Consider the following 522952-nt stretch of genomic DNA (forward strand, 5'->3'; position numbering starts at 1 on the left):
TAAACCACTGAGCTGTCGATCGGAAGGTCGGCAGTTCGAAACCGCGCGGCGGGGTGAGCTCCCGTGGCTAGTCCCAGCTCCTGCTCACCTAGCAGTTCGAAAACATGCAAATGTGAGTAGATCAATAGGTACCGCTTCGGCGGGAAGGTAACGGCGTTCCGTGAGTCATGCTGGCCACCTGACCCGGAAGTGTCCTATGGACAACGCCGGCTCCAAGGCTTTGAAACGGAGATGAGCACCGCCCCCTAGAGTCGGACACGACTGGACTTTACGTCAAGGGAAACCTTTACCTTTACCTTTAATGTCCTCTAAAGAGCCTACCTTCCCTGCTATTTTCATCCCATTCTCTGAAAAAAAATGAAACACTGCATATTTCCTCATTTTTTAAAAATCCTATCTTCAAGTGTTTTGGAATCTGAAATCACAGATTTGAATCATGAGCTCTTCACATTTCAGATCTCCAAACTGGATTACACTGGGGATGATATGTGAAGACCGACTAGAATTACTGGGAAAACATCAAATTGCAAAACTATAACTTGCTGTAATTTCTGTAGGGAAAGAAGCTGGTGAGGCAAGAGCCAGCATTGCACAAGACAGACAGAACTGCTGGGTAAACATTGAGCAGATGCATTCAAGCCTCCAGACTAGTAAAAGAATGACCAAGAGTCTGTTGACTTGAAATGCAGGAGGAAAAGGCTGCCCTCTGAGACTGTGGTGGCTGGAAAGAAAATGTCTTCCCGGCCTGATTGCATACTTACTCAATAAGAGCAAGATAGATAGTTGTTGGCTTAGACAGAAGACGCTCCTTGCCTTCTTCCTCCCTCTTTCCTTGGGTCTGGGAAGAAATGCTTCACAATAACTCAATATATGTTCCTCCTCCATTGAAGAAAAAGGTTTTGCAGTTCTGCCATTACAGCCGGCCAGCAGACATCTGGGATTTCTGAGGGCCTCGTGTTAGAACAAATGTCAAGTGTGTATGTTTTGCTTGACATGCAAGCCTCTCATTAAAAAGCCAGACACTGCTACATCCCTTCCCTTCCTTGCGGGGGCCTTGGGACACAGTTTCCTTGGACTGTATTACTGAAGTATCACATATTGCTGGGAGTTGACCTCTTTTCTAAGATGGCTTATTTGGTTTCCTGTCATGGCCTCCCAACTGCTCCTAAGACTGGTCATCTTTTCTAAAACCACAGCTTGCTCCATCATCTCATTTCTGACAAAGGCAATTCACAGTGCATTTTTAGAAAGTCTACTTCAGCTATTCAGCTCCAGCTGTCCTTTGTCCATGTCCTGCAGCTGGATGCAGAAATTGAGAGGATGGAAGACGCTTTAGAGCAATGCCTACATTGCTATGAATGCTACCATTGAGACAATTGGACTGATTTTTTTTACCTGTGACTGAATTCACTTATATTAATTCAGTTCATGCCTCTACTCAAATGTTACTATTTCAGACTATCTATGACTATCACCTGTGCATGCTGCCAGATCTATAAAAACAGATAATGGAGCACTAGCAATTTATTTTATTCCCCATTTGTATGGAGTGGGTAAATGTATTTTGTAGGTCCAGGATCTGTAGTATTTTATTTTTACCCCCCCCCCCCCCCGTTGATCAGCTGGAGGCAAGCAGTGATTCCCTTGTAGCATTTTCTGCAAGTTTTCAAGGTCACCCAAAATAAAGATGAGTGCTTTGGAGGAATTGGGGGATAGAAATGATGCAAACAAGTTGTAACAGCCAAAATCTAGTTTCCATAAATCCAAAACATGAACTTCTGATGATGTAGTAAGCTTAAGATTTTGTTAAAGGGCCAGGCATGATGTGAAGGAGAGTGTTAGGGTGGCAATGTGGTTCCATATGTTTACTGGACTTTGGGGCTGTTAAAAATTTTTTTTAAGATGGTGGCAGTGAAAACAAATAATGTTTCTATTTTTTGGAAATGTCCTCTCTCTTTCCCTTACAAACACTGATTCTTGTAGTGAAGCAAGGAGGGACTTGTAGTGACCTCTTTTCTTTGATCATATGAAGCCCAGTTTTAGTAATTCCTTAGCTTTCTATTTGCCCTCTACTACTTGAGAACTAGTACTTAAATCCTGTGTTAAAACTGGGGAGACCTAGGCTGACTCAGCCCTGAAATTCACAAAGGCAGGGAAAACCAAGTATGCTACCTTGAGCTCTTCAATGAACAGTGGAAAGTAAATGTAATTGCACAAATAAAGAACACTTTTGTTCATGAGTTCTTGAGTTGTTGTTGTTGTTGTTTTTAATATTCTTCAGTAGCAAGTAACATTCTGCCAGATCACACATACTCTAATTCCTCATTTGTTTTAATTAAGAACTAGCCAATATTATTTTGGAAACTTGTGATTGATCTAGGGATAAATTATATTACATGCCTTTAGTTATATCACAAGGCTTTCTCAGTTAGTACCCACCAATTACAGCGGGTTCCATCATTCCAGGAAAAAGGATTGCATTTACCAAATCTACAGGATAGCAGATCTGGCAGAATGTTACTTATAAACTGCAGTAAGCTTATATCAGTTTACATTCAGAGAAGATATGTGTGATAAATGCAGTATCAGTACATTATTTGGAATAAAACACATGCATACATCCTGATTTGGAAGTTCTTAGGCAAATTTGAACTGAATTCTTTGCCAAATGCTTGCTACTGAAGAATATTAAAAGCAACTACAACATTAAGGTAGGGACACGGTGGCGCTGCGGGTTAAACCGCTGAGCTGCCGATCAGAAGGTCGGCGGTTCGAAACCGCGCGGCGGGGTGAGCTCCCGTTGCTCGTCCCAGCTCCTGCACACCAAGCAGTTCGAAAACACGCAAATGTGAGTAGATTAATTGGTACCGCTTCGGCGGGAAGGTAACGGCGTTCCGTGAGTCATGCCAGCCACATGACCACGGACAGGTCCTTAGGGACAACGCCGGCTCCAAGGCTTAGAAACGGAGATGAGCACCGCCCCCTAGAGTCGGACACGACTGGACTTTACGTCAAGGGAAACCTTTACCTTTACCTACAACATTAAGGTATGTTAAGCCCAGGTACTAAAACTATGCAGAGGATAGCCTCTCCCCCAAAGGGAAGGAAGGTAGGTTTGTTTTTGCAAGAAAAACTAGGAGGACAAAGTGCTCTCCATGGTGCTTTGAGCTGTTGAGCACAAAGTGGTATTTAAATCTAACAAACAAATAATATCTGAAGTCTTACAGCTGCCATTATCATCCAGAAAAATCTGATTATTAAAAGTCTTTCAACTGACTTCTTAGCCTTCCGTTCTTCCACCAATGCTTTGTGTCCAACTTTTGGAACTGTGGAGCAAATGCTGCAACCTCTCTTCTGATTCCTTCTACCAGTAATGGTTTTATATTCTAACATTTGTATTATACACAATTGGCAACCCCAAGCCAAGCTTGGCTGATCACAGAACAACTAAGTAGACTCAGATTTGGATACTACTAAGATAGGAGACCACCAGGAAGCCCCAGAGATGTACACTAGAGTGGGAAGTAAAAAAAAAAAATAGACAAAGGCAATGGCAAACCAGTTCAGGATTGCTGCCAACAAAACAATATGGATGTATTCACAACATACTAGGAGTCTAATTCAACATAAAGGAGATTTTACTTTAACTGGAATGCCACTTCCCAGAGAATGATATAAATCATTGAAACTCATATGTGTACGTGTGTGTCAGTGTGTTCCTGTGTTATATATCCAATGTCTGAAAAAGGGACTGATCATACAAACAAAAAAGGGCCTTGAGCTACGTTCAATATTATACAAGGCCATTCCTTTGCTCCTCTCTCTACACCCCTCAGATCTGCTCCGAACACTTCAGAGCAGATCTCAGTTGTGAGGTGGGTGTGGGGGGCAGAAAGCTTTTTTGGGAGGAAGGAAGGTCTCTGTCATTACTAGATAAACAACTATGTTTACATCTTTATGGATCTAAATGAAACACATAATGAATGATTGGTTTACTATGGTAATAAGTAATGAATGAATTTCAAGTTATCCTTTACTATTTAATGTTGTGGTGGATATTAAGGACAGTTTATAGCTTCTGTACAATCATTCGTGTGCAACAGCAATCCATGATTGTCTATAAACAGTCATGGATACCCATAATACATTCCAGCAGAGGGGGTGCACTCCAGGCCCCCTCCATTAAGCACTGTCCTCTTGTGAGATGGAAGAAACATGCCTTCTCTGTTGCAGCCCCCACTTTCTGGAACAGCATCCCCCCAGAGATAAAAATGGCGCCCTCTCTCCTAGGGTTCTGGAAAGCTTTGACAATCTGGCTTTGGTCCCAGGTCTGAGGTTGATGCTTATGATTTGTTTTTAAAGTGCCGTTTGAATTTGCAGTATCAATCTGTTTTCAAAGAATTCCAGACATTTGCCGTTTAATGTTTGTCATACTAGATACATGTAGTCCTTGACTTATGACAGCAGTTGGGACCAGAATTTCCATTGCCAAGCGATGTGATCATAAAGTGTGACATTGCTTAGCGACAGCAACCCCTGCAGTCCCAGTTGCCATTGTCAACCAAATCCCACAGTTATTAGGCGAGGCAACTTCCTGCCAGCTTCCCGCAACCAGAGTTGGTGGGGAAGCTGGCAGGAAGTTGCAGGTGCTAGGTAGGCAGGCAAGTGGCTGCTGCTGGGTGGAGGAAGGAGCGAGTGCGGGGGAAGGTCAGGGAGGGTGCCTGAGGGGTTGAGCAACAGGTGTGGCATGGGTCAGGGAGGGTGCACAGGGGTGCACGAGTGGTCAGCATGGTAAGCACTGGGGGCAGGGGGAGGGTGTGTGGGTGGGGGAGACTTACTCCAGCAACTTGTGACCTTCCCTGCCGGCTTCCCCATTGGTAGAGAAGGTTGCAAATGGCAATCACATGATCATGGGGCACTGCAACTGGTCATAAGTGTGAACTGGTTGCCAAGCACCCAGATCATGATCACATGACCGCGGGGATGCTGGGACAGCCGGAACTCTAAGGACCGGTTGTAACTGCTATTCATTCAGTGCCATCAAAACTTTGAACAGTTGTTGAACGAATGGTTGTAGGTCGAGGACTACCTGTAAATATATATTATATGCATATTAATGAGTCACTGTGTGTAGCGTTAAAGGAAAATCTGTAATTCACTTATTGACAATTCCACAAATGCATTTTTCTTTGTCCACTGGATTATCTATGAACGATTCCCATCCAGAAATGTAAGTGGAATTTCAAAATCCCATGGTTTCCACCCCCAGGATCTCTGAGCAAGAGCTTGAAGAATGGAAGCCACATTTTTTTCCTAGTTCGGGAACACTGGTTCACACCCTTCAGTGCTTATTTAGGTTTATAATGTATCCCTGGATATCTAATAATTGTGGAAAAATTATGCCATGGTAGTACTGTAATGAACTTATTAGAGGTCCTTAGGCTGATGATTCAGTCTGAATCTCCTATCCGCAAACTGGAGCTAATAATGCTTCATGATTCTGTAAAAGCATGTGAGCTAATTTTAATTTTCTCTGTAAACCTTAACAGACAAATATATCTTGCACACAAAAAATGCTTTCACTGATTTACTTCATTCAAAAAATTGTACTAGGGCAACCATTTTAAAAAGGATTTCTAACACTTTCTCAGGCTGCTTGAAGTAGATATTAGATAAAGAATAAGGAAAACATCGATACCGCTGTGAATTTGTACTATGCAGCATGTAGTCTTAGAATCTTACGTACACATGTGCCCACACACACACACACACACAGAGACAAATCTATCTTGAAATGCATAATGATGCTGAAGAACAGTATTTAGAAACAAGATTTCTAGTAAACTACTACTCATGTACAATCTGATGTAGTTTTAACACATTTTAATTACAATTTGTTCCTATATTTGTTTTAGAATAACCATTCTTAAGATATGTTTTCCTTTTAATAATCCATAAATACACATACATACATATCCATCCATCTAACTGGAATTTCTGTTGAGCTCTTACAAAGACTAAGGAAAGACTGCCATCTTCTGTTAGAGCACCACTTCACCGTGATAACTGTTCTGAGGAGGTTTGGATGCATCTTAAAGGGTAATGTGACCCTTTTCAAAAACACATGTGTGAATGAAAAGAACTCCATCTATCTGCATCCCCATCACATCTGGACTGAGTTTCAGTTTGATCACTCTCAACCAATCACTACTGACCCCAGTGTGACATTTACAAAGTGAAGCCATTTAGTGGCCTGCTAGAACCACTGAATGAGCAGAGTTTAACAGAGCTGAGAAGCTGCACACAGAAAAAGAATATTATCTTAGTTTCAATGAACATGTCAGAGAAATACAGGTTATTGATCTTACACACTTAGCCCTCCCAAGCATAAAGAATCACACGCTTAGACAGAGTAGGTTTTAAAAGGAGAAAGAATCTTACTGACTTTTTATTCTTGGTTCAGTTACATCCATCTTCGGTAGAAAGATGAAGTTCCTTGTTTTTCTGTTCTTTACCTATACTTGGCGATCTCTTAGCTGCTAAGAGCTGCATAGAAGAAAGGGCTAGGCACATGGCTTTAGGCCCAAGATGGAGATAGAGGAAAGCAGCATGCTTGCTGCCTCCTCAGTAGGTGGAAGAAGGAGGAAGAGAGAGAGAGGAAGTGGGAGTGGCAACAAACAGCTTCCTTAGTAGCATGGAGAATTTGCATCCTAGCGCAACCATCCATATGCTAATGAGGTATGCTGGATTTGCCAGGGCTTCCAACAAAGAGAAGGCCACTGAACTTGATCTTGAAGAAATAGAAGGTATAATGGTATTACTACCAATGCCTCCCAGATCCCCAGACAATATTACCCAACAGTTTCATGAGGAGTTTAAAGTCCAATGGGAAATAAAGCTATATAGAATACCATAGAAATGTTTCACATTGAGAAGACCACCAGGATGTCATTTCTTACTAACTGGCTGAATTAGGCAAAAACTTATTTCCTGTACAGTAGTCTAATCCAGTCAGTAGAGTTATCCCATTTGGCCTGCAAAGCAGCTTGAAAGTCTCATTAGGCCATGCTTTTATATATCTGGACCATAGTGCCCATATGCTGAAATCTTAAGGTACATAAAGAGCTTTGCCAAGATGAGGCCTTATCAAGAGACACTGATCTTGGTAAACTCAGAGAGTCTCCAGGGTTTCATAAATACGTCTTGAATAAAATTGACTAAGAATCAGCTATGGGTCACATACCAGTCTTATGTAATAGGAGAGCCATGGTAGTCTATTGTAGCAAAAATCAGAAGGATGCTGGCAGCTCCTTTTCCAACTTATGCCTCTTAATAAATTTATTAGTTGGAAAAAGTGCTACTAGAATCCTTCTGATTTTATACCAATTAATGTATTTCAGGAAACTTTTCATAGAGATTTGTGTTAAAATTGGTATTTTAAAATGGGGTTTATGACTAATCAAATAACCCTTTTTTACTTACAGCTCTAATTTGTTGTTAAAATCCTCTACTCATTTGCTTAATTTAACACTATAAATAGCCCGCTTCCAGAATGTAGATATTTACTTTCAGCGATATCCTTTAAATTAGCTGTTTTGTTTCAAACATTCAATCTTTTTCCTCCTGATTTTTTACAGTCCCAACAGGTCATGATAACTGAGCTTACTGATGCAATCACAAATACTATAGTTATATTTCCTACCATCATTCTTTAAAATTTCTTTTTCCTTTTCATAGTTTAAGACTGACAATCAAAGGAATACTAATATGCAAAAATACCTCCCGCCACCATATTTTAGGTTTATATCATATTTATTGCTGAAAGCCTTCTTGATTTCTTTTTCCCTTTGTTTTTAAATATCAGTTTTGTTTATTTCCCCCTTTCCCCCACAAATTTCTGCCAGGAAAATACACTTCCACATCCATTTAGTAGCAACTGGCATTTAAAAGAAAAATCCAAAATATTGCCAATGTACTATTGTTCCAGATCATTACTAGGGCAAAATGGCAGAACATTACAGAATGATGTGGCATCTCAAGTAATCCCCTGTGAAAACACTTAACAAGTCATTGGATGGAAAACAGCCAACTGAACTCATCCACCCTGTACACACAGAGTACTAAGCCAGGCTGCAGGTTGGCCTGCCAAATCATCCAGACTATCTGAGAAAAGGCAAAGGGGAAGAGAATAACTTTCTTACTGAATTGCCAGCTCTTATTTTTCTCTGAAGGAGTTCCTCTTTAAGAGACGTTTAGTGGAAATCTTGGATGCGGTAGGGTGGAAACCAGGGTAGTGCTTAAGGATAGGGATGATTTTATTTATTTATCAAATTTGTCACTACCCATCTCCTCCCACCAGAGGGACTCTGGCTGGTTAATAATAATAATTATGGGATAAGTCAGGAATTGATGACAGCAGTGGATTAAAAGTTCAGAGTCTAAGCAGCTGGCAAAAAAGTCAGAAGACAGAACTGGTGGTGTTTCAAAAGAGTCACTGAATACTCCACACTGCAGGATACAGCAGAGCAAGTGTTTGGTAGATGCTGGAGATGTGCTGGGTTGAAGGATACAAATTAATTATGACACTTTTTTCCCCCATTTAATCATGTCCAATTCTTGGATATTCCCTGGACAAGTCCCTGCAGTTTTCTTGGCAAGTTTCTTCAGAAGTGGTTTGCCATTGCTTCCTTCCTAGGGCTGAGAGAAAGTGACTGTCTCATGCTGGCCTTGTGCCTAAGGAGGAACTAGAACTCATGGTCTCCTGGTTTCTAGCCTGGTGCCTTAACCACTACACCAAACTGGCTATCAGTTATGACACTAAAGGAAGCTAAAACAAATTGTACATGTCTGATGCTCCTTAACTAGGATTGTCTATCAGAAAACAACCCATTTCACGTACAGTTGCCAGCTTTTTAACTGGGTCATATTGCTTCATCTTTAAACAGTGGCTAAGTACGAACAGGTGATCATTCTTTGTTGTTGTGCTGTGACAAGTTTCATCTACCAGTTTCTGTACATCAAGCTGCTGCTAGGGGTTCTCTCTTCTTTTCCTAGTGACTTAGCAATGCTAATTTTTGGCCTTTTGATTGACATAATTGTTGTATTCTTTCACTAGGTGGATTTACATTAGGGCTACCAGATCTGACTTGCAAAAATCTGATCACTAGATTGTATTTTCTCTCCCTCTGGTCTGATTCACATGACTCAAAATGCTGAAGTATAATGTTTGGTTTGGTTTTACCTTAGCAGGTTGCGTGAACCTAACAGTTAATAAATCCTGGTTTATTAACTTAGCCAGTTAATAAACAAATCCGTTCTCCTTCCTCTGGATAAGAACTTGGTAATTGTTAGGTTCAAATAAGACATGATGTTTTAATGTCAATTGGTCTTCTATGCTTGGACTTTTTAAAAAGTAGACTGATAGAGCAGCCGGGGGAGAGCGGGGGGAGCCAAGCCACCAGGACTATAGTGCATAGGCTGTGTTCTTGTGTCCTTGCATATATTTTTGGGAACAGGAAGGAGGACTGCAGTCCTTCTATATGGACCTTAACAGCATTACAGTCTCCTGCATACACACACAACGCTTGCAGGGAAATCAGAAAATAATGTTTTTGCAATTACAGTCCACAGCTGCTGCAGTTCCAGTATGCCTGTTATACACAGGTGCAGCCATTATGACAATGAATAGTAGACATTAAAGGTGCCATCATCTATAGCAGTAATAATAATACAAGGGTTGAAAAGGTATTTTCGTTTGCAGCCGAATGTTAAGAGAGCAAGCGAAAAACAGCATAAAATAAAAGAAGCAATTCACAGCCATTTCTGATGACTCAGATGCTGCTTAGAAACATTCAGATTTGAAAGAAATTTCAGGCACTAGGATATTAGCCCAGCGGGTGGAAACCAAAAGCAATGAATGGTTTTAGGTGAATCCTTTTTAACATCCAGGAAAAGATAACATAATAGTTCCTGCCAAAGAAGTGCCATTTTGCAGAAGAGCTGGGCAAAAACCATATAATTCCTGCCCCCCCCCCCCAGCCTGCAAAGGAAAATTAATGGAGAATGTGCACGCTCACTAAGATTCTACAAATTTTAAATGAGAGGATTGGAATTATTATTTATTTACTCCATTTCTGCTCTGCCAAGAAGAACTCAAGGCAGCTAACAAAAATTTCAGTAACATTAAACACATTAACATGAATACTAAAATTGTCAAAAGCCTGACAAAGAGGTTGTCAAGCCCCTAACAGCATTTCATAGCCAAGAAAGTTAGATTGTCGCAATCTCATTAGTCAGGTTTATTGCAAGGAAAAAAAGGTTAGATTACAGATTATTGGAAACTGGATATATGTACTTTAGCTCTCATTTGTCAGCAAGTACGTTAAGGTGGGGGCCTCCATGATGCCTTTGTTCCTCTCTCTGTCTCTTGACTTAGAGGAAAGGTTAGGGAATACAAAAAGGGAAATGTTAAGAAATACAAAAAGAACGTCCATCTGTTCTTACTGAAGAATGTGGAGATATGAAGAAGGTACCCAGGAACAAGTAAGGGAAAATAAAAGACAAGTCAGTCTTGGGAAAGGAGAAAGTGTGAGAAAGAAATTCAAAGCGACCCTGCCTTTGTCTATTTGGTATGAGAGGGCAGGTTTTCAAGATTCTGTTGTAATCTCCTACAACAAGAAAATAGCAAGCAATCATTGCACTGTCTGTTTCCTGAATTGGCCTATCTCCCAGGGCGAACAGAGTTTTTGTGGCCTAGATGAAACTTTTGAAAGTATGTCACTTCTTAGAGCAAAATAGTTCTTAAGTGCGCACCCTCCCTCACCTGGCAGCAGCCACCTGCTGTCTGGCTGTGGTCACACTGCAGCAGCCACTTACCCCCCACCACCGGCCTGCTTGCAAGCCACCTGGGATTTGTGACTACCTGCTGGCTTCCCCACTGGCTTCACTTTGCTTGTTGGAAACTGGCAGGAAGTTGCGAGGAGGTACTCACTTAACAACCTGCCATCCTCACTTAACAACAGCATTAGGGACTCCCAGGATTGCCATTGCTAAGCGGCAATGTGACATTGTCATGTGACATTGCACTTTATGACTGCATTGCTTAGTGATGGAAGTTTCGGTCCCAATTACAGTCATTAAATGAGGACTACCTATGTTTCCGAATAGGTATCATGTCATGATCCCTGTATCTTACGCTAGTGATCAAACTAGAGCAGGATTTCTCAATCAGGGTTCCATGGAAACCTAGGGTTCTATGAGAGGTCGCTAGAGGTTCCCTGGGAGATCACAATTTATTTAAAACATTATTTCAAATTCGGGGAACTTCACATTAAAGAGGTAGGTTTCATTCTTTATATTTAGTTTAAGAACACTGTTAAAGCATATATACAGGCCTACACATGAAACGAATTAAATGATTTTGTAACTTCTGGCCTATATTTGAGCCTGAATGTGCAGGGGTTCCCTGAGACCTGAAAAATATTTCAAGGGTTCCTCCAGGGTCAAAAAGTTGAGAAAGGCTGGACTAGGTGCTGCATTTTGCACCAGTTATAAGATTTAGACTCTACATAGAATAAATTGCAGCCAACAGAGAGGCCACTTGGAAGCAACTACATCAAGCGCTGGATTGCTTCCTGGTTCTAGTAATCCACAAGGCATTCAGTGGGCTGCTTGTCAGATAGCTAGGAATCCATCAGACATGTGGGTCGGACTGTCTTAATGGGTCTGCCCACTCTGCCATGGTTACAGGCAGCAACCAATCTCACCTCATATTGTTAGCCCTTTGAGGTAAGCAAGGTCAGGAAACAGGAATCATTAGGCATCTTGGAAGGTACTTTAATGTGGTTAGGGTATTGTAATAGAAAATAGAAAATAGAAAAGCCTGTCAAAGCCCCTCTGTACTTCAACTTATACCTAATACAATCAAAGCAGCATTGTTTTGCATTTATTTCTCACGCTTTCTACTTTCCCAGGATTGAGATACCTTTTTGTAAAGACTTGGCATCACCCTTCCCCTTCTGTCAGTCAGACCCATATTTTATCACCTGTACTGTGTTCACGATAGAGAAATATGGATTGCAAGGGAAGGAAGGAAAGCTTTAGCAAGTTCTTTATTTTCTTTTTGTGGACATAAAAGGAGTAGGGCAGTTTTTAATTTTTTTTCTTCCAATTTTATTGTTTCTTATAGCAAGATTACAAAAAATTAACAGAGTACAAAGATACAAAAAACTAATGAAGCAAAGAAATACTAAAGACAACTAATAAACCCATACACACCCCAAAACAAACAAACAGAACCAAGAAATAGAAGAGAAGGAAATAATGAGCTGATAACCTGGAAGAATTCCTATCTTAAGATGCCAAGAAAGTGTTTAGTAGGAGCTCTTGCTGAGTCTTGGAATTTTCCAGTTTTCTCCCTCCCCCCAAAATTCAGAAGAACATCAAAGAAACCAAAGTACTCTTTTTTGAATTCATTCATTCCTGTTGGGGGAGAAATTTATATAATAATAATAATTATTATTATTATTATTATTTTGTGGGTCACAAAAATATATACAGTATATTCCTATGACCAACATATTTGCAATCCTTTTTGCCCTCTACATATACGTCATTATCTTCTGAATGCAATATTTCTCCTCTCCAATAATTAAATCAGGACAGTAGATTAATTGGATTTACATTCCAAATGACTACAAAAGCAGAGATATGAGTCATTAGTCCATCCTAATGGGATGGTTTATTAAGAATGTTTCTTTGATTGACATATAGAACAGGGTAATACCTATTTAATTAATTGAACATTGCCCTTTGTCGATAATGCTGCCCTGAAACATTAAGTTATTGGGAAATAAAAGTTAAGAAGGTAGAATGAGAAACAGGATGATTCTCTACCTCACCCCACTCCCTCTGCAGAATGCCTGAAACAAAAACCTTATTATTAGTTGGCACATAGTTTCCACAGAGGATGAAGAAAAGATTAAAATTTTGGTTTTGTAAAATAAGCATTTGAATCCTACCCGATGCACAGACTTCTAGATAAGTTGCTGGTTGAACATGGCTCAATAGATAACTTTATTTAACTGTATGAATCAAAGAATTCCACCCAACTGCTATGGTCGGGTTTGTACATGTGTCTCTTGACTTCTCTGAAAAGATCAGTTCAACCTTTCTAGATGTGTTAGGAAAAGAGTCTTTGCTGGCTTAGAATTCAGAAAGTTGTAGTCCCATATTCTGGAAAGCACCAGATTGGTGTAAAATTGTATCATATACTGTTTGTTTACAGCCTTCAAATATTTGTTTTTGTTACTCAAATCTTTCCAAGAGGACAAAGAGACTGAGAATAGTGTATCTTCTGGGGCAAATACATTCATGCTCTTTAATCTTCCCCATTAAAGTAAGTAAAAGAGTTAAATAACACACAAATGGTCAAATAATTGCTTTGTGAATATTATGTGTGTTCAAAGCATATTAGATTTTTTTCCCCATTAGGAGGAAAAATATATGATTAGAAAAACTAAATGCAATTCTATATATGCCCACTAGAAATCAATCTGATTGAGTTGAACTGGATTTATTTCTAAGTAAATGTATTTAGGATTGCAGTTGACTTTCTGGATCAGCTGTTCATCATCATCATTTCAAGTCAGTAAGAAATTGCAGAAAAAGAGGAGGGAACACCTAATGTTGCCTACAGTGCCATAGTGGTCTTCCACATATTAAGTAGTAGCTATTATCAATTTTAAACTAATTTATTCCTGCTGAGGAAATGTGAAGGTGAGAATGCAGTAGAAATATTACATATTGCTGTCAGTTATGTTCTATTTTGAGGATTTAGAAGTACTACAGACAAAACCTACCTGGAATGCAGTTCCTTTTGTCCTCCCCCTTTTTTTTTAAAATCAAGGATGTATAACGTACGGCCTACTCATCTGCGGTACCAAAAGGCCCTTCAAACTCCTCCAAAGTCGGCACTTTTAATATGATCAAAGTGAAAAATGACTAAAAGCATGAATTATGTTAACTGCATGTAATGAATTTAATTTTAATTTTAATTACATGCAATTGTAAATATTAAACTAAATCAAATCAAATTAAATTAGGTTTTTATTCTAGCCTATTTGTTGGAAGGTGGCTTTTCCACTCAAATGTAGCCTTTGGCCTAAAAATATTGCACATACGTGGCCTAAATGATCTAGTTATAATCATTCTGCTATTTGAAGTCTGAAACCAACATACCATGTATACAGTGACATCACATCCTAAACAGCTTGGATCTAAGATTATTTGGAAGACCATCTGTATCTCAATGAACCCCCTTAGAGGTTATATTCATATATAGTTGCCTGCACACGTGCCTATCATGGTATTCCCTCTTGTAGTAAGCATTATGCAAAACACCAAATGATGATGATGATGATGATGATAAACAATAGGAATTGAAGCATGAGGTAAGGAAATGTAGCTAAATCTAGCTGACCAAACCATTCACTATACTTCTCCATACCACTGCAAACCATCCCGGCTGCTACCATGTCCATACATTGGTTTTTTTCCTTTAAATGGCTCACCTTTCCTTTTGAGAATCTCTTCAGCTCCATCAAACCATGACTTTTAGTCTTCCCTTTCCTCTAGCCTCTTTCACTCCTCCAAAAAAATCATCTTGCAATTTGTCATTCTGTGATTAAACCAGCTCTGTATACTATTGTTCCCTCACTTTGCATTCAGTCTGCATTCATTCCATCATCCATGGCTTAGTGTTTATGTCATGTGACCCCAGCCATTTTGGCCCTTGAGCCATAGCTACAAATACCATATGGTGTTTTTGTCAGGAACTGCCTAAAATCGAGAACAGGAAGGAGGGGTACAGGAAACTTGCCTCAACATATGCAATCAGTTACATTTCTACTTCTTCAACAGTTTGCTCAATAACAATTATCATCTTTTGTTGTTTATTCGTTTAGTCGCTTCTGACTCTTCGTGTCATGTTCTCATTTCAATGTGCTGTTAACATTGTAACGTTTCACATGTCATCTTCTGTTCCGTGTTCCTTCACCCGGGGTTTTTCCATTCCTTCGCCCTCCGTTGTTTTGAGGGCTTGGAATGTATGTTTGGGTTTGCGCTCCTGCTCAAGGTTACTTTCCCAGGCGCGTCTAACGGAACCAACCAACCTCCGGAAGAGCCGGTCACTCCAGCCCGTATGAGGGCATTAGAGGATAAAATGGATTTAATAGTGACAATCCTTAAGGATCTACCCAGAGAGGCAGAGCCCACCCCGGAGGATTGGGAGGAAGAGCCGTCACAGTACCCCAGGCACAGTACCCTATCAACCCGGGGGAGAAGCAAGACTCGATCAGCCCGTCAAGGGGGGGAGCGAGAGGCAAGACCTCCTAGGGATCGACCACCCATGGGGGCTCGGCGTACGCTGACATTCGCGGCACCGCCACAGCCAGCTGAGCCGGCAAGAACCTTCCCACCATTTGGAGTGAAATTCGATGGGGATCCCACAACGCTCTCCTTCTTTATCACTAATGCCAAGCATTATATAGAAGATTGGGGTCGGAACTTTCGGTCAGAACATGGCAAGATCAATTTCATTGCCAACAAGCTGAGAGGAAGGGCAGCGGATTGGTATGTGCAACTATGCCAGGCTGAGGCGACTGAGTTAGAGGACTTCGATGACTTTTTGTGGGCACTTAAACAGCATTTCGAAGACCCCCTAGCTCAAGAAACAGCTAAAAATGACCTGCGGAAACTCTACCAAGGGTCCCTCTCAGTTGCCAAATATGCGTTGGAATTTAAAGCTTTGGCAGGAAAAGTGGAAGACTGGTCTGAGCCAACAATAATTGAATTGTTCAAACAGGGGCTAGAACCCGAAATCCTTCGATGGGCACTAGGAAGAGATGATCCCAAAACGCTATATGGGTGGATTCAGTTGGCGGGCAGCGCAGAAAATGCCCTACAAACCTATGCCCATACCAAAGAGCTTAGACAAACGCGTCTTGCTAGAGGAGCGCGCACATCTGGACTTGCCAGCCGCCCCAAACCGAAAACCTGGGAAGAGGAGAGGGAGCGACGGTTCTCCAAGGGTCAGTGCCTCAGATGTGGGAAAGAAGGGCATCGAGCCACGTCGTGCCCGAGATGCCGTCCAGAGGAACGACAGACGAAACCTACGGGAAAGTCGCCTGCTCCTGCTCCACCGCGAAAACTGAAAGCAGCCGTCGCGGAACTGGACCCCCCAGAACTACCCTTCGGAGAAGAGGAAGAAGAGTTGCAATTCGAGCAGCCGGCGGGAAAAGCCTACCACCTGCCCTGAAGGGCGCCCTAGGGCAGGTGGAAGAAACCGGGCGTAACCACGATTCGGTGAGTGGAAATTTCCCCACACTGACTGTTAAAGTTAAACTGAGCTCAAAAACCAAAACTGTGGAAGTGTGGGCCATGCTAGATTCGGGCTGCTCCCGTTCCCTTATGCACCCTGATGTCGTAGCGGCTTTGGAACTGCCCACGTTCCCTTTGCCAAGACCTATGATTTTCACCCAATTGGATGGAACTATGGCGGGAGGGAAAGCAGTCAATCATTCCACGGGACTGGTCGCCTTGCAGATGGGCTCCCACCAAGAAAAGCTGCCATTTGTGGTAGCTCCAGTGGGGGGTCCTCTGGTAATCTTGGGGATGCCTTGGTTTGTGCAACAGAACCCTTTTATCAACTGGCTGCATAGGACTGTGACTTTTGCAGATGGATTTTACAAAGTACCCGAAAAGGACCTACTGGAAGACATGGAGGGTGGAGGGGTAGCGTATACTACTGTGCAAACGCTTCAACCTCTTGAGGGACTACCCAATCAGTATCAGGATTTTGCTGAGGTATTTGGGGAAAAGGAAGCGGATCGCTTGCCACCCCACCGAAAAATGGACTGTGCCATTGAGTTTTTACCAAACGTAAAATTGCCTCACCCAAAAATATACCCCATGTCTCCCAAAGAGCTCACTACGCTAAGGGAGTTCATTGACAAAAACCTGGCTAGGGGTTTCATTGAGCCGGCTAATTCCCCGGTAGGAGCCCCTGTCCTATTCAGGCCAAAAAAGGATGGGTCATTAAGGCTTTGTACCGATTTCCGCGGGCTCAATGCGGTCTCAATATTAAATAAATATCCTTTGCCCCTGATCAAAGATATGTTATCACATCTGGCCAGAGGCAAAATTTTCTCAAAACTGGATTTGAGAGAAGCTTATTTTCGTATTCGCATAAGGGAAGGGGATGAGTGGAAAACAGCATTTAACTGTCCTCTTGGGGCTTTCCAATACAAAGTCTTACCATTTGGTTTATCCGGAGCACCTGGGGTTTTTATGCAACTAATCAATGAGGTCTTGCATGACCACCTATTTAAGGGGGTACTAGTATATCTGGATGATGTATTGATTTATACTGAGACCATGTCAGAACATATCCACTTGGTGCGTCAGGTACTGGCTAAATTGAAAAAAGCAGAGTTGTACGCAAAACTGTCAAAATGTGCATTTCATCAGTCACAAATTGACTACCTAGGCTATCGAATTTCAGCTCAGGGCATTGAAATGGACCCTGCAAAAGTAGAGGCTATTGTGGCATGGGAGCCTCCCCGTACCAGGAGACAATTACAAAGTTTTCTTGGATTCTCTAATTTTTATCGGGCATTCGCCCAAAATTTTGCTGAAATCGCCCTCCCCCTTACTGAACTGTTAAAAACTAAAGGACAGGGGGATACGCGCCGTTCAAAGAACCCAGGCGCGCTCCTTAAATGGACTCCTGCCTGTCAGCAAGCGTTCGAAGCGCTCAAACAAATCTTTACCACAGAACCAATTTTACAGCATCCAAACCCCTCTAAACCCTTCGTTGTACAAGTCGATGCTTCTGATTTCTCCATAGGAGCAATTTTGTTACAATCTGACCAATCTGACGCCTTAAAACCCTGTGCCTACCTCTCTCGCAAATTCACTGAAACGGAGAGAAGATGGCATGTTTGGGAAAAAGAGGCTTTTGCTGTAAAAACGGCTTTAGAAACATGGCGACACCTATTGGAAGGCACTTCAAGCCCTTTTGAAGTCTGGACCGACCATAAAAACCTGGAAGCTCTAAGCACCAGTCGAAAACTCAGTCCCAAACAGCTGCGCTGGGCTGAGTTTTTCAGCCGCTTCGACTTCACCCTTAAATTTATACCAGGCAAGAAAAACTTTTTAGCTGATGCACTCTCCCGCAGACCCCAAGATGCTGGCCCAGGGCCAACGGTCCAAGGCACCGTCTGGACCGACAAACAATTAAGTTTGGCAGCAGTGACTCGCAGCCAGACCCGAGTGCAATCAACGCAACCTCCAGCCGCTCTGCCTTCCAGCCGCTCGCCGCACTTGTCAATTCCCTCCGATTTGCAACAACAGTTGCTTTCCCACCTTAAAACAGATACTTGGTTGCAAACCAATAGACACATTTTCACTTTCACCGACGATCTTGCCTGGCGCAACGATCGCCTTTATATACCCGATGCTATGCGAAAAGCCATACTCCAGCGCTGCCACGATGACAAGCTGGCTGGACATTTTGGCTACGTAAAAACTTTACACCTTGTTCGCCAGCAATTCTGGTGGCCAACTTTACTCAAAGACCTGAAGGCATATGTGACTGCGTGCCCTGTATGTGCTGCAATAAAACGCAAACCAGGCAAACCCCAAGGTCTCCTTCAACCCGTTGCCACCCCATCTGTCCCTTGGCAGGACATTTCCATGGACTTTATCGTTGATCTACCCCCTAGTCAACGCAAAACTGTCATTTGGGTGGTCAAAGACTTTTTCTCCAAACAAGCCCACTTTATTCCATGCGCGTCTATCCCCACCGCGCAACAGCTGGCACGCCTCTTCCTCACCCACGTGTACCGCCTCCACGGTATCCCCGCCCGTTTGGTGAGTGACAGAGGCACACAATTTACACCACAATTCTGGCGCGCATTTTTAAAACTTTTGGGTACCAAACAGTCACTTTCCACCGCGTGGCATCCGGAAACGGACGGATCTACAGAGGCGGTTAATTCTACACTGGAACAATACCTCAGGGCTTTTGTTAACTACCAGCAGGACAATTGGGTCGATCTACTCCCATTTGCTGAGGTCGCTTACAACAATGCCGTTCATCAAACCACTGGTCAAGTTCCTTTTAAAACAGTTTTCGGACGTGACTTTGTTCCTATTCCTGAACTTCCCCATCCACAACCGCTGCCAGCCTCCCTTACTGACTGGGCGGACTCTCTCAAGGACTCATGGTCTAATATTCAACTCGCTCTCCTCCATGCCCAGGCTACTTATAAACGCCATGCCGATGCAAAACGTTCCCCAGAACCTTCCTTTGCTGTCGGGGATAAAGTCTACTTATCAACTAAGTTTATCAAATCCCCACAACCCTCTAAGAAACTTGGCCCTAAATTTGTCGGACCTTTTTCAATTATCGCTCAACTCAACCCTGTTACGTTTAAACTTGATTTGCCTCACAACCTTAAACGTTTACATCCTGTTTTCCATTGTTGTTTACTCAAGCCCTGCCTATCATCGGACCGCTGGCATCCACAACCCATTCCACCACCTCCCCTCATGATCGACAACCAACAACACTTCGAGGTGACATCCATCCTCGACTCCCGGCGCCAGCGCTCCGCTTTACAGTACCTCGTCCGCTGGAAACATTTCCCTCATCCTGAATGGGTTGCTGCTCCAGATGTGTTTTCCCCTCGTCTGATAGCCCAATTCCACTCTGCCTATCCTGACAAACCTGCTCCATAGGTTGTTTTTGGAGGGGCAATATGTCATGTTCTCATTTCAATGTGCTGTTAACATTGTAACGTTTCACATGTCATCTTCTGTTCCGTGTTCCTTCACCCGGGGTTTTTCCATTCCTTCGCCCTCCGTTGTTTTGAGGGCTTGGAATGTATGTTTGGGTTTGCGCTCCTGCTCAAGGTTACTTTCCCAGGCGCGTCTAACGGCTTCCAGCACCTGGGAGGGGGAGCGCCCTGACGAGGGATGGGGCGGAACTTGCTCACAGGCAAGGCTTTTAAGTTTGTATTTGGCGTGCTTTTGCTCATTCTCAGTTTTCTCTGTATTTGCATACTATTCCTTTAATAAATCAGTTATCTTTAAGCCCGAGCTTGTGAGACTGAGTATTTGGGATTAGGCAACCGTTACACTTCATGACTTCATGGACCAGCCCACGCCAGAGCTTCCTGTCGGTCGTCAACACCCCCAGCTCTCCCAGGGACGAGTCCATCACCTCTAGAATATCATCCATCCATCTTGCCCTTGGTCGGCCCCTCTTCCTTTTGCCTTCCACTCTCCCCAGCATCAGCATCTTCTCCAGGGTGTCCTGTCTTCTCATTATGTGGCCAAAGTATTTCAGTTTTGCCTTTAATATCATTCCCTCAAGTGAGCAGTCTGGCTTAATTTCCTGGAGGATGGACTGGTTTGATCTTCTTGCAGTCCAAGGCACTCTCAGAATTTTCCTCCAACATCACAGTTCAAAAGCATCTATCTTCCCTTATTGTAATGGAACTCTTTTTTCCTGGGACTGTCCCCAGGCTTTGCCTTTTCAAAATGGTCCTGTTCAAGCAAATCTTTTGAACTGATTGATTTTGGTTTGGGGCCCTCCCACACCATCTGAACATGCACACACAGTGGTGCTTAAAAGTTTGTGAACCCTTTTGAATTTTCAGTATTTCTACATAAATATAACCTAAAACATAGTTGGTTCTCCACCTAAAACTAAAGATATCTGAATTAAACAAGTGAATCAAAAACATCATACCTGTTCATTGATTTATTGAGGAAAATGATCCAAAGCTACATATTTGTGTGTGGCAAAAGTAACTCTATCAGTTCATTTGAAGGGGAAACCAGAGTCAGGTGTTTCAATCAATGGGATGATAATCAGGTATGAGTGTGGGAGGTCCTGCCTTATTTAAAGAACAGAATTCTGGGTATTCACTATCAAAGTCTGATCTTTACAACACATGGATGTGGAAGTGTGTCATAGCTTGAACAAAGAGATTTCTGAGGACCTCCAAAAAACAGTTGTTGATGCTAATCAGGCTGGAAAAGGTTAAACTATTTCCAAAGAACTTGGATTCCACCAGCCCACTGTCACGCAGGTTGTGTACAATGGAGGCAATTCAACACCATTGTTACCCTCCCCAGAAGTGGTTGACCAAGATCACACCAAGAGCAAGGTGTGTAATGCTCCAGGAGGTCTCAAAGAACCCCAGGGTAACATCAAAGGAACTAAAGGCCTCTCTTGCTTTGGCAAATGTCAGTGTTCATGAGACCACCATCAAGAGAACACTGAACAATAATGGTGTGCGCTGAGAGATAGGAGGAAGAACTGCAGCCTAAACAATGGTCTGATAAACAAAATCTGAACCCAAACCAGAAATGTAATGAAAAAATGTCTCAGAATTGACCCTCCCTAGTGTTCTGGAATGTAAAGGAAAGGAAGGGAAGCACATTCAGACATGCTAGATTCTGTTACTATAGCCCAGCCTTTCTCAACCTTTTGACCCCGAAGGAACCCTTGAAATATTTTTCAGGCCCCAGGGAACCCCTGCATATTCAGGCTCAAATATAGGCCAGAAGTTACAAAATTATATTTGTTTCATGTGTAGACCTATATATATGCACTAACTGTCCTTAAACTAAAGAGTGAAACTTACCTCTTTAATGTGAAGTTACCCAAATTTGAAATAATTTTTAAAATAAATTGTGATCTCTCAGGGAAGCCCTAGTGACTTCTTGCAGAACCCTAAGATTCCACAGAATCCTGCTTGAGAAACCTTGCTATAGCCAATCTTAAAAAAAGTAGTTTTAGGCCTATGTGGAGTCTGTTTCTTGGCCTTATCTACCCTGTAGGGCTGACACATATGCATAGAGACATGCTAATCTCTTTCCTGAAGTTTGAAGACATCAGCCTAAAAGTTAGGCTTTTAATCTGGGAATGATAGCCTGTTCTCATCTGGGAACCGCTAGATAAAATAATTATATCTGAAGTAATTATTAAGTTTAGGAAAACAAAAGAGGATTTTCTCTTTGTCTCTTTTTTCTCCTGGTAAAAATGTTGCAAACTCCAACTCATAGTTTATCCAATCTTTTTTTTTTTTTTCTGAAGTAGGAAAATAAAGTTGGTAAAACGCAAACAGAGAAAATGTGGAAATGGGAATGTCATCATTGAGTTTGAATTACTTCTCTTATTTGGGGGCCAGAATTTGGCATGTCCTAGATTTAACCCTTCCTTCTCCCTGAAAAGTACACCATACACATATGTCCATTTCCAGTTCAAAGCTAAAAGAAAGGTTTAAGATGTGGCAAGAAAAAGTTTAGGTTTCTCCATTGCTTTCCAATCTTTTTTCTCAAAACCTCTGAGTGAATGTACAAAGGAGCATTTTTAATAGTCATCATAAAACTAAATTACAAATAGCTAATGTATCCTTGTGACCACTAGATGTCACTACTGCTATGTATCATTTATAAGCAGATACCCTTTAACAGTATTTTCACAACAAGGCTTCTAGTCAGGCTGGAGAACCTACCATTCCAAAGATGATGTTTAACTACAACTCCCAGAATCCCTCACTATGGACTCACTCTGGCTGGGACTTCTGGTTATTGATGTAGTTTCCATCTCATTTTTCTGTTCAAATTAGTCACTTGAGGTAGCTTATGCTGCAACACAAGCAAAAATTCAAAAGGTAAAAGATAAGTTTGCATTTAAAGGCTGGGTTAAGGAAATGTAGTCTTGTGTGGCACAGGGTGGTAGGTCACAGTATTGCAACCGAAACTCTCCCACGACCTGAGTTCGATCCCAGCGGAAGCTAGATTCTCGGGTAGCCGGCTCAGGTCCGCTCAGCCTTCCATCCTTCCAAGGTCGGTAAAATGAGGATCCAGCTTGCTGGGGAAGGCGACGACTGGGGAAGGCAATGGCAAACCACCCCAATATAATCTGCCAAGAAAATGTCGCAAAAGTGGCATCCCCCCGAAGGGTCAGACATGACTCGGTGCTTGCACAGGGGACCTTTCACTTTTCAGGAAATGTAGTATTTACTGAACTTTTAGAGGCAAAGGGCCTGGGGTCAAATGACTCCCAAGGGGGTACATCTCATTGCCTGGGAGAGATGCAGGAGAATGTCCTTTTCCACATGGTTGATAGACTGGTTTTCTAAAAAAACAAACAAAAAGTATCAAGAGGTACTCCTTGAGCTGACTGAACATTCCTTATTTCGGATTCATTGTAACTTGGGCAGATATGAAGAGACTGAAAATTTGAAGTTTATATACTTTCAAAAGAAAAATTATTATTATACTGTGGGGAAGACCAAGGTGGGCTGCCTAAGTTCCACTCTGGGCCACACGAGCACAGGCAGAATGGGAGGGATTTTGGAATGGAATATTCAGCAACATTTTGAGCCGCTGCCCAATTACATCAAGGACTTCTTTATGGAATGTTTTTCTCCACAGTCTAAAGCCCAATTTTGTAACCAACTCCTCACAAGACACCAACTTTGGTCCCATTCTGTTTGGTTTTCAGAGTGTTCTCCTGCTGACGACAGAGAGACAGATGGATACAGTCGCAAACCCCCTTACATAATTCATTTCCAATATTCTATTGTGCTGGAAAAAATAACTAGGTAGAGAAAGCATGCAGAGAGTAGTTTCTGGAATTATTCCCAATCCGTAGGAGTGAACTCTGAGCTCACGACCAAGTAAGGATGATTTTCAAACTTAATCCTTAGTTTCTCCTGCCATACACGTTAACCCTTCAAGGTAGGAGAGGCCTGAAAACAGACTCCACAAGAAACACTGGAAATATACTGTACTGATACATGCTACAGTAACAAAATCTTGAAAGCCTGGCAGTCCCTCCCTCTTATACCAAAGGAAGTTAAGGTGGAGTCAGTTTGTTTCTTTCTTAATTCATGTTTTGCTAACTGCTGCAATTCCTTCTCCAAGGTCATCTTTGTGGTTCTCTACAATACCAGATTCGGCCTGTTTCTGTCTTCAGAGAGTTATCCTGCTGAGGGACAGGTGGACAGAATCCCAAGTTCCTTTACATATTTTTTTTCCAGCATTCCATTAGGTTGGATAGAATTAAAACTGTTGGCTAACATCCTCATTATGTTAAAAGTGTAAAATTTACAGAGGAAGAGCAAGTGAAAGAATGTATGATATAATGAGCTAAAATTTTGGCTATCATATACAAATGGAGCAATGGGAAAATATGTGGTTGAAAGGATTGAAATTTACATTATGTTCTAGCCTTAAAGAGAATTTCTATAGAATGATGTATGGTTGGTATTTGTTACCAGAGAAATTGTCTAGAATGTATAAAGGTATTTCGAATCTTTGTTGGAAATGTGAACATGAAGGGACATTTTATCATGGTTGTGTGATGTGTAAAAAAGCCAAAAAAAAAAAGGATACAAATACCATACATACAGTACATTAATTCAGAAGATTTTAAAGGTTAAAGTACAACTGAAAACAGAGACTTTTCCTTGGGGACTAATGGACAGGCAACTAAAAAAAAAGTCATGGTACTTCGTTTTTGTGTATGATAACTGCAGTGAGATTATATGCTCAAAAGTGGAAAGGATCAGCACTATCCGCAATGGAGGAATGGTTGGTGAAGATGATGGAACTTGCTGAGATGGCTAAATTGACTTCCTTGATTAAAGAAGAGACAATAGCTATATTTATGGCTGACTGGAAACCCCTTATAGACTTTTTGCATGAAACAGAAAAAAATGCACTTATGACTTGTGGTTAGAAAGGATAAGAAAAAAGTGAGTTTTGTAATCACAGAGTAAGAGATAATTTTGTAATCATACTTATATTTGCTGCAGATAAAACTGGAAGCTTATTTTTATTTCTTTTTATTTTTTCTTACTGCACTTTTGTATTTTTCTTCTTTCTTTGTTCTATTTTCTATTAGTTGGTGTTAGTTTTTATATTTTCTTTAAAACTTTTAATAAAACTTATTAAAAAATATACATTAAAAGTGTAAAATTTGAGTTTGTTGGGAGGAGGGACACATATGAGAATAGCTATTCATTTTGTATAGTGTTACAAAGATCAATATAATTTGAAGCTGTGAATGTCATCTTACATTATACAACCAAAAGTTTACATTTATCAGTATAGGGAAAAATATGGATTGAGCAAGTGGGCAGAAAGAAAACACTTTCCAGTGTTGGAAAGACAGTATGACCCCAAATTTGAACTCTTGGCCTTCTGTCGATGTAATGGAAAGCCTGATCAATATAATTTCATATTTGATGAATTTAAAAATTAGTCTGAATGATTTTCTATTTGTAATATATTTTTGTTATTTTTGTTATTTGTTTTTTGGCCTATTTTTTCTTCTTCTTGCTTCTTGGTTTTTCTCCTATCTTTGTTTATTAAAGCAAGAGAGAGAGGTGAAAGCTACTGCAGGCTTGGACTGCTGGATGTGACTGACATCTTGATGTTGTTGACACACACATCCTTTCAAACACCCCTGAGCCTCACTAAAGGAGGTTGAAAAAATATTTTTAAGAAACTTTTATTATTATTATATTTACACAGGCTAAGTCTATCAACAGCTTTTAGCCAAGAATATCCACATTTGAGTGTTTATACTTCTATTATTTATTCATTCAAATTTTGTTAAAGTCTTATTTGCAGCTTTCCACAATTATTAATTAGAATGGATCACTTGTTATTTTACTATATTCATGGTGAAAGTGAAAGGTCCCCTGTGCAAGCATCGAGCCATGCCTGACCCTTTGGGGGGATGCTGCTTTTGCGACGTTTTCTTGGCAGACTATAGCGGGGTGGTTTGCCATTGCCTTCCCCAGTCGTCACCTTCCCCAGCAAGCTGGGTCCTCATTTTACTGACCTCGGAAGGATGGAAGGCTGAGTGGACCTGAGCCGGCTACCCGAGAATCCAGCTTCCGCTGGGATTGAACTCGGGTCGTGGGGAGAGTTTCAGTTGCAATACTGCCACCTACCACTCTGCGCCACATGAGGCTGCTACCATACTACTATATAATACTACTATATTCATACACTGCCATAATAAAAATCCAGCTTCTCTGGGGTTAAGAGCTTTGGATTTCATGCAGCAAGGAAATTCTTATGCCTAGGGATTTATCATTTTAGCACTGCAAATAATGAGTGTGCTCTTACTTTTTAGAATGGTTCTGCCCTGATAAACAGCAACCCCCCCTCCACATGGTTTGGATGGTCCTGACCCTTCTGTCCTTCCATAAGACCTTTAAAACCCTGTCTTGTCCTGGGTGTTGGGCCAGGACATGGGATAAGCCCGTGGAAGATGAAAGAATGAATGAATCTTGATTGAAATAGGTGTGGGTTCGCCTCAGTTAATTCTTTTCTAATGGTTATTTCTGTTATTTTATTACCTTTTTTCTGTTCCAAAGGTCTATTATATTTTATTTTTAATTCCCTGTTTTCATGTTTTTTGTAGTATTTGGAAGAAGGAAAAAAGGTCTTAACATTTAAAAGGTATTCACATGGAAAATACCTCTGTGTATGTTCATGTGGCAATTTTTAATTGAGAAAACAGCACAGGAATGAAGGAGTTAACATCCCCTTCATCTACTGCTGTGGTCCAAAACTTATTCCACCCTCTCTTTCCACAACTATCCATTTAAAACAATACTTCAACATGTCCTAGTTACAGATATTCTGGATCACGCCAGTTGGTTGTTTTGTCCTCAAGTGGGCAGTTAAAATGGTTTGTAGGAAAACACATTTTTAGTGAGCCTTGAAAGAACATTTCTATTCAGGGACAGAGCAACTGAAGGAAGAGGAAAACAAGATATATAGCTCCTAAATGTTAGTATTTCTGTTTTCTTATGCCACTGAATGAGTCCTTCTGGTACAGAACAAATTTAGCTTAACTTCTGTTTCATTCATTAAAATCATATATAGATAGCACAATTTTTAAACCAGTAATCAGAATGTCATACAACTCAGGCACTTCTGGCAAAACTAAAAATCAGAACACTGCACATTTAAAGAGAACCAGAAATTATTAAAACTTATATTGTTGATTCTTAAATGATCTTGCAGGTCTAAAAATATGACTAATAGACTCAAGGATATTAATTAACAAGTGCTTTTCTCATAGAAGGAACATGATTAAAATTAGCTTTGGTAATCCTTTTTAAAATTACCCAATCAATCATACTCTTTCACCAATTATTTTATTACCGCATTTCAATATTTTTATTGATATTTCTTGTATTTTTAAACCTGAATAATGAAGACTTTGGAATACCGTAGAGAAATTGTCCAGAATGCATATATCCATAATGGTACAATTCATAAAAAACGTAGTAACGGACATTGATAACATTAATTCCCAAAGCAGTATGTTCTGGGAAGTGCATTACGTAGAAGTCATATAATCCAAAGTTACATTGATTGCTTACACTGATTTTGAACAGTCCAGCTCATTAAAAAATCTGCTTAATTTATAAAAGAAATTTGAACGTATTTTTATTCCCTGATATGAATACATTGCTTTGATAGTTTTCGTTCTTAATCTAAACGTTTTTTCAAAAATGCAACTCTGCAACAAGCAGCCAATAGGCACAATATAGGCAAGCTGAAGGTTGTTAGAGAACTGGAGTTGCTTAATTCTTATTAATTTATTGTGTTTCCTCACAGTATTTATTTATTTTTAGAAAAATGCAAAAATAGCTCGCTAAATTATACTCCTTAAAAAGCATTATTTTTAAAATTAGACAATTTCAAAGATGCATATTCTGTACAGTTCAAGTGAAATCATTAATATAAAGTGTCCCTGAGTTATTTCCAAGAAAATTTTGCTTGCCTGTAGCAAATGCTACAATGGAATGATAGTTCTATGATACCTAGTAGATATCATTCATTGGTCAGCCTAGAATAAAGACAAAATCATACATAGTGCAGGTCACACAAAATAGAGATATCTAATTTTACATCTACAAGGGAAACCAGACCCACAATATTCCAGTTTTTTATCATTAGTTTCCAACCAAGCAGCATGTGCTTTTCCGTTGTTCTAGATCAGTAACTCTCAAATATCTGAATATTCCTTTTTGCCAAGGATGTGAGAAATCACATACCCTAAGACTTTTTGATATATTATGAGCATCTGTTTATGAAATTCTACAGTCTACTCCTTGGGAATGACACAACCAGCTTTTTTTATCTTAACCAATTTGAAAGGATGATGGGAAAAAAGAAAACATTTTGAAATTAAGTGAACCAACATGCCTACCTCAACAATAGATAATGTATATTTTAAACAAATGAAATACAAGTATAAATATTTAAATGCAGTAAAAACTCTTCATTAAAATAATCCCTTTAATTTATAAAATTTATAAAACTTGCCCTTGAAGAATGTAAACATTACCAGGTAAGATTTGTTTTTGGATAAACAGTCCAGTTCTGTTATGTCCTTTGAAAAGTGTTTTAAATTAACCCACTGCAATGTGCCTTCTCTGTACCCTTTATTCCAGTATCCTGTAGAGGAAGATTTTCCAGTATCACTTTTGTTTCTTGTTTTTATTACAACTGTGTGCCTCTATTTCGAAGGGCTGCTTCCTTCTGATGAGTTTTTGAGATTTGTTTGGTAGCACCAGTAATACCAGTATACATGAAATATGCATATGGAAATACAGTGATCTGTAAGTGACGAGAGAGAATATAAACCAAGGAAAGTCAGATTATCATCTGCAATACAAAACCATGGCTTTATTATATCAGTTTAATAAGCTCCACATCTCAGCCAAAGCCAGTCATGACAGCTGAAGTGATATTCTGAGCAGATAATTTAAGGGACTTCTACATGGGGAATTTCCTATTCATCTGTTCATACACCTGTTCACTCATTCTAATGCACAATTTGAAACTAATACAAATAACTTACTTGTATAATTTAATTGTCGGCTCAACTGCAAGCAGAACAAATGGTGCCACCGTGTAGCAAACCGACAGCTGAGTTACCAACCAGGTGACCATGTCATAGCCCACCTTGAGCAGGTTTGGTGAGAAGAAAATGTGTCGACAATTGTTCCTAACCTTATAAAAAAGACAAAAATGTTTTAAAAGTATTTTCATATAGTGCATCTCTCCCAGGTTTCTAGTCTAGCATGTGACACCTAGTATTGATAAAGTTTTGCTGTAATGAATGAAAATATTTGCTTTCTCCTTCCTACTAGTAAATTTAAACAAAAACTTTCAAAAGTTATGAAGGAAGGTTAGCAAAATTAACAACTGAATGGAATTGGTAGGAATACTGCCAATACTAACCCTATGAATAAGGCCTCCATCTCAATTGAGTAATTGAATGCTATGAATTCAGAATTTTTTCCCCAAGGGCCAAATCTGGTATTATATAATTAGCATGTGAAGACTTTTCCAAAATGGCATATACGAATCTATACAAATAATGTTATTCACACCAATTGTTTGAACAGTTTTAAGTCTAAATCTCATTAAATAACAGGATCTAACTTATAAAGTCATCCTTTAAATCAGTTACACAGTTATATAAGTACAGGAATGTAACACAAATTCGTAACTATGTTCATGTGTGGTCAGAACAAGCAGTGAATTTCAATAATAACATCCTTTTTCTGTGTCTATTATCCAAACTGCCTAAAAAAACTTAAATTCTGCAATTAAACAGACAAAACAGTATTGGTTTCTAAATGTAACTTAAAAAAAAACCCACAGATACACACTAGAGTTTTCAGAGAAATCAGGATACACTGCAAGGATTAGCTATCCAGATAAGCAATATGATTACTACACTCATAGACAGACAAGAGAAAAACAATTCTGACCTTTGTATATCTCTACTGATTTCAATAGGAGAAACTGGTCCATGTACTAATTACTCTGATCTGGGATGGCTACTCAATGAACTGCATAGAAAACAAGTGTACTTACTTCCAAAAAGCATGTCTGAGATAGACACAGTTTAATACAATGAGAGCCAGTTTGGTACAGTGGTTGAGACATCAGGCTAGAAATCGGGAGTCCATGAGTTCTAGTCTTGCCTAGGCACAAAGCCAGCTGGGTGACCTTGGGCCAGTCATTTTCTCTCAGCCCTAGGAAGGAGGCAATGGCAAACCACTTCTGAAAAACTTGCCAAGAAAACTGCAGGGACTTGTCCAGGTAGTCTCCAAAAATTGGACACAATTGAACGGATTAAAAAAAACACAATGAAGAGAAAACTTGTTCTGCTCTGGAAATCAGTAGCACTTATGGGACCTATGACTAATGTATCTGGGATTGTACCCACAGGGAAAAAAAGAACAGGGATACATACTCTTCTGGCTGCTAGTGTCATTAAGATGCCCGTGATAAATGTAAAATAATATCCAGGATAAACACCGTGCCAAAGAGCTGAGAGAAGAAACGTTAAGGCTGTAGGATACCAAGAAGCCCGATCATAACATACACTGAGAAGAAAATTAGAAAAATATGATGTATAAATATGCAGGTTACGTGCAATTACATCTGGCTTTATTGCTATATCATAGAATCAGAAACACATCTGTTTACCTGCTTCAATCAAAACTATTCTTAGAAGAGATATTAAGGACTAGATACTATGTATAGACTATTCCCCTATTTCACTGCACATAAAAGGAATGGCAAAAAAAAATCTTCTGATTTTAAATACCATAATTAACTCAGTATATTAACTCAGTAACTCGGCTATTTCATACCTAAAGAAATCTGAAATCTTGAAAGAAGAATAAGCACCTAGAACATACATTTTCAAGGCACAGATTATTCTGGTTCCTTTTATTCTGGGCCAATTACTTGAATGTTCTCCTAATAGTAATGCCCCAACATCATTTAACTCTTCAGTTGTTACACTTTTTCTAAGGAAAAATAATTCTAAGTATTTGTGTGGCTCCTACAGTACACGCCCTTATTTTTTTTTTATCAGAAACATACATAATTTCTATTTATGCTTCAGATTAACAGTCATGGTTCCAATTATTTGTAGAAATGTTGCTAAGGTGAGAAGTGCAAAGAATCTTATGTTTGAAGCAATGTTTTATTGCTTTTGTCAGTGTTTAGAAGCATCACTTTTATAATTCCTAAATATATCGGGCAGTGATCTAATAGTTAAACTATTTGCTATGGAAAGGGATTCTTACCCTCTTCTATCAGCATGTGGAATTAAAATTTGTCAATGTCTGAACTATGAAAGCATCACGGTTCTTACGCAGCCATTGAGGGAAAAGACTGTTCTTCGCAAAAACTGATTGTACCAAAAGCTTAATCCACAATCATTTTAGAACACAGGAAATCAGTAGTGATAGTAACAAAGATACACACACGAACACATACACCCCCCCCACACAAACACATTAACGGAAGATACAGCAGTAGAATACAAAAATTGAAATGAAAGCATTCTAGTCCAAGGTTCTTGATCAACTTCCAGAAATGGATATGTAGGGTGCCATTATTAAGTAGGCAGTGTAATTTGCAGACTCCTGTTTCATCCTAGGGCCAGGAGCATACGGTGAAATTCTTTGTTTTCTTTCATCATTATAACATGTTGAGAATTCCAGAGAAAAACAACTTTCATTTTCACTGAATGAAACACTACATCTCTAAAATTGTATTTTAAGTAAACATTGAACCACTGCTGAAAAACCCACAAAACACTGAAGTGTTTTACCGTTTAAGCCAGGCAGTTGTTTGAATATTCCAGTTTTCTAAGTACATTTTAAAACTTGTTGCCATCTAAGAGTGAAAAAAAACCCATGTATTATTAGGTTTCCTTCATACCAAAAATACCAGCTTCTACTCATATTTTAAATTACATTAGTTCTGTATTTTGCATTACAGCTATATTTTTTCTTTTTTCTTTTATCAATAGATTGCAATTTGGTGTTCATGCATAATGGTAATTCATTTATATCATTTCAGAACCCAGTCTTTAATTGCTTTATTTTAAAATATTTGGGCTTTCACAATTTTTAAGAAATGCTTGTGGAAAAATATCAGCTTTACTGTATTTGGATATGAATAAGCAGGTTTCTCCTTTTCAGAATGGACATATACTGAATGGCATTCAATACAGTAAACCAAATCAGCCAAAATATAATCCCAAGGATTATTGAAATAGTTGGGGCTTCCTCACACACTCCTGTTTACAGGGGCTGGTTTATTGGGCCAAAAAAACAAAAATGGCAAAACAAAGAAGCCATGAGAAGTAATGGAGGAAGGTCCCAAATGAACATTCTGCACAAGCTTCTGAGAAAGGCCCTGCAGATGTAAGAAGAAAGTAGAGAACTTAATTCCTCTGATCAGTTCAAGTTCTGAAACATTCTTTAGATGGGTTACTCTCTCTTTGGGGTCTGGAGCAATTTCCTCCTCCCCTGTTGTCTCTAAAGAGGGCCCTGGCCATAATATTTTAATTTACCTCGATATTCCTGATATTCAAATTAGACAGTAGATCCCAGCGGTAATTGCCTTTCTCATCCACACCATTGAATCCAAAACCAGCTGCATTATTAATTGCATCAGCTGCGAAAGAAAGAAAGGAAGAAAGAAAGAAAGAAAGAAAGGAAGAAAGGAAGGAAGAAAGAAAGGAAGAAGAAAAAAAAGCCTAGGCTGAATTACAAAAATCTACTTACTATATGCTTAACAATTCCTAGTATGATCCATCCCATGTTATGTCTATTAGATCTGTTTTTCAATTCCCATTTTATAAGGTTTACTATGCAAGATATAAAATAGTTATTTTAGAAACTATGAGTTAAACTCCCTTTGGATACATGAAAGGCATCATTGGTTCTTTGGACATAGGGCTGACTTAGAAAGTTCAATGAAGCAGACGCCAAATTTATGTAAATATTTTGTATAAATGTTAGTGTCCAATTAACAGAACAACTGCTTCTAAAGGAATGTAACAACATTTTATTTAGAATTTCAATTCAGTTACGTTTATGTTCAGAGTTGAACATTTTTAAAGTCACATATTGGAATAAATAATTGTGAACCAAAAACAATTGAGTCCTGCAATAGTACAGCTTTGGAACTTTAAGCACTGTGAAAACTGATTTTTAGTTTGGCTTCTAAATAACATTTATCAGTTAACATTAGAACAGAATGACCTTTCTTTCTTCCTTTTTTTTTTGGTTATTTTCTCCAATAGCAAATCCATACTGATTTTCACATAAAAGGAGGCCTGTCCTATTTTACAGGCAAGAATTGCTTAACAGCAGTCTTATTTGATCAACGAATTATGTTATGATAAATTGTGTAGAGAAAGAAAAGAAGGAATCAATGCTACTCATTGTTAAAAATAATGAGAAACTCTAGCATTTACTAGTATAGAAAAGCACTTTGCTTTTTTCGTTTCCCAATACAAAATGTTACTTATTATCCCAATTGTTCCACAAACTCAATTCTACAGTTTGTTTCCAACTACAGGGGAAGAAATTCAAACTACCTAATTTTTTTTTTGCATTTTTTCCTTCTTAACTTGTGCATTTCCATTTTTTCATACATATCTATGTATTACCATTTAGATGGTTAAGGAAAAATCCCTTACTCAAGAGATTGCTGTGACCAGGACATTCAAAACACATTGACTGCTACTGCCTTCAAGGAACATTATAAAGTGAAAACACAATCTTAATTCTTTGAGCTCTAATTTTATCCTTCATTGAAAGTAAAAGAGGAGTCAGCGCTAACTCTAATCTGGGAACATCATACACTGGGCATTGTAGAGCCTGAGTCAATCTGTGACTCATCTTTGCCTCATAGTTTCACTGTGACCTGTGCACACAATGTATAACTGAGTAAGTCACAATTTACTGGGTTTGCACAACACACTACGCCAAAACCAAACAAACCATAATATGACTTAGCAGATTGTTCATATCCTTCACAGAGGATGACTTGACCCAGTATGCTTGTTCCATTCTGCTTCTGTCTGAACTATTTTTAGGTCTTAAAATATCCACTGAACTTTAAGATAGCTGAGCTTGAAGGCAGCAGAAAAGTACAATGGCTGCTCTGCTTTGGGGCTTTCAAATACTTCTTAAAATGCAAATACTTAAAATATTATCTGGGAAGCAACAGTTTGTGACATGGTGATAGAACAGACATCATTTTCTTGAAAACGTCCATCTGATCTTCTCAGAAACAATCTATTGGGGAGGGAGGAAGAAGCAGGCATAAAAAACCCATCTTTTTTTCAAAAGGTTATCCAGGAAAGGGAAGTAAATCGTATCACTGAAGTGCTTAGGGGTGCAGGCATTCTCCAAAAGATGCTTCACTTTCTAGCAGTTGTGTGTAGAAGCAGCCTTTTCTCAGACCATTCCATATTTGATGAATGCAAAGTGAACTACATTCCAATATGCAACTATGGGTGCCATGAATCAGATACTCTCATTCCTAAAATTGGGCATTCTGAATGGCTCCCATCCTGAGTATCCACTAGCATTAAAATGAAGATCCTCTACATATTGCATCATTTGTGGCAAGACATGTGGTCTACTTTGCCTAAACTGTTCTGCTCCTGGAAAAGTTAGACCAGCCTTCCCTAACCTGATGAACTTGAACCTTTAGACTGCAATTCCTATAATCTCCTAGCAAGCACAACCATTATAAGATTGTGGGATAGGATCCAACATATCAGGAGGATACCAAGACTTAAACTAAATGGATAATGCTACATTTAATAAGTACAGCGGACTGAAACACTGTTGATGTCCTGGATCATGTGCTTGACATCACAGTAAGAACTGTTGTAGAACTGCAAGAACAGGGACAACACAAAGAAAGTCAGTCTAACTAAAAATATTATCTGATATTTAATGCATATTTGAATTTTAGCTTGTCCAGTATCCACTGACACTTATTCAGACTAGTAAAATAGACCTCTGTGTAGAAAAGTCACAAAATTGAATTATAAATAAGGTGCTTAATGTCAGGTGTATAATACAGTAATTATCCTTTTTTTATATAACATAAGACATTTATGTTGCCTTAATGGATACATATTCCTTAAGTACAGGCATGCACTGAAAAAGAACCTTAAATAAGCCTTACCAAGTGTCCAAGCAAAGTAATATTTTGGCTTTGAGGCTTGCACGACAACATACAGAAAACCAAGTCTTGTCAAGAATGAAGATTGATTTATAAATTGATGATCAACAATGTAAGATGCTGGGAAGGTCTTGGTAAGTGTCAGGAACAAAAGCAGAGATACAAGAGTGATACCAAGTTTGTGCCGGATGGCTCCCTACAAAGGAAGTAGAATAAAATATTGCTGTGATCACATTTGAGAAAACAAAGTCTTAAAAAAAAACTAAAAGCATTTTAAGAAATGAACTGGTGAAAGTATGATTGTCTGCACTTGCCAATGTTGAAAAAGGTACCTTGTTCTGGACTATTACTATTAATGGTGACATGATCTCTAATAGTGGAGGCAGCATGCCTCTTAACAGCCATGGCTGGGGAGCATAAATATAAGCATAAACAAGTCCTCCTTGTGAGCTGCTCATGGGTTTCTGGTTCCCTACTGCAGGAACAGAATGCAGGGCCTGAAAGCTTTTCTTCTAAACCAGAACTCTTTTTATGTTTTAATTGGTAATTATAACTGATACTGTTTATTATGAAAACAATTTTAGCATTTGAGAATAAAGACTTAGCATTTTGTATCTTACCGCTGGAGAAGGATCAGGAAATCTATCACAGCTCCTCTGTTTCCAGCTGACCTCTAATAACTTCATCTGCACGTGTCTCCCTTCAATGAAAGCTATGTAATCCTTAAAATTGCTGCATGGGCCAGCAATAATACTCATGAAGTTGAGCTGATAGCTCAGGTACTCCAACAACGAAGGCCTTGTCCTGTCAAAACAACCATGAATATATGTGTATATGTATGTTTCAAATAAATTTTGAAAAAGAAGCAAATACTAAATGTTTAAATAAATAACATCTTTATTTTAAACATAGTTCAAGTCTGAGAAAGAAAAGCTAGTGAAACATACAACAAATTTACAATTCACAATTGTTTGAAGGTCAACATCAAGACTGAAAATCCTCCTACAATTAAATTTGTAGATTGATTATTTAATTAATAAAACAATAATTTGTGTAGGCAAGAGAGACCACATAAAGAATTTATCAATGAGGTGATCTGATTACACAATTACTGTATTTATACACAGGTATTTGTGTAATGGTGTATATTCAAATCTTTTCCACTATATGTGCAATTTCTGTTACCTCTGTCTAACATTTAACTTCTTGCTAAAGCAGGCATGAAATCCTTACCTACAACTGCCTTTTCTGCAATTTGGGATATTTGTTGGAGGTACATGGTGTATATAAAGAAAAATAAAGCTAGAATTTAAAATCTCCTTTCAAGAATATTACAATACACAACATTTAGTTTAAACATTTGTATGTACATCATAGTTTTAATAGGAAAAAATAAGAAAAAATCAAGCCTATTCTTTATACATTTGGGCTATGGAAAAGAAGTTTAATAAGGGGAAACTTGTTTTTAGAGAGAATAGGTCTCAAAAACATATTATAATAATAATTCCAGAATTTAAAGGTGCATGGATAATTATTTGCATTACATTAATTAACTCTAGATAGAAACCTCATAACAGAAGTAAACATCTAAGATACCCCAGGTATTAGTTTAAACAATCATAAGTGCTACTGTATTTTCTTACTTTAGAGCAAGCTCATTCTGTTCAGAAGTTAGATCTTCACCTTTTTTACCTATTCCTATGAAGAAGACATAATAATTAAATCAAACTTTGCAAAAGTGAGGCCAACTATAGACAATAATTAAAATAAATTCTAATGATAATTCATAAAGTACTGGATGCTGCATATAACCCACTTTTATTTTCTGAGGGCTGCAGAAATGGGATTTGGGTTGCCCACAACTACCTTAGATGATTCCAAACAATTATGGTGGCTTATGGCTAAAGGAATGCTTAATATTTACATTTATTATAAATTCTTATTAATTGAACTTTCATAATTCCTCAGATTAGGACTTGTAGTTAGCAAGGAACTCCAGCTATCCCAGCAGTCTTCTTATCAGATTTTGATTTCAGAATAGGGGAAGAAACATAGCTCATGGTAACATGTGCATTTTTCTGCCTCAAGTCCCAGACCTTTGCTTACAAGAATAAAGTAATAGGTGAATGGTAGCTAGAAAGCTATCAACAGTCAGGGTAGATAGTATTACACTAGATTAACTAACCACTTTAGCTGATAAAAAGCAATTTTACTGTTCCTATAAAATGAGATGAGATGAAAGATTAATAAAATGAAATGAGATTAAATCTATAGTTTTATATGAATGTATTAGGAGGAAGACTCATTGAATGGACTTCTGAGCAGAAATAGGACTACACATGTGTGTGACATAAACAGATTGTTTGATTCTTATCTGGACCTATCTGGTCCATCAATGTCCTCAGGCACTTCTCCATTCAGGAGTAAAAATTGGCTGATTTCACAAAAAGTTAAGCAGAGAACTAAGACTATCAGGAAATCCCAGGGCTACAGAGTAGACTAGGATGTTGAAAAAAAACATAATGGAAGTAGGGAATTTCAGGACCCTTCCATACCGTTACCAAGAAAACTGAATCAATGGGATAATGATGACCAGGAGTCAATCTCAATCTGAGGGAAATTTTTATCTTTTTAAAAAATTACTTAGACACAACCTATTTTGATTAGGTAATTTTGGATGGGCCAGAATGTCACCTAATGTATCCCTGACATGACATGATCACTGAATAGTGAAATTGATTTTAAAAAAAAAACACACAAGCAGAGAATTCCAGGATTTAAATTTTGTCACTTATTCCAGTCTGTTTCCTTGTAATACAGGTAAGGCAGAGCACAATGTTGCAAAACACTGTTAAGGGAGTATTAAACCTACAAATTTTCATTCTAAAAATAAATATTGATATTTCTGCTTTCAAGGGGAAAATGAAATTGATAATTATAATTACTCTTCCATAAGTAACGAAGTCATTTAATTGGTTAAGGAAACCTGGACTTTTTGTTTGTTTGATAATTTATATCTTTTCCTCCAGGAGGTAGAGAGGGTGAGTCATTCAGAGTGTTTCCATGGCTTAGGATTGACTAGAATCTGGATCTCCTGAGTCCTAGTCTAGGACATTAGCCGCTGTACCTCTTTCTTATTTTTTAATCCTTCCATAAATATAACTCAGTCCATCAAAACAACTAAGGATGTAATTTATGACAACCTACTTATGATTTATATAGTAGATTATTTGTTATGTTTCAGTCCTATTCTAATTATAATAAAAACAGCACAGCAAATAAGGGTTAAGAAAGTAGAATTACCCATATACTTCGGGCTTTTTTATTATTATTACCAAACCTTAATTGTAACAAGATGGCTTAAGATCTTGGCAGATGCAACGCATACTGTCTACTTTTTCCCCAAAGGCTGCCAATGTCTATTTAGAGAATTTTACGCACAAGATGGAATGGAAAATAGAAATGTAATCTTTCTTACCATCATGAACCTGGAATGCAAGACTTGTGATCTTTTGGGTTACGATCATCAATGGGCTGTAATACAATGCAGAAAGATAGCAGGTGTCACATTTTGCATGCTTCAATGTGTTTATATTTTTCACCTTAATGCATTCATATGCATAATGCATTCAAATGAAACAAGCTGCAAATCAAATACTTTTGTACCAGTTCCCATCAGCCCCAGACAACATGGCAATGACAAGGGATTACAGGAATTATTGAAGTCCAGAGTACCCAGAAATTACCAGTATGTATACAGACAGTACTCATACAGCAGAGTAAGACGTAGTTTGCTTAAGCATGGGTTACTGATTAAACCACAATGGGTTGCATTCATGTAACAATAAACCATGGTTAACAGACCCAAAGATAGATTCACCCAGTGTGTACTAAACCAAAATTGAGCCAACTCTACTACGTTTTAACAGGTTGTATGAGCTCAGAGTTATATACAGAGTTATTTTCATCATGACAATAATCTAAGGCATTATCACATACTAGACTTCAAACGTGTCTGAAAAAGTGAACTTGTGTCTTCCCTGTTCAGAACTGATACTTGAAGTGTGTTTGAAATTCCACAGGCTGCAATTCTCATTAGAAGTCAAACACTTGGTGGACAATAGCTTTAGGTCCACACAAATATGCCAGCAATTGCAGTGATAGTTCAGTGGTAGGCAATAGGAACAGGCCTTTAACATCAGGATTCACTTACTGAAATGGAAACCTTACAAGGCTACCCTGAAGACTGTTTAGAAATGACAGACTGCACACAATGCAGGTATTTGCTGCATGGCAAGGAGGGCAAACTACAAAACAGTATCTTGCTGTTTTGTGGTTAGTGTTTTAATACTTATTAATTTTAAATGGTTATATTTTAATGCATGTTTATGGCTCTTTCTTGCTTTAGGAAATTTATTCTGAACCATACATTCAACAGCAGTGGCAAGAATACAGGGCCACACATTTGAGACAGCTGTTTGGTAATGGGTTGATTACGTTCCCTTGTCAGCACATCCTCTTGATCAATTACTTCTGTGTTCAAACACACAGCTTACAAGTCAAGCCAATTTTGTAGCAAATTCATTACAAGCTGATCTCCAGGTACACATAGTTTAAATGACATTGTATCTTCCCAAATGTGCATGCATGTATAATTAACAAGTAGCTTGCTTTGCAGAGAACATTGTAATGGACTCAATCTGTGTGCATTCAGCATTAGGCTGAAACACCAGAATCCAAACTACATCCAAGATATTAGCTTAATTTAGACAATTCACTATCTCAGTAATTCATAACTTTAATTTGTCATCTGTGAGCTAAGATAACAATGATCTGCTTTGTGAGGATGAAGCTATTACACATATATTAAACAAGAAGCCACCCCAACAGCAACCAACACTGAGTGGGATGATCATTTTCGTTTGCTGTACTTTTTCCACTGTTAGAAGCAGTGAGTTTCACAAAATTTGTAACAGAGTAATAAATACTAAATAATTCTAATTCAAACTGAGCAACTGAGGTTTGATGCAAAACTATACAAATACAGAGTTAAAACTGCAGTTAGTCCTTGTCATATTTCAATGGTTACAAATTTTCCAGTTCTGGTAGTCCTCGAGTTACGTCCATTCATTCAGTGACCATTCAAAGTTATGACGATGCTGAAAAATTGGACTTATGACTGGTTCATGAAGTTCCAGCTGTCGCAGTGCTTTGGAAGGCCTCAGAAGCTTTCCTAAGGTTTTCCAAAGCATTGCGAGAATGGAATGTGCTATTTGGAGAACGTTACAAGTGGCCTCAAGAAGAACAAACAATTTTAGTAACTTATCACCTTCTCTTAAATTTCAACAAATGACCTTATCTTCCTATATCCCATCTCTTATCTATAAACAAATCCATATAGCATTGTCATTTCAGTCCTGATGCAAAAATCCATTAAGGGTTTCCAGAGATAACAACATATTTACTTTAACCTTGATCAAATAAACCAACATTATATTCCTTCCTTTTTCTTAACCTTTAGTCCCTTCAAATAATGTCTTAGAACTTGATTTCTTTTCTTCTTTTCTTTGTCCCTTCTCTCAAAATTCTTCAAAGCTTTAACAAGCCTCTCTTGTAAATCCAGTGTGGGAAAATTATCCAGGCCACTCTCTTAGTTTGTTGTTTGAAGATCCCTTTTAATTATTAAGACATCAGCCAGTTTCTTTGGTATGTCCAGTGTAATATCTTTTTCCATGTCATTCTTGTAGCCTGTCATTTTTAAATCCCCTTTCAACTCATTCGATTTTGTCAGGTAGAACTTGTTCCATAACATCTTTTAGACACAATCTATCTAGAGACAGACACCATTAAAATTAACTTCTGATTCCATTGTTCAAAAATAATGAAGTATTTTGCTTCATTCTGTAATTGTAAGTCAAGTTTGAATGTTCTTCTCCTTTAATTGCAATCTTCAGTTTCCTCTAGTTCCCTCTAGTGTCCAATTTTTAAAATCTTTTTTTTTAATTCAAAATAAAAGCATTTTCCCATTGGAAGGTTTCTTTATAATTAATTCCACAATCTTGTTTCAAATTTATCTGGACCCTTAGTCAGTTTGTAACCTTCTAAAGCCAAAGTTTTATGTATATGTTCTTAAACTTCTAGTTAAAACTTCTTTCACTAAGAATTGAAGTTAACTCACCCATGTTATAGAACTTGTTGATCCAAAGGCTCCTAATAGCTGAAAAGCAGTTAACATGCGATTTCCAAAAGTGATTAGAAAAGAAAGTATGGAAACTTAAGTGTCCTTTCAAAGATGCCGACCATGGTTTGAGCAAGATGGCTATTCCCTCATCTCCCAGGGCTCTAAACATGCTGGAGACTGCCATCTTGTGGTCTCCCTGTGAGGAAAAGCTGTCTGGAGCACTTGTGGGCAATCTCAAGTCCTTTCCATATCCGGAGAGGAACTATCGAAGAGCGGGTCTACTTGTCAGCTCTTCATTCTGCCACAGTCGTTATTCTTCCCTGGGAGTGATATATCTGAGTAAATTGTGATACTTTTCAATTATGTTTTCTGAAATTATTCCAAATAAAAAAATATTTGTAGTTTCAGTTCAAATTTTATGTTTAAAAATTTATGAATGTTTTGATGTATTTCCTTCCAATACTTTTGGGGGAGGTTTTTTTGAGTGACCACCTCATGTGGCAAAATCTTCCTTCTTTATTGTAGCATTTCCAACATTTGTTATATGATTTTTCAGTCTTAGATCTCTGTTGACTTAGGGGCACTTTCCCCCACCCCACATTCTCGAAATGTGTTCACATATGCTGCTATGGAATTAAAGTATTTTCACCCCAGAATACCTGAAGGAAAACTTTCCATCACTGGCAATAGCACCTCCAAAAATCCTATCTGAAATGTACTCAGATCTCCTGGCTCACTATTAAAAAATCCAGTGAAATAAATCATGAAGTCAAATGACACTGAATTCCTCTGATTCCTATTTATTATAGTGCAAAAACATGAATTATTAATACTTACCCTGAGAAATCTGTAGTGAGAATACCATACTGGAATATGTATATTCGGCTAATATGGCACAGTGTGAGGTAACCCATAGCTACCAAGAAAGAATACCTAGAATCATATGCATTGATAGCATGAAACACTTTTAGCCAAAGCACTCTGATCAAGACAACTGTAAATACAGGAAAACCTGGCTCCCAGTCCAGCTATTTATTTTGCTTAGGCTTGCCTGCCTCTGATCCATTATCAAGAAGTTGGCAAGCAAATTTTCATAGTTCCCTACTATGGCTTTCTTATAATCTGTGGGTCTCTAAACTATAGCTAAATCTTTTCCTGACATTTCAGTTCTCCATACTGTGCAGACTACTGCCCTCCCTCCCTGGTAGTTAGGACGGGAACCAAGTAAATATGGCTACACATTCTTAACATTAAAAAGAGCTGTAAGAGAAGGGGCAAAGTTAATTTTTTTTGTCATAAATTAATAAATATCTGGGTTTTTTTTTTCTTCCAGAAAGCGTTTTGTTCAGTCTTCCCAACCCAGATTCTTCAGATGCAGAAATACAGACTGGAATTCTAAGACTTACCATTCAAGATATCTGGCACCAAGTTGGAGAAGGCTATCCTGAAGTCTGTTACTTTTAGAAGAACTAGGGCAGGGCGAAGTGAGAGCAGGCAAGCGTGTTGGAGACGCTCTCACAAAATGACCTGGCATGGCAAGTCATAGAGCCTATTTGTCAGAAGGGAACTGGGGAGTTTTTCTCATGACTCCATCTAGCCCCACAGGGCTAGCCACAGATATTTACATTTACTGAGAAATCCATCATAGGGTCCAGAGCAATCTTGAAAATAAAGATGTTGCTAGAGACTAGCAGTTTATATATATTAGCTTCCTATTTATTTTTCATGATTAAAATAATCTTAAATAAAAGTAAAATTGGGGGGGGGCAGAAAACCTGATAGGTGCAAATGCATTGGTGGTGATGTGTACCTTCTTGCTTCGTCCTGAATGAACATACAGAATTTGGATAGAATATTAATTGGCACCCGATAAAGTAGTACAGAAGGAAAGTAGATAATCTGTGGCACTACAGGAGTTTGTGAAGTACAACTTCCAGCATCTCTTACCACTGGTCATGCTGACTACAGGGTCGCTGTGAGCTGTAATTCAAGTTGCAGCTCCCTACAGTTAGCTACGCTGAGCAACCTTGTATCAGCATTTTCTGTTAATACAAGTATTTCAAGTTTTTCCAAGGGCAGTTCCACTCAGAAAATACTGTATTGTATCAAAGCTGGACTAGTAAGGCATGTAAAAAGAAGAGCAAGTGCACTTTAAAAACTTTAAAACAAGGGTGGGCAACGTTTTGATGGCACTGGACCACATTTAATGTTTTGGGAGAGCCACAGTGGGTAAAATAATTATGCATAGTGGATAGGGATATGCAAACATTCAGAGACTTTTCCAACCATACTAGAAGTGTTCTGAGCAAAAAATGTGGTCCATTTCAAGTTTGAAAAACTCCAGTGCCACTGAAAGGAACCTCCAAATGGTGAGCAACAGTGTTATCATTTTGCATAAATCTCTGGGGACTTCAAAGATCAGACCTGGGAGCTGCACGCACTTTGATGCTACTGGCTGCCTACTCTTGCTTTATAGCAATCTTATAAAATCCATTTTGCTGAAGACCGTGATTTGCCTGCTTATCCCATGGTTGAGCAGCAGGGGCCTGAAATACACAGGTGCAGAGAGTAAGGAAGATGACCTTGACGGAGATATGCAAGATTCTGCAAGATTCCGTTATTACCGTATAGCCAACCTCAATAAATGTAGTTTTAGCCTTCCTATGGAATTGATCTCTTGGTTTGGTCTACCTAGTGAGGCTGACATCCATCTGCAAGCCTGATTGTGAGGTACCTCCTCCTCCTGTGAATTAGGGAGGTGTCTGTCTGAGCCGCTTCAGAATATTTTCTGTCTGTTGCAGACTTAAAATATATTTCATCCCCATCACCCTGGCAATGGATCTTACATATTTCCATCAAGGTAAACTTCCTCGCTCTTTACAACAGGTACATTTAATTACTCTGCACTGCCTTACAATGGCTGAAATATGAGATACCACAAGAAAAGAAGGCAAGGACATGTGTGACCACTAATCAGATATTAAAGGAAGGGAAACAAACAACAACATTTTAAAATATTAGTTTTTAACACTTACAGTAGACATACAACCTCACCTGTGAATGTTGGGAATACTGGCCATGTTCATGATGCCATAGCTTATCATCACTAAACTAAAAATATGGATGGAGTACCTTGGAAAAGAAGAAAAAGAAGTTCCATTTTCCACGGTCAGTGATAGGTAACAGAAGACATCACTTTTCTGAATTAACTAAAAGTTATATAGAAAGAATCCAACCTTGAAAATCCCTCCAAATGAGTGTTTATTTTTTTAAAAAGTTTTTAAAAGCTTTTTTAAAAAAGCTCTTCAATCACAGACTGAACACATGCATCTTTCTTGAAAGAATCTACCTGCTGATAAAAGAGTTTTGAAGTTTTGTTTTCATAATGTCATAGTTGCCCAGTAGAATGCTTTACAATTCCCAGAATATAAACTACTAAATTCATAATCACATTGACTAGAAAGTTAGGCAGAAATGACTCACCAACCAAAGCAGAAGACAGCAAAATATATTCCCAAAATTGTGGCAAAAGCATGACGAACACCAGAGCTGGCCTGACTGGGCCTTAAGTACAAGCGAAACCAAAACGCAGCCAAGAGCGCAAAAAGCTGACAAGCAACAAAATTGACCTAAAGAAATATGAAAATAGATTGGAATCTTTCTCAAATCATTATTATCAACAGCAATAAAAAAGCTTTGCCATAAAATCCTGGAGATGTTGTAGTAAGATTCTCATCACAATAATCCGTCTGCTTCAAAGAAGTGGGGGAAAGGGTTCTGAGCAGTTTGTTTACATATATTTAAAGCTTGGTAATTCAGCAAATGAGTAAATTGCTTTTGCTGTTTATTTCAAGCAAAAGAAGCCTTTGAATTAAATCCAGATTGGTCTTAAAAATCCAGACTTTGGGTTAAATCCAGACTCACAGTGCAGTTCTACATATGTTTATTTAGACAGTTCAGTGGGGTTTGCAGCTCTTTAAGAAGGAACAGTGCTTTCTGAAAGCATTTCTTTGAATTCAAAGGCAAGCAAGAAAATTAGCCAAATTAACTCCAAAGACTTATTCAAAGTAAATTAATAGAAGTACACTGTGGCCCACTACTACAGGATCAAAATCTGAAGGATTAAAGGCTGGAATACAAACATTCATATTCCACTTGGGCAATTTCCCATGAGGTTTTCATGTGCTAAAATAGTCATCACCAACAAACATATACACAAGCTTTTCTGTTACCCAGCACTCTTCCCTGGCAAGATATAACAAGGCATCGTGGCTTAAACAGTTGCCCCCTCCCCTTTTTTAACTTCATTATTTCTTCCTCTGCCCCTGTTTTTGCAATATGTTGCTTGATGAAAAGTTCTGACAATTCAAAAGGCTACATGTACTTCAGTTCACTCTAATTTTAATGGGATGGGCATTTCAAACCATATCTAACATAAAACTTTGCTAAAAACAGAAATTTTAGTTATCATACATATAATGTAACAGGACCTTATTTTAGAAAGTTAAAAGCAATTGCCTGTTAGAGACAAAGCATCCTGATGAATAAATTCTTTTGTAGAATGTATATTACTCTGAAATGGAAAATCATAACCTTCTCACGAAAATATTAAAACATGTACTTTTAAATACAAATCTTATTTCATTTTATTTCATGTACTGCACACTGATTTTATCAGTAAGTTCTACTGTTTTCCTACTTTAAATTCTCTATAAAGCTCCTGAGATTTAAACTTTATAATTGGAACATCTCTTCATAGACTGCTTTCTGTGAAGCAGATGAAGGAGTAATTGCTACTCACCTGTGTGGAGAAGACAAGACTGATTATGAAGTCCATAACTCAGCACATACATGAAAAGGGAAAGTATTTCAGTTAACCTTTTTCAAATTAAGAGTACAGGTACAGCTCAATTTACAATGACAATTGGGACTGGAATTTCCTTGCTAAACGGTTGTAAAGTGGGACCGCATCACTTAACAATAGCAATCCCTGCAGTCCCTGTTGCCATCATTAACTGAATCCCATGGTCGTTAGGTGAGGCAACTTCCTGTTGGCTTCCCACAACCAATGTCAGTGGGGAAGCCAGCAGGAAGTTGCAAGTCCCAGGCCTGCAGGCAGGTAAGTGGCTGATGCCGGGTGGGGGAAGGGAGTGTGGGGGTGCGTGAGAGGTGCTGAGTGTCTGGAAGGGTGCATGGGGGTGCAGTGCAGGTCAAGAAGCTACATGGGGGTGTGTGAGAGGTGTCGCATGGGTCGGGGAGCACATGCGGCGGTGTGGTGCGGTTTGGGAAGGGGGTGCGGGGGTGCAGGAGTGGCTCGCACAGAGCAAACACAGAGGGGCTGGGGAGGGTGCTTGGGTGGGGGAGACTCAGCAGCAACCTCTGACCTTCTCTGCCATCTTCCCCACTTTCTGGAGAAGGTTGCAAAGGTTGATCATGTGATCACAGGGTGCTTGGCAACTGATTTTAAATGTGAATGGGTTGCCAAGTCCCCAGATCACAATCATGTGACTGCAGGGGTGCGGCAAAGGCCGTAACTTCAGGGACCAGTAGTAAGTCCCTTCATTCAGCACCATTGTAACTTCGAACGGTCACTGAACAAATGGTCCTAAGTTGAGAACTACTGTAGATTTGAAGAATCTTTTACACCACAATCAGATGCTGTTATACTCTTCTATTTGGTGGTTGAAGAAAGGGTGGTTTTGATACAGATGAAATTTCTCTGTGTCTTGATATTACTAAGACATTCCTGATTATTCTGTTCTAAACAAGGAAACTCTACTTCTGATCCTTAGAACAATCTCCCTGTGGGGCACGTACATATGGGGAGGGTTCCTGGTGTGCATGGAGATGGCGACCTTAGATTATGGGGAGACTGGTTGTTAATTGCCAGTTACAGAGATTACTTGGTCCACACAAACGTCCTGAGATATGTAGGTAAAAACTCATGCAGTTCCTCTCACCATTCCAATCCCATGCATGACAACTGTTTAGTGATAAACTAAGGAATTTTGAAGCCATTCTTGGTAAAAGAGTTGGCAAGAAACCAAGAAGACATGCTTGGCATGCTTTCCCTACTTTGTTTTAAAGTAATTCAAATAAGCTGCAGTTTTGTGAATGCTGTCACACAGTTCGCCAACTTCTCTAAGTGAATGGAATTGTTGGCCCAAGCACAAAGGATAATTAATGGGAACATAATTGACCAAGGGAAAAAAAAATGTGTGGCTACAGTTGTCAGCAGCCCAGATTTTGAATGCAACCATTGTTTGCTGTATAACTAGAAAACTAATCTTTAGAACGATTTTATTCATGTTGAATATTTGTCCTTGTGCAAACATTTATGAACAAACTTACTCATAAAATGTTAATATTTTAATATTAATCATATTAATTAATATTAGGGTTAGGGTAATATTAATATAATATTAATATAATATTATCATAATATGTTAATAATGTTTCAATGTTCTTGCCTGAGTATCTTTGGCCTCATCCCACTGCCTAATAACACTTAGGGCTGTGTTTGGCAGTTTGGTGCCCATTTATGGATGTGTGTATGAACATCCTGCATCATATACTCCTTATGTGTAATGGGGGCAGCAAACCTGCTTTCCTGCCCTCAGTGTGCAGCCCAGCTTATAGATGTAGGTTTCCTCATCCTTGTAGCTTGTTTGAGGAAGCTGTGTCCCTCTACCTATATACAGATGGAATAACGTATAAATACATTACATACAGATTATATATATATATATATATATATATATATATATATATATATATGTATATATATATATTATACATTATACACAGATGGTATAATGTATATACAGTATACAGATGGTCACTCTCAGCCCAACCCACCTCACAGGGGTGCTCTTGTGGGAAAATAGGAAGAGGAAGGAGTATTAGGTATGTTTGCCGCCTTGAGTTGTTTATAAAAATAATAAAGGCGGGATAAAAATTAATTAATTAAATAAATAAATAAAATGTCAGTTTATAAGTTAACATCAATATTAATAAGGAAATAACTCACCAGTTCTAAGTTCTGTTCTGGCAACAAAGTCTTAAAAATTGCATATGCCAGTACAATAATGCTACTGATGGTGTGATGTGGAAAAAAAAATCTAAAATATATATTAACGCAATATTTTTATTAGCCCAGATGAAGGTTTACCCATTAGCATGCAATAGAAAGCTTCATCAGTTACTGACCTTTGTGGAAGGAGAAGCTAAATTAAAAAAGAGAAGAATCGGAAACGGGGGGGTTATACTTTGCAAATGGGCTTTGCAAAGCATCGCGAGAATGGCACATGCGATTTAGAGAACGGTGGGTACTGCCGTCACACGAGGTTTCAGAAGGCCTCAGAAACCTCCCAAAGCATCTCGAAAACAGCGTGCACTTGTTCGAGAATGGTGCATATGGCCTCAGGAAGAAGGCCTGGCATGGCCAGCAACTGCCTCGCATAGGGCACCCATTAGCAGTGGCAGGAAGGTCAGCTGGGTGCAGCAGGGCCAGTGGAGTGCAAGGCAGTGGGGGCAGCTGGGGCTTTGCACTGTGGCACTGTGGCGGCTGGCTGCAGCATGGGGCTTGAGGTGGCACTCCTTGGCAGCAGCAGCACTGGGGCTGAAGTAGAGGCCTGGATGTGGTGGCGGCTGGCTGAGACTGCTGAAGGCTCTGGCCCTCTACTTCAGCCCCAGCGCCATGACTGCCACCAAGGAGTGGCGCTGTGCAGGGCAGCCAAAAGTGCAGAGATGGGGAGAGATAGGCAGGTGGGGGGAGTTTCAGTGCCCCTGTGGGTGGGCTGCGCAAATTTTGATCATGTGACAGCAGGGGTGCCGCAACAGTTGTAACTTTGGGAACCGGGCATAAGTACCATTCGTTCAGCGCTGCCGTAACTTTGAATGGTCACTGAACAAATGGTCGTTAAGCAAGGACTACTTGTAATTGAAACTTCTACTTAAAGCAGCAGCAATATGTGATCCTACAGCTGCTGGTGGATGGCAAATCCCATCATTTTTCACTAATGGCCATACTGGCTAAGGCTGATGGAAATTAAGATTCAGCAACATCTGCAATATTGCCATCTCTAAATTAAAGAATCAGAGAAAGGGAAGGAGAAGAAGGAACAGGGAAATATTGCCAGCATAGCTGTCATGAGTACTGATGGCAAGCAGGAGGGGGCCTCTATCCAGGGGGGAAAACGCATGCGTAGTACTGAGGAATTAAGCAGCCATTCAAAGAGACACAGATCAGACCCGCCTTAACTTTTGGGGTTTATCTGTCTGGGTTTTTCCCACGCTTCTTCAGTTTGTTAGGATTTTCTGTCTTATGTAGCAGTAATAAACACTAGAGATCTATTCCTCGTCTCAGCGTGATTCCTGACTGTTAGGACATCAGCATTTAGATTGACTATTTCTGCCACAGTGAAATAATGAAACATGCTAAAGGAAGTGACTGATAAACTGATTATCAATTTTTCCTTTAGCATGTTTGATCAAACTATCAACCCATCTCTGGCAAGTCCACAAATGCTTGTTTCTACATTTAAGTACAAATATAATTCAAATAATGCTGAATTACTAGTTAAAAGAATTTAATAAATGCCCAGAATTACTTAAAGACACGCATTAACTACTATGAGATTTTATGTAATAATACACATTCATCAACAGCTGGGAGTCCAATAAGGGAAAAAAGATACTACACAGGACTAAAATTCCTTGCAAGAATACATCTGTAATAATTACTGAGCTTTAACATTTATCAAAATAATTTTAATGAAATTTTCCTTCTGTTAAAGATGATGCAGTCTTGAAATAAGATTATTTCACAATGAAGGCCTGAGAAAAGAATTGTATTGGTATCTGGAAAAATGCATTTTTTTCCAGTGAGCAAGTGAGGATGCAATACCTTCTGGCAAACAATTGTATATATAACTTTATACACAAATGTGTTTATATTTTGTTCAGAGTAAGCAAGAGTATTTAACTAGACAGTGCAATTGCCTTCTTCAAAGAAAGGGGAGAATTGCCAGGCCTTTGAGGAGTACGTATTTCTTCCTTCAATGAAGTCTGGAAACACCCAGTTATGACACACTGTAAATACTTGACCTTCAGAAGCTGTGAAAATCTCTATGCAACAATCATGCTACAGAGATGGCTAAGTGCAAAGAGTTTACTTCTAATAAGCCAAGGGGGAAAAAGTGGAAATTAGTTGGAGTGTGTCTCATAGAAATGAATCAAAATCCCTTCTAACTCCATCTACTGATTTTTTAAAGAAAACCTGACAAGCAAAGCAAGGAAATCAACAGATTCCACATGAAATAAGCTTTAAAAAATTAAAACTGCCATATACTTTGGCCTATGTCCAAAATTCTCATAATTATCAGTTATCTAAACCAGCAAACGCTAGTCACAGGCAACACTGATTATCGATAAGAGTTTAACATTTTCCCAGTATAAAATACTTCACAAATATCTCAATAAATTTGTGAATATTGCAAGGAATCTGATTTTTAAAGAGACAAACCGATAAACCTCTTTAACTTTCCCTCTTATAGTTCCCAAGCCTTTTTTCCTTCCTTCCTTCCCTCCCTCCCTCCTTCCCCCACCCTCTCTCTCACACACAGTGAAACTTGTTTTAGAGTAGCTAATAAATTAGACACATGCACTTTCTTTTGAATGCACCTTCTTTTCCTCCGAATGAATAAGACAATCAAATGCAACACATATGAGGTAACAGCCATTATCACGCTCATATTTTCAGTTTTTCCCCAACAAAACAATCATACAATTATTATATGCTTTCAATATATTTCCCAGGTCAAGTTTTAGCACCAAGGTACTCTTAGCTGAACTCAACAAATAGCTAACCATGGTCAGACCTAGTTAGTACAGGAAATTTCGGGGTTACAGACTAGACTTGGAAAAAACATCCCAAAAGAAAGCTCTGGAAAACATGTGGAGAGCATGCGATGTGGGCTCTGGACCAAATCACGCCTGTGCGGACTCCCTGTATACATGGATCTTGAAGAGTACTGTGGTTTACCAAGGAGCTCTAAGAGATGAAGTGGCACAAGAGATACCAAGAGCACCACTGGAGGAAGACAAAACGTGAAATCAACTAAGCACAGGTAACAGATTCTGTTAATGTAGCCTAACAGTAAAGTAGAAGTAGCTCATCTGATCATGTTTCCTGTCTGGTTTACCTAGGAGGGCTGACATCAATCTAGCAAGTCTGAAAGTACAAATCTCCTGCCATCCCTTTTTACCACTTGATCAGTTAGGGTAGATCCTTTCTAAGTTTCTTTCTCTGTCTTTTTTTCTCTTTCTCTGCCACCAGTTGTGGGCTCCTCTCCCTTTTATCTGATAATTCCCTAGGCGGCATCAATCCACCCCCCAATCTTCCAAGGTCATTCTCACATTCCATTACAACATGAAACTGCTGGATGGGGTCATTAGCTGGCATAGGGTATAGTATCATCAGTATGCCGATCATGTCTAATGTTACAGGCCGTAAGAGTAACCTTGAGGAAGAGGAGGAAGAGCCACAAACAAGGCAATGGTTAGACAAAAAAAAAATGAGTCCGAGGCAGAAATGTAATTTGAGAAAGCATCTCAGGCTTGACCCTCCCTAGTTCTCTTGTAGATACAGGGAAGGAGGATGGGAGACACATTCAGACTTGCAAGATTCTGTTACTGTAACCTTATAATTAAAGTAGTATTAGCATTCATAACTTTGGTTTCCTAGTCTGGTCTACACTGAAGGGCTACCAGTTATACATCTCCACCCATGGCCAGGGAGGTGATCCTGTAGCATTGCTGACTGAGTGCCTGGAGGTTATGACGGTCTGGATGGGGAGAACCCGACATCAACTCAATCTTGGCAAAATAGATGGCTTTGGGTTTTTGGCCTGCCAGGGTCTGGTGACATGCCATCTTTGACACTGGACAGGATGGCTCTCCCCCAGATGGAGCTGATGCATAGTCCGGGGGTCCTCCTAGAATCACAGCTCTGGCCTGAGGAGCAGGTGGCAGCCGTGGCTAGAGGGGCCTTTGCACAGATTCACATTGTGTGCCAAGTGTGCTCTTTCCTGGACCAGGAAGCCTTGCTCACAGCTACTCATGCCTTGGTCACTTCCTGTTTGAATTACTGCAATGCACTCTACATGAACCTGCCTTTGAAGACCACCTGGAAATTACAACTGGTCCAGAATGCAGTGGTGCATGCAGTGTCAGGCACCCCTAGATCTGCCAATATTACATCCCTGATGCATGAGCTGCACTGATTCCCAGTTTCCTTCTGGGTGCAATTTAAAGTGCCAATTATCACCTTTAAGCCCTACATGGCATGAGACCAGACTATCTGCAGGACCACCTCTTCCTGAATGTATCTGCCTGTCCCAGAGTGGATAGGGTAGGCACATTCCAGGTCCCTTCCCTTAAGCATTGCCATCTTGTGTGTCCTCAAAATTGTGTCTTTTCTGTTGTAGCCCCTGCCCTATGGAATAAGCTCCTCCTTGAGATCTGACAGGCCTCCTCCTTTTTAACCTTCCAGAGAGCACTTCAGACCTGGTTCTTCCCCCAAGCACTGGGATAGGGAGAGGTAAGAGCAGGATGAGAACGTTGTAGGTTTCATCAGGAAGTGTTGTGCCACCAGGTTTTTCTGGTTTTGGTTTTATTGTCTTTTTATTTTTATGGATGTATATATTGTTTCTATTGGTTGCAAACAATGCAGAATTTGGTTTTAAGATGGACAGCTATACAAATATTTAAATAAATAAATAAATACTAATTCTGCACTGTTGCCAAGACAAGACAACGAACATGCTCATATGGTCACCAGAAATCAAGCTCAACCTAAGGGATCTTTACCATTTTTTAATACAGCGCCCCTACACTTAAATCTTTTTAAGCATGCATCCTTCTCAACCTCAGCGACTTTAAGCTGTGTGGACGTCAACTCCCAGAACTCCCCAGCCAGCATGGGGAATTTTTTGTCTTTATTTTATTTTGCTTACTGCTTCTTACTCCTCTTCCATGCTTTGTGTAATATTGTTTATTTTGAAAACAGCATAATGGAAATGGGTTAAATTCTACTCATTAAAAAAAATTATCTGTAACACTACAGTAAGTCTCGCCTGACTTAGAACATCTTTGCTTATGGTGTTTTTAACTCCTACAACAATCTACACTTCTGTCTGGTTTATCTCTCAGTACAATCTGGACAGCTGAGCCCACTTTTTGCTGTTAATACAGCACACACTTCCTCATTGCTGAGGGAATGCAAACATACTTCCTCATTGTGGAAGGAAAGCAAAAGGCCAACAGGTGGCTGAGTGAGAAAAAAATCTAACATCAGATGACCAGTCTCCCTTGAGGGCACTATGGTAAATTCGGTCTTCCAACAAGCCTTGAAACAAACATATTGAACAGAATTCTATCACCCTGCAGGTTACAGCTATCTCCCTCTCCTCCTCCCAAATTTATCAGTCTGTACCAACTACAAGGTAGCATACAATCAAATGCATTGCTCTGCAGAAATTTATTTCTTGCAAATGCACTTCTCTGGTAGGAATCAGGGGCTCTTGCATCAAATAGCTAAAAACAATTGCTCCAACTAAGAATATGCATTTATAGCAGAACAACACATAAAACAAATCAGATTAAATGCTGCTGTCAGACAAAATAGTAGCTTTGATCTAATAGTTCAAGATTAAGCATCATTCCAAGAGTTACTGAAAAATTAGCATATCAATCTATGACAATTTGATCATGAAGACATCCAAAATCTAGGTAGGCTTGATACTTTAATAAAAAACTAAAAACAAGTGCATGGTAAAGCTATTTAGTTAAATACTTGTAACCAAACTAAAAGCTTGTTTCTCAAGATTTTAAAAACTGTTGCAATGTAATTGTCACACAAACAATTGCACAATAAGTTTGACAAGTGTCACAAGGTTAGGCCAAACCATGATATGGTATATTGTGAGTGCGCATTATGACAAAACTGCAGGTCTGTATCTAGGAACAGTTTTTTTTAAAATTAAGCATCTAGTAGTATAATCAAGGCCACAACTGTTCCATTGTAAGAAGTGGTCATACAATACACTAAGCCAAAAACTTGGAAGCACACTGTTGTTTACTAAACCTCATCACGTACTAGATTTTAAGCAAAGAGTGAGGCCAACTGTCCTGCCTATACCTGAGATGGCTGCCATATTGGTTTTGTACAAACAAAACTTCGTAGTCTATGTGAGATGAAAGGTCCCCCATGCAAGCACTGAGTCACGTCTGACCCTTTGGGGGGATGCCGCTTTCGCCACGTTGTCTTGGCAGACTATAGTGGGGTGGTTTGCCATTGCCTTCCCCAGTCATCCCCTTCCCCAGCGAGCTGGGTGCTCATTTTACTGACCTCGGAAGGATGGAAGGCTGAGTCAACCTGAGCCGGCTACCCGAGAATCCAGTTCGAGAATCGAACTCGGGTTGTGGGGAGAGTTTTGGTTGCAATACTGCCGCCTACCACTCTACGCCACACGAGACTCGAAAGCCTGATTACAAAGTCCAATTTTGCAAAAATAAAAAACAGTGGCTATTTCAGATTTGGGTGTGGACAGTAAGGAAGATGACCTTGATGGAGTTATATGGAAGCTGTTGCCTAAGCAAAGGGGGCTGAAGCATTTTTTATGTCCAGAACAGTGAGATAACATTTTGAAGCAGCTCAGCCGCCTTAATTCAGGAGGAGGAGGAGGAGGAAGCACAACACAATTACCATCAGCTATTACTTCACGACGGCAGTTACCGAAGTGTCGCTTCCTGCTACTCCCTCGCACGCCCTTGAGCATTCATTGCAAAGTGAAGCCGAGACGAGTTACCTCACCTGGTCGAGGGGGATGCCAAACAAGTCGCTGAGCGGGTGCAAGAACGTGGAACCCGTAGTCCTACGGGGAAATCTGGCTGCTTCGATCATCCTGCATTCCGGCCGGGCGTAAGGTGCCCTTCTCGCCTCCTCCGGACCCAACCCAGTGCTGGCTCAGACCGACACAGTTACACTGCTCAGCGCCCCAACACAACCGCGCTGCCTTTCGCCGCCCTCTGATTGGTTGACTGAGGCTCCCGCCTTGCTTTTCCCCATTCAGTGCAAAAAAAAAAAAGAGAGAGAGAGAGGGAGGTCCAGCGTCTTTCAGCTGAAAAGGGAAGCCAGGGCCTGGAAAGCGGGTGGGGTCCGGGCGGGCGTCCAGATTCTCGACTGAGCAAACGCCCGAGGAAGGAGGAATGTGCTCTGAAGCGGCGGCGTTTGTTGGTCTGCGCTCCGGGAGCTAGAACTGCCTGGGGAAAGGCCATCTGTCCTGACTTTGCTTCGAGCAAGAAGCCTCACTTCCTTGCAGGCGTTCAGAGCCCGATCGTGCAGAGCCGGCAGCGCTGGAGAATTTGGTTGTGTTTTTTTTGCGAGCATTCTCCACACGTGTTCACAAACGGGTCGTGGGGAGGTATGCATATACTGAGAACCCTGCCCTCTGAGAACTGATTGAGGCCTGGGTCGGTCCAGTCGAATCTTAGTTTTCCGCGCTCAGGCGTCCTGGAGACCCAGTGGGTTTTCTGTTGAGGCCAAACAGCCTTCGTTCTTTTCCCCGAGTGGGGTCGTGACGTTTAGACACGCTGGAATTCCAGCACCTCTTTCTTTAGTTTACACCAGTGTTTCTCAAGCTTGGCAACTTTCAGATGTGTGGACTTCAACTCCCAGAATTCCCCAGCCAGCCATTCCCAGTGCTAAGGTTGCTAAGCGGGTGAAAGGCAAATAGGCTATTGTTGATTTGGCAGCTGTTTCAGTCATGGGGTTGGTAGCAGTTTTCAGAGGGAGGTCATGGGCCCATCTAGCTGAAGATACTGGCTATCCAGCATTTTAGGCACCCCCTAAAGATACTGGGGACTGAATTTAGAATTTTCTGCATAAAAAGTGTGATGGAATTTTCTGAGCCTGGAAATGAAAATGGGCATTTTCAAAATAATGCAGAAAAAAAGAAGAAACCAACATTTTTGTAGTAACAAAAAAATAATTAGCATCTTCCTCACTAAACCAAGATTGATGGATTATGTGCCATCAAGTTGTCAACTCTTAGCAACCACATAGATATTCTCCATGACAACCTGTCCCATATGTGGTCTTTCAGGTCTTCCAATGATGCACCCATCACCACTTATCTGAGTCCATCCACCTTGCTGCTGGTTGCCCTCTTCTTCTCTTTCCTTCCCTCTTTCCCAGCATTAGAGCCTTTTCCAGAGAGTTGGGTCTTCACATAATGTGTCCGAAGTAGGATAATTTGAGTCTGGTCATTTGTGCCTCATGTGAGAACTATGGGTTGGTTTGTTGAATCAGTCATAATGATGATCAAAGCAATAGGGAAGTATTGCCTTAATGAACTCATTGATAAATGAGGGCGAAGTAACACATTGAGTTTCCAAGATTCTCTAGCTTTTCTTCTTTCAAAGAACCTGCCTCACAATGAATTAGGAATCTTGCTTTCTTGGTTGTAAGTAACTGTGGGGCTTAACAGAGGACCACTGAGGTCTTTAGTTCTTTATGTTATGTTATTTATAAGTCACCAAAAGCTATATAAACTCCTAGCAATTTAGCCAGGGCTGGCTCTAGACATTTTGGTGCCCTAGGCAAAGTCATATTCTGATGCCCCCTATAGTTGGGCTCATATTCTGATTTTATTAGGAATTTCAAAAAGGTATCCTCTTGCTTCTTTTTTCCTTCAAGTTTTTGAGTTTTATGTTTACGATTTTCAGCCCTTGACCATTTTTTTTCTGACATTTTCACCCTATTCACTGTGAATCACAGTATATAATTTTCATTTCATCAGCACCCAATTTGTCATATGGTAACAATTTTGTGAAATTATATTTAACCCTCGAGCGGGCGCGCTGGCATGCAGAGTGTGCCGTTAACGCTTTTTGATGAGCTGATAGTCACATGACTTGCTCACTCAGTAACTTCCTATCAAACCTTTGTCTTGCTTCAGTGATATTATCAGCATCCTGAGGTCCATAGCTGCTCAACTAACTTTGTGGGTAAGAGTTTTCAAAAAGTATAGAAAGAAAAAAATTCTAAAGCAAGGAGGAAAGATGATCAGATTTTATACTCATAATGTGTATTTCAGAGGTCTTTTCAGTTTTGGCAACCCCTAAAATTTGGTGCCCTAGGTGACGGCCTAGGTGGCCTAGGCCTAGAACCAGCCCTGATTGAGCATGCAATTACTAAAACAAGATAACAGATCACTAGTACGGATGGGGCACACTCTTCATCCCCCAGATAGTCTATGGAAAAGCTTTGCTTTTCCTAGTTTGCAGAAGGCCATTGCGTGGGCCGATACGACTTCGGAAATGGTTGTTCCATTACATAAGGGCTTTAAGTGAAACATTGTCCTTTGCTTTTTGGTACTAATGGGGGAACATTAGCAGATTTTATTGGGGAGTGTGCACTGGATGAGTCAATCGCATGCTATGACCCCTTTCTTGAATAGCTAGCCTGCATTCATAATACTGCAATCTCCCTGGAAGTCTAAATGACAGTGTTTGAGTATGAATACATAACTTCCAACCTCAGTTTTTAGCACATGCACCCAGGAAAATGTATGACTTTACTGTGCCTGAGCTAGGAAAAGAAGGGGGAGTGTAGTACCTTACTCAGAGCTCTGATAAATGGCTCAGTTAACCCAAATGGCTAATTTGGTCCAGGTAACAGAAGACTTTGTTTCAGGATTTGGGCTATGTCTAAGAAATAGGTAAATACTTTAAGCAGAACCCATATCAAATTTTAATTTATTTTCCTGTGTTCACTTAAGGGCAGCATTTTTTATATTTCAGCACAAGCTCAGTAACTATGTTTTATGACAGCCTTGAATCTGTTGTTGTTTATTCGTTTAGTCGCTTCTGACTCTTCGTGATTTCATGGACCATCCCATGCCAGAGCTTCCTGTCGGTCGTCAACATCCCCAGCTCCCCCAGGGACGAGTCCGTCACCTCTAGAATATCATCCATCCACCTTGCCCTTGGTCAGCCCCTCTTCCTTTTGCCCTCCGCTCTCCCTAGAATCAGCATCTTCTCCAGGGTGTCCTGTCTTCTCATTGTGTGGCCAAAGTATTTCCGTTTTGCCTTTAATATCATTCCCTCAAGTGAGCAGTCTGGCTTTATTTCCTGGAGGATGGACTGGTTTGATCTTCTTGCAGTCCAAGGCACTCTCAGAATTTTCCTCCAACACCACAGTTCAAAAGCATCGATCTTCCTTCTCTCAGCCTTCTTTATGGTGCAGCTCTCGCAGCCATATGTTACTACAGGGAATACCATTGCTTTAACTATGCGGACCTTTATTGTCAGTGTGATGTAACTATTTTATCGTAACTATTTTATCGAGATTTGTCATTGCTCTTCTCCCAAGGATTAAGCATCTTCTGATTTCCTGACTGCAGTCAGCATCTGCAGTAATCTTTGCACCTAGAAATACAAAGTCTTTCACTGCTTCTACATTTTCTCCCTCTATTTGCCAGTTATCAATCAAGCTGGTTGCCATAATCTTGGTTTTTTTCATATTTAGCTGCAAGCCAGCTTTTGCACTTTCTTCTTTCACCTTCATCATAAGTCTCAGTTCCTCTTCGCTTTCAGCCATCAAAGTGGTATCATCTGCATATCTGAGATTGTTAATGTTTCTTCCAGCGATTTTAACTCCAGCCTTGGATTCCTCAAGCCCAGCATGTCGCATGATGTGTTCTGCGTACAAGTTGAATAGGTAGGGTGAGAGTATACAGCCCTGCCGTACTCCTTTCCCAATCTTAAACCAGTCCGTTGTTCCGTGGTCTGTTCCTACTGTTGCTACTTGGTCGTTATACAGATTCTTCAGGAGGCAGACAAGATGACTTGGTATCCCCATACCACTAAGAACTTGCCACAATTTGTTATGGTCCACACAGTCAAAGGCTTTAGAATAGTCAATAAAACAGTAATAGATGTTTTTCTGAAACTCCCTGGCTTTTTCCATTATCCATCGGATATTGGCAATTTGGTCCCTAGTTCCTCTGCCTTTTCTAAACCCAGCTTGTACATCTGGCAATTCTCGCTCCATGAATTGCTGAAGTCTACCTTGCAGGAACTTGAGCATTACTTTACTGGCATGTGAAATGAGTGCCACTGTTCGATAGTTTGAACATTCTTTAGTGTTTCCCTTTTTTGGTATGGGGATATAAGTTGATTTTTTCCAATCTGATGACCATTCTTGTGTTTTCCAAATTTGCTGGCGTATAGCATGCATTACCTTGACAGCATCATGTTGCAAGATTTTGAACAGTTCAGCTGGGATGCCGTTGTCTCCTGCTGCCTTGTTATTAGCAATGCTTCTTAAGGCCCACTCAACCTCACTCTTCAGGATGTCTGGCTCTAGCTCCCTGACCACACCATCAAAGCCATCCCTTTGAATCTACATCAGGCATATTCCAGACTATCTCTTGTTTTCCTCTTTAATATCATATAGTAGATCAGTGCCATCTTATGGTCTATTCAGAACATTACACTGGCAGCTAAAAATTCTTCCTTTTAACCAAGCAATGTCTACCTCATTTGACATGTAAAGTTTACATTTGATGTATTTACATTTGAAAATATTTTTATAGTTTACCCTTTTTAAAAACAAGGTTTTGATTGTGTTTATCAGATTGGTCTGATAAAAGGAAGGTCTGAAACTTCTAGTCACACACCTTTAGATAGCCTAAAGGCGAGGAAATTGAAATTACAGGAATTATTTAATTTTTTTCTCATTTTTACTTTTTCATTGCCATGGGCAGGTCGTATAGGTGGTGAAGGCTGTATCTCTCTTACACACCAAGATTAGGGCAAGGATGCCAGATGTGGGGCTCCCTGCTGTGGTGTCTGCAGGGGAGGGGGGGAAGCAAATGGCAAAATGTGTATTGCGATTTATTTATTTATTTATTATTTATTAATCAAATTTATCACCATCCATTTCCTACAAAAGGGACTCTGGGCGGTTTACAATAAAACATAAATAAGAGGAATATAAAACTATAAAATAATATACTACATAATAAAAATAAATATAATAGGAACACAATGGCTAAAAGTTCTCTGTGAATCACAAGCAGAGGTGCCTCACATAAGACCTGGAGCTTTTACTGATGGCATATAATACCATATTGATTGCTAAAATGGACAGTTCACTTTCTAAAAATTGTTGGAAATGTAATGATCAGGTTGGATCATTTTTCCATATTTGGTGGCAGTGCTGCAAAGCTCAACTATTGTAGAAAATACTTTATAATAGAAAGAAAGAAATTCTAAAAACTGAATTTCCTTTCCAAGCTATTTTTCATTAAATATTACTAACTTATATACCCTAAAATAGTATAACATTTATACAAACTTATGTCCCCACAAAGTATACTGAATTAGCTTTGTACATAATAGCTACTGCAAGGATACAGTTAGTCCTCGTTTAGCAACCACAACTGGGACCAGCAACTTGGTTGTTAAGTGAAGCAATCACTAAGTGAATCTGACTTATCTTACTTCAGCTTTCCTTTGCTTTACAGACCTGTAAAGGTTGTAAATGCGAGGATTGGTCATAAAGTTACTTTTTCATCTCTGTCATAACTGCAAACGGTTGCTAAACGAGGACTACCTGTACTCTACACACCTCATTGGAAAGTACACAAAGTTTCTTCTATAAAAGAATAGCTAATTAAGTTGTGGGAATATACTTCATTGTGCAAAATAACTTCGTATTTCAAAAGTAGTAAATCTGATACAAAATTTAATTTAACATGAAAGCATTTCTGGATTATAATTCCATATATGATTTTGTACCACATCCAAACTTTGGGTTAAGAGAAACAATCTAACTTTCAATTATCTTTTACATAAGGATAACTATTTCACTGTTCAGACAGAAATTACCATAATTCTTTATGATTTATAGTATGCTGATTATTGATATTGATATTTAGATACTAAATAACCTGCAGGTTTTAAAATACTGAAAGTCATTCTATTATGTAAAACTAAGTGAAATATTGAAAAGGCTTATCTAACAAATGTCCTGTTTGATTTTATGATCCTTGTAAATTCCCTATTTACTCGTTTTGTGTTTTATATTTATTTGGGGGTGTGTGTCTTTTTTTCTTTTTTGGTTTGGCTTTCTTTTCTTTTTTTCCTTTCTCAAAAATGTTCAGCAAAAATGTTTCTTAAAAAAAATAAGGGGTGGAACATTTGTCACAATAATTCTTTATATTCTGATGGACAGTACCAGAATTGTCTATCAGTAATTGATTCTTTGAGTTTTGTAAGTTCACGGCATCCGTGATGGCGTCTAGGCATCTTGTTTTCTGTCAGCCTCTTTTTTTATTGCCTTCATGTTCTTCAGTGACTCATGCCTTCACATTATGCGCACCAAAATATTTAAGCTTTGCTGCTTAAATTTTATTCGTGCTTCTAGTAAGCAGTCTAGTTGTTCTTGCTCTAGTATTGAATTATTTGTTCTACTTACCGTCTAAGGTATTTTCACCATTTTTTTTCCAGCACCACAGTTCAAAAGCATCAGTTCGTCTTAAGTCAGCTTCCACAGCCATATGCAAAAAACTCTGAACAAGTTTTCTCTGAAAATATCAGAATAATAAACATTCTGCATGTTCAGAATTATTTGTATTGGTTTAATAAATGAGGGGAGGGTGTCATTTTGCCATCAGCTGATCATGATTCACATAAATAATAAAAAAATCAAAATAATTGTTTAAAACCTTGAGAGTTTTATGACGTCATAATTTCAAAACATTCCTACTCAATATTTCATTTTATAGAATAGAATAGAATTTTTATTATAGTCACTGACCAGAACTGCAAACAGAAACCCATTAAAAATAAAGTAAAAACAAAAGAAGATAAAATACTACAATTGGTGGGTTCATCACTGGACAAAGTCTGCCTAATTTTACAGGCAGTATAACAAAATTTAGCTATGTTCAAGGAGACTGAATCATAATAACAACTGTACATAAAAAAGATCAGAATTTCCTGGATGTTTTACCAGGTAAGAAGTTAAAAAGCAGGTCCCTGAATCCATATAGAGCAGCCTTTCTGAACCTTTTGATCCTGGAGGAACCCTTGCACATTCAGGCTCAAATATAGGCCAGAAGTTACAAAATTATTATATTCGTTTCATGGGTAGGCTTGTATATATGCATTAACAGTGCTCTTAAACTAAAAATGAAGACTGAAACGAACCTCTTTAATGTGAAGCTGCCTGAATTTGAAATAATTTTTTAAATAAATTGTGATCTCCCGGGGAACCCCTAGTGACATCTTGCAGAACCCTGGGGTTTCATGGGACCTGGTTGAGAAACCCCAATATAGAGGGTACAGTATAGCAGGACATCAGCTGTAGTTTCAATAGCCCCTTGTCCACCGGGGCATAGTCTCAGCTCATAGGGGACTTTTTTGTATCGGCCCTCCAAAACTGCTGTGGGGAGAGCATTGAAGCATGCTAAAGTTAGTGTTCTTCAGAGTTTGGAAACAGTTATGTGGTGTAAGTATCTTGCTGGTTTGTAAAGAGGCACTTGACTGCTCAGGAAAAGGTTCTTGAGTAGAGCAGACTGGTCATGTTGGGCTTCCAAGTTTTTAATACATTGTTTAAATGTATTAAATGTTTGAGTGTGTGCTTATAACCCACCATTAAGAACGTCTCCCTGGAAAAGTTGAGATGTTGAAGTTTTTGTGAGATTGTCCTGAACCATACTCATTTGTAATTGTCCTCAGTAAGGAAAGAATTCAAACCTGTGGGAAAAAACAGCTTCAGCCAATGCACTACGATGCAGGTCCATGCACCGTTTCGACTTTAGACAGCCCTGACATTTTACTGAAATCTAATGAAATTTTGCAAAACTAAACCAAAGTATGTTAAAAGCGTGCTTGTTTTATGTTGATTTTCCATGTGAATTTGTGGTGGCTACTACACAAACATTGAAAATTAATGAAATGGAATAAGTAAAATATACAAAACAAATAAAACCAAAAAGAGGTTCAATACCTACATTGGAAAGTAGAGGAAAGGCTTGAAGTATAAAAGGTGGAATTGGACATCTCTGAAAATAAGATTTCAGAGACCAGCCACTGTACAGGGAAAGCCATCACTAGTTGTTGCTAGCCAGACAGTGTGAGGAGAAGCAAATTTTATTCATTTAATTTGCTATTAAAGTATCATATTTTTACTGCCAGGGTGGTAGAGAGATGCTGGCTTTGTGCTTAAGGAGGGACTAGAACTCACAATCTCCTGGTTTCTAGCCTGATGCCTTAACCACTACCCCAAACTGGCTTTTATTGCTTATAGTGGTTGGTTTTTTCTTTTTCTTTTTCCTTTCCTTACTATATTCTCTATACTCTTTTCAATGTCTATTTGTATCAGCATTATTTTTTCTTTTTTCTTAAGAATAATAAGACTAGGAATAGAAATAATCAAGACCAATTTTACAATAATGCCATCTTTCCTTGTCCCTGTATAAAATGACTTCTTAGAATTACCTGTGAAGCTATGACCCCTGCTGGTTGATATATAGGATATAACTTTAAAAAGTGTAAAATGATCAGCTTTTCCATAGCAGATCAAGTCTGCTTGCTTCTTAAGTATGATGGCTGTAGTAGAGGAAGTTCATAAAGTACTTTAAGATGAAATTAGAAAAGATGCTCAAACAACCACTGAAATGTTTTCAAGTGCAAAGTTCTAATTATTACGATTAGTTTAGAACACTTTATTTTCCTAGTTAATCTATCAGAAGAACAAGCATCTTATCAACATGATCATTTTACATTTCTCCATAGCAGGAAATGGATTGGTTATGTGCCATCAAGTTGTCATAGACTCTTAGTGAATAGGTAGATTTTCTCCATGATGATCTGTCCCTAACCTGGTCTTTCAGCTCTTCCAAAAGTGCACTTGTCACCACTGTAACCAAGTCCATCCACCATGCTGCTTGTCATCATCTTCTCTTCCAATAAATGGCCTCCTATGTTTTTTCAGCCAGTATCTTGGGAGCTTTATTTCATACTTCGCTGCTTCTGAGCCTTCTCTTTCCTTTGCAATGCCTTCCTTAGGGACAGGAGAGCTGTTCACAAAACTGCATTTCTTTGCTTTAGCTTTGTTGTGCTTGTTACATACTGTTTTTGCTAGTGTAGGGCAACTCACAGACTGAGTTTGCCTAACACATGACGCTAAACCTGTGCGGCTGTTATCCTGTCCTCTATAATATGCATCATCAGATGCTGACGAGGGTGTGCTATGACTGGGTGTCAGTTGACATATTATCCTCAATTGTGGGGACACAGATGGGGCAATTGATGCAACAGCGATTTCAAAATGTATTTTTTTCTCTCCATTAATTTCAATGGTAGGAATAGAAGGAGGAATTTCCTTGCCCTGCCTCAAAGATCAGTATGAAATTATGCTATCAGCAGAGATGGGATGGTTTTAAAATATGGCATAAGTGTGTTCCTTCCTTGTGCCCCATTTTGGCAATTCTGCCAGTATACTTTTGCTGATGCAAAATTGCACTAATACAGTATCCAGTTTAACCAAGGAATTGTGCCTGTTATCTCAGCTAGGAGGATTTCTACTTGTAATGTCTCAGCCAGCATGTGTTCACCTTAGGACTGTGCCCTTAAGTGTAACACAGTTAGCTTTGCGCCATAGTTTGGAACAGGAGCGTGTACAAATGTTTCTCATAGGTCTACATGTGGCCTTTGAATGGTCCATTAACAGTCAAACTCCCAAAAGTGGTCAAAACCAGGATAAAGAAGTAGGTCACACAACTAAATTCTATTTGATTTAGTTTATTTAATATAATCACTCTTGTACTTAATTCCTACTTCTGTTACATTTTCTTTTTTTAATTTTTAGAAGGCTCTGGGGGCAGAACTCAAGACTTTGGGAGTTCCAAATTGAGTTTCCAATTAATTTTAATCAGATCCCTTTCGCTTTATAGATTTAAATTATTTCACTCTGTTTGGTTTTGTTTCAACTTGTAAGCTGCTTTGGACACTTTCAGCCAAAAACTTAATGGCCACTATGTTTAAGAAAAAACAAATGTGAGTATAGTTAGCTAATAAGATCTTGCCAGAATAACCCAATTTTAGTTTTACAGAGGGAACAGACATTGTTTGCCAAAAGTTAGGCAGTGTTTTTTTAAAAAAAACAAAACCTCAGTTTTCATTGCTAAATACAAAATCAGTAACCTTCTCTGTTTTGGTTAAATAATCAGCAAAAATTTGCTTTGATGACATTCTTTTCTATTTTCTTTCTATTGAAATGTGCACGAAATGAACTTTTGATCAATCTGCTAAAAATGCAATTTGTTGCTTTAAAGGACACTGATAAGGCTGTATCTTGGAATCTATTATGAATGTAATCTATAGATCAGATTAACTGCTGATACTGATATGCTTTTAATATGATTATTTTTACAAAACTATGCAATATATATATTAAAGAGAAACCTGTGCATAGACAGACACTAAGATCTTTAAAGGATGCTATAATATGACTTTTAGTCATGGAGATGGCATCCAAAGGAGTAAAGAGTAACAAAATGGAAAGGGAAGATTAAGAAAGAAAGAATAGGATGAATTTAACAATTGCAAAATTGCATGTACATATATTTGGACTATGGATGAGGAACATGGGTTTGGTCAGTCTCTCCCAAATGACAATGCTAGTTGCAGAACTTGGGAATTGTAATCCAACTCATCCAGACAAAAGAGAAAGTATGCAACTATTAAGAAGGTCCTGTTACAGTTTTGGAAGTCTAGCATTGATGTAACTGAATGGGCCTCATTGGAATATCCCAAATCATTGCTGGAAAAATACTGCAGGTAACTTCTAATTTAGTTTGCATCTAGCATCTAGCATCTAGCACCCAGCACCCAACTTCTAGTTTAGTTTGCACCTGGCACACTCCCAATCAATTTCTATATCAACATCAGAGCAAGGATACATACCAGTCAGTTCACTTAGCAATATATCTGTATCTGTATATCTATCTATCTGTCTTAAAGTTTATTTATTAAACATCAGCAAATGTCAAAATGGGACAGAAGTAGTCAAATCTGGGAGAGAGAGAGACATGAACAACAGGCAAGAGATAAAAGGGCAACATGACTTAATATCAACAATCTATATATGTACATCAAAAAAAAGCACAGAACTGTCCAGGGCTATTGGAAACACTGTTGAGGATAATTAGTATGGACAGTCCCAAAGGGAGTGGCCTTTGGTTATTGCAGCTTAAACCCTTTTGTGTACAAAGCAGTAGCAGAATAGAGATGGAAAGTAGGACACCAGGTGATTTCCCTTCTGTTCTACACCATGAAAAAATCAATTTGGTGGATAGGGATTACATACCACCAGTCACAAACAGATAATAGAGAAAGAAGCACTCCTTTAGGAATTTAGCCCCTAAGCTACATAGATCTTTATGCACCAAAGCTAACATCTCGAATTTGATTTAATGATAAAAGGACACTTAATGCAACTTGAAGGATCACTATTGTGCGGTTTTGTGCTGCTAAATCAGTCAATACTTTCGTGTCTGCATTTTGCAGGAAGTGTGATTCCCAGATCCCACATAATGGGGCTGCCCAATATAGGCATTATGCTAGAAGTTTACTAGAACCTGGATTACTGCAGCAGGCTATCTTGAGGTGACTAAAGCTGACAAGTACCTGAAGATGGAAATAAGAACTCAGTCCAGTTGGATGAAATAGGGACTCAGGGGACCTCTAGTTCTTCAGAAAAGGCTGATCCCATTCCATGGAGGCTGTTCCCTCTGATTTCTGGGGTTGAACACTGGTTTTTTGATCTTCATCCAATCTTTTACTGTGTATGATCTATTTCTGAAATTGTACAAGGAAAAAAAAAATATGGTGTCTGGATGACAGAAGATTGGGAAAGAGAGAAATCAAAGTCAAAGACAAGGATTCACGCTCATCTGTTGGACAAGTTATACACTGAACCTTACCGGTGTGCTTAGCAGCACTTGCGAACTAGAAAACCTTTTGCTCTAGAAGTCCCTTAGGGTCAATTAGGAACAACCTGATTTAGAGACTGTGGCACATCTTACAGTAGGCTGTTAGTTTGATAGCGCTGGATATATTGTTGTTATTGGTGAAATGAGGCAATTACTGTACTGTGGCATGAAGGCTAAAACTGGCAATATATACAGAAAGAGACTTGGGTGCAGTTCCTGTAACACTTTAAACCAAAAAGCCCCACCGAAAGGGCCCTGCAAACCATTCTTTCCCTTTCCATTGCATGCAACTTACCTCCAGCCCAATCAGAGGCTGTGGGTCTTGTGAACCTGATGTGGCTGCAATAATTGCTTTGCAAGGACCAAGCTAAAACCAAACTCTGGTTGAGGTATTAGACTAGAACTTGGGAGATTGTGCGTTCTAGTCCTCCCTTAGGCAAATTAGCATCTGGCTGACTATGATCTGTCACTCTCTCTCAGACTCAACCCACCTCACAGGGCTGCCTAAAATCAAAACTTAAAATAGTAATACTTCTGGTGGTTAAAAAAAAAGATGCAAATTGAATTATTGTTTGCAATCCTTCGCTGATAGCCCAAACTTTGCCTCAGCAAGTGGGCTGCCTCCACATGCAGTTCTGAGAGTTGCAGTCCACATGTCTTAAAGTTGCTAAGGTTGAGAAACACTTCAATAGGGTAACCAGCCTTGAATGAATAGGAGATGTGGGATGATGGCAAGGAATCAGAGTGAGCAGGGTCTGGAAAGGGAATTCTTGACATTGCTGAGAGAGGCTATAAACACAATATTCACAACTAGTGCAGATTCAGATTGCTCTCTCATAGAATGCCTTCTCACAAATTAATCAAGAAGCTCAGATGTATTATAACAGATGTCTAAAACAACAAAGCTTATACATCTTTATTTAATCTTAGATAACAGTCTCTGTTGGCAAATTCCCTTCAGAATGTTGTCTTCAGTGTTATCTAATACTTTTTCCCTACCTAAGGAGTCAACGGAGAGACTAGGGAGGAAAAGACATGATTTGTAGAACAAAGAACACGAGAATAATTTAGTTAAGGTGTTCGATGAGGAGCAGGGAGATCTGGATGTCCCCCCTTCAGCCATGGAAGCTGACTGGATGACCTTGGGCCAGTGATTATCTCAGCCCAACCATCCTCACAGGGTTGTTGTTGGGGGAATGGGAAGACTGGGTACCAGATATGTTGCTTGAATCTCCTGAAGGAAAGATGAATCTAACAATACATTAAAATAATAAATTATTGATGTTAGCTGAGAAAAGAAAAACCAAAATTTTTAAATGGGCTCTAAAATAAAATTATTTAAAATACAATCACTATTTGAACTGGTATCTGCCTTAGATTAATAATTGCACATCTCTCTATAGCAGCGATGGTAACAATCACTCCCAGTTTTCATTACTTATATAAAGCCAGGGTACGCCATCTCTTGATAGAGAGGAAGCTTCATTTAATATTTGGAGGAAAAAGGGCTACAGTAGGCTGCTGAGTCATGTTATGCACATATGAAGCACAGTATTGGGGCTTTCCATTTTCCCTTGTTTAGGGGCAGTGCCAGCTCAAGGGTATATTGTGCCCTGAGGCCACAGTGACTGAAAGCCCACCTCCCGCTGATGCAAAGATTTGCATTTTTAGAGTATTTTGGAAGGAGGGCAGCATTGGCACCAAACCAGCTGTCTCTGGGCTGTTTGCAAGCAGGAGATGGAAGCATATGCCTCCCCTCTGCAACTGGTACTTGAAGGCAAGACTCTTCAGGACTAATAGCTCTTGACCCAGCTGTCCTCCATGAGTTTATCCATCCTTCTTAAATCCCCCATTACTGGCTATCAGCATTTCCTGTGGCAATGAATTCCGCAGGCTAGCTATGCACTGTGTGAAGAAATGCAATGCCTGCATTGTCTTTTCTAAATTTCCTTCCAATCAACTTCATTGGATGATCTCTGAGCCATGGATGGAGAAGAAAAACTCTCAACATTCTATGTCCACATCTGCATTTTCATGCCATTTCCTAATGATCCCTAGCATACCATTTGTTTTTCACAGCTACCAGACCCTGAGCTGACATATAAACTGAGCTATCCATTTTCCTGATTAGCTGCAGATAGCTCAGATTCCATCCATGTATAAATGGAGGGGGTGGTGGTGTACACCATATTATACTAACTGAACCGCACATAGCTGACACACACAATTTAAAGAGATTCTTCTGGATCTCTTCACAATTGCTTTTGGTTTTCACCCCTATGAATAGTTTGACATCAAGCAGAAGAAAGTTTCAAAGAACAGGCACCAAAAAAAAAAAAGATTGGGGTTACTTATATCCCTTGGAACTTGAATTGCCATATCTGCCACAAACCATGGTACACCTAATTCGGGTTTCTGGGAACTACTTTTGTCTATTTTCACTCTAATCCAGAGATCTATCAGATAGAACCTGGTGCAAATTGCCATCAGTATTAGAGTTCTGAGCCCAGCAACGTTCTGAATGCCAGAAAGCAATTGGCCCACAGTTCTTCCAAACCAAATGAGTTTTATTAATCTTAGTACTTATGCCTTGAGCAACATAATTTGTATTTCTAGTTACAGGAAGCAATTTTGCTTCTGCTATCAGCAGTCCAAGTTTTTGGATAATTTACCGACAGTTTAGTCAGAGATCTATCAGTTGACCAAGGGGGGGAGTCTTGTGGGTCATTAAAAATTTAATTATGGCGTAAATTACAATATTCTTCACGCAGCAGATCCAGTTTAATTTTTGCTAAATCGTGGTTTAAATAACGGCGATATTGCTTTTGGTTTTTAATATCCCAGCAGTCCACTGAGTTCAGTTCTATGTCTGTGACTCGTTTTGGGTCCCAACCGGTGCTGCATTTCATCTATTCCATTCTCTGTAAAGCAGAAACAGAGTTTGAGTGTGCACAATCTTAATGCGAGAGGAATAAAGCAAGGCGAATTGGAAGGCTCCGCTTTAAAGTCCGGAATCCCGGCAGCTCGAAGGGAATCCCCAAACTAGTCAACCAATAGGCAAGGAAAATGCAAAACAGGGCAACCCCGTGCCTTTATGATCCAATGAGAAGCTGGCAAAGTGTCCAAAACTCTCAGGATTGGAAGGCCAGGCAGAAGGAGTAGGCCAATGAGTTAACGATCCAGGCTTGGCATGCTGAAGGGGCTGGGCTATGCAAATCTCGTTTGAAAAGCGAGCGGGAAATCTGAGTTTCGCGGGAGGCTCTTGGCGCGTAACCCTTCTCCCTTCCTTTTATTCATTGTCAGCGGCAGCTGCCGCTGCTTCCTGGAGCCATTTTCCAGCTAGCCCCACACAGCGGGAGTGGCCGCAGTCCATCCGCTGCATCTGCCCACAATGCGGGCTCATTCCCCTTAGCAACCTCGCCTCCTGAAACTGGACCCTCCCCCGGTAACCGCAGCCTGGACCATTTCGAGCCGGGCTCGGGCCTTAAATAGCTAAAGACTGGGGAAGGCCCGGGGGAAGGGGTGGCGAGCGAAAGGGGTGGGAGGAGACTCGGCTCCGGGTGCAGATCCATAAAAGAAGGATGCGGAGGGGACTCCAACCGCACGGCCTCCCTGCTCAGTCGGCTTCGCCTCCCATGGATTCCGGAGTGACCCCCGCGGTTGCCATCAGCCTCCCGGCTCGTTTCGCTCCTGCCGCCGCCAGCGCTTTCATTCACCTCCACAGCAGTTCCGGGGCATCTCCGTTGGGGGCGACTTGGGTCTCCAGCTTTCCCGGGGCTGTTTGTGGCTCGGCGGAGGGCGCTCGGCCTAGTCTCGTGGGCAGTAGAGGCACCTCCTTGTGCTGCACCCCGCACGGGCCCGCCGGGCGGGTGGTGCTGGTGCATCCCGCCAGTGAAAGCGGAGGCCGATCGCTGGTAATTCCTCCTTCCCCGTCTGTGTAGGTCTCGGGGGCTGAGTTTCCTTTCTGCGCTGCGGGACGGGGGTGCTCCCTGAAAGAGGGGCGCCGTGGAGGCTTTTGTATATGCTGTCGCTCCCAGTGCCACAAACTTTTCTACCCTTCCTTTCCTTTGCCTCTGGCGGGAAGCCACTTTCTCCCGGCAATGGGAGGATCCGGGGATGGGGAGAGTAGGGCGCCCCCAGCTGATTGAAGTAAATCTTGGGGGTGGTAGTTGTCCTTCGATTATGGGGGGGGCTAGTGGGGGGACAGTTTCTTTCCCTCTCAATTTCTGAAGGCAGGAACAAAGAGACCGGCGTTGCAAGCAGCGCGCTGGCATGGGAAAACTAAGAATTGGGGGTGGCTCGCGGCGTGTGCGTGTGAATGCGTGAGAGAGCCGGCCCGATCCGAACCTTTCCTCCCCGGCGATGGGGTTCAGGGTCTGAACAGGCAGCATGGCCGTAGGGAAGAGGAAGGCTCTCTGTCCCGCTGGTCGCTTTTTCGCTTCACCCCCGGACTCGGCGGTGACGTTTCGCACACGTGCGCCGAGGCCGCGTTTGTGACTGGGAGCCGGGCGAAGGAGGGAGAGAGAGGGAAGGAGGGGGCGCTGATCCGAGCGGGGGGAGGGGGGACACACCAGATCCTTCCTCTGGCCTGAGCAACCACACAGAACTGCACACATACACAACAGGGTGCGCGCCTGTGCCCGTCTCGCCTTCTCTCTCACACAGACACGCGGCCCTTCCCGATTCTCAACTCTTGGAGCTGTCGGGGGGGGGAGGCATTGTTAGGCTTGGAAATGCCCCTGCAGCAGGTAGGTTAGGGAAGCGTGCGGGCGCGTGGAGGGGGGGGCGTGGGGGGGCAGTTAAGGTGCTAGCTGCAACAGCCGCCCCCGAAGTGACCATATTCCACTCTTCCAACAGAAATTCTCCCAAGGAAAGGAACACTCTTTTTTCCCCGGGGAGGGGATATGAAGTTGGGGTACTAAGTTACCCCCCCTAAAGTGTCCCTTCCTTTCCCTACGTGGTCCTTCTGCTAAAATTACCGTTATGGGAACACTCCCCCCCCCCCATGTTTTCCTCTGGAGTTGAGTTCTGGCGTTTCTGCTGTCACTGGAGATGGCTCCCTCAAAGTTGGACGGTTCAAGTAACTGCTTCAGGCCACCGTTGTCTGCCTGCTTATACTTTATATTTGAAATTACTTCGTGATTTGGGTGGGGTAAGGGTGGGTAGGCTTCAAAGTGAAACTTCCCCTTCTTGTTACTCACCTTTTACCCCCTCCTGCTAAGTATAATTTGATTATAATGTCTTTACTGTTACTCTGAGGAGAGCAAGAAGGGGGGGCGGTTGGGGGGTTTTAGTTGGAAAGCTCTGTTGGGTTAGACTAAGAACTGTGAGAATGCTTGGATGTTATGGAATAATTAGCTCCTTGTGCCCTCCCTGTTGTTTTCTGAAATTGTTCCTGGAGGCTTTTTCATACCTGCTTGTTACAACAAATACACTTGTCATCAGACTTGGTACTTCAGAAGTTGAAATGAAATTTTGATAAAAGCATGGAAAGGAGATATGGGGGAAGACAAAGGGAAAATAATGTTTCCCCTTCTGGCTGTGAAGCAATATAGGTAAGCAATATAAAATGAGAATAGGTGTCTTGAGTTCTAGGCCACCCCATCTTGGGCCTTGCTCAGAAACCTTTTCTCATGAGGCATTATTAGATTTCAAGGCCTTCCACAGGTACAGTCAGAACGCTAAACAGATTTATTCTGAAAAGGTTCTCAGCAGCAAGCATATGCTGGTGGTCACAGGCCTTTGCATTCCTTTTTCTCTTTCCCCCTAATGTATTTTTAGATGATCAGCTATTTCATATGGCTTACCTTTTGAGCCAATCTTTGAAGCTGTGTCCCCACATGACTGATTTTTTTGATCATATCTGTTTTCTTTGCCTTGGCTAGGGAAATTCACTCTAGGGAAGGCTGTAGCCAGACTAGAGTGTAGAGCAAGAGCAAAAACAATCATAGACAGTTTGTGTCATAGATAATCAGGGTTGACACTTGATTGAAACTGTCTTGTTACTTACAAACCAATTAAAGTAATTATGGTTATACTAGCATCTTTTTTTAAAAAAAGGAGTACACATTCAGTTTTACAGTTTTGTAATAAGAACAAAAAATATGAAGCAGTAAAAATAGCATAATGAGCTTTTTATGAAAGCAAGGAAGCAGCAATTTAAATTTCTTCCCCTAAAAAGTATGTTGTGCACTTTGGTACTTGCGCTGGAGGTGGGAAATGAAAGAAAACCTTAGGCCTGGATGGCACAAAGTTGCGTTGATAAATAATTCTAAACATTTATATCTAAATTGTGTTGAATTCTAGAAAGTTGTTTGCCCAACTCTGTTTCTGAATAATATTTATTGGGTCAGTAAAAGTACTTGGTACTAATCCATGTTCCACTCATAGAGTAAACTGTGTTGCACGGGGTCCTAATATGGAGCACTCCAGATGTTACTGAATCAAAACTCCTAGCATTCCTTTCTACTGGCTATACTAGTTACGACAACATCTGGAAGGATGCACATTATGCATCCATGGATGGGTTACTGTGAGATATTTACTTGTGTATTCACAAATCGTGATTAAAATCGAGCATGACATAGTAGATGTATGAACTTAATCTGTTGAGTAACTGATGACAATCTGCTTGTTCAGAATATCTGTTTGTAATAATGGGGTTTGTGTATGTCTTTTTTAATTTAAAGAACAGTCAGTTTATATTCATATGGCAGTGTCCTCAAGTGTAGCTATTAAAATTACAGTATTTAGCAAGTGTACAATCCATGTTGCAATGCTCCTTCTATTCAAATACACTGTGTATTGCTAATCACCATGTCTGCCCTGATAATCTAGGTGCTGTAATGAAGAGTCAGGCATCCTTGTCCAACATGTTGTTTCCCATATATGTTGGGATTTCCATACCCAGAATTCTATTAGCCACTATAGTTCAGTGTGTTCAGAATGTGATTGGAAGTACTAATACTAAGAATTATTTGCAGGACCTCCTTTCTCCCCATCTCTGCTCATCCCACCAGATCTAGTAGATGGGGCATGTTCCAGTTCCCTTCTATCAAACAATATCTTGTTGGACCCTGAACTTATGCCTTCTCAGTGGCAGCACCTGCCCTATGGAACAGCATGCCCTCCAGAGGTTCAGATGGCCCCAACCCTGTTAGTCTTTCATAAAGCACTGAAATCCTGGCTGTTTCCCCAGGCCTTTGGGTCAGGAATTTAGATGAGCTCTGTTATTGCTGATGTGCTTTTGTTGTTGTTGTTTATCCCTGGGCATATGTTGTGGGGGTTTTGTGTTCTTAATCGTTGTACACTGCCCAGAGTCATCTGTGTAAGATGAGTGGCCATATAAATCATACAGATAAATAAACAAAACAGTTTGAGTCATAGTTCACAGTAGCAGCTTTCAAGGTACCCTTGAAGGATCCCTCTCAGTGTCAAGGAAAATCTGCATCATGGCTGATTTTGAATTAAATATACCAAGATACAAAGAACAACAGCTTCATTAAAATGAAGCATATTAACTAGGGCATTATTTTTATATGTTGCTATCCTTGTTATATGTATTTACATGCACTAAGAAAAATAATTGAATATCTGATCTTTCCATATTTTTAGAGACAGTTTGAGGTTGACTTTCTGCTCTACAGATGAATAGATGCTGGAAAAATGTATGTGAACTTAAATGCCAAAACAATTCCCATGCAAAAGTGGGATTCTGCTCAATGGGAAGCAGAGGAGACATTGAGGGTGTATGTTAGAATTCATACAGGTGGATTAAAGCAAAGAGCTACCACAGCTGTATGGCAGTTTCAAATTTTAAAAAGTATCTAGCTTATATTCCCTCAAATCAAGAACAGTGCTAGTTACAATCTCACAATATGCATTTTTCTAACTTAAATGTTGATATATAGTGGAAAAATGATTATTGGCATCAATCTATGAATGCTGCTTAGGATTTTAAAATACCAGCATTGCACACAATTGATAGATACAAGCAAATCAGTAATATCAAAATTAGTAATCTGTGATACATCAGTGACCTAAAAGTGGATGAAGAGGAGAGCTACTGTACATTTTGCAGAAGTTTCCTTTGGCTATCTAAAATACATACTTGCAGATCATCAGGCAGATGGTTACGTTCATGCTTGCAATAAATTGGTGCAGATGCCCGATTAAAAAGGGCCTTGATGCTGCCAATAGTTCCCATAGAAATGACAGAAGGAACAGAATTTTTGCCCATCTCTTACCTTGACATACAGATATAGGTCTAAGATTTCTGACTGAATGAGTAAGAGCTGAGAGAGTCAAGTATTTATAAGTACCATTGAAACAATTCAGTCTAATCACTCAAGTAAAAGCAGTTTCAGCATGCAGTGGGTGTGCTTGCTTGTCATGTTTACCTATGAATACCTTAACCATGGTTTATTCTAACTTATTTTCTCTTTTCTCATGAACATAATCATAAAATAACCACAAAGTCTGTATCTGAATTACACTCTAGGCTAAAATGTGATTGCCTAGTTTGCAAGTAGAGTTACATTCTACTATATATGCAAAAGTTAGTTAGCTGGGGGCCATCAAATCAAGGTTGACTCCTGGTGACTGCATGGATAAATACTGTTGATCTACCTCAACTTATAACCTGAACTATGGACAGTTCTATCTTTGGTCTTGTCTATCCACCTTATCCATTGTATTACCCCTCTTCTATCCCCTTATCCCTGCCCAGCATAGTCATTTTCTAGCCCATCATCTGCTAGCATCACATATCCAAAGTAGGTAAGTTTCTGCTTGCTGGTTGTTGCCTTCAGGAAGCAGTAAGACTTTGTTGCAGGATGAACCAGCTGGTTCTTCTGGTGCTATCTCTGGATCCATAATTTAAGGTTGACGACTACCTTCCATTCTTTCTCAATGTCCAGATTTTACAGACATACATTGCTACTGGGAAAACAATTGCTTAAACTATTATGATTTTTGCTGTCACCGAAATGCCGTTATCTTTCATGATCTTATTTAAACTGCTGTTTCCCTCCCTCCCTACAATTATACTCCTTTTACTTCATTGAAACATGGTCTGTTCATAAGCTATCCCCCAATCCCCCCAAAATTATCACCTTCACATTGCCATTGTTAGTACACTGAGTATGCTAGTTGACATTATTTTTGTCTTAATATTCATATTAAGAATATAAAGTTAAAGGGGAATTTCATTATGAATTCTTTTAAGTTATTTTTTTACTTTTGGTTAACAAAATGGTATCATACACATATCTCAAATTGTCCGTGTTTTGGCCTTCCATTTTGATTTCAGCTGTCATCTCTTTTAGTCCTACCATTCTTATAACATTTGCTGTATGAGTTAAACAGCTATAGGAACAATATGCATTCTTTTCACACACTTTTGCTATTCTGGACCACTATTTTTCCAATATCAGTTCTTTATGTTCAGTTGTAAAGATTCGTTAGAAGAATAACCAGATATGAGGACACAGCTGTGAGTCTATTTCTTATTTTGGCATTATGTTAGTCATAAGGCATTGCTGTAGTCAATAAAGCAAAGATACTTTTTTTTCTTCATTATCCATCTTACATTAATTATCTGATCTCATGTATATTCTGAGACCTGGCTATTAATTTGGCCTTTTTTCTTCCATGTATGACTAAGTTCTTGACTGTAATGTCTTAAGCAAAAATGTGCCTGTATGAGGAATTATTCAGTGGTATTTTGCATCTTCTTTCTTTGGTATAGGTATATACATGAATGTCAATTAGCTGACACAGAGATTTAGCACTTTGATTGCCTTTTCTTCTACAGTACAGTATTTCATCTGCATCCAATGCTTTCCTATTTGATAACCAATCTACTCCCAGCCATACCTAACTTTCTCATAGAGAGAATTCCTGAATATATTCTCTCTCCACAAATGTTTGTCCCATTCTTAGTTTGGTTTAATTTACAGTTGCAGACAAGAGCAATTGTAAAATAAATTAATAAACAAATAGATACATCAAATTCTATGTTAGCTGCCCAAAGTCACTATTGTGAGATAGGTTGCCATACAAATGCATTGCAATAAATAAATAAATAAATAAAAAACATAATATAACTAAGAATATACAGTATGTCAGAACACTTATAAAATTATATTTAAATAAAACAATACGTACTCCACTTGAAGCCATAGTTTACATTCCTTCATAGTTAGTATAGAGGATCTGTATACTTCAATCTGTAATCTCATTTATAAGGGATTTTAATAAAGTCATTCCATCTTTCTTGAACCTCTTTTGTCTCTGTTCTCTTCTGTGATTACTAATGAGTATTCCTATGTTAGCTATAAATTTCCTTGTGATTTCTCCAACCTTCTTAAAAACACCTAATTTCCTTTTTCTTCTTTTTTTCCCCTCTATCTGTTGACACTTTTGATTCAGGTGTATTTCCTTGTAGTCTTACTTGAGGTTGGAAGGCTGTTTTAGGTTATCACTTGTTCTTATTGTCTAAGATGTTCATCCTCCATCTTTCTTTAGCTAACATGATAGCTTGTTTTGAAGCTGACTTAGATATGTTCCTGTTTGAAATTTTGGGAATTTTTTTCCACTTCAGCTTTACCATACTTTTTTTTCCTCACTCCACAGCTCATGATGCTCCGTTTTGCATAAATTAAATAAACTGAATCTGTTCCTCAAACTGATCTTACATTCTGGCTGCATATCCTCAAGATTAATTCTTACTGGCATATCTTCTGTCTTTAGTTTTCTTAACTTTGTTCTGTGTACTTGACACCAATAATTCATGGTCTATATTTCCCAGCTGACTGGTTGCACTTCTCCATTTTTTTCCTGTTAATGTAGTTGATTTTGATGTTGTCCATCAAGTGATATAGAGCCCATGTTTAAGTTTCTTGAAGCAATGTTAGAAATAAACAGTTCAGTGACTTTTTCTTGCATTATTACATTTGGCCAGTTTAAATATTCCTGTAATTCCAGATTTCACCATTTCTCCAAATTATGCATTTCAGTTACCTTTTACTACATCCTTTGTTTTTTTTTATTACTAAAATCTCATTCCTTCATATGCTCTCATGCCATCATTAAGGTCCATCTGTTTACTTTTTCCTAAAACTTTCGGTTTACTATACTTCATTCCTGTTTTGACAATTTCAAGTTTTCCCTTGTTTATCCTTCTCACATTGAATTTTCTGACTGCATATGTCCCTGTAAAATAATGAACTCTTAGTAAAGGCACCATTAACATTTCCTTGTGGCTTTAACTTGGCCATGTCATTACCAGACCTACTTGTGAATGGTCTACATACTTTGTAGTAACCAGAGGATTGCCATCCAATTTGAGAGGCTAAACTTTTAGCACCCAACCTTGTGTAATTGTTTCTGCCATGTCCATACAGTTTTCTTGGCAGCAGTATGGAAATGGTTTGCTATTGGCTTCTTCCAGCTTTAATTCTGGAATTCCTTCTAGGAGGGTTGGCCTTTCTCATGCCTGTAGAGCTCAACTTGCTCTTACTCACATTATGAATTAACTGTTAACTTCACTTCTTGTCTTTTGAACTTGCCAGCAAGAGTGACCCTATGCTGTAAAGAACTCCCATCAACATTACTCTCAGGGTCATCCCACCATATCAAGATCCGCTGAGAAGATCTACAGTGGTACAGAATATCTTTATTTTTAGTAGTTTGATTTTCTGGCAGTAATTGGAATGGAAGTGCAAAAGTATGGCAGGATATATTGTGGTTTCTTATTAATCTGCATTCTAAAATATTGCATCAGAGAATGGTAGACTGGTATTATAATGTCAAAAATTACAACCCAAATGAGGCTTCTGGTGGAATTGTTTTTGTGCCAGTAGTTGAGATGGAAATGAGATACAAATCTGATCTAGGATTGGCAATAATATATTTGGCAAAAGCACATTAGATAGCGTCCCCAAAAGTGATCTAGAATAAATTGAGAAAAATGGTTATAATATAATCTGCAAATTACATTAAAGCCTGACTTCTGTTCAGAGAAAGTTGTGTTTAATCCTGATGTAACTCTAAATTATTTAGGATTAATTTAACTCAGATTTAGTGAGATTTATGTTTGGATTTGGGTACACAGTCTAGTCCTTACAATTCTCTCTTTTTAGTGTTATAAACGAAGTACAGTTAATAGGTTTAGCCTGAAATAACCAAATGCCATTTTTAAAAAATTAACTGCTTGTAGAAGTCAATCTGAATTACTGTGGGGAAAATGAATACTGAAATAATACCATACAAATAATGCAGCATTGCTTTAAATTAAGATTTTTATTTTATCTTGATGAGATGCTGAAGAAAGAAAACAGGGTGGGGGTGAGGAATGAGGAAAGATACATATCCTGCAGTGTTGTACTTAAGAGATGGAACTTGAGTAATAACATCATTATGCACATTTTGTCATTTTGACAAAATCTTGGTCTGTTGAGGATGCCCCTGAGTGTATACCACAATAGTATAATTGTTGGTTGCCAAATTATGTAAACTGGCAGCTGCAAACGTCTATGTTATCAATGAAGAGACCTGCCTTGTGCCACATCACAGGAAGGCTGTTAGAAAGAAAATCAGAAAATCTTTGCTATAATGAATATGGGGATGTATTGATTCTAAATGGAACTAATTCAGTTTTTGGAATTGTTGTAGCACCTTCCCACTCACCTCAATAACTCTTGCTAAAGAAAAGACTATGAGAATTGTGCTGGAAAAGAATTACTTTAAACCAAGGCAGCTGCCAGAAGTAGCATCAGCGCAAAGAAGAGAGTAAAGTTCTGAAGTTCCTGGGACTTTTCCTATCTTCAGATATCCAGAAGGTTGTCTACATTATGAAAATGTAATGAGACTAGGATTTATTACTACAGTCTTAATGTGTTTCTCTCTTCAAAATATTGTATAGGAGAATGGTAGGCTATCATGAAACTGTACCACCAATTTTTGGTAGCTGTGTTTGGGGGGCGTTCCCTGGACTACAAAAGAAGACTGAGAGGCAGTCCTAGGGCTCAGATTTTCTATTTCTGGTAAAGTCTATACAAATCAAATGATACACAGTTTCGAAGTTGTATTTTCAGTCTGGTACTACCCCATGACTTTCCTGTTTGAAAGTAATCAGTGGGCACAGCATTGCTGCGATCTGTCAGTTTGGCAGGGCTGAAATTTTTGGACCCTTTTTGTGTATTTTGGGATTTTTTAAAATAAAAGGCAAATTAATGTCTTAAACCTTGTAAAGGATTCAGGCATCAGCATTAATCCTTAAACTTCCCAAAATGGGAAAAACTGGCCTAATTTGGGGTGGGGGTGAGGGTAGTGAGTACCTTAAGCCATTGGAAATGACTTATTTTGCCCCTGCACATAGCTCTAATCCTCAAAAAAGGGAAAGAAAAAAAAGACCAATTTTAGTCCTTCCTGGGAGATTACATGTAGCCCGAATGCTTAGGGTTCCACACAGATCAGCCATATGTCTATGATCTATGTCAGGAGAATGAAGCAGGAATAATTTGAATAATAATGTGAGGATTAGAGCTGCAGATTGGTGGCTGGGGAGTTGCATGCTATTTGAAGGCCCACCCTTGATCTATTGATGAGATTGAGATGAGAGATTGAGATTGATACACGTGAACAGAGTGCAAGTTGTAACCAGTATGCGAAGTGCCCTTGGAGACCAGATTCATTCATGAGTCATACACAAACAAGTGCAAAATCACATATGAGTAAACTTAGGTATAAATATTTTTTCCATTTAGGTTCCATTTTGTTTAGCTCTTCTACTGAACCTCAGTAGAGCCGTTCTCCCTCTTTTTATTGCCCAAGTGCAATAGACATCATTTCTTAAAAATTTGTAGTGATGCTTATGTTTAATTAAAAGAAGTTTCCTTTTAGTATAAGGTTCAATTAAAACTTCAAGAAATTAAATATACCCCTAATTTTTACAGTTGATAATTGTCAGCTTTGAAATGAAAAATATCTCCTTGACTTTTGTATTTGCCTACAGTATCTAGAGATGTGCCAAAACTGATTGAAAAAGAAATTTGATGTGAAAGAATTTATTTAAACAAAAGGAAGATTTCATTTTAAAGTATCTATTATTCAGTTATCTTTGCTGATATTAGTTTCATCTTTGGAAATAATCCATATAGATGTCTTGCCAAAGAAGTATTTAAAACTCAATGTTTTGCTTTAGAAATACCAATGTCTCTTTTCTCAGCACTCCTGCTTTTTGGCACAACTTCTGTGTTCCCTGTGTTGAATGCAATTTTGTGACTTGAATATAAGGAAGAGAGGGAGAAGGAATGGAGAGATTAGAATATTCAGTATTATTTTCCAAGGTTTATGTTTGTGAGATTACCACTTTATTAGCGTTCTGCTTCTCTCTGAAATACTGTAATTTCCAGAAACTATCTAAAACTGTAGTCTCATAACATATGTTTTTTAAGCAGATAGGCATAACATTATGTTCTGAAAGTTGAAATGTAAAACCAGAGTTTCAACCTGAGTCACAGTAATACATCTCTAATTGTTAAATTATATGTCCGTGGGAAATAAAATAGTTTAAGTTGATAAGAATCCAGAACATCAAATGGCTTCTGTTTTATTCCAGAAGCCATTTTAGGTAGCTTAAATTTATTCAATTGTTTACAACCTATGGAAGAAGCCCAACAAGAATCTAAAGAATCATTCTTCAGCTTTTTACTTATTAATATTACTGAAAGGAAGATACCCAGAATTTGCTCTGTTTAATATTTTTTAGCCATGCTCCAAAGACTATGTGCACTATTATTCAATATGCATAATTGCAGTTCAGCTCTGTTCAGTAAGATTGCTTATGCTATCCTTCTGCTCATACATTTCTTCCAAATTTCAAGAACAATTTACTGAGTATCACAAGGACTGCTGACTATGTGGATGCCTTTGAATTGTAGCATTACTTCAACATACTGAATGTACCATTTGGGGGGTAGGATTTAAATTCCTAAACAAATTCTATATATACTTGCCAAAGAATAAATCCCACTGAACCCAGTTCTGCTGATGGAATTGCATTGACAGTACAAACCTAAATTTGCTTTTCCACACAGAAGGTACAGCATGGTGGGAGAAGGAAGGAAAACAACTGGAAGTCAAGACATACACGTAACTATTGGTAATGAAGCTGCCACTTGATACTGGTAACAGTGAAATGGAATTATGTATCACTGACATCTAAGAGGCCTTAAATGAATAGGCCATTTGCTAAACTATATGATTGTGTTTTACTGTCAGAATATATAATATAAAACTCAATGGTTCTCTAAATGGGGATCATCCAGCAGAATATGCTTATTGAGGGGCAGAGAGAAGAGAAATAGTCAACTATTGCATCATATCGCGTAATCTCCTAAATGCCTTACAGTGGATGGAGGTAGATTCTCAATTAGACAGTGATTGCCCTAATACTAATTATTTCATCCCTCTGTGAACCTGTAAGAACAGAAGCAATCTACACCCCAAAGTTGGAAAACAACAACACAGAGTTATGAATTAGATGGAATGAAAGTAGTATAAAAGTGGTCTCAGAATGACTGGCAGCCTGTTACCTTAGAAAATTTGAGTACACTTGCTAGATAAAAAGCATATTTAGATTTATATGGTTTGGCTAATTTCTCACTTAAATTGGAATGTAAAGAACAAAAGAGCTTCTGCTAGCATCCCTGTTGACATTCATTGATCAGGCTGATTATATTCCAAAAGATGGGGCTAGCAATAATAGTATTAATTTATAAAAAGATTTATCAGTCTCTTGAATGTTGTTAGGAAATTATATGCTAAACATTTAAACCATAAGCACCAACACTGGATAGAGACAGAGCAGGCAGGATTCAGAGAAGTGAGGTCAACAATAGACCATATTTTGGTGCTCCATTACCATCTTTCACAAAGAATACGCCCATAAAAAGAAATCTTCCTTCTCTTTAGCCTTTCTAGATTTTAAACATTTCAACTCAATTTCCAGAAATACCCTAAATAATAATACTGTAACAACAACAACAATAATAATATAACAAAAACAACTATTGATAGGCACCTTCTTTTTCTAATACAGAATATGCCAACACAACCTTAAGAGTGAGGTATAATCCCCAGGGTTTCCTCTCTGACACAGTAAGTGTTCAGAAAGGAGTGTGACAGGGATATATTCTTGCCCCTTCTCTCTTTATATGTCAATTAAGTGATGGACCAGATTTCCACACTCCTAAACTAGCAGGACGCAAAATCCCCATATTCCTCTATATTAATGATGTTGCTATAATATCACAAACCCATCTTGGACTGAAAAGTGTGATGGTGGCAATATTTTGCTGTTGCAAACAAAATCAACTGGTACTCAATTTTCAGAAATCTAAAATTCTGATCTTTTCCTACAGAGCTGTTCAACAGTCCTGGACAGTAAAGGGCATAAAATAGAACAGGTTATTGCCTTTAACTACTTGGGGTGGTTTTTTTTTACTCTAAAGGCACCTGGAATGCACATCAAAATCCTGCAGTGCAGCTAGCCCTTACTATTATTAAGCACTTTTTAAAGTATACAAATGAAACCCTTCATTACTTGCTCAACTTTTGTGTGGCCACAATGAAAATACTGTAAGGAATAACTAGTTCCAGGAATAACTACTACTGATTTATGCACCACTTCAGATTTAATGTGTAGATTCTGCAATTGTGCTAGTTATTTTTTTTTTTTTAGGTAACATACATTTTTACTTCATTGACCATAGTAATTTAGACTTGTACTGGCACAGTTTATTAATATACATTATTATAGTATCTCATATTACACTTTTATTATAGAGATTCCTTGCTATGATGGCATTTTACTTTATCCATTTGATTGGACTTTTGTGTTGTATATTTTGCAAATTTTGCTGGTCATTGACTAAATGTTACTACTACTAAAATATTAACTCGTCTGAACCACTGTTTTCATGTTGAATTTAAATGGGAAAAATCTGGATAAAAAAATCCCAATTCAAGCTTGAAACTCGCTGAGTAGATTTGGACAAGCCATTATTTGTTAATCTATCTCACAGCACTATTACAGAGAATATGATTGTATAGCCCATATATGCTTTTCTGAACTCCTGTGAAACAGTGAGATATAACTGTTCACTTTAAAGAGAAAAAAGATACTGCCCCATCTTTTATTTTCATAAAGGAACAATAATTTTTAAAAGATACATTTTACTGTAATTCATATCTGAACAATAAATCCAGATGTGAGAATTATCTGTGGTCATAGAACTGGCTCATATGTATTAAGGATGATATTTGAAAATGTGCAGTTCTGAAAACTATAGAGTTGAATGAGTTTAGCAAAATAAGCTTTCTGAGAAGAAATGTTGAAATTAATAGCATTTGAAGGAAAATACAGACATTGATGAATTACAGAATTGTGTTTGAGGCAGATTTTTTTCCCATAATGTATATTTATTAGGTTTGCATGTAGCATTGTTCTGCAAATGGTTTAAATGTGAAATTATAATGGAGGGTAGATATTGGCTACTGTAGAAGGCATAACTGTCTCTAATGATAGCTACTATACTAACCTCATGAAAATTTTCTGCTGCCTTTCCTAAACAAGTGTCACAAGATATGGTAGAACTGATATTCCCAGAATCCCAGTCAGTATGGAAATTTGATCATGTTGTCTGGGACTTTTAGTGTCAACTTATCTGGAGGACATCAGAGTGGGGATGACTGTTTCATAATGTTGAATATTTGAGTTATAACAAGTAAAATCTTTGAGTACAGAAGTTGCTGCTTAGATTCCTGCTATCTATGGTAGTTACATGTTTGCATTTTCGGTTCATAGCTGACAGTGCTGTTTTTAAAGTAATGAGTCATTACAAAAGCTGCAGATACCTCTCTCAGAGCAGGTTGCAACAGATCTGAAGTTTAACTTTGTGGGTTTTAAAAGCAATAGTAGAAAACACTAGATTCCAAAGCTGAAATTCTTCCACTGTTTTCCATCATTCCCATCCTGAAATATCACCTGAACTGCAAACTAACAGAAAGCTCAAAGTTTTGCATCAGTTCTGGAAGATGCAGAAATTTTAGCTTCTTTTGAAAGAGGCATAATTCTGTAATTAATTAATTAATTAAGGGATGTATTAATTAAGGGATGGTATTAATACACATACGTGGACAAAAACAAATTGTTTAACTTGGCATATTTAGAATTGTCTGTGGGTAAAGTCTCCTGAAATTCACAAGTAGCATGCATTTCAAAGGATTTTTCTACTTACTAAGTAATTAAACCTATGTATCAGTGGGTGATGACTGGAAAGAGATGTTTGCTGACAACTTGATTAGTGGGGAAACTTGGTTTGAACTTGCATATTTGAAGTGTTTAGCATGGTCATGTTTTCTGGGTGACTCTTGGTAAGTTTTCCATTTCAACACAGTTTTTATTTTAGATGTATAATCGCACCTCCTTTCAAAGCATTCAGTGAAACATTTTCCATTTGCAGTCTTTACTGTTCTAATACTCTTGCAACTGATGTCATTGGTTGAGTAAAATCTTAAGGCTTCACCGTTACCTCTACAAAAAGATGTCTGAGGAACTAAGTTTGGTAGTATTCTAAGCAAAGAAGTTCAGACCTATTACTCCTTTCTTTACCCATTTTACACAATTTGATTTTTAAAACAAAACATAGTAGCAAGGCTGGGACTTTGTCTTGAGAGAAAACATTTGATGTCCAAAGATCTAAAAGTAAGCAGCTATAAAAGTTTTGGTAATGTATCAAGCAGTGCTCTCACTGCCTTTAAGTTACCACATAGACAAACAGCTGAGTTAGTAGGGTATTTCTTACAAATACGGTGATTTAGCAATTCTGGTGCCAAACTTCTTCTGTGGATGTGTGTGGTTTGTATATACATGTTTGCAAAAGCTCAGGCAGTGAATTTTACTATAAAATATATGGAAATATTTGAGATAATAAGTTTGCAATAAATTAAAAATCTAGGATACCTTTTAATTATATATGTGATTTTATTTTAGGCCATCAATATTTAGTCCTTTGATGGTCATATGTTTAGTGTATCCTTTTCAATTAATGCCTTGCCAAGTGTAGACCAAGTGTCTTGGTTCTGCTCAATGTGCCTTTTAGTACATTACACTTATTAATATTATTTATTTTTATATCACTAATATCATATTTATACTACAGGTCATGTCTCAGGTTGCAAGATCTGGCTGACCTGGTGTGTGCTTAGAAACTAAACAGGATTGGGCCTGGTTAGTACTTGGATAGGATAACTCCAGGGAAACCCAGGGCTATAGTCCAGACTGGGAAGTTGAAAAGCATCCCAGAAGAAGACAGTGGCAAACTACTTCTAGGTGCCAGGAAATTGCATGGATGTGTCTATGAAGTCAGAAAAATAAAACTTATTAAAATTGACTAGGTAGGACTGAGCCTGCTGTATCAGAGTTGTCTTGTGATAACATGGTTGCTCTAGATAGTGCAATGTAAAGTTTATTAAAGATGATGGTGTCTTCATTGTCAGTAGGCAGAAATTTGATCAGTTGGGTTGTTTAATTACCTTGGAATGATCTTTCAGTCAAATAGGAATTGGAAAGTTCCCATCTTTTATGCCTCGCAGAAGGTGCGAAGAAGCAATGTAGCCATTCTGGTCCCCCACAATGCTCTTGAGAATGGAATATAACAACACAAGAAAGTCTCTGAAAGGAAGATTACAGTAATCAATATGGGCAGGCAAAAAGATCAGAGCAGAATTTAGCAAGTGTGACAGTTACTTAGAGTTTATCCTGCAAGCAGCCCAATACCCCAGATACTTTCTCAAAATATAGCAGAGTATTCATTCTTGCTCATTTTGATATTTTCCCATCAGCAAACCTCGAGGGTATATATAGGAAAATACCTCATAAGGAAAGACCCTCTGCATGTGGAGATGGGAAATAGAACCTCTTGCCCATGTTCTTCTGTACTGTCACCTTTATACAAACGCACGTAGAGCTTTGTTAGCCCCCTTGGTGCAAAAAATCCCAAATGCTCCAGATCATATCCATGTAAAATATCTATCTGAAAAATTATCTGGCAAATACCAACATTCTATGTAATAGCATGCTGAATGTGGAGATCCCTTAAAGTGCACCAAACCTATCTAGATAAACGTTTTAGGATTTTTTATTATATTACGGAACTCATGGAAGCTATAAATATATATTAGTGGCACTGACTTGTTATCTTCATAAAGAATTTGATAAGTGTTCTGCTAATCAGTAGGTCTTAACTTTAAATATTCAGTGCTTTAAATTTTAAAATGTTAATATTACAGTATATTAAAATACAGATATATTAAAATAGTATTTTAGTATTATATTCAGGCATTTTATAGGTACAGTATTTTATCAAAAGCATTTTATAGATACGGTATTTTATCCAGTTAGTAGACAGGTTTTTGGGATTCTAAGATCACATAAATGTTTTAGTTTCTGTTCTTTATGAGTCTTCCTGTTTTCTTAGTATGATGCTTTTTTATCATGTTGTTATTCATTGTTATCTGCCCAGAGTAATGTATTTGACACGGGCGGCCATATAATTGAATAACACAATAAGATTAGAGGGCATTTTTAAATTGTGATTTCCTATGCCATACATAAAAGAGGAAGCAATGAACTCTTTTGGCTTGGCTTGCATAGAAAATACATGCAAGCTTATAAACTTAATGGTAGTTTTATTGGAGACAGATTTTAGGTGGTTTCAAGTGTCTGTTGCATGCCTTAATTTAGCATTTTCCAGCCTTTACCTATATTGTTTCGACAAATTCTTCTGAAGATTACCACGTAAGTCAGTGATTGGTCATGTGGTACCTGTGGGCATTATCACATGTATAACTCCCTTCCCATCTTTCATGGGACCCTAAATTGAACATTAGTTTAAATATTAAAATTATTGAAATCTCACAAGTTTTTCATGCTTCATACCTGAAATCTTGCAGGATTGGGGGCAAGAATGTCAACATATTGAAACATGGTGAGCTGAAATGTAAAATATGTATTTAAAATATATGTAGGCAATCACACCAGAGGCCAGCTGCAATAACCTCACAGACCATAAGTGGTCTCTGGCTCATTGGGAACCATTGCCTTAATTGATATGTAGATAACCTAATGTCATGTTCTGTTAACATCGTAACGTTTCACATGTCAATCCGTTTTCCCGTGTATTCCTGGCTTGCTCATTCCTGGTAATTTCCATTCGGGCGCTCTGCTTTGTTTTGGAACTTTGGAATGTATGTTTGGGTTTGCAATCCTACTCAAGGTTACTTTCCCAGGCGTGTGTAACGGTTGCTAGCACCTGGGAGGGGGTGCGTGCTGACGAGTGCTGAGGGCGGGGCTGGATTGAAGGCAAGGCTTTTAAGTTTGTATTTGGCGTGCTTTTGCTCATTCACAGCTTTCTCTGTATTTGCATACTATTCCTTTAATAAATCAGTTATCTTTAAGCCCGAGCTTGTGAGACTGAGTATTTGGGATTAGGCAACCATTACATAAAGCTGTGAATCCTTTATATCATTTCCGCTAGCCCCATCCAAAGTTTGGGTAAAGAGGAGCGCTAGCGATGATCGAACCTCCGCTTCGCGAGAGTGAAGGGAGCGAAGAAGAACCGGACTCGACGAAGACTCTGATAGCTCCAACTTCGAGAGTGCAAAGGGCAGCACATCGGGAGAGGCGGGATGTCCAATTGGATGATCTATTGTTGGCAGTGCAGGGTGCCACAGGGGGTGTACCCCAACCCCAACCCAAAGTGGAAGCAGCACCGGGGAGGGGATCTCCACAGTCGTCCTGGGAACCCGAAATCCCCTTATTGCTGAGGGTGGTGGTAACCAATAGACCCTTAGAAGAGTCTGTCACCCCTGCCCGCATGAAAGCAATAGAGGACAAAATGGATATGATAGTGACCCTCCTAAAGGATGTCACCAGGGGCCCGGGGTCCCTACAGGAAGACTGGAAAGAGGACCCCTCTCAGCTGGTGCTCCCAAAACAGAGGTCCCTGTCACTCAGGGGAAGAAGTAAGACTCGGGCTCCCCGACAATTGGGAGGAAGGGAGTCAAGGGCATCCAGAGATTGGCCACCACTGGCGGCTCGACGCACGTTGCTGTTTGCAGAGCCACCACAGCCGGTGGAGCCGGTAAGGACCTTCCCACCCTTTGGGGTGAAGTTTGATGGAGACCCTACCATGCTCTCCTTCTTCATTACAAATGCTAGACATAATATGGAGGATTGGGGCCGAAATTTTCGCTCTGAACAAGGCAAGATTAATTTTATTGCCAACAAGCTGAAGGGGAGGGCAGCTGATTGGTATGTACAGCTGTGCCAAGCTGAGGCCACGGAGTTAGAGGACTTTGATGAGTTTCTGTGGTCGCTAAAACAGCACTTTGAAGACCCATTGGCTCAAGAGAGAGCGAAAAACTCCCTGAGAAAACTTTACCAAGGAACCCTCTCTGTCGCAGACTACGCTTTGGAATTTAAAGCCCTGGTGGGGAAGGTGGAGGACTGGTCCCAGTCGACTTTGGTGGAGATGTTCAAGCAAGGGCTGGAGACGGAAATCCTCCGTTGGGCTTTGTGTAGGGACGATCCTAAAACATTATACGGCTGGATTCAGTTGGCAGGCAGTGCGGAAAGCGCTCTACAAATGTATGCCCATAGCAAGGAACTGAGACAAACCCGAGTTGCTAAGGGAACTCGTGCTTCTGGATATTCGAGTCGCCCTAAACCAAAAACTTGGGAGGAAGAAAGGGAACGACGGTTTGCGAAAGGGCAGTGCTTAAGATGCGGGAAAGATGGGCATCGTGCCACTTCATGCCCAAGACGCCGACCAGAGGAACGGCCCGGGAAAGCGCCAGGAAAATCGCCATCCTTGCCGCGCAAGTTGAAGGCTGCCTGCGCTGAACTCAACCCTCCAGACCTTCCATTCGGGGAAGAGGAAGAAGAATTACAATTCGACCAGCCGGCGGGAAAAGCCTTCCACCTGCCCTGAAGGGCGCCGTTGGGCAGGTGGAAGAAACCGGGCGCGACCACGATTCGGTGAGTGGGAACTTCCCTACAATGACTGTCAAAGTAAAATTGGGCTCGAGAACCAAAACTGTCGAAGTCTGGGCCATGCTGGACTCGGGTTGCTCGCGTTCGCTGATGCATCCTGATGTTGTAGCTGTCCTAGAACTGCCCACGTTCCCTTTGCCACGGCCCATGATCTTCACGCAATTGGATGGAACCATGGCGGGGGGGAAGGCAGTCACCCACTCTACAGGACTGGTTGCTTTACAGATGGGTACCCATTGGGGGAAATTGCCTTTTGTCATAGCTCCAGTGGGGGGGCCTTTGGTTATTTTAGGAATGCCTTGGTTCGTGCAACAAAACCCTTTTATCAACTGGCTGCATAGAACTGTAACGTTTGCTGATGGATTTTATAAAGTACCTGAAAAGGACTTGTTAGAGGACATGGAGGGAGGTCGGGTGGCTAACACAACTGTATAAACGCTTCAGCCGCTAGAAGGACTGCCTAAACAATACCAGGATCTGGCTGATGTGTTTGGGGAGAAGGAAGCAGATCGTTTGCCACCTCACCGAAAAACATTGCGCCATTGAATTTCTCCCTAATGTAAAGTTACCTCACCCAAAAATCTATCCCATGTCTCCTAAAGAGCTAAATACGCTGAGGGAATTCATTGACAAAAACCTGGCTAGGGGTTTCATTGAGCCTGCAAACTCCCCAGTGGGGGCCCCTGTTCTCTTTAGACCAAAAAAGGATGGCTCGTTGAGGCTGTGTACCGATTTCCGCGGGCTCAATGCAGTCTCAATATTAAATAAATATCCTTTGCCCCTGATCAAAGATATCACATCTGGCCAGAGGCAAAATCTTCTCAAAATTGGATTTAAGAGAAGCCTACTTTCGCATTCGCATAAGAGAATGGGATGAGTGGAAAACAGCGTTTAACTGTCCTCTTGGGGCTTTCCAATACAAAGTCCTGCCTTTTGGGCTGTCTGGGGCACCTGGGGTTTTTATGCAACTTATCAATGAGGTCTTGCATGACCACCTGTTTAAGGGAGTACTGGTGTATTTGGATGATGTATTGATTTATACTGAAACCATGTCAGAACATATTCACCTGGTGCGTCAAGTGCTTACTAAGTTGAGAAAAGCTGAGTTGTATGCTAAACTGTCCAAGTGTGCCTTCCATCAATCACAAATTGATTATCTAGGATATAGGATTTCCGCAAAGGGTATTGAGATGGACCCTGCCAAAGTTGAAGCTATTGTAGCATGGGAGCCTCCCCATACCAGGAGGCAATTACCAAGTTTCCTTGGATTCGCCAATTTCTACAGGGCATTTGCCCAAAATTTTGCAGAAATCGCCCTCCCCCTTACTGAACTGTTAAAAACTAAAGCTCAGGGGGATACGCAACGATCAAAGAACCCAGGAGCGCTCCTTAAATGGACTCCGACTTGCCAACAGGCATTTGATGCGCTCAAACAAATCTTCACTACCGAACCCATTTTGCAGCATCCTGACCCCACTAAACCTTTCGTGGTACAGGTGGATGCCTCTGATTTCTCCGTCGGAGCACTGCTGCTTCAGTCGGACCAGTCTGACTCTTTAAAACCCTGTGCTTACTTCTCCCGTAAGTTCACGGAAACAGAGAGACGGTGGCATGTTTGGGAAAAAGAGGCTTTTGCTGTAAAAACCGCTTTGGAAACTTGGTGCCACTTATTAGAGGGGGCTTCAAACCCTTTTGAAGTCTGGACTGACCATAAAAACTTGGAAGCATTAAGCACCAGTCGAAAACTCAGCCCCAGACAGCTTCGCTGGGCTGAATTTTTCAGTCGTTTTGATTTCACCCTCAAATTCATACCAGGCAAGAAAAACTTTTTAGCTGATGCTTTATCACGCAGACCCCAAGACGCTGGCCCAGGGCCAACGGTGCAGGGGACTGTATGGACAGAAAAGCAACTGAGTTTGGCAGCGGTGACACGCAGCCAAGCGCGAGTGCAACAAACTCAGCCTCAAGCCGCTCCGCCTCCCTCCTCTTCACCGCGCTTGCCAATTCCATCGGACTTGCAACAACAGTTGCTATTCCACCTCAAAACTGATACTTGGTTGCAAGCAAACCTACACACTGTAACTTTCACTGACAACTTTGCCTGGCGAAACGGTCGCCTCTATGTCCCTGACGCTTTGCGAAAGACGATCCTCCAGCGTTGCCACGACGACAAGCTGGCTGGACATTTTGGATATCTTAAAACCCTTCACCTAGTGAGGCGTCAATTCTGGTGGCCAACATTACTAAAGGACCTCAAGGCATATGTCACTGCATGCCCTGTCTGTGTGGCTACAAAGCGCAAGACTGGCAAGCCTCAAGGTCTCCTCCAACCTGTGGCAACCCCGTCCTTTCCATGGCAGGACATATCTATGGATTTTATTGTCGACCTCCCACCCAGCCAACGAAAAACTGTCATTTGGGTGGTGAAAGATTTTTTTTCTAAACAAGCTCATTTCATCCCATGCGCATCTATCCCCACCGCGCAACAGCTGGCCCGCCTATTCCTTGTTCACGTGTACCGCCTTCACGGAATCCCCGCCCGTTTGGTGAGTGACAGAGGCACACAATTTACGTCACAGTTTTGGCGAGCCTTTTTGAAACTGCTTGGCACTAAACAAGCCCTCTCCACCGCATGGCGTCCGGAAACGGATGGATCTACTGAAGCCGTTAATTCTCCGTATTGATCACTTGAACAATACCTCCGAGCTTTTGTCAATTACCAACAGGACAACTGGGTGGACTTACTTCCATTTGCTGAAGTGGCTTATAACAACGCCGTTCATCAAAGCACTGGTCAAGTTCCCTTTAAAGCTGTCTTCGGGCGTGAGTTTGTTCCCATACCTGAACTCCCGCACCCGCAGCCCCTACCAGCCTCTCTCGCTGACTGGGCTGACACTCTCAAAGACTCATGGCTCAATATTCAACACGCTCTAAATCATGCCCAAACCACCTACAAACGACACGCCGATGCTAAACGCTCCCGCGAGCCTACTTTTGCTGTGGGAAATAAAGTCTACTTATCCACCAAATTCATCAAATCGCCACAACCCTCGAAAAAACTTGGTCCTAAATTTGTTGGTCCTTTTCCCATTGTTGCACAAATTAACCCTGTTACTTTCAAACTTGATTTACCCCATAACCTCAAGCGCTTACATCCTGTTTTCCATTGCAGCTTGCTCAAACCCTACCTGCAGTCGGACCGCTGGCATCCCCAACTAGCTCCACCACCTCCAATCATGATTGATGATCAATAGCACTTCGAGGTTACTGAAATCCTTGACTCCCGCCGCCAGCGTTCCACTTTGCAGTACCTCGTTCGCTGGAAACATTTCCCTCATCCTGAATGGGTTTCTGCTCCCGATGTTCGCTCGCCTCGCCTTGTCGCTCGTTTTCACTCTACCTACCCAGACAAACCTGCTCCTTAGCATTGTTCTGGGGGGGGGGCGATATGTCATGTTCCTCGTTTCAATGTTCTGTTAACATTGTAACGTTTCACATGTCAATCCGTTTTCCCGTGTATTCCTGGCTTGCTCATTCCTGGTAATTTCCATTCGGGCGCTCTGCTTTGTTTTGGAACTTTGGAATGTATGTTTGGGTTTGCAATCCTACTCAAGGTTACTTTCCCAGGCGTGTGTAACGGTTGCTAGCACCTGGGAGGGGGTGCGTGCTGACGAGTGCTGAGGGCGGGGCTGGATTGAAGGCAAGGCTTTTAAGTTTGTATTTGGCGCGCTTTTGCTCATTCACAGCTTTCTCTGTATTTGCATACTATTCCTTTAATAAATCAGTTATCTTTAAGCTCGAGCTTGTGAGACTGAGTATTTGGGATTAGGCAACCATTACACCTAAGTAATCACAATTGATTTGGACTACAACTTCCATAATCCCTCATGCTGCCTTGGGGGTCTGGAGGTTGTGCTCAAAATCCTCTGCAAGGTTTCAGGTGGAATATTCTTGCCTAATATGCAGGAGTTTTGTAGGCTGTCAGCTTCAATCATATAACAGTTTCTATACCAACAGACCATTGAAAATAGCTTTTCTACAAATACAACAAAATAAAATCTTGTTAATTATTTGGCTTAGTTACTGTCTATCTTAACTTATAGATGATATAAAACTGAGCTTGATTTTGCTCTGATTCTGTTGAATTGTGCTGCTTTGGCAGGCAAAACGAAGATTGGAACTAGAAGAAAGTGGACAGCAATTTCTACCTGAAGGATTAAGAACTCCAAAGGGGAAAGGCAGAGCTGCAACGAGAAGTCCAGATAGTCCAAAAAGTAAGAAACCTTGTACATAAGCGCTCTCTCTCTCTCTCTCTCTCTCTCTCTCTCTCTCTCTCTCTCTCTCTGTGTATATATATATAAACTGCATTTAGTCTTTTACACATTCTTCCTAGGTAAACTGAGCTTTGTGAATGAAAAGTAGCTAATTATGCAAGCAGAGGAGGGATCAAAGCCCTAACAGACTCTGAAGTTTTGAAAATTAGCCATGAAAAAATGTTCAAATTAAGTATATTGCTAAACTAAAACTGGCTAGGAGTGCTCTTTAATGCAACACACAGTATAACTTAGAACGTTCTTTTTTTAATGAAATTTTATACCAATTTTCAGAATAAGCATGAAATGCATTTTTCTTCCAGCTCCCAAATCTCCTTCAGAAAAGACACGGTATGATACATCACTTGGTCTTCTCACAAAGAAGTTTATTCAGTTGTTAAGCCAGTCTCCTGATGGTGTGGTAGATTTGAACAAAGCAGCAGAGGTCCTTAAGGTACAAAAAAGGAGGATTTATGATATTACCAATGTTCTGGAAGGCATTCATCTAATTAAGAAAAAATCCAAGAACAACATTCAGTGGATGTACGTATCACATTTCTATATTTTTGTTGCATTCTAGGAATGTTGCCTGCTTCTAGATTTCACCTTTTTAATTGTGATGGCAAAACTACATTTTGCTTAGTTCTGAATTATTCTGGAAGTTGTTTTTAAGAAAGAAGAGGTAAACTAATACCATGTATCTTGTGATGTATTCCAGCATGTGGGATGGGGAAGGTGACAGTTTCCATAGAAGCATATAATTTGAAAACCACAATCTATTACACTTAACAAAATACTTTATTCAGGAGCAAGGTCCCCCTGCTTGTTAAACATTTAGAACAGATTGGCTGACCATGTACATCAAGCTTTGTGAGTTTTTCGGTGTTCTCCAGAGTGCTAGACTAAGGAACTCAATAATTTGCCTGAGATGCTTCATGTACATTTTGATGGCTTATTCAAATTTGCAGAAATAGAATGCAGAACAGCCTTTCCTCTATGTGTTGTTGTGCGTTGTAGATTATGGCACTAAACTCTTCCATGATTAAGAATGACACCCTGAAGGAAACCTCTTTATGTATACTGACTTATTACATTAGGAAAAGATGGCTTTTTTTTTTACCCCCGCCCCCATGGCCCTTCAGATGTTCATCATCATCTACCAGCAATTTAACATTGTTCCCATAAGGCTGTTCCATTGATGAATAAAGCAGGAGAATATGTACTGTATGTAATGAAAAGTATCTTTAGTTCATAGTTCCTGCTCTTAATACACGGGCTGGGCTCATACATCCTATTATGTAGTTCTTAGCCTTGTGTGGTTTCTTTGTTTGTAACACCTGCCCTTTGGAACATTCTACCCCCCGAGGTGAGGCAGGCCCCTTCGCTCCCGACCTTCTGGAAGGGTTTGAAGACCTGATTCTGCCGCCTCACCTGGGATGGGAAGGGCAACAGCTCTTCCTAGGGGTGGCTGGTGACGTAGAGTTCTCCCTACCTAATGGAAATTTCCCACTTGGATTCCATATTTATATTTATTATTTTAGTATTGTAGGTGTTGATTCGGTGATTTTATGATGTTGAGGTTTTAAGGAGAATTTTATTGTAAACCACCCAGAGTCCCCCTTTTGGGGGGAGATGGGCAGTAATAGAAATGTGAATAATAAATAAACTTGGTGTGATATGTGAACCCAACCTTTATTATTATTATTAGATTTTTATCCCACCATTTTTATATAGAACTCAAGATGGCAAACATACTGTACCTAATACTCCTACCTTCTATTTTCGCCACAACAACAACCTTGCAAGGTGGGTTGGGCTGAGAGAGAGTGCCTGGCCCAAAGTCACCCAGCTGGCTTTCATGCCTAAGGCAGGACTAGAACTCACAGACTCCTGGTTTCTCAACCAGCACCTTAACCACTGCACCAAACTGGCTCTCATATTGGCTTTATGCTTTGTAAATCACAGTTGATGGCTTTAAATGATTTAAGTATTCACCCAGTTTGCTTTATTCAACAGATCATGATCAAGTAAGCCTTGATTTGGCACAATTTATGAATCCAGCCATTATATTATGAATAAATGGTTATAATAATACATATATAATAAAAACTTAAATGGGCTTGTTTTTAATTTCTATTGTTTAAAACTATGCCATTCTAATTTTTATTATTTGAGTATTACAAGTAACTCCTTACATGTTTGTATGCATCCCTTTCTCCTTAATAGTGTTTTTGTTGGTAATGGAAGTATATAGTATTGGCCATTTACTTCAGTTTAAAAGAAAGCTATGCAACTTCATGTGTTTCTCTTTTATTGTTCATATTAATAAATTAGTTCTTCCAAAATAAGGAACAGCTGGATTAAGGAGTGAGACACACCTTTCCTGAGGTTGGAACTCTGCCACGTGTTCCATGAACTGTTTGCTCATTTGTTTTGAAGGGGCTGCAGTCTATCTGATTTTGGGGGCATGTTGGCACACTGTCAAGGCTTGTCGAAGGAGGTAGCAGAACTCAGCCAGGAAGAAAAGAAGCTGGATGAGTTAATCCAAAGCTGTTCTCATGACCTCAAGCTGCTAAGAGAAGATTCTGAGGATCGGAAATATCCTTTTATAGTGAATGAAGCTATATTCCTTTGATAAATATACTTCCTGCTCTTCATTTTTTGGTCTAGGCCAGTGTTTTTCAAACTTGGCAACTTTAAGATGTGTGGACTTCAACCTCCAGAATTCCCCAGAAAGTACACTGAAAAACTCCGGCCTAAGCTATAGGGCTGGTATTTGGCATATTTCATGGAAGTGCTTATGTAGTGATAAATAGTACACATGGGGCCTATCCTTGGCTATTTTAATATTGCAAAATATCAGCAAAAATGTCTTTCAAAAGGCTATCCAGCAGAGAATCTGCTGCTTAGTTTGAGTCCAAGACTCTTGTCAAGCTGTCCCAAATCTGGGAACCACTGCTGCGTTTTTGTCACTGAGCCTGGCAGTGAGGTTCCAGATTATAATTTGTTCACTCTTCACCATAATCTCTACACACACAATCTTTTTTTAAATTTAGTTTACCAAGTTATGAAGATAGGTTAATGGGGAGACAACATAAAAATACTTACTAAAATACCTACTTTAGATTGTTAGCTCTCAACTGCTGCTCAGCAATTCTTTAACACTGATTACATTAGCATATGTTAGGTATGAAGATATTCAAGAAATTAGGAATCTTAAAGACCAAACTGTCATACTTGTCAAAGCTCCTCCAGAAACAAAACTTGAAATGCTTGATCCAGAAAAGGTAAACACTTACTTTATTGTACACCACAACCATTTTTCTTTTCTACATCAATTTTAAAACTAACTAGACAACCCACAACCTGTTGGGTCATCCTTTCAGAGATATTTCCTTACTTAAACAGAGAAACAGAATGGTCACAGGTGGGCAAACAAGCAGTGGGAGTGACTTCCGACTTCATGCTGGCTTTCCCATTGGCTTTGTTTGTTGGAAGCTGGCAGGGAGCATGGGAAATCACTCCTCCTCTTCCTCGGCTGACCCATGGAACTGCCTGCCACTTTGCTGGGGGGAAGGGGAACAAAGGAAGCCCTGGACCATGAGGAAAACTGCAACCCTGCTCCCCATCCCAGTATGTCCCCAGGGCCCCCTCCCTCCAGGGAGGAAGAAGGCTCACCCATCGACCGCCGGCACTCCCAGCTGGCCCGACCTCATCAGCAGGCATCCAAGTTGCTCCCTCATCCTTCCCTTGCTGACCACTGCTAAGAGATTTCAGATTTTGGCCTTGGTTCCAAAGCAGCCTGTCGCCACTTGCCTGTTGGGCCTTGCTGCCAGCTGATTGGGCACAGAGGCCAGAGGGAGGCAGGAAAGAGGGCAGGGATACACCCCTCCCATCTTTCCTTGAGCCATGCAACCTATGAATTTCTGGGAAGTATAGTCAGAAGGTGTGGTGGCGCTGAAGCGGCCACAACTTTGCCAAATTTCAATCCCATGGGAGTGATGGGTCCCGGATTTTGGACACAAGTAATTTAGCCCGTTTGAGGTACCTTGGTTCAAAAATTTTTGCCCTATGATGCACCATTTCGCCCAGTTGAAGGACACAAACAGACATGAAAATTTTAGTAGTATATAGATGTTTATTTGCAGGAATGATTTAATGGAATAAGTTTTGATAGGTGACAAAAATTTTCCAAACTTCTGTGTTACTTTCTTTATGATCACTGTATCTTGGTTATATACTTGTTTACTGATAGATTTTTATTTATTTTTATCTGTCTTTGTTTTTGGTCAACTCAAGACAGCATACACACCTAATGCTTCCCCTTCCTACTCTCCCCACAACAACAACCCTGTGAGGTGGGTTGGGCTGAGAGAGAGTGACTGGCCCACCAAAATCACCCAACTAGCTTTCATGCCTAAAAGTGGGCTAGAACTCATGGTCTCCCAATTTACTTTAAATAATAAAGTTTCCCTCTACTTGCACTCCATTCCTGGTGACTACATGGATAAATCCAAGGTGTTTTCTTGGCAGCAATATAAAGGTAGTTTGCTATTGTTTTCTTCTGGAGTGACCATTCAGTTTTGCTTCTTCAGAAGCCATGTACTAACAAGGTAAAGCTGCCAAAGTCAGCTAGGTACTGTCACCTGCTGGGATCTTAATTTCTTCTTGTGTTATGTTCCTTTTTGCACATTTCATTCCCTGAGATGCTGATCTACTACTATCCCATTCTGTCCATTTTACTTCCTGAACAGCTGGAATTAGGCTTCTTTCTATAGCTTATGTCAGGCTTCTTTATATCCCCTGAGTCACCTTCTTATTGTGTCTGCTCACTCTGCATCAAATCACAAGTACTAATGTCCTTTCCTTTCTCCTCAACTATCCTGTGAAGTGGCGGGGGGGGGGGGTGGCGCTGAGAGATGATACCCGGCTCAGGGTTACCAGCTAAGCTTATTGGCGAAGGAGGATTTTAAGCTGGATCTCTCTAGTCGAAGACCAGCTCTGTAACATCTATACCACATGTGATCCATGTTAAACAGCTATGCCTTTCATTGCTAGCAGCACCAGTGCCATTTGACTTTCTCTTTGGCAGTCTCTGCTGCTCATTTATCAGTCTCTGCCTCTGCCTTCTCGCAACATACAGTAGATTATAAATTCTCTGGGATGGAACTATTGTATCTAGAAGTCAGGGGCATACTTTGCTGCTGGATATAGCAAGAACATTCTCTTTCAGTTCCACATTCCCAAGCAAACACAAGAAGTGGCTTTATTAGGAAGCCATACATCCAAAGAAGTGCTGTGTCTTGCAACATGCTGGAAACCTACTTTATACCTGTATGTCCATCCCAAAATTCAAATCCTGGGTCTTCTGCCTTTTTGAAGCAATTTTCTTCTCTCAGCCTGGAAGTCAACAACTCCTTATGGCTGTCTCTAACATGAGAATCAGGACCTTTGCTTTACCATCTTGAGCCCTTATGCTGTGTTCAGGGCATCCTCTCAGTCAGCATAGATAAATCATCCAAGTTTAGTATTAGTAAGGCTGTGCAAATCTTCGAGGGGTGCTTTAGTTGAAGCACCCCCCTTGAAGTTATTTCACAAAGCAATGTGGTCCCCTCGCTTCTAAGAATAAAGCAGCCATGCTGTTTTCTCTGGGGCTTTCTCTCTCTCTTGTATTATTTGGAAGAAGATGTGCTAAATGCATGTGCAGCACATGCACAGAAACCTTTTCCAGCAACTGCAAGAGTTGGAAGAGAATATGAGGCCATATAACGATAGGTTTAGAAATGGAGAAAGATTCATATTTTCACCTGCTAGGTCATCCTCCATTATCAGTTAAGAGAACAGCTTCCTCAGTGCCATGAGTAAGAGGCTGAGAAAAATCTCCACTTTAGAAACCTCCACTTTAGATAAGCTGAATTCAAAAGGGGAGGAAACAATCCCATTGCTGGAATTTCTATAACCTTATGGTACCTTTTTCAATAAATCTTGAGAAACTCTGGAAGAAACTTACCTCCTTGGGTTGGCCAAGAACTTGACAGGGAGCACGAAACACCATGTTAAGGGAACCAGGGTTACCTCTTTGGTCCAAGAAGGCGCATCAAAGTAACCTTACCTCACCCATCTTCTACTAGACCAGTTCTAATCATCTTGTAAATTTTTTCAGCCTGCATTGGGCTTCTTTTTTGCAGATCAGTATATTAAGAAAATATCTGAAATTCTTTCTCTTTGCAGAATAAGCTGATACACTTATGTAGTACTCAAGGACCTATTGAGGTGTACTTGTGTCCAGAAGAAAGAGACTACTCCAGTCGAATAAAAACTCAGGATCAGGATCACAATGGAAATATCTCAAGAAACATTTCCAAAGGTAACCTGAACATTGGTCATGAGCAAGTATATGCAGAGCTTAAAATCAAAGTACATTCTGTTGTTGTATAATATTTTAAATGCTAGACTTTTAAGCAAATTAAAGAACTTTTTTTCCTTAATTCATTCTTGAGTACAGATCATAGTATTTTACTTGTGTTTATAAGTATTTGTACATTCCTAGTTTGCAGTGAAGATTTGGGGGCATGGGAAATGAATTCTGTTAACAAAATGCATTAAACCCACTCCTTGTTTAGTGACAAGTTCCATTCCAACAACCAGGTCTTTAAGTGAAATGGTGGCTAAGTGAACACATGACATAGAGAAAGAGAGAGATGCTGTGAAGATCACTGGTTGCTGCCATCTCATTCAGATAAAGTTCTCTTGTGGAGCAACGCCTGTGTTACTTTCACTCCAGCATGCATTGTCAGGTGCACAAAATGTGGTTGTAAATGTGTGCATTGGTTGGAAAAGGAATTTTTATGCCCAATCTTTATGGACGCTAACTGAGGTAGTCACTAAACAAGGAGTGGGTTTATTTGTGTATTTCTAACAGACAAATCGATTTTGGCAATCCCCAAACATTAATGTGACTCATGGAATGTGTAAGTTAAATTGTCCCTTTAAAATATAGTTGCCATTTTGCCACAGAAGGCAAAATATATCTATATCGAATATGTTTGCCTTAAAGCATCCACTCACTTGGAAAGTAACTATTCTCTGGCCAAAGCATAAGAGCTTACCTAGGGAGGCGAAATAGAGAAGGAAGTGTCTATCACCTTCTCACATAGCCCAGGAGCTGCCTTTGGGCAACTGAAGGAAAAGGAGCAGTGTTTCGGCACACTCTGCACTTCTAGTAGTGCATCGTAGGCATTGCTTCTTCAAAAGCCATGCATGCTTTTCCTGACACATTTGTTCTCTGTGCTGAGCAGGATGGATATGCTATATACATGATGACAGTGGGCGGAGAGAGTGAAAGGCCTAAAGCCTCCTTTCCCAGACATTCTGCTAGAACTTACTGAAAGCTTTTCATCTTACGTGACTTACCCAAAAGGTTTTCTGGGGGGAAATTAATTCTATGTTTTGAGGGTGTCTGGTGGCCAGTATTCTTCCTTTCTTTCAACATACCCTCAGATGCTCTGATTTCCCCCAAAGGGGGAAGGCAAACTAAGGGAGGTAGTTTGCTTCATGTTGGCAGAGCACACTCTAAAAGAGAAGGTTTCTTTCTCATTCAACTAGCCTCTTTTGAATCTTTCTATGCATAGGGGGAGGATGACTTGAAGATTTGGATTTCATAATTAATACTGATCCTGATGTTTATGTTTTATAAATTCTTATAGATTCTAAATAGAATGTTAATAATGTAAAATCAGTATGGTTCCTATTGCAGTGCAACACTCATATTTTCTCCTAGGTTTCAGTTGTTTGGTATCACTTCTGGTGATTAAGGGAGGGAAGTTGTGTATAGCATTCATGATTAAGAATGTAAGTTTCCTAGGGGTGTGTGCTTTAATATAAAAGGTGACATGAAATGTTTGAATTTGAGTTTGGTTTACAGTTTACTCCTATAAAATATGCATATTGCAATGCTCTTTATGGTTAGGGTTGTCAGTGATGGAGTTTTTAAATGTTAATAAAAGAACTCCAAGTAGCTAACAGCAATCTTGCAGAGTAGAAGTGTGGACCAAAAAAGAGAACTTGCACATCAAACTTAATTATGTTCAGAAATAAATTCAGTCTTCACACAGCAGTTAGATGAAGAAAAGTAGAGGTAGCTTACTTTTATTCAGCAGATCTGGATACAGGTAGGTTCATGGTAGAAAGGCACTTTATCACTGATTCTTTGTAGACACTTTCTATGTGGAATAGAAAGTCTGTGTGCAAGCAAGATGGTAGGGAGAAGACTGCAAGCCTGCAGCCCTCCCTGCTTGCATGTCTGCCCACGAGGTAAAGATGGAGACTGTGAATCTCCCAGACCAAGAAGGAAATCAGGTGACCCATCTGACTTCCCACAAGCACAATAAAGACATGCCTACCAGACAAACCCTCTTACTATGCTCGTGAGACAATGCTGAGTTGACCCCTGATCATTCCAACAGTCAGATCGGGGTAGTAAAACTCCAGATGGCCGCTAGAGAGGTACAACGGGTTAGACTTTATCTCTTTGCTGCCATCTAGTGATTGTTCTGAAAGTTTGAGGTCCATATCTGGTCGTCATGGCTATTCATTGCTTAAGAATTAAAGAACCACAGTGATTTCCTTAAGCAGGACTGTACACATGGAAGAGATGACCCCATGGAATCTACCTTTGTAGCTAGTATTGTCACTTACATGTATAAGCCCTGCTTGTGTCACAAAACCACTACTCCTCTGGACTTAGCAGTTCCTGAGGCTGGAAGGTGTTGGGCTGCTACTTCTTCCTAGCTTAGCAAAGTATAACTTTACAGTAAGCAGGGTGGAAAGCATAGCATTTATACATAGCAATAATGTGAAATGTTTGAGTGCATTTTTTGATATTTGTTCTCTTAAAACAATTCTTCTTATGACAGACCTGAACTCTGATAACTCCAGAGGTCCTGACTGTTTGGAAGATGCAACTGCCATCTCCCCATTAGTTTCTACCACTAACCTTTTGCAGCAGACAGAGGACCAAATTACTTCAAGTTTTGATGGGCCATTTGTAAACTTGTTGCCACCTTTACTTCATGAAGACTATCTGCTTGGCCTTGATGAAGAAGAAGGCATCAGTGACCTTTTTGATGCTTATGACTTTGAAAAAGTACCTGCATTGATGGATGGATTTTTATGCAGCTGATTTTTTTTCTATTTCCTTTTTAAAAGTGAAACCAGAATACCTGCTGACATTCCACATTCTCTCTCCTCTTAATCTCTTAACCCTTATTCCATTTCAAGGATTAGAAATTATAATGTTTGATATTTGTATGGAAATATTACATAGAATAGTACAAACAGAGAATGGCAGACTTTCTTATCAGAGTTACCTTAACTTCAAATTCAGGCAGCTACTGATTTGGCAAATTATAAAAGAACACAACACAGAAATGGGGGAAATGGTTAAGCCTATTTTATTCTGGTTTACTGTGTCTATAAGCTTCATGAAGGGCTAAAGAACTGTTCTAACCACAAATAGCATTTTTTTCCTTACTATTTCAAGCTGTGCCTTCTGTAGAACATATATGTTCAGCTTTTTGATTCAAAGAGTACAAAGATAAAGAAGTACGTTTGAGACACACAAACAAAAATGTGAAATAGACTTCTTCCAAAGTTATCTAGAAATATTTAAATTCTTATCTGTGCTCTATTTTTGAGCATTCACCTATCGCTGAGGACATTAATAGCCTCAAATAATTTTTAATATGAAATAGGCTTTAAAGATGTTGCTATCCAAGGGAGAATGGAGGTGGTGACCCAAGTCAACACAGTGTGTCTGGGCAACCTCTTAGTAACCTTAAAAAAAGACAAGTTGTGTGTATCAGCTGTTTTAGAAAGAAGGGAGAGTAGGCAGTGTAGATTGGCTTCAGCTTCAAGCTCTCCTTAAAGAACAGTCATTTTACCTTCTTTCCAAAGAGCTAGACTTATACAGCCCATGTTTGTATTTGGCTGGTGAACTGCACATAGTATCAGGTTCTGCAGGTAGTTGTCAACCCACTTCACCTTCAGATGACTGAGGGTGATAATTTTCCCCATGCTAGAAAGAAATCTTGTACTGAGGAAGTCACTTGCTATATGAAAAAACAAAGGTGCACAGTTCAATATCACTGTCTGCAACGTGCAATAGAACTGGTACATAAAGTTTCTGGTACGAAGTGGGGCTCTTTGTTAAGTGCCTACTAGAATTGCACTGTGGGCTTTTTTTTTTTGCTAAGAAATACTATTTAAGCCAAACTTCACTTTTTCAGTACACTGTGTTTATTTGAGAAGGTTAGTTGGCTCTACTTCCAGTTTTGGAAGTTGATACAAAGCTGACATTTCACCCAAAGTGTAAATAATATGCTTGTCAAGACTCTCTTCACTGAATTTTAATTTATAACTCTTTGCTGATATAATGTGGTTTCTGAAAATGAATAGAATTCATACATACATACATACATACATACATATATATATATATATATATATGAAATATTGTCACTTTGGTTAATTAGTTGAATAGTTTAAGCAGTATACATTACTTTTTTCTACATGATTAAAACATTTCTGAAATGTTTGTTTTAAATAATATATGTGCAGGTTTTCTGGTACCATTGAAATGCTGCTATAGACACTCACAAATGAAATGGCTGAGTAATAGTATGAGAGTTGTACGAATGAGCCTTGGAAAATAATTGTGTAAAAAAAGGCAACACATTAAGAACTGTTAAACAGTATTACGTGTGTTTTATATGTGTACAAACATGTGCATAGTTCATTGGTTATTTAAGTTGTGTGTTCTTAAACTATGGTCATAACAGTTTTGTACAATAGGAATGAATTTGTAAAGCCTGCAGAGTATTTTATAGTTCGCTTGTTATTTCTTAACCTCCCCCTCACAAAACCTTAAACATGAATCTGTAAATAAAAATGTAGTATTTAAATATGTCATATGGAGGAACATAGGAGTTTGTTTGCGCATGAATGCTTTTATTGTATGAAGGGGATCTCTGGGTAGAATAAAATGAAAGAAAAAAATAAAATGCCGTTTTGTACAAGTTACATATTTCCCAGTGTATCAGCAAAATACTAACCTTAATATACTTTGACTAGTATGTTAGTTCTAAAAATGTATAAAATAATGTAAAAAAACAAACAATTTTTTCATTTGCAAAGGCAACCTGTTCTATAGCTGGGACCTTGTCTTATTAAATGTAACTGACTTTTTAAATGGTAATCAATAAAGCTTTATATCAATACATACTGTATATGTTTCCTCCTGAGTAATTTTTTCATCTGCTTCAAGTTATTTGATATGCATTTTACACCAAAGTGATGAGCAACATACCTAGTCATATGGAAGCTCACTACACTGCCCATTATGGCTAAGCCACAGGAACTGCATTCTAGCAGATGTTACCCACAGACTTGCTATAGAAGACTTGCTCTTCTGTAACTGTATTACTGGCTACATTCATAGAACACAAACAGATTAGCGAACCATGTAGCTAGTACAAAACTCAGTCTATTCAATTAATTTATAGCTGAGTGTGTTGTCAAAAGCCCAAATTGAATTAAATTATATCACTGATTGGGATACTATAGATATATTTGTATTTTTAGTGTGCTGCTACAATGGTGCACTGGTCACTCGTTTGGCTTGTGATCAGCTACCATTCCAATATTTTCACATGTGCTACTACCCAGCTAGATAGTCACCACAGCATATAGCCATTGAATTTACTTTTTATAAGTGAAAAACTTTGAATTTGTCTCCTGTGGACTTGGCAATCCAAGATCTATTGGCCGCTGTAGCTGAAACTGCAATAACCTGTAGTTCAGCAACGTCTGAAGGTCCAGTGGTTATGTTCCCCTGGTCTCTGTTAAATTTTGGTTACTTTTGGTTTGCTTCAGATTATCAACATCTTTTTGAATTTTGCTTGCTTCTAGAGCGTTGATTACACCACTCAGCCTTGCATCATCCAGAGATTTGATAAGTATTCTGCCCACCTCTTCATCTGAGTCATCAATGATGAGTATGAGACCTAGAATCAAATCCTGTGGCATCCCATTCCTCTGTCTTGGGGGAAACTTTTTTTCCCCCCAAGATAGAAAACAAGAGTGAAGTCTGTGTTGGGCTCTTAAACTCTTATTTCTGCCTAGCTTCAGGCCAAAGCATCTACAGCTAAGTCACAATTTCTAGCTGTCTGGCAACTGTTATAAGCTATCCAAATTTAGTGGAAAAAAGTGGGAAAGCTCTGAAAAGAAGAAACTATTCTAGAACCAAATACAGTATAAGGCTGCACAGTGTGCAAAGTAAACAGAAAATACAATTCTAGCTTTCAAGCTTATCAGAAGTTGAACCATTTCAGTACATTACTAAGCTGGCTTACCGATTAAAATCAGCCTAGCATTTTGATCAGTGCAAATTCATGAACGCCTATTCAAAAAGCAAGTCTTTTAAGCGAGCAGATAATAACTACCTTCGCAACTTACTAAAGCTTCAATACGCATGTGCCCTGTCCTTAAATAGCCACAGCATGACCTTTCAACCCAGAAAGCAAGAGAAGGAGGAATCGTGGCTGTGCAGCTCTGTAGGGTTGATCTCTAAGAAGTGCTTTGGAGGACGGGCACGATGTAACACCTTAAAGCACCCGCGTGATCGGGGTAGGGAGAAAGGCAACTGGTTTAAAGAGTTGGCAACACGTGCTAAGTTCCCACGCCTGCGTCCCCGGAGCACCTTTTGGAGGTGAATCCGAAGCTCTGCATAGCGCTAGAAATCATAAATCCTCTAATACGCAACTTCTCATAACCTTCATTCATCGTGATATTCCCCAGAGTTTATAAACGACAGACTGAAATCCTCTTTATTCTATTACCTCTCATTCAATATATGTAGATAGATAAATCTAGCTCAGGAATAAATGCTGCCGAAAAAATCAAGCCTCTCTCGGGTTGACCCCTTTATTTTTTCCGAGGGTGCCTTTTCATCGTTTCCACGGCCTGGGGCGTCGCGTTGATGACCTAGGAAAAGAGTCAGCCAGCTCTTACCCCGCTGAGCTCGAATTCTCATTTTCGCGAAGCAGAAACAAATTTAGTTTGTTCTCTCTGACATGCCGTCGCAACGTCTTTTTTTTTGACGTGTGAAGGGGCGTGGCCATATCATGGCGCCGTGCATGTGCAGCTGTTTGGAGTCGCGCTAAAGGCTGCAGGTAAGCTGTTGGGTCTTTACGGTTGATGCCCCTGTTAGCGCACCACCGGTCGGAGGAGATCGGTGGGCTGAAAAATAGCTTGTCCCGGTGGTGTGTTTTGGGGGAGTCCACCGGTGGATGAGATGCGCTGATTTCTTGTAGCTTAGGGGAAAACCCTTTTTTGGGATCTCATCCAGTCGGTTGCGAAGCAAGCGATGTCCGTGTCTCTCGGTATATGGAGAAAATCTGTGTGGCCGCTAGGAGTCGAAAACGACTTGATGGTACATAATTAATCAGGTATATTAGAAAATTGAAATGGATGAACCTGTGTTGGAGCGAAGCAAGTTAGAGTTTGGTTCGTCTGTCTTAGACTTTTTCTAAAAAATCTATCTGCAGTGTGGGTCTCAACACTTTAAATCAGTGTTTTTCAACCTTGGCAACTTTAAGATGTGTGGATTTCAACTCCCAGAATTCCCCAGCCAGCATCCTGGGAGTTGAAATCCACCTATCTTAAAGCTGCCAAGGTTGAAAAAAACACTACTTTAAATCATAAGATCCTTATTGCAACAGGAATTCAGGCTTATTATTAATACATTTTTGTGGAGAATCAGGATTTGTTATTTGGGGGGGTTACTATATTGTAGAAGGTAAAATAAAATGAGCAACTCTGGGGCTAGGGCATTTTGTGTCTTAAAATATTTTTAATGTAACAAAACAAAAAAGGATACTATGGGAACCAGCATTGGCTATGGTGGGCCTGAGTGTTAATCCTTTTGCTGCTGTTTCCATCACCTGGTGCTCTTTTGGGGGTCACAGCTGGGCTGTTGGATTGCCTTCAAATTGTTCTTTAATACACCAGCGACCATATATTTCACCATTAACTCAAGAGTTTTGCCCAAGTTGCCAGCCATGGCCTATAATTTTTTTTTTAAGTTGATGGGTTTTGTATGCTGAATATCGTGGAGCTAAAGTCTAATACAGAGTTAAGGCTTGCTCCATCCCTTCTAATAGTCTAAAAGCTGCTGAAGATATACTTAGTGTAGATGTTTAAAGTATTATGGACCATTTTGTTGACTGTTTTGTAAACCACTGTGAGTCTATTGATTCAGCGGTTTATAAGTAGAGTGAATGAATGAATAAATAAGTGAATATAGGAAAGAGAATCCCAAATCCATTTAAAAGCTCTATATTTTATTAGGCCAACTGAAGGTCACATAATAGAATGTAAACCTTTCAGTTCTCTTACCTTAGACAAGTAGATAAATAATAACAGAGTAAAGGGAGGGAATCAGTGATGTGATTTCTTTTAAAATGCCTTAAAATGGAAGTAACTGCAAATACTCAAATTAGAGTTTGTCAGATGCTGAGAAGTTTCAAGTTGTATTTAAGCCAGTTCTAAGGACTGTTGTATGAAGAAGCAAATAAGCGTGCTTGTTCAGAATGCATTACTTTTTATGTTCTGTAATGCCTCCCCAAACTGAGGCATTACAGAACATAAAAAGTAAAAAAAAAAAAGCTAGATACTAATTATTCATATATACATGCAGGGTAATTACTATTTTGTAATTTTAAAATATTTATTAAACCAGTTTATTTTTTCAAAAACAGGTAGGTTTCTTGCAAAAAAACCCTAAACAATCCCCATATATATAATAAAAACATTGACATAATAACTAACATGTTCTAAATTTTTATACTCAAGAGAGAGAATCATAAAAGAGGAAGATGATTATCTCATATAAAATGCACTGTTTAAACAGGGTTCGGTAAACAATAAGCTTCCAGAATCAAATTGGTTTTCCTCTAAAAAATCAAGGAACACTGATTGGAGCCAGATACAAAATAATGTTTCAGGAAGTTGGACCTAAAATATGGCTCGGAGCACATGTTTATCTTAAGAATGTGTTTTTAGAAGCAGATGTTGTGTTCAAATAATTTTTATTCAAAACCTAATCCCAGTTTTCTTTTAAGTTATCTTAATTCTTGCAACCTGATTTAAGGGAGAAAGTGGCACTAGTTGATTCCAATTTGTCTTCTGTTGCCCTCATTTTGAATTTCCAAAAACTAAAAGGTCCTCAGGGCATACAGATATGCTTTGAATATTAATACAGTATTCACATAGTAGGCCAACCAACCAGGTTGCTTAAAGACTCTGTCAGCTGATATCTTACCCCTCATACTGTACGCTTTATGTGCTCATTAGATCTGGCAGAGAAGGCATGCTGCAGGTACCATCTGCAAGGGACTTATTTCTGATGGGTCCCAGGAGGAAGGCCTTCTCTGCTGTGGTGCCCACCTTATGGAACATTTTCCCCACCCCCACCCCCACCCCCAAGGTCAGGTTAACTCCATCTCTGTTAATGTTCTGGAAGTCTCTCAAGACCTGGTTATGTCACCAGGCTTGGGGGTCCCAGGAAATGGGTGACATTCTAAGATGGCTCCCCTATTATGGTTGATATATGCACTCTCTCTGTGCTTTGAGGTTTGTATAGTCTAATTTTTAATAATATTTTAATATTAATAATTGTTTGTTTTTATAATGATTGTTATAGGACACATTCTGTAAGTTAGCCCATTTGAGGTACCTTGGTTCAAAAATTGTTGACCTACAATGCACTTTTTCACCCAGTTAAAGGTTACAGACGAGCATTTTCATAGTATATAGAAACTAAACTTTTAAGCATGGTTTATGAATCTCAGGGGTAGGGTTCACACAATATGCTAAGCTAAAGCCAGTAAACGGTGTTATGGCTTAATGTAATATGTGTATCTAGCTTACAATGTCCAAAGCAAATTGTGATGACACCAAAATGATACTCATATTCTGACATCATCCATAAATACAATGATTAGGTACTTGTGTCCTGACATCTAACACAAGTCATGGCATTTTGTGTGATCTCATCGCACAGATGCAGATGCCATAGCTATTGGACAAGTTTGTAGACTGCACCTATGCATGGTTTAGGTTAATCTTGTGTAACGCATTTCTGCTGAATAAAAAGTAGATGATCAAATCACTGGTTATTTGGGCCTCTTCTTAGCTTGTGGATTGATTTGGACTATAGCCAGCTTCTGAGAAGTGAGAAGTCCTATTTTTTAATCAAGTCCAATTTTCTTTTCCTTCAAAAAAGAAAGACCTGGATTCCCATGTGGGATGGAGCTTTGCTGGGAGTTGCAAAGATGTTGTAGTAAGCGTACTGGTTAGAGGTTATTCCTGCCACCTGACCATCCATAACTCAGAAGAGTATTTATTGTTTAACTTCCCTGTCTGGGTTCAGATGGCTTCTGAAGTCATGGCTGAGGTAATTATTGTTTTTTATAAACCATGAGTTCAGGTTGTGGTTGAGATAAAAAGCCTTAAATTTAACTTGGGCTTGCTTCAGTTTGGATAACAGGTTAATAACCTTTATATAAATAAGTGTAGGAGTTGGCAATTTTTAATTAATTTAGCCTGTCTGAATGCTGTAGAGAGCATGGCAGTCATGGCAATATTGAAATATTGGGGACTTGGGAATGGGGTGGTTTTCTGTAAAATTGATATAGGCGCAGTAAGAATATTTTGCATCTTCAAAAAAGTAAGATTGAAAACCACACTTCCAAACTCTGGTGGCATAACCTAATTTATGGGCTTCCTAGATGTCTCCGGTGGGTCACCCTGTGTAATGGGCAGAAGGAATAACCTTAAGGGACAGGAGGAAGAGCTGCTATCAAGTGGTCAAATAAAAGAAACCTGAGTCTGGGACAGAACTGTAACTTGAGAAAACGTCTGAGACAAGACCTTCTCTAGTTCTCCTGAAGATAGAGGGAGGGAGGGGGGAAGCCCATGCAGACTTGCAAGATTCTGTTGATATCACCTTATAATAAAAATAGCATTGACCTGCATGACTTCAGTTTCATAGTGTGGTCTACCTTGAAGGGTTGACACCATGGAAGAGAGTATGCTAAGTAGGCCTGATCAGGCAGAGCTGTTTTCATGTTGTCAGCTGAGTAAGGAAGCACTGCCTGAGAAACTGTGGCTTGCCCACCATTTTCTTACTGTGTTGGGCAAAATCACTCACAGAATGTTTGTAGAGATATTGCTGAAAGTTATATAGTAGAAGCAAACAGTGGTTTGAACTTTATCGGTCCCAGCTAGTCTGGAAAATGACATGTTATAAATCTTTATAGATTATCTGTTAAAATATGGTACCTAGTTTCAGTATGGGTGAATTTATTTATTTACTTATTATTTTGATGTTAGATTGGCTTTCCATGAATGATCTTGCTAATTAAAATGATGGTTACATTTATTCTTATTTAAAGCTCAACTTTCTGGCGTGAGTGTACAGGTGTCTGCAGTGGGGAGGGGGGAGATGGCATGTCATTAGGTACTGTATGCAATTTGCATTATGATATTGTTGATCCAAATTGCATAACTTGTATCATTTGGGCAATGATATCACAATGTACGTGATATTATTGTGGCTTTTGATGGACACCTACAAATGATTGCTGCTCTTTGCTGTTTTAAATGATCTGTTATTCTTGCAGAATTTGTGAGTGTGGGCATGTGAATTATTGTACACTTTTCTTTTACAGGGATTAGGATTGTTGTTATATGTTTTTTCTCTTCTACCATATATTTTTATCTTCCATAGAAAATGATTGCTACTTGTGATCCTTGCCTCGAAGACATTGAAGATATTGTGTCAGCACAAGATCCAAAGCCATTTGATCGTCAATTCAGCAGAAAAAGCATCATTCCTAAAGTGCGAAAACGCCAGTCACAAAAGAATGTGGAGGTGGATGATCATCCCCCTAGAGACAGGTACATTTGTCAATGAAAGGTAGAGCTGTATTAGATAGAGACACTGAGCTCTTGAATGTTTTAATATTCTTTTTCTTTTATACTTGAAACAAACTGAATTTGTTTATACTTGAAACAATTTGTTTTATACTTGAAACAAACTGAAAACTTCTGTCCTAATTCACCTTTCTAATAATTTGAAATAAGATTTTGCCATACCAAGTACAGTAACTTTAGTTTGTACCAGGCAACCCATGACCCACTGGGTCATCATTTCAGAGATATTTCCTTACTAGATTCCTCAATGCCTTCAACAGTGGCAGAGCTTCTAATGTACTGCCTTCACTGGAAAAGTTCTTAAAAATTCAGGGAGACATTCAGAGATGTATCTGCCTTGAAAGTAGCCCATGTTAGTATAGCACAGTCAAACATCAGGAGTTGACCAGAGGAAATGTTCTGTGACATTTAGCATTATGTCATAAAATGTTTTATAATAATTTTTATGTCATAAAATGTTTTATAAAATTTGCCAGGTTTCTATTCCATGGGAGTCATGGGTCCTGGATTTTGGACGCAGTCTGTAAGTTAGCCCATTTGAGGTACCTTGGTTCAAAAATTGTTGGCCTAAGATGCACTGTTTCACCCAGTTAAAGGTTACAAGTATCAAACAGACACCAGAGTTTTAGTAGTATATAGATTAGGTTGATTCTTTTTAGTATAGATAATTCTACTTTCAACTTATGGCTTTCGGGTGATGGAAGACATATGGGAATAAGGAATCTGGGAGCCTGAAGCTAGATAGAAGCTCATAAGGAACACACGGTGATTAATCTTCTGTTGAGTAGGACACTGAAAGCAGAAAAGGACAACCAAATGATTGGAGACTAAACAGTTCTCTCCCCCACAGGTCCTGCTATACTGCCTCGTGGTGGTGGTGGTATGTTCCTGGGAGGGATGAGTGAAAAATGCCGGGAGTATATGCCAACACTATATACTCCCAGCAGGGTCACCCAAAGTGTGAAGATTATCTAGCTGTCCAGCTAAAGCAAGCAGGTACCTATATCAGGCAGCAACAATACAGAAAGGTGCTGGAGGCACTTTAGTGACAATGACAGAGGCATCATTTCATACTGCACAGGAGAAGGCAATGGTAAACCACTCCTATATTTTACCAAGAAACCACATGGACAGACAAGATAAAGTGATTGACAATATAGTGCCAGATGATGGGACCCTCAGATCAGAGGACAGGCCACATGCTACTGAGGAAATGCTGAGGACCTTTTGGAGTACAAATAGTGTTTATGAAGGCTAGATTAAATCCTTCAGAACATCTAGTTGCTGATGTTGCCATTCAGGAAAAGAAAATCTAAAGCTGCAAAGACATATTTCAAATGGGAATGTGTAACAAGAAGCATGAACATGGGAAAGCTCAGTACAGTGAAAGATGAAATGAGTCAACTACACATCAACATCTTAGGCATCAGCTTGTTGGAACAGACTGGAATTGGACAGTTTGAGTCAGAAGATCATACTTGTCATGAGTGAGGATGGCGAGCAGGGGGCTCCCATCCAGGCTGTAAAGCGCATGTGTAGTACTGAGGAATTAGGTGGCCATTCAAAGAGACACAGATCGGGTCCACCTTAGCCTTTGGGGTTTATATGTCTGGGTTTTCCCACGCTTCTTCAGTTTGTTAGGATTCTCTGTTATGTAGCAGTAATAAAACACTAGAGACCTACTCCTTGTCTCAGCGTGGTTCCTGGCTGTTAGGACAATACTATTTACTACTGGGGATATGAAAAACAAAGAAGGAACAGTGTTGCTTTCATTGTCAGGAAGGATATGCTAGGTTACAGTGCAATCAGTGACCAAATAATATGAATTAGATTTCAGGGACACCCCTTACTATGCAAGTTTATGCTGTAGCCACTGATGTGGAAGAAGAGGAGGTTGAAGAGTCTTTATGCAAGTTCAATCTTGCCGTAATTTGAGAATCTGAAATCAACAGAAAATGCAAGCAATATGATTTGTGGTTTGTGGTTGGAGAATGGAATGCTGAAGTTGGAAATACTGAAAGGAAAATATATTAGATTGTATGGCCTAGGAAACTGAAATGAAGCAGGAGAACACTTTTTTATTTCTGCCCATCCAATGATTTCTTCATAGCTAGCACAACTTCCAACAATCCAAACAACACCTGTATACATGGACATTACCTGACACTGACAGAGCTTCAGCAAAGGATCATTATCTTGTTGTGGTGCTGGAGCTTGAGCACCTCAATGATGCCATGAGCTAAACCTTGAAGGGCCACCCAAGTCGGGAAGGTCATGACAGAGAGGTCAGACTAAATGCGATCCCTGGGGAAGGTAATGGCAACCCACCCCAGTATTCTTGCCGTGAAAACTCAATGGATCAGTACAACCAGAGATATGTCGGTATACCATCAGAAGATGGTCAAAATGCTACTGAGGAGGAACAGAGGGTGAGTTCAACTAGCCCCAGACGTGATGACGCAGCTAGCTCAAAGCCGAAAGGACGGCTAGTGGCCGACGGTGCTGGCGGTGAACGGCGAATCCGATGTTCTAAGAATCAACACACCACTGGAACCTGGAATGTAAGATCTATGAGCCAGGGCAAATTGGATGTGGTTATTGGTGAGATGTCAAGATTAAAGATAGACATTCTGGGCGTCAGTGAACTGAAATGGACTGGAATGGGCCACTTGACATCAAATGACCACCAGATCTACTACTGTGGACAAGAGGACCACAGAAGAAATGGAGTAGCCTTCATAATTAATAGTCAAGTGGCTAAAGCAGTGCTTGGATACAATCCAAAAAACGATAGAATGATCTCAATTCGAATTCAGGGCAAGCCATCCAGCATCACAGTGATCCAAATATACGCCCCAACCACAGATGCTGAAGAAGCTGAAGTAGAGCAGTTCTATGAGGATCTGCAGCACCTACTGGACAACACGCCTAAAAGAGACGTTATTTTCATCACGGGAGACTGGAATGCTAAGGTGGGCAGTCAAATGACACCTGGAATTACAGGTAAGCATGGCCTGGGAGAACAAAACGAAGCAGGACATAGGCTGACAGAATTTTGCCAAGACAACTCACTCTGCATAACAAACACTCTCTTCCAACAACCTAAGAGACGGCTTTATACATGGACTTCCCCAGATGGACAACACCGAAATCAGATTGACTACATCCTTTGCAGCCAAAGGTGGCGGACATCTATACAGTCGGTAAAAACAAGACCTGGAGCTGAGTGTAGTTCAGATCACAAACTTCTTCTTGCACAATTTAGGATCAGACTCAAGAGATTAGGGAAGACCCACAGATCAGCTAGATATGAGCTCACTAATATTCCTAAGGAATATGCAGTGGAGGTGAAGAATCGATTTAAGGGACTGGACTTAGTAGATAGGGTCCCAGAAGAACTCTGGATAGAAGTCCGCAACACTGTTCAGGAGGCGGCAACAAAATACATCCCAAAGAAAGAGAAAACCAAGAAGGCAAAATAGCTGTCTGCTGAGACACTAGAAGTAGCCCAAGAAAGAAGGAAAGCAAAAGGCAACAGTGATAGGGGGAGATATGCCCAATTAAATGCAAAATTCCAGAGGTTAGCCAGAAGAGATAAGGAATTATTTTTAAACAAGCAGTGCGTGGAAGAAGACAATAGAATAGGAAGGACAAGAGACCTCTTCCAGAAAATTAGAAACATTGGAGGTAAATTCCAGGCAAAAATGGGTATGATCAAAAACAAAGATGTCAAGGACCTAACAGAAGAAGAAGAGATCAAGAAAAGTGGCAAGAATATACAGAAGACCTGTATAGGAAGGATAACAATATTGGGGGTAGCTTTGACGGTGTGGTGAGTGAGCTAGAGCCAGACATCCTGAAGAGTGAGGTTGAATGGGCCTTAAGAAGCATTGCTAATAACAAGGCAGCAGGAGATGATGGCACCCCAGCTGAACTGTTCAAAATCTTGCGAGATGATGCTGTCAAGGTAATGCATGCTATATGCCAGCAAATTTGGAAAACACAAGAATGGCCATCAGACTGGAAAAAATCAACTTATATCCCCATACCAAAAAGGGGAAACACTAAAGAATGTTCAAACTATCGAACAGTGGCATTCATTTCACATGCCAGTAAGGTAATGCTCAAGATCCTTCAAGGTAGACTTCAGCAATTCATGGAGCGAGAATTGCCAGATGTACAAGCTGGGTTTAGAAAAGGCAGAGGAACTCAGGACCAAATTGCCAATATCCGATGGATAATGGAAAAAGCCAGGGAGTTTCAGAAAAGCATCTATTTCTGTTTTATTGACTATTCTAAAGCCTTTGACTGTGTGGACCATAACAAATTGTGGCAAGTTCTTAGCGGTATGGGGATACCAAGTCATCTTGTCTGCCTCCTGAAGAATCTGTATAACGACCAAGTAGCAACAGTAAGAACAGACCACAGAACAACAGACTGGTTTAAGATTGGGAAAGGAGTACGGCAGGGCTGTATGCTCTCACCCTACCTATTCAACTTGTACGCAGAACACATCATGCGACATGCTGGGCTTGAGGAATCTAAGGCTGGAGTTAAAATCACTGGAAGCAACATTAACAATCTCAAATATGTAGATGATACCACTTTGATGGCTGAAAGCGAAGAGGAACTGAGGAGCCTTATGATGAAGGTGAAAGAAGAAAGTGCAAAAGCTGGCTTGCAGCTAAACATGAAAAAAACCAAGATTATGGCAACCAGCTTGATTGATAACTGGCAAATAGAGGGAGAAAATGTAGAAGCAGTGAAAGACTTTGTATTTCTAGGTGCGAAGATTACTGCAGATGCTGACTGCAGTCAGGAAATCAGAAGACACTTAATCCTTGGGAGAAGAGCAATGACAAATCTCGATAAAATATTTAAGAGCAGAGACATCACACTGACAACAAAGGTCCGCATAGTTAAAGCAATGGTGTTCCCCATAGTAACATATGGCTGCGAGAGCTGGACCATAAGGAAGGCTGAGAGAAAGAAGATAGATCCTTTTGAACTGTGGTGTTGGAGGAAAATTCTGAGAGTGCCTTGGACTGCAAGAAGATCAAACCAGTCCATCCTCCAGAAAATAAAGCCAGACTGCTCACTTGAGGGAATGATATTAAAGGCAAAACTGAAATACTTTGGCCACATCATGAGAAGACAGGACACCCTGGAGAAGATGCTGATTCTAGGGAGAGTGGAGAGCAAAAGGAAGAGGGGCCGACCAAGGGCAAGGTGGATGGATGATACTCTAGAGGTGACGGACTTGTCCCTGGGGGAGCTGGGGGTGTTGACGACCGACAGGAAGCTCTGGCGTGGGCTGGTCCATGAAGTCACGAAGAGTCGGAAGCGACTAAACGAATAAACAACAAAACCTGACAGAGCACACAGAATCAAATTGACTAGTATTGGTACAAAGAGGTGGAAGAAGTTAGTTACAACAGCAAAGATATGACCATGGGCTGGCTGTGGACTGTTCATATGCACTGCTCGTAGGCAAGTTCCAAGTCAAGCTAAAGCAGAGGAAGAAAGCCAACCATTTTCCACAATATGATCCTAAGTATCAACCCATCACTTTCAAGGAGAACATTAGGAATTGTTTTGAAGTTCTGAACTCATTGATAGGAAATCAGAAGAAATGTAGAATGAATTAGAAAAAGGAAGGAAGGGAGGAGCTGTGGACTGAAATTGAAGAAATTGTTAAGAAGAAATGTGAAAAGAGTCTGAAAGACCAAGAAACAAAAGAAAACAAAATGGATGTCAGAAGAGATGGTGGAAATTGCCAAGCAGAGAAGCCAAATCCACGAAAGGAAAAGATCTGAGGAAAAACCTTAACAAAGAATTTCAGAATGCTGTTAGAAAAGACAAGAACCAGTATAAAATCATCTGTAAAGATACTGAAGGTAGAAGCAAAAGCATGGAAAGTTTTCCAAAAGATCTATGCTCAGAAGGTGGTTTCAGACTCAAATTGGAATTGATGGAAAATATGGCAAACAGAAAAATGGCAAACAACAGAAGAGTCAGTAAAACTTCTAACCAAACTCTGCCAGCAAATCTGGATAACAACACAGTGGCCAACAGATGGGAAGAGATCAGACTACATGCCAACACCCAACAAATGAGACTTAACAAAGTGTGCAAACTATTCTTCAGGATCCTTAATTTCACATGCTAACAAAATAATGTTTAGGATCATCCAGTGAATATTAGAATTCTGCATGGAAAGGAAATGCCTATGGATAGTTCTCAAAATCCCTGATTTCAATCATCCTATATTTTCTGTGTTCTTCCATATTGTTATCATTTGGTCAAAATCAAGATCAAATGTCTTCAGTAAGATCTGTTATTAATATTTTTACTTGATGTATATTACTACTTTCTTTCCCAAGGAATATTTTAGGATTTGTGAATTGCTTGGTATCTGTAACCACTGCTGGCCAAATTTTTCTAGTGTGGGGAAATTTAACACACTTGTATCTTTTTATTTGACAGTGTTATTCCTGGTATACAGAAAGTTTGGATACGTACATGGGGATGTTCCCATAATAGTTCAGATGGCGAATACATGGCTGGACAGCTAGCCGCTTACGGATACAGTATAACAGGTAATGAGTTGAACATGTTGGATTTCTTTCAGAGTTTATTTTTAAACAGAGATTTAAATATGCTGTTTCCTTTTTATTTGCTCCAGTTATTTATATTATTCTTTTCAGGATGAAATTCTTCCATGCTTATCTAAAAATGAAATCAATAAAATATTGCCATGAATAACTGGGATCCTTTTCATTGGTCAGTTAATAGACCTATTTAGTAGCTCAGGTTGGGCAGGTGTTGAGGTGGCCTTTGTATATCTCTTTTCTGGTTGCTTATATGAGTCACTCTATTGCAGACCAAGTAGACTTGCTTTGATTTACAGGTGTATCAGTAAAGTCTTATTGGGGAATATAAACCTAGGCTACTAAGGAAAATCTTAATGTCATAGACCAGAAGATTTGGAGAAAAAGATCTATTGACAGATCTTATTGACAGATTTTACTTAGAGTCATAGTTGTATATTCTCCTAATAAGCGCCCTCTCCATTTCCTTCTGACAATCCAGTTTTCATTTGTCCACAGCTATCAAGATAACTCTCAACAGCCTCTGTCTTTTCCCTGATCTTTGGCTATGAGGGTAAAGAATTATAGGAGGTCAGTATACTTGGAATATACTGATCAAGGAAGAGTGTTCTATCCTTCTGAGACTAGAAAAAAATGGAAATGCATTTAAAATAACTGCCCTGCTTATTGTTTCATCTGAGTAACAGTAATGTGATTGTGATTGTGGGGAATTTTCACTGTGAAAACAGGTTAAGTTATTTGCACTGGTAGAGCAGAACACTGTTTTCAGAAGTAGGGTGCTAGGCTGTGATATTAATAGACCATTGCTATATCAGGTTGAAACATCCTTAATACATTTGGTCAGCTTGGCTTTAAAGAGAGCTGATACTGGTTCTATGAGGCTAACAATGTTCAGGTATAGCAACAAACCATGGTTTATAATTGTTGTAGTGGTGAGCTTTGGGCCTCTCATTTCCCTTTTCTATTTTCTTTGTGTGCAAGAGGAGAACATGTGACATTTCTAGCTGTGGCTTGCAATAAAATGCAAACTTCCCATTTGTCTGAATATATATAACTGGTTGCTATGTTTATTGTAAGATTTTGTAGAATTTGAAATACGAACCATTTCACTAGATTTTACACTACATTGCACATCATTTTACATTAATATGTTGGACGTGGCTCAGTCTTTCTGCTAAATTATTTGCCCAGCAGTTTAAAAAACTCTTATCTTTTTTTCTAAAGCAGAGCTAAAACCTCCCGTTTATGTAATGAGTATTTGATGTGAATTCATAAGCAATATATGATTCTGTGGACAGTATCCTACCTAAATGTGTTGGATTTATGGCAGTTTTCATTAGTGTTTTAAATCAGCAAGATAAAAGCAGCCTGATTTTAACTTACATTCGCATTTTAACTCATGCTTTCTATTTTAAATCAAATTCCCTTTTCAGGCTACCCTTAAAAATGGAGTACATCTGAATACCATTTAGCAGAATATGGTTTACATGTAATAAGGTATTATTTGCACTGTTATTTTATTCTTACAACCAGATCCTGTACCTTTTTTAATGCTGAGTATCAAGCAACTTTCTTGTGATTTTTTTTTTTAGGTTGGAACAGTTTATGAGCTTCAAACTATTGTCTGTAATATTTGTCTGGACCTGACCCATGATTAGGCATAATTTCTGGAAAAAAGCAGCCCTTTATATATCCTGATCTCAAAGTATTCAGATCTTTGAATATGATTCATAGTACTTTGAATTGGCCTCACAAGTATAAAGGCTACCAGTGAAGTACAGTGGTTTGTAGAATGAGTAGAGTTCACACTAAATTTGGGTTTTTTTACATAAGATCACAAGTGATGATGAACCATCCTGGCCTGATAAAAACATACCTGGCCAGTTGCTGATACTTCGGCATCTTGAAATAACAATGCTCTAAATCATGGTTTGGGTTGCACATCTGATCCTTTGGCAATGAAGGGGCTGCAGGACTGGTTCTAAGCAAATACTCAAGAAAAGCTGACTTCTATCTTGTCTGATCAAGTTTCTGCTCACTCTTCCTTATTCAGCATCATCTTTGTTTAGGTTCTACTGTTTCCCTAGAACTCTTAAAATGGAAAAGTGATATGGAACTATGTGTCCACTATTAGTGACTCAAAGCCATAGTTATCTTCTGGATGGCTGTGATGGTTTTAAATAGATGAAGAAAAATATGAGTGATAGAATTAAACACTATGGGACTCAACAAGTCATGTGAATGAACAGAATTTGTCCAGTACTATTTTTGGAAAATAATCATCCTGGAAGAAGCAAAGCCACTGCGATGAGCAAGACAAAAAATGTAATTTTAGGGGTACCATATTCTGCTGAGAGATCCAGTAGAATCAAGTGGTGACACTTCTACCTATAAGTGCTTGATCCTTGCTAACATGAATGGTGAGGTGACAAGTTTTAGAAAAGTATGGTTTCTACAAGTTTTAAAAATGCTTTGCTAAGTTTATTACTGAAAACATCCCTAGAGGCCCTTTCCAACATCTGTTTGTGAGGCCCATAGAAGAAGATCTTCTCTCTATTTCTGCCAAGTTATAGATATGTTTCTTCTGAATTTGCTCTTAACCACTATTCTTTCAGGAAAGGATTTGGCACCTTCCTCTTTAGCTGAGTTTTTCAGTTTGAATTAGTTAATAATGATTTGTGTTGTTTTTATTACTTTGTTTTAACTGGTGCTGATGGTGATGATATTGTTTACCGTTGTGAATACCCTCTGGTGAGAATACAGGTTCAATAATTGTGATGGCCTTTAAAATGCTAAAATGGCCCTAAGCCACACTTTGGTGGAAATGGTTTAAAATAATTTAGGATGAGGATAGTTGTTTAAAATAAGCTTGTCTACCTCAGTCAAGACCCTCTTAAATACAAATGCTCTTATAAATGCAGATATACTCAAGGCTTCCAACATGTAATTTATAACTTCCTGTTTTAATTTGTTTCCAAAATGTTTTAAATGTTTGTATTGCTGTTGTTCATATTTTTTATATTTAACATTTTTGGCTTTAAATCATAAGGGTTCTTCTAATTGTTAAAATCGTGAATTTTGTAGCGACCTTGGCCTCCTAAGGAGTTAAATGCATTGCAGTAAATAAATAAAATGTCTTGCTAATATAGAAGTCTTAAAATGCAAACAGCTGCTCATCCATCATGGTTGCTTTGCAGACAACTACATTCAGAATGCAAAAGTTGGATGTCAGGAAGACATTAAGGCAGAGTTAAAAGTATGCTTCCTTGCTCATAAAGAGACTGTAACGTGTAAATAAGGCTTCAGTAATTTCTACAGTGTTTTTGCCATATACAATTGAATTGAATTTCTAGCCATTGTCAACATTTGACATAACATTTTACAATGCTGTTTTTAGGTATTATTTTCTTATTTATTTCCCATAACTTCCAACCATTATCAAAAAAACTTTTTTTAAAAAATTACCGTTTGGTACTTTACAGCTTTTTATTTGCATTTTGACAACATAACTTTTTTATTTATAGCTTGTATTTTGGAATTTAAAGGTGGCTGCTCACTAATGGAATAAAATAACAACAGTGAATAATAATAATGTTTTGATAATGTTTGTATAATGGATATATGTTTAACATACACTAGGTGGCAGTATGGAATAATTTTTTAAGTTGGCTATATTGTTAAATTTTGACATTAAACTGTCATGCTTTCTAATTATTTTTAAGCCATACTTAAGATTTTGATCTATTTCTTAAGTTGAAATTATAATTCATAGCACTATTTGATATAATGGTGTTAATTATTTTGGTCTTTTGTTTGTTTAATTTTCTGGTTATAATAATGGAATTTATTTAATAGATTTCTGTCTATTTGGTAACATACAGTAGCAAAATCATATAACTAAGTTTTTGGTATATTTGTGAATTTAAAATTAAATTTTCTATTAACAATTCTTGCTGTTTGGATTTTAAAGTACAGATACATATTTCTAAGTATGATTATTAGTTTTTTGCATACACAATTTTTACTTTAAAATAGTAGCTTTAGGTATGTCATGTACATCAGTATTTGTACTGTACTGTTTGGAACAGTTTAAAGATCTAACATAGTACTAATTGCTTTATAACTTTCAGAGCAGCACAATGGTAAATGATATTCACCATGAGGTATTGGAAAGTAATATATATATATTGGGTTTTTAAAACAACTTAATTTCCTGTGGCATATGATTTAAATTGGCAGTGACTCTGTGGGTTAAAAATACTAGTATCATGGTGGGTATTGATTCAGAATGTAGACTCTGTGTTATGGTGCTAAAGAGTGAAAATGTTCCATGTGGGAGTCGACTGAAAAGGAATTGAAATGAAAAATGTTAGTATTAAAAGGCTCTTGTACAAATCCATAGTGCAGTTTGGGTTGCCCTCAAAAATAAGAATGCACAGTTGTAAGCTGTGCACAAAAGAGTAACCTCACAGTCAAAGAATTATATGAAGAATCTTCCATACAAGTAAAAGCAAAAACTAAAGAATTTGGTCTGTATAGCACAGCAAACAAGTAATTTGTATTTATAGAAGGAATTGATGGTTTTTCTTCCTCAGTTGATTGGCAATAGGATCAGAAGAGATTTAAAAAATCACCAGTGTGTAAGTAATGAATGAATTTATTTATGTATTTGTTTCCCCCCCTTCCTGCCCCTGCGATCTGACAGACTCTTGGGGGCTTACAAACACAATAGAAACCAAATACAAACATACAGAAAAAGACTGAAAACCATAAAGCATACAGTAGTGGTGTACTGTACAAAGAGTTGTCACGACCAAGCGCCTTCTGGAAGAGCTCAACATCTCTGGGATAGGAGCATACCAAGCAGGAGGCCATTCCAAAGGGCCTGAACTGCCACAGAAAAAAACAATACTTCCAAGCATTGGTTCCCTTGACCTCCTGAATGTGGGGAACAGTCAGCTGCCACCAAATCCTGTGATAGTCAGAGATTATATATTTTTAAAAAGGATGAGATAATTGATCTCGGCCATAATGCTTAAATCATACCTTCAGGTTTATTGGTAATATTCTTCTCAATGTTAATTGCTTGGAAGAAACAAACAATAAATGAGGGCTAATGCACTCATGTTCTGCCGCTGTTAGTAATTGGATGCTGGACATTTTAACATAGGGCATGAATGTGCCATGTATAGCCCACCAGATGTTGGTGACCTGCAACTGAGAGCATTAATTACCATGTGCTATGCTGACTGGAGAAGATGCTGATGCTGGGGAGAGTGGAAGGCAAAAGGAAGAGGGGCCGACCAAGGGCAAGGTGGATGGATGATATTCTAGAGGTGACGGACTCGTCCCTGGGGGAGCTGGGGCTGTTGACGACCGACAGGAAGCTCTGGCGTGGGCTGGTCCATGAAGTCACGAAGAGTCGGAAGCGACTAAACGAATAAACAACAACAATATGCTGACTGGGCTGCTAGGAGTTGTCGATGAGCGACATTTTGTAATTTATGAAGTCCATTATTGTGATTTGGTCAACGAACTATTACTGGCTTGATTCACACAGCATGCTAATTTAAAATTTGGCTTATTTGGTTTTGGTTGAGCATGTTATATAAATCCAGTCATTATGGTTTGGAACCCACAGTCTTGTGGTTTAGCATGATAAGTGAATCCAGCCGATTGTGGTTTATACAACGAACTGTTAATGCAATGTGCAAATCTAATTGTTGTGTTGCTTGATGTAGATTTCAGATCCATGAGCATAGTTTATATAGTGTTTCAGGACTTTAAAAGAATCAACTTAAACTTTGTGTTGGTATCTAATAAGAAATGTTTAGTATATCAAAACAAAGGTATTTTTCCATATCCTCATTTTTTTTTCAAGTTTCTCCTCATAGTAGCCTGCCAGAATTGATGTGGTAGATGCCATGTTTCTGTCAAGGGGTGTTCTTTATTTTATTAACTTCTTAACTTGTTCACCTAAGATGTATCTGGAGTCTTTTGCCCTCCCTTAACGTACAGATGGAAAGTCAGCTAAATGCTATTGCAGAAGGACTGACTTGGATGTCTTCTCAGAGACTAAAAGCTTGAGTTGCCAACATGAGATGAATGTAGTTTGAAATTTGCAGTCAATGGCATGCTTGTGAATATTTTTGGCATTTCTGGCCCACCACAATGAAGCATTATTTTGTGTAAAAGCAGAGGGAGAGACTCCCACTGAGTAGAAGACACTGACATTTGTCTTATATGTCAAATCCTTGGCGCTGGGATCTACTTACAATGCGGAGCAACTTTGTCTTGGATGACTATAAATAGCTTTTTGACTTCATCCAGCCAAAAGTGAATTGCTGTTGATTAGTAAAAGGTATTGCAATATAGAGGAGTAGGCTTTTTTGGCTTGGTTTTAAATACAAGACAGATTTCTTGGCTGCTTATATATTTGTAAGACTTTCAGACCTTGAAAGTTCATTGGACATATTTCAGGGAGAAAACATGCTCATTGATTCTCTTTGCAAAACTAGGAAACTAAATTGTATTTCGACCTGTAAAAAGTAGCTGCTTATTGATAGTGTGGTATTGTTTTGTCCTTCACAAAGCATGTAGGATCTAATCTAACTGTGCAAAAAGGAAAGGGAATAAAATATACCATATAGATGTGTAAGGGTAAATTTGACACATTCACTCCAGTGAAATTATCCTTTTTCCAGGTTTCAGTTACAGACGTTTTAATTGATATGATTAGAGAGGAGTTTAACTTACTTTCAGAATATATTAGAATAGATTTGGGCTCTTGAAAAGAGCTTTATGACTGGAAACCTCTGCATGATTATCTTGGATTAAGCTATACTGAATATAATGAGACTTGGGTCTGAATAAACATTCTATAAGAGATGGATTTTTCACAGTCTGAGTTGAGAATATTCCTTATCTGTGTACTTCTGTGTGCCATTCTTCAAACTGGATCTAATAAATGTTTCAAAACAAAGCATGAGAAACTATACCACTGACAGAAACAAAACATTACAAAGGCTGCTTTTACATATTGTTCTAAATCATAGTGTTCAATTATAGGAAACAAAATATTTCCCATAACATCTTTTATTTTTTATCCCACCTTTATTATTTTTATAAATAACTCAAGGTGGCGAACATACCTAATACTCCTTCCTCCTCTTTTCCCCACAACAACAACCCTGTGAGGTGAGTTGGGCTGAGAGAGAGAGTGACTGGCCCAAGGTCACCCAGCCGGCTTTCATGCCTAAGGCGGGACTAGAACTCACAGACTCCTGGTTTCTAGCCCAGCACCTTAACCACTAGACCAAACTGGCTTTCTTTTCTACACAAAACAGTTGGAAAGAAGGTATGTCTGTTGCCTGTGAAAATATCTGAAGGAATTAGGTTTTGTTCTGTCTTGACTGGAAACTTCTATAAGATAAGCATAAAGAATCTCTGCTCCATGTCCTACCTAATCAACCGTTTATATGGAAAGGACTACGTGCATGGAGTCTCTTCTATGTATTTATGTAGCTGATTAGCTCTTAGGCAATTGATTTGTCTTAGGGCTGGGATGAATACAAATGTTTAATCATGATGGTAATGACAGAACTGGTACAGAATGCAGTGCACAAATTACTGAGAGGGAAACCCACCACTGCAAAATAGCATCTGTTTTGTGGTATGTGCACTGGTAGTCAGTAGACCCAAATCAAAGTGCTGATAATTTCCTATAAAACCATATATTTTGTAGTGCTGGGTTACTTCAAGGATCACTGTATCCTACTCATGAGGATATCTAGAGAAGGTCTGCTTAAGGTTCCCCTCCATGAGAAATAGCTGTGTGGACTAGAAGTCAGACCTTCACCTTCACCCAGAGAGGTGCTCAACCCCTTCACTCTTGACATTCAGGAAGGCCCCCAAAAAATTCCTTTCCAAATGGGCACTTAGTTGCTAATTACTGGGCAACATATTTTAGTTATTTTTGCTATAATTTAATGATGCCTTTATGAATGAGGTATTGCTAATATGAAGTGCCTCTTTTCTGTTAATATTTTATTGTACATCACCCAGCATCTTTTGAGTGGACAGCATAAAATTATTAACAAATAATTACCAGTAAAACAGAGTATTAAATGAGCTGTAGAGGAGTAAAGCTTGAAGAAGGAATGCAAGAATACTTAGATAAACATCAGCTTAGCACTGGGAAGGAAAAAGGGGCATGAAACAATGGCAAGATTGCCTCCCCCCCCCCCCCCATTGGATTCTTTCCCTTATTGGGTTCTTTTCAGGAAGGTTTTGAACTGCTATGAGTTTTAATGATCACAATCATTCATTTGCTTCTTGTCACAAGTATACCCTAGGGCTGGGAGGGATTCCAATCTTCCATGCAAATTTATTTTACTGACCGTAAGGGTGAAAATTGCTGTCAGAATTAATAATGATTAATGCTAATTACAGTTTTATCGTATCAGGCTCCATGTCTCGGTGAAGATTAGATGTATTTCATAGTAACGCTATCAACCTATGAGATAACAACTGAGAAGGGTAACTAGGAAAAGCTGTGCTCATTTTACCTTAACAATTGTTAAGAATTGGTAGCATAACATTGATACTCTATGTCAGTGTTTCTCAAGCTTGGCAACTTGAAGCCGTGTGGACTTCAACTCCCAGAACTCCCCAGCCAGCATTCCTTGGGTGAGTTGAAGTCCACACAGCTTAAAGTTGCCATGCTTGAGAAACACCGCTCTATTATTTTTATTTAATTTTTATTCCACTTACTTATTTTATAACTCAAGGCAGCAAACATCTTCCTTCCTTCCTCCTGTTTTCCCCACAACAACCCTGTGAGGTGAGTTGGGCTGAGAGAGAGGGACTGGCCCAAGGTCACCCAGCCGACTTTCATGCCTAAGGCGGGCCTAGAACTCACAGACTCCTGGTTTCTAGCCCATTGCCTTAACCACTAGACCAAAGTGGCTCTTAACTACTAGTCTAAACTGGTGTTTCCTTATCTAGACCTGCAGAATAATACATTAGCCAGAAGATGGCACTGTTTATGTTTGCAGTATATAAACTGTACCAGAGCTTCTTCAGAGAGACTTTAGGAAAAAAAGTGACAGCAGTTTTTTTAAAAAATATGTTTTTATATTTAATTTTTCAGTGTAGTTATTTCATAATGCTGGGGCTTATGAGCAGGCTTTTTGTTATTGAGGTTGGATTATAATTTTGAAAATATCAATATTAAATGGTGGTGAGCTTGTATTGAATTTGTTTTCAGGGTTATTTAAAAAATTGCACATCTCCAAGGTGTGTAACATCATAGGAGAGACCATTTTTCTTTTGTATCATTTTGTATGTAATCATCTTGCATAGCAAGACTGTTTTAAATTAAACTATCAGACTGCATTAATATGTTTCTTCTGTATAATAATGAAGTATCTTCTTAAAATACTTTATTTTCAAATCTAAGAAATCAAGATTCTAAAGATTTTTTTTATACAGCTTCTAAACGAAGCACAGAAAGTAATGACGCTGCATTGTATTATCAGCAGTCTCTGGAAATATTGTGAAACAAGCTATATCCAAATAAAGTTTTTTGGTTTGAAGTTAGTGATGTGCTGCAAATTGGATTTTCACTGTCCAATTAGACTACCATATGTGTTGAGTTTTGTTTTTGTTTTTTGCATTACAGTCCATTTTAGCCAGTGGTTCTCATTTGTAAGACAGAAACAGAATATTAAACAATTGTGTTTTATTTATCATAAGGACTTGATGTTACCTGAAACTCTAGGCATAGTATATATTTTTGGAATGTTCATATACATAAGTTGCAGATGTGGCTTCCCTGAATATTGGAAGATTTGAGAAAAAGACCTGAAGGCAGATGAAAACAAGCATATTTGTAACAGTTTCCTGTCTCCCTTTTCATTGTTACACTTTGGTAGGAGATAAACATGAAGAGATAAGTAAGCAGACTGCATGCTTTTTAAAGTAACGTATTTTGTATAATGGCTTACAAAGGGCAACGTTCTGATTCCTGCATAATTCTCCTTTATATAAGGTGGTTGTGTTATATGCTGTATTTATTTTGAAGTAACTCTCTGTAACCCCCCACCCCCATTTTCTTAGAGATTTAAGATCTAGGATTTGAATGAGATCTTATGTCTATGAACCTAGAATAAACTTGATTTCATGGAATTCCATTTAGGACTATTTGAAAGTTTAAGGTTTTTTTCAGGAACCATAATTTTACTTGATTTAAACTGTTAATTATTATAGTTGATTAGTGAACTTCAGCATAATACAGTGTCTGGGTTATTAATAGAATGGTTTTCTATTAAGTTGGTCTTGCAATCCAAAACTCTGAGTTGCTTGTCTGCATTGCTACTTCTACCTTTATTTTTCTAATTTATGCTTATTGTACCATTTTGTTTTTAAAAAGAAAATCAAAAGGGAAAGATATATTTATTTTTGAGCAAGGAAAGATCCCTAATGTAGACAGCAGTTTTTCTCATTTACAGTTCACTTGTTTAATTCCTGGCTCCAGCCTCCCAAATTGAACATCATCTGCCAGAAAAATGCTTTCTCTTCCTTGAATCTTGGAACTGTTCAGATTCAAGGCTATCCAAGACTGTTATTGCCAGAAATGTTTCATTCAGTGTTTGATATCACATTAGATCTGTTAAATGTAATTTCTTTGGTTGAAGTTACTATAAAAGCATGTATTATATGGAAAGAAACTGAGAATATTATACTTAATTCTAATAAAAAATGAAAAAACTGTAAAAAAAAAATTGAAACTTGGGTTGTCTTGTTAAAGAGAGACAATAGCTAGACTCACCCATGATGCTATGGCTTGTTTTATATTGGTTGTTGAATAACCCACGCAATGACTTAGTGAAAGTAACACTAAGCCAGAAGCAAATTTACCAGAATGTGCCTTCTTGAGATGTGTGACTCAGTGAACTACTTAAATGTTTAGGCTAACCATCCTTACACAGCATAATATTCAAGTAATAATGTCAGGAGAATCTGTTACCACATTCCATTTAGAGCTCATTCAAAGATAGATGCACCAAGAAACAACTCAGACTTGACTGAAAGAACTAAAGGACAACTCAAACATTGCCATAATAACACTTCCATACATAAGAAATGTATCAGAATATGCCAGCAAATTTCTCTGACCATAGGCCTCACTGTTGCTGACAAACCCATAACCAGGACTGCCTCTGACTTGGATTTGGTTTGTCTTTCTGAGTCAGAGGAGGAATTAGAAACTTATCATGCTGGAGTTGGAGAAAAGAAACTCCAGCACGACTCAGCAGAGCAGGAAGAATCCATGACACTGATTGGGCGAGATCCGGAGGGGGATTTAAAAATGCCAATCAGTGCGCGCCAGAGAAGAGCTGAAAAGCGCGCGGAGGAAAAGGCAGCCCGATTGGCTGCAGGAGACTCCAAGCGCGCCAAGGAGTGGGATAAAAGGCAGCAGTGCAGACAGCATGCTGCTGGAGACAACTGTTCCCCAGGACCTGCGGTGTCAGAAGAAGACTCCTCACCAGCTTCAGAAGCGGGGTCTGAGCTCAAAGAGGAAGCAGTGCCCAGCTTGACTTCTGAGGGAGGAATCTTCTCACCCACTGCAGTTGAGGAATTGGCGTCGCCCGAGCATGGTAGCCAGTGCCTAGCGTCTAGCTTGGAGAGTTCCCGTTTCTCTCAGCTGCGCAACCAAGCCGAGGGTTTCCTGCGCCATCTCCTGTCAGCAGCTTATTGTAACAGTGCTTCAGAAACCCCTGCAGAATTTGGAGGTTGTTGCTCACCTTGCTCAGGATCTGAGTTTGTGACGCACGCGGTGCCTCCAGCCAAGTCCAGAGATTTTCCGAGTCCCAAGCGTTGTTCCAAGTCTCCTTCCCAGTGAATTCAGCCTAGTCCGGTGCTTCTAGCCGAATTAAACAGTATTCAGAGTTCCAAGCCTTGTTTGAGTCTCTCACCCAGTGAATCCAGCCCAGTCCGAGACTTCCAGCCAGTGACTTCCAGCCAAGCTGAGTCGAATTCAGAGTTCCAAGCCTTGTTCCAGGCCTCCCAACCAGTGAATCCAGTCCAGTCTGGGGTTTCCAGCTGAGTCCAGCCCAGTACCTAGTTCCCAGATTTGCTCCAGTTCATCTTCTGAGGAGATCCAGTTTAGTCCAGTGATTCCAGTTGAGTCCAGCCTTGTCCTGAGTTCTAATTTCGTGCCCAAGATTAAGTGTATTCCTGTTTGTTGATCGTAGCCTTGCCTCCAGATTCCTTGGGCCAGCCTTCTGGTGTCGTGTTGTACCAGATGGGTTCCAGGTCGAGATCTGCTGTCTCCAGTGCTCATGTCCCAAGTGGTTCAGCCTTCTTCCAGTTAAAATCTAGAGTGTTCTTGCTACATTGCTTAATCTTGATTATTCCAGTCTCATTATTCTAAGGACATATTGATTGTAAATAGTTCTTAATAAAGAGTTTAACTGAGAACTGATTTGGTGCATGGTCTGAACAGGACACACCACATCCAACCACTAAGCAATGGATGCTTCCCAGGAATGATCCAATCACCACCAACCCCACAGAATTCAAACTTATACAAATTATAATTCAGCAAGGCAACCCCCCACTTCTGGACCGTTGCGCTGATGAAATTTTGCTGGAATGCATAGTGAAACATCTGCAAAAGTAATCTGTGCTTTGGTACAGATCTTCCTGGGCCCAGAAATCCCCCAAGAAACAAAGAGTCTGGGCTACTGCTATTGTAAGATAACTGAAATATAGCCCAAAATTGAAATATTGGAACATTCTGAACCATTCTGTCTCTTCTACATATCATGTGACAGAGGCAGGTGATGTCAGAACAGTAAATCATATCAAGGGACAGTCTGTAAGTTGATGTGCAAATTGAGTTACATGTTCACATACAGTTATATGCCATGAAAAATAACTTGCATCACACCAGCTTTTCCTTGTAGCTTATTAGGGTGTCCCTCCGTATGGGAACAATGGCATTTGTGCATCAGATTTCCAGAGATTTCATAGTTGTTAAATTTCTTTGCAGAAGCCTACTCCCTCTTGGGTTGGGGGTTTCTAGCATTTTAACATTGGCTCTGTGCTATGTGCCTTAAGTTAATTTAAGCTCTAGTACCCTGGTTTCACTGGGGTTTACATGAAGCAAGACTCTCACTTCCTATTTTATATAGACCTGAATGTACACTTCTGGGACTGATCAAAACTTAATGCTCACAATATTGCCATTTCTTTCTTTAGCCCTCTGTATCTTGTTGGTCCTGCAGGAGAAGCAGTTTTCTGAAAACCTGGTTGAGTTCATAGATTGTACTATACCCAGATTTATTTTAATGGGACTACCTTTCTCTTACTGTGTCTATGCTGTAAGATCTGACATGATTAGCATGCTACAGGCCCCATCTGTCAAACAGTGTCACCTTACAGGACCCAGAAGACTTATTACAGACTTACTAGAATTTACCAGAGTAATACATGGTTTAAAAGTTCCTATTATATTAGTGCTTGCCTTTTGTCTTCTCATTTTCAGCTCTTATAAAATATTGTGCCATTACCTAAGAACCCACAGGCATGTTGCTGTGGTGCTTCAATATTGTCCTCCTCTTTGGTGGATTTCAGGTGGTGAATTTACTAAAATAAGGACGAAGAAGCTCAAACTTAGCCTAGGCTGGCCTATCCAGTTTGTGGGACATCAAGCAAGATGTCTCCATCATAGCACTTCATCACTGCTATACTTTATCTGCATTTCATTTTCTTCTTTTTATAGAGATGTGCTCAAAGCCAGTTCTCCTTGTCCCACACCCCACCTTACTCCCATATAGTAGCTGGAAGACGTGCAAACAGACGTGCTGAGTTTAAATCGGCTTAGCTTTACTCCCATCCTTCTTTTCTCTGTCTTCAGAATTTTTCATCCCAAATAGTGAAGCAATATTCAGTTGCCTTGTTTGCTGAGAATTTATAAATGTTGAATGAGGCACACTAATAATATTTTAGAATCTCTCTGAAATGAGTTGCTTCTTATTTTCCCTAGATATGGAGCAATTAAAAGTTTAATTCTGGCTTATCTAATGTGTAGGACGCAATCCCATTTTCCTTCTGAGAACTGCTTTTGGCAGATAGCATGCTGACACTTATAACATGCATTTTAATGCATACATTATTTTTACCGCCAACTTGGAGTTGGAATGACTATTGACCTACAATGAATGTATATTTTAGTATTAACACTGCATGTTTCAATCCATCCAAAAGTTCTTTTGGTTTGATGTACACACGGTCAGAATAAATGAATGTTTAAAGCCAGGATACTTTTAGGTTCAGCTGGAGTCTGCAACATTTGCAGTAATCCCAGAGAAGCTATTTAAGCAAAATTGCTGAGTGTTCTTTATCCTTGAGGTACTGAATGTACAGGTAGGGTTGGCAGTGCTAGATAACCTCATTTAATTTAAACTGTCAATACCATTTTTACAACCCCTGAAATACCCTAATGGACAGTGTTTGGAAGACATAGAAAATTCTAATCAATACAGTTCTAATGGATTATTCATGTTAAATAAAGAGTGTGTACTGTATGCTAAATATCTTAACTGTATAAGATAATAAGTATTGAATAACTTGAGCATTTGGTTGGGAATTTTCATGCTCTGGCTTTTCTTATATTGTATTTTATATGTTAAAAATAAAAAAGTTAAAATTGCAGTTAATACGCATCACATCAGAAAAAAACAGCTCTAGTAAAATACTCTATCCAATCTTTGATAGTATCAAACCAAACTAAAACATTAGGCAGGAGTTTCTAAATAATAAAGGAGTTTTGAATAATAAATGTGCTCAGCTTTTTATGCAACTTACGTTACTATAAAGCCACCTCCGATGTTTTTCTTAAATTGGGTTCAGTACATTTTTGTTCAAAATTAGTTATATTGGAAGCATTTAATTATCAAACAGTTTTTTAAAAGTGAGCATACTATTATGTTTTAACGTAAGTTGTGGCCTACTGTATTCAATTCAAAATTAGAGGGGGTGAACTGTATCTGACATATGAACAGATACCTTCAAACTGTTCCTTGTTCACCTTCCTTCTGCACTCATCTTGGTGCCCTCATTCCTTTGAACAGATCATTTGTAAACGCATAAAAGGTTTGAGGGAGGAAAAATCCATTCCTTTGGTAGATGCTGTTCAATCACTAGGTGGACACAATTTTATGCCTTCTAGTATATTTCATTTGTAATAGTTCTGTTCTACAACATTTCTCTACGTTAACTGTGAGAATATTTAAAGGGGGGCTGTAATAGCCCCTGTATCATATGCTTTCTTTAGATCCATCTAAATATTGCGAATAACATTGATTTTTAGTAACTCCTTACAGCTTTTAGGGGTTTTTACTACTGTACATCCATTCGAACGGTACAGTAGTTGCAAGTCTTATTAATGTAGCAATCTGGTAGGTAGTCCTGTGCCAAATGGTACTAGAGACATCTTTTATTAAATTTGTTTCCAGAAAAGGCCAGGTTTTAGCCTGCTCTCAGTCTGTAAATCTCCGGGTTGCATTCTTTCCCTATTCTGCCTCAGTTTAATGAAAATTGATATATTTTGGATCACCTCACTCTAGTATATCAGTATGAATCTAGTCTATATATCATGCTAAGCTGTAATGTGACTTGGGCAGTGAATTCATAGTGAACATTATGAATTTAGCCATTGCATTTGTAAACAGATAAAGCCAGTTAATTATGGCTTCCTCAAAAACATGGTTAACGCATGGCTGAGTGTGATGTATGAACCTAGGCAACATATAATAATATAGTCTAAGAATAAAAATGTCTGATGACATTTCAGATCTCATGCAGTAATCAAGATGTAAGCTAAAATAAATTGGTGGCTTTAATTTATTTTTACATTGTATACCTTGGCCATATGTGAAAACTATGTTGATATATATTTAATTGCATGTTGAAGGCAAAAGGTTTTATTTAAATACTGTAACAGTCTTCTTGCTTCAAAACTGAGCTTGTTAGGGCTACTTGAAATTGTTTTGCAATGTGACTTTGATCTTTTAAACCTAGTTCAGAAGCAGGTGCTAATTCTTAGGTTTGCTATTATGGAAATTAAAAACAATGGAGAACTGTGCAGTTGAAAATATTAGCAACTTAGTATGTATCAATACAGTGAAGGAATGCAAAGATTCTGCTTTTTGTGTCCTGCTTAAATGGTGACTTCAAGTAAGTAATGAATGCCTAAGGACTAGCTCTCCTGCACAGTAAACTATGATCCTTTTTTTCAAATAAGCCACTGTGTATTTTTCCAGTGGTGAGATAAACATGACCTACATTGAAAGGGCACTGTGGATATGTCTGGTGCTTCAATGTCTCTTTGGATTTCTTGCAGTTTGTTTGGATGTGTTTTGGCAGGACATACGTTTTGGGAATACTTGGGTAAAATAATGGTTTTTAAATATATGACTCTAACACCGTAAAATGAGAGTTTACTTTAACATTGGATCTTTTTTCTGAAGTTGGCATTCAAACATAAAAAACAACTGCAAGAACTCATGGAAAATATATGTAGTCTTCTTGCTACCTTGGTATCAGCTTCTCTGAAGATAAGTAAGATGACATGTAGCAAGATAGTACTTCTCCATCTAAAAATGTAGTCTGTGTAGATATAGAGTTGAAATATATTGATTGAGTACTGGAGCTTTCCAGTTTTGTTTCAGTCTGAAAATCTGTTCTTTATAATGTGAGCATTTTTTAGCATATGCAAATCAGGGTTTTGTCTGTTTTCATTAATGTCTGGAACTAAGGATTCTAAGTCAAGAAATAAGGAATCAAACTGTTGCTTCCATTGTGTGGGTTTTTTTTTCCTGTGCAGAGAATGTGATTTGGCTCAGATGTAGTGATCCTGAGACTATGTCCACTTGCTTCTCATGCATCCAGCTGCAGTTAAAATGGGACTTGTTTACACTAATTTCCTGTTACATCCAAACCAAGTAACTCTTAATTTAATCTGAGCTCACCGTGATAGCAAATCATAAAATATTAAATCTGGTTACATAAGGGTGGTTGGCTGTGCATAAAGACAGAGCTTATTCTCAGCTGCTTTTGTATTTTCCAGCAAAGATCACTGACATTAGCCTTGGTTCAGACTTTGTATTAAAGAATGCTTGGTTTAATCATGGTTTATCAAATAAACTACAGTTGGCTGGGTTCACATAATACGCCTACCCATAAACCAAACAATTTACCCTATGGGTAATGTCTGGGTAGATTAAAGAAAAAAAGCAATGTGTGAAGTGGATATAGTTGCGGTGGGAACAAGATGGTTTGTGAGGACTGAAAGATGTGAAGAGATAAATGAATGGTGTTGGTGTAAACTAGGTTTTGCTGTGTTTTTTCTTACGTCATTTCTTTAATTTATTTGTCCTACTGTTTCTGACCCTTCTATGCAAAACATTGCTTGCCCCCAAAAGGATGTTTGTATGTATAGGTAAAAACTCTAAACGTGTCCATGTAGCATGTTTTTGTCAAAGACTATGCATACAAATCAAAGTTGTATAAATCAGGGTATGGCAAATGTGAATTATTTAACCCTGGAGTAATTATTACAGAGGAGGCTTTAATTATTTTTTTTAACCTTTGTCGAATCAAGAAAATAAATTGAAGTTTCACAGCTACAGCTTTTGAGCAAATTGTGATTCCAGAGCAGGCCATTCTGTATCCGTTCCTGGCTCTGTCAAGGTACTGTTTTTAAAAAATTAAAACAGTAAAAAGTTTTAATTTAGAACTTTTTAAAATAGTTTTTTAAAAACTATTTAAAAGCTGCAGGATTGGAGACAGGAAGATGCTGTATTATCTAACAAGTATTTATGGTCTTTTGAGAAACTTGTTTCACATTTTAGGAAACTGAAAGAACCAGCATCTTTACTCTGATTTTGAGAATTATATTGTTGCACATACACTTACGTGGTTTTTTTTTTAACTTACCCTTTTTCCTGCTTCCCACACAGCTATCTTATCATTGAACTCCCTCTGTTTTACCATCTATTTATTTACCTGGTGTCTAACAAATTCATTTCTTAGGGATTGCAAAATAGATTTAAAAAGTGGGAAACAGTTCAAATAGTAAAAATGAAGCAGCATATGTTTTGTAGATTTTCAACTTTAAGTATTAAGTAGATTATTGCTATTGCCTTTGTTATCAGATCTTTGCACAAAAGATAGAATTATGTTTGAAGCAGACCATCTGCTGTATTTCTCAGTGTTGTCAGAATGATAAGAAATACGCAGCTTCAGCAATAGTACCACAACAAGCGGGATCTTTGTGTATATGAGTGACGGGCTGGATTATACCAATGATTTAGGTGGAACACAGCTGCAGACAGTCATCTGACTCAACTTAATATCTGTCAGGATACAAGGTGATATCTTAGAAGTGAAACCACTTCTGTTCAGATTAATAGCTAGCCTGAGTCTCTTATAATACTAGACTAGAATTCTTTTAAGCATGACCTGTTGTACAGGGGAGGTTTACACTTAGTGTGTTAAACCAAAACAGCCCTCGTTATTGTTCAGTTAGGCCCTGGTATATTTGGCAGTTCAAATAATATGAATCAGTTTGTTCCGGAAAGACCCAAAGACCCAAGCAGAAACTTAAAAATAAAACACATTCCCTGGATATGTCAGGTCCTGATCCTTTACTTTCTTCCAGTGATAGGCCAGTTGCCATCCTTCCCTCCCCTACCTCTGAGGCAATTTTGGGCTTGACTGACTGCTGTGTAGTTGTAGACTTTTTTAAAGTAGATTTTTTTTAAAAAAATCTTGTTTTATCTTTATGATTGAAAGGAAAGGAAAGAGTCATATCTAGCCAGGAAATGGATAGCATTCCAAATGTAACAAGATATTGGAAATTAATGGTTTATGACATGGTAGTCATAGTAGGCGTTTGTAAACCAGGATCAGATCTTGGTTTCAAACCATTTACAGTGGGAATCCCAGTTAATGAAAAACTGTGATGAGCTATTAGTACATAAATCATGGTAAACCATGGTTGGGATGGAAAAGATGACAGAACTGATTATATCTAAGGGATTGCAATGGTCTACTCCAGGCCTGCACAACATGCAGCCTGCCAAGCAGCCTTTTGTAGCCTGCTGGTTTTTTTAAAACAATAAATTTACCACTGCCGCTCCATTAGCCGCAGAAGAGCTGATTGGCACACCAGGTATTCCTTTGTGGCCTATTATGGTTTTTAATTTATTGATGTAGACCTTTCCCTTCTACAAATTGTGGAGGCCTGGTCTAGTTTATGCTTGATCTTGTTAAATCACATGTAAGAGGATAGCTAGGTTTGTGAGTTGTTCGTTTTTTGTTTAGTGTGATGCAGAAGCAGGAACAGAGGAAAATTAGTAGCATCCTTTTCCCCAAAACAGGAAAATGAATTTGGAATTGGCTCAACAACCCAAATTGTTCATCTGTTGGGTTAACTCATTGAATTACATCAGAACAAAATAAAGCATTAGCTTAACATAATATATGTTCCCAGTTGTCTTGGCTTGTTTCTTGCTTTGCAACAGACGATGGTTAAAACAAATCATATTTTAATATGATGTCTGAATTAGCAGTCATAAACTATTTCTCTTTTAAACATGCCAGTCATTAGGAGTGTGGAACTAGAAAATGTGGCTTATATTTATAACTTTTATGAAATATTTGCCTGGAACTACATGCTTTCATCTGATTTAAGAAAAATAAACAGTCAAAATGTAGGACTCTATGATTTCAACTAATTTTTTATGTGGTTTATCACTTAAGGTCAGTTTGACTGAAGTGGCATAGAAGCTAAATAAAATTCATAGGCACAACAGAACCTGCAGTGGTGCAAGCATAGCACCTGTCTGCAACTGTTTTAATTAAATATATCTTTTACCAGTATTGTGCTGCAGGTATGGAGCACAGTCATATAATCCTGACAAAAACAGAGCTGCTTTAAGGAATTGCACAAGTGTTGTGTTCATACCCTGTGTACTCTGGAGCATCTTTTTGCCTTTGAATCTCTAATGCATATGTATTGTTACAGATGTGCTAGCATTCTAAGCTGCACTCCAGTGTTATGTGACTGGAAGTCTTGTGAAGCTCAGGAGAGTCAGAGCTGAAGAAGAATGAGGCAAAAAAATTCTTTTGGAATGGCAGTATCACAAAATAGCCCGTGGTATGCTTTTAATGCCAACTTTTGTAATAAAGCTGCCAAGCTGGTCAAGCCACATTTTTTCATAATTGGTTTTTTTCTATTCCGTGTTTTATATATTCCCATTTGAGAATTTTTGTCAAGGTTTTAAATTCTGAAATAATACAAAAGGAGATAAATATGTAAAATAACTTATTATTTTTATCTTTTAAGGAGTAAAAACATGGACTCAAATAGAAATGTAGTGATGCTGCTGAGTTTCATAAATGGGAGTTCTGGTTAAAAGAATCACCTTTTTCCCTTTTAGAAAGAAAACATTTTTATTGTGTCAGCCAAAATCCCCTTGAATTTCAGTTGAGGTCATCATTAAGCTCAAACCTTTCTGAACTGCCTCTCCTCCCACCTTTCATCCCAAATATTTCACAGAATATTATGCACTTAAGATGTGGGAGTCCTATCATAATCCAGTCCACAAAGAGTTTTGTGGTAAAGAAATTGGGCCCAGGTAAAGTATTACTCCTCTATCCTCCACTGTTGCTATCAGAAGTCAAAAATTGGGGAGGGAGTAGGGAGTGTCAGAGCTCAGAAGGAGTTTGGCAGTGAACAGCCCCTTCTAGTAGTTTCGCTCCTCCCCTTTGTAAAATGAATCTGAGAAGAACAGAGAAGATCGGAAACTGCAGATAGAAATGTTTAGCAACAACAGTGACATGGTTGAAGAACTATTTAAATGAGCCTGACCTTTTTGAAATTTGGGAGAACTCTTTAAAAATCTAAAAACTTTGAAAAATATCAGAAGTACTACACTGTTTCCAAATCATTATTTTTAAAAAACTTTTTTTGTTGTTTTTTGCTTTTCTCTAATTATAAGGGAATTGACAAGATTTGTTTTTTCTTGGAAATTCAAATATGGTAGAAGGATTCAGGATGCAGTTAATGATCCCACAGGCTTTGTCATGAGAGAGAATTCACTGAGAAGAGCTTTGCATAATGAGAAGATGCTCAAACCAGCATATTTTACTATATACTTTGTGCAGCAGATTCTTCTGAGTTATAGGGACAAAGGAATACAAATGTAGATTTTCCTCTGTAGAAGGAGGTAAAATAATAGCAGAGAAGAAATAAACTTTTCCAAAGTAAGCATGAGCCTATGAAGATAACTGAATTGACTAGTTATTGTTATCTGATCTCTTTGAGCTCTTGGCCCTGTTCTTCTGTACGTACGTACATACATATATACATCTTATTTACACTCTCCTTTTTTGTTCCTGCACTCATCTTTTCGTTGGTAACGTTTCTAAGAATGCAGACAAGTTAGCCTTCAGAGTTAAGAAAGAGATTTATTCCTAAGTTGTTTCCAGACCTCCTCACTGAGACTGAATTCTTTAATATTTTATAAGGCCTATATGTGGACTAAAGCGTTAAAACCATCAAGGGAAAAGGTTACTCTCAATGTCTTTGGCCGCCTTTTGTTTATTTTTCTGGCTTTAATTTTCAAGTCAACAGTTTGTGAGGTTTCAGCCAGCTTCTGACTCAGAAACTGAAACCCTTTCTGAGTCAGAAGGGGAAACAGAAACTTACCAGGCAGAAACCAAGAAAGCAAAACCCAGAAGTGATTTAATGGTGCGGGAGAAGTTACAGACGCTGATTAGCCAGTCTTCAGAGGAGGATTTAAATCCTCCAGTCAGCACACAGGAAAGGCATGCAGAAAAGCGTGTGAATCAGGAAGCAGCCCAATCTGGCTGCTGGAGAGAAAAGGCGTGGAAGGGACCAGCATAAAAGGCAGACGTGCAAAGAGCAAGCTGCCAGAGACAAATGATCCTTCAAGCTTGTAGCCTCAGCAGAAGAGTCCTTACCCATGTCGGAACCCTTGTCTGTAGCCGGAGGGGAATCAGCACCTGTGTTTCCAATTGTGTATCCTGTACATGTTGTCATGGAGGATCTTTTTCCAGTCGATTCTAGCAACCTCAGCCTTGCATCCAGTTCCAGACCTTGCCGCCGCCATTCAGCGCATTCTAAGCATGTTCCCAGCCGTGCTTTTAGCTCACAGCCTTGTCCAGAATCTCCAGTCCAGTTTCATCATGCTCCTAGCTTTCAGCCTTGCCCAGAATCCCCAGTCCAGTTTTGTCATACTCCAAGCTCCCAGCATCGGCCAGGATCTCCAGTCCGGTTTCCTCGTGCTTCCAGCCTCCAGCATTGCCCAGGATCTCCAGTCCAGTTTCATCGTGCTTCTAGCTTCCAGCCTTGTCCAGGATCTCCAGTCCAGTCTAGTCGTGCCTTAAGCGCCCAGTCTTGTTCAGGAACTTCATACCTGTCTTGTCGTGCTCTGGGTTCTCAGACTTGTCCAGGATCCGCAGTCCAGTCCAGCCATGTTCCCAGCTCTCAATCCAGTCCAGAGTCTCCAGTCCAGCTCGGTCATGCACCAAGCTCCCAGCCTAACCCCAGATCTCCAGTCTTGTTTCGAGTCCAATCTTGTTTCGAGTTCTCAGCCGTGTCTCCAGCCCAGAACAGTTTTTCTTCCAGTAACCAGTCTAGTCTGGGATATCCAGTTCAATTCAGCCTTACCTCCAGAGCCAAGCCTTGCCCAGTGGTTCAAGCTCAGTCTTGCCTAGCCTCCACATGTCAGCCCCAGTTCGAGCGGTGTTTCAGATCACGGACACTCGTCTCCAGTTCTAGCCCTGCCACGTGCCCTAGATTCCTCTAGCTCCACAGTTCCAGTCAGCAATTCCTGCCTAGTGGTCCTGCCACAGCCTTCGCTTGAAACCTTGCAGATTCTCCCATTGTTGCCCGGATGGTCTTAATCAGAATCAGTCTACCTCATTAATCACATTGACTTTTTATTGTAAATAGTTGTATTAATAAAGAGTGTTTTTTGATTATAACCCTGTCTGGCCACCTGATAGTCTGAACAGGACACAGTTAATGTCCCTAGGTAGCCGCCTTCTCCAGGTTATACAAATTAATTCTCATATACCTCAGTTCTTCTTCAGATGGGATAAGTGGACCTGCAATTTTCTTCTCTTTTTTATTTCTTTTTTTATTAATTAGTAATTGTTCAAGATATAATTAAGATACATAATGCAGAATATAAGGCCAACAGAATACAAGTCTAAAAAAGAAACAGGAAAAGCTAAACCAATGCAGGAATAAGCAAAAATGTTACTAAATGTTTAATTAATAGAACTTCATAGTCTTGACGCAGACCTTGTTAGTAATATCTATATAATTGCTAACTTGTTTTTCTTTTGAATGTACTGTATCACAATTTCAAAATTTACCCCAACATCAAGAAACATGCGGGATGTGTGCTGCATCCTGATTTTTGTCAGAATTTCAAGACATAAAACATTATTTCCAAATTCAGACAATTCTAACTCTTCACATAGGTCTCTCGTATTGTTGTTACATTGAGACATTTTTTTAAAAGGAAGAGAAGTTACGAACTTTAGGGAACTCTCTTATTTTGATGCTTCTTCACATTCAGAAGAATTCTAGATTTATAGTAAGGCAGGAAATATTAAAAATGTCTGAATTCAGGGAATGAATGAAAAATGTGTGTGTGTGTGAGAGAGAGATAGAAACATATGGTGAATAAATTATCTTACCTAATTATTACAGTGCATTGGAATTTTCATTTCAGTTTGATTATGTACATGTAATGACCAGCAATCAAGCTGGAATCAAGGGAGACTTTAGTTGTTATGTCTGCAGAGATGGCAGTAAGCTGCATACTAAGCTGTCAGATGGAAGGAATTAGTGGGGAATTTAACATCACCCAGACAAGTCAGAAATGTAATATTTGTCTAAGGAAAATAGGGGAAAGGTACCTGTCATGTAAGTTATGTTTAAAAAAATATAAGCAGAATTTTTCCCTCAGAAGATGGGCCTTAATATGTGATGGAGTACATGCTTGTTTAAAAACATGGACAGGTTTAATCCCCAACAACTTCAGACCAAGCTGGCTTTTGTCTAATAACTTTAAGAGCTGTAACCAGCTATTATGTAGACCAGCTCCCTTCAGCTTGCTGGCCTCTAGGCATGTTGGGTTGTATTCCAAATTATCCAAAACTTGTATTCGAAATTACCTGATTAAATGTAGAAGGCTGCCATGTATGTCCTAAGGAGGTGAGCAATAGTTATTTTCAATATAGCCACAGAAACTATATTAGATATTCCTGTCTAAAAAGGACTCCTTGCCCTTCCCCTTACAGACTTCTTCTTTGTTCCTGTTAACTCTACCGGCTCCTTACAAATCAAGCACGTGGTTTCTCTACAATGGTCTTGAGCTTCACAAGGGCCTTCCGTTACACAGCAATGGTTTTTCTTTGACCCAACCCTTGCAAATGTCTTATGCAAACATTTAGTACTTTACGCACATATCCTCCTCTGTATTAAAAAATAAAATAAAATAAAATAACTGGCAAGGATTCTGTCATATTATTTGCATAATGTGCTGGTTATCTTTTGTCAAGCAGTCAGACGTTGATATGGAAAGGATTAGAGTGCATGCGATGCAAAGGGGAGCTGGTAAAGTCCTGTTCTCAGGATAAAACCTTTCCATGCGCTTTGCATGTTAAATGTGGCCCTGTACTTAATGTAACCCCTCACTATACTTGCAGTTAAGAATTTAAATTTGCATAATATTTGCTTACTTGCTTAGAGGAAGGTAATCTGGGCAAAACTAAATAAGAGAGCTGTTTGTGTGTACAGTTGTGGATTTGCCAGTGCTTATAAAACAAAAGATGAAAATGACCCCAGTTTTCTTTTTCTTTTATGCTGTAATAACGTTTTTAAGATTCAGAAAGAATAAAAGTCTTCAGTTTTTCTGACTGTTTGACCTTTTGGTTACGAAAGTACTGGGTGGATGGCAACTTTCCAAAGTAACATCTGCAGCCTCCAGAGGACATTATCTTTGAAGTTCACGTTTGATGGTAGGGACAGAGAAAAGGCATAGGGAATGTGCTATTTTCCTTGCATATTCCTTTCTTTTCCTCCCTTTCACCCTCTTGTTTACTTGCATTGCTACTTGCTATTAATTATTCCAAGTGTTGTCAGCCTCCGTTTTAAGCTTAGAGTAGCAGAAACTTTGTCATGCTGGGCGAGCTTGTTAGTCAGTACAGGTAGTCCTCACTTAGCAACCACAGTTGGGACTGTCAGCTCTGTCACTAAGTGCCGTGGTCACTAAGAGAATCATCACATTACCATGACAGGCTTATGACCTCACTTCCCCTTCAGTCATTAAGCGAATCACCGCAGGCATTAATGGAGACATCATGTGTGCATGACTTAGAATTTTACTTCTGCCTTCTCTATTCACTCTGCTTGTTGAAAGCCAGATGTGAAGCACACAAATGGTGATCATGTGACTGTGGGATACCACAGTGGTCATAAATGAATGGCAGTTGCAAAGCACCCAAATGGCGGTCATGTGACCATGGGATGCTGTGATGGTTGTAAATACAAGGATTGGTTGCAAAACTTTTTTAACACCATCATAACTTTGGTCATTAAACAAGGCATTTGATAAGTGAGGACTACCTGCATTGTTGCAATGGATATCCTGCAGACATCCAAACAAAAGGGTGATGGTACTAACTCTCTTCTGCATTTGGAAAAAATTTACTCTCCTTTATTGGAAGAGGTATATGTATATAATATAGCTTATGGTCACTAATAATCCTGGTTCCAGGAATAATATCCCAAATTGGATTACTAATATATTGTTTTTCCCTCCTCTTTCTTACATATGTATCTGCTCACAGACATAAACATATGTGTAACTTAAATACTTTTTCCATGATTTGTTCAAAGATCTGGCCCTAAATAAGATATGGGTTTCTTGGGCCCAAATCTGTGAAGACAAAGAAATTCAGGTCTGGGCCTTTTGCAGTCCCAGGAGCCTGCATTCCTTAACATGCCTGTGTCTGCCTCCCTTCCTGACATGTTAGCTGTGTTTTTCTTGGGAAAAAAAAACTTAAAGGGAAGAATCAGGAAAATATATGAACGAAAAGGAAAGAAAGGGCTTGGTATTGGCTTTTGACCTTAAGTAAAATTTTATGGCACAAAAGAATGATTATGAGAAGTGAAATTGTATTCCTTGGATACAACTTGCAGGATTCTTTTTGAAAAAAATAACATGAATATCTATTTAATAAACAGAAATAAAATCTGGCAAATCATTAAAATCCACAGAAGAAAAATCTGGCCCACAGCTCTTCGTAGGTATTCTCCTGTGCAGACAGTCTACAAAGCAAGCCATTACCATTTAAGTAAGTAAGCAGCATATTGCAGTGGTTTGTTACTGCTTTTGGGATGATAAAGCAAACACTCTGGTTTTTAAAGTACTTATAATCTTTCCTCACTGCTTAGCTGGAGTGCTACCCATCCATTCTTGAGTCACCAGAAAACTATACTGACATGAAATTTGCTGCCTCTGTAGCATCTGTTCTGAGTCCCTGCCAAAATGGTGTTGTCCAGTTTACTTGAGAGCAGCATGTGATTAAGAAAAAAGCAACTGATGCCCTCCTCCTTGAGCACTGAAATGCCAGTAAGTGCAACTTTGACCTTACTCAGTGCTGGTCACTTGACTTTGCTTCCATTGTATGGGTGGTGAATTGTAACAGACCGTATACACCTTGTAGCTGCAGCTATATATTAGATACGGTTGGCCCATGGGGAGAACACTATGTTAATACCAGTACATCTAAGGACAGTTGGAGGTGGTCTCTTTCAGGGGTTGGAGATGAGATGTAGGCAATGTCATAGGGACGTGGCAGAAAAAAGGAGATTGCCAGGGCAGGTTTGTACCATGGTTAAGTGCAATTGTGGAAAGGCCCTTAATGTAGCATGTGGTATATAGAATTAGAGGAGACTTCAAAAGTCACAGTAGCCCAGAATGTGCTATTTTGTGCTGACAATCCAAGCGATTTTTTTCAGCTGTTTTTTTAGTTTTGTTAGTCATTATTTTGGCTTCTAAAGGCTGCAGAGGGTGTGTCTGATGGCGGTTTCAGTGACTAAAGATGTTTGTCCTTTGTTTCTTACATGGGGTGTTAAATAGGTTCATTAAAACTTCCAGAGACCTAACTGAACCATGTAGCATCTTTTGGGAGGGCGGGGAGAAGGAGAATTCAAAAGATACAGTGCCAAAGTTGGAGGGGGAAAGTCACTGAAAAGTTTCAGTGGTATAATCTTGGGGGTTGAAAAATGGGGATTGTGGAACCCATCTGTGGGTCTGTTACCTCTTCCTTAAGGCAATGATGGTGACTTTAAGCAGAAAAACCTCTGTTTACCAGTGTAAGCATGTGTAAGATCAGTACCAATTTCCCCTTAAATGGCAGCCTTTGAAACATGTCATTGCTTTTTTTTAATATGTTGCCCCAATCATTGCTATTGTTAGCTTTGCATGAAGAATTTTTGTTCTGTTTTGTAAGGAATTTCATGCAGAGACATGCCGGAGAATGGACATCTTGCACTTATGCCTGTTTAAGTCAGTCCAATCACATAGGCCAACTTTTCCGAATTAAAGAATTCCCAGTCAGCATAACTATGAGCTGCTACTAATTTTCTCATCTAAGTATCCCTTTGGCATTGCCTTTTCTATTTGGATCAGTTTTCTCACAGTCGGAGAACTAGTTCCAATCCTAGGTTTGGGGTGAATTAAGGATGGATTTATATATCATTATATCACCTAATTCAACAGTATGCTAAGGTAGGAGATATTAGAAAATGTTTATCATAAAGGCTTTTTGTGGTCTTGTCTTCAGTCTCCTGTCCTGTCCTGTCCTGTCATGTTCCTGTCTTCACATATTTGACTCCTCACAGAACTTGCTCTCCAGGCCTGTCACCATCTTGATCACCCTCTTAGTTAAATCAGGGGATCTCAAACACCAGTGTCATGAGTATCACACAATGACTAGTTCATTAGCCTTTTCATACCTTGATACAAAAGAATCTAGTGAGTCCAAAAGGAAGACTGGTATGCCATTAAACATAAATTTATTAAAAAATACTACTGTGAAATAGAGCTAGTTGTACAACAGAGTTACAAAACAAAGCTATTTCACTTTGGTTAAGAAGTACTTTGGCTTGGGCAAAAATACTGTTTGGCTTTAATACTTGGTTGATACATATTTTTTTTTTCTGAGATCCTATCTAAATCCCATCCCAGAGTTGCCCAAATCTTGCCTTTCCCCTTGCAGAGCAGAGAGGTCTTTTGCCCTTCAATCTTTTTCTCATTCCTTTTTCTTTTCTCTTTGCTTGGCACAGAAGTCTTGCTTGTTTGCTATTTTTCCAACTCCTTGTCCAGCCCCTCATGGTGAACTGGCCAGACTCAGCCTTCCTACTGGGCTACCTCTGGCTTCCCTCGCTCAGGCAACCCTAATCTTCTGGCCTGTCTCCCCCAGACAAGACTTTCCTCTCAGGTATTCCTTCCTGAAGAATCTAGCACCAGCTCAGAAACTACACCCACCACACAACATAGAAGCACGTCAACTGTGTGTGGCTCGGTTGATCAGATCCTCAGTTCCTGGGAGACCTGGGAGACCTGCTGGGTTGGACCAAAGTGAGCTGCAAGGCCACCAAGAGGCCACTCTTCCTGGAGCATTTCCTGTGACCCCAGGCATTGCTGGACAGCCTCCTCAAAATATTGTTGCAGGCTACAGAAAATTATTTGGAGGGGTACAGGCATCCTATTAGACCTCAGTTACTTGATATTAGAATTGTTCAATCTTAGTTCAGTTGGTGCTGATTCAGAGTGAAGCCAGAACCCACTACGGATCAGATCAGTTTGGAATCTTGTCCCCAGTTTAAAATCCATCATGAATCAGCACATTGCCATGACATCACTGTGGTAGCTATAGCCAATTTTAATGCTTGCTTGGGTAAAATGCCTTGGTGTGGAGGAGAAGGAAGCAAGAGATAGCTCACTGGCCTGGCCCTGACTAATTTCTTATAGTATGTGTGTATGTGTGTTGTGTATAAAATATACACACAAAATATAAGTTGAGGCTTACTCTCAGGTAAGTATGTAAGATTAACAACCCTGATGCATACTGAGTTCATGACTCACCTGCTTCCTCCATGGCACCTTTTAGACAGTGGAAGGAGAAGTGAGACAGCTTGGGAAATCTCTCAGCAAGGTCACCTTTCTCTTGCGCTCCAAGGGAAGGTTATTGGAGTGAAGACTTTCTTCAGATGACATACTTGCATGGCAGGGAAATACAGCACAATAGGCAACAGTCGTTTGATTATCTCATGTGCCTGTCTGGGCAGGCAAGCAAAGAATTCAGGCATAGGTAAGACTTCAATAATATCTTCATGCTTCCTACCCACACATGCACACAGCATAATGATTTTTTTTAAAAATGGTCCTCTCTTAAGCAGATTTTCAGTGTGATTCTTCAGACATAGGCTCCCCTATTTAAGAAGAAAGCATCAAGTTTTATCAATGGTGCCACTTTGCTTGAAGACCAATGTCTGCAGGGCCAATCTCATGATATGCGTGCCTTTCATTCATATGAATGAAGATACAGTTGGGAATGGAGGCAGATACCCAGTTATGTTCACAGTTGGAAGGGATAATAAATGGTCTAAAAAGTACTCTGTATCATAAATTGGTCCTGTGGAAATCTTAGAACAAAATTATAGTTGGCTTTCCTTTTGATTAATAGCTGTATTAATAATTTGAATTGGATTGTCAATTAGACTCAAACCTCTTTGTGTGTGTGTGTGTGTGTGTGTGTCTCCAGACTGCTAAATAGTTCAGCTGCTGTAATGGCATGAATATGGATTAAAATCTGCCTTGAGGCGTATACTTTACAAATACTGAGTCATCTTACTGACATGAAAACATTGCTTTTTGCAACTGGGGAAAGTAGCATAATTGAATTTTTTGTCCTTCCTGTAATCAAAAAGTAACTACATTGTGCAGGTAATGGCACTCTAAATCCCAAGTTTTAATGTATTTTAAACTGTATCCTAGAATTACTACTAGTAATCAGTCTAAAAGGGTGCCACATTTAAAAAAAAATGTTTTTGTACTGCTATAGTTAATGCTATGATTCCTGATTTTAAAAAAAACTGCTTAGAAACCCAGTTCATCACTGGAAAAAGCTAGATTCTATTAGTGCAAATGGAGCAATAACTCAATAACTTTTGCATAAGCTTTGTATGATTGTGCTTTTTTTTTTTAGTATTTTGCTTATTATTATTTTTATTTGCTGGCCATAAGGAGTGGCAAAGAGCCATGCATATCAAGTACATGCTCTTCCACGCACTGAAAAGCATTTTTCACAGTGTCAGTCTTTGCTGCCCTAATGTCTCTTTTTTTAAGAAAAAGAAAGTTGAATTCATATCTGAGGCCTTGCTGCTTTTTTGTACTGCTGCCTTTTTTTTAAAATTAGATTCATGACTTTCTTCCGGGAACATTAGCAGTGTACATAGAATTCTCTTCTCCAGTTTTCTCCCACAACAACAATCCTGTGAGGCGTGCTAGGTGCTAAGGGAATGCCTGTCCGAAAGTCTTCCAGTGAGCTTCCATAGCTGAAGTTGGAGTTGAGCTTGAGCTTTTCTGGTGTTAGGTGGATACCTTAACCCAGGGTTCCTCAACCATGGCAACTTTGCTGGCTGGGGAATTCTGGGAGTTGAAGTCTGCACAGCTTAGAGTTGCTAAGGTCGAGGAACACTGCTTTAACCACTACACCACTTCTATAGCTTTTTGCTCTTCACTGATTCAGTGTAGTAGGCTGTAAAGGGTTCTGTATGTGTAGATTAGGTAATTACTGGTATTAACTAAAGATATTTCCTTGTTGCTGCCTTACAATTAGCAGACAGTATTGTCTGGAAAGAATAAAACTGCAGCTACCAGAGAAACAAACCTGCAAAATACTATACAAAAAGTACAAGTGTGTATAGCTTTTTTTTTTTAAAAAACAAACTAATTATTGTAGCAAAGCAACAGTTTATCTTGAACAGTTGGGTGTTCTCTTTTCCTAATACTGTAGTTAGAAAACCAGTTCGTAGCTTGACAAATCTGTCTTTGAATATATTCAATTTAATCAAGTGAATGTAGTAACTGAGTAAATGTTTAAAACTTCGTGGTTGTGTTGTATGACTGGATATCACATTCTGTTTCTACTTATGGGTCAGCGGAATTTAATAAGACTTGGGATATTAAATCACCCTTAGCTGGTAGCCAAGAGATAAGAGCATTTAGTAATTAGGGATGCTGATGAAACTTAACAGGTTTCTCACAGCCAGAATTTACAGCATGGCGATTGAAACCTCTGAGACTACTTCTGCAGCAGCCTCAAAGGATTCCCATTGTTCCTGGCCACTGGCCATACTGGCCAAGATTGATAGGAGTGGTCTTGCAGATATCTGTGTTGGAAGACACTTCATTCTATAGATATACACATCAAAGCAATGCTCTAGTCCTTAAAAGCATGATTCTAGCCTTCTTACAGTCTGAGACTATAAATAAACAATTTCTTCTGATTCTAAAAAGATAAATTCTTCTTCTAGCCTTCAGGACAAAGAAAAGCTTCCTAACATGTTTTCAGTTTTCAGAAAAGTTTCACTTTCTGCCCTATGAGCGTATCCAAGTTTGCTTAATTCAGTTTGGCAAAAAATCAGGCAAAATTATAAAGCAGGAAGAAAATGTATGTGCAAAATTCACATGGCATTTTTGGTTTGCTCCTATTCTTATAACTTAGTTTAATAGTAAGTCTATACTATAAAGTGACATACTTTTAAATTCATTGTATGCCAGAAAACAACGCTCTGCTCTTTCTAAGCCTTGACTTTAGCAATCTAGATTTGTATCAGGCTTATTAACTTCTTTTTCAAGTGCTTAGTTTGGGTGATCCCTTATATGGATTTAGGATGTGCTCTATTTAGAATAAGGAAAAGAAAAAGCATTTCAGTTAATGTAGCCTGTAAGATAAAGATAATCCAATATCTTGTCTTAGAAAGGATCCATGTAAGCCTAGAGTTAAGGGTTTGTTTTATGAGATACTGGTTTATGCTCAGCTGTGTGGCCAATAGGGTAGCAAGGTGTCGTTTTGCTCTTTTAAAGTAAGAAATATGGCATAGTTGCTGACCACTGGAAGCAATAGGGAATTGTCTTTCTTCCTTTCAGTGTAAAAGATTCCTTGTTTGCTGTGAGCGCATTTTCACTTAAAACAAGGCGGCTTTCTCCCCCATTGTTTGGTTGACAGTGGATGGAGTAAGAGTTCTTACAGTTCTGTTCTCTATAACATGAGCAGTGAGTATGTGACCAGGTAATTAAGCTGCATTGTGCATTCAACGTATCTGTCCGCTGCCTGCAAAAAGAAGTAGCACATACTAATAGAGACTCTTTGATAGTACTGCCCCATCCTTTAAGTTTTAAACAGTTTGGTCTTTATAACTAGGAAAAAGGTATAAGCGGTGGCAAGCAAAATTTGAGACATGGGAGATGATTTCTTGTTGCTAATGTGATACTGGCTGAGGATATGTATAAAGAGGTTAGGTTTAGGCAGAAACACAGAACACACAAGGGTATCTGAGAACTGACAATTAGATGCTGTTTCATGAACTATCTAGAAATTACTATAGCATCTCCCTCATCAATTCACTGCTATTGCTAAATACTGATGGAGATGCTGAAAAGGCAAATGCTACCTTGTGGAACATTAACAGCAGCATAAAATTCAGATCATTGGAAGTAACCATTCCAAGCGACTCTGCTCTGGTGAGGTTCCACTGAGAGTACTTGTCCAGTTCAGGGCACCATAGTTTTAAAAGGCCAGGAACAAATTGGAGTGAATTCAGGAGAGGCTTACCAAAAATGCAAGCCTTATTAAAATGGAGGTGACTGAGGGAAGATATGATTGCAGTCTTCAAATATTTGAAGGTTCGTCGTAAAGAAGAAGGAGTGAACTTACTCTTAGAACCAGTAAATGGAAGTAGGTTTTTGGTTAAATATCAGGAGAAATCTTGTGCTTTGTGTTATGAGCTGCCAGCCCGTGGAAGAGGCTGCTGCATGAAATGGCGAGTTCTCCTTTGCTGGATATTTAAACAGATATGCCTGGGTGGCATATGTTAGAATGCTCTAGAGGATCCTGCATTGAGTAGGTGACTTCTACAGTTACTTCTCACCCTATGGCTCTATGAATCATTGTGCATGTCCTTATACGTTTGCATATGCTCAGGGATTTTCATCTAAAATGTGAGTGGAAGAAATTTACTTATTTGTGCTGATCCTCTAATAAATTGTATCATAGTGTTTTCATGTCCATGTGTGGGAATGTTCAGAAAGCAAGGCAGAGAATAGATGGGCAGCTAAGATTAAGAGCTCCCAAATCAGCCCCCACAAATCACCAGGCAAAAGAACGATCCAACCTAATCCAAAAGTCAAGACTATAACACCGTATCTAAGGAGGGCTGGGTAAAAAATGTAGCTGAGGTGCAATCAGAGGATGAGAAATCTGTGAGCAAGACAGGGTTGAGCGGGTTCCAACTACAGTCCACAGTCCAGACTGTTACAAATGTCTCCAGCAAGTAGACTAACTTCCCATGTGTTCTATTATATTTTAGCCAAACTAAGCTCCTGCTGGATTCAGCTGGTTCTTAGCAATAACCTGAACAAGACTGCTACTCCCAAGGAGCCTCACCCAGTAACCTTGGACTCCTGCTGCATTTCTCAACTTGTTAGTCCTATGCCTGGTGGCACTGAAGTTCCACAGGAGTTAGACCTAGGGTCATGAGCAACAGAATCCATGGAAGTGAAAGGGGCAGGTTTCTGTTCTGTCTGTGGCCCAGGTCTCCAGCTCAAGAGGGACTTGTGTGCTTTCCCTCATCATTCTTCTACCTTGAAGTCCATGCTGGAAACAACAGAAAAACTTCTTCTAGTTTCCAGTGTAAAATGTTTGCAGCAGCTTCTCTTAGCTATATTCAGATTGTTGAAAAAATCCTCACATTTAGTTGCTGTCCTATTTTCAAATGACACAACAGAAAGCATTTAATTGCTTTTTTGGTGGGAAAATCTTTCTGAGCAGATTTCTGGGATGCATTTATATTAGCGGGTAGCTGGGCCTCATATGCTTTTGTTCTTTGAACTTTTTTGCTATTACCTATGTGGAACTATTAGCAAAGTTCTTTGTGACTGCTGCTATACTTTAAGGAAGCAAAGGGAGGGGTATTAAAAATAACAAATGGACAGGGGAAAATGTTCACGTTTGTCCTTGATAAATTAAATTTTACAGTTGAAAATGCACTGAACTTTAATGAATTTCAGGGATTCTAAGAGTCATTCTTTCATAGAATACTCCTGAAATCTTCCCACATGAATAGAGTAGTTCTAACATGAGTATCTCACCAATTAATTTTTTTTGCACGATGCAGTTCTGCAAAGTTAGGTACTAGCCTTCTCCAACATAGAAGAAGCTTTCAGTTCACACGGAGGTATCTTTAATCCAACTCAGTGTTTTGGTTATGCTAATCATGACTGCAAAATTAGCATTAAAAAAGAAATAAATGCATTAGGTAACTGCTTATTTCATCTTTTTTGGAATGGATTCATGCAGCAAAAAAAAACAACCCTGAACTGTAAAAAAAGGTGTTTGGTAAGACAGCTTCCAATGCAGCTGGGAGAAGAATTTAACCAGGATTTGCTTCTGTTCTTGAATGGGATTGTCCAGCCTGCTGGGTCAATCTAATATGTAGGGTGTGCTTCTTAATACGTAGGTCAGGATCATGTCTTAGAACAAACTCTCATGTGATAAACAAGCCAGCAAATAAACCATGATTTTATTTGATTTAACAACAGTCTAGACCACTATTTTTCAACCTTAGCAACTTTAAGATGTGTGGATTTCAACTCCCAGAATTCGCCAACCAGCAAGGCTGGCTGGGGAATCCTGGGAGCTGAAGTCCACACATCTTAAAGTTGCCAAGGTTGAGAAACACTGATCTAGACTGTGGAGTTGGTAAACATGATTGTTGAGTGAAACAGAGTGTAGCCAGAAAACCAAAACAGAGCCTTAATAGGGTTGCTAGAAGAGAAGAAAGTTGGTATGTGTGAGCTCAAGGCTTGATTTTGGCTTATAAAAGTTAGTGCACATAGTACTAGGTTATGGGTTTGCATTATATTGGAATGAGATCAAAAGCTTATCATTTTAGATGGCTTTGAATTAAATCAGGGCTTAATCTGCACTTGTGCAGTATTTTTTTATTTCTTCATGGGAAACTTCCTTTAAAAATATCAAACCGTAATATATTCCCATGCCATGGTTTTTTTGTTTATGCCCTCGAATAACAATATTTAGAAATATCCTAAAACAACTTTTGTTTTTACTTTCTCCAATTATTTACATTTTTTTCCAATTATTTACATTCTTCCCTGATAAATATGAATATTGCAAAAGACTGCATCCTTTTTAATTTATAGAAACATTCTAGAATATTGGAAAATATGGCCACTTGAGATGCATTTCCCCCTCTCCATTTAGTGTTGGGAACTGCATTTTGTAGTTGCATTGATATTCGCAAGTATATATTGTCATGGATATTCAGCAGTGGAAAACTTTGATAGTAGTCTCTGAGAGTGAAACATGCGTATTCAGATCCAGCATATACTTCTCCATAAAATGCATAAAATAGTGCAGCATTTCATTTTAGAGGAAAAATCAGATGCCCTGTGGAGAAATCTGAAATGAGAAATGCCTGCTCAGCATGAAAAACTGAGTGTTCATGCAATTGTATGACCATAAAGAACAAGGTAGTCAGAGGAGGAGTTTGACATTCTGCTTGACATTTGTTTTCTTTGTACTGTTAGGGCTTATAAACTCCCACTCAGAACTCGTACATCTTGCAATGGGATGCCTCAGTGGTGTATGAGATCAGCATTTTTCTTACCGTACCTGTTAGATGGAAACACAATGTTATCTTTGCCAACAACATTAACGTCATTTTCTGTAGGGATGAAAGAAATGCCACACTGTTGACAGAATCTGGATGTTAATAAGGCCTGCATTCTGTAAAACCAAAATTATGTCTGTGATCTCAGACTGATTCTTGTAAAGACACATCAGTTTCTACCCTGATTGCTTCTGAGAATCTAGAAAACTGTTTTTATTGTTGTTTATATAAATGGTCCCTTTTCCTCATCAATGTTTCAAAAAAGAGGCAGGTAAAAACATAAAAATAAGGTTCTGCTTTTGAAGAGGTAGTTCTGGAGGTTTTCAATGCTTATTACAGAGCTTGAGTAATGTTAGAGACTTGCTGGACATTTTGTAGATTTTTTTAAAAAATGGTTTAAAAAAAGACATATTAAAGCAAAATGTCTTGAAGAGCTGAAGGTCCAGAAGTCCACAGAGAACAAATGTTCCTTTCTTTAAAAAGGGGGTGGGAAAAAGGATCCAGGGAAGCCTAATGTCCAGTTAAGCTGATCCAGTCAGCCTAACATCAATGCCTGGGAATTTGCTGGACCAGATCATAAACAGATTGATCTGTAAATATCAGTCCTTCAGGGTAGAGGAAATCAGAAAGCAGACACTGCAAGAACTCTCTTGTTGTGGGGTATAATAACAGAATCTTGAAAGCTTCCCAGAGTTTCCCTCTGCCCCTTTTATACCATGCAGAATCAAGGCAAGGTTATTTTGAGTCTCTTTCCTCTCTCCTTTCCCTGGGCTAAGATGTCATTTACTGTCTCTTTTATCTGATAATGATTCCTACAGTTGCCAGTGTTGCCTGTGTTTTCCTTTACAATTAATATCTTGAAAACTATGTCATATTTATCAGAAGACAGTAACATTCAACAAGTCTTGAAAGACTAACATGATCTGATTTTTTTTTCTTCAAGTAACTTGTTCGGTAAATTGTAGGAATGCTGGTAACATAATATATATGTATTTTGGCAAAACTTTAACAAAGTACCCAGGATGATCTGATCAGCAAGCTTGTTAAGTGTGAGCTGGATGGCATGACAAATAAGTTAATTCATACCCAGATCACAAATAGTACTGAAAGAGTGCTCATCAGGGGTGCCTGATTAATCTGAAGGGTAGTCTTGAATGGGTGTCTTGATTTGAGAGAGATTCAGTCATGGATCTTGTGTTCCTTAATATTTCTTTATTAATGACTTTAATGAAAAAGTGGAGAGAAATGCTTGTCAGACTTGTTGATGTCATAAAATTAACTGGGAAAGGTAATGACCTACAATTGAAAAAGATCTTGATATGCCAGAGATAATATGAAAGTAACACTGACATTTAACAGAGGTTGTTGCAAAGCTTTTTACTCAGGAAACAGCGATCCAACTGAAAGGATATAGTAAAGCGATCCAACCGAAAGGATGTAGTATAGTAAAGGATGTACTAAACTTATTTAGTAAAAGTACTTGGGAGAAAAATCAGACCCTATCTTGAGTACTAGGTCCAATTCTGGGCATCACACTTCAGGAAAGATACATATCCAGAGAAGGGCAGTTAGGGAGACCTTTTCAGAGAAAAGATTGAAGGACCTGGGTATATTTAGCTAGCAAAGAAAAGGCTGAGAGATTAATTTAATAGCATTCTTCAAGCAGGTGATAGAATATCATATGGAAGAAGGTTGTGATACATTCTCTGTTGTTTCAGAATGCAGACATGGAATAATGGATTGAAGTTAGATTTTGGAAGGCAGATTTTGACTACTAGAAAAATAATAACAGTTTTGACCCTGGAGGAACCCTTGAAATATTTTTCAGGCTTCGAGGAATCCTTGCACATTCAGGCTCAAATATAGGCCAGAAGTTACAAAATCATTTAATTCATTTCATGGGTAGGCCTGTATATATGCATTAACAGTGTTCTTAAATGAAAAATAAAGAATGAAACTTGCCTCTTTAATGTGAAATTGCCTGAATTTGAAATAAGTTTTTAAACAAATCACGGTCTCCCAGGGAACCCCTAATGACCTCTCATGGAACCCGAGGGTTCCTTTGGTCAATCAAATCTAAGTGGTGTACAAGAGTAGGTGGTTGCCTTGCCTTCCCAGAAGGGAAGCTCGTCACTTCCCTGCATAATCCCTGATTCCCACTGTATAAACCAGGGTTTCTCAACCAGGGTTCCATACATTTATTTAAAAAAGACAATCTCTCAAGGGTGCTTTAATTTTGGTTCCTGCACTGATCAGAGAGATGGAACATTTAGATGGTAGTCTAAATGGCCCTTTCTCACTCTTATATCTCTCTGAAAACCTTTACTGACTTCCCTCACTTTATCCTAGGGTTACTTTCCCCAAAACTTTGCATAAAGTGAATTTGCATAATTGAGACATTGAACCAGGGGAATAAAGATAGATATGGTGTATGCTGTCAATTTTTTTAGCCAAAGGCATTGACAAATAGGGTCATAATTTTTTATAGCCTTATTCTTAAGCAATCAAATGAGTAGGTTACTCAAACATGTTTTCTTCCTTGTCTTGTGTTCTGCATGTGTTGAAAGCATTTTCTTCATCTTTTCTCCACAACCACAGTGAACTCACAGGGGTGCTACAGGATATTTTAAATTTTTGTATTGTCCATTTGTAAAGCTGAATTTTGTGATATCTATTTGCAGCGTCACATCTTTGCAACACTAAGGGTGCTTGAATGAAGAAACTTTGGGAATTTCTGCATAAAGCAAATTCTTGGATGAAAATGATCAATCATATAATAGCATATTTTCATAAAGTGAGGGAAACTTGTATATTAACATAAATGCATGATACCAAAAAAAGGAAACATGCAGGTGGATAAGTCAAAATGTAAGAAGGGGGCATTTGAAGAAACACTGATTTTTATGTATATCCTGGCAACTTGTATGAAAAGGCTCAAAATTCTAGAATTTGATGCATTTCAACATATGGTTACTTGTTCACAAAATCCTATATAAGTGCTTAGAAAAATAATGCAATTCTAAACAGAAATAAAATATTGTAGACACTCTGAAACAAGTTATATACACTGGTAAAATATTAATCAGAGAACAATTAATTATGTAGTGCTCCTTAAAAGTATTAACTTTGTATGTGTTATAATTTAGGTATAATTCTGTTTATCTTCAACTTCTCATATTGTGACAGAAAAAAATTGTTTTTAAAAATTTCAGAAAAGGAATCCATTTAGTTACTTGCTCAATAAGAAAATAAATTAGAGTGCAAGAAATGGGTCATAGGCTTATTTCCTGAACAGATAGCAAATGTTTATGTAGGAAAGGCTACGTACTTTAGTGTTGGTGAAGTTGACTTCTGTTTTAATAAGGGCACATTTTTGTGGTATTGTCTTAAATCTACTTTCTTAAGATACGGATTAAAATAAGATATTGGTAAAACACAGGGATGGAAGCCTTGCAAATTTCGGAGTCCTCATGTTTGTAGAAAAGTAAAAGTATGCTGTGATCGAGTGGTGAGCTAGATTCTAAACAGTTGCTCACTTTACTACAATTGACCTTTTATCCAAATGTCTGAATATTCACCACGAGGGTTCACTCCAAGCTTTCAAAAGTCTTGTTATAAAACAGTTAAATGCATATTTTTTTCCAGGTACAGATTTACATGTTGCTAACTTCAAAAGATTTGATGCTCCATTTTGATATAGCATATCTATGAGCATAGAGAAATAAAAATGATCCAGTAATATAATATGACAGAACAGCTACAAAACTGATGAGATCACAAAATAGTTAAACTGTGAAACATAAGGTGCAAGATTAATGTTCATTAACAGTAAACAATTTTGCAGAGGTAGTTTTTCACAAGAATATTTTTAAATAGGCCAATTAATTGTTGTGAGCAATTTTGCCGACCAAAACAAAGTATAAATTAATGCTATAATTTCCTGAAACTGCCTGAGAATTTTTTAATGAGTACTTACCTTTCCTGTTTGATTCTCAAGACGTTTACTGGTCTTTGGAGTTCCTATGTCGAAGTTGCTATGAGCAGAAAACCTTCACCTCATCTTAATTTACAACCAGTGATCTCTTCACCCCACGTCCCATCTCTTATCTAAAGACAAATCCAAAAAGCATCGTAATTTCAGTCCTAGTGTCAGCAAAAGTCCAGTAAGGGTTGCCAGAAATAACAACATACCTGTTTTAACCTTGATCAAATAAACCAAATTTATATTCCTTCCTTTTACTTCTAACAATCTTAATCTTTAGTCCATTCAAGTAATGTCGTAGAACTTGATTTATTTTCATTTCTTTTTTACCCCTTCTCACAAGATTAATCCAAGCTTTAACAAACCTCTTTTGTAAATCCAATATAAAAGAATTACCCAGGTCACTCTCTTGGTTTATTATTTGTAATTCCCTTTTGATTTTTAAAGCATCAACTGATTTCCTCTATATGTCCAGTGAAACATCTTTTTCCATGTCATTCTTGTATTCTGTCATTTGTAGATCCACTTTTGATGCCATCTCTGTCTTGTCAGATAAAATTTGTTCCTCTTCTGCCATTTCTTCGAAACTGTCTTTTGAACACAGTCTATCCTTAGAAGCAAACATCACTATTGACATTGTTGATACTAACTTCTGATTCCATTTTTCAAAACTATCCTTCAGTATTACCAATGTTATAATATCTTGTGTATTTTTTCTGTAGCTGTTAATCAGGTGTATGTATTCTTCTTTAAAATCTTTATTTCCCTCTAGTGTCCCATTTTAAAAATGGTTTATCTCTTTTATGTTCAAAAGAAATTAACCTTCCCATAGGAAGGATTCTTTATAATTAATTCCAAATTCTTATTTCAAATCTCTGAGCGAGATGTGTGGGGAACAAATTTAATATATAAATATAAATAAATGTAAATAAATTATCTAGACCATTAATCCACTTATAACATTCTAAAATCAAAGTCTTAATTAGCTTTGTGCTGTTTATTTAAAAAAAATTAATTCTTAAGATTGCAGTTAAAATTTTCTTTCATTTAAGGATTGAAGCAGACTCACCCAGTGTTTTCAGACCTCTTGATCCAAAGGTTTCTAATAGCTGAAAAGTAGCTAATAAGCAATTTCCAAACGTGATTAGAAAAGGAAGTATGCAAATTTAGTGCCCTTTTAAAGGCACCAATTGCAGTTTCAGCAAGATGGCTATTCCCTCATCTCCCAGTGCTCAAAACCTGCTGGAGACTGATGTCTTGCTGTCTTCTTGCGAGGAGCAACTGTCTGGAGCACTTGTGGGCAATCTCCCGTCCTCTCTTGTCCGGAGAGGTTTGAAGAGCTGGTCTACTCACTGGCTCTTTGTCCTTCACTGTGGTAGTTGGTTCTGCTTTTTGCGGAGCTGACTTCAGTCCGCCATTTCTTCCTCTGGAAATCCCTGTGAGCAGAAAACCCTACGCTGCCACTTCAAGCATACTGCAGTCTCTTCCTGTACTGTCATATGCTCCTCTTTAGATAATCAGGAATTAGTGTAGGAGACAAGAAAAGGAGAAAACAGATGGAGATTTAGAAGATTCATTAGTGGCAAAAGAGCGACTTTGATGTTAATTACAATTTCAATTTAGATTTAATTGAGGTTTCAGTTTAGATTTTCTTCAAGGTTCAGTTTTCTTTACTTCCAGAGCATCACTTCTGCTTGTAAGTATATCCTGGAAAATTTGTAGCTACATACACAGAGATGTAAAGTGTGCAGACCAGCTAACACTTGCAGCCCCATGAGATTTGGGCAAAGAATGGTGTGAACTATTCCAATAATTTATGTCACTTTGATTTTTTCATTAATTGGCTTTTGACTTCTAAGGTGATCAATTTTGGCAGTAATCACTGAAATGTATTTATCAAATTTATAAGGCCGACCAATGTGATGCTGGCCAGCTTAATAGCACTCTAGAGCAGTGATGGTGAACCTATGACACGTGTGTTAAAGGTCGCACGCCACTATGTTTTGTGTGACACACCAGCGTTCACCAACACATGAGAACAACTGCCACACCCTGGGAAGCTGCAGCCACCCAGCCCAGTCCCAGCCACAGTCGCCCTCACGACCCCCGAGCCCCCTGCTGCCCCGCCCTCTGCCGCCTCAGCTCACCTGGTCATCTTCTTGCTCCCCTTTGCGTGAAGCCGGTTCTCGAAGCCACTTGCAATTTGTGCAAAGGGGCGCAAAGGAGCACCTTTGAGTGAAGTGATGTGCTTTTGCTGGCTTCACACAAAGTTTTGTTTGCTTGTTTGTTTGTTTGGGGGGTGACATGGCAGCAGCATAGTCAAGTTAGACATTTTCCAAATTGTTGACATACCAAGCCCAAAAGGTTTGCCATCACTGCTCTAGAGGCAAAATAGCTTTGGCTGTTCAAAGCACTTTTTTGGCTCTTGAACTAAGAACTGCAGATAACTAAGAAACACATGCATACTTATGGACTGGGTTCACGCATTGGGCCATGTACATAAACCATGATTTACATATCATAGTCAAAGAAGCCATAATATGGTTTAGGGCAATATGTGACATGTGACTGCAGTCACTTTATATTGTTCAGGAAATAAAGTTGTACCAGGGTTTCAAGTACAATGAAAATGAAACAAGAGAAAGGCAACTGCCATTTCTTCTCTCCTCCCAGCTCGGTGGAAGAATCTGAAATCAAGAGGAAAAAGTGGTACAGAGGTTGACATGCAGCAACCTGCTTCTTCTAAAATGTTGAGTAGAGCCTGAAAAGTTCTAACTATGGATCCCTCCTAGATTGCATTTACAGGTAGTCCTTGACTTATGACCATTCATTTAGCAACTGTTCAAAGTTACAGTGGTGATAGAAAAAGTGACTTGCAACTAGTCCTTGCACTTATGACTGTTGCAGCGTCCCTGCGGTCATGTGATTGCTATTTGCGACCTTCCCAGCCAGCTTCTGACAAGCAAAGTCAATGAGGGGAGCTGGATTTGCTTAACCATGTGATTCACTTAACGACCGTAGTGAAAAAGGTCATAAAATTGGGTGTGACTCACTTAACAACTTCCTCACTTAGCGATGGAAGTTCCAGTACCAATTGTGGTTGTAAGTTGAGGACTATCTGTATTCTGTTCTGCTGATCTTTCTGTCAGCATGATCCCTCTGTATCACTCCAGCCCCTGCTTTACATTTCTGGTAGCTATTCCATACCTGCTCTTGGTGCCTATTTAATGGATGTTGTAGAAAAAGAGACTAATCACAGGTATAACAAATACTTGTTGGTGTCTGTTCTTAGAAACCTTGGTACCTGTGTGACATCCATTAAGAGTTAACTTAATTTCTGGTGCGCTCATTTTGAAACTTTCTCAGCAATTTTGCTCACGTAATATCCTAGTCTAGAATATAAGTAAACCCTGCAAGGCTTTAACGTGGCTTCTGGGTATGGGGCCTTCTATACTGCATCAGTTTTCAGAAGAAAGATGCAGTAACAAATGGATAAAGTATGAAGGTAATTCTGTGAAAGTCAATAACTAGCTGGAAGCTACAATTTAATAAGTGTTTGGACATATCTGGCTCAGATAAGTTCCCTACATTTTAGTTTTCTCTGTGTTAAAAGTGATAGATGTAGTTTAAATCCAGGCTCCATATGGGATTAGATGTCAGGGGAAATAAGTAGAAGCAAGGCATTTGAAAGCAATCTATTGCCTCTGGGTGCAACATAATACAGCCAGAATTTAAAGAAATATAAGCTGGGAAAGAAATATTGGAACAGAATATGTTTCAGTTTATAAGCTGACCTTGGCTCTTATGAAAACATATGTATGAAAAGCAGTAAGAGGTTTTAAAAACTGCAAGTCAGCTTCACAGCCCAAAGTAGCTGCAAAGAAGAAAAATTGAAGTTTTTTTAAAGGAAAAAAAAACCCGAAACAGGAGTTCTGTTTGAAGCACAGCCTAAAATATTTCACATGTTGTTTATGTTGGGATGGAAGCATCTGAAATCCTTCCTTCCTTCCTTCCTTCCTTTCTTCCTTCCTTCCTTCCTTCCTTCCTTCCTTCCTTCCTTCCTTCCTTCCTTCCTTCCTTCCTTCCTTCCTTCCCTCCCTCCCTCCCTTCTCTGTTTGCATTTGAGGATGTCCCTTTCGATTAATCTGCATTTTACTTTACAGAATCCTTGGGAGGCAGAATTTTTGGTGCTATGTTTTCCTGAATTGTTTTTTGTGATGAAATTGTTTTTTAAAATAGCGATGTGGTCTCAGGCATTCTGTCTTTGCTTTCTTTTGGGCCAGCAAGATGGCAAAAAACATCTATCAGAGACCCATTAGGATTGACAGTGTCCGGAACCTTTGGCTTCTGGAGGAGCCAAAAAAGTTTTCCTAACCACGAATCATTCCTAACTTTCTGCCTTTCAGCTACCTGGACACGCTGCTTCCAGAATTCCCAGCAAGCACACTGATCTGAAAGCCAGCAGCAGCCAGGCTAAGAAAAGCTACTGATAGAAAAGGCAGTCTGTATGCTGTATTCACATCTGAGGATAATGTTATTGCTAGTCTGTTATTAATCCACTTAGTGAAAAGCTTGTCCTGATCATTGATTGCTCATAAAAAATATGTATATGAGAAAGTATAATGTTCTGCATCATAGTTTCATCGTGCTTAGGGAAAACAGCAGCTTTTTTGATTTTCTGGACAGGATTACTTCTCAATTAATTTTAAGAGCGGGTAGCCTTTGTCTTTGGAATATTCAGCCATATGGATGACATAGTGAATAAGATTTTCCTTAAAGTTAAATCTTCGAAGTGACTATCTTGATAGCACTTCTTTCATATATTTGCAGAGCAGCATGTTGTCATAGCCAATAGAAGAGGTGGGATTCCAGGCTTATTCACAGGAGAGCTGTGCAGTTTTGCTTATGGTGGTATCATAGCTTATTTGAATGAGTGTGTGTCTTGCATGGCAGCAGTCTTGGGTTCAGACAGGTGGTATGTGTAGAACTCTACCTGAGTCCATGGACAGCTGTTTTAGACTAGCTTCCTGTATTCTAACCTGAGTCCATCTAACGCAACTTAGCCTTTTCAGACAAGCAGCAAATATCCAAGGCTACAAGGAAATGTCTCTTCAGCCTTGTAGCCTAGAGTGTATGAGGTCCAGAGGGAATCTGTATCATATCATCTCTGTCACAGCTCAAACCTTCAGCAAAGGATCGTTACCTTGCCGTGGTGCTGGAGCTTGAGCACCTCAATGATGCCATGAGCTAAACCGTGAAGGGCCACCCAAGACAAGAAGGTCATGACAGAGAGGTCAGACTAAATGCGATCCCTGGGGAAGGTAATGGCAACCCACCCCAGTATTCTTGCCGTGAAAACTCAATGGATCAGTACAACCAGAGATATGTCGGTATACCATCGGAAGATGAGACCCCCAGGTCGGAAGATGGTCAAAATGCTACTGGGGAGGAACAGAGGATGAGTTCAACTAGCCCCAGACGTGATGACGCAGCTAGCTCAAAGCCGAAAGGACGGCTAGCGGCCGACGGTGCTGGTGGTGAACGGCGAATCCGATGTTCTAAGGATCAACAGACCATTGGAACCTGGAATGTAAGATCTATGAGCCAGGGCAAATTGGATGTGGTTATTGGTGAGATGTCAAGGTTAAAGATAGACATTTTGGGCGTCAGTGAACTGAAATGGACTGGAATGGGCCACCTCACATCAAATGACCACCAGATCTACTACTGTGGACAAGAGGACCACAGCGGAAATGGAGTAGCCTTCATAATTAATAGTAAAGTGGCTAAAGCAGTGCTTGGATACAATCCAAAAAACGATAGAATGATCTCAATTCGAATTCAGGAAAAGCCATCTAACATCACAGTGATCCAAATATACGCCCCAACCACAGATGCGGAAGAAGCTGAAGTAGAGCAGTTCTATGAGGATCTGCAGCACCTACTGGACGACACGCCTAAAAGAGATGTTATTTTCATCACGGGAGACTGGAATGCTAAGGTGGGCAGTCAAATGACACCTGGAATTACAGGTAAGCATGGCCTGGGAGAACAAAACGAAGCAGGACATAGGCTGATAGAATTTTGCCAAGACAACTCACTCTGCATAACAAACACTCTCTTCCAACAACCTAAGAGACGGCTTTATACATGGACTTCACCAGATGGACAACACTGAAATCAAATTGACTACATCCTTTGGAGCCAAAGGTGGCGGACATCTATACAGTTGGTAAAAACAAGACCTGGAGCTGACTGTAGTTCAGATCACGAACTTCTTGTTGCACAATTTAGGATCAGACTAAAGAGATTAGGGAAGACCCACAGATCAGCTAGATATGAGCTCACTATTATTCCTAAGGAATATGCAGTGGAGGTGAAGAATCGATTTAAGGGACTGGACTTAGTAGATAGGGTCCCGGAAGAACTCTGGATAGAAGTTCGCAACACTGTTCAGGAGGCGGCAACAAAATACATCCCAAAGAAAGAGAAAACCAAGAAGGCAAAATGGCTGTCTGCTGAGACACTAGAAGTAGCCCAAGAAAGAAGGAAAGCAAAAGGCAACAGTGATAGAGGGAGATATGCCCAATTAAATGCAACATTTCAGAGGTTAGCCAGAAGAGATAAGGAATTATTTTTAAACAAGCAATGTGTGGAAGAAGACAATAGAACAGGAAGGACAAGAGACCTCTTCCAGAAAATTAGAAACATTGGAGGTAAATTCCAGGCAAAAATGGGTATGATCAAAAACAAAGATGGCAAGGACCTAACAGAAGAAGAAGAGATCAAGAAAAGGTGGCAAGAATATACAGAAGACCTGTATAGGAAGGATAACAATATCGGGGATAGCTTTGACGGTGTGGTGAGTGAGCTAGAGCCAGACATCCTGAAGAGTGAGGTTGAATGGGCCTTGAGAAGCATTGCTAATAACAAGGCAGCAGGAGACGACAGCATCCCAGCTGAACTGTTCAAAATCTTGCAAGATGATGCTGTCAAGGTGATGCATGCTATATGCCAGCAAATTTGGAAAACACAAGAATGGCCATCAGATTGGAAAAAATCAACATATCCCCATACCAAAAAAGGGAAGCACTAAAGAATGTTCAAACTATCGAACAGTGGCACTCGCTTCACATGCCAGTAAGGTAATGCTCAAGATCCTGCAAGGTAGACTTCAACAATTCATGGAGCGAGAATTGCCAGATGTACAAGCTGAGTTTAGAAAAGGCAGAGGAACTAGGGACCAAATTGCCAATATCCACTGGATAATGGAAAAAGCCAGGGAGTTTCAGAAAAACATCTATTTCTGTTTTATTGACTATTCTAAAGCCTTTGACTGTGTGGACCATAACAAATTGTGGCAAGTTCTTAGCGGTATGGGGATACCAAGTCATCTTGTCTGCCTCCTGAAGAATCTGTATAACGACCAAGTAGCAACAGTAAGAACAGACCACGGAACAACGGACTGGTTTAAGATTGGGAAAGGAGTACGGCAGGGCTGTATACTCTCACCCTACCTATTCAACTTGTACGCAGAACACATCATGCAACATGCTGGGCTTGAGGAATCTAAGGCTGGAGTTAAAATCACTGGAAGAAACATTAACAATCTCAAATATGTAGATGATACCACTTCGATGGCTGAAAGCGATGAGGAACTGAGGAGCCTTATGATGAAGGTGAAAGAAGAAAGTGCAAAAGCTGGCTTGCAGCTAAACATGAAAAAAACCAAGTTTATGGCAACCAGCTTGATTGATAACTGGCAAATAGAGGGAGAAAATGTAGAAGCAGTGAAAGACTTTGTATTTCTAGGTGTGAAGATTACTGCAGATGCTGACTGCAGTCAGGAAATCAGAAGACGCTTAATCCTTGGGAGAAGAGCAATGACAAATCTCGATAAAATATTTAAGAGCAGAGACATCACACTGACAACAAAGGTCTGCATAGTTAAAGCAGTGGTGTTCCCCGTAGTAACATATGGCTGCGAGAGCTGGACCATAAGGAAGGCTGAGAGAAGGAAGATCGATGCTTTTGAACTGTGGTGTTGGAGGAAAATTCTGAGAGTGCCTTGGACTGCAAGAAGATCAAACCAGTCCATACTCCAGGAAATAAAGCCAGACTGCTCACTTGAGGGAATGATATTAAAGGCAAAACTGAAATACCTTGGCCACATAATGAGAAGACAGGAGACCCTGGAGAAGATGCTGATGCTAGGGAGAGTGGAAGGCAAAAGGAAGAGGGGCCGACCAAGGGCAAGGTGGATGGATGATATTCTAGAGGTGACGGACTCGTCCCTGGGGGAGCTGGGGGTGTTGACGACCGACACGAAGCTCTGGCGTGGGCCGGTCCATGAAGTCACGAAGAGTCGGAAGCGACTAAACGAATAAACAACAAAAACAGCTCAAACATTTCTGAAGAGAGTAGCTTGTGTGATAAAATATATATTATTTCTTTATTGTGTGTATATCTCTGCTTTTCTCTCAGAGCTCAAGAGAGGGCATCATTCATGGGGGCATGATCTTTCCTAATATTACCCTATAACAACCTCCGTATGAATAGCTTGAGCTGAGAGTGATAGCCTAAATTATGCAGTGGTTGAATAGGGATTTGAATGTGGAGTACCTTGGACCACATCCCTTATTTGGGAAATCATATTATATCTGAGAACATGGAAGGTAACCATTCCTGATCTAGCACATTCACTGAACCAAGAAAAGCCAGTAATGTCATCTGAATCAATACAGCCACCTAGGCCTGGTGTTTATTACATCAACTGTTTTTTTTAAAGCCTGATTTAAAAATAAACCCTTCCTTCCATAGCGCAGTGTGAGAAGATGTATTGAGAAATGTTGGTTTGATTCAACTGTTGATTCTAAAATAGTTTCCTAGTTTCTGGGCCAGAGTCCAGTAAATGGATTCTGTTTGGAATAAACAACCTGATATCCTGCAGACATTCTGGACTACAGTTTTTACAATTCCGTGGTCCTGGTCAAAATGGCTGGAGTTGATAGGAGTTATTGTTTAAAACTTCTGGAAGACACCAGGATGTCTATCCCAACTCACAGTTAGACAGTGTAAGAAACAGTTTGTTTTTCTCATTGTCAGTAATGAGGGCACAAGGGACTGAATAATGTCTGCAGTGAACTCACTACCAACAAGATTATTTGCCTGTTTATATTACAGAAGCCCTATGGATGCTACTTTTCTATGTTTCTATCATGTATTGTTTTAGTACAGTATGTATAAAAGACACCAAGGAAAAGAAAGCAGTGCTCCCTATCCCGTTATCCTTGTCCTAACAGTCAGAAATCACGCTGAGATGAGGAGTAGGTCTCTAATGTTTATTACTGCTACATTAACAGAATCCTAACAAACTGAAGAAGCGTGGGAAAAACCCAGACATATAAACCCCAAAAGCTAAGGTGGGTCTGATCTGTGTCTCTCTGAATGGCTGCTTAATTCCTCAGTACTACGCATGCATTTTCCCCCCTGGATAGAGGCCCCCTCCTGCTCACCATCAGTACTCATGACAATCCTTCCCTTCAGGATGATACTATTGGTTTGCCATTTTTGATTTTTTTTGGTATGTTGGGTTTACCAGTCCAGCATGGAAAAGGATCGTGGAGAAGCAGAATAAATGGTGGAACATGAGGTAGAAGGTCTTGGAGTAAAGAGCTTAAAATGAAGGAAAACTGTACAGAAAGTGGTGGAGCGGAGGTAAAAGGGGCCAAAGCCTAAGGCAGTTGAAAATAACACCAAGGAGAGTGTCTCTTGGAAGGGAAGCAATATAGATTTTAAGAACAGAATTATATACTCCATAGTAAGGCTCCATTCTGTTCATATATATATGCTCTGGAGTAATAAGTTGAAGTTGGAAGCGATTGAGAAAAAGTGGTGGTACACATGTCCTAACTCACTGAAATAAAGCTGTAGTAGATTCTATTGGATATTACATTAAATGTCAGTCTTTGGTACTGTCTTTCAGTGTCTTTCAGATATTGTCAGTTTTGCCTTCATCAGCTTAAATATGGTTAACTGTTACTTACTCCTTGCTCTTTCCCCCAAATGATGTTAAGATTGCTATTTAAGGGCATTCAGAGTGGCATGTAAGACTTTTAAGGAGCAATGATATAAACAGAAACACCAGCAAGAAAACCAAAGTGTAAATATTTTGGTCTTTTCTGTGGATATCTATACTGCTTACTCAGAGTTTTACCAAGTTTTCCTGTTTTTTATTGCATAATTCTGACAATTAGTGCTGTCCAGAACCTCTTGTTATGTTTGGATTGTTCAGAAGTTTCCATGACCTTTGAGTGTTTTTGGTTTGCTGGTGTTTTAAAAAAAAAAACCTCATGGATCTTGTGGTTAGTGCAGTATTTGTTTTTTGGAGAGGGGAGCCTAAAGATAAAAGTCACTGCTTTGAGTTGTCTAAACAGTGTTGATTTAGTAATGTTGTTCAGTTGCTTGTAATCCAGTATACCTTGCAGAACTGCTGTTATTTGTGGTAGCCAATATATTTAGGGCTGGAGCGTTTCTCAGGCATATTTATGAGCAACTCAACTTTCTCATTCTGATCTTTAAAATGCAAGACATGTGAATTCCACACAAGCAGGGCTGCGCAACCCAGCCTTCTTTTTGTGGCTTCTGGAGCGGCTCCAGATTGCTTTTTATTTTGTATTTTTTAATCACATAAGGAGCACCTAAACGTGTTATGACTAACACATATTAACATTAAAAATTAAAGTTAAAATACAATCAAAGAAACCTCTTAGATTCTTTTAAGGCACAAAGTTTTACCCTACCCTCTTGAGGAGCCTGATGGACTGTATGAGGACTACATTCTCTGCTAGGCTATAGACTATAAATAAATAAATATACCCTGGGCTGCAAGTGTTTGCTGCCCCCATTTTAAACACATTGTTCTTTGAAGTGTTTCCACTGTACAGCCACTGTTTGGAAAAACATTTGTGCACTCGACTCCTACAGATATATACTCCATGTGGCATTATACTTAACATTGTTAGCTTTCTTTTATGCAAATTTCTAACTGCTTTTGAATTCTGAAAATATTAGACAAAGTGGAATGCTGATTTGCATGCAGAGTTGGGATTACAGTTCAGTGTTTAAATAGATATATTTGGATATAGTAAGCTTTAAAAAAATCTGTAAAACTTCTGGAACTCATTTGTTGCCATCCATGTAAAAATTATGCTGAGAGAGACTGCAAAACAATATTTGTGCCTTTTCTTCAGCTGGTTCAATTGGTGAGATCCAGAGTATAATTTTAACTATGTCTTTTTATTGCTCTAAGAAACATTCGTTATTTTTTATTTTGTTGACTCTAATAACATTAACAAAAGGTATATATAGTGTATATCCTGGTTGCATTTTGCCTATTTGCTGGGCAAAGTAAGTAAGGAGTACCTTTTACAATGTAGCATACAACCTAATTTTATATGACACATTGGCTGAGCTGGTTAGGGGTTTGAGAGTTGCATTCCCAAAACATCTTGAAAGGCCAGGCTGTGAAGGGCTGTAAAAGATACTGAATTGAATATATCTTGGATAGGCAGGGGTGTGTTTTTTTTCCTGAAAGTGGTATATATTAATGTGATAGCTTGGTGCTAATATGTAAGAGTCTTTGCTTGCTCGCCATGACCTCACTTCAGCTGTTCTAATAAGTCTACCATCATTATTGATTAGAGTTAAATTCTTCTGAAGATTTTAAAGGGTTGCATGTGACTGTTCACCACACATTTGTATTTGTTTATATGTCATTACAGCAAAGCCCACATTTTTGTTTGTAAGTAATATGATTGACAGCTAACTAAGGACAGGGCACATCTTTGTTTTAGAAACAGCCACCAAAAATGAGGTAAACTTTTTAAGTACTTGGGTGCTGGGCTAGAAGCCAGGAGACTGTGAGTTCTAGTCCCGCCTTAGGCATGAAAGCCGGCTGGGTGACCTTGGGCCAGTCACTCTCTCTCAGCCCAACTCACCTGACAGGGTTGTTGTGGGGAAAAGAGGAGGAGGAAGGAGTATTAGGTAAGTTTGCCGCCTTGAGTTATTTATAAAAATAATAAAGGTGGGATAAAAATTTAAATAAATAAATAAGGCTTCCCCTTCTTGGCTTTTCCCAGTTAGGCCTAGAAAAATGCTTTCATTATGTGGGAATGAGAAGTGTATGTAGTTTTGGTCCCCATCCATGTTTGCATGCAACTTTGGAAAGTTAGTCCCAAGGGGATGTATCTCTACCCAAGCTTTGGTATCTCGGCTGCAGAGAGTGCAAAAAAAGGCTATTGAGGCATGTGAACAGTCTGGCCATGAGAGCAGGCTGCTGGCCAGTGTTGTCATAAACTCTTCGCTGGTGCTGTGTGTAAGTAAATAGCTTATTTAAGCACTTACACAGGAAAGCCTCAGCAGATGGCAGCACCTAGCTGCTCTTGGCAAATCTTGGAAGCTAAGCAGAATTGGACCTGGTTAGTACTTGCACCAGGGTTGGTTAGACTGGGAAGTCAAAGAAGTATCCTGGAAGATGGTAATGGTAAACCACTTGTGTAACTCTGCCAAGGAACCTGCATGGGTGCTGCAGTCACCAGGAACTGAGCTCAGCTCAGGTTATCTGGATGTACAAAACAGAAAAAAGCCCACATTCTCTCAGTGTACCTCTTAGCTGTCACTAGAAACAGAGCAATCAATGTTATCTGTGCTATGTCAATGAAGGGCTGCGGTTTGCCGAAAAATATAGTAACCTTTGCATGATCTGATATAACTACAGGTAGTCCTCGACTTACAGCCATTTGTTTAGTGACCGTCCAAAGTTACGACAGCGCTGAAGAAAGTTACTTACAACTGGTACTTGCACTTACAACCATTGCAACATCCCCACAGTCACGTGATCAAAATTCGGGCGCTTGACAACCAGCATGTATTTACAACGGTTGCAGCGTCCCAGGGTTGTGTGTTCACCATTTGCAACCTTCCCAGCTGGCTTCAAACAAGTAAAACCAGTGAGGGAAGCTGGATTTGCTTAATGACCATGGTGATTATCTTAACGACCGCAGCAAAAAAGGTCATAAAATCAGGCATGGTCACATGATGCTTCACTTAACAACTGAAGTTCTGGTCCCAATTGTGGTTGTATGTCAAGGACTATCTGTAAGTAAAGAACTATTGCTGAAACATTGTCACTGATTCAGAACAATGTTCATATAAATTCATAATTTTATTTAATTTCTTTATAAACTACTTAAAATCATAGTTTATGTGATTTTTCCCATGGTATTTAAACTTGTTTTTGTTAATTTTTAATCATATTTATTGAATCACTTAAGTGTTGCCACATATTCATATTGTTATGCAAACTGCACTCCTTTGATAAAGTGTTGAATCGTAATCTCTTCTGTGTGATGTCAAACAGAATAAATTCTGAATACATAATGTATATTTATATTTCAGAAAATGCAGCAGAAGCAGACCTCTGGCTGTTGAACAGTTGTACAGTAAAAAGCCCTGCTGAAGACCACTTTCGAAACTCAATTAAGTAAGTTGTTACCCTTTGATAAACACCCTTGAATTAACAGAGATGATTGAAAAATCTTTCCTTGAAGAGTGTCTATTGTTATTCATAGCAGAATGGAAAACACGGAAAACTGGTATAATTCAGTGGCAATTAGATTGAAGTGAGGAGGCTGTACAGTATCTGATTCATGTAGTTGTTGTCTTTAAGAAAATCCTTGGAAATACTGTTTATTACTTGGTTTACTACACAAGCATCACAGTTGTTTTCCAAAATGTTCAGAACAATCTCCAAGTTGAGGATTCCAGATAGTGACCAGTTGAAGCCAAACTGCACAGCCTGAATCTCCAGGATGAATTGTGGCCCCTGAAAGTCTTCGATGTGGCTCCAGAAATTCCAAAAACAGTTACCAACTTGTAATTTTTAATGTAGCAGTATGGGAACATTATTAAATACATTTCTGAGGAGTAATTATCTTGACTTTAATTAATTACAGTTATTTGTGTGCTGTCTATTGAACCCACTCTAGGCAGCTTACAACAGTTACATTAAAAACATCCATAGAATCCATAAATATAATCATTACAATATTGAAAAATCTGCTGCTGTCCTCCATTAAGTATCACTCTCCAAAAGCCCTGTGGAAGATAATGTTTTACATCTGTTCAGGGCCGCAACTAGGAGGGGCAAGCGGGGCATGTGCCCTGGGCGCCGTGCTGGTGGGTGCCAAAATGAGCACTGGGGGGATGCCAAAATGAGTGCTGGGGGGTGCCAAAATGGGCATGGAATCCATGTTTGCCCCGGGTGACACAGACCCTAGTTGCGGCCCTGCATCTGTTTCCTGAAAGATAAAGAGCTAGGGACTAATAAGACCCCAGGGGGTAAGCTATTCTAAAGTGAGGGGCTACTACTGCAAATGCCATTTTCTAGGTCCCCAACCCTCAATCTCTCCAAGGATGGGTACCTGCAGCTTCCTGTCCTGGCCAGATTGTGGCCTTATTACCTGAAGAAGATAGGTAATGAGGGCCCAAGCCATAGAGAGCTTTATAGATAACATTCAACAACTTAAATTGGACCTGGAAACCTACCGCTAATCAATGCAGCTCTCAGAAAAAGGTATTATCCTGCTGAACCAGTTTGAGCTGGTCAGTAGGCAAGCAGCTGTGTTCTGTGCCAGATACAGCTTCTGTGTTTTCTTGAATGGCATTGCCACCTGTAGCAAATTGTACTAATCTAACTGAGAAATGACAAAGGCAAGAGTAACTCTTTTCAGTACCTTTAATCCAGGTGCAACTGGTAGATCCACCCAAGCTGACCAAAGATTCTCCTGGCCACTGCTTCCATGTGCTGTTCCAGCAGGAGCTGCAAGGCCAGGAGAACCTCTAAATACCCAGTTATAAATCTCAACTCCAGGACAACCAAATTATGTTGTTGAGATGTTGTCACAGTGCCTGGAGGTGGTTTGGACCTGGATTGGGAGGAACAGACTGAAACTCAACCTTGACAAGACTGAGTGGCTGTCAGTTTCCGGTTCTTCTGCTATCATAAATTTTCCACCTTTAATTCTGAATGGGTTACATTTCACCAGACAGAACTAGTGTGCAAATTGGAGGTTCTCCTGGATTCATAGAACAGGTGGCAACTGTGGCCAGGAAGGTCTCTACTCAGATGCATTCGGTGTGCCAACTAAGTCCTTTCCTGGACTGGTTTGCTGAAACCGGAGTTCCTTCTCACAATTGCAGGCATCCCTCGCAGATATTGCAGGTCTGGTTCCAGACCACTGCAATAAAGCGAATGTCACAATAAAGCTAGTCACACAAATGTTTTGGTTTCCCAGTGCATATAAAAGTTATGTTTACACTATACTGTTGTCTATTAAGTGTGCAGTAGCATTATGTCTAAACAAAATGTACATGCTTTAATTAAAAAATACTTTATTGCTAAAAAATGCTAGTCTGTTGGAAAAATGGCACCGATAGACTTGCTCTACACAGGCTTGCCACAAACCTTCAATTTGTTTAAAAATGCAGTATCTGCGAAGCGCAATAAAACAAGGTATGCCTGTACTTATGCCATAGTAGCTAGTGGACTGTTGCAATGTATTCTATAAGGGATTGCCCTTGAAGATCCCTCAGAAACTGCAGTTGGTCCAGAATGTGGTGGCATGAACAGTTTGGGGCATGCCTCAGTGTATCCATGCTGTGTGAGCTGCTCTGGTTACCAGTAAGCTTCTGCGTACAGTTCATGGTGCGGGTATTATCTTTAACGCCCTTTCATGGCATAGGACCTAGTTATTGAACGGACTGCGTTTCTCCCATTGTTTCTGCCCAACTGGTAAGGTCAACAGAGTGAGCATGCTCCAGATCCCATCTTTAAAGCAGTATTATATGTTCGATTCTGGGAAACTTGCCTTGTCTGTCATGGTGCCTGCCCTCTGGAATAATTATGAGGTTTAAGTAGCCCCAACCCTGTGTTCTTTAGATAGGCCTTGAAGATAGGCTTACTCTGCTTGTGTATGGATATCTTCATGCTTATTTTGCATACTTGCACTGCCCCAGACAGACTCAGTGCGTAATCTGGGGGTTCTCCTGGACTCACAACTCCTGCTTGAAGAGCAGGTGGCAGTCGTGGCCAGGAGGGCCTTTGTGCAACTTCGGGTTGTACGCCAGTTACGACCTTTCCTGGATCGAGAAGCCCTCCGAACAGTCACTCACACCCTGGTTATCTCTCATATAGACTACTGCAATGCTCTCTACATAGGGCTACCCTTGAAGAGTATCCGGAAGGTTCAGCTGGTTCAGAATGCAGCCACGCGGGCTATTTTTGGTGCCCCTAGGTCAGCACATATAACACTGTTGCTGTGCAAGCTGCACTGGGTGCCAGTTTGCTTCTGGGTCCAATTCAAGGTGTTGGTTATTACCTTTAAAGCCCTACATGGCATGGGGCCAGGTTACCTGAGGGACCATCTCATCCCCATTACATCGGCCTGCCCCACCCGATCATCCAGAGAGGGCATGTTGCGGACCCCGTCCGTAAGAGAATTTCATCTGGCGGGGTCCAGGAAATGGGCCTTCTCTGTAGTGGCCCCCGCCCTCTGGAATATCTTGCCCCCAGAGGTGAGGCAGGCCCCCTCACTCCTGACCTTCCGGAAGGCTCTGAAGACCTGGTTCTGCCGTCTCGCCTGGGGCGGGAAAGTGAATAACCATTCTTGGGGGTGGCTCGCACCCTAGAGTCCCTCCCACCAGCCTGGATTTTATACCTTTTTTGGATTCTATTTATTTACTGTATTTTATTATAACTGTTTTATGAGATTTTAATGTTTATATTTTGTGCTTGATTTTACTGTAAACCGCCCAGAGTCCCTCTTTTGGGGGAGATGGACGGTGGCTAAATTTGATCAATCAATCAATAAAAATAAATACTTCTTTTAAGAATATGAACTGTAGGCACTGACCTTTTTGTATTTAGTGTCTCCTATTTCATTTGAAAGGACACATTGTATCCTTTACATTCATCTCTCTCTCTCTCTCTCTCTCTTTTCCTGAACCCAAGCTCAGCTCCTAGTCTGTATTTACTTCTTAGCAGCAACGGGATGAGTTAAGTTGGGCTAGGTGCTAGCATCTCCTGTGAATCAAATGTATATATAACATGAGTTAGACACAGAATTAAGTTTGATAAAACACTTTTGTCATAAGTCATCACACTGTGCACCAAAGACCCCTGAGATACATTGTATTTGTTTCTGTGTGGCAGAGTGTGGGTAGGTGGCCCCTATGAAAGGCTCCTGAAACCAGGAATAGTTTTCCTTGTTATGACCAGTAAGGTGATCTTAAACCCAGAAGTGGTTTTAAGTGAAGTAGCAGCACTTAATAAACCTTGCCAGGTCTTGAAAAATTAAGACAAGCAGGACCTGGTTAAGCTGATTGGGAGACCACTGGCAATTCCCAGGGCTATAGGGTAAACTACAAAATCGGGGAGGATATCCCAGAAGAAGGCAGTGGCATATGATACCTCTACACTGTTGTGTAGAAAACTACATGGATATGTCCAGAAAGTCCCCAGGAGTCATCTTTACTTGAAGGAGACTTCACCTTTCCTTTTAGGAAAGCCACAGTAATGGTTTCCAGGTGAACTAATACAATGACCTGTAACTACTCAAATTTTATTTAGTAGTGAACTTTGTGCTACACTTTCCTCGTAATGGTTTCAGTACTGTTTTTGTTTTAAGTACAGCTTCCTTTTGCCCTGTGGAACAACATATTAAGATTCTAGTAGAAAGCTGCTGATGTTTTGACTATCAGCAGTTAGTGAAAAGAATAGGTAGAAACCTTGTTTCAGTAGTGTGCCTAGTATAAACTTCAAGTCTTGCTTGTTAGGTAAACAGTCAAATGGACTTTATGCAGTCAGATGATTAGTGCAGTGTGCAGATGGGCTTCTGTTGAGAGCGAACATGAGCTGTATTTTAATTCCAGTTGAGCAGCTGGTGTGCTCTGAAGAATAAAGAGAGGGTGGGGCTAGAACAGTCCATGATTCCTTCTCTCCCTTACGTTGTGTGCCTCCTTTGGATCGAAGCACTGGCAGCCTGGCAAAAAGTTAGTGCTTTTCTTGCCAAGAAAAACCTAGTTTCCTAAACACCCGCCGTTAATATGTTGTTAGGCAGTAATAATGGATCGGCTAGCCAATTATCATGGTAACAGAATTACTAGCTTGGTTCCAGCTGTTACAAGTGGTAATTTTTGACAATAGTAGGCACATGCATTGAAGCAGAGTGGTGAAAATAAATACTACAGTATTCTCAGTCATCTGAATGCCTTTTTTTATGTTCAAAATATAACCGAATCTAATTTTAATTAAGACTGAAATATTTTTCTCCACAGAATTATCTAATGGCCTATTTGTTGTGATTTCAGAGGAGATATTTTGTCTGTGCTAAAACATCTGCAGGGGCTTCCAGTGTATTTCAAAACACTACTCAGAGTGTTGGTTTTATCCTATAAAGCTTCCAGTGACCTGAGTATACTCTGATGGTTACTTTCTTCATCATCCTGATTATTCAGTCAGATCAAGTCAAGATTGAGCTCCTTCTTTCAGACCTCTAAAGTTGAAAGTTAATTCAGTGATTAATCCCACATTGCCTTGTCTCTGTAATGCCTTTGTAAAAGACATCTATTTCATATTCTATTTGTTGTTTGTGCCAAGCAATCTTTTTTTTTCAGAATTTGAATGATATTATAATCAATTGCCAGTAAAAGTGATTTTTATTGCATTTCTTGACATTGTTGTAATTATTATTTTCTATTTTATTTTTCACTATTTATATGTAAGCTACCTTAAGTGTGTGTAGTAGAATGGTAGGATGATCATATTTTAAATAAAACTTTAAAATCATGACAATTTTTTTGGAAATTCAGAAAAAAACATAAGCTTGATAATGAGATCATAGAAAAACAGTATATAACATTTGCAGTACTAGCTATTATTACCTTTCTGTCTATTTAATTTTGAGAGCCACACTTTTTCTAATTGTAGGCATTACCTTATGACTCTAAAAAGGTTATAGTCTTGAGGTCTCCATTGTCCTTGAATAAAGAAAACAGTATCTGTGATTGGGAGATACTATTTAGGAAATACGTATTTCTGGTCATGTGTTTTGTGAAATTCTTTCCCAGATTGTACCTGAGTCAGAGTTTTCTGTGTCTGAGAGAACATGAATTGGATCTAAATTTTAGATATCTTAGACAGAGGAACCGGCTACTAGTTTGGGAATCAACCTTAGCACAGATTATTTGTCTTTCATACTCCAGTGAAGAAATAGTTGCTGGAAGAGGACATCTACCACCTTTTAAGCACTAGAGCTGGTTCCCTTTGACTTGTAGGATACTGGTGATATTTCACAATTTTCCACATTTCTAAGATGAGCAACATTCATTTTCAACCACAAGCATTTAAACAAATGTATACAAACTGGGGCTTTCATATGAACATTTTGTCATCCATAACTATGGTAGTCTAAGCAATTACATAGTGTCATTAGATCTAACAGAGATAAAATTACATGTAAGGATCAGGTCATCCCACAGAAAGCTGCTTCAGCTTTCTTTCACCAAACAGCATTGTCATCCCTTGTTTTGTGGCCTCTTTCTCTCTCTTTGATGAACATTACTCACTGCAGATCAACTCTGGTAATAGAATATTCATGTCTGCCTAGACAACTTTCCAACTGGAACTGTATCTCTAAAGAAAGTTTGATTGAATCTACAGATAAGACTGAATTTGCTCACAAACAGATCTTCTGCTCAATTTGAAAGAGTTGGATGATTCCAGATTATTTGGAATCCACCATCTTGTATTTCTTGATACTCCCTTTTCTTTAACTGAAAGTTGTCCATCTGTAATGGAAAGGACAGTGCAGTCAGAGAACAGAATATCCCATGCTCTGGATGAATAGTCTTGTGCACTGGAATCCTAATTTAGATTCAGTTCTAATTTGTCTCATGAATATTTATAAATATATATATATAAATATTTAGACTCTCTTTCTGCAGTTGATTGCAAGGCATATTGGTAAGAGGGTGAGTCTTCCCACTTCAGTTACACAATCTGAACAGTCCATGAAAGATGGATGGTCCAGTAACTAATAGGTATACAAATTTATGCTTGTTGAACATGCTGCTGCTAATTTTTTTCTGTGTCAAAAGCTACACAGTTCCTTTGAATAGTGTGTTGATGACCAAAATCAAACTGCCTCCAAATGAAAACTAAACTGGGTTGAATTTCATTTATATTTACCTTTAATTAAAATTAAGTATTATTAAAATTATTACTCTCACAACACGTATTAATAATTTTCCTCTTCCTTCACATTAAAAATTGTGAAGTTCACTGTGGGCCCTATCCAAGTCTTGGGAAGCCACAGCTGCCCCTGGAATCTAAGTTTGTGTGCTCCAAATATTTGGACCATATCTAGCAATACAACTTCCTGAGGACCAGTGATAAAAAAGCACTACATCTCAAAGCAAGGAATGTTTAAAAAAGAATTTATCCTGGAAAGGTCAACAAGATAGTCTTCTTTGCTAAATGCTTTCAGAGTTGTCTGAATTGTCTGTGGCTTCCCATGTAAAGTGAATTTGCAGCTGAAGCAGGTAAGCTGTTTCCAGATTCTTATGAGTCTCCATTGTGAAGTTGGAAGTTCCAACAAAGGTTGGATAGGCAAACATTTAGAAGTTAAAAATGATAGCAAAAAGTGTTCAGAGGGTGGTGGGTGGTTAATCTTTTTCTGAGATTGTCCAAGGCTGGCCAGGTGCTTCCACTAGTTCATAAAACAATTACTAGCTGAAGTGTTAGTCATTTGTAAACATTTGTACAGAAGTTTCTTACCCACGTGAGTAGCTTTTACAAGTTTGTGGTAGGCTGTGATTTTGCTCAGTAAATTCTTACAGTGTGTATTTCTTCACCAGATGAAATTTGCTGTTAAAATTAAAGTCTGTATTGCCTTCCATAGATTTTTGAATTTCTATCTTGAATGTGAAATCTGTAGAAAAACAAAAGTGAAAAATTCTGTAGAAGAACAAAAGTGTCCAGCTCACTGGAGTATCCATGATCAGTATGCATTTCACTTGTGTTGATACCATTAGATATATTGGTATCAGTTATTCTAGTATAATTAGATACTTGGCTGATTATATTTTAAAAACATCTATCCTTGTCCCATTTCTTTTTAGGATGTATGTCAGGTACTTTATTGTTAATTGAAATTCATCAAACAAGAGTCACTGGGATTGGGAGGCATATACATTTTAATAATAATAATAATAAATAATAATATAAAAATGTTGACTCTGTCCCATGTGGGTCTGAAATCATGCTAGATTATTACTACTGAAGTACCCTTCAATGACTTGTTGATATTAAATCACTGTTTCCACGCCCACATTTCTCTCTAGCTAAAGGCTTGGTTTTCTTAGTGGATCTTGGTAAAATCTATGGACTTCTTTGTAACTAAATATTAAGCCTTGGCTTAAAACACAAAACATTTCTGACCCAGCTCAAGAGTCTTCTCATCTTTTTATATACCTGAATTTATTTTACATGCCTGGATTGGTTTCCTTTTCTTAAATAAATATATTTTATTTAATAGTTATTTATTTTCCTCTGAGTATACAGAGCTCTTACTTAGTCTCACAGTGTTCAACTGCTTAGTAACAAATTATGCTTTGTATACAAAGCACAGACAAAATGCCGAAGTTGAAAAATAATGTGGTTTTTAGGGGAAGAAGTGCATAAATCTGAGTCAATTTTATTCCTGTATTATTCACAATACGTATCCACCACAATATAACCCCTGTCCCATCGCAAAACCTAGACAGATCTCTTACAAACTTACAGCTATGAGCTGTATCTTCAAATATCTTATATATAGTATATGCTGGAGGTGTTCTTTTCATCAAATAAAAGTGGGGATTCTGTCCAAGGGTTCGAAGGCTTCATCAGGACTCTTCCTGATGCACAGCTGTTAAGTAGGCAGAACTACCTGCTGTGTTAACATAAATTCTTGCAGTATCAATTTAGAAACATTCAGACCACAATAAACTGCTTACACAGATGAAAGTTTTCAGTATTGCATATTTACTTCTCTCTGAAAAAAAAACAAGAAAAACATAAATTCAGAGCTTAATTTGCAGGATAATTCAAATGGAAAAAGCAAATGGGGGCAGCTTCACCAAAGACCTCTTAAACTTGCTGGTTGCCCCCATTTGCCTTTAAACATAAGGAGGATGCTGATTGATTCGTCTTTGGAGGAATCTAAGGGAACCTAGATTAGCAATCCATGCACTGGTAATCTCCCATTTAGAAAACTATGCTTTATTCATTGATTATTTTTGAAAATGGACCAGAAATCTCAGTTGGTATTCTGGAGTGAGGTGGTTTATAAATCAAACAAGATTAGGAGAGAATTAAGTAGAATGGAGTGTCACAAACATATTACAACAGCATTTTTTCATTGTTATTGTGCCAGGTCTAGTTCAGAATGCTTCTTTTGACCGTTAACATTCTTCATAGCTTTGGATTTATAATCTGAAGGATCATCTCTTTCTATAATACGTTATTCAAGAACTGAGACTATAAAAAAGATGGAAAAACCATCTATATCAACATTCTGTTTCCACTGTGGCCAGCTAGATTTACATGTACTCATCTCTCTTCCAATACTAGGCAGAATATATAACAACCTGGACTAGCAGATATTTATATGTTTATCCACGATGATTGAATGGCTTCTCAGTTGTGGAATGTCTTTCTCAGGCTTTCTGATCACTTTTTGGTCAAGGATACCTCTTTATCTCCAGATATCTTTCAAGCTTTTACAGATGGTGCTTAGTTATACTGAAAGTTGATTATTTCAGTGTTTGTTCTAATGCACTCTAACATGCTTATTTTGATTTAAAACTGTGTTGCCTATTGAAATTGTGATTTTACTTTATTTTTAGGTAGCCAAAAGCATGTTAATCTGAATAAATATAAAATAATGCCATAATTTATATTTTATTTTGTGCCAGGACACTTTTGACACTATGTTAATCTAAACCTCTGGTGACATTCTGATTGGTCCTAATTAAATTTGCCACCAATTTGTTAAACTGAATTCTGGTTGAAAGTTGGACCTTCATGAGATCTTTGGAAAGCTCTGCCAAACTTTCCTCCTAGGAATCTGGACTGGAATCCTTTTCTCCCTAAAATAAGTCTCTCAGAATTCTGATTAGTGGTATTTATTAGAAGGAAGGTTAAGGTTTCAACACAAAAATGCCAGCAATTACTTTACTTTCGGGTGAAGCAGCAAGATATAGACAATTTATGTTGGCAAAACCCTTAACATTTTCTCATGGCCTTATGAAGGCTGAGTTGCCTGCATCTGCTTATAGTTTTGGTAGCTGTTACTAGGCTTCTTATCAATGTGAGAACCAATTCTCGCTATGTTACCTTTAGGGTTGTGTTTTCAGTGCCTGTGATAAGAGTTGTGAGCATGTATTATAACAATAATTTTATTCCTAGAAAATAGAGACTAGGGATTTGGCCTTTCCTTTCTTTTCGGTTCAGCAATGTCTGTCTGTCTGTCTATCTACCTTATCAAATTTATAACCGCCCATCTCCCCAGGAAAGGGACTCTGGGCGGTTTACAACAAAACATATACAAAAAGCCATATAAAACTATAGAATAAATGTAATACAAAATAAAATAAAAGTATGGTAGGAACCCGATGGCTAAAAGTTTTCTATGACCCGCAAGCCAAACAGGACCACTCTAAGGAACTAGCCATCCCCAGAAGTGACTATTCTCCCTCCCACCCCAGGCATAGTGACAAAACCAGGTCTTTAATTGTTTTCTGAAGTCCAGGAGGGACTCTCTATGTTTTCAGTATATGCTACAATGTCTTCTCTTACATTCTGTACAGTTTTGGCCTGAGCAGAAGTACTCCTAAACTCAGTACATAATGGGAGACTCATAAAATTATGGACAGTAAGACTGGAGAATCCTCACTCAGTTTCTAACAAGGAGGTAGACCGTTTACAGGGACAGCAACACGGAATATTTTCTGGTACTTTTTTTAAGTGGTGGTGGTATACAGTATTGCTTTTCTTTGCCCTCTGAACGGTACTATATCACTAATATGAAAAAAGATTTTCCTTTAAAGATGTAACTCTTATCATTTCTTTGGCAGAAAGCCTTATCAAGAGGTTTTTTTCCCCCTTAATTTCAGACACAAAAATAAACCACTAATGACATAAAACCTGATCCATTATTGCATATTTGTAGGGGCCTTGACATATAGTGGAAACATTACCCACTGCCTCTTAAATGTAATTTCATAAAAGAAATCTGCTTTCCAAACTTCATAAAGCATACAGAGACTGCTCTGTTTGAACTGATGTCACCCTAGCTCCCAGGCAGAACATCTGCTGATGGATATGGCTGTAAAAAGTGAAACTGGTTAGCTTTTTTATTGCTTCATACGGTAAATCTATCTAATGGATCCATGCTTTGTTTTCCAATTAGATATTAGACTGAGTTACTTGTCCAAATCCCTGACTGCTTTTCCAAGAATCAGTTCTGTTCAAGGCCAGGTTAAAGATGTGGGCTCTTCTTTCACAACAAAGTTTATGCATCCCTGCCTCATGCTGTATTATGCTGAACCAAGCCATTTCCATTCACAACTAAGTTCCTTTATCACTTAGTCCTTTGCCAGACCCCCCGCCCCCTGCAAAATGTGTATATATATTTTCAGAACAAGTCATCTTCTAACTAGAAAGTACCTCCCCCACCCCCCAGGCAGTGTTTGTGAAGAGAACAGGGTGGGTCACTTTCCCCCTGATTTAAATTAAGGGATTGGCAAATCAAGCCTGAGATCATCCATCCTGACCTCAGCAAGAGAGATGTGTAGATTGAAATCTGACATGTGAATTCCTGAGAACTGATTTGTATTAAGTTAGCTCTAGAGGAAAGTAGTAGAGATGCAATTCTGTTTTCCTGGCTTAAGTTCCACACTTATTTTTCACAGAACTGTGGAATAAAGTATTTTTCAGAGGTTCTGAACAGGATAGATATACATAATTATGCATATGACATAAAACAGCCTGCTTTTAACCATGACTTATGAAGTTGGTATGTTATAAATAATAGTTAAAATTTAAAGTTTTGAAGACATGCTAAGCTAAAATCCATTAGTGCTGGTTGAGCTTCAGATATAAAAGCAAAAAATACTTCCGAGCCTGCAGAAGTGCGAACATTAACAGAGCAGTGTAGGAGTCTGTGACTCCTTAAAGCATCCCCTTTTTGTTTGTGAATCCAAAGTATTGTGCAGCCCTAAAAAAGGAGTCCCTGTGGCTTGGCCAGAGGAGGGCACTTGTCTTAACTAACTTTAAGCCATGGTTTAGCTTTATGTCTAGGACCAGTGGCTTTATGTCTCGATCCCAGCAGTTGTGGTTTTCATGATTTTGTAGATGCCCACTGTATGCACGCTATGTAGAAAAAGAATAAAAACAATTACAAATCTTAATGATTTAAATACACACACACACACATACTTTTATAGCTTTACCAAGAGATTGAAGATTCTAATATAAACCTCTGGACAAAGATACTATTCCATTGATGAACAGACCTTAGTAATTTTATGTTAATTTGAGAAATAATAGCAAATAACTGTATAAAAATATTCTGAACTGTATTATGGGAGTGTAAATGAAGAAAAATTAACATGAATGTTGAAGTAGTCTACATTCACAACCCTTTAGAAAGTAATTAATACAAGAAATCTCCCTGAGAAGGTCCTTACTATGATTGTAGCTCCTCTCTGCTTTCTGAGTATATTTTTTAAAACACTCTTACTTTAGGTTAGGATTTAAAAGTAGGAAATAAGTTGAACAATAACCACCAAGTAGATTATCTTTATTTTTCTTTATGTAGAATCTGTGAAATGTGTTTATAAACTTGTAGCATGAGCAGATTCACACATGATATAATGAGTTTGTGTAAAGTATTTTTTTCATGGTATTTATTTCAAAAATTAATGCATTGTGTTCTGAATTTTTTTTTTTGCTACAACTTTGAGATTTCTTCCTAACTAAATTCATAAGTATTTCTTCTTCTGCTCAGACCAAAACTAGACTTCTTATCTGAATGACTTGAATTGAATAATTTCTTCAGTATATGTATATATGGATGCATTTCCACTGACAGTTGATTTAAAGTCAGTTATTATATGCAAAGAGATGGCTGACTGGTAAATCTTTTCCTCTTCTGTTGCACTGAATGCATATGTTCACAACAATTTCCATAATCAGTGAGGAAGGTTGATTAATTAAAATTTTAAAAATGGCAGACTTATTGGATAGGAAGTCATATGACAAATGTGAGAGCTATCTATCTAGCCAACTTTGCTTTGGTAGATGGAATTATATAAAATCACTTTTATATAATAATTTCCTTGAAAATTACTTCAGAAATTTAAAACATAGGCTAACTCCAAATAGTATTGCATCTAAACTTCCTGGGATTTTTCCCCACTATTAATCTTTTGTAGCCTTGACAGATAAAACCTTAACATGATGTTAGTTTGGTCTGTCAGTTTTGTAATATGTTTCTGACATGACCCACATCGTTGCAAAATTTCTCCCTCTGTTTTTTTTTTTAAAGCAATGCATTTCATTTAATAAATAAGCATTGTGAAACCTATATCTTGAAGAGCAGCAAGTAGAAAATGTTCCTAGGAACAAGGAGGCCTGATGTCTTTCATCCTAATGCTGCATGTTACAGAGTACGTGTATTGCAGGCTGGCGCATGGAATCAAATATTACCTTGAGGGCCTGTCTTTCAGCTACGCACCCCTGCCTAATCTTATGAATGAAACCTGAACCATCTGCTTGACAGATGGTGTAGGCAGGTAGGTAGCCAAAGGAATTGTGTGTGTGTGTGTGTTTTATTTGCAGATAAAGTTGTGCTTACCATATGTACTTTGTTTACCAAGTGTTACTAGACTCTTTAAAGAAAAGACTATACCATCTGGATTAGAGAGTCATAACTGGAAGCAAGGCAGTTAAACCCATACAAAGTGCCTTTCCTCAAACTGCTGTTTACCAGATCATTTATGACTAATTAATGGGGCTGACTAATTTGGATTGCTCAATAATGGGTGGAACTTTCAGTGCACAAAAGACAATGTGAACAATTACTTTCACCCTCTTTTCCTCCCTCCTTGGTTAATCTACAAAACAATTAAATGGCATTTTAAAACTGACTGTGCAGTTACTGAACGTGGGATGGGATGGTTTCTGGGCTATTATATTACAGCTTTTAAATCAGATTTAGGATTTTCACTGTGTTACAGAGGACAATGGGGTTAGTTTCAATATACTCATAGTCCCCCTTCCCTCTGCTTTTATCTTTGCCTGGGTTAGCTGTATACTTGTAGAGGCCTGGCAGACGTTAAACTAAAAGAAGGTGGGGAAACCCTTGACAATGATTTAAATGTATGTTTAAATGGAAGCCTTAAGGGCTAACTTTAGTAAAAGAAAAAACTCCAAGGAATAAAAGAGGTGCAAAATGGCAAATAATTATAGCCCCAGCCAAAAAAACAACAGTTGTTAAGCAGCTGGCAGATTTACCTGTGACAGACATCTTTCAGTACTCTGGGTGACGTTTTGGATATTGTGGCATACTGTCTGTGTAGACTTGTTCTATATTTTAAAAACCATCCTACCTCAGAAGAAGCCGATAAATCATGTTTTAGGGTGAATGTTGGAGCATGAAGAACACGGTTGGCTTCTCAGGATGTACAGAGCTAGTGGAACATTTTCCACCCCAATAATGTCCAACTGACTCCAGAAACTTGGTATCCAAAAATGTTAAATCCAGCTAAGATCCAGGAATACTTGCCAATGCTGAAAGACCACAGTCCTTGTCCATACTACACCACATTTTCTCCTCAATATTTATTATTTTATTTTATTTTATTTATTTTTATAACCCGCCTTAATGACTTTTATAAATAGCTCAAGTCAGTGAACATACCTAATACTCCTTCCTCCTCCTCTTTTCCCCACAACAACAACCCTGCGAGGTGGGCTGGGCTGCAAGAGAGTGACTGGCCCAACGTCACCCAGCCGGCTTTCGTGCTTAAGGCGGGACTACAACTCTCAGTCTCCTGGATTCTAGCCCGTTGCCTTAACCACTAGACCAAACTGGCTCTCAATATGGGGGCAGGGGAAGGATTCTAGAGGAGAAATACATTTTATTTGTTTGTTTGTTTGTTTGTCAATCATATTTATATGGCTGCCCATCTCACAAACCATCACTTTGGGCTGTATACAATAAAACCATAAAATAACAGTAATAAAGCACACTACCATTAAAAACATTGATGTTATTATTTAAAAAAGGCTAGGCAAGAGCATTGGATATTACAAACAGTGGACCACCTTGGCAGATCACCATTCTCTTGAAACCCCAGGCCTGTTGATGCAGCCAAGTTTTGAGGGATTTCTGGAAGGATGGCTGGAAAGGGATCAGTTCACCAGAGGGGGTGATGATGTTCCACAGGGTAGGTGCTATAGCAGAAAAGTCCTGTCTCCTGGATCTCACCAGTTGTAACTCCTTCGTAGACGGGATCCACCGCTTACCTATTCTGCGGGATCTGATGGGACGGGCAGATGTAACCAGGAAGAGGCAGTCCCTCAAATAACCTGGCCCCAGGCCATGGAGCACTCTAAAGGTCAAAACCAGCACCTTGAATTGGACCAGGAATTCAAGCAAACTGGCAACCAGTGCAGCTCGCGGAGCAGAGGTGTAATGTGTGCTGTTCCAGGGGCACACGTAGCTGCCTGCACTGCTGCATTCTGCACCAGCTGAAGCTTCTGGATACTCTTCAAAGCAGCCCCATGTAGAGCATGTTCCAGTAGTGCACACGGGAGGTGACCAGGGCATGAGTAAACATAGGCAGAGCCAGTAATTCTGGCTGTACAGACCATGTATAAAGTTCTTTTTTAACCTCTTGAATTACATATTTCAGTATATGAATGCCATATCTAGCTTACAATTGGTCTTAACATTTCATTTTTAATAGCTGCTTATTGACTATAGGGTTTTTTAGTCTCTGCATTATTCATGGAAAGATAATACCAATATTTTAAATGATTAATAAAGGGGAGGTGTTGCCATATTCAGAAATGTACAATTGCTAAATCATGTTTTTTCCCCATAGCATCTGCTTACTAACATCCTTCCAACTCCATCATTAGTTGTCAGTACAGCAAATAAGAGTGCAATGATTTTTTTTTTTACTAACATGAATCTCTGTGTTACATAGCTGTGTATGAAAAACCATGGAAGGGAAGCAAATTTGGGTAAAATTTTGTTTTAATTGGGAATTAAAGTTGTGAAGGGGGTAGTGCTTCAGCATCATATGTGACTCGGGGAGGAAATTAGGGTGCCTTTGGCACTTTAATATATAAATCAGCATGTTCTCTTTTATATAAAAAAAATCTGCTTTGGGAGGATGAAGACGTTGATCTACTTAGTTTGCCCCAGTCCACAGTCTAAACTATCTAGACATATAATGCCAAGGGGAAGTGCAAAATAATTGTTAAAACCTAGTGATTTACTTTGTATTCTATTGATTTTGTTTTGCATGCAATAGACACCATTGTAAGTCCCACTTGCAGAATGCCAGTTAATTTATTACAGATAGTCCTGACTTAACAATGTTAATTGGGACTGGAATTTCCATCGCTGAGTGATGCAGTTATAAAGCATGATGTCACGTGACCACACTACTTAGCGATGGCAATTCCGGCAGTCTCTGGTTACCGTTGTTATGCGAGGACTGTGTGGGTCGTTAAGTGAGGACATCACATGGTCTCAACCTTCGACTTCCTGCTGGCTTCTCCATTGACTTTGCTCGTGGGGAGACGGCAGTGAAGGTCGCAAATCATGATCACATGACCACGGGATGCTGTGATAGTTGCAAATCCAGGCTGGTTGCTGAGTACCTGGATCACAGTCATGTGACTGCAAGGGTGCTGTGATGGCCAGAGCTTTGAGGATTGGTCATAACTACCATTTATTCAGCGCCGTTGCAAGTTCAAATGGTTGCTGAATAAGTGGTTGTTAAATGAGGACCACCTGTACTCATGATTTGACATTATTGGGACTAGTAGGCAGCACATTTTCTCTCCCGTCCCATTTCCTATATGAACATTTTAAAAATGGACTGAAACATTGGCTCTGTGAATTACTTGGTTGCCCTTTTCTAAGGTTATGTTCTGCCTCTGTTGATTGGCTGTGGTCATGATTTTGTTTTGGAGCGCTGGCTGGCACAGTGACCTCTGCATGAAAGGTGTATTTAATAAAGAAGTTCTAGGCCATCTGTTGCTAGAAGAATGTTTTGAATGAGCCACCTGGTGTTTCAGAATGGATTTCTTCCAGATAAGCCCGAGTTTACTTAACAAACAATAATATTAAGGGAGGAAATGGTAGAAAATAGAGGCTAAAGCTTTCTCTCCTGTTGCAAAATTTTGGATCCTATCATTCAGACTATCGCTGCTCTCCTTTTGTGGTTCATCTGTCATTAAAGCAATTTTCTTTTCACTTCCAAAATGGAAGATGATGAGTAATGTTGAACAAAAGGAATCTCACAACGATTAGTATAAAGTTCTGTGCAGTATATGATTTAATATGGCACAGTGGATAGCCACCTGCTGTACTTTTGTCTGAACAGTAGTCTGGCAAGAAAGACAATGCTGTTTTGGATCTCTTTTTATTTGTCATATCTTTGGAACCATCTGACCCAGCTGTGAACTGCAATGATGAAATGTTTAGCTACTGTGTGTTTATACAAATCAAACCAAAGGGGTTTTTTTTGCACAATCATAAAATGCTTTTAGCATGTTGATACAACATTATAACCTTATCAAAAGCTAGCTTGCATTGTTACCTAAATCTCTGAAATAAAAAAGGAGAGGATTCTGTTACTCTTGTGGACTATGATTACAGATACGGCTTCAGAGGCTCCTTGTTCCATTTTACATAAGTGATTGATCTCTCATTAAGCTAAAATTATGGGGGTAGGGTCTCAGCGAAATGTGTTCCATATTTAACCATTTATGTCAACAGCAAGATACCTTAAATCACCAGACTTGAGAATGTGGTAGTAGTAAGCTCATTAAATTCCAAACAGTAATTTAGAAAATCATCACAGTTTCAACATAAACACAAATACAAAGTGATACTAAAGAAACAAAAATGCTGATATTGAACCAGACTTCATAGGTAAGGACAAAGTGAGGAATCTGGCCCAACTAGCCAGCATTGGCTGTATTGATTAGCACCCGCTCCCCTTCAATTTTCCTTGGGAAGTGTTACATACAATGCACACACTCTATCACTGAGAGACATTGCTCTCAGTAAGTATACTTTCAGACCTTTGTGAAGAATTAAGAGATACTGCAGAGCCAACCTGCTGATTTTGAGAAAACTAAGTGAGGTTGGAGCTGGTTAGTACTTGAATAGGAGACCTCTAGGAAATCCAAATTGTTGCCATGAAAAAACATAGATGTGTCCATGGAATCACCAGGAGTCAGACTCATTTCAGAGGAGAGCTTTTTTATGCATAAACCAAGCTAAGATTTATTTTATCTGGGTTTGTTGAACCAGCCTTGGGTTAATATATTTCACTAAGCCTTAAGGTCCAATTAGCACAAACATACCTTTTCACAATAGCTAGCTTTCCTTGTAAGGTAGGTTGTTAAGAAGCCAACCATCCATGGTTTGTTTTCTAATACCTTTAAGATGACCAAGATGCAGGCCTGGTTTACATATTGTGCTAACCCATAATGTGAATCAAGCCATTTGGTTTGTAAATCTTTATTTGTACACCATGGTTATAGTTTAGCATATTATATGGTTCTGACCTATTGTGATTAAACAAACCATGGCTTGATATGATGTATGATCCAGTTGGAGTCTCCTTTGGGCTAAAACAAGCCAGAGGTGGCCATAAGGATTTGCAAGGCATTGCTACATTCTCAGGGCAATTTGGAGCATGTTTAGTCTGCATTATGCATTAACGCATAACAAAATACCAAGAGATCTCATCTAGTGTGCCAGTTGGGGGAGGAAAGGCTCCATGTTCTAAGTGAGCCTTATAGCTTAGAGGAGTATGTGAACTAGGTCATAATGCTTTGCTCTGAACAGAACGCTAAGTGGGCAAAGAGAAAAGAGATGACCCAAGGGCTAGCCCATCAGTAGCGCTTGTTGAAGGCAGGCAAGGCTAAATCGGGCAATCTGAATTCATAACTAGTTTGCAGTGGGTGCAAAAAAGAGGGTAAGACAGAATCAGGTGGTTCGAAGTTAAACCAGCAATAAACTGTACAAATGGAAGATGAGAATGGACTGAGTACTGATTGGCAGGAAGGCAGGATATAAATTGAATAAATCATCCTCCTCATCCTCATTCTGTCAGTGTTGAACTAGTTGGCTGGCAAGAACAGCCTAGAAGTAGCTCAGCAAGAGATGTTGCTCCAGTGAGTACTTCAGATGCCCGGTCTTCTGTCACTGCTGGATATGGCACTGGCAAACTGGTGGTAGTCCTGCTTGTCTTATTCTGTACTAAAAAATTTAAAAGGACAGTATTTGTCTGCAGTGTAGAACCTTTATCATATACAGTAAAGAAATTAAATTTTCTGAAGCAAGATAACTTAGAGAAACTGCATTTGCCATTATTTCTGCTGTTGTTTTATGTCCCTGCTTGCACAACATTAGTTTAATGCTGAAAGGGCCATCTCTGCTTTTCAGACTATCACTTTCTCATAATTAAAGAAAAACTATGATGGGAAGGGAGTCCATATGGCTTTTCATGTGTGTGTGCTCATTTAAGATCTGGAATACGAGTAGTTTTATGGCTAAGTGCAGGGCTGAAAACAGCTATAACAACTAAAACTAGCAAATAAGTACTAGTTGTCTTCTTACTCCAATCTGAAGCACCCTTGCAGATGGAAACATGGAATATGGTATTACTGGTAAAATGTATCAGTATTATCCACTGAACTTAATTCGATCTATAATGAGTTCTTCAGAATGTGAATTGCATCCAATTACATGATTCTCCACTAGAACTGAAAGTACTGTAAGCTAATATTCAAGCATGACTTTAGGCGAAGACGGTGGTATTTTAATTCAGTCTGTTTCTTCCTTCCTTCCTTTCGTTTTTGCTTAACAATTACTGGAGGGAAGTGATGGTACAGAAACACAGACATTTAAATGAAGAATGTGGCTTTTAAAATTATTGTCACAATAACAATTTCAGAATAAGTATTTGGATCAGCATGTTTAGACTGTGGTACACTCAATTATAAAGTGCTAAAGTGCTTCAGGTTATCCCCTATATTACTGTTTTATTTATATGCTCAAAAAATGCAAATCTATTTCTTCTGAACTGCATTTTGGTCTTATAAACAAAGCTGTTTAGTTTTTTACAAATAATAAGGGAATAGTAAAATGATCAATAAAATTTGACTAATTAAACCTATGTTTATTTTCTGTGCCAGACATGCTTGAAACTTTTTGGGGGGCCTGTGCTATGACTGGTTTTACAACAAATATGGTGTGAATTTGTCTTTTTGAAATTACTAACCAATATTAATGATATCTCAAAGAGTTTTGGATGACTTGAGAGCTGGAGAAAGAATCAGGAGCACATAGATATTCATTAAGCATGACAATGAGAGCTCAATTTTTCTTTTTAAATTATACTAAGGAAGTTTTGCAACATAATAAATCAGAACAGAGTACAAAACGCAATAATCTTATCTTATTGGACACACTTTACACAACTTTTTTGTTTTACTTTTGCATCTAGTAACAAATAAAGATAGATTAGATATTTTTCTTAGATTGGCTAATGTACATAGTGCAGTTGAGAAACATCTAACTTGGAAAGTTGTTCAAGGGAACCTTATTTATAAATACCATTCAAAAATGTGTTTTTGTGTCTGTGTCAGAGGTTTTTTCCTTTCTTCTAAGTAGCTTTAAATCGAGATGCATAAACTGGATGAATGTTTTTAAAATAAAATCTATTCTCTACCCAGTGATGTTTCATTTTGGATAGACTACTTTTAGTAGAGATAAGGTGGCACTATATGTATATGTGCATGTAAATTTATACATTTTAATTGCTTTTTGTATTTTCAAAAACAAGTTGAACTGCCTATATCCTATAAGAACAGTAGTGGGAAAACTCTTGTTCTGGTTTTGAAGATTTCAGATAAAAGCTAAGATAACAAAAATATTCCATCCTTAGAGAGCCCACAGGGCTTCTCATGAAAAAATCACTCAGCAATATGGTGTTAGTGATGTAATGCTCATTGTATATTAGAATGGTACACATTTTCTGCCCTGTGCTGTCTCTTTTCCACTGAAGTTCTTATAACAACTCAGATCTAAAATTACCTGAATTCTGCAGATGTACACATATTGTTCAGCTGCATTCCTTCACTTTTGGATCTACCCAATACCCATTCATTGTTGTACAGCAGTGTTTCTCAGCCTCAATGTTAAGATGTTTGAACTTCAGTTCCCAGAATTCTTCAGTCCTTCATTTCTGGGAGTTGAAGTCTGCACATCTTAAAGATGCTGAGGTTGAGAAACACTGCTGTATAGACTACCACTGCAAGTTGCTTATAAGTTACATTTGCTATGGGTTTCTGTTCATTAATAGGCAGGAAAGAAACATACATTTTGAAAGAAGCAATCAACCTGATCCATCTTTTCAATAATTTTTTTTATTTTGTCAGATATTTGTCTCACCATTTTAATTTCTAGGAAATTAATGCTTATTTTATCCTCCAGAAGGGTGGGGAAAGACTGATACTGCTTTTCCTTTTCCCAGCATGTGGGCCAGCTGCAAATCTGCACAAGTAGGCTAAGTTATGTGGCTCAATCCTTATTTTGCCAGAAGTGACTAAATGCTGTTTTAATTCTCTAGTCCTGGTGGCTCTTTCGTGTACTGGAAGTATTTTTGAACTTCCATGTTTACTTAAAAGAATAGATCATTACAAAGATCAAGCAGAGAAGGTTGTGTATTTGAGTTAAAATTTGCTGAATGAGCAAAAGTGGCCATTGAAATTGTATATGGAAAAATACAGTTTTTGATAACAAAATTGTTTCAGTTCCATTCAGCTTTTGCTCAGTATCAAAGCTTTATGGAGTCAAGCCCAAAAGTTGGGCCAGAAATGAGTAGCCTACGTTAAAGTAGTTCTGACAGAAAAACCAAATTTTAGCAGATGGTATTTAAGATTCTTAATGGGTTCCTATTTCATCATGGTTGACTGGGAAGAGATGTTGCAGTCACTGTGTGCCATTATCTAGACTGTGCATAAAAGAAAAAAAAATTGATCACTCACTTGCTTTGTCAGAGAACTGTCTTGATAGCACGCAGAGCAAACTGCTGGTTCCTTGATGCTAGACAGCCTGTTTGCACTGTTGGTATTCTTCGGTATCAATGATCATGTCTTGATATTCTTCAGATTTACTCTGCCCTCCTAATTCTTCTTTCTTTTTCCAAAATGCATTGGGGTCCAAGAACAGAGATTTATTTCTTGCAGTTTATGTCATCTTTAGATTTATAGCATATAGCATTCTGTATTTTTAATTTTATTTTTATGTACTTACTTAGTCCCTACATTGTTAATGCTTCACATGCTAATATCTTTCCTTCCCAGTTTTGTAAAACAAAAAAGTAGTGCACTCAAAATCCTGAATTCAGTTTCAGTATGCTACTGTTTTGAAGAGTTTAATTATCATTTAGGTCAGAACTGTGTGTCTCATGATTAATGTTACTGATCAGATTATACTTACATAAAATGCCCTTGGAATTTTTTTATTGAAGAATGATATAAAAATACTAGCACAATATACAAATAATCCTTATAAATCCATATCAAATGAAGATTTTATTTTAATTTTATCAATTCTTGGCTGTTTGCAATGCAGCAGTGTTTTCCTTCCTGTCTTCTTAGAACAGCACAGTTAGGAGAAGTCACTGCAAACATAACAATATGCAGTGACACTTTCACAATTACAGATCACATGCTAATTGCAGTATAAATGTTTTCATTCCTTGGGGAAGAATTATGTTTTTCTAGGTGGATAGTGTCTTAGTACGTCTAGATTCAACCTATTGAACAACCTATTGAAAGCAATTATAGATTCAGTAACGGACAATCTGGTTCAGCTCTGCAGAAAGGGCATGGCAGAACAATAAAATAAAATAAAAGATACTTAAGCAGAACTAAAGATTTCTGGACGTTATTGTACAGAGTTCCTTCTGAAACAAGACTTGACCACTAGAAAAGCAAGAGGGTTCTCCATGTTCAAGAGATTCTCTAGATACAGAGTTAAGGGAGTTTGGTGGTAGTTGAGAGCCATTGCTCTCCCGAAGGCCCTGAATATTGAGGGCTCTTTAACAGTATACTGGGAATTAATGCAAAACAGGAATGGGTAGGTCACCTGTTCTCAACACGCATAGCTCTTCTTGACCAAGGCCTGGATTGCTGTCAAAATCATCTCCTAACCTCAGTGATTGAGGCCAAAGGTCATACCGACCTTATGCTAAGGGAAACAGCACCTTGAAGTGACAGCTCTTTAAGTGATGATACATTGCTCCTCACCTTTCCAGACCTGATAAAAAAGGAGACGTAAGGCTCCAGGTAATTGCTGTGTCAAACAATAGGGTCACCTTGAAAGAACAACTACAAGGAAATGGGAAAGTAAAGCCCCAGAGAGCTGCTGCTTCTTCAAAATGGCCTATCCCTTACCACTTCATTTGCTCACTAAAAATGCTTTGAAACTGAAAATATTTCATTTTGAGGAAGGAGGACATTGAGGCCTTTAGGACAGGATGTCAGGCCCAGCCGAAGAACTGCAAAGAATCAGTTCAGCCAGACTTAAGCTCTTTGTTTGCTCACACAGTATAGACAGAATCTTGCCAGACTAAAGCTACTTTACCTAACCTAAGGGGAAATAACCTGGGAGGCCCTAGGGAGTGGCTAATCTGAACCTCTTAGTCTTCCCATGTTCCAGTCCAGACTGTTTTTTCTCTTATCTCGCTCCCCTCCTTGGAATGTGCTCCTCCTTCCTGAGAACCAGCAGTATTACTGAAGTCCATCACATTACCTCCCCCTTCAGAGACACATTCCATCACAGGTGAGACCCCACCAACAGGCTACAGGTTTATACTATCCTGCAGTTCTCCCTACTTTTAAGAGTTGTGAATCTTTTGACTCTGGAATACAGTATTAGGGAAAAAGTGTTTGGAAACACTTCCTACAAACTTTATTAATCTTCCACCAAGATTTCTGTCAGTGTAAAGAGTACAAAGTTTCTGACAATTTAGGCCCAACTCCCATGTTGCAAAGATAGAGGGATGTCAGAAGCTCTGCCTTTGTCCTATATTCTAGACTAGTATTTTTCAAACTTGGCAACTTTAAGAGGCATGGACTTCAACATGCTGGCTGGGAATTCTGGGAGTTGAAGTCCACGCCTGTTAAACTTGGCAAGTTTGAAAACACTGGTCCAGACCTTTCTGTTTAAATAGTCCTATAGCTCTGCAGTCAGTGCTATAGGGTAGTTTGCCTAAAATGCTAGATCGATCACGTTTAAGTGTTCTAGTTGAACTGGAAGCTTCTCATTCTCAGCAATCTCATCCTGTTGTATTGACGTGGAGTTTCCCATTTTAATCTCTTACTGCATCGCAGCTCTCATACCTTTGCTAACTGGGAAATAGGTATTTTTGATGTTACTGAATAGCAAGGGTTTCTCTTCGAGGCTCTGTGGTACCCTTTTACCAAGAATATTAATGAATCTCCAGACATGATACTCTTTCTAGGCAAGGGTCCAGGGGAAGAAGTTTATGAGAAGTCATATTTATTTTTCTTGGCCTAGCCATGAGTTACAAAAACTAAACCTTTATTTTGATAGTTGTTCATTCCTTTTATTTCTTCCTTGAATTACCAGAGAATTATATTCATGTCATTGGCTCTGAAATGTTTTTTTAAATTTTATTTTAAAGTGTGTGGCTTTTTAATGATTTTACCCTGTGATTTGATTTGTTAAAAATGATTGCCACATTTTATTTAGCTTTATTAGCTCATTTTGTTCATGAGATCTTACATGGTTTTGACTTTATACAGTGTTAAACAACCTTGAAAATAATCTTACTACTTCCAGGAATGTGTTGCAGTATATCATGATTTTTTAAAAAAATAGTGCATACAAAGTTTTATCAGTAGATTTGAAAAATGAAAACCTGGCCACTTTCCAGAGGTGTTAATCTACTTCCTCCTCCTTTTTTCCCACCTGCCCTCCAAATTCTTAATACTGATTTTGCATTACACTGACACCCTTTGTTATCCTGAACTTGGAACTGATTTATGAATACCTAGGTATCTGCATTCTCTTCCTCTCCATCGTTTTCGCTTCTTTGCACTCGGCATTTGCTTCTCTGAACTTAGCTTCCTTATAAAGAAATATGGTGAAATAAGAAAAAAAATACTGTTGATCATATTCAAATGTCAGTCAGTCCCCGAAAACATTATAACTAGCATAACAAAAACAGCTATTATTTCAAGAGCACCAAAGATGTTCTTATGTCAAATTTCTCTGTCTATTCTGACTATTTAATATACAGACCTTCTAGAAGATGGTATATCATGGGTTTCAGATATATAATGTGTTTTTGTGATGTTGCATTTCTTCACTGAATATTGTTGGTCACAGATCATGACAATTGCCTTTTAATTCTGAACTACAAACTATTCCAGTTTTTTGTGTACCCTTTGAGTTAATGTCACTCCTGGTGACTGCCTGGACTAGTCCCTACAGTTTTCTTGGCAAGATTTTGGAAATGGCTTGCCATTGTCTGCTTACTAGGGCTGAGAGGGAGTGACTGGCCATAGGTCACCCAGCTGGCCTTTAGCCTAAGGTGGGACTAGAACTCATTGCCTCCCAGTCTCTAACCTAACCACTACACCAAACTGGCCCCATTCCAGTATTACAATAACATTTTAGCACAATTTTTGGAACTTACAATCTGTTGTATGCAACTTTGTATAAAAAGTTAGTAGGAAATATGTGTGAAAGTGATATAAAAATGATGATACAGTTACAATTACACTGCATGGATACATGTAGTATAGAATGATATGAGTGGTATAGCCTTTTGTCTTTGAGTTTTGTTTGCAAGAGAATAAAACGGAATGGAGGATTTGTTAAAGGCTTTGTTTTTTTATAAAACAGCTACTTGGGATTTTGCTGCAACTTTACTTTGAAGAACAAATAACTGACAATAGTTTTTGATGAAAGGGGTTACAGCAAAGGACAGCAGATCAGCATCTATGTAAAAGGCCAACATTAAGTCTTAATTTAATTTAATTTAATTTAGGACTTTTACATAGATACCAAAATCACATGAGATTGCCAGATTTCATAAAAATCCAGTGATCTTGCATGAGAATGCTGAAACCTTGTAAGAGATATCACAACATTTTAATGCTCTGAACAGCTTGTGACAACTTGGAATGAAATTACTGAATGTTCACTAAAAATCTTGCAATATTATAGTAAATTTTTATTTAGAGATGTGGAGGCAGGTAGAGGCAACCAAGATCTGTCATCCCCTGATTTACAAACTATTAGCCAAGAAAGAAAATGAAAGGGTTGCTCAAGGTTTTACAAAGACAACATGCCATCTCAGAAGTAAATCCAACTGGGTTCAACAGGTCATATTCTACAGGTAGTAGTGATTGCAGTAAGTATATCTCTGAAGAAGTTTTATTAGAAAGAAGGATTTGAAAATAATTTATAGGAAAAAGTACAAGCAACTCAACAAATTATAGTATATTTAGGATAAACAAATATTTCTGTTAAATTGACGTTCATGCATGTCACCTTAATACCATTCCATAGGCTTCAGGGGAGCAAGTCACAAGTGGAAATATGAGGGAAGATTTCAAACAATAACACCATCACATTTGTGAATTCTGAGGTGGGACATTAGAGAAAGCTATTCCATCCCAAAATGCATCTGTTGGAGTTGTCCTTTCATGAAATCTGATTTGGCTGTTTTTATTGATCCTTCATTATCATCCCACTGGGCTAGGAATTTACTTGCAATTGGAGCCATCAGTGCCTGTTTGCACAACACCTGTTAATATCTCATTAGCTTATTTGATTTCAAGCAAGAAGAAAAGATTAGCATCCATTTTCAAGGTAAATGTGAACAGTTATTTGTATTTATAATGTTGCATGGAATAAATTCTATGCAATATAATTTCTTAAGTTAGGCTCATGATATAAAATTCTTTTTTAAAAAATCATTGTAATTAATATGCTGGACTTCTATTAAATAACATGTTTGTTTTATTGGTGTCAGTAGGGGGCAATGTTACACTGCTGAAATGAATTCCTGTTTAAGTATTGCTTGATTTACAGGAGGAAATCCTCAATTCTGTGTCCTAAGTGGCATTCTCTTATCCAGATTGTACTACATTATAAAAACTGTTTAGCACATTCAGCATATTCGAATCTAACTTATTATAACTGCATGTGAAATCAATTTTACCTCTTAACTCATTCATACTGGAGCAGTCCTAAAGTTGGATTGAATGAATGGGCTAATGAGGTAAGTAGATAGGGTTGAGATTACAGTTCATACATGAAGTGAGAGATCTTAGTGTGAGTTTTATGTAATGAAATTGTATTAGATTGCATATGAATAAAACAAATCAGAAAAAAAATATTTTATGTTCAGAGGATGTAAATAAGTTGTTATAGCAGGAATGGTTGTAGAAGAAAATCCTGCTTAAAAGAGAAGTAATGCCTTTAATATGGCAATTGGGTGGGTGGGTAATAACCTATTTTAAGAATAATTCAACTGCCAGTTTAATCAGAGGTTTCTTTTGGGTCCACAGTTTGGTTGATTAATAATCAGTAAATGGATTAATTGACAGGAAGACAATCGATGTGAATTATATAAAAGTAAGAGCTTGGCAAAAAAAGTTGTCATTGTGCTTCCTGTTTTGTATTTCTTCTATATTTGCCTGAGAGGCATATCCAGCAAATGTTAAGAGGGATTCCAAAGATGGCAAGGGCATTTTTGTCCCTTTTCTTGCAGGCCCAATCTCTTTGCTACAGCCTTTTTTCAGATAAGACACCTTCCTTTCTAGAAAAACCCTCTCACTGGTATCTCTCCTCAGGTCTGAATTGCAGAAGCCAAGGAGGGGCCATTGGAGGATAAGCTACTGCTTGGGATTAGAAATGTGCTTTATTTTTCAAATACCTACTTCTGAATTAATTTCTACCTCTCTTATTAGGATTATTCTCAAAATCATGGTCCTGCTTTTTCCTTTGGGCAGCCTTTCTTAGTGTTATTTCAGTGCCATCTGAGGTCCCTCTTTCTCTCCTTGTGTGTGTGTGTGTGTGTGTGTGTGTGTGTGTGTGTGTTGGGACTGGCAGCCAAGATTGTACTGTTACTGGATGGGGAAATACAATACTGTGGCAGCTGTGTGCCCTCTCTTCTTGCTTTTAAAGGACCAGAGGAGGGTGTGTGTGTGAGTGAGTGGGTGGGCACAGATGAAAGAGAATCCACATGCAGCTGCCATTGCTTTCAGGCTCTAAAGAATAAAGCAGGATTCTTGCTCCTCCAGTTTTAGCTTTAAAGGGTTGAAGTGGCCAGCATCAGGCTTGCAGAAGCTGGAGAAAAGGGTTTGGGAAAACCAACAGCAAATGGTAGATGTGGATGAGTAAATGGAATTAGGCAGACGTAGCTATAGAAAATGCTCGACATAAACAAGGAAAGGGAAAAATAAGCCAACGGTGTAAGAAGATGGCAAACTGCCAGGACAGACTGACTGAACTAAATTAGTGAAGGGAAAAAAAAGAAACTGAGCTGTAACTGAAAGAAGTCTACAGAATGTAGACTTAGTGCAGAAACAAGATACCAGCAATAAACATTTACAGCATATAATCACCTTCTCTGACCGCCTTGAAATGTGGTCTAGAATTCAAGAGCTCTGTTTCCATCCACCCTGCTTCACTATCCATGTGTGATGAGCAGCATGATGAGATGTTGTAAGAATAGAAAGCCTGTAAGCAACTCTCATTGCTTTATCCAGTTCTTCTAGTCCAGGTGTTGCTTAGCTTGCATTAAAAGGAAAATCTTGACTGAAAGGAAAATCTGACTTGAGTGAGGCATACTCAGTATCCATTATCCACAGTGTCTCATTACATGGTTTCACTGGTAAGCAAGAGTAAGGGGAAAAATGGAACCATTATCATAAGGGTTGCAAAACAGAATCTAGCATTTGTCCTCCTGAACCACTTGTATTGCCTTACTTACCTAGTTGACTAACCATTGCAGTGTAAGATCACCACACCACATGGGTGATTCTAAGCTATTTTACAGGCCAGTCCTTGCTTATCCAAACCTTACAGAGTTTGGACCTCAGGGATGGCTATACGTTTGAGCAGCTCATGAGCAGAAACAGGACTAGACTTGCTCTGCTTGGATGCCTTCTCTGATCCCTTAGAATTAGATGTGCTTGCTCCTGCCTCAGGTGTATCTGTTTGGACCATAATCATTTTCAGCAGCAGATGGTTCAAAAGAAAGACCTGCTGAAACCAGAGAATTAAACCTCAGTGGGATTTTTTGTGCAGTTATTCTGGCCATGTTATACATTGACTGCATCCACTGGATTTAGATTTTTTTTAAAGATTTCCATAAATATTTAATACAGAACTGCAGATATTTACTACAAAAGTGGGAGGTTCTTTGTTCAAGTTGGCTTCCCTTGTTTTAAGTAATAACGCTTATTTTCAGCTTTTCTCCTGCAGAAATCTGAATCAGCAACAATAAATATTAGATCTTTCTATCTCAACAATAAATTGAGAAGCATCAAAGTTTAGCTAATCAGTCAGCATAAAAATAGAGCAAAATTCTACTGTAAAGTTATTGTCAGCACCTGATCATTCGAGCATTCACACATACACAGTCAAGAGGCTGGATCTCTTTGAACTGTTTTAATGAAGCGTAATGAACGGTACAGAAGGCAAGCTGCGAATAAAGATTTCCCGCTCAAACCTAATTTAAAACTACATTCCCTTAGTTAGTCCCCTTTCCCATGAAGTGTGTCACTCCCCCTCCCATCCAGATGGTATTCCTGGCGTATCTCAACCCCATGTCCTTGATGTACTCCATAGCCAAAACAAACCCCTTTACACTCCAACTTCACACCCCTTCCCATCTGGCAACATGAGAGAAATGATGGGAGATGCCCTGATAAGGGTTTCTGTGAAACCTTTGATCGGGGGATCTGACAGTTATGCTGTAAGTGCAAGAAAGATTAAAACCAGAAATTTGAGCATGTGGGAATTTCATCATAGTGTTGGGTTGTTAATTACTAGAATTTATTTCCACTAGTGTTCTGTTTGGAAAAGAAAAATTAATGTAAGTTTCTATTGGTTCCTCTGAGATCAGTGGCATCTTAATTATCCTACAGTGTTTTGACTACTCAACATCCTTTGTTTTGAATTTGCAGTTGAAGAGCATGAGCTGAAAAATTGTGTTCATGGATGAAGTTGAGCTGCCTTTCACATTAAACCACATAATTGTTTTAAAAGGACATAGTAAACAGTACTAAACTTAGATTAAATAACACTGGATGTTACAGTAGAAAGCACCATCGCTATCCCCAAGAAGATGTGGCTTATCCCATTTAATTAACTTTTTGAATAACAGATTGAGATACACAATAAAGGCATTGTAAGAAAACTTACTTTTCAAAGACAAGGTATAGGTGGCATGTGTTCAAGGGAAAAATCCAACGAAACTTTATGGTAAACCAGATTTGTTCTGCCGAAGCTGAACAATTAGCCAAAACACTGGAACTATTGACTAGGTTATTCAGCCAGTAATTTTCAAGTTCTTGGAATGAAATCTACAGCTTAAGAAAAAGTAAGGGTCTTGAAGGTGATATTAACTCAGAGACATATAAAAGCAATGGAAAAGGCTTGCAAAATTAAATGAGTATACCCCAGACTGGTAGATGCCAAATGTGTTGGTCTTCAACTTCCATTATTCTCAGGCAGCATGACTTGGGATTCTGGTAGTTACAATCTAAAACCTCTAGAAGACACCAAGTTGGGGTTATTTGCTCTAGTGCTATCAGATTGTCTTCTGCTTCAATCAGAGATGTTATCCTGCAAAATAACGTTCTATTTATTAATCCTGAACTTGTACCAGTGAACAAGATTTTCATGAAAGAAGGCTCCTGTCTATTGTGAACCTGCTGCTTCCTGTGTGTATCACTTTCTGTTTATCGAGTTGGGATTTGCTCTGCTTGAAGATTCCTTTGCTTGAGGCATTGTCTTATGCCATGGATTTGCTACAGCTTCTTGAATAAACCACCCTTGCTTGAGTTTATACAACACAAACCACTGTGGTTAGGTTCATGCAATATGCTACATCAGAAACATAGAAACTACTCGATCTAAGAACCCAGCTTAAAGGAGCAGGCAGTCGGTTCCACCATGTGTGAATGCTCGAATGAGCAGGTGCTGACACCATGTGACTCTAGGTAAGTGTTTCTCAACCTCAGCAACTTTAAGATGAGTGGCCTTCAACTCCCATGGCTGGCTGGGGAATTCTGGAATTTGAAGTCCACTCATCTTAAAGTTGCTTGGGTTGAAAAACACTGCTCTAGGCCTTTAAAGGTTAAAGTTGAAATGTTTTTACTACGTGCTTTAAAGTTTAAAGATAACTTTTTAAAAAAGTGACTGATGTATATACAGGTTTGATAAGAGGAACATCTGGAAAACCATGTTATTACTATTTTATTCTTCGACATTCTTTTCTTGTTAAATTGCTGTCCAAATCTCTCTTTGTTTTTCTGGACAAAGCTTGTTATAGAATTGTCATCAATGGTTACTTCTTCCCTACCTCCCCCAAGGTAGGAAAAAGAAAAAGTGAGGAGAAACAATGGTCCATACCACTACCCCACCCTTCCCTTTAGGGAATGCAGTCAGCAGTCTTGTCCTTAAATCTCTAGTAATAAAGACTTACAGGTTCACTGAGATGATCTGCAGGCCCTATACTTCATGTAGCAGATTCCCATAGGCTCAATTAAGCTTTGTTTTTCTCCTCCTGATGTATTCACAAGTAGCAATATGGACTTTCTAGGCAGATTAGAAGATTACAGATTCCTTCTTTACCTTACTGGGCCTTAAATCTTGCCTTTTGGGGAGATTTGCACCCACAATGGGCCAGATTGTTTATCTTGGTCTTAGAAGGAAAAGTGATAGTCAAACATTAACATCTTGTAGTGTTTTTTTTTAAAGAATCTATTACAGAGATTACTTTTCCTAAGATCTCAAAAGACAGTTGTTCTAATTAAACTTCACCATGATGAGATTTTGTAAATCAGATTTAAGTTGAAGTAGGAGGTAGTAGCATATGAAGTGTTGTATAAATTAAGAGCCAATTAAATTGAAAGTTATTTAACTGCATTGTAGGAAGGCTCTGAAAGTAGAGATGTATTAATTTATGCTATTGAAATTCTGTAAGGCTTCTCTTTTCCACCTCCATCTTTTTACCAGCATTAAAAGTTCTGAAGGTTAAGGGCATTTGTAGCGTTCCAGTATAGTCTTTTTAATTGTAAAATAAATAAATAAATAGCTAGCTAGCTAGCTAGCTAGCATTAAGACTTTTGTTAAACTGAGCAGAACCCATAAGATGGTATTAAAAAGAAAGTAAATGAGAATGAAAGAAAAAAAAATATGATGTCTGATTCTTATGTACATAGGTCTATATCAAATTATTTATTAAAATGTAATGCTTACTATGCAGTTTATTCTAAGTTATATTATCTATTGTCACATTTTATTGGCACATTCTATTCAATTTGAGGAATTGAAAAATATGCATTTTTAATATACATCAGACTGCCACATTTCCAGCTTTTTGAGGAGAAAGGACTGCATGTTTTCATGCAACATAGAGCTACCATTGAGTGCTTGGTATATGATTAAAAGAAACTACAGTATTAAATTACCTGAGTAGAGATAGTTAAAATATTTTTCAGCTTGAGCCCAACTTCTGGTGACATCCTGGACAAATTTGTATAGTTTTCTTGGCAACAGTATGGAAGTGGTTTGTCACTGTCATTGTCCAAGACATCAGAGTCTGTCCTCTAACCTGTTATTTCCTGGTGATCTAATCAAGTCAAACCAGATTCAATCTTGCTTAGCTTTTGAAGATTAGCCAAGGTGCTGCCACCCAGTCAGGGTATTAATCCGTAAAAAAAATCAAGAAAGTAAAAGTTATACTGAATTATACTGTACTGAATTACTATTCCCTTTGGTACAGAAACACTTTATCTGAGGGATGGGCAAACTTCTACTAGTGAATGCTTTCTTGTGCCTTCCAGAGCCCATTTTCACTGTGCCACTGAATTTCCGTTGCTGGAAATCAGCTGACTGGTTTTAAACTTTGAGCTGAAATAGGCTTAAGATAGCTGTTAAAAATCAAAACAAGATTTCACCTCAGTAAACCTACTGGGAAAAGAACCCAGAATCCTCCAACCCCCTTCCCTACCCCCAACCTTCCAGTGTGACAGAGCCCTACCATCCCACTCATCGTGGCCTTGATTCTGCTTCCTTCCCCCAACACTGTATTGTCCTTGTCACCCAAAACATTGCCAACTTCCACTTCATCTAATTATGGATAATATTCATGATATTAATATCCTGGATGAACATGCAAGGTATTTTTTAATTTCATCTGCTCAAATATAGAGTAGTTTCTTGTGCATCTACTAGCTTGGGCATGGCCACTGTTGAGAAATTACTTAATATATCAGTAGGGATCCATTAGGATTGCATATGTTTCATAGTCTCAATGAGTGTAAGTGCTATGACACAGATAAACCCAGGGGAAAAACAGGTAGGTCGCTATACTGTCATAAGGGTGTCTAGCAGAAATTGTCTATTATTGGATGGTATAAGAATATAACAACTAAGTGCCGTGTAGGAGACATTTAGGATTTGGAAAATGAGGAAGAGTCAAAAAGTCCAGGCAGATAGCCCAGAACTATAGAGCTAGTATCAAGAACATGAATGTTCAGAATGAGCTGAGGTTAGCAAAGCATGCTTAGAATAATGAAAAAAAGGCTTCTTTAGATGTGCTGAAAATAAAAGAAAAAGAACACTAGCTGCTCAGTAAAGACAACAATATTCTATCAGGTCTCAAAGAAAAGGTTCAGCCTTCTGAAGCAAAAAAGGAGTATGCATTCTGCCAATGGCATGGCTGAAGCTTGAAACTGATAGAAACCTAATCAGAAAATACATCTTTACTTTGAATAAGTTTAAATATCTAGGACCAGTTGATTTGCATCCTAAGTGCTGAAGGAACTAGTTATCTTACATAATCCTAAAGAATTGTTAACATGCTGGATGCCTTAGAGGAGAGCAAATGTTCTTATCTTCAGAAAGGAGGATCTAGGGAACTATAAACCAGTCTGATATTGATACCTGGAATTGTTCATCAACTAATGGTTCTAATGGTTATGGAGCAATTCATAAAGAGAGGGATATGTTACATTGCTTCTTTTCTGACTCCCAGAAAGTAAAATACTAAAAATACTTTTGTGGGGGTGGGATGTATAGGAATAATTTGATATGTGGAACCTCACACTGTATCACACCAGATGAAGTTTTGAATTGGATTTAACATTATGCAAGTTGACTTATGCTAATGCAGCAGTCTTTCCCATTATTGTCTCTCTCCACACCCCAATCCTTACATGTATTCCAAATCAACTCTGGAGAAACCTCCAGTCTTCCAGGGCAGATTTGAAGGATGTGTGGGATAGAAGTGCAATCAAGAATCTGTTTGCTGGCAAAATGACACAGTTAGGCAAAATTCCTGGTTTCCCAATTATTTCATATTGTGACAAAAGTGGTGCAAAGTTAGTGAATGTTGATTAAATGAATGTACTCTGCCACTGAATGAAGATAATATTTGTTCGTTTTAGGAAAGCACAAGAAGGAAAAAAGAAAGTTGTTCTAGCAGGATGTGTTCCGCAAGCCCAGCCCCGACAAGACTATCTGCAAGGCCTGAGCATTATTGGGGTGAGATTCTCTCAGAACTTAATCATTAGGAATTTTAAGAACCTAAAACGTTATCTTTTCTTGGCTATAAATGTTGCTAATCTAATCTCAAACACTGTTACTAAACATATGTCTAAGATTTTATTATATCCTACGTTAGGTGAGATAACCATAAAACTGGAAACACGATGAATTTATAGAGAACAGAATTATGCACCCTTTGATATAATAATTTGTACTGATTTTATTGATGGAACTGCAGAGTGTTCTTGATTTATTCCTCACCATTCAAGAAACTGATGTTTCTTAGCTAAATTGGCAGCAGGAGGGTTCTCTAGAGCAACATCCTTAACTTTATTTGACAGTCTTGGAATTTGAACATTCCTTGAGCACATACCATCATTAGGAAGAAGAAGAGATGATGCGCTTATAAAACAACTTTGGAGATTTGTATGCCATATTCATATGCAAATTCTCTCAAGCATGTACAGTCTTTTCTAGAATTTTTCATACTGGATTGACATGCCCTTTGTTTTAAAATAGCCACACTGAAAGGGCAGTTCATCCAGACACTGGCAGAAACAGATCATCAGTAGGCTAACTCCCACTTTAAGTAAAGGTTTGCACATCAGTTTGGAGAGCGTTCTCATATCACAGTTTCCTGATCTGCATGTTATAGGGAAGCTGATTTAGCAAACTTTCTGACAGATTGAAAAAAAACTGTGGCATGGCTGCATTGTGTTCATTTAATATACAATGAAAAGGATGTGCTCATAAACAGATACAGATCATACTATCAGTCACAAGAGTTGTAGGGAGGACAAGCAGGCAGAAAATGAATAATTGAAACCACAGTAAAGGTAAGCCTGAGAGCTTGGAACCAGGGGCCTTTACACAGAAAAGGAAATTATTATTTTGGCCTGTTCCATCTAATGCTAAGTCATAACGTGCTTTGATTTTGATTTAGTGTAAGATGCAAATATCCTTATTCTGAGTTCATTCTATATGCAGACCAAGCCACTATGGCTCATTTAACAAACCATGGTGAAATATTCTGGCATGTGTGAAACTGACATTCCCAACTGCATTTGCTTATCTCTTTAAATAAAATGCATGCTACTTCCAGCTATGACTAAGACATGTTAAACCATGTTTTTTTAAAGTAAAATTCACTGGTAAAGATTGGATTCACACATGTGAATTTGAAGCTTTTTGACATTCCCAGATCTTTTTTGAAATTTTGATTGATCTCAGTATATTAACCCAATCTCATTCAAAAAACACTGGTTAGGTATGTGTATAGGGAAGTTCACTGCTGGATGATTTATGGTCAAGCATAACATGTGAATGACATGCTACTTATTTCCATGGCTTGAAGAGGAAATACTTTGATTGAGATTCTTAGTGAATATTGCTGGCCCTTGTAAACTCTGAACTTCCAGGTGTTACTTATGCAGCCTCTTCTCTGTAGGCATTTTAAGTGACTGAGCTGTAGAATTGCTTATCATGCATTGTAGAAAGATGCTGGAGCGCAGGACTTGAATTTCTTCCAGATATGCTACCACCCCTGCTCTTGTTCAGGGATGCTGTCAGTTCTTGCTAATAGTACAGCTTATTGGCCACCATTCGTAATTATATAAATTCTCTACTTTGTAGATTTATGTAAGCTGTCCTTGTAAAAAAGCCTGCAGTGATCTCTCCTTTATAATTGGTTCTTGCTGCATTGAGTAATACTTTTTGCTGGCATGAAATTGGTGCTAAACTTTGTTGTCAGCTGGCTTTTATATTTTAAAAGCACAATATGGATGCAGTAAAACATAGACATTGACTTTTATTTGATTTTCTTTTCAATCTGTCTTGCAAGCAGAACTACATAAGTAGTATATAGCAAAAAGTGCAAGGGTTCTTTTATGTGGATTAAATACATTCAAGAATGTACTTGAAAAAGGGTCTTTCAAAGGTCATCTGAATATTCACAGCTTGATTTATTAATCTATTACATTTCAGGTTCAACAGATAGATCGTGTAGTGGAAGTTGTTGAAGAAACTATTAAGGGTAAGCTTTTCAGCTGAAATAACGCATGGATTCATTCTTCTCAGTGCTCGTTCCTGAGGTTGCTTTGATCGCATATATCCCTAAGGAATCTCCGGTTGAAATATGCCACGTACGCATTCAAAATACTGACTGAAATGTAAATATTTAGCAGGTGCCACGTACATCACAAAAAACTGCGGAAATCTGAGCCGAATTAATATAGATCACTCTAGCTGGTTCTCTCAGTAATTGGTTTTTTAATATTTTATACTTTTTAAAATTTGTGCTTCAGTGTTCTTTTATTTTTTTCCTTATATATTCTTACACAGATCGTGATGTATTTCAGAGAAATTGATTAGTCATTTGCTGCAGTATTTAATTGCATCAGATGTCAAGTTTTGCATCAAAGATACTAGGTTTTTAGAACACAGAAAGATATTGTATGAATTTTATGAAGCATAGAGTGCCTTTATATTCTCCACTCATATAGCCTGTAGAGAAGACCCACAATGTATAATTTGAATGGGAAAAAATTAATATGTTTCCACACTGAAAATAACTGGTTTTGCCAACTTAATAAAACATGTGGCCTGTTTTATTAATATTCTTACTGAAACTAACTTTTTAATGGCAGATTACTTCCATTCTGAACATTGCATCCTGTTTGTTATTTGGATCCAATTGTTATAAAATAAGTCTAACTTCCAATGAGACCTATGCAAACTTTGCCAAGGTGACTAAACTGTAATGTAACAGATTACATCTGGGGTAGTGACCAGAAGATGTCAGATAGAAATATCAAATTCGGTTTTCGGCAGTATAAATATAGTCCATATAAGATGAACATACAGAAAGAGAAATGTGAAAGTACTTATGAGACACTGTAAGTGACTTTGAGATTTAGCTCAAGGCTTTATGAAATAGTAGAGGGGTCTAGTAAAAATGGTCTTGTGTAGAGTGCACAGAAAGGCTGCATATTAGGAGGAAGATGGGTATATGCAGCAGCCTATACAGAGTTCTCCGAGCTTTCCTTCCAGAAAAGTATCTCATATGGACTGTTTGAAAAAACAACAGAATGTAAATCAGACTTGCAGAATCTTAAATTTCCCAGGTGTAGCCAAGTTGGCAGAATGTGATGTAATGGAAGGAAGGTTTTTAAAGCAGTGAAGTCTTATAAAGATAGCATCCAATAGAAGACTTCTGATGCCCATCATTGCTCTGAGCAGAACTAAGAGAAAAGAGGAGAGTGGGAAAAGAAAAGAAAGAGGGAACACAAAGGGAAAGAGGAAAAGGAAACAGCAAGTGAATTCTGAAAGCCATAGCAGTAACAACATTGCAGAGGATCATATCAGACCTTAAAGACCTGGTTACCTCCTTATAGCTAGATTCACCTGCAGATTGAACCTACACATGCAAACACACTGAATGAATGAATGAATGAGTGTAAATCCATTTTTTTTAAAAATAAATAATTTAAGTTTGTGTGTATGTGTATAAACTGCTTCTATATTTATAGTCAAAGTTCTGCATTTCCCATGTCCCCCAAGAAGGACATTCTTGTGCTATAAACAGTCTGTAAGAGAACATCACTACTGTGCCTGCCTACCTTGGAACACTACAGAAATTGTTGCTTTTCTGGATACTACCAAACTACATCTCTCAGCATCTCCCACTATTAACCATTCTGGGTGAGCTGCTGGGAGTAGTACTTCAAGACATCTGGAGGACTACATATTGAAGAAGTCTCACTGAACTAAATCTCAGCAACAGTGATTTTGGACCCCAGTGTGTTAGGAGATAGATGACAACAATGGAGTACTTTTATCATACCTCACTCTTCCCTTGCCTTAGCCCCATCCCTCCTGGGCATATCAGTAATTGGGTTCCCTGGCAGGAATGGCATAACTCACAGCCTCTCAGTTACCATGCCCCTTTATTATATGTATATAATAATGATAGACTTGATCTAAAAAAAATAGTAGGAAAAGCGTTTTTTTAAGTTAAATATGTTAAAGTTTACCATTTAGAATTATGAATGGATTGTAGACCTGTTTAACATCTGCCTGACCAATTATTGTAGTAAGCTGAATTGGGGGGCAGCACATGTAGAAATGCACCAGGCATATATTCCTCAGGGTAACTTTCCTCAGGGCATCTCTGTCAAGTGGTTGCAAAGCCCTGTTGAGTGTCTACAGGAACACTTCTCTTTCCAACTCAAAATTTGCTTGATAGACAAAGGGTGAGTTTAGAGTTCTTGTTCTAACATTCCCTCTCCTATGAGACAAAATCAAATTTTTGCAGCTTACGTCACATGGTATTTGGAATGCACATCTTAAACATCTATCTCCTGGATTTATGAAACACAGAGTAAAAATTACAAACATAATATTACCTTAAACTGATTTACAGTATCCATACAAAATCATCCCTGCGCTCTTGCTATTTTACTGCTGTGAGTATTAGCCAACTTAAATACTTCTACTGACATCATAAAGCTTCCTACAAAATGTCAAACAACGGCATTCTGTAAAGTGTATCCATATTGGATTAAGGAAAGGCTAGACTTTCTGGTTGAATAAAACCTGCACTGGTCCTGAGTTTCACAGAACATTTTGTGAAATGGGTCACTGGACAGAATTACTGTAAACAAGTAAAAGGAAATTACTTCAGTGTTGAACTTTTTCAGACTTCATCTAACCCCTCTAACTTTCAGTCACATTAACCTGTCTAGTAATATGGTCTATCTGTTCCTAGTTTAAATATTAACTAATATTTGCCAACTGTTTAGCTGCCATACCAATCAATCTGTTGTCATTGGTGGGCCACTAAAAGCTCACAAGATGATCTGTGTGTACATTGTGTAGCCTAAAGTAGAGAACTTTTATTGACAGCATGTCTCTCAGTCTAGACGCAGCATAAGCACAAAAGAGCTCTCCTGCATTCTCCTTGAACCATTTTGAATGTGACATTTTCCCTCCCCATAAGTTCACTGCCCTTTGGGGAAAAAAAACCATTGATTTGTGAGAAACACAGAGGTATTTTTTGCATGCATTGGAAACTATGGCGCACTTCAGCTTCCTGGTGCATGTACTGTACATGTGGCAGAAAATATCTTACCATCACTGTTCATAGTTCTTCATACATGCTAGTGAAATCTGCATAAGGAAAACATTATGAATAAAACATCATTACTTTGTGTGCATCTTGTATCCCTTCAGTTAATACCCTATGTCTAAATATATTACGTATAACTGAAAGATGCTCTAATTCTGTACTTTTATAACAGCATGGGTGTAGCTTAGCATAGTGCTAATTAACACTGCTAATTACTCATCAGTCTTGCAAGCCATTATAAGAAGAGAATGTGCAGCTATTCAGGAAAAGACATAGCTTCTTTAAGGAGCCGTTGACAGGTACAGTGAATGCCCATGCCAGATCAGAGGCACCTTTCTCATTTCCAGTTTAAACAAATGCACATGAATCACAGGAAATTAAGTTCTCTGATGAGAGTTAAACTAATAGTTTAAACTCTAAAAAGAAATGTTAAAGTCTTGAAAACCTTTTATTGGAACGCACAATTAAACTGGAAAATTTAATATGGAAAAGTAGGATAAATGTGCGTTTATATATAAGATTAAGCCAGAATTATTTAAAATGTGGTTTGTTGAACAAGCCATAATGGTATAGTTTACACAAAACATTGAATCATAAAGTGTGGGTTCATATTTCATACTAGGAAGTATCAATATAATCTGTATGGTTTGGGTAATCAGAAAATAGCTCATGAATAGCTGAACTCTTAATCTGTACCATTAATCTATAGAATATTATTTTAAGATGTCTGCTATCCATAATTATATACCCACCACTTAATTTGTAATATACGCAGATACTGGCATTATATCAAAAGATGGCGACCGGGAGCAGACGCCGACATCGGTTGCTGCTCTGAGGGGAAACTCCTGGGTCCAGCTCTTCCCCCCAAGTCTCGTTGTTGGCCGGAGCTTGGAGGGGGACTTCTAGGATCCCCGACCCTCATATCTTATGGGTCGGGGTTGGATGGAGCCCCTTGCCCTGTGCAGAGTGGCGTGGAGCAACAGGTCCAGGCAAGCCCTAGCGGTGCAGCGAGCCCCGGAGGTTTGGTGGCGCAGCAGATTGGTGGTGTACTGACCCTGGGGAGGACTCAAGAGGCATGGGGAGCGATGGCAGAGCGACCCCCGGGGATGCTGGATGGTGGGCTTGTGGTGGCCTGGCGGCACGGTGGAGCAGCCTGGTGGCGCAGCGGACCAGCGGTGTTGCTGACTGGCTGACTGGCCTTGGTGGATCAGCCTGGTGGGGTGGTTTAGCGGTGCAGTGGACGGACGGCTTGGCAGCGCCACGCCCCAACTCTAGAGGTCCAGTGTGGTGGAGTGGTTTGGCGGTGCAGCAGACCAGCGGAAAGATAGACCTGTGGACCCACCTTGGAGGACCAGCTGGGCAGAGGGGGGGTGCGGCTGCTCAGCAGACCAGCAACACAGTGAGCCAGCAGAACGGACTTGGAGGGCCGGCCTGGTGGAGTGGGTCGATGACCAGCAAGACAGCAAACTGATAGACCGACCAGGGAGACCCCAGGATAGACCCAGGAGCGCCGGCCTCGGCATAACAGACCTTGGGGATGTGGAGTGGGCTTGGCCATCCCCTTCCTACCTGCCTGGAAGAGGTAGAGAGCTGTGGGGGACCCTCCAGTATGAATGAGGACCCCTTCCTAGGGTGAGAGACGAGGGGGGGGAGTCTGGTAATGTCTGACAGTGTGGGAGAGCACTCACCTCCTGAGTGAGAGGCAGGAGGTGAGGGGGAATGAATGAGATGCCCCTGGCCAACCAGTGAGAGAGGCCGAACAGGGAGCATTATGACTGAAGAGTGAATGACTGAAGAGTGAATGGGTGGGTGATGGCTGGGCCTGGACAGCACCAAGAGGGTGAGCTGGTGTGCCGGAGGGCCTGCCATGGTGTGCCGGAGCGCCTGCCACATTGTGAGTGTGTGTGAGTGGATGGAGGGACCTCTATTCCAAGTTGGGGACTCCGGAAGTGCAGGAGTGGGGCTAAGTGGAGTCTCCGGGGGTGCAGGGCGGGTCATATTATTGAGCTGGTGATGGGTAGGGGACGCTATGGCAGGAGCCAGAGAGCGGGCCATCTACCAGGAAGACGCCCCCGGTGTTTGTTACCGGTGGCATGTTCCAACCCTCTGTGCTCAGACCCAGGCCCTGGTCAGCAGATCCATAGGGGCCCTGGTGTCCGGCTGCTGCTACTCAATGCCAGGTCTGTTAACAACAAAGCCCTCCTCATATGTGACTTGATCACTGAGGAGGGGGCAGACCTGGCATGTATTACTGAAACCTGGCTGAGCCCTGAAGGGGGGGGTGCCCCTTTTGGAAATGTGCCCAGCCTGGTTTACGGCATGGCACCAGCTGAGACACCAGGGCAGGGGAGGAGGGGTGGCAGTTGTCATCCGGGAGTCTCTGGTGGCCTTCAGGGGCCCCACTCCACAAGCGGCTGGTTGTGAGACCCTGTTTTTCAAGTTGTGTCCCTGAGAGCAGTTGGGAGTGTTGCTGCTGTACCAGACCCCCTGCTGCATGGAAACCTCCCTGCCTGAGCTGCTGGAGGCCGTCTCAGGGTTGGCAGTGGAGTTCCCCGGACTTATGGTTCTGGGGGACTTCAATCTGCCATCCCTGGGGCGTGCCTTGGAGGAAGCTCGGGAGTTCATGGCTACCATGGCAGCCATGGGTCTGACTCAGATTATTTGGGACCTGACTCGAGACAGTGGCCTCACCCCGGACTTAGTTTTCTTGTCGGAGCAGTGGCAATGTGACCTGAGGGGAGAGTTACAGCTATCCCCATTGTCATGGTCAGATCACGCTCTGCTGGCCCTGGGATTCTCTTATGCCACCCCCCTCTTCAGGGAGGTGGGTCCCATTCGATTGGTCCGCCCCCAGCGACTGATGGACCCGGTAGGGTTTCAGAGGGAGCTGGGGGTTATGCCCGACGATTTGCTGCAAGGTCCAGCAGAGGCCCTGGGCGCCGCCTGGAATAGGGAGGCGGCTGGGGCCTTGGACACGATCACGCCTGTATGACCTCTCTTGCCTCATCGTACCCGATGCTCCCCGTGATTTACAGAGGAGCTGAGGGTTTTGAAGAGGACTAAGAGACGTCTAGAGTGCCACTGGAGGAAGACAAAGACCAAATCCGACCAAACACTAATTAGAGCCGCTATCAAGGCCTACCTGGTGGTGATAAGAGCGGTGAAGTGCCAACACTTCTCCACCTTTATTGCGTCTGCAGAATACCGCCCAACTGCCCTGTTTAAAATTAATCCCTTTTGGGAAAGGTGGGCACAGTGACCCACCTACAGGGCCATGCAGAGGAGTTTTCAGAGCATCTGCAAGACAAAATTGCTTGGATTCACTCTACGTTAGACTCCAAGCGTGACGCATGGTCTGTGGAGATACCAAGGGAGTGTACTTACCATGTTATCTGGGAACAGTTTGATCCTGTTGGACCCAAGGAAGTGGACAGGATCCTCAGGACAGTAAATGCCACCACTTGTCATCTAGACCCATGTCCCTCCTGGATGGTGAAGGCAGCTCAGGAGGTGACATGTGGCTGGGTCCAGGCGATGGTCAATACATCCTTGAGGGAGGGTGTGTTCCCAACTGCCTTTAAGGAGGTGCTGGTACAATCCCTCCTCAAGAAACCATCGCTGGACTCTACTGTACTGGATAATTTTTGTCCAGTCTCCCACCTCCCCTTTTTGGGGAAGGTGGTTGAGAAAGTGGTGGCATTACAGCTCCAGAGGGTTCTGGAGGAAACGGATTATCTAGACCCCTTTCAGTCAGGTTTCAGGCCCGGATATGGGATGGAAACGGCATTTGTCGCACTTATGGATGATCTTTGGCGGGAGCGGGATGGGGGTAGTACATCCATCCTTGCGCTTCTTGACCTGTCAGCGGCTTTCGATATCAACCATGGTATCCTTTTGGGTCGGCTCAGGGAGTTGGGGGTGGGCGGCGTGGTTCTGCTCTGGTTCACCTCCTTCCTCCAGGGCTGGTCCCAGTCGGCAGTGATAGGGCGTGAGAGATCCGACCCTTGACCCCTCCTTTGTGGGGTGCCGCAGGGTTCGGTTCTCTCTCCTATTTAACATCTACATGAAACCGCTGGGTGAGATCATCTGTCACCATGGGATGAGGTATCATCAGTATGCTGATGATAATCAGTTGTATATCTCCATCCCAGGTGAAGTAAGTGATGCTGTGACCACCCTCTCTGAGTGTCTGGGGGCTGTTGGGGTCTGGATGGGGAACAACAGGCTTCAGCTGAACCCTGGTATGACAGAGTCGCTGTGGGTTAAGGGCTCTGCTGTATCCGGGACTTTGTCATCTTTGGTTCTGGATGGGGTTGCACTGCCCCAGACAGACCCGGTGCATAACTTGGGGGTCCTCATGGACTCACGACTCCTGCTCAAAGAGCAGATGGCAGCCGTGGCCAGAAGGGCCTTTGCACAGCTGCGTGTTGTGCACCAGTTACGCCCTTTCCTGGATCTGGAGGCCCTTCAGACAGTCACTCATGCCCTTGTTATCTCCTATAGAGACTATTGCAATGCGCTGTACATGGGGCTACCCTTGAAGAGTATCTGGAAGCTTCAGCTGGTCCAGAATGCAGCCGCGTGGGCTATTTTGGTGCCCTAGAAGGGCGCATATAACACCTTTGCTTCACGAGCTGCACTGGATACCAGTTTGCTTCTGGGTCCAATTCAAGGTGTTGGTTATCACCTTTAAAGCCCTACATGGCATTGGACTGGGTTACCTGAGGGACCACCTCTTCCCCGCTTAATCAGCCCGTCCCACCTGGTCATGCAGAGAGGCCATGCTGCGTACCCTGTCTGCAAGAGAATTCCATCTGGCAGGATCCAGGAGGCGGGCCTTCTCAGCAGTGGCGCCTGCCCTTTGGAACATCTTGCCCCCGGAGGTGAGATTGGCCCCATTGCTCCTAGCCTTCCGGAGGGAATTGAAGACCTGGCTCTGCCACCAGGCTTGGGGCAGGGAGGAAAATAATCATACTTGGGGTTGGCTAGTGCCTTGAAGTGCCCCTCCTACGCAAGGACTGAATGAGACCATAGCCATCGGGATTTTATTATATTTGGTAGTTTTTAAAATTGTTTAGTCTATATTTTATACTGGAATTTTATTGTATAGTTACTGTGTTATGCTGTAAACCACCCAGAGTCCCTCCATTCGGAGGAGATGGGCGGTGACAAATTTGATAAATAAATAAATAAAATAAATAAAATATACTCCTCACCTGTTTTTCTACAGTATATTTTAATATAAATTATCTTTTAAAGAAATTTATATTTCAGAATAATAAACTGAGATACAAATGAACATGTATTTCCCATGTATTCAAGTTCTTAATTCTCCAATTAGCACTGAGTGAACCAAGAAACTGTGGCTATTGACTTTTATTAAGCCATGATATTAAACCACAGTTTGAAATTGATAATCAGTCAAAAGAGATAAACTCCGCTTAACCTGAGACTTCTTAACGGTGTGTAAAAAAGAGAGCATAGAAGCACTTGCATGTGTAGGCATGTTTTTTTTCATACCTCCCTTTTTGTAAGAACGTATCTTGAATCTAAAGAATTAATGCCATCCTGTAAGTCTGCATGGAGCTTTGTTTGTAGCAATCCTCTTTGCTTACAACTGTGTAAATAATTGGTGTGGGCTGCTTTTTAATTGAATTGGGCAATTGTGTGTTAATTACTTCTTTGTTTAAACAAAAAGAGGTGTTTCTAACAACAGCCTTTAGTGAGGGGGAGTATATGCAGATACCCAATTTTTCCTACGCTGTAGTGACAATTGTAATACAACTTAGTGGTTTGGTTTGCAATCATCTCATACAATTCATTTGGTTTATATTTATTTGCTCTGCTTGGCAAGACAGAGAATTGATATGTCTACTAGCTTTCTGTTCAACATGGGCATATATTTGAGTACTCAAATTGTACCTCTTTCCTGTATTCTTCCTTCTTTCCTCTCTTTCAAAGTGAACTTTTTTTTTAACTTGGGTGGTATAGAAAATATTTTCACATTCTTCATTCTCAGCTCCTAATAAGATATAAATCCTTTTTATAAAACTGTGTTTATACCATGTTGATTTGACATAACTGTTGATCTGAATAACAGCGGAAAGCCATATCTTATGTCTTAATTTTTAATGACCTCTTTTTTTTATTAATAAAAGAGAATGTAAGACTCTTGATGTTGGTGAAAATTCTATTGTTGCCTATTGAAAATAGAGTTCTCTTTTCAAGTGAAGGTTGTAGAGAAGCTCTGCACTGCTTAATTGCTTAATCAGATATTAGTTTGCTTGTGCAGGTAATTTTGTGGCCCTGTTCATCAATCAAAGTTCTGCATTTTTGTTTTTTCTGTTTAACTAAAAAAAGGGTTGAATCCCAGACAAGTTAATCAGATATTCAACAAACATTGATTTTAGGGTGATAGGAGTGTGTTTAGCTTGATCTGTTTCTACCAAACATGTTTAAGATTGAAAAGGCACTGAAAAACTACATTGAGTTAGATTCCCATTTCATGCTTAGAACACATTCCAAGCAATAATGGGATCAGCTAGTCATCCCCAATTCCGCCCATAGTTTTTAATTGGCTTATTCTAAGCAAGACTACCTCTGGACCTGAAACCATATGTTTAACATATCAAAAGATTGTGCCTTGCTGTTTGTAAATAATTACTATCTTCTTGTTTCATAATCAAGCAAATATTTTTATTTATTTCTTTGTGCTTTTCGGTCAGTGTTGACTCCTGGCAAGTGTCTGGACAAGTCCCTACAGTTTTCTTGGCAAGATTTCAGAAGTAGTTTGCCACTGCCTTCTTCTTTCTATGGCTGAGAGAGTAACTGGCCCAAGGTCATCCAGCTGGCTTTGTGCCTAAGATGGAGGTAGAATTCATGGTCTCCTGGTTTTTAGCCTGGTACCTTAACCAGTAGGGACGCGGTGGCTCTGCGGGTTAAACTGCTGAGCTTGCCGATCAGAAGGTCGGCGGTTCGAATCCGCATGACGGGGTGAGCTCCCATTACTAGTCCCAGCTCCTGCCAACCTAGCAGTTCGAAAACATGCAAATGTGAGTAGATTAATAGGTACCGCTTCGGCAGGCAGATAACAGCGTTCCGTTTAGTCATGCCGGCCACATGACCACGAAAGTGTCTACGGACAAACACCGGCTCTTCGGCTTTGAAACGGAGATGAGCACCGCCCCCTAGAGTCGGACACGGCTGGACTTAATGTCAAGGGAAACCTTTACCTTTACCTACCTTAACCAGTACACCAAACTGGCTCTCTGTTTTAATATTTTAATAGTTTATCAAACCAGTATACTGGTTAACATGCTAATAAAATACTTCCTTGAATTAGTAGTTTAGCAACTTAGTATTTTAGAGTTTCAGAATTCACAAGGTGTTTTTATAATTCAACAATATAGTTTTAATAATATATTTTTTTAGAATTCAATATTTGCATTGATCATATATTTTAGCTTTCTTCATTTTATTTCTTCCAATTTATCTAAACATTTTACCTAAGCTGTATAATCCTGTTACAAAACTGTATACTATTTTGAACTATGGCCATAAGTTGTTTGTTTGTATGATACCATTTGTCCCATTTCGATTAATTGCTTTTACAATAGGGTTTTTTTAGATCATCATGAAGCATAGAAAAATTACATAGTGAAACTGTTTCAAATGTTAGCTTCAGTTTTTTGTAAAAAAGAAAGTCACCTAATGGTATAAAAAGCCTCTTAAACTCCATTTCATTGTTTTAATTTTGTTAAAACATGGAACAATGATCTGCATTGGTTTAATGGATTTCACTGAAAACAAACATGTAAATGTTTTTGGTTATAGTGTGAAATTAATTTACATATTTACATACAATACTTAACATAAAATATTTTGTATCTTCTAAGCTTGATTTTTCAGAAAATTAATAACATGAGAATATACTTTACATATTTATGAATTTTAATTAATACTGTTATTAATCCAGCTTGTTTTTAAACAGATTGCTATAATAGTTCCAAAGAGATTGCTTCAGAGCTTTACCCCTTCAGTAGTTAGCATTTGCCAGTTTCCAAAATAAGTACTGGATAGTGACCAGGACACAATCCAACATGGTACTTAGTGTGTTTGAATTGATTGAACTGTATGGGCTTCTGGTTGTAGATTTGTTTGCTTGTCTATAACATGCCCTCTCTGCCTGACCAAGTGGGACGGGTCGACGTAATTGGGGTGAGGTGGTCCCTCAGGTAACCTGGACCCATGCCATGTAGGGCTTTAAAGGTGATAACCAACACCTTGAATTGGATAAGAATTGGATAAGAAACTTGGTGCCAGTTTACTTCTGGGCCCAATTCAAGGTGTTGGTTATTATCTTTAAAGCCCTACATATAGCATGAGTCCAGGTTACCTGAGGGACCACCTCACCCCAATTATGTCAACTTGTCCCACCTGGTCAGGCAGAGAGGACGTGTTACAGATCCTGTCCGTGAGGGATTGCCGATTGGTAGGGTCGAGGAAGAGGGCCTTCTCTGCCGTAGCACCCGCCCTTTGGAACAAGCTACCCCCAGGGGTAAGACAGGCCCCCACTCTCCCGGCCTTTTGGAAGGAAGTAAAAGCATGGTTATGCCACCTGGCCTGTGATGGGAGAGGGGACAGCTATTCATGGGGGTGGTTGGCCCTGTGAGTGTCATGAGTAAGGATGGCGAGCAGGGGGCTCCCATCCAGACTGTCAAGCGCATGCGTAGCACTGAGGAATTGGTCGGCCATTCAAAGAGACACAGATTGATGTCCTAACAGCCAGGAAACACGCTAAGACAAGGAACTGGTCTCTAATATTTATTGCTAGTACTTAACAGGAATCCTAACAAACTGAAGAAGCGTGGGAAAACCCAGACATATAAACCCCAAAGGTTAAGGTGGTCCCGATTTGTGTCTCTTTGAATGGCTGACCAATTCCTCAGTGCTACGCATGCACTTGACAGTCTGGATGGGAGCCCCCTGCTCGCCATCCTTACTCATGACAGTGTGGGTGCCAAGGTTAAGATCTTCCCATCTTGAATTTTGTATTTTATATTTTGTACTTGTATTTGTAATTTTATGTATTTATATTGAATTGTTACCATTTTTATTATTTGTAAGCTGCCCAGAGTCGTCGTGCACGTGATGAGCAGCAGAGAAATTTAATTAATTAATTAATAAAAGGATGCTTTTTTTCTTTAGTATTCTTTGAACATTAACTTTCATTATGTATTTTTAGCTTTGTTATGACTCCAATATTTCCAACGGTGCAAAGGATCTCACATTTATTTTAATTAACAAGTAGGATGCATATTGTTAAATCCAAGAGTCTTTTTCAAGAAATAGCATTAGAAAATAGCTAGTTATTTAATTAGCTAATGATAATACCATTATTAATGTGATAGAGAGAGAAAGGATAATTAGTGAATACTATTGATGCAATCTGTACATTCCAATGGTCTACAACAGATTTCTTGGCATACTGTATAATTGTCATGAGTAATGATGGCGAGCAGGAAGGGGCTCCCATCCAGGGTGGAAAACGCATGCGTGGTACTGAGGAATTAAGCAGCCATTCAAAGAGACACAGATCGGGACCGACTTAACCTTTGGGGTTTATATGTCTGGGTTTTTCCCACGCTTATTCAGTTTGTTAGGATTCTGTTTATGTAGCAGTAATAAACACTAGAGAACTACTCCTCATCTCAGTGTGATTCTCACTGTTAGGACAATAATGATATGAAAATAACAAGCCTTTTCTAGATACAGTACTGTTTATTTTTTTGATATCTCTTATACTGTACTATTGCATTTTAATATCTTTTAATAAAGTATCTTTTAATAAAGCTGGATTCTTAACTGTAAGTTTTAGCTTTACTCTGAAAAGGCTAATATGCTAATTGTTCAACTTCCTTTTAGCAATATATCAGTGAAGAATTCAATAAATTCATCTTATGATACTATTAAATAGTAGATTCCTTGTGCTCAATTCACAAATTTAAACATGTTTTTGGAACTAAGTGACATCACACTAATTCAGGTGTTTCCCAATTTGGGGGGTATTCTAGAACTCTGAGAATATGGCAGGGGTGTTGTTTTGATGGTGTGGCCAATTCTAAAAGAAAAAATCAGATGAGAAGGAAGCCTTGAAGGAAACAAGGGAATATCCATGGGTATTATATTTGAGCGCACAGCCACAGAGTCGGACCATTGGTTTGTTCAGTTCAGCATTGCTGACTAACTTTCTAGGATTTTAGACAAGGTGCTTTCCCAGTCCTACGTGAAGAATTTGCAAAGTATTGGTTGTACCACTGAGCTACAGTCATTCCAATATATTTGCCCTTATATGGCAAATGTGGTTATTTGGTACACCAAGCTGTGCATGTGAAACAGTTCACCATGCAGTTTCTCTGATCTCGTCATATCTTTTTAATGATTGGAATAATAACATGTTGAAAATTGCTGAATGTAAATAGCTTGCCACATAGAGAAAGCCTTCATGCAACTGTGTTGTAAACAGTACTATATGATGCTCTTTGGATACCATAAGAACAAAAAGTGCAACCCAAACTTATTTAATACCGATGCTACTAGTGTTGCTACAATATTTTTTTATTGCTAAAATACATCATATATTTTAAACTGAAAACTGGCTTCTCTCTTAGACAATGGCTGGGTTTGTATTATCATATCCACACAGGCAGACTTTTTCCCCTCCCTTTTGTGATGCAAGCGAACAGTGGAAGTCTTCCATTTATTGTTGTTTTCTGTCCCCATGAAGCTGAGTTCATCTGTTGTGCTAAGCCATATTGTCTTTGGTTTGGTTTGCAAACTGAAGTTTATTGGGTAATGTTTATATGAAGCCAGCCATGATATAAGATTTTAGCTCATTCCAAAACTTGACCAAATGCTACTGGCATTAATATTTGCTATATTTTGTTAAAGCTTTATTAATATATTTGTTTTGTTTTGTTTAATTACAAAAGAAAAATTAAAGTGTACTTCAGAATGTGAAATTTAGTTGCAGGTAGTCCTTGTTTAGTGACCACAATTGAGACTGGCAACATGGTTATTAAGCGAAGCGGTCACTAAGTGAAACCACAACTATGCTTCTGACCTTACTTCAGCTTTCCTTTGCTTTACGTACCTGCAAAGGTCGTAAATGCAAGGACTGGTTTTAGAGATACTTTTTCATCATCATCGTAACTGTGAACAGTCACTAAATGAGGACTACCTGTATTTTTAATGTATTAGTGGATTTCTTAACAATGTTTGAATTAACAGTATTTTAAACTTGCCTTGATAATTTCTGTTCATTATTGGAAATCAGAATAAGGTTACACATGAGATCATATTTCAACATTATTTAAAAAAACAACTTTTCTAGGATTATGGAAATAGTTTAAAACTTGTTTGTACTGTGAGTGTTTTATAGCCAGGATGCACATGAGGCTTTGGCAAAGGCACCCATTGAACTCACTAATAAAGTAATATATCCAGCTACAGTAATTTGTGTTAAATAGTAACTCAAATACTTTTTTTCAAGCTGAGCCCTCTGTTTCTGGCTACATGGAATAATGCAGTGTCTGTGCAAGTATGTTTGTTTTAAAGCAAATACTGAATTAGAAATAATAGTCTGGCTGTAATTAAAATTAAAAGGCTCCTTGATTACCCTTTGTCAAACCCTTTCAAACAAGGTAATCAGAGAAAAAAATCTTGTAAACATTTTGTTTTTCTTTTACCTAATAAGTATTTGGCTTTTGTAAGACTTTTTAATGTATTTTTATTAACAAATTCAGAATGGTGAAATAGAATTTTCTATAACTAATGAGTTGTATATATAATAGTGCCATTTTTTCTTTATTTGAAGGTCACTCTGTGAGATTGCTGGGACAGAAAAAGGATAATGGGAAACGGTTGGGGGGAGCGCGACTGGATTTGCCAAAGATTAGAAAGAACCCCCTGATAGAAATCATTTCCATCAATACAGGGTAAGCCTCATTCAAACTGACATAAAATATTCAATACTGCCTAGAAATTCAATTTCATTTTTGTTCGTTCTTAATGCAGAGCTGCCTCCAATGATACCATCAGGAACAATTTACAGTAACATGTTGAAAATGCCAGTGAAGTATTGAAAGGCAATACTGTAATACTTTAAAATGCTACCTAATTATTTGCTTATATTTTAGAGTCCTAAACATTGAAGATATTTGTGTGTTTTTATACCTTTTTGTTTCCTTGAAAACATATGCATTGCTGTAATAAGTCTTTTTAGTGTGCAAGCAAATGCCTCTTTCCCTAGTTTTTAAAAATCCAGATCACATTACCATTTTGATATTAGAGGAACCATTCTGAGATGTTTTGGCCTCAGCATTCACAAGCTAGTGCAGGAAAGGTGACCTACATAAGAGTAAATTTTTTGCACTGCGGGGATTGATCAAATCACCTTTGAAAATAAAGTCCTGTGAATCAAGATATAGCAAACTTTAGTAAAGGTAAAGGTTTCCCTTGACATTAAGTCCAGCCATGTCCGACTCTAGGGGGCGGTGCTCATCTCTGTTTCAAAGCCGAGGAGCCGGCGTTTGTCCGTAGACACTTCCGTGGTCATGTGGCCAGCATGACTACACGGAACGCCGTTACCTGCCCGCCAAAGCGGTACCTATTAATCTACTCACATTTGCATGTTTTCGAACTGCTAGGTTGGCAGGAGCTGGGACTAGCAACGGGAGCTCACCCCGTCACGCGGATTTGAACCGCCGACCTTCCGATTGGCAAGCTCAGCGGTTTAACAAAACGTTTGAAGCCATGTCTTGTTCTGCATATGCCTCAAACGTTTAAAGCAGATGGCACATTAGAAAACAGAAATGAAACAGAAGAAAACAAAATCATATATTGGGATCTACATGAAACAGACACCATATTTTTTGAGCTTGGAACAAATAGACCCATTCATAATCTTCCAAGTTGCCTGTATTCCAATGCTTCAATTTTAAAGGCATGCTGGAACTCAACATCAGCAGAACACAAATTTTATTGACAGTTTTTGAATTTACAATCTCCCAAGCTCCAGAACAGGCAACATGATCTATATTCACTAGCTCCAGCAGAAGTAATGATTTGTGGTCAATTGCAGATCTCCTGATTTTCTTTTTGCAGCCTGCCTGCTGCTTTGCTCCAGCTCCCTACTCTCCCTGACTGCCCCATCCAGCCTAAGCCAGCGCTAGCAGCTGCTTCCTGCTCCCATACTGGCCCAGGAAGATACCAGACAACATAACTCCCATCAAGTTGCCCAGAACAGCGCACTCTATATCACTGTTTCTCAACCTTGGCCACTTGAAGATGTGTGGACTTCAACTCCCAAAATTCCTCAGCTAGCCTTGCTGACCATGGAATTCTGGGAGTTGAAGTCCATACAACTTCAAGGTGCCAAGGTTGAGGAACACTGCTCCCTATGAACCAACTGGGGTTTCATTCTGAATGAAGAACACTTGAGACACTCTGTACCCAAGCCATTTTGCACATCCTTATTTCTAGATTTTAATTGTATCCCAAAGCTTATATGATTAGGTTGAAATGAAATGAATTACATCAATGCTTTTATCTTGAACATTAAGATCTGCAAAGTAGGGCATATGTATAAAATATGGATGCACGGTCTTTTAACTTTTGTTATTTTATTATACCAAACTGAAAAAGTGTATGTATAAATTGACCTAAAGTCCTCTTCCTTGAGCCTCTGTTAAAAAAAAAAAACACTCTTAATTCAAATATTTATAAACAAGACATATCAATGATACATTGTTCCAGATACATTTTTACAAGTTACATTTCCAGTGCTGTAAAATTTATCTTCTTATGTATTATATCATAATTATTTTAATTAGCCTCGATTGTGAAAAGTTCGCAATTCTTAATAAATTACAAAGACTAGGGATATGGTCAAGAAGAATATATGTATCCTTGACACACAATAATCTAAAGTCATGTTACATCTTCACAAACTGTATTATTTCACTTTAATTTCAAAATTAGCATGCCTTAGTTACCCAATCAGATATCTCTACTGACAGGTCAGTACATTAATCTGTACATTTATGTTCCAATGAGATATCTTATAATGGAAACAAGTTCCAAGTGCTTTTGTTGTTTTATCCTATTTAGGTTATATTTTGGATTACTAAACCCAGACATTTAAGAAGACAGCTACTGCGCTTATCCATCAGGTAGTTTTAGATCCCGTCTGTCCCATTTTCTGACCTGTTTTGGAAGGGGGCCCAATCTGAGAGAGATTCCGCATAGGTGACATTGAGGACAGTAAAACCATTGTGCAAATCAGAGTAGAGAGGAAAAAATGATAAATAAAATTTACATCTCTGTGTTTCACCTTATTCTATGATACATAGAAATAACTGCAGTGTTTTAAGAGTAGTTTCCATTGAGACAGCTAAAAGGAGTGCCTGTCAGTCACTAATGTCAGTAAAGAACTACAGTCGTGGGAGAAAGTAAGGACGCCCTCTTTGCATTCTATGGTTTTATGTATTTGGCTTTATTTTTGTAAAAATAAATAATGACACGGTGTAATATGCCATGTGTTGTTGTTCATCTGAGGTTGTCTTTACCTAATTTTAAGACCTGCTGAGGACCAGATGATTTTTATTATGTCCTGATGCGTAAAACCATAGAACTCAAAGAGGGTGTCCTTACTTTTTCCCACGACTATACATGCAGTTTTGATACTTGCCACCAAATGTAACCCCTGTGTTCAAAAGTCAGGAGAAACCACTTCAGTACAACAAAAGAGGGAGAAAAAGGTTTCCCACAGAGATAATTACTGAATCTTTTTGCCTGGAGTCTCTTTCTGGGTTGTGGGAAGAGAGTGTATGTTCCTGGAATACTTCAGAATTACCTTGTCCTAATCAGACTATTTAAATGCTATCTTTTAAATGCTTTACTACACAGTATTTCCAATCTTTTTTTCTTTTTGGAAATTTTTATAGCTGTATTTATTAAATTTGGCATCATTGAGTTCCTGAACATTCATCAGAAATGTTGATTTGTGGATGTATACATATATGTGTTTAGCCATTTTAGCTGGAAAAGAGGCAGGACAGCCAATACGTGCTGGTTTATAGTTCAGAGGAAGTTTTGTCCTTAGCAGAGTTAAGCAGCATCCTAAGCAAGTTATGTGGGACCCTTTCGTCGGCTCTTTCTTGGGTTTGCCATTTATTCCCTGGAAATCCTGCAGTCTTTAAATAGCTTCATACATAAGTGCTCCTGACATTTATGTCTTCATTCTTCTATAGAACAAGAAAGAAGCTGGAAATGGGTATCAGGCAAATATCACCAAAGGGAAAAATTGAGTGATCCTCCAACTCTTCTTCCATTTTCAGAGTAACCAGCTGGGGTGTCAAGAGCCCACAACCTTTTGGGGTTAGATGGCATATTTGAAATTTTAAGATGTTGTAGATGATCTCCTAAAACAGTTTCCAGGGAGACCATGGTTACTAATCAATTTGAAGGATGGACAGATAGGAAATAAATAGCTAGAAATCCTCCTGACCATGGATGTTACAGCTCATCTGATTTCAGCCTTAGCTTAGCAGATTTTGAAGCAGGAAAATTGTTCTTCCCTTTGGATGCTGAAATAAGTACACAAAGTGGTATGTGAATTTAGATTACCTATATAAGGTTCATTGGGCAACCTTGGCTTTTGATTGAATGGAGTATTCTAGATTATACCCATGCTCTGATGATTTGATTTCTTATTCTGCCAGAAGCGAAGGAGAATGCACAGGTATACCACCTTGCTTTTTTCCAAAGAGAACTCAGTGGGGCCCTAGTCTCATTTTCTAGAATGGAAATTATGTGGTCTCACTGGATCTGCATTTATTGAATTACAACTTGTAACTGAAAAGAATTTATAGGTAATGAAACAGGTGCTTTATTACAAGGATTAGAATTAAGTGTCTGTTAATTTCTTTTTTGCATTGGTGCTTTGCATGAATAAATGTAATGGTTTAATTTCCTGATCTCCTGCAACGGACCATGAATATTTCTGCTTGAGTTTACTCTTAACCTGTGGCATTGGGCTCATATTACAAGTTCACATCCGTGTGGGTTGTTTACTGCCTTGCCTGTTGTCACGGAGTGTGAAGCAGTCATGACAAGGTGGTATTGATAATGACTTAGGGATATTTCAATTCTGATGGGCTGTCATCTCTACCTAATACTTCAAAGCATTCTTCTGTAATTGCCAAATGATCCAGCAGTGCTGTATAAGGAACTAGTCCAGAACATAGCTTAATTATTTGCCATTCTAGGTACAGATATTTATGGGATCGTGGTAATTACATGATTGGGCTTCTTTCTTAATCCTGTTCTTGCAAACCAGATTGCAACACAACAATACAAAAGTGTACTGGGTGGTTGAGCTTATTAACAGCCACTCCCCAGTGCATTCTTTCTCTCATTCTCTCTTTCTCTTGACCTATTTGAAGAACAAGCTAAGTGCTATACAACAGTCAATATTGTGCTGCAATCCATGTTAACTAAAACTTGCTCAATGAGAGTATTTTTAGAGTGTATGTATTCTTAACATTAGCATATAAAAATAATCTTCTAATATTTTAATCCATGTCTAAGAAAAGTTGTTAATCATTTTACAACTTGCCATTTTGCTAGATTTACTTAGACATAAGGCCTACTGTTTATAGTGAGGCCCACTCTTGAATAAATATACAAAGGATTGCACTCATAATAATGTGGACTTCATTTTATATTCACACATATTGAAAATAAGATTTTTTGTAATCTATGTTTTCTTATATCTTGCTTGTATGTCAAACGAATTTCATACTTGGAATGAAACTCATGGATGAAATTTGTCTAGTGACGTAAAGTGCTGCACTAGGATTGACCTTTATTTTCCCAGTAGAAGACCCTCTTTGTTAGTACAAAACAGATCTTTCAAGGACTGAAGCAAATGCTGACTGTTGAGTTTAAACAAAAGCTGAATATTTGTGTGGTTTTCTTCTGCTCCCCAGCCCCAGTGTTCAAGATCTGCCTTTCCAAACTAGTATCTTCCAGATACATTTTTAGATTTGTAGATGAAGGCATCTGGAGGGCACCAGGATGGGGAAGGCTGTTCAGTATAATTTTTATGAAATATATTTTTGGCTGTTGACTTTCTAAGTGCCAGAATTTCTTATGGACACTTTGGTAAAACTAATGTTAAACTATGTGGTTCGATTCACCCAACATATTAAACTATAATGTGGTTTGTTGGGCTGTGGCTTAGCATGATGTGTGAACCTCCTCATTATTTGTTTGCTTGTTTGTTTTCTATCCTGACTTTATTATTTTTATAAATAACTTAAGGCGGTGAACATGCCTAATACTCCTTCGTCCTCCTCTTTTCCCCACAGCAACAACCCTGTCAGGTGAGTTGGGCTGAAAGAGAGAGACTGGCCCAAGGTCACCCAGCCAGCTTTCATGACTAAGGCAGGACTAGAACTCATGGTCTCCTGGTTTCTAGCCCAGAGCTTTAACCAATAGACCAAACTGGCTCTCTCTCATAATTTACCAATTATGGCTGGTAAATCATAGCCAATTATGCTCTACTCAATACATAAAAGAGTTAAACGAATAATTCAGGGCTGCTGTGTAAATTAGGAAGCAATTTACTGGTTCTGACAATACTTCCAACCTGTGCAGATCTCAGGTGAATGTCCCTGAGATGCCATGGGATTTACTCCCAGAAAAACAAAGGACTAAAAGTGGTTCTTCTTTCATTATTGACTGTAAAGGGTACCCAGTGTCTCCCCCACTGGATGCCTTGACACCAAGACCTCCTCTGCCCACTGTTCTCTTTTGCATTATCTCTGCAGGCCCGAACTGCCCCTTTCTTCTTCTGCACAACTGTATCTACAAATCTGGTTGCCTATTCAAGAGAAAATTGATTATGCTCCATGGACTATACAGGCAGGATAAAGGATCAGGGAGCAACCTACACTTGCATTTCCCTTTCCAATGCCAGACGAATTCCCATCCTCAAATGGAAAGCGAAGGCATTCTCTGATTGTATCTCAGGGGGAGGGGGTCCTCAGTGCTCAGCGCTTACCAAAGTGGTGTAGTTGCTTGAAAATTGCAAGTTTTGCTCTTCCTTTCTGGAATTGGTGCGCTCCCAGGTTTATCTTTGCCAACTCACTTCCCTTAACTATGATTAGACTAACTTTTTCAAACAACCAGATCACAAGAACTTGAGCATACTGGCTAGATAATGCCTCTGAAGTCAGCCATGACTTGGCTTATGCATGAAACCAACATAATTTAGGAAACCAACACCTTCAGGCCATGGAAACAGAACCATAACCAATAATAGCTATTTTTCACTTGCACCCTCCCTTAATTCTCTTATCAACTCCTTTAAGTAGCTTTGCTGTACTTCCACTTTCTCTTAGTCTTATCTGACTTAGAGAGGAGGAGGGAAAAAGGGAAAAATAATTCTTCCTTGAGCCCCTTAGAAAGCCAGCCCCATAGTAATGCTTTTTCGTGCTGACTCCTGGTCTGTCCTTCCTATTTTTCCACAGTTCTCCTATTCTGATGCTTCTGGGTCTTCAGTTGGCCAGATTTGTTCTTCCTGCAAGGATCCTCCCTTCAACTCTGTGCCTGCTTTCCTCCATCAGCTTCTGTCCTTGCTCCTTGATTTATACGCAGCACTTCCAGTCCACGTAGCACAAACACAACTACCACTCAACCACCTCCATTGCCTAGCAGATCTGCTGTTTATAAATCTTCACTAAAAAGCGACATGCCTGCTCAGAAGTCTGAAAACCTTCTCACTGCCTATGTGACATGGGAAACAGACAAAAAAACCAACCTTGAGAGCAAATTACAACACCATCTCAATCAGGGCAGCTCAACCTGTTTCAAGATCATGGGCTGTCCAGTACTGGAGAAGGTGGACCTGAGAGTTAAGTCTGTTTTGTGGAGGAGTGTCCTTTGGGGACCAAAATGGGTGCCTTTAATTTCTCCCATGAGAAAAAAATAGCTCAACTTTTGAGAATTTTTTTCCTAAAGAGTGAAATAGATCTCAACTTTGGTCTTCCTCCAGCCACTAAGAATGATTTGACAGCTTCCATTGCAGTGCAGCTTTGGAGTTAACAAATACACTACTGGGGCACCTCTGCTTAAATTACTGAAAAATCCTAAGTAGAGTAGCAGCATCAAAGCTGAATCTGTATTTCAGATTGCTTGGAAACAGCAGCACATGTTTTAAATGAAACTCTTTATAAGGATGCATAGTCGGTTTAGATTCTGACATTTCTAAGCAATCAACTATTCATCCTGGATTGTAAATATGTATTACAGTAGTATTTTAATAATTAACATACAGTTATGTCACCCCAAACACAAACTTTTAATATAAGTTTTGATTAAAAAATGCAAAACTTGAACTTCATAATATTTGATGAGAGTTAATCATGTTTAGAGTACATCATTTAAATTAAAATCATATAAATTAGGCTGGCTTAGTCAGATTGGTCTTAAGGGGTCTAGGACTCATCCATGATGTATCTCCATAAAGTGATGTTCCCCAATTCTCTCCTTTAGTTATTCTTAAATACGGAGAAGTAAATGTTCCTGCCTGCCTATAGCTCTTGGAAGTGTGATGCCTTGAACCACACAGGGCATCAGTATTCATGGTACCAAAGATAAGTAGCAATAGCAAAGTGAAAAAAAAAACTGTTTACAGTTCATGGTCTGCCTAAAAATTGTTCTATCTAAATAGCTGACACTGGATATTTTTTTTAAAAAATCTCTACTTTTAACTAGACAATACTGATGGATGATTGTTTCTGTACATGGTAACTGCAGCGAGATTATTATATGCACCAAGATGGAAAGACTTCGAAATACCCACAATGGAGGAACGGTTGGCCAAGATGACAGAGTTTGCAGGGATGGCAAAAATTGACTTGTTCAATTAGGGAAAAGACAATAACTTTTTTGTTAGTAACTGGAAACTCTTTATGAACGTTTTACTGAAAGTGGAGAAAAATAAACTTGTGATTTATGGGTTTGATGATTAGAAAGGGTAGAACATGGAAAGAAGGGAGCCATGATGTAACCTTAGAGAGGATAAAATATAAATGCATTTATAATGCTGTAAAGAAGATTGGAAGCCACTCCTTTATATCTTTTCTTCTTTTTCTCTTTTTTTGAATTTCTTTCCCCATCACTTTTATTTACTTTCTTTTTTATTTAAATTTGTATTGTTTTTACTTTGTAAAACATTTCTTTGATAAAAAATTAATTGATAAAATAAGAAAATATCTCCATATTTTTGGGTAACTTTGCATGTCCCCAAAATTCGGTATAAATTGATATCAAACTTGGCTAAATCGATTCAAGCTGTATTTTTTTTAGCCAAGGCAAATGGGATGCAACTGGCTTTTCTTCCCTTATTTGCTTACTTTTTGTTTGTAAATGGAGAAAAATATTTAAAATGTTAGTTTTTTTCTCCTTTTCTCACTGAGTAGTGCTGGATGGAAGGTTAAATTACATTTATACACACACACACACACACACACACTTTGTTAACTCTTATTCGGAACTTGAGCCAGAGTTTCATTGGTTGATTTTAAAATTCATGGAATTTCATATTGAAGGAGATCAGTATGTTCATTAAATCCATAACTGTTGATACAATGATGTTCCAATTCTTGGTATGTAATTCAAGAGTACATTCAGATCTTTAACCATTCTGAAATTTGTAACATCATTTTAATAAACTTATGGATATTAAACAAAAATAGGGTGAGTGGGACAGCCCATATCATATGACTAAATCTCCTTACCCACTTCCAACATAAGAGTGTTCAGTAAAAGAGAAATAAATTCTTTGGTTGAATTAATCAGATCTGAAGATCATAAGAAAAGTAACTTGATACCTTCTAACACACTTAATCCAATTCTTTATTCAAGGGTTCTTACGAATTACAAATATCCACCTTAGCTGTATGTTTTTATTTTTTTTTTTAATATTGTAGACTTAGAAAAATTAAAACCTGACGATAATTCAGGAGTTTTAGATGCTGCTAATGAATCTGGACCAAACTGTGAAATTAAATGATGATTTAATTAAATTCTTCTTGCAGTAACTCATATGGCAGTAACCTGATCTAAGGTATTAGTATCCTTGCTTGCCCATGGTTTAAAAAAAAAATTAGCTGTCAAATTTCCCTATCAGCATTTGATGTAGTATTTTTAATTTTAAAAAATGTAATAACTAGGGTAAAAACAGGAACATGTTCCACAGCTGTGAAAATTTAGATTTAACCATGTGGTCAGAGGCAACAACAAAAACAGCCAATTTTCTCCATGGCTACTATATAGTTCTGGATTATCCAAATGCACAGGCAAGCTATGATCATGTTAGTCATCTTCTTTTAGATCCTCAGATGATAACTGTGTCCTATTTCTTAGTTTTGAGCTTTTTATGTATGTGCCAACATAGGTCAAACATAACAAAAATAAATTAAAAAATGAGTTGCAGGTTCATGTCATGTCAAATGATTCCTTTTTCCATCTGTTTGACACATTGAACTTCAGCAATCTGATTTGACTTAAGGATTTCTTTAGTAGACTTGGGCATATAGTCATAAAACACATGCAGTTAAACATACTCTGCTAGATATGTGGGGGAGAAGATACTTCCATTAAATGTGTGGAGAAAAGGGGGAAGTTGTGTGTGTGTGTGTTTGGGAACTGCAATGTCTGGTCATACCCCCCTCATAACTTCTACCCACCAGTATTAGAGATATGTATACTCAGGAATCTAGATATATATATCTAACATGACCAAGAGGAGTACAAGTAAGGAATGTAATTGAGATGTCAAGGGTAGGAACACAAAAGATACTCAGCAGCAGAATAAAGTGTGCAAGAATAATCGGAATCCAGAAGAGCATCCGTAGACCATAAGCAAGAGTTAGGCCAAGGTTCAGTCACAAGGAAAGGTTATAACTGACCTTGTTTCCAGGATTTCATTTCCTTTTACACCAGATGTTTATGCAGAGGTGACAGAGGATGCTATCTGAACTCAGCCAGAGCTTTCAGGAGATGCCCTTAGGAGAGCATGGTCTTCTCAAGACAGTTCCTTGAAGCCTTGCACATCTGTGTCATTATAATCATTGTCCTATCAGTCTTATTACTTAGTGATACTGCTCCCACAGGCTTATGTGGGGGAGCTTCTGAATTTGATGCCTGAGTTGTGGGTTCCTAAGAGATGAAAAGAATAAATTCTGTTTGGGAGTCCTTTCCCTGACTTTGAGTTGTTTATCCAACCATTCTTCTCTGTCTTCCTCTGAAGAGGATTCCTTTCAGCTTGCAGGCTCTTTTATTCCTTTAAGTGTAAAAGTGATGTATGTAGAAGTATTATGTTGAAGTTATTTCACTCCTTTAAAGATAAGAGTGATTTATATAGAGTTCCTATATGTTGAAGCATATGCCCTTATGATTCCAGTGCACATTTTTCCTAAAGGGAATACTGACATATATTTATCTATTGAGTACGACCTGAAAACTTATTTTTTGAAGTCAATTTGAAGATATTGGGGGGAGGTGGAACTATTCCTGCAAAGGCCAAGCATGTACCGCTCATCACTTTTATTCCTTTTCTTTTTTTTTTAACAAATTGCACATATTTGGCAGTTCCAGGGTCTTTTTACACTGCAGACTGGAGCCAGACTTGATGTCTTTTCTGTGTTCCAGAATGTCTAATATTCTTATGCTTTGGGGTTTGTGGGTGAGTCATATGTGTTTATGTGCTACGTTTAAAGCCTTAGTTATCTCGGAGCAAGGTAGCTTGTTGCTTAAGAACTAGAGTTCCTGGTAGACTGAAAGTACAGCTGGGAGTGTGTTTACAAAACTGTTTGCTTAGTCATCTCCTTTCTGCAGCCCCTGCCAATCTGTTTTTCTTCTTCGTTTGATAAACCGCCCTCATTTGCTGGCATATACTTCATCTTCTGCAAATTGGATTGTGCTTGATTCATTGTGCTACTTTCCAAAGTTTGAGAATAAATGATCCATCCCTCTATCTGATATTTGTATTGATTTAACTTTATTCCTAAAACATGTCAAAAGGGAAAAGAGAACCATCTTAATAGAGAAAAGCAAGTACTTGTTTACTCTAAATATAAATGAATTAAGGCAAACTTTTGAAACCCATGCTCACTATGGGCTTAAGAGGTTTGGGGCCATTGAAATGTTTATCCCTGTTTGCATGTCTAACCCTTGCATGTTGGTTACCTTGAACTCTATTTCTACTTCCAGCCAGACATTCTGGCAACAAGACAGCACATATAAACTTCTCATGATCCAGGAAGGTGGTAGAAATTATAACTGTTGACAAAACAGGCTGTCAAAATAAACAGGTGAAATATTGGGGTATGGATTAACAGCTTTCTTAAGCAAAGGAAAGGTAATTAGATGTTGGCAGTGTAAATAATTATTACTATATAGTTCTTGATGCCTTGGCCTAGTGATAGTAAAACATTCAGAGAACTGAGTTACCAGAATAAACACACCTAAAAATTAAGTTAGTTCCACTGGTCCTGGCCTGAAGTCAAAGAGTGGACCTTTTGCATGTAAAATCCAAAGTATGTCAGTGGAATCATTTTACGGTGTAAGAATAACTTGAATGAAAGCTGAAAGTATAAAACAGCTGTTGCAACTGGGCCACGATTGGATCTCTCATATAGGAAGATAAGCCCCTGCCAGCTGTTGCTGGTTTACAAGGATCTGCTTGCTGGAAAAGCAGCATTGTTAAAAAAATAATCGTGTGGGGTGTGCTTACCTTCTTCAAATGCAAAATTTAAATGAGGTTGGTGGTTTTTTAAAAAGTCTGTTGGATTACTTTATATTAAAAATGTTAAATTAACCATTTTTAAAAAAAATATTACAGTAAATGTTGCTGAATATCACTCATTTTTATTATTTTTATCTCGCACTGATGAAACTTTAGTAAAATAAAGTATGAGCAGCGATCAAACATGAAAGTAATTTATCCAGACACAGAGAAATAGGTTCATTGAAGATTCGTTGATACTTTAAAGGGGAAACAAGAGTCCCTGATTCTCACCCCAGAGAAAGCCATTTTATAAATCAGGACAGATGGCAGAGAGCTTCAGAGCAGTGCAAAGGAGTAGCCAAAATTGTCTTAAAAAGGCAGGAGAAAGAGGCCAAGAGATTGATACCGTAGGTACTGATACATAGCAAGTTATCTAACTTTCTTGTATCTGCTTGGGAACCTGGGGTTAGTACAAAACCTTGTTAGATATTCCCTAATGTGTCAGATTCAGATTTCAGTCTTTCCCTATTAACCTGCTTGTCCCATTTGTCTAGTGCAGTGCTTCTTAAATCTTTTGCTCTCAGGACCCCTTCCCACTTTTCAAAATTAAAAATGGACCCCGAAAGAGCTTTTGTTTGTATGGGTCACATTTATTTATTTATTTATTTATTCATTCATTCATTCATTCATTCATTCATTCATTCATTCATTCATATTTTATCACCACCCATCTCACTAAGAGCGACTCTGGGTGGTTTAAAATAAAATTAAAATAACTACAGACTAAAATACAATAAAAGCGAAATTCTTCATAAAAATATAAATATAAAATATAAAATCCAAGATGGTGAATACAAAGCTCTTAATTTAATACATATAATTCTCCAGGGCCTCTTCAAGGCACTAACCACCCCCACGATTTATTGCCCCTTTTCCTGCCCCAGGCAAGATGGCAGAGCTAGATCTTCACTTCCTTTCGGAAGGCTGGGAGAGTGGGGGCTTGCCTCATCTCTGGGCGCAACATACTCCACAGGGCAGGGCCAGGGCAGAGAAGGCATTCTTCCTGGACTCTGCCAATTGACAATCTCTCATGGACAGTGTCCGTAACATACCTTCTCTGCCTGACTGGGTGGGACGGGTCAATGTAATGGGGGTAAGACGGTCCCTCAGGTAACCTGGACCCATGCCATGTAGGGCTTTAAAGGTAATAACCAACACCTTGAATTGGACCTGGAAGGAGACTGGCACCCAATACAGCCCACTCAGCAAAGGTGTTACATGCACCATCCTTGGGGCCCCTAAAACTGCTCTCATGGCCGCATTCTGAACCAGCTGTAGCTTCCGGATACTCTTCAAGGGTAGCCCCATGTAGAGTGCATTGCAATAGTCTATACAGGAGGTGACTAGGGCATGAGTGACTAATGTGAGGGCTTCCTGATCCAGGAAGGGGTGTAACTGGTGCACAACACGAAGTTGGGCAAAGGCCCTCCTGGGCACAGCTGCCATCTGCTCTTTGAGCAGGAGTCGTGAGTCCAGGAGGATCCCCAGGTTCCGTACCGGGTCTGTCTGGGGCAGTGCAACCCCATCCAGAACCAAAGATGACAAGTTCCTGGATACTGAGGAGCCCCCAACCCACAGCTTCTCCGTCTCACCAGGGTTCAGCTGAAGCCTGTTGTTTCCCATCCAGACCCCAACAGCCTCCAGGCACTGAGAGAGGGTGGTCAGAGCATCACTTAAGTCACCTGGGATGGAGATGTATAATTGGGTATCATCAGCATATTGAAGATACCTCATCTTGTGGTGATGGATGATCTCACCCAGCGGTTTCATGTAGATGTTAAAAAGTGGGGAGAGTACCAAACCCTGTGGCACCCCATAAAGGAGGAGCCATGGGCCAGATCTCTTGCTCCCTATCAACATCGATTGGGACCAGCCCCAGAGGAAGGAGGTGAACCAGCACAGAACTGTGCTTCCCACCCCCAACTCCCTAAGTCGACCCAAAAGGATACCATAGTTGATGGTATCGAAAGCCATTGAGAGGTCAAGAAGAGCAAGGATGGATGCACTGCCCCCATCCCACACCCACCAGAGATCATCCATAAGTGCAACCAATGCTGTTTCCATCCCATATCTGGGCCTGAAACCCGACTGAAAAGGGTCCAGATAGTCCATTTTATCCAGGATCCTCTGGAGCTGCAACGCTACCACTTTCTCAACCACCTTCCCTAAAAAGTGGATACTAAAAAGTACAGTGGGATCCAGCGACAGTTTCTTGAGGAGGGGATGCACCAGTGCCTCTTTAAAGGTTGCTGGGAACACTCCCTCCTTCAAGGATGAATTCACCATTGTCTGGACCCAACCACACATCTCCCAAGCTGCCTTCACCAGCCAGGAAGGGCATGGATCTAATTGGAAAGTGGTGGCATTTACAGTCCGGAGGACCCTGTCTACTTCCTTGGGCCCAACAGGATCAAACTGTTCCCAGATAACTGGGTAAGTACATTCCCCAGGCATTTCCAGAGGCCATGCCCATTGCTTGGCATCCAACGAGGGATTTTATCCTCCAGATGCCCAGAAAACTCCTCTGCGCGGCCCTGTAGATGGGTCAGTGGGCCTACCTTCCCAAATAGGGATTGGGTGATCTTGAAAAGGGCCACTGAGCAGCATTCTGCAGATGCAGTAAGAGCAGAGAAATATTGGCATTTCGCTGCTCTTACTGCCACAAGGTAGGCCTTAATAGCAGTTCTAGCTTGTGTTCGGTCAGGTTCGGTCCTTGTATGTATCGATACTTACCGTATTAAAAATTAAAATTGACACATTTGTAGATATTAACATAAATAAAATATTTTTTTTCATGAAAAACTCCTATATTTTTTAACAAATAAAAAATGAGAAGTGTAGCGTTATTTTAAATTTTTGTAAATAACTTCAATATTTGGCAAATAATTTTGATTTTGCGCACCCCTGAGCGGGTTTGGGGGATCCTCAGGGATCCTCGGACCATCCTTTAAAAAACACTGGCCTAGTGGAACACAGATCTCTTTCTGGCAGAAAAATGGGCCAGAATAGGAGTTGAACAGTTCCATCTTTTCACCCATCATTATTTTGCCATTTTTCCCTAAGCATCTCCTCCTCCTCCTCCTCCTCCTCCTCCTCCTTTTAAGTAAGTTCTCTTTCATATGCTCTTCCACCCAATTTCCAGCAAATCCACCAAAGTGACCAGTGTCGTCTGTTTTAAACTCGTATCAGGAGCCAGAACTAAGTGAATTCAAGTGATATTGTCTAATATAACATGTTAAAAATATTGGAGCTGATTTTTTGCCCATTCGTATTCATAACATTATAGTAGTCTTTTGTTATTTTTTCAATTGTTGGCTGGAAAGTAAAATCTTAAAAGTATTTCCTAAAGTATATTTTGTAATATTACTAGTTGGAAGCTTGATTTGGCCAATTATACGTGTGTAAGGATATCTCCCCTCCATGCCCCAAGAGTATAAGTAAATATATGTAAGCAATGATTTCTGTCAATTTTATCAGCAGGTGACCTGGGATATTTCCAGGTTTAAGTGACTTAAAAGAGAAATTGAAAGTGGGACAAGGTGTTTCAAAGCAGTTGGAGTGGGGTTTAGTAACGCCCATGAAAAGACATGGCAGGACGGGTACAAACAAACAAAAATCATAGTTATTAGATATCAGGATCAATAGAGAAACTTTGAAGTTAATAAAAACGTGGGTTTTAAAAAATGATTTTATATGCATCACATTTGTCCTCCCAAGGATAGAAGTTAGTTATATATTATTTCATACTGTTCTCCAGTTCTGTCAGCATTTATATCAGATTTGCTATTCAGAGGAATGTTTATTCCTAGAAAGGCAGTTCTAAACTGGGAGTGGGGATGGCGCTTTAGGGGAGTGAAAATACAGTACGAATTTTTTAAAAATATTTAGAACTGAGATAGTTGTTGTTCAAGGAAAAAAAAAACATCTCCCTTGATCACAAAAAGAGTTTTTTCTGAAGCTGCTGACCAACTGTTTAGTATGTGAATGACCAAGTCTCCTGTGTAGTACATTATTTAAGTCTGCTACCTCTACAGGAACCAAGTATAAATTGGAAAGCAGAGTACAACATAGTAAGGTTTTTGGAATACTTATCTGATTGATTTATGGCTAATGTCACATTTCTGGAAAGATGGATTTTAATTATTGTGGTAAGGGTTGAAGTTGGTGAGTTGGAAACTGGTAATTAGGGCATTCAGGTTAGAGGACCATAATGTAAACATGTTGGATACATCCAAGGCCACCAGGTAAACTGCCCAGCCTTGGATCATGCCAAGTCTTTCTGTATGTGCTCTGCTCACTGGGTTGCTGGGAAGTCCCTCCTTTGCTATTGAAGATCGTATCTAGCTTTTTATCAGATTTATTTCCTCCACACAACTATCTAAGAAGCTGGAATGCTTAGTTTATTGGCCCATTCCCTGTGATTGCACAGATCAGTCCTGTGGTCTTTGCAACCACACTGACAGTACATCCGGTTTTCATTGTCCCTTTCTGCAACATCTCCCTTATAGACCTCTGTCCTGTCATCACATCTTGGGTGGAGGAAGAATTTGAGGTAAAGTATATTGTGGACTTTCAGTGCAGGAGAGGCAGACTACAATATTTGATTCCCTGGAAAGGTCACTTAGATACTGAATATTCCTGGAAGTAAGGGAAAAGGAAATTCACCTCCTTCAGGCAGGAGAGAGGAGTGGAAAGACTTGAAAGAGAGGAGGTATCATCAATTACAGCAAAAGAAAACATGGAAATAGACAGAAGAGTACAGTACCTTCCATTTTCCCCTAATCAGAAGGAGGCAAGAGAGAAGCACCCGATCCCTCCAGAAGGGAAGGGAAGAATTAAATGGGAAAGACAGTGATGGATAGGCTAGTGAGCTGGGAATCAGCAGTTCCCAGGCTAGAAAACAACGTAATTTTAACATATCTGAGCTGCCCAAGGCCACCAAGCGAACAGTCAAATATCTCTAACTGGTGGAAAATACTCTAGAGCCCAGATACTTTAAGGCTCTGAATTCTCCTTACTGCAGAGACCAGGCAGTTGTTGCAATCAAGAACAAACATTGTTCTTGTTTGCAATAAAGATTCTAGACTAGCTGAGTCATGTCTGGAAATCTTTCACCAAGTCTAGCCATGAGCTGAATTCAAGATTAAGTGTCTGGAGATTTGTGATTTACTGCTAAGCCTTGATGTGAAGCCTAATAATTACAGCTTGAAGCATGATTTTAAGGCACTACATGTATTTCTGGAGTTATGCATGATTTCTCAAGAGTATAATTGTTCAGGGAGCAGCAGCATGCTTCTTCCCACAAGAGCTATTTCTGGAATATGTATCTATATTTTTCTCCTATGAAACTAAGTTCTAGGTTTGCTAACCTCTTCTGATTACTACTAATATAGATTGAATCATGAAAACCAAATATCAGGACCACTTGTCTTGTTTTATTTTATAGGATATAACATTGGTAGCTCTTCTATATTATTAGTGTGCTATCAGCCTGGAATAATTTTGCATTCTTGTTGCTATAGGAGAGACTAGGGCAAATTCTAGATGTGGTCATCATAAGAGAAAACTATCATAGGTAGCTTACTTTAATAGACTTAGTGCGGTGTTTCTGATTACTTATGCTATTCTTTTTTGCCATTATTTCTCTGTCACAATTTAGAAGCTATGTTCCCACAAAGGCTACTGACATAGACTTTTTATGCATTTGTTTGTTTGTTTGTTTCTTTAAAGCAAGCCTGATAGCTATCTTTGTCTAAATTAAGCTTGCTAATTTCTGCCCACTCACACAAAACTCTTCACCCCTCTCTCCCGGATGTTTTGACCAGTCCTGAAACAATGCCTTTTATCCCAAGAACCTGTTACATGTTTCAGAAATCACTGTAGCCTAATGTTTCCTGCGAGACTTAGCCACTCTAACTGGCCCTATTCCATAAGCCGTTGAGGAAGTGAAAACAATAGCTCTTATCGCAGGCAACAGTCTACTGTTCAGCTGAGTTTTCTATAACACTGTTATAGATATCTCAGAGGGCTCCTTGATAAGCGTATTGCTCATCAGACAAACGTGTCGTTGATCTTAGCTTTCTTTGTTTCGTTACTACTTTAAAAAAAGAAGTGTTAAAACCATTCTTGCATATTATAATACAGATTCATTACTTTACTGTAGATGTTACTTTTTACCAAAAACTATACAATATATCATAAATGTTGTGGGAGAAAACTCTGGTTTTCTTTACTCAGGGAGAATGGAGAAAAAAAGAAATGTAGAGGAAAGAAAATATAAATACAAAAAATCTGGTCTTAGATATTGCTGCACTAGCATTCCAAGTATAGTTCATTAAAGCTGGATTTATTCTGGGCTGTTAACAGTGCCCTCTTCTTGTTCCTCATGCAAATTTATCACCCTGAAACTGTATTTTTATTACTTTCCACCCCACTCAGGTAACACCAATCGTTAACAATTCTACTTGTCCAAATAAATATGAGGTTGTTTGTTGAAAAACAATTTGCCAAGGTGAGGAAATGCAGTGGTGTTCAACTAGGGTTGTGAAGTGGCAGCATTTAGCTTCTGCAAAGAAATAAATCAATAAACATAGCAGGGTGTTGATGGTGAATGGAGACCAAGGAACTTTGATTGATTGAGAATAATTCAGATAAAATGTGAAGGGGAAAGAGGAGTATCTAAAAAAAAAAAGTACAGGAGAAAACATGTATTCAAGAATGTTTTTTGCATTTGTGTTCATGTGCAAAAAAAATACAAAGAATACATGCTTTTAATTATGTTGCCGTTCATATATTAATAGTTTGATCAAGCTGAAACAAGGCCCAAACCATTGAACTCTGATTTAGCAATCAGAAGCCCTTGATGTGCTTCTTCCCAATTCCTATTTTTTTTTTCTGTTGGACCAAACAATATCTAAACTGGAGCAACTGGATATATCTTAACTGGATATATCAAGAGATAACAGCCTCTTGACCTATGCTGGAACATGTTGCATGCTAGTTGAATTTATCTTCTCACTGAAATCTTCTGTATAAATTGCTTATTCATCTAGAAGTCTAATGGACTGAAGCTAGTAAATGTTTCATTCAGAGCTGGTCCCACCATTTTGTACTCTGTAGGTCTGCAAAGAAATTTATCCCTTAATTAATATGTATGTATGTACAGTATGTATTTCATTTATATAGCTTTCCAACTGATATGTGACTCAGGGCAGCATGCAAAATAAAAACAGCGCATAGTAACATAGAAAAACCTTAAAATATAATCAAACATAATGTACCAATGCATCAAACATAACTTGTCAGCCATTCAAGATAGACCAGACTAGGACCTATTTGGAGGAGAGCAGGACCAATTTCTGACTTTCACAAATCAATTTAAACTGTTTATGGTGGGCAGGACAGCAGAGTTTCCCACAGATCACACCAAGCTGACTTTTGTGCTAAGTTTACTAAAAAAAGTAACAGCTAAAAAGGCCATTCCCTCTGCCCTCTACACAACTTCATCCAACCCAGAACAGTTTTAAAAAAAAAAACATGGTCAAGGTGGGTGCGAAACTTCCTGACCCAGTGTCTTGGGATCAAAACAATCCTTCTGAAGGGCAGGTAGGGTCAGGGCCATCTGAATCTCAGGCAGGTCCTGTTCCAAAGGGCAAGTCTGGTGACAGCAAAGGTTCCACCCCATGATACTGCTTAAATTACAGGTGTTTACCTTGCCATAGTATATTGCTTATTTGTTTAACAGTAAAAACAAAATTCATCAAATGCAAACTATAGCTCATTAAAATATACTATCACATATCAATAAACAGAGACTTTTTTTGAGTTCGGTGGCCTTAACAAATAAATAATGCTTAAACAAAGACAGTGCCAATCAGTGATGTAGCAGACTAACTCCAAATTGGCCAACTAAGAGGCTGAAAGCCAAGTGAAAAAGAGAGGTTTTCCCTCCCAGTAGAATGCCATGAAAGAAGGGGTTGAGACAGCCCTTGTATGAAAGTATATTCACTGTGTGGGTGAAGCCACTGAATAGGCCCTGTTCCATTCTGTTCCCCAAAACATCTGACCTTGTGGAGACAGAGGAGAGCTTACCTGCAGCTGATGCCCAGGAAGGCAAACGACTTCAACTTTTAAAACCACTAAGGGTTTAAACTCCAGGTTGAGTGTTGAATGAATTGGAATCCAGGGAAGTCAATATAGTTATCCCAAGGGAGTTACAGGATCCTTCTAATCTGCTATGGTTAGAGTCTGGTCTTACTGTTTTGGAGCAGATGTAATTTCTCAGCACATGGCAATAATAAAAATGAGAAATAACAGGGGAATATTTCTGGGTAGATACATCTGTTGCCTTCAGGAAAGGCTACAGCTGGAGCACAAACCAACATTGCTAATCTGAATAGTGGTGACCTGTACACAGAGCAAATGAAGATGCTCTCCCAACCCATCTGTTCTGCATCATTTAAAGCACGTTCAGCTTCCTTTTCTGATCCACAGTGTTACAGATTGCCTAGATGAGGTGGTAGTCAGGGTCTTTGAAGCATATGCCTAAATGCCCCACAGAGCTTCTAAAAAAGTAATACCTCTGTTAATATACTTAAGATTGCTTATTACTTAAACTACAGTAGCAATAATCATTTTACAAAATATTTGCATCCATCCACACATTTTATACCAAACTGCAGGTTCCATTATAATATACATCTGCAGAAATAGGCAGAACAATGGTATCTTATCCTTCCCTCTATCTTTACTTTTCCTATTCTTTAAAAAAAAACAACTTAGGCCTTCTTGACTACATCTGTCAATCACATGCACATTTTAAATTTACAAGCATGCTGAACAATACAGTATTACATTTTCAAATGAACTTTTTTGGGAAAGTGTGGAACAGTAAAAAGGACCGGGCAGGGGCGTAGCTGTTACAGTAGCATCTCTTTCGTGGAAGAGGGTGATCAAAGTCACTCCAGGGCAATTGCTCACCTCTCAAAATAAAAATAAAAAAAAAATGGAGGACCATTCTAGAGCCTAAAATGACAAACACAAATACCAAAGACAGATTTTTTATCGCTAGCAGAAATTCCCTGTTCAAGAGAACCTCTTTCATGGTTTAATATGTAATATGTTCTTGCTGTATCGGTTTGGAAATGAAATCCTTTTGTAATTAATGTTTTCAGTTCAGCATGCTTGTAAATTTAAAATGTGCATGTGATTGACAAATGTGGTCAAGAAGGCCTAAGTTTTTTTTTTTTCAAAGAATAGGAAAAGTAAAGATAGAGGGAAAGATAAGATACCATCGTTCTGCCTATTTCTGCAGATGTATATTATAATGGAACCTGCAGTTTGGTATAAAATGTGTGGATGGATGCAAATATTTTGTAAAATGATTATTAGGCTTCACTGCCTATTTTCATGGCAATAAAACAAAAAAAGTTGAAAGTACTTTCTAATCACAGCTGGGCTTCTTCTCAGTCCTTTAAAAAGTTTTCTTGGTTTCTCCCTTACACGTTGTTCCATAAATCCAAAAATGGGATTTAGGCATTAGGTATTGATAATTCATTTATGCCAGTTTTAAATACATGCTTGTTGACATGACATGATATCTTTTATAGCCTCAAGCTGGCAAATAACTGTTTATGTCTCTCCTTGAGCACTTGATGGCATTGTTATATTAAGATGTTGCAGAAAATTCCCTAAGATTTAGACTTTACAATTGATTTGTGTGGCTATCAGAATGTCATGTAAAAAATGTTACATTTTTTAATATTATTCTGTTATGGAAACTGAGCCAAAATGCCTGATAATGAATTAGTGTCTTTGTAATAAATGTAATACACATAACTAATTATTGGGAAATATATTTCTCAGTATTCATAAAGAGTTATATTAAATGCTGAGCAGAGTAGTCATTATAAGATTTGTTCATTAAAATACATGATTCTTAGCCAGATCTTAAAATCTTGGTGTTCATAATATATTGGCTGTTCTCAGGAGTTTTTGATAACTTGTAGTAAAACCAAGTGGCTATTCTATGTGCTCTTATAAAATATGTCAAGGTTTGAATCAATCCAAGTCACTCAGTATAACATTCAGTGCTACGGTTTATGTTCCTTCTACATTTATAGTATTAATGAGTAATATTTCATGAATTGGATTGGATTCAGTGATTTAAATGCCCCTTTCCAACTCGATGAGTCTGTGAACTTTGGAACCATAAAATAGGAACTGCAGCAGTTGTTTGTTTTAGTCATCCAAAGTCAGTTGTGGAATGACATAACTAGGTAAATGATGTTACAAGTTTTCACTGTAATGAACAAAGATGATGAGGTTTCTTAAAAGAGGTTATCGAGCCTGGACGCAGCCACTGATAATTAAGATTGCTGTGCCACCTATCTTCCATAGTGGCCAGGAACTCTGTCAGAGGCCCAAAATACTTTCTTGACCACGTAGCCGTATGAAATTTCAAGGCCTGGAGAATTTGTTTTGCCTGATCTAGAATTGAACTTAGATGATGTCATAACAATGCATGGAGGAGACCATGTTGGTGACACAATTTGTATTAATATTTACTATTTCCAAACTCTGCATATTAACCAGATTCTCTGCATAAAACTAAAAGATGGGAAACACACAACAGAAGGAAGGAAACAATATGAGTTATAATGCAACATGGAATCTTTAATAGGCCTTTGAGGTAGATATATCTTCTTAGAGCAGAGTTGTTTCTGGCCAAGAAAGTTGAAGTTAGCTTTTTACAGTTGCTCATTCTCTAGCTTGAAGGCTGTGACTGAAATTACCTTCTCTTTGTTGTGGTCAGCTTCCTGGGAGGGAGAGGGAATCATCTTCCAAAGATCTTTGATAGATGGCTTTTCTCTGAACAAGCAAACATGCATTAGATGCTCTGATATCAGGAACACAGTCATAGGTTCTCTCATCACTTGTTTAAGCCCACGGCAATAAGTAGAGCATTTGTTGCCATACCTTGGCTAACATGCCCTTGCGTAATTGCGTATTAGTTCTACTTGAATTAGAAATGGTCTAATTTCCTTCCTTATCTGCTACTTCTCATTGGATTCTGTGAGCTGAGGTGAATAAAGTAGGCACCTAAATTGTAATTGGCTTATAAAATCTGAGCTCTTTGCTTATCCTTCTCCAAAAAGTACTTTATCTTTTTTTTTTAATAATAGTAGAACTCTCCTTTTATTCCTTTCTCCAGACAATAGCCATCCTTAGGGAAAGCCTTTTCCTCTCTCTTGTCACAGTTCTGATTTCCAGCTTTGAGGCCCATCACGTTAGTTTCAGCTTACTTAAGTGAAATGCAGTGGGTAATACTCATATAATTGGAAGTCAATTCCTTTACTTTCTCTTAATGTAAAACTGTGTTTTCAAATATCCCTTTTTCACTGGTACACAAACTCACATTTTCTTGAATTGTCATTTCTTCAATTGTAAGATAACATTTTTTGCAGAATTAAATTTCTAGCAGTTATTATCTCTGAAGGAAAGATACTGATTTTCTCCTAGCTTCTTAAAAGTTTCTCATTCAGTACTCTACTTGCATGTAAACCTAACATGGTAAGGGAGGGGAAGGGACATAATACTCTGAGAGCCCCTGCCTCACACTGGTAGCCCCGGGCCTGGGCTTAGCATCCTGGGGGACACTGGTTCTGCATTCCAAATCTCCATGCAGGAGCTCTGGCCAGTCTCATATCTGCAAGGAGGGACACCCTGGAAATTTTAAGAAACTCCCCCTGTGTATTTCTGCTCAAAGGCAGCTCTGGGATTCTCATGACACCACACTTTTGCTCTTTCATGCTTCTCTTCCTTATCCTTTTACTACTCTTCCTGGCTTCAGTAACTGTTTTTATTTGCCTTCCTAACAATCGATAAAGTGTGCATTTGAAGTACATTGATGATTGTTTACTTTCAGGATAGATTTGCTGAGTGATGGGTTTTGATGATGGTTTGGAAGAAACTTAGATAATTATAACATCAAGCAGGAAAACCCACTTGTGCCTTGCTCCTGAAAGAAAATTTACTTCTTTTAAGCTCACAACATTCCAAGCACAAGGAAGGAGAACTGAGGCATTTCATTCACAGTTTTGGCAGTTAGTCCACTGGTATGTGAGCAGTTGATTGAGACAACAAAGTTGAGCCTCTTCTACAGTGCCCATTACAATTTTGAGGCGCAGAAGAAAGAAGACCAGAGCAGCAAGCCAAACATTAATCAGGAATTGTGAAAATAAATGTTCCTGTTTTGCGTTGATTATCATATCCCCGCCATGCCAATCAACTTTGATAACTAATAACGATAAGAAGCAAGGCTGGTAACAAAACGAATGATCAAAACAACTCATCTTTAAATACCTAGGAATAATGCATCTCTGCGGTTTCATTGCCTCTTATTTGCTCATTTCCTTCTTATAGGTCCTACTGTCCTGTTGGACTTCAGTGATTCATCTTCACTATTTTCAAGTTGGATTAAAGCACATACAGTACATGTAAAATTTTTGTTTGACATTTGTCATTTCTTAACACATTTTTAAAGCCATAGGACTGGTGCTCGTTGATAAGAATTAAGTGAGCATTGGAAGTTGATTTAAATCGACGTTTTTTTATTTTTGTGCTATACAGTATGTCAAAACTGTATTTTTAACATCTATTACTTGTTCTGCCTCATATTTAAGATCCTTAGGCAGTTGAGTATACAAATATATTTAAAATTGACTAATTAAATATCCCATATAATCAACTGTTTAAAGAAATACAAAATATCTTAGCTTTACTGTCCTTTGTGTGTGTGTGTGTGTGTGTCCCAAGCCTAGGACCACCTGATCTGGGAGGCAGAAATCCAGATGGCCACTAGATGGGAGCAAAAGGATATTAGAAAATGTTAACTTCTTGCTGCCATTTAGTGGTTGATTAGATTTTTGCCACTCAGGGCTGATAATTTTAAGACATCCTTCATACAGACAAATAATTGAGTAGCCCAAGATACAGAGTATCTTAGTTTGCACAATTTTTCTTTATTTTTATCCCACCTTTATTATTTTTATAAATAACTCAAGGTGGCGAACATACCTAATACTCCTTCCTCCTCCTCTTTTCCCCACAACAACAACAACCCTGTGAGGTGAGTTGGGCTGAGAGAGTGACTGGCCCAAGGTTACTCAGCTGGCTTTCATGTCTAAGCCGGGACTAGAATTCACAGCTTCCTGGTTTCTAGCCCAGTACCTTAATCACTAGACCAAACTGGCTCTATTACAATTATTAAACAAATTATTTTGGGGGGGACAATATAACCCTTGATTAAACTTGATTTTGAAAGGGTCAAATTTGTCAGTAAAGAGCTGTTCTGTGTAAGTACAATAACTGTCTATAAATATATTTTGAAGAGCAGAGCAGCAGGCTTCATAATCTGGTTGGTTGTGTACATGTATTCTTTTAAAGAATATATATTTATGCTTTTTCTCCAGGTGTCTGAATGCATGTACGTATTGCAAAACTAAGCATGCCCGAGGAGAATTAGCAAGTTATTCTATTGAAGAATTGGTAAACAGAGGCAAACAGTCCTTTCAAGGTAAGTTTTATTTGTGTGTTCAATTTTGCATTCTAAACATATAAATTATTTTACTTCTCAAAATGTCTGCTAATGTGATATAACTTTATCTGTTGCTATAGAATATATAGATGATAGTGTAGTACTGCTGATCTTTTTCATCTGTGGATTCTTTTCAAATCTGGAAAATTGTAAGTATTCATTACAGATATGGTCATTGCTTTTCAACTATTCCATCTATCAAAGCCCTGATGGTATATTAAGATAGGAGTATCATGTATTGTGCAGAGGTCTAAGCAATTCCTGTCTGTGCACTGTCTGTGGTCTTAGCCACAGTCCCAAATGGATGGAGATAATCCACTATGAGCATGGGCATCTGTGCAAAGTACAAAAACTTGGAGCTTGTATTGTGATGTCATATTTCATTATTTTGGCATCATCGCAGTTAGGAATAGACACCTATGACTGTAAGTGCAGCCCCAGGGCATTTTCTTGCCACCGCATCTTTTCATATATACACTCCATGACCACACTCTATATTCCACTGATACACTCCATCACACACAAAATACCTCCGTCCTGTTAGAGCAGGAATGAAATTTCACAGTAGCCTCCATCTATGCTGTAGAAGCTGCTTTAAACCCTCATGCGGCATAGGGACAATGATTTTCTTAGGGTGTGGTCAATTTTGAGCAAATGATGATTCACCCGTAGCAATTTAATAGAAGCCCCCTTCAAAAATATTCCATGTGGCAGTGGAGTAGTAAATAGTACTGTACATCAAATGATACCAGTGGACACAATTTTTAAGGCTGGATTGAAATGTGAAGGATTATTTTTTAGGAGAGATTGAGGAAGGAGGAGAGGATTAATCCTTCCCTCCTTACCTACAGTCTTCCCTAAAAAAATCCACTACAAACTCCATCAGTGCAGCAGTGAGGCCTTACGGTAGTCTCTTTTGAACAGTTTAGCTTTTTATTTCTATTTCCTTGGATTTGGGAATGCTGCAAACTTATGCATATATTTCATTAGATTTATATCCTATCTTTCCTTCAGGAGGTCATAGTGGTGTAGATAGCACACTCCCCTCCTATTTTTCCCCACAACTATGACCTTGTGATCCAGTCTAATGTAGCACTGTGTCTATGTGCACATGGTGACTCACTTTAAATCCGTAAAATAGATAGAGGTAGCAATTATCTTATGGCATTTCCATAGAGTAACAACAGTTATTAGGGGCAGCTTTCAAAACAAAATAAATTAAATAGAAGTAATAAAGAAAATGAGATGAAATTGCCAGCGTTCATCATTTGTTTACAAGTAGCAAAGACTCTAAAAGCAGAATCAGTAACATCATCATTAGAATCTGTGAAGAGAATTGAGATATAAAATTCATCTGATCTACCAGAAAACTTACCTACAGTTTGAGCTGTATAAAAGCTATGGATATCAGCATAAAATTGACAGTGTGACAGCACGTGACCCACAATTTCAACTGCTCCTGAACGAAGGGCACAAAGCCTCTATGCGCATAGAAGATGTTGACATCGTCCTTTCAGTAGGACTGAAGGCAGAGCAGTGAAGCAAACTACAGGTAGCCCTTGCTTAACAACCACAATTGGGACTGACAACTCCATTGCTAAGCAACATGGTCATTAAGCAAGACATTACGTGACCATGACAGGCTTATGAGCTCATTTCTGCCATGGCCATTAAGTGAATCACCCGTGGTTGTTTGTTTGTTTATTTTCTACCCCGCCTTTATTATTTTTATAAATAACTCAAGGTGGCAAACATACCTAATACTCCTTCCTCCTCCAGTTTTCCCCACAACAACAACCCTGTGAGGTGAGTTGGGCTGAGAGGGAGTGACTGGCCCAAGGTCACCCAGCCAGCTTTCACACCTAAGGCGGGACTAGAACTCTCCATCTCTTGGCTTCTAGCCCGGTTAAGGCAAGAGCCCATCTCTTGCCTTAACCACTAGATCAAACTGGCTCTCTTGTTAAGCAAGATGTCACATGACCACAACTTGTGATTACTGCTGGCTTCTCCATTGACTCTGCTTGTTGGAAGCCAGATGTGAAGCACACAAATGGCAATTACATAACCACAGGATGCTGTGATGGTCATTAATGCCCACCAGTTGCAAAGTGCCCAAATCTCAATCACATGGCTGACGGGACTCAGTGATGGTCGTAAGTGCAAGGACTGTTCATAAAGTTACTTCCACAGCAATGTTGTAACTTTGATCAGTTGCCAAACAGGGCAGTCATTAAAAGCAAGGACTACCTGTAAGATGAAAGCCTTATGGTATTACTCAATATCAGGTTTATAAAGATGATTAGCCAGGGTAATTATTTTTACTTACATTTCCTGTCTCATGCTGAAATTTCCCTTCTTAATTGAAATGGATAATTGCTGCAAAGATTTATCACTTCCTGTATGTATGTATATATGTATGTATGTATGTATGTATTTATTTATTTATTTATTAAATTTGTATGTAGCTGTCTAGTGATGGACTGATTAAAAAATTATTTCTGCCCAGTTTCAAACCAAGGACCTTTTTCATGTGAGGTGACTCTGTAACCTCCCTGCTACTGGAGCCCTACTACAGCAGAGGCTGCAGCAAGGTTAGGAAGTCAAACCTGGGGAACTGCAAGAAACAAATGTTCAGTAGAAAGCTGGTTGCTGTGCCTGCACATATGCATTTTGATGCCTTAACTTTGTGAATGGTTTTTAGTTTAAGAACTCCTGACCCAAACTTGATAATCACTACAATAGAGGATGGAATGCCAGTGCTGGTTATATGTGGAGGGATCCTTCAGCTGTACTTTTCACTGTCCTGCTGGAAGTACATGTCCTGAAACCCGCCCATGGAAAGGAAAGTGATTGGTGATTGGTTTCTGGCTGAGGTGGGAGGCATAAACAAGCAAGGGAATCTACCAATCAAGAGCTGTTTTTACTGTGGCCAGACAGAACACCTGCCCAAGGCTGAAATTGAGAAAGGGATTTCTTAAGTTGGCTTCATTTCCAAGCAGTTTATGCATGGGAGACAAGCCTCTGCAGATTGTTATGAGGAAGAGTCCTGTGTTGGTAAAACTGTGTGCAACATGTTATGGTCTAGGAATGTTTAATTTCAAGTAGGAATGTTTAATTTCAAGGGACGTTCTGCTCAATAAGAAATCCTGTGTATGACTTTTGCTACTTCCTTCTAGAGAAATACGGACAAGATTTTGGCTTTAATTCCCGTTGAAATGTTATATTAGGAATTTCCTGAAACATTTGTTATATTTAATGCTTTATCCCTTTGCTTTGATATATTGGTTTTTCATTCTCTAGCATTGTTTAAAACTTGCTTGAGTTTTTGTTTTCATACATATAGCAATCCTTTTGGCTTGGGCTCTTTTTTTAAACTGGCTCAACATTAAAGCATTTTGTATATCATGACATTGTTTCACTGTCTTTTGTTGAAGTCCCCTAAGACTTTAAGTGACATATTGGTAGGCATAATGGAAGGAAGGTCAACAGAGAAAGAGCCTGTTTGTTCTTTGCAGTGCAAGTATTTGCTTTTGATTAAATCCCCCCCAATCCATTTTTTACTGTAGTGTTTGCTAAAACCCTTTTAGTGTCTTTGCTTAATAAATAAATATCATTCTCCATTTATTATACACAGAAGACCTGATTGGCACATGCAGATGGGGTTGTAGCAGTTGAATAAGAGGCTACTGTTATTCTGACAAATATTTTCTACTTAAAACATGTATCTGACTGACATTTGTATTTTCCATTTCAGTGCAGAATAAGAAAACAAACATTAAACAAAAACCTCAACAGAAAAAAAGCTAACTGAAAGAAACTATTGATTAAGTCCTTGAAACGATTAGCTGATTAGATATAGCAGAACTGAGCAGACATTATAAAGCAGCATACCATGCAATTTAGGTAGGGACAAAAGAATAATATTTTTATGTACAATTTGTAAGCATGAATAAAAGCCTGCCTCGGTTTAGCCACTCCATCATCTGATGAAGTTAGCTGTAGTTCACGAAAGTTTATGCCTTTAATAACATTTATTTGTCTGAAAAGGTGCTACTAGACTCCTCCTTCTGAGTGAAATTCTGCTCGAGAGATACCTCTCTGGTCATCGAGGACAAGTGGCTTGTCAATTTTTTCTAAAGTCCTTTGCGTCTTCCTGAAACTCTGAAATATCCAAATTAACCTTCTGTCCTTCCAATGGGATCCTCTGCAGGATCAAAGACTTACTGTGATCAGATTGTTGAGAGGCAGTGTTTGGATTTGGCACAGTGCTAATAATTTGTAATTATAATATTATAGTAATAATAGTAGTTATTACTTGCTTTTCAAAGCAACTTTTGTGCAGTAAATTGTCCTGTATGCGCTTCTAACTTAAGTGATTGGGTGTTTGTTTTTGAAAGGTTGAAGGGTCCATCTGACAGGTGATTTTTCAAGCCTGTAGTTCATATATAATTTATGTTTGCCTCTCTCCAGCATGGCTCAAAATAAATCCATTGTCCTAAATATCAGTAAGAATTCTGGGTCTTCAGTAGAAAGAGAGAAGAGGGTGTTGATGCAAAAAAGAATGAATTGGAGACAAAGTTGTGAATCAACTCCATTCATGCAATGGGCTTTCCCAGTGCTTCTCTTCAGTGTGTCTGTGTGTGTTTGGGCAGAAGGGAATACAAGTATATGGGTGTACAAATACAAACATATCTGTGCCTATACACTTCTGGCTATGCCTGATTTTCATGGTTTCAGTTAGTTTGGGAATCTTTACAACCCACCAGTACAAATTCAAAAATAAGAATTTCTTCCTTTCTCAACTTTTGTCCTTGTCATAGTTTTGAAACCAAAAGAAGAAAGATACCAACTAGAGGGGAATTTCTTCTCTTAAGATGTTTGACCTTGTATTTTCTTTGCTTCTTCCCTTTTTATGTTAAAAATGTTCCAGTCTTGGCTGCTGACTCTGCTAATGGAGAAATACTTAATGCCAACATAAATATTTTGATACCAGTCTGTCATTTCTTAAAGCTGTACAGGACAGCATGAATAATTAGGTGTTTTTTCATTATCCCATGTAATTCTTCCTAACGGCTCTTCAAGAAAAGTAAATGTATTTACAGTCTTTAAACTACTATCACTTGTAGCTGTAAAGGCTACTGTGCATAAAAATACAAAAATGTAATACTGTGCCTTATTTTTTAAAAACAAATGTTGGGTTTTATGTTGTGTTATAAGGTATGTTTGCATTTTGCCCCTATGCAAGCTGTTAATGCTGGGGAGAATATCCTCCAAGTATCACCACATGTTTAAATCACTGTTTCTATGTAATGTCTGCCTTATATACCTCAGCCTCTGATGCAGGAGGCTACCCAAATGGGGCCTAACCCTAATTTCAAAAGTCCTTCCCTACCATGTGAGAAGGAAAAAGAATAAAAAAGGAAGAGAAAGTGACTGAAAAAGAAAAATCTGGGGGGGCTCTTTTTTAATGCAGGTTAACATAATTCAGGTATTGTCCCAATATGGATTTTGAAATACTAGTGAGGATTCTAAATAATAATATTTTAAGATTTAATCTTTTTAAACCCCTTCAATAATCCTCTGGTTCAGGGGGAAGCTTACTAGATGTAAGCTCTTTCTTGTTTTGAATCCTCTTATCTTAGTTACCAAAAAACTTAGCTTCACTGCAGTTTTTAAATATGCCCCTAATATTCTGATTCTGAAAGAATCCCACATATTTAGGATTGGCGATGTACTATTGAGGCTTGTTACGTAAAGGACAGACACAAAAGCATTGGATGAGCTTTCCATGGTAACCATAGCATGTGCAGTCCCTGTTCATTTGCAGATAAGCGAGAAAGGATGTATGCTTCTAAGCCTATCTCCTTCCATACCCAGCCATTCCTGGGTACACCTGTTTGAATTGAATCAGCCAGCTGAAGGTTTGAAGATTAAAGTAGTATTCAAAGCAGAAAAACAATCTTCAGTTATTAGCACTATTAAAGTTTAGGGAGCTCCATCCAATGTTTGTGCATACCAAATTATCTGAAAACCCAGCTCCGTTTTTCAATTTTGCACATTGCATTTAGACCCCATTTTTCATGTCATTGCCTGCAACATTTTGCCCCCAAAGAACCTAAGATGTTGGGAGGGAATAGAGACAAGAATTCAGGTTTTTCTTCCTTCTAGTTTCTTTTCATCCTGCTACCTGTAAATAGGTTGCTTAATCTCTTCTTGCAGTTTCTATTTCCCATACTAATGTTTGCTGTTTTAGATTAGTCTAATTAGGAACTAATTATTTTCACTTATACTTCCTCTCCAATTTTTCTCACCCCACGTCAAAGTTAAGACATTTATGATCTTTCCCAGATCTGATCTGTCCCATTCCCCTGGCCCCCCAAAGGATCCAGGAGGGACAATGATCAAGTGCACAGGTAGCCAGTGACAAACTTCATGAAAATCCACAAGCCAAAAGAAGTGCCAGATAACATGGCAAGACAAGATCCAATCACTACCAAGATTTGGGGGATCTGAGTAACTTTATCAACAAAGTGCTGAGCTAGCTGGTCACAACAGCCAGGTAGGAAATCTAAAAGGGAATTGGAAACAATAAGGGCAACACAAACCAAAGTTTAAATTGAAAGGTTATTTCTATAGTACAGTCTCCTTTTGAATTATGACTCTAAGCCCAATATCTGAAAAATACATACTGGTGAAATGCCCAGGTACTTTGTAGGTACTTTGGACTTGATTACAGGCATTCTCAGTTGGTTCAAAATGCTTGTGTATGATAAACTCCAGATTGTAGGATACCCTGTCTTTAAATGTTGCATTGACAAAATTGTTCAAAAACATTGGAGACTGGTTCTTCCAAGCACTACAAAAATCTGTATTTAGCTTCTGTTTGGTTTGGGATGACTTCTAATGAGTTAAATCAAAATCTTCATGGAAGAATTTTTTTACTATGAGAGATCTAGAGAATATGTGTACATTAATTATGTTATTGAGGAAAGTGATTTCTATTTTCAAGACCATGGTGACTCCTTTAGACTCCTTTATTAGTCTGTGTCTCAAACTGCAGGAACTACACAGTGCATTACTGGCATAAATAGATTTAATGAGTAAAAGCAAGAGAAATTGATGCTCTGTGATGCTGAGTGCCCACAACAATCATAAAGATACATATTTTTAAAAAGAATTACTCATCAATTAAGCATAAATCCTTCCCAGAAGCACAGATCAGAATCTGAGCCTTGCTTCTGGATTTTATGCAATATTCCTGTTTATATTATGGAAAATTACTGTATATAGGACAGTCACCATGGAATTACATTGTGGCAAACAATGGAGGAATGTGCTTGAGAATGCCTTTTTTGTGCGTTAATAGGTGTTTTTTTCACTTAGTTTACATAGTCTATAATATAGAAAATGCTCTAGTTTGTGGTAAAAATCTTTCTCAGGCATATTAATCTTGGTTTATTTTTGATATGTTGTTCTTAATAAAGAAATAAAGGAAAGGGGGGAAAATGACTTGACAGTAAGTTCTAATCTCAACTGCCTTTTTGTGGACAAATAGAAATTTATCTTCTTTTCCCCTTGGAAACCAGCCTTTTTTTAATGTACTGTGGCTTTAATTTCACATTACTAAAACTGGATTTGTACCATTTCCCTCATCCCATGATTCTTGGTAATTTTAGATTCTAAAATACTTCTCCTGAGTTTGGGAATGTTGTCCGATCTTTGCTACCTGTAGTTGGCTTTTTTTGTCAATAGCATTTAGTAGAAAGCCATCCAAGTGGACAGTACTGCCAAACTCTTCTCTGTCAATACCCATCTGTCAGTCAGTAAGAAAGAGTGCTAATTTATCATATGCTCAAAGTTTTAGTTTTTCCAAAAAGTTGTAGTTTGATTTGCTTTAGGTTTATTTCTGTAATGAACAGCAAGCTGAAAGCACAGACAGATGACATCAGAATCCTGAAGCAAACCTCCTATGGATCCAGGGTCTTCCAAACATTGTCTCTAGTATGCAGAAAATTCCTAGGAAGAGGATAGCGAATGGAGATTAACCAGATCAATTGAATATGTGTTCAGTGGTTTTAAAAAGCACGTGCTTCTGGTGGTTGTCCTACCTATCCTTCTCCTATCACGGTTCTGCCCTCATAGGGAAATTATCAATAAACCTGATTTCAATCTTCTGCTAGAGAACCATTCCTTTTCTTCCTTCCAGTTCCAGTACTCCTTAAAAAAGGGAGAAAAACTGTGCTTACCTGTGTATGGCCATTTGTAGAAAACTAGTTTTCTCTAGTGACCTGTTCAGCTTACTATTTTTTTAAAGAAACAGATAAAAAATATTTTATATGACTGATACAGACTTGTAAGTTTAGTTTGAATATAATAGGACTTACTGTTTTGCTGTTCTCCCTGATTAATAGAGATTATATATTTTCATTAAGGTTCCCTATAGCTATCCTATTCATGTTGGCTATTCCATAAATATGTTAATGTTTTATCAGCCACATTTCAGCTTGGGTCTTTTCCGGATGGGGAACATAGGGAATTGACGAAAAGCCTGTGCCCTTGGTGTCATGTGCAAGAACATCCAGTCTAGTAACAGAAAGAGGAATAATTCTAGTACTGCTGCTCTACAACACAACTGATAATAGGGATTAAATCTACATTTGTTTATCTAGTGCAGTGTTTCTCTACCTTGTTAACTTGAAGAGGTGTGGACTTCAATTCCCAGAATTCCCCAGCCAGCATGCTTTGTGAGAGAAATGTTAAAAACTTTATTACAATATTAATGAAAGATATTGTAACATAGAACAGTGTTCCCCAGCCTGGACCGGTTCCCTCAGTACCCAGAATTGACAGCCTTCAGAGCTATTGCTGGGAATTCTGGGAATTAGTCTCCACATCAGGAGGGCATCCAGATGGGTGAAACCTCCTTTAGTGTCACTAGTGAAATCAAAGATTACTCATGCTGAATTGAACAGAATTGGAATGTTAACTCTTTTATCTGTCTGTTTCAATGGATGCTTCCATATGGCATGATTTCTGTTCTGCAACTCCTCCAGGGCCTTTTAAATTTGGCCATGCAATTGTTTTTGCTCCTTTTTCAATAACAATTTTACTGATTTTTTTACACATAAGAATAGGAAAAAAATACAAAACTACAGTTCAAACAATACAAACAGATTCTATACATAATAATTTAAATAAAGAGAATAGATATGAAGAAGATAAAGTAACAGTAAGAAAAGTAGAAAGAAAAATAATTACCTACTTTCCTACAATGTAAAAAATAGGAACTACAGCTTTATGCAGTTTAATGTAACACATTCTCTTAAACAACAAATTCAGTCTTGACCACATGATACCATATTGTTAGATCTCTCCTTTCTGTCTATATAAAGCCAACTCAAAGGTCAGAGTTAACACATTTCTTCCAAAATCCTTCCAAGATAACAAGATCATCTTCTTTGCTACAGTTCAAACACAATACATTGTTGTTGTCTGGTTTGTGCCAACTTTGCTTCTTTGTTTTTATCATTTTATTGTTTTATTGTTCTTGGTGTTTTTATTTGTGAACCACCCAGAATCCATGGGAGTCAGGTGATGTAAAAAATTGATTAAATATCCCAAACTCTTCATAAATAGAAAATTTTCAGATGTTTAGAATATCATTTAATGGCATTTTAGCAACTTTAAACTTTAATTCACTCCTGACAAGCTCAGAATGTTGAGAACAGTAGGGAACAGCCCAACCCAAGTGGACCAATAGGAGGAAGCCAAAAATACAGTAGTCATGTATTAGTACCTCCATCCATGGGAGGGAGAATCAGGCCCAACATTTCTTTAACAGGGATTTTGAAACTGAGTAGAAACCAATTAGAAGATTAAGATCAGGCTCATTGATAAAATTGCATATCAAGTCTCTTAAGGTCCTAGTTCAGACAACTAGTTCAGCCGAGTGAACCTGAAGCAAGAGTTCCTGCAAATGGTTGACTCTGCAGGAACTCCAGCATTGCAAATCACAAAACAGGAGTTTTACAGTTTGAGTTGGAAAAAAGTCAGTTCATCTGCCTAAGGAAAACATGATCACAGGGCCACAGGGCAAAATACCTGTATGAAAGTGTCCAGTGTATGTTTATATATATCATTACTGAAAATATTTAAGATCTGCTCTTAAATGTTATTCAGCAGATTTACTATTCAATAGCAGCTAATGGAATAAAACATTTATTATTCAAGAAAGCAAAGATGGTGGGAGGAATATTCATTCAGCAACTGGCTCTGGTTGCCACCTCTCTCTTTCTTAGCTGTCGAAAGGGACACACAGCAATGTTTCGGCTTGGACCTTGGTGGCCAGGCAAGTTCATAGGACAGGATTACCCTGGTCCCAGGCCATCTGTGAACACGTGTTTTCAAAACTTCACTGGACAGTACTTAAAAATGGACCAGTGTTTGTGGCATACTATATTCCATATAACCAGTCCGAGTTAAAATACTGTATGTGCTGCTGCATTTTACTTTAGCTGCAGTTTCTGAACTGCTTTCGAAGTCCTACGCACGCATAGTGAATTGCCATAGTCTAAACAAGATACCATTATATGGATAACTATGCAGACAGCATTACAAATAAAAAAGCTGTGTCTGAGAGTAGCATAGCTTCTGTGGCATCTGATTCACTAAAATTTAAGCTGTCTCAACAGAAATTGGGATTCTAGTCAGATCTAATTACTCTTAAAAGAAACTACTCTTTTGTTTTACTTGTAATGTTCTTTAAACTCTTTTTGAAGTCTGATTGCAACTACAGAAATTTACTTTTGGGGTAAACATGTACAAATCCTTTGCTCCTTCTTGCCTCCACGTAGGCAGTCCAGAGGATTGGTGTGACCAGCAGAGCTCAAGCCATTTTTTATGATGACCCAGCTAATTTGGTGAAGAACTGACATTTTCTTTGGCTAGCAACAGGGAAAAGCCATCTTCCTCAACATCCCTGGAATGGATCAAAACCAAAAACACTGAGAAAAGAGCAGTCTTGCCAGCATTGATATTACATCTCTAATTGAAGCATTGTCTGGTTGTACATGGTAACAAGTTAACTGATTCTCACTTATCTCAAGCTAACAGTAGTGTGATTCCAATCAAGGGAGAAAGTGTATACATAAGTAATGGGCAATAACCAATTCCCAGCCCCACTTATGCAGCCATTTTCAGTGCCGTGATTTTTTGGGGGAGGGGGAGGTGATTGATTTTTTAAAAAAAAATCCGTTCAATTGTGTCTGATTCTCGGAGACTGCCTGGACAAGTCCTTGCAGTTTTCTTGGCAAGGTTTTTCAGAAGTGGTTTGCCATTGCCTCCTTCCTAGGGCTGAGAGAGAGTGACTGGCCCAAGGTCACCCAGATGGCTTCATGCCCAAGGTGGGACTAACTCAGGGTCTCCCAGATTCTAGCCTGATGCCTTAACCACTACACCAAACTGGCTCTTTTTTTATACTAGAGGTAAACAGGTGCCTTCCCTGTGCCCTAAGCAATTGTTTTCCATTTCTACCACACAGCCCAAACAGGCCAGAACTTCCCTCCATTCTGTGATGTCACCAAGTTACTGTCTCAACCTAGAATGGCTTCTAGCCACAAAATATCACGTACAGTATCTCTGTTCAGTGTGTAGCCTATACTTCAGTTTGGTGAAGTGGAGATGCTGAGGAAGAATCCTCATGTGCAATGTTGTTTCTACCCATTTTTATTTTCCTTTTTTTTTCTTCAGTTGTTTTTATCTTTTACCATTGATTTATTTTTAAAAACTCTGTATTTAGTGTTTCTGTTTTTGCATTTCAAAGAAAAGTATTAAAAGGTATCTGCAAAGCTACAAGATAATCGGCTTTTCTCCTGTCAGTAAAAAATGATCACCCATAGTTATTCAGGTTTCCTCTTTCACTGCCACTGGTTTTCTACAGGAACAGAAATGAAGCATATTTGAAGTGCTGTACAGGTAGTCCTCAGTTAATGACCACTCATTCAGCAAATTTGACGTTATGATGGTGCTGAATGAGAAGTACTTACAACTGTTCCTTGAAGTGGCTTTCCCAGCACTCGCATGGTCATGTGATTGCGATTTGGGTGCTTGGCAACCAGCTCACACTTATGATGGTTTCAGCGTCCTGCAGTCATGTGATCACCATTTGCAACCTTCCCTGCTGGCTTCCCACAAGCAAAGTCAGTAGAGAAGCCTGCAGGGAAAGTTGCAAGTCACTCCCACTCCTGTCACTTTTTCTCCTGAGGAGACTCCTGGCGGCAGGGCAAGTATGGGTTCCAGGCGAGCAGATTGCTGCCCTTCCAGCTGCACTTGCATCATGCTGCCCACCCCTCAGCCTTACCGCACTTGCACCGTCCACCCCCTGGCCTTGCCACACTCATGCCATGCTGCAGCACCTCTCTTCCCACCCGGCAGCACTCCATAGTACTCACCCACCCACTGGCCTGCTTATGAGCTGCCTAAGGAAAAGCTTGTTGTGACCAGGACTTGCAATTTCCTACCGGCTTTTTCATTGACTTTGCTTGTTGGTAGCCGGCAGGAAATCGCAAGTCCCAGTCAAGTGAGGTCCTTGCTTAACAATGGCAACAGGGAGTGTCAGGATTGCCATCGCTAAGCTATACGGTCATATGATGCGCACTTTATGACTACATCACTTAGTGATGGAAATCTGAGTCCCAATTACCATCATTAAGTGAGGACTACCTGTATGTTCAGAGTCCATCCACTGTAACAGACTGCGAGACAAAAATTGATTAGGTTTATAAAATGCAATAGATTTGAAAACCATGTGGGAAATAATAAAAATAGAAGGGAACGTATGATTAAATCCTGTTCCATGTAGCTGTTGAATGAGATTTTACAGTTAGGCCTTTATTTTTAAAATACGATTCTGCATGTTCCATCTATGGTGAATACAGCCTGTGATTCAAGAGATGTTTGGTAGGCTGGATTGCCATTCATATAAAAGTGGAAGTGGTGGCTGCTTTTAATATGCTTACTCGGCTTCCGCTTGCAGACCCAAAGGGGGGGGGATCACTCTTGTTTCTGGTTTATTTGCAAACCAGGTCAGACGCCTTTGATTAGGTCTCAGCTGGAGCATAATTTGAATCTTGACAGATTGAACCTAAGCAGGAGGCTTTCCCCAGCTCAGCCAAAGAGGGATTGAAGGGAGGAATGAGGCATAAAAGCTAATTCCAGTTCACAAGATGAACTACGGTGCTGAATAAACGTGCAACTGTTAATGAATAGCTATTTCAAATATTTACAAAAGACGGGGGGGGGGGGAAAAGAAATTGGCATCTCAGGCAGCTGGTCCTGGTGGAAACTATTAAAAATAAACATGAACAATAATATTCATGTCTAATATATCTGTCAAACATGCATGAACTCAGAAGAGAAAACGAGTTTGAAGAAGACTGGATCTCCTATAGCAATGTGCCATGTTATCAGTAAGATAATTTCTATATTTTGCCTCTCTGATTCCCCAGTTTAAGGCTTAACAGATCCCGAGCTTAAGGTTTAACGGATCACCCTAGTGGGAATATGAAGAACCAGCTTCAACTGAAATTTACCAGTCTGCTTTCACTAGATGTATTACTGAAGGGAAGTGAAAATATGCACTTCAGAAAAATATTTGTCACCAGCTAGTAAAGTATTTTTCAAGATACTGGAAATTAATATAGAATTATTTCTCTTCAGGGACAAAACGCTAAAATATTATTACCAAACTGGTTTGTGAATTCTAAGAGATTACTTAATTAAATTATAGAAATATGATCCAAAGCATATGCAGGGGGAGAATGGTCAGTACGCCCAGAGCTATGTTCCCAGGACTTTTTCAGCTGAATCACAGCCTTTCAGGGCACTTTTTGCACATAACAAAGCTGGTAATCACAGAAATCAGTGTGGCTGAGATGCTCATACACCATATTGGTTTAATTAATGTAGATGAGAATTAAATGACCTTTTCGCTTCACAGAAGGCTTACTTGGAATTTTAAGGTTCTGTAGTGGGTAACCTTGTAAATCCCTGCTATGGGGGACTTGCCTGTTGACAAAATGGCTGCCATCATGGGCATGATCACTCACAAAACACCCATTTACCAAAAGGCAAACTAATTCCCCAGGATACTTTCTACCCTCCCAGTGGGGCCTAAATGCCAGAATTTAGTATTTTATTTTCAGCATGCCAACTTCCAACTTAACTTTTCTAATTAAAATAAATGCTACAAAGTCAAGTGGGATAAGAAGTCTGGAAGCATCAAGGGAGGATTATTCCGGCACCTTGGTTGCTATGGCCACCATTTAATTTAATGTAGAAGAGGGAGATATCTCCCACAACTAGATATACTGTGTGAAGAATCTTTTAACACACGTCCAAGTTAGATGTACAAAGCAACCTAACTTGCAAGCAATATGGGAGCTATTTTCATGGAGCTAAACTAACCCCTATGATTTATCCATCTGCTTCATTAGCAGTTTTGTTGTTTATTCGTTTAGTCGCTTCCGACTCTTCATGACTTCATGGACCAGCCCACGCCAGAGCTTCCTGTCGGTCGTCAACACCCCCAGCTCCCCCAGGGACGAGTCCGTCACCTCTAGAATATCATCCATCCATCTTGCCCTTGGTCGGCCCCTCTTCCTTTTGCCTTCCACTCTCCCTAGCATCAGCATCTTCTCCAGGGTGTCCTGTCTTCTCATTATGTGGCCAAAGTATTTCAGTTTTGCCTTTAATATCATTCCCTCAAGTGAGCAGTCTGGCTTAATTTCCTGGAGGATGGACTGGTTTGATCTTCTTGCAGTCCAAGGCACTCTCAGAATTTTCCTCCAACACCACAGTTCAAAAGCATCGATCTTCCTTCTCTCAGCCTTCCTTATGGTCCAGCTCTCGCAGCCATATGTTACTATGGGGAACACCATTGCTTTAACTATGCGGGCCTTTGTTGTCAGTCATTAGCAGTAGTAAAGACTATTTATATTCTGGGATTGTAATCTAAACCTAGACTTTCTAAAACTGAATGCGCAGCACCAAATGAAGTAATGTATAACTATCTCCATGAAGTGGGTTTGTCTCTATACATTCATGCATTCACACACATTTAGCTGGGAGTCCTAACACTGAATGGTGTAATTTGTTGAATTGACCTAATCAACCTTCAATTTTTTTTGGTTTCTTAGTGGATAATGCTCCCATTGCTTAATTTATGATTTGGTAATTTTTTCCTTTATTTCCCTTTTTTCTTTTTTCTAAAATTGGTACTTTAAGATGTAAGAATTTAATACATATACTTAAAGAATGACTTTGTAGCTTTTAAAGAAATTGTTGTACCTCTTACAATTAATCAATCAAAATTAATATTATCCTCTAGTGTTAAACTAACCAGCCTCGTTTGCCAGGAACTTCTCTACTATTGGCATGGTTAGATGACAGATGCTGAGGTACCTGTAACAGATTTGTAGTAACAGCTGAATCTACCTATTGTTAACTGTTATTTGAAACTGCCAATATAGAACTATATATATAAAAAAAAATAGGGATATATCTCTTAATCAGCTGGTCTGGAACTGTGTGCTAATTCACAAAAATAAAGGTTTTGCAAAAGTAACCACTACAGGTAGTCCTTGGCTAACAACAACTTGTTCAATGATGGTTCAGAGTTATGACGGTGCTGAACGAGGGGACTTACAACTGGTCCTTGGACTTCCAGCTGCTGCAGCATCCCTGTGATCACATGATCACAATTTCCCAACGTTCCCTGCTGGCTTCCCACAAGCAAAGTCAATGGGGAAGCCAGCAGGAAGTTGGAAGTTGCGGTCATGTGAGGTCCTTGTTTAATGACCTGCATGGTCCTCGCTTAACAACAGCAACTGGGACTACTGTTGCTAAGCAACACAGTCACGTAACATTGCACTTTATGACCTTTCAAACAAAGTGGAACCTTGAGTTTTCTTGCTTTTATTAGGTTTGGCGTTTCAGTTTTAAATACATTTCAATTTTTCTTCCTTTAATTTCTTTTAATCTACATGTTGCATTTAGTTGTAGTGCTTTCCAAAGAGTTTGTTTTATGTCTCCAGCTGCTTCCAAGCAGCCATTGTGCTGAATAAGCACTTAGTTCAGTATGTCCTTGATAAAATTAATGAAAGCATCTGCAGAAGTGGCAGCAGCAGCTGCAGTGCCTTCTGGAAGCCAACTTTTGCTTAACAGTGTAATGAAAGGAATAGTTTTGTGCTGGAAGCGAATGTTGACTTATTTCTAGCAAAAAAAAAAAAAGCAGGGGATTGCACCTGCCCCTGCTAGTCTAACTGTGTGGTTTGTTGATTATATCCTCTTGTTAGTGCCATTGTCATTGACAAGATGAGGGTGATGTCATTGTTATGGAGCCACTTGGCATCTTATAGGCTGAGAAATAATTTGCCTGCTAATGCCTCTCACTCCCTTCTCAATACAGCATGTCGCTTGTTTTAGAAGCAGAGAAAATATCCAGCTCCCAAAAGTGGTAGAATTGTGAAGGTGCAGGATAATGAAGGGGACTGATGTGTGTGATCAGTGTGCACAGTAATGAAACACAATGCTTCAGATGGGTAGAACCCATCTGAGAGAGCACATATCAAGGGAGAGCTATTGCAATACCATCTGTTATTTTTCTCATTCAGTTCTCTGTTAATCCAAATTGTTTCTGAATATCACATGCCTGCTTAATCCTAATAGAAATTGTGAAGGCAGCAAGATTGCTAGGTATAGACATGCATCTGTATCTTTCTGAACTGCAAAGAAGAAGAATTTCATTATATGTAGCTTTGTCCGTCATTGTACCACAGTGCTGCATCTTGTGTTTTCCTTTGTGCAGCTTTAAAAGCACAGGAACTCTTAGAAAGTCTGGATCTTATAAATATGCTTGTAAATGTTGTGTTCAGGGATACATGTTCTTTCAGTAGGCTGTCTTGAGACACTACCTGACAAACATTTCTGTTGTTTCAATGGTCAGTATTATACTTCCTCTGAGCATCTGATAGTGAATATTTACAAAAATCTCAGCATTGTGATTGTATCAACAATTTCAATATATTTCTTCAGTTGTATTAATGGAAGAAGGAAGTGGTGGAGGAAGAAATGATACATTTAATTTTCCTGTGAAGAGGTAGCCTCTTCATTTGTTTCACAGCCATGTAATTTGGGGCCAAATGAGAGACTTAATTGTTCAAAGGTAAGAAAACAGCTTCTTGGTAGGCTGTTTGCTGTGACTTACCTATTATGTTTGTCTTACCTGCAGATAAACAACAATCTTCACGTGTGATATATTTATAATTCACTGCAGAGACATAGACAGCATGAAAGAGGGGTTAAGAGGATGTGGTTAAAATATCTTACCCAATGAATCTACACCATCTGCAAAAAGTCTAGAGAACTGTACCTATTAAGGAAGTAGCATGGGACATGTATAATGCCATAAGCAGCCGTACCCAATTCAAAAACAGCTAAAAATCTTAAAAGTGAATTGTTCTTAGCCTCTAAAATCTAATGACCCTAATCCTGTTTGTCATCTGTGGTACTATCACATCCATTTAATCTTAATATACAAAAAAAAAATCCCTAAAAGACTGCCCAGATCCCTTTTCCAGGGTAAATCTTTAAACTGATTTCTGCAGTGTGTTTTGCTTTTTCAGAAGTTGCTAGCCTGAATCTATGGTAAGTATGTTTCTCCCAGTGTAAATCATAGTTATCCAAAGATATAGTGGATCACCAAGCCATGTTCCCCATCTCCAGGTAGTCCTTGCTGATCTTGTATGGGGTGGAAGCTGAACAGTGTTGGGCCTGCTTAGTACATGGATGAGAGATTTCCAGAGAACACCAGGATTGTAGATTACACTGGGAAGTAAAACAACAACATTCCCCTGAAGGTTGTGGCAAATTCACTTCTGTACTATTACCAGGAAAACTGAATGGATATGAGAGTGGAGTCACCAGTTCAAATCAAAAGACGTTTTCCCTTTAAAGTAAGTAGTGTAAGTTGGCTAGGGAAAGATTCTCCACTGAGGATTCTCTGACCCAAATTGAAAAATACATTTTTTATTAAAGAATTTAAATGAACTATTTATTTGCAAATTAAGAAGCAATATAAAATGTAGGAATAATCCCTGATAAAGAAGATACAACGTGTTTGGGCCACTGTGCATTCATAGCACCCTTGGATTTGATTGTAATGCAATTATATAAGTGAAGGGCACGTAAGTTCTTTTTATTGTAATTCCTTACTTGAAGGAGAATGGAAAATAACACCTGCCAAGATAAAGATGTGTGGTATCCAAGGCCAACCCAGTTATTTTGGCATATGCCACTCAGTAACTTGAAAATGTAATATTAATATTGAATTAACAAAAAGTAGTTAAGAGACCACATAGTGTAGTGGTTAAGGTGCTTGACTAGGAGCAGGAGACTCAGGTTCTAGTTTTCACTTAGACATAGAAACTGGCTGGGTGACCTTGGGCCAGTCATTCCCACTCAGCCCTCATTGGCATCAGGCTCTGTAACAAGCTGGCTAAAGAACAAACTCCTTGCTTCATCATGCATTAATAGCTTTGCCCTATGACCCGGGCAGGCACAGGGCAAAACAAGCAGACCCTGCAGCTCAGCAGGACAAATGGTGAGATGAAGAACAACAACCGTATAGAGAATATACAGAATATACTGTATCAACAACTGTTATTGGCTTCCATCTTAAAAGCATGTTGCCCCAGATACAATATATCATATTAATGTATTGACATTAATTAACTGAGAATCAAGATACTGTTTAAGATGGACTAGGAACAGTTCTAGTGCTATTTTAGGCACAGAAACCACTGGATAACATTGGGCCAGTCACTCCCTCTTTAATTAGTGTCATGCTTTGCGACAAACTGCTTGAAAAACAAAACGCTTCATCACATTGTGCATTGATAGTTTTGTTGTATGAAGTAGCAAGCACAGTGCAAAAACAAGGGGCTGTGCAACCAAGCAGGATAAACACAAAGAAGAACAATAATAAGAACATTAATTAGTTAACTAACGTCGAATCATGCAGTTGGAAACAATTCTATCAAATCTAAATTCCTGCTCAGTGCGGGAACCAAATTATATCCATGACAATGCGCTAGCCTTTTAGAATAGACTAAATCACTGGTGCCTCAGCAATGCAGTGGAAAATAACATGATTGTACTCGGCCACCATGACTTTCACTGTAATGAAGTCATTATTTTAAAAGTAAGCTGTTTCTAAAGTAACAATTTTGTTGTTTTTAAAGTAGCAAACATGTTTTTGCAGTAACATACAAATATGTCGAACTGTTCTCAGGAATGTTGTTAAAGGGGGCACCTTTGTAGAAAACATCCTGTGTATTTTGCTTCATCTCTACATTTGAGAACATCTTGCAATATGAATTTGGCACCGTGTATTCAAAAGCAACAGGATATGAAGCAAGATTAAAATTAACATCTAGCCCTTTGACACAATTCAGAGTGGATTCTTGAGCTCTGATCTCAGAAATCTTGTGGGAGGCTGGATGTAGGAATTCAGGATTAGAAAAATAAGTTTTCTGGATTGTGGATGTTGAAGAAAACGCCTACCACATTGTGCATTTCTTGCAGAATGAGAGAGCAGAATTTAGATGAAATGGATCATAGGTCTGTATTTGGAATAGGAAAAATGAAAACCCACCTAAATTAGATTATTGGGACTTAAAAGGAATAAAGGAAGGGAAGTTTAGTTTTAACAGGATGTTTAACAGAAAATACACAGCAATAATCAAACACCAACTGCTTTGCATATATGGTATGACATTACTCACAACTTTGTTCTTCATGCTTCTGGATGAAGTACACGAGAAGGCTTTCTTAATCTTCAATCTTTGCCTCCTTACCAGTCTTCAGCATCACCTTTATTTCCAAGAAATCCTCAGGATTCCAGATAGGAATAAGAATCTGAAAGTATTCTTAGAAAATAAAAATGAAGAGCACCTTTAGCTCAGTTCTTTTTTGGGCAAGTGTGACCACTTATCCAGAGTTAAGCAAGAATAGTAAACAAATAGGATAAAGAGTCCTGTGGAAGGCAATTACTATATTTATAAATTGGTGCTTTGTAATCAATTATCCTCATATCAGTTTTGCAAATGGCCAATTCATGGTGAATAAGCTCCCCTTAGCTATTTTGAGAAAGTACCTACAACAATTTCTCAATATTCTAGGTACAGTCAGTAACCTCCAAACATTGGAAACTTATGAGCTAGGGGTAAATAAACAAGTGAACACATGAATCAATTCTAGATAATAAATTTTGATTTGATCTATTTTTAAAAGATGAATTTTGCCTTAATAGGTTAAATAAATATTGCCATTTATTGCCAAGCTCAAGATATAAGGCATGAATTCGAGGTAAAACATTGCATTATGAAAAATGAAAGATGGGTCAAAGTGAAAAGGAAGGCATGAAATTGCTGTATTTTGTGTATAAATTGTACCTTATAAGGCAAGTTTTACTATATTATTGCATTGAATTACTTTCCTTAATATTTTTTTTCAAATGAGAGAATGCCCCAAATGTCAAAGCATTTATTCATTCATTTGAATTAAATCCACCTTGCATTCTAGAACAGCCTTTCCTAACTTGAGGCTGCTCCTACATCCTTATGACATGAGCTGCTTTTCTACAGTAGTTTTTCTACTTGTTGGATGCTTTCCTTTAATGGCAGGTGGCTTTGCATTGATAGATCAGTGAATGTTAATGTAAATCCTTTTGTTTGCCTTCAGTCTTTCGTTGTGAGAAAAATGTTCCTTTTAGTAGAACCAGCTTTGAGTGATGCATTTCCTCCAGAGACATAGAACCAAAGTAAGTGTGATGTTAAATATACAATTGTATTTAGCATGTTCAATTTTTCCCCTTATAAATAACAACAAACATAGGGAAAGAAGACGATTGGGAATGGGAATGCTACACATGGAGAAGGGGTGTAACTCCTTCTCCCTTCCTGTTGGCATGGTAAACATTGCCATGTTAAAGCTGGCTTTAGTCCTGGAGGGTAGTTTTCGGTGGCAGCAGTAGTGGATTGAATCAGCTGCCTTGAGTTTATGCATATTTTATTTACAGAACATACTCGCCCATGCCAGTAACTGAACTTGAAAAACTTGCTCAGTGAAAGTTTATTTATCTAATCAAGAACAGAGTTTGAACGTTCCTTAACTTTTCATACTGAAGTCTCATAGACTTCAGGGGAAGAATGATTTGTATGAATTTCAGGAAAAAAAATTCAATACTTTCACATGCTAATTATGTTTCACAATATGGGTTTGTGGAGAGAAGAAGTATTTGGATAATCAGTTGATTTCACTTGGCATATCTGGGCAAAGCTGCAGAGATTGAGGATGTGTTGTGCAAAGGGCTTGCCACTGTAATAGAAGTAAATTTTGCATCATTCTCAGATTAAATTCCTACATCAAAATACTAAAGATATTCAACTGTAACTTTCAAGAGTGCTCTTTCAACTTAAAAATGTAATATTTAGCAGCCCATACACATTAAGTACAGTGTGGTCATCTGTTGGATCTAGTGCAGTGATATTGTTTTTAAACACTGCTTTTAAAAGTACTTCATTCCTTTTTCCAAGTTAGAATAAAAAAAGTTTGTAGACAAACAGTCCCAGAAATTTCAGGTTTTCCTTGGGAATTTTTAAAGATTTTTGTTGGCCTTTCCATTTCTATCTAAGACCAAAGAGCAAGTCCCGAAGACAAAAATGACCTTTATTCCGAAAAGGGATTTTTTCCCCCCTTAAGTTGCATATCCATAAGAAGCTTGAGCAGATTCTGAATAAGCTTGCTGTTGGAAGCTTTAATTGTCATTGGGGAAAGGGGAAAGGTTAACATATGCATGCCAAATCAGTTGGAGGCAGGCTGTGTGTGGGAGAAGGAAGAGAATGCTCCACGCATCATGCAAACAGCATGTAGTGAATAGCTGGAGCCCTTGAACAGTGCATGAACTTGCACTGGAGTTTTATTTAAGAATTTACTAACAACCTGTTGGTGGCTCCAAAGGAGGAAAAGAGGAATTGATTTTGTGTTAATATGTCTTGATTTAGACTTACACATGGCAAGGTCCTTTGTTTCTAAGTGTCAGTTGAATGTGGAACTATCATTATGAGCACACACACACCTGAGAGATAAGGGTTTTAAGTTCTTTTATGTCAGTTTGTATGTTTGGCAAGGAGAAAAAGTGTGTGTGGATGCATGTGTGGGGAGGGGGTATTCACAGAAATATTTCCTTTAAAGATGTTTCCAATTTATTCCAGATGTTTTCTTGCTGATTTCATTTGCATGAAACTTCCCTCAATCCATACTTCTTAGTGTTTGGTAAAAATTGCAATTATTCAGTAATGTATTTCACTACTCATGTCTTATGGCCCTTAACACTTTTTAGCCTGCACACTGTTCCAGAAAATTTAGTTTCATCCAGTAACTTTGAGCATCTTTCTCTATGTGGTTTGTACTGGCACTCCTGGGCTTAATGTTAGAATGTTAGAAGTATTAGGGTTGGGGGTGGGGGGGAATTTCAGCCCAGAAGAGGGCAGCAATGTTGTATAGAAATTGTCCCAGTTTATCTTCATTGAATATTGTCAACAAGTTGCAACATTTCCAAGATAAACAGTATGGATATAGAAAATAGTTTCTATTGAAAAAGGAAGTATGATTATAGTTTCTTTTTATTTGGAGGGAGATATACTTTTTCTGTTGTAAATTTTAATTTACAAAATTGATGTCCAATTCTCTCCTCAGTCATGATTTCAGTTGGCAGTCTTGTCATTGACTATTGAAAGGGTGACTGTAAAGATAAAATGTTTTTGTTTTTAATCGATTGTTGTAAACTGCCCAGAGTCCCCCAATGGGAGGAGATTGGCAGGGACAAATTAGATAGATAGATAAATGAATAAATGAATAAAATGAATAATGCACAAGGCTCCTTGGTGTTTTATGGACCCAGAAATAATCAGTCTAAAACTCATAAATGAATGTATTAACAATGTCTTATCAACTTTGAACTGAACCATATTATTGGGTTCACTCTATTTGGATTCAAACCACAATGTATGTATGCTGGAAATATGAATTAACTAAAAGTGAACTTCCATGAAGAGTCACTGTGGACTAGAATCAAGCCTTTTTATTTTAAATGAAGTTGTTTCTTTTGCTTCTTGTAATAGTTCTTAAATTGTTCTGAAGTTGTGTTAGAATTTGTGTCTGATTTTTGTCCCCGAGTGTCATGGGGGGCTCGGGCTCAGAGTCCATGGGGGGGGTTCAGGCTCGGAGTCAGAGTCAGAGGCAGCCAGCCTCTGATGTAGAGTTGGAGGGTGAGCAGACAGCTCTAGATAAATGGCCACCTAAGCAGTCCAAGGAGGTGGGGCTGGTCAGCGAGCAGCAGGCACAGGCACCGCCAATTAGTGAGGACGAAACTCAGAGCTGCCACCCCCTCCCAGGGCTCGAGAAAGGAGGGCGGAAAGGAGAGACCAACAGCGGAGGTCGGTGAGGCCACGCGCGAGAAAGTAGCCCCGCCCTCCTAAATAAGCTCCACCCGGGTCTGCCTCTATAAAAAGGGAACTGCAAGCCCAGATGGGTCGTTGGAGACAACCGTCTGCTTACTGGACTCCATCTGCCTTGACTCCTGATCGGAAACCTTGTGACCTGACTTTTGACTCTTGGACTCGCTTGACTAATCTCGTTTTGAACATTAAACTCCCTTAAGGCAAGCTTGCAGGACCTTTGGAGTGTTTCTGTGGAGTGTGTGCATTTGCGCTCTCACTTCTTTGCCGCCTGTTTGTTACCTCACAAGTTTACCTCACAAGTTTCTCAGTAAAATTTACCTCATAAGTTTACCTCACAAGTTTCTCAGTAAAGGTTTACAACTGCCTTCCTGGTGTATTGTGTGTGATTGACCTATTTGGACAAGTGGATTTTAGTTAAATTTAGTTTTATATTAATGGGCTCTTTGTGGCATTTGGGTGAACATATTAAACAAATGAAATTGCCTTGTATTTCATCAGACCCATGTAACTCAATATTGTCTTGTCTTGTTAATAAGACCTAATATGCTCTGGTTTGATTAATTGTTGTAATTTGAAAGACTTGTTGGAGGGCACCAACTTGCTGCTCCCTGGGAAGACAATTCTGAGCTGAACACACCTATGTGTCATGTTCACCGTTCCAATGTTGCCGGTACATCGTAACGTTTCGCATGTCATTTGGCTGATGCGTGTTTCGTCTGGGAGGGGAGGAGGATTCCATCTTGTGGGATTGTTGTATGTTAGCAGCTGGATTGGAATGTGTTTGGGTTATCTCGTGTGTTCAAGGTTCCTTTCTCAGGACATCAGCAGAAACGGTTACCAGCACCTTTGGGGGGGGGGAGTTTGCGACGGCAGGGCGAGGGGAGGGATTACGTTTGAGCCGAGGGTTTTTAGTTTGTATTTGGCACGCTTTTGCTCATTCTCAGCTTTCTCTGTACTTGCATACTATTCTTTAATAAATCAGATAGCATTAAGTTCCTGCTTGTGAGTCTGAGTCTATTAAGGTAGGCAATCCTTACACTATGGTTTTCTGTCACTCTTACTTGATAGTCAGATATCTTCAATTTCACCTCTCCCATCAGTGAGTCATGTGAAGGGAAAACCTATTGGACATTCCATTAGCCAATGTTAACTCTGTAATGAAGACAAATTTATTTGATGACCATTTTGTTTATTAATTAAAAAAGCCCCATATAACTACATTCCACTGAAACCAGGACTGCAAGTCTTTAGTTTCCACAAGGCTTGCCACCTTTAGAGTGAAACTTGTGAAGTTATTGGAAGCTACAATATACTTGTCCATCTGTGCTATTGATAGAAAAAATACTAAAAATATTTTTATGAGCTTGAGCTATTATACATGGAAGGAGTTTGTGTGTGTGTGTGTGTTTACTAGAGCCATGATAACAAGAAGGCAGTAGTTGTTGCCCTTCTGAATGAACAGATTGGCTGAAATTGGACAAGCAACTTTTACTGTTGTACCACTCAGTTACTCTAATCAGATTGATTACTCTAAACAAGGCAAAGATTAAGCCAAAGATAATGTGGGTGTGGCTATCTTGGTGTCCTAGTGAACATCTGCTGTGGTGACAGGTATACAAAGATAATTTCTACTGGGTTACTGGGTCATAATTGGAAACTGCAGATGAAAAGTTTGATTCCTTTGTCCTGCACTTCAGGTAAGCAGAAACAATTGCCATCAATAGAATCACACTGCAGGGTTAAGTAGGGACTCAGATATGGAGCTCTTCATATACCTGCCTCCTTTGATTAGCCCTTTGGAACCAGAGATCCCAAACAACAGTTCCTTTAGACTAAGAAAAATATATAGTTCCGACCTTGAACAGAGGCAGGAAATTAATATGTTGAAAGGGCATCTGTTTTGCACGTTTCATTTATGATTGTATCTGTAAAACATTGGTCTGGTGTAGTAAATGTGAAGAAATCCACAGTGCTGTTTGGCTGTCAGTTTCTGTGGTCACTAAGTTGATGGTAGTATGGTTGTTTAGTTAGAGCTTTCTCTCTCATCACCTCCTTCTATAACTCTCTTTTATACTTCAAAGAGAAAATAAAGTTTAACCATCCATGATGGACTGATCAGAATGAGCTCCACTCTGCTCCACCCTTTTTTTCCCATTTTCTACTTCCTCCCCTTTGTGGCTGTGGGAAGAGGAAGGTGAAAATAAAAGAAAGCAGAGAGAGAGGGAGTTCTTAGAGAAGCCCTGTTTTTTCTGGGCTGCTCTAGAACATTATCTCTGACAGCTGTGTGGGCCTATTAATCCCCCATTAGCCCACAATGTGTTTGATTGCCCCTTCCCTCTACTGAGTCAATCAGAGTGTTTGCAAGACATACTAATACCATTGCTTGACTCTCTTAACCCATGTTGTATAAACAGGGCCTCTGGATATTGGGGTAGGAAAGAGTGGAGAGGTTAATTATCCTCTAGGAAGGCAGTGGTATGTCTCTATAAAAATAAGTATTATTTGTGTTATGGCTAGAAAAATCCATCAACTGTTGTGTTTTGCTTGACTGGACTTCATATGCAAACTAATACTCCAACTTTTTCCACTGAATGTTAAAATATGACCAGATTTGGAGAGAGTGATTTTGAAAGTTACAAACAATTATGGATAAACTACACATATTCCAACAAAAAGACTACTTACTTTTGCGTTAGGGGAAAATATTGTCTTCACTTTGGCTTAATTCTTTTTCCCCTTTCAACTTTATTAGTAAGCTTCATTGTGATCGATTGTGGATGGTCTCCTTATTTTTATCTCTGATTGCTTTGATGGACTTTTAGGTGTTGTGAGCAAGTAATTCTGTAAAGTTCAGTGGCATGGTTGGATATGAATCTGTAAGGATACAACAAGCTTCTTCTCCAGGGGTCTTCTAAGAAGGCTAAAACTCTATTTTGAAATTATTTATAGAGTCGAGGCATTTCTGCCCAATATCCACCCAGAGTCGCTCTATAAGTGAGATGGGCGGTAACAAAATTTAGGTTTAATTTAGGTTTAATTGTTTAAAAGAGAAATAAAGCAAGTGCCTGTATGCTGTATATATTGTATGTTGGCATTGGTTTCAGTTAGTTTGCTATTCACATCACTGAACATCAAAGATGTCTAAATTAAAAAGCAAATAATAAATTGTTTAAATATTCAATTTATTATTTACTTGCTTAGATTCTAAACCACCAAACTAATTTATTTGACAGACAAATCATTCTGTGCTTCAGTGTATGTGTGTATATATATATATATATCATATTAAACTGCAGACTATGACTTAAACAGATTTGTAGTGGTAAATGTTCTATTTTACATAAGTTCTAGTGAAAAAAAATACTGAAAGTTATTGTCTAATACATGCCTAGACAAGTCACTTTATCATTATCTGAGGGTGCCAAGATTAAGATCTTCCCATCTGGAATTTTATATTTTATATTGTATATTGTATTTTTTGTATATGTATTTATATTTTTAGGTATTTATATGGTGCTGTTTTAGTAATTTGCTATTTTTACTGTTTGTAAGCTGCCCAGAGTCATCGTACACGAGATGGGCAGCAAATAAATTTAATCAATCAATCAATCAATCTTAGCTTCATCTCATATCTGTCTTTTAGGGATAATAATGACCTCTGTCGTTATCTGTCATATCTGTCTTTTAGGGATAATAATGACCTCATTTACCGGGTTGTTTTAGCAATTATCAAGAAGAGTATATAAAATACTTTGAGCTTTTGGAAACGTTTAATCTAAATACTTAGCACTACTATTATTATAGAGGGCCAGTTTGCTATGGTGCTTTTGAGGGGTTGGGGGAGAGGTGTGCACGTAGATGCAAATTGTCCTTTCTTTATAGCTTCTGTATCCCCCAAAAAACTTTGCAAAGGCTAAATGAGATCTGTGAAACATAGTGAACTGTGTCTTATGATTCTGGAATGGCAAACAATAGTGGAGTGAAGTTACGGGGTCTAATCCTGCTTTATTAGTTTAGTGTTTCCATTTTCAACTGTTTTAAAGCCCTAGAAGGTACGATTATTGAGGATGCTGGCAAGAATGGATGGGTAGAAAGGTCGGTATTTATTGTACTAGGGGTTGGGGCCCCCTGTTCACAAATGAAAATATTGTCAGCTGGGCTTATCAGCAAGGAGGATAAAACTTCTGTAGGCCTACATTTAAATGAAACAAAGGAAATCTGACAACTCCAGCAGCAGCATTCTCTTCATGTCTGTCACTCACTGAAATTAAGCAAAAGTGAAAGAAAGGAGAGACAGGCCTTACCTTCTGAGTGATGAAGATTTCCTTGGACTTCAGTGTCATGCTCCCAGATCAAACATTCCCAGAACATCTGATCGGGCTCGCATGCATGAATGAAGTCAACACGTGTCAAGACTTGTGAGTTGCTAGAAGTAGGAGGGGGGCAAGCCAGGAGTGTGAAAGTATCTTGTTTAAGCTATCTTTGGCATCCAAGGTCAAGCTGCCGAGCTGTTGGAGACATCTGCACAGAATTGAATGAACTGGCATGAGAAGGGGGCTGCATACCGAAGGAAGGGAGGGGATTGACTTCATTGGGCTGTTTAACTTGGAGAAAGCACGGGAACTTCTATTTGCAACTTTTCACTGTATCGCACACTATACTCCATTAAAGAGATCTCTACTTTAACCACGTATGAATCAAATTTAATGGTAAGCTGAGTAGGGCAGTCATCACATTCAGTCCCAAGGCTGTTGGTATCTTGCTCGGGTGTGTATGCTGTTGGAGGTGTCTGGGTTGGTGGTCTTCCCAGTGAACTCAGCTATGACCAACCTGTTACTAGGAAAGGAAATTTCTGTTAGTCTGCTATCCTGGTGCTCCTGAGTTGGTTTGTCTCCTCCCTGTAAGCATTGGGGACATTCTGTGGAGACTGAGATACCCTAGAGCTGTTCCTATGCTTATACTTCCTATCCTGCTCCTCTGTTTGGCCTCACTCTGCTTGTGGCAGAATGAGTAGTGTTAAGGGAGGGTATCCCCTATATCTTTCCCTGCCACACTCTTTCCCCTGGGATTGAATACTAGGACAACCTGTTAAGTCCTAGACAAGTCATTGACTTTATTGTGAAATTGTCCTCCACAGTGCTGCATTATAAAAGCGTATGGTTGTATTGCCAGATACCATTGCAGTAATTGGGCAGAGGGTGTCCTTCATGGATGACAACATTGCAGAGGGACATGAATGGAGATTACTATAAAAGAAAACCCTGCCAAGTAATAATGACAAGCATAAAATAGCCAGTGCTTTCTTTTCAATGGGAAAATAGGCCCAATTGTCTAATTTTAATTTTTGGTTGAGGAAAGCAATTGAGTTTTGTAGATGAATCTGGCCTATCCATCAAAGCTTTTTCTTTTTCTTTAGGGTAGAGTAATTCCAGCTTCCATTTAACCTATATAGATAATAAACTGAGCTCCTCTAAAGGTTTTTATTTTCGGAGGCAGGTGTAATTTGCAATAATGCCTACGTTCTGGAGACTAGTACTCACTGCTGTTCAATGCACAGAGTGTTTCAACTCTGACTGAAAATGACAATATCATCAATATATGCAGTCACGTATGCCTAATGTGGTGATACAAGCTTGTGCATCAGTTCCTGAAGATAGGAGCCCATGCAAACCAAACAAAATTTGACAAAATTGGAAAAATATCCAGCACATGTAGCAAAAGCAGACCATTCTCATGAATCTGGAGTAAGGGCTGTTTGCAATGCCCCTTGCTGAGGTCCAGCACAGATGGATGCCAAGCTACTCCAAACAGTTTCAATAATCGTGTTTTCCTAATAAGCATCACATTTTGATACCTCCTTTAACGATCTATAATTAATGCTCATCATGATTATATGTTAGAAGATCACTACTGTCGGCCTATATCGCTCACTCTGGGAAGGTTTAGTTATTCCAAGTTCCAACATCTCTTGCATTCTTTATTAACAGTTTCCCATATGTTTTGTTCAATGCTTGTAGAGGTATCCTTGTTGGAGGCACTATAACTGACATATCACTGTTGTCTTACTTCTTTGGTTGGACTGATCGATAATGTATGTTACTGGCTCCATTTATGCTAACACTATATAAGGCCTTGCCACTCTTTCTCTGTACCTTCTTTAGGAAGAAGAGCTAAAACTGTGGTCCCCAATAAAGTTTCTATTCTAGCCAATTGTATCAAGTTTTTTATTTGCCTTGTGTACATTGTAAATGTTGTTGAGCCAAAGCTCTGCTTTCACAGAGCTGGGCAATAATGTCTGAATGTAAATAGGGAGAGTTGTCACTTTCTTTTCAAAGTATTTTTCCTACTTAGTCCAAGTTTACAAAGGACTCTGGCTGAGGAACTCTGGGAATTGAAGTCCACACATCTTAAAGTTGTCAAGATTGAGAAGCACTGCCTCGGATAACACATCTTCACCAATAAGCAAGTCAATCAGTGCATGATATCACTGCATCTGTTCTCAGTGCACACTCAGATAAGCTAGAATATCCTTTTTCACCATTTTCACCAGTGAATCATGATCTTTCTGAGCAGCTCTCTGCCTATAAGTAGTCCAAGCTTGTCTTGTCAGGTGAGGAGACAGCAGCAGTGTCCAGTACTTCTGAAGCCAACTGGCAGCCAAGACTACTCTCTTTAACGTTATTGGAATGGTGTCTCTATCATCCTCAGTTCCTAGCTTAGCAAGCCAAAATGTCATGCCTATTTAAGGGACAACCCTTCTCACAGATACTGGAGGCCTCAGTGCTTTGTTTACATGATTAAGTAACTGACTTTGCAGAGTTTGGTGTTGGTTAATTAATATGGTCATAAAATCCTTTTGCTACCCTGATTTAAATACCCCACCTAAATCCATTATAACTACAGCTGATTTTCAGATACTTTCGGCACTATCATTATTGAGGATGCTGGCAGGGGAGGGAAAAGTCAGGATTTATTTGTACCAGGGACTAGGAGCCCTGGTCCTAAAGAGTTAGAAGAATGGGTATATCAGCCTTGGGATTTACTAGTGTGGGAGGGCACAAACAAACTGGCAAAATCAAAGAAAGGAGGAACAGGCCTCATCTTCAGGCTGATTAGGATTGCCTCAGATGGCAGTCCCAAGATGGTTGATGTCTTGCTCATCAATGCCATGGGAAGTTTCTATGTTGGCAGGCTTTCTCCGCAAACTGTCACAACTAACCTGTTCCTGGGAAATGAAATTTCTTTCTTTGTTCCTGCTTTGTCAGTTTGAGATACTAGTGCTCCTGGGTTGATTTGTTTTCTCTCTGTAAACACTGAAGCTTTTTGTTCTGACACACCCCTGGAGCCATTCCTACCCTTGTTCTTGCTCCTGCTCCCCTGTTTGGTCTCAGCTGCAGCATTTTGTTAATTTGTCCATCAATCCCGTAACTGTTTATAACCTGAGTGTTTCCCTGCCTAATACCTTGCCTTTGTATTGTGGCATGGTGGGCGGAGAATGCAGTTGCTTTGCTGCAGGCTTCATCCATAATGTTCCGTAGCTCCTGCTTGAAACTCTGGTGAGGCTTTTCAGATTTTTTTCAAACTTTTAACCAGCACTTACCCAGAAAATTAAGAAGCAAATGCAACAAAGCTCAAAGTTCATTGTAGCAAATTTCATTTTACATTTAATAGTATTTTTTCCGATTTAGATTTTTTCTAGTTATGCAGGGTTGTACACCACAGTCTCATTTGTAACTCTCAAATTTGGCATAAGGTGCCTGGTTGGTTTCTACATAGTGCTGTGAGTATATGAATCAGTGGTTTTTCTCAGAATGAGATAAACCTCTGAAACATTTGCTTAAGAGGATGAGTTGAAACAAACTGCATCTTGCAACTTTAGTTCACCAACGCTTATTTACCAAAGGATGTGACTAAGTTTTAAAATGAAAACCAATACAAAGTTTTGAATTATATACTGGAATATTTCTTGCTTTGTTCTTGAACCCATCAGATATAACCCCCTTTAGTGGTACAGCTTTAATCTTTGCCAGGTGTTTCTTCTTGAAAGCATTTCCCAGAAAAGCTTGTTCGACATCTCAAAAAAGACTGATGTTATTGGATGACAGAGTTGGATATAGAGCTTATTGCTGAATAAATAATAAACTGTACTCTCTCACTTTCTAATCTCATACATATACTGTTTGAAATAAATATGGGAATTTAATAATAATAATACCATCAATCTTTCTATCATAATTATGGAGCATGGAAGGCAGAAAGGGAAACGGCATCAGGAATTGCTTAGCTCCACCATGTCTTGCTGATAATTAATGTGGTGAGGGGAGACCGCCAATTTGATAACTATACTGAATTTTTTAAAACTTCATATTGAGTAAAATAAGGAAAAAGTAAACATAAATGAAAGGAAGGTGATAGGAATGGCTCAGTGCTCCGTTATACATTTGCTGGCTTCCTTGGAAAAGTCCAAAAGAAGTAAAATTCAAGGTGTTTCTCTTGCCAAGAAGCCAAATGGACTGCCCTAAATATTTCAGACAAGACAGATAAATGTTAATTGGTCATTTCTATTCTTGGTTTTTCCCTGACTGTTATAAATCTTTATTGGCACGTGGGGAATTGAAATAGCATGCTAAGATCAAAGGGCTGAATTATTGAGGGCCTGGCTCAGGATGACAAGGTTTAAGGGTATTTAAGAAGCCAGACAACAAAAGGGTTAAAGAAAGGGTGGGATGCCTAACCTTAATTAAAATCCTTGGATTCTGAGATAGTAAGAAGAAAGAAAAAGGAAGAGTATGTGACAAAAGGGGAAGTAGATTGAGTGAGTAACTTTGAATCAAGGAGTGAGAGTAGATGTTGTGGAGGAGGGCCAGGAATAGACAAAAGGAGGAAAGATTACTGCAAGGTGAACTACTGAACTGAATGTTTAGGCATCTGCTGAGGCAGTTTATTACCCTTGGGTTCTGATCGACCTTGTCTTCTAGGGAAGCCTGAGAATTTTATTTTTAAGTGAAACTGACCTGATCACCATCTCCAAGGCTAATATGCTAATCCAAAGGCATTATCCTTTGGATTTCATACTCCTTCAAATGTGGTAATGTAGTTCTTACAACAGATGAAATGCAGCCTTTGAGTGAAGAACATTTAGATGTGCCTGTTTTGTAAGAAAATCTCTTCAGAACAGATATAGACAACATATTCTATCAAATGGGTCTGTAGTCCTCCTCATCTGTCAAGTTCCAATGCTGTTTGTTGTTCTACCCTCTTGATTGACAGTGGGTAAGGCAGCGGGCTAGAATCCAGGAGACTGTGAGTTCTAGTCCCACCTCAGGCATGAAAGCCGGCTGGGTGACCGTGGGCCAGTCACTCTCTCTTAGCCCAACTCACAGGGTGGTGGTTGTGGGGAAAATAGGAGGAGGAAGGAGTATGGGGTATGTTCGCCGCCTTGAGTTATTTATAAAAATAATAAAGGTGGGATAGGAAATAAATAAAATAAAATAAATAAAAGGGACCTAGGTTCGTTTCGTCATGGCTGTTTAGCATATGTTCTCTCTATTTAGTGGGGGATGGGGAGGTTATTGTGTTTTCTCTGCTGAAAGTAATATTTAATGGCATACTTTGATGTTCTTCCTTACACATCCCCAGATGGAAAAGATACAACTAATGTGATGGAGGAGCATTTTTTTTTGTTCTTGTAGAATAAGAGTAAGGGTTAACCAGCATTTTCTTATAAGGAGAGCAGCCATAAAACTAAGAGAATTTTAGAGAGGTAAGAGAAGAAGGAACTCGACAGTGGGATATGGTAAAAAGAGGGAAAAGGAAAAGATATAACCATTATATATAAAGCAAACAAACAAAAAAAGAGACTATGGAGGTTTTTGTGGCAAAACAATTCATTCTTTAATTAAACACAGAAGACTAGTTTTTCTGGTAGCATCTCTTTTGAGAAACAAGTTAATTACATAATTTCCTTTCTATTTATACAATATTACTATTAAATAAAATAATTGTTCATAATTAACTTGCATTCCTAGTAAAAGGAAGACAGAATATAATACTTCCCCCATTGTCTTAAGATCCTACATTACAAATCGAATCGAATTATCCATTCAGTCGTATCTGACCCTTGGCAATTCCATAAGCCAGCTCTCTCCATGATTTCCTATCTTGTACAGCTTCTTTCAGTTGCTTTATATTTTGGCCTGTGTCTGCTTTGATTACATCCAACCAGCTCATTCTTTGGCATCCTTGTCGTCTTTTGCCACTGACCGTTCCAAGCATAACGTCTTTCTCCAACAATGTTGATCTCATGACATGACCAAAGTAACTAAGTCTAAGTTTTGTTATTTTTCCTTCTAGTGACATGACTGGTTTTATGCGCTTCAGGACTTCTTTTTTTGTTATCTTTGCAGTCCAAGGGATGCGCAAGAGCCGCCTCCAACACCATAGTTCAAACTAATCAACTTTCCTTCTATCCAACTTTTTAATTGTCCAACTTTCACAGCCATATGTAGTTACGGGGAACACGATAGTGCATACTAGTCTACACTTAGTCATCAAGCTGACATCCTTGTTTTTCCAAATTTGATTCATGCCCATCATTGCTGTGCAACCCAGCATGATTCGGCATTTAATTTCTTGGCTGCATTCGCCATTTTGATTGACCAGTGATCCTAAAAAGGTGAATTCTTCCACACATTCCACCTCCTCTCCATCAGTTACTATTTTGATGTTTCCGTTCCTTGCAGTTTTCATGAGTTTGGTCTTTTTGATATTCAGAAAGAGGCCAAACTTCTCACTTTCTTCTTTGAGTCTCATGATTAGGTGCTTTAGGCCTTCCTGGGTTTCTGAGAGGAGCTTGTATCATCCGCATATCGAAGCTTATTGATGATTCTTCTGCTAATTTTTACCCCAATTTTTGATTCGTCTAGCTCCAGTTTCCTGATGATCACTTCAGCGTACAAGTTGAATAAGAAAGGTGACAGAATGCAACTTTGTTGCGCACCTTTCTTGATCTTGAACCAATCAGTGTCTCCATAGTGAGTTCATACAGTGGCTTCCTGATTTACATACAGTGATTTTACCAACTTCACCAAATGTAGTGGCATCCCAAGGCCTTCTAGGGCTCTCCATAGTTTGTCATGGTCAACACAATCAAAAGCTTTCCTGTAGTCTATGAAGCACATATAAATGTTCTTTTGAAATTTGTAACATTTTTCTATTATCCATCGTATGTTTGCAATGTGATCACAAATGCCACGACCCCGTCTGAAACCAGCTTGGACATATGGCAGTTCCCTTTCGATGATTGGAGCCAGGTGTTGTATGATTTTCAGTAGAATTTTGCTAGCATGAGATATGAGAACAACAGTGCAGTAGTTGGAACACTCCTTTGAATCGCCCTTTTTTGGCAATGGAATAAACACTAATTGTTTCCAGTTATGTGGCCATGTGTTGGTTTCCCAAATTTTCTGGCACAGAGCTCTGATAATTGCAGTTGGTACTGGTCTTAGCAATTCTGCAGGGATGTTGTCAACTCCTGGGGCCTTGTTGTTTGGCAGTTGGTTCATTGCCCACTTGACTTCTTCATCAAGGATGGCTGGTTCTAATTCTGTTTCCTTATCCTCCTCTTTTTGATGTTGCTCCTCTATACTAGTAGCATACAGCTCTTCTGCATATTCTTGCCATCTATTCTTGACACCTTGTTGGTCAGACAATTCTTTCCCTTGCTTATCCTTGATGATACCTTTGCGAGCTTTGAACGGTGCCCAAATCTTTTTGATTAGTGCAAAAGCATTCCTAGTGTGTCCTTTTGTATTCCTGCATTACATCCCCCCATCCAAAAATCAGTAAGAATTTAAAAAATCAGTAAAAATAAAGAAGTAAGAGAGGTAACAGCTTCAGTAAATGTAGTGGTAGCAGGATTTTAAAGGGTATTGCTCTATTCTCAAAATAAAATTATGTGACTCCAGCCCAATAAAATCCTGTTTTTTCTACAGCTTCCCCCCCCCCCAGATTTGAATGTAGCCAGTAGAAAAGTTGGTTTGGAGGGACAGTTTAAGCTTTTATCAAATCAGAATTATTCAAAGGCCAGATTCATTTTTATTTCTTTATTTACAGAGTCAGAGATGATACCAAGTGGCTTACATTCTTTGATACAGGAATCATGTTAAAATAATTAGAATAAAAAATATCAGTAAGCACAAAACGATACAGTAGGAGAAATCATAATCAACAACTCAATTTCATCCCCATTATCAACAGTCATCTTGTGCTGTTTCTTCAGGAGCAAATCAATTATTCAGAATATCCCCAAAGGCCCTCTGCAAGAGTCAGGCTTTAATTGCCCTCCAGAACAGTAGCTGAGACAGGCTGCCCTTATCTCTGGAAGAGATGGAGAGCTGCCATGGAGAGGCTATCTGGGGGTCCAGAATGGGCAACATTCTGTAGGGGTCAGGACCTACAGCCAGCCAGCCTTCTGATTTCACCAACTCAGAGGAAGTGGTTTCAGAGATATGCAGATCTTGAGCCATAAGCTATAAAAATGCTATAGTGAAAACTTTCTTAAAATTTTAAAACATGGGAAGTCACATGATCAGAGAATTAACACATATTTCATCTCCACTTGAATTCTCCACTTAGGAATGTTCAAAAGTGAGTAAGGAAGTGTTTAGAAGAGCTAATTGAAACATTTAATGTAATTTATATAATAAATTTTCTATGGGATCTGACTTTGGTATACCCTGTACATCTCTGTTTTTGTGCATATATAACATGAGCGTTGTCTCATTGCTCTGGACTTAAAAATGTAAAAAAATGCCTAGGTAACAGTTCCTGCATATTTTCATCAAGCTTATCTTCTTTAGTCTCTACAGGATCTCAGAGGGGAGATTGTTCAATAGAGCAGGCATAACTATGGAGAAGGCCTATCTCCTAGGTCCCACCAGGTGACATCATTTAATAGAGGGGACCTGGAGCATACTCACTCTGTCTGATCTAGTGGGATGAGCAGATATCCTCAAGGACAGGCGGTCCCTCAAATAACCTGGCCCTGTGCCCTATAGGGCTTTAAAGATGATAACCAGCACCTTGAATAGCACCTGGAAGGAGATTGGGAGCCAGTGCAGCCCACACAGCGGTGGTGTAATGAGGACAAACTGGGAGGTGGCCAGAACTGTGCACACCATCACATTCTGGACCAGTTGAAGCTTCCAGGTTCAAGGGCAGCCCCCATGTAGTGCACATTGCAGTAATCCAGTCAGGAAGTGATTACTGGCTATTCCACAAATTTGTTCAAGCCTAATACATAGTTAATATAGTGGAATTAAAATTCTTTCCCCAGTCAATTCTAGGGATACTGTACTCTGGCTAGTGAAGGCAAAAATCTTTCTGAAGACACTATTTGGGAATGTATTGTCCTTTCCTCTAGCCATTAGATATTTCTCTATCATATCAGAAGTTGGTAGGATATTTATTGCTCATTAGGTATTCTAAGAAAAAGAGTTCAGCAGGTCAATTTATTTTGTTGTTTTCACTTTAACATCAGACAAGTCTTCCTGATATAATTGCTATAGTGTTGTCACAGTGTTTAAGCATGATGGCAGATGGTGAACAAAGACTTTTTAACCTCCTTTTAAAAGAATTATTTTTCCCAGTTGTGCTTGCACTAATAAACAGGTACATTACTTTAAAGTATCCATCTTTTTCCTTCCTTTTCCCGTATGCATGAAAGTCAATTCTCACATAGAGAAAATAAAGATGATAATAGATTTGCCATTGCCAAGAGAAGGGACAGATAGAAATCAGGCCTCTCACCAAAATAGAGGGGGAAAGGGTCCAGTATATAGGTCAGGCAGGAGGAGACAGCACAGAAGGGTTTGAGTACTATTTCTATAAAAAGATCTTGCTTTTGAAACACAACAGTTCTTTTGTTATGGCTTCATAATTTTTCTTAAAACAAAAAACTACTTTATGGATGCTGGGAATTAGCCTAAATAGTTCCAATGCTGCCTGCTGGTTCAGGATTGACAATATGTCTCTTTCCTGCATCACACAGGATTTTTTGGATGAGAACAGACACAAGGAATTCTGTTATTACAAGGAAAATGTCAAGAGGCATCAAAACCTCAAAGCAACGGAATGTGTAATTTTGGTTTACATGGCAATATTTGGTTTAATATAAGGAAATATTGAAACCTGCATTCTTATGCAGAATGGACATACAGAATTAATGAGCCTGCTTGAGCTGTGAATCTTGCTCTGATGTTAAATTATGCAAATAGAGCCATTGCTAATATTTTAATTTCCCCTCTTCCCAAAAGCAATAATTTGGGGAAGTATGACCTCTTTTATGTTACCACTTTTCTGCAATTAAAGATTATTGGGTTATATAAACAATGTACCAAAGGTCTGTGAAGCAAAGGATATTATTCAGCAGTGTTCAGTGAATTCAGGAACCAGCACTATTTACCAGTTCAAGTATTAGCACTATTTGATTACAGATGCCAGTTTAAATTCTTCATTAAACCAGACAATCTGCTTGCATTCATCTCAGCATCTCTGCTATTCCCATCAGTAGTCCCTGTTCCTCTACCTCACAGTTAGATTCTGTATAGCTTTTTCTGCTTTATCAGTAACAAAACTTACACATGATCCTCCCATATCAGTTTAAAAATATTGTATCTGCTGGCTTCAATTAGTGCTGAATTGGGCCTATGATTTTGATTGATTTGTAGCTGTAAATGTTTACATATATATTCAGTGGCCTAGAAGTTGCAGTGAACTTTAGACAACACTAGGAGGAAGAACCTGTCTGTGTGTCTGTTTGTCTGTCCATCCATCCAAGATTGAACCTCGGTTGGTCTTTCCTATATCCTATAACAATTTCAGGACTGTTATTTTGAAGCAACAGGGTTTCACCATCAGAACAAAAAATAACAGGATATTTCTGTCATTGTACACTGGGTCTTTCAGCAACTGATAATGGTCTGCAAATTCTAGGTCTCAGGTTGCTTCAACATAGACTTCAAGACAAAAATATTTTTTAGAACATAAAAAACATAAGACAGTTTCTGGTGACTACACTTAATGTTTCTTGAATGGATGAGGCCTTGTAACTTTTATTTGGCCATTCAGTACTGGCAATATCTCAATTGTGTCATCAAGTGCATCTGTAAACCAGCTTTGAGTGTATATGTGGGGTTTAAAAAATGAGATTAAAGCAGATGATTCTCTTTTGTTATGCTTTGCAAATACATGTCTTCTCCCTCCACTTTTTGTATCTTAATATCCTTTTCTTAGGATATGTTTTCTTTTGATTGTATAACAAGAATATCTCATTCCATCTGACAATGCTGGGAAACTTAATGGAGAATTTAAGGAATATTAAAGGAAATGAAGACTCCAAATATATGTGCTTACTTAAAATATCAGTAAACGTGTGTATAAAAGAGGATCATACCAGCCAACTGCACCTAAAACATAATTTTATCTTATGTAGAAAATGATTGAACTTTCTTAATCTACACTGTATGTTGACATTGTGAATATCTTTTTATTTCTGGAGTGCAGTTTATGAAGTAAATACACATTTGAACATCTAATATTGAGTATTTAAACACTGAAACTATTTCCAGGATTTTAGGAAAACTATATTTTTATACATCTTTAAAAATAGCATTGGGGAATGCCATTCTTTTTTATATCAATGGCTCATTCCTTTGTGCCTCTTTGTTTCCCTAATATAAAATTAGTATATGGATTTTTCTCTGTCAACTGTTGGCAATGTATGTTGATTGCAGTTTGTCCAAAAATATTAATCATTTTACCATAGTTAACTATCACAATGTCATTTTGTTGATAAGATAATAACATACTGGAAAGTTTTATCAACTCTTTCACCAATATATGCTTTGCATGCAAAATAAGCATTTATCATGCACTCAAATATGAAGAAACAGTACACCCTTCTCCAATTTTGGGAGGAAAGTGCTAATACTGACTAGCTTGGATCCCAAGTTGCTCACGTTTTCTAACCACTGATGTGTGACAAATCCTCTGTTGTCCTTGGTTAGCAGATCTCAGGTTGCAGCTGGTGGGTGGCAGTGGTTGACACACACTGTTATGGGCATGCAGGAATACCTTCAAGAAGGAGGCAAATTTGGATCCAAGCCATTACTTTGTAATATGAAAATATAACCTCATTGTGGTTAAAGTACCTTTCAAGTCTCTCTGAACTAAAGAGAAGACAGGGTGCGTGTGTCTTGTGCCTTTTCTGACACTGTTGACAATGTATTACTTGGTGTAATCCATCAGCCAACTTTAATTTCACAAGCTATTCATTGTGTTTAAATAGTCCCTTTCTTGTATTAAATATTTATGGAAGCCTTTGGGCAGAATACATTAAGAAGGCAGATGGGGGTCATTTTGAGCATTTTCTTGATTGAAGGCAAGGTACCTCTGTGAATTTGTACTCTGCTTTCAAGGAAAATTCATAGCACTGAAGGAGGCAAGAACACTCCCAGTCCCCACGCTGTGATATCAGAAAGCAATGACTGCCTGCAATCTTCATGCTTCAGCACCTTTCATTTCAGAATCATTTGGAAATGCAAGGGAGACAGGTGAACCATTTTTTTCCAGCTACATTGCTTATTTTAATAATTTAGTTGACCTGAGACAAGTTTTTTATATTAAAATTTCTTTACTCATTGATTTTTAACTAGTGGCAGCTAAATGGAAAATCATGGTTTTGATAGCTGCCTATTAGGGAGGGCATCTATTGAGGGGCATAGGCTTTAGAGTTTCTCTTCTGATATGGAAGTGAGTAACTATTCTCTGAAACCAGGTACAACCCCTAATCCAAGGAAGCAGTAGTTTCACAGCAAATACCAATTTTAATTCCAGTTTAGAAAATCAAAAAACACATAGGCATATCACTAAGTATATTGTCAATAAATGTCATTCTCTTATGTGTTGCAGTTTCAAACTTGGGGCACACATTTGCCTCTTTTTCATTGTCTGCCTCCCCAACCATATTGGAATAAATTAGGCAATGTAAATGAGAAATCAAGCTTATCCCCAGAGGTAAGACAGGCCCCTACTCTCCTGGCCTTCCGGAAGGGGGTTAAGACATGGTTGCTTGGGGTGAGAGGGGAGATAGCCATTCATGGGGGTGGTTGGCCCTGTGAGGGTGCCAAGGTTAAGAACTTCACTTGCCATCTTGAATTTTATATTTTGTACTTTTATATTTGTATTTGTATTTATATGTATTTATATTTTATATTTATACGGTATTGTTTTTAGCGATTTGTGATTTTTATTATCGGTAAGCCACCCAGAGTCATTGTATGCGAGATGGGCAGTAGAGAAATATAACATAACATAACATAACATAACATAACATAGGATAAGATAATGTATAATGTTCCTGCAAGATACACACTGAAGATTTAAAGCAAATACCACCACATAGATTCACTTTTTTATATATAGGCTGCTTTACTGCCAAAGAATTGTAAGAAGGTTCTGGGTGCTAAAGCAGCTTCCTCAATGTGGTACCCTGCATATGTATCCAAAGGCCCATCATTCTTAACCAGCAGGACAGTTGGCTCCATTGGCTTATGGTTGATGGATTATATTTCTGGAGGCTGGTGCTTTTCATTATTCCAGTTTCTTTTTACATGTTTGATGAAAATAATGTTTTAAAAAAGAGAAAAGGAAAAGTATTTGGACATATACCAAAGAAGATGTTTACAAGCATATCAGGCCTCCTAAGGAATGAGTGGTATAATGGTAGGATATTGCTGAGATAGTAAGATCCACAAGTTATTTAGGTGAACTCATACATTTTTAAATTTATCTTTATTTATTTAATATCCTGCCTTTATTATTTTTATAAGTAACTCAAGGCGGCGAACATACCTAATACTCCTTCCTCCTCCTATTTTCCTCACAACAACAACCCTGTGAGGTGAGTTGGGCTGAGAGAGTGACTGGCCCAAGCTCACCCAGCAGGCTTTTATTGTGGTTGTGATATGACACGTGCATTCATTTCAACAAAAAGTTAATCATCCTACACACATCACTTCCTACAGGGTTGCACTGCTGACACCAACCAGGAAATAACAAGTAATTGGCTTGAGGAAAAGAATCACAAAATCTTGCCAGGAGCAGCAGTTTAAGATTTGGGCAGCCAACTGGTTATTCTATATCATAGTGGAAAAGAATGGGCAAGAATGATTCCTGTACTGGTACTGCTGTGTTTTCTGCTGTCATGGAGTTGACAGATGAAATGAATGTACTGGTAGCAGTAATCTGTGGTATCAGTAACTTTATCATGATGTTTTCTCCCACACAGCAACCATCATGCTTAGCTAGAGAGAGTCAGAGCAAATGATTCAAAGGAATCAGCCACTCCCAAATTACTTGGGCAGATTGTGAGAAGGACTATCATTTATCCTTCAGTAAAATCTTCATAGCCTGGCTCTATGTAAAAAAATTAATCAACTAATTAATTATGGCGAGCTTGATCTTGTTTTTGAAAAACCACATTAAGCACCAAACAAGAACCAAATGACAATTTCAAATGTGCCTTTCTGGCATTTTGGGATCCCTGTAGCTCCTTAAATATTCATTATGACAACTGCTTCCTGTTCCTGTTCCCATTAGGGATAAGCTTTTGCCTTCAAAGGTGTGGTAATATTTGTGGTGCCACAGGACTCTTTGAAAAATAATCATTCTACCTGCCTTCAGTGTATTTATTTACATGAACACATTTAGCACATTTATCTGGCCTCGGTAGATGGACAGCCATATAAATACATTTAAAAAATAAACTTGTTTAAAAAACAGAGTAATGGATATTGCTCAGGATCAGAGTGAGAGCAGAGCCATAGAAAAGCTGTCTTTCTTTTGCAGAGGTTTTATGAAAATCATGAACTGAGACGTGCCTTTTAAATAATGTAACCATAGCCCACGTTGTTTCAGTGGCAAAGTAATACATTCGCTTTTAAAATCTCCAGGCTTTGTAAATAAATGGCTGCCTGCCTCAGGCAGAAAGTGTTACTGATGCAGTGAGACAGAAGTAATTAAGAAACTTGTAGACTGATGGGTAATTAAATCCATTGGAAGCATTTTGTACCTAATTGCTATGCTCTAATCACATACTGCTTTCTATTTGTCAAGGTAAGTATATATAATTATACAGTTCTTATTTTCTTTCATCTAAAATTGTACGAGTTGGGTGGATTTCATTTTACGTTGCAGCTAGAGCAAAGTCTATGCTTATGTTTTAAAATCCACATCAGTACAGTAAGAGGAGTGGGCATTCTTCAAGATGACTTTGCAAATTTGAGTTAGGTGGATCTGCTTCAGATATTAACTTGAAAAATAATCTCATTCTAGTATTCTGTAGACAGTGAGATATGCTTATTATGCTTAAAAATAATATATACTTATGAATATATCATAAGTTTTTGCTCTCTTGGATGTTCACATTAAAGATTAACACTGAGAATTTATTTAAATAACTTTCCTGATGGCTATAACAGTAACAATAATCAGACTGTCATACTACAGCAGACATCAACCAATGTTTTAGGCAACAGGTGCATGTACACAATACAAATATAAGCGTGTGCGTGCGTGTGTGTAGCATAATGATCTTATGAAAGTTGGCTATTTTGTATGTTTTGGGTGATTTTTTTTTAAATTTTAAAAATATTACTTTAGTTTGAGGAACAGTGATATTGTGCACTGCACTGCTGACTCAGTATTAACAGTTAGATTTCAAGTTCCTAACTTCTGTAAAAATGAATCTCATGAAAAACTATTTCATAACACCAGTTTAAGTAGGTTTCTAAAGGAACATTACAAATAGTATCAGGATGTATGAGCTTCAAACTGAAGTCCACTTGACTCCTCATCCTACTACTTAAGACAGTATTCTTCAGCCAACCCTGCTGGCTCACTACCATCCACATGCTCACTGACTTGCTGTTCAGTCTATGTAAGTATCTAATAAGATTATAATGCCTAGTTCCTGCTCTCTCTTTGGGGTGCTGCCCTGTATCTTTTCTCTTTCCCAACGCAACTCATCCACCAGCCTTTCCTCTTTCTCTTGTTCATCTGTTCTGTGACCTGATCCTTCTTCAGGTCTACTTACATCTCAATTTCTGGTAGCAACTTCCAGTGCTTAAGAGGTGGTTTAGAAAATTTACTTCCTCCATTTGGAAAGCCCTTTTCTTCTGTGAGGAGGAGGAAAACATATAGATATTTTCTTTTTGGAAAATCACATTGATTTGGGCTCCAATGATTAAAGTACTCCAATTGCTGAACAACAGATCAAGGACCAGCACCAATAGGAAGGAAACAAATTTCAGTGGGTGTTCACACTTTTCAAAGCTTGTGAATGAAGGATTTTTTAATTACTTATTGGTGGTGATATGAGTATTTCTAATTTTGTGATGTAGTAGCAATATCACTGCAAGTATACTGGAAGTGCTTGAGTGAGTAAGCAAAACTGGAAAGAATGAAAGGCATTATCTACCAAATATTACATCCAGAATTACTTTACTTTTTGTAATGCTTTTCTGCCTTAGCAGTTCAGTGGTTAGCATTAGCACTAGCATTTCTCTAATAATCCAATACCCGCCTTCTGAGAGAAATAATACCAACAAAGCAAATTACTACTCAAAAAATGGGGGTGGGGTGATCACACAGAGAATGTTTCTGTTTTATGCAATTATGATGTTTTCCCCCAGTAAACACATGCTTAAGAAATTAATTACTTAATTAGAGATTAAAATATTTAGGATTCTCAGTGGTTTTCAGAGTTTTTATTGAATAACCATTTCTGTTTTGCTTTTAATCAATTATAAATCATTTGTTTTTAATGAATTATACTTCATTTGGAAATTGGAAATAAAAATGGCTTTATCTGAATGATAAAGTTGAACCACATTCTGCTAACAGATACTTCCTATCTTTATCTTCTTTTGTATCACCCAAAGCAAATTATAATAGATCTGTCAGACCTTGGCTGCAAAAACTTGGAACAACTGCTAGATATAAGCAAAGACTTTTTTTTTAACCTCTTTGCTGATATATCATGTCCAGAGTTTTGGAGTTCAGAGCTGGTAGCCTTAAAATATGAATCATTCATAATTCAGTATATGTTGGGCAGTTGAGAAGAGAATTGATTATCCTGAGTAGAACAGGGTTTGCTTTAAAAAGACACTTTTGTGTCAGTTTAAAATGTACTATTGACTTGGAATATGAAGCTCTGTCTTCTGACTGACCTTATCTGAAAGAGCTAGAGGTGAGTGTGGGCAAACTGTGAAGTTCTGAATGAATACTGTCTAGGGGAAATATTATTATACAGTGTGACATGAATGGATGACAGGAACAAGACAAGAAAATATAGAAAAAGTAGTTGGGCTATTCAGAGAGATGATAATGAACAAGAATGGTTCCTACCATGATGATGCCAAAATGATGAAATGTGGATCATGAGATCATAATGTGAGCTCCACTGTTTTGTACTTGTGTGACAACATCTCATGCAAATATAGAGTTCCTCTATTTCACCTACGCTAGCCTGAAATATTATTCACAAGGGTGAAATAGAGGAGTTAAGGGCTGTGAAATGCAACCCTTCTCTTGAAATTCCTATCACAACATATCTTCGTTTTCTTTCTTTGACTGTTGACAACTCCAGTGTTCCTGGAGTTCCTGGGCCTCACCTCCATACACTGATGGTACTAAACAAACTCCAGTTTTTGCTGACCTGGGAGCAGTGACATGGATAGGAGTCATGTGAATTCAGTAAGACATAACTTCTGAGTAAATATATATAAAAAACAATTTCAAGTCATTTGACTTCCCATTGTTTTTATGTACTCAGATAAAGGAATTATAATCATATTTGGTTAAATTTGTTAGGTTTTGTAATTGCTGCAATCTGAAGATCAGAGCTGTAAACAGTCTCCATGTTCAGTTAGATGCTGGAAGGTTTCATTGCTATGTCTATACTGGGTTTTATTTCAATATAGATCAACTTTCTTAAAAGTAGTACCTTCCAGGCATGTTAGGACTAAAGAATGACTCTCTTGGAATTGCAAGAGTTGCAATCCCAATTTATGTACAATTTCCAAGATTAGGAAAAGCTGTCAGTACTCAATTCATATCCCTGACCGTTAGGAAATATATAGCTAAGACTGAAAAAAACATTTTGGCAGAGATCATGCAATTTGTTTTATATTCTCTCAAGGAATAGTTGAATTATTTAATGTGTACACCAAACCTTCTAGAATATGAAAATATTTATACCAAAATCTTCAGCCATCTTGAATATTTACTATCTGCTTTTTCTTTCACATTTTGATGCCATTATAGGCCATTATGCAAATCTTCATCTAGTTGAACCTTCAGTGCTCTGAGACTATCACTTTAAATCAATATTTATAATAAAGTTATGTGATAGCTCTTTTTTTTCCTCTGAGCAGAACATGAATGTAAAATTACTCATTTCAGTTTTCCTTGAGAATTAAATTATCCTTCTGTTCATTACCCCTAATTATGGAATTTCTCCCCTTTCCTCCTGTCTTTGTGGAAACAGGCTCTCATTCCACAAGACTTGGGAAATAGGCTATATGTTGCCTTTGTGCTTCTTTCACATTTTTATTGTGCAAAACTGTTAATGTTGCCCCCCCCCTTTGTTTTATATATATGCATGCATTAAGCATGCTTTGGGCAGAAATATAAGGGTAAAACTACCTGATAAAAGGTAGAAAAGCAGTGTTTGGCTGGAAAAGTGCCTATAATTAATTCTAACAATATTTTCAATTCACATTTTCTCAGATTACTATAGAACTCTGGTTCATTGAGTCAACCTTGACTCCTGGTGACTGCAAGTCCATGCAATTTTCTTGACGTCGTTTTCAGAAGTGGCTTGCCAATATCTTGTTCCTAAGCCTCAGAACATCCAGCTGGCTTTGTGCCTATGGCAGGACTAGAACTCACAATCTTCTGGCTTTTAATCCAGTACCATTAACCACTATACCAAACTAGTTCTGATTGCAGGGAAGTAATTCCCATCCCATCGTGCTAAATAATAAAATGGTCTTGGTGACACCTTGATGCATTGGAGTTCCCAATTTTATTAGGCTCAAGGACACTTCTGGATTTTGAGAAATATTTTTGTATTGTCCCAAATAGCTACCATGACTGGAGCCCATCAATGGTGAAAAAAATCTACTGGATTTCAGACACCAGTGAAATCAACACATAGAAGCAGCCCATTACCATAGCTTTTAGGCCTCAGCTAATGAACTCCAGTCTTCCATTGCAAATTCCCCTTTCTGCATACAGACCATCTACATATAGACCTGTGTTCCTCAACCTCAATAACTTTAAGATGTGTGGATGCTGGGGAATTCTTCAAGTTGAAGTCCACACATCTGAGAGTTGCCAAGGTTGAGAAACACTGATATAGACCTCCCCCCACAAAAAAACCATACAACAGCCAAACTATATTTATCCAAAGAAGCCAACAATATTACATAGAATAATTCAGCTATTTTCCATATTCACTCATCAAGGAAGTGCTATCCAGTTCTTGACTAGAGCCATAGCTGGAAATACTTCAACTCACAGTGGGAGTTTGCTGTGTTATTAGGAAGTGGTTCTAGGTTATCCAGAATGCCTCACTACAGTACTATTCATCAAAATGTGGAAGATTTTTAAATATTATATTCATAGAGATAAAAATTAATAATAAACACCTCCTGACCTGCAGTAGGAAAGCAAAGTGGACAGTCGGACCCCATTCCTCTCAACGCTATAGGTTCTCTAATCACTGTTCTAAGTACTATGGCCTAGTCCCTTCAAAACTCCTTGGAGAATCTGTCATATCTGTCATAGCGTTTAGTTTATTCTTTCATATATGGAGAAAAAGAAGAATATAAAATGCCCTTCCTTGCCTTTCATTGTATAGTCCTGCAAGAAAAACTTTTGAGTATAGGGAGAGGTTCATTACAGTCCAAAAATTTGCTCCAATATGTTGAAGTCCTTTTTGAATAGTGATCACTAAAGCGTATTGGGCTGCAGCTGAAAAGAAAAATTAAAAGCCCTCTTACCCCATAAGCTTTTGGAATCTGCTTGCCTCACACAGCAAATACTCTTAGGATATTCTCCGTTACTCTTCTTTTTCTGTGTATTCAATTTTCAGTTAGTTATTGAGGTAATTGAGGCTGCAGACCTAAATTCATATTCCCTTTAGCAATCACAGTCTCATGGGTTACTTTCCCTTGATCATGTACAAAAGCAGGAGGAAGAGAAGGAAACACTATCTTAATTTGGAATGAAATAATTGTTATTTTTGTTTTGTTTTTTTCTTACCTGCTTCATCTCTTCTTCCTTCGGTCTCTCTTTGTGCAAGGGGCCAGCCACTTCCCAGGAACCAGTGTGATGATCAAAGCCAAACACAGAATTTTCCACTTTGCTATCATTTTCTTCCCCCTATTTTGCTTATTTAATTATGACTTGTTTCAAACAGGATGGGGCTGGACTGCAGACAATTCAAGACCTTTTATGCTATTTTTCCTCATTCCCAACGGAGTAATTAATACCTTCAGTAATCCTCAAGTAGAACCTTTCTTACCACAGAAGTTTCAAGAGATAAAGAATAACTGTAACATACCTCATTTTTTCTTTCCTTCTACTTGTAATAAACGGTTAGGAAAGAGTTGTATTGTTGCTGTTCTAATGGAAATTTGCCATGGTAACTAAGGGGTCTTTCCTCTTGACTGTTCAACCTCATTTAACCATTTACAGTATAAATGCAAATGTCCTTTTCTCTTAAATTTAAATGCACCAAACTTTTCAATATTGATTCACCAAGCATTCTCTCAACCCAAAATTGGACCCACATGGATTTAGATATCATCCCATAATTTTTAATGGGATTTACATTTAAATCAGTGTGAACAGAACTGTGATGAAAATAATTCATATCACAACTTTTCTATGTAATTTTCTGCTAATCTTTTCCTGTGCTGCTTGTAGAGAAAAAAAAAAGCTTAGAATGTTATAATCCTAATCCATACATTCTTATGCACTGTGGAGGTGATTGATGGGCAGTGGTCTTAATTTACTTTTTCTTTAGAATTCTATCCTCTATTTTTCATGAGCATGAGGTCAGCTTTCAGTTTCCCCCACTATCTTTCAGTTTCCCCCATTACCTTTAAAACAACCCTGTGCCAGAGATAGGCTGAGAGAAGGTTACTTTTCCAGTGTCACTATTTTGTGGCCAAAGAGGAGTTTGACTCAAGAATATTCTCATCCTTCAAATATTTAATCTACTCAACTGACTGTATTAGCAGGTGTTTTGAGGCAGGGGGTGTGGGATACAACTCCATAAAGAACACACTCCTATAGTATTTTTTTAACACTGTCAGCCCACCTTATTCCCTGAAAAGAGTATATCAAGAAAATTATTTCGTTCTTACAGAGATAATATGTCCTAAAGAGTTGGGCTGTGTGTTTTATCTTCTTTGCATGAGATTTAAATATACTCAGAGTAAACAGGTATTCCTTGACCAAATTTCTTTCAAGCTTCAATCCTGTCCCTTCATCCCACTCTTCATGGTCACTTGGAAGTTCATATCTAAATATTTGTATGTATAAAATATTTGCAAATGCCAATTGTGAGTCAAGTCCTCAACTTTCTATTCTGGAAGTAAATACATAGAAAACAAGAATTTATGAGCAAATACACTTTAACCATAAATGTTTTATCTAGTCAAAGAAGATACATTACATTATAATAACTTTCTTTTTTCCAATTACGAAGTATTCCATATTCATATAATATGTGTGTCTAATGATGCTTTGGTATTACAAAAATGTGGAAACACATCTGTTTTTATAGAAACAAGTTATGTAAAAGTGCTTCCAACTCTTATTTAGTATAAATAGTTTAAAACCATCATCACATCCTGCCATGTGTGTAGATCCCATTAACATTTCCTGTAATTCTTCAAAATAAGGTCCTTTGTGTCTTATATTTTAGCTATAATCATCCTGTATATTTTAGCTACAGCAGGCCATGACTGTTTTAATATTTCAACCATCGGTGTTAACCTACTGTTCCTTTACTATTTGTTTGTTTCATTTGTTTTCCCGACTCTTCAAACAAAAAAAGTTATCCAAAGAGTTAACAAAGATAACATAATACATAAGGAAAAGGGTGTGTGCTTGTGTGAGAGAGGGAGAAATCAGGTACTAGATCTTAGTTACAAAGGGAAGGACAAAGCAAGTTTCTCATAACTGCTCTTTCTATGAAGAATTTCTGGATATAGGATGGTTTTATCTTTGCCTTTACACTCTCCATGGAGGCTGGGTCCTTGATCCCCTTGGATGAGATCAAAGAGTGGTGTCCTTCAGCTGTGTAGGATCAAGTCAACCATCAGAGCATACAGTACTGTAAGGACAAAAAGAAGTTGGTCTTCCTTTTAGACCTGGTAGCAGGCTGGTCACCAGCAAAGTGGATTACAATTCACTGCCCTTTATGATATGTCTCATGTGATGGTCATGTAAAAGAATCCAAAAGTTCTGAAAAGAAATACATAGCTTTATTTTTTTTAAAAAATTAAAACAAAGCTTGAAATGAAATCTTCAGGGTTTTTTTCCTACTAGAAAATCTTTCCAGAACGAATAAATGTATCACAATTTATTAAGATATACTGTATGCTGATGGCCATGAGGACAAATTTGGCCCAGCATTGGAAAAGAGTTATACTTTGCCGGCAATACCAGACTGGGAAACCAAGCTTTGGGGATGTGCAGCAATGGCAAAATTAACAGTATATATCCAGAACAAAAGTTTGACTAAATTTAAGCAACAATGGCTTTCCTATATATTACATGTCACACAACAAGCAAACTCAGATAGTATGTTCTTTTTCACTCCCTTCTTTTTTCTTTTATGTGATCATTTATTTTATTTCTTAAATGTTTTGAAATAAAAAAAAATACTGTCCTTGACCTCTACAATCTCTGAGCAGTTTCAGTCCCTTAAACCAGCTCCTAGAGTCCTAAGCAAGGCAATGAAGCATAGCATATGGAAGGCACCCAGGTTCATGGTGGCCATCAAATACATCTTTCTTCTTTTTTTAGCAGTTGGCCCACCTGACTGCAGGGGCCATTTCTTTGCATTGTGCCTAGTTCACATGGCAAAGCTATCAGTGCATGATGCAATGAGGGGTTCGTTCTGCAGCCAGCTTGTCATAAAGCCTGATGCTGTTTTGGGAGCTGAGAGTGAGTGGTTTGCCCAACATCACTCAGACGGCTTCTGTGCTTAAGGGAGTACTAGAACCTGGTTCTCCCCACTCATAGTCCAGCACTATGACCAGCACACCACACTGGCTCTCCAGCAACTATATCCTTCTGTCCCATATTTGTAAGTGAGAATTTGTATGCTGTGTATTCAGTGGACTCTAGTCATATTCTTCTACCAGCTTGTAAAATGGATGGCTGAGTCATATAAATAAATAAATAAATTGAACATTTTGGCTCATTGGAAATGCTGTATTTTCTTATCTGCTGTTCAATCTTCCCTATAGCTTCAGAGTGGCCAACTAATCCAAACTATCATCATGACAAATGATATCACTGATTTTTTTTCCCCCTGTAGTATACACATGATAATCTAGAAGTACTGGTTAAAATAACAGTAGAGACTTTTCTGTCTGTCTTGTTTCCTTTACAGTCTGTTTTTGTTAGTAAAGCATAGCTATTGTACTGTTTGGTATGATCAAGTGAGCCATTATAGTTTCTCCCTCCCTTGCTACCTACTGTGAGAAAGGGCTCTTAGTTCATATTCTGCCAAGCCACAAAAGCAGAAACTCCCTATAGGGGTAGAATGACCTCTTTTATAAGCAAATACAATGGTTGCATTCGGATAGGAAAAATAGTTATGCTCCATTTAGCATTTAATGATTGCACAGACCTATTTACTGCTGAAGTGAAAAATATATAGCACACCTCTTTAAAAGGAAAATGTCTGTATTTAAAATTTCCTTCCCTTTATAGCTAGCCTCTTAATTCGGGAAACTATTTTCCATCTTGAGTACTTTTTAATCAGCTAGTCTGTCTAAAATGAGATGGAGTTGGTTTGATTTTTAAGTTAAATAATCTGTGTGGGGTTTTATTACAGGGCATCAATTGTTACAGGGCAATTCAGGCTTGCAGTGAATCAGTTCAGATGATTTTTCACGTTGATTTTGGTGAGATCCAATTTCAATGAATTATCTTGGAACTAACTCATTTCTCATGTTTCATTAGTTAAATCTCAGTTTAACTGAGATTATAACTAACTAGTTTTGTTTCCCATGCCCACAGTCCCCTCACCTCTTCCTTCATAGAACAAACAATCAAAACAAGAAGACTGTAACATTGTTTCCTGTTTGTCTCAAACCATGGGTACAGAACAACATCTATTGTTGTAGATTCAATTGTAAGATGGCACCAGAGATAGGGAGAATAGTGATAGTTCCTGTATAAATGGGATTTTTATTAAAAAACTTATTTTAATTGCTTCTTTACAAAACAAGAATTTCATTTCTAATTTCTTATACTTAGAAAAATTCTACTTCACTAATTCCTACTTTTATCTATTACTTATTTTATATTGCTTATCTACAATTTACTATTCTGTGTTCTGTAGATTTTTATATCATTCTGTTTTCTGTCCCTTTTTTCTCCTTGTAAAACCTAGGATAGACTTTGCTTCAATTCTCCCTAATCTGCCCCTTGGAACCTCAAGCCAGTCCCTAGGCTTCCCGTCGTACCATGCCCCTTAGTCATTTGCATGTCATGCTGAAGATAACCAGATCTGGATAACAATGTTTCTTGCTGCCAACTTTGGTCCACTTCTGTCATTGCCAAAGCTCACCCTGTTAGATCTGGTGTAGACTGGTGCTAAAAAGATGACTGAAGCTATTGTAGGCTTGGAACATTCTTATTGCCTCTCTAGTCCTGGTCTACTTCCTGAAGACTAAACTTTCTCCTTAAGTAATAGCTAGAGCAGTGTTGCTCAACCTTGGCAACTTTAAGGTATGTGGACTTCAACTCCCAGAATTCCCCAGCCAGCCAGGCTGGCTGGGGAATTTTGGGGAGTTCAAGTCCATACATCTTAAAGTTGTTAAGGTTGAGAAACACTGGGCTAGAGTCTTAGGCCTTTCTTTGGCAGCATATGGACTTTTACTTACTAGGGATCCAGGCCACCTGGAGGTGCTAGCACCTAGGCCTCTCTCACTTGCTTGGCCAATATCTCTCTGGGTGCTTCCTTGCAACCAATGTTTCTTGCCACCAACTTTGGTCCACTTCTGTCATTGCCAAAGCTCACCCTGTTGGACTTCCTCTGCCTTCTCAGATCTCAGCCTTCTTCTTCTGGAAGCCACCATGTTTTCTGGCTATCCCAGCCTGGTCAATTTTAAAGAATGTGGTACTTTAAAGAGAAAAGAGGACGTAGGGGCATTTCAGTTGCCATTGTCGTTGTTTCCATAACCACAGAGATATGTGTTAGTTTTTTTGACCCACTGCATCTTGAGATTTTGGCTCTATTTTTAAAAAAATGCCTTGAAAAACATGATAGAGTAATCATTGTATAAAGAACCAGAAGACATTAACAGATGAAAATGTTCCCCTTCTCCATCTTTTCCTTCTTTCCATTATTTTTTTCCTCTCTCTCTCTCTCATTATCAGTTGGGTCTTTATAGCAGACTTCTGCTTTTTTGGAAAGTACAAGTTTCAAGTGCCATTTCTGAAGTAGTCACACTGTTTTGCTTAATCCATAAATAGGATTTATCTCTAATTATTATGTTTTAGCTTAAGGATATGCAGTTGATCAAAACCCACAAAATTGAGTCAGAGCAAGATTAACCTTAACAATGAGCTTCAATAAGTTGGATTTTAAGCTTGCTACCTATATCTGAGTTATTTTTTTGAAGGCTAATGTTATGTCACTAATGAATTCTGAAGGCATGAGCAGAAATGGCAACTTCAGATTAATTATTCTTGAGACTGCGGGCAATTTTTGACAAATGCTTTAAAAATCAGACTTATCCTTGGCAGATGGTCTTTTAAAAAGGTACATGGGAGAGAGGCTTCACTTTCCTAGAGAGTATGGCAAACTGCCAGAAGAATTCTCTGCTGAAAAAGGAATAGCAAAATGGTCAGGCAATTACTGATAAGAATATGCGGGCAAGGGTGAAGGTCAGAGCTAGGTTTCTTCCAGTATGGCTTCTCACAGCGAATCTCATTCACTGCAACAGAAGACATCCTGTTCCCGTTTTCAGATGCTTCAGTAAAGCTTTGAGAAAGAAGTCACAGGGAGAAAATTTGTGTAAGCGGGGAGGGAATTTGCAATCTTTTGGCCACTCCAGCTGGAGTTTCACAGATCATTTTAGGCTTTGATAGAGAATTTGGTTTACTATTTTCAGTTTAGTAGTCTGATCGGTATCTAATTAGACCTATATCTGGGCTAGTAGGAATATGCTTTAAACTGTTTGAAAGGCATGGAATAAAAATCTTATGATTGAAGACCACCATCTTCTTAAAAAGTACAGAAGTTGGTGGTCTTTGAAAGCAGGATCTTTGAGCAGAGGACTATCCCTTTCTTAAATTGGGATGCTGTATAAAAAGGAAAAAGGAAAAAAGAAAAATCTGTATTCTCCAGTTATAAACATAATCCACACAATGTTGAAAGGCACTGTATATACCATGTAATACTTTCCTCTTAACTGCAGAAATCCTACTGTATTTCAGATCTTGAGAAGAAGAATAGATGGAAAAATAACTCGATAAAGACCTGAGAGATTGGCTCTAAGCTTTCAATCCGTGCAAACATCAGAACTGCACAGTTCAAATGATTCAAGATGTTTGCACATAATATCCAAAGGATATATTGCATATATAAGTTTCACCATCCTTATTCATGAAGTAATGCAATTAGGCTTTGTTTTTTATTAAATGTCTTACAATGAAATAATTTTGAGAAATAATAGGAACAGATTGTGAAGATTGTTCACAATTCCAAATGTTTGATGCTGACCTTTGGGGAGGGGGGGAGGATCCAGTCTTCACTACTGTTGGATCTATTCATACCTGTGGAAATATGGATGACCTAATATTGGAAATTGCCCTTAAAAGCCTTGAAAAATAGCTACTAGATAAGGAAAGCTAAAGGTGTTTTTTAAAACAGTCTTATATGCAGTAGATGGGTAGGACAATAAAATATATATTATCCATAATATATATTGCACCTGCACATAATATATATTGCACCACTCCCTGTTCACACTGAAGAACCTAGTTGCCTAGTCTGGCAATGAAACGTCTGCAAGAAAACAACAAGGCTCAGAGAGCACCAAGGACTCCACAATCCATAATATTATGATACATTTAAGAATATGTATACTTAATTTTAGAATTCCATTTAAAAAGTCACAAAATATATTTCTTTTGTAGTGTAATCTGCTAAACTGATAATGTGAAAATATACACAAGACCCCCACACAAGTCATCTTTGAACCCCTCCAGCACCAATACCAGACTTGTGTGTTCACCGGACATTGGTGGATTCCAGGTGCAGCGTTGGTGCATATCTCACTTTGCACCATTTATTTTTTTAATGAAACTGGATTTGGGGAAAAACATTGAGATTGGCAGTTTCTACTCACTCTTCCCAGCAAGCCATTGCTCAGTATACACTGCAACCTACCCAGAGAAAATTGTGAAGACAAAAAAGGGGAAAGCAGAGAGAACAGCTGGCAGAAGACCAAATCAACACCTAAAGAAGCAAAGGCGGGGGCTCCAGGAGAGCAGCAGCAGCACTCAGCAAATCCTGCATGGTTCCTTGGAAGGCGCTTAACAGTGGTCTAGATTCTGGTCCAGACTGGAATTTTCCTGTTGCCACTGCTGCCTCCCTGCTCTCCTCCACTGAGCACACAGTTGCAAAAGTGTTTGTTGTGTTCTCCAAAGCACACAGCTTCAGCATCCATTGGTCTGTGACTACACACATCCTAGGGTGCAATTAAGATGGATTTGAAAAATTATTCAGTAAAACCAATGGATTGGTGGAAGTGATAGTGAGCAGATGTTAGGAATGGCAGTCGGTATCATGTTCATCGTTCCAATGGTTTGCATACATCGTAACGTTTCACATGTCATGTTTCTGATCCGTGTCGATCGCCTGCGGGGTGGGGAATTTCGGCTCTGCCAGGCTGTTGTCTTTCTGCTGCCCTGAAGGAATGTGTGTTTGGGTTAGGACATGTATCCAAGGTTACTTTCCCAGGCAGATGTGTGACGCTTGCCAGGCCCGGGAGGGGGTGGTTGCGATGGTGGAGTGGGGGCGGGATCGGCTTGGAGGCGAGGGTTTTTAGTTTGTATTTGGCGCGCTTTTGCTTATTCTCAGCTTTCTTCGTATTTGCATACTATCCTTTCAATAAATCAGTTTTGTTCACTAAACTCTAGTGAGACTGACTTCGTTGGGATAAGGCAATCATTACATAAAGCTGAGAATCATCAAAGAAACCCCGCTAGCCCCTAGCCAGGTTACCTGTGATGGGGAGCGCTAGCGATGTCTCTACTACGGGAAGCCAAATGGATTGAAGAGGAACCGGACACCACGGTGCAGGTGGCCCGGAGTGCCCGCGTGGAGAGGGCGGCCCACCGGGAACAGCTGGGGCTACTGCCCGGTGAGCAGTTGGTAACGTCGGAAACGACGGGCACGTCAGGGGCCGAATATAGAACGGGGGACGAGGACGAGGACTCCGCTGTAGGGGATGCCCAAAAGTTCCGGAAACCAGGATCTCCGTTGTCACCTACAGTGGTAGTGGTAACCGGTGCGGCCGAAGAATCGGTCACCCCCGTGCGCATGAAGGCTTTGGAGGAGAAGTTGGAGTCTTTGGCGGTGATGCTAAGGGAAAGCCGTGGGAAGTCGGGGTCGGCTGAGGGGAGACGAAAGGGTGCTAGGGATCAGAGTGCTAACCTGGAGTCACCACCCCCATCTCCGCGGAGAAGAGGTCAGACTCGGTTCCGACAGTCAGCGACAGGGAAGAGGACCCTAGACGTGACTGAAAAAGCCGAACGGCTGGAGGCGGTGAGACCCCCCCCCCCTTTCCTGTGAAGTTTGACGGCGACCCTACGAAGCTGTCCTTCTTCATTACCAATGCTAATAGCTACATGGAGGATTGGGAGCAGAGTTTCCGTTCCGAGAGGGGGAAAATCAATGCCATTGCAAATAGGCTGAAGGGGAGGGCGGCGGATTGGTACGTCCAGCTGTGTCAAGCAGAGGCCCCAGAGCTAGAGGACGTTGAGGAGTTCCTGTGGGTGCTTAAGCAACACTTTGAGGACCCTCTGGCACAAGAAAGGGCAAAACGGGCGCTAAAGAACCTGGCCCAAGGATCGCTGTCAGTGGCAGACTACGCGTTAGAATTCAAAGCACTGGCCGGAAAAGTTGAGGATTGGTCCCAGTCCACCTTAGTAGAGATGTTTAAAGATGGACTGGAAACTGAAGTCCTTCGGTGGGCTCTGGGGCGTGATGACCCAAAGACTTTGTATGGGTGGATTCAACTAGCGGGCAGCGCCAAAAACGCCCTGGAAACCTTCGCACATCGTAAGGCGGTGAAGCAAGGCAAAACCATCAAAAGTGCCCGCGCTCCGATCTCTTCGGGACGGCCCAGCCACCGTGCATGGGAAGAGGAGAGGGAGCGTCGCTTTGCAAAGGGGCAATGTCTGCGCTGCGGGAACGAAGGGCACCGGGCGGCAGCATGCCCAAAAAGATGAGCCGAGGATCGCCCAGCTAAACCGGCTGGGAAATCGCCATCCCTACCAAGGAAGATGAAAGCCGCCCTGGCTGAGGCGGAACCTGAGGGCATCTCTTTCTTTGGAGAAGAGAGGGAACAGGAGATCGATGAGCCGGCGGGAAACGCCAGCCACCTGCTTTAAAGGGCACCGTGGGGCAGGTGGAAGAAGCAGAAGATGGGCGCGACCATGTTTCGGTGAGTGGGGATTTCCCTACCCTGACCGTTTGAAGTTGGGGTTCAGCACCCGAACCATAGAACTGTGGGCCATGGTTGATTCGGGGTGCTCACGGTCCTTGATGCACCCCGACGTTACCGCGTTGGGGTTACCTACGTTCCCTTTAAAGCGGCCGATGATCTTTACCCAGTTGGACGGGACCATGGCAGGGGGGAGACCAGTCACCCACTCTACCGGGATGGTTGCCTTGCAAATGGGCAGCCACTGGGAAAAATTACCGTTTATTGTGGCACCGGTAGGGGGACCTTTGGTCATCTTGGGGATGCCCTGGTTTGTACAGCAAAATCCCTCCATAAACTGGGTGCATCGAACGGTGACGTTCGCAGATGGATTTTATAAAGCCCCTGCGAAAGACCAGCTAGACAACGAGGTGGGACGGGCAGCAACCACTTCTCTGCAAGTCCTCCAGCCACTGGAAGGGCTGCCAGAGCAATACCAGGACTTTGCAGATGTGTTTGGTGAAAAAGAGGCGGATCGGCTACCGCCTCATCGCAAAACTGACTGTGCAATAGAATTTGTTCCTAATGTGAAATTGCCTAGTCCTAAAATTTATTCTATGACCCAGAAGGAGCTGGCAGCACTACGAGAGTTCATTGACAAAAATCTAGCTAGGGGTTTCATTGAACCCGCCAGCTCTCCAGTAGGCGCACCTGTACTGTTTTGACCAAAGAAGGATGGCACTTTGAGACTGTGTACAGATTTCCGTGGGCTCAATGCAGTATCGATATTAAATAAATATCCTTTGCTCCTGATAAAGGACATGCTAACACATCTGGCAAAGGGGAAAATATTCTCTAAACTGGACTTGAGGGAGGCATATTTCCGTATTCGCATACGGGAGGGGGATGAATGGAAAACTGCGTTTAATTGTCCTTTGGGTGCTTTTCAATATAAAGTGTTGCCATTTGGATTGGCGGGGGCACCAGGAGTGTTTATGCAACTTATCAATGAGGTCTTGCATGACCACCTATTTAAAGGGGTATTGGTGTATTTAGATGATGTTTTAATATATACTGAAACGATGGAAGAACATATATATCTAGTCAGACAGGTTCTGTCATGAGTAAGGATGGCGAGCAGGGGGCTCCCACCCAGACTGTCAAGCGTATGCGTAGCACTGAGGAACTGTTCAGCCATTCAAAGAGACACAGATCGGGACCGCCTTAACCTTTGGGGTTTATATGGCTGGGTTTTTCCCACGCTTCCTCAGTTTGTTAGGATTCTTGTTAAGTACTACTAATAAATATTAGAGACCAAGTCATTGTCTCAGTGTGTTTCCTGGTAATCAGGACAGGTTCTGAGCAAACTGAGAAAGGCAGAATTGTATGCTAAACTGTCAAAATGTGCATTTCACAAGTCGTAAATTGATTATCTGGGCTATAGGATTTCCGATAAAGGAATTGAAATGGATCCCGCTAAAAGTGAAGCCATTTTGGCATGGGAGCCACCACGCACGCGTAAGCAGCTCCAAAGTCTCCTTGGATTCGCGAATTTTTATCGGCCCTTCATCCAGGGGTTCGTGGAAATTGCGCTGCCCCTCACTGAGTTGCTCAAAACAAAAGGTTTGGGGGACACACGGAGGGTGAAAAATCCGGGAGCGCTGCTAAAGTGGACACCCGCATGCCAGAGGGCTTTTCAGACCCTTAAACAGCTGTTTACGTCCGAACCCATTCTACAGCATCCTGATCCTGACAAACCATTTGTGGTACAGGTGGACGCTTCTGAATTGGAGCTCTGTTAATGCAAAGGGACAACCTCAGACAGTTAAAGCCATGTGCTTACCTCTCCCGTAAATTTTCAGAGACAGAAAGGAGATGGCACGTTTGGGAGAAAGAGGCTTTTGCTGTTAAAGCTGCTTTGGAAAGCTGGCGTCACTTATTGGAGGGGGCTACCCACCTATTTGAAGTCTGGACTGATCATAAAAACCTGGAGGCACTGACTGCCTCTCGTAAACTGAGCCCAAAACAAATTAGGTGGGCTCAATTCTTTAGTCGTTTTGACTTTAAACTGAAATTTATACCTGGGAAAACCAACTTCCTGGTTGATGCGGTTTCGCGCCAGCCTCAGGATGCTAGTATGGTGCCAGATCTAGTGGGAACTCTCTGGACGGAGCCCCAAATGAGTCTAGCAGCTGTGACTTGCAGCCAAACCCGAGCGCAGCGCACAGACGCTTCAGTTTCACCTCGCCTGCCTGTTCCCTCAGACTTGCAACAACAGTTTCTTTCTGACCTAAAAACTGACACTTGGTTGCAAGCAAACCTCAACGAGGTTACTTTTAAACAAGATTTTGCATGGAAGCATGATCGCCTCTATGTACCTGAGATGTTGCGCAAAACCATTCTGTCACGATCCCATGATGACAGGATGGCTGGGCATTTTGGGTTCGAGAAGACCCTTCATCTGGTTAGTTGCCAATTCTGGTGGCCAACGCTCTGGCGCGACATCAAAGAATACGTCAATTCCTGCCCAGTATGTGCTGCTTCCAAACGGAAAGTGGGAAAGCCCCAGGGCTTGTTACAACCAGTGGCTAATCCTTCCCGCCCTTGGGAGGAGATCTCTATGGACTTCATTGTTGATTTACCTCCTAGCCAAAGAAAAACTGTCATTTGGGTGGTGAAAGATTTTTTCTCTAAACAAGCCCATTTCATCCCATCGGCTCAACAGCTAGCCCGCCTTTTCATTGTACACGTGTACAAAATTCACGGATGCCCCGCCCGCTTGGTGACGGACAGAGGAACACAATTCACGTCCAAGTTTTGGCGGGAATTTATGAAATTACTGGGTACTAACCAAGCATTGTCAACTGCGTCGCATCCGGAGACGGACAGAAATACGGAGGTGGTCAATTCTACCCTTGAACAATATCTGCGTGCTTTTGTCAATTATCAGCAAGATGATTGGGTCGACCTCCTACCATTTGCAGAGGTTGCCTACAACAATGCCGTTCATCAAAGCACTGGCCAGGTGCCATTCCATACCGTTTTCGGCCGTGACTTTGTTCCGATCCCAGAACTGCCTCAGCCAGCCTCTCCCCCGTCTTCACCTGCTGATTGGGCTACACGTCTGACAGCTGCCTGGCCAACAATACAACAGGCACTTGCTGATGCTCAGGCCACTTACAAACGACATGCAGATTCCAAACGATCCACCTCGCCACCTTTCCAAGTGGGTGATAAGGTGTATCTTTCCACCAAATTCATCAAGTCTACACAACCTTCAAAAAAGTTGGCACCTAAGTTTATTGGTCCTTTTCCTATTGTTGCTCAAATTAACCCTGTTACTTTTAAATTAGATTTGCCTGCAAATCTTAAATGCTTACACCCTGTCTTTCATTGCAGCCTGCTTAAGTCTTTCCACGAATCAGCCCGCTGGCATCCACAGCCTCCACCCCCTGCACCCATCATGATTGATGGTTGACAACACTTTGAAGTCTGAGAAATCCTGGATTCCCAATGGTGTCGTTCTGTCTTACAATACCTGGTTCGCTGGAAACATTTCCCTCATCCTGAGTGGGTTGCTGCCCACGATGTTCACTCCCCTATTCTAGTTACCCATTTCCACGCTGCTTATCCCGCTAAGCCTGCTCCGCAAGGTCATTTCCTTTATTGAAGGGGGGCGATATGTCATGTTCATCGTTCCAATGGTTTGCATACATCGTAACGTTTCACATGTCATGTTTCTGATCCGTGTCGATCGCCTGCGGGGTGGGGAATTTTGGCTCTGCCAGGCTGTTATCTTTCTGCTGCCCTGAAGGAATGTGTGTTTGGGTTAGGACATGTATCCAAGGTTACTTTCCCAGGCAGATGTGTGACGCTTGCCAGGCCCGGGAGGGGGTGGTTGCGATGGTGGAGTGGGGGCGGGATCGGCTTGGAGGCGAGGGTTTTTAGTTTGTATTTGGCGCGCTTTTGCTTATTCTCAGCTTTCTTCGTATTTGCATACTATCCTTTCAATAAATCAGTTTTGTTCACTAAACTCTAGTGAGACTGACTCCGTTGGGATAAGGCAATCATTACAGTCGGGCTGTTTCACGTTAAATCTTACTAAGTTTAGACAGTAGTTAGGTTCTTTGTTTTAGTACAGCATTATTTTCTTTGAGACTGTGTGTGTGTGTGTGTGTGTTTGTGTGTGTGTGTGTGTGTTTATATATGGTATATATTGATTTTTTTTACTTCTGTGTAATTTTAATTGCTGTTTAATTCTTATTTGTTAATATTTTATTGTGGTTGGTCCATACCCAATGGGTGGTACGTTATAAATAAATTTTGTTTCTTTTTCTGTAAATTATGCAGTGTAGTTGTTAAGCTGTTGGACTGGACAGAACTGGGGAGACCCAGGTGCAAGTTCCTTCTCAGATGTGGAAACTCATAGAGTACCTTTGGGCCAGTTGCTTTCTTTCAGGCTAGTCGATCTTATAAGGTGGGTGTTGTGGGGTAGAAATTGCTAGATCCTTATCTCATCTGGGATATGAAGGAAGTGACATGCAGTTGGGTCCATGCAGCGATTCTTGCCTGCTTGAAAAAGGGGGTGATTCCGCCAGGCTTGAAGGAAGCAATGGTGCCTTCACTGGACCCAGCCATCCTGGATAATTTTTGTCCAGTCTCCAACCTTCACTTTTTAGGGAAGTTAGGTTGCAGTTATAGGGGGTCCTGCAGGAAATTGATTATCTGGACCCTTTGCAGTCAGGTTTCAGGTGTGGACATAGTACAGAGACAGCATTGATTGCACTTGTTGATGATCATGCCAGGATGGGTGTGTTGCTTCCATCCTGGCCTTCCTTGATCTCTCAGTTGCTTTCAATATCATCAGCCATGATATCCTTCTGAACTAGCTGCGGAGAGGGGGGGCAAGATATTATAGTGGTTCTCCTCCTTTCTCAATAGCTGTTTCTAGTCGGTGTTGGTTGGCAGGGAGAAGTCAAGCCTGAATTGCCTGATTTACAGGGTGCTTCAGGGTTCAGTGCTATCTCCCCTCCTGCTTAACTTCTGCATGAAATCACTGGAGGAGGTCATTCATCAGTTTGGGGTCAGGGATCATTATCAGTTGTGCTTCTCAACCCCTAGCTGACCAAGAAATGCTCTTGAAGGCCTTGTTCAATGAAATGGAGGCTTTGATCTGAACGGGAAAGGACTCAGTGATTATGGTACTTGGTCGTCCCAGTCCTGGGAACTTCCATCTTTGGTCCTAAGCAGGGTTGCACTACCCCATTTGGGACTGATGTACAGTCTGGGGGACTTCCTAGACTTTCATCTCCTTTTTGAGGGATAGGTGGCAGCTGTGGCCAAGAAGGCTTTTTCACAGGTGCAGTTTATGCACCAGTTGCACCCATTCTTGGATCACGAGGCCCTCCTCACTGTCACTGATGCCTTAGTTATCTCATGGGTGGACTATTATAATGCATTCTACATGGAACTGCCCTTGAAGACTGCTTGGAAGCTATATCTGGTCCAGAATGCTGCTGCACAAGCAGTGATGGACGGGCCTTGCTCTACGCATATAATATCCCTGCTGTGTGAGTTACACTGATTATCAGTTGGTTCTGGAATGCAGTTCAGTGCTATATATTACCTATAAAGCCCTACATTTGAGAGACCACCTATCTCCTGGAGTGTCCACCTGTCCTGTGCACTCCAACACAATTGGCTTGGCTTGCTTTAGATCCAGTCAATTAAACAATTTCATCTAGTGGGACCCAGAAGGCAGCCTTCTGTGTCGCTGCACCTGCCATTTGGAATAGTATCCTGATGGAGATTCATTTGGCTCCAATCTTGCCTGCCTTCAAGCACTCCTTAAAAAGCTGACTCTTCTCACAGGCTTTGGGTTAAGAATGATGGGCGAGTATAGAGAAATACAGAGAAGGACTTGAAGAGGGAATGCAAGAGCAGTTACATAAAAACCAGCTTAGCCTAAAGGGAAGAGGGGGTAAGAAAGAAACTCAGGTTTGTCTCCCCTTGATTCTGTTGGATATAAGAATAGGGAGAGGGAAACTCTGCCAGTCTTTTAAGATTTTGTTATTAATCTCTGAATAAATAAAGAAAGTTCTAGTAGTCATTGTGGAGTCTATTTCCTGACTTGGCCTACTGTGAAGGGTTGACAATGGGCTCCTTTAATCTGGAAGAGGATGTGGAAGGATGGTTTGTTCCCTTGGACACTTGTTGTTATATAGATGTTTCTGAGATTGTTTTTAATGGAATTGCTGTTCTTTTAACTTTGTGAAGCAGCCCAGAGTTAGATGGCCTAGAAACTTAATAAATAAATACATGAATAAACAAATAAACAGGTAGGCATCATCCATCCCCGTTTCATTCAGCACCGATACCGTAGTGAACTCTGTATTTAATTGTCCAATACAGTGGCCAATACAACAAAGCTGAAACAAGGCAAATTATTCCAGAGGATTAATCCAGAACTGGTTTCTATAATGTGTGCCATGCCCGTAGTGTTATAATTTCATATGTTGGGGATTGATTTGATTGATTATGTGCCATCAAGTCATTGTTGACTCTTAGCAACCACATAAATAGATTTTCTCCATGAGTTGGGGACTGGGTATTCTAATATTGGTAGTATAAGGTTGCCCCTAAAAATGTTTAGAAGCTTCAATTGGTAAAGAATAATAGCAGCCCGGAATGGAGTGGAATAAATAGGATGGAATATTCAACCTGTATTGGAGAAGTTCACTAGATTTAGCTTCCAGGATGGCTTTGAACATTGGTGGTATTCTGTATATATAGGTCTTCCTGCATTACTTTTACAATCTTTGGACTATAAAAGTAATGCAGTAGTTAAACGCTGTGTTACTTTATCACTGTAAAAAGGAAGTAAAGTTTCTAAAGAATTCAGCTAATCAGGTTTGATGGCAGGAGGGAGGGCAAACTATTGTTTAACTTGAAAACACAAGTTCTTTCATTTTTTTTTATCTCCTCATAAATCCAATGTTTGGAAGCGCAAAAACCATATCCATGATTTTTTTATTATTATTCTTATGTCATACCAGAGCATAGTTCATGCACATTTAACAACCATTTCAGTCCACGCTTTCGGATTGGTTTTACTAGTTGAAAGACCATGGGTGGGCAAATTTTTTTAGCAACCCCTTGATCATCCTAAGGTCAAAATAGCAAATTTCAACAGCACACCTCCAAAAAATAGTATGATTTTTCTAAGGGTTTATACAAAATAAGAACACCCTATTTTAGTATTTTTTTAAAAAAATCCTCCCTAATTTAAATAAAAATACCTTCATATTATGGCTTTGCCTCCCTCTAGTGATATTATTGCATCACTAGCAGCCCCTGGAGACTAAACATAAAAAATGGTAAGAAAGTGTGTCCCCCTTCCATTTCTACTATAATTTGTCAAATGTCACATCAATAATTATTGAATTTGCCTAACAGTTTGTAATATTACATGTGTGTGTGTGTGTATACAGGGAATGAGTAACAAGAATATTCTGTAAAATTTAATATTGTATTTGTGTGTAAAGTAGACATTCCCTGTTTAATATCCTGATGACAGAGCAGTAAAGACAGTTATTCCTGTTGTTGTTAATTTACTGTTACAGCTGCTTCCTTGTTATGCAATTTAATTTTCAACCCACCAGGGGGCTAATAATTCTCACCTATGTAGATTTCAAACAAGGCTGTTATTTTCCATGTGAGTATTGTTTTTATCCCTGTTCATAGTGACTCTTTTTTACACTAATTTGGCATCAGCAAGGCACCAGCATACCATAACTCTTTTCACAGGTCAAAAATGTGGAATGGTTTGCTGGAAAAATTATAAATCTTAACCTTTCATTTGAAATGCACAGTGTTTCCATGGATATTTGTAATGGGAAAACAGTGGATAATGTCCTACTTACATGATTTCCTAAATATTTTTGTGTCCTGTTTATTTAACTGTTCTGCCATCCCATATAATGTACCTGGCAATACTATTGATTGAGATGGAGATAAGTACATTGTTTTCATCATGGCCAGATTCAAATTATCTTTTCTGGATTTATAAAGCCAGGAAAGATAGGCTTCTGAGGCGCTGCTTCATGTTTCAGCAGATTATTTATGGTTTGCTTTGAACCATAATTTGTTGTTGCATTGAAATTGGGAGCTTGTTTAGTATTGGTCAGATATCTAGAATGACAAGGCAGGGTTTCATTCCGCTCAGATGCAACCTAGGAATGAATAACAAAATGACAATAACTGGAAGAGACTTCAGAGATCATGTAGTTCAATCCCTGAAATTTCCACACATTCTTTCCAATCCTGCTCATTGGAAAAGAAAAGAGTAAATCTGTTCCATCTTCCATGTGGCTGCCATTCACACAGAAGGCTGTTATTTCATCTCCCCTTCATCATCTCCAAAATAAACATGGCCTACTGTTCCTCCTAGGGCAGGATTTCCAGAATGCACTCCAATATAGGTAACTAAGGCAAAGTTGTAGTCTTGTTTTGGTGGGAATGATCTAACTGCATTTTCCTTCTTTTTTGCCTCATTTGTATAGCATTGCATTAGGAGCCAGCAGACAGAAAGCCAGTGACAAAATGTCTTGAGGAAGTGATAATTTATTGGAAGAGATGTTTGTTACCTTGCATGTACAAGAATTTTATTCATTTTAAGCTGCAACTAAAATATTCCAGCTTCTTGCAGCTTCATTGAAAATATAAGTATCAGCTGCTTGGAAAAAAAAACTTTCTTGAAATGACTCTGTCTATAGGTGGCATTGAATGCCTTTGCAATTAACAAATTTTAACGTAGCCTTGTAAATATTATATAAAGGTTCCAGGTTGTAACTGTAAATGATAATTCGATTAGTCAGCACGTGGTTTGTTTGAGCTCTAAGTACTTGGGTCTTTCATAGGCTGTTAACTAAACTATTAGTCAGCTACTTTTAGCAGTTTGATCAGTGCAAAATACTACATGCTTAAGCAGCACTGCTCAGAACGCTTAATAAGCCAGAGACTCCTGGAGATAGGAAAGCAGCCCTCCTCATGTTTAAGTTGCATTAGTAAGGCGTCTCACATTAGTCACTGACTGTGAATGTTAATCACTTTCGAGCAATAATTCACAGTGTTGTTATAGCGCTGCAGTGCTCATAAAATGAACTCAGTAACCCACCACTACCCAGGGGATATGTCTCTTTCATTGCAATTGAATACCCAGCCTGGCTGCATCATAGTTAGGATTATGAAATAGTGCATTTTAAAAAAGGGTGAGCAGCTGGATAATAAAATAACAAGCTCCAAAGCAGGTTTGTTAATTATGTCTCTGTCTGTCTCTTGTTGACAGAAGGAGTATGCGAAATATGGCTGACCAGTGAAGATACAGGGGCTTATGGCAGAGACATTGGCACAGATCTCCCCACTCTCTTGTGGAAGCTAGTAGAAGTGATCCCTGAGGGAGCGATGCTGAGGCTCGGCATGACAAATCCTCCGTATATTTTAGAGCATCTGGAGGTATGTTCACAAGGAAAGCCATCGCAGTGACTATCCATTCTCCTTTGACATCCTGCAGGAACTGAGAGCTTGCAGCTTGCAAGCATCTCCTTTGCAACTGCATTCATAACATGAAATGTGAGGTAAGATGGGATCAGAAGTTGTACCCTTTTGACAAGCAATGTGCAAGTCCATGAAGAAATGAAACCCAAAATATTAAATGTGGCTCATTCTGGATGGAATAATTCATAAACAAATCATCAAGGAATATCGAAAGTGTAAGCCATAGGGGAAATAAGTAATGCAGATTTTATCATTCTCCCCTGAGCTGATGCCCTGCAGATATGTGTTTGGATTACAAAACCCTAGAACTCCCATTCAGCAGAGCAGAAGGCAGAAGAGTCTGCAAATTGTAGCCCATACAATACCATGTTGAAGAAAAGGCTGCGATTTCACACTTCTTTCCCCTTGTACTTAACAAGATTGTGTAATATTCTAGAGCAGTGTTTCTCAACCTTGGAAACTTTAAGATGTGTGGACTTCAGCTCCCAGAATTCTCTAGCCAGCCATCTTAAAGTTCCCAAGGTTGAGAAATACTGCTCTAGAAATTTCTCTGACTGATCTATTGGCACTTCTGAGACCTCAGTATCTTATTTTTGGATGAATCATCATAGGTAACAACATACTTTAGAAGATTTTGCATAGCTTATCTATGCTATTTTGAACTTCTTTGAGTACATTTTACAAGATGCATACCAGAATTAGTTAGCAGGATTATTTAAATCCATGCCAGCCAATGGCAGCAGAAATATTGATTTCAGATTTTTGTTCTTGAGCTTTTTCTTGAGCATTTTTTAGATGCAGGATGGTTTTATTTGCATATTTATAAATATACATAGTATATTTATATGCAGCAAGAATACAAACCAAAAGAAAAGAGGGAAGATATAACATGTCAGTTCAATTTTTAAGTAATGCCAACTTTCCAAAGTGGAGTTATACATAATACATGCAGTTGGGAACCTACTTTCTTGTCTTATTTACCTTGTGTGTGGCAGTGCATTTCAGAAGATTGGCTGCAAAGTTGGCTAGTGTTCTGATCTTTCTGTGTCCCACAGAACTACCTTAAACCTACCTTTAGTAATAAGTTCACTTTTTTACCACTTTTCATTAAATATAGTATTAACATTGTGTGTGTGTGTGTATCCGTTCAATCATGTCCAATTCTCAGAAACTGCCTGGACAAGTCCCTGCATTGTCTCCTTCCTAGGGCTGAGAGAAAGTGTCTGGCCCAAGGTCACCCACCTGGCTTTGTACCGTCTCCTGGCTGCTAGCTGACAACTTAACCACTACACCAAACTGGCTGTCAGTAACATTGTATATAAATACATGTTAACATTATGTTTGATAACTCCAAGGCTTTGCAGTCTGCAGCTCATGGGATATACCTGTCCCTGAAACTTTGTCTCTATGGTTCCTAGAAACTTCTGATAGGCTTGCTTCTTTAAAAAGTAACTTCCTCTTTAAAAAATAACAGGAAAAATCAAACTTAAAATTCCAGCCCACCCCATTTTGTACAGTCTTGCCTCCTACAGCTCTGGTGGACCCAAAAGTAGCAGCCACCTGCCTTAAATGGCTGCTTATTGGCAACTACGGTGTAGTATTTTGTGCAGCAGGAAGTCCCCAAAGCACCCTATGTGTCAAATTTATGAATTTGTAAATATTTCAGAGCATTTCTGAAAATTCATCCATAATTACTTAATTATTATTTGCATGTGACTTGGCCTGCATATTTTTTCTGTTATCCAAAAAAGAATCAAGAAGGGCTGAATTTGATCCCACTTATTATTTAAGTTTTACATCAGTGGCATCGTATAGACTTCACCAAATGGGGCTTCTATCCCGTTGACTGGACCATAAAGAAATTTCGTTGTAGGCAGTGCCCATTTCTGTATTAAAAGGGGCTGAAAATTCAGTTTTGTTCAACAATTCGTGTAAGGACATTCATTGTTCCCTTGGAGAGAAAAATCAAGCAAACCTCAGTTTCTAAGACACGCATTGCTCTTGCTGGGAAGAATATTAACAGACACATTTGATGTACTGCATTTATCTGAAAAGAGTACATTCCAAAGAAAAAACTGAGTTCACATATTGCTTTAAGGTCTTCTTTGTTCAGTAAGCTATAGTTGGCTGGGTTTGTGCAACACGTTAAGCCATAGAATATGGACAGGCAAGCTTTTGTGTGAGTAGGAACCACTCTTCTTTAAGAAAAACAGTTGACCTCGAGGGAACACAGCAGGCACAGCAGTGATACATCAGAAGAATGTGTTCGGTCTTCTAAATATGTTGCTCCAGATTTAACCAGGCTAATATTCAATTTGCCTAGCAGATTGCTGAGTAGCTAGCAAATTCCCCAAGAATGTAGACTAGGTGCTTTGTAGTCTAGGTACTTTGCTATCAAAAGGAAAGCACATGGGGGCACTCATACATTACCTATTGGCAATTTTTGAAACTGAACGTTCTTTCCTTGGATCATGTAGCAGCTGACAGCCACATCTGGGGAAAACACAGCTGCTTTAAGGAGTTGGTGACAGGCTTTGCTGCATCTCAACTGTCAGATGGCTGAAAATCTTTCAAGGAGACCTCAGAGTAAGGCTTAATACAGATTGGAAGAATTTGTGGAAAGCTTAAATGTACAGTTCATGTATAATGCACTATTTCATCTTTTTATTTGTCTTTTTGGGATACTTTAGCTTTACGAATTTAAAGAGGCATGGCTTCATAGCTTTACTTTCATCAACATCAATAAGAGGCATTTGACATTTCAGGAGGAGGGGATGAATTTAGGCCTTCTTGAAGCTATTCTGTCATCTACCCTTGTCAAAGATGCATAAACTTTTTAGATATAATAAATCTAAGCCCTATTAAGCTTCAGTAAAAGGGGTTTCATTAATTTCTTTTTCATTTTTAAATAACTGCTTAGTTCTTCTCAGGATCAGGATCAGGACAGGATATTTATTTTTCTATTAATATGTGCTTGTTAATGTATATTTGAGGAAGATACTGTATTTGCACTAAACCAAGCCTAGTTTGTTTAACCATAGTTTATTAAACAAAACACAATACCTGGATTTGCGCAACACATTTAGCCAAAACAGTTTTAAAAAATCCTATGCTGTTAGCAGAATGTGTGAACCCAGCCTGTGGTTGAGTTAGTGGTGATGCTTCTCTGATAACTCAGAGTTTTTTGGAATGTTTTAGGAATTCTGTTCTTAATACAAGTTTTGATTTTGATCCTAAAGGCTGCTAATAAAAATTTACAAGACTCTAATAATAGGTAGAGTTAAATATTGCCTTGAAGTCATTGTGAATGATCAAAAGTGTATTTTTGCACAATAAACATTTTTAAAAGGCCTAGTTTATAAGTCATTACTATCTTAAGCAATGGAAAAATGCTTTTGGTAAATTTGACTCTGCTGATTATATTACTGTTCCTTCAGAAATCACTTGACTTCTACCATAGACATTTTTACTTTTTTTTTTCCTGTGTTTGCACCTTGTTTCTGAGTGCGGAGATGGTATACAAAAGTCTGTATTTTAAAGAAGTTGTTCACACCTGCCAGTGTCTTTTTAAATGCTTAATTGCACATGATGAGATGCATAGGCCTCCATGTCACCTGTCAAGATGAGTCAAGCTCAAAGTCTGCCATATGCCATCTGTGGTTTTTATCTTCGTTATTAATTCAGGATATTCCAGTAAAACCCTGACCATTGAGAAGAGTTCTGTATGCTGTGTATTTTTTCCTTTGAAGAATAGGAAATGCCAAGGGTGCTGAAAATTTACAATAGAATTTCTTTGCTCTCCCTCTCTTTGATTTATATCAGCTGAACGTTTGTGATCTGTAGCTTCATTTAAGCAGATAACTTTACAGATGGCTTCCCTAGACATGCCCTGACACAGCGCCTAAAAATGGATTTGTGGTACAACAGCTAATCTCTTCTTTCTTATTCTTTGTTCTTATATAAAAAGTAAATTCTTTAGTAGTACAGTGGTAAAGTTGTTTGGAAGTTACGCAATGTGTTTTCTGTAGTGCCCTTTTCATTTTCTATACGAGTTTTTATACCCGCCCCTCCTTCCAAATGCTTTGGTCTAGTTTACACAAAGTTATGTCTGAAATTTTAAAACATAGTTTAATACATTATAAGCCATAACAAGTGAGTTTGCATCTCACACTATGCCAAAACACATTCACCTTATGTGGGAATCAGACCAGTATTTCAAAGATGTAGTTCCACTTATTCTTTAGATAAGAATAATTAAGTAGATAAGTCAATGATAAAAGTTCCATTTCCTGATATTCCTATTGTATCCATTCATTTTAGTACGCTTTCCATGCTGTTAGTGTAAGCCTATTTTTGTGAATTTGTAAGAAATTCCTACTCTCTTATTTGATTACAATGTGGAAGTGTTATAGTAAAAATGGTTTATTATGGTTCAGAACCAGATTAGTACCATGAGAATTTTATTTGAAAATTGGAGTTTTTCACTTGTTCCTCTCCACCAAGTCATTGGCATCCCCTCAAGAACGATTTGGCAAAAGCTAAGGATCTTCCACAACAGTATGAGACGTCACATGTTATAGCAACTACCTGGAACTCCTAGCAATTTGGAAAGCACTCTGAATCTTTTCACTGACAAACTGTCCTGCAACAGTCAGTAAGCAAACAAGGTGCTACAGGGCCACTTCTTTTTACATGTTCTGTGCATCCTACATTTCATATTTATGCTGGCAATCAATATGTACAGCAACTATAGTGTCCATGCTTGCTCAACAGCTCATGAATGGAAAATGCTTCATTCCCCATCAAAACTCATTAGGACAGTCCTACAATCACTCTTTTGCTTCTCAATACAACTCTGCTTAAGGTTCTGTAGCAGAAGAAAGATGGATCCCTGGTCTTTGGACATCTTCCTGTTCTCATGGAATGGATTTCAACTGTATCTGCACCAATCTCACTCCTGGCGAGTGCTTATGAAGAACCAACTAGATTTGGCTAATTTCTTCCTTACCACACCATAGCAGACTCAACAGCCATAGTTCCATTCTTCTGTTGTATTTCATTTACTGGAACTAACTCAGGCTCTCGAACCATCTCAGCCTACTCTTCATGCTACAAGAACTCTCGTATTACCTAGATATCAATTCCTCTGCCTCAAAGCTTGAAGGATTCTATCCTTTTTTCCCCTCATTGCCAAAGTACAGCAGGTTCTGCTAGCTTCATAGCCATTAAGCAGTAATGCCCCTTTCAGATTCATATACATTGCCAAGATCTGTTACTAGAGCTATACCAGCAGCTATGAGTGCTCTGCCCAACACTCATAGCTGCTGGTATAGCACTTTTACGGACCCCGTCTGTAAAAGAATTCCATCTGGTGGGGTCCAGGAAGCGGGCCTTCTCTGTAATAGCTCCCGCCGTCTGGAACATCCTTCCCCCAGAGGTGAGACAGGCCCCCTCTCTCCTGGACTTCCGCAAAAAACTAAAAACCTGGCTTTGTCATCACGCTTGGAGCAGGAAGGGGAACAGCTGTTCATGGGGATGGCTAGCACCCTAGAAGGCCCTCACTCTCGGACTGAGATACAACTTTTAGCCATTGGGATTTTATTATATTTTATATTATATATTATATTTATTGTATTTATAAAGATACTGATTTTAACTTTGTCTCATTGTAAACTTCCCAGAGTCCCTCCTTTGGGGGGAGGTGGGTGGTGATAAATTTGATTAAATAAATAAATTACAAATTGTTCACCATCCATCTTTGAAATTACCATTATTCAGGGAGAGATAGTCGATGTGATGACTGTCTACTCAGCTTACCATTAAATTAGATTCATACGTGATAAAGTAGAAATCTCTTTAATGGAATGTAGTGTGCAGTACAGAGAAAAATTTGCCAATAGCAGTCCCCGCACTTTCCCCAAGTTAAACAGCTCAGTGAATTCAACCCCTTCCTCCTCCTTCAGTATGCAGCCCCCCTTTTTGTGCGAGTCCATTTAGTTCTGTACAGGTGTCTGCAGCGGCTCTGCCGGTTGACCTTGGATGCCAGAGATAGCCCAAACAAGATGCTTTCACACTCCTGGCTTGTCCCCACTCCCGTTTCTACTGACTCACAATTCTCAACCCGTGTCGATTCCATTCATGCATGTGAGTTGGATCAGATGTTCTAGGAACATTTGATCTGGGAGCATGACAGTAAAAAATGTAGATTATTCCACATTTAAAACTTGTGCTTAGTGTCACGTTCCCTGTCAGTCAGTTGTAAATGCCACCTGTCTGTTAGATCTTTCATGCTGAGGGTAATGTTGTCCATGGATTAGCCACAGAAGGAAAATCTGTCTTAATTTATTCTTTTTTAAACTAGAAAATACCGTTTTGCAAAGAATAAAAAGTAAAATACGTATCTTGCTTATTGATACTGACTTATCTTAGGTAAAGATAAGGCTACTAACACTGAGCAAATATAGACCTTGAATAATTAACTGTCTTCAGATTTTCTTTTAATATTTGTACAACCATTAATAACCAAATGAGATATCACTAAGATATTTATATTCTGGTGGGTAATTAAAGTATCAGCCACCAGCTCTGCTATTGTAAATCTGTCATTTGACTTGAAAACATAACCTCTTTTGTGCTTCCTGATAGAAAATCTCACACAGTTTCAGCTTTGTAGCATTATCTGAACAATCTATAGTGGCCTAGTTTGCTTCATTTGTATTAGTATATTGTTTTTATTTGTTTAGTACATAATCTGGTTACCATGTATAAATAAGAGAAAGAGAAAAGATAATACAGTAGTATAAAGCTAATGTACCTGAGTAACCATAATAATACATGAGAGAATACTGGTATTTACTACAGTTTCTCTTCCTGTTTTAGTTTTCTACATTAAAAGAATCAGCAAAAATAAAATCTGTCTCAGCAACTATTGTATTATATTCTGATATAATCATGTTGCTCCTGCAAATATAAATCAGATTACCTTTATGAAAGACACTAAAAAGTATTTTTATAGGATGTGAGAATTATAGTTGCTAAACCTTTGGTTTATCAGCTTTAAGAATAAAAGAAAAAGAAAAAATATATCACACTGTTCATGGGTGATGTTTCACATGAGGCTGAAGCCTTTACAGCTGGCTTGCATGAAAAATGCACATATACACATGCTGAGCCATGCTGTAAACGATTTGTTGTAATAATAGTACTCTAGATTTACTGTTCATTCAGTTCTGAACATTGACATTTTTTTAAAAAAATGGTAAAATGCTGGGTTTGGTTTTTAAAAAATTTTTGCTTTGCTCTGCTTTTGATATTTAATTGAAACAAAGATAATCTCATCAAAACTTTCATTTTGTAATTTGGCTGAAAACTAGTTTGGTGTAGTGGTTAATGTACTGGACTCAAAACTGGAAGGCTGTGGGTTCTAATCCTTATTTAGGCATGAATGCTGGCTGGGTGATTTTGGGCCAGTCATTCTCTCTCAGCCCAACCCACTTCACAGGTATGCTGTTGTGGAAAAAATAGGAAGCAGGAGAATATGTAAACCATCTTGAGTTGTGCAAAAGAAATGCGAGATATAAATCTAATGCATTATCATGCTAAACCTTAAATGCCATGTGACTTGCATGTGTGTGGTGTCTACACATTTAGTTATTTAATAAACAGAAATACAGAAAAATTAAAAGTTCCATGTTCAACATTTTTAATCAAAAAGTTGTTTGTACAGATAACGGTAATCTATTATAGGATTAAATATAGTATCTGTTCCTATATTTATATCATTAAAATTTTATGACCAAACTTGGACAACTCAAATTTTGCTGTAATATTCTTTAAAAAAAAAAAAGTAAAGAATGTAGACTCCAAAATGCCCGGAAAGTATTTATTGGTGGCCCAATAAATGTTTCAAATAAAATATCTTGTCAAGGGACAGAATCATTTATCAAAACATTTTGTATGTGTGAACTGTACATTGCCTAAAGTAGCAACTATTCTTCAGCATATTTGACCATATTGTTTCTATTGTCATAGAAATTAGGAAAATTGGAGCCCAATATAAATGAAAGTCACAGTTAGGGAAGACTGTTTCAGCCTAGTTGTATTTCTCCTAGGCTTGGGATAAACAATCTGTTGACCTCCAGATGTTTGAACTTCGATTATTTATTTATTTATTAAATTTATACATCACCCATCTCACTATAGAAGTGACTCAGGGTGGCTTACAAATAAAAAAGTCATAAACCATTATAAAAATACAAAAGATACAAAAGATAGAAGAAGATAAAAGAGGACAACTAATTTCCATCATTTCCTGGCATGGGCATTGGCAAGAGTAACCAAGAACATCTGGAGGAAGACATCAGGTTGCCAATCTTCTAATGAGTAAGTGCATACATTCTTACTGTAAATTAGACTGCTGTGAGCAGTCTAGTGCCATCTTACTTGAACATCTGCTGTAGTATATATCACATTTTTCTGATTGCTGGAGATTGATAGAAGTAATAATGTACTTATAAGTATGTAAAAATATTACTGATATTCTTTCATGTCTCTAGGAAATGGCAAAAATTCTCAACCATCCAAGAGTCTACGCTTTTCTACATGTACCAGTTCAATCTGCTTCTGATAGTGTATTGATGGACATGAAGAGGGAATATTGTATAGCTGATTTCAAACGGGTGGTGGATTTCCTTAAAACTAAGTAAGTCTAATATTTAAAAAGTTAAATAATTTTCTAATTGAAATTAAAAAAGATAATTGCTTTTCTGCATCTCCATAATTTGACTATGCCTTCCAGTTGTTTTGATGTAATATTCTATTTCAAGTTGTTTTTATTCTGAAATATATGATTTGGTGTCTGTTTTTTCACTGAATTGTTTAATGCAGATTTTCAGGGTAGTTGACACAGAATGGGGGGAAAAAGGGCAATGTGTGGCTTTTGTGTGTTAATCCTAAGAATTTGCATTAGCAAATTATGACAATATATAACTACCCTTCAAAATCCTTTTCCATAATGGTATATATTATTTTGTCAGCACTTGAATGAACTTGAAAATATGTTCCATTGGCTCTAACGTTCATGGAGCGTTCCTTATCTAAGAAATACTGGCAGTAGGAAAACTTAGTAGATTAGACAGTGATCAGTTGTTGTATTAAGTATTCTGAACACAATATTTACTGAAAATAACACTGTGTGACCTTGTGCAGAATGTCTGACATGTGGTTATTTCCACTGCTTATAAATAGATGCAGATATATGTTATTTGTTTTACTAGCTGGATGTTAATTCCATGTTAGCTACACATAAAAAGATCAGCCTTTGTGGTGACTGCCACCAACTTAGATGGTTTGGAAAGACTGAAACATTTATGGAAAATAAAACTACCAATCGTTGCTAATGTTGATTAGCTGTATACTATCTCCAGAACCAAAGGCAGCAGATCCATATTTTAAGAGAAAGAAACAGTATCTTCCTTGATGTCAAGCTTCTCAGACCAGGATACAGTAGTGCATCACAGATCACTTGATATGTCACAGCTTTGCTTGATTATCCTGTTTAACTTGGGAGAAGGCTCGCAGACACAGCTCAGCACGGTTAGACTTTATGGCACACTAGAATTTAGCCATACACAACTGTTAATTGCCCCTGTATTGAAGAGATATCATGGGCTTTTAGCTATTCCAAGAGATTTAAACACAAGACTTCTCTTCCCACCTTTCTGAATTAACAGATACTTGCCTTGAAGTTGGATGGTTCTGATACGTTACACAAATCCAATAGAAGAGAGTATCTGTAGCTCAGGGCTGAACTATGGAGTCCTTGGTGCTCTCCGAGCTTGGTTGTTTCCTTGCAGATGTTTCATTACCTAACTAGGTAACATCATCAGTGGGAGTGAGTGTGGGGCTTGCTTCCTGTTTATATATAGTAGCTTTCTCTGCCAGTTTTGCCTGCCAAACCCATATTTCTACTGAAAATCTAGCAGGAAAAAAATATCAGTCTCTGCCATAATGTACAATGAGATATTTTGGTTATAAATTTAATACTGCTTCGCTTGTTGGAATTGTTCTACCACACAGAGTACTTTGTGAAATTCATGCTATCAGTTCAGTTCTGACCAGGACAGGAAGAGCAATAGGCATGCCAGTGGCCGCTTGCAGGCATGCTTAAACCATTTCAATTGACCTAGGTTCTATTAGGTCTGCTGGCATGGCAGGGAAGGGGACTGGCATCACATCACGTGCTAGCAAGAGACTTCTGCAGAGAATACAAGCAATGTCTTTGTCTAATGCCACCAGAGGAGTATGGGTAGTGGAAGCTGCTGTCAGGTTCACCGTTTCAATGTTGCTGTACATCGTAACGGTTCGCATGCCAGAGTGTTGACGTGCGTTCCTGGCCGGGAGGGTGCTGCTAATAAACCTTGTACGGGGAGTTGTGTCCGCCTGTGCCATGGAGGAATGTGTTTTGGTTATCTCTTTAATGTCAAGGTCTTTTTGCCTGTTGATCAGCAGAGCTCGTTAGGAGCACCTGGGAATGTGGGATGGTAATGAATGAAGGGGGGTGGGTGGGACGCTGTTTGAAGTGGGGCTATTTAGTTTGACTTTAGGCGCGCTTTTCTCATTCTCAGCTTTCTTTCTGTTTGCACTCGATTCTAAATAAAATCAGAACTTAAACTTTGATTTTGAGTCTGAGCATTTTATTTGGGTTCAGGCAATCATTACATAAAGCTGAGAATCCTTTAATGAAAAAACCTCGCTAGTCTCTACCAATAAATTTTTCTTGCGAAAGAAGAAGTTAGCGATGGCAGAATCGAGGAAAGAGTCCACGGGCTTTGGCGACATGACCAGACAGTTCCTGGAGTCGGCATTTCCAAGCAGGGACCCGAGCCCCCTCCCATCCCACCTCGCACCCTATTCCAGAGAGTCCAGCTGCAGCCCAGAGTTGGGGGATCCGATGGAAAGGGGCGAGCCGGAACAGCCTCTAACAACTGGTACCCCTCCCCCAGAGATGATATGGGATACCATGGGAGACCCCCGACCGGCGACGTCTCACACCTCATGGAGGCTATGTTACCCCCTGACTCCCGAGAGGGAATCCACCGCGGTGTCGGCAAGCCAGCAGCCTGAGGCACCAGGGCTGGAGAACTCGGTCACACCTCACAGGATCAGAGTCATCGAAGCAAAGGTCGAGTCTATGGAGCATATGCTACGATCCATTTCGGCTGCGGTGGGGGACCTGGTGAAGGTTGTTGGTAGTCCAGGTGCCGCGATGGGACCCGCCATCGCCAGCACCAAGAGGGCGGGGGCGGCCACGGGATTCTTCCCCGAGTCTTCAGGGTCCCACTCCGGTGTCAGGAGGGACCCTGGCTCGGCCACCGGTTGCGGCTGTGCCAGTTGGTGGGGTTGCTAAGGACTTTCCCATAAAGTTTGATGGGGACCCCACAAATTTGTCATTTTTCCTTACCAACGCTGCAAACTATATGCAGCAATATGGACATTGCTTCACCTCGGAAGGGGCAAAAATCTTGGCTGTTGCCACAAAGCTGAAAGGCAGAGCTCCTGACTGGTATGTACAGTTATCTGAGGCAAAAGCCCCAGCACTTGGTGCCTTCGATGCTTTTTTGACCGCCTTGAGACGGTACTTTGAGGATCCCCTGGCTAAGGCAAGGGCTAAAGAAGCTCTAAAGGAACTTGTTCAGGGGCAGAAGTAGGTTGCTGATTGTGCCCTGGAATTCAAGGTATTGGCAGGTAAAGTTCCTGAGTGGTCTGAAGCTACCCTGATAGACAAGTTTAAAGACGGGCTCAATCAAGAAGTATTGAGATGGGCACTGTGCAGGGACGATCCGGACTCACTCCATGATTGGATCTGTCTCGCCGGAAAAGCTGAACATGCCCAGCGTACCTATATGCAAGCCACTAAGGGGGACAAGCCTCCCTCCAGTGGAAAGGGCCTGAGACAGCCATCTGCCACAGGGTGGGATGACGAGAAACAGAGACGTTTTGCCCGAGGGCAATGCATCAAATGTGGCAAGGCAGGCCACTGCGCTGCGGAACGTCACAAAACTAAGACTGTGGATCGCCCGTCTAAGCCTCCGCAGAAGACGCCTAACCCTCCCCGTCGGCTGGCGGCAAAAGCATCCGCGGAGGAGGGGGATGATGTCTACCTCGCGGGAGACGCTTTTACCACCCTTGAACAGCCGGCGGGAAACGACTTCCACCTGTCTTAAACAGCGCCGCTGGACAGGTGGTGGAGAATGGGCGCGATACCAACATGGTGAGTGCTGACTGCCCCATCCTAGCTGTAAAGATCGAGTTGGGCTCCTGCTCTAAGACCGTCGAAGTCTGGGCTTTGGTTGACTCAGGGTGTTCCAGATGTTTGATCCACCCCGACTTAGTCGCTGTGTTGGAGCTGCCTTGCTTTCCCCTTCCAAAACCACTAATTTTTCAGCAATTAGATGGTTCCATGGTGGGGGGGGGGGGACCGGCCACCCAGTTTACTGGGGATGTTACGTTACAGATGGGAACACACGAGCTGATCAAATTCATTGTTACTCCAGTGGGAAACCCTCTGGTGGTCTTGGGGATTCCCTGGCTAACTACCCATAATCCATACATCAATTGGAAGTCCCGTACTATTACGTTTGATGATAGATTCTACCAGGCTCCTATTGTGGGGAAGTCCATCACTGTGGGGGTGGGGAGGGCTGAAATTGTCGACCCTCAGTCTCCCACTCTACCCATGGAAGGGCTGCCTGCCAAGTACCGTGACTTTGCTGACGTTTTCGTGGAGGAGGAGGCAGACCGATTACCCCCCCCCCCCATCGCAAAACTGACTGTGCCATTGAGCTTCTTCCGGACATCCTCTTACCCAAGCCGAAGATCTATGCTATGACTAAGAAGGAACTGGGGGCATTGCGGGAGTTCATTGACAAAAACCTGGCTAGAGGTTTCATTGAACCAGCAAACTCGCCAGTTGGGGCTCCTGTGTTATTCCGCGAAAAGAAGGATGGTACCCTTAGACTACGCACGGACTATCGTGGGTTAAATTCAGCCTCACTTTTGAACAAATACCCTCTGCCTCTTGTAAAAGATATGTTAGCACATTTATGTACTGGTAAAGTCTTTTCCAAGCTTGACCTCCGCGAAGCATACTATCGCATTCGCATTCGGGAGGGGGATGAGTGGAAAACAGCTTTTAACTACCCCTTGGGTTCCTTTCAGTATAAGGTCCTTCCTTTTGGTCTAGCAGGGGCCCCAGGTGTTTTCATGCAACTGATCAATGAGGTGTTACATGACCATTTGTTTAAGGGGGGTTTGGTTTATTTGGATGATGTTCTCATCTACACTAAGACTGAAAAGGAACACGAGAAGCTTGTCAAACAAGTTCTCACCAAACTCAGACAAGCTAAGCTTTATGCTAAGCTTTCTAAGTGTGAATTCCATAAGTCTCGCTTGGATTACTTGGGCTACAGAATTTCTGATCAGGGTATTGAAATGGATCCTGAAAAGATTCAGGCAGTTCTCAACTGGGAGCGCCCGCAAACCCGGCGTCAGCTTCAAAGTTTTCTGGGGTTCGCCAATTTTTACAGATCCTTTGTCCAGGGGTTCACGGAGATTGCTCTGCCCCTGACTGATCTGTTGCGCACCAAGGGGGTCGGGGAAACACGCAAGGTGAAGAACCCGGGGGCTGTGCTCAATTGGACTCCTGCCTGTCAGGCTGCCTTTGATCAGTTGAAGGCTCTTTTCACAGCTGAACCCATTTTATCCCGCCCTGACCCTGAACGGCCTTTTGTTGTTCAGGTTGATGCCTCTGATTTTTCTATTGGAGCTATTTTGTTGCAAAAGGATTCTGCCGGGCTCTTAAAGCCTTGCGCCTATCTCTCCCGTAAGTTTTCAGAAACGGAGCGGCGCTGGCATGTTTGGGAGAAGGAGGCTTTTGCAGTTAAGGCTGCATTGGAGGCTTGGTGTCACCTTTTGGAGGGGGCGACTTGTCCTTTTGAGGTTTGGACGGATCACCGCAACCTCGAGGCACTCCGAATGCCCAGGCATCTCAGCCCTAAGCAGATCCACTGGGCTCAATTTTTTAGCCGTTTTAATTTCCAACTTAAATTTATCCCAGGGAAGAAGAATTTTTTGGCTGATGCCCTCTCCTGTTTGCCCCAAGACGCGGAGCCGATCTCCGATGTCATTGGGACTGTGCTCACGGAGCCTCAATTGGGATTGGTCGCGGTTACCTGGAGCCATGCTCGGGGGCAGCCGCCTTCCCCCTCGCAAGCGGTTCCGGCACAGCACTCTCGGAGCCGTAAGCAACCTCAAATGCCTGGTCGGTTGCATGCTGATTTTGTCTCCACTTTGAAATCTGATCCCTGGCTCCTCGCTAAGCCTGACAAGGTTTCCCTTGAGCATGACCTGGCTTGGGGGGGGGGGCGTTTGTACATCCCTGAATCTCAACAGTCTGCAATATTAGCCCGTTCCCATGACAGTAAGCAAGCTGGTCATTTTGGTTTTCTCAAGTCCCTCCATTTAATCCGGCGGCAGTTTTGGTGGCCCTCCTTACGGAGGGACATGAAGGATTATGTCGCTTCATGCCCTGTCTGTGCTATGTCCAAACGGCAGTCAGGTAAGCCCCAGGGGCTTCTGCAGCCAGTGGCTGACCCTTCTCGCCCTTGGGATGAGATTTCTATGGATTTTATTGTGGACTTACCCCCCAGTCAAAAGAAAACTGTCATTTGGGTGGTCAAGGATTATTTTTCTAAGCAGGCTCACTTTGTTTCCTGTGCCTCTATTCCTTCAGCGCAGCAGCTAGCCAGGCTCTTTTTGGTACACGTCTACCACCCACACGGATGCCCCTCTCGTTTGGTGACCGATAGGGGCACACAATTTACCTCACGGTTTTGGCGGGCTTTTTTTGAAACTGATTGGCACTGAACAGGCATTGTCATCCTCTTCGCATCCCCAGACTGACGGATCTACTGAGGTCCTTAATGCCACACTGGAACAGTTTCTCCAGTCTTATGTTAATTACCACCAAGATGACTGGGTTGATTTGCTCCCTTTCGCTGAGGTCGCTTATAACAATGCTGTGCACCAAAGCACTGGTCAGATCCCCTTTCGGGTCATTTCGCGCCGGGACTTTGTTCCCATTCCCGAGTTTCCCCAGCCTCCTACCCCTGCTGTGGCTGCCTGTGATTGGGGATCTCGACTCGCTGATTCCTGGCCAGTCATTAAGAATGCTCTCACTGAGGCGCAAGCTTCCTATAAGCTTCACGCTGACAGGCACCGCAAGAAGCAGCCTGTTTTTCAGATCGGAGACCTGGTCTATCTCTCTACCAAATTTATCAAGTCTCCTCAGCCATCCAAGAAGCTTGCTCCTAAGTTCATTGGCCCCTTTCCTGTTACTGAGGTTATAAATCCTGTCACTATACATTTGGATCTACCTCATAATTTGAAGCGTTTGCACCCGGTTTTTCATTGCAGTTTGCTTAAGCCTGCCCATGACTCCTCTCGTTGGCATCCACGACCTCCCCCCCTGCACCTGTCATGATTGATGGACAGCAGCACTTCGAGGTTAAGGAGGTGCTCGACTCTCGCAAGCTTCGAGGCACTCTGCAATACTTAGTTCGCTGGAAGCATTTTCCTCATCCTGAGTGGGTCGCTGCTCGCGACGTGGTAGCTCCTGATTTAGTTCGCAGTTTTCATATTGCATACCCTTCCAAGCCGGCTGTTTAATTTTTTTTGGGGGGGGGGATATGTCAGGTTCACTGTTTCAGTACATTGTAACGGTTCGCATGCCAGAGTGTTGACGTGCGTTCCTGGCTGGGAGGGTGCTGCTAATAAACCTTGTATGGGGAGTTGTGTCTGCCTGTGCCATGGAGGAATGTGTTTTGGTTATCTCTTTAATGTCAAGGTCTTTTTGCCCGTTGATCAGCAGAGCTCGTTAGGAGCACCTGGGAATGTGGGATGGTAATGAATGAAGGGGGTGGGTGGGACGCTGTTTGAAGTGGGGCTATCTAGTTTGACTTTAGGCGCACTTTTCTCATTCTCAGCTTTCTTTCTGTTTGCACTCGATTCTAAATAAAATCAGAACTTAAACTTTGATTTTGAGTCTGAGCATTTTATTTGGGTTCAGGCAATCATTACAGCTGCATTAAGAGCACATTCTTACTCCTGTTGCCTAGGCAAGGACAAGGTTCAACCCTCTTTCACAGAAGGAGATGCAGTCCTCTCCTGGCCAAGCTTGTTGAGGTTTGCTGAAAGATGCCGCTGTTAAGTTCCCATCCTTGCCTGCCTTTCCTGAAGTGGCCTTTCTCTCACAGTCCAACTAATTGGACTGTAGAGCACAAGGATTTCCTGACTAGCTCTGGCCTGTCTATTTTGCTGTTCTCTGCCCTTCCAGCTAAGGTGCTGCAGGTGGTAGGCTGAGCAAAAAAGGGTGGACTGGATGAGTCAGGAATGGCTGGGGGGCAGGTGACTGGGGGATTAAAGGTCCTGTAGAGCATATGGATGTGAAGGCAGTAAACTTTGTGAGCATTGATAGCAGGGCCTACAAAGATGCAGCTGGATTGCTGCCAGAAAGCCAATGGGTAGCTTATCTGAACAGAGCAAGTATAACCCCTTAAGACCTCCTGCATTAAAGTGAATGCCTATCCCAGTGTCCTTTGGAGCAGATATTGGTACACAGAGCTAAGTATTACCTAGTAATATGAGAACATGAAAAAAGTTAGTGAAAGAGAAGGAGTGATACCAGTATTTGACTTACGACATTTTTTTAAAAAAAAATCTCCTTTACACTGATTGATTTGTTCAATTTGTCCATTTATGCAATATGTTAAGGTGAGATGCTGAATACTCTGGTTATTAAAGTCTCAGGACCATTATTTTACTTAGTTGAGAACTATGCACATTCTAAACATCATAATAACTTAAATGTTACAAACTTTGAAAGTTATTAACTATTGTTACATTGGGTTTTGCTATCAAAAAACTTGGAAAAGCTGAGCATACCCATAGATTATATTATATATAAATAAATGCAACCAACTCTTAATAGTATATTAAGTATATTGATATATATGTATATATCAGGTTACCTGAGGGACCGTCTCATCCCCATTACATCGGCCCACCCCACCCGATCATCCAGAGAGGGCATGTTACAGACCCCATCCGTAAGAGAATTTCATCTGGTGGGGTCCAGGAAACGGGCCTTCTCTGCAGTGGCCCCCGCCCTTTGGAACATCTTGCCCCCAGAGGTGAGGCAGGCCCCTTCACTCCTGACCTTCCGGAAGGCCCTGAAGACTTGGTTTTGCCGTCTCGCCTGGGGCGGGAAAGTGGGCAACCACTCTTGAGGGTGGCTTGCACCCTAGAGTCCCTCCCACCAGCTTGGAATTTTATAGCCTCTTGGATTTTATATTTATTTATTGCATTTTATAATAATTGTAATGTGTTTGATTTTTGTGAGATTTTAACTATGACCATAGTTTGATTTTATTGTAAACCACCCAGAGTCTCTCTTTTGGGGGAGATGGGCAGTAATTAAATTTGAATAATATAAATAAATAAATAAATAATATAACTAGTACATCCAAATTTGTCAGTTATACATCAGTGCAACTTAAAATTGTTCCCTGTTTCCTTTGATTTTTAATCTGACAGTTTTCAAGCTTTATTAATATATGTTTTATTTAAAAATCATAGTAAAATATAATGAACCTAAGTAGCAAGTATTTTCTAGAAGGCATGAGAAATTATTTCCAACATACAGAAACAGAGCAGGCTCAATCTGTAAGAGTGAAAAATGTTGGATATTGGAATCTATTGACATCTGTAAAGCTCATTTATTTTTATTTCTGTATTAGTAGGTCTTTTTTCTATGTGTCATCTCCTAAAAGCAGCCACATATGACGTTCCTATATAACTATTTCCCTCTAGACATCTCATCACAGACACTGCAAAAACAAAACATTGCAACAGATTCCTGCAGTTTCTCCCACTATCTATGAATCTGTTCTTATAGACCCATCTCTTTTTTTTTTCTTATTTCTCTTCCAAGCTGCAATGATGGAAACAGAAGAGTAGGTATTGTTTAAGAACTCAAAGTGGCATTATCATTCAGGACAATATCATATGCTGCCAGTTAACTTCTAAATTCTGTGCTTTCAATTCTGTCAAAAGAAATAATTTGCATGAAATATTGGTCAATAAAAATGCTTTTAGATTATTTTAATGGCCAGGTCAATGATTAAATAGCATTTGTTTGCTACTTTTAAGCGGATTTTATTCATAAACCTTGGAAATTGATTGAATGTCAAAACTGCAGAAGAATGCAACTTAAGATTGCTCTCTTTTCAGAGATGTTCCATTATCTCAAACATGCTGGCACATATAAGTGATACCTGGGCCTGATAGTGTACATGCATTGTGTATCTGAGAGCTTGGTTTCTCTATACATTTTGCCTCAGTGTTTTATGAATGAGGGAGGAAGACTGTTTAATAAAATACTTTATTTCCAAAAAATTCTCACTAGGGTTCAGTGGAGTTAAATGTTGTTTACAGCTTTCATACCTAAAAGCAGGGTTGAGGAACCTCTAGCCTATGGGCTAAATCCAATCCACTAAGTTGCTCCATATAGCCCCTGGCACCTCAAAGGAGGCTTTACACTGCCAGTTGATCCTTCCTTCCCTCTGCCTCCTCCTTGGAATAAAGCACAAAGAGGGCAGGCCTGAGTCAAGGAACACCAGTTCTCAGGAACTACCACCTGAAGTTGCTGTCAGTTAAGAATGCTTTCAGCTCCTGGTTCCTTCATCCACTCTGTCCTTTTCCCCCATGTGTGGGTGGGGTTCTTACAGGTAAGATGAAAGTTTTGGCATTGTTAATCCCATCCTATCATCTGGCTCAAAGGAAGGGATCTAAGGAGAGAGTGGGCCCTCGTGCTGGATACTATTTCCAATCTCTGCCTTAGAACTAAGATACATCAGATGGAAACTAGTAATTGCACAGAAGCCATTCTTAATAGCTAAATATTGTAAAGCCCCACCCATAGGTTAGATGGAATGGTAGCCACAAATATAACGAAACCTCAGGAATGGTATTTTCTTTTTTTGCTGGACTATTCCCTTGGTCTCTTCTCCTCGCCAGAAGAAAACACATTCCTGCCACAAGATGGAATGCCTTCCTTTTCAGGCGACTGGCTGCAGAGCTTTTGGTTCCCCAGATGAAGGAGAAAGGAGAGGGACCAGTAGCAAAATCATGGCTGCAGTATACTATACTGATGTACAAGTCACTGAACATCCTTGTGCCACACCCGCATTAAAACAGAGCTACAAGGACCATAAGCCTCTCTTTTAAAAATTGTGTCCCCATCCTGGATTGGTGGACCTTATAACGGTAACTCAGTACTTCTTTTCTGTAGTGCTAACCTGTTTCTGGAGAAAGAATGAAAACATTAGTATTTAGACATTAGGTTTCCCATTAGATTATATCACATAACTGATGCTACTAGTTTCTATATTTTTTTTAATTATATTTTACATATTTTATATACAGCATTTAAATGTTGGAATTTACTCTGATTTTTAGATTGATTACAACTATTCTAAATTAATTCATTAATATACAGTGCACTGAAGGCAGAAGCTTAGATCATCATAAATTATCATTTGAGGCTTTTTTGTGCACAAAATCCCTCATGTTTTATAAAATTAAATCTTGGAATATGCAGTCTTTCAAACTCAGTGCATTTGCTTAGAAGCACTGCAGTACAGCTCACTTCCTGCTAATGCTCACGATCAGCATGTAAATAGTATTAACAGAAGCAATTTTTGACAAACGCCTTCAGATTAATTACAGTCCTTTTGCTGATCCTTCTTCATTTACAGATCACTGCCCCAATAGATCGTAATGCCTTTCAAATGAAGGATTTCTTAATGGATTTTTAAAATATGGCTCTTCCATAGTCCATGCACTTACAGCAGTAGCATTATCATTTCAAATGCTTGATGAAATTTTCAGAATCTCATATTTATTTAAATTTCTGCCTGAGTGTGCAGAAGGCCATCAAGTGCCAACCGAGAGGAAAAGTGTTACTGTGCCCTGAATAGCTGTGCCTGCATTTAATGAAACCTCCAGTCAAAGGGACTTGCATCTCTTAGCAATATTTATTAACATTTCTCTGCATCCTGTTATTATTGAAACAGGTCTGTGAACAGTACTGTCGGAGAGAAAACTTTATTCACCAATTTGTCCTGACAGTATGACAATATATAACAATATATAAAGGTGCTCTATAAGATCGAATTGAATCGAATTATCCATTCAGTCATATCCGACCCTTGGCGATTCCATATGCCAGCTCTCTCCATGATTGTACAGCTCCATCTTGTACAGCTTCTTTCAGTTACTTTCTATTTTGGCCTGTGTCTGCTTTGATTACATCCAACCATTGTACAATAATGTGATATATATAGATATAGATAAGATATAGATATAGACATTTGTGTGTGTGTGTATTCTTTTTTTTAAAGTTAAAATTCTAAAACCCTGCTTGTTGATATCAATGAAAGGGCTTTTAAAACATTAAGCAGTAGCACTAATCTTAGAGCTTGAGTGCTGGAATTGAAGTCTAGTCCTATCCTGTCTTGCTCATGTTTTCAATTTGGTAAAAATTGCATGGCTTTTAATCCACTAATTTATGAAGACTAGCTAAAAAAAGTAAGGACTGTAATTCCCAAACCAGTCACTCTTCTTGAAAAAATCCAAAAGCATACACTTGAAGAGGCTGGCATGAATGAGGCTAAGGGCAACCTGCTACCAACTCCAACAAAGTATGTTGGATCTTTCAGTCTTTACCAAAACTGTATTTTAGCAGAAGGGTTATTCCTTAAAACATTGCCTGAGTCAAATGAGATTATTGGATTTATTTTTTTGGAGGGGGATTAATGTTGATGAAAAAAAATCATAATGATCTTTGGTAAGTTGCTTGCTAAAGACTAGAGCTTCCTTTGTGTTGGTGGGCCATACTCCTCAATGCAGGAATTCAAATTAAAGCATTCAAGTTAAATAGCTGTCTTACCTGTGAGGCCTCAAGCTGGCAAGGCCAGAATTGAGGCACCTGAGGCCTGACAAGACCATTGTCAAAATGCAGGGCAGGTGCCCTCTACATCCAAGGACAAGAAATGAATGGTAAGAAGGCTATTCAACTTGCAGACCCAGGACTGCTTCTTGTGATACCACATTTAGTACCTGTTTCCAGTTTGAAGAAGAACCATTGATGTACACTCTTTAAATAAAATGTTTAAGCTAGTTATGTATCCACTTAATTATCATCCTATCCAACTCACACTTTAGTAAAGCGTGAGTTGGATAGCATGATAACTAAGTGGATATAACATGTCATGGACACTTTGTCAACTGCTATGCTGAAGTCAAGGTATCTTATGCCTATAAAACTCTCACAATATATTAAAGAAGTTACTTAATCAAAACGTGATTCAAGGTTAGCCTTGCAAGATTTGTCCTTGAGAAATAAATGCTGATGCATCCACTCTAATAATTTGCAGAAAAGTACTTCATTTACCCTCCTGCATGTTGTGAAATACCTCTTTCTAATGTTCAGTTCAGCCCTCACGCTTCTGTGTTTTTTGTTTTTTTACATTTATAGCCTGCTTTTTCTCTGAGAGTTCAAAGCAATTTTGTTGATAGAGATCTCCTTTGTTTTTAACCCTACAACGAACTTGTGAAATAAGGTGGGCTGAGAGAGAGTGATTGGCTCAAAGTCACCTAGTAAACTCTAGTTTAGCCAGAACTTGAACCTGAGTCTTCCTGGTTCATGTTCATTACCCAAACCATTACACTATACTATTCATATGTGACTTCACTAGAGGAAGCTATTGTGATTAAAGATATAAATGCAGGTATGTCAAGTGCAGCACTTCGTTTTAAGCAAAATTCTATTAATGGTGGCTCAGTCTTTTTTATAATAATTTTATTGAAGATTACGTTGTACAGATAAAACTAATAAAAGCCATAAGAAAGAAGAAAGAAAAGAAAAAAATTAAAAAGAAGAAAAATAAAGAAATAACTTCCTCCTTCGTCCCAGCAAGTATAAACAACTAACAACTTATCACCATCTCTTAAAATACAGCAAACAATCTCTTCATCCCATGTCTCACCTCATTCTCTATAAACAATCTTTAAAACTTTATCATATATCCTAATCAGCAAAAGTCCATTGAGGGTTACCAGAAATAACAAATCTATTATAAACTGTCTTGTTCAGACCATGAGATGGCCAGGCAGAATTACTAATAAATTCTTTATTTACAACAACTATTTACAGCAGCAAAAGTCTTTGAAATAGATTAGGCAGTGCAGTTCAATCAAGACCACCCAGGTAGTAGAGGACAACCAGGCAAGGCTATAGGTTTGGATCATGGCAGAACAGCGAGGCAGAACTCAGCTAATTCTCTTAACGAGGCTGTAAGACATGGTGAGGCTAGAGCACACGGCAAGGAGGAGGCTTGAGGCACGAGTCTCGGAACTAGGAGGCTAGATTAGGATGATCCGCCAAGGATAGGCAAGACGGGGCTGAAGCGTCAAGACGAGGCTCAGGTTTGGAGACAAGACTGGACTTGGCTGAAGCGTCAAGGCAAGGCTCGGATCTGGAGACAAGACTGGACTTGGCTGGAGCTTCTAGGCAAGGCTCAGATCTGGAGACAAGACTGGACTTGGCTGGGGCTTCTAGGCAAGGCTCAGATCTGGAGACAAGGCTGGACTTGGTTGGGGTATCAAGGCAAGACTTGGAGTTAGAAACAAGGCTGGACTCGACTGGAGCATCACGACGGGGCTTGAGACTGGAGGCAGGAGTGGACTGAACTGGAATGACAAGACAAGGCGTGGAGCTGGAAGCAAGGCTGAATCGGGCTGGAACAGTGAGACAAAGCTTGGAGCTGAATGCGAGGCTGTGCTTGGCTGGATGGGCAAGAACAGACTCAACTGGAGCGATGTGTGCAGGAAGCAGGTCCATAACAGCAGAAGGAGCTGGCTCTTGATTCTGCGTAGGCTACAGGTGAGTCTTCTGACTCTGGTAAGGACTCTTCTGCAGGTGCTGTGAGCTCGAAGGATCAGTTGTCTCCAGCAGCTTGCTCTTGGCATGCTTGCCTTTTTAAGCAATCCTTTCCGCAACATTTCTCCTTTGCAGCCAATCGGACTGCCTTCTGATTCGTGTGCTTCTCTGTTCTTCTCTCTCGAGCAGTGATTGGAGGATTCAAACTTCCCTCTGAAGTTTGTCCAATCAGTGCCTCCGATTTCTCCCGCTCTGCAGAGTCACTCCTGGTATCTATTTCTCCAATTCCTTCCTGATAAGTTTCGTTTTCCCCTACTGGCTCAAAATAAGTTTTGTTTTCAGAGTCAGGCTCAGACTCAAACCTCACTTAAACTTGATCTAATAAAGCCAATTGAATTCCTTCCTTTTACATTTATATCTCACTTTCTAACATCAAACAAATCCCCCAAACCTCATCATTCAAATCTAGTCATAAAATTCAGTGAAAGTTACAAAAGATGATAATGTAACTGTTTTAACCTTAATCAGACAAATTTAAAATAGTGCAAATGAACTCTTTCCCATATAACTTTTATCTATAAACAAAACCTTAAAACATCATCATCCATAATTGGTAAAAAAAAATCCATTAAAGATTTCCAGAGATAGCAACCTATCTATTTTATCCTTGATCAAATAAACCAACTTTATATTCTTTCCCCTTCTTCCCAACAATCTTGATCTTTAATCCCTTCAAATAATGTCCTAACACTTGGTTTTTACTCATTTTCTCTTTGTCTCTTCGCACAAAATCATTGACAACATTAACTTTTGTACATCCAGTATAGAAGGGTTATCCAAGACACTCTTCTGGTCTATTATTTGTATGTCCTTTTTCAGCCTGTTTAATCTGAATATTCAGTATTTCATCTTTTTCATCCTTCTTGAATCCTATCATGTTTAAGCCCACATTTGAATCCATTTCAGTCTTGTCCAGTAAAACTTGTTCCACCAGTAAAACTAGTTCCTCTTCCGTAACATCATTTAGTCTATCAATAATGGCAGAGATTTTAAAACTAACTTCTGAGTCCATTGTTCACAAATATCTCTCAGTGTATCCATTGTTTAAAAAATTTGCTCCATTCTGCATTATCAGATAAAGTTTATTCTTATCCTTTAATTATAATCTTTATTTCCTTCTAGTGCCCTCCAGTATCCAATATTACCCCATATTATCATGTTGTTTTTCCTCCGAATACAAAAACATGAATAGTTTTCTACAGGGAGGATTCTTATATTTAATTTCAGGATGTTATTAAATCTATCTGGACCCATAGTCCATTTATAATTTTCTAAGATTAACACTCTAATCACCCTTTTGCTGTTAATTCTGAAAAAAAAAATTAAATCCTTAAACTTGTACTTAAAAATTCTTTCATAAAGGATTGAAAGAAACTCCCCCAGGGAATACCATACAACCTGCCATTCCAAAGGTTCTCAATATTTGAAAAGCAATAAAAAATTAATTCCAAGGTGATTAAGAAATGAGGATTGGCCAAACCTTATGTCCGTAAAGGCTACATTACAGCTATAAGCTTTGATGGAATTTTTCCCTTGACTCCCAGGCACCCAACTCACAAGCAAATTGCAAAAACATCAGCTCCTGTCGTGTACTGATGAGGAGCCGCTATCTGGAGTACATGTGGGCGATCTCACTATCTCTCCTTTCTCTGGAGAGATTTCGCCGACCCAGATCTTGTATCCAGCTGCCAATTTAGCTGTAATGTCATTCCTGCTTCTTCAGGGGCATCTTCAGTTTGCCATGTCCTCACTGGATGTCCCAATGGTGGCTCAGGCTTGATAAGAATATAGTGGGAACATTTTGGTGGCTATTGATCCTCAGCTGATGTCAACAGTCAGAAGGTGAAAGATCCTTAAGAGGTCCTTCCTTCTGCTCTGCAGTCTCAGAACAACTAGTCTATTTTGAGCGCAAATGAAGACAAACCTCTTCAGGTTGTATAATATAGAACATCATAAGCTAAGCATGACTGTCTTTAGATATTTCACCTGTGACTCTCATTGATCTGTTAATTGCTAATCCTAAATTCTGCAATATTCCTCTCTAAGATTTTAACTTCAAAGCATACAATTGATGAACTTCAGCCTGTAATAAAAACAAAATGTATTTTCTTTTACTTAGAGGTCAGCTATTTAAATTTGTAAAAGAGCAACACTTTTTGCTTGTTAATAAAAGTTCATTTGTTGTTGAATTCTGACCTTAAAAAATCTTTGTGTCTGGGCTGTTTCCCAGAGCTGTTGTAAAGTTCCAATGTTTTGATCACTAGATTGTAGCAGGAACTCTGAAGTAGCAGGACAGCTTTATCCATGTGACTATTTCAGTTTTCGAGTTAACTTGGGACATACAACTATAAGTAATCACTAGAAAACTGCTGTATCTGTCAGCCTCAAGTTTTGTAATACTCTCTCTTCTTTGGACTTTACATTCAGAACACTTACCTGTTACTTTATGTATTACTTCTACAGTAAAACCTTCTGACATCCATGTCTTCATTCCATTCATTTCAATCATTTACAGTTTATCTTTATATCTAAAAGGCAATGGTTTTTAATACCACAGGATATACAGAATGTACTTTGCTTAGATTTTGTATGCAGGTCACTCTTGGTCAAGAAGTATCTTTGCAGAATATATTTAGATTTCTTCCTCCCGTCTTACTAATCAAAGTAATACAGTAAGTAGCAGCAGTTACCTTTTGTGATAGAAATGTTGTTCTTTCCTAAACCACCAGAGATAACTATTCTCATATGAAATTATCTACACAATATTACTGACTTGTCAAACTCATCTGAAATGAGTTTGAAGAACCATGGATTCTTTAAAAGCTTATTAGTGATTTCTCGGTGAAAGGGTCAAACAACAATAGATATTCTGTGGCACATGGGTCAGCAGGTTGGTTTCTTCCAGCTATTTTGGATTCCATCTTCCACCAGCAAGTAGCAGGAATGGTAAGAGTTGTATCCCAAGCCATCCGAAGGACACCAGACTGCTTGCACTTGCTTTTGCTCTGAAGAATGTTAGATATGAACAAAATTGCATACTCAGTCCATGTTGATGAAACTTATAACTTGGCCAAGATTCCAGTGTGTAATATGCATAGGAGCTTCTAAGTATATAGATTAATCTGGAAAAGACTTGCTAAATGTAGAATATTTCACAGCTATTGGCTATGCTTATTAATAAGATTCTAATAGTGAATTTCCTAAAACAGAGGAAAAAGGCTAGTAAAAATTGGTGCAGTGACGGATTTATGTGGAATATTTACTGAATCTTTCAAATGAACAAATAAGTGAATAGATGTGTTATGCTCACAAATCAATACAACTTGAAGTAAATATAATAAAAGTATAAAAAGTGTACAAACCTACAGAGAAACCAAAGGAAGATTTTTACTTAAATGTTTTTGTTATTAATTGTATTCTAATAGATTGTATCAGTTAAACAGAAGAAAAATAGAATTTTAGGAGATATTTCAGACGTAGTTCATAATAACTGAAAAAGTAGACACCTCCACCCCTTGAATCCCTCTACAATCTACAAAATATAAATAAATATATAATATAAAAGGGCATGACTCTGAATTTTCTGTAAATATGCCTTCTGTATTTCACTATACCCACATGTTGTGATGCAGTTTGGGAGACTATTAGTGAATAGTTTGACAGGTTACACTACCTAATAACAAATCAGAGGAAAATGAAAGGTTTAGAACAAATCTACACTACCTTAAACAGCCTTTCAATAGCATGGCCGGGGCATTTGCCAAAGGGGCGGTTGGGCCCAAGACAAACACTAAATTAAATATAGTAAGTATTATTATTCTTTTTCAGTCATATATTTTATTTGTTGTTATATTAAAAATTACAAGTTGTTAGCCTCTTTTGAGGCTTTTGGAGGATGCATCCATAGAGAGTTGCAGGAGGTTTTGCAGCTTTGATTTAAGAGAAGAAAAAAATTATCTCTGCCCTACCGCAAATCATATCGGTTATTTATTCATGTAATTTCTGCATAAGCTTTAATATACTTAGCATGATTATATTCCTCATAATGAATGTTTAATAATTTTGCATTGTGTTTACAATTTATCCAAATGATTGTTTATATTTTCATAGTTATATATACTTAAGTATTTATTAATTTCATTAAAAAATCAAGAAATACTACCCAAGGAGTAAAAAAAATACTAAACATTTATGTTTATACTCATAAAGCCAACATGGCAAGCTATAGAAAATAAACAGTGCACTAATCCTGTGTATCTTTTACAACTGGGGAGGTAGAGACATTTCTTTTTGGAAAACCATAGTTTTTCTAACAAATTGCTGAAAAGATAAAGTATTTATTTTTTATGGGAAATTGATAGAAGAGTAATATAACTTATGATTCTTATTGTCACATTAAAAATATAATCAAGATTAGAGATTTTAAGAAGTTGCCATTACAATATGCATTGGGTTTTGATGGAAAGTTGGCAGAATGTAATAGAACAGTGAATGAATGAAGCTGACTTTGCTGAATGCAAGCTGCCCTCTTCTAAGTTAGAATGACTTGGTGAACAAACACCTGATTTTCTTCCCCCAGATTTTCATTACACACCCTGTACTGCAGGGCAGTGAACCACACTGTGTGTTCATTTTTTAGTAACCTGCATGATATGGAACAAGCCATTAGTTAAGGGTTATGGATTTGCCAGGGTTAATTGCAGTTCATACTACACCCTGTCTAGCTCATGTTGGTTGGGGAATTCTGGGAGTTGAAGTCCACAAATCTTAAAGTTCCCAAGGTTGAGAAACACTGCTCTACAGGAAAAAATACCCGGCAATGTGGTGGCACCTTTACTTTTAAGGTTATTAAAAGCACAGAAGTTCTACTGCAAGTGTCTTTCAATTTGAATTTTCTCATATGTTTCAGTAAATGTTTATGCTAAAATGATTGGGGTGATGCCAGTTACATCAGTGCTGGTTTTGCCTGTGGTCAGTGATCATGATTATATGAATGGCATCATTGTGAACTGTATCTGTTATGCAAGCAGGCACAATGGGCCATTATGTTTAAAACATCCAACAGGAATAATAGATTGATACCTTTATTAATACCATCTAAAATCACAAAGTTGTAACTAGCTTTTGAATTATTCCAAATAGTTCTTGGACTGAATGTTACATTTTTAAAAGAGGTAGGCATGTTGCTTGTTAATGTGCCTGGCAGAAACACCATCTGCAATTTACCATCTTACCACAGGGATGGGGATGGGATTCCAAACACCCATACCAGCTTTACAAGATTGGAGATTGTATCCAGAGCATGTTCAGACAAAACCCAATAGTTCCATTCTGTTTGATGATAAACAGCTAGTAGTTATTTCACTCTGTCTCTAGCATTCACTGAACATTTGTAACAAATAGATCAAAAGTAAACAGTTTTTATTTTTTGAAACTGGGAAATGAATTTTGGGTGACATACTGGGTGTGAATGAATAGAAGCCATATTGGATAGATGGATGTTCTCCCGTGCTTTGGATAACATTTCACATAGGCAGTTGCACATATAGAAATTTTCTAATTTTAAATAGCATAAGATAATATTTTGGAGTTTGTCTTCCAACCATTAGCTAATACTAATACTGTTTCTTGTGGGTAGTTCTAGTGCATTCATTCTCTTGGTGTTTAACCTTATATTGTCAAACTGTTTACATCACCATCCAAAAAGATGGTAACAATAAGCTTTACAGAATCAAGGTTTATGGAAATGTGAGCAAAATCTCTAAGGGAATAAAAGGAGGATATAATGAGTAGGCTCAGTGGAAACAGAATTCTGACAGACTGTTGGAAAGATAAAATGGAATGGATGTTGGCTGGCTGGAATCCAAAGCAGAAAGCCTTTCCACTGGGACATTTTTTTTTTTGCAGGTCCCAGTTGTGGCTTTCATTGACTTTATATATTTCAGAATGCTGGCTAAAATAAATCTCCAGATTTTCATTCCTCCAGTGATTATGCCCATAGCATTTAAAGTATGTTGTCTGATTTAATTTTTCCAAGCAGCATTCACTGTGCTGCTGTCTTAGTAACATGTTTCAAAACATTGACTGATTTGTGAAGTAATCACAAATGTAGTGAAGCGTTAAAAAGAAGTATTCCACTGACATAAACAATATAAAAGGTAAATTCATGCCTAAAGGCAATGGGTTTTTATTAAGTTTATAGTGTTTGAAGTTAAATTGCTTCTGGCCTGTGTAATTACTGATAAACTAATTCTCATGTTTTCCAGTCTCACCCTTTTTTTCTTGTCCTAAGTCTACTGAAGAGTATTTCTCAAGAGGCAATCTCTGGACTTGAAAAAGTGTTGGTTTATTCATGATGATAACCATTTTCAGAAGCAATATGTAAGTTATTTAACTACAGTCTGATTAAACAACCCAGGGAAACATAGCTGGGCCTAATTCTTTTCCCCTCCCTTTCTCACTGTGCATCTGCTGAGTTGAAGGACCTGATAAGCTTTTTCCCCAGGCTTTCTATGGAAAAGAAGCAGGAAGCTTGCTGGCTTGGCTCTTTGCTGCTAAGACGTTTGGGATCATCTTTTTGTGATTTGGGGTTGCAATTTGTTTTTAGAAAAATGAGCTCCAGGAACCATAAAGAGCAAGGGTCACATTTTCAGGGAAAAGGATGCTGTAGGGCCCCAAAAATGGGGCTGCAAGTCACATGCTACCCATGTCTGCTGAAAAACATATTTTTGACTAAAAATATACTTTGTCATTGCTGTCATTATTAAACACTTATTTATTTTTATTTGTTTCATTTTATTTATCAAATTTTTATCACCACCCATCTGCCCCCACAAGGAGGGAGTCTTCATTCAAGCTTTATCTAAGTATGTAAGCCATAATACATCAATTCCAAACTTGCATGTAGGTCCATAGGATCCTTGAACTACATTAATTCTTCCTTACATGCATGTATGTGTGTGTATGGAGGTGGGGGGAGGGCTGTTAACATCTAGTAACATCTGTGAGTTCTCCTATTGCCTATGAACATAAATTGAATTACAATAGAAATATTGTATTGTATGGAAATATCTTTCAGAGTAATGTCTCTTATAAAAAGCAATTTTATGGTTTTAATTTGTAATGATTTGCCACATCTCTACTGAGTGTAGACGACTGAGCAATATTTCTTTGGCAGCCTTCCCCAACCTTGGCACCCTCCAAATGTATCGAATTCCCAGAATTCCCAGCAAACTTAACTGTTACCAAGAATTGTTGAAGTACAAATGTTATCCTCACATATAAATATATGCTTGGTTTTGTCAGCAATTGACAGGGATAGGGCCTCTAGAAGTTCTTATAGCACAGCTCCTAGTTCATTGATTGATTATGTGCCATCAAGTCGTTTTTGACTCCATCACACTCAAAGGTAAGGATTAATGTAAGCTGTAGTTCAGCAATATCTAAAATGCCGTTTTTCTACCCCTGAATGAAATCATCGAAAGAAAATGCAGTTTTCTCCCCAAGCATTCCATTATATAAAGCTAGCTTCCAGCTTAATGTCATTATGAAGCAGTTGTGATCTTTTCTCAGTGACCATTATGTTAAAATATTAAGAATGTCATTCTTCCATATATACCGTAAGTTTTTACCAACACAGTAAATATTAGCAGCCAAAAAGGCAGTTTAAGATAAGTAAGATTGTCTCTTAATAAAGAATGATAAGCAACATTTTACGATCACCCCAAAAGCTTTAATTCTAAACGTGGAGGATTGGTTGACAGTTTTCACTGACTGCTGTCATGAAGCAAATGTTAAATCAGTTCTCATGATTATTTCCCTGATGCAACCCTTAATAAATGCAAACCATAGTTTTTATAATAACCTTTGGTAATATGAGCCTTGATCCATTAAGATGCCATTCATTTGTGATGCATCCCCAAATCCCCTTTTTATGCATTTTCAATCAACACATGCTTGCTCTGAATTTATGCATGTGCATAGAAGGAGATGTAATTTAAACACATCTGTTCAAATACGCATTTCAGATAAACTTGGTGCTGGTTCTCATAATGTGGCTGAGGTTTTGACATGTATTATATCCCCAAAGTACACACCAGATGGTATTTATTAGAGATTTAATGGAAATGAAGTTTCAGGATGTTGAGCTTTTGTCATAAGTCTCTCATTTTAAAGACATAAAACAGTAATGATCTAAAATTATCAATCTTTAATGAAGTTTTGTACACGGTTTCATTTGTATGGGAAGTGTATACGGTGTAAAGATAAGTAAGCTTGCATGGAAGGAAGAGGGTCAAGAATGGAGTTATTCCTTGAGTGAAATCAGTAACAAAAAGTATATGCAGAAATAATTTGGCTGTGTCTGCTTGGTGCCTTTAGGAACCTGGGCTACCTGGAAATGTTAAAAATACGTTTTTTGTTTCATCAGCATGCCTGTAATATAGAATTTTGTACTATATTTTGTATTAATACAGAATTTTGTTAATTTTGTTAAATGTAAAAATTAAACACACCCTTTATGTCAATAAGCTCCAAAGAGAAAAGCCAACCTGTTGGAAAATACAAGTTTGTGGTATCGTTTCCTTCCCAAATTTAGTTTGTCCAATCATTTTATTTATTTATTTAATTAATTAATTTTTATCCAGCTTTTATTATTTTTATAAATAATTCAAGGCGGCAAACATACCTAATACTCCTTCCTCCTCCTATTTTTAATAATTAAGAAAAATCCCCAAAATATTCATTTCTGCCTATTTTCTTATACTAGTAATTTATTAATATGTAACAGATTAAAATTTAACATTTAGACATAGGGATAGCATAAGAAAGATATAGACTATAAACAATCAGTTCTGTGCCATCTGTTGTGTGTTTTTATGTGTGCAAAGTGTTCCAAGTCTAGACAGTTTGTGTGTACAGTTGGGAGAGGACAGTGGAATGATATATAAAATAATACAGTGGTAGGATTACAAGGAATCATTTAGCCCAACTTTCATATCAAGGGTCTATCCAGCCTATACTGGAACACATCCAGCAAAGGGGAGGCTTCTGCTTTCCTGTTTAGTTCTATTGTTGTTCTAACCATTATAAAATGTTAGAGGAGTTAGAATTCTAATATGTATTAGAATTATGTCCCTCCTTTTGGTAACAAAAACAACATTAACATTTAAAAATAGATTAGGTAAAGGTAAAGGTTTCCCTTGACGTAAAGTCCAGTCGAATCCGACTCTAGGGGGCGGTGCTCATCTCCGTTTCTAAGCCTTGGAGCCGGCGTTGTCATAGACACTTCCGGGTCATGTGGCCAGCATGACGACTCGGAACGCCGTTACCTTCCCGCCGAAGCGGTACCTATTGATCTACTCACATTTGCATGTTTTCGAACTGCTAGGTGAGCAGGAGCTGGGATTAACAACGGGAGCTCACCCCGCCACGCGGTTTCGAACCGCCGACCTTCCGATCGACAGCTCAGCGGTTTAACCCGCAGCGGCACCGCGTCCCTAAAAAAAATAGATTAACCTTAGCAATAAAAAAATAGATTAACCTTAGCAATAAAAAAATAGATTAACCTTAGCAATAAAATGAATATTAAAATTACCCAATGATAAAAAAAACGGACAAAGGATTTGCATCTTTATAGATTTCATAAACATTGAGAGATTGAGGGCCAAGTACAACTCCCAAGTGAGTGTGGTCCATAGCTGGGAGCAAAACAGAAGAAGGACCTTTCCTGCATGCCAGAAAAACAAAGCTGCTGACCTTCAGATGGCCTCTTTTGCTTACCTTAAGCATTGGATAGGTTCATAACAAGCAAGGCAACCCTGCCTTGTTTATTAGGTGCCAGAGCTAGGCCCTAAGTCATATAGATCTTTATAGGTTAGTACCAATACCTTATTTTGTTCAGAAAGCATTTGGCAACAAGTGCAGATCAGTCAGTACAGTCATCATATGATCCCTGCACCTTGCACCAATTATCAGCCTAGGTGCAATGGTTTTTATCAACTGCAACTTCTAGACATTTTTCAAGAGTTCAGTGGTCAAGATGGGATGTAATCAAGGTATGGATTACTGCTACCAGCATGACCTGTTCTGAGAGAGGCTTATCTTATACACTACATGTAATTGTTCAAAGACACTTCTTTCCTCACCCAGCATCAGTGAATCCCGTAACAACTAAAAATGTAGAAGTGTTTCCAAACTGTGAAGCTGCTTTATTAGAAGAAGTGTTAATCTAAGAAAGGCTGAATCTCAAGCCCCCAGTCCAGTTTCCAATTTACCAACAGCATCTCAGTCTAGTCTGGATTTGATATCAGCCTGTTCTCTCTCATACAACTTCTTGTTAAACTTGGACAATGTTTAAGGATAGTAATTATTTTCTTGCAGTTAGATGATAAGGAGCTATAAAGCTACCCCAAACTTTGGATGATGTTCCTCAGCAGTTTCATACTGAACAACATGGGAGATATGGTGGAACACTGTTGGACACCATGTCAGTAGTGTACCTGTTGAACTTTAGTTGTCCATCTCCACCTTTTGGACACAGTAAGAAGGACAAGAATCATCAGTGTAAAATAGAGTCACCAGGGCCCATTCTTATCAGTGGTCCAAAAACAATACTAATGCTGGTTGTATTGCAAGCTGTCAAGAGGTCCAGGAGAACTAGCAGAGCTGTATTTGCCCATCCAGTTTCCAGCCTAAGTCATCTAAGGCAACCAGAGCAGTTTCAGTATCATATCTCAGCTCAAAGCTTGCTCTAAATGGATCCAGAAAGTCAGTATCATTCTGGAGCTGTCTCCTTCTCAATCACCTTTCCCAGAAACTGAATGTTTGATATTGGTATATAATTGTATAAGCCTCCCAAATCAGGGAAGATTTTCTTCAGTACTGTGAAGGTATTATTGTTTCCTTTACATCCCTCCTGTAAGGAGATATATAAGGTATTCCTTATCCATAGAGCTAGTTCTGTCCTGGTTGAGTTAATCATCCAGGAGGAGAAAGGAATGAACAAGAAGGTGGTAGCCTTCATCTGTCCACACAGCCTGTCACCTTCATTGAAATATACAATTTGAAAAGAGTCCAAAGTAATATGACAGGTAGTTGCCAAGGTTATACCCTTGTGACCTGTGTCAGTTCTAGAATCCAAATCAAGATGGTCCAGTTAGCCTTGATGCAAACTGTTGACAGTGTTCCACTGACTGTTCTGGTGAATGTGTGCATCGTTATTTACATTCAACTGCCAGGGCTGTCTTCATATTCCAAAGATCAACAAGGACATTAACAGTATTGCTAACAAAATAAATGGGAAATTCCCAAAGCACATTCAGGAAAGTGCCTGGATCCATCAGAAACCCAAGCCAGACCATCAACTGGTTATCTTACCCTAGAGAGGTCTATCCTAGCCATCAGTCTTAAATTAGTCAGGGAGTTATCTGTCCTTGATAATGGAGTCACAGATCTCCCCCATCTTCAGGTACTGTTCCATGTGAACAGAAAACCGAATCTAATGTATGCTATGTGGCATGTGTGGGGCCATATATCAGTTGGGATACGGCATCATAATTATGTGATGTGAAAGGTTTCCTGTGCAAGCACCAAGTCATGTCTCACCCTTTGGGGGGATGCGCTTTCACGACGTTTTCTTGGCAGGCTATAGTAGGGTGGTTTGCCATTGCCTTCCCCAGTCGTCACCTTCCCCAGCAAGCTGGGTACTCATTTTACCGACTTTGGAAGGATGGAAGGCTGAGTCGACCTGATCATAATTATACAGAACATGAAATTCTGAGCCACTCCTTCCTGGACAATCTTATCATAGACATTGAAAACTCCTACTACCTAGGGTAATCCAACACCACATCTAAGATTACTTCAGCTAGCTCAGGAAAAGAGATTGTTTAGCAGCTGAATAGACAATATATTAACTGTCCCAGCCACCCAAACCCAGAAGCATATACTTTTTAAATATCTGGTCAGTAAAATGAATTTCTATATACCATAGTTGCACAGCCCAAGCTGTAGCAGAAAGTAAACAGGCTGGTTGTAAATTAGGAAATCCACATACAATTGCACTTGCTCATAAAGCTTGTAAATCAAGCTTTATCATCTGGGTTACAAGGAAACAGTCTTGTAACCAATCAGATTGTCAAGATTCCAAGAAACAGACTTAGGCCAGTCCCAGGTGAGAGTCAGTCCCAGGTGTCAAGTGCAGTCTAGGGCTTAGGTATGAATACGCACTATGGAGCTTCAAAATAGGCTGTCACAGAAGGTATGCCAGCAGAAAATCTCCTCTCTGAAGGGGCCTTAAATATTCAAGACTTATTCACTGCCCGCACAGGTACAGATGAAGCTGTTCAACCCTAATTGATGAAATCAGATTCTGCAAAGTTTCAATTTCCATCAGATGCCTTCCCTGCAAGTGGTGACTCTTTTGTCTTATGCTCTTATGGCTGTCTATATGCTGTTTCCAGCATTCCTGAGAGAAGGAAGGAAGGCCTTGTCTCCAGTTCCAGATCAGAATCCTTCATATCAAGTTCGGGAGTGGCAGGTCTATCTGTTCTTCCTGTGCTGGTGTTTTTGATCATTTTGAAAATGTTTCATGCTTCAAGCAGAGCTGCTTCCAGTTTGAAGCACTTCCAAAATTATTTTAATAGCTTCTTTTTGAATGAAAAGCATTTGTTTCAAACAAAACAATGGTTTCAAAGTTGAAATGAAATGTTTTACACAGGCCACTTTGAAAGGCGTGATGTACAGGTATGGATACTTTAAACATATATTAAACTCCTCCTCCCTTTCTGTTACTTCTGTTCCTTTAGAACAAGTTATATCCTTCAATCACTGCATTTCAGTCCCCGAGAATCATATCACCAGATCTCAGCTGGGTTTATTAATTATATTTGCCATATAATTAATGCATAAAGCTATATAAAGAATTTAAGCTCATATTGTTTATTTCCCATTCCCTGAAGCATTAATATACAGACAACTTTGTGAATTAATGTTCTTCCTGATTTTTCACCAAATGGTTTAATGGGCCCAAGTACAGCTGGCCTCTTATTTTCTCTCACTTACTCTACAGCTACTTCCTAACTTTTTGGGTAAATGGTAGGGCTGCTTACCATGCATCTTGATTCATTCATTCATGTTATGGTTTTGTAACCCAACCAATCAACACTCTGGGTGGCATACAACAGAGTACAAATTCAAAATCAAAATAAAACAAACAAGCAAAAAAGACAATGAACAGAAATCTACCAGATGGCCATCAAAACATTCAGTCTTTTGAAAGCGTGTGGAATAGTGGCATTCTAAGAGCTGCTTTACAAAATGTCAGCAAGGAGGGAGCTGCTCAAAGCCAAGGAATTCCATGGTATAGGGGCTGTAATGGAGAAGACCTGCTACCTGGCCCATATCTTACATAGAATGGGGACCCTAAACAGGCTTTCTTGTTATGTTCTTACTGGACAGGTGGATTCGACTTTGGTGTATGTACTCAAGGTGTGGTAAAATTCTCTTTACACTTGCCAGTATGTTACGTAGGATTAAAAGATCATTAGTTATCATGATGTACAGTACATGTGATGAATTAGCTAACTTTACTATATTTTTGGCCACACATTTTCATGTAATGGATGACAGTTTTCCTTTGTTGTTTGTCATGATGATATTGGCAGAGATAATTAATCAGCTGGTTACATGAATGCAATGGCACATTACCAGCTGATAAGGGTTTCAAAAGGTTTTGCTTACCAATCAAATAAGTGTATACAGTGTTACAATTAGATTAGATAAGGTATGCAGACAGGCTGATTTAGACTGTTGCAGAGAGGTTGCTAGAAGTGGTTCTTAAAGTAGACACCATCCATTAAGAGGTGTCTAAACTGCGTATGTGTGATTATAATTATATATAAGCTTGGTTAACTATAAATGTTGGCAATGCACACCTTCTGTAGCCCAGTTCAGCCACGGTATCAGAGATTAAATAGAACAGCAAGAGTTGCCAAAAGATAACCTCAGTCTCGGAATGCAGTAATTGCATGCAAGAAGAGTTGGAAGGAGATAAAATAGAAGGGAAATTATCTATTATGGCTCAAACATTGATTGGGGGAAAGAAGGCATATTACAGAACCAAGAGAGATTTAAGATGTCTCAGAGCTTCTAACTTCTAAACACACAGGCATTTACTCCTGGTTCAGTTGGTAACCTGTATGGTACAGTAACAAATAATATATGATTTTGTTAGTAGTTTTTGGTATGGTTGAACAATTTATACCCTAAAAGATTGCAGAGATGACAAACAGTTTGACAGTATTATACTTAAGCAGAATGCTATCTTTTCTAAACTTTGCAAGGTGAATAGCAGCTTAAAATAATGAGCCTTTTCATACAAAATATGGTGCATGTTAGTTAGATGAAGTGACAGGATTTTTTTTTTTAAGTTACATGTGCATAGCTTCACTCTGCATTCTATTTAAGGTTGTGAAAATTCCCAATGGCTTCCTAATAGTATAATATTTTGTTCATGCTGCTATATATACTGGTACGTACAATTAGTTGAAATGAAATGAAATGTAGGCAGTAGCTTATTGTCATACTTGGTTTGAAATAATGCTCAGAATTCGTGTCTTTAAGTCATTTATAATACACTTTACTGTTAATATTGGAGAGACAATATTAAGATTAATTGTACTACATTTCGTACCCATAGGCAGGGGTCCCACAATTTTTTTTTTGTCCAATAGGCACTTCTGGAATTTCGAGATAAAATGTGAGCATTATAGCTACCATGGGGAGGTTGCTTGGCCATTCACAAATAGGTTGCAAGTCTGATGGGAGACAGAGTCTGGAGCATATCACAGAAGTCTGCAGGGACACTGATGTCTGTGAACACTATGATGGAGACCAGAAATGTAACACCTAGTTCCTAATGAGGTGGTAAACTAAACATACCTAGGCTGCATCACTCTCAGTGGCATCATTTTTTTTTAATCCTGTACATAAAAAACAAGCCTATCATTGGGAAAGCTAGGCTGCAACATTTCTCCCTAACAAGCTACATTTCTATATATCCAGATTGGTGTTACGTGGAGAAAGAGTCCTAGTTTATAGTCTCGTTTAAACCACATACCTTTTTATTACCTTGGTGAAATATCAATCTTTTCATCTGGTGAGTAGCATTTACTTGCATTCGGTTTTGGATTTATGCTGAATAATCCTATTTAGGAAAAGTGAATTAGCTTGCAATTTCCATATTAACATCAAAGGAAATGTGAAGATATCCACATATATTCCTTGTCACTCTGAGATAATTGTTTTTACTTGAAGGAGTAGCAATTTTATTGCTTTAAGCATAAGTGGAACTTGCCATTCATGTTTCCACAGAAACAAGAAAACACAAGAAGTGGATGATGTTGCCATGCTGTAGGTTTTACATGTTTTTGCTGTTGCCATCTCTGTCATTAAAATGATTGGTATAACTAAACTATGACTACTTTTTATTAAATATAATATACACTCTATTAATCTTAGAGATGTCAAATGATGCTACTTGTCATTCATTTCTAGAATAATATAGGTTCTCCAATTTAAGTCTGCCAGAAATGCTAATTTTGCTCATATAAGCAAGAGCAGAATTTAGAATATTTCTCTATTTAATTTGGAGCACATGCAAGAACTATGGAGGCACATTTAATGTATATTTAGACCTAATGCAGAGTCTTCTGGCACAGTCTTCTACTCATAGAGGGGGATCAGTTCAATATTCAACATACTATCTATCCAAGTAGCTTGTAAGCACCAAATTGGAGCTGAAAAGTATCATTAGACATATTCAAAATTTCAGTTGGCCAGAAATTCTAGTTTATTGTTTATAAGAAGCATGCTGGTATACAACGTATGTAGATATGCTCCCTATTGCATAAGTAGATAAAACTAACCAGGAATGGACAAGTTATTTTGATATTCAAACCTGGAATCCTGGTTTGTTTCTTGGGTTCACAGTCTGGAGCTGTTGCTGCTTAATGAAGTTCTAAGTTGCTTGAGACCAATTCATCAGGATCCTTGGTTCAAACATTACAATAAGCTGTCCCTTCCTAGTTAGTTTTATCTGCTCATTGAAGGAAAAGATGAATAAGTTGTATGCACTAGAAAATCCTTCCTAATAAGCCCAGAATTTTGGTTTATTGTTTTGTCTTCATCGTCTTCAATTGCACAATTCTGGTTTATTATTAATGTTCTAGAGTAGTAGATCTGGAAACTACAATGTAGCTATCTCTTGATGGCTATCGTATTCATTCCAACCCAGAAAATTTCTGTCTTCAATTTGGTAATCCCAGAAATTGGACTTCCAGAGGAATAAATGGCAGACTGAAGAGAGCTCTGTGAAAAGCAGAGCTGACAACCACAGTGCAATGAAGTGCCAGTGAGTAGACTGGCTCTTTGAAACCTCTCAAGCAAGGAGAGGACTTAAGATTGCCTACAAGTGCTCCAGACAGCTGCTCCTTGTGAGGAGACTGCAAAATAGCAGTCTCTGATGGGTTTAGAACTCTGGGAGATGAGGGAATAGCAATCTTCGTCAAACCGCAGTCAGCGCCTTTGAAAGGACACTAAGATCACATACTTCCTTTTCTAATCACTTTTGGAAATTGCTTGTTAACTGCTTTTCAGTAATTAGAAACCTTTGGATCGACATGTTTACAGCACCAGGTGAGTTTTCTTTAATCCTTAGTGAAAGAAAGTTTTAACTACAAGTTTAAGAACTTTAAAAAAAAAATTTTTTTTTAATAAACAGCAAAAGGGTGATTAAAACCTTTTGAAAGTTTCCATTTTAGAAAGTTACAAATGGACTAATATAAATTTGAAATAAATTTTTGGAATTAATTATAAAGAATCCTTCCTGTGAGGAAATGCTTTTGTTTTGAATTTTTTTTAAACATAATAATTTTTTAAAAAATTGGATATTAGAGGGAACTAAAGATTACAATGAAAAGAGAAGAACACATAAAATCGACTTACAATTACAGCATGAAGCAAAATATTCTACCATTGGACATATTGAAGGATATTTTTGAAAAATAGACTGAGAAATTAATTTTAATAGTGTCAACAAAAACATCTGCCTCTAAGGAGAGACTGTGTCTAAAAGGTATTATGGAAAAAGAACAAGGTTTACCTGACAAGATCGAGACTGAGTTGAAAGTGCATTTACAAATGACAGGCTACAAGAATGACATGGAAAAAGATGTTACACTGGACATACAAAAGAAACCAGCTGATGTCTTAATAATTCAAAGGGATATACAAACAATAAACCAAGAGAGTTTCCTGGATAATTTTCCTATATTGGATATACAAAAGAGGCTTGTTAAAATTTTGAAGGATTTCATGAGAAGGAACAAAGAAAAAATGAAAAGAAATCAAGTTCTGTGACATTATTTGAATGGACTAAAGATTAAGATTGTTAGAAGTAAAATGAAGGAATATAAAGTTGGTCTATTTGATCAAGGTTAAAATAGAAATGTTATCATCTCTGATAATCCTTAATGGACTTTTGCTGACACCAGGGCTGAAATGACGATGCTTTATGGATTTGTTTATAGATAAGTTAGATAAGGGATGTGAAAAGAAGAGATTATTTGTTGTATTTTAAGAAGAGGTGATAAGTTACTAAAATTGTTTATACTTGTGATGAAGGGGGAAGTCACTTCTTTATGTATTTCTTTTCTTTTTCTTTACTATATTCATACTTTTCTTTCTATTTCTCCTTTTCCTTTCTTTTCTGCACCTTCTACTTTCTTTTTTATTCTTTTATTCTTTTTGTTTGTATTAGCTTTTATTGTTGTAATTTGTAATTTTTAATAAAATTACTATAAAAAGGGTAATCACAGAAATTAATATTAAGTAGCATGAGAATATTTTTTAAGAGAAGGGGAGGAAGAACCTGTACCTCTCCCTCTTGTTCCTCTTGAAGCACATAGACAGAGCATGAGACATAGCTGAGCTTACTAACACTAATAAGTCAGTAGCTTCTATATTTTACAGTTGTTTACAGGTTCCCCACACCTTAGTGTAGTAGTAGTTTTTGATATATAGTCATCCACCTTCAAATGCAAAAATTAATGTGATAACCACCAGTATGAAATAGTGTGTACATGCATTATTCTATGCCATGGAATACTACTAAGCCTTAAAAAAAAATCTGTTCTGGACCTAAAGATATTTCCAGGGATTGGCTACACTTCAAGGTAATTTGTTTACACAGCCCCTCTCCCACACACAGACAAAGACTCAAGGCAGTTTGTGATTAAAGCAGCAACAAAGTTCAGCATAAATAATATATGACTGTTCTTCTACCTTCACCACCCAAACATCCAGAAGTTGTGGTGTTGGTCTCCTGCCCCCTTCTTGGAGAGCGAGAGAATCTTCAGAGACTGTATGGGACAGACTGAATCTTGGTGGGAAAACAGTACTGGAAGTATACCCAGGAATACACAAACTTGATTGGTCTTTGGCTTCAGATTAACAACAATAAACAATAAGGATTAACAACAACAACAACAACAACATTAAAACTGGCATTATTCTTCTCCATCTCCCAGTTGCAGCACTGCCACACGCTCCAGTAAAGTAGTTTCTAAAAATTAATTTCTTTTTTCAGATTGGATCTGTCTTGCCTGCTGAAAGACAAGATATGTTGTCTTTCAAAAATTATCCTATTTAACTACTTCCTTAGTCTCTTGGCAGTCATCTGTGTTACAAGCATCCAAACCATTTGGCAGTTGTAGCTTCTCTGAGTAAACCTTGGGAATTTTAGGGTTTTGGTTTTGGTTTGGTTTGTTGTATGCTGAGAAAAATCTATTAGGAATTCTACATCCCCTCATGAACTGAAATTCCAAAGCTTCTTGGAGAGAAACCATGGTATTTCAACTGCTTCTTGAAGGTTGTGTTGTGTAGACTTTCCGTTATATGAAGCTATTTATAATGCCTGTTATTTTCTATAGGCAATGAATTTCAAAAATATTGAAGCAATAGGATGCAACACTAAATGTCCATTTTGCTGAAGGAAAAGTTAATATGTCTAGTATTCAATTTAATACAGATAACATATTTTTTTGTTTCCACTCATTTCAGAGTACCTGGAATAACAATTGCTACAGACGTCATTTGTGGGTTTCCAGGGGAAACAGATGAAGATTTTCAAGAAACCATGAAACTTGTTGAAGAGTACAGATTTCCAAGTCTTTTTATTAACCAGTTTTACCCACGCCCTGGGACTCCAGCTGCAAAAATGCATCAGGTTCCAGCTCAAATAGTAAGAGTTGCTTTTTCCTTTCCATCTTAGAGGATACATTTTAGGTGAAATATTGTGTATATGATATATAGATACTGGATGCTGCTGATTCTTTTTTTATTATTATTTTTTATTTTGCAGTAGATGGAGGGCATGATTCCAGCTGAATTTTATTGGTCTCATTTAGTTCAAAGTTTTGTTGAAATGTCTTAACTTCATTATACTGTATATGTATACAGGTGCGAAGATTACTGCAGATGCTGACTGCAGTCAGGAAATCAGAAGACACTTAATCCTTGGGAGAAGAGCAATGATAAATCTCGATAAAATAGTTAAGAGCAGAGACATCACACTGACAACAAAGGCCCGCATAGTTAAAGCAATGGTGTTCCCTGTAGTAACATATGGCTGTGAGAGCTGGACCATAAGGAAGGCTGAGAGAAGGAAGATCAATGCTTTTGAACTGTGGTGTTGGAGGAAAACTCTGAGAGTGCCTTGGACTGCAAGAAGATCAAACCAGTCCATCCTCCAGGAAATAAAGCCAGACTGCTCACTTGAGGGAATGATATTAAAGGGAAAACGGAAATACTTTGGCCACATAATGAGAAGACAGGACAGCCTGGAGAAGATGCTGATGCTAGGGAGAGTGGAAGGCAAAAGGAAGAGGGGCCGACCAAGGGCAAGGTGGATGGATGATATTCTAGAGGTGAGGGACTCGTCCCTGGGGGAGCTGGGGGTGTTGACCGACAGGAAGCTCTGGCGTGGGCTGGTCCATGAAGTCATGAAGAGTCCGAAGCGACTAAACGAATAAACAACAAACATACGTTACATATGTACATGAAGTGCAGGGTTAACTAGCACAAAATCAGAACTTTCATTGTAATAAATTATTTTTTGCAGCACCAGATTCCTTATGATACAGATCAGAGAACAGGAGAGACGGAGCAAGATAATGTTAGAGAACGGACATATCAAAGTGAAATGAGTTGCTCAGATCTTCCAAATAATCTGTTTCCAATATCAGTGACCAATCCTCACTGTCTCCTTGTGGGCATCAAACTTTGGTGCATATTGATTAGTTTCTTTGCACAGAAAGGATCTTTTCCCTCATTTGTGATCATGCTTTCTCCCCCCTCCTTCTTCCCCTTCCTTAACTGGACAAGGGGATATTTTCTCATTTCCCAGGAATCTTTGATTGTAAAATTGACCTGCATTATCTGAGATCAGGTAGAGTAAAGACTCCTTCAAGTTTATTACAAGGCTTGTTGGGCATGTCCCCATGTTTTATTCTTGGCAACAGTAGAGAAGTGGTTTGGTATTTCCTTCGTCTAGATTTTTTTTTTAATTTCCCAGTCCCATCTGGATATTTCCTGGTAATCTCCTGTTGAAATATTAACCAGGTCTATCTCTGCTTACCTTTTCCAAGATCAGCCACTTGAGTAGGTGCTGTCACTCAGCTAAAGCTCTACTTCAGCCACATATGCTGTGCACAGAGGTTTCTTTTTTTCCAACTTTAATATTTTTCAGCCAGTATTTTGTTAGTTCTGACTGATGCATAATCTCTTCGATTGAGTCAAACTGAACTGCTGTAAAATGAGATCTCTAATAATATTTGAATCTGTAAGCAGAATCTATGGCAAAACCTGCTTTCATTTTCCATATGTAACTTATTTCTCCTACAGTGTTCTGATTTCAGTAACTGGATTAGATTTAGAGTTGCAGGGATGAAATTCTACATGTGCAAGAGGGCCTGTATGCCATCTCTTCCTCACTGCAGCTCTCTACACTCTTTGAAAAGCTATTCCTAAAAGCCAAGGGACATTCTCAAGCACAATAGAATATAACTCAGTTTGTTCGATTTCACTGAATCCCCCTTCCATTTTACCTTTCCAGGACACATCCAATGGATGAAATCAGTGAAAATGGTAGTAACGTTGTGTTGTATCAGTGGATTTTTAGTCTGGAACAACTTCTATGGTTGGGTTCACATGTAATGCTAATCCCCAAAATGGTTTCTTTTGTTTTGACTTAATAGAACATGTGAACTCAACCACTGTGGTTTGTATTCCATGGTTTATGAAGATACCATAAGAACGTAAGAATATCCACATTAGATCAAGCCAAGGCCCATCATACTTCCACATTTTGTTGCTCAGAGTGAATAACCAGATGCTTCTGGGTAGCTCACAAACAGGAACTGTCTGTATTATTCCCCTGCAACTGGTATTTGGAAATATACTGTCCTCAACCCAGAGGTAACATTGTGTCTTCAAGACTAATGGCCCTTAACAAACCTCTCATTCATGAATTTATCCAATCTTTCTTTAACTATGTGAACCCAGCCAATTATAGCTTATTCAACAAGCCATGGTTAAAGAAACCATTAATTTATGCAATATATGCCTGCAAGCACAATCACGAAAGATTGGAACGTATCTACATCTTATCACACATACAAATATATTTCCCACATTTTTGAAGGATTATTATGTGGACAAATTACTTTCATATTTTTCATTATAAATCTGTCCTAATTATTGGCTCTTCCCATGGGATGGGATGTGGTCAGACTGATATGAGAATGTTGTGGGTTGCATCAGGGAAGTGTGTTTGTGGCACCAGGTTTTTCTGTTTTGGGTTTTATTGTCTTTTAATTTTATGGTTGCATATATTGTTTTTATTGATTGTAACCCGCCCAGAGTTGGTTTTAAGATGGGCAACTATACAAATGTTTAAGTAAACAAATAAAATATCAAATTATGTTATTTCTAATACACTTTAGAAGTTAGGATAGCATCTTACATTCTGTTCCATAAACACTTGCTTCATATTTATATCTACTATAAACACAGCATTATTAAATATAACATCAACAATTAGCCTTTATAATCATTATACTGAATTAAGCAAATATTGAATATAGCTCTTACATTTTCAAGAAAAAACTTATTTTTTTATTCTTCTAGACACTTTTTAAATACCAGTGTGTTGAGTAAGATGACAAATAGCTGCATTTTAATTCACTTAGAAAGTGTATTTTTGCTTTTGATCATAAACTGAGATAATTCTTTTTTCATTTTTCTTTCTTTTTTTTCTAGTTTGTATTTCTACAAACTAGAAATTTCTATTTTTTCTTTTTTTTCTTTTCTGTCTTCTATTTTTCTTTATTCTTCTTTTATTTGTTTAGTTTGTATTAGTTTTTATTGTTGTAATTTGTAATTTTTAATAAAATTACTATAAAAATAAATATTACAATATATTATTTTGCTCTTATAATTTTGTCAAAAATGTTGAGGGTAATTTAAAATTTAGAATTTGCTTGATTAGTAATATACGAGTTGCCTATGAACCACCAGGTGATGTAGAAGCATTTATTTATTATGTTTATATTGTTTTGTTCACGAGCTCAGGGCAGTGCAGAGAATGGTCTCTCCTCCTGTTTTTCCCCATAATTATAAACCTATAAGGTAGGTCTGGCTGAGAAAGAATGACTGGCCCAAGGTATCTAGTGACCTTCTGTAGCTGAAAATGGAATAGAGCACATTTCTCAACCTTGGCAACTTAAAGATGTGTAGACTTCGACTCCGAGAATTCCCCAGCTAGCATGGGGAATCCTGGGAGTTGAAGTGCACACATCTTAAAGTTGTCAAGGTTGAGAAACACTGGAATAGAGTCTTGGTTTTCCCAGTGTTTGCACAAAAGAATGGTGGAGACAGTTTCTGTTTTTGTCCTTTCCACTGAGCAAAAATGTACACAGGACTGACAAACTGGGGAATGTACTGAAAATCCTTGCATATTGGTATATGTTTATATCACTTGCTGGTAATTTTATTTCTCTCCTTAGGTGAAGAAAACTGTTTTTTAAGGGAATGGGGCATTTGTTTTCCTTGCAAAATTGTGTCCATCGGTATTTACTGAGTACTGATTAAAATGTGTTATTTATGTATCTCTAATTTTCTTTAAAAACCATGTTTTTCTTCTTTTCCCACAGAAGAAACAAAGAACAAAAGAACTGTCCAAACTGTTTCATTCATACAATCCATATGATCACAAGGTAAAAAAATGCAGAAATATTTTTTTAATTGCACCATGGTATTCATATTATTCAACTACTAAAGCTGAGTAATAACTTGGTCCATACTTGTTGGCTAAGAAAAGATACTTTAAGGATCCATCTGTGGGAAACAGAATCTAGCTATATGAAAAAAAGTATTTTCCTTTGGCTGAAATTTAGGGGTCTCCATTTTGCTTGGTCTCTTACTCATTGGTTTTCATGGATCAATGAATTGTCATGATGTCTTCCTTTTTTCTCCTTCAGTGGTATGTTTTGTTTTTAATGAAGTCTCAGGAGCTTAGCAGGACTTTGGAACATTGGTTCTTTTAACATGTACAAGAATCTGCAGTTTTTTAAGTTGTCATCAGTGGTCCATTTATCAGTCAGCTGAGTTACTTAATTTGTTTATATTGTTCTGGCTAGGATTTCCAGCCATACTGTAGACATCTCTGTGGGGATGTTTCTTTCATATTTCCTCTAAGTCAGCCATAATTTTACAGTTGTATGTTGAAATAGAGCAGCCCCTGTGACTGTCAAACTCTGAGAAATGAAATAAGAAGGGGACACATAACTTGAAAAATTAAGCTACTGTGTTGAATAATCTACTACTTAACTTTTCTTTGAGTGGAGAAACAACACTGATCCTCATTCTGATCTTGATCCTGTGTTTGAGAATCTTATTCTCAGGAAAGGAGTAAAAACACTATAGTTGATGATTCCAGAATCATCACCATTGCCCAATTATGCCCAGGGCCAAATGAGGCCTCTCATGATTCAATGAAGATGAGGGCATGATTGTAGAGGGAAGTTAACAGTACTTTATTGCATATGAGAAGGCAATCCCTGCTCTATTCTGGATGTTTCTTGTCCTCCTCCTCTTCTTCCCTCTAGTGCCAGGATTATTAATACAAATTTTAAAACATGTAAATTGCTTAAAAAGAAAAAAAAAGGAAGAAAACCATGTTTGTGGTGGGATTATTTCATTGCGTTGTAGAGCAGGAGATACGTTAAATATAAGACTAGCTCAATTAAGAAGCAAGAGAAGCAACTGAACATCCGGAAACCTTTGAAATTTTTCCACATCTGAATTTTGTGGTGGGACATTTTTTCCATTCATAGTGCTATACCTCCTCCTGTTCTTTTATTAGCACTTCTCTTAGAGCTTGGCCAGTTATGTTCCCCAGCTCCATTCCGGTTCATTCCTTTTGTGGCACTGTGCATCAAAATATCCTGAAACCATTCTGACTTTGTTCATGAACATGCACATTCATTTTTCATAGTACTCAGTGTACAGGGTGGAAAATAATGTAAGTATAATATAATACAAGTTTGTTATTCTGATACTTTTTAGGTATTTTAAAATACCTAAAATAACAAAAGTAGCAGACATGAATGACAAATAGCTTTTGGAGGATACATTTGGGGGACTAAAGGAATACAAATACAGCAAGTTCAAAGGATAAGATCTTCCTGAACAAATCTGTGTTCCACAGATTTTCTATTTGTATCTTATTAATTAATAAGTTCCTTTACCCAGATTCATTCCTGCTACCGGAAGCAGCTCCTATATACAAATCCTATGCAGTTGTTTTTAGCTTAAACATTTGCTGTAACCTAATAATGTTCACAGGATGTTAAAATTTCTAGGTTATAGTTTCTGTAATTCAATACATTCGTGCAGCTGCTGCCTTAGGGTGGCCCAGCTATTTAATTCACTTTACATATTTTAGTTCCTAATATTTTCCACAGATGCAGTGTTTAAAACTATAATTCTTTTCAATTCTTTGAAGTTAGCCACAATGACTTCAGTGGATTTCTTCCCCCAACATTATGGCTATAATCCAGCAAAATCCTAATCTTTATAGAAGATGGTGGGTGGTTTGTATTCTTCTCTGTCCGTCTCCCTTCTGTTCAGTGCAATTCCAAAACTTCTTTTGGTTTCAGATTGGGAGAGGCTGCTGAATTAGAGAGGACACCAAAAGCAGGGTGTGTGCAGAAAATTCTGAATTAAGGCCAGAGGGATTAAAGTCGTGCCAGAAATATTTCCACATGGAATCTAAACCAAAAGATGTAGTAATTGCATAATATGCATTTATCTGCATAGCTGCAGGGTTTTTCCCTGTCATGTTTAGAAATTCAGCTTTTGGGAGTTTCTGTGGAATGGAAGATGAAGGAGAAGGCACAGTCTAGTTTTTGATATTTCAGGCACTTGTCTAGTTTGTCATCCTTGACACAGACATGTGCAAAAAATGTGCTTACTTGCTGAGAGCAATTTGAAGTGCTGCATCCAGAAGGTAGAGGAGAACACCCATTTTTCTCCCTAGCCATAAAGTAGGGGAGACATCCCATTTTTCTCTCTCACTTTTCATCCTGAGCTTTTCAGCTGCAGCGGAGCATCTTTTTCTAGTTCTTAGGATATATCTACCTCCATAAGGATTCACACCTCAGAGACTGTGAACTGTAAGTTTCACAGCTCACAGTTCAGGGGCACTATGGTTGTGTTCAAATAAACAAACAAACAAAAAGGCAGAGGTTAACAGGTGTCCCAGGAATCTGATGAAATCCTTCAGAGAAACAGATGTCAGAACTAACAAATAACTAAAGCTGATGAGATTTCTTTCAACATTCTGAAAGTCTTTCTCCAAATAGGAAAAGCTCCAAACTGAGATTTTTCTAATTTACGTTCCCCTCTCTTTTTGGGGGTGGGGGTGGATTTCATCCGAACACAGGTACCTTCCATTTTTGTAGTTGAAAGCTCTAAATTAATATCCAGAGTTGGGTTTAAGCAATCTTGTTTCATTTAGCATCTGAAAGCATGAGTTAAGGCATACAGTATGTTTGTGATTCAGTCTTCATTCTACAATTATATCTGGTTTTAGTGATACTACTGTATTTTGCCTTGCATTTAAGAAATCAACTCACATCCCTAAATTCTGTAGCCTAGGATGTAAAAAGTTATTTCTTTGTGATCTTAGCTTGGCTCTTGCCTGTCATTTCTTTTCTGACTGCTATCTTATAGTTTGAATTTGATACTCCAAAACTTGTAAGATGAGCTATAATCCTCTAACATGTACTTTAGAGGCATCCTACATTATTTCTAGTATTATGTGGTATGCTTGTTGAAAATTATGTGATTATGATTCCTTTCAGATTCAAAAAGGCAGTTTCAGTGTTCTTTCCAATCCAGCATGATTTATGTTGTTAAAACTTCATGTCAAGCCATTCTTAAGCTTCTTCGCTTTCCCAGTATCAGCAATTTCTTTTTAAAAGGTGTTTTCATGTGTTGCATAGGAAAAGAGCTTTTTTTTTCTTTTTGAAAGCAAATGAGAGACGTTTGAGAAGATGGAATGTTTTTTATGACTTAGTGCAGAAAGGTAGTCTGTTCACAGACACATTCCCCCTGAGAAAAAATGTTTTTATTATAGCCTCGCATTGCAAAGGACATTTTTTCTAATGAATTTTGACTTGCTTTCCCTGAGTTAGAGTAACTTCTACAACTTCTCTTTAAAAAAGTCAAGTAGAAGGACACGTCCTGAAGAGTAGCTAGATGGTAGACTGAAACTTATTTAAAACTAGGTTAACCGTGTTGATTACAAGAAAGGTTCTGTAACCAATATCTGGACAGTAATTTTATTAAGCCAAATTCAAAATTATAAAATAATACGAAAGCTTTTACATTTTCAAATGCTTTGTTAGCTAAGACACTAAAAAAAACCCTGAAGAATGGATAGGAAGGATTAAAATTAGCTGCTGTCCATGCCATAAGTCTGCATGTAGCTTCAGTCTAATGGAATATGGAGTAGCTGACAGATATGCACATTGATTTATGTGACATGCTGAGATGGTTTCAGGTTATGCCAATGATTTCCCAAAGCTGCCCTCCCCTGAAACAGACAGTTTTTGAAATTATAAATCCAGCTTTTATTTCAGCCTCGTTTCCATATTTTTGAAGGTCAAAACAACTGGACAATTTTTATATTAAAGTTTATCTTAGAGTTTATCTCAAAAGATCTACAAAAGCAAGCAAGCAATATTTACATGTTGTTAACCAGGTGTCCTTTGCAGTGCACCTACCCTTCGTTAGGCTTTTATGCAAGGCTAGTCTGAGATTGTGTTGTTGTGTTGCGTCCTAGGGCCTTATTATATTTTAGGCAGTATAATGATAGCAACTTATAGAATCAAGGCTTGGTTGAGCCTTATTTTCTTCATGTTTCCCTTTATAAGTGTCTCTATTCCATGGGTGACTAGCAACAATAAGAGACTCTCTGCTTGGCCAATAGACCACAAAGAGTGTAAGTCAGTTATTCAGGACAATAGGCAATGTAGATTATTTCCATAGGGATCATTAATTAGGTTAATGCTGTTGGATACAACATCTACCAAATTGTTCCCTTTATGGTGCTGAATAGAGGAGGGATCATCACCTAGTGTCCTACTTTCCATCTCTCTTCCACTGCTGTCATGTCCACCATGTCCAAAAGGTTAAAGATGGGATAAACAAAGGCCCCTCCCTTTGGGATTGTCAATGCTAATTACCCACAGTAATGTTTCCAGTAGCTCTGAAAAGTTCTGTAGATAGAGTAAATTCTTGCCTGTTGTTCACATCTCCTTCCCTGCTTTTGTCCCATTGTTGCCTGCTATTTTTTTATGTTTAATGATGTTTAATGAATAAATATCAAGCTATATTTGGGCTAGCTGTATTGAGTGGCATATTGCTCTGAACCACATAGAGGGATTGACTGGGAATATGCTGGGTGCAAATGAAATTGGGAATTATTCACAGAGGTTTTCCAACAAATGGAAGAATTGAAAGGAGCATGGCTTGGGCCTTTCCTGAACATGGGCATGATAGATATAGGCAGGGAAATGATACCAGATCGAAGAAGCCAAGCATGAAAGAATCCTGCCAGATGTCTTGAAAAGACAAGCAGCTTGAAGCTGGAGAGGTTACCCATGGCTACATCTCCCTTATCTCTGTAAGTTTTTCACTTTAATGTGAATCTGAAACATTTTTATTAATGAATTTTCAAAATACCAAATGAAAATTTTAAAAATAAAAGTGAATAACTTGATTCATAGGGTTTCATGGTAGGGAGGTTTGGATAGTAGTTTGAAAGAGGGCCGGTGTGTCTCTCTTAAAAATAGGAGAATGCTTAACCAAGCAGGCACATCTAACTTTGTCTGATTCAATAGACAAGGCTAGATGTGCCTGCTTGGTTAAACAATCCCTTCTTTTTTGGACAGTAGTTTTGTATGTTATTGTATTCAGATGCATTTTTAATTCTGTATATCATCCACTGGTCCATTCTATGAGGTACAGTATATACATATTTTAAATAAATAAGTAATAGCACACATGCACACCAAACAGTTTAATATATCCAGATTTTGTGTAAGAGTATGACATCTGTTTTTCTGAAAGTCCTCTCGTATTTGGAAGGGGTTTCTGCTGTATTCTGTGAAATTCCATACTTAAGATTTTACATTTGCATCGGATGCATTCTGGGAATATTTCAAGTTTTTGAAAAAAAAGTTGTGTCCCTGCCCCTATCCTTAAAAAAGGAGACTCTCAATTTCAATGGCTATCTTAAGAACCATGTCACAGTAGTCTTCCTACTTTACTTTTGTGATTGCTCCATCAGAATAGCTTAGAGAAGAGGGGTACAAATTCTTCTCCAGGCCACATATCCTCAGGACCAGCTAGTGTTAGTCTCTCACCTGGTTCCAACTTTTATTGTGATCAAGGATATGCGACTTCCTCTATTTTTGCTTTGTTTTGGATGAAAGGATGGCAAGGAATGGATTCTTTCCACAGTTGATGTGTATATGACATTTGCCTTTTACTGTAGTTATAAATATATTGAGAGAGAGCAAGTACCACCAAAGTCTCTGGGTGGTATACAAATGCCAACGTCTAATAATAATTTAAAGCATATATAACACGTAAAATTATAAAATCTTGTGTTGAAATAGATTAAAATTAACAACTTGGCAAATGATTAAACATGTTAATGATGTTATTTTATTAACTCACAGATTCACCTTTCACTGATGCATATTTTCTATAAGGTAGAAATGTATTTACAAGGTTCACAGTGCAGGATAGAATAAAATACTCAAGCATGAAGTATTCCCCCTGCTAAACTCTGAAGGTTACCATGTGAACCATCCCTGCCATCTGGATTGTACTTTGTCCTGGTTTACTAGGACAAGATGCCTCTTTTCTCAGAATTGTTCTCAAAGCCTCGTCTTCGAAAGCAACCAGCATTCTTCAGCTGGAATGTCACTCATAAGCTACCTTCATAGTTTGTGTTGTATTTCCGTTCTGAGATCTATTCACTTGCATAAACCTTATGGAAATCATTTTTAACAATGTATATTGCAACAAATCTCTTCATTTTAATGTAGGCTTGTAGAATTATGTGATACTTTCCAGCATTACTGGGAAATAACATTTTAATAAAGCATTTTAATCCTATGTGAAATTGTTGGGATGAAGATGCATGAAATAGGTTGAATGTATAATTAGTCTGGTAAATATCAGATGTACTCTAGGTCTCAGCAAATGAAATCTTAATGTTGTTTTACTCTCACAATCACATATTTATGAAGGCATTGTGTGTATGTGTGTGTGTGTGTGTAAAATATCATGGAGAGAAAAGAGATTTATTTTGAATTTTCCCACAAAACAGAAATCATATAAAACTCCCCCACATATACTCTGTGAAATTTGCTGGTAGTACATTCACAATGTTTTTTTGCTGAGAAAAACTAATCAGGAACACAGTTAATGTGTAAATACATGAACATTTGTTATCTTTCAGAACTTTGGAAGGAAAAGGATGCATTGCAAAACCAAGACATTTAGGATTACTGTATTTAAAACGCTTGTGCAGGACAAGTCATTAAATGCTGATTCTTGTGTCAGGCAGACAGTGGCAGCTGCTTGCTAATGCATGGCATTATCCCATATTAAATCAGCAGCGAATGGACAGCTTGACAGAATCTGTCATCAAAGCAAATATTATTAAAATAATTTAAAAACCCAATTTTAACTTTTTTTCCCTACACATTTGGGTTTTTATAATCCTTCCTTCTCTGAGCAGCAAACATTGCTTCTTTAGCTCTTTACTACCTAACAAAGCCCAAGCCATTTCTGCCAGCTTTTTTGGCAACAGTGCAAGCTTATTTAGGGTTTGCTCTGCATATTGTGGCCAAGAGTCTATGAAGAAAATTTCCATTTCCAAGCACCTCATTGTGGAGGAGCACTCTCTGGTCTTTTCATTTTGATTGATGGGTTTGGTTTTGCACCATCTGGCTTCTGATAGGCTGCATTAATCATTGCTAGGGAAAGAAAACCAAGAAAATATATTCATGACTGTTTAATGTGGACACATGTCACTGTTAAGAGTGGTGGGGGTTTTTTGATATATTAAAAACAGTCATATTGGTAGTTAAAAATTAGTTAGATGTAAAATTATATAGTTTACACAATTATCTGTTTACATGTTTGATTATTTCAAAGTCGTTCAGGGACATAATTGTGCTTCACTTCAGAAGCCATACTGTACATTGTACCTATTATTTTCTTGATGAATTGTTCATATTTATACTGATTATTTTGTTCTATTTTTATTTAGCATATTTAGCATTTCTATTTATTTATAAATGTGTTTTTTTAGAGTTGGGGGAAAGGGTTGAGTTTGAGCCTAGTCCAACTGGCTCCTGCAAAAGCATGGAATTTCCACTCTCATATCCCTTGACTAGATTTATGGGCATTGAAATATAACTTATCTGTAAGATAACAGATTGGGAAAAGTTGCTTTTGGCGACAAGCATTAAAACTTTGCCCTGATCCTGACCACAATCAGGAATATATAGCATTTAACAACATCTGCCTATGTGGTTTGTGGAAATTGTGTTCATTTGTTGGTAGGAAAGCCTTGGGACCACTAGTGAATCCACAACTCGCTTTATCCAAAAGGCCAAGAATATGCTCACATGGGTTTCTTTAAGCATTTTTTACATTACTAGTATTTAAAGATTATTTTCTCTTTTATTTTTGTTTGTTCCAGACCTTTGATTAAAATTAAATTGAGCCTACTTGGTGAAGAAATAGGCAGAATATAATCACTTCACATAACATAATTTCCAAACAGTTTTTAATCAGAATTACCAATAGCTTATGTGTGGTGCAAGTTTTACAGTTTCTTTCACTTCTGCTTTAAAACTTTTATTAGGATAGAGCATACAGTAATCAGAACAGAAGTTGCAATCTACATTTACTTTCCTTCCAGTTAAAGAAACACCACCTGGTTAATTTTAGTTTATTTTAGAGCACTATTTTAGATTTAGATTAGGGAAATTTTTTATAAGGTTTATTTGGGGCCATATGGCACAATTCGTTTAGTTTGGGACAAAATCAGTGTTGTGCTAGGGAGTTGTCGAATGCGGCCTGGTTGTGCTGGCGAGAACTCACCGGTGAGCTTTGTGACAAACAAATACCAACCCATCTCAAATCTAAGATCTATAAGATGATTGTTCGCCCTGTGGCACTGTATGGAACCAAGTGTTGGGCAGCAACAAAGGGTATAGAGAGCTGCCTCCATGTTATGGAAATGCATATGCTCCATTGGATATCGGGCATCTCCCTGCTCAATCACGTCACAAATGATGCCATCCAACAACTAGGCATGTCATTAATTACAGAGAAGATAGAGAAAGCCAGCTTCGTTGGTATGGACATGTCCTTGAGCGGAACCTTCCACTGTCGCCAGAATAGTTTACCATCTTAAAATCGATGTCCGGCAGCCACGTGAGTGACCAAAACAGAGATGGCAAGACACCATCAATAAGGACATGCAAATTGCGGGTCTGCGCCCTGAGGATGCAGACAATCAGGCAAAGTGACATTTCAGGATCCGAAAAGCAGACCCCACAATAACTGGAAAATGCTAGGAAGAAGAAGACGTGCTTATGAAGGAAAGCAAAACCAGCTCAGATTAGTTATTCTGTATATCTGTTCCTGTGATAGTTCAGTGATCTTAATTATTGTAGCCCTGATTCTAAGGATTCTGTGCATTTGTATTTTAAAAATCATTGCTTCATTTCATACAGAGATCTGGTGCTTCTTGAATACTAGATATCTATTACATTATACCCAGGAGTTGTCACCTCAAATTGTTTAATATAAAAGGCATTAACTAAGCCTGTCTAAGAGCTCCAGTGATTATAGATATTCTGTTCCTTACCAGTGAACTCAGCGCAGCTGATGATCTTCCAAGTATTGTGAATAAAGAAAGATGTAAATCTGTCTTTTAAAAGCAAAACAGTATATTTGCAATAGAAGAGAATATCTGTAGCTCAGGGTTGAACTGTGGAGTCCTTGATGCTCTCTGAGCTGGGTTGTTTGCTTGCAGATGTTTCATTACCCAACTAGGTAACATCATCAGTGGGAGTGAGTGTGGGGTTTGCTCCCTGTTTATATACAGCATATAAACCAACAGACTATTACCACCACATGGCATCACCATAGCACACAAACCAACTAAAGCCCTCCACAACATCTTAAGTAAACCAAAAGACCCAGTAGCCCAAGAAGAAGAAACAGGAGTCATATCCAACATACAGTGTAAGTTCTGTAACAGCCACTATTTAAGACAGAAGACTAGCAGAGCGCATCCATGAACACCAACTAGCAGTCAGAGGACATGATGAAAACTCTTTAATCTCACAACACATGGACAGACTCAACCACAGTTTCAGCTGGGAAACTGTGAGCATCTTGGATCAAGCCAAATCCAAAAATGCTAGGAAATTCCTGGAAGCTTGGCATTCAGACAAATCAGCCATCATTAGACACATAGAAATAAACCATAGTTATACACCATTCAAAAGAGACAACAAAAAAGCTAAGAAGGAAACAAAAAGACCAGAACACATCCCCTTCCAGCAGCCAACACCCAGATAAGCAGAGATTAACACAAGACAAACAATCAAGCAGAAAACAATACCCTAATCAAGGAACTACCAAGGAGAAAACCACACCCCACCAACGCTGGCAGGGCAACTACTGTATATAAACTGGGAGCAAACCCCACACTCACTCTCACTGATGATGTTTTGTAGTGATGATTACCTAGTTGGGTAATGAAATGTCTGCAAGCAAACAACCAAGCTCAGAGAGCACCAAGGACTCCACAGTTCTACCCTGAGATGCATATATTCTCTTTTATTAGAAATGCTAAATCCTGAATTAAGTACTAGGACTACTATATCTGGACTAATCTAGATGGAAACAAAGATATACTGAAAATAATAACTCTTTGCAGTCCATATGGTAACCCTACTGTACTTAATACTGCATATTGCATTTTAGGATAAAATCACAGAAAATACATCATCTGCACAAATGGTATACAGGCAGCAGTGATTACCATTTTGGCAGGTGACAAGAAATAAGGTCCAATGAAAGAGATAGTAGCAATCTTGTATTATCTAAGTAGCCCCGAGCGTTGCTTTTTTTTTTCCTTCATTCTTATTGATGAGTTAGGGAACAACTATAGACACTCAGAACTCATGCTACATTTACATATATAGGTCTAGAGTGTGAACTTCCACTATCTTTTGTAAGCTGCCTGGAGTCACCGTGAGTTGGGTGGCCATATCAATCTCTTAAATAAATAAATAAATAAATCCCATTTAGTGCATCTGTCCTGCAGATTGGCTGTGTGAGAGATAAGCGGTTGTCATTCCCTAACCACGCCTAAATGCAAGTTTTGTTTCTTAAATCTAAGTAGATTCATTATAATTATATAGTACAGTGTCTGCTTTATCAAACAGATTGTTTATTCTGCCATTCATTTCTGAACATACTTTTTTTTTTTTCATATATTTTTAAATAATTTATAAAATTTGGGAAGATGAAGATGGGGTACCTACCACTTAGGAAACAGATCTTGCATTATTTTGCATGAAATATGGTATTTAAAAAACCTAGATACATTTTCAAATATTTATTTTATTTTATTTTATTTTATTTTATTTTATTATTTTACAGTATTTATAACCCATCCAAAACTGAAGGCCAGTCTTGACCCACTTTTCTAGGTAATGATTCTTAAAAGTGTAAAAGCAAGTGAAGCAGAAAATGCCTATTTTAATGGGAGTGAATTACTGCCATGACATAGTTGCCCATGTTCTAAACAACAAGTCTGAAAATATTATTTTCAAAGAAATCATAGCTATAGCTTTTTCCATGCTTTTTGTTAAAATTAAGTTTCCCATGATGCCCTGGAATCAACATTGAAACTACTGCATACGTCATCTCTTGGATGGAGAAAGGAGGGGTTAGGAAGATGATAGAATTCAAGGAAGGTTTGAAGGTGTCAAGGCAATTGGAACCCTACTTGTAGTAGGGGGATCCATCTTGCCTGAGGCCAGTATGGTTTACTTCCAACAAATGGGCCATTTTAAGAAGCAGCTGAATGCAGATCCCACATGCAGAATTTAAGTGTCTTAGGTGTTGTCAAGTTGGAATAGAAGAAAGAGGAAGAAGAAGAAACATGATAACCAAACCATGCTGAGCATGGCTTCTGGAATTATTTCCAAGTTCCACTCTGAGTCACATGATCAAGAGATTGTGGACTTAAGAATGGAGCAGTCAAGCAGTATCCCAAGCAATAACCCAACTGTCTCTCCCATACTTTTTTCTAGATTGTTTTTCTCTACAGTCCCATCTGAATTCAGCCCACTTTCAGATTTTATCTTTCTTTTGCCAGTTTCTTCCCACACACAGAGTTTGATCTTGTTCTGTTTTGATTTGGAAGTTAGGTCCTGCTGACAGATGGACAGTGTCCTGTGCCCCTTTGTATTTTTCCGATAGGCTCCTGGGTTGGAAAGAATAAAAAATAATGTCTTAAACACAAGGAAGTCTTAGGAAGATAGCAACTGATTGTTAAGGCATTCTGATGACTAACCATTGCTCTGAGCAATTGCTCTGAGGATTAAAAAAAAGAGAAGTGAATAGGAACACAAAGAAACAAAGGAACAAAATAAATGCAGGGGGTACTGATGGTGATTCTTGCATGGATAATCTAAAAATATACATTAAATACTAATATACATTCATCATATGTGTCAGAATTTTAATTTTAAAGATTGGACCTGAAACTTAGAAGGGCACAGTAGTACACACCAATTTCATCACAGACATTTTGTTGTTGTTGAATTAATTAATGATTTTAAATTTATAGAAATGTGATATATTGAAAAGTGGTCTTCAACATTTTATATAAGTGTTAAGTAATTTTAGGAGAAAATGTTCTGTGAATATTCAGTTTAGATATAACAATTTATATGCTTCTGTTGAGATGTTGATCACGTGTTCAGTTGCTTCCAACTTTTTGTGGACATATAAATGGACATAGAAAGACACCAGGTCTGTCAGTAACTGTATCTTTGAGTTCTTGTAAGCTCATACTTAATGTCATCAGTGATAGCATCTAGCCACCCTGTCTTTTTTTGGCTCCATTTTTTTGTATTGCCTTCAAGGTTTTTCAAGAGTCAGGGTCTTCTCCAGTAACACCTTTCCAATATTTGTCCAAAATATCTAAGCTTTTACTTATTTATTAATGCCCCTATTTAGCATCCTTATTTTACTTCATCTAGCACTGAATGATTTGTTCTACTTGCAATCCAAGATATTGTCAACAATTTTCTTCAGCACCACAATTCAAAGGCACATTTTTTTTCTTCATTCTTCATTCAGTCATGTAGCATTCAGTTATAAACCAGTTATAAACCCTGGCCTTGACAATACGTAATCTTGTTGTCAGTGTAGTATCCCTGAACTATTTTGTGTAGATAAATTTCATCTATTATATATCTAGGGAGAATTAGGTGAGACATTTACTCTTTTTTGTTCTTAATGTTGCCTATTTATTTAGTATCCAGTAGAAGTGGGACTGGAAAAGTTGCAATAGACTTTTCCATCCCTCATTTTCTATTTGGAATGGAATCCAATGGAGTTTATGGCAGAGCTTCAGCACTAAGTATAGGAAAGTTGTATCATACTGTTGCATTTGTTCTACAAGGCCAAAGCAAGATCAGAGTCTAGCTTAATCTGTATAATGTTGTAATGATGTTTCAGAGGAAAAGAATAGTTTTATGACATCTCTGTGTACTGGACATGAATCCTATGATAGGTGTAAAGTCTTGCAACACTGCATCAGTGCTTGGTTTGTTTTCCAAACCTCCTTTATGTCTATAAATAACTTATGATGCTGGGCTGTTATGTTCTCTGACTTTGGGTGACATAGTGCAGTCGTATTTCTCTTCTGAAATGAAAGACTGCAATCTCTGCTCTGTAGAAAGCAAGTCACTTTTTTACAGATGAAAGCACAAGAATTGTTTGCTCTTCATGGCAGAGATCAAAGGAATAGTTTAATGCTGAAACACAGACCTTCAGACCTCAATTCATTAAACAAATTTGGTTTTTTATTCTCAACTCCTGCTGTTCCACAGTATTTGTTTTATAGCATAATATGTGACACTTCAGGTTTATATAATTTAACCTTGATACACACATTACTATTGTCTACTAAGACAATGCTTCTCAAATTTCTGTTTGTAAAATCCTTATATCCTATAAATTGGAATAAATATTTCTGTGCTGTAAAGGAAATAAATGTCCTTGAGACCTGAGTATATATGAGTAAAGTTGTAAACTGCTTAGGACCAAGACTGCTGCCCCCTATTTGAACCTATTAATAGATTGAACAAGGCCTCAAAAGATTATTACAATGTCCAACTACTATATAAATTTAATTAATAGGACAGAGCAGGACCTTTTCTGTGGCATCTACATTGTCATGGTATAAAAATATTTACTTCTTTTAAAAAAATAGTTCCTCTTATCTGCTGTTGTTTCAGTTGTTGGTTCAGCACATTTTTTCTTCCATAGACAGTTACATGGATTATCACAATCAATCAGGGATCACAGTGGACTGCAAATGCTATGAAACCCATTACATTTGGTTCTGTTGTCATTGAGTGTAATTGATTGATTGATTATGCGCCATCAAGTTGTTTTTGACTCCTAGCGACTACATGATTTTCTCCAATAGGTCAGTATTATCCTCTGTAAAGAACCCCTTTTCTGCACTACTGAACCTTGTCCCCAAAATGATTTTGAGCTGTATATATAATGAAGAAAATAAAAAACCCTAGATATGTTATGGTGGTTAAAACAATACAGGTGCAGCCATTGGAGAGTTTGTGGGCTCAATAAAACCCCTGGCCAAGTTTTTGTCAATGAACTCCCTTAACACCTTCTTTTCTGTTTCAGACACGGCATACATTTTTGGTTTTGGTAGTTTTGCTTTTGGATCAATTTCAATGGCACAGTCGATCTTTCTGTGGGGAGGTAGTTGATCTGATTCCTTTTTATCAAAAACATCAGAAAACTCCCGATACTGGCTGGGGATTAAGGGGTCAGACTCGGTGGCTAACGTCTGGCACCGTTTTACCAAAATCCCTGTGAATTGACTGGGAGGGTGCTTCACCTCTGGTTCTGAACTGGCGTAAAGGCCATCGGTAAGTTTCAATCCTCCAGTCTTCCACTGAACTTGGGGCTTTCTGTTTTTCAGTCAGGGTAGACCCAGAATGATGGAATAATTCGCTAGAGGTGCCACTATAAATTGCAAAGTCTCTTTGTGGCCACCTATGTGCATGGCTACAGTCTCTGTGTGGAATTCTATGGGTCCCCATGAGCCACAGCTCCATCCATCTGCGTAAACACTATGGGCTGTTTAAGGTTGATTACTTTCAGATTTAAAGTAGTAATGAGAGCTGGGTGAATTAAACATTTTGTGCACCCTGAATCTAGCATGGCAGTGAGATTAGCTTTATGCTTTGTTCTTAGGTTTTTTAGTTCAACCCTAATGAGTAAAGTGGAATAGTCATCACTCACCATCGGGTCTTCATCATCCTCTTCCTCGGAAGTTGAAGTCTTGCGCCTTGGGTTCTCCACCTGTTTGTTGGCACAATTCAGAACAGGTGCACCCTGTTTCCCGCCGGCTGGGAAAGCTCATCTTCGGAGTCTTTACTGGAGTCCTCAAAGGGATCAGCTTCTCCTCCTTGCAGGCATTTGCGGCAGAGGCTGACCCCTTGCACTTAACCGGGGGAGACTTCGTAGGCTTTCCTCCAGATTTCCCAGTTGTGCTGGATCCTCCGCAGGGGCACTCCAAGGTTCAATGGCTGTCTTTGCCACACTTGTAACAGCTTCCCTTCTTCCATCTCTTTTCTCTGTCATCTTCACCAAGTTTGAGTGGTTTTCTCAGGGCCAGTAACATCTGACTTGGGGCCACAGTGTTCCTTCCGATTGCCTGGGCTCTCAGCTGCCTGTGGAACTGATACTGAGTGTTCTCTACCTCTGCTGCTAGACAGATCCACTCTCTTAGGGTGAGAGGATCTCCCCGTCCCAGGGCCCATCATAGTTCCCCAGGTTGCAGTCCCCCTTTGAAGTAATCCACTTTGGTGCCTTCAGACCAGTCAGGTATCTTTCCTGCCATCGCCTTGAATTCCACAGCATATTCGGCAATGGTTTTATCCTGCTGCCTCAGGTGCTGCAAAGCCATCTTCGCTAGCAGTTTATCCAATGGGTCCTCAAACCTCTCTCTCATGGCTCTCATGAAGTCTCTAAGGTTGTGCAGTTCAGGGGCCATGGCATCATGTAGTTGCACATACCAATCTGCTGCAGCACCCTGTAACTTGGCTCCCACTAAATTTACCTTCGAGTATTCGGTTAGGAAGGAATTCCTGAATTCCTGCATGTATGCTGATACATTTGTCATGAAAAAGGACAGTTGTTGGGGATCCCCACTGAACTTAACTTGGAGGTCCTGTGACACACCTCGGGCAGGGGGTAGACTTATGTCCCTGGATGCTGGATCATCCCAGGTCACTGATTGCCTCCCACTTCTTCTGGCTCCAGGCGGTGGAGATAACGGTCTGGGAGAGGCGCTGGTCGGGCTCCCATGCCTCAGTTGGGTGAGGATCTCCTGGAATAGGCCACTGACCCTTCATCTTTTTGGTCCACCAGATAGTCCAGAGCCTTTGACATGTGCTGCAGCATTTCTTCCATGGCTGACATCCTTGCTTCCAAGCCTTGGATCCGCTGGGGCATAGCTCCCTTCTCACTCTCAGTCCCTTGGGAGCTAGGTCATCAGACCCTCACTCAAGCATCGATGGGATGGCACATGCAAGCATCGATGGGATGGCACGCACCGGGTTCAATTCCCCCTTCAGCTCCTGCAGTCCAGCCTTGGTCTCTGTGTGGTGACCAATCTGACTCCCTCAAGTCTGACTGCCTCTTAGTCGGATACCAAGGCTCTGGGGCTCAGGACTCTTGGGTTATGTCTAGGGTGATGAGCTTGGTCTCCAACTCTGTGGCGTAGTCTTTTGGTGCCTCGAGACTCTCTTCAGCTACATCACCCCCTGAGTCCCTCCTTGATTCTCCCATCACCTCTGCTCCTTTGGCAGAGGGGATGGTTTCATCGGTGTCTCCTGAGGGTGAGGAGATGATTCGCAACTTTATGTGATAATTGGAACACTCAAGCATTCACTCAATTACAACTCATAATTGAGTTGTACTTTTGCTTATAAATCTATTTAATGAAGCGAAGCGTTCAGTACAGAGAAGAAGTTGTGAATGGAATTTCCCACGCATTTCTACATTTTAAAACCACAGTAACTTCAAATCCTCCCCCCACCACCACTGCCCGCTTAGATATATGCCTCTCCTTCTCATGCCAGCATCTGGCTGTAATGGTTCTGCCTAGATGACCTTGGTGGAAGGCACAGCTAGCCCAAACAAGATGATTCCCACTCCAACCATGCTCCCCCTCCCTGCTGGTCAGCTCGCAAGTTGACACGGGTTGCTAGAAGATGGATGTGAGTCTAATAAGATGTTCTGTGAACATTTGATCGGAGAGCCTGACACTAAATGTGGCAAAAAGGAAGATTAATTAACAGGAAAAAGGATAAAACATCCATATAATATCTATTGGTATCAATATAAAATTAATCCAATCCTTAAGCTGATCATTAAATCTAGACCATATAAAAACTTATTGCTTCATCTTCTCATTTTTAGAATACAAAAACTTTTTAAAAATAGATAACACACTCATATTGTGAAACCTATTCCTTAAAATCAGAGGATATGCTTCTTTCCGTTTGTGTAAAATTACCCTCTTTGCTGTGCCCTAGGCTGATCAAGTTATAATGACCTGTTCCATACATAATGCTAAACCAGAATTTGTTCCAAAACCAAATTTAAAAGGCTAAGAAATATGTTTCATTCTTTCCCCAAGTAATCCACTCCAGATATTTTTTCCCCTCTAGCAACTCTCCTTCGAAAGTGAATTTTTGCTTGTAATTTTCATTGGCCTTCTTTCATTCTGTGTTTGCGTGGTATATTAAGTAACAGGCTCATGCCCCATCATTTTAATGTTGTTATGTATGGCTCATTAACAAACATTTGTGCCTTGCTGTGCTCTTTGAACCCCAAACAGCAACAAATCTTGTTTTGTCCCAGTTTCTGGAAATCCAAACAACAGGATAAGATGCAACTGGAATGGGATAAAATTGAGTTATGATATTTTAGCTGTGTGTGTACTGCAAACAGTCAGAGGCCAGCTCTGTAGTAGATCAAAATTGTTACCAGAAAGCAGAGATAAAAAGGTAAAAAACCTTGCTAGTGCCATTCAAAATCAGAGAACAGACTTATGGCCAAAATTTTATAATAAGCTTTTCTGGTAATGTAAATTGGTTTCTTGGAGGCTGACCCCAGGTCATGCACATCAGGAAACTAGAATCTGCCAGAGTCCACTGTTGTCTTCTGCTCTATTATCATAGTGTTTCATTATTTAGTGAAGCCCAATTTTAACCAATGGACTTGTGTTTTTTTTAAAAAAATCCCATGGCTAAATTGTAATGCGACAGTTTCTGTTTTAGGTTTTATAAAAAACAAAATGCTGTCAAGCATGAATAGTAATGTTTAACTAGTTCCTGTGTCTCTAGTGGTTATGTAGAATATCACAGAGTACACCAAGAATGGGAGTCTTTTTTTATTAACAGCCCAGCTGAATAAAATAAAAACTAATTAACCTCAAATAAGCTTTCCTAGAGAAGCAGAAACTGCTTCCTTTATAGATGAAATTGGTGTCCTCTGTTTTGCAATTTTAATCTTATATTTATATTAAATTTTAACACCATCTGCACCTTGAAAATGATGCTAATATCTTGCACAGTTGGAAATACTTGTTAATGAATGCTTGGGATATAAGTTCTAAGGGATAGATGTCATCCCATAAATTGAGCTACCTTGTAAACAAAATGTGGTGGGGAAGATTATGCTTTTATCATTTCCTGCTTTACCAATTTCATTTCCCAAATATATTCTGCTGCTATATACTGTATTTTCATAAGGTAACAATCTTCACATACTGTTTGACATTCCCTTTCTGCCTGAAGACCTGCTTTTCACAGAGCTAAATAAATGTGTTGTGGTCCTGCATCTCCCTGTTCATCAAATGAGTGAGCAATAGCAACAATATCTGATAGCAATATTTTAAATTGGATATATTAGAATCTTAAATATGTAAGTATAACAGCAACAGATTCAGTAAAAAAAAATTCCTCCCAACTAGTTGTTCTATCTGTTAAATTCTGTACTGTATAGAAAATACTTGGAATATCTTGATACTTCTAGATAGGGCACTTTTCACATGCATCAGCATCCACCCTTAAAGTAGTCACCTTTCCTAAATGGTTATTTCTACCTCATCCCAATCATATCCTATACATATTAAGATAGTGCTATTCAGAAAATTCAGTATTCTAATAGCCATTTAATCAAATAAACTGGAAAAAATATATAGTAATTTAATGTAAAGGTAAAAGGGGTTTTTTTCCAAATATGTATTAAGTAGAGCAGGATGTATACAGATATTTAAAATACCCCAAGTATTGCTGTTCTTTTGAATGCAGGACAGTTTTGCATTTTCCACACCTCTTGGCCTTGGGTGTGGCTTGGGCAAGGCCCAGGGTCTCTACCTAATTTGCAGCGGTGGTGATTGTTCTTGCTTCTGCTCCCAATGATTGTTTGATCGTTGTTTTACATTAAACAAACAATTCTCTCAATCCTAGTAGCCCATTCCTATTGGCTGTTCTATCTTTCATTTGCTGTGCTTCCCTCATTTGCTTGCAGCCCCCAGTTTTCTGAAAGACACTCCAGCTCTCTGTGGTTGGTCGACTTTGTAGGAAGAAGGCCCGTTAAGAAATCAGCAACAGAGGCTGTGGAACAGTAACAACTGAGGATGAAGCAAGGAAGGGAGGAGTAGATAACTGAGGAGAGAACAGGTGGCTTTATGGAAGAAGTCATTGGCTGTCAATTTCCCTAATCCATCCTGTTGTGGTTAGGATCTCTGATGAAGGAAGTCTTCAGCAATCTCAGCTGTATTTGAAGTGACCAGAAGAGATGTTGCACATGGTGGAGAATGAGCTTTCTGGGTCCATGTAAGTGTTCATGCAGATGAGAGGCATGTACATATCCATGTATTCTCTTGTCCAGCAACCAGCATTGCATCCACTGTGGCCCAAACAAGTTGCCCTGTTCTGCAAAACCTTTTTCCTATCAATACCTGAAAGGGAAGGGGGAGGCATCTGGAGCAAAAGACAAGTCAGCATAAGCACTTTCTTATTCCTCTTGCCAGAAAATGAGAACTTTTACAGCTTTTAAAATTTGGCCTAGCACTTATACTATTCACTCATGTTCTACCAAACTGGTGGAGAAGGAAGCATGAATTATTCAGTCTTCACATTTCCTCTGCTTTTACTAGTCCTGTGTAAAGGGTGGATAAATTTTCTCTTTCAGAAAAAACTTTGGTTCTGTCCATGCTTGGAAAAAGGTGCATCACTCCCATTTGCTTGAAGCCTTGTGGTCAGAGCATCATTGCCCTAGTTATGGGGAGCAAAGTATAAAGCCTTTAATTAAATATTCAGGCCTTCCAGCTCCCCTCATTTCTTCTTTAAAATCCTAAAACTGCATTTAAGGGAGCCATCTGAAGCAGCGGAGAAGGAAAGGCTCTCTTGTTCTCTATATAATTTGAACTCTGCAGAGGAAACGGATGCATGAATCAATCATACTTCCTCTCCTGCTGTTTTTGGTGGAATATACAAAGCTACCCATACTGGGGTTGGAGGAGAATTTAGAAACATGATTTAAATCTCTTGTTTCCTTCTCCTTCTGAAGCTTTTTTATTTTAGCTGTATAGTTGATACTGGAGAATAAAAAACAAACCCGGACGTGCTAAAGCTGTCACACTTCCGTTCTGGCACTATAAAGAATGTTTGTACACCCTCTCCCACCAATTCATCTTCTCAAGTGCAGTGATATATAATGCCCACATTTCTCCCCTCCTTGTTTGTAAATATTTTATTTTTATTTATCCACAGACACTGAGTGATCTGCTTTTTCCTAGAGAGTATTAAAGAGAAGAACTCATCTATTTTATTGTTGGAACTGTCATAAAAGATGAGATTTAGGTTTGGGGCTTGTTATTAGGTTTTTTTGGGATGTCTCAGGCTAGAATTGCTGTCATATAAGAAATAGCCTTATGACTGACTGACAGTGCAATATCTGAGAAAGGATACAGACTCTCATAATAATGTGACACTTCATGAGCGGTTTGACTGCTTTCATTACCTGGATTTATGCCTCAATTTCCATATGAGAGCTGCTAGTAGTAGGAAAGCTGTCAAGATCCAGTCTGTGTGGCTGCTTCTAATAGGACGTAGGAACAATACTTTAAATATTTTAATTGCAAGCAAACTTTGTAATTTTTTCAAGATAGAGAATTTCCAAGTTCCAATTTTAAAATATTCAGATGGATCGCAAGCAAGTGTTGAACTTCTCTGTCTTGCATTGGCACTACATTTACTTATATATACACATACATGGACACACACACAAACATGCTCATATAGATAGATAGGCACCATTTTAGTTATTTATTTATTTGTTTGTTTGTTTGTTTGATTTCTATAGCCGCCCATCTCAACAAGTGACTCTGGGCGGCTTACAACAATAAAACCATAGAACAATTAAAACAATTATAATTAAAACAGTTAAAATATAAAATAAATACAAAATAAATATATATGGCTGCCAAGTGAGCAATGCATAGTTATTAATACAGCCAAGAGACGGGACCATCCACACGCTCGAGGTCCCAAGCCCAGGCACAAAGCCAGGTCTTTACAGCCTTACGAAAGGCCAACAGGGTCGGGGACATCCTAATTTCTGGAGGGAGATGTTCCAGAGGGCAGGCGCTACAGAGGGGAAGGCACACCTTCTAGTTCCCGCCAGCCGACACTCCCTGGCTGACGAGACCCGCAGCATACCCAACCTACTAGATTGAATTGGATGGGCAGAAACAACTGGGAGAAGGTGGTCCCTTTGGTAACTCAGCCCCAAGCCATGAAGGGCTTTTAAGGTGACAACCAGCACCTTGAATTGCACCTGGAAGCACACTGGCAACCAATGCAGTTCATGTAGCAGTGGTGTTACATGTGCCGAGGAGCCAACACTATTTACTATCCGTGCAGCCGCATTCTGCACCAGTTGAAGCTTCCAAATGCTCTTCAGGGCAGCCCCATGTAGAGCACATTACAGTAGTCCAGACTGGAGGTCACGAGGGCATGAGTGACTGTGAGCAAAGCCTCTTGGTCTAGGAATGGGTGCAGCTGGCGCACAACCCGAAGGTGTGCAAAGGCCCTCCTAGCCACGGCTGCCACCTGCTCTTTGAGCAGGAGCCATGAGCCTATGAGGACCCCCAGATTGTGCGCCGGGTCCGTCTGGGGCAGTGCAACCCCATCCAAGACCAGAGGTGGAAAAACCTTAGCGCTGGGAGGCCCACAAACCCAAAGCCACTCAGTCTTGCTTAGGTTGAGTCAAAGCCCGTTGCACCCCATCCAGGCCCTCACAGCCTCCAGGCACTGGGTCAGGACATACACGGCATCACTCGAGCGGTCTGGGGTAGAGATATAAAGCTGAGTATCATCAGCATATTGATGGTATCTTACCCCAAACCATCGGATCACCTCCCCCAACGGTCTCATGTAGATGTTAAATAGGAGAGGGGAGAGAACTGAGCCCTGAGGCACCCCACAGAATAGGGGGTGTGGGCTGGACCTTTCCCCCCTATCAACACCGACTGGAACCAACCCTGGAGGAAGGAGGAGAACCAGCACAATACTGTGCTGCCCACCCCCAACTCCCGAAGCTGGTCCAGAAGGATACCATGATCGATGGTATCGAAGGCCGCTGAGAGGTCAAGAAGAGCAAGGATGGTTGCACTGCCCCCATCCCGCTCCCGCCAGAGGTCATCTAAGAGTGAGATCAATGCCAGTCCCGTAAACCGGCCTGAACCCTGACTGAAAAGGGTCCAGATAATCCGCTTCATCCAGGGTCGTCTGCAGCTGCCATGCAACCACTCTCTCCACAACCTTCCCCAAAAAGGGGAAGTTGGAGACTGGAAGAAAACTGTCCAGGCTGGTTGGGTCAAGTGATGGTCCCTTGAGGAGAGGACGCACCACCACCTCCTTAAGAGCCGGTGGGAGCATCCCCTCTCTCCAAGAGGAACCACTGCCCAGACCAAATCACATACCTCCTCCCAGGCAGCCTTGACCAACCAGGAAGGGTACGGATCTAATACAGAGGTGGCCGAACTAGTAGCTCCGAGGGCCCTGTCCACTTCTTCAGGTGCAACCAGATCAAACTCCCCCCAGATAACCATGCCAGACTTTGCCCCCGTATCCTCCACTGGCCCTGTCTTAAAGCTGGAGTCCAACGTAGAGCGAATGTGAGCGACTTTATCCACTAGATACTTTTACTTATACCAGTAAACTTTTGGGGGTTTTGGTCAACGGTACTTTTCATTAGGAAAAGAACACTGGGTCTGCAAGTAGATGATTTTTCTAAAAATTTGTGGTTTATATATTTAAAGCTGAATAAATTGAGTAAATAAATAAATAAAGTATCAGTGTATTCAGAATTTTTCTCATTTTTCTCTTGATTCCATTCTTGAATTACAAGTAAAAGATTTGCCTGCCATTTTGCTTAGACTATACTTATCTATAGGTTTATAAAAATGGAGTATTTTTACTATGAAAGGATAGAAGGAGTTCAACTTTTTTATGTTTATGTGATCTCTCAGTGGTTTTTTGACACAATGGATCAGAGTTTCAACGTTTATTCATTTACTGCCATAGACCAAAACATATTATAAAGCATCAACAACAGCCTGTGACCTAAAATATTAAACAAGAAGAATGAAGCTAAGATTTTCTAATGTAGGGCAATATAACAACACTTGATTATACCCATGCTTTCCTTATAGTGATTATGATTGAGCAATATTTTACCATCTTTTTTGAAATTTCTGAAGATTTATCAGCTAATAAAAAGGATATGTTCTCTTTCACAGTACAGTTGAAGTGATTAATGAAGAGGGGTAATACTAATTCAGAACACTATGTATGGTACAATGGATAATTTAGCAGAATATGAAATGTTGATTCAACAAACCCAGCACCACTCCCCATGCAAGGACAGGTTCAGTCCTAGAAGGAAAGGCTGCTGTGCCTTCCTTCCAGAACTCTTCGAGCCATTAAGCCTGACAAGAGAAAAGATATGCTGTACTGGGCAGAGAAAATATTGTATAAATATTTAGGGATAGTTATAGACCTATTCCAAAGACCAGTGTTACAATGGTGGGAGATTCTGCTCATCCTTCTGTAAGTTTATGTATCTAGGATACATTGCTTGATCTCTTATAAGGCCCTCCCAGACCCTACTGTTATCGATGACTGAACCAAGAATCCACAATAAAATAATTCTGAGGCTATACTTTTTTCCCATGAGTAGTTGAATTTATTGACAAGGATTAACTGAGATGGAAATCTCTCCACCAAAATTAGTTGTAGCCAGTATTTGAATCAGCAAATCCTCAAGGCTCAGGCTTGTATTGGAATTGTTGTGAGGGGAAAAAAACATTCATAATAAGTTAGAATGGATTGCCTCCACATTTTTCATTATTAAAGGGCACAAATTTGTGCTCCATAGCATATTAGGCTCAACATTTTGGTCTGAAGGAGTGTACTTGCAGGGGGACATAATTGTTTTCATGGTGGTCATTGAAAATTTTAATTATTGTATGGGAAATTTATCTTGCTATTTCCAAGTATTACAGGATTGGATTACAATTCTTAAGTACCTAAATGTCTTCACTTGTTCAGTATGATTTCTACTGATTTCCCATTTGTGAAGGAGATTAGCACATTTTGTAAATTCAATCACTTTTGTTTTACTATAATTTCTATTTTTTCTTCCCTACAATGAGTATCCTAAGAATTGTAGACTCTGTTGAAAACCAACTTTTATCAAACAAAGGATACAGATAAAGCAGGACAGATACTTATTTACTTGCTAACATTGAGGGGTAGAATTCACTTTTGGTCAAGGTAAGAAGGGAGTCAGAAGACAACCTTGTTTAAGTTTTCTTACAGTAGAAATTGGGGCAGAAAAGGCTCCACTTGACATACATCTAGCTTGCATATATGTATTCTCATGGAGTATCATGAGATACTTCATATATAATCTTAATGAGGCAGCAATCCACAGATGTATTTAATGATTTTTTCCACGGTCTCTCCCTATAGATCAAATCAAAGACTGCCTTTAAATCTACAAGGAAGCATAAAGGGAGGAATATTTTTTTGCCAGATGATTTAAGATAATAGATTGATCTACTGTTGATCATCCTGCCCTGAAGCCCACTTGTTCAGCAGCCAAGACTTGTTCTTGTTCTACCGAATCATTGAGTTTCTCACATAAATGTTTAGCATACAGTTTACTAATGATACTTAGGAGATTGGTTGGGTGGAAATCAGCGAGGTCTGATTTATCACCTCTCTTAAAGATTGGGACTGTAATAGAACAGCACCAGTGTTTGGGCACCTCATTGGAACTATCAATATGTGTGAAGATGGAGGCCAATATAGAAGCCCACCACTGTGTTAGCTTTTATCAATTTGCAGGGATCAAATTTCCAGCAGATGTCTTTCCATTTTTTAGCTGGGCTATAAGTTTAGATTTTCTGAGGTTGAAAGTAGAGACCAGTCAGGAAGAGTTTGTAGTAAATTTTTAGGGACAAGCCTCATTGAACCTAGCACTAAAAAACAACTGCTAAAATATTCAGACCTGTTTAGCAAAAAGAATTGTACTTTGGCCCTAGCTTCAGTTTCTGGTGTTATACTGACAATTAACCACCAGAAAGTGGACTAATTTTTCTCCTTCAGTGCTTGCACCAGTTTTCCCCAATTTTTCGTTTTCATTTGTTTGTGTTTTACTTCAATAGGGCCTTTTATCCTTTTTTTAAGTTGTGAAGTTTGTCTTGAAGATAGCGGTCACCATATCTATAAGCTCTGTAGCATGTAAGTAATTGAGCCTTGGCTTTTATGCATTCTCTGTCAAACCAAGATGTGTGGGGTATTAAGATAGTTCTCTGGTTACAGGCTTCATATTTAAGGAATCCTGGATTGAAAGAACCAGATGATGGTAAATATTTCGGAATTCATGCTTAGATTCTGAATTACATAAAGATAGTTTAAGTTGGGAGGCCAAGGGTCATCTGAAGAATTGAGAAGTGACCTTATCAAACTTGTTTGACTATCTAACTTGGCAATTGCCATCAATAGTTATATAGCCATTATTCTCCTATTTCCCACAGAACCAGAGGCTAATTTGCAATGAGGAGAGAGTTATCACTATCTGGATGGAAGAAAACTTTAAAGTTTGCAATATATGAGGACGGGTTGGGGGATCCTATAATGTAATGATTGTACTCTTTCCATGCCCCCCCCAAATGTGAGTTCCTTCTCAGAATTGTCAGTCTTATCATTTAAAATAAGATCAAATTTAAAAACTAATAGGGATAACCTCTGATGAGCATTGTTAATATCATTGTCCTTGGAACAGCATTCTCTGACAATGTTCAATTGTTTAAGTCTGAGAATGGCTCTACCAATATTTTTTTTTTAAAAAAAAAGCTTCATAAGTAGGACTTCATCTTGCATTGAAGTTCTCTGCCCAAATCAGTTTGGCTCTGGGGATTTAAAATAGCAACTCTAATAAATAATCCTCAAATAGGTCTCACTTATCATTGGTGGGAGAACATTCTACATGGTGAGATAAATGTTAATCAGTAAATAACTCTGATTCTTTGCCTGCAAGTTAATACCTGTAGCCAGCTGATCGCACATTACAGGGATGGACAGAGATGGTTGAACCTAATTTAGCAGAGATTAAGATACTGATCCCACCATGAGCATAGTCTCCTTACAGCTGGAGGTAGCATGCAGAGAAAAGAGTATAATGGAACAGAGTATTTTCCATTATAGTTTGGGAATTATGGGCACCATTGTATAATGGTTCAGCTCGTATCTGAAAAGTAGGTTCCAAAGAATAGCATTGGGAAACTGTAGTTCAGCCTCCTTGCAGTCCTACAGTAGAATGCTCCAAAAGACTATATAGTTTTCAATGTTGTTTGTATCTCTGTAGAGATTAAACAGCATCTACTGTATATGTCTGAATCAGGAGAGACTCTGGACAAACTAAACTATTGGTTGAGCACAGCAGATTAGGGCTATTATGCTGAAGCTGAATCCAAATAAGAAGAAAGCACTGAGTCACTAGGGGAATCACAATAAGGAAACAGTATTTGCACACTACTCTGGATGGGTTTGCATTCATTCTGAAGGAACATATTTGCTCCTGGGTCCATCATTGCTATTGGAGGCCCTGATTATCTCTGCGGTTTGGGGTGCCTGACTGAGGCTAATGAGTAATCTATGCCCATTTCTGAACAGGAACAGGGAGGCCACAATGAGTCATACATTGGCAACCTGAAGATTAAAATTACTGTAATGCACTGAATGTGGGAGTTGCCCTTGAGACCAGCCCAGAAGTTACAACTAGTACAGAATGCTGCAGCTAGAATATTGCCAAGGAGGCTAGGCTAGGCTAGGCTAGGCGCGTATTATACTGTGATGAAATATCTGCATTGTCTGCCACTTTGCTACTGATGGAGGCTGTGCTGGAACTAGAAAGCCATAAACGTGCAGAACCTTTTCCACTTCACCTTCCCAGACATTTCAGGGAAGGTCCTTATCTCTAAGCCACAGCTTGTGAATGGCTATGTGGCAATGACAGAGAAGCAACCTTGGCTTTCCCCAGCCACTACCTCCCTTTGACATTTCAACTTTAAGGCATGGTTTCTACCTTGCTTTTATTAGTATTTACAATATTATCATTCTGATTTATATTATTCAGGAATATTTATATGGTTAGTTCTAAGCTCTAGGATTTTTCTGTAATGAACAGTGACACAGAGATAATTTTAAATAAATAAAACATACCTGCCTACATTCTGACCTAATGTTGGTGAGATTTTGCCTTAAAGATTGAAGGCACCTTTTTACTGTGACTCCTGTGTTATGGAGTGGGGTGGGGGCTGGTTCAGTGTTGAGAGATTGCTATTTGACCCCTTGGCAGTCTTATCCCCAGTGTTCTTTAACATCTCTGTGAAGCTCCTATGGGAAGTTATTTGACGGTTCAGGGTTACAAATATGCTGATTCTATCTTCTTTCCTTATAATCCAAAGGAAATTGGTAAAATTTTGACTTGGTGACTGCTGAGGGGGAAAAGAAATAAACTTTAATCCATATAAGACAAAAGTGCACCTGAGAAAAGGCTGAACAGGGATTAAGTGACTAGGTTCACTTATGCTTGGTTTTGGTTTAGCATTTGTCCAAACCCAACCATTTGTGATTATTAAACAAACAATGGCTTAGTGAACCAGGTTGTTGTCTTGAATGATGTGTTTCTCCTGAAAACCAAAATTAACAGTTCACATATATTCCTAGGTCAACCCTAATGCTGAATTCAGTACAGCTCAGCCTCGTTTTTGCATTGTTGAAGGATAATGTAATATGTGACATAGTTACATCTCATCTGGACAACCATAACATGCTTTATGTGGGGCTCTTTTGAAGGGTTTCAGAAACTTTATCTAGGTCAGACTGTTGCATCCAGAATGTTAACTAAGGCTGTAGCTGGTCGTATAGGGAGCATACAACCTCCAGTGCTAGCACAGCTTCACTGACTCATAGTTTGTGTCTGAGTACATTTCAAAGCGCTGATTGTGGCTGACACTATTTGGGATTAGGGTTTCAGTAGCTTTGTCAATTCGGTGGCTGGGCATATTGAAGGAAGTGAAGGTATTGTTGTTGTTGTTGGTTATATCCTTCTGACATAGAGTATTGCTCTGGGTATAACAGACATTATTTCTCCAATTTTTCTTTTGGTCATGATGTCTCAGGCTTCCTAAATCCCTAGCAACCAATTGCTTCTAGAAGTGTGATGAAATCAGGAAGTAGGGAAATCCACCTAGCCCCTGCCTCTGCACACAAGAGAGAGTCTTATCTCTCCTGAGTGCTATCATTTGCTTTTCTAAATGCAGTGTCTCTAAATCATTCCCTCTTCAGAATAATAGAGCCTCTTGCTCCATTATTAGACCAATACAAGGACATTTAGAGAAACTGCACTTACCAACAAGTAGCCAGAATGGTGAAACCCAATTGAAGAGACACTCTTGGCCCAAGGACTCTCTTCAGCAGATGGTTTTCCAACATAAATGCACAGTCATTATCAGTTCTCTTGATTTCAGTCTTTCCAGTACCTTATGCAACATGTAGATCTCTTTTGGTTTTGAGAAACTGTCATTAGAGGGTTGTGGGGGAGAACCAGAAATTCTTCTTGATTCAGATTTCATTCTGAGCTACTTAAGAATTTGCTGCTGCTGCTTAATGTGAACATTATCTAGGCTTAAACCCAAGGAGGTTACAAACCAGTGAGTTTAACCAGTATCTCTAGGTCACACCATTACCAAAGCAACTTAAAATGTACCTTTTTATATAAATGCCGTAGTTTGCATCCATTCCTCCTAATATTGGGAATCTATAGTATTGTTAGCAAGGCTATTTTCATCCATTTCCAATTCCTATATAAAGGATGCCTTTTTAAAGAGAAAACTAGAAAACAGGGGGTTCTCTTTCCTAAGGAAAATAGAAGATTTTGTGTGAATAACGTCTTTTTAAAAATCTGGCATTTTTTAAAGAGGCTAATGTCAGAAAGTACTTCAGTGAGCTCTGCATGAACACAAAGGCTCCTAGGATTTTAGAAGGGAAATACCCACATCAGAAACTTGAAGGATTTGTATGTAGTACTATGACTTTTAAAAGATTATATTCTAACTCTGAGAGTTCCTGGTGCCACGTCTTGTTGGCTTACCATATTTAGGCAATTTTAAATCAGCTTCTGAGGCAGAGTTACATCAGTAGTGGGTGAAATTGTGGTTGTACTATGGCTAGTTGATGTTTGTGCTCCTGCTGCAGCTGAATCTGACTCTTGGGATGAGACCATGAAAAAATTCATTTCACATATCAGTAACATCTTGAGTTCTGTATGACAAAATCTCCCTATTGGGCTATTAATATCGTAATATATACAGTGAACACAGCTGCTGGCTTGGAAAAAGAGTGAGGAGAATTACTAGCTGGTTTGGGAAATAGAGAGAAGACATAACAGCTTCATCCTGGGCCCAGTAATAAATCTCTCTAGGAACCCAAGTATGCACTTATCAGCTTAGTAGTGAAAGTTCCAAGGACAGGGCTTAAATAAGTTGCTTTTATTGCAGTTGTGAAAGAACATAGTTCTTGTAACTATGAAAATGAACTACTGCAGAATCTACAATTTTAGATGTATTTAAATGTCAGCTCCTGAATTTAAGCCCCACATTTCTTTCTTCCACCCTTAATGTGTGTAATGGACATTCTGCTTCCTGTTTTTCAGATTTGGATGTTGAAATTATGTATGCAATGTTGTTTGGTTTCAGACACTTTACTTCTGGTCTTGCTGGCTTCAGCCCCCACAGTTATAACGAAAGCAGGAATTCTAGCTCCTTTTGATAATGAAGGTTGCATACAGTAGTCTCCAAAGGAATCAAAAACTGTAGTCTGCTGTGTTAATGGTTTAAGAGCCATTGGTGTCACTCTGATATACCAGGCAGTTCATTTCTGACATGAGAACATTCTGAAATAATCTTTGGAAGACAGAAAAAAAATGGCTATCATAGCAAGAAACTTTGCTTTTCAGTGTGTGGAACATAAATATAGAGTCAGCCTGTAGTTGAAATTAGATGCTGTGGCAAAAGAAAAAAAAGAAAAAAGCTTGTTGCAGAAAGCGTAACCCCTGTATTCCCTCCTTTCTTTCTTGCAATAACTAGAGCTATCCAATGTATGGTATCATAATGCTGTGAATTTCTTCCTCACTGTACTTCATTGGCCACTGTAGTATCATGAACCGAAAGAGACGAAAGAAACGCAAGATTCCTTTTTTTTTTTTAATGGGCTGCATTGGGATTACCGGGATGTCAAATTCAATGTAGCACATATGATGCATGATGAATATCTGCACTCTATTTGAATATAAGACGGGTAACTCAAGGCTTTACGGTTGTATATATAGGTTTTATGCTGTTTTTTCCAACATCTGACCTGTGAGAGGTCCAGTTGGAAGGAGATGGGACATACCCCTCTCCCAGTGTGAACTGTCAAAAAATAAAACCATCACTACTACAATTCTACAGGCTTTGCGTTAGGAATGAAGATGAGGTGAGTGAATGATGGCCAAATTGGGCCTTTGTGCTGATCCCTGTCCCATCTTACTACTCTTAGAACTTTTTCATCTCTACATTTCTGGTTTGTAATTGCAACAAAGACAGAAGAAGTAATGTTAAATAGTGGTCAAGCCTTAAGGAACCTTGGGTTACATTTCTGTATATCAAAATGTATTTCTTTTGCTTGTTTCTGTGACATATGCAGCTGCCTGGCACAGAAGCATGCCTAACACAGAAATTAATTATTGTTCTAACGATTCTTCTTTCCCTCAGCTATTTGACAAAATGGAGTTAGCACCTAGATGCTCAGTTTGCAGACCCTTAGGCCAGTTTACACATCAAAGGTAAAACATGCTTAGCCAAATGCACTACATGTATCTGTAGTTCATTCTCTACATGCTGTGCACTCTTTCTCCTTACAGGAAGTATACTATCTATGTGTGTGTACCAAGGAACTGGAGCCAATTATGGTTCTCTGGAGCCTTCTGCACTGGAAATTTAGATTAGACCACTGCATTTTGGAGAAGATAAAGTGTTTAAAGAGAGCCAATTTGAAAATGAACAATTCATATTCTACATTAATCTACTGTATGAGGGTTGGTGACTAACTGAGGCAATCGTTCAAAATGGTTGTGTGTATAAACCAACATATACTGAAAGGAATATGAGCTCCTCAGATGAAATTAGAGTTAAAAGTGTAGGAAATAATGATGTGACATGGGGTGAGGGGGAGTTGATATATAAATTATATAGATATTTTTATATATTTCATTTTTAATATAAAATTCAGACAACAGCTGGTGGGGAAAAAGATAGCCATAGAATTATAACATGAAGCTGATGCAAAGGAAGGGTGCATTTTTCAGCCACACAGCTGTCTCTCTCAATAATTTTGATATTGTGTGATAAGAACAGGGTAGGAAAAGTCCAGTTTACAGATTTTCCTCTCCTTTCAATGAAGGATTTCAGTTCATTCCCAGTAACATCAGACTATCTGGCAAAGTAAATGTTATTTCCCTTATCTGCATGCCAAACTGACTTCACCATCTGAAAAGCTTAAGAACTCAATACATCAAATTACCCTGCTCAAAACCGTTGTCTAGTGCAGGCCATTTTGCCCTGTCATCCTATGACAGGATGTCAAAGCTTTCCTTTCCATTGCCAGCATCTGCAGGAATCTGATATACTACCTCCTCATACACAGGGGACAAACATCAGGCAGTGGTGATGAAAAGCAGCAAGTCAGACAGCTGCAGGCACTGGAGGTTGCTGTTACTGGATTGCATCAGCCATATGCTGGAATTATTGCTCCCTATATTTCTTTATTCCATTGTATTAATGTAAACATTCTGATTTCCTCACAACAATTTTATTTCTTATCTCGTATTCTTTTGGTTGATCTAAAAGCAAATGGGGATGGAAATGGACTTTGAAGACTTTCCTTAGATGTTATGAGGTACTGGACGATAGTAAGGATTTTGCCACTGAAGAGAAAAGAAGCATCTTCCAGCTCATACCAGTGTTGCAAGAAAATAACAGAAAGAGATTTATAAATTAAGAAAAAAGGGGGGGAGGGGAATACAAGGTCTCCTGCCATTGAGAAAATGAACTCTCAAATATATTATTTCTAGCAGAGAGATCACCAGGAAATGGTATTACTGAAACTGACCAGAATCGGGGGACTTTACGAAAGAAACAAATAGCAAATTAAAACAATATCTTATCTAATGATAGCATGGGATTCTTCTGGTAAGCCATTGAACACTATAATCTCTCGAAAACATCCTTTCAAAACAGCAGTATGTATGTTGAAATCTAGAGATTTAAAAGTCAAATAACAAATTAAGAAAAAAAAGTAAATCCAATTGGTTGAAGAAGACTGAAAATCTTAATAGATGCTCTACTTGTAAGGGTTAGAAGGATCTGAGAATTATCGGAGGTATGGGATATAATACTGTTCCTTGAAAAGATATTCCCAGACTTACAGTGAGCCTGGATAATGCAGAAAGAACACCCAGGGCAACAACAGTCCTCAGAGATATATTTATAGGCTTCCATAAAAGCTCTAAAAAGAGGCAATATTTCAGCTAGGGAGAAATATTGAAATATGAAATATATGAACTGTTTCTGCATTCATGTGTATCTTCACTGGTGGTCCCAGCAGAAGTCATCTCTGGGTAGACAGATACAAGCACTGCTCCTGAAGCAGGTACACAAGCTTTGCAAAATATGTGGCTGCTTTAATGCTTCAAGGAGAGGACCTTTGTGATAACCTTTTTCCAGTGCTTTGCCCTAAAATGAATATCACTATTACAGTAAACATCACATTAAACATTAGAACTATCAACAGTTGCAAGAGTTCTTGGGAGAAGAAAAAGTGTATTTAAAACCTGAGAGCTAATGGGGTCAATTCTCTCAGTATGGCAAAATGCATGTGGGAGATCAGGAGCACGTATAGAGAAGGCCAAACAATAAATTGCCATTAGATGTGACCCCAGCATATGTAGGCAAACTTCCACAGATAATTTCAAGGAGTGTGTATTTGGGATGATGGGAGAATTATATAAAAGAAAGTATTATCTTAGTTAATCCGCTCCCAAGCCATAGAGTGCTTTGTTAATAAGTACTTTGTATTTTACCCAGGTATGAAAGGCCAGCTAATATAATGCTTTTCAGCACAAGTAGAGTATGGTCTCTTTAAGCCTTTGCAGAGATCAACCAGGCTGCCTCATTCTATACTGACTGACATTTTCGGATTAGATACAAAGAGACCCCAGATAGAACATATTGCAGTAGTCAAGTCTGGAGACTTCCATTGTGGTCAACATCATTTAAGTGTTCTTTCAAATCCTTATTCCAATTAAGCACAGGGCAAGTAAGGTTAAACAAACTAAATGCAGTTTTATTCAACCTTAACCCTGGGAAAATGAAGTCAAAATCTGAAAAGGAAAATAATAAGAAAATTGAACATTGATGGGATGGGAGGGTATCTTTCAGACTCCCAAACCTGACCTGTGGGGAAAGCTCTTTATAGGAGTAACTTTATTGATTAGTCAAATGACGATATCAGAAAGTTGGGCATCAGCTACTATAAGATATAAAATATAAAATATGATACCATAAAACAGCTAAAATACAGTAAAATTAGCTAAAATATACTATGGTAAGATAAAATACAGTAGGATAAAATAGAGATAAAATTGTAAGATAAAAATGCAAGATGTAATAAAACAAGTAATAAAATACAGAAACAATGTGAGTTTAAATGAATTTGTCACCTTTACATGCCACCCCAATGTGTTCTATAAATTGCGTTCTCAGTTGGACAGCCCTAACTATAAACTTAACAGTTCTATTGACCACATACATATTTGTGCCCTGGAGGAAGCAACATAGTCTTTTGTTACAGTCCCAGTATGTGGTTCTGTGAAAGCTCTTTATAAATGAATGTGTATCAACTTGGTGATAAAATCATCATCATCATCATCCTGACACCTTGTCAAAACCCAGTTATAAGAGATTGTCACAGAAGGAAAAATACTACAAATGCCAGTAAGCCAGAAATATTAACTAACACAAATACATTGGCAAGTAAGATGTCATGTTTATGGAAATGCCGAATGAAAAAAAAGTAAGATCAACATTGAAAAGCTGCAAAACTTAAAGAAGAAAAATAGAACTACATTAACATTCCTTCCTTAATCCCCATTAGGATAAAGCCTGGAAAAACCTGGAAATATGGGAGGAAGGGTTGTTTTCTGGTTCACACGGAGAACCTGTTTTACCTATGTTCAATGAATCCCAAGAATTTCTGCTAAAAATACTAATTGAAAAGGAAAGCATAAATATTCTGAAGAAAAATAATCCATGACCCATAATAATCAGATGAGTAATTGCTTTAAAATGAAATATGTTAATTTTAGAATAGCAAAGATGTACATTGTCAAATTATACATTCTGCCTAGTTTACTAGTTTACCTCTGAGGTTCTGTGTGAATGAATATATTTTAAGCTTTCCTTATAAACCATCAAGCACCCCTTTAGATTCTTATAGTTTTCAGTATTTAATATATAAGACATTGACTTTGTGTTTCAGCACTTAAATTTAATGATCTGGTGCACGTTGTCAGTGCTATGGAGCTGAATTGAAACAGTGGTCATAATGCTACATTTACCATACACAAAAGTGGGAAACTGTCAGGGTCCAATACAGTCGTGTTTGGCTACAAAAGAGGAAACCTCTCGAAAATGTGGGGAGACTGAAACAAAAACTCAAGAGGCAGAAATCTCTTCATAATACCTGGAGGCAATTTAAAACCACAATAATTAAAGCTAAGATGAAATGTATTTCCAGTTGGAAGAAAGGGTCAGTCAAATCCAGGAAGAGGCCAGCATCAGGGATGCCTACGGAACAGCAAATGATGACATGGATGACATGTATATGATGACAGCATAAAACTGCTGCAGCTTGCATACATGTGTCGGACATGATGCAAGTCCATAATTGTGGCATTGTTATGATTTCATTATCTACCTGCTCTCATGGATGGCCCTGAGATTTCTTACAGATGTCACTGTCTAGCATAGCATTCTAGTACAGTTCCAGCAATTATAAGAAGTTTCCTTCAGGAAATGGAAAATCTGTCCTAGAGGTTTTTCGCCATGTTGATAGGACCAGGAGTTATTCAGTGAAGCTCATGGGAAGGAGACTTAGAACATGATTAATCTGTATAACTCTTTAGCACAGGTTATGGTGATAGCCAGTAACTTGAATGCCTTTAAAAGAGAATTGGATAGATTCATGGAAGACGGGTTTATCGATCGTTATTAGTTTTGAAGAGTCAGTGTTAACTATGAGTTAGAGGCAAATCCCTCCAAATATGAACTGCAGGTAACACTAGCAGAGAAGTGTATGACTTCATCTTCATCTTGTGAATGCCCCAGAGGCACCTGTTGGCCACTGTGAGAAAATGCTGGATTAAGATGAGCCTTGATTTGAGCCAGTAGTGCTATTCTTATCATGCCTGTCTTGGTGCATGTGTGATAATATTGGCACAGTAGCGTTTAGACTTTATCTTTCAATCCCCAAGGGGCTCATAGTGGCCTATCTATATGTGAAGTTACTCATTCTCCCTTTTGGGGAGGGGGGGCTGTTTATCCTTGAGCTGCTTCCACACAGCTGGGGGGAGGGAGAACTATTCAGTGTGGGCAGTGGCCTTTCCCAGAGAACTGGCATTCGTCTCCCATGTGTTTGGCTATTATGCATGTGGTTGGAAATATCCTCCTAGCCTTCACAGATTAGCAGCTTCTTTGAAGCTTGGAAAACTCTTAAATGTTACTTCTGAGGTTGTAAAATCAACCATAATAGAAGTGGAGGCCTTTTGATCTGAAAGGAAAGGTAAGTAACAAATCATTTGCCCAGTCATATGCTTATATTCTGGCTATCTGCTCTAGAGCCTTAATAATGCAGACTCAAGCAAAGCTTCGTAGATTTATTGTGGTGTTTCCATCAGCATTCTTAATTTATATTTTCCACTTTCACACTCTATGCAATTCTGATTTGATGGACTGCTTCTGATCCCTAGAGTTATGCTCCTGGTTTTTGACAACTGTAGTAAAAATAGATGCTATTATTTATAATCAATTTCATAAAATGCAATTGGGTTAAACTGAAAAATACTGATTTGTTTGAGGAAGGTCATACTGCTGAATGTCCAGTTTTTGTAGCAAATATTACAGTTCTACTGCTGCAAATAATTACACTGGATCCATAAGTTTGCCCTTGCAGATCACCGGGCAGCCGTCAAACATTTAATTTGATAACTGGAGACAACTGAAAAGCTAGAAACGTCATGTTCTTTCCATTTAGGGGAGTCATTCTGTACTTTTCTCCCCATCATTTTAGTTGTGTTCTTCTACCCCTTTTCCAGTCCTGCAGTTTCCTATTTAAAGTGCAACAACCAGATTTCTACATAATATTTGAATGTAGTTTGGTGTAATTAAGATTTATTACATGATTCTTAATATATTTCCAAATGTTTTCTACACACACAGACTAATTGCCAACCTTGTTTTTCAAGATACATGCAGCAATAACTTGAAGTATACAAAATGAAGTTATCAGATTATTAATTGGTCACTTAAATTTTTAAATCAGGCTCCCAGAGTTTCCTTTTACCCACTGAAAGAAATTCCAGTGATTATAGACCCCTCCTTTATCTTTAAGCCGTTACAAGTCAAGCCAAGCCTCTTTCATGATGGTGTGGAATCCAGGCAGGCCTTTCCCTTGCACTTAGGAAATTATTCTTAGGGCTTAGGTTACTAGTAAGTCACCTCCTAGCTAATTAATTTGTGTCATTTTTTTAAAAAAAGAAGCAAATTATTTCTTAAAGTAATGAAGTGTTGGACTTCACTGGAGAGAATGGGTTCAAGTCTCAACTCAGACAAGGAAATCAGTGGCTAATTCTGGGGCTGTCATTCTCTTTCACACTAACCTATCTCATCAGACGAATCTCAGCCTATATCACCTTGAGCTCCCAAAGCAAAGCCAGGATACAAACGGAATAAATGAATGAAACAAATATACCCTTTTAGTTGTAATGGCCTGGTAATTCGTTTTGTCTAAACCATATGGTACATTTTTCAACTATTTCAAGGAGACTAAACAAAGCTCTTGGAACTGAGTCTATACTTCTCCATATAAATGAAATGCTTGGATTTTCAGATGGTGCTTCCCTGATGACTTTTTGTGGGAGGAAATCAATGGGAGAATTTTATTCAGGCAAGAACTATGTCTGACATCCCTACTCCTGTTGACAAATGCTGTGGCAGGAATGGATTGGTGAGAAGCTGTTCTCTTGTGCACAAGATTATTTTGGGATTATCTGTCTAAAATGCTGCTGTGATACTAACCATATTTAACAATATGTTTGTGCTAGAAAATTAAGGAAGTGGCTTCCAACGTTTTTTGCAAAGTGATCCTGGGAATTGAAGCTTTTTTTTTTAACTCTTTAAAAGCTCACCATACTATTTTGCATTAATTATAGCTGAACTGACATAAGATAGACTTTGGTTTGTAGCATACAAATGTCCATTAATTTTAAGAGATTTGAACAGTAACCTTTATCTTTTGCCTGGTCTAGAGTCCTTTTGAATTCCATTCTAAACACTTACTATGTGGTTTGTCTTTCTGCTTCTTGCTTTCTATCTCTTTCACTTTCTGCTTGTGTTTTTCAGTGCTTATGTCTCAATTTTTCCCCTTTCCACTCTTTCTTATTCTCATAAATGCTTTTGTGAAAAGAAAATTAAATGGGAATTCTGCCCCTGGTGCTTGGCTTACATGTTTGAGACCCAGCCTTCTGGGAGAATACAAATGCATCATTGCATTGTTTCACCTGAGCCTTTCCCAATTACTTTCTCTCCTGTTGTTTTGGATTGTATCTCCCATCAGTTGCAAACAGTTTCGTTTTGCTAGGTGAAGCCAATATGGCTATAGCCAAGAATCAGTTAGAAACCAAATTGTAAGGCAACCCAGTATTGTTGTTGTTTATTCATTCAGTCGCTTCCGACTCTTCGTGACTTCATGGACCAGCCCATGCCAGAGCTTCCTGTCGGTCGTCAACACCCCCAGCTCCCCCAGGGACGAGTCCGTCACCTCTAGAATATCATCCATCCACCTTGCCCTTGGTCAGCCCCTCTTCCTTTTGCCTCCACTCTCCCTAGCATCAGCATCTTCTCCAGGGTGTCCTGTCTTCTCATTATGTGGCCAAAGTATTTCAGTTTTGCCTTTAATATCATTCCCTCAAGTGAGCAGTCTGGCTTTATTTCCTGGAGTATGGACCGGTTTGATCTTCTTGCAGTCCAAGGCACTCTCAGAATTTTCCTCCAACACCACAGTTCAAAAGCATCGATCTTCCTTCTCTCAGCCTTCCTTATGGTCCAGCTCTCGCAGCCATATGTTACTACAGGGAACACCATTGCTTTAACAATGCGGACCTTTGTTGTCAGTGTGATGTCTCTGCTCTTAACTATTTTATCGAGATTTGTCATTGCTCTTCTCCCAAGGATTAAGCGTCTTCTGATTTCCTGACTGCAGTCAGCATCTGCAGTAATCTTTGCACCTAGAAATACAAAGTCTTTCACTGCTTCTACATTTTCTCCCTCTATTTGCCAGTTATCAATCAAGCTGGTTGCCATAATCTTGGTTTTTTTGAGGTTTAGTTGCAAGCCAGCTTTTGCACTTTCTTCTTTCACCTTCATCATAAGGCTCCTCAGTTCCTCTTCGCTTTCAGCCATCAAAGTGGTATCATCCGCATATCTGAGATTGTTAATGTTTCTTCCAGCGATTTTAATTCCAGCCGTGGATTCCTCAAGCCCAGCATGTCGCATGATGTGTTCTGTGTACAAGTTGAATAGGTAGGGTGAGAGTATACAGCCCTGCCGTACTCCTTTCCCAATCTTAAACCAGTCCGTTGTTCCGTGGTCTGTTCTTACTGTTGCTACTTGGTCGTTATAGAGATTCTTCAGGAGGCAGACAAGATGACTTGGTATCCCCATATTGCTAAGAACTTGCCACAATTTGTTATGGTCCACACAGTCAAAGGCTTTAGAATAGTCAATAAAACAGAAATAGATGTTTTTTCTGAAACTCCCTGGCTTTTTCCATTATCCAGTGGATATTGGCAATTTGGTCCCTAGTTCCTCTGCCTTTTCTAAACCCAGCTTGTACATCTGGCAATTCTCGCTCCATGAATTGCTGAAGTCTACCTTGCAGGACCTTGAGCATTACCTTACTGGCATGTGAAATGAGTGCCGCTGTTCGATAGTTTGAACCCAGTATAGCTCTTCCAATATAACTCCAAAACAGTTGCCTAGACAAGAGGTGGCTTCTTCTTCACTGGTTGTGTCCAGAGTTGGTCAGTCCTCTTAGCATTCTGCCTTGAGCAGAGGGTTAAAATGAATACTAACCCTCTGATTTTGTTAAGTTGAAACAGTTGAATTCCATTATCTTTGGCTGTCCATTGCTGTGAAATACTCATGTAGTTATTTTAACATTTCAGTTGTATCTACCAAGTGATTTTGAAATGTGTTGGCATACAGTAGACTTTTCTATTACAGTGTAGTTATTTCATTTGGAATAAGAATATCATTTTTTTTTCATTGTCAACATCTATTAATTACCTAGAAAGATATGGCCTTTGGATGAAGTGATTGTATTTTATAACCCCATTTATGCTGCACATCAGTAGAACGTTTCTGGATTTATTTTAAAAAGTAACCTTACTAAGACATAATAGAAACTGTTGGTTAATTGTTCCTCTTAAAATTTGGTGAAAATTTTAAATATTTAAGGCTTTAGTAACTGGGAATGTTATGGATGGCAGACAAAATTTTAGATTTACATAACTGTATATTTACATAAACTTAAAATGTAAATTTTGGAATATTCTTAGGAATTGTGATAAATTTCAGCTAAACAGAATTTTATATTAAAACAAATTGGAATATAAAGAAATGGGAATTTTTGACTTCCCCACCACCGCTCTACCAGATTTGTAGTTTGAAAGTCCATGTGAATGCTATAAATTAACAATATATAATAATACCACTCAGAGTAATCTAAAACGATACAAATCATACCCTGGAAATTCCCTGATATGATTATAGCTTGAATTCCATGAGGTTATACTTGGAGATATGTTCAGGCACATCAAATGGGACTAAGCGTGCATATTTCTTTTATATGACATAATCAGCTATTTTTATTTTCAGATGTCATGAAACTCTAACAACCAACTTTCTTAAAGTAACCTTAGACTCTAATATGCAGCAGTAAAAGAAACCTTAAGTGATTAGTTTTAAAAAATCCTTGAAATATAGAAAATATGCATCATTAAGTTTTGAATGAAATAATTTTTCTATTTCAGACTACCACATTTCATTTTTGATCTCATACCAGGACTTCAGCATAAGAATTTAAGATCTAAAATCAGTCTTAGGTCTGGAGGGTTGGGGTTTTGTGTGTGTGTGTATTAAGCTGTATATTTTGGAACTATACAGCTTAATAGACTTCATGTAATATGGGAAAGAACCAGAATGGTAATTGTTTATAGGGACTTTCCTCCTCACAGCAGGACTATTTAATCAGACCATGATCCATAGGGCAGATGTAAGCACACTGATTTTTTAAAAAGTGTTTTGACTTAAGGAACTACTATAGAAGTAACTGTTTAGTATTCTCAGGCCTCTTCCACATATGAGGACTGCACCTGTCTGAGCGTGCTCTCTCTCTCTCTCTCTCTCTCTCACTCACACACACACACACACACACACAGATGTTAACTTTACTTGTAAAGCTGAACTGATAAATTATTACTTTGGTTCCTCTTTCAGGGAAACACTTCAGAACCAGTTGCACATTTCCTCTGGGGCTGTAGAACAGGTAGTTTCCTCTTGGCAGAAGCTCCTACTTCATCTTGCCTTCTGGATCCTCCTCACCCCCATGTTCCACAAGCTTTTTCAGTCTCCACAGAGAAATTGGATGGATAAGGGTTGGGGGACAGAGTCCTACCTACTTGGTGTTCTAGTACTCTCCACTGGCCAGCTAGGTCAGTGTTTCCCAACCTGGGCAACTTTAAGATGTGTGGACTTCAACTCCCAGAATTCCCCAGCCAGCATGGCAGCTGGGGAATTCTGGGAGTTGAAATCCACACATCTTAAACTTGCCCAGGTTGAGAAACACTGAGATAGAGGGAGGGCTGGTTGGTTCAAGGAGGAGGAGGCAGCAGGGACACCTGTTGAGTGCCATGAAAATGTTTGCAGTTGCAGTGAGAAGCTGGCAGTTATATGGAAGGGGCCTGATGTAACTCTTTTATCTAGCATGCATTTCCACACTATGATATCTAAATTACTAATTTTTAATGAAGATCTGCTGAAGTTTAACTAGCTTCCATATAGTCATTCTACAATTATTTTTAAAAAATCTGAAGGCTCATCATCTTAGTTGTCAGGGCAATAATTAATAACTTCCCTATGAATACTGTACTCTGTTTGGATGTTTCAGATGTCAGTGGAAAATAAATTCTACTAAGGCAGAAGTTTGAAGAATTGTTGATAGTATTTTTCTGAACTTTTTAAAAAATCATTGTTAGCATTACTTGTTTTTACAATTACGTTATTTTTACATTATAACAGTATGTGTTCATACAGTAAAATATTTCTGCTATTATATCAAGGTTTATTTATATTCTGATCCAAAAGAATAGCAGAGTTTTTGAAATGCTTCTTGCTAACATTTGGAAGAATCTATTATTAGAAATTATTTTGTAAAATCTGCCAAAGGCAATCATTTTGAATTGTATAAAAGCTGCAATGTTTATGCATAGCCATTCTCTGTAGAACACTCTAAGGTTATTGCTTCTCAGCAATGGTATAAGTAACTAATTCTACTCCATTATAATTAAAGGTATAAAACACAATTTGAATTTGCCTTACCTAGTTTGTACAGAAAAGTGATTAAATCCATTAAATTCCTACTTAACCATTGATCAAGACAATAATTTCTTGTTACTTGACCATTTAACCTCATATTTAATAGTGGGTGGGTTTATTTTTATTTCATTCATAAAATGGAAATGTAGAATTCATAATCCCAACATCTATTCTGATTTCTGTTCTGCAGTCAAGAAACTAGACTAGACAGATCATTCATGATGAAGTTTTGGAAACAGCTGAAAAGGATTCTAATTTCCTGGCAAAATGATAGTTGCATATTGGACAGAACCGCTAGATGGGTCAATTTCAACATAGTTGCTGAAAAGTGTAAAATTTCAGGCTCTGGACTAGTGAAGCGATTGAGCCAAACATGCTGAATCCATTTAAACAGGACCTGCAAAACTCAGGAGAGGAACATTGCATTTTTTCAAAAAAGCATTATTTCACAAAATTTTCAAAACATTGACTCACCTTCTCTCCATGGAGGATGAAGGGAGAAAACTTTATAGGATTTAATTTCCTATTAAAGTTATAATAATCATAATATTGTTCTGTAGTATATCTTTTTCTCATACTTCATGCTTCACAAAAAATGGCTATGTGAATTGTTCCCTAAGATTGCTGAGCATATATGGTAAGTATGTTGTTTCATTACAGCATTTAAATTCGGTTTCTGTGAAAGAACCATTATAGTGATCAACTGGTTTTTCTCTGAAACCTTGAATGTGAGCATATGATCATTTAAAAACATGTGTGGCTTTTAAATCATGATGTAATGTCATTTAGTAGTAGTGATTGTATGGACCATTTGTGGTAGTTACCTATGTTTGTAAAGAAAATATTCTGTTATCCTGCTATTGAAAAGTATAGGCTACTGCTCTGTAAGATTTGCTTATAAAATTCCTAAACTTCTCATAAAAAATATCCTGTATGGGTGACAGAAATTTTGTCTGATGGCACAGAAAATAGATACTATTTATCTAGCCAGAATACATTTTCTGGCTATTTGAAAATCTATTGATGTTCACTGTAAGTTGCATATTGTGTCATACAAAAAAACCTCAATATCTTGTGCCATTGTAGATCCTCTTCTGAAAGTTCCCCTCCAGTGATTTGCTGCTTCAAAAATGCAAAACTCAATAGATAGGTTTGGGGGTTTGAATCCATGACATCTTCGTCAAGTTACCTCCCCACAAGTGATCGGCTACACATTGGCTATACATGCCATTCTTCTAGCTTTCTTTTCCTGTTCTGGGCTCTGGAAGGACTTGACAGAATTGTTTATAATGTTTGAGGACTTCTCAGAATTATTTCTGACTTTTCATGAAACTGACTTAGCTTATTCTAGAACTTGGCTCAACCCCAGATCCTGGTACCAGCCATCTCTGCCATTCAGCATGTCTTAATCTATAATTCTGGCCTTCATCCTAGACTTCCATCATCAATTCCTCCACCTTTCTAGAAGTAGGAGTCCCAAGTTCATCTGTAATATTTCTCCTCCATTGTCCTGATCCCAGTTCACCTCTATTTATCGATCATGTTATCTTTCTTCCCAATCTGACCTCCAAGACTTCTTGGAGGCTTCTTTCGTCTTCAAATGAGTCACCGCTTGGGCAAATATGGACTGAAAGAGAGCACATCAGAGGCCAGTCTCCAGGTTTTATTAACTGTGTGATTCACCTTCAGGTGCATCATGTGTACTAGAGATATTATTCAATTGCTGAGGAAAGTACTCAGACCATTCAGAACTTGACTAACTTTGATAATTAAGGAAAGGTAGGTTTGCTTTGATCTCCTCTCCTGTTCATATATTCCTACAAGGTACTGGATTTCTCTAGCATACTAAATCTTAGAAAAACATGGTGTTCAACCAGTACTCTACTTTTAAAAAAAAATCAAATGTTTATTTTAAATAATGCAGTACTACAAATTATTTAACCGAAAATATAAATAACAGGCAAACCGTAAAGGGACAATGCTATCAATTTACATAGAAGACCAGGAATATGTTTTAGTCTGTTCTCAAGCCTGGACAAAAGCAAGTGTCATTGGAGAAGACCTTGATGCTTGGAAAAATCGAACACAATCAAAAAAGTGGTTGACAGAAAACAAAGTAAGTAGATATTATCACTGATGACATAAATAGGAGTTAACAGGGATTGAAAAAAGCAGTTACTAACAGACAATCCTGGGAAACTGCTATCCATTAGATCATGAACAGTAGGAATTGAGGCCTCCCTCATATCCCTGAAGGTAGTCTGGTTCATTGGTGGGAACATTAAAAGTAAGTGAAATATAAAAGCCATACTGAGACAAAATGATGGTTCATAGTCTGTCTTGATATTAACATGTGCTTTGAAATTAATTTTTCTAGCAAATCTAGCTTCCACATTCTGTTCATCTGTTGCTCTTGAGTTTTAAAAGCCTGAGGTGATTCTCCTTTTTTTTTTTTCTCCATCTCACTTTTTGCTCTGGCTAAAAAAGTTTTTTTTAATTAATTCTTATGCATTAATGTATTGAAAATTGGAAAAAGAAAAAACTAGATAAGGTCATATTCTCTTTTATTTTCTGTTATTTATATGTAAGATTGATCCCCAAAATCAACTACAGTCAGGCAATTTAATCTTATATGAAACAGTAAGTGTTTCTCTTTCCATTGCCTCCAGCTAAAAGGGGAAATATTAAACGATGGTAATAAAAATATGCATAGATAAATAAGGTCTCATTTCAAAACAAAAATCCTCCTGGAAAAGCGATAGGTAGGAACTGCATGTATGCTCCCTTCATACCAGACTTTTTCCCCCTAAAATTAATGTTATTGTACATGGTAGAAACAGGTTTGATACATTTGGTAAACTAGGCTAAAACAAGAGGGTAAAGGTTCTTAACACTTTGATAGCAATCTATTTTTTAAATATAATTTTTCATGCTCACTTTGAAAGTTAAGATAAATGTATGCTTAAGGTAGGTTTTTTTAAAACAAAGCCTTTTTTGCACTCATGAATATGTGAGTTTCCATAAAAGTTAGAGATAATTAGAAGTGATCATTCTAGTTTGATCCTTTTTAAATTACAGGGGGGGTTCTAATGTGAAGCTAGGAAATAATTGGAGGTAGTACATTCTCTTGATCCTCATTAGACCTTTTGGTGGCCTTCAGTAGCACGACTATAGTATCCTTCTGGACTGTCTACAGGGTGGGAGATTGGAGGCATCGTGTTCTGACTTGGCACTGAAGTGCCTACAGGATTGCCTTCTCCAACCAGAATTGACCAACCCAGAGAAACTGCTGATGATATCCCATTAATGAGGTGAGATGAGACGAGGGAGGTCAAGCTTAGGAAATGTTACTTCTTAGTTAAGGTACCAATATAACAGAACAACCTTACTTTGGAAGCTAGCTTGGTTCAATTTCCTTCCAGAAGTTGGTTAAGACAGAGCTCTTCTGTAGGGTATTTGAGATTTGATGGGTTTCACCATCGGTATTTACTTTTTACTTTTTCCTAGTCCTAGTTGTGGTTTGACTGCTCTGTGTACTATCCTATTTCGTGGATGTTTCAAGATTTTTCACTGTATCGTTTTTACTGCTGTAAGCTGCCATGAGTCTAGGAAGAGGTGGCAGCATACATTTAATATACAAAGAAACCTTGCTTTGACTTGCTACTCCCCTGAATCCTATTTTAAGCTCCAAGTTCTTTATAAGCTTTGAATACAACAGAAACTGTACTTTTTGGTTGTAAAATAAAACAGTACTATTCTTTCACAATTGTTAGGATTCAGTCTATGGCATTAATTGCTTCCGAATTTCTCCATGAGGAACCTGACTGTGGCTCTGATGGGAATGTCATTACTTGATAATTAGGAACCATTCCATGGACACCTTGGCTCTTTTTGGCTCTTGCTTATTTCTTCTTCTTGTAAAGTCATTTTATTGTCTTACACTTGCTGGTGAACTGGGTCACTCTGTTTAGAATGAACAGTATTGCAATATTTGTATTGAGCAATATGTTCTGTTTCAAAAGGCTTGCCAGCAGAGAGAAGATTGTTCCATTGGATTGTTGAATGATTCTATTCACTCTCTTATAAATGTCTATCTGCTGCTATATTGACAGAGATACCTACCAGGAGGCCAACCTCATCTTTACGTCTTAGGTGATTTGACCCCCTGGTTAAATTCTTTGTCCATTGGTGTTCTCCCTCTCAGCCTTACTCATGAAAGCAGAAAGGAGCTGTCCTTTGTGCAATGGCACAAGCAGAATGGGTGACCTTGGGCCAGTCACTCTCTCTCAGCCCTAGGAAGGAGGCAATGGCAAACCACATCCAAAATCTTGCCAAGAAAAATGGAGGGACTAGTCCAGGGAGTCAAAAACTGACTTGAAGGCACACACACAAAAATTATTATTAAAGCCTCCTGGGAATTTTTGTTTTGTGAGTTTTGGCTATTCAGAATACATAATTGGTTTATATCATCTTCACTGTGTTTATTAGTTTCCCTACATATCTACAGTATAGTAGAAAGAGACCCACAAGGTTAGTTGTTGCCTGCAGATAAAAATTATAAGTTGAAGTTGTTGGTTATATGAATTCAGCAATTCTTTCTTGCAATTAAACTTTGTTAGGGAGCATTAAAGAAGGATGTGAAGGATATAAATATTAGGAACTTCACTTGTAACTAAATATTTAGAAAGTAAGTCTAACCTATTTCTTCTAACTTCATTGCTGTGGAATATCACAGACCAGTTTTTAGCACAGTGTCTAATTTATAGATAGAGGATATGAATTAAGTACCTTTAGATATAAAGGTTGTATTTCACTGCAAATAATTATATTGAAAGATCATTTTTACAAAGTTTGTATTATGCAAAACAATTATGAAAATGATCATAAACTATTCTTTATTTTTATATGTATTAATGCTACAACAGTTTTAAAACATATATTGTGAAACTGGAAATTTTGGTCACTGAAGCTGGGAAAAGATAAGTGCAGGTTCCCATAGCGAGTGCTGTTTTTTTTTCTCCTTTGGTTACCAGAACACTTTCATATCATGCTTTGTAAAGAAATCAGAATCAGGAAATCAGGAAAACAACAAATGAAGCTTATGATTGTAAGACAGATGCAGATACAGATAAAGGTAATAGATTATTTTCTTGTCCTACCAAAATATAGTTTGATGGAGCTGCATCGAATGGCAAGATAGTATTGTGGAGAACAAAAATCAGGGAGAGAAAATCAGTTAAATGAAACAATTTAAAAACGCAACTGAGGCCCATTTGTCCTTTTTAGGTCACTGCTGACATCTCTGAATATAATTTTCATATGAGCTGCATTTCGAGGCATGTATGTGCTTGAAGAAGCAACATTTTCACAGCAGGAGTCCAGATCAAAATGAAGCAGTCAGATGCAGGTGCACAGTAAAAGAAGTGGGCGATTTACCCTGAAGCAGGATCGTTGGGCTGAGAAAGCCGCAGCTCTCCCCACAGATTGGACAGGCTCTCTGATACAGAGCTCGGTGCCAAACATAGTCATGGGGGGCCTAAATAATTGTTCTTTCGCTTGTGTTTAATGAGATGCATTCCCTAATGCTGAACAACGGAGGTACTTCCTTTTGTCATGCTAACAAGACGCCATTCAAGCCCTGCTTCCTTTGATTTCTGTTTAATCCTCCCTGCTTCTCAAGCCTCAAGCCAGGCCGTGAAAGAGTTGAAAAGATGGAGGTTTGCACTGTGTACATCTGTTGCTTAGATCAATTCTATTTGGCTAAATGAAAGAGAAGAAACAAGAGTTTCTGTGAGCAGCATTACAAATACCACATACATTGTACAGATAGGGGCAATATACAAAGGATGTATTATAAAGTTACAGTCATCAGAACTCAAAGTCTCTGAAGTTTAATCATTGAGAGCCAGTCTGGTGCAGTGATTGAGGTACTGGACAACAAGCAGTCAGGGCTGGCTTGCCTCCCCATTCCACTTGGGTATTAAGATTTTCCATGCTTATCCCACCTGAAGATACAGGTAATCCTTGCTTAACAACCACAATTAGGACTCACAACTCCATCACTAAGCTACACAGTTGTTAAGTGAAACGTTACATGACTGCAACAGGCTTAGGACCTCACTTCCACCATGGTTGTTAAGTGAATCACCCACTGTCAGTAAGCAAGACATCTCATGACTGCGACTTGAGATTTTACTGCCAGCTTCTCCATTGACTCTGCTTGTCAGAAGCTGGCTGTGAAGTGCACAAATGACAATCATGTGACTGCGGGACACTGCAACAGTCATAAACACCCACTGATTGCGAAGTGCCTGAATATTGATCACATGACCATGGGGATTCTGGGATGGTCAAAAGTGCAAGGATCAATTGTAAAGTTACTTTTTCAGCACCATTGTAATTTCAAATGCTCTCTGAACAGGGCAGCCGGTAAGCAAGAATTACCTGTAATGAGATCCATGACTCACACAGCTCTGCTACAAACAGCTATCTCATTCTGCCAAACAATAAGGACAACCCTGCAGGTCATGTTCATATATAACTGTTACGGGAATTGTCAGAGCCTACAGTCACACAAATCAGTTGTGATTATATATATAGTCCATACTTAATAGTACCATTTTTCACTCATAGTATCTCAGTAAGAACTTCATTCACTTCTGATTTCCACTCCCTCCCATAACGTGTGCTTGTTGTCTATAAAAACTGAGAGTCCTATTGCTTCATGATAGAAATATTTTCTGTAACGGGTTATATAAATACAGAAGTTCAAAACACAATATAAAGTTGTCTCTACCTAGCTGAAGGGATTTCTTATAAACCTGAAAACAAATGTTTGCATAAAGAATTTACAAAATTAATGTATAACGGAGCCTGCAGTTTTTACACTTTGGTTGTTTCAGAGAGAAATTGGAAAGGAAAGATTAGGATTTTTATTAATTTGAAATAGACTCTTGGTCATACTTTTTGAGGAATATAATTACAGTAACTTGTTCTTAATGTAACACTGCAGTAATAAGTATAAAGGTTTTGTGGTTAATTCTTCTGTGATGACTTTAGAAATATTTCTCAGTTTAAGGTCATAAGTTTGTGCTTTAGGCTATTTGGGTAAGTTTCATGAAAAACCTATTTTACTTGTGTTGGCATCCCTTGAAATTTTCCTTATTCTTCATCTGCTTTTTTAAAAACAAAATAGAAAATAAATATTATTTTGCTTTCACAATTTTTTTTAAAGGCTGAGTTGTAAATATTGGGTTGGATCCAAATGTAGTTACATTACAGTAGCCCAACTAACTTAAGTTGTACTAAAGGTAATCATGAATCAGCTCTTGGATTATTTCCCTCCTTCCCTTTGCCATATGAAAGTTTGATGGCCTTTAAAAGGGGTTTAAAGATCATTTTATTTGACTACCGAGTTAGTATGGGACATGATGATTTTACCCTGCTCTCATGAAGATTGATAGTTTTTAACCTTAGAATTGGTTTTATGTTAATTATGGATGTATCCATGCTCTTCAGGGCATGACTTGAAATGCATATGGTGGTTGTGTTTTGATTCATTTTTGTTCTACGTATTAGCTTTATTGGTTGGTTGTTGTGGATTAATTTTATTGGATGGAATTTTGTAACTTGTGTTTTTTCTTTTCATTGGTAAAATACTTGGTAAAGGTGCATAATAATAATAAATTATCACAATCATTCTTAGCCTCACTGATTATAAGGAGTCTTGTATAAATATGACTGTCTCTCACTCCAACCCACTGACATGGGACCATGCCTTTCTGCCCCATGAATGGAAGCAGTTGGCCTGTGAGGGTAACAATTATCTTTTGTGAGCAGAACAAACATTAGGATTTCATCCAATGTGTCAGATTTCTTGGCAAAATTAGTAAAAATCACAGTGTTTGGGGCTGAGTTGTTCGTAACTACAGTTTATAGATTAGACACTGCACAAGACACTGCACTGCACTAAGTGTATTTTGTAAAGCTTTCCTGGTTAAAGCCATTTCCACCATAAGATAATGTATCTCCTTGTTGCAGATGACATTATGTTCTTTTAAAACAATCCAGTGATTGTTTTCCCTGGATGACAATTAGTGAAAGGCTATTAATAATTTAACATATGCACTGTCTTCATGATTTTAATCTTTTGATTTTGATTTGATTAAGATCATATATGGTGTTTTTGCAATTATTGTTCAAAAGCAGACAGATACATTCTTGTGAATATCTTTAGACTACAGATAAAAGTGTGAGGTCTAGCAAATGCGGTTGTCAAAATGAGCCAGGAACATTTAAAATACTGCAGGAAAATCTATTCTGGTAACATCGATATTGGTGGTATTATTTTTTTTCTTTGTGGGCAGTGCTGAGAAGATTTGCATTGTCAAGTGGTCAGATCTCTGGGATGGTTACTGCGGCCTTCTGCTCTTTTCTCCACTTTCCTCTTGAAAGAGTTGGACTAGGAGCCTACCAAAAGAGGAGACAGTATCCAGGACTTTTAAGATATGCCAATGTTACTACAGGTAGTCCTCACTTAACAACCACAATTGGGACTGGCATTTAGGTTGCTAAGTGAAGTGGCCATTAAGCAAATCTGACTTGATTTTATGACCCTTTTTGTGGTGATTGTTAAGTGAATCACCGTGGGCATTAAGTGAAAAATCTGTTCGTTAAGCAAATCATGCATTTCCCCATTGATTTTGCTTGCCAGAAGCCAGCCGGGAAGGTCGAAAATGACAATCACATAACCACGGGATGCTGCAGCAGTCGTAAATGCGAACTGGTTGCCAAGCACCCACATTGTGTTCATGTGACTGTGGGGACGTGGGGATGGTCATAAGTGTGAGGACCAGTCATAAATTGATTTTCCCAGCACTGTTTTAAGTCCGAAACATCACTAAACGAATGGTTTTTAAGTGAGGACTATCTGTACTGTAAGATAGAACATTCCCATTGCTCTGTAAAAGTAATTCCTTCTCTCCACCAGCATAATAATTCTAGGAAAATGGATGCGAAGATGTGATAATCCATGGCTGTTGTTGTAAAGATGCAGCACAACATACGTGATCATATGTGATACACTGTGATTCATAATGAATTTTTTTTTGGCAGTGGAAATTAGCTTCAATTTTAAACATGGATTGTATTCAAATTAATTAGTTGAACTAATTACTATTAGTTGAAAGAATTACACACTACAGTCCAAACTTTGTTAATTTCTTGCAGTCATGCAGGATGTCTTTCAGCTTCACCTCCTTACTGTAACTGGGATACTTGTTTTAGCAGTTGTCCTCATATACCCCTCTTTAGTTGACCAGTGCTCTCTGAAGCTGGCAGCCAGTGGGAGAGCATCACAAAGAGTCAGCTGATGCCTCATTCCCATTTTCACTCTTCACTTTGCCACATTTCCTTTTTATGGCAAGAGAAGAGATGGGGGGAAGCAAGCTAGATCCAATCCTCCATTCGGGGGAAAGGACAAAGTAAAAACACCAAAAAGTCAGGGCCTATTGATTTCTACAGGAAGGAGGTGGGTGAGAAGCAAGACAAGGTAAGAATTTCTGCTAATGGAAGCTGCCCTATCCTGCAGCTGTGGAGGAAGCTGTCATCACAGTGTTTTCTCTGGAGTATAAGCCAAGATGATTAACTTACAGAGTTAATTGGTTCAGCTTTCCAATACAGCTGGAAGCAACACAGTGTTATGGGAATAAAAGAGTCACATCGATCTCAGATCACCACATCCCTTATATGTAGAAGGGGCCTTAGTCTCTTATCCGTCCAAAGGATAATTAGATGTAATAGGTTTTTTTTCCTCCAGTGGCTATTAAATTATCCCACATCAACCTGATAATTGCATGAGAAAGGGGGATTTACAATAGCATCTTTTCACTGACTGTGACTTGCATTTTTTTTTATTTCACAGATTGGGGAGAGACAGAAAGTTCTTGTTACAGAAGAATCATTTGATTCCAGGTTTTACGTTGCTCATAATAAATTCTATGAACAGGTAACACTTTAAAAATAAGAAAACAATTGTCCTTTTTGTCATCCCTAACTGTAACTTTCATACAAAGCAGTATTGACAAATTTGGTACCTACAGTTCCCACCAACCCTGTGACTGGAGTTGTTGTCAAGCACATCTGGAACTCTCCAAGTTGCAGAAGATTGATTGATTTAAAATTGATTTTTCTATTAATTGATTTCCCTTCAATGTTTTCATTAAAAAGATTGACATCTCTCATATTAAGATAACTTTATTTAGATGACTTCTAATTCTTTTCATTCCAGATCTTAGAAAAATGGAATCAACTTCTATTTGGCAAAAATGCTTTGTAGTTCACTGCTGGTGTTATATGTTTATAAGAATAATTTGATAATTCTGTTGCTATCAGCATCACAAACATATATTGAAATGTTAAGCACTGTTAAGGTTATAATTATAAATAAAAAATGCTGAAAAGGTTTACATAGAAACAATTAATAATATATTTCAAATACTGTGTAGGTTTCTATTGTGGCAAATTCAAATTCTACCTGTTGTTAAGATACCACATATGAATATTTGAAGGTGGCGCTCTTTATGTTTCTCTTTCTTCCTTTTTGAATGTAAAACCATAAATACTTTTCAAAGTATTAGAAAAAAAAATTATATATTTTCTTTTAAAGATTCTTGTGCCAAAGAACCCTGAATTCATGGGTAAGATGGTAGAAGTGGACATTTTTGAAGCAGGGAAGCATTTTATGAGAGGACACCCAGTATCAGAGGCCAGAGTGTTCACCCCATCTATCTCAAGGCCATTTGCCCAAGGAGAAGTTTCTGGTTTAACAGAGGTGAGTAGCAGACTTTTTCAACATTATTACTTAAGTAAAAAGAGGAGCTTTATAATTCCAATTCATTTTGTACTAGTAGCTTTTTGCTGTTGTTGTTATATCTATATGTGCTTAAACTTTAAAAACAAGAAATTACAATTTAAAAAATATTGCTTAGTATTTCTGCCTTGGAGAAACAGTAGTAATTTCAACCTTATTTCCAAAATATGAGATGGGTACTTTTTGAAGGAATAAATATAAATGCACATAATGTTTACCCAGTATTATTTTATTCTTCTAACTTAAGGGTCACTAGACATGCTATACATTTACTGGGTATCAGTATCTGGGCTTTCTTGCTGTCTCAAATGGCTATATATCTTTTTGTTTTTAGGTTGCTAATATAATATAGCTCAGTTCAGCTTGATTACAGGCATAATATTTGGATATGAATCTCAGTATGAATAAAAAGAGTGCAGTGGCTTTATTATTGTTGTTGTTCTTAGTATTAAGATCACTTTGCAGTATAGACATTGCCACTTTCTTCCAATCCAAAGGGACATCCATGGTCAATAATAATTTCAGAGAGATCACACTAAGCCTGTGTTACTCCCATTCCAAGGTTGTCTACTCTCTGCGCTATTTTTCTGCCTCTTTTATGGTTGAAAGTCTGATTTTTCAATTGATTATGTGCCATCAAGTCTGTATTGACTTTTGGTGACCACATAAATCGATTTTCTCCAGGATGTTCTGTTCCCAACCTGGCCCTCCAATTCTTCCAGTGATGCACACATTGCCTCTGTAATCAAGTCCATCCACCTTGCTGTTGGTCATCCTCTTCTCTTTCCTTCCACCTTTCCCAGCATTACCGACTTCTCAAGGGAGCTGGATCTAATATATCCAAACTATGATAATTTGAGCCTGCCCATTTTTGACTCAAGTGAGAACTCTTGCTTGGTTTGTTTTATTATCCATTTGTTTGTTTTCTTGGCTATCCATGGTATTCTTAGGAGTCTTCTCTAACACCAAAGTTCAAAAGCATCAATACTCTTTCTGTCCTGCTTCTTCAGAATCCAACTGTTACTTCCATAGAGTGTCACAGGGAAAACTACCGCCTGCAGGATTCTGATTGTTGTATGTACAGACACGTCATGGTATCTGATTATCTTTTCAAGGCATTCATTGCTACCTTACTGAGTGCTAGTCTGACCACACTTAGGTTATGTTTTTAATTGTTCTTTATTCTTTGAGATCAGCCAAGGTCAGCTAGGTTCTTCCACTTGAAAGACAGATAAGAAGGGATTCTAAATGTTGAACTTCATTCCAAAGTGCAAAGTGTGAATTAATTATACTTAAGATTCATCTAATCATATAACAGGTTCTGTCTGCTGAAGAGAGAAGAATCAAATCAGCATTAATGGTGCAGCCAGAACCAAGGTTCTCATCCTCAAGTGTCAGTCATTAAAACTTATCCAGTGAAATTGGATAGGAGGGATCTTTGGGTGTTTCTGCTGTAGTTTATTAATGTAAAGAGTTTCTCTGATAAAATATTCAACAAAATTAAATGTTAAACCATAACATGACATAAGATAACAACTCTCTTTCTAGTCTGAGATCTGTAAATAAGGACAATGTATACTACTCATAGATTACTAGTGTAATATGTAAATCCAGACATTATCTTCAGAGCTGCCTGCTGAGCAGTAATTTAAACCAGAGCTTCTGGATCTACATCCAGGCCCAAATTCTCTTCTTGGGGTATGTAGTACTTTCATCTTCTCAATCAGACATGAGTCCCCAGAATAACTGTGTTTTGATCATTTGGATTTCCTGGGCACTTGTCTAAGTTCTTTAAGCTGCTTTTCTGGAATTTTCAAATTTTAGGTTTCAGAGGAATCTGTTTCATCTTCAGATGAAGAGTTCTCCAGAAACACATGAAATAACTTGGCTAGATCTCCTTCCTCAGCAGTTTCTCTCAGTAATTGTGCAGAACAATGATAATGTAAAAAAAAAATCCCAATGTTCATAAGTGTTGTTCAGAGACAGCACTCTGACACACAGATACTGTGTATATATATACACACAAACACAATATTTTGACTAGAAGCTATTTAAAGTTAAAATCTGAAGCCCAGAACACCAAAACAAATCCACCCATATAATTTAGTCTTTGTTTGTCAATGTTATCTCAGCCTGAACACTTCAGCTTTTGGCACATTAACTTCCAAGGTAGCATGAGTTAATAAATCCTTGCCTTGCATTAAGCCTGGCTGGGTCTTGGTTAATGTAAGTTAAGAACTTTATTAACTCCAAGCATGGCCTTATATACATGAGCAAAGTAACTTGTTGCTCACATTACCATATTTAAGAAACAGTCCTTTGTTAAAATACTTACTGCATCTTACTAAAATGTTTCAATATCATTGCATTGTCTAGAATGGAAGATGATTATTTTTAGATCATTATTTCTGAACAATTGGTTTCCATTTGAAATCCATGCAGAAAAGATTCTAATTTAGTGCTAGATGTCTCAATAATGCTGGTTCCCCCAGATTATGTTGGTACAGGTAGCCAGATTCTGCAATTATATATGTTAATTCAAAGGAGCATTCTTGTTGGTAAATGCATAAAATAATGGACTGAGTTTGCCTTAATTTAGTAGGCTGTGATGTTATGATGTGTTCCATATCAAGCTTCAGGTGGCATATAGGTTCTTCTGGGCCTGGCTGCTGAAAACACAACTGTACCAATGCACTAGGATTTCCATTGGCTTCATTTAACCGTAATTCATTATACCGGTTTTGTTTGGAAAGCCCTAAGAGGCTGTGATACTCAGAAATCATCACCTTCTCTTGAGGGCCATTAAAAGCAGCCTTGAGGGTATTAAGAACAGCCTAATGTGGCTATATCCCTGTGTTGAATAGCATACGGAGCAACTAATTCTTGATGGTTGCTCTGTAACAATAAAATCTCTTTGTTAGAGCTCCACTAAAACCAGAGCACTTTCTTGAGACATGTCGTGGCGAGTGGTTAAACTCACAGAAAATTATAAATCCAGTTGAAGGCCGAGAATGTCCAGCCATCTGGACATTAATTCATAATGTCAAGCTTGCCCAGATGTGTGCAGTAATTGAATGAGGAAACTGAGATAGACATTTTTACATAACCAGGACAAACCAGTTCTGGGGCAAAACACTAACAGAAGAAACAGGGCAGACAAAGAAGGGAGAGAAAGAAAGGGAGAAAACAGATGGAGTTAGGAAAACAAAACAAGACAAAGTTGCTGGGGCCATGCAGTGTACTAAGCTCTGGTTTTCTCTATCCAAGGCCTGTTGCATAAACCACCTTTGGCTGGATTCACACATCATGCTGTCATAAATCATCAGTTATAAGTCACTTCATCAGTTTACACAATTTATTAAACCAACTTCAAATATGATGCATAGGTCTTATTATAGTGTGAATTTAGTCGGTAAATCTGTTTCAGGAAAGAACTGTTGTCTAGCTTGCTAAAAGACAAAAAGTCTAATTAGATTAATCCCTAGTAAAGCTATTTGCAAAATGGTCCTGACAAGTGTCTCTTCCTTTCATATTGTCACCTGGTGGGACCTTGGAAACGTGCTTTCTCCACAGCAGCCACTGCCCTATGGAACACCCTTCCCCCTGAAATCAGGCAGACCCCTACTCTCCTTGCCTTCTGGAAGGCCTTGAAGAGCTGCCTCTTTCCCCAGGGGGTGGGGCAGGGTGAGGCTGGAGCCCAGAAAAATTCAGGTGTTGATGTATAGAGGAGTCTTTGCTTTGGGGGCCCTGGAAGTTTTTGTTAATGATTTTTATTGTTGTTCGATGTAGTATTTTGCGAGTCACCCAGGGTTATGATATAGAAGATGGGTGGCCATATAAGCATTTTAAATAAATAAATAAATGTCTATAAGTTCATTAGCAAATTTTCCTATAGACATCACAGTAACCCAATGCTAATCATTCCTCTGTCACATCAGATTATGTGCTGTGAGAAACTGTAAGAAGCCAACTTGTAACTCCTTAAAAGAATCTTCATTTTCATTGTTGGAACTGAACCAGTGCAGCCATTGTGAGAAACATGTGCTGCCAGTAAACTCATAGCCAGGGGGACCAGCAGATAATAAATATATTGTGCATTAAAAATGAAAGAGAGGCAGAAATAATTATTAAAAACAACAGGAAAGAAATGCCTTTCATAAGAGGCCCTGATGCTGACGTGAGCAGAGAACATTGTTCAAGCGTAAGGCTGGAGTCCCTTAACTTTTGATGACTGTTCCTTTCTATTTTAATTAATAAGAATATAGAATCCCAAACAAGCTTTTTAGGAGGCTTGGGCTAGGGAAGTTGTTCTTCAGACAATGCATTTTTATTTTATGCAGGAGAAACAAACAGGGGCCGACTTTGGAAATACAAGTGCTCTGGAGGCTACTCCTTCAGGCAGGCTACTGTGTGTTGCCTTTGACCAAATGGATCCATTTCCTACCATGTAGATTTCACTACATTGTATGTTCTAGAAATAGCTCTGGGTTCCATGCTGAAACTGGTGGATATGCACTGTGAGTGGTTGCAGATTAACGGCTTACCATGTAGACTAGTCTTATTTAATTTTGATTTTGTGCGATTGCTCCTGCTAGATTGTGCGAATGAGCTCCAGCCAGGGGAACCAGCAGATAATAAATATATTGTGCATGAAAAATGAAAGAGAGGCAGAAATCATTATTAAACTTCTTGCTGTTGCAGGATGTTAGAAGGTGTGTTGTAGTTGCTGCTTCAAGTATTTTCAAATGTTAAAGAATGTTGGGGACTTCTCAAATTATACTCAGTTATGGCTATTTAAAATAATTATTTTTTTCATCATTAATTTCATCTGCAAATTGACTCTTTAAATATACCTTGAAGACTTAGTTTATTTTTGATAGAGCAGTGTTTCTCAACCTCAGCAACTTTAAGATGCGTCAACTTCAGCACCCAGAATTCCCCAGCCAGCATGCACTGCAGCATACTGCAATACAATATAGTATGAAAACATTGAATTTTAGCTCAAACCTCAATTGAAGCTAACCACCTTCAATATCTAACCATTCTAGAGTAAAGCATATTTATGAAGAACAGGGTGGCATAATTCCTAGGTGTTGATGGCAGAGAAAAAAGGAAAAGCAAATTGGTTCGGTAGTGAAAGAGATGGATCCAAAGATTCTTGTGCTCCAGCGATGGAAGAATTCCTTTTCTCAGTAGAAAGATTACTGGAATAGAAGGGAAAAAAAAGTTTTGAATCCAGTTCAGTATTGTGTATCCTAATCATGAAAGGACTGGATTTGGTGATGCATTTTCACAAATAATATTTTGAATAATTAATTAATGATTAGATGAGAACTCCAGGGATCTAGATGCTTTCAATAGATGTCTTATATAATCAAGTGAGCACGTTTTGTGCTGTGACCGCTGGTGGTTTGTTACTTTTTTTAAATGTGACACATTTTCAAATGTACTTTGCCTAGAGAATATCTTTGTTTAGTTTTTAAAAATGCGTTCCATAGGTATTCAGGTAAAAGGGGCTGCTGTAACATCCCATCAAAGAACATGCTAAAAAAGTATCTTGAAAGACTCTAGCTGACTCACCAGAGAAAAATGCTGCTGGTCTGAGATGATTTCATGAGAAATCTCTAATAGTGTATAAAAATAGTAAGTGTAGCTTAAAGTTTTTGTATGTTCATCTTGAATCATAATCCTAGATTCCTAAGTATGCCTGAAATATTTTTACACTTGAAATAGCTACATCTCTGGAATTATTCCCTCCCCCACCCCCCCGGTTTGCTTAGCATTTCAGCATAACTCACTCCAGATGCATTTTACCCTCTGAATGAACTAATTCTGCCTGGTTTTTCCTCTACCATTAACATTATTTTCCATAGCTTAATCCCTAGATTCTCCATTAGATTTGGCATTCGTTGCTGTTAGAACAACGACAATAAAAGATAAATCAATCTCCAAGTACACAGTGTTATTTTTGATGTGTGGATGCTGATAGTACTACACCTCTAGAGAGAGCAAAATTACAAAAACCACTACAGCAAAGAAACCTTTTTTGGTTCATGAGGAAAAACAATAAATCCACAATTCGGTAATGTTTTTATTAGGCCCAACCAAAAATGACACAAAAGCATATGCAAGCTTCAGGGTTCTCAGAAACAAAAGGTGAAGAAGAAATACAAAAGCAGGAACATTAATCCCGGTGTTTGAGCCTTGGGATTTGCCAATGCTATGTTATCTTAAATAAACCATTCCCTATTCATTCCATTCCTCGTACAACTTTTCTACTCTATAACCATTGCCCCTGTTTTGTCCTAGCCATTATTGTACAGAGTAACATAAACAGCCACAAAGTTTCCATTTAGCTGAATTCAAAAAAACTAAGTGGAAAGAGTTGTTCTGTAATAATGTTTGAACTCTGATGTGAGGACAGCCAATACAATTTATAAACCATGATTTGTGGCTTACCAAAGGTTTTCCCGGCTTGGTGCCTTCCAGCTTTGTTGGAACTAAAACTCCCAGAAATTGCAATCACAAGGGCTATTAAAAATAAAATATAAATAAATAATAAATAAAATAATAAATAAGCAGGAATAAAGTTGACCTTTGGGTCAACTTCAACTCTTATTGACTTCATGGAACATCTCTGCAGTTTTCTGGGCAAAAATATGAAAGTGGTTTGCCAGTGCTTCCAGGGTTTTGGTGTTTTTTGTTTTACTTTCAGACTAGTCTGCTGCCGTCGGATTTTCTAGTGGTCTCCCATCCAAGTATTAATTAGGTCTAACCCTGCTTACCTTTTCAAGATCAGTTAGGTAAGGATCTAATTAAAAAACAGTCAAAAGTCATAATTAGTCTAGCTAAAGGGTAGAAAGTAACACTCTGGCATATAGCTTCTCCTCTGTTATGATGCAAAAAATGAGTTTTCGATTTGTTTTAAATTAGTCACAATTGAGTGTATTGCCCAAACTCAAAATTATGATGGTTATATGAAGTATGGTTTGTTGAAACCAACAATCCAGTTATAAATAATAGTTAAATAAACTGTTGCCTCCTTGCACCAATTCACATCAATCTCTTGAGAGATAACTGGATTTTAAATAGATTATACGGATGTATCTTTTTCATTACTGAGATAAAACTCAGAAGTTATTTTAAATATTCTGAATTTTACAAGCAATGATGATGGTTTGACCCTTAAAAGTTTGTTTAATATTTCCTCCTGTGCACTGTAGTATATATTACCTAAAACAATTTTAAATTTGTGGGCATTTTTGAGAGAAATCAAAGCTACATAAGAAAACCATGTTCAAAATTGACTGTTACTCAACAAATCAGTGACCAATTAAAAAAGCTTATTAGGGCATTCCTTTTTCATCTCATAATTTTTCAGATCCAAGAAGTTTGATTTAGTTCCCGGTAGGAGTCATTCAGAAATATTTTATAGTAATCAATTGTATATAGTCTATTCCATGCCACCAAAGCTTTCATGCTATATATGTCTAAGATTGCCACTGTAAAAGGAAAAGATCTTTATAATCTGAAAAGAAACCAGAGTATAAACATTAGCTGCTTTATCTAAATCAGACCATCTAGCTTAATATTATTTCTAGTACTTTGAGTGGCAGCAAAGTTTCAGAATGGGCACTTTTCCCAGGCATGTATGGGGATGTCAGAGATTTAATCTTGGCCATTACGTGTGCAAAGTTCATGCTCTATCACTAAGCTTACACATCCTTCCCTAATTTGCTAAATGAATTTTTTCAGAACTTCCATCTGACTTTTTTTTTTGTTGTGAGGCTACCATGACAGTTTTTTACTGTATGAATTTGGCAACATATTCAAGCGTTACTGGAGTAGGATGAAGTGAAGGCACCTTTTAGTGAGTTCAACTCCTGCTGACTTCGTGGACATGTCCCTACAGTTGTTTGACAATACAAAAGCGATTTGCCGTTGCCTTCTTCTGGGGTGTTTTTCAACTTCCCAGTCTAGTGTACAGCCCTGAGATTTTCTAGTGGTTCCCAAGGATGTTAGATGTATAGCCTTGCACTACTACTCCATTAAACTTACTGAGCTTCCACCATCATTCTGTTGGGTGCAGCATTTGGAATCCTGCCTCTGCCAAGATGGATGGAAGCAGGTCTGGTACAAGTTGCAAATCGGTGCCTGATCTCTGGGAGATTTGCAGACACTGCTTCAAGACATTCAGACCCTCCTCCTCCTTTGAATCTGAGTTGGACAGTATTACTATTTGTATTAATTCTGAAAATATTAGAGTTCCCTTCCACTGATATCTCCCTTTTGTAGAGGGTCCATTTTGGCTACCTAAGCAGTGACACTTGGATAACTGATATCACTGTTTAGTGTATAACATAACAAGGAGTTGTCCTTTGATTGTTCATGCAGAGGAAAAATTATTCTGCACATAGCCATTGATGTTCCTTACTGTTTCTTATCTTGTTTTTGCAAGCACATTTTAAGTCTTAGAAACCTCTATTTGAAATGATCTCAGTGAGATGTGACCCGCATCCTCTGTATCTCAGCTGAGCAGCAGTTCAGCTAGGAATTGGTCTTCCAGAGTGTTCTTATTAATCTTGAGCTAGAAATAGCAGCTGAAGAAGTCATTGCATCAGAGGAGCAGATAATTTTCCTCCAAAGATCTCTTCTAGGAACAACACATTGCCCATTCCTTCAGGGCTATTGTGTATGATAAGCATTAAAAAAAATGTGCTTATCTTCTTGGAAGATTCTTTCTTACCAGAAGAGTTTAACATGCATGTCTGCACATAAACAAAGAGGCCGAGAGTTTGATCAGCTTGTAAGCGTAGATTAATAGCTCAGAATTCCCTTGGAGTCAGACTCATACTCCTGTTTCCTTAGAGATCCCTTCAGTATTTAAAACTACTGTTGGGTGCCAGTGTCTGAGAAAGTAACAGCCAAAAATAACATCTGAAAACATTAACTAGTCAAGGTCAAAAAGTTTTTGTACTCCTTTCTCCTCTGGGTCTGTCTCATATGGTTGTCATTTTCAACTGTCCCTCCTATGTTTTCTTTCTTTGAACTCACGATAAGGTGGTTTTGGCATTATGAGTTTCTATGAAACTACCCAGGGTTTCACAAAAGCAATTACAAAATACAAGAGAGAACTGGCTGTCAGAATTCCTACTAAGCTTGTAAATGCAACAAGAGACTCGGCTCCTAGGAGTTACATTGCCCACAGTGGCTGAGGCTGTATGTATGTGATACAAACAGATTGTTTCCAGAGTAAACATTTTAAAGGATTTAATGTAACTAACCTGCAGAGAGAAAGGAATTCTTTTCCCCCCCAGTCCTAGTGATGCATGCGTATTAAAAAAGCATTCTTGCAAATATAATTATGGCATGCCTCTTGCTGGCTGGCTGTTACATATTGATAAGTTTATATTGCTGGCAGCCCTTCCTCTTCAGCAACTCAAGTTGGAGGAAGAGGGAAAATGCCACTTTTCACATCTGAATGGATGTTTGAATGTTCAGTTAGAAATTATAATTGCCATGGTGTGGAAAAAGACAGGTATTTTTGAAATATGGCTGTTTGTTTGTTTGTCTGTCTATTTCTGACATTTATATCCTACGCTTCCTTCAAGAGTTCAGGGCAGCCCCAATAGGAATCTCAGTTCCCACTTCCACAGCAGCAACACTATCTGGAGGTTGGGCTGAGAGGGTGACTGGCCCAGAGGCACCCAGTGAGTTTCCGTGGCTAAGAATGGTCTTGAACCTGGGCTTCCCCCAGTCCTAATTGAAGACCTTAACCACTTTACTTTGCACAAATCCCAAATTCATATCCAGACTTTAGAGTGAATGTCCCAAAGCCAATACAAAGATTTGTGTGCATCTGTTATTGAAATACAGGTGGCCCTGTTTTAACTACCACTTGTTCAACGACCATTCAAACTTGAGATTGATTTGAGTCCTCGCTTAACGATCCCTGCGGTCTTTGCTTAATGATGGTAACCGGGGACTGCCAGAACTGCTGTTGCTAAGTGGTCCAGTCACGTGACATCATGCTTTATGATTGCATCGCTTAGTGACAGAAATTCTGGTCCCAATTACAGTTGTTAAGTGACGACTACCTGTACAAGGGAAAAGCAATCTAACTGATAGAGTAGTAAGTAGTACTCTCTTTTGCCTATATTGAACTTCCTAGAAGTCAGTTTAATTCTATAAACTGTAATATTATTGGATGTAAAATATTTTTAAAATGTGCTCATAAATACAATTTTAATTGAATTCTTTCATTGGCTGCTCTTCTGACTTTAGATTTTCAGTGATATGAGTCAGATACCTCAGTGCTAATGAATATGAACTAAGCTGTTCCTAAATCTATGTTTTTAGTATAGTAAATAATGACTCACTGTATTTTAGGGGTATGCTTTATTAAATATATTTTTATGTGTACTGTATATCATGATGGCAGAATAAATAAAGTAGATTATATGTAAGTGGGATATGGCCACTATACAATCAAATAACGGAGAATTTTGGCAAGCAATCCACCGAGCTGTTTCTGGAAAATAGGTATAAATATGGTGTAGGATCTCAACTCTGCAATTTGTTTTAAAATAGTTCTTCTATTAAACTAGAATCTGAAGTTGTCCGTGCCCTTCTTGTCAGCTTCCCATAGATATTTGTTGGCTGCCATGTGAACAGAATACTGGACTGAAAGGGCTATTATTATGTTTTTAACATTTATAAAGCACCCAACATTTTTTAAGTGCTCTCTGCAAAATATCAAAATAGAAGACACTTGCTCCTGACAAGCTCTGAATGTAATCAACATGATACAAAAAGGAAAAGAGAGAGAGTGGAAACAGGAAGCTAGCATTGGGGCAGTGACATTCGCTCCTTCCTTAGCAAAAATTGAGGCGCAGTTCCTCTTCTTGCCATTACAGTGATACCTCAGTTTAATGGACCACTGGGGGGAAAGGGTGTCTGTTAAATCTGTTCATTGACACAAATGTGGTAAAAATCTCAGTTTCAAAATTATAGAAATGGTGTAAATTGATGCAAATTAGGTAAATTATGCCAACTGTCTGGACAAACAATAGATTTGTCTGTTGTTTTGAGGGTAAAGTCTGAATACAAATTTAGTCTGTTTATCCAAACTCCATGTGGGGTGGGCATTAGATTGAGGTTTCATTCTGGGTTCTTCAGCTTCCAACTCACTTGAGGGTTCCTTGGCTGACAGAACTCTCAGCTCTGTTTGATTGTTGCAAAGCAGACACTACCTGTTATAATCCCCTCTATGCCATGCAATATTTGACAATGAAAACAAGTGATGATAAAATCAAAAGTTCTAAAAGGCAATTAAAATATTAAAACACAGCTCTTTTTAAGGCAGTCAGAAAGATGGGTTGATCCTGGCCAGTTGTTGTTGGGTTAACAGTATATATTTAGCTATCACTGAAAAATGAAATGAATCAGTCTCCTATCAACCAATATTTTCCTTGAGCTATTTACAGTGACTCTGTGCACAATCAGACACAATCACATATAGATTTCATAAAAATAAATTGGGTCATAAGCAGCGCAGGTTCTTAATGTCACGATCTGAACTGAGGTACGTTACTGCAGAGTTCTTATAGGAAGAAATATATGTAGATGGATAAGATAAACCTAAATAAATAGTTCTTTATAAGGCTGTGCAGAGATCCAGATTTGAAGGGCAAAATGGGATTAGGAGCATGCATGAGCATGAACAAACACAGTACCTGTTGGGAAGATCTCAAGCAAAACCCTTCTTTTCCTGAGATTGTATGTCAGCTGCTCAGGACAGCCACATAAGTCCAAAAAAAGATAAGGTGCAATATGCACAATCTTGCACACTCTGAATCATATTTTGCCCTTTGAATCCAGAGCTTGGCACAACAGTACCAAATACAGAAGATTGTGACTTTTTAAGACATTATCTCTAAAAATACACACAGTAGAAAAATATCTTCCTGATAGAATAAGTATTATTTTGGCAACAAATCACATCACCCAACAATAAAATAGCATGAAGATCCTATAATTTGCTCAGATAGTTTAAATCACAATGATATGCAAAGGCCATGGCTTTTTGTTACACATACTAGTAGCATTTCTGTGGGATTGTTCCAGTACTGATTAGGTCAGATAAACCTTCCCCATCAAAATAATTCCCAGAACTTGGTATTTCAAGTAAAAGTTTCTGTTAATGACTTTTAAACTTGACTGAGCATGAAATTAAAAAAGATTCTCAAGTTACTCCCGCAGGTGCTTAGATGCACACCAGCTGGCACCAAAAGCATCTCGGCCTCTTGCAAACATTAGAAGACTATGGAGCTAAGACAGTTTGATATAAAGAAGTATACTGCATTTAAGAAGAATCAGTATAGCCTATTGCTGGAAGCTGCTGGCCTCATACCTGTTTGATCAATGTCTTAATGTCAGAACCAATGTCATTAGCTTCTGAAGTATGTTAATGATCCTACAAACTACAACTATTCCTAATTATCAAACATATCCCTAAGAAGCCTTGGTGGCAGAGGAAGAGTTTTCCTATTTGGAAAAAAACTTATATAGATGAAACAGATTCTGTGAATCACAGAAATCCAAGAAGGGTCAAGCAAAGAGGAGTCATAAGAAAGCAGGCAGAGAATTAGAGGAAGATAAGAAGATGAGTAAAAACCTTTGGATTGACCATGGAGATCAATGATAATTTGGTGAAAGTAATCTCAGTAGAGTGCTAATAGCAGAAAGCAGATTGGAGAGGTGCCAAAACTACAGCTGCAAAAGTGAAAGTTTGGGATGCCAGAATGAGCAACTTGAAAGAAATTGAATAGTACTGAAAAAAATAAGAGGTCAAAGATGTATATTTATTTTTTGCTATTGAATGGGACATACTGCAAGTTTGCATGCAGTAGAAATGAGAGATGGAAAAATGTTAAGGAACATGGTAAAACAATAGGTTCAAGGGGTGGATGTGAAGCCATCTGGTGAGGAGCTAATTGTCAGGTTGTAAAAAAAGCTTGAGGGTGATGTAGGTTAAAGGAAAATTGGAAAAAGAGAGGAACAGTAGGAAAAGAAAATGGAACCTTTGAGTTCACCTTGAGTACAAGAGGCAAAATCGTGAGGAAAGAGCCAAGGGGTGGGGGTGGGGCAACCCTTAGATCAGTGTTTGTCAACCTCAGCAACTTTAAGTTGGGTGGACTTCAAATCCCAGAATTCCCCAGCCAGCCACAGGAGTTGAAGTCCACACTGCTTAAAGTTACTGAGGTTGACAAACACTGCCTTAGATGATTGTAGAATAATGAAGCTAGAGATATCTGGAATTGGTATGGATGAAAGAAAAAAGTATTGTTTGACCAGATGGCTGGCAGATGAGGAGAAACAATTACTTTTCAGAGGATGAAATTAGCTATCTCTTTTGTCATCTTTTATTGCTAGATTAGACGGTTTCTGGAATGGAAAAGGAAAGAGATGTGGTCTGTAAATGACAAGGAACTGATAATTATATAATATCATAGTAGGCATCCCTCTATAAGGTACTTATTACAGCTGTGCAGTGCTTTGAATTCTGTTAGAAAAAGATCCTTTGGAACATGTGGGATTGCAAAAGCAGCACCTGTCTGCAATCCATTAAAGCAGCCACATATGTTTCAGAGGATTGTGTGGTTGCTGCAAGGAGGCTTATTAAGCTGTGCTTTTCATTTAATTGTTCTGTTTTTCATTTGCAAGAGCATAGGTTTCTTACAAATCAGAGCATCACTCCTTGTGTTTCCACACTTTCTGATACGTGTTGCTTATGCTTGTTGATAAGAACTCATGAAAAACTGAGCTGTGACCAACACATGCAAATCTCTGTTATTTAAGCAAGGTGGATCAGAAGTGAAACACTGAAAGTGAATAAAAGTTTAGTATTACTGGCACACCACATCAAAATTATTCAGAAAATAAGCTGAAATGCATTTGATCATACAGTACATTGGGGGTTTTAATAATTTATAATGTACTACATTAGCATAGCCTTATGTTTCAGCTATGTTTTTGCCAAAACAAGTTGAAAGACCACTGCCATTGATGTATGAGAACCTTGCCTTGTGGGTGGGGAGTTTCCTTGACTTTGGGAATTTCCCCTCCATCATCAAAAATAATCCATTTCCCATGTTTGATTAACAAACCTTCATCCTTTTTTCTTCTTTAGCATATTTCTTTTTCTATGAGTTTGTTCTTTCTAACCAAAGTGATCATTAAATTTATGAGGCATTGCTGTTCTCTTTTTAGTTGTTTCTTTCTTAGCAAAAATGTATGTTCCATGCTGTACTGTTAAAAAAAGAAAGGATTAATTATTAAAATACCATCATTATGGGGCATTTTTAAAGATTTCATGTAAGACTGTCATGTCCCATTAAATCTAAAACTTCCATTACTAATGAGCCTTAAAACGCCTTTAGTTTTAAGCATTAGATATAATTTTAAAAGAATTCAGGATGCAATTTTGAAAGCATATTTTGAGTGATCTTGGAAATGTATTCAAAATGTTGCATCAAATCAATATAGACTTCAGTTTTTATAGTTTTAATTTAAGTATATGCTCTTACACTGAACATAGGAAGCTTAAGGTAATACATGCCAAAAAGACTTGTTGGAGCATTGTTACAAAGGTAATTCAGCACATAATAATGTCAAATAAGTTTATTATTGAGACTTTATTCACAATTTATTTTCTGATAAAATTGCTCTCATTCACTTGGGTTTGGACTCCACATGAGCAGAGTCCAATAAGGTGATTGGGGTGATGTCTTATGATGTCATCTGGGCGTGTGGATTCTGAAGAAGGGGATAAGGTTCTCTGCAGCATGAGCTTTGCCATCTGTGGGTGGATCCATGCCACTTCTGGTTTCTTTGGGCAGCAAGGAGGGATGTGACTGATTGGATTCAAAAGTTGGTAAATGCTAGTTTGGGAGGGGAACATGATGGCTACCTTGGCTACCTTGAAGGAGGCAAGGTTATGTCCACTCATGAGGAAGCTTCTCTAATTCCAATCACACTGTTATCTTCCTTTTTTAATGAGGATCTCCACCAAGATCAGTTGGGTGTCTTTCTGGACCTCCTTTGTGTGTTGGGAGTCAGTCTTACTGTTTTACAGTAGTTCCACTCCTTCCTGATTGGACATTTTTAGTTGATAGTGCAGAAGGAGGAGAGGTTGAACTGGTGGCTATTCCTGTATGGGTGCCACAAGATTTGGCTGTCTCCCCTCTGATCTTTTAACATCTGTATGAAACCACTGGAAGAGGTTATCATTAGGTTTGGGATGAAGTATCATCAAATGCTGATGATACCCAACTGTTCAATGCCACCCTAGGCATAGTTCTGACCTGGTGCCTAGAGGCTATGGGGAAGAGGATGGGAAAAAAACAGAATAAAGCTTAAACCCAGCAAGATGGAAATGATGTTTACACAAAAACTATGTGGGTCTTTGTTGATTCTTAGATTGATATTAGCACTTCCTCTGAAGTATCTGGTCCACAATTTAGAGGTTTTCTGGACGTAGGGCTATTCCTAGAGCAGCAGATGGAGACTGCGGTCAAGGGAGCCTTTGCTCAGCTTCAGCTGGTGTGCCAGTTGCAGCCTTTCTTGGAATGGGAAACATTGACAGTAGTGGTTAATGCCCTTGAGTCTAGAGTCTGCATTGCACTTTACATGGGGCTACCTTTGAAGACTATCTTGGAACTATAATTGGTACAGAATGTTGTGGTGTGAAGTTAGTGGTGAGAGTTACTACAACAAGGTGATCAGAGTTTTGGGATGTTCTACTGATTTTTAATAGGCTTCTGAGTCTCCAAATATACTTCAGTGTGCTGATTTTTACCTATAAAGACCGACTTGTCTTGGCTCCCAGCATCTCCAGTACTACCATCTTTAAGTGGAATCTGCCCCCTCTTTTTGCCCACCCTCACCCCATGGGTGGATGTTTTCGGTTCTCCCTCTCCAGGACCCAGCAGCAGAACTTCTCTATTGTAACCTTATTCTTTGGCACAGTTAACCTCTAATCCAAATAGCCCCAAACTGACATTTAGGAAAATATTAAAAATTGTTCTGTTCCACAAGGCCTTTGAGTTTTAATCGATTGGTCATCCACTAGGGGTGAGGGATTAGTTGGCTGTTACTGTTGCTTTGAGTTTTATTTATGAGCCATTTTATTTTTTATTTATATTTTATCCTTGATAGCTTTATGGATTACTTTGGGTGATTTTATTGAATTTGTTTCTTTGTTTTTATGTGCACTACTGAGTTTATTTATTTAATGTATATAGCTGCCCATCTCACTACCATACTCTGGATGACTTGCAAAGTTAAAAATACAAAAAATAATACAAAATCAACCAAAAAATAACTGCAAAAAGTATTAAAAACATTAAAAACAATGAAACTATTAAAAATATAAAACGATCAGTGGGAGAGCACCATTCATTTTCCTAAAAGTACAACCACTTAGCAGACTCTCCACCAACAAACATTTCTCTTCTACCTGGTTGTTGCTGTTCAGTCGTTAAGTCGTGTCCGACCCTTCGTGACCCCATGGACCACAGCACTCCAGGCCTTCCAGTCCTCCACTGTCTCCCGGAGTTTACTCAAATTCATGTTCATTGCATTGGTGATGCTATCTAACCATCTCATCCTCTTCCATCTCCTTCTCCTTTTGCCTTCAGTCTTTCCCAGCATCAGGGTCTTTTCCAGTGAGTCCTCTCTTCACATTAGGTGGCCAAAGTATTTGAGCTTCAGCTTCAGTATCTGTCCTTCCAGTGAACAGTCAGGGTTGATTTCCTTTAGGATTGAACTGATTTGACCTCCTCACAGTCCAAGGGACTATCAAGGGTCTTCTCCAGCACCACAGTTCAAAAGCATCAATTCTTCAGCACTCAGCCTTCCCTATGGTCCAACTCTCACAGCCGTACATCACTACTGGGAAAACCATAGCTTTGATTATACGGATCTTCGTCAGCAAAGTCATGTCTCTGCTTTTTAATATGCTGTCTAGGTTTCCCATAGCTTTCCTCCCAAGGAACAGGCGTCTTTTAATTTCATGGCTGCAGTCACCATCTACAGTGATCTTGGAGCCCAAGGAAATAAAATCTGTCACTGCTTCCATTTCTTCCCCTTCTATTTGCCAGGAAGTGATGGGACCAAATGCCATGATCTTAGTTTTTTTAATGTTGAGTTTCAAGGCAGCTTTTGCACTCTCCTCTTTCACCCTCATCAAGAGACTCTTTAGTTCCTCTTCACTTTCTGCCATTAGGGTGATATCGTCTGCATATCTGAGGCTGTTGATATTTCTTCCGGCAATCTTAATTCCGGCTTGTGATTCATCCAGCCTGGCATTTCTCATTATATACTCTGCATGTAAGTTAAATAAGCAGGGTGACAATATACAGCCTTGTCATACTCCTTTCCCAATTTTGAACCAATTGGTAGTTCTATGTCCAGTTCTAACTGTTGCTTCTTGACCCACATACAGGTTTCTCAGGAGATAGGTACGGTGGTCTGGTACTCCCATCTCTTTAAGAATTTGTCACAGTTTGTTGTGATCCACACAGTCAAAGGCTTTAGCATAGTCAATGAAGCAGAAATACATGTTTTTCTGGAACTCTCTTGCTTTCTCCATGATCCACTGAATGTTGGCAATTTGATCTCTAATTCCTCTGCCTCTTCGAAACCCAGCTTGTACTTCTGGTAGTTCTCGGTTCACATACTGCTGAAGCCTAGCTTGTAGGATTTTAAGCATAACCGTGCTAGCATGTGAAATGAGCGTAATTGTACGGTAGTTTGAACATTCTTTGGCATTGCCCTTCTTTGGAATTGGGACGTAAACTGACCTTTTCCAATCCTTTGGCCACTGTTGAGTTTTCCAAATTGGTTGGCATATTGAGTGCAGCACTTTAATCACATCATCTTTTAGGATTTTAAATAGCTCAGCTGGAATACTGTCATCTCCGCTAGCTTTGTTGTTAGTAATGCTTCCTAAGGCCCACCTAACTTCACTCTCTAGGATGTCTGGCTCAAGGTCAGTGACCACATCATTGTGGTTATCAGGGCCATTAAGATCTTTCTTGTATAGTTCTTCTGTGTATTCTTGCTACCTCTTCTAAATCTCTTCTGCTTCTGTTAGGTCCCTGCCTTTTTTGTCCTTTATCATGCCCATCTTTGCATAAAACATTCCCTTGATATCTCCAATTTTCTTGAAGAGATCTCTAGATATCTTCCCCATTCTATTGTTTTCCTCCATTTCTTTGCATTGTTCATTTAAGAAGACCTTCTTATGTCTCCTTGCTATTCTCTGGAAATCTGCATTCAGTTGGTTATATCTTTCCCTTTCTTCCTTGCTTTTCGCTTTCTTTCTTCTTCTTTGGGATGGTTTTAGTTGCTGCCTCCTGTACAATGTTACGAACTTCCATCCATAGTTCTTCAGGCACTCTGTCTACCAGATCTAATCCCTTAAATCTATTCATCACCTCCATTGTATATTCATAAGGCATATGATTTAGGTCGGGGACACGGTGGCGCTGCAGGTTAAACTGCTGAGCTGCTGAGCTTGCCGATCGGAAGGTCGGTGGTTCGAATTTGCATGTCGGGGTGAGCTCCCGTTGCTAGTCCCAGCTCCTGCCAACCTAGCAGTTCAAAAACATGCAAATGTGAGTAGATTAATAGGTACCACTTCGGCGGACAGGTAACGGCATTCCGTTTAGTCATGCCAGCCACATGACCACGAAAATGTCTACGGACAAACACCGGCTCTTCGGCTTTGAAACGGAGATGAGCACCGCCCCCTAGAGTCAGACACAACTGGACTTAATGTCAAGGGAAACCTTTACTATGATTTAGGTCATACCTGAATGGTCTAGTGGTTTTCCCTACGTTCTTCAATTTAAGCCTAAATTTTGCAATAAGAAGCTCATGATCTGAGCCACAGTCAGCTCCTGGTCTTGTTTTTACTGACTGTATAGAGCTTCTCCATCTTTGGCTGCAGAGTACATAATCAATCTGATTTCGGTATTGACCATCTAGTGATGTCCATGTGTAGAGTCGTCTCTTGTGTTGTTGGAAAAGAGTGTTTGCTACGACCAGCGTGTTCTCTTGACAAAAGTCTATTAGCCTTTGCCCTGCTTCATTTTGTACTCCCAAGGCCAAACTTGTCTGTTATTCCAGTTATTTCTTGACTTCCTACTTTAGCATTCCAATCCCCTATGATGAAAAGGACATCTTTTTTTGGTGTTAGTTCTAGAAGGTGTTGTAGGTCTTCATAGAACTGGTCAACTTCAGCTTCTTCTGCATCAGTGGTTGGGGCATAGACTTGGATTACTGTGATGTTGAATGGTTTGCCTTGGATTTGAACTGAGATCATTCTGTCATTTTTGAGGTTGTATCCCAGTACTGCTCTTCCCACTCTTTTATTGACTATGAGGGCTACTCCATTTCTTTTAAGGGATTCTTGCCCGCAGTAGTAGATATAATGGTCACCTTAATTAAATTTGCCCATACCTGTCCATTTTAGTTCACTGATTCCCAAGATGTCGATGTTCAATCTTGCCATCTCATGTTTGACCACATCCAGCTTACCTTGATTCATAGATCTTACATTCCAAGTTCCTATGCAATATTGTTCTTTACAGCATCAGACTTTCCTTTCACTTCCAGACACATCCACAACTGAGTGTCCCTTCAGCTTTGGCCCAGCCGCTTCACTCTTTCTGGAGCTACTTGTAATTGCCCTCCGCTCTTCCCCAGTAGCATACTGGACACCTTCCGACCTGAGGGGCTCATCTTCCGGCATCATATCTTTTAGCCTTTTGATACCGTCCCTGGGATTTTCTTGGCAAGGGTACTGGAGTGGGTTGCCATTTCCTTCTCCAGTGGACCACATTTTGTCAGAACTTTCCGCCATGATCTGCCTGTCTTGGGTGGCCCTGCATGGCATAGCTCGTGGCTGCATTGAGTTACACAAGTCCCTTCGCCACGACAAGGCAGTGATCCATGAAGGGGCTTCTACCTGGAAGTGCCTGTAATTTTAGCTATTATCACTTGGGGTACTTCATTTTGGATTCTTGGATTGAGCAGGGGGTTGAATTTGATGGCCTAATTGGCCATTCCCATCTCTGTGATTCTATTATTTATATTCCCATATTTTCTTTTCTAACCAAACATTTATAGATATTTTTTTAATTATTTCCAATATTTTGCAAAGAAAATGTCTGCGTTACTTGAGTTATAGTTTCATTAATATAAACAAGAAGAGACAGTGTTAGATCAAAATTTCAAAATTACATTTCAATATTTTCATAATTGTGTTAGGTATTACATAGCAAACAGTATCTACAATATATGTCCTACAGCCTTCCAACAGTCCATGACAGTTTCAGCTACAGTTTTTGTTGGTTTGCTTATTTATAAGGCAGTGATACACACTTTCAGAGATTTTATATACATTGTCGTAATTGGTCTGATTTCATTACTTAGTGGAAATATGTGCCCAGTAATCTAAAGATGTTCCCATGTGTGCATGCATATACAAGTAGTCTTCACTTACTGATGGTAATTGGGACCGGAAACTCTGTCACTAAGCAACACAATCATAAGGTGTGATGTCATGTGATCATGCTGACTTATGACGTCAGTTCCAACAGTCCCAGTTGACGTCGTTGGGCAAATCATTTGTGATGTCAGCATCCCATGGTCACATGAGCACCATTTGAGGCCTCCTGCCAGCTTCCCTATTGACTTTGCTTGTTGGAAGCCAGCAGTGAAGGTCACAAATGGCAATCGTGATTGCGGGATACTGTGAAGTCATAATGGCAAGCCAGTTGCTAAGCACCTGAATCGTGATCACATGATCATGGGGACGCTGTGATGGCTGCAACTTCAAGGACCTGTCATAAGTACCCCTCGTTCAGTGCCATCATAAGTTTGAATGGTTGCTGAACAACTGTACGTTAAGCGAGAACTACCTGTATTACAGTCAGGACCAGAAATATTGGAACAAGGATAACTGTTTTGGCATTTGGCCTCTGTACACCACCACACTGAAGTTGAAAGGAAACACACCCAGATGGAAGTGAAGTCAGGAATCTCAGCTGTAATTCAAGGGGTTTGACAAAAGTAGGGCACTAACCATTCAGGAAGTACAGCCAGTGGCATACACACACCCACTTTGTTGGTGGCTCATAAGTAATAGAACAAACCAATATCATTACAAACATAAGGATCGCCTTTAATACCTGGATGAAAATCCTTCGCAGTCAATGACTGCCTGAAGTCTGGAACCCATGGACATGACCAAATGCTGAGTTTCCACCCTCAAGATGCTTTGCCTTTACTGCAGCTGCCTTCAGCTGCTGCTTGTTTGTGGGTCTTTCTGCCTTCAGTCTTGTCTTCAGTAAGTGAAGAGCATGCTCTGTTGGGTTGAGATCAGGTAACTGGCTTGGCCATTGAAGAACATCCCATTTCTTTGCCTTGAGAAACTCTTGGGTAGCTTTTGCTGTATGTTTTGGGTCATTATCCATCTGCAATATGAAGCGGCGTCCTATCAGTTTGACAGCATTTGGCTGAATCTGAGCAGAAAGTATAGCCCTGTACACTTCAGAATTCATCCTGCTGCTTTTATCAGCAGTCAGGTCATCAAGAAACACCAGTGACCCGGTTCCATTGGCAGCCATACATGCCCATGCCATAACACTGCCTCCACCATGTTTGACAGATGATGTGGTATGCTTTGGATCATGAGCTGTTCCTTTCCTTCTCCATACTTTTCTCTTCCGATCATTCTGGTACCAGTTAATATTGGTTTCATCAGTCCAAAGAATCTTATTCCAGAACTGGGCAGGGTTTTTTAAGTGTTTGCTGTCAAAGTCTAATCTGGCCTTTCTGTTCTTGAGCATTACCAGTGGTTTGCACCTTGTTGTGAAGCCTCTGTATTTACATTCATAAAGCCGTCTCTTGACTATAGATGTTGACAATGACATGTTTACCTCCTCAAGAGCATTCTTGACCTGGCTAGATGTTGTGAAAGGGTTCCTCTTCACCATGAGCAGAATTCTGCGGTCATCCACTTTAGCTGTTTTCTGTGGTCTTCCAGGCCTTTTGCTGTTGACAAGCTTGCCAGTTAATGCCTTCTTTTTCAGGATGTTCCAAACTGTTGTATTGGCCACTCCCAATGTTTTTGCCATCTCTCTGATGGGTTTGTTTTCTCAGCCTAATGATGGCCTCCTTCACTTGCATGGACACCTCTTTGGACCTCATGTTGAGAGTTCCAGTGAAGAGCTACCAAATGCAAATGTAACACTCAGAACCACCTCCAGGCCTTTTATCTGCTTGATTGGTCATGAGGTACCCAGGAAACAGGCCACACCTGGCCATGCAGCTGCTTGTCAGCCATTCGTTCCATTACTTATGAGCCACCAATGGAGGTGTGTGTTTGCCACTGACTGTACTTCCTGAGTGGTTAGTGCCCCACTTTTGTCAAGCCCCTTGAATTACAGCTGAAAGTCCTGACTTTTCTCTTATCTGGGTATGTTTCCTTTCAACTTCAATGTGGTGGTGTACAGAGACCAAATGCCAAAACAGTTATCCTTGTTCCAATATTTCTGGTCCTGACTGTAGATCAAAGTACTTTGCCCATTTCATACAGACCATTCATACAGGGATAGTATAGTATCTTCCTTCCAGCAAAACCAAATAGAAGGCATAAAAACATAACAGTGTGAAGGTTCTTTGTTTACTCATCAGTGTAATCTTATAAAAAAAAGAAAATTCAGGGACAGTGCTTATATGGAAAGTGAGAAGATACAGAGCTTACATGTTTTTGGCATCTGCTATCATACATACATATTTTTTGTGACATTAAGAAGTGGGGTACAAATCCATAAAGCAACATTTATGGATTTGTACCCTACTTCTTAATATCACAAAAAATGTATGTAAGATAGCAGATGCCAAAAATATGTAAGCTCTGTATCTTCTCACTTTCCATACAAGTATTGTCCCTGAATTTTCTTTTTTTTATAAGATTACACTGATGAGTAAACAAAGAACCTTCACACTGTTCTTTATGTGGGCAACATTTGGGTGGGCAATGCTCTCCCTGGTAGAATGGAGCTATCCTAGAACATTAAAGCACTCAAACCATTTGGAAAAAAAATAATTTTAGCTAATACTTAAATAGTAGATTCATGCTCCTTCCTTAGCTGTCGCCATTATCAGTCTCTCTGAACATAATACTATGTTACATACCAGAGTATTAAGCATGTGCAAGCTGGGGAATTCTGGGAGTTGAAGTCCAGATGTCTTAGTTGCTGAGGTTGAGAAACTCTGGTTTAAGGTATTTGAAAGTAAAATAGTGGTTCATTTATTATACATGGATAGGATAGAACGGCCTCCACTAGTACGGAAAAACTTCAGGATAGCAGCCATGTTTCTCTGATCACTGTCACTTCTTTGAGCTGTGCTTTCCTTGAGCCTATACTGTATATTATGAAAGACTATCCCCACAGAATCAAATAATGAAACATATTTATTTCTAACACTGTTTGTTTGTTACAGAAGTTCAATTTTTCACAAAGACCTTTATCTTTTTTGGGGGGGGGGTAATTTATGCTCGAAGGTTTCTCTGAACAAAAGGTGAAGATTTGTAAGCATTTCTGCAGCCCAATTAAAAGCTTGACAATATCATGTCATCTGCATATAAAAGCACAGCTAGGGGGTCTATCTGCCAGTTTAGGAGATGAAAGTCTCCCTTGGTGAAACAGAGGAATCACTGTTCAATCTTGTTTAACTCCTTTCTGAATAACTATAAAACCAAGGAGTTGTCCATAATGGTTTTAGCTAACCTACATAATATGTTTTCATAGAGCTTTTTAGCTTAGTATCAACCAACTCTGATCTATAATACAAGGCTAATTTCAGTACATGTGTATATTTCTTTTCCTTCCACAGCCTATATCTTTTTTGTGTATTGAATTCTCGATCATCAGTTCCAGAAGTTAATACAAACCTGAGTACTTGTTCTTATTTTACATTTTCCCAAATATATAGAAGACGGGTTTTTTCCCCTCAGACATAAGTTACTGTTGTTCTTTAATAATGCCTTGGAAAATACCTAGAGTGTTTTTTTTCCCCAGATCAAAATATTGTTAAATCTGATTTTCTAATCAATCAGTGATATTTTGACAGAACAATAAAATTCATAATCAAAAGAGATGAGAGTGGATTTATTATCATATTAAATGAAAAACTAATACTGGAATCCTGTACATGTCTAAATACAGTACACTTATATTAAAAATAAATACTACTGAATTTTTCCTGGTTAAGTGTGTATATCATTGCGTTCTAAATGGAAGCCTTGATCATGTGAAATTATGAAATTTTACAGTTTAGGGACCCAAATGCATTCACTTAATCTAGACTATAGTGTAAATTGATAAGAGAAATTAATTTTTTTTAAATAGACATCCAAGGAAATAACTGATGCCACAAGTGAATACAACATGGAAGCTTTTCTTCCAAATTTAATCAGTCTACCAAATGAAGTCTCTTATGAGATAGCTTTTGTTGCAAATTAGTAAAATGTTTAATAATTGATACTCTGTAGTTTCCAGTTTATTTCTTCATATAAAGGTTAATTAGCTTTGACTCCAGGAGTGGAATACTTGTAACCAGTTATTAATTTTTCAAGATTCATTAGGCAATTTATTTTAATTACACTCCCCATCATGACACAGAAATAACCATCTATTTATGTAATATTTTATGATGAACTCTAATACATTCTTCTGACTGGTAGATGTAGATATGATCCTGATTATTTCCTTGGACTGTGCACTGTGTTAGGTTCCTTCTCCCTCCCCACTTTTTTGAGTAATTTTCCATAGGTTCTCTGAGTTCCTAGCACTGTAATTAATATTTGCATCATCAGTCATGGTCACCCAGAGGTTTAAAAATGAAGTCTCTGCTGACTTCACGCTCCTACCTTCCACCACTGACTGTAATTACTGTTTTTCTTACCAAATCCTATGCTAAGCATAGTTTTAAAGATGCGGATGGTTTGAGTGGTACTCTCAAGACCTTGATACAGGAAAATACAAGAAATTGATGCAAACAGATGTCAGGGCTGCATCCACCAAGTCTGATGCCATCTCAGAGGAGAACACATAATTGAAACTTGATCATTGCTGCCAGTGTCAGCTTAAGGGTATATGGCATCTGTAAACCACACTGAATGATGACACCATCCCCTGCCAATGCAAAGATTTGCATTTTTAGAATGTTTTGGAAGGAGGGGCAGTGTTGGCACCCCATAAGCTTTAGCACCCTAGGCCAGTACCTACTTGGCCTTAGCCTAAAGCTGGCCATGGTTGCTGCTAATTCATTTTGAGGAAGTTCAGGATTGTGGGGAGCAGGCCCCTGAGCTGGATTTCTGGTGGATCCTCTGCAAATGCTGTAACGTTCAACTAATGTTCTAATATAATGGACTTCTTGTTCTGAAGTCTAACCATGTGGGCTGAATCTATGCGAAAGTACTTTCTTTACTCAGGCTATCACCATTCAGGAAGGAATAAGAGCAACAAAATTGTGGATGCCAAAAATCCATAATCAAATTCCAGCTCAGTTAATGAATCCAACATCCGAAGCTCACAATTAAAGGACTCATAGCTTATGACTGACTAAGATGTTACGATATCCATCCCATGATGTTTTGTTCCAAATGATAGCAGCTCCTCAGATTCTCAAACAGAAATTTTTCCTAGCTCCCTATCTAAGGCTCTTAATTGAAAAAGGAGGAGGAGGAGGAGAAACTGACAAATCACTTCCTTGTTGTGGATATGTCCAAGTAGTCATTAGAAGTGAAGCTTCACTCAAGGGGGACCCTCCCTGTATGGAGCTCCTTGTTTTCTGCTGTTCCTGTTTCTTTTGAATGAGTTAAATCCTTCAGTTGCCGTACTCCAGTTACAGGAGTCACATGTTTCTGTTATACCTATTAAATCATATTTGCCTTCCTATACAAAGAATTCAAATTCATCTTGTTTATTTCCTATACTCAATCATTGTATAGATAGTAGAGGCCATGAACTCATTTTTTTTGCTGATTTAAAAGGCCCCATTACAGCAACATTTTCACTTCCTTCTACATCCTGAAAACCTTTGTCTGAGATTCTTTCTTCAGGGTTCTTGTCTCCAACCTCCAAGGAATTCAGTTTAAATCCTTCCTAATCAAGCTTGCCATTCTTCAGCCAAGCACATTTTTAGCAGTCCTTCCTTGTGAGTTTAGTGATTCTGCTTGGTTTTTTTTTTCTTGATGCAGGCACACTTACAGATAATCTTCTAGTCTTCTATTTTTATTAATGCTGTTCTGAGCCAGGTAGAAATGGCTGTGGAGATTGCTTGCTGTGTCAGATTAGTTGTTATCAGACTATTAAGAAAAGGGCCTGGGGCATAGCAGCCATTTAGCTGGAAGCAGTAGTGGCCCAAGGCTCTTCTATGATTTCACTTTAGTTTTTTTTTATTATTGAATGTATACCCAACCTTTCTCTTCTATAAACCTTTGAGACGTCTTACAGCAGTGAAAAAACAAAACAAAATCAGTACAGAATCAGTACCATTAGAATAACTAGCAGTTTGAAAGCTTGACAAAAGAGATGGCTTTTGCTATTTTCCTAAATTTTGAGGCGGGTATTACCGCCTTGGAGCAGGTGAGCCATATCCTGGGGGCTGTGCAGGAGAAGGCCCCCTTCTGCCTATCAGAGAGTCAAGCTTCTGACAAGAGGGGCATCTTCAAAAGGCTTTTCCTGCTGATCTCAGTAAAGGCTCTTAGAAGAGGAGGCAGCTCCTCAGCCGTTTAGGTCTTTAAAGGTCAATATCAGTAGCTTAAAGTGTGCCCTCTAAGTAAATGGTAGGCATAGCAGATCTTTCAGTTCATCATTTTGTGATCCATATACCTTGTGCCAATTAGCAGCCTGTCTACCACATTTTGCCCCAGTTGTAGTTTCCAGACTCTTTTCAAGGGTATCTCCACATAAAGGTGATTGTGGCCATCTGCCTGTCCTCCAGATTGCATCACTATCATAGCCTGTCCAGCAAGGCAGGCACCACTCTACTGGTGCCAGAGTCTAGGTGAGGTATTACACTTTGTCTTCTGTTAATGCTGCACAACTGCTACACTGCTGTTTTTACCTGTCATGTTTGGTGGTGGACAGCAACAGAAAAGCATAACCTGTGAGCTGCAATTGCTGCTGGTCCTGTAGAGCTATTGCCAATGCTGCTGCTATCAAAGAAAAATACCTTTGCACTGTCCACTTTGCTTTGACAGCCTGCTTCTACCCTGTTTGAGCTAGGTCTGCTACTGTTCTGTAATTGTCCCGGCTTAATGGTATCTCTGTACGTGACTTATTTTCAAGAGGACATAGTTTGGTAGAGATCTGGTATGATGCAACTGCACATGCAGCACCCTAACAGTTCTTCCTGCTGGAAATTATAGATGAGATTTATTCTTCTGTCTTCTCCTGTGATTGAACCAGTAGAGGGAACTTACAAGGCAGACTTTCATTCAGGAAAAATAACCTCTAAAGTAGATGAAAGGATGAATGCAATGAATGATGAATCCTGAAAAAAGAGAGGGGGAAATCAAAATGGAACAGTTGCCATGTCTGGGCTGTAGGCTGTTCAAGAGATACGGAGAATATCTGCAGAGCAGAGGCTGGTACTGAATTGTACAACCAGCAGAATTCACATAAAATAGCTTAGCTGGGATATGGAAAGCAAAACCATGTAGTAGCTAAGGCTGACAAGGGGCCAGATTAAGTAAAAGGAATCCATCCAAGGAAGGATCGAAAACAACGTAAGGCATTGATGGGCAGACAGACAACTAAATGTTTAGGCATCATAGGAAGATCAGATGGACTCGCAAACAAAAGGAAACATAAATCAGATTGAGATTGCACGAAACTCAGATCTCACGGAGAGCCATTTATAGTCTGGTCAATCCAATAAGGAACGGACTGAAATTTAACCAGGAGGGGTTTGTTGCTAAAATGTTATCAAAGCTCAGGTCCGTATCAGATGAAGCAACATTGCATTTTGAGCACCTCATCCACATCACTTTCTTTCTGAAAATATGCACAAGTATCCAATAGCATACTTTTAAAATTCAGGTACAAGGAAATTACAACCAGCCTTAGCTTCCCAATGTATGTGCTTCATATACATAGTGAATAAATACACCAACGATCATCACATTGTTGTTCTTAATCCAATCAATAAAATGAATGTTTCAGTGAAGCTGCCTCCTGAGAGAGAGGGAGAAAGAGCTGTGAAGAGAATATTGGGACACTGCTGAGTTGGCATACTGTGGGACAGAAATAATGATCAGACTTAGTCGTGCTGTACTGTGTGAGTGACAGCAGTGCTGCTGATTCACTGTAACATTGACGGTCTGGTAATGACTCTAAAAACAAATGAATGGGCATGATTTAAAACAGTGGGATTGTAGTCTCAAATTGTTGATAGCTTTATTGTTTTAGCAGTTAATGTCTTTGAAGAGATTAACCAAGTTCTTCCACTTACAGGAAGATGAAAGAATTAGCTTATTGAGATTTAATGTAAAATGTTCTTTGTATTTGATATATGCCAAAATGTTCTCTGCAGTTATTCTCAATTTAATTTCTGCATTTCTCCACAGGAGTTCAGACATGCACTGGAGAGTGATTCAGAATCAAAAGCCCGTCCATCTGTTGAGAAGCAAAACGTACCATTGAGCCACAGGATGGTGATGCAGTTGCCTTGGCAACATGAGGGAAAACTGCTGAAGATGCTGTCACTAAGTGTGGCTCTTCTAGCAGTTCTTATTGCCTTTTACTATGGAGACATTTAAATAGAAAACTGTGCTGAATGGTTATTCCATTAAGAGATAACAGCTTGCCTGTTGAGAACTTCCAAATCTAATGTTTGATAATCAGAATCTGTATAAAGCTTTCCTGCACTGGTGGAAATTCTTTGGCTTTTTTATTTAAATCAAGATTTCAACATCTCCATTTTTAATTAAAAATTGCTTCATTTTCATAAGCAGATGAAGGTTTTTAGTTTGCTACTACAATATATTTCTTAAACAACAGCTAATTCCTTTTTATGGTATTCACCTGAAGCCTTATTAAAAACAATCCTTAAAGCACCTTGAGTCACTCTTTGTTCAGTAATGAAAATACTCAGTTCAGAATTGTCAGGCCACTAAACTAAGTTGTACCTAATCATTATAATCATAATGTTTTGCTTTTCCCACTGAGTGTTCTTCATCTTCTATGATCAATACATTGTCAATTCATACATGCTTCCTAAAGCAAAAACATAATCTCATTTACTCCAGATTATACAAATTCCCAGACAATAAAACATTCTGGATTTGACGCAGTAGAAGGCTTCCTTACCATAAGAAAATTCCCCTCTTCCTCCTAGAGCCATGGAAGAGCAATGTTATCATCTTCTTTTATGGTCCAACACATCTGAAAAGCTTCAAAGCATTACTTCGAAGAATGTACCACTGTGTTGTGTAGCTCACCGTATCGACAAGCATCCCATGACCTCTCTCCACTTTTGTGGCCCTCCCCAGATATTCTACAGTTGCAACCCACTGCAAGTTCGGTGGAAAGGCCAGTTTCTGCAAGGAAGGCCAACATTCTGAGTTCTATATTGAGCAGACTTTATGGTCCCTGAAGTTTTACAGGAACTGGCCCTTTGAGGAAGCTCAGCAACCATAGAGTGTTTTCAGGTCAGAAGCCAGAGTGTCTGCTTTTACTTACCTGCTGAGATTATTTTGTGATGACACAGCCTTTCAGAACATTTGGCAGTAAGTCAGAGCAGACAAGTGGGGAGGATGGAAATTTTAAACTATTCTCTCTAGGAAACTACTAGTGTGAGATCATGCCTAGCCTAAACTTGAGAAGAGGTTCACTAAAAGACAGTAATGGGGACCCAGTAATTCTAACTCTCTTTATTCAGTCTATTCTTTGTTTTTGTGAGATTCTATACCAATACATTCCATACTGAATTATCTAAAATTGCAGAAAATAAAAAATATCCTCCATGACCATAAAAGAGACCTCTAATAAGAATAAAAGGAAGGGCCAAATTAATTTGCCCTTCAAATGTAAATGATGAAATCTTATTCTGCTTTAAAATTACTAAATCTGTTTTATTTACATTTTATGTATATAACTAAGGACATTTAAAGTCATACTTTAGGATTAAATCAGTTTGAGTTCTGTTTATCTATCACATAGCAACCTGTGTGTTGTGTGCCTTCTGAGAAGAGCTCAGCCACCGCTGTCACATTTCTGCCTATAGATTTTAGGACATCTGATAGTTCCTCTTTGTCTTGCTCCCCAGTCCATCCTCCTTTATGGAAAGCTGAAGTGATATTTGAATAACAGCAAGTAATATTTAAAGTGGCAGCAACTGGCAATTCTGACATTGAGCTTAGATGTAGCCACTACCCAGAATTCCTCTGTCCTGTTTGAGAAGCAATTACAATTTCACAGGTTGGAATTAAAATTCCCTGCAGTATGCAACAGAGTAACAAACTGTCAAAGTGATTTCAAGCTGCTAATCTCTCACTGTGGTATGAGTGAAAATAGAATTTCTCATATCCCGTGTATAGAGCTGGCAACTTCAAAAGCTCCAGATTCCTTCTACTTTGGAATACATGTGGGAAGCCAGCATGGTCTGCCCACACACACGATGTTCCTAGTATGTGGTGCTCTATTTTTAGCCTACAGACTTAAAAAAAAAAGTGTCATAATGCCTGTTAATTTAAGATGTCACCAAGACCAACAGACCAACTCTTACACTGGAGAATAGGATATTCTCTGGTATGCTAACGTATGTAATACTCTTACGTATCCAGTTAAAACAACACATTCTAGTAGCCCAAATTAAAACGGACCTGTAGGGAAAGAGATCTGCACAAAACAAGCTTTAAGAGTTGTGATGGAGTTATAGTTCTCTTGGAATGTGGGTCTCTGATTGGTATGTTTATATTTAAATAATTTATATGGCCACCCACCACACAACAGTGACTCTGGGTGGCATACAAGGATTAAAATGCATTAGCAGACTAAGTATACCCCTAGCATATTTTCTAGAAAAGTATATTTTGGTGCTAGAAGAAGCAAGCTTGGGTGCAAAACGTGAGTTGTGCTACGATACACAGCATGTCGATAAAGGGAATTATTGTCCATTATCATATACAATTTACAAAGGAGGAGAAGATCATCCGTCCTCCAAAGGCGTAAAATCTAAAAACTGGCACAGGTTCTAGGCCAAAATTGAGCATGGGAAAAAGGAAGAAAATCTCTCAAGGTTTCCTAAGAGATTTGGGTGGGGGTAACCATCTCCCAGAATCCTTTTTGGAAGGGAGCAATATTCTTGCAAGATGGCCAGTGAGTTTTGCTGCAATTCTTCAGTCATATTTCCTTGACAATAACGCTGCTTGGTAATCACTGCTGTTTCATTAGTATTCATTACTATTACTAATGAATACAACAGTTCATAAATATTAAAGTCCAGTGGCAGACCTTAAAATGTGTCCAAACACAGGTGAACTGCTGCTTTACAAATAAACTACAGCGAGAGGAACTCCTGGGAGGCTAACTTCTTGGCCTGTTCAGGTACAATATCAAAACAAGAGCCATTTTCTTTCAGCAATCCATTTCCAAAATGTGCACATGTTGCTTTTCTTTCTTTTTCTTAATTATTTGCCGAACCTTTCATCTTAAAAAGGTCTTTGTTGGCTTACAAAACCACGTCGGTCTTTGCTGCATTCTTCAATTAGCAACAACTGGGCCAAAGGTTGACTGCTGAACAATCGGGCTTGATGAACCAGGAAGTATATAAAGCTTGCTGCTACAGCGCACTAATTATATTTTAGAAAGGATATTGCTTCTCTCGTAGTTGTGCCCACAAAATCCACAGTACCTGGAGGGTCTGGGGGAGGTGGCTGTTCAGTCTTGCCTCTCCTGATGCAGTCAGGGCCATGGGTGCAGATGGACATAATTCTTGGACAAGAGAAACAGACCAGGAGTTTCCATCCCTCTGGTTCAGTCATTAGAAGCCCATCTCAGGCCCACTGAAAAGGGCTATTTGAAATGGAGAGTACAGCAAGAATGTGGAGTTGTTTGCCACAAAGCAGCATCCATTTTCTTCCTTTTATATTAAAGGAATTGCTGCTGACAACTGGAATCTGCATAAGCCTTGGAGATTAGCAGGCTACTTGTAGTTGTAAACCTCCCTCCCCCCTGTATGAATACAAATACTCCCAGGCACATACTGCATTAAGAGGTTGGAATGTATCTGTTGTCCTGCGTGTGAAAGGAACATTGGCAATTAAGAAAGAGTAGATAGCTTATACTCTGGCATTCCATCCCTTTCCATTGTATTTATACAGGCTCTGGAGTTTTTCGGAGCTGAAATATTTCACCCTGCAAAATGTATTTGCCTAAAAGTGAAATGAAAGAAAAAGAGTAGCTTTCTTGAAATGGGAGGGAAGAATGTGTAAAACACATCATTTCCAAGTTCCTGTTTCACATACAGCTGTTTATCACTATTCATCATTTATGCTCATAGCTAGAATGTTCTAAGCAGGTGATAGTAAAATGTATGGGTTATGTTGTCCTGCAAAACCACAAAAAGAAGAAAAATGAAGCAGTCCTACCTTGCTGAAATCCAGACAAGTAAAGTTAAATCCTCCAAAGTAAGTTAGAATGATTCTGATTCTAGCCCTATAAAACTATTTTACTCCGAATAAAGGAATATGACTTTCAAGTTACACAAACTACTTTGCCCAACAGGCTACAGCAGAATCAAATTCTAAAAACCACATAGTTATATTAATTTCAAATGGATAGTGGCCAAATAGTAAGACCTTCTGTACATCAGTTTTATTAGGGACATTAAATATTTGCTAAAGAGTATGGAAGATAATACTGATAGTGTTGTTTTTTGGATAAAAAGGACTGGATTTTAAAAAATGTCTGTGATATATTATTTAATAGTCCTGGACATAAAGCAGACCAAGGTGATTGAATTGGGATATTCCCTTGGCCTATAAAAACATATTGTGTTATTTATTTGGAAAGAATGAATATTAGTGCACAAATAATTTTCAAAAAGAAATATTTGCTCCATCCACTCATCATCACCCTCACTTGATCTCATTTTACTCAAGGGTTTCAAACTTCTCATCATTTTTGATTTTGGAACTTAACGTATTCCATTTAAGTCTAAAGAAAACCTGCGCCCTCACTCTTAACGGAAGTGCACCTGAATAGACCCCTGAGAAATCCCTCACAATAACACAGAAAAACCATTTACTGGTCATGTTTTTACTAAATGCTTTTTCATCAGGGTTAGCTTTGAATGGCTCAGTGCTCATATAATGTGCTCTGCAAACCTTTTTGGGTCTGTAGTTCTATGCACTGTTAAGTGTTGCTTTTTCATCATTGTATTGGCCAGAAAAGCGCAAGGCTCTATCTGAGAAATCCTCCTAGGTCAAAACAGTGGGGTGCCATGTCAGTGTGTTTGGACCTACTTTCATAATATTGCACTCTCATGCTCATAGCTGTCTTGTAGAGCTTATACAGGGATTAATGTATGGAATTATTTGTTCTTTACCCCAAGAAGACTTTTGCCAGATACCTCAGCAGGGCAGATCTAGATGTTTGCACGAAGAATTTCTCCAGCTCTTGCTGAAAAGAGCTGAAAATCTGAGTGTAGGCAGCCATTTTTAGAACCACTGTGTGCGATTGTCTCACACACCTTGAGTTGGATTCCTGTATTTGTGCAGACAGTGTATGAAGACCTCTTAGTCTTGATAAGTGATCATAGAAATCTATAGTTCACATCTGGAGCTCTGCATAGTATTAATTATATCTCCCCCGATAAATACATTTGTACATGGTTCTGTTCTCATCACTTATCCTTGTGACAATCCTGTGGAGTAGATTAGCCTGAGGAAGAGTGGCCAGCACTCACCAGTCACCCAGTGAATCGCAGGACTTGGATGGGTCTCCTTGGTCCTACTCATACACCCTAAGCACTGCACCACCCTGGCCAAATCCAGCAGTCAAAGTACAAGGCCACCAGGTCTACATTTTCCTGCCATCTGCCCCCCCGACCCCAGAAGAAAAGGGAATATCACAGCAAGATAAAGAACCAAACATTCATTAGAGAAAAGGTTGGGCTGGGGTAGTTGCTTTGCTCTACACTGCCAAAAACCACTGCTTTTTAAAATGTTGCATTTCTTTCTCCTTCTCAATTTATGTTATGCCTTTATCTTATGTTTGTGAGACTGTCTCATGACAATCTTAATAAGCCACTTACTTATTTATACACTTACTTAAATAAATCAATCACTCCAAAGCTGAATTGGTGTGTAATTCATAAAACGACGCTGTTTTTCTTAGTGTTTGACCACATGGTTGCGGGGTCCACTCATTTTTGCATTGTGTTCACCCAATTCTTACAGTGAAGCTATCAGGGCTGATGCAATGAGGGGATTTTTCAGCCTGCTTGTCACAGTACCTGATCCTGATTGGGGCTGAGAGGGTATCACTGGTCTGAGATCACCAGATGGCTTCTAGGCCTAAGGGGAGACTAGAACCTGGTTCTCCCCACTCCTAGTCCAGCAATTTAACCACTACGCATCTCTAATTTATAAAATCACTCTATTTTGCTTAATTTCTCTCTCATTCAGGTATCTCTGGCTTTGGAAATTTCAGATATACTTTGTCAAAATACTATTTAGATCAGTGTTTCTCAACCTTAATCAACTTCAAGATGTGTGCGCTGTTGGAATTATCAGGGGTCAACTCAGCATTGTCTCATAAGCATAAGGGGGTCTTTCTAGTAAACGCATCTCTATTGTGCTTGTGGGATGTCACATGGGTCACCTGATTTCCACTTCCTCCTCCTCCTTGGGTTTGGGGATTAACAATCTCCATTACCTCTTGGGCACACCTGCAAGCAGGAGATGCTGCAGAATGCAGCTCTCATCCTTCTCATTTCACTTGCACGCAGACTTTCTATTTCCATAGAAAGTGTCTACAAAGAACCAGTGATGAATAAGTGCTTTCTACTATGAAGCTACTTGTATCCAGATCTACTGAATAGATGTAAGCTACCTTTTTCTCTGTTCTCTTCATCTAACTACTGTGTGAAGACTGAATTATTATTCTGAACGTAATTAAGCCTAATGTGCAAGTTTTGGTTCACTCTTCTACTTTGCAAGATTGTTGTTAGCTGCTTGGAGTTCTTTTATTAACCTTTAAAAACTCCATCAAGGACTTCAATTCCCAGAATGGCTGGCTGGGGAATTCTGGGAGTTGAAGTTCACACATCTTAAAGTTGATAAGGTTGAGAAACACTGGTTTAGATTAAAATCTTCTGATTTGTATAGAAGCTAGCAGTGTCTGTAGTGAACCAATCCTCCTATTTTATAAACTTTCCCCTTATTTATGCATACTTACAAGACACAGTCATGGAATCTGTTACACATCTGATTTTCTTCCAGAATGTGTTTTTCTTCCATGGGTTTTTATATACCCAGATTCATTTTGCAAGCATGCCTGTCTGCACATACATGTACACTGAAGATGAGTGCACCAAATACATAAATGTTAGTTTATCTGGAACTGCCATTGTGGAGTCATCTTATTACGAACCCAGGTAGTCAGAATAAATTTCTTCTTAACAATACAGATGGATCCTAGGCAACCAAACAGATGTGTTGCAGCTAATCAGACTGAGGCTCAGCAGGGTAACTGAAATCTCTGTTGGCATTTCATATCCCTTTGAGGAGATTTTAATTAAGGAGTGTTTTTGTTGGGTTTCTTTTTGTTTTATCTGTTGCCAGTATTTTGTCTTCTTCTACTATGGGCAGCTCTTCCAACTAGCCATCCATTTCCTTGGATAATCTGGAGGAGGAGAAAGAGGAGGTGGAAAAATATTATGCTTACATATGGAACAAGGCAGAGGGCACAATGGGCAGAGTGTTAACTGGCCTTTCTGCTAAGCCTAGGATTCCGTTAGCACATAAGCCTTGAACACTGAACATCATTTATCGTAGTCCAAGCAGTGAGAACTGCTGAACATCCAGAATAGAGATACATCAAGCATGTTTGAAGACCCATCTAGACAAGCAGAGTGCTGCTGCTGCTGCTGCTAAATATGCAGAAGGAAACCACACACACTTCTGAATTTCTGTCACACTCTAAACAAATAGTCTCATGAAAGGAAACAGCCATTTCTAAAAGGACTAAAGACAGTTGCTCTCCACAGGTTAGGTCTGAGGGAATGCAGTTCATCCCTGTTTTAAATAGATAAAGTATAACTGGAACTGAGGAAATAAAAGGGCCAAAGTTGAAACTGCTGGCATTTTCTGCATTATAATCACCTGGTCTAGAGTAAATGTGAGAACAGAAATTAAAGACAGAAACTTAGTTGAGTGGGAATAGCATATCAAGGATTCATGGCCCACTTATATATTTGGCAAGTGCATTAATGCTGCACACGTGGAACTGGCAGCCTGGCAGGAGCTAGGTAGGAGAGAGTTAAGCTTATGTATTTATAAATGTCCAGCACATTCATATGGACATCACACAACAAGGATCAAGGAGGTTATCTATAGAAACATCAGCAAAGCTTTCTATTCAGTGTATAGATCTGTCTAACAAGCAGAGCATATACAAAACATTACTGAATTAAAGCAAACAAATAATATAAGCCGTTCTATACAAATCAAAGATGAGCTGACATTTGTGGGGTGATTCTTAGAGACAAGCTACAGGACCATATAGTCAGGAAAAACTGAATTTCGTTATTTTGCTTGAGCCTCTTTCATGTTGTACCTACTTCGGCTGCGATTGTTCATTGGGAGCTATAAGAGATTTACAATTTCAGATCTTTAGAAGCTATCATCAGACGCTTCTGATAAGCACTCAGCTTAAATTATGAGTATTAACAGGGTGCTCAGAAATATCCCATAAATGTTCTCCTGTCTGCAAGATCTTCATTTTATCAAGTGCACCTTGCCTACGCCTCTATCAGAAGAAAATGGGAAATCTTGGTAAGTAGATGAAGGATTTTTTGTAGAGTAGGAATTTCTGTTCTGCTAAAGCATGTTCAGTTATCCTGCCCTTTCCTTTACCAAAATAAGTTGGTGTCAAATAAAAATTAGGAGGAAAGAGAAAAGAGGACACTGATTTGTTTGTTCGATTGCTTTTGTTACTACTGTTAGATTTATATTCCATCTTTCCTCCAAAAGCTCAAGGTGGCTTATGGGGAATTGCCCTTCGTTTTATCCCGACATCAACCCTAGAAGCAAGCTGGGCTGTGATTGGTCCAAAGTAAAAGGATTACACATAACAGAAAATACCACAGTTGCTCTTTCATAGGCTAGTCTTCATAGGATATTACCAGTGGTGTGATTATTGTGCTTCCTGAATATCTGTCAGCTTTTATACTGTCTCAACTTCTCTTTCTTTTCTCTTTCTTTTCTATATTTTGCTTTAGATTTGTCTTTTAGTTTATGTACAATTCTCAATAAATACAATTTTTTTTAAAAAAAACTTTCATGTCTGCAGTACAGGTTAAAACAATAATATGCTAGATTATTTATCCGGAATATATTTTTACACCTTGGGCTCTTTCTCTTCTCTAGGTTATAGCCATCATGATTTAAAATCTGATTGCTCCTTTTTACCCCATTCCCATATAATCCCCAGAGGTCTCCCAGACTGAGCAGCATTGCAAGTTATGTAAAGTATTGGAGAAGGGAGCAAGAAAGGTTCTGTGTCCTCTGAATTTTTGCATTTGATCATATATTTATAATTCATACACTGAAAACAGTGTATAATATCTTACTGTATAATACCTTTTGGAATAAAGATAAGAATAAATCTGCTGAGATGTTTCCAGCTACAACTAATATGCTAGTTGAGGTGACAGAGTTATAGTCCAACAAATATGGAGAGTGCTAATTTGGAGATGACAGCTGTAATCTGTTCTATTGTCTAAAATCCCTTTCTTCTTGTGGAAGATTCAATATTTGGGAGAATCTAAGGGCTAGCTAAAACAGTAATAATTACCGTGATATCTTTTTGTAAAAAAGCATATATCTCTATATCTATCTACCTATACACACACACTCACATACACACATACAAAATATATATATTTATTTATTTTTAAAAGATGGGGATACATTCTCATTACAAGTAATGTGATATAACTGAAGTAAGCTACAGATCCTAAAATAAGTATCCTTCATAGGTAGATGTCATTGTGAGTAGTGACAATTGTGCCTCTTTCATCCTCTACAGTAATCCTGAATGTCATCAACATCTCCAGATGACTTCCTAGATTTAGCATAAAAGGTTTGAACCCTGCTTCACAAATTACAAGAATAAGGAGAATGTTCCATTTTATATCACTATTGGCATTATTTTACCCTGACATTTGAACTCCGCTCTTTGTATATGTCATCCACAGAATGGGGAGTATTTATAGTATTTTCTGATTGCTGGAAGAATTGCCCCGATTACAAGTCACCTTACAAAAACTGGAAATGCAGAATTAATTTGCTCCTAATTTGTTGCTTCATGAATGAGGAGAAAAGAATTTCTATTTAAGATGTTTTAAAATTGATCATGACAGAAACAAACCATATTTTAAATTCCCTATAAACAAAACAAAACAAAACATCAGTTCTTTTCACTCCTGGGAAAAGTCTACTTGACAGCGAATATGTTTGCCCTCATTGCTCCCTACTTTAATTTCAGCTGAAAGGTCAATGTTATAAATCACTGAATATTGAGGACATTTTCTGAAGTCTTGTCATATTAGCAGGAAAGTGTCTTTAACCAGCTTTGGGCAGGGCAGAGGATTCATATCTGCACCATTATTATTTTTTTAAAAGTTGATGCTAACTGAGAACATTCATTAGAAGTCTCTTGGGCACCCCTGCAAGCAGGAGATGCTGCAGAATGCAGCTCTCGTCCTCTTACCTCGCTTGCATGCAGACTTTCTATCTCCATAGAAAGTGTCTACAAAGAACCAGTGATGAATAAGTGCTTTCTACTATGAAGCTACTTGTATCCAGGTCTACTGAATAAATGTAAGCTACCTTTTTCTCTGTTCTCTTCATCTAACTACTGTGTGAAGACTGAATTATTATTCTGAACGTAATTAAGCTTAATGTGCAAGTTTTGGTTCACTCTTCTACTTTGCAAGATTGTTGTTAGCTGCTTGTTCTTTTATTAACCTTTAAAAACTCAATCAATAAACACATATGTGCAGCACCAGGTAGCACTGTGAACGGGCTGCAACAGCTCTCATTACGATTTTTTCTTTCTTTTGGGGCAATTGTCAAAAAAAAAAAGCATGTCGTAAGGTAACATTCACTTCCTGCCCCATCCACATTTAAATTGTAGACCATAGAGCCATAGGACTATTTTTCTAACAACCTAAGCACAATGCAAACATGCCCTGATACATTTTTTCCTGTAATGTCCCCATGATGTTGCCTTTGTCTCCTCCCCTTAGCTGTACTATGTTAAAGTAGTGTTTTTCTCCCTGTGCTAACAACAACATCAAACCCGGGCAGGCGGGATCCGCCCAGTCCTCACTGGTGTCCAGGCTGAGGAGGGCATGGCGTCTCCCCTCCACACACTGGGCACCCCACTTAGCATTCTGTTCCTCCTAAAGGAGTTGTGCACAGCCATTATTTTCTGCTCTTTAGAAAGGCCAGCACAAAGAAACCTATGGGTGGAGCAGACTTGCGATGCTGCTGAGTTGTAAAAGAATGATAGTGTCATGTTCACTGTTTCAATGTACAGTATACATCATAACGTTTCACATGCCATGGCGCTGACGCGCGTTTCTGTTTGGGAGGGAGCTGCTGTGAAACCTTGTACCAAGCTCTGTATCTGTGTTCATTACAATGGAATGTGTTTGGGTTATGTGCTCTGTTCAAGGACTTTTCCCGCAGACCATCAGAAACCGTTAGGAGCACCTGGGATTGTGAACTTGGGAAGATTCTACGGGGGGGAGGGATTTCATTTGCACCAAGGGTTTTTAGTTTGCATTTGGCGCATTTTTATCATTCTCAGCTTTCTCTGTGATCCTGCATACTATTCTTTAATAAATCAGATATCTTTGAATTCCTGCTCATGAGTCTGATAGTGTTTTAGAATAGGCAACCATTACATAAAGCTGAGAATCCCCAAAGTTGTACCGTTAGCTCCTACCAAGATTAGTTTCTTGTGAGGGAAAATGGTTAACGATGGCCAAGTCCAAGCTCACGACCAGGGGAATCTACCATGGTATCAACAGAGAGACAGCCTAACACGTGAGGGAGGGAGGAATCTCAAACCCCTGAAAGGCTAAGAGTGATGGAGGCTAAAATAGAATCGATGGAGTACATGCTACGAAAACTGTCTCTGTCATTGGGGGGCAGGGGAGGCGCGGAGGAGATACCAGCTTCACGCAACCATCCCCCGTCCTCCTATCCAGACCGCCGGCAGAGCGGGGCCAGAGACGGCTCCTGGATGAATCTCCACCCCGCAGGGCTCAACCACCAGTGTCCCCACCCCAAAGAGGGAGAGCTACTGTAACCTGGGGCCCAACCACTCAAGCAGCCGCCGGTTCCACTCCAACAGGAGTGGGGGTGAGAGACTTTTCTGTCAAGCTTGATGGGGATCCAACCAAGTTATCTTTCTTTCTAACTAATGCTAAAAGTTACATGAGGCAGTTTGGAGCATACTTCCCTTCCGAAGAGGCTAAGATAACTGCCATTGCCACCAAGTTGAAGGGTCGAGCAGCTGACTGGTATGTTCAATTAAGTGAGGCTGACTCCCCTGCACTTGATTATTTCAAGGACTTCATGTGGGCATTAAAGCTGCATTATGAGGATCCTCTGGCCAAGGCAAGAGCTAAGAAGGTGCTGAAGGATCTTACCCAGGGCCAACTGTCTGTAGCTGATTACACCCTGGAGTTTAAGGCTTTAGCTGGGAAAATCCCCGACTGGTCTCAGTCAACCTTAATAGAACGGTTTAAAGAGGGACTCAACAGGGACGTCCTACAGTGGGCGTTGTGTAGAGATGACCGAGAGACATTGTACAAGTGGATCTGTCTGGCAGGCAAGGCTGAGCACGCTCAGCATACCTTCATGCAAACCAGAAGACCTGAAAAACCACCAGCCACCATGAAGTGCTGCGACTGCTGCCCTGCCAGGCTATAGAGCCTGGGATGAGGAGAGAGATCAGCGCTATGCGAGGGGTCAGTGTCTCCGATGTGGAAAGGAAGGGCATTGAGCAGCTGATTGCCCAAAAGCCCAGGCTGGAGATTGAGCGGGCAAGCCTCCAGCCAAATCGCCCCCCCCCCTCGTGGCGGATGACAGCAGCCAAGGGCACAGCCAACCTGAGGAAGTATTCTACTTCTCGGGAGAGGCTGAAGATGACTCTAAGGAGCCGGCGGGAAACGCCAGCCACCTGCCATGAAGAGTGCCTGCGGGCAGGTGGAGGAGGATGGGCACGAGGATGCTATGGTGAGTGCTGACTGTCCCACTTTAGCAGTAAAAGTGAAATTGGGCTCCAGCACAAAAATTACAGAGGTCTGGGCTTTGGTTGACTCTGGGTGTTCCAGGTATTTAATTCACCCTGATCTGGTTGCTGCTTTGGACCTGCCTAGCTTCCCCCTCCTGCAGCCTTTGATCTTCACACAGTTGGATGGTTCAACGGTGGGGGAGGGGGGAGGGGCAGCAACCCATTTCACTGGAACTGTCGCAATGCAAATGGGCAGCCACCGTGAGACTTTAAAATTCGTAGTAGCACCTGTTGGCAATCCCTTGGTAATTCTGGGGATCCCCTGGTTGACCTATCGAAGCGCATACATAAACTGGGAACACAGAACTGTGACTTTTAAAGATGGGTTTTACCAAGCTCCTACAGCGGAGAGAGCTGCACGTGCAGGGGTTGGAAGGGCTGCGGCCGCCACGCCACGCCCTAACTTGGCACATTTAGAAGGCTTGCCCGATCGATACCAAGACTTTGCAGACATTTTTGGGGAAATGGAAGCAGATCAGCTACCCCCCACCCATCGGAAAACTGACTGTGCAATAGAGTTGGTTCCCAATGCTCAATTGCCCAAGCCAAAAATCTATCCAATGACTCAGAAGGAGCTTGAGGCATTACGGGACTTTATCGACAAAAATCTGTCAAGGGGGTTTATTGAACCTTCAAATTCCCCAGTTGGGGCCCCTGTGCTATTCCGGGAAAAGAAAGATGGCATGCTTCGACTCTGTATGGACTATCAAGGGTTAAATTCCGTCTCAATTTTCAACAAATGCCCTCTTCCGCTCATGAAGAACATGTTAGCTCATTTGTCTAAGGGCAAGATTTTCTCCAAGCTTGATCTTCGTGAAGCTTATTTTCGCATCCGCATACGAGCTGGAGATGAGTGGAAAACTGCTTTTAATTGCCCATTGGGTTCATTTCAGTACAAAGTCCTCCCTTTTGGGTTGGCAGGGGCGCCTGGAGTCTTCGTGCAATTGATTAATGAAGTATTACATGATCATTTGTTTAAAGGGGTCCTGGTTTATTTAGATGATGTTCTCATTTACACTGAAACTGAGGAGGAACACGAATGCCTCCTCAAACAGGTGTTACACAAGCTTAGGAATGCCAAACTCTATGCCAAACTTTCCAAATGTGAATTCCATAAGACCCAACTTGACTATCTGGGCTATAGGGTGTCTGACAAGGGCATTGAAATGGACCCTGCAAAAATCCAGGCGATTTTAAGTTGGGAACATCCCCGCACCTGGAGGCAATTGCAAAGTTTCCTCGGGTTCAGTAATTACTATCACCAATTTATCCAGGGGTTCACTGAGATTGCTTTGCCCCTCACTGATTTACTTCGTACCAAGGGCTTGGGGGAGACACGCAAAGTAAAAAATCCTGGGGCAGTGCTGAATTGGACGCCTGAATGCCAGGCAGCATTTGAGAAATTAAAAACCCTTTTCACTGCTGAGCCTATTCTACAGCACCCTGATCCTGAACGCCCCTTTGTGGTCCAAGTTGATGCTTCTGACTCCTCAGTTGGGGCTATATTGTTACAGAGAGATCCTGAAAATCACTTAAAACCATGCGCTTATCTGTCCAGAAAATTTTCTGAAACCGAACGCCGGTGGCATGTTTGAGAAAAGGAGGCATTTGCTGTAAAAGCTGCTTTGGAAGCCTGGCGTCACCTCCTTGAAGGTGCTAAATGCCCTTTCGAGGTTTGGACTGATCACAGGAATTTGGCCGCCCTCCGCACCCCCCGGCATCTCAGTCCTAAACAAATTCGCTCGGCTCAGTTTTTCAGTCATTTCAACTTCCAGTTAAAATTTATCCCAGGAAAGAAAAACTTTCTGGCCAATGCTTTGTTGTGTTTACCTCAGGATTTTGACCAGGGGGCAGATGTGGTTGGGACTGTTCTTACTGAACCACAACTGGGTTTGGTTGCTGTCACTTGGAGCCAGACCCGTGCACAAGCAACCCCGCCCCCAGCCCAGTCTGGGAAGCAGAAGGTGCAAGTTCCTTGTCAGTTACAGAAAGACTTTCTCCAGGTGCTGAAATCTGACACTTGGTTGCTAGCTAATAAAGACACTGTTTCTTTTGAAAATGGTCTGGCATGGGTGGAACACCACCTTTATGTACCCGAAACTTTAAGAGCTGAGATTTTAGAGCGTTCTCATGATGATAAACTTGCTGGGCACTTTGGTTTTGTCAAAACATTACATTTGGTTCGTCGTCAATTCTGGTGGCCTACCTTGAGACGCGATGTAAAAGACTATGTGGCTTCCTGTCCTGTTTGTGCAATGTCAAAACGTAAAGGGGGGAAACCACAGGGGCTTCTACAGCCCGTGGCCATCCCGTCCCATCCCTGGGATGAGATTTCTATGGATTTTATTGTGGATCTTCCTCCCAGTCAGAAGAAAACTGTCATTTGGGTTGTAAAAGATTTTTTTTCCAAACAAGCACATTTCATTCCATGTGCATCCATCCTGTCAGCCCCGCAATTGGCGCGCCTATTTCTCATCCACATCTACCACCTCCATGGTAGCCCCTCCTGTTTGGTCAGTGACCATGGGACACAGTTTACTTCCCAGTTTTGGAAATCATTTTTAAAACTGATTGGCACCAAATAAGCGCTATCCACGTCTTCCCATCCTGAGACTGATGGTTCTACTGAGGTTTTGAACCCCACTCTTGAACAATTTCTTACAGCATACATTAACTACCATCAGGACAATTGGGTGGAGTTACTACCTTTTGCTGAAGTGGCTTACAACAATGCTGTCCATCAAAGTACCGGGCAAACCCCTTTTCATGTGGTTTCTGGTCACGACTTTGTTCCCATCCCTGAACTGCCACAACCCCCTTCCCAAACATGTTCTGCCTCTGACTGGGCTATTAAGCTGGCTGATTCCTGGCCGGTGATTCAACAAGCTTTGGCTGATGCCCAGGCTTCTTACAGGTTTCAAGCCGATAAGCATCGTTTCTTGCAACACGACTTCAAGATTGGTGATCAGGGGTATCTATCTACCAAATTTATCAAGTCACCACAACCCTCTAAAAAACTTGCTCCCAAGCTCATTGGTCCTTTTCCTATTGTTGGTCTTATCAATCCAGTTACTGTTAAATTGGACCTGCCTCACAATTTGAAATGCTTGCACCCTGTTTTCCATTGCAGCTTGCTTAAGCCTGTCCACCACTCCTCCCACTGGCATCCCCAACCTCCTCCTCCTGCTCCGATCATGATTGATGGCCAACAGCACTTTGAGGTCAAGCAGGTCGTTGATTCTCGAAAGCTTCGAGGCACCCTCCAGTATCTGGTCCGATGGAAACATTTTCCTCATCCTGAATGGGTGTCTGCTCCCCATGTTAATGCTCCGTTTCCACCTTGCTTATCCTTTGAAGCCTGCTGCTTAGTGTTTTCTTTCTTTTGGGGGGGGCAGTATGTCATGTTCACTGTTTCAATGTATAGTATACATCGTAACGTTTCACATGCCATGGCGCTGACACGCGTTTCTGTTTGGGAGGGAGCTGCTGTGAAACCTTGTACCAAGCTCTGTATCTGTGTTCATTACAATGGAATGTGTTTGGGTTATGTTCTCTGTTCAAGGACTTTTCCCGCAGACCATCAGAAACCGTTAGGAGCACCTGGGATTGTGAACTTGGGAAGATTCTACGGGGGGAGGGATTTCATTTGCACCGAGGGTTTTTAGTTTGAATTTGGCGCACTTTCATCATTCTCAGCTTTCTCTGTGATCCTGCATACTAGTCTTTAATAAATCAGATATCTTTGAATTCCTGCTCATGAGTCTGATAGTGTTTTAGAATAGGCAACCATTACAGATAGAGCTGCGCTCGCCTGCTTTTTTGCAGCGTCAAGGGCAGTTTCAGAGAGAGACAGATGCTTGAATCAAGCCAAAGGAGGCACAGCCAGTATTTTTACTTCCCATTCGATTTGAGTTGCAGCCCAGACCAAGTTCCAAGCATGCCCTGTGTCATGTTCACTCTTTCAATGTGCACTGTACATCGTAACGTTTCACATGCCATGGTGCTGACGCGCATTTCTGTTGGGAGGGAGCTGGTGTGAAACCTTGTGCCAAGATCTGTATCTATGTTCATTTCAATGGAATGTGTTTGGGTTATGTACTCTGCTCAAGGACTTTTCCCACGGACCATCAGAAGCTGTTAGGAGCACCTGGGATTGTGAGCCTGGGAAGATTCTATGGGGGGAGGGATCTCGTTTGTACTGAGGGTTTTTTAGTTTGCATTTGGCGTGCTTTTTCCATTCTCAGCTTTCTTTGTGAACCTGCATACTATTCTTTAATAAATCAGATATCTTTGTGATCCTGCTTATGAGTCTGATGGTGTTTAGAATAGGCAATCATTACATAAAGCTGAGAATCATCAAAGTTGTACCGTTAGCTCCTACCAAGATTAGTTTCTTGTGAGGGAACACAGTTAACGATGGCCGAATCCAAACGCACGACCGGGAGACTTGAGGAGCCGACTGGCTTGATGGCCGAGTCAACGGTCAAGAGCGGAGAACGGAGCCTCACCCCAGAACCTTCAGGTTTACGGCAGGATTCAAGTTCCAGCCCTGAGGGAGAGGAATCCGAAGATGGGAGAGCACCAGAGCAACCAGCCCCCAGCGAATCGCCCACAGAGTCGATCACCTGGGACGAAATGGGAGAACCCCAGCCAGGGATGTCCCAGGCGTCCTGGAAGTATGGGTTCCCGCTGACCCCAAACGTAGAATCTACCATGGTATCAGCAGGGAGACAGCCTAACACATGAGGGAGGGGGGAATCTCAAACCCCTGAAAGGCTAAGAGTAGTAGAGGCCAAATTAGAATCGATGGAGTACATGCTAAAAGCCCTGTCTCTGTCATGAGGGGAGCAGCCGAGGCGCAAAGGAGATTCCAGGTCCACACAATCATCCTCCATCCCCTCACCCGGACCACCGATGGAGCGGGGCCGGAGACGGCGCCGGGATGAATCTCCACCCTGCAGAGTTCGTCCATCAGTGTCCCCACCCTGAGGAGGGAGAACTACTGTAACCTGGGGCCCAACCACTCAAGCAGCCACTAATTCAGCTCCAACAGGAGCGGGGGTGAAAGACTTTTCTGTCAAGTTTGATGGGAATCCAACTAAGTTGTCTTTCTTTCTCACTAATGCTAAAAGTTATATGAAGCAGTTTGGAGCATACTTCCCTTCCGAAGAGGCTAAAATAACTGCCATTGCCACCAAGCTGAAGGGACGAGCGGCTGACTGGTATGTTCAATTAAGTGAGGCTGACTCCCTTGAGCTTGAGGATTTTGAGGAATTCATTTGGGTGTTAAAGCTGCATTTTGAGGATCCTCTAGCCAAGGCAAGGGCTAAGAAGGCACTGAAGGATCTTACCCAGGGCCAACTGTCTGTAGCTGATTACACCCTGGAGTTTAAGGCTTTAGCTGGGAAAATCCCCGACTGGTCTCAGTCATCCTTAATAGAACGGTTTAAAGAGGGACTCAACAGGGACGTCCTACAGTGGGCGTTGTGTAGAGATGACCCAGAGACATTGTACGAATGGATCTGTCTGGCCGGCAAAGCTGAGCACGCCCAGCATACCTACATGCAAACCAAATGACCTGAAAAACCACCAGCCACCATGAGGGGACCCCGAAGTGCCGCAACTGCTACCCGGCCAGGCTATAGAGCCTGGGAAGAGGAGAGAGATTGGCATTATGTGAGGGGTCAGTGTCTCCGATGCGTAAAGGAAGGGCACCGAGCAGTTGATTGCCCAAAAGCCAAGGCTGGAGACTGAGCAGGCAAACTGCCGGCCAAATCGCCGCCCCTATCATGGCGGATGACAGCAGCCAAGGGGGCGGCTGACGCTGAAGAAGTACCCTACTTCTCGGGAGAGGCTGAAGACGACTCTAAGGAGCCGGCGGGAAACGCCAGCCACCTGCCATGAAGAGCACCTGCGGGCAGGTGGAGGAGGATGGGCATGAGGATGCTATGGTTAGTGCTGACTGTCCCACTCTAGCAGTGAAAGTGAAATTGAGCTCCCACACAAAGACTACAGAGGTCTGGGCTTTAGTTGACTCTGGGTGTTCCAGGTGTCTGATTCACCCTGATCTGGTTGCTGCTTTGGACCTGCCTAGCTTTCCCCTCCAGCAGCCTTTGATCTTCACACAGTTGGATGGTTCAACGGTGGGGGGGGGGGCTGGCGACCCATTTCACTGGAACTGTCGCAATGCAAATGGGCAGCCACCGTGAGACTTTAAAATTTATAGTAGCACCTGTTGGCAACCCTTTGGTAATTCTGGGAATTCCCTGGTTGACCTATCAAAGCCCCCATATAAATTGGGAACACAGAACTCTGACTTTTAAGGATGTGTTTTACCAAGACCCTACCGCGGAGAGGGCTTCAAGTGCAGGGGTTGGAAGGGCTGCAATTGCCACGCCGCGCCCTAGTTCGGCACGTTTAGAAGGCTTGCCTGATTGATACCAGGATTTTGCAGACATTTTTGGAGAAATGGAAGCAGATCAGCTACCCCCCCATCGGAAAACTGATTGTGCCATAGAGTTGGTTCTGTAAGTATGGGTAGAAAGTAAGGAATGTGATCTTGATGGAAATATGCAACAGCCTAATCAAAAGGGGCTGAAATATTTTTTTAACAGAACAGCCAGATAACATTCAGGAGCAGCTCAGACAGACACCTCCCTAATTCATAGAAGTATAAGAAGTGGGGGTTGGGGGGGCACAGCACAGTCAGACTTGCAAGATTCTGCTATTATAGCCAATCTCAGTAAAAGCAGTTTCCGCCTTACAGGTTGATTTCCTGGTCCTGGCTACCTAGAGGAGTTGACTGACAGTAGTGCTCAGAAGCTATACCATCTCCTCAGCACCACAACCTCTTGTGTGCACCTTTTCTTGCTTCAGCCCCTGCCTTGGACAGCACCGAGAGATTGTAAAGGGGATGGCAGTGGGTTGGGAGGGCTAGGACTGGCCAATGGCCAAGAATATGCCCTAGTATTCTTTAGGCACCTGCTCACCTACCATGGGCCTCCTTGGGGCACGATCTAGGCTGCTATGCAAAGTAAACATGTGCGGTTGCAGCGTTGCACCAGAGTGTTAGAGCTGTGCTTTCCTGCTTTAATACCCATTTTGTTCATTTGTGCATTTTTTTTTTAATGTTTGTAACTTGACTCCCTTTGTGATCCCTTTCAACTCCCAGTGCTTGGTCTTTATCACGAAAAAGGGCAGGGCATCTCAGGTGTTAGAGCTTGTCCCATTCCTGGACCAATCTCGTGATTGTAAAATATTAACAAAGACATTTTTAAAACCCCATTGAAATGGTTATTAGAACAGTTCAAAAGATTTGTTGTAGACTTGTTTGTTGGAAATAATTGGTGCCAGTTTCTATAAACTCTGTAATTTTTGCTTCTTAACATTATACCTGATTGCTTTTACTTATGATCATCCTTCCAAATCTGAAAGCTTCAGGCTCTTTTTTCTGCAGGCCCCACAAACTGCCTCTTGTGAATAATTACTCAGAGGCAATCATGTTTTGTTTTGTTTTTTATTTCTTATCCTCATGAAACATTAAAGGAGGAATTTTTTCCTCACAGCAATCATTAAGGGGCATCAGGGAATTTCTGCTGCAGAGAATACAAAACAAATGGCTTAAAACTTTCAGTTTTTGACAGGAAGCATAATCTCAGTCAAACTACATAGTTGTGAGGGTGCTGTCTGAGTGGCGTGTACTTTGCAGATCTTTCAAAAAGCTGTTTTCCTCTCGCTTTCTGACTCTGTAGACCTTGACATGTCAAGATGACTGCAGGCTGTGGATTTTCAAAGGGCTCTCGAGTACAAAGACCACCCTGACTGCCCAACTAAATCTGCTGTTGTTATTAGAAGGAACTTTCCAAGTATTTGAACTGCAGAGGCTTTAAAGTAATTAAGGAAGGCTTGTTCAGAAGCCACTTGGAAGCAACCCTTTTTGCCTAAAAGCTTTTTGGTCACTGACAAGGAAAGAGGGGGCAGAATATAGCCCTCAAAAGGACTGTAATAGATGCCATTCTTCTGACTGATTTTTTTTTCTTTTTTGCCCAGCGATTTGCCCTTTCTTGGCTTTCTTTTCAAAGCCCCAAACTATTCTTCAGGATGTCTGCAGCAGCCTCCATTTTAAGGGCCACTTATCTTTCTTCTTAGCAACAACCATCCATGTGATGGGTAGGCCTTAAGGTCTGGTGGAACCAAATACACGATGGCCCTAGAGACCTCCAGCTAGACTGCTCTGGGCTCATATGTTGCACTAAGCCATCATGTTGCTTGTTTGGATATGGCTTACTGAATAGTATGAATCCAGCCAATTATGGTTTATTTAATAAATCATGGTTAAGGAAACCATGGTTTAATTCTACACATGAAGCCTGCCCTTACTGGTTTCTGGTCAGAAATAGATATTTTTCTGCCTCAGATAAAACAGCAAATACAGATAGTCCTTAACTTATGATGGCAGTTGGGACTAAAATTTCCACTGCAAAGCAATGCAGTCATAAAGCACGACTGCATCACTTAGCGATGGCAATCCCTGCAGTCCCAGTTGCCATCATTAACTGAATCCCATGGCCAAAGCAACTTCCTGCCAGCTTCCCACAACCAAGTCTGCTGATGATCTCAGATGCTCTTTGGATTCCAAATTGTCAAATTTATTGTTCAAATAAATCTAAATTCATGCCATTTGTATCAATTTCCCGCTTTTGCATACTTACATAACTGATGTGAATGGCATAATTTGTAGTAAAGCCTCAGTTAACTGGACAATGCTTTGATCATTAAACAGGAATAAACTCAGATTGAAAAATTTGTCCATTGTGCCTGACGTCCATTAAACTGAGACCTGTTAAATTGAGTAACTAAAAACAGAAAATGATGGCTGAGAGTGTGTACCAATTATTCTTTTTTTAAAATGGGAGTAAATCAGATGTGAGCCTTGAAAAAATTTTGTATTCCTCCTTCAAAGATGTATTGTTTATACAGAGTTCCTGGCAGTTGCTGTCCCAAGACTGCTCAGAAATTTTCCAGGGCTATACCCCTGTAGCAAGACTCTTGGAGCCTGGGAAGCTGATGAGGATTCACTTCAAGACTATCACGACTCAAAGTATGTCCAGAGTTAGGAGATGTTTCCAGCCACTTTATTCATCATTCTGAACTATCACCAAACCAGGCAAGTGTCTGAAATGTTCAGTCAAGGTTTTGTGATGCTGTCAGGTGCATTTAGTAAACGCCAGTAGTGATAGAAAGAGTAGGGTTGCAAATAAGGTTACTGAGAAAGTGCAGATGTGTTTATATGGATTATCCCCAAAATGTAATTTGAAAATATATTGCTGATCCTGAAGTGCTGCCTTGGCAGTTTTAAATTTTACTTCCATGTGATGTGAAAGAGACTTCACAGAAAGGCGATTAGGGACCAAAGCTATTAAAAATTGCTAAAATCCATGTATTGAATCTGTGAATAATGAATTGATCACCTGTAACATTGCATATATTCATACTACATACTACTTATATAGTAGTAATGAGGAAAGTATGAATCATACATATTAAGATCTTCCCTGAGTGGGATGTACTAATGAGTCTGGTGAAGGGAATTGGTTGGAGAAATCTAAGTTACAGTCCTAGCTGATGGATTACTAGTTCTGTGCTTAGCTAAAGCTGTCTTGTTTTTCTTTGTGCTGTTGTCCTTTTGATAACCTTATGACAACCTTCTACTGTGGAATTTATAAAATTTATATGCAGCTGTACGGATTTCAACTGTGTGCTGAAATACAAATTCAAATAATTTGTTTTACATGAGTACAAATTAAATAAGAATGATGTCTCTAAAAGCCTAAAACAAAGATCTCAGGCCTAAGGATTACAATCCAGCAGAGATAGAGATTTAAAATGCCTTCAGGAGCCCATAGCATATTTCTAATTGCAGCTGGGAATAAGCTAGAAGTGAATCTGTGTTTCAATTTTTTGGGCCTCCTTTTTGACTCCCACAATATAGGAAGCATTTTCTGGATTTCTGTACTGTTCTGAAATTTCAGGATAGAGAAGGAAAATCTTCAGTTTCTAAGTATACCAAAAGTATTGCTTTTTATGCCAGTTCTAAAAAGATGGGATTGGCCAGAGGAAAATTTCCAGATAGGCCTGAATTCTTCCTTGATTACTTGAGAACATATTTTTAGTTTCAGTTCTCACAATCAGTGAAAGAAAAGGGTAACATGGTCTGGTTTCATATGTTATTAAGTAAAAGTTTCTGAGTTAATTATCCTATATATAGTTACTCATGGGTTACCCAGCTGAAGTCAGAAAGGCAAACTTTGTGCAAGGCAGGATCAACAGATCTGTGTGTACGTATGCCTTGTCTGTTTAATTTAAAAAACCATGGAAGTTTTCAGTAATCCAAATGCCATAGCATTGAGTGGGTGAGAACCAATAAACTAAGCAGGGAAGTGTGAGATCTTTTTAAAAATAGTTGTGTCTAATCTTAGATATTGGAATTTCGGGACTTTCCACTGCTTGCCTTGCTTGTCTCAGTGGGTGCATTGTTATTCAAAGTGCATGCCAAAAATAATCACTGCTGACTGTGGGAGATTGGAGAAAAGTTGCTGGGCAGGCTTGCTTGTCATATGAAATAAGCCACACGGTAATGATTGATTTATTTGCTGTTCTTGCAAGCAGTGGGTGGTGTTGACAGTTGGTAAAAGACAGAGCCCAAAAGGTTTGCATGAAACAGTTGTCACAATATGGCCCTGTTATGTGTGTCCAATCTGTAGATGACATTTGTGACTGCAATGAATACAGCTGCACATGAAGCTTAACAAACAAATAATATGTGGAGTCAGCTTCCCATCTAATATGTGATAGACCAGTGTTTTATCACAGTGTTTCTCAACCTCGGCAACTTTAAGACGTGTGGATTTCAACTCCCAGAATTCCCCAGCCAGTCATGCTGGCTGAGGAATTCTGGGAGTTGAAGTCCACACGCCTTAAAGTTGCCGAGGTTGAGAAACACTGTGATAAAAGTATAAATACCAAAGAGCTGTGTAAAGAGAGAAGAAGCTAAATATCCTTCCTGCTTCAGGCACAGATGGGAGGTTTTAACGTAAGGATATACAATTTGTGGCCTTTTGGCCCTCAGAGACTTTCAAAAGTTACTGCCAAATTATAATGTTTAAATTATAGAAGGGAAATATTGTTAACTATACAGTAGAGTCATAAAAAATTAACTGTATTTCATTTATTATACATCTACATTAAATAAAATTTAATTTGGCCCTGCCTCTACTCATAACCGATGTTGTGACTTTTGTCACATAGTATATTCAAAAATTAATACTTCATGGAAGTATTCTGAATGCATTCTGAACCACTGTATCATGTATGGAAATGATTAGATTGATATAATTTTCACTGAATGAATGGAAACAAACTTTTCAAAAGGCACTAAGTTCCATGCTGCTTTTGCATATTTTACCATATTATTTTTAAACAAGCTGCATTGGAACAAACCTTAGGAGGACTTAGAAAGAATGCTAGAGGAAAGCTTTGGGCTGCTCATAATGAATCAGTCCATATAATTAAATCTGCTGATAGCATTAGCAGATCACTGCATTTTTAGTTATTCCATAAGTTTTTATGTAACCTAACTCTTTAACTAATACGGGTATTGTGCTTCCCTGTAGAATAAAGGTTATTGTTTTGGAAAATATATAATTTATTATATATATTAAAAAATGCCCTTCTCACCTGTATGGGTGGTATGTGTCTTCCTCAACCTCAGGTCCTCTACCAGAGGCCTGGGAGTTGGAGGGTTCTGCGCAGTATCTTAGCTGTTCCTAGCACTGCACTCTTCTGGACAGATGTTGCTCCTGGGATCTGTTGGAGCCACTGTCCCAGCTTGGGAGTCACAGCCCCAAGTGCCCCTACCACCACTGGGACCACTTTGGCCTTCATATATAAATTATTATTTATATATGATTAAATTATTTCTTTGTCCATTCACAGTATTTATTTATAACAGTTTGTCTATATAGAAATAAGAAGTTATTATTCAGTAACATGTACAGACATTATGAAAAATGAGGAAATTGTCTTATTCTGCATACATATAACCCAGTAATGTCAATATCTTCAGTCTTCAAATCGTAGGTTACAACAGCAGCCCTGCTCCCAGGCAAAAACAGGTAATCCTTGTTTAGTGATTGCCTTGTTTAGTGACTGTTTGCAGTTACGACAGTGATGAAAAAGTAACTTTGTGACCAATCCTCGCATTTACGACCTTCGCAGGTCTGTAAAGCAAAGGAAAGCTGAAGTAAGATCATAAGCACAATTGCAGTTTCACTTAGCAACTGCTTCACTTAATGACCAAGTTGCCAGTCCCAATTGTGGTTGCTAAATGAGGACTACTTGTAATTGGTAAAACAGATGTAAAATACTTACTGTCAGATCCCCCGATCAAAGGTTTCACAGAAACCCTTATCGGAGCATCTTCCATCATTTCCTTTTCCCAGGTTGCCAGATGGGAGGGGTGTGTGAAGTTGGAGTGTAAAGTGGTTCTTTACAGCTATGGAGCACATCAAGGACACGAGGTTGAGATATGCCGGGAATACCATCTGGATGGGAGGGGGAGTGACATGTTTCATGGGAAAGGGGACTAATTAAGGGGATGTAGTTTTAAGTTAGGTTTGAGCGGGAAATCTTTATTCGCAGCTTGCCTTCTGTACTGTTCATTATGCTTCATTAAAACAGTTAAAGGAACCCCAGCCTCCTGACTGTAATTGTGTGAATGCTCGAATGATCAGGTGTTGACACATACATATATACATCCAATACATACCCATCATGTTATTCCCCATATAGTAAGCAGTGTTATGCCAACTGCAGAAAGGGAATAAGAAATAGAAGGCCAAAGAATAAGGTCATGAGATTTTAAAAAAAGAAAGAAATCTAACTAAATCTTATTTTTTTACACTAACATCATCCATACCTTTCTATTGTTGCAAACCATCCTTGTTTCTACCACATCCATAGACCCTTTCATAACTTGTCTTTTGGTATTCTTTTCAACCTGACAGGTTAGAAACTTAGTATGAGAGGTGAAGTCTGCAAAAGAAAGATACAGTTGAAAAATGGGATGGATCCAACTGAGGGCTGTAGAGAAAAATATTTCAGGGAAAAAAAGGCCTTGAGGCGTTGCTCTGGATGAGCCAACTGGGCAGCGACGTGGAAAGTTGCTGAATGTTCCATCCTCAGCCCCTTCCCTTCTGGTCACATGACTCAGACTGGAAAGTAAGCAGCCCATCCTGTGATTCCCAGCACTTGCTTGTACCCAAACCCAACAGATGCAATGTGAGGAGAGAGCAGAAACATACACACATACAAATAAACACAGAGAGAGATGCAATATTATATTTTGTTAGGTAAAGGTAAAGGTTTCCCTTGACATTAAGTCCAGTCGTGTCCGACTCTAGGGGGCGGTGCTCATCTCCGTTTCAAAGCCGAAGAGCCGGCGTTTGTCTGTAAACACTTCCGTGGTCATGTGGCCGGCATGACTAAACGGAATGCCGTTACCTGCCCGCCGAAGCGGTGCCTATTAATCTACTCACATCTGCATGTTTTCAAACTGCTAGGTTGGCAGGAGCTGGAACTAGCAACAGGAGCTCACCCTGTCACGCGGATTCGAACCGCTGACCTTCTGATCGGCAAGCTCAGCAGCTCAGTGGTTTAACCCGCAGTGCCACCGCATCCCATGTAGAAAATCCAGAAACCTTTTATGGCCACTGTTACTAATTGGGTTGGAAAGAATACCAGAAGACCTACACTGCATGCTTTCTCTTCTTTGTTCTTTTAATTTCTCACTTCTCACTTTTTGAAAATCTCTACTCCATCCAATCATGACTTTGCCTTTCTTTTCCTTGCAGTCCATTCATTCTTTCAGAGATACACTGTAGAATGATGACTGTATACAATTCTATAGTTTTAATTTCTACCTTGGATGTTTTGTTTTTTATGTTTCATTACTGTAAACTGCAAAATAATTTTGCAATTCCATTCTCATTCATTCTCTCTGTCTAAGCAATTCCCTTTAACTTATTTCCTTCATATTGGTCATATTCAATCTGCATTCCTTCAGCACCCAGTCATCCTTGATTGTATCTCTTCTTGTTGTACCACACACATTTCTTAAGCCATTCCCACTGTATTCAAAGTGTTTTTATGTTTCATCTGACATACCCACTTCTTACTTTATCACGAGGCAGCATGCTCAACCATTTTCATTTCTTTCTACAAAATGTCATTCCTTACAACAGATCACATATTAATGCCTCTTTGTGGGAAGGGGTGGTGCTGCCTATGTTGAAGGAGGTGGTGGTACACCCCCTTGTCAAGAGGCCGTGGACCCAACAGTGTTAGATCATTTTTGTCCAGTCTTTAACATTCCCTTTTTGGGGAAGGTTGTTGAGAGGATGGTGGGCTCTCAGCTACAGAGGGCCCTGGACGAAGTGGGTCATCTGGACCTTTTTCAGTCTGGGTTCAGACTGCGTTACAGTACTGAGGCGGCATTGGCTGCACTTGTGGATGATGTCTGGAGGCCTCAGGATGGGGTAGTATAACTGTCCTGGCATGCTGATCTCCTGGAAGCTTTCAATATCATTGACCATGGCATTCTTCTGAATCAGCTTTGAGGGTTGGGAATGGTGGGCACAGTTTTGCTGTGGTTCTCCTCCTTCCTCTATGACCAGTTCCAGTTGGAGCTGGGGAATAGATTCAGCCCTAGGTCCCTGTGGGGGGCAGCACCTCAGGGCTTGGACTGCTTGCTGCTCTTCTTTAATATCTACATGAAACTGCTTGGGGAAGTCATTTGGCAGCCTGGGGTGCAGTATCATCAGTATGATGATTTTTATTTTTTTTAATCATATGGCAAAGCAGTTTGGTGTCCATGCTGCTTTTTCTTGCTGGGAAATCCTTGTGAGGTCCAGCAGCCAGATGTGTAGACTATTTAGCCGTGAGAAGTCACGTTGCCCGGGGTGCACCACGAGGAGGCTAGTCTACACTGCACCGAGTTGGGCTGAGAGAGACTGGCTGGCCCAAGGTCACCCACCCGGCTTTCATGCCTAAGGCAGGACTAGAACTCACAGCTTCTGGTTTCTAGCCTGTTGCCTTAGCCACTAGACCAAACTGGCTCTCAGTATGCTGATAATACCCAGCTATACATCTCTACCCTTGCCCAAGCAGGTGATGCATTCAGGTGTTGACCCAGTGCCTGGAGGCTATGAGGGCCTGAATGTGGGGGGTGTGTGTGAACTAGCTCCAACTTAATTCTAGCAAGGCAAACAGGGGTTTTGGCCCCCCAGGATCTAGAGAGGTCTCATCTTTGATTCTTTTTTTTTAAAGAATTTTATTAAATTTCAGAAAAAGGTAAAAGATACAGAAAAACAAAAAAACTACAAAAAAAAGAACTAAAAAGTGTGAAAACACAAGATAAATTTTTTTAAACAGGTTATAAAGAGAAGTGACTTCCGGCTTTAAACATCAAGGATATACAGCAATTTCCATAATCAATCCCTTACTCTATATTAAACAAAATCACATTATTTCTACAATTCAACCCCTTAGCACATTATAAAAATCACTAAATACCATTGCTCCCTCCCTTTATATTAAAAGAAAAAAATATATATAAATCACCTAATCAACTCCCCCCAAAACAAATTATTTAATTATTTATTTAATAATTATTCCCTTCCTACTACTATTCTATACATTCCTGTCTACTATAATAAAAAGCAAAAAGCATGTAAATTGTCTACCATTATAATTAAGAATACAAAAAACATGAATACAAAAAACATGAATATGAATAAACCTTAATAACCATAATCCCAATCATTAACGATAAGTAAAATCATCCAAAGCCATAAGACCATCCAGATAAATATTTTTAGTCCCTTAACCCACTTCAAAATAGACCAAGACATTTACATATCCCCATGATAGGCACAGAGCTATTTTCTTAAAGATATCAAACAGCCCAACTGCTGCCCTCACAAACACAGACTCCTCTTCAAAAAAATCTTCCATACATAATAACCCATTATTTTCCATAACATTCCATCAGAAAGTCAAATTCACTCATGTCTTGCAGCTCAATTTCTCCATTTAAGTTCTTCAATTCAGCATTGCCAATTTCATCCAGGATTTCAACAGAAGCCTGAATCTCACTCTTGGGAGAGACATTTCCATGTTGTTAGATTCCTCAGGTTCATCCACATCATCCCAAACCAGATGGCACATTTTAGACCACATATTTTCCACAATGCTCTGAATGTCTTGCATAATAACTTGGCAGGAATCAGAAAAAATCTGCTTAATATCTGCTTTCATCTCTGCTTTAATCTCTCAGTGAAAGTCAGAGAGAGCCTGGTTAAGATCCTCCATGTCTGAGGCAGTGAGTTATGGCGCCCCCTAGATACTTAACTGGCAAAGTGAAAGGAACTGGAAAATTTCGAACTGAGTTAAGATAAGATACCAGACAGTTCCCACAGAAAGTAGCGGCAGGAAAGTAAAAGTTCAGAATTGAGTATTCAACATTTAGGAAAAATGCTAAAATTTTTAAAATTAGCACAAAAATAATAACAGGGAGTCAACAACATACTCTCAACCCTCCTTAGTATTGGATGGAAAGCAAAATCCAAAGCTTTACTTTTTTTTTTTAATTAATCACAAAAATAATGATAAGCACCAAGAGAGATTGTTTCTCCTTAATGTAGAAAGCCTCTCTTAGGGTAAAAATATTTTTAAAAAATTAATTGGGTGGTTTAGAAATGGGGAGGCTGGACTTAATGTCCCTTTAAGGCTGCAGCGTGGCTTGGAAATGGTGACATCCCAGCCTCCCAGCAAACTCTTACCTGTCGATTGCAGACATTGTTTACAATCTCCTGGCCGCAACTCGCCATTTGGAGGACAAATGGGTCAATTCCGAGCATTTTCCTTAATCTGGAAAAATGCTCTGGGGTTTCAGGAGAAACCAGCCTGAGCCTGAAAAACTACCACGATGCCAGTTCTGCCTGCAAAGCTTGCAAGTGCAGCCGTTCAGTCTACCATGTTCCCACCAGAAGTCCTCATCTTTGATTCTTGATGGGATAGCACTTCCCCAGATAGAGCTGGTATGCAGTTTGGTGGTTGTCAGAGCCACCAGGTAGATCAGACCAAGGATCAACTCCACTGGAAGGCTAAGACTACTTTTATTGGGAGTGGCTATAATAAAACAATCTTGCAAGTCTGATCGGGCTGTGCTGCCACCCATGTGAATTAGGGAGGTGTGTCAGCCACTTATACATACTTTCTGCTTGTTTTGGGCTTAAGCCACATATTTCTCCTTGCACTTTGGTAACAGATCTGGCCTCTCTCTCTCAAGGTCACTTTCCTTACACTCTACAGGGTCCTCCAGGATTTATGGCTCCTCCTGAGGAGCAGATGGCAGCTGTAGCTAGGGGGGCCTTTGTACAGGTCCATCTCATGTGCCAATTGTGTTCATTGCTCTAGGGCCTTGCTCACAGTCACTTATGCTTTGTCACTTCCCTGTTGGATTAATTGCAATGTGGGCTACATGGGGCTGCCCTTGAAGAACACCTAGAAATTACAGTTGGTCCAGAATGTAGTGGCACATATGGCCTGATTATCACCTTTAAAGGTCTGAATGGCACAGGGCCATTTTAATCCCCAAAATAAATAAATAATACCCACTACCTTTCTATCAGCATGTGCATATCTTAAAATTTCTTCATCCATTTCCTCACATTTAATAATCTATCAAGATGTACTAAGTTTTCTATTTGATTTTTTTTTAAAGTACACTCTGTCATTTTGCACAATTTTTTTCATGTCAAACCTAACAATACACTTGTTTTTCCTATTCCCTGCTGAATGTTGAATCATTTGCTAAGCATTCAATTTATTCCCAGGCATGACTTACTTTGATTATATACCACATTCATTTAACGCTATATTTTTGCAAATATGCCATAATTCAAGCCTATTCACATTATTATAAGGTTTCTCTAAACCAATGTTTCTCAAACTTGGCAACTTTAAATTGTGTGGACTTCAACCCAGAATGCCCCAGCCCCATAGCTGGCTGGGGAATTCTGGGAGTTGAAGTCCACACATCTTAAAGTTGCCAAGTTTGAGAAATACTGCTCTAAACCTACAAATCTATATTTCCAAATGACCTACGGAAGAGCAAACTCTGGTATGTGATTCCCACATTTTCAGTCAGAATTCTGATTCATCCCATACCCTTTCAGTTAGAATTCTGCCATTTTCCCAGGCAAGCTTAACTAACTAATCACTTTATAGTTTCTGCAGTCCTGTTATCTTTCCCTTGGTATAGGGAATAACAGCATTCTTCCAATGTCAGGCATAGATGCAATTTTCATAGCACCTTAAACATGTCTTGCAGCCACTCCATGAGCAAACCATATTTTAAAATTTCTCCAGTTATACTATCTACGCTTTCTAAGCTTCCAGCCTCAGTATCAGTACTGGTTATGACAAACAGCCCTGCTAAATTTGTATTTCTTCCTCATGCAGATATGATTTTCCAGAATTTATTTTTACACTGGCAATGTTATTTTAAAACCTGATATAGCAAATATTTTCTGGCAGAAATTAATTTGGAGTCAGTGAGTTTTGTTTAAATGCTATTGTTTTCCTACAAGAATGGAAGCATTGTGAATGTATTTGCAAAGTTGTATTTTAAGATGCAAATCTGAGACAAAAGAAGGCATTGCAAAATAACAATTACAGCACAGATATTCTGCCAAAAAAGGTAGCTTTACGTCTAAGCTTCCTTTCCCCTTTGTATATCTAATGTCACAGCACCAGTACAGTGAATATATGTGAAGTTATTCAGCCCATTCTTCGTTTTAACCCTAGCATCATTATATTATGCAGAAATAATGGGTTGAACATAATGACTACCATTTTCAAAAGCAACTCTATGGTTTTTGTAAACAGTTGCTACTTCCATCTTAAGCTGACCAAATTGTGTTTTTTCAGGGTCCTGCCCTAAGTATTGCCGCTGGTCTGTGGTCATCCCCAAAACACAAACTTTCTAGAGGGGGCCCACATTTGCAGAATCGCCATGTCTTCTTATTACTGTTTCAAAATTTAATGTATGTCCAATCTGGAATTTCATTTTGAGTGATAACTATTAATTGTATTGTGATTGATTGATTATTTTCTTGTCTTAAACGGGAAAGGTAAAGTTGAAATGTAAACTATTGCTTTATAGGAATTACTGTAACATATATCTTTGTTTTTGCTATTTTATTTAACAAATTACTATAGAGGAAACTAAACTGAAAGCAAAGAAATTCATTAATTTAGTTATACATTTTTAGCAGAATTTTTAACCAAGGCACAGTATCAATTATCTTTTTAAAAGCCAATAAACAGACCAGTAGAATGATCTTTCTGGAGCATTTACTTCTTCTCCATCTACTGTTCTCAATAAACATCTGAATTAGCATACAGTTAATTAGACAGATAATTAACCACATATCTAGGATGTATTTTTTTCCTCAGCACTTGATTTGCTGAGATGGCTGTTTCCATTCAGTACTTGGAAGTTATCAAGTGCAAAGATTAACACCTAACAATTGTAAAAGTTTAATGCAAACGAGAAGAAAGACAAGCTGTTGACATTTTTAAATGCAAAAACATCTGATGAATAATTTCAGCAATAGCAAAATGCATTAGACATCTATTACCATTTCCTTTTTTGCAATTTGCACACATGCCAATGATTTTTTAAAATCCCATTATTATTCTTCCATATGGCAAATTACTGTCAGTGAAAATCTTATACTTTAAAGATTATAACGTTTTTGGATGGATTTACTAGTGACAGAATGAATTATCTTAGTTATAAGGGAAGGAGATATTGTTTCTTGAGACATTACAAGCATTTTATTTAACAATTGTACCAGCTGGAAACAAATTATTGTCTTTATTTTAAATAACAATTCAGAACCCAGTGCTTTAATTTCAGCTGGAAGTCATCATTTTGACAGAGTTGTTTCCAAATTTGGCAGGGAGGGGTAAAGTCTGGAAAAGGCAACACTCCACACAGTTTCTCTTCAATTCTTTTTCCATTTCTGCACCCATTCAGAATGAGGAAAATGAATGGAAGAAGTGATTTCAGCAAGAGCCAAAGAAACAGCAAAAGAACTGCAAGGTGGAAAAATGGACGTTTGCTTCACGTGTTGTACTGTCTGTAAGAATGGATGGGAGGGCCACTTCATCCAACCCACCTTCACTGTATCTTTCACCAGAGCCTCCATACTTGTACAAATTGTAAGCTTTGGGTCATTGCAAAAGAGCTAATGAACACCATGGAGGGTAGAACTAGGACCTGTAGGATCTGCTGATTGTGCCTCATTAACATCTGTGACTTTATCGTGTCCCCATTTTCTGATATTTTAAATTTCATATACTCTTTTATATCATATAGTGCTGGAAAAGAACACCCAGGGTATCCCCAGTGTTTGGTCAAAAAAGTCAAGAAGGTAGCTACAGTGGGGTAATCACAGCTTTGCCTCTTTTAATGTGCTACAGATTATATATCAGATTATATTAATGTAATATATGGTGGTTCTACATCTCCCACTTTTTATTAATATTGTACTAAACATGGAATATTCTAAAGCTTGTTAGTAACTTTGATTACAAGTTATTACTGCCTGACATAAACTTAATTATTCTCTTTACTAAGTTCTATTAAATGAAGCAGATGACTTCAGATGACCTTAATTTAGGAAAATTAAATTATTTCTATCAGGTAATTATTACGCATTGGAAGAAGGAAGCGGTAAACTTCTTTGATTATTTTAGATGATCTCTGATAAAGAAGTCAACCATTTCATAAGGTGGCTACTGCTTAATCAAACTCAGCATTAATTTGGAGAAAATACAGAGAAGCCATTGCCCACTACTTTTTTTGGATCATTTGTTGCCAATCAAATCTTTCTGAAAACCTGGTTCCACTAATTATCATAGGTTATTACAGAAGGAACTAAGAAATGCATTATTTTTTCTAGTATTTTTTAGAATTCCAAAATCTAGAGGAAAACGGGTGACTAAGCTGTAGCAGCAGAACTTCATGAATCCCCAAACTCTTTGGACACCCTCCAGAACTGCTAAAACTGCAAGCACAGATTCTCACCATTTTGATACGGGAAACTCACAAAAACTGTGCTACAAGCCTTAACACAAACATCACAGTTATGTTTTTTTAAAAAAACTGCCCAACTCCAGCCTTCTCCACATAGGTGATGTGGCCTCACCAACCTTGGGGCTTTCCATTCCTCAATATAAAATGCAGCTCTTGGCCACCAAAAAGTTGACGACCACTCATCTAGAGAGCATACATTTGAGTGGAGAAAAAAACCAGAAGGTTCAGCAAAAGAGTGAATTAATTTTACTATTTGGATTTTGTTATTAAAGCTGCTGATATACTATTTTCTAAAACCTTTCATGCATTAAGAGGCTGTCTTAAAAAAGCTGAAAAGTTTACATCTGCCAAAATTCAAACTTCATTAAAGGTGAGGTTTCCTAACTTGTTAAAAGCCTCATCGGACTCTTCTCTCCAAAGCCTAGAGAAAGGTCATGACATGAGGAATTCTTGCTGGATTCTTACTCCATCATTGCATTGTCTTTGCACATCACTTCCTCGCTCCATTGCATTTGCACATCCTCTATGTAGACCAGAAGCAGGGAGAAAGATTTGTTCTGTTTCTGACCTTCCTTGAAGTTGGCATGAAGGAAACAATTTCTTAAATTCTGTGCAAAGTGTTCAAATGGAACTAATGAAAAGGGACAAGCAATTGCTGGGCAATAAATCTAGCTACCTCTACCTCTGTTTCCCTAATCAATACTCTTCAGTCTTTTTGGATTTGGAACTTACTTTCATCTTTTTTCACTATTATCTAGCTAGACTAATAATAACTAAGATAATAACTAGAGGTAACCATTCAAAGTCTCAGAGAGAGAGAGAGAGAGAGAGAGAGAGAGAGAGAGAGAGAGAGAGAGAGAGAGAGAGAGAGAGAGAGAAGTTATGCATGGACTGGGGAAACCAGACAGGGAAACTTTTAGGTGAGAGGGGGAGCAACTAGAAGTCAAAGTCACCCAATGAAATTAAAGGATAAAACATTCAGATAAACTATAGGAAGTAGCTCTTCATACATTTCATACTTAAACAATGGAATTTGCTACAAGATGTATATGAAATGGCAACTAAATTGCTAGTGAAGGTATAGAACTTGTGAATATCAGGAGGAAAACAACATTTGAACATTCTAGGATATAACGTATTAATACATATATCTTCTATAGCACATGGAAAAATGCTATCTGTGGCAATGTGATTTGTTACTATCAGTATCAGCCTTCTGCAATGGTTACTCAGATTGGCACACAATTTGTACAGTTGGGCCACACATACACCCACTAGTTTGTGACTTCTCCTTCAACAAAGAAGACAGAAATTGCATGTCCCATTGCTTATTCTTTCCATGATATCATCTAGATTACTGCAACACTACATGGAACTGCCCTTGAAAACTACTTGGAAGCCACAGCCGTCCAGAATCTGTGACACAACTAAGTATGGGCATCAGGCATACCTTGTTTCGTTTCTGCGATACCTCTACTTTGCAAGCTGCACTGGTTACCAGTTGCCTTCAGGATACAATTCAAGGAGCTACTTGTCTCCAACAAAGCCCTTCATGGCTTAGGGTTTATTTACCTGCTACAGTATGACTAAAACAAGCTGAAAGCTTAGAATTTCTTCCCACTTGGACCAAAAAGCACATATACAAAATGGAGACTAGGAAATGGAATAATAATACTAATACTAATAATAACAATAACAATTGTGCAAAGAAAATGATTCACTGTGACATCTGTAAAAATTATCATGTGCTAGTAATGAAAAATTGGTGGCAACATATAGTTGAAAGAGTAGTAAAAAATGAGCAGGTTAAAATATTGTGGGATTTCTGAATACAAAGTGATAAAGTCTTGGCGCATAACACACAAGATTTTACTGTGGTTGAAAAGAAAGTGTGGATAATTGAAGTAGCAATAACCAGGACAGTAGAATAGAAGACAAAGAATTGGAGAAGGTCACAAAGTATCAAGATCAAGATGAAAATCGAATTTGAAAGATTATGGCATAAACCAGCCGTGGTGGTCCCACGGTTGGTCCCACGGTACACTGGATGCTATACCAAAAAGCCTTGGACAACACTTAGAAAATCTGCATTGACAAAATTTCCATCTGTCAGTTACAAAAGGCCACACTGCTTGGATCTGCAAATGTACTAGGCTGATATATTATGACATCCTAGGTTCTTGGGAAGAACTCAATGAGAATGAAGGCCAACACCAGCTAAAGAACTGGCAGCTGTGATTTCACATTGTTGGATATATCATCATCATCATCAATAGGTGGACAAAAATGCCAAATCCAGTTTAAACATCTGGCTGACTATGCAACCAACCATAATAATTATTATTATTCAGAACAAGCTTCAGAACAAGAGGAACTACAAATACTATTCCCTAGTGCTTTTTTATGATAACCGATCATAGAATACTCTTGAAATTTCTCCAGAACTGTTGGCCCCCAAAAGAAAATGAGCCTAAGCATAATCCCGTCCTTGGAACATAGAGGCCAGTTGCTTCACGCTGATTATTACTTGTTGCTTTCCAGGAGGAGAATTACATTCTTTTGGCTTTTGCCTATACAGTACAATGACAAGGAGCTATAAATCATACTTTGCCAAACTCACATGGGTTTTGATGCCTTAGGAGTTGCCAAGTTTGTCTTACAAGGAAGCCAGCTGGCTTCTAGGCCAAAGTCACAGATTAAAAGGAGAAGGATGATAACCGTCTAATTGCTAAAGCTGCAATTTCCATTCCAAAGTCTGAAGGAATTGCTTCCTTCAACTGGATCAGGTCTGATCTGCCCTAGCACTTGGATAAGAGCTGTGAATCGGCTGACACGGCTTGAACAATAGTAGCCAATGGGCAAGATGTACTCCTTTGACTGCAATATTGTTACAGCCTCATAGAGCACCCTGTCCCTATTTAGTACGATTCTAGCAGAGCAGGAGGAATGAACTGCTATGTATTTGCTTTGGAACGAAGTATTTTAGAAAGCAAATAGAGAAATAAGTGATAGGGTCCAGATATGATAAAAGTCTGATAGATGCAAAATCATTAGCTATAGATGTTGGTGTCAGTTTATAACTTTCTGTTCTGTTCCTGCATCCATAGGCACTCTTTATAGTATCTTGTTTTTCTGCAGAATAGATTTATTTTTATTCATTTATTTTCTATCCTGCCTTTGTTATTTTTATAAATAACTCAAGGCGAGGAACATACCGAATACTCCTTCCTCCTTCTATTTTCCTCACAACAACAACCCTGTGAGGTAGTTTGGACTAAGAGAGAGGGACTGGCCCAAGGTCACCCAGCCGGCTTTCATGCCTAAGGCAGGACTAGAACTCTCAGTCTCCTGGTTTCTAGCCTGTTGCCTTAACCACTAGACCAAACTGGCTCTCATACAGCATATATAGGCATGCAATTCCCTCAAAACACTTTTTACGCTGCTTGTTTAGGATATGCTAACTTGCGCTTCTTCTATATGCTCATCCCTTTAAGAGCTAATTTTATCATGCAGTTTTTCCACTGTAAATACCTTTTTGTAAAAATGCCTTCTAGATATATGGCATCCAGATCTTAAGTGGATGAACAACCAAGTCATATAAAATAATTTTCACTGTATGTTAATCTAATAGTCTCCCCCAACTTGGTGCTCACTAGATGTGTGGAATTACAGCTCTTCCAGAGGGTACCATGTTGGAGGTAGAGTGATCTAATGTAATGTCAAGGCATACGATTGAAGCGTGAATGCTTTAGCTATGTCTCATGTAATTAGTGTCAATCTGCTATTTGTCCAAAGACTTATTATGACTCTTGTATGCAAGTGGTCATTTTTAGTCTTTAGCTTTTTTGTTGTTGTTGTTTTAGTAGCATTAACAATAAAGCATGGACAGAGGTCATTCCACATGCTGGGTGTAGTTCCTGATGTGTGCCAAGCTGAAAGAGATATAAACACAGGAACAATTAGGGATCACTCCCAGCTGTATTAAACTATTTCCATGTGACTAATGTTGTTTCTAAATAACCTAGTGGAAAAAACCCTCCCATATCTGAGTGCTTAAAAAACCTAGATCCCAAAAAACCATCTTAAGTATGCTGTTTAAATATGTTAGGAAATCCCATTCGTTGGTACTTGCCAATCTGGAATGTAATCAGAAGTATCAGCTCACACTTGTAACAGACAGGTATTCAACCATGTAGGTTTTTGCTTTTGTTTTTGTCCCTCGATGTCCCATTGTCCATTATAACAGTCATCCATACGTTCATATAAGTCTTCCTCTATGGAATAAGCTAGGGTTTATAATATTTCCCCCTAAAATAGTGCTGCGTTTGATTAGGCTAATTACACCGGGGCAATCTGAGCCACATCTGCCAAAAAAAAAACTCCTGTTATGTTCAAGAGATTTATCCCTTAATCCCAAGTATTTATATTTTCAATTGCAGACTTACAGTACTGTGTTATAGAAAGGGAAAAGAGAGGCAGAACTCTGAGGTGAGTAGCTGCAATCAAAAGCTAAGAACAAAAATAGTGAGTTTCTGGGACAGCTTCTCTGAAACAAAGGTTGGATGGTGAAACAGATAACAGATAAGAATAACAGTTCCAGCCCTGCAGCAAGGATGGGTGGTAAAATGGCTAGGAAAAAGAAAATTCCCTGTCTACTTTACTCCTTTTTAATGATGTATTGTGTTTTGCACCTCATCCCAAGCTTTCCAAGTATGTGGAGTTCTGACAGAAAAGCTAAGTTTATGTGTGATAATGAACCCCATCCTTTCATGATTATCTGAAGCAGACTATATGGAAAATACCAACTTGGAGCCAAAGTCTTTCCCTTCCCAAAGCTTATTTGTTCATTGCCCACTGTTGATAAAATGAGGTAATCTAATATTTTAAAATAGAGTGTAGCTGGGAAGACCAGACCAGACCAGACCAGACCATCAATTTTGAGAGCCATGTGATTGCTACTATTAAAGCACTGCAGCAGAGAAAGATCTGGGAAAGGTGATGAAAGGAAGGCAGCATTTTCTCTGCTCACTTCACCAAGTCTTATGCTATCTTAGCCATATTTTTCTAACCTTTATATTTATGGTTATCCAGTTGTGGTTTATGCCAGCTAAGAATACTTCCATTCACATAAGGCAGGGCACTTAGAACATAAGAACAGCATGGTCCATCTTCAACTAGTATTTCGTTTCTCACAGTGGCCAACCAAATATCTCATAGGCAGGAAGTGTCAACATATTCCTCCCCTACTGTCATTGCCCTGCAACTTGTATTTGGAGGCATGTGGACCCCAGTGATAATGGTAATCGGTCTTAAGGCTAAGAGTCTTCAACACGCCTATCTTCCATGAAAGTATCCATTCCCCCTTTAAAGCCACCTAAGTTAGTGACCATAAATAACAACATAAGCAGTGTCCTGCTGGATAAGACCCCTGGCCCATCTAGTCCATCAGTCTGCTCTCATAGTGGCCAACCAACTGCTCAAGAAGCCCACTAGTCTTCCAGCAGATGGCCTTCAGAGGCAGTCATACTGCCATCAATGCTAATAGACATTGATCCTCATGACTTCTATAAATTGGTCCAACACTTTTTTGAAACCAGCCAAGCTGGTGGCCAGCACCACATCTTGTGGTTCTGATTTCCAGAGTTTAATTATTCATTGTGTTAAGAATTATTTCCTTTTCTCTGTCCTGATTCTTCCAGATTCAATTTCACTGGGTGACCTCTGGTTCTAGCATTTTGGGAAGGGGAAAATATCTTCTCCTAAACATGCTCTGTGGCAATGAATTCCACAAATACTGTGCTGCATGAAGTGGAGTTCCCCACCCCCTAAATTTTCTTCCAGTCAGCTTTATTAGATGACCCTGGCCCCACAGAGGGAAAAACAAAAAACAAAACTTTTCCATGTCCACTCTCTCCATACCATGTATGATTTTATACACTTCGATCATGCCCATCTTTTTCCAAGCTAAAGAGTCTCAAATGTTCTAACCTTTTCCCATTGGAAAGATACGTGAGAACACAACATGGCTTGGCTTAAACCTTCATTATAACATCAGGTTACTGCCCTACTGTTTGGGTTAATTTCAGTATCTTTTCCTCCTGTGTTTCCCACAGCCTAACAAAAAAACTGCTTTATGATTCCCACAGAAAGGGAATGAAAGAAAAGAAAAAGACACAAGGTGAAGATCCTAGATGGGCTGTTAATGTTTTCTACTACAGATTAAAGTTACTATGGTAACGAATCATTTTGGCAGGGTGCAGAGGTTGAATTCAACTGTCCCCTTTTCAGATGTTGATTTTTGCACCTGGGGGGAGGAACTTGCCTGGACTTGTTTTAGTTTCTGTTTCCCTTCTGTGTAGGCATGTAGCTGCTCTAAGAGCCTGCAAGAATGCAGAAGCCCTTTAAATATGTTTTGCTTTCTAAATAAAATTATTTTTATAGAAATGCCTGGTGTGTGACTTTTCTGATCTCTCCTGGGCCAAAGGCTTTCCCAGCAATCTGCCAACATGGGCTTGTTGCAACATTTCACCCCCTTGCACCTAGGTTTCCTTTGCCCATGGTGCCAAGGGCACATGCTCAGGCCAACACAGTCCCTCTTATACCCACTGAAGCACTTAATAGATTTTTTTGTCTTGTGATTTTCAACCCCACAGCTAGGTTACTATCAGGTTTCATCTCAGCCATGGCTATAAACGTATTCCTTTTTGCTTTCAGCATTTTAGAAAGTTCTGTGTGCATCCCTGGTCTCTTTAGTGTCTCCATTTTTCCTTCTAGTAGGAAAAGTCTGCAACTGGGCCTTTATGGTAACTTAGGATTTCCCATTCTTCCTGGAGTTTTGTCCTAGAAACTGTATATGTTATTGTCACTTTTAAAAGCATAAATGCTTTAGTCCAAGATGTACTAGAACAGTGAAATAATGATGATAGTCAAAATGGAAATAATAGTGCAAATGCTAAGGACCATTTGTACAGTTACTTTTTTGTATCTCTTTTATCCAAAGCAAAGTATTAGTTTGATGCTAATGTTGGTGGTGTCTTATTGATAATTCCTACACTAGTATTTTTCGTGCCTTCATATCATATCATCATAGCATAGCTGAATTGATATAAAGCCTGCCCTGATCACTGGTATCTTGTCACAAAGATAGATAGATGACTCTACAAGATGCTGTAAATTGCTAGTGTGGAAATGACCAGGAACTTTCTCCTAGGTGGCAGTGCCTGGCAGGCATGGATTTACTACAAGTAGGCTTGGATCTGATTAGTACTTAGATACCCAAAACCTAAGATTTGTAAATTAAACTGGGAAATTAAAAAATAAAACATTTTGAAAAAAGGTGGTAACAAACTATTTCTATATTGCTGCCAGGAAAATTATATGAACATATCTCTGAAGACAGAGTTCAGTCTGAGGGAGTTTTAACTTATTTTACTCTTACTTATTTGGTGTCATTGCTAGAGTTTACTTAACTCCCAATTCATTTTTCATCATGTGCTGCTGGTTTTACTTGAATTAAATGGTTACATCAGAAAAAAAAAAATCAAAGTAGCCAGTCTCTCTCTCTGCATGATCTGGTTTCATTCCATCTCATTCTACCAGGTCATTCATAATTCATGTGTGGTCATTGTGTGACTGCCTACATTTCAATAATTCTGTTCATTTATGCATGGATTCTTTATAGCTCTCCAAACTATTTGATACAACTGACTGTATTGGCCTTTTCCAGTTTTTGTATATTCAGGAAGTGTAAAAACTGCAAGATGTAATCTCCAATATGGAACATAAAACCTGCATTATGGATGCCGGAAAGAACTATATCTTTGTTGATCTTGATTGTGGAGATGAAAATTGAGCTCCTTGTGGCATTTTATGCTATGTGCTTAAACATCTAAAGAGCTGAGTAATTGATTTGCAGGAAGCATGTCTTGAGGGACTGCCAAAATGAGAGTTCAATATAGTCTTGGATTCATAATATTGTTCAGGATTTTATGTGAATATTTGGCATTCTATTAATTCTTCCCAATGTGAATATACTTTCCTTTCTCTTTGCATATAAAATTTTCATTTAGATTTTTTTTCTGATAACCCATTAGCAGCTAAAGTTAAGGCATGTGGCATATATGCCATAACTAATTAATTAACGTCATGTCCGTGGAAAGTTAACAGCCCAGTTTGATAATACTTCACATATAATTTTTATTTGGTCTTTGAATTTATCTTCGATGAATCATAAAGACTTTATTAAGCCAATGGAATGGGGAATCTGTCCATCTGTCTATTATCTATCTATCTGTCATCTATCTATCTATCTATCTATCTATCTATCTATCTATCTATCTATCATCTCTACACACTTACACACATAGAGTGACTGTTTCACCACCATCTTTGGTATGGGATACAGGAAAGTCATTTATCTGAATATACATTTCTCTTGTAAAAAGTAGCAAAGCTCAGTTGAAGTTCACTCTCTGTAGGAACAAGTCACAGAATAATTAATTCCTTAGGCATTGCATCTTTCCTGAGCAATCTAGATCATTGGTATTTGCAAAATAAGAATTTAACAAGTTGCATGCTACTGAAACAGATATTTTACTACCTTGTACCAGGCAGTGATACCATCAGGTTTCCCAACCATGACTTGGCAGTAAATCATAGACCCCTTGACTTTAAATGACTAAACTCATGTCCTAGGGTAAGATTCAGTAGAAGTCCCACCGATACAGTTTACTTAGATAAGAATCTTGATAACAAACAAAAATAAACTGAAATGGTTGCCCAATCCTAGCATAAAGCTACAAGGGCCTCTTCTAGCTACAGTAATCCAAACCCATAGCTTTTTCTTCCTGTTCTTCCCATAAATGAACTGACTCTTTGCACAGCACTTGGCACCCTTGAAACTGAGTTGTGTTGATATAAATGCCAACTTTCATGTGAGTGCTGTGAACTCTTGGTTTACTTCTCACAGATAACCATGAAACACAAAAGGATTGAGCAAGTTAGCCTTTTAGGCTTGACAAATTAATTTTTTTGTGCTATACATAGGAAGTGTATACATATTATATATAAATTTCCCAAGGTTTTTCTTTAATTGTCCCAATCTCATCAACAGAATGTGAGATTATTGTAGGACTAGGTTGCTGACCTTTATCTTTCCTTCTCTCTCCTTGGAAATTTCACCATTTGTTTACTCTGTTTATCTACATAATATTTATTCTAATGAGTATTAGTCTGATTAAAAACATGTATGAAACAAAATGGGAGTTCAGTAAATTATCAATGTTGCTATATATTGGCTATGATCACACAGCACCAAGCCACAAATCAGATAATTACATTTTGTCCTAGCTTCTTGTGCCAACCTATTCTGTATCCAATCTGTTATGCAAATCCAGAAATAGAGCATGCTTTAGTCTTGTCAGAAATAACTTCCCTTTTAAAATGTATAAACAGCAACAAATGAGATTAAAGCGTAGAAGAGCTGGCTAGATCTAAGTTTTGTGTGGTCTGTTTTCATTTTTATTAGGGATCCACTGATCAGATCCTGGCACAAAAACATGGAGTACCATAGAGAATTCTGAGCGCAGAAATTTGTTCCAAATCCCAGAAATTACAATATCTGAGCATAGTCTTAATATTCACACATCAATTCTTAGTTACCAAAAGCTTCCTTCCTTTCTCTGTTTGTTTTGTTGAAAAAAAAGGGGGAGACACAAAATCCTTGATGCTGTATTTTAGATTACCAGACCTTTACCAAGAGATCCAGATTTACCTTCTATCCCTGTTGCAGAATAACAGTTTATGACTAGGATTATAAATTAACCAGTTTGACAAGTGTGTAGCAGATGGTTCAGACAAGGTAGACAGAGTGTTCAGTGGTTCAGTTAGTCTGTCTGAAGAATCAGGTCATTTTATGACAGAATCTGGCACTGATTTGGTATCTACATAATCTAGAAGGACGAAGAACAGCCTCTTTAGACTCCAGGAGCAAAATTAATCATTTCCACTGTTGTTTTCTCAAGTTGACAGCACCACTCTCTTCTTCCAGATCACTAAACTGATTGCAGAAAATATGTCTGTGTCCTTTTTCCACCCCCAGCCAGAAATGTCCTTGTGGGCTATTTGGGAAGGAGGCAGATGGTCGCAGGGATGGAGAATTCTAGGCCTGTTTTTACCCAGGTTCAATTTTCCCAAATTTGATAGTCCAGGAAACTGTATGTACTTACAACTGTACATTATCCTTATCTCATTCTTAGATCATGAGCTAATCCTTTCAATTAGCTCCACTGATTTCAGTCAATTCACTTTGAAGTTACTGTAATGTTACTAAGATTATGTGATTACTGAAATTTCAGTCTCTTTTTAGGAAAGAATATTTTAGGAAAGAATATATTATAGACCATTTTATTACAATTTTGTTGGAAATTAAGGGTTGTCTAGAAACCTGCTATGAACTAAAAATATTTTTAAAAGTCCCAACTGAATTGGGCTACCTTCTTACAAGAGTCTGTATCACTGACTCATTATAAAATGCCATTTGTGTTTAAAGAAATACGGTACCATTTCTTTAAAACCTGAAGAAAGAAAGAACTTTGAGATATCACGTTTGACACCATACTGTTTTCTGAATTGGTTCCTGCACATTTATTTGTATACAAATCATACCCTAACCCTTTAAAACAAGGTGGCCTTACAATGAAAAGGTGGCAAATTGTTGCTAATTTTTTCTATGCAGATAAATTTTGGAGCCACTTCTGTCCCCTTTTGATAGCAATATAAGGCATCTAAGCAATATCTATATTAAGGTAAATAAACATGACATCTTCTGCCCATGGAAGAGTTATTCCTATTCCTGTATCTGACAGATTAATTCTTGAATTTTTGGAAAAAGTACACCTCTGTCTTGTGTGACAATGAATGCTGCCTTCAGCATTTTTATTGATGCAAGACACATATAGTGCTAAGGTTTATGCAAATAGCAGAGAGGTGATACAGTTCATTGCCAGCCCAGGTTGTCAGAAAAATCTAGACCAAAAGCCATGATGTGGAACAGGCCTGATAGCCTAAAGCTTGTTTTTCCAGCAGGGAAGAAGATGAAGGAAATGTTAAAAGCAGTAGAAATGATGGGGAAGAAAGTTAAGTGACCCTGAAAGGGCATTGAGAAAAATAAGGAAATGGAAGGTGGAAGGAAATAAACATTAAAAAAAAAATCCCACCATCCAGAATCTATGTTTATGATAGCTGATTGAAATAGCTGATTTCTCATAATATCTCTGACGGAGATTTTTACACTTTAGTTATATTTCCAACATTTTTGAGAATGTTTCGAAAACTCTTCCAGCAAACTACAAGCTGGCACGGATAGTATCTATACCATGGTGCCAGCTGGCGTTTCACTTTCATGTTCTGGGCTTAGTAACCGCAATCTGACTAGGCCTTTTGTCCCTTAGGTTTCTCTCCACGTAACTACATGTTTTGTATTATCTACCTTTAAATAATATTTACTTGGATTAATTGTTAGTCTTAATAGCGTAACCAGTCTAGATCTTCTGGATACTGTGTAGGCTATAAATAATTTTCAACAAACAAATGCAAGAGGGAGTGTCATACATACTGCCTTGAGCTTCTGCAGAAAAGGTAGGATATAAACTACAAACAAAACAAATGTGCCGGTAAATATACTGTATATATTTAAATGTATATTGCATGCTTCATCCTATGCATGGTTTTCACTGGTAGTCTTCTATAAGATAGGCTTGAATATAGTGCTCTAAGAGAGCTTCCCCTTCAGGGTGGCATGTAAAGATGATATAAATACAGCACACATGTATATAAAGAGAATACTGTTTAAGGCATAAATTAACGTAAGTTGCATGCATCAAAATGTCTTATGCATAATATTCAGTGGTACTTAACTCATTCTAGTTTAGTGCTCGTAACAACTTCCTCTTTCAAATAAATTAAATTTAGGAGCGCATACCCTCACAATACTCTATAATATGTAATTTGAAACTTCTTTCCTGAAATTCAAGACCTTTATGCTGTGTCTTGCATCCTGGGGTGATAAAGAACTAGTCCTGTCTTCTATGTGACACCATGTTATGGTTTTCTTGAGCTGGAACAAAACTTAGCTTTCTTTTTGCCTGACTAGAGGTTGTTTTATTATATGAAGACTACTGTTTGTAATAATCCTTTTAATTCTTAATTTTAATGCTAAGCCTGTGTCTCTTTTTTTTTCCCAGACTTCCCTCTGGGCAGTTGTGTGCAGTTGGCTTGGTCCGGCTGCTACTTTGCAGATTCTGGTCAGGGTCTCCCCCTCAGCATGTCTTGCTTGAAAGGTGGGATGCAGTTCTAGCAACTATGCCAAGCCAGCAACAGATCCCACCTTCCTTGAATTAGATCCAGTGACTGTGACTAGACTTCCATCGGGGGTCTTGAGAATGTATTCTGAGGGTAGAATATCAGAAGGCAAGCATAGGAATGGTTGAACAGCTGAATCGGGCAGAAATACTTGGGAGTTACCAGCTGAAGGAACCCAGCCCCCATGAGCTTCTGGTATGTATAGCATAACAAAGGCAAGGCAAAGCTACTAGATCAGGGTTCCTCAACCTTGGCAAAGCTGGCTAGGGAATTCTGGGAGTTGAAGTCCCACAGCTTAGAGTTGCCAAGGTTGAGGAACCCTGCACTAGATCACATCAGTCTGTGAGAGCTGTCCTTGACTCCCTGTTTAACAAAATCCTTACTACAAAAAATCCCTAGCACTGGACCTCAGCTTATCTCTTGACCTCAGTTCAGTGCTTTGAGCATTGATTCCTTGGCAAGCTTGAATTAGGACTGGTTTTATGATTACAGGGTTTGTCTGACAGATTTATTGTGGTAATAATGAGATAATAAGCTGTTGTTTGTGAGGCCAGGCCATTTTTAAAATGTAATGTTCTAAACCAGGCAAGGTACTTGAGGTAGAGGGTTATTGATGTAGTTCCCATGATTTGGAAATTAAATACCTTTTGATACAACCTAAAGCTGTTTGCCTTTTTCATAGCCATATCACACTGCTGATTTGTATCCAGCTTGTGATCAACCAAAGTTTCAAGAACTTTTTCAGAAGGACTGAAACCAAATATTCTCTACTCTATACAGGACTTTAGTATTTGATTTCTATTTCCAAAGCACAATAATTGTCAAGTTTTGGGCAAATTTTAATGAAGACAGCATTTTCAGTGCACATGGAAGAACAGTGATGATTTTAAAGTAACTTTTTGGGAGACTTGGGTGGAAGAACTTTATCAGAAATGCAAGGATTTTTCTATGCATTTATATATTTTCCATACATTCATATAGTTCTATTCATTTAACTATCTTTTATTCTTAATGTTATTGGTTCATTTATGAACTTATTCATGAAGTTAAATAAATATTTTTATAACAGGAGAGAAGGAAAGCTTTCTACAAACTTTAAAAACATTTTTATCAATACCCATGAAAGCCAAATTTTCAATGAGGGCATGATAGACATTTTCAAACATATATAAATTGGCCACATTCCAATTTAGACCAAATGTTCCAAACAATTTTCCTTCCCTATTCAAGACCATTTAGAAGACAGACTAGAATGAAGAGAGATCCTTGCATCCCACCCTGCCACACGGACTGTGTTTTGCTCTTGAATTTTCCTTTGTAAAGCAGTAATAAACATAAACAATTGAATTATTTATCCTTATGAACCTCTTTCAGATTTGCCCCTTTTTCAGATTTATCCTTTATTTCTTCCAAGAAAATATGGTCACCATAGCTATAATAAGAGCATAAGATACTATAACTTTATATTTTGACATATGGTTGTAAAAATCCAAGCGATTTCTCTAAAATGAGGGTAAAAAGACAGCTGGGAAAATATTGGGAGGTGCTCACTGGAAGGAGGTAGACAATCTACTTTTCCACATCTTGATTATATCATGTATAAATGCCATTATTTTAAAAGATGAGACTCATACAGTAATTGCATGAGGCAGATCTTACTTTCTAATTTACGTTCATTCACTAGCATAAAGGTACAATGCTTTTAAAATCCAATAATCCTCAAAAAGGAAAGGTGTAGATTTTGAGATACATATTTCTTAAAGATTAAAAAACATAATTTGGGGGTAGAGCATGTATTAACATTTTTTAGAGTATAATTATACCAAAGCAAATTTCCTGCAATCTCAAGAATTCATGTTTAACGATGTTTGTACATTCCTCAGGAGTTATTTTAAGATTTAGAAAATAGCAACGAAGAACAATTTGATATTCAGCTACTGTAGTTGGACTACAGTCATTCATTGCTATTTGCCAATGTAAGACCTAGCTTTTGTAATGATGGTTTCACCAAACTCCATTGCCCTAAGCTTTTAAAATAAACTTGCCTTAATTCAAAATTCTAATTAGAAAACTGAAGCACTTACCTTTGAAAATGTTGTAATTAGATAACCTTTTCAGTTAACTCTCCTTCCAGATTAAAAGGGAGGATCTCTTCACAAGTCCTTTTGAAAAATGTAATTTTTGTTCTTATATTCATCCCTTACATTTCATCATATATATTATATGATGAATTTCTAATTTCATTGTTTTATTATATGATGAATTTCTACAATTCTAAGTTTAATGATAAAAGCATCCATGCCTTTTACTCATCTTATTGGTTTAATATATTGCTTTATTAAAGATTTTACTTTTTTTTTTTTTACTGTAAAGATACCCTACTTTCAATTGCCTATTAAGGAAGTCTGGGTTTTTTTTCCAAGAGATCTTTGAACACAAGACAGTGTAGTTGGAAGACTATATATCTTTCTTACCAAGTAACTTCTAGCTTGAAAGATTCCCAGGATAACAGGGACATTAGTATTCTAATGTCCACCAAATTACATGCAACTCTCTCTTCATCTACAGTATTTGTTGTCAAGCACTTAGCAGCCAAGTATATAACTAAATGCAAGATTATCTCAGAGTTTCCTTTAACAAGGCTTATTGAAAATGAATAGAGCAAGGTTACAAAAATCCCAGCAACTGGACTATCACTTTAGAACCCAATTTTGTCCCTTAGCTTGTTAAGGTGGAGATTCTTCCAGTTTTTTAACCAACAGTCTCTGTGAAGAGGTGAGGCTAATCATTTGCCTGGTACCTGAGGAATGCAGGTGACAAGGGTGTCAATCTCTCTCCAACTAGAGCTAAAAATTGGGAGCCAAAGCTTTCTCCTAAATTCTACAGTAATTCCTTTTCACAGGCTGCAGCCCCAAATAAATGATTCTTGGCATTTCCTTGAAAACTATTGCAATTGATTTCTCAGTCCTAAATTCAGAGCTGAATTTATCAGGTTTCACTGATAGGTTGGGCCCTGATAATAAATCCCCTTTTCTGCATTGTCAATTCTAACCCCAAAAGGCCACCATAATTTGGACTTCACCATTCTAAGGGTTCAATGATTTCAAGTAGCTCAATTCCCAATATGGAAGGAGAAACAATTTTCAGGAGAGGGATGGGTGCCATTATGATTGATCATATCACATAAAACACTCACCAGTGCTATCCATTTTAAAGTAAATTTAAAGTATCCATTTTAAATTACTTTAATCTAAAGTAAATTTCTGTGGCTGAATTACAATTAAGGTATGATACAAACCACAGATCAGGAGGTTGGATACTTCCTCTCTGGTATTTACAAGAGGTAGGTTTATTATCCAAACCATACACTCCTAATATGTTAACCCTATTAATGCTAAAACTGACAAGTGACAAGGCTACAGGTGACAGGAACAAATTTCCCTTATGCCCTATAATATTAACAATAAAGGCAGTAGTAGCATAGTTATTTCTCTTGATTATGTGCCATCAGTTGGTGTTAGCAACCACATAGATTTTCTCCATGACGATCTGTCCCTAAGCTGGTTCTTCAGATCTTCCGATGGTGCATCCACCACCACTGCAGCTGAGTCCACCCACCTTGCTGGTGGTCTTCCTCTTCTCCTCTTCCCTTCCGCCTTGCCCAGGGCTTAATGTTCTTTTAGCTTACACTTCGCCCTATTTCTCTCCAGCCTCCATATTTCTGTAGGTCCTGCTGCAGATTGCAGTAGCCTGATAATTGCTCCCTTTTACTGAGTTGCTTCTCCATCTCCTAGTCTTTATCAGTTTGTAGGAGGTATGAAAAACAATTACTCCTTGGCTGGTCTGTGTCTTTGGAAGGCTGTTAGGCTCTGGTACTAAGGCTCTTTTACCAGAGCTGGACTGGCCTCAGAGTCTCATCGCTCACTCCACCAAACGGTTGTTCAGTTTTGCCTCCTTTATAGACAATTAACTTCTCCTTGAGCTCTCCAACTCAACTTTCCTTCTCTCTTCCACTGGCATCCACACCCTGTGCTTTCGGCATTTCTCTTTTTGTCTCTCTGTAATACAGGTGTGGCTCTTTATTCTCTTGAAATCCCAGGGGACACAAAACCGTAAGGAAGGTAAACTGACATCAGCAGTCCTGAGTTTCTTCCTCCACACTTTCTGTTCTGGCATTGATCATTCTCCACTCACTGGAAACAGCACTAATGGTCTGCAGACAGGTCCAGAAAGGCTTGGGGAAGCCTGCTCGAGTGCAGAACCCCCAAATTAAGTGGAGTACCAAGTCTGCAGAAGCAGCAACACAGTCATTGGATACGTTCAAAGCATTCCACCTTAAACCATCTATGGGGATGCAAAAGATTTTATGAAGCTCAAAATATTTGATGAATAATCTCATGCAGGACTCCCAAAAGTCTCATTACTCCTGGCTAGAAAATCACTTCAAGGTTTTACAAGCCCTGGTCTCATTAAAAAATAGGCTCTGGACAAGGCAAGAGTAATGGATTAATGTAGGGCCATCAGGTATAGTAATGGACGTTTCTCTCAGAATTCTTTTTGTGCTCCTCTGAAAAGAAGGGGCAGTATATAAATATTGTAAAACAAACAAACAAAAAAGTATCTATGGCTTTTTTGTGTTTAGGACAGCTGGAATATTGGAAAGTCAATATATCTATATCCCTTGCCCAAGATGAGGCAGGACAAAAAAATTTTCTGGGAAAAAAACCCTATTAGTATTGGGTTAGGGTTGGTTTCTTTCTTTTATCTATGGTAACTGTTGGCAATATGGATTTTATGAACAGAATTTAGAGTAATATATGATTTTTACTTATTATTGGTATGTAGTATTTACAATTAGCTTACTATTCTTTTTTCTCTCCATTAAAATGGGAAGCACCATGTTTTTTATTTGCTGAAATTTAGCAAATTTTAGCAAAACATCAAGTTTAACCACTGTTTGTGGGAACAAAGGGCTTTTGGCCAGTTGGAATACTCAGCGATGATAAAGCTTTTCCAGAAATGGCTTCAGCCCAAGTGGTATTTTTCACCCAAAGAACAGTTTATCTTTCAAGGATTGTCTGGCTCAGTTAAGAAAAAGTCAAGTCAACTTGTTTTCCTAGAAAGCAACATTTATACAATTAACCATCACATTAAGTTCAGACCATATAACACTTGAAGTTAAAACACTATTGCTTTGTCTGTGGTTCTTTACATCTACTATGTATTATTACTATACTTTGGGCATTCTATTGTTTCTAAAACCATTAAAAATGATTGGAAGGGAATTTTTTTTTAATCATGTTTATACCTCTTGCTATTTTTTCTTTTCCTCTTTCTGTCTCAAGACAATACTGCTACCGTAAAAGGAAACAGCTTGAAACATAGAGGAAAGTGTTAAATAATACTTGAGAAGGCCCGATACGAACGCTAGAGTCATTGCACAGCAGCCACTAAACACCACTGAGCGCAGCAATCGTTGCAATATGGTGATCACATAGTGGGAATTCCATCACAAGTAACTGTGGCAAGGTAAACTGACCCAGAACACTGGGTCTCCACCTGTGACAGAACACTGAAGGCTGAGTCAGAGACACCAGAGTTCAGAGCTTGGTTTGGCTATGAAACTGTCAAGATTACTTTAGGCCTATCATAATCCGTCAGCCTAAACTGCATAACTAACCATTGTACATAGCAGTTATTTTCGTGATGTGGCTTAAAGCAGCTTTCTTTTTTTCCCCCTTTTTAAGAAATTATTTTTATTTAAAACAAAGATGTATTTTCCAAAGATAGGTAATACCTATAAATGGACAGATAATTACTGAAGTTATACAATTAATGCTCGATATAACATTAGTAAAAGATGAACCATACTAAGCAAAGTACATGGAGTTCTTTTCATGATATTAAAAATGTATACATTTTTAGCTTAATATCAAAATCTCCACTATATATATAAATGTTTAAAAAAGAAAAAAGGGGAAGACCACCTCTAAAAATAATATAAATATTTAATTTCTGACTTCCTCCTTCTATGTATTCCAACTGATTTGCAGTACCTATTTGGGTAAACTTTAGAAACCTAAAAGCAGCCTCCTTATACAGTATGTATTGAAGAACAGTTTTCAGCATCTCCAACCAGCCAACACCCCTGGATGGTACCATGTTGGGGAAGACTCTTTTAAGCTAATGTTCTTTCAGTACAGTAGTTCAACTCTGCATTTTTTTGGCTGTTCATGCATGGTTTCTGCTATGCCAGTACCATTGGCATGAGTATTCTTTATTCAGCTGGCACTTTTCATTTGCTCCCTGCCTCTAATACGTACTTAGCTGCTATTTCAGCGGCAGCTCAGCACTGAAACTTGATTTATTTTTTGCTGTTCATGTGCAATGTCTCTGAATTTGTAATACATAGACTATGTCTATCTGGCAAAGTTCCTTAGTTAGCCTCCTGCATTCTCAATACCAGAAGGAAAATAGCTCAGATGTGTAGCAGCTTACAGGCCCAATGGGCGTGCTTGCTTCCAGCAATCATAGTAGCTGCCCCTTTTTATTTCCATTTTAGCTACTGCCTATATTTTGTACCTAAACCTAACTATATATTTGGTTCAGTAATGCAACCTGGACTTCAGGAGCACTCTATACTATTTAAATACGATATGAAATCTCTTTCATCTTGGGAAGGAACTTTCTTCTTCACTGATTGTTGATTTGCTGGGCTGCCTGTATCGAGGAAAGAACACAGCTTGATGGGCATCATGCTGGGTACTTACAATACCAGCTCATGTTTTTTGCTGCTACTTCAAGCATTTCAGTTTAAATGACCCTGTCTTGAATTTTTAGCATTTACAGTATAGTAACTTAATTGAAAACCTATAAAACTGTAGTATACCTATTGTTACTCCTATTCCTGCCCATGGTATTGAAATAGTTACTACCTAGAAAAGTCTAGTTCAGAAAGCCACCTGTTTCTTTCCTCCTGCGTACATCTAGTGTAAAGCTGAAGTAATGGGGTTTAAAAGATTTCACAGGCACAGCACAGCAATTCACAAGTCTAAAGTACACCTATGTATGGCAGTCACTGCGGACTCTAACAACTTGCCCACATCAACTTATCTGCATGTTCTCTAAGCACATAAACACAAATTTAATCTTTAGAGTACTCTTTGCAATTACAGCATGGAACCATGAGAGTATACAACATTTTAAAATTGAAATTATAATGTATTTATATTGTTGCTTTGGTTTCTTTTTTCCTTCTGTCCTGTAAAAATGAATGAATGGATGAATTAATTAATTAATGACTTTTAATAAAGTCTACCCCCCACCCCCTGGACATACCTCATGCACTCTCTCAGCAGTTCAACATTATTTCTCCATCCTGCAACTTCTTCCTATGTCATAGAATTTTGCAACATTGAGTTCTTGTGCTGATATACACACATTGGCATACAAGAACTTTTAACACTTCTTAAAAGTTAATGAACAGAAATTTTAAAAGAGAGGGATCTTCCCCATATACAACCAAGGTAATGTGACTGCTCCTGCCCCTTAACACATACTATTACTGATTATCTGACTGACTTATAATGTTTGTACATCACCCTTAAAAACTAGGTTCCCCAAGTCAGCTTATGGCAGGCTAAGATCACCAAATAAAATTCTAAACAGTTAAAATATGTAATGATACAAATATACTATAATCCTTAATAGTAAAAAGGTAGTGCAGTAAAACAAACACAGACAAATGAGTAATCTTGTGAGGGCTACAGATACCTTAGGAAGCCATGGAATTAAATAGAAAGTTTTTTTTTAATGAATACACAGTGGAATTACTGTATAGGCAAGAATGCTCTTCATCTATATCATCTGAAAAACAGAGAAAGCAAATATTCCTTCTATACAGCTGTGTCTACTTTTCCTTACTGCTTTTGTCAAATGAACAAGAGCAGTGTCACCACGTTACACTGCAAGCTGTATCCCTTTGGGACACGTGTGCAGTGTTGCGATGCATGTAGAAAAGGATGGTTTGCAACACTGCTTTTGTCAGTCTGATCTCCCTTGTTCCTCCTCCCCCATCCTAGGATGTTGCTGCTTCTGTAGCATTTCCAGAGTAGCTGTTCCATACCTCCCTCCCGTGCTTTTCTTCCCTCCCCCTAATAATTCTTCCTGATAAGGCAGGGCTAAAGATGTTACAGGCTTTTTATATCATATTGTGTATTACTCTTCAACAATTATTTGGAAGAAGTACTTTGAACCTTGCATGAATATAATGCCTTTCTGCTGTTCATTAAAACCACTGGTCTTTTTTCAGTCTTCTGACCCAGCCTAAAAAATGTAGCTGCTTCAAATCACACGAACTGACTCCTTAAAGCTGCTTCACCTTTTTTCAGACAACAAATCTGAAAAAAGAAGTATCGTTTTTAAGGGACGTCCCCCCAGAAGTACAGAACTGCCACCCAACTCCAGATCCAAACAACTTTATCTAATGTCCTCTCACAGATCACAGACAATTAACTTCACCTGAAGCGTAAATTTAAATTTGGATTTTCCCAGGATGCAAAGAACTATTTCAAAACTGTTCTAAACAAAGAATTCAGTACAAAATAAATTGAAGCATCAGTAAAAAGAAGCTAATAAAAATATGGAAATATTTACGTCAGATTATAATGCACAAATTAGTAAAGTCTACACACACACACACACACTGATCATATTCTAATTTTAGGAACCAATATATTTTTATTCAGCTTTTCTACATTTATCGCTCCTTGCTAGATGGGAATTTATTTTCAAAAGAATATACTGAGAATTTAGCATACTGTAATTTCATTCTGTGTTGTTTCCCATTTGTTTAAACACTAGTTTTTGTTTTAGCATATTAACATATATTAGCACACAAAAATGTACTTGAACCAACAAGAAACTAGGGGCTGAATAATTCTTTTAAAGAATCTCCTAAATTACATGTATATTATATTTTTAATTGTCTTTCTGTAATGCACACATTTTTGGATTATATATTTAGTTAGTTAAGCCTCAACTGCCAGTTGCAACAGAAAGCTTTTTTTTTTTTAACTTGAAGACAACCATTCAAACAAGTTCAGGGTACTTATCTAATTCAAAGAATACATATTTCCATAGCTGTATAAATTATTCAGTTAAATTTGCTGTTGTCTAAGTGCTTGAGCATTATGCATAAACAAACCTGTAACAGAATGCCATCCTATGAGCAGGAAAATAACGCCATCAAGAAAAACAAATAAATATGTGGCTATAACCATTTTAATATAAGGCTACATTTTCCCCATAAAAGCACCAAACACAACACATATTTACCAAGCCATTTTTATCACATTCTGATATAAAATCCAAGGATCCAGGCATTTAGATCTGCGAATGAAAATCAGTGCAGTCAGCCTTAGAAAATTAGGTATATTAAAAATCATTTGATGGCACTCTATTGTTGCCACTGTAATCACTGTAATTTTCTTTGGTAATAGTGCTTCGTGATGAAGTAGGGTTCTCACAGAATAATTGTGAAAGGTACTGGAAGAATCAGGATGTAGCATCTGGTTGTAAAAAGCTCTTCAGATTCAAGTTGGCATTATATTTTTTCTTGAAAATTTATTAGAGATTCACATCATGCCATTTTAAGTGGAAAAGGTGAAAGCAAAGTAATTTTGTTCTATGAATTATTCATAATTATTCAGACTGGGTAAGATTACCATCCAGGCACTGATTTCGCTGACAGTTTCTTCTGCTGAGCCTCCATTATGCTTGTCATTTTTATTTCTTTTATCTGAGATTGCTTTCTTAGTTACTGAACTCGTCCCTTAGGGCTTCCTCTTCGCAAAAACAGAGTATTTCAAATCAGCAAGAATGCAGAAGGTGTGCAACTTGCCTCAAATCAGTGTTCCATGAACATTCTTTCCTCCACCCCAGAGCATTTTGAAACCCACATCCATAGCGGTGCTTATTAGACTTTCTGATTAAGTCTTTTATATATACCAGGTCTTTACATCTAGAGATACACATAAAAGAAAAAGCTGAAGATAAAAAGCATAATGCACTGAGAAAGAGTTATAATTTTCCTGAAACAACATCCCAGGAGTCGGGGAATGTGGTGATCCTTCCTTGGTTGTCAGTGTAACCCATTCTAGCTGCATAGCATCACGCAGAAGGAAACCACGGTTAAAGCAGGCTGACTTCAGCACTCTTATTTCCAACATGATGCGAACAAGGAGTGCCCCTGTGACAGGCTAATCCATACAAGTATATACTTCAGAGACCCCAAAGCCATTAGCAGCTGCTAATGGAAAAGAGAAGGTAAAACAAAGTCAGCAGCACTTGGGACCGACTGCAATCCCAGAGATGCTCCACTTGATGGCTGGTTGTGTCCCTGCTATCGGCTGCTCCCCTGTATCCATCCAAAAGGACTGGAACTGATTTAGATCAGGCAGCCTGCTTTGCTGGTCTGAGCTTTCGCTCTAACTGATCTGAGCAACTGTGGCTACCTACAGGACCAGGACTAAATATTACTCTGGGATGTTTAGACGGCTTCAAGAGCAGAAGAGCTGAGGAAAAAAAAAGAGGAGAAGGGGGAGTGAAGGCCCCAGGCAGTGACAGGTCTCGTCTCCTTTCTCCTGTTCTTGCAGGTGTCTATCGCAGTGGCATGAGCAACGGTTCACGTGCAAGGCAGAAAACGAACCATTCTTCATCGGAGGCATTTAGGAAAAAGGCTCCAAGCAGCACCTGCCTCAGTTCAACATCGCTGCTAACGTCAGAAGCCTACATCCACATCCCAGGTGGTCTGCTGCTCCTGCACTCTAAGAAAAGCAGAGATGTGTGGCACGTTAAAACAGACGGTTTCTCTGCAGTAAAAATAATAAAGCCTATGCTGCTCCATGCCCGGTTCTAGGAGTCTGCTTTGCCGCACTGCGACTAGAAAACTGCAGCAGGGAGAGCTTTGGCGCTTACAGTAATGTAGCAAGCAGCAGCTCTGTGACAAAGCAGTCAGCTGACTCACACTGTTATAATTCTGGGTCCTCTAAAAATAAGATTAGTTTGAAGGTAGTGCCAGAAGGATGACCTGACATTCCAAACCTGGTTCTCAAGAAGGAATTATAATGCAGCCAAGTGCTTGGAATGCTCCATTTCTCTTTAAATTTTATGAGCTTTGTGGTTTTGAGCTGCTTTGAACAGGATGGCTTTCTTTCTTTCTATTGAGTGGAAAAAGCACGGTCTTGCTGCTTTGTATTAATTCTTGGTGGGCAGAACTGTTTGTAATATTTATAAGGATAACAAGGGTTAGCAGTGTAAACCAGAGATACACCAGAAACAGGCAGGTTTTTTTTTTAACCTATCATCAAATCTGCCCTTTTCTAACCAAAACACAAGGGTGGCCCTCAGGTGATCAAGGAATTGTACTTTTTAATGAGATGGAAGAAAATTAGTAAATACAGAGGGGTAGTTATATTAACTAATTTTAAAAGATCAGTTTAATTAAAATCTAAACATAACAATTGTCCTGGCCTCACCCACTTTTTGGTATTCAACTGTCAGCCCTTTGAGGTAGTCCAGACAAGAAGCACCAACCATGAGTACTAACACTACCTTTATGGCAAGGTTACAGTAACAGAATCTTGCAAGTCTGAAAGTACATCTCTCCCCGTCACATTTATGGTCCAAGGAACTAGGGAGGGCCCCTTCTGAGACGTTTGCCGTGCCCCCCATTGCTTCTGTGGACTAAGCTGCCTCTTATCTGACCCTGGGCTAGTCTGCGGCTCTTCCTCCCCCTTCTGTCTCTCAAGGACATTCTCAGAGACCATACATCAGCCTGTAGCACAATGAGCCAAGGGCATTCTTGTCCAAGGGCAATAGGTGCCATGTAGAATAAAACTGAGAACGTAAGAACCAAATTGTTGCCTCTTTAATTATGGCATCCAACATGCATTCCTTCTAAACAGGGACTATGCAACAAATTACTTAAGGGACCATCTCTCCCCAGTTGTCTCTACCCATCCTACCCTCTGGCAGGAGAAGCATGCTCCGAATACCGTTGGCTAAGGAGTGTCAGCTGGTGGGGCCCAGAAGGAGAGCGTTTTCTGCCATGGTGCCTGCCCTTTTGAACATCATCCCCATGAGATTAGATTAGCCTTGTTCCTACTGACCTTTCATAAGGCCCTGAAAACTTGGTTTTGTGCCTGAGCCTGGGGCCCTGGGTGTGTGACAGAGCCCATCTCCTGGCTATGTTGATAGTTGTTTGATGATGCTCGGCTGCTATGTGTTTTATTTTTTATACAATGTATTTTACCTATTTTATTGTAAGCCGTCTAGAGTCACATATGTGAGGTAGGCAGCTATATAAATCAAACAAACAAACAAAAAAATAAATTTAGACTAGAAAACTGCACCCTAAATAGCTTCCAATGTTAATGCTTTTGGTCATCCAAATGACCTGGTTTTTATAATATCTTCTATTTCTCCTATAGTTATGAGACATCTTGCACTTATAGTGCATTCTAAATATAGCATATATTACAAACTGATTGTGACACATAGCATACTTAACTTAGTTAATCTTAGTACATCGGTAAGATAGCCCCTAGAGATGAGCTGTTGAGAAAATGCCTGAGGCAGCAGCAGACATGGAAGGAAGATCAAGCAGAAGAAGTGCCAAGGCAAGACAAGACCCTGCATGGGATGTACCATCGACAGATGGCTGAGGTGGCTGACCTTGGGAAATCCTACCAGTGGCTGGAAAGGGCTGGACTAAAAGACAGCACTGAGGCACTGATCATAGCAGCACAACAACAGGCATTAAGCACCAGATCCATAGAAGCAGAGGTCTACCACACTAGACAGGACCCAAGGTGCAGACTGTGCAGAGAGGCCACAGAGACGGTCCAACACATAGTAGCAGGTTGTGATGCAGGCAGCATACACTGAACGGCACAACCAAGTAGCTGGCATTGTGTACAGGAACATCTGCACAGTGTATGGGCTAGACACTCCCAAGTCCATATGGGAGATTCCACAGAAGGTTCTGGAGAATGACAGGGCTAAGATCCTGTGGGACTTCCAGATCTAGACAGACAGACAGGTACTGGCCAATCAACCAGACACTGCGGTAGTAGGCAAGGACCAGAAGACAGCGGTGGTGATAGATGTAGTGGTGCCAAGTGACAGCAACATCAGGAAAGCATATGAAAAGCTGGAGTAGTACCAGGGCCTGAAGGAGGGCTAGAGAAGATGTGGAAACTAAAGCCAAAGTGGTCTCAGTGGTGGTAGGGGCACTTGGGGCTGTGACTCCCAAGCTGGGAGAGTGGCTGCAACAGATCCCAGCTGCAACAGATCCCAGGAGCAACATCAGAGCTCTCTGTCCAGAAGACTGCAGTGCTAGGAACAGCTAAAATACTGCGCAGAACCCTCAGACTCCCAGGCCTCTGGTAGAGGACCTGAGATTGAAAAAGACACATACCACCCATAGGGATGAGAAGGGAATTTTTTATCCTACATATATATATTGCTGTATCCTACATACATATATAGGTACATACATACATACTGTACATTCATACATACATGTGCCTTCGAGCCTTGGCAAGATTTTGGAAGTGGTTTACCATTGCCTGCTTCCTAGGGCACAGAGAGAATGACTGGCCCAAGGTCACTCAACTGGTTTCATGCCTAAGGCAGGACTAGAAGTATATACTGTACTAAATCCTACATATTAGCCACTTTGAAAAATATTTTACTGTGACTTCGGGTGGGGACATGGTGGACTGAACCGCTGTGTCCGCGGGATCAGCAGGCAGAACTGACAACGCAGCAGTTTTTTCAGGCTCAGGCAGGTTTTTCCTGAAGCCCAGGAGTGTTTTTCCAGAAAAAGGAAAACACCTGGAATCACCCCATCTGTCCTCCGGAAGGCTGCTTGCAGCCAGAAGATTGCAAACAGCATTTGCGTTTGACTGGTAAGAGCTAGCCAGGAGGCTGGGACGTCACCATATTCCAAGCCGCGCTGTAGCCTTAAAGGGATACTAAGACCAGCCACCCCATTTCCAAATCACCCAATTTGTATTTCTTTTAAGTACGCACATCCTAAGAGAGGCTTTCTACAGCAAGGAGAAGTGGGTGCTCTTGGTGCTTATCGTTATTTTTTGGATTAATTTTTTAAATAATTCTTTTTAAGTTTTGGATTTTGTTTTCCCTCCAAGTATTAAGGAGGATTTAGAGTAAATAATTGGCTCCCTGTTATTATTTTTGTACTAAATTTGAAGATATTACTATTTTCCTACACATTGAATTGGCTGTCTTGAACTTTCAGTTTTCTGCTTCTCCTTTTCCTGGGAAACTGTCTGCATATCTCACTTTCACTTACGTAAACACATTCCGGAATTCTTTCATATCTTCAATGTTTGCTGGTTAAGCTCCTAGTGGGTGCCATAATCTACTGCATAAAACATGGAGGATTTTAAACACTTTCTCTGACTTCCACCAAGATTTTAAAGAGATTCTGTGGAGTCCTTGGTGCTCGTTGAGCCTTCATTTTCTTGCAGATGTTTCATTGCCAGACTAGGCAACATCTTCAGAGCAAAGAGGGAGTGGGCCTTGCTCTCAGTTTATATATAGTGGCTTGCCCTGCTTGTGTTGGTGGGGGTGTTGTTCTCTCCTTGGGAGTTGATTGGGCTGCTGTTTGCTGCTTGGTTGATTGACTGAGTTAATAGTTCCTTATTTAGGGTGTATTGTGCTGTTTGATTGTTCATCTGGTGTTGATCCTAGTGTTGATTTTTGCATATCTGGGTGTTGACTGCTGGCAAAGAAATGTACTGGTCTTTAGGCTTTTCTATTGTCTCTTTTGAATGTTATGTAAATGTAGTTTACCTCTATGTGTCTGTTGATGGCTGCTTTGTCTGAGTGCCAGGCTTCCAGGAATTCTCTGGCATTTTTGGATTTGGCTTGGTTTAGGATGCTCAGTTTCCCAGTTGAAACTATGGTTGAGTCTGTCCATGTGTTGTGAGATTAAGGAGTTCTCATGATGTCTTCTGACTGCTAGTTGGTGCTAGTTGGTGTTCCCAACCCTAAACAGATTCTGATTCCTACCAAGTTTTTAAGCAAGGCATTCAGGACACTGTGGAAAATATGAGGTCTAAATATGTGTTATCTGATTGGGGATGTCGTGGATGAAACTGAGGAATTTAACAGTGACAGAAATGTTTCTTCTAAGAGTGAGATTGGGATTTCTGTTGAAATGTTGGATGAAGATCAGATAGTCAAGTTGGAGAAATTTAAGGGAGAGAGCGAGTTGCAACCCACAAGTGAAATTGATTTTCTGGTGGAACACCACAGAAAAGAAGGGGTTATTATGTATGGGAGGTCTCCTGAAGAGAAGTTGGAGTTTTTGAGGGGGGCAGTTGGGCTGTTTGATTTTTTTAAGGAAAAAGCTCTGTGCACATTGTGGGGATACGTAAATGCTATGGTTTATTTTGAAATGGGATAGGGGTTTAAGAATATTTATCTGGATTGCTTTTAGGGTTTGGCTGATTTCATTTTTTAATGATTTGGATTAAGATTATTAAGGTATAATAAAAAAAATAAATGTCTATTTGGATGGTTTGGGGTTTAATATGGTCAAGATTATTAACATTGTATTATCAAGTACAATGGCAGACAATTTACATGTTTTCTAGTTTGACCTTTATTATAGTAGACAGAAATGTACAGAATAGTAGTAGGAAGGAAATAATTAAATAAATTTTATCTTTCTGTGGGGGGGAGTTGATTAGGTGGTTTATATAATTTTCTTCTTCTTTTCTTTTAGTATAAGGGGCGGGAGTAACTGTATTTAGTGATTTTTACAATGTGCCAATGGAATGATTTATAGAAATAATGTGATTTTGGTTTATATAGAGTAAGGGATTATGGGATTTTTTGTATATCCTTGCTGTTAAAAGTTGGAAATCACCTCTTTTGGTAACTTTGAAAACATTTTCTCCTGCGTTTCTACACTTTTTTAGTTTTTTTTTCTTTGTAGTTTTTTGTTTTTCTGTAGTTTTCATCTTTGCTTGAAACTTAATAAAATTCTTATAAAAAAAGAAAAAATATTTTACTGTGAAAAATTGTGATATAACTAATCTATTTATACCCATTCTGTAGACACATTCTCTTCAGTTTCTCAATTTTTCTCTCCTTTTTGGGGGAACGAGATTAACTCTCCACGTGCAATCACTGTAAAACTTTGCCCATGGCACTCTTTTGAATGCAGTAGCCTGCCTGCCAAATTGTAAACTGGCAACTCAAGATATTCCCAATCCACATCTTCACAAGGGAGAGACATCCACTGTCATATACACAAAGGCAGAAATTCCCAGCCCCTTCCTGTGTTTGTTTGGTGTAGTGGTTAAAGCATCAGGCTAGAAAGGGGGAGGTGATGAGTTCTAGTCTCACCTTAATCACAAAGTCAGCTGGGTGACCTTGGGCCAGTCACTCTCTCTCAGCCCTAGGAAGCAGGCAATGGCAAACTACTTTTGCAGAGACTTGTCCAGGCAGTCACCAGGAGTGTGTGTGTGTGTGTGTGTTTGACATTTTAAAACTAAGGGAGAACTGCAGAATATGAACCAAGGCTGAGAAAAGCACAAGGCTAACGTGGCTCCCCACCAACCCCAGATTAAAATTTGGAAGACATTCTTCAGGTACTAGAAGTAGGTAAAAGTCTAAACAGGAATCTGCATTATGTTCTTGGTTTATTCTTCTGTGTTACACAAGTCTAATATTCTTATTTGTTTGTAAAAACTGGAAACTGAGTGTGTAATCTCAGCCTTTTATCCATTCATCAGGCTGTGTATGAAAATATCAAATTTTGTCTAAATGTTTTTTTGTAAGCTGTAATATTAATTTGAATCATCTAACTAGTCCCCTTTTTAATGAGACTTTGGGGCAAAGAACAAGCAATTTGTGGCAGACTAGCACCATCTTCTGATTTGCTTGGAGCATGGCATTTTGTACATTTAAATAGCTGGGTTCTAGATAGCTCTTTGAGTTTTTCAACACTGAATGTCCACATTTCTAAAACTTAAAGTTAAAAAGAGTGATTACATGTTATCTTTTCTTCTTTTACAATAAAATTTCAATTTAGTGCTGGTGAGATTAGCTCAGTTTCCAAAGAAGGAAGGAAAGGGTCTCATGTCTCTGTGTTACACAGACAGGAAATTCTAATATTGAAATTAGTTCTCCTTTGGCATTTTTACCTTTTAATCACCAAGGTAGTATAGGGGGTGAGAACTCAGTCTCTTGTGCATGCCAGGGTCTAGGGGAGCTGAATATCAGATGAAACAAGCCCCTGAAAGATAATGTGGCAGCAGTGAGAATGACCAAGTTTTTACCCCAAAAGAAGACACAGGGCCAAGTTGTGAAGACCCACAGGACTTCTGGGAGAGAAGTGTGAGATTTTCAGCCTTCTACTCTACAGGCCTACATTTCCTACCCTACCCTACATGGTAGTTTCGTCACATGGTGCTTAGCTGTGGAATTAAGTGGAGACTAGACAGCAGTGCATGCAGTTTCTGAGATATTTAATTGATTTCCTTGTGTCGGTCGCCTATAAATATCTTGAGGCAATCATGACCAGATACCTGCTTTCTATTGGTCTGCCCACAAAGTAAAAATGACATATATTACTTTGCAAGCATGTGCCAGAGTGAAGAAAATCCAGGAAGTCACTGAGGTGATGCAATTTGAACAGTTCATGGCCGAACTGCCTGAACAGCTCTATGATCCAATCTTCTAATGGGACCCAAGTCTACAGAGGAGGTGGGAGAAATGGTCCAGAAGCTAGATTTCAGACTTCAGGAGGCAGTCAAAATGTACCAAAGTAATTACTTGAAGACATTCTTGAGGTGTGAGGAAACATGGTTAGTCAATGTTTCCCAAAGGGTTATATCACATCCAATGCCAATTCCGCCATGTCAAAGCACTGGCTACACTGTGTCAAGTACCACCTAACCCCCTACCCCACCTTCCCACCCCATAAGAGGCAATCATTTTGACAAATCACCCTCCCAATATTTCAAATATGGAGTAAATCTCAAAAACTACTGTCCCAAAGTGAAAGCTCAAGTAAATCAGGTTGAAACTAAATGTCATGAGCCAGAGAAACTTCCCAGTACAGACTTCCCTAAATTCAATGCGGACGCCATTTTACCTATGACGCAGGTGGATGAGTGGATGGACATGCAACAGTGGCTGGAAGGTACTGACATCATGTTCTCCACTGTGCATGCCTCAGTGTCAACAACTAACATGACATGAGTGTAAAAGCTGCTACTTAAGCTACTTTTTCAGCAGAAAGACTGGAAAGGGGGTGGACATTTGTGCTGATGAAGAATGGTCCTGTGCCATGTATCTGGAGAGGATTTAGCAGAACACGTATGAAAGACCTTCATCTCAGAACATGGCTAGGTTATCAGCCTTGCCTCCAATGCCCGTAGACATCAGACTATCTTTTACAGAACCGTTGTATTTTCAGCCCAAAGATATGAAGAGGGTTCTCTGCACATGTTCAGTTAAATATGCTCATAGAATTTCATGATTAGGAACAAGTGTATTGAAAAAGCATATTGCCCAAATACTTGGAACCCTGTAAGAATGCTGAATTCCACTTACAAATCACTTTTTTTCTTTTTCTTTTTTTCACTGAATGTTTGAAGATTTAAAAAACAGGGATATTTCAGATGAATGCCTACTTTCTAACCTAAAGCAAATTTATTCAGGCAAACAGTTGTATAGGACTACAGGGTATGTGCAATTCTATACATAATTATTTGACAGTTTTGCTGGAAACTATTTACTTTGGAGTAAACATAGGCTTGGTTATAGTCATCTGTTAGAGTAAGCTCATACCCCTCCCCCACCCCCAACATTCTGAAATAAGAATGTCACATCAAGCATAAATATGCAACTGCAATCAATGCTGCAGCAAAACAACTTTCTTCTGTTGTTCCTTTCTTTCTACTGGATGGCCTCGTATTTAAATGGTTGTTTTGCTCAGTCATTGCAGGCTTCTGTTTTAATTTATTAAGTTATAAAAGAAACATGGCATCCTAATTTTCATAGAATAAAGAGGTACTGCTGTATTTATGTATCTGCATAATCTTTAAAGAAAATATGAACTAGGAAGGTAGAAAAGGGAGGAAATCAAGACATTGTTTATTTGATTATATCACTGAGTAAGCTGGAAGGAATTTGGTTGATATTTTTAAGTTCTTTTTGTGAAAAAGATGGATCCTGGAAAAGGAGTAAGCCAAGATCCAGGAAGCCTTAATAACTATACACACTCCATGCCATGGTTAATAATGGTTCCTGTAGGAAATAATGATTTCTGGCCCCACTGTAAATATTGGGATGGACTGCCGGTTTTTTTACATGCTTCACAGTGGGACTATTCGGGCCTGCTTTTCCAAGTCTTCTTTTTTGTTAAGAGGCACAGATTTTTTAAAAAATACTGTAAACATCTTGGTTAAGTTCATAAAGGCCATTTCAGCTGCTGTTTAAGCATACAAAGTATGGGAAATGGGAAAAAGGCAATATCCTAAATACCTAATCTAAAATTGGTATAACTTACTATTTTTTCTTCTTCTTGTGATTCAGTTGCACTGACACTTGAAAACTAACGTGTTTCTGTTTCACTTTGAAAAACTCCATATAGCCTTTTCCCCAGATTTATCGCAATTCTGGTCTACTAGAAAAATTAAATCATCTGTAGGGAACTTATCTTTTATTTTTTAAATTATTCCTCAAACTGTATTTGAAAAGCAAAGCTCTTAAACTATCTTAGTCAATTTGGTAAATGTGCAAAACTATAAAAGTGCCCAACTGCCATACTGTGCATACTTGTTATTGGACAATAGATGGCCTGGTTAGCAAAATACTCTAATTAAACATTAATATCTACATTCAAGATGACTCCTTGAATATGAATGTGTACACACAGACACACACACTACAGAACTGCCACACTGTTTGTGCTCATTCAAGCACATGTATCTGGCTAGGTCAGATGGTAAAAAAGCAAAATAAAACCAAACCAGAAAAAAGCCTCACCCTGTCAGGCCAATTTAAAACAGGCCATGTGCCAAGTTCATTTGGTTTATATAAGCATATAGAGACAAAACCCCAGGCACAATTATTCTTCCAAGTGTTGCAAAACAAGAGAGAACAGACCCTGTGCCTCTTAATAAGAGGCATAAATGTTTAAAGGCATTGATCAGATGGTGGACTACAAAACGCAGGGACTGCATAACTGTGCATGGTTACAAAAAATAATTGTAACGCTACTTGGCAATTTTTAGGTACAACATATGTTACCAAAAAGATGCTAGATATGAAAACAGTGGTTTCAGGGACAGACTTCAAAGAAGAAATGAACTGAATTAATGAAAATTCCCCATGTTCTTAAGAAATAATGGTCCAGTTTTCACCTGTAGCTGAAGTCCAAACAAGAATACATGAATGTGATTTATTTGATTAGCGTAGTAAAAGAAATACACCCACACACACTTTAAAACCAGTTCCTAAGGACTAGAACTGTATGTTAACTGTTATGCAAATATCCTCAATGCTCATTTCTTTCTAAGCAGACTTTGGGGAAAGAATCCTATCTCAAGAATCCAGAGGACAGTGATTACTACTTGTCTGCACAGTTTTTCTGTTCCAGTTGCCTTTAGCAGCTGCTTTTTCCCCTGCAGAGTTCAAAGCAAGAGTGTACTTTGAATGCCATAGGTAGGAAAAATACTTGGAAATAGAGGGAAAAAAGGTGTCTGCAGGCCTGTTCATGAAGCTGTTTTTCTGCTTCTATGACACTATGCTGTTCCTGAATATAGAGGAAAATAATAACACTAATGCTTACTGCACATACTGTACAAGTGTTAATCTCTAAACCACAAACGGCTTAATTTCCAGTGACATTAATATTCAACTGCTAATGCACATGCACGCCTGTTCAATAGTGCAGTGTTCTAGAACTAAGTAAGGAAGCAGCAAAAAGGAAATAACATACTTGATAACAAGTAAACTATTAACTGACAACAGCTATTCCAACTGCAGGTAAAACAATAATGATAACATAGCACCTGGCCTTCTATAAAATTCTTCCTGTGATACCCTGCAGATATTGTGATAAGTGAGCATTTTCTGACTGGTAAATAAAAATAATAAAAGCTTCAGCTGTTTATAAGGACAGCTGACAGCATTCTGTTTAACTCCAACTTTTCATTTCTGTTGCAGATTCACAATTTGCAAGACAAGAAAGTACGCTGGAGGAACAAAGAATGGGGTACACTGACTGAAATATTCTGGCTCACTAAGCCAGACCAGCATTGTTTTGATAAAGACAGAACAATCCATTTTCAGCAAAGGAATGCACTACACAGGTGTTCTTTTCTCAAAAAAGAGACCTGCTTGAGACCTCCACAGAAACCTTGTTAATGGGCCTGCCAGTAAGATCTATTAGGTTAACAGGCAAAAGACAGAAGCCCTTTTCTGCGGTTGATTCATTCTAATGGAAAACTCTTCTAAAGGAGTCGAGCCAGTTCCCTCCCTGTTTCTAAATGAGTCTTAGGCTGCAATTCTATGGCCCCAGGGATGAAGAATTAGGGCATTACTAGCAGCAAGGCCCTGAAAGCCAGCCAAAAAACCAAACAAAACCCAAACACCCTTCACAGAAGACACGTAAAACAGGGCCAAGCCAATTTTTAGAAAGCTGTGGAAAAATTAGGTAATTTTTTTTGTCACCTTGTTTTTGTGTGTCTTTTATGATTTATGGAAACTGCCTTGAACAATGTAATGAAAGGCGGAGTATAGCTTTTTTCATCTAGTACAACTTTTTGCTGATCAGATACAACTGTGTACCGCCATACTCTCCACAGAAAATATTTTTATACTAACACCTTGAATGTTCCACATGAAATGTGACCACAATTTAATTAAGCTAGGTTTCCAGCTTGGTACTGCTAACTCATTGCAACATTTACTGAGTTACAGCTATTTCATTTTATAGGGCAGGCTGTTAATGATCAATAAAACTAATGTTCAGTTGCATTTGGGCAGACTTGCTCCAAACTCTGGGTGTTGACATGATAAACAGAATTTGGAATGAACTGTCTGGCTCATATGGCTTAGAGCACATATTCTGTATCATCTACACATTCAAGCATGTTTAAGGATGATAGAAACATCAGGACAATGCAACAATTCATTGCAAATATTTCTTAGATATACCAGCTGAAGAATTAAAAAGCCCAAACACCCACCTGATTAATTAAAATAATGCTTAGCTAGAGATCTGATGGATCAATGGAGACAGCCCTATTACCTTCCTGTTTCTTTTTCATTCCAAAGCCACCATACCTGAAAGTCTCACGTATAACACTTTGTCCACACTGCTAACAACCTGTTCTCACTTAAATATAAACAGTTTCTTGCATTTCTTGTTGCTGGGTCAGTCAGATACTGCACATAATTTTAATTACTCTAAGTGCATTTTCATCTTCACAAATAGCAAGTATCTGTTTAAATTTTCAGAAATTGAACCAAAAGCATTCATGCAGTAATCTTAAAAATTATATATAAAGCCTTTTTTCATGCATTTTAAGACTTGTAAACATAGCCATGCCTATCAATTTCCCTATCAAAATATGTGCTGGGATGTACCAGTATACATTCACTTTAAGTAACAGGATTCAGTCCTTTGCTAAGTCACTGCATGACTTGGAACACTGCTAGCTCACCCTATGACTAGTAGCAATAACCAAGATTCTTCTGGCTGTTGATCTGCCTAATTTAATTAGTTTCCTACATCTCTGCAAACCTTGAAGTAAGGAATGAGTGTTCCTACCTGCATCTGCTATCATCCTACTACTGTATTTCTTGAGCCCCTTTTCAACTTTCCTGAATTGACAGTTGACAGCTCCATATGTACTATCTTTATTTCAGGAGCACCTTACCCTGAATATTGTGCAATAAAGACTCTGACTGGTGTGTTTTGTTATTAGTGAATGGTAGATAAGGATTCTTTTCCCCCACACCGTTTGTTTGCCTGGCTCAGTTTGCCTCCGATGCAGCTCCAAAAGTGGTGGATATTTAGGCACTGAACTTGATGGATTCAATGGATCTGGTTCCTTCTCTCTGGATTCTGAAAGGACAGGATTGTAGAGATATACAAATGCAGTGGGTGCCACTACCAGATTGCATGGAGCTATCAGTCAGGGGTGGGGTAAATTCCCTTATTGGTGGCAATGACTTTCAACTCAAACTGACTGCTGCTGACATCCAACTAGCTTTATCAGCAGCAACAGGGAGACGGTTTGTGATTGTCCTCCGCCCCTTTTTTTTCCATTTTGCATCCTAGTGCAATAGCTATTCTGCTACTTCTTCCATTCAAGTACTCACCAGGTCCAACCCTGCTTAACCTGATCAGCCAAGGTGATTGTTAACAGATCATGAAAACTTACTGTTATGACTGATGTAGCAGTACTATCCAGAGGAAAACTGGTGGTGAATGGTTTAATATTTGCATTGGTAATGATTTAAGAGAGGATTCTTCAATATTGTTGCAAGGCACATTTTTTTGAAAAATGTTTCTATTTAGAAGCAAGCACTGCCCACTTCAGAAACCCAATGCAGTCCTAGAAGGGGAAGTATAAATAGAATACAGTCCTCTGTCCCCTTTTGGCCAGCCTACCTCCTAGAAACTTTGGAGAAGGAGCTTTATTGAGCAGGCTAAATTCTGTGCCAAAAGAAACGGGAAAGCCACTGGCAACTTTACCTAAATCTTATGCCAAACGTAATTTCCCTTCCTCCCTCCCTCCCTCCCTCTCTTTCTGGAAAGACTGGTAAAGCTCTTTTTCCTTCTTTTTCTTTTTTGTCAGTTTCACCAAAGAAACATTTGCTTTAAATATCAGTTATCGCACCACAGCTGGTACTTAAATTCTAAAAATGACAGGCGCCAGGGCTAACCCATGCCCGGAAGACATGCAAGGCATCCACAAGTCGTTTAGCTGGATCTTTCTGAGGCTCGATCCACAAAAGGAAATAGGGAGCAGACCTCAAACGGTGCCCACCTCACCTCGGGAAGCGCACCACCGAGTCCAAAATAACTTTACTCACGCCGGTGGTTCCTACCTTAGCCATACTAAGGGAACAAATTAGGCGCCAAGTCTGGCTAGGAGAGCGGACTCCTGCAGCTCTCGTCCAACGGGAGCGCCGGCGCCACCTGCCTGTCTCGCGCGGCCACGCGCCACGCCCGGTCTTCCCTTTGCGACCGCTAGCCAAGAGTCGCGTGGCAGTCTGCCCTCGCCCTCCCCCTTACTCTTTGCTCCCACCCAAGTCCAAATCGAATTTGAAAAGGAGGAGGGAGGCGGGAAGAGTTTGGCAGGCGAAAAGTTGTTGCCGACTTTCGTCCCAGGCAGAGAAGAGTAATTGACTTGCCGCGCAAGCCGAGGCGGATTTATCGGGAGCAGTCAGTTTGACCGCGCCCTGCGCGCTCGCAGTAAGGATTGCCGCTGAAATACAAACTGTCTTCTGAAGCTGCGGCTTAAAAGTCAAGGAATAATTTGCTTCTGGAGTTGCAGTCTAAAATGCGAACTCTTTTGCTCCTTGGGTAGTCAGCCCAATCCAACTTGTGGGATTTTCCCTGGGTAACTATGTGCAGGTTATTTAGGGGAGTAGTCCTCCTGTCACTAGGGTGCTGTGCTTCTGAGAGAATCTGCACAGCCCAAGTGATTGGCGGGGGCTTATACTGGCTGCTTTACGAAGCCGGCCTCCCTTGCAACTCCTTTCTCTCGCGCCGCCCGCCTGGCGTGACGACGACGACGACTCTTAAGATGCGGGGGCGAGAGAGTGACTGACTGACGCTCCCTGGCTCTGGCCCCAGGTAAAGCAGCGTTCCTATTCGCTGCACGTCGCGCCAGGCAGAAGCCAACAGCCTCGGCGCGGGCAAGGCTGGGGCGCCGCCGGCTGCCGAGCATTCTCTCCGGGGTCGCGCGCCCGTCCCCGGCTTGCTGTTCCCGGCCGGCTCCGCCTCCAGCCCCGTTCCACGAATCCGCGCTTCCTTCGCGCCGGGGAGCGACCCCCTTTCCCGTCCGCGCGGGCCTCCGCTTCGGCAGGTGTCTTCGCGGCTCCTCGCCTTCCAGCAGCTGCTGCTTCCCTCTTCCAGTTTCTCTCGGCTGGTGACCTCGTCGCCACCCCCTGCGGAGAAAACAGGAAGGTGGGGGTGGAGACCCTGGAATGAGCGGGTCGGAGCTGCAGACGGCCTGGCCTTGCTTCCTTTCCTTCTTTCCTGTGCAGAGCGTTTCAGATTATTGTTACTGTGTTCCTCTTGGCAGTTTAGAAGCGACAGAGATCTAACAGTGATTTCCACCATGGGAAACATCTGACACAGTTGCAGGAACAGGGCTGACAACAGTCTGGTAAATGCTTACCGAGTAACGAATTGTACATCTTCCAGGCTGCAATTCTCAAACTCAGTAGCTTCCTAAATCACACTACTTAGACTTAAAGTTACAATCCTAAACAGCCATTTGGGATCAAACCCTATTTTAAACGAACCCTAAAGTAGCAATTTTAAATGAACCCTAAAGTAGCAATCCCTTTCCTCCATCTGATGAGATTATTTTTTCACTAAAGCACCTAGATTATATGCATAACATTCATGTGGCATTCAGAAAACAGGTGCTGTGCGTGGCACGTTGGATATTTAGCCTGCTTATTGTGGATATTTGAGCTTATAACAACAACTGATGGATGGTTCCATTAGATTGCTGTGACTCTTCTGCATTATATTTTCAAATTGTACACTTAACTGTGTAGAACTTATTAAGGTGTACATTTAAGAGATCCTTGGAAGTTACTTAATTACACCAGTTACGTTGCCACCCAGAGTCACTTGTTTGAGATGGGCAGCCATACAAATTGAATGAATGAACAAATAGAATGGGCTTTTGCAGCTAAACATGATTAGTAGGTAAACCATGTTCCCCCGATGTAATAGATGAAACAGTCCTGAGATTGTTACAGCTTTTTGAATGGTTTATATGCTAGATACTCTAATCCACAAACTAATCAACCAACCAACTAAACTCTTGAATTTTTTGTATCATGTTACTGAGATCCTGCCTGTAAAAGCAAATAAGACCAAAGGAACAAGGCTGTATAAATAGCAGGATGTTTTAAGAGAGATGTTTGAGAAATTTGCAATTTGTCACAAGGAACTTCTTTTAGGGGCCAGTCAATACAAGGCATAGAGCACAACAGGACTGACTGATAATCCAATATTAGACTGTTTTATGAATAACTATCCAATAAAACATTCATATGTATTTGTTAAAACTTCCTATAAACAAAATGAAAATTCATGTTATGGTTGAATTTGTCCTCTGTTTTGGGGTGAGGTGGTGCTCTCGCTAAGGTTTGCAGTTTGGGGATCGTCCTGGATCCAGCATTAGAGCTTGGCAGCTATGTAACTTCAGTGACTCAGAAGGCTGTTTATATAGCCTTTCCCTCAATCCCTACTTGGAGGAAACAGGCCTAGCTTTAGAGACTCATGTGCTAGTAATCTCCGGGTTAGATTATTGTAATGTCCCCATAATGTGCTTGTTGTGAGGTGGTTCTTGAAGAAAAGCTAGAACGGTGTTTTTCAACCTTGAACCTTTAAGTTGGGTGGACTCCAAGAATTTCCCAGCCAGAATGCTGGCTGGAGAATTCTGGGAGTTGAAGTCCACCCAAATTAAAGGGTCAAGGTTGAGAAACACTGGGCTAGAAAATTACAGCTGGTCCAACATGCAGCGACATGGATGATGAGTGATGCCTCCTGAGAGTCCCTCATATCCCCTATGTAGAAACAACTTCAATGGTTGCCAGTTGCCTACTTGGACAGATTTACCAATGTTCACAATGGTGTATAAAGCTGTACATTATGGTTTAGGTAAGAGCACAAAACACTTGTTTGCCTAGGCATTTTAATGGCTTCAGTTGCTTTAATTGTGTTTAATAATTTTAATGTAATGCCTTAATTTTTAAATGTTGATTTAAGATTTGTTTTAATTGTATTTCTGTTGTTTTAATTCTATTTTTAAAAGCCATCTTATATTATTGAGAGAGTGGGCAGCTTACAAATGCTCTAAATAAAACAAAGAAATGAATAAAATATGCACAGGTGGAAATATTTATATTGAAAGACTGATCCATGCAGCAGACTTGTCCAGGGTCCCTCAGCCTTAGGCCAGTGAAATCTGAAACCAAGATCATGCTTAAAATGGCTGCCATGGCAGCTGTGACACATCATCCTGCACATTTACCAAAAGGCAAACTACTAATGCTACTTCTCCACTTCTCTACAACTCCTGCACCCCATTTACCACCTTAGCTTACAAGTGGCTCTTTCCATGACATGCTTATGCAGCCACTGAGATTTCCAAGCAAGCATAACTAACAAGGTGTGGTTTGCTTAGCCATGGCTTATTGAATGAATCACAATAAGCTGGATTGATGCAACATATTAATTCATAAGCCATAGTTTACAAATCATAGTAGTTGAGTTCATATAACATGGTAAGCCCAAATGAACTGCTTTATGGCATGGATGAAGCTAGCTGGCAGACTGCCTTGTTATTTCCTCTGCTGGAAGAGAAGCATTTCAGTTGAGTACCAACCCTTTAAAGAGCCAGTTTGATGTAGTGGGTAAGGGACCAGGCTAGAAACTGAGAGACCGTGAGTTGTAGTCCTGCCTTAGGCACAAATCCAGCCAAGTGACTTTGGGCCAGTCACTCTCTAGCCCTAGGAAGCAGGCAATGGCAAACTGCTTCTGAAATCTTGCCAAGAAAACTGCAAGGAGTTGTCCAGGCAGTTGCCAAGAGTCAACACTGACTTGAAGGTGCACACACACACACACACACACACCCCAGCCCTTTAGTCCTGCACTCATACTTGAATTCTTCAGTTCTGGGAACTGTCTGAGAAAAATCCCAGTGTGTTTGTTCCTTTCTGAAATAGAAGAATATTAACTATGTAGTCCAAAAGCTTCACCAAATCCTATCTGGGTCCTCAGTGGAACTTATGACTCCCCTTTTGTATCCAGGATGGACTGGGAAGCTTATATCCAGAAGGGGACTGAGAGACAGACTTCCTATTGTCTGTAAATCCATTGCTAAGCATCAACCCCTCTCTCCTTATGTCCAGTGGAGCAGTTGCACTTAGGTATCAAGAAATAGATTGAAGGCAGGCCCTGAACAATTTGCCCCTTTTGCAACACTTTGCATGTTATATCACAATTGATAAGTCTTACTGCTTTGCAGAAAATGAAGTAAATTAATTTTCCCAATCTAGACAAATACTTGCACTAAAGATATGCATACGTGTAGAGCGTTTTCCCTTAAGAAGGTGTTTCTAAAAAACATTTGGATGTCAGAAACGTGCATCTGTATTCCGTTCAGTAACTCATGGAAAAAATAATACCTTGTGTTAATTGCCTCCAAATCTTTCCATAGCTTAACTCTTTTACAGAGGAGGCTCTGTACTGCCACCTAGTGATCTGTTTTTCATGACATAATGTTGGTCAAGCAATCGAATAAATAGTGAAAGATCCAACTGCGAACAGTGCAAACTGGTCTCCGCAAACTACCTGTGAAGTACAAGGAACTGTATTTCAGAACTGAAGCCAGAAAGTCCCAGTCTTTTAGATGGCAAGATACTATTTCACAGCATGACTACTGACCCCACTTCTGATTTTTTCCTAAAATGAACAATTATTAATTTAAACCACACAAAGAAAGCAAGGTAATAGGTAACTTAAAATGTGTATTTTGTTCTGCATTATTCAGAATGTTTAGATTTGCATCGACCTAAATTTATGGCTTGGAAGAACTGATTTTAAATACATTACAATTTATGGTGCATTGCAGGTAGAGCTGCTAAATTGAAGACAAAATACCGTCTCCAGTTTAGCAGCTATGTCTACAATGTCCCATAAATTGTCTTTACATGCAGACAATACACTGAGTTTATCTGTACGAAGTAATGGAAGAGAGTGAATATTTTCAGGTTATGATCTGGTCTCCTGAAGGACAAGCGCAGGCAAATACACTGGGGATATGCAGGCTTCCAAAGATTAAGGCTATCTGGGCAGCAAAAAAAATCAGTGTAATTTGGGAACCATATGGCAGTGCCCCTTTGCATTCTTAGATGGTTTTCACTGCTTATCCTTCCAACAACAGTCACTGATTCTAAGTTATCCCTTGAAAATTATGCTTTCTCCAATAGATGGTGGATAAAAATGAGCCTTCTTGCCTCGTTCATTATGAAGATAAAGCTGCTGCTTAAGTTATTACAGCTTACACTTATATAGAATAATGTATGCTTACCCAGCAGTGTAAATTCATAATGTGGCATGTACAATAATGCTCTGGCTGAGTTCTTACAGTAAATCACCACGTAGTTTATTTGGTTTGGCTAAGCCTAATGGGCGAAGCTTGGTGTTAGGGTTTTTAATAACCCAATTGTAATTCATTTTCTAAACCATTGCTAAATAAACCATGTCTTAGCACAATATGGAAACCAGGTCATAGATTGTTATGCTCATTCAAAGATTTGTATGTTAATGCTTCTGTTGGCAACAGTTATCATGCTTAGATCAAGGGTGGCAGCTGTAGATGAATTACGACATATTACAGAAGGTTGAGGACTTGGGGCAGGTTGGACATACTAAGGTACCTTCTTACAACAAACCTGGAAAGCTGATTATACTCACAGGTATAATCCCAACAATTCTCTGGATTGTTACTAGTCAACATCCATCTTATATAGCAGATAAAACTGATGTGCCCCAGTAGATTAATGTAAGATATTGCCATAACCTTTCCAAATAAGCACTGAACTAAATGTTACATGCAAATATATATAATTAAAAACCTGTTAGTTTACTTCTTAATTGTAAAGCAACATGACATACTGTATAAGATCTTTGGAAGCAGAAGAGCAGTAAGGGAAGGAAAGTGTTGAGTAATTTCTTATTTGCTACTTTTTCTCTTCATTCCTTCCTCCTAGTAATTTTGCTAAGTTGTAAGGTGGGTGGGACACGGTGGCGCTGTGGGTTAAACTGCTGAGCTTGCCGATTGGAAGGTCGGCGGTTCGAATCCGTGTGACGAGGTGAGCTCCCGTTGCTAGTCCCAGCTCCTGCCAACCTAGCAGTTCAAAAACATGCAAATGTGAGTAGATTAATAGGTACCACTTTGGCGGGCAGATAACGGCGTTCCATGTAGTCATGCTGGCCACATGACCATGGAAGTGTCTATGGACAAACGCCGGCTCTTCTGCTATGAA

At 39.0% G+C, this 522952-nt stretch overlaps 3 protein-coding genes and 2 long non-coding RNA genes across 6 annotated transcripts; 3 read left to right on the forward strand and 2 right to left on the reverse strand.

The window, feature by feature from the left end:
- Positions 1–27246: 27246 nt before the first annotated feature.
- On the reverse strand, positions 27247–55380 carry MBOAT1 (membrane bound O-acyltransferase domain containing 1). 2 transcript variants are annotated; one of them, XM_063298962.1, is made up of 13 exons: positions 55200–55380; positions 44807–44952; positions 44378–44455; positions 42161–42256; positions 38621–38676; positions 36786–36840; positions 35763–35946; positions 35146–35338; positions 32507–32610; positions 31760–31824; positions 30386–30518; positions 28979–29130; positions 27247–28734 (listed from the first exon to the last, which is right to left on the reverse strand). In XM_063298962.1, the coding sequence occupies exons 1-13, from the start codon at positions 55287–55289 to the stop codon at positions 28596–28598; spliced, it is 1491 nt and encodes a 496-aa protein (XP_063155032.1). In that variant the 5' UTR covers positions 55290–55380; the 3' UTR covers positions 27247–28595. The 2 variants fall into 2 exon arrangements, with proteins under 2 accessions (XP_063155032.1, XP_063155033.1); XM_063298963.1 differs by lacking the exon at positions 55200–55380 and adding an exon at positions 46125–46265.
- Positions 55381–71994: 16614 nt separating this feature from the next.
- On the forward strand, positions 71995–106115 carry E2F3 (E2F transcription factor 3). Its single transcript, XM_063298964.1, has 7 exons — positions 71995–72143; positions 94680–94791; positions 95154–95373; positions 97270–97428; positions 98003–98117; positions 101062–101197; positions 103746–106115. Exons 1-7 carry the CDS (start codon positions 72129–72131, stop codon positions 104009–104011), a joined length of 1023 nt encoding a protein of 340 aa, XP_063155034.1. The 5' UTR covers positions 71995–72128; the 3' UTR covers positions 104012–106115.
- On the reverse strand, positions 79680–95190 carry LOC134494057 (uncharacterized). Its single transcript, XR_010067635.1, has 3 exons — positions 95115–95190; positions 86998–87102; positions 79680–79976 (listed from the first exon to the last, which is right to left on the reverse strand). It is a non-coding gene; the product is annotated as an uncharacterized LOC134494057 (long non-coding RNA).
- Positions 106116–108039: 1924 nt separating the features above from the next.
- On the forward strand, positions 108040–446519 carry CDKAL1 (CDK5 regulatory subunit associated protein 1 like 1). Its single transcript, XM_063298967.1, has 15 exons — positions 108040–108059; positions 112679–112848; positions 119371–119483; positions 173036–173120; positions 207729–207825; positions 209812–209860; positions 224832–224952; positions 250349–250452; positions 317433–317599; positions 326197–326342; positions 359880–360060; positions 364031–364093; positions 416369–416452; positions 417113–417277; positions 446031–446519. The coding sequence occupies exons 2-15, from the start codon at positions 112682–112684 to the stop codon at positions 446220–446222; spliced, it is 1734 nt and encodes a 577-aa protein (XP_063155037.1). The 5' UTR covers positions 108040–108059; positions 112679–112681; the 3' UTR covers positions 446223–446519.
- Positions 435705–436395, forward strand: LOC134494062 (uncharacterized). The gene is made up of 2 exons (XR_010067640.1): positions 435705–435849; positions 436187–436395. It is a non-coding gene; the product is annotated as an uncharacterized LOC134494062 (long non-coding RNA).
- Positions 446520–522952: the final 76433 nt, after the last annotated feature.

The sequence above is a fragment of the Candoia aspera genome, chromosome 3 (assembly GCF_035149785.1).
Source record: "Candoia aspera isolate rCanAsp1 chromosome 3, rCanAsp1.hap2, whole genome shotgun sequence".
In the NCBI taxonomy this organism is placed as follows: Eukaryota; Metazoa; Chordata; class Lepidosauria; order Squamata; family Boidae; genus Candoia; species Candoia aspera.

Bases quoted from the DNA above. Each gene is read 5' to 3' on its own strand.
- MBOAT1 (XM_063298962.1), bottom strand. From the start codon at position 55,289: ATGATCGAAGCAGCCAGATTTCCCCGTAGGACTACGGGTTCCACGTTC. The intron at 44,456-44,806 runs GTGAGTCATTTC...TTCTTTTCCAAG, and splicing joins GCTGTCTTCTGCTTTGGTTG to GTACTCCATCCATATTTTTA. The intron at 29,131-30,385 runs GTATGTATCCCT...CTTTTTTATAAG, and splicing joins TGACACTAGCAGCCAGAAGA to GTTAGGAACAATTGTCGACA.
- E2F3 (XM_063298964.1), top strand. The intron at 97,429-98,002 runs ATATCCTTTTAT...AACACTGATTAC, and splicing joins GAAGATTCTGAGGATCGGAA to ATTAGCATATGTTAGGTATG. The intron at 101,198-103,745 runs GTAACCTGAACA...TTCTTATGACAG, and splicing joins CTCAAGAAACATTTCCAAAG to ACCTGAACTCTGATAACTCC.
- CDKAL1 (XM_063298967.1), top strand. From the start codon at position 112,682: ATGATTGCTACTTGTGATCCTTGCCTCGAAGACATTGAAGATATTGTG. The intron at 250,453-317,432 runs GTAAGTTTTATT...TCTTGTTGACAG, and splicing joins AGGCAAACAGTCCTTTCAAG to AAGGAGTATGCGAAATATGG. The intron at 416,453-417,112 runs GTAACACTTTAA...TTTCTTTTAAAG, and splicing joins ATAATAAATTCTATGAACAG to ATTCTTGTGCCAAAGAACCC.